Below are 482651 nucleotides of genomic sequence, written 5' to 3'. Positions count from 1 at the left end.
GTCAGGGATTAGCAAATTCACAGAAGACCTGGTTTACAAAGCATCCCCAGGTCCCCTTGACCTTGAGTGAAACTGTGGGGGCTCAGCGTTCCTGCAAAACAGGCCCAAAATTTCTCTCTTGGGGATTATTTATATAGCTGTGTATGGAATGTTAATGTGGAGTAGGTGGAGGCTTAACTGTCTAATCTCTCGTGCCCATTACCCTACTTAATGCACGAGTGCATTCACTCCCAGTAAAGAGACACTATTAACATTACTAATTTAAAAAAAAAATTGAATTCTGTCCCTGTGTTCCTTATAATAATTTACACTATTAAAATAGAGAATTTCCCCAAATCATTGCTAATCACCATTAAAACCATTTGCTTTTCGCAATTCACTCAGCTTGGATACAGCACACCATTTATGGGGGTTTTACATCTTCAGTAATATGGGCTGCTGTCTGAGTCAGGCTACTGGATTAGATGGTCTGAGCTATGTATAGATAATATGGAGTACGGCAATTCCTGTGTTCCTATGACCATAAAAATAGCCTCTCTCTATAGCCCTAATATGTTTGATGTGTAAAATGAAATTTTAGCTGTTTTTTGTGGCTCTCCTAAACTAGCACAACATTTGGGTTGAAGTCACTGCTGGGGAATATTATTCCTTTAAAATAAACTACTTCTATTGAACCTGACAGTGTCTGTCTAATGCTAATGAAATAGGTTTCTTCTGTAAGGCCTGGTCTACACTGGGGGGAGGGGTCGATGTAAGATACGCAACTTCAGCTACGGGAATAGCGTAGCTGAAGTCAACACATCTTATTTCGACTTACCTCCCATCCTCGCGGCACGGGATCGATGGCCACGGCTCCCCTGTTGACTCTGCTGCTGCCTCTCACCCTGGTGGAGGTCCGGAGTCGACGGGAGTGCGTTCGGGGATCGATTTATCGCGTCTAGATGAGACGCTATATATCGATCGATCGCTACCCGCGATCCGGCGGGTAGTGTGGACATACCCTTTGTCCTTTTTCTAGCAATCGGTCACTTGTTTACTCGGGGGTGAAATTCACTCCTGGATATAGGGTCAGCACAAGTCATGCACCACTTAAGTCCCAAGAAATCATCTAAGTCCCACTTTAGCAGTCCCGGGCCTAGGGACTTACACAGTATATAGCTTTTGTGCTGGTCCTCTGCACAGACACCCTGAAAGCTGCCTACATGGAACCCCATTGCCAAACCAATGTTTTACCACACCAGTAAAACTTTGCTTGTCCCCTATAACCTTCAGACATTCCCCGAGCTGTCAGTCTTTTGAGTCTAGGAAGTTAAGCTATGACGGAAAGTAGGGCATTATTTTTTTTAATATAAATATATATTTATGGAAATCAGGCCCAGGCCATGTGACAGTTCTAATCATGTTAGCATGGAGGGGAGGAGGAAGAGAGGACTATAAATAGCATACCAACCTCTATGTTACAGTTTCAGGTATGTTCACTATTTGTTCTGTGCGGACTAATATTTGAATACACCAAGGTTCATAGGCCAGATCTCAGCTGGCAGAGTTTCCATTTACACAATTTACATGGAGTAGCTCTGACTTTTATACTGTCTGAGGCGCTGGCTCCTGTCACTGGGCCGGGCTTCTCCCCAGCTCCAAAGTATGCGCGGCCATGCTCAGTCTCTTTCAAGGAGGTTTATTTTCTTAATAAACCCAGGTAAACAAATGGAAAAAAGAGGCTTAACTCAGTCCTTGCTTTCAGGTTCCAGCTCCACCCCTCTCAGGGATTTCTTGCATGTTCCCAGTTCGGGCCAGTTTTGCTCCCTCTTGTGGACAGCAGCCTCAGGGCTGTCACCCTCAGCCAGGGGCCCCAGCACTGGAGTTTGCTCTACTCTGGTGTGACTTTACCTCCTCCAGGGCACAGCTTGTCTCAATCAATCCTCCCTCCAGCTGCCCAGTTAGCAGCCTTTTACAGGCCCAGGTGTAGCTCAGCCCTCTTTAATTGGCAGGATTGGACTCACTGGCTCTGATCCAGGGGAGCAGGGCTCAGTCTGTCCATAGGGACCAGCCACCCTGTGACACCCCATAGCTTTATCTGCATCAAAATATATTTTTAGACTAAAATTTAACTGTCTGCCTGTCCCCTCTACCCCCCCCTTTTTTTGGGGGGGGGGACTCCTATAAAAACTGACTTTCAGCAGTGGACATTGTCTAGACACAGTTACAGTGTAGGTCAAAAAAATGAGTAATATTAATTGCAACATCAAGAGGGATTGCCACAGAGTATTTGGGCTCTATATTCTAGCTAGTGCCAACAGGCCATTGTACAACTCCCTCCCCCCCAAGAACAGAAATATAGTTAGTATTTTTATGCTCTGTGACTAAAATATTTTATCCTCAAAGCACTAATTAGAAAGGGAATGTTTTGCATTTTGAAGGTGAAACAGTAGGTCATTGCTTTGGTGATTGGGAATAAAGCAGTATATTGTAGAGGTGCTTTGTTTAACTACTATATTGCTTCAATAACTCTGCAGCTTTGCACTGTAGCTGCCCTTACTGTTCATCAGTGGTAAGGCCAAATGACTGTTGGGAGTGTGGGGATAAACTGGCCACACAGAAGTGCATTAAATACATCAATAAATGTGTACAGGTTCAGCCACTGAGTCAATGTGCACACCCTATAATCTTAAAACCCAGCAGATGCATCATGGACATTGTCTTAAATTGTGGGTGAGATCCAGATTAACTGCCTTGCCTCAGTGATAAATTGTATTCAGAGAGACCCTAGACATGAGACAGGAATTTGTTTTTTCCATATGCATATCACACACATCTGCCTTTCTTTATTAAGGCACAGATGTGGTTTTGCCTCCTATTTTCTAAGCCCGTGTTGCTTTGGGTCTTGCAAGAAACTCCCATGAGACTGAAATGGGCCTGTATTTTGGTTTAGTTACTGCCACCAGTCTCTGCTCTGACCTACAGCCCACTTACAACCCACCCCTCAAAGAGAGTAAAATGTGAGGATATGGAGTAAGGGAAAGCTGCATTTCCAAAATTGCCTCAAAGGGGGTGGAGTAATTCTGAGATGGAGGGACTCCAGCAGCAAAGAGAAAATTTTTTCATGCCAAGAAGAAAAATCTTTGTTTGTATAGATCGACCCCCCCCCCAAAATCTTACCTTCTCTCCTTCCTTACCTGTTTTAATTTTGTAGCCCTGTGCATGGAGAATAATGGGGCTGACCTTTTCAGTGGATTCCACTTTCTCATGCAACATGGGTAAAATAAATCTGATCTTTTATTGTACATATAATGGGGTAAGGACAGAAAAGAGGAGCAGAAGTGGGTGAGTCACAATCAGACTTCTGTTTTAAAATATCTGTGTTTGTATCAGCCCATAGCCGATTTTGGTACAGTGATGCTGAAGTAATGGAATCCCATCTTCTCGATTGATATAGTTAACAATACCCTGTGTATTGAGTGATTTTAAAGACACTTGCAGGAGTTTTCTTAAAATACTAAGCCACTCTAAATAAAGGCTTTCATTCATCTATACATCATTTATGCGTTTATCTGAGCAGCTGGCACACATTCCACTTGGTTCAATAGAAAGTTCTATCTGAACCCCAGTGCAAATGGGATTAGCAGTGGTATTACCTATCCGAAAGCTGTCCTGTTACATTCTGTAAGTGTTACATCTTCATACACAGTAAGAGATATGTCAGTAGAGCCTGGACTGAACACCAAACCTGATGTAGACAGCTCTGGATAAGTACAGGGAAATGTACCTGGCTTTACCCTAATTAGCCTTTGGGTGTCACTTTTTTGTTTAATCAAATTACAGCTTCAGCCACTTTTTTTAGGGCAGTAAATTAGAAGGCCATAAGACGTGAAGTCTGGGAGTGACAGTTCAAGGAATACAATTAATCTTCTGGTACAAGAGCTAAAGGATCCTCCTTTCCCATGAACACGGCCTCTTAACTACGTTAGGCTCAATAAAAAAAATGACTGCAAAGAATTTTCTTGGGCATATAAATTCAAATTGCAGGTATATTCCAGTCCCCCTAAGTGTTCCAGAGAACAAATTATCTGGAGTCCTCTCCTCTAAAATGAAATACTTCCCTGTGGAGGGTCAGAAATGATGTTTCGGGCCGTCCAAACTAATGTCACCTTGCAGGTTACATCCATGTATCATTCCGATTACACTCTGTCTGTGTGCGCACAAATACAGATGGGACACGTTTGTGGTTTGCCCATATGCACATTAAGCACAACTATCCATTGTGAAAAAGATGGCAGTTATTTGGGACTGTGCAAGAACAAAATCCACCAAACCCCTCAGTAAACTGTAACAGAGCCTCCTTTCACTTTGCTGACGTCTATGTTCTTTTGCCAAATGTATGTTTAACCGTGCGTGTGCATGTTGGTTACTCTTTTTGTAATGACTTCTATACATGCACTGCTCATCTGGATACATTCCCACTTGGTTGTTCACACTGCAAACATGTCTCTTGGTGTAAAGAAATTGTTTTCTTGTAGAATTCAGCAAACAATTATTGGAATAAAACTAAATGCTTTTGTAGGATTATATATATGTAGTTAAGTAAAAACTAAAGTATGTTATGCCTTTTCATTCTTGCAAATAAATATTTTATGTAGAAAAAAAGCAAAAATAGCTCCTTTGTCTTCCCATTTATTTAAAATCTGGTTTCCTTGTATTTTGCAAGCATAAGACCATGTCTGACTTTTTTTATTTATGTATTTTTATTTTTTAATTAACCTGATTATCTAACATGTCACTGAACTGGAAGAAGATTAAAAGAAGTGATGTGTATATGTTTCACAGTAACTGTCTGCCCCTTTCTCTTACCAAGATTGCTGAAACTGGAGAATTGCTTTTGTTAATCATGGTGGAGGTGGGATGGTAACATTTTTGTAATATGAATAGCATTTTATGGAATTATGTAACTTAGCTATGTTAATACAAAATTTATAATGTATTTTTAAAAAGTCTACATTCTGGTAATATTGACTGACTGTCTTGACTTTGGGGATCAGATCTTCACCGTGTGTAAGTTGACAGAGCTCTATTGATGTGCCCTGATTTACAAGAGCTGATGATCTGCCCTTGAATATCCATTGCCTGTGGGATGAATGCTCCAAATCCAGGTTAATACTTTGGCTTTGACATATTCTGTGTTTGAGTGGGTGGATGGATCAAGAACTCCACTGCCTGATCTATGACGAAGACTAAAGCATCCTCGAAAAAAATCTAGATGACATTGCAGATAAAGGTCATGGGCACATGGGCAATATATCTCTGGCCTTTCTCCTATTTCCAAGGGTCCTCCCCAGCTTGAAGTCTATTCTGACACACATGATATGTACCAGGAAAATGCACTTTTGTTCCTGTGGTGGTTTTCCACCACAATTTTCAAATGGAGGCTGCCATTTTGTTTTTAAAATGTTCTTCTCACCTGATTAAGGAACATTCTTTCCCATCTAAAAGGCCTCAGGCGGGAGCCCTGTGGCAAGTAGCAGCATCCAGCCAGAAGCCTGGTACAAATCAATCAGTATTTCTCTCAGTGAGAGTAGAATGTTTCCATTTCTCCTCTCCCAGCTGAGAGCCTCGCTATGGTGACATGGCCAATACATGGAGCTTGGGAATAGACATGCATCATTCAAATATGAAATTAACATTTCCAGGGGCGGTCTTGCCATTGATGTTATTTATGACACTAGCTCTCAACTAAGATCAGGGCCCCACAGTGCCGAGTACTGTACATACACACGCTGTGTACCCAAAGAATTACTATTTAACTAGGGAAGACATATAAAAGGTGGAAGAATGGACGTTATAACCCTCATTGTACAGATGGGAAACAGGGTGACCAGATGTTCCTATTTTATAGAGACAGTCATGATATTTGAGGCTTTTTCTTATATAGAAGCCTATTACCCCCCCCCCCACACACACACACACACCCTGTCCCGATTTTTCACACTTGCTGTCTGGACATCCTAGAAGCAGAGACATAACTGGATTTTGTATGGCTCTGTTTTGGGACACCCTTCTTGACACCTTAAGAGTCTGATTTTCAGGGGGCGGGAGCTTGTAGCTGTCCTGTCTGGAAACTAATATATCTAAACACTTCTGAAAATCTTGGCTAGAGAGATGAAATGACCTGCCCAAGGTCATGCAGGCAGTCTGTGGCAAGAACTGGGAAAAGAAAGAGGCCATCCTTGTTTGGATTGGGTACTCCACTGGATGGAATGAAAAAGTAACGTTGCTTGATGTACGTTTCTTTCCCCTCCAGTCTTCGATACCGTTCGTATCTCATGGTACAGCAGAATAGCTCTTCTAGACTAAGCATCCATGGGGTGGCAGCAGCTGCTCCCTTGCCCCAGATTGTACCGCACACAGGTGTACACTCTAGTAGCATGGAAGCACTTCATTGAACAGCCTGGCTGCTACAGCCGGGGATTGAAGACCTCTGTCAGAAGTGCCTTTAACCAAAGGGAATGAGAGCAGCTAAGGTGAGTATAGGAACCCACCTGAAATTTGGGCTTATGCCTGCATGACCAGGCACTGCATCTGAATTAAATATCTTGTGCCTTCCCTGGGAAGGCGGATATGCCATGTCCTTGTGGGAGTCCTAAGCATCCCACTCATTCTCCTTTGCTTTCACCACTGAGACCATGTTGCAACAACCATCCTTCCCTGACTGCCACAGCAGTCCTGGTTCTCTGACTAGAGAATATCAGATGCCAGAGCTATCAATCCAGGATACGTTTTACAAGCATGAAATTGAGCAGAAAAATCTTAACGGAAAATCATCAGGGTGTGACCGATTATGGCCACGTCATAGAAGTAAATGCTGGGCCAAGACACTTTCATGTTCACACCTTGTCACCCTCCAGTACATACTGTCTTTTGGAAAATCAGTTACTATTTTTACTCAGGGCCAGATCCTGATGCCTCTATTCACATTGAGTAACACTTTCTGCCATGTTTAGGGCCATGGATGGCAGTAAGAGAGGTTATTGGAATCTGCCCCTGACAGTTTGATGACATTATTTGACTGAGTATCTGCCCCTCTTATGGATACTGTACTCGCAGTAGAAAGATGGAACCTTCACCAGCTACTGATTTTTCACAGTGTATCTGAGTGCAAATGAATAAACAATAAAGAGACAATGGGTGTTTAAAATTCATGTATTGTGAACACATCTGCATCCCTGTCATGACTCAGTGTATTCAGAGAGGCAGTGTTGCCTACTGGATAGAGCACTGGACTGTGACTCTAGACTGGGGTTTGCTGCCAGTTCTGCCACTGGCCTTCTGGGTGACCTTGAGATAAAGCCATGACATCTCTGTGCATCAGTTTCCCCATCTATAAAATGGTGACGATGATGATGATGACCTCCTTTGCAAAGTTCTGAGCTCTACTGATGAAAAGCGCTATATACAAAGTAGGTATTATTAGAAATTATTGCACTTTAAAAGTCCACTTTATTTGTTGTTAAGTATGCTCTTTGTTTATGTTTTGCATTCCTCTTAACAAGGACTTTGAAAACTAATGAAGTCAGTTTCACTCTGGTTATAGTCAGTTTTGTTCTGAGGTTCTTAGTGCTTTGTTTGGGCTTCAAATACTGCAGGGAGACATCAACTTTTTTAAAAAAGAGGTGTGTTAATTCAATTTTTTTAAGTTGCAAATTTTTTATTGATCTCAAGTTATATACACATTTTATTTTTTACAAAATTGGAATTGTGTGTTCCTTTACAAGGAAAAAAGTCTCAATTCTGGCTTTTATGTGTCATGTGGCTTTTTTTAAAGAGAAAAAAAAAAAAAACCCTTGTAGGATAACTTCAAATTTATTGAGATGCACCTCTTCCATTTTCTAAAGGCAATGTTTAAAAATGGTCAGCAGCTGCTTCCTTTTTTTTTCTCAGTGCGTTTGTACCAACAAAATCAACAGTTTAGCAGACACATCATGACTGTCCACTTGTCTGACTAATGCAGCCATAACCACAGCAGCTAAACTACTCTGTCTAATGGAAGTACTGAACTGATGTTAGAACAGGTCAATATATATCAAGCATTATTACCCTGAAGAAGTTGCTTGACCATAGAATGAGTTGTGTGCCTGAACCAAGCATGCAGAATGGAAACCTAAGCTAGCCTAGGTAAGTGTGTCCTGGGTTTAGGTTGGAGGAAGAAGTTGAGTGCAATTAGAACTCTTCAAAAATTACTCTTACCTGAAGAATGGAAAGGATTTTCTGTCTCTCTCTTCCCCCCCTTATCCCCCCTCATTAAAATTTACCCCCATGCACAGAATCTGTGCACCATTGAAGCCTTCAGAATAAGACTTCAATGACACTAAATAGTGCAAAGGCTTTTTCCTGGCCCTGTGTACAGGGATGAATGTAATCCTGTCTGAGCATTTCCTGTTTCATTCATGCCAGCCAGCCAGCTCTTCAAGCCAGGCATTGCAGCCATGAGCCTACTGCCTAAAGGAGAACTTAACACCTGCTGAAGCCCATCAAGGCTCCCAAACCAGCCAGAGGAGTCACTGCAAAATGATGCAAGGTACTTCCTTTATCCCAAAGCCTGAGCCTCTGTATCACTGCCAACCTGTGAACTGTGATATCCGCTGTTGGAAGCCAGCACCTTTTGCCAGCACAAAACTCCCAGATGTTGTCAAAGCCTGGTAAGGTTCTATTCTTATGTACTGATCTCTTCCAGTTTAGTCTAGCCACAGGGAATGAAGTCTACGTAGAAATCTATGAATAAATCTGATATTTTCAGGAAGTTTCTCCTGTTTCTTTAAACATTGACATGTTTTGGGTGTAATTGTGTGAGCAAGGCCTTACCCTACTAGCTTTCAGATTCACTCCTCATTGCTACTATAAAGCAGAACGTATTGGAAGCTTATTTAGCACCATATGTTGCAAATTAGTCATGCAAATTTCAGCAGCAATAGCAAAAATAGGTGATCCCATAATATAGTATAGACATGTAGTGATGGCGGGGGCAATTCTTTCCCCTGGCAGTCTCAGCATATGGAAAGTGCAAGTCGCCTCCCCTTTGTCCCTAAACTGCCCCAAGCTCTGGTACAGAGGTTAATTCCCTGCAATGTCCTGCCCTGACCCCCTCCAATTATACCCATAGGATAGTTAGCTGTACTGTTCTGATTCCAAGTAACGGTGGAGCATTGCAAGAGGAGTCTTTGGGGTAACTAGGCTCTATAGCATTATGGGTTTGTAGAGAGTAACAAGCACACTGAATTTTATGAAGTGTAAGGCAGAAATGAAGTGCAAGGCAGTGGAGTGTGTGTGTGTGTGTGTGTGTGTGTGTGCGCGCGCGCGCACACTCTCTAGCGGTAATAAGCTCTCACCAGTTTGTCCTACTTACAAGGTGGGCAGCCACAGTCAGCACTAACTGAAGCTTCTAAATGGCCTTTAAGGATCCCCTCAGCTCAAGTGCCTTGCAAAAGTCTACACCACACAGTGTGATTTTTATACAGCAAGTGATCCTAAAGTATTCCCTTTGATTTTTTTTTTTTTAGAATAACAGTATTGCTCATCCTGTCCCTCCTTTCTTATGGATGTGTTTTTGTGGTGTGTGGGGTAGGGATTTTGTTTGTTTGGGGCGTTGTTGTTTTTGTCACATTGCCTTGGTGTGGCTCTGGATTCTGGACACTGAAAACTAGGTGCTTGTTGGGTATATTCCTCTGGGATTTCGTCAAAGCCCCACCTTCAATCTTTACAGTATTAAATTAATATTATTGTCACTATTATACCAGGTGTTTAAACAGTCCCATGTTGTGACTTTTTCTTACACTGTGGCTGGCCAACAAAAGGGTGAGGCAGGGAACAAAGAGGGTGAGGTATTTTGTTTGTTAATAGGTTCTGTGATGGAGCCAGGTGTTTGATTTAGTAGTGTACTAACAGACTGCATGGGGGGGAAATTGGAAGAGATTAATGCATAAACAAACACTCTCTGAGAGGATTAGGGCAGCATCTGATTCTCTTGGCCACTTGACCTACCTCTCATGAAGGCATTTTTAATGACTCTAGGAATAGATGAGACAAGGTTAAGGCAGGCAAGTGTCATAAGCTGCATGGCCAATTAATTGTGTAGATGTAGCTAAAGAGGACTTGCTAGGAGTGTGTTTGATCCCTTTTTCCAAGGGTGCAATATATTATTTTAAGCGCTGGTTTTATTTCTGCAAGTGCAGGGACAATACAATACTCTGCCACATGGGGATCTGAGTTCAGGGCCCAACCTCAGTCCCTTATTTTCTGGACTAGCACTGGGAATACTATACTGTACAGGGAGATGGGCATGTCAGAAGAACCTCTTGGATCTCTCTTTGGCCAGTCCTGTGAGCAGCATTGGTTTATGTTGGAAGAACATGAAACAATTTTTGGTCAGAAGGAAGGGCAAAAATGGGGTTTCCGCAGGGCAGGGCATCTGAGCACGTACTCACTGCCAAGTCTGGTCTCCTTTTAAGAAGGTTTACTGTGCAAAGAGAAACAAATAAAATTTGCTTACCTTTTGTCCTAGTATTTCATAGGGCTACCTTCCCCTCTTGCTCTAGCCTCTAGGGACCCACCACAGGCATTAGCTTTACTCTGCTGTGGCTCTGTTCCCCCAGGCAAAGACTATCCCAATACTCCCTCCCTCTGACAACTCTTCATAACCATAGGTGTAGCCTTGCCTGCTTTAATTGGTTCAAGTGGGCCCACTTGTTCTGACACGGGGCACTGGCCCTGGTCTTCTGTCAGGGACCAGCTGGTCGGAGGTGCCTTTGTCTCCCAGAAGGAAAAAAAATACACAAAACCACATGCCCACACCCAAAATAATTGGGGACAGGGATTTAGTGTACCTGAATCATGAGATCCACCCTGATTTCCTGTCCACTTGCCTCTAAGATTAGTCGTGAGTATCCTATTGTCATTGTCCAAGTGCTTTTGCAAGGTACAGTGTTTTGGACCATTCCTCTTGAATAATATCATATTTGTTTATATGAAAAGGAGACGGAATGAAGAGCAGATTATGAGGGGGGCATCCTGGAGGTACTCAAAGGTATCTGTCAGGTACAGTTGTTGAAGGATCAACATCGTGAAGAAACCAGACAGATTTATTACTATTTGTACAGTGTCCAAGAGTGTGCTAGACACTTCACAATACAAATAGAAAGACACGGTCCCTGTCTGAAGAATATGCAAGCTAAAGTTCCAATCCTGCGCACACTTATTCATGATGTGTACATTTATGCACATGAGCATTCTCATATGTCAGTGTTTACAAGACTGGGCCCAAATTTTAGATGGAAAAATACTGGGTGAGAGGTGAGGAAGGGTGAGGAGAACAGTAGTAAGCTTTTGCAGTTGTCCAGGAGGCACGTGCGGCTCTATATTTTATTTTAACATTGAAGAATATATTAATATTTTAAATCTATTTGTTGGGGGCTGGGAAGTTGAGGCTGCTCTTATGGCTTGAGGTTTCTTCAGTGGCTTAGCTCAGTAACATTTTTTCCATATGTGGAGTGATGGCTGATGTCGCTGGAATTGTCTGTTCTTTTTCACATATTTAATATGCAACCATGTAAGCCATATTTACTTACTGTGTCCATTCACTAATATTTTCTGTTTAAGTTTCCCCAACCAGGGTGGTGCAAGGATGTTTCGTGCCCTAGGTGAAATTTCCACCTTGCCCCTGCCCCCCAAGCCCTGTGGCAGCTCCTCACCCCACTGCCCTAAGGCCCCCCCCGGCAGCTCCCCACCCCAGCTCACCTCTGCTCTCCCTCCTCCCCAAGCATGCCATCGCCACTCCACTTCTCCCGCCTCCCAGCCTTGCGGTGCCAGGGAGGGAGAGAAGCAGAGTGGGGCGGCTCAGGGGAGGAGGCAGAGCAGAGCTGATCTGGGGTGGGGAGTGGTTTCCCTGCGTGCTGCGCCCCCCTTACTTGCTGCAGGTGGCCCTCCCAGCGCCCCCCTGCCCCAGGTCCCTCCGCCTAAATGCCGACGATGACCGGGGTGGCCGAAGATCCTGCCGCTGTGGTCGCCGCCGAAGGACCTGAAATGCCATACCTCAAATGCTAGCGCCCTAGGCGACTGCCTAGGTTGCCTAATGGGTTACACTGGCCCTGTCCCTAACTATGTTCCCCTTAGTTGTGAAAATGCCTATTAACTGCTTCGTCCTACATATCTGTTCATATTTCCTTTCCTTTCCCCTACCTTGGTAAAATTTCACTGGATCCCTCATTAGTGCTGGTGCATTAAGAGCTCCTGTCTACCTCCCTCTCCAGCTCTCCCACCCCTGCATCCTAGGGTCACCACCAGGACAATTTCTCACTGGTTTTAAATTTTTACAGATTAAACTCAGTTTAATCAAAGCAGAAATCAGATTTAATTGTAATGTCTTTTTGTGTGTGTGTGTGTGTGTGTGTGTGTGTGTGTGTGTGTGTGTGTATAAAATCAAGATCCTGTGAAGAAATAAAAGTGAAAGCCTGGACATGTCTCTAGGAAGCTTAATGTAGCCCAAAAGGTAAAGAAAAATCAGCTGTTCTCTGGAGAACATATTTAATTCATTGCTGATCCATACCTCCCTTGCCCTCACAACTCTAACACCTTGTAAGGGAGGAAGGCTGTTTTTACGTATTGGTTTTTCATTTAAAATATGACGCGGGTGCCAGTTCTCCCGCAGCCTTGTCTCTCCCCCTGTAACGAGTGTGATTGATACGTGAGAGGCCATTCCAGCAGGAAATGTGCCCAAAGCAGCTGTCAGAAATCTCCTGGAGGAGTTGGGGCTGTGTGCGCGCATGCAGAGCTAGTTAACCAGCTGCTGTAGCCGTGACCCTCCCCTCTTCCTCCCCCCATCTAAACACTCCAGCAGGAACCTCCCCCCCTGCTTTCTCCCCCCCCCCATCGTCCTATAATCTTCAGAGGGGACCCTAACTCCCAAATATCTCCCGCTCCCTTTCCAAACGCTCCAGAGATTCCCCCTCCCATTTCCCCCTCTTCCCTCACTGGCTCCTGAAAAAATATTGTCCTGCCGCCTCCCGGGCCCATTCGCCTCAGCCCTAGTGCAAGGAAGCGCCCTGCGGCTCCCGAGCCGCTTCCCCCACCCGCTCCCGGGCCCCTGGCCCGGCTGGAGGCGATGCTGCTGCTCCCGTCCTAGGAGGGCGTGGCAGGAGCCCCAGCAGGAGGAGGCGGGCGCTGATTGGCCCGGGAGGAGGGGGAGGCAGAGAGTTTCCCACAATGCCCCGCTGCAGTGCAGCCGCCGATGGATGCTGCGGGAAGGTGCTGCCATTTGCAGCCTCCTCCGCGAGCGGCTCCAGCTGCAGCAGCCGTCCCGTCCCTGGCCCTGTCCCCCCACCCCAGCGGCTGCAGCCGCGGCCGGCCCCGCGCCTGCTCCCTGCTGCTCAGGGCCCGGGGGGCTGCGGTCCTTCCCGCCCCGCAATGAACCCCCCGTCGGCAGCCGGCGAGGACAAGGGGGCTGCAGGCAGCGGCAGCTGCTGCCGAGGAGCCGAGGGCGGTGGGGACACGAGGAGCGCGGCGGCCGCTGCCGAGGAGGAGATGGGAGTCGCCGGCCAGAAGGAAGAGTCCCTGGAAGAAAAGCTGAGGAACTTAACCTTCAGGAAGCAGGTGTCCTACAGGTGGGTGAGGGCGGGGGAGGGGGCTACCGAGCCCAGACACGCGCCCCTTGCACCAGCCTCGGGAGTCCGGGGGTTGGGATGGGGGGACTCCTGGAGCCGCAGGAAAAGGTCTCCAGCCTTGGAAGTTTCCGTGGTGGCTGCTGCAAGCTCCGGCTTCAGGGCTGCAGTCTTGCTGCTCTGGAAATAGCTGAGAGGAGGCACCAAGTTGGTAGCTTGAACCACTCCAGAAGGTAGGAATGGGCCAGCGGGGGAGCTCAGGCTGAGATGCGGGGACCCCCAGTAGTTCACTGAGCTGGCTCTGGTGGTCTCCAGGAGCGGACAGACAGCTTTGAGGAAGTGGTGGTGGGTTTGGGAGGGAGAGAGATTCCACAAGAAAGACTCTTACTCAGTGGGCTAAAATATAGAGACGGTGCTATAGGAAATAGTGTGTGTGTATGCATATATGTGTTTTATATATATATGCATTTATATGTATGTGTAGGTATATTAGTATGCTTGTCCATGAAATGTGCTATATTGTGGCAGTTGGTTCTGATGTAGTCTTTGCATGGAGTGCCCTGACAGCAGGCTGTGGGAGTTACGCTGTCAGAATGATGTTGCAGAGTCAGGGATTAGGGTGAGGGCAGCACCATAATTGTCTGTGTTGCTTTTATTTTCCCCAGTCAATCTGGATTACGCTAAAAAAGAAACCATGATCTTGTTTACGATAACCCTCCAAATAGGTAGAGAGCATTAGGAGGGGTGTGTGTGCAGACTTCAGGATTATCCAAAGAGGGTCAGAAATGCTGCTTGACTGTCAGGGGAGTGGAGTGATTCTTGAGTTTTGCTGTTTAGAATAAAATTAAGGCTGCCTATCATTGCTTGGGCCTCCAAACATTTATTAGCTAGGGGTCACAAAAACATTTTCCTGTAGCATTGCTATTTCTGATCAGAATTTCTCTATGGAAAGTGTCATGAAGAGCAAGTGTTCTTTCTCTCCCCCTCAACCCCCCAGTGAGTCATTATGTAAGCATTAGCAGATGACAAGGTGTGTGGGTGGTTATACCGACTACCCACACAACTTGGCTGATTTGTGAGGCAGAAGACCAAAGGCTAAGCATGTCCAAACACCTGGAAAGTGTGGGCATTTGATATAACTGAAGTGTGGTGTTGCTTTTATGACTTTTTTCATTTTGTCACAATGCATTTACACCATATACTCAAACAACTAGATTCCTCTTTCAAAAATACATTTCTGTGACTTGATAACTAGGGCATGCTAATGGAGTCCTTCCTTTTTTAGGTTACCAGTTACCATCTGCTCCCAAGTCAGTAACTATTGAAAATTGTTCCTATTTAAGAGGTGTTTGGCTCATGTCAGGGAAGTTGGTGGACTCAGTCTAGTTCTAGATGATTTACAACCACATGTCCCCCCAAAACCCATCACAGTATGACCCCACACCTGTGTCAGGGGTGAGCCACGTTAACTTGAGGGTGGAAGAAGATCATATAGCTGCTACTATTCTGCCTTTAGAATAAAATAGGACTTCTGTGTCCAGGGCTGTCAAATCAGCAACTTTCACTAGCACTGAGGTGCTTCTTAAAAATACTTTTGGGCTGTCCCCTTGTATTCTAGTCAGGTTAATAATGCTGCACTCTCTCTCTCTCTCTCTCTCTCTCTCTCTCGCAGTGATGGTTTAAAATGATGTAATTACATACTTGTGGGGAGATGTTGCCCCTCCATAGTTAAAGCTGAATTTGAATAATACCTCATGTGTAGGTAGAATATATTTCTTCTGACTTTGAGTAAGGGGTGATGAGAATAAAGCTGTGAGTGATTCATACTGGGCTGTCCTTAGTGAGTGACACTGGTCTCCTCTTGAACTTTTTGTGTATATAGCATCTTTCAATATTTTAATAACTTTATTACAGTATGTTTTTTAAAACTGTTAATTTTGTGGCAGCAGCTTGTGCCAGTTTCAGCTGAAGACGGGGAACTCCACAGGTGGGTTAATAAGCTAGGCAGGGCGGTGCAAGGAAGTTTCACACCCTAGGCGAAACTTCCACCTTGCGCCCCCCAGCCCTGCAGCGGCTCCCCGCGCCTCCCCCCCAGCGGCAGCTCCCCCCCTGCCCTGAGGTGCCCCCCCATGGCAGCTCCCCACCCCCGGCCCAGGGAGCCGTGCGGTACCTCCCCTCCCCACCCCAGCTCACCTCTGCTCCGCGTCCTCCCCGAGCACGCTGCCTCCGCTCTAATTCTCCTCCCAGGCTTGCGGCACCAAACAGCTGATTGGCGTCGCAAGCCTGGGAGGCGGGAAAAGCGAAGCAGCGCTGCACGGTGGAACTCCCGGGCTGCCGGCGGTGCCGGCAGCGGCTCAGCACAGCGGCCGCTGAAACGGCTTTAAACATTTTGGGGGGGCTCTGCTTTTTGGTGCCCCCAAATCTTGGCGCCCTAGGCAACCGCCTAGTTTGCCTAAATGGTAGCACCAGCCCTGAAGCTAGGGAGGGTCAGTTCTAAATGTTGACATCTGCCAGCTAACATGCTTTTGGTGCAAGAGAGATGTGTTTTGCAGTAGATTTGGGAAGTGTTTCTATTCAAGCTGTATACGTTCACTTCATTTGATTAGTTTGGGTATCTTATACTTACAAATCTATTTGTAACATGTTCTCTTTCCCTGGTACTGTGATGTATGAGGAGTCTTTTCACTGGATCCCCCACGTATCTGTACTGTGCATATGTAAGGGTTTCATAATAAATGTAGATTGGGAGGAATAGTGGGATTTCTTCCCCCTCCCTTTCCCCACATTTGTGTGGGCATGCAGCAAGTCCTGAACCTTTAGAAATGGGAGGTTTTCTCAGTAGCTTTTAAATAACCATTTCTGGAGGCATATTATTCATTCTGCTTGATTTAGACTGAGAAAAGGAAAATAAATTCTCGATGCATCCCGGGATTTCCACACACTTTTTTTTTTTTGGAACTGATTTCCTGCAAGGAATGTTCCTTTCTTTCATTTACCCATAGAGCAAACACCAGAGTCATAGACTTCTACAAAGCACTGCTGGTGAGTTTGTTTTTTCCCCCTCTTAAAATTACTACCCCTTTTTCTCTGCAAATTATGGTGCTGCAATGGATTTATAAATGCAAATGACTGTATAATACACAGGAAACTATTTATATTGGCACTTGGACTCCTTCACACAATAGTACAATAGAAATTATTCAAAGCACCACACTGGCTTTCAAATGGTTCATTTAGGGTTGTCTTTGTGTGTGTATTATATTGACACACAAGCATACATCTGTATTTATATGTACATAAAAGAATATAGCAGGAACATGCTATAGCCCAGACCCATGCAAATAAATGTAAAAACTGCATTAGTGACAAGTGGCCAAGTGGAACATGAGGCAAGGAAGGGGGCGAGATGTTTTTCCGGCAAAGGCGGGGAGAAGGGAGGGGGAAAGGAAGAAAGGAAATTTTTGTAATGTGGTGTGTTTGTATGCCTCTTTCCTGTCAAAGACAACCTGTGTTGTACATGAATTTTGGTTACTTTTTCTTAGTTCCATTCCTTTCATCCTCCCATTTAGTTGCTAAGCAACAACTGTTTCATTGTAAGAAGATCTAGTTAGGGTAATTATGTAGTTACTGTGAAAATATAACTTGTTAGTTTTACAGGGGCTATGCCATAACTATAATAATCAAGCTAGTTTAGATGTAAATGTTTGCATTCATGTGACCAGTGTATGTGAGCGCAGGGATTGATTTATTAAATTGGTAATGAAGTTGTGTAATATATGCACACATGGGCATATTTGTCCCTTTATATAGTGAAATCTAATCAGTATTTGGGATTTAGAGAAAACCACATAACAAATTGCTTTGCGTCTTTAGGCATGTTGCACATAGTGCTCCAAAATCAATTAAGTGTATTGTGTTGCCAACTCTCATCTACCATATTCAGTCTATACCAAGAGAATGTTTGCAGAGCTACTAGAGGAAGAAACATTTTGTTTACTCCAAAAGCTGCTCATACTATTAGGATAGATGGTTGCTTGCTATTTTCCTCCCAGCAGTGTATTTATATACACAGTGGGAATGTGGAACTTATCTGTGCTTGTGCATAAGATAGTGTGTATGTTGAATATGTATATGTACAGTTAGTTTAAGTAGATCTTCATTTGCAGATGGGGTACTTGCCCTTCTAACTTTGATTAGTCATTTTCAGGCTTGGAGTAGTCTCAATACATAGTTATGTGAAGCAAGCTCTGGGCTTTGCTGCTAGACCTTAGCTATCAAGTAGCATGTATCTTACAGTCTCTCTAGCAACATTGTAAAAAAGCATTGTGGGTGTGTGGCATTTTCTCTAAATCAAGGATATGTGGCCAGCCCAGTGGCTGTTTGGTCTATATGAAAGTTGAGGAAATGGTCTGCCTGGCATCTAAATTGGGAAATCCTCTTCCATATCCGGGACTTTACATTGGAATACAAGCACCCCAGCAGCCATTTTAGTGCTGATTTTTACTGCCCAAATACTGTGGTAAGCATCTTAAGCAACTAAATATGAATATTGGGCTTACAAATTGAAGTTTGTCATTGTTTAAATATATTGATTTAATGAAAAATTCACCTCCATCCTCCACAGAAATTGGCAGAAACAGATGCCCCTTCCACAAAACAAAAGCTTTGCTAACTCTGGTCCTTCTAGGAGCACTACCCCTAAAATCACAAGACCTACCTGGACATTTAATTAGCTGGGTTGATTTTTTTTGGATGTTATCACATAAAGGTGCTGGGAAAGCTTCCTCCCATCCACCCATAATTTTTACCAGAATTTTGCCTCTGCAAACTCCATATATTTCACTTAAAAGGGACACTGTCAACTTAACTTTAGTCCAAACTTTATTATTTTGTTAAAAGCAGCTTTTGTCAAACTGACGATCAGTAGAAATGTTTCCACTAAAGAAAACAGCCCATGAAAGGTTTAAGGTAGACATCATCCTGACACATTTGAAACCCCAAACCATAGCAGGTTTACAAACATTAAAATTAAATTGAGTATAAACTAAAGTGAAACTGCACTCTCTTGGCTATCATTATTTAAGTGGGTTTTCATTATTTAAGTGGAGAGAAATATTAAAAAGTAAACAAAGAGCATAAATCTTGACAAGGACATTGGCTCTTTAAACTTCTTTCACTTCTAATTCTCAGTGCTGTTAACATGTGAAGTATTTGACACATGGAATAGGAAGGTGAGGTTTCTGTTTTTTTAAAAGTTGTCAGTTGCAGTCTTTTAAGAGTTAAAGTGAAATTCACCAAAGAACTTTCCTATGAATAAGTTATATAGTCCATAAATTTAATTCTGTCTTCACCTTGACCTGTGGCAGACAACCTTTATTTGATGGAGTGTTAAACAGGCTTTGGAAACCTTAGCAGTGTATGGCTTTTGCTCAGGGGTTTGTCAAGGATGTTTGGAACAGGAGCTACAATGAATGAGCCCTGCACTGCTAATATGTAGCAGCCTGGCTACTCACTCATCATACATTGTATTTGGCTAATGCAGCCTGCCCTGATAGGAAACAATGTTGTTTCAGTTTTACTAATGCAAGTGGTTGGGGGTGGTGTTTCTGTGTTACTGAGTCTGTTTAAAGTCTAGTTCCACTCAGAAAAGTGACTCTTTAAAATTGGCAGTTGGAATTTCCATGATTATTATTTGTGAGCAATGGCCACAAAACCCAAGGAGGCTCTGGTCAGATGGAACTAGTCACTGTCTGATACATGGCAAAGACCATGAGGTGCTTTGATACCACAATGATTAATGTGGTATAAATACTTAGCTGGATAAGCCTGGAGCTAAGGAGGAGTCTCTGGACCACAACAAAATTGCAAAGAATAGACCAGAACCTCTGTAATTCTCACGTCACTCACTTGGAAATACGATAATTCTCACAAAACTCCTGTAGGTCTCACTTCACTTCTCAGTGAAAATTGAGTAGTAGAGACAGTGCTATGGTGACATCTCATACTACTAAGACTTCATTACTTTTACAGAATATGACAGCACATTTACTAGTGTACCATGAAGCATTATAAATAATTAAAACTGAATTAAATTTGTCAAAATAAAATAAAAAACCTTCTGTGATGGAGTATCTTTGATCTTTTAATTATGTTGTTTGCTTACTCTCAACATTATCTAATCCTTAATGGGTCTCCCAGTCAGCAACGTGAATTACAGAGGTAATCCTATATCAAAATGGCAGGAGATGAATTTTTGTCCTTTAACACATGTCAAAAAATAAGTTTCAGGTACTGGCTCAATCCCATGACAGCTGCTTACAACCTTCTTCTATTGCGTTTCATGTAACACTGTTATGGGACACGCTGACATATGACGTTTCAAACTACTTTGCTTTCCCCCTTGAAGCATTACCACTTTTTTATAATTTACTGCAAAATGCATCAACTTCATACTTTTGGGTACATGGTGAGGCCTTCAAAGAGCTCTCCTTTAAACTATTTATAATGCTTTGAAAACGGAAGTGGAGGTTCTGAGTTCTGCTTAATAAATGAAGAGAGGCTATGACCGTTAAGAGGCACAAATAATACCATGGCTAAATAGCCTTACTCTGGGGCAGTTGCTTCTCGCCACCCAACCCACCAAGTTTTCTGTTGCTTTTAAAACTTTCCACTCACTTGGGAACTTTAATGTATCTGTTATGTGTGAATCCTAAAAATAAAATGGGGGGGGGGGAACCACTAAATTTTCTAGTCTAGTGCTGTACTAATGCAGGATTAATTAATTAATTAATTTAAACCCCCATTTGGTAAAATGTTTTTGTTGCATTTTTCTTTAAGGAACCAAGTCCCCCAAGTTTACAAAATTTGACCCTTCTCTATTCCTATACCCACTCTCTTTTTCTGTTTTGCTTTGTGACACATACCTTCAAGATGATTGATCTAGTGGCATAGCAGTGTAGTGCTCCGTGATGATGTATAAGAGAATCAAGTCTGTTAGAGAATTACATTGGGTATGTTGCACCAAATCAGGGGGATGCCAGGGAAATAACTTGTTCTAGTGGCCAGCGTTTAGGTCTGGGGCTGAGGAAACCAGAGTTCTATTCCCAGTTCTGTCATTAACTAGCTGTGTAATGTTTTGAACAAAGTACTTGATCCAAAACTTTCAATAGGGTACGTTAGCTTTCAGGCACCCAACTTAATGTATATGGGGTCCAATTTTCAAAGATGCTGAGCACCCACAGCTTCTTTTGACTTTATTTTAGAGTTTTGGATCCTCAGCACCCCTGAAAATCAGGCCCTGGATGTCTCAATATGGGCACCTAAAATTAATGGCCACTTCTGAAAATTTAGACCATGTATCCCACTTGCCCCATTTGATACATAGGGATAATACTTGTTCATGTTTGTAAATCTCTGTAATATTCACCCAGATTCAGCAAGGTACAGTATTTAGTTGTGCTTACCCTTAAGCACATAAGTAGTCACACTGACTGCAATGGAACTACTCTAAATTAAGCACATGCTTATCTGGTTTGATGAATCAGGGCCTGTATAAGTGCATAATAAAGTGTTATTTAACATAGGTACAAAACTATAGTCTAGGATTGCCTGGCAACTGCCCCAGGTGAAAAGCATAAACTAATGAAAGCTGAATCAGTGCCACACAGGGTGAGAACACCTTCATTATTGTTATTCCCATGGAGTACATAATCCAATAATCCACATGTCTCACCTGAGACAGTATCAGTGTTGACAAAATGATTTTCATGCAACCTCATGTGGCTCCTTCCAGCTTTTTATTTGGTTGAACTTGGCTCTCTGGTAGGGCTGCTGGGAAGCTGACACGTAGATGCAAAATTACCTTCTGTGCGCTTTCCAACTCACTAATTCTCTGGCTTATTTTGCTGTAAATCCCGCACAGTCCTAGCATGTGACACTGATAATCAGTCAAAGGCTTTCCCAGATATTAAAAAACAAAAGCAGGCAGGAGAGACTTGCAGCTCTCTTGGCAGCTTCTTCTAGCTGCAGTGTTGTCAAGAGGAGTCTTGTCTTGAAATGAAATGGGGTGTGGGGTAGAGGAACCCCTTTCAGTGGTGTTGGTCTACAAGGGTTTGCACACCATGTTTTGGCTGGAGTGATATATTAGCTCAATCATATTGCTCATTTGAGTACCCTAATGGGTTTTCTTTCTGGTGCTCTGGGAGGTCTGAGCAGTTTGACCAATCATCACCTGCATCAGAGAGAACCTGCCTAGGGGTGGGAAAGGTGAAGAATGGCAAATAAAAAAAAAAAAGAGGGAAAATGAATTGTCTTTCTTTGAGCGTGTGTGTACACAGAGGTTGTAGGAGTCTGTGACCATGGGTCTGCAATGAGTAATTCATGGGCTTCTGTTTGTGTGGGCAGGCAAGATGATATGTGGATACCTTCATCTGTATGCAGAAGGGTGTATATTTGAGTGTGTGTGCGTGTGTATTTTTGACCAGTGTAGGTATGTATGTTGTGTATGTTTGACCCGTGCTATGTATTTTGTAGGCTGTGTTGTAAAAATCATCTGTTGGTGATGGAAAGAGAACTTAGCTATGTACTAAATCTTTCTGTGGGCTTAATGTGTGTGGTACAGCCTATGAATGTGAGAACATAGGTCTGGACTGTGTATTCTTTGGGCTCTATACATGTGTGCTCTATGTGAATATATATGGAGGAATAAGAAGGGACATCATTAGCAACCATTGTTTTACTAACCCTTGTTTATGGATTACTGTGTCTTTTTTTTAATTCAACTTTCCTTTCAGCTGTGGTCATTCATATTTATGTATATAGAATGTGAATGTTTTTGCACAAAGTGAAGGCCCTTGGTTTTCTGAACTACCTCATTTCTGGCCTCATTTTTGATTGAAGGTGTTATGCCAAGAAGGGTCACAGCTCAGCGCTGACAACTAACAGCTTTAAACCAGACTGCAGGAATTCCTGTCAAAGGGGCAGTACTGAGGGATAGCTCAGTGGTTTGAGCATTGACCTGCTAAACCCAGGGTTGTGAGTTCAGTCCTTGAGGGGGTCATTTAGGGATCTGGGGTAAAAAGCTGTCTGGAGATTGGTCCTGGTTTGAGCAGAGGGTTGGACTAGATGACCTCCTGAGGTCCCTTCCAACCCTGATATTCTATGATTAGGCTTCTCCTGGTTTAGATAGCTTCTTTTTCTTACTCTTCTCACAGTTTTCCCTCTTATTCCTCACACCAGCTAACCATCCTTAGCACAGGGGACTGAATGCATCTGGCTGGTTCTTTGCCCTGCCTCCCACCACTGGTTCTTCCATGGTACAAGAATTTCAAAATCACTTCTCTACTGGGGTGTCTCAATGACTAGCATCTTGAACTTCCAGGGAAGCTGTCAGGGTGGTCTAGCTATGTCTGTATGTTATCAAACAAGAAAGATAAGAAATTTCAGTGAGTTAATGTGCTGGTCTGTTGTCCTCTTGAAACCTGGTTTTGCCTTCTGGTTTTATATGAAATGTAGCATTTTTTTGGGGACAGAGTTGGGGAGATTGTTAGGGATTCTTATCCTTGCTGCCAGTGAGGATTTGTTCATGTTACAAAACAATCATGCAATTTTGCACTCTTGGAAGTCTCTGCTGAGGAGAGGCCCATAAGTGGATTAGCAGGCAGTGTGGTGCATCAGGACTTGGGTGCAATGAAAGAGTTTCATTGGGGAAAAAACCAACCCTGTGCTATATTTGTTGTCATGTCACCTTACTCCAGGTCCCTCACTTTGACAAGCCTCAAAAGTTAACACTTCTCTGTCATGCTCCACCCAAAGTCCTCAAAATGCTTTAAAAATAATTCATTAAGCTGTACAAAAATCTCTCTGTGGTAGGGAAGTATTATCCCCATTTTATAAATGGGAAAAACTGAGACACAGAAGGATAAAGTGACTTGCTCAAGGTCACACACAAAGTCTGTGACAAAACTGGGAATAGAACCTAGAGCCCTGATTCTTAATCATATGCCTTTAACTACAAAACCGTTCCTTCACTTCAAAAGGAAATAAGAGAATCAAGACAACAACTTTCAAAAAAAATGTGGGTGTGGGAGAGTCAGAGGGCAGGCAGGTGCAAGAACATTATCACTTCATCTCATTAGTGGCGTGCACGTTGTCAAATTTTGGGCTCCAAATTATTTGCATGTTGAATGATTGTGGCAGTTCATTTTTCAAGAACTACGTTTAGCCTTAGGCCACCACAGGGTAGCATGTAGTGTCCCAGATTTCTGAGACCCTGCAAGTAGTGCACTAAGATGACTCAGTGTGAAAGTTAAGAACTAGCAGCTTTATTAAATACTTCCTAACTGGCTGTAAGGAATTCATGATCATTGGCTATAGTGCTGTTATTTTCTTGATAAAGGGAGAGTGCCTTTGGACACTGCGATGGACTCTGACACTACTCTGGTGTGCTCTGTGACATTTCTGGGAAGGCCACAGAGTCTCAAAATTGTAAATTGGGGATGAGCTGTTGGGATTGGTAATGAGATCCAAAACTTCTTGTCTCCTGGCTACCAGCTCAAAGCCAGCTCAGGTTGGTAGTGGCAGAAGCCATTTCCAGCCAAAGGTTGTTTTGGTGGGTTGTGAGATGACTCATAAATAACAGAAGATAGAGATGGAAAAGAGCTATTAGATCATCTAGACCATCTCCATGAAGAGGCTCCCCTTGCTAATAGCTTCATCTGCAAGGCCCAGGATCGAATGGGAATAGAGTTGGTGGGGTTGAAGCATGATAACTTCCCCCACCATTTCCCATCCTATACCTGTGTGAAGGAATACAGGGCACAATTACTTACAGGATTTCAGTCTTTTGGGCTGCCAGTTGCACACATTTCACCAGCACTGAATTCACTTAAAAACAGTGTGTAATTGCAGAGGAGATAGTGGTCAATGACCCTAGAACAGAGCTGGGTTTCACAGTGTGGTTCCATTTTAAAGACAGTATTGCTGGGATGAGCCATTTGTCCAGTGCTGGGAACCTTGCACTCTCATTTGGGAGCCATGGGCTCTATTTCTGGTTTTCTTGGGAAACACTTGACTGGCAGGAGTTGGGAGTGGAGACTTTGGGCTCATCTCACGGAAGGGCAGGGGAATGAGAACTTTCTCAACATCAGTTGTCTCCTGGATGCCAGCTCAGGTTGGTAGTGGCAGAAGCCATTTCCAAATCCTCAGTCAATTTAAGAAGTGGATATGCCCTTAAAAATCGTGCCACTTTTCACTGCCGGAAGGATTGAGTGTGCCATGTGGGTGTGAAACAGGCTATGCCTAGTCACGGTGCGTAAGAGGAGTGAGTGGGGAAGTTCTGGCTGGGACATGTTTAGTCCTCACAAGGAGAAACAGAAGAACTTGTGGTATGAAAAACAACTTTGTGTGTAAATCTTTTGCTTGTGAAAGGCACCATGCTTTTTATGTGACGTTCCTTCACTCCCCAAACAAGTGCTCCAGCACTTGGTTTTCTGAAAGGTGGCATGAAATCATATGCTCTGATGGCCTGATAGTCCTTTCCAAAATGTATGCCAGATGGGAATTTGACCCTTTGGGGTACACTTTCAGAGTGGTGCGTGGTAGGGAAAGGTTAAACTGCACATATCCCATCAAAGCTGATGAGAGTTGTGCCACTTAGAATCCCACTATGTTTAGAAACTGGTCCCTTGTGCTATTTTATCATGCTCTCCAGGGTGCTGGGATGACTCTGGGGGCTGGGGGAGAGAGAGAAAATGAAATGGCTTTCAAGCTTTTTAGCATAAAAAGATGTCAGAGAAGCATTCTCGTCATGATACTGTATCATTACTTTATTTCATTAGCCTGCTAATGAGTTTCCTCTGGGGGTGGTAATGGGGGTAGTTCTTATGCTCTTATCTAATTACCAAATGATCCCATGAGTATGTCTGTGCAAAACTTTTTGTTGAGAAAACCCAATGGATTTCATTACAAACTAAAGACTGCATCCTATGGGATCTCTGTGTGTGGATCTCACCTACTGATGTCAGTGGAGTTCCTTGTGTGGGGAGCTTGCAGATTCAGGCCAGGGCGGGTGCAAGGATGTTTCGCGCCCTAGGCGAAACTTCCACCTTGCCCCACCCCCTGAGTCCTGTGGCAGCTCTCCACCCACCCCTGCCCTAAGGTGCCACCCCATGGCAGCTCCCCACCCCCGCCCTGATGCGCCCCCCCTGCAAGCAGCTCCCCCCCTCTGCCCTGAGGCGACCCCCCCCCCACAGCAGCTCCCCCCCGGCCCGGGGAGCCGTGCGGCAGCTCACCTGTGCTCCGCCTCCTTCCCGAGCATGCCGTCGCCAATCAGCTGTTTGGCACCGCAAGCCTGGGAGGGAGAGAAGCAGAGTGGGGTGGTGTGCTCAGGGGAGGAGGTGGAGCAGAGGTGAGCTGGGGCTGGGAGTTTCCCTGCGTGCCGCCCCCCCACCCTTACTTGCTGCAGGCGGCCCTCCCTGCGCCCCCCCTGCCCCAGGTCCCTCTGCCTAAATGCTGACAATGACTGGGGCGGCCGAAGATCCGGCCGCTGCGGTTGCCACTGAAGGACCCGAAATGCCACCCCCCAAATGCTAGCGCCCTAGGCGACTGCCTAAGTCGCCTAATGGGTTGCACCAGCCCTGGGTCAGGCCCTCAGCTTTTGCAGATTTTAGGCTGAGTTATAGTTCTGAGTCGACACTCTAGGAGACTGAGTCATAGACTTTGACTTTAAGGCCAGAAGGGACCATCATGATCATTTAATCTGACCTCCTGCACATCGCAGGCCACAGAACCTCACCCACCCACTGCTGCAATATGCTTATAACCTCTGGCTAAGTTACAGAAGTCCTCAAATCTTGATGTAAAGACTTCAGTTACAGAGATTCCACCATTTACTCTAGTTAAGACCCATGGCTTCCCCACAAACTCAAGTTAAACTCCACAGATGTGGACAAGTTTCACTGTGAGTTTTGAGGGTCGTTGGACTCTGAAACACAAAGTGAAACACAGGGGCTATGTACAAACCCATGCAGACTGGAAGCAAAGGAAAAGTGCCTTTACCTGGAGGGATGTTTCTCATACAGTACCTGTGTAATTTCTGCTGCTCAGACTCACAGGACTTTGCACCCCACTGTGGTTTTGAAGTCACCTTCAGGGCTTTATATGATTTAAAGTGACATTGACGAAGGAATCAGCAGTGCCCAAGCAGCCTGAATCTTCAGGAGCATTGGGCTTTGTGTCAGATCAGAGGAAAGCCATGTTTTATTTTTCATTTTGCCTCTGCAGGTAGCCAGCAGATTCAGCTGTCACTCTTTCTTCCAGGCCAATATATTTTGCTTTGGGTTAAATAGTTTCTTATTTAATTTTTGTTTCTGGCAATTATGATAGAAAATTTGATTTCTCAGTGTCCTCCCTCCTGCCTGACTACCACCCCTCTTTCTCTCTCTCTCTGTGTCGCTGTCCTTCTCACTGTCTCCTTCCCTGGCTTGTTGCTCTGCTTACCTGGAAACTGCTGTTGTCCTTCCTGCTGCTTTCCGATGGTTACCAGAACAGCTATGCTCTGCACACGGTGTGGTGTTCTTCGAATTGCATAGCAGCAGGGTACGGAGACGTGGATGAAGAACACACATGTGTACACCTACTGCACTTCACATTCCATAGTGAATGGCTATATTTGTTATTCAGCCTGCTTGAGATCAGCTTCTTCCTGTCTCCTGTGGCTGGCATAGGCTTGATAGTTCAGTGCTGCTCTGTGGCTTTACTATCAGGAAGCTCAGTATAAGCTGTTCTCCCCCCCCCCCCACCAAGTTGTGTTTGCCATTATGGAATTCCTTAAGTCCTAAAAAGACAGGATATGTTGCCGTGATCACAACTTGGCATAGGCACCTTATTTGTAAAAGGTGGACGAGAGAGCCTGATTTTGGAGTTCCCCAATCAACATGAGAGAAATCTGTCCCTCTCCCTTCCTCAGAAAAAGCACCCTTTCATAAAGCTGTTGGTGGGGAGTGCTGGAAACCGTCAGTGCAGAGAATCCTGTGTCATATTGCAATCAGGATCCATGTTACAAGCAAATAATAGACCAGACTGGATAGCAATTTGAACATTATGCTTATTCTCATTTGGTGCTATAGGGAGTCTTGATGGGCTATTTTTGTCCCTGAAGATCTGGAACAGCCACCTGCCTTTCATTTCATGTTTCCATGATGTAGGTCATCATATTGCTAAAATGACTAGTCATTTCAACATATGGAAAGTCAGGGGTGCCCCCAGAAATTTTTCACATGGGATGCTGCAGGCCTCCCAGTTGCCCCTTTCCCAGAGGGCTCCCCCATGGAGGCACTCACCATAACTCTCCATACTTGTAGTAGCAGAGGTCTTGAAGCTGTCACTGAGTGAGTCCTGCTAGAAGTGGAGTGAGGCTAGGCATTCCCCTTGGGGGGTGAGGGAGTCCTGGTACAGGAACTGTCCCCATAGCTGTGGCAAGGAGGAGAAGTGCTGGATACCCCACTGCCCACTCAGATTTGGCCCCAAAGGGGCTCCCCCACATCATGCTGGAGGGACCGCAGGGGCCAAATGTGGGTGGGCAGTGACACTGCTTCTCACCACTTCTTTGGGGCCAGCTCTTGCACCAGGAGGGTCCAACACTGATGTCTTGGCACCATTGCCAATGGTATGCACTGTGCACAATATGTGTGTGGCTGTCTGCACCACTGTCGGCAATGGGGAGAGGGCTACTCAGTTTCCACGTCTAAGCAAGAGAGGCCAAGAACTGACTAGACTGACACGGGGGTTGAGGGATAGTTGGTGTCAGCTGTAATACTGGGTCCATTAGAAGCTGGATTGAGACCAATAATTCATTTCACATAGGCCCTCAAGCAGCTAACTGATCATGTTCAGACACAGTTGATGTGGTCTGTGATCAAAACAATGACCTAGAGGTGAAAGTCATCTTCCCTCACTATCAGTTCCCTGAGCTATTCAGTCTCTCAAGTGGTTGTCTTTGAAAGTGGGGGAAACAATTGTACACTGAGGAGTATGCTGTGGTTTTAAGCCCCCGTTAGAGGGGAACGTGGGGAAGCTGTGGAGCTGGAGGAATTGTGGCTGTCTCAGAATTTCTCCTTGGGCTCTGGAGGGGAGTGTATACTGGGGGAGAAGTTCCATCACCTTTTGGACAGGATGCAGCCATGCACTACCACCGAGTGGGCTCAGCTCTGCTGGCTCATGACGAAGTCCATGGCTTTGCCCTTGCTTCACCCCTTTGGGCAGACTGGTGCCACCAATGACACTAACCAAGAGCTGCACCTCCGCTTCCCAGTTACATTCCATCAGGCTGAAATGCATGGTTTGAAGCTGAAGACAGCTTCTTGTGTCTTCTTTTCTTTCTGTTGTGCACCTGTATTGTCCAGTGCAGGGCACAATCTAGCCTGGAATGTGTGCTCTCCAGCTAAGATGTCTGTTTCACACAAGACTCGTGCATGGCTTTTCTTTTTTTTTTTAAAGTCAATTTCTATTCCTTTGTAATTACACTGTGCCCTATACATTTTTAGGCAGAGACCTTTGATGAGTTTGCTGATTGTTCTTCGTAGACAAGAGAGATTTCTAGTACAGCGTTCAGCTGTTTTTATTTCGACAGTATGGTCATCCAGATAAACAAGATTCAGTCAATTCAGTTCCAAGTGGTGCATTAGGCTCCAAGCTGTTCATTGCAATTTCTCATTTCAAATCTAGGGAAGGTGCCAGAGATCAGGTAGCAATGAAGTTTAGGGAAAAGCCTCCACTAATCCCTCTCACTGATCATGCTGTCCCTTCTCCTTTCCCCAAAGTGGAAGAGGAAGACAGCAAAATATGGTTCTGTCATCTGCTTTGATAGGATTGTGAAAACACCATCAACCTGTCAGTCAATGGCTGCTTAGCTTTGCAATTCCCTCCTTTCTGAGGGAGGTTTTGTGCTCAATATTTTTGTTAAAATCTGACGTTGTATTGAATTAAAGTAATGCAGCCATAAAAACTGGGTGCAGAAAAAGAGAAACCCATAGCCATTGAAGCCCTCAGTGCTGGCTCCTTTCTTCCCTCTCCTGCTTACCCTCTCCTCTGCCATTTTGCATTCTGGACCTAGAGGTTTTGAAGGAGATGAAGGAACACGTGCTGTTATCTAAATGCTCTTGTCATTTATTCTATTGGGGCTCTGTACTACTTCCTCCTCTGATGTAATGGTAACTAATAACATAATGTTAGAGGGGAAAAAAAGGGTCAGTCTTGTGCTTATGAAGGGTGCTGTGTTGATATACCCTAGAAGCTGAGGGCCTCTGTTTGCTCACAAGAAAGGAGCACCACAGATAGCAGCCATGTAACCTTCCATCATGACTAAATATGCCTCAGCCCCAAGTTAGTGGAGTGAAAGGATCATTTAATTTCTGTTCAGCTGTTGGCCTCTCTCTCTCTCTCTCTCCGAAGCCTACCAAGAGGGTGCCATCTTTTTAATAGGCTGCTAGGGATGGGACAAGAGCCCAGCTCCTTTCATGTAGATTGTTAAGCAGCCACCTGATGGTGTTGCCCTTCTGTCACCAATGCTCATTTTGCCACTCTTCAACTGTACATCTCTCTGAATGAAAACCCTGTGCCCATGCCTCCTACAGGACACAGGGTGCATGAGATGATGTGCTGGGAAAGCTCAGCTATGTGCCTAATGTCAGGCTGCAGAAAGAAGCACCAACGGGGGGAGTCATTGTGGCCCTGATCAGACTTTCAGGCATTTTCAGCCAGTTAATGTTGGAATCCCTCACACAAGCAACAGTGGGACAGGGGAAAATTTGAGAGGAGATTGGGGTTCAGAAAGATTGTACCAGCTGTGAACAAATACTACAGATAAGGCTATCTATCAGCATGGCTTTTGAGCTTAGAAAAGTCCATTTGTGTGTGTGTGTGTGTGTGTGTGTGAGGGTTTTATTTCCTTTGAGCCCATGGCCCCAGTTTTCTGCTAATCCACCCCTGACATGAGGTGCGGGAGAAGAAGAAGTTAACTCTTCTCCAACAGCAGAAGCACACTGCTGTCTCAGAAAGGTCATGCAAAAAGTATGTCAGGATTCCAGTCCTCCTTTCACACTGACACTACTGCAGAAAGTGCAGCTCTGAACTAGAAAGTCTTCTGGCTCTTGTACAGGGAAGTCCATGAGTTAGCAGTCTCTCCTCCCCCACACCCCAAAGCCTTATTTATGCTTCTTTCTGACTGGGTATCATCTTCCACCCCTCCTCCATCTGATTGTTGCAGCTGGAGCATTGTTCTGATTCAATCATCCTGAAGATGGTGTCACAATTTGTCAGGTGTTGAGAATCCTGTTTGCTTGATGGAAATGTTGGGCCCATTGTGAATCTGTTCTAACAGCTCTTCACAGCAAGGCTGTAAAACAATGAGGAAAATTTACTACACATTCACACAAGCCATCTTCTATTATGTATCAAACATAAATAATACCGGGATAAATGCAAAATAATGAGATCATCTCAGACTATCTATTCAAGGTAGCATTAAACATGCACAGACAAAATAAAGGATGTCAACTGTCAGCTCGTTTAATGACAGAGGTATTCAAACAAGTAGATAATACAAACAAGCATGTTGGCTTAAAGAATGCATCACAGTGGAGTCTTCTGAGCAGTGGGTGTATGTATGTAAAAGCGTAAGAGGTATCTCAGAGACTTTTGTAAAGGATCTATTCAAACAAAGCATCAATGAGAAAACCCACGGGTATCTCCCAAAATAATAACAAAAACAAAAAATTCTCCATCAAAACTAAAACATAGAGAAGAGGGGATGTGAGCAGCAGATGCTATCTGTGGAGGTACTATGATATATAATGCCATTGTAGTTCAATCTCACCCAGGTTGATAGTGACTAGAGCTGATTAAATTTTCTAAGGGGAACTTTTCTGTGGGAATGTGTCAATTTTGATGAAATTTTGTTTTGACATTTCTTTTTTAAAAAGCATTTTGATATTTATTTTATATTATTAAATCATAATATAAAATAAAGTCAGACTTGGAATGATTGACCCAAAATGATTTCTCTCCCCCCACCCCAATTTCACTAAAGTGGGATATTTTCAAGTTTTTGTTTTTGTTCTGATTCAGAATGAGTTTCAGCTAACTCTAGTAATGGCCAAAAGTAATTATCTGAAGCCTGGTGGCCTATATGAAATGAGTTGGGTTATCATTAATTTTACATTGGAAAAGGATCTGTTACAGGAACTAGTACTACATTTAACACTAATTGATACCTTCACTGTTAGCTTCTGCAGAAAGGAGACTGAACCACACCGTCTGACCATTGGAGGTGGACCCTCCAGGTCAGGGTTGAGGCACATTGACAGGGTAACATGGGGAAGCCTGCACTATTGCTGTTCACACACTCTATACCTGTTCTGTGGATATATAGAGAGCTCATTCCCCAGGGCTGTCAAACCGGCACTTTTTCTAGAGACTAAATGAATAATAGAAAGTTTTTAAGTTAAATTCCAAAAGTTATTTTGTTTTTCCTTTCTCAGAGAATATTAACTGTCTGGAATTCTTTGCTCCTGTCAGAATCCACCTTAATGGGATTTAAGAAAGAAACGGGCCGTTATTGGACATTATTATTCTAATTATTGGACATCAGTTATCTTGTGGGGATAACTGGGATTAGATGCTCAGGGCTGGGAAGGCATTTCTCTGAAGGATCAGGAGTAGGTGCTGGGCTTAAATAGTCCATCTCCAACCAGCCTGGGCAGGGAATAATGAGCCAGCTTGTTAGGAATGACTGTATATACTTGGTGAAAGGTGTGTATGTTGGAATGGAACACTCACCCATCTTTACAGCTCCCATGTGTCCACTTTTATGGGCCAGTCTCAATTTTTGATCACTCCTTAAAATTAGGATCGTTCTTACGAACGACCCACCTTTATTAATCTCATTGGAACGATAAAAACTAAATTGAAGAAAAAACTAAAGGGGAAACCAAATATTTATACCTCATCAATGACATTTGAGAATTGTTGATATGGTGATTGATGCTGTCTGGATGGTTTTTGATATTTGGGTCTTTTGATTCCTTTTTCTTCTCTCTTTGTAACTCTTGTTTGCTGGAAAGTTTAAAAAAAAAAAAAAAACCAATGCAGCTGAAATGGAAAAGGACCAAAGAAGGCTACTGTAGATTACTTAAGTCACTGGAGTGTTTGTGATTATTCTGCAGAAGGAAAGATGATAGACTGAGGTTATTTAGTTTGAGTGGAATAAAAGGATATAAAATAAGTGTGCTCAGGGGCTTCTCCTTTCTGTGCCCTATATAATTGTTTGTTTCATGTGCATTTATTAGGGAATTTACTGCTGCAGGAAATCATTGAAGCAAAATGTTTAGCAGTATTCGAAGAAGTATGAGACTTTAATATGAACATGAGTCACATTTGCTGCCAGGCTCACTACTATCTACATTCAAAAAGGTATAATAGTTACCAACCTTCATGCTTCACAGTGCAAAGGGGTCACCTGCAGAGGCTGGACAGGAATAGTCTTCTTTTTGTGATATAGCTTTCCACACTTGACTAGGTACATTACTCTTTGTTTTTCTGGTTGCCCACCTCTGAGATATCAGGTATTGGCCACCTCTGGGGGGGAGGGATAGCTCAGTGGTTTGAGCATTGGCCTGCTAAACCCAGGGTTGTGACTTCAATCCTTGAGGGGGCCATTTGGGGATTGGTCCCACTTTGAGCAGTGGGTTGGACTAGATGATCTCCTGAGGTCTCTTCCAACCCTAATTATCTATCTATGAAAAATGCTGGACTTGATGGGTCAGTGGTTTGATCAGGCATAACAACTGTTATGGATTTAAACAAATACTGTAAATAGAATTAGCTTCTTATTTATGTATGCTTCTACCTAAAATTATAATCCTGTTTGACATCACAACTGGTTGCTGTGGAAACAATTATGGTGTCATAAAAAGAGGATTAATTACGAGTTTTAAGTGAGGAGTAAGCAGCTGGAACAGATGCATTTAAAAAAAAACAAACAAAGCTCCTGTTTTTATACAAAACATTGTTCCAAATAAAGAACAAGGCTCAGAGAAAAGAGGTAGATATACAATAGAAGAACAGAATTGTTTCTAAAAAAAAATTGCTTTCAGTTTTCCAAGATGTATTAGCTAGCAGCTTTGTAAACCAGCTTGAGAGAAAAAGAGAGAGCCACAGATTTCCCTGGCATGGATTATCCAGGTGTGAATCCACACTCACTTCTCCCATGTATTTTTTTTTTATTTCCCTTTTTAGGTGTGGAAAAATATATGCCATTGGGGTTAATGTTCTACTACAATTTACTTGAGGAATAAACACAAGGGCATAAAAGTAATACCATTTTAAAAATAATTGAAATCAAAGTAGCTTAACCACTTATTGCTGACATGATTGTGAAAGGCCACTTTAACCTCTAATGAGTTTTGTCTTTGTAGCTGGTTGTATCAGGAACATCGTGACTTCTGGAGTTAGAATATTGCAGAATTGGTGTCTGATAGCGTAGTTTTTGCCTCATTTGCTCCTAAAGGCTAGTTAGCAGAGAGAGCAAATTGAATTAGGTAAGCGTGGATGTTCTGTCCCAAGATCCTAGGAACTGACCTGAAGCACTATATGAAATGTTCAGCGAATCAGATCATTTGCTTTCAACAGCCCCCACCAAGCCTATTTTGTCAGTGCAGTGGCCAGTAGACCATTCCCATTGATGTGGTGAGGAGGGTATTACTATGTTTCGGTATGTTTTACACAGGAAAGCTGGAAGAATTTGAATTGCCTTTCTAGTATTCTGCTGGTTTCTTCTCTCCAGTCAGTGAGTCTTGCATTCTGTCAGCAAGACAACAACTGCTTCGTTTTGACTTGCTGCTGCTACTGTTGTTGTGACCCAGACTGCTTAGCAGAGATGTTTTAGTAGAAGATCTGTTGAGCAGTTATTACTATATAACGGGGGAACGGGGAGGAGGGTGGATGTCGTGTAGCTGAGGGTGACACTGGGATGGAACTGCTGGCAAGAAAGTGCCTGCAGGTTTATGCATGGGCGCGAGTGTGTTGCTTCTGTTTTGTTTCTCTCTTGTGTTATTTAGTTAACTCATGTTTGGGGGGCAGAGCGGGTGTGTATGGGAAATGGAATGTAGAACAGCAGATTTTTCTAGGGACCTGGTAAATGTTCCCTCTAATTTTTCCCATCCATGTGCAGAATGAATTTTCTTATATGCACCAATGTGGAGGTGATGTGGGGCCAAGGGGTTCAGAGTGTGGGAGGGGGCTCAGGGCTCGGGCAGAGAGTTGTGGTGAGGGCTCCGGGTGTGGGTGTGGGCTCTGGGATGGAGCTGTAGGTGAGGGGTTCAGGATGTGGGAGAGGGCTCAGAGCTGGAGCAGAGGGTTGAGGTGTGGGGGGTGAGGGCTTTGGCTGGGGATGCGGGCTCTGGGGTGGGGTCAGGGATGAGGGGTTTGGGGTGCAGGCTGCCCGGGGCTGCATCGGGGAGAGAGAATTCTCCCCAGCCCTCTCTCCCCACAGCAGCACCTGGGCTGGGGTAGAGTGTCAGTCCCCGGCTGCGGCAGCCCTGGGGCTGACGGAGTCCTCTCTCCTCACCGGAGCTGAGGGGGAAAGGCCTCTCTCCCACGGCAGCCCTGGAGTGGGGGAGTCACTGCAGCCCCCCATTTTCCAAGCTCCCTCATCACCACCGCTCACCTCACCCCATGCCCCTGAGTGCAGTGTGCACGCTTGCGCAGCCACCATACAGGTGTGCACCTTAGAGGGAGCGTAGGACCGGTTGCCTCAGTCATAATCTCTCCCCATTTTCAGCTCACCAGTTGTTAAGTCTTTAAGAGCAAAGCTCATTTTACAACTACCCTGAGAATTTACAAAAAGTATTACCCAGGTTGCTTCGGTTTGCCAGCATAACAATCTATACACAAAATACCCATATGACAGCATGTGGGGGATTGCACTGTGTCACTGCTTGTGTTGCCATTGTCTAAGACTGGCTCTCTCTTAGCATTCAAAACCCTGAGCTCATCCCCTGGCACCTTTAATGTTAATTTCTACAATTGCCTGTATAAGCATTTTCTGTTTTCAAGAAATTAAAAATGCTTTACAGTTTCCAAACACTGTACAGAAACAAGTGAATCCGTGCTGCAGCCATGTGAGGGAAGGAGGCAAGCTATTATCACCCTCATTTTACAGAAGAGAGAACTCAGGAATAGAGGGCAATGTTCTCAAAAGCCTGGGGGAGATGCAAATAGCCTTTTGGGTACCTAGTTAAGGACTCAGATGGGTGTTGGGCACCCAGGGGATTTTCAAAGCTGCTGTTTATCCAGGCCCAAGTTTTCTGAGTTCCCAATGGCTCAAGTACTCCTAGGTGGCAGGTGGGGGTGTAATTTGGAGGATGAGTAACCAAAGACCATTTCCAGCGGGTACAGCTGAGCCATTCAATAGCTGCTCAAAAGTGAGTTTTGCCAGAGGCAGAGTGAAGAAATTCAGGTTTGGATGCTCAAGCAGCCACCCCTCCTTGGCTGCTCTGCAGTCAGTTATTCCTGGGGGAATTCTGCACCACTGCACATGCACAGAATTTATGTACCCCACAGATTTTTGCTTTCCTGCAGAAAAATGACTTTCTGATGGGGAAGCAAAGGGATGCCACAAGAGCAGTCATGAGATCTTCCTCAGCAGTATGTTTCGGGTGCCCAGGGCAGCCGGCAGAGATGTAAATCACTGTGGGGCATGTAGCGGGACTGGGGAAGACCTGGCTGGTGGCTCCTACCCTGTGCCAGGCTCAGCAGCTAGTCCCGGCTGGGCTGGGCAGGATGGGACTTCCTCTTCTCCTGCACGGCATCTGGGGCTGTGTCATACCCACCCCCAGATTTCTCCCGTGGCTGTAGGAAGCTCTGCAAACTCCCCCTCCACCCTGCTTCCTGCACCCATCACCTCTCAGCTGCAGGGGATGGGATCACTGTACAGGGAGCTGCTCCCCCATCCACTCAACCCCTGTGCATCCAGACCCTCCCGCTGAGTCTCACCTCCCCCACACCCAGAATCACCCCTGACAAGTCCCACTCCCCCCCCCCAACCTGGACCACCCTGATGAGCCACCTGGACCCCCACACTACTGAGCCCCAACCAGCTGCATCTGGATCCACCCCACAGAGTCCCACTCCCCCAGCATTTGAATGCCCTCACTGAACTCCCCACACCAAGACCCTCCCTTCCAAGATCTGTCCCCGCAGAGTCCCCCTGCACTGAGCACCAACCACCTTCACCTGGACCCCCCTCCAGAGTCCCATTCCTGTTGCATGAGAACCCCCCAACAAGCTCCTGTGCATCCAGATCCCCTGGCACCCGGATCTCCCACTGAGCTGCCTGCACCTAGATTACCCCACACAGAACCCCCTCAACCCACACCTGGATTCCCCCACACTAAGTCCCTCCACACTTGGATCCTGCCTTGCTGAGACTACCTGCCTGCACCTGGTACGGCGGTGCAGGGCCCTGGGGTGTTTCTGGGGCAGGCCCAGTCCTTGCTTTGTTTCAGGGTTGGGTGCAGCCTCATCGCTGAGTCTGTGTCCCGGGGGATATCTGCATGGTGATCTCCCACCTCTGTGCAGCCAATGGCCTGTGCTCTCCAGTTCCATGCTGGAGCCTCCATATTTATTTGACAAGATTTGCAGAATTTTGCAGAATTTGAAAATATTGTGTGCAGAATTTTATTTTATTTTTTTTTGGCACAGAATGACCTCATGAGTAAGAGTCTGTGCATAGAAACAGTAGGGACACCTCCCCCTACCAACCCACCCACGCCTGAGTGATGGACAGAAAGAGAGGGGGTGGGGTTGCTGTGGAATTCATGATTCTGTGGTTAGCCTGGGGCTTAACTGGCCTACAGCGTAAATTAAAGCAGCCTCAGTGTGACTTAAACCAGGCTGCCTATGGCTTTAAAGGGCCATTCTGATAGACAGGAATAACCAGAAAGTAGTGTTGGCAACATCCTCTTTTTACCAGCCTCCCTGGGAGATGTGGTAGGGGAGTGTTTCCCAAACTTGGGATGCCGCTTGTTCAGGGAAAGTCCGTGGTGGGCCGGGCTGGTTTGTTTACCTGCCCCGTCCGCAGGTCCGGCCGATTGCAGCTCCCACCGGCCGCGGTTCGCTGCTCCAGGCCAATGGGAGCTGATGGAAGCGGCGGCCAGTATGTCCCTTGGCCTGCGCTGCTTTCAGCAGCTCCCATTGGCCTGGAGCAGCAAACCACAGCCAGTGGGAGCTGGGATCTGCCGGACCTGCGGACGGGGCAGATAAAGAAACCGTCCTGGCCCGCCAGGAGCTTTCTCTACACAAGCGGCATCCCAAGTTTGGAAAACACTGTGGTAGGGGCTTGGGGCATATAGAGTTGCTATCTTGATCTAAACCACTCATGTATGTACCCTACACAGGGGAGTTTCCAGCTGGCCAGATCCATCAGTTTTATGGCCCATTTGCACTAGTGAAGCAACAAAAAGGGTCCATATCAGAAGAGAACTGGGCCCTGTGTCTCTATAGCTGGTCAAAATCCACCCAACCAACAAACAAAAGCAATCCTTCAGCCCTCTCCCCTCCCCCCAAACCGACACTGGAAAAATAATTTCTACACAAACATAGAGAAATATATATATTTTTGGTATATTTTCCCCCATTTTTGACCAGTCCTGTCCCTTAGTTGATTGAAGGAGAAGCACCGATGCGCTCTGGAGGAAGTCCTTGCTGGAAGAACCCTGACATGAGGCTTTTAAAGCAAAGTCAAAAGGGGTATAATTAGTGATGGGCAAACCTGAAATGTTTCATGAACAGAATCTGAGAGTTTGTACACTTTCTCCTTCCCCCTACCCTCAAGCATGCACAACCTTTTTGCCTTACCACAAAACATCTACCTCCTACACCAAAGTTATAGCCAAGAATTTCATGACTCCTTTTCTCTCCCCAGCAGCTGATGGTGCTTTCTATGGGTATGGATTAGAATCATAGGGTTGGAAGGGACCTCAGGAGGTCATCTAGTCCAACCCCCTGCTCAAAGTGGGGCCTAATCCCCAGCTAAATCATCTCAGCCAGAGCTTTGTCAACCATAGGGGCTTGCCAAGGTTGCCATCTTTATTCCATCCCAGGAGCACGTCATCACAGATACTGTATCAACTTCACAAGACCTTGTTTAGTTAATGCAAAAATAAATATTTTAAAAATTATTGGCAGTGGATTAAATCCAAAACTCTGGCCAGTGCCTGTAAAGCTTTGTGTTTTCTCCTGTACTTCTGTGGCCTTGAAAGTGATAATGCTGTATATCTGTCTGGCAAATGACTTTTTTTGTCTTGGTCTAACTGTACTAATTGAACATACTTGTTTTGCCTGGCATCTGAGTACATGAATTGCCATGGTATCTTGTATGACCTCATCCTTATATTTGCACCAGGTTTTGGGGCAGATTAAGACTAAATGGTTCCTAAATCCAACCCAACTAAAACCCCATGGAAAATAATCTTTGCCTTTCTGACAAACTCTTTCACTTAGTCCAGCCATCTCAATATAGATTCTTTGTCTTCCATGGAGTCCTTGATCTTCCTTGCAGCTGAGGCAGCCAAGCTCTGCCCGGTTGGCATCTGACAAGCAGCAATAGGAGGCACATTGTGATGCTTGCTGCCTGCTGCTCTTCCTTCATGTTTCATCTGTGCCTTCTGATTGTAGGGCCCAGGTTCCAAGGATTCTGCCCCAGCAATGCCTACCTAGCTTTCCAGAGTGCTTAGAGAGAAGAGTATGTGAATGCTGTGAGTAGTAGTATTACTGATCCTCCCCAGTGTGGGAGAAACCCTCTTTTCTTCTCCCCTGTGCCCCAGATTAGCATATACCTCTTTCCCTGTGTGTTTGGTGTCACTTATCTGAAACCTTTTACTGGACAGGATACAGTGCTCTGGAAAATCCTCTCTCTCTCATAGATGTAGAGGCAGCTGCTCAGGGAAAAGTGGCCACTTTAGCTGTTCTAGTTCTGCTACGGGTTAGAAATTTGCTGGTTGATTTCTGTGCCAGATATGGATGCCAGCCAGTTGACTCTTCCAAGAAGAGCAACCTCTGATTCTCCAGTGCTAATTGCTAGCTGACGTTTGCATGTTTTGAAAAATATATATTAACTCTTATTTTTCCAAGCAGTATTTAATAATAATCAGCCCAGAAGCATTTGAATGGGAAGGTCCAGTAATAAGGCACTCTCCAAGTGTGTGTTTAATTTCTTTTGCAGAATTTGATTTTCCACTAGAGGAATAATGGAGAGCTGTTACTATAGGAACACTCTGGGCCCTACAGGTTTCTAGTTGAACTGCTAAACAGCTTTGTAGTGGGAGAGGGTGGTGGTTATTTCTAAAAAAACAAACACACTTTTTTTCCCTTCTCATTTTAAGCCTAACAATTTTGCAAAGCGCAGACGTTTTGGGGAGCTCTGTGCTTTGAGGTTGAGAAAGCATGCAAAGTCCAGACCAGGCTGGAATGCTGGTGATACAACAGTGAATGCTGCCAGCCAGAGTCTGATAGTGAGACAAACTAGAAACCCAGGCTCTGCTGAATTATCTCTGTGTGGTTCTTTACAGAACTATGTGATCTGGCTGAGGCTCATTTTGGATCAGAATAGTAATACTGTTTGGAATAACCAGAGGAAATGCCAGAGAATATATCAGCTCCCCTGGTTAAACAGGCTTGCCTACCTTTTGTTACATAATTTTGCACATTAGAAGTTTGGTTGAATCCTCAGTGACTTCTCAATGCCTGGAGAGTAGAGGAAGCACATTTTTCAGATGGACCAGGAAGCTGCAAACTTTTCTGTCGATGCAGCTCTGGGGGTAGTGCTCCAAGGTTTTGTCATTTTGAGATTAGTGTACCATGATGCGGTCTATTTGGGTCTGCGTGAAGGCCACTCACAAAGTTTAGCTGCTATGGCGGCATGCTTAGAACTCAGTGGTGCATCTTGCAGGGACGATACTTCATGTGTTCTGTGCTGGCTTCCAATTTGTTTCCAGGTGCAATTTGAGGTGCTGTTTCGCACCTATAAATCCTTAAATACTTTGGAGCTTAGCTACCTCAGAGACCATGGGTGAAATCCTGGCCCCATTGAAGTCAATGGGAGTTTTGCCGCTGATTTCAATGGGGCCAGGATTTTACCTCACATCCCTCTCCTCATGAGCAACTGCAGCAGCTGAGATCATCTGAGGCATTTGAGCTAGGTTTGAGTACAAGGGGGCTGGGAGCTGGTTGTTCTGAATGCAGAGTTCTTAGCTTTTCTCCCCACTTTCTCTGACAGAGCTTGTTTAATCCTGAAGACATATTACTTATTTCCCCAGGCTTTTTCTAAGGTTGTGGGTTAAAAGAATGGAGTGTTGCAGTCTTGTTGGGATGGAAAGGATGTGTATTGGTTTAATAGGGATCTTTTGGTTCTGTATTATTTGTATATATCGTTGTAGGGCATGGGATAAGCACATTTCAATACTAATCTTGAGCTGTATGTACCTCAGTGTATAACATATCATTAACAAGAGAAAGTATGTATACACGTCTCTGAGGTTGGGATGATGACGTTACTCAGGAGTGGTCACGGCCACATGGTAAATTTTAGAGCTATGTGATAAACTGCGCCTTGACTGCCTCATCTGCAAGAGGGAAATTGAACCATATTGTCCATTCAGACTCTGGTCTCATACTGAGACCACCACAAAGATGCCAGTTGTGACAGCAGAATTTGTAGGTGGCTCCCTTGTCCACAAGGAACTGACTAGAGCGCAGCACTCCTTTCAAACAGGCCACCAAATACATTTTTCAGGTTGTAGCAACTTTTTGCTCACTTTCATCTTAGGCCAAACAGAATGTAAACATCTCAGGAGTTTGCATCTGAGGGTCAGAATCTCTTCCATGTGCCAGCATGTAGTTCTATGGAACAGCTTGTCTGCTGTGGCTGACAAAAATGTCTATTGAATAAAAGGCCTGGGAATTCAGGGTTACCTAGAAACTAAAAAGTAATTAAAAAAACAAAAAACAAAAAAACAAAAACAAAAACAAAAAAAACCCCAACCCTAAAAACATGAGGGCAGCAGGAATGGGCTTTAAGTTCTTTTGCCAAAGCAGAAAGAGTAACGCAAAGGGTATTTTTTTCCTGTCCTTTAATAAATAGGTGAAAATTGCTACAAGCAAAAAACCACTCTTTTGGATGACTGATTTCTTATACCTCCCTGCCCCCCCCAACCAAAATAAAAACAAACAAACAAAGCAAAGCTTAATGCTGTTTCCATCCATTATTTTAAATAAACACTTGTCTGTTCTGTTAAACTGTTCCCTCTTCTTTTACTGTCATTTTTATTTTGTTTAATAAGAGCAGGACTGAAAAAATACAATCCTGCTTAAGAAATCTGCTTTTCGCTTGGGGGATGAATTGAGGCACTTATTCTGGCCTGTGGAGCTTTTTATCTTCTAGGTCACAAACATGAATCTGTCCCCGGTTAATAATGACTGAGAGCTATTACAACCTGAAAGCAGTGCAGTGGCAGGAACCGTCGTTGTGCGATGTTTGTACAGTGCCTAGCATAATGGGGTCCTGGTCCATGACTAGGGCTCATAGGTAAATCAAATACAAATAATTAACAATAATAATGATGATAATAAATATGTAAGATGTATCAGTGCTTCAGTCTAGTTCCTAGTGGGCAAATATCCAGAAAAGAAAACATTGCTACATTTCTATGGCCTTCTTACTGACTATCTCAACAGCTAGGCCAAAGACTGAATAGGCCAGGGAGACTAGAGCTGGGATTTTTCAAAATAGATTAAAGAGTGGCCAACTCCCACTGGATTTCAATAGGACCCAGGCCTCAACTCCCTTAAACTCCTTTGAAAATACCTTGAAATCTGAATTACTGATTCCTTCTGACTCTTCCAGGAGTCCTTCAAGGGTCAGGATTTGTCAGGCTATTTGTCTGGTTTTAATCCAAACAGTCATGTTTTTGTAAGGTTTGTCCTGTCTGACTGATAGAAAACTGGGTGTGGTTTTGTCCAGTGTCATGGTGAACGCACTGAGGGCACCATGTTGCAGAGCGCACTGCTCCACCTGGCGGTGTGACCTCGCACTACCTTGCATCTGAGCTAATGCAGGTGGGGTCATGTCGGTGGGGACAGACCCACACTGTTTCAGAAGTACTGGTATGTTCTGTATTCTGGGGATATGTCAGGAGCAACCCTAGTCAGGGTTGTGGGACATTGGTAGGAAAACTTACATTACCACTGCATGTGCTGTCCCTGTTCAATGGACAAACAGAAGATTTTACCAAGTTCAGATCGAGAGTAAGTGGTTGCAGTTTATTCCAGGCCTGAATTTGGCCCTTAGTTTTTTTGGGCTGTCAGTCTGGCATATTTTACCAGCACTAAGGACTAAGTTATGCTCTGTGACATGTGAAAAATTGTTTCTTTCTTTGTCATATTAATTCTGAATTATGTTTAGTTTTATTTTGAGCATTCTGATGAAGCTAACCAAGAAAAAGAACCCCCTCAAGCAAAATAGCTCCCATGTGGAGTCTTCCTTTTCATCTGAATTTTAGGGTATGAAAAAGAAAAATTCTGTCGCTGACAAATTTTCACTTCTGTTCTAATATTGAATAGGTAGCTGGCTGCTATAACAATTTTCCTTTCTGTGCAGTTTTATCCTGAGTGTATTTCTCAATGGGCTGGAACTGAGTGAGTGTTTAAAGTATGTTTTCCCTTCCCTTCCCTGGCCTCCTCATGTGCAATATAACTGTGGGTGAGCCAGCCACTGACCAAAATAACCCACTGAGACCAAAGAGTTAAAAAAAAAATGAGTCAGAGAATATCCTGCACTAGAGAGTGAGTCAGCTTTGGTTTTTATAACAAGACATTTTAAGAAGCTGTTTGGAAAAAATGCTGAATGGAAATATTTCAGAATAGTTAACAGTCTCTGAGAGAAGATGAGGATTTATTTATCCATATATAAGAATGGTAGAATGCGTTAGACAGAGACTAGGTCATGCAGTGATGAGGCTGCTCTATATTGCAAGGTGCTTCTCTGGGATGATTGCCGTGCCCAGTGTATTGGAGTGGTCATTTATAGCAGACACAGTGTTTATTCAAGGTGGAAGAATAGATTAAGGTCAGCACTGAAAGCACAGGTCTGTGGTTTCCTTGATTTACTTGGTATAGATACATCAGTAATGGTGGTTGATGGCACGGATCATGGAGAAAAAGGCATTAACTGCTGATCAGCTGAGCTGTCTCAGTGGCTTTCAGAGCAGTGCTAAACAGTAGCAAGAAACAGTGGAGGTTTTTTGCACCTCGAGCTTGCAAGGTCTGGGAGAATGGCAAAGATGGTGATGCCCCTAGGTCTGGTGAGAAAAGAATTCTGTCATATGTGCACTGGGAAGAGCTTAGTTCGATCCTTTTGACTGGTGCTCAGTAATGATTACATGAAGCTTGCATACAGGGAGTGAAAAGATTAAAGGGACATCCATGAAGGCTTCCTTTCTCTCGAGTCTCCCATTATCCACTCCCTAGATTTTATATCATGATCAGGTTTCCCTGGAAAAGACTGGGTTGGACCATAAGGATTGATACCAGGCAGTGTAGAGCTGGAGAACCCCAGTGGTGAAGAACTGGCGCTGTGTGGTGCAAAAATAACCATAATTCCCAGCTGGAAGACATGGAGAGCAAGGAATTTCCCTTATTGTATCATATTGACAAAAAGCAAGAGAGTTGCCATTATCACGGGATGGAATATTGCTGTGTGTTGTGAATGAGGCAAATCTGTTCCAAAATCTGCTTCTGACTTATTGTGTGACTGCAGGCAAATCTCTTAATTTCTCTGTAAAAAGAAGATAATGATGCTTGCCTTCCTACGTAAAGATCTACCGATAAGAGTTGCTATATAAGTGCAAAGTTGTATTTTGATGCACTTTGGCTTGGCCTTGTACTCACTGTAGAGAGAGAGATTATTTGGACCTTGCTAAGAGCTGTCTAGTCAAACTGTCCAGTCAAAGTCACTCTGGTTGTGAGCTGGATGGGGCAGGGGGTTCAAATTCCAGAAGTCCCACCCATTTAACCTTTTGATGTTCCATGCGCCTGGAGTTTTTGGTGCCTTTTCTATTACTTCCACTGGGACTCAGTAAGACTTCCAGTCCAAGGAGCTCACTAGAAATTGTGTGTATTTGAACCTTCAGTTCCTGTCCATTGTCCTGATATCCACGTACTGTCAGGTTCTCCATGGAAAAAACATGTCTAAGGAGGTTTCTTCCTTTTTAAAGGTTATTACTACTCATGTTTGGACCTAAAATTAAAAAACTAGGAAGGGAAGTAGTCTGTTGTTATGACAGCAGTTCTAATGATGTCACAGGAGTCATCTCCCCCATCCTTTCCCCTCCATTCATGCACAACAGGGCAGTCACAGGGAAGTTCCTGTCATATTTCAGAGTGGATTGCTTTCCTGCCATTGTCAGTGACAGCATATGGAGTGAGCAGTGGAGAAGGACACCGCACATAGAGGGTTGCAGTAGTGAGTACCGAGGCTGGGGTACTGCTGAGCTCCCTGGGAATGTGGGAACGGTGGAAAGACAAGCATCCTTGGAATGCAAGGAGGTTGGACAGTTTTTTTGTTTGTGTGTGTGTGTGTAATATACTGTCTGTGTGTAATATACAAACATATGTTGTTTTATGTTTATAAACAATTCGTGTTGTTAGTCTCTGTCATGATGTTAAAAGGAGGAGATTAGAAGTTCTTTCTCACTGTCACCAAGGTCTAAAACTACTTTAGATGGATGTTGTTGAACACTGGAGGTGCTGGAGTGTGGCAAGGGACTTAGCAGTCTCTGAATAATATCACACTTTTAATAGTCCCCTGTGAGTTTATGCCTGCAAGTGAAAAAAAATTGTTAAAGGGGCATTGCCAAGGGTGAGAGGCCCCAAATTTGACCTGCCCTGCAAATGAAATTTGTTTTATCCTTCTGATCCCAAGTCTCTCATTTGCCTTAGAACAAGGGCTGCCACATTGTTAAAATGCCAACAGCGCTGCTGGGTGACCCACTGGGAACAAGAACAGGGCATTGGGTTTGTTAGATTGTCAGCATATTCCTTCCTCCATGCCAGTCTCCTCTGATATTGTTAGTGGATGGGTCCTGTAAATATACAAGACTCCATTTAACCTGTCCCAATGGAGTGTGTTATTCTCCTGTATTTCAATGAGAGCTGGGTGAAACAGGTTTCTCTTTTTGGTTCAAATGTATCATGGTTCTGAGTTTATAAAACTTGCTCAGTTTAGAGATGCTTACATTTTTTTCCAAGAAATGTCATGCAAAATATTTGTTGTGATCAAGGTATTTGTGGGGAGGGAAAAAAGCCATTTTTAATTGAGAAATTCAGTCAGTGATTTGGAAGTCAATGTGAGGAGGAGATGGAGGGGATGCTCCTCAAACCCACATAATCTAAAGGAGTAAGCATGGATTGGTTTGGGAACAAGGAAATCATGAGTTTTTATTTCGACTTTTATTACTTACTGGTCTTAATAATTTATGTAGCACTTTATAAATATTATTAACCAGGTGAGATCATTTCCCCACTCGCCCCCGCATGCCACCTACATGTGCCTTCCCTCCCCCAAAACTCCCTCTTCTCTGTATGGCATTGATCCCATTGACCACGTTGCCTCAAGACCTTTTTGGTTCTCCAGTTCAGCCACTTCTAGCCAGGAGTTGAACATAACGTTCCCTGTCTTGGGGTCTTATTTCATTTAAGACCTCACAACATACATAGGTTCTTTGGTACTTCTATGCTCAAACCATTCTCAGTGCTTCCAATTTCCCTTGTTCTGGGACTCCAAATTCTGGCTCTCTTTCAGCTACCTAGTTCCCTCTGAGGCAGGGGAGCTCTGCTGTTGCCACGCCGGCAGCTGGGGCTCTCTGGAGAGACATTCCTTCAAGTCCTAGACTCTGCCCGGGGCTCAAACTCCTTCCGTTGGGGTAGGGTCACCACAGCCCTCCTTCTTGGGGCTATGCTCATATCCCAACAGTGTTTCCTAGCCTCCCTGCAGGTCTCTCCTAATTCTAGGTTCCCCCTTGACTGAGCTAAGAGCTCTCCTTTATAATTCTCCGCAAGTAGGTACATGGCTCAAGTGCCTGGCCCTTAGTCCCAGTTAGTCTCCTAATTCTTCCTGGAACTACCTGTTCCTAAAGGGGCCATACTTTGATAGACAGTTGACTGTTCCTGGGTGCCCACTGTCCTTAGAGGGGCTACCTTGTTACATCCCAGGCTACCTTGTTACATCCCAGTTTTATTGATGGGGAACCAAAGACTCAGAGAATTGGAGAGATTCCCCCATGTCATACAGCAAATCAATATCTGATCCAAGGTTAAAAACTGGAGGCTCAATTCACCATTGCCCTGAACCTGGTGTAGTCACTTAAGACTTCTGGTGCCTTAAATTTTCAGTGGGTTAGGCCCTGACACCAGTGCTGAGTGGCTGCAAATGCTACTGTTCTGACTTGGTAGCATTTTTTGCTCTATTGGAATTGATGTAAATGATTACACAAGATACAGGGCAATAGCGAATTGGATCCAAGTTTCTAAACTTCCTGTTCATATGTAATTGAACTAGTAAAACAGGAGCGAGACTCTTGCAATGTGTTTTAAACTTCTACTTTCATTTTTCTTTGACAGTGTAGATAAAGATGGATATTATGATGTGAAAACTAAATGGCCACTACAGTTGACTTTAGATTTATTGCATGCTGCAGTACTACCAATTAAAACTGGTTTTCTTAGCTACCCACATAAGCAGTCTTAGCATTTGTTTGGTTTTAAAAACTGAGACTCTTAGATGCCAGACATCTAGCAGGAAAGTGTATAAATGAATATTATGCCGCAAGAGTTGTTTGGAGTCTGTCATACTGCAAAAATATTCTATTTCATGGGTATGACCTAACAGCCATGAAATATATAATCCTCTAATGACATTAGCTGTGTGTGGGTGGTTTTTTTGCTAGCTGGCAGCCAGATTTTTGCTAGCTTGGTTCTATTCTGTGCATGCATGTGTGTTTTTTCCAGTTGTTGAAAGGGGTATAAAGCAAGCACATTTACTGTTCTGATTTGTGGTAGAATGACAAGAGAAAATTGCATTGGGTAAGAATACAAGCTTTTCTTAAAAAGTGGGTCTGGGACAAGGATGCTGTTTTCCACAAAACCAGAAAAATGTATAAATAGAAGATAGAAATGAGGAGCTATTCCTGAAAATCAGATTATAAATTACTCCTGCATGGCCACTACAGGAGTACTGAAACAAAGGCAGCTTCAGAATCTTAAATGCTACGCAGAGCAAGTACACAAATGTGCATCTGTTTTCTCATTTGGCCATATCTAGATTTTGGAGTGTTGCTGTTTGAGAGTGTTTGTGTGTGTGTGTGCATGAGCTGTCATTTGCACTTGTGTTTATTTGGGAGCCTCTTTCAGTTTTGTGATGTACATTTTTCTTGGAATAAAAACAGCAAATTAGCCCCAAGAACTCTTAAACCGTTGCTTTCATGAATAGTACTTTGTATCTTGCAACTTCAAAACATGGATTTTATAGAATCCAGTGAGGAGGAAATGGTGAGACAGAATCTAGAGTAAAACAAGCAGAAATAGAACTCCGGAAATGGTACCCAGGAAAGCAGTAAAATGAGGCTGTGTTGGTTTTTGTTTTGTTCCTCTCCTTTCATAAAAGTGAGCACCAGGTTGATTAAGAGTTAAATTTGAAAAATAAATAAATAAAAAATTATTATTATTAAGAATAGAATGTACACACATATAAACTAATAAACTAATACTTCTGAATGTTTAGTGTCTCTGGCTTTCCCCTTTCTTGTCCTGTTGGTACTTAGAAGCCCCACACTGGTAGAACGGAAGAGGAGTCATCTGGGGCTACTTGAAGTGTCTGCTGCTGCTTCTCTTGGTATCAGCCCTTGTGACGTTATGAGTGTGATATAATATCTCATTGAAAGGTGACAGGGCCAGAAAGAGTTAATTAACTCATAGACTGACCTGACACATGGGTGAACCTTGAGGACTGGTTAGGAAGATATGTAAATGACTAGAGCTTTGAAATGCAAGTCTGCATTGTTAGAGGTAGAAGGGGAGATGTTTGCTCAGGGCTTGCGATGTCAGCAAACAAGTCTTGTCTATTGCTATAGTTATAATTCAAAAGATCAAAAAAGGAATATTAACATTTATGATGATACTTGAGTGAAATAGTATTATTGTCTATGTGTCTCTTTGAAGGTTGTGCTAACCTGTATCTGAACTGTTTAATGGATAAATTACTCTGTGCTAATTGCCAGGATGTTTGGGAGAAGGAGTTAAGCCTATTGTTTTCTCAGGCCGAAAGGCTGCTGGAAATGTATAAGAAGCCTGGGACACGATCCTGCTTCATCTCAAATCTGCTTTGGGTTTCAAGAGGGGGAAACTTTAAGCCATAAGGATTGAGATCCCCAGTCAATAACTGCAGCCACCCTGAATATGGAATTTGGACTATAACCTATGGACTATTTCTAAAAGGACTTTTGGCAACTACAAGCTCATCTCTACTGTGTATCTGAACCTCAAGAATTAAATTCAAGTCTGTCTGTATATTAATCTTTTAACCAACACTCTCTCTTTTCTTTTTTAATCAATTTTAGCTTAGTTAATAAGAATTGGCTATAGCATGTATTTTGGGTAAGATCTAAGTTATAATTGGACCTGGGTATGTGGCTGATCCTTTGGGATTGGAAGAACCTTTTCTTTTATATGATGAAGTAAGATTTTAAGGAATCATCATCATATCTGACAGGTATGTCTGGATAGAGGCCTGAGGCTGGGTACTTTAAGGGAACTGCGTGGTTTGGACTTCTAAGTGACCAGTGAGGTACTAGAGAAGCTGTTTTGTGCTGGTTGGTAAATCTAATTATTGAAATAACCACCAGCGTTTGGGGTTTGTCTGCCCCGTTTGGTTTGCAGTTCACCCTGATTGAGTGACCTCAGCTGGCTCCCACGGGCAGCACCGTCACAGCCCTAACATGACTAGAAGAGGGGAGAAAAGCCTCTCTTTAGTCCTCTCCTCTCCTCTCCTATTTCTAGTGCAAATACTATGTACTGTGTCACATTTGCTCTTCAGAATGGTAACACTTACTTTTTAGGCAGAAGAGAGTGTCTCCACCTCCAGTTTTCCTCTTTAGTCCTCTTTGGTGCTGGGAAACATGCTAAGGGATTGAGTGTACTGTAGTACCAACAAAGGGTGCTTTGTCTATGCCCTGATCAGAGTGGGGTGGGGGAGTTTGCATGTATTTTGGCAGATGTGTGATCAGTTAATTTCTTTTCTTTTTTTACATGTCTTGATCAGCAGTGAAATAGTTAATAATTCTGACATTCCATAACAACTGGACATCAGATATTATTGGACATCTGCCTTAACACATCGTTGAGATGAGCAGGACTGTTCATACCTTTCAGAGCTATTTTCAGGTTCTCTGCAAATTTAGGCATAAGTTAAACTTGGTTCATGTTTGAAAGGTTTATTATTATTTTTGTTGGTTTACTTTAAATTCTGAAACAGATGGCGGCTTGGGAGAAGAAGGTATATGGCATATACTCATGCACCATCCCTCAGTGCAAGCCCTGTAGTTGAATGAAGCTGATTGACAGGGAGATAGCACTGCCAAGTGGATGGTTGGCAGTGTATATTACCCATAAAAGCAAACCAGAAATGTTTTGAATTTAAAACTAAATTGACAAGACAAGATTCTTCCAGTGGGTGATGCATTCAGACACTTCCAGGATGAGCATGCTCTCACTCTCCTCGGGTGTCTGCAAATTGAGATCCCACCTTGCAATTGTAACTGATGAAAGGACAGAGGCAAGGGATCAAATGTGGCTTGCAGCTGACTTTGAGTAGGTGTCACTCTGTGATGATGATGGAGGTTTTCTCCAGGAGAGCATAATAGGGTGGGAGGAAAGGTTGAAATTGTTGTGCCATAGCAGACAGGTGCACTAGACAATTTAACACTGATGTGTGCAAAAAAAAAGATTTCCAGTTCTACTTGGAATTTGATTGTTCACACATCTCCTGAGATAAAGGAGAAAAGTATGAAGGAGGATGTTAATGTGGGTATGCCAAACTATAAATCAGAGTAAACCCAATTCTCTTGATAAGGTGATCAGTTCTCCCTAGAGAAGTATTACCCTCAGGCAAACCCACCACCACCACCACAATTAACAGTACCTGGCACCTTTATTGGCTGTAGGGTGACCTGACAGCAAGAGTGAAAAATCGGGACAGAGGGTGGGGGGTAATAGGAGCTTATATAAGAAAAAGCCCCAATTATCGGGACTGTCCCTACAAAATTGGGACATCTGGTCACCCTAATTGGCTATCTCAGCAGAGAGGCCAAGGTGTGAATGGGTTCAGAGGCTGGCACCCATTTATCTCTAGGGAATGGTGCCTTTGTCTCAGAAATCAGTCATACTGGCAGGTGGTATGGAGACTGCCATTGCTCATGCCTTATCTGTTCTATGAATGATAGGACTTCACTTCTGTCTTATTGATCAGTCTAATTACATGGCCCCATCACTGTAATAGCTGAACATCTTTCCAGGCCTAACAACCTAGCACCCTGACGGTGTGAAATTTGCAGCCTGCCAAAAAGTCTGAGGAGGTAAATGGATAATCTTCCTTTTTCTTCCATGTCCTTCCCCCTCGGCACTGTTTCTCTCAGATGATGTGTTTTATGTGGGCAAGGCTTATGCTGCACATGTTGGCACATGAAAAGAGAATATATATGCTGGGCGTGTGTTCCACCTGAGTGAGGGGCAGTGTGGTTCCAGCTCACTTTTTTTTCATGAAGCTGAATAATACAATGCAAAATTAAAGAGAGCCATTCAACTGGAGTGGAGATTTTTAAAGGGTCTGCAAAGCAGTTAATGAACAGATTCAAATTCTATCCCAGGTGTGTGTCTGTCTGTCTCTCTCTCTCACACACCCACCCTCATAACTCAGCTAGGCTTGATTTCCACTGCCCAAGCCAGGCTCCAGGATTAGAATATCAGGGTGTGGAACAGGTCGTAATGGAGGTGTGTTTACAGAGGAAACTGCAAAACTGTTTGAAAAGAAACTGAGGAAGTTTGCTTATAGCATGCCATGCTCTAGACAGTGCTTCCTGTCCCTCATCTTCAGGAGTACTCCATTTAAACATGAATTAACCAAAAAAAGTAGGTTATGAAACTATGGCACATGGTAGCGTGCTCCAGCTATTAACATTCTTCATCTCTTAATCCACAGTAATGGATTGTAAGCAATTAATTTAGTAGGGAGCAAAATTAGTCCTAGGGATGGGGTTGGAAACCCCTCCTTAAGTCTTTGTTCACACTTTCTGTTTCAAATCTCTCCCACTTTCTCCCTGACCCCACCAGATGCAGAAATCTCTCCCTATTTTTATCCAACAGCACCACAGTTCAGAGCATCCTCTCTCCCCTCGGCACCGAAACCCTTCCCCTTTCTGTCCTCAAAACACCCTGTCGATCCAACCTGATTGTGCCAGCCTCGCAGCTTTCCCCCATGTGTATCCCTGAAGCTCAAGCTCAGAAAACCCTCTCTCCCGCTACTGATCTCTGCTGGGCTAAGAATCTTTTAAACTCAAAATCCTCCGCCAAACTCCCCTTCATCTCTGAGGCACCTCTCCCAACCCTATCTCCATCTGTTGTTGCTCCAGGAAGGCAAGGTGCAGGAGCAGCAGAGACTATGTGCAGGAAGTCCCATACCCTGCCAGTGGGACACTAATCCTCCTTCCTACCACCTTCTATAGAGGCTTGTATTTCCCTCTCTGCACCTGTTCTCTCTGCTGCTTGCAGCCCACATACTGCCAAGACTCCTGCTGAGGCTGGAGCTGCTCTGTCCGCACTATGAACCCCCCGGTGCACCCTGCAATCACCCGAGACACACAGGTTACACCGAATCCAGAGTGTGGATGAAAACTTGTGTATTATTGATGGGGCTTAGCACACAGTGAGCAGCGACTTCTGCCTAAAACATTTTAAACAGGAGCGTAGCGAATGGTAATGAACAAATGTTCTTGCTCATGCACACGTCTCTTTGCTTGCCGGTGGATATGGGTGTCCTGATAAAGAACAGCTATTCCCCCAAACGTTCATGAGAACAAAACCCCATTTGCCCTAATGTTTTCAGACAGCAAATCACAAGGCGGCACAAAAATGGTTGAACTGAGCAGTGGTTCAGAATCTGAGTGAACGTTCAAGAGCTCTGTTTAGCAGCACTTGACTAGTTCTGTCAGGGGCAGGGTAGGGGAAGGGTTAGGAGGGGCTAGAAGGAAAGGAACTAGATGGGGAGGAGGGGAATGATTTACATAGGTGTGGGCTATGTATTGAGACGTAAGGTAATCGTGTCGGAAATGATGAACCAGAATAGGGAAGATATCCTGATGAGGCTGAGTCACTGAGGGAGTGGGAGAAGGATGTGGGGGTGGGATGGCCGAGCAGCTATAGCACAGAAGGAAAGCAAGCCATTCTGGGATCCATCAGTGGAGGGGTACTATATAAACTGTGAGGTCCTTGTGTAAGCAGAGCTCTGCAAAAAACCCTCAAGCTTCATGTGAAACTCACCTAGTTCTGGATTTTGTAGCAAACTCTGAATTCAGATCATTTTGCTGAAAGGTTTGTTAAGGGTGCAAACCTCTCAAGTGAACAGGGGACCAGTTTCAAACAAACATGGGATGATGTATGGCTTCATGCCTAAGTCTGGCAAAATGTGTGATTTTTCCACCCCCCCTTCCCCCTCTCCCCTGCTTTGCATGGCTGATATGAAATAAGTGGAAACTTCATCATTTCAACTGAGTTTCATTTTGGGTTTGTTCAGCCACAAAGCTCAGAACATAATTCTGGGGGTGGGAACTCAGGGGGATTGAAGCCAAAAAAAACCCCAATCCCCACAAAATATGACTGATGATTTGTGCATTACTTTAGTCTGGAATATGCATTATGTTTAAAGGGGCTAGCATGGGGAATATTGTGTTCACCTCTTTATAAAAACAACCCTACAGGATTTAGTACAGACAGAAAAAAGGCTGATAGAAAAGCTCGAGGATCTCTTTTCTCTAAAGAAAGAGCTTACTGGGAAAGGGAGGCTTACGGATGTGGACAGGTTCAATTAAAATAGGAGCTGGCCTGAACCCTCACCACAGAATACAAATGAACCTCAACAGAACTTTTCACATTTAAAAAAAAAAAGTTTCCATTTGTTTGTGGGCATCACCAGACGTGCACAAATACTATCAGAAGGTGACTGCTTTTTTGATGTTTCCTCCATCTGGGAGCAAGAAGAATCAAATCTGAAGAGACTCTGTTCTTAGGACATTACCGACCCAGTTTGGCAGACTCAAGAGTTTGGGTATTGTCAATTATCAGAGGGATGAAGTGGGTAGTCACCCACGAAAGCTCATGCTCCAAAATGTCTGTTAGTCTATAAGGTGCCACAGGACTCTTTGCTGGTATTGTCAATATAATTTGTATTAACACACCTGGCCATTTGGGTGCTTATCTGAATTGAACCTGAACTCTGATCATATTGAGGTTCCTTCAATCCCAAATTAGGAGGTGACCTCACTGAAGGATACACATTTCCACTAAAAAACAAAGGCCTATTGGAACTACTGCTAAATATGGAAATAGGATGGGTGAACTAATCCATGATTGCAAACAACACTAAGGGCTAAGCTGAAGCAGAATTTCTTTGGAATAAACTACAACAGGCAGCAATGGATGCAGCTAGCACAAATAGTCTTAAAAGAGCATAGGAGAAGCAATGTCATGTTTGGAGGGGATTACCTTGGGCCCCTTGAAACTCTCATCCACACAACAGGCCAGCTCAAGTCTTGCATTAGAAATCAGCAAACCCTTGGCCATAGGAGTCATGTCATATAATATCAGGGTTGGAAGGGACCTCAGGAGGTCATCTAGTCCAACCCCCTGCTCAAAGCAGGTCTGATCCCCAGATAGATTTTTGCCCCGATTCCTAAATGGCCCTCTTGAGGATTGAACTCACAACCCTGGGTCTAGCAGGCCAATGCTCAAACCACTGAGCTATCCCTCCCCCTTACCCTCTGGTGCAGGATGAGTTTTCTGTGAGGAATTCAGTGAGGATCATGACTCATAAGTGTTTTTGCACAGCTGCTGGAGTCATGTAATCATTGGGGGTGCCCAAATCATCCAGAAATTAATACCCCGAGAGAGAGTCAGAGCCTGGTAATGCTTGCCAATATATAAATACATGTGTATTGGGCAAATCTGGATTACATCTTCCTGGTTTACCAGAATACACCACCACTGCGCTAGGTACAGTATGAACTCCGACTTATTATTCCCTTGTGAAGGGAATCACTCACCACAGTCGCCACCCAGTGTTCATGCAGGGTGGGGCAGGTCCTCTTCTTCCTGGTGCCCCTGTTGGCAGCTGCCCTGGTCTTGTGATGATCTGGCCCTTCCATGACTCAGTCCTCTGGCCAGGTCATGCCTTCCTGTCCACCCCTTTTGAGGTACATAAAAGAAAGTCTAATAATGGGGAAGTCTTCAGCTGCCTGCAAGTGCTTCAGGGCTTTCTCCTTGGGTCAGGGACTTGCTGTCTGGACCCTTGTGCATTCAAGGCCTTCCCCAAGTAAGTCCCCTGCAGAAGGATAGGCTCCTATCATTGTTCCTTCTTTAGGTGTTGATAGGGGAGCCCAGGGCTGCCCTCTTGGGCTCTGATCCAGGGCCCAATGGTGGGCAGCTAAGTCCTATATTTTGGAGTGCGATGCAGCTGCCTTCCTGGGTCACTTCCTACCAGAATCCCCTTTGTCCTACAGGGTAAATTAAAGAACTGAACACCAAAGTTTTTGACCTTCAAAAACAATCCCCAGTCCCTCCTTGACAAGCTTATCAGAATTGCCAGGCTGCAGGCAACAAGAGCTCCTGTAGTGCTCCTTCTCAAGAGCACAGGTCAGCTCCCTTCCACTGCTTGTCCCCAACAGAGCTGCCTGCTCTCTTTTTGAGCTCCTCCTCCAAGCCATGCATGCTTGGCAGGTGTGTCAGAGTGGGGCTATCTGAGTCCAGAGAGCAGCAGTTTAACCCCTTCTTTAGTGGTGTGGGGTTTGTGTCCCCTATAATTTCCCCCTATTACTTCATGTTCCATCCCAGGATCATTCTTTTCAGGTTTTTGTTCCATAGGGCGAATGGGTTACTCATTCCTCTTTGTTCTCATAAAATTACATCCCCCCACCGGAGAGTGTTAAAAACCCTCAAATCCTAGTGTGTGTGTGTGTGGTGGGGAGGAGATAGGTGGCATTGCTATATGATGCACATGCTCCCAGACAACTATACTGATTCACTTCATTTCTGACCTGCAGCTTCCCTTGCAATTTCAGTTCTGGGTTTCTCTTTCAAGTAGAGTATGCTGGTGTAAACTGTCTTTGAGAGGGAGCTATTCTCATGTAAGGATTATCTTAAGACCAACCCAAACAAATTTCACTTGTGAGCTAAATAATTCTGGACTTTATCTCTTGCCCCCAGAGGGGAAAGGCCGGCTTCACATTAACAAACCTCTGGGTCATTGCAAAGCCCCTTGCTGTTGCACCTCTCTCTGGCGTTTCACACATATCTGGGTTTTATTTTGTGCTTGCCCTTTTAGACTTCTTATTCTGAAACACGCCTTGTCATTTCCCCCTCTCTGATACCATTAAAAGTGCTTTCTTTATGTGTAATGAGTGGAGACAGTGCAGCTGTTGAAAACTGTGTGTGAGGAGGAAGCTGTGATGTAAAATGACTGAGCACTTCCACCTAGATAATCGGCACCATGTACTCCAAAGCCAGAAAGCCCTCTGTCGCTGTGGTGTCTGGTTTTCAAACAGGCACCCTTTTTGGTTCTTGTCTGACATGGTGTCCTTCTCCCTCCCATCTCCTCCTTCCATATCTGCAAAGCCTTGCAGCACCCTCACCTAACACATTTCATTGCACAACGGTCGCGTTAAGATTTAAAAGATCAGATTCTTTCAAGGAGGGAGAGAGAGGGAGTCAAATATATTCCCCTCCCTTCAATCCCTCAAGGAGAGTGGAGGAGGAATGGGAGCCACAGGAAGGATATGTATTGATGCCAGCCCATCTAACAAGCAAAGCAGATGAAGATAAAGGTTCTTATGGCAACAGGCTGCCAGAAGACTCATTAACAATTTGGGGCGGAGAGAGGGAAGAATGAGTTGACTTAGCACAGGCCCCAATGTTTTGAAAAAAAAAACCTGACCACTTGAGGGCTGTAGTCTTGGGGTGTGATTGCAGCTTGTGTAGACACACCTGGGCTAGCTTTAATCTCGCTAGCTGACGCTCAAGTAAGTTTCCCAGGGTCCTGGGCAGGCTTGTACAGCCCATGCTGCCATGGCTTCACTGTGAGTCCAGTACCTGAGTTAGCTAGATTAAAAGCTCAGGTATGTCTACATGAGCTGCAGTCACACCCGGGGATTACGGTGTAGACAGACCCACTGTTGCATGGTTTGCATCAAATGCAGAAAAGAAGTGATTGTGTCAATTTGGCCGAGGGGAGAGAGAATGGCTGTTTGCTACCCCTGCTCTTCCACAGCCAACATGGGAAGGATGGATGGAGCATACTTTGAGATCAGCCCAAACACTGGAAGCAAAGCATCCACCTGCATCTCCCAATTTATGTTCCCGTGCTCTACAATTTAGAAGAATAGACTGGAAAACGAGAGAAAAGGAGCGAGCATGAGACAGATAAAAGGTCCAGTTCACCACTGCCCAATGGCAGCTGTGCAAAGAGGCCATAAAGTTTATGGATCCAGTTTCCTGGGGAATTTCCCTGGTAATAGAGGGCTTTCCTGACTGACACAGAGTTTAGCTCTACGTGACTCTCAAAGCAAAGATCCCCAGGATGCATGGGTGGAGTGCTGCTGGGTATTGTCAGCTACAAGACGTGAGGCTGTGGGTAGCCAGATGCAAGTTAGAGCAGCATTCAGGCTGCTACAATGTGCACCAGTGGGTTAAACAGCCCCCAGCCACTCTAGGGAAGGGTAAGTGCACATGTGGCATAAAACCATTAGGATTGTTTCCATGGATTATGTTCACAGCCAGAATAATCTGTATTTCTGCTATGCCTTAAGGGGGATTCTAGCTGTGATGGTATCTACAAAGGTTAGTGTACCCCAGTCTCTGTGTCATAAAGACAAACATTTCTTCACCCCCTCTGCTTTGCTGTGCTAAATTCAATTTCACCTCCTCATTCCCCTTCTCTCATGTGGCCTGTGTGCACAGAGAATTTCAGCTGATTCTTTCATTACTCTCTTCTGAGCTATCTCTTCCTTTGACCTATCTGGCTTTTTTGTTTATAGAAGGATTCAACAACTAAGAGCTAAATTCTCCTCATTTACACAGGTGCAGTCCATAGATTTCAGTGGGTTTGCTGCCAGCATGAGAGGGGGAATTTGGCCCTGATGCTGCATTTTTGAAGAGTATTTGTAGAAAGACTCAATGCTGATTTGTTCAGTCTGACCCTGCTTATGTTACGTGAAATTATGGGAGCAGGAGGAAGGAATGAGGCCTAAGACTAAATTGGTGTGTGCAGCTGTGGAAGATTGGAGGGGCAGTATTATTCTGTTTCAGAAGAAGAGAGAGAGAGGGGAACAGAGATCAGAGGAGAACAATGAAAGCAGGGCGTCTAGGGTCTTTAAATAGCAGGTCAGTAATGGTTTGTGAAACTCCACAGCTTGCAAGTCAGTCAGAGCTGTGGAGTGCTCAGCACTGTTGACAATCAGGGCAGTTATTTAGGTTCCTATACATGGATATGAAAATCCTGGCCTGAGTGACTTGGCCAAGGTCACGTAGCAAATCAGTGCCAGAGCTGGGAGTAGAGCTCATGAATCCTGACTCCCTGTCTCCTGCACTGAGCACTGGATAATGCTCACTGCATCACCCACCTCTTTGCAGTCCTCCACTGACTCCCCCTCTTCCACTGCACCACACACGGGCTCCTTTGTCTTTAAGGCCCTTCACCATTTAGCCCCACCCATTCTAGCCAATCTACTAACTTAGTGAACCACTGGCACTCGCCTTTGCTGTGACAATGATGGCAGCCTTCATGGCCCGCTTATCTGCTTTGCCTCTAGCGCTGCCACCCTTCTTCCCATGCTACCCTCCTATGCCTGGGGACAGCTCCTTCACCATTTGTAAAGTGTACCCTCTCTTAGCTCTCTCCTCAGAACCGACTTCTGCTGCAATGCCTACAAATCACTCCCAGATGGGGTTAGTTAGGCAAGTGACATTTCTGCCGATTTGCTAAATTCTGTTTGTTTTATGGTTACCTCCTCCTCCTCCTTCCAACCCATCTCCACTCAGTGTGTCGGTTTTGTCCTATCTGCCATGCAGACTGTGAGCTTTCCAGGGTCTGAGACTTTCTTCTTAATTTCTTATCTATAAGGTGCCTAGTACAATGGGGCCCTGAAACTTGAGTGGAGTTCTCAGGTGCTACCATAATACAAACAGAACTAATAATAACAACTCTCCCCTAGACATGCCAGTGAGAATCTCCTCAAACACCCTTGTGTCAGGAAAGCAGCCACTATTACTGCTCTCTGCCACTCTGGCCATCCTACTGCAATACGACATCTGGTCAAAGCTTGTTTTCTGTATGGAAAAACTTCAGTTTTCTAGGGGAAATTAAAATACTAAAACATTTTGGCTGAAAACTGCACAATTTTGATTTGGAAATACTGATGCAGTACCTTACAGGAGTTGTAGTTTGCATGCCTCATGCCCCCATTCTCTTCTGTGCTTGTTCAGAGTACTATCTCTCGTGATACAGCATGGTCTCCCATCTTGGAGAGGAGAGGCGGTACATCATGAGAGTTCTTAGCCAGGGTGCATCATGGGAGAAGAAGTCTGGTAGAAAAATTTTGCCCCACTCAAAATCTCTCAGCTCCACAATCTGAATTCTTGCTTTGTGAGCTCTGTGTCCCTTCAGCTCTGAACTAATATTTAAAAAACAAATTGTAAAAGCCTAAGTACTTAGTCATTAGATTCTGAAGGTGAGCAAAGGATGAAGGAGGTTAAGTATAGCTCTTGTTGAGATCAGTGCAACATGGAAAATAACTAGGTTCATACAGCCTAGATAGAGATACTATAATGGAGGGCCTGTTGAATGGCTCTTTTGCCAACCCCGACCTCAGGGAGGTTGATTGAGTGATTTCCTTAATTGGGTTTTGTTTGTTGAACTCACTTTCTTACACTGTACATTTTAAATAAATCATGATAATCCTCCCTGTCTGTCTAGCAAACATAATTTCTCTGCCTGTGAAAGAATATTATTTCCCCCTTCAACACCAGGATATTGGTGTGGCTTTCAATTAAGTGAGAATAGAGCAGTGTATCAGGGGGAGCATTTCCCGGCAGGCATTGTGTACATGTACCTGGGTGTGTCAACAAGGGGGACCTTGAGAGGTCTTGTCAAACTGATTTGCGATGCAGCCATCTGTGATGTTAATAGTAAGATATCAACCACCTGTATGTGTGACTGCCCTCTAGAGGGAACGAATGAGTCTGTTTATACACACAATAGAGAGTATGCCTCAAGAACCTCATCTACACCAGCTAAACAGAGTTAAAACTTACCTGTGCCTAATGATGGTTTAAAAGCTGAAGATGGAGGATGGCAGGAGAAAACTGTACAGGACTAACCTTAAGTGTGTGTGGAGGGTGGGGCTGTGTGTTTTAGGGGACCCTCTATGATCTGGAGTTTATCCCTGATCTGAAAGGCCCTGATGGTCAGAACTCTGACAAGAGGTGGTTGTTAACACTAATAGATTAACTGGGGGTGCAGAGAAAGAGAGAGAGAGATAGAAACCAGGTGAGAATGAGAAGTGAAGGGAGCGGGATGAAGAGAATATGGGAACAGGAAATTGTAGAAGATAGAGAAAAGCACTGAAGTGCAGGTGGGAGTCTGAGGCTGGAGAGACCAGATGAAATGTTGAGGGATGCAGCATAATAACTTAAATAGAATAGATTAGATATTCTCAGCTGGGGAGGGGATATCTAGGGGTGTGTGGTGAGTTGGGGATTGGTCCTGCTTTGAGCAGGGGGTTGGATTAGATGACCTCCTGAGGTCCCTTCCAACCCTGATATTCTATGATTCTATGAGCCTTCTGATAATTTTGTAGTTATAGTAAAAGTGTGGGGAGGAGGCAAAGCACCAGGTCACCACCACCACTCATGCATTTTTTTTTTTTGTGAGGGAGTACTCAAAGTTAAAAAAAACAACAAAAACCCATAGGTTCAGATGGGGCCTGATTCAAAGAAGGTTGAGAAACCCTGGAATAGAAGGAAAAAAATGCAGTGGGCTGTAAAACTGGGGAAGGGAAACACCTGAGAGAAAATGCTAGGATTGTGGTAGGAGGAAAGCGGGAGAGAGGAGCTGGGGCTGGGAGATGGAGAAGGGAGAGAGAATGAGGGAGGGATCAAAAGATTAGTGCTGAAAATATGTAGGGATGAGAGGGAGAATGTAGGCAAGTGAGAGGAAGGGGTTTAGCAGAGAAGAGAGAAAATCAAAGTAGGAGCGGGGGAAAAAATCAAAAACTGTAAAAACAAGCAAACAAACCAAAAAATCCAAACAAACCCAGTTAGAAGTGGGGGGTGAGGAGGTGGGGGGAGAGAGAGGAGACTACCCAAAGGGAAGAAACAAATAGGTGGGAGAGAGAATCAGAGAAGAAAATACGACTTGAAGAAATAAGGGAATAAAGCTTATTGAGGGAAAGATGCATTTAAAAAGTCGGAAAAATGATAAAAGATTAACCTGAGGGAGCTCTGGATGCCAACAGCCTCAGAAAAAGGTGAACTCAGATGCAGAAGAGGAAAACAGAGTGTGGGGAAACAGCAGGAAAAAGCAAAAAGGAACAAAAGCCAAGGGAGATGGAGCACGTCATTTATTTTACAGCCATCGAAAGCCACACAGTTACGTTCATGTGAGCTCATACCTCAAGCGCATTTTCTTTTCACTGAATCTGTAATGAGTGCTGTTTCCAACTAAATGGGCAGCCTGGGGGACAAATTCCCTTCTCCAAAGAAACAAAAACTCTGCAGCTATGGCATATTCCCACTCCGAATAGTTGGGAAAACGTCCCCCAACATCCCCCTGCCCCCACATGTTTGTAATAGAAAGCTGGGACCTGCACAATTTAATTCTTGTTTTATTATCATTATTCGCACAGAACCATCCGTGTACATGAGGCTGCACAAAATGCAAATTATGGAACTGGTTACACAGACCCTTGTATTGCAGGTTTTAGTCTAAAGGCACAAGCCAGTACAACTTCTGGTGCAACAGCCACTTCCTCTGCAGCTCTCATCATCCTGCACCGCCTTTCATGTATTGCTCTTCCTCCTTGATTTTCCATTTCTGCCGCACCTTTACATTTCTCTCTCCTGTTCCTATTATATATAGTGCTCGTTGCTGAAATTCTGTACGAACAGTAAAGCAGTCTGGGATACAGTTTGTATAAATGAAATGGTCTTGCGTTACACCTATATCTGGTCCTCAAGGCAGAATTTCGATGCTGCGCTGGCTACATCAACCCAGCTGAAGTCATGTTGTTACCACCTTGGTCTGTGTGATGTGTACAGGCTTGTGAGCCTGTCAGACTGCTGCTCTCTGCTGGATGGAAGAGGTCAGGCTTTCTCAAGCGTATCAGTTCCTTCTGGTAGTTGGCCTTTGGGGCACTGTTCCATTAGCTCGTCAGGCCTTTTGGTAGTTTGTGTTTTGGATCTGCGGGTTTTGAGCTGTTTTCTCCATGCTCCATGTATATGCTTTAGCTGACAACTGAGGAGGATGCAGCCATGGGTCATTGCTCATGTGTGGTGGAAAATCCAACATGAAGTGGACTTGCCTTTCACACAGTAAAAAGATAAGAGTTGAACACTTCTACAGCTCTCCTGGCTGCAAGAACACACCCGTATGCTTCATGCAGAAGGTTCCCTGTGCCATCATTCTAGAATATACAGGCCAACATTTTGAAATCTAGGGCCAATAGGGATAAAATAAACTAGCTCAGCTGGAATACACTGGACTAGAAAGCTTTTTGGCAGGATGGTAGGAAAACAATAAATGGTTTGTTTAAAAAAAAAAAAGTAGGGGAAGGGTCTCTTTCACCTAAATAAGGACAGTTGGCATGCAGGCTAGAGGGAAATAAGACAGGTTTTCTCATCTATGACATCTATTAAACTAAATCAAGAGTATAAAGAGAGCTCATTTGTTCTCTTATAAAAATTCAAAATAACACAATATATTGAGACTCATCACTGATCCTTATTAACTGCCTCCCACCTTGTCTGGGTTTTTTAACCACGTTGTGCAAAGCCAACAAAGACAAAGAAGGTCAATAACTCTCGGCCTGATCCTTGGCTCCCTGTTCCTGTAAGATGAACCTGCCTCTTTTCATCTCTAAGGGGCTTTACTTACCGGAATTGGTATTAGTGTGGCTGCATGTAAACCCTTTATCTCCTTAATCACTGGTGTTGCCATTCTAGCACTTGTTTTGGGAATTTTTCCTGTTTGTTTTAGGCATTAAATATTTCAAGCTTCAATTTTTGTGTGTATTTGTTTCAGTTGGTGAGAGAGAAAGCTATTTGAACAATCTCACTCTCTTTCCCTTCCCTGTGTTCCCTGCCTGCCCTCCAGCACTGGCTGTTTAAATGATAGTAAGAAGAAAAGGATTCTCTTTTATACTATGTGGCTTTTTTGGTGGTCTTGGGCTAAGACTTTCTCATTATGAGATTTCCAACTTAAGCAGATGTCTACAGTTATGTTTTTGTAAAGTCGTGTGGCTTTTGTACTATCCATCCTGCCAAGTGCCCATTGTCTGTCACATGACAACAATGGGGTTTGTTTTAGAGTCTTTCCTCTTCCCACCATGCAATCTGAGTAGCTGCTCTGAGACCATGACTGTGCATCACTAGATAATGACTGCTCCCAAGTAAACGGAATGGCATAAATGCCATAAAATGCCAGACCTTCTCTATTTGCATATTCTGTTGGGAATTGGGACAAATTGTTGTTTATTTCCATACAACCATATACTTGCAGTCTAAAATGGAATTTATTTCAGATTAAGGAGAATAACACCAAGAAAGAACAAAAGCAAAAGTGTCATGAGAGAGACTGCGTGTGTATGTGTGTCTCCTTTGTAACAGGATACAGCAACTGTGAGAACAAAACTACTGTTGTCTCAGCACAAGCAGGAACAGATTCTCAGCTGTACTCAAGGAGTCCATATGCTCTCTTTATGGAGGCTCAACTCATAATGCCATAGCGAAGTTGAATTCAGTTTTGCACTTATAACAGAGAGTTGACCTCATTGTTATATATGAGGAATACAGCATATACTCCCCCAAATTACAGTGTATACTCTTTAAGAACAAAATTGAATTTACAAGTAAATTCACTAATTCATTTGAGTTTAAATTAATTTAAAAAATGGGTCTCTTAAGTATGTCAGTCTTTTCTTTGTCCCAAATGATCTTAATAATGGAATAACACAGACTCTTCCAACTTTCCAAATAGCTAAAATTAATTGAAATCTTGTGCATAGGCTATATTTGAGAAATTAGGTTGTAATTAAGCTAAATTGTTATTAGCTATTATTGAATCCAATTGCTATGAGTATGTAGGGTACATACAAGGTCAGGTCAACAGCCCAGATAAAGTTGTAAGTGGGGTTGATTTGACATCAGAGGTAACTTAACCAGTCACCACTTGTAGTAACACCATGAGAGGAAAAATAGGGAAAAACCTTGATCAATATAAGATTTCAGGATTGTCACTCCCTGCCATTCTGAAGCCTAGAATGTTTAAGTCAGCATGAAGCGATGGGAACAGCATGCTTGAGAATTCTTTTTATTCACAATATCACCAGGCTCAGTCATCACTGGATTGTGCAGTCTGTTGCCATCCAGTTTTTAAGTTTCCAGTCATTTTGACTTTACAAATTATTACCATGTAGTGTACAGTGCATGTATTCATCTGTGCCATGCCAAACTCCTAGACCATTGGAATATCAGAGGTAACTGAACCAATCAATATCCTTACTCCACAGTTAATTTGCAAGCAACAGTTTCATTGGTTGTATGAGGGAGAGTGAACAGATGGTGGATTACTAGGCACAGTTGCCATGCCTGTGTGGAGTTGGCAACACTGGTGACAGCCTAAAGGGTTTCTGTTATTAGTATGTCTATAAAAATCAGTTCAATCTAATCTGAGACCTAAAATACTGCAATCATATTTGTATGGTTATTGCATGATGTCTTTTTAGGGCAGAGTTAAGGTTGTTTAGGTATTTTAACTATGTATTTCCATACCTTAATAGGTTTGGATTTCTTTTAAGTGTAGCCTTAAGTCTGACTTTCCTGGGTTTGTGATAACTGATTTTTGGGATAATTAAAACATTCCTGTAATGTGGGGGGGGGGGGGTTAACCTGTGTTTTACCTTTACCGGTATGTACTCTCAACCTACATTCCATTTTACTGTATTTTTTTTTGTCTGGGTATAAATAAGTCTGCATATGCTGAAATAACCTATAAATCTGGGGGAGCAGCCATGCTTTCCAAAGAGAGACTTAATGAACAGAGAAGAAGGAAACTCAGGAGAGGACACATCTGTAAGACATAAGCATTTGAGCAAAGCAAAAATCTAAGGTTTTTGTTCCGGCACTGCATTTTGGAGTAAATAGACTGGCCATTTTCTTGACTTTGTGACCCACTAGGTGTACAGACCCCTAGATCAGGAGCAATCACTTTTAGTTCAAGAATCTCCAAACAGTTAATTTCCAGAGGTTCTCTGCTCCTTTTCATCATCATGGATTTTATGGCAGGAAGGTGATGCTGTGAGGCAAGTCTATGTCCTTTTCTACCATAGGGATTTGCCCCAATTATAGTCATTGGCCGCCACCAATGTAGCTGCAAGAGGATAACCCCTAGACTAGACAAGGCAGGTCACAATTTGCCTTGATGGAGCTCACACCTGCTTGGAAACGGGTTAAGCTTCCCTGATGTAAATTGCAGTTTGCCTTGTCCACACTAAGATTTTACACTGGTGCAACTCTGTTGGTAGTTGCCTACAGATGGCTGAAATTGGGGCAAATCTCCATTAGAAAAGGCCTAATCTAGTGTTTTGGAGAAAGGACACTGAAGGAAGAGAGTAGGCAACTTTCCAGAAATAGAAGATCTTTTACATTTTCAAAATCTCTATGATGCACAAAATAAGGGTGGATAAACTAGATCATATGAAATAAGAATTGACTCTAACCATCACCCAAATCCAGAAGCAAGAAATTCTGGAGATCAAAAGGATAGGGTTAATTACATATAAAAATACTCCTCCCCCCAACTCATAAAAATGAAAGTGTGTGCTTGTGGGTTCCAGCCAGAAGCAGAGGTGGAAGTGGGTAACTGCCATAAAGAGAACTTTTCTCGTGGTGTTTCTAACCTGACCAAAAGCAGGAAATACCAGCAAGCTCATAGGGGAGATTTTTATGTGATTTCCAGCCTGACTCTGCAGGCACAAATGGTTTGGCTAAACAGCTAGGGCCAAATAAAGAGGTGTTACGTCTGGCATTGTAAGCTGATGTGATTTAGATGCAGAGGGTGTGGAAGAGGAGGAGGAAAAGCAACTAGTCAAGAAGGCATATGTTAAAGCAGGCCACACACTGGTTTACAATGCATCTTCATGCCTTTGTCTAGCTCCTTAGTGTGTGAGTTAAGCAAAACCGGAGCTAGATATTTCCCCCATGCTAGGCATCGCTCCAAGGGGTGTGCTGGGGTAGCTGGATATTACTGCTATTGTGGATTGGGGCACCTTAACTGGACATGAGCTAGACCAGTGCTAATATGGCTCCCAGGTGGTGGCAGGGATGGAGGTGCCCTTGCGGAATCAGAGCCCTAGGCAGCCTGTGCCTAATGGCAGCCATGGAGTTAAACCATCTGAGATTCCCTTGCACCCACTTACTAATGTACAACCCACATCACCTTAAATATTGCCTCCGAGTTTTTGGGCCCATGTGCCAATTGAGCCAATTTGAGGTTTGTAATGAGATTAGCAAACTAAGCTCAACGTTTGGTAGTGTGGATATTTTTTTAGGATCACATAAAATATGAAAGCACTCCTCTCCCTCAACCTTGCAGATTTAACTGAAAGCGTTTTTACCTTACTCTCACTTGAGTCTCTGATTCTCAGAAACTGGCTCACGTTAGGACCCTGGGGAGAAGCCTTCATCAGATACTGGCAAATGTTGGTCACGTTGTGTGTTTTATTTATAGTAGGCTCATGTTTAAGTACCTTGTAGTTCTTTTCTTAGCATGCGATGGACGAGTTCAGCTATCAATTATCCAAGCAGCTAATGATAATACAGGGGAAGCTATGTAAGGCAGGTGCTCACAGGGACAGAGGAAGGTGGGGTTCAGGGGATTGAAAAGAGAGGATGCTGGCTTAGTATGAAATCCTCTCAATTATTTATTACCGATAATAATTATTAATAACAAAGATGTCTGCACAATGTCATTGTGACTCTCCAATTTTACCTCCCTTCCAACTGCCTGTTATCTGCCTCATTTGTCTTTATTATTTAGACAATCCTAGTCGGTGTTTTTTCTCTTGCATTTTGACAATGCTTCAACCAGGTGTTCTCACTCTTCCTTTCTCTCTCTCTTCTTCTGCCTTTGTCAGGCCCAGATTTTACTATTTTTGTTGGTAAAATTAAGATCTGATTTCTTTGTATAAAACTCCGGCACCTGTAGTCCTGAAGGGAGGATGTATTTTTCTTGTGAATGGAAATTGCACCATGGCTTTTGCTTCTCTCCTTTCCTGTCTCCTCCAAAAGACAGGAGTTTGCATTTAAGGGATTTAGAGGTGGGGAAGGGAGAAAATAAAAAGGGCACCAGAGCCTCTCATCCTCGTCCAGGATAAAGCTGATTATGCCATAAACACACCAGCCATTTTTGTTCATTTGTTTGTTTGTTGCTTTCTTTTATTCAAGCAGTGTCAAGCGGAGGACTGTGTGAACTCTGCTCTTGACAGCAGCTCAGGTTCTGACACCATCTGCCAGTTAATCCACTTGCCAGGGAAGAGTCTGACGTAGGTGTGTGTATATGTATACACACTTGCCTTTTAGCCATACATCATTTAAACAGACTCCTGTTTCATACTGATCAGTTTGTGAGAACCATTTGTGTTAAAAGATTGGCCTTGGATTCTTTTTCTTTTTTTCTTTTTTTCTTAGCCTCCTTTTTCAGTTTGATTTGTTTATCTGGATGGGAGGCGGGGGAAGGAGTTGACTGGTGAATTTGCAGGGGATTTCTCTGAAGACTGAACTCATATCTGCTTTTCATATAGCCTGGCCATTTTAGGCACTGGATTTCTGGTCTTGGCTTTTCCTGGAAGCTATGAGTGCGGGGTGCATGGATTTCTTTCGTAAAAGTGGCAGGAAGCAGAGCAGGTGTAAATTGTCCGTGTCAGGCTCCTTGGATAGCTGGTAAGTGTGTGTTTGCAGGAACGGCTGCTTCTTAGCTTTGTTAGTGACATGGTGGCCAGTTTTGCTTGGCTGCTGTCCCCAAGTGTTTCATGTATACCAAGCTCTCCCTCTCCTCCTCCTCCTCCTAGTAATACATTGCTTCCACGAAGAACTCCACCTATAGCGCAACATGACACTCTGTATTGTATTGTATCAGCTCACTTACCTTTAGACATGTGTGTGTGTGTGTGTTTGGCACAATAATTGATTAGACAAGGCCATATTAGCTTACAGCATTACTGTGTATATACCTACTACTGTAGAAAATGACTCAAGATCTCAAACTGGGTGGAAGATTGGGTGGGGGACAGAGTACACACTTGGAAATGCTAATTGTTTTTGTAGTCTTTACACAGCTCAAATCATGCAATGTTTCTGCTGCATGCTAAGAAACTGCTTGTAATCACTTCTGAGAAATTGTAACTGTTTCTCCCCTAAGGGTCCCTCATGTCTGTCTCCAAATTCTGGAGATTTCTCCCACCCACCTGTCCATCCTCTTCCTGTCCCTTGATGCCTAATTCTGGACGCTGTCTTGGCTGAGGAGCAATGAATGAGTTTCCCTTCAAAGTACAGTATTCTAGTTTAAAGGTTTTGACTTTCCTGCATCCTTGTCCCTGTCAGGCAAGGGGCCAAGCACCTGGTTCATCTGCTTGACATTGCTGGGCATCAGGGCCAACTTTAATCTGGCTTCTATCATCCCATTTAGGGCCTGACCAAAGCTCACTGAAGTCAGTGCAAAGACTTTCTTGGATTTCAATGGGCTTTTCATCCAACCCAGAGTATAGCTTTTATCTGTGCCTGTGAGGTGCTGCTTTGCCTTGTGGTTGGATCTTTTGCTACATCTCCGTTTGCAGAACCTCTCTCTTTCTGATCTTCTCAGATTATGCCATTGCCATTAGGTTATTTGTTTTGGGACCTTCACCACTATTTTTGTGTCTTGCTGAGAGAGGACCAGAAGAAACCAAACATTCAGATGCACTTGAGTTCATCCAACTGGACCTTAAACAAAACTCTTTAAGGATGTATACCAAATAATGTTTATTAATTAGAAAAGCAAAGAAACTTCATTACACCCATTGCAAATGGATTTTTACAGACATAGCTATTTAATCAGCAATTGTAGTGAAATTCATTTTATTCTACTTTTAAGAAAAAGTCATTATTTGGCCCTCCCGAGGCTTGCTCTCAGAGGTATACAAAGTCTCCCCTTTCCACCATCAAAATTGCTTTCATTTTTCATTTCTAAAGGAGACAGGGGAGTAATGCTCCAGCCTCAGCCTGTGAGGAGAGATTGAGTCAATATAGAAATAATATTTCAGACAATAATCAATGAAAGAATTTCTCTCCCAGGCCTAATTTCCAATATCAATTACTAACTCAAATAGTTCTTTACAAGAGGCTTCGATACATCCAGTTATTTATTTAAACTAGTTCTCTAGAATAAAATAATTGATGAATTAGCTGAATGGAGTGAAACTGGTGTTTCTATGGAATCTTACACAAAAATATTTGCTGTTTCATCTGGAAAATTTTGTACCCTTCAAATTTTTCTGCACCTTTCTTTCCCCTTCCCCAAGGGGGGAAATTTGACTTTTGAAGCCAACTGTTGCTCAGAAATGGATTCATTTGTTGAGTGGATGTGATTGATGTAGAGTGAAAAGTTTGTAAAATGGGTCCCTTATTTGAGTTCATAACATACAGAAAATCCTCCAATTTCAAGTAAGTTTGCCTTTCTGTTGTGCCTATCTTTCACACTTCTGATATCTGAACAGGGTAGGGTAAAACAACCCTCCACTTTTAAACCTTCTCTCAAGGTTCAGGGTGCAACAAAAGTTCTCTCTCTCTCTCTCTCTCTTGGGTTGCCAACTCTCTGATTGCATAAAACTGAACAACCTTGCCCTGCCCCCTTCCCTGAGGCCCTGCCCCCCCGCTCACTCCATCCCTACTGCCTCTGTCACTTGATCCCGCCCACCCTCGCTCACTTGCTTATTTTCACTGGGCAGGGGCTTGGGGTGCAGGAGAGGTTGAGGGTTCTGGCTAGGGGTGTGGGCTCTTGGGTGGGGCTGTGGATGAGGGGTTTGTGGTGTAGGAGGGGGCTGGGTGATAGGGGTATGGGAGAGTGTTTGGAGTGCGGGCTCTGGGCAGCACTTACCTCAGGCGGCTCCCGGAAGTTGCCGGCATCTCCCTCTGGCTCCTAGGCATAGGAGTGGTCAGGGAGCTTTGCATGCTGACCCCGTCTGCAAGTGCTGCCCTCACAGCTCCCATTTGCCGTGGTTCAATGGGCAGGGGCAACACATGGAGCCCCCCTGCGCCTACAAGCTGGAGAGACATGCTGTCCGCTTTCTGGAGCCAAGTGAAGCTGGCTGCTGTGGCCAGCCAGACTTTTAGTGGCTGGAGTCACCAGGGTCCCATTTTGACCGGGCGTTCCTGTCAAAAACCAGACGCCTGGCAACCCTACTCAGCATTAGTACAGCGCTCATCTCTGGAGCCCCTCACACCCTCCCTTGGGGTTTTGGCTGAGACATGCAGGAAGTGCTGACGTACCATAACACTGGCTATTCCCATTGTACTCCTGGCCAAACAGAAGCAGAAATGACTGGAAATCTTGTTTTCATGAGAGTTCCAGACCAATCTTGTTGTCTCAAGAGGTCTGGGTAATTCAGCTAAACACTTGTGCTTTTAGGGTGCTTGTCTGAGCCAAATCTAAACATTTCTATGCTTCGTAATTAGAAACACACTTTTATCTGAGTAAGCATGCAAAAGTGCGCAGATGCATAGTTTAAAAAGATGCTACAATTAACTTACTTTAATCAGCCTCTCCATCCCCCTAAAAAAAAAAAAAAAAAAATCATGTTCTGAATTAATTGTGCAGCAGTGCTGGAAGAAACTTAAAGAAAGAAATTGGAGTTGGGAGTTTCGGCTATGCCCAAATTTACAAATTTGGGTGCGTATAGTTAGACATTTAAATCCACCTTAGGCATTTAAATAAGAGATTTGATTTTCAGAAGAGGTGAGAAATCTCTATCAGTCCATTTATTTAAGTGTATACATTTGGATTTTAGGGCTGATATTTTGAAAGATAGGTAATAAATTTTGGTTGCCTTGGTTTTTGGGTGCCCAGCTCAAAGCATCTAAAAGAGGTCTAATTTTCAGAGGGATTTTATTCCTTGAATGTGTGAAATGTTTCATACAATCTCACTTCCATGGTTCAGCATTTCTGATAGCAATAATTTACAATTAGAATAAGAAAACTAGCCTCAGAATTGGTGTGTGTAGAGGGTGAGGGGCTGGAGGCAAATTCTGGTCCCACAGTGGAAGTTATTTATGATTAGGTATAATTTATAAAACATAAAGTGTATGGCTGAAGTTGAAATACTTGCTTCAAGCAAACGATAGACTTTATTTTAGAGTAATCCATATTGTTTACTTGCTTTGGTTATTTTTGACAAGATACTTTTTTAGACCTGCATGTGTTTTGTAAAGCAACTTGAGAACCTGCAGGGTGGTAAATCACATAAACCGGATGACACTCATCTGAGATTACTATAGAGAATAAAGTGTGAAATAGCCGAGGTACTGGTGAGGACATGTGATATATCCTGAAAAACTAGCAGCTGTTCCTGACAGTTGGAAAGCCAATAACGCAGTGTCAGTCTCCAAAAGAGAGCCACAGGAGATCCCAAAAATCATAGCCACGCCAGCCCCCGCTGTAATTCTGAGGGATTGGACTGAGAGTCTAAGGACAGAATAGTTTAACACTTGGCTAAGTATAAACTCTTAGGGTCAAATCAGCACAGCTTCTGAAAGAAGGTATCTGTTACCTGCTATACTTTGTAAGAAGGAGAATAACACGTGTGCGCGCTCTCTCTCGCTCTCGCTCTCTCTAAATAAAGATTACTTAATAGTCCTGATTTACCTGACTTTTCAAAAAGCTTTTCCTATGTGAATAAAAGAAAATGAGTAGCTATGGAGTTTGGGTCCAAAGTCTCGGTATGTCCTAAAAATTGGTTAAGCTAAAGGAAATACGATAGTTATCAATGTATGCTGCTTCTGAGTAAAGTTGTTTGCTGGATGAGCAGTAGCTGGGCCAAGTACTATGAAGCACTGGGAGGTGAAAGTGAAAAGTGGAGAGGTGAAGTCTGACATGAAATGGTTTTGGTCAGGGGGCTTGGATGGTTCAGTTGGCTGGTATTGGGAAGCCGAGCCTATCACTGATAGCTCACTGGTTCAAATCTAGCCCAGATAAGTGGTGACCAACAGCTGTTGTTAGAGCTGGGTGAATAGTTTATTCAGCTACAATTATTCCTATTCCTGTTCATTAACTGTCCAAAAGCAGACTGTGATTTTTGTGAATTTGTTGTTTGAAATTACTCACCAGATAATTTCTGTGAATAATTCTTGATCGTTAGTAGAGCTGGAGGGAAATTGGTGTGGGGAGACAGCCACATTTCTTTTTCAATTTCCCTGCAGTTTTTTTCCATAGAAATTTGAAATTATGGCAAAAATGTTCATAAACCCATAAAATTTCCAACAGCCATAGTCTTGTGCTTGTTTGTGAGTAGTTTATTTTGAGTGTTAGCTACTTGCATTCCAATCTGTTTTGATTTGGGCCTATACATGACATTTTGTATCTTTCTGTTCCCTGAATTGGATGAGCATAACTCTTTGAATCAGGTTCCAGAAAAGTCTACATAAAATGTTCTGTTTCAGTAAACATTCCTGTCATTAGAATATTTTCAGAAAGCAAACACAGGAACACATTCTTTCAAAAATTCAAACGAATATTAGTGGAAAGTTGTTGTGTCCCCTCCCACCCCCCAATATTTGCAGGACTCTAGTTTTCATCATTCATCAGCTGTTCAGTGGCCTATGTGAAATAAGTTTGATAGTCTTTGTCCAGTTACTAGCAGATGAATCACATCACAAAATCCACCTACAAAATGGCACCTTCATTGGCATTTTAATTAGAGAGGCCAAGAACTAAATCAGCTAGAGACGTTCTTGCCTTTAGAGGCGATTCCTCAATGTTAGGGCCCAGACACATTGATAGGGCAGTGTGGAGAAATTTGCACTGCTTCTGCTCATGCTGCCATTGTTTTCTGGAGAAACAGAGGAATTCACTAGGCCAATCAGTATAAAAGAGAATTGAAAAATAAAGTGTTTAGTAGAAATTGTAGAGGGCTGTGAAATGCTTGAGATAGATGTCAGTGCTTTGGGGATTATGTAACATGATGGTGGCACTTGAAACGTAACTTGTCTAAATGCAAAGTAATGCACTCTGGCAAAAATAGCCTAAACTTTTCATGTACATTGATGGGTTCTGAACCTGTGGGATTCTCTAAGGAATAAGAGTCATTGTGAGTAGCTTAGTGATGATATCTGCATAGCATGGATGCAGCATTAAAAAAATTGGATACTTCAGTACAATACAGATGGGAGAGAGGAAATAATAAAACAGAAATCTGAGGAGCAGAATGATTGTGGGATTTGATATCTACCTTCATCCACATCTTCAGTAATTAGTCAGTCTAATCAATTTATTTTACTTTAAAGTAATGAATGGAAGAGTATCTCTTTCCCTTTGCCTGTACCCTTCTTTTGCCCATCTTGTGCATATCTTGAATGAAGTTGTTCAATTCATATGAAGTATTTTGCACATTTATTGAAATTTCCAAGAAATGAGGCTTTCCCCAACTTCAGGGACAGAAAATGTTGGTAAAATCTTTCTGAATTGTGACTGAATCATTGGAGTTCTCTGGCCAGAGGAAGGATTGTATCGGGGTGCCAGTGAGGAGCTGTAAGGGACTTTGTTATTGATTTTCACCAAAAAGCACCTCCAATTGTGTTTTCTGGAGACTTCAGATGAGGCTGCGAGGAAGGGGAGCAGCTCACCTGATGTTGTACGTTGGTGAGAAACAAAATAAAAACCTGGACCTGACAAGATGTGTGCTTAGCATTAACCTAGTGAGAAACTGCTATTTTACATTGGGTTTGGAAGGGTTCTTTTACAACCCTAAATTGTGAAAAGTGTCACTCTGAGAAACAAATAATGTGAGGTGGAAAAGGCTAGGGTCAGGACTGGTGTGCTAATCCTTCACCCTCTTCCACATTAGGGTTTAATTCTGTTCTTAGATACAACACTTCCCTTTGTATCTTGGAAAGTGTGTGCTATTGCCTGGCACACAAACAAAGGCAGGAGTGAGCCAGCAGCTTCACATTTTGCTTGGAATGCAAGTGGAACACATTTCTGGTCTTAAGGTGGTCTCCAGTGGGCATTTGTTAACAGTTGAAAATTACTACAACTTGGCTCTAGAGGCACTTGGCAGGGTTACTCTGACCACACTGGAAACCCCTGCCTCAAGAATCTTTTTAGGAAAATAAATAATATAAGAAGACCCTAGTCATCCTCCAGCAATTGAGACTCCAGATTAAGCCTTGTAAGGGCTCTGTGAGCTGTGGTAAATGGGAGTGGGAGGTGAAAGTGTTTGGTTTGGTTTTCCGTTTGCATAAGCTTTTATTATTAGAATTTCTGTGTTTTCTCAGAAGGACTCCTGGAAGGCATCTGACTTGTACAATTGCCATTAGCAGGTACCTTGGTAAGTTGCTAGTCTGCAAAAATAAAGCTATCAGATTTGGGCACAAATTTGCAGTCTCTGGAGAGTTTCTTGCAATCTGACAAATAAGGAACCCTTCTTAGTGCAGTATTTATGCATCGGCTGACATATCTTGGTTCACTTTCCTATACACCCTCGTGTTCGTTTCCAGGTGCATTTCATCAGCCTCATAGTTATTTAGACATATGACCTTTCTGTATAGCTGCTTTACCTAATATGGACTATGCATCATGCGGGATGCTTTATTAAATAAATGTATTAAATTAGCTCTGCTGGATTGCTCATGTACTGTTTGCTATCTAAGATTATTTTTTGTGCCTTAACATAAGCCACTTTATGTCAGCACAGCCTGTAGATTATGATGTGGCTTATGTGTAGGACACACACAGGTAAGGTTGATGTGAGTGTCACAGTCAATAGATAATACTGAGTTATAGGAAGACAGACATCTGTTTTTGTGATGGGATATATATAGCAATCCTCCTATTCACCGTTTAAGGGCCCAGCTACACTATGGATCCCTCCACACTATAGTGGAACCTGTAACAACACAATTATTCCCTGGCCTTGTTACAACATATTAAAATGTGCGATGTGGACAGGTTCTAACCACGTTCCCCAGAATGTAACTAAGATCTGGAGTAGTAGGATTCAGTTCAAGACTTTGCTACAGTTGTGGTGTCGGTGAGCCCTGTAGTTTACCTATGCTAGTGATAACTGTGCGCAAGCACAGCTTGAATGGCATCAGGGAGGTTTTCTGAACACGGTGCTATGAAACTGCTATCGCCTCTCTAGGTGGACATGTCTACACAACAGATACAAATATGTCAGGGATCGAGTTACAACCTAGCTTCCCTCTGGCATGGTTAAAGTACGTCTCAGTTTTTTAGTATAGGGAGGACCTAGTTGTGTGTGAACCGCATTTCTGAATTGTGCTGAAGACCTGGGCCTGTTGGGAAGGTAGTTAAAGCACAGTTAACACAGTTCCTTCTATGCCACGACACATACCCATATTGTAACCATGTCCTCTTCCCCTGGCATGGGTGTATTGTATAGGGTAGCTATGGCTTACAGTATAGTTTCCTGTACAATTTCCACTACACCCTGCTCAGATTAAGGAAACTGTGCTAGCAACTATGATTAAACTAGAATTTCATCCAGAGAGAGGGACTTGCCTCTCTGTTTCTCTTCATGGCTTTTGCTTGATGTTTAATCGCCCTTGGAAAACAAATGTAAAATCCAGTGTTTGCTTTAAAATCAAAGTAACTTGTTAGCTCATGGAGAAACCCCCCCTGTACATTGCGTAGGGGATTTGCCACCATTCTCTCAGGACTGGGGACTATGATAGTCATAAGTAGGGAAAGGAGGAAAGGAAGCCATGAAAGCACATTTCTGAAGGATACAGGTGCCTTTGAATGATATAAAATGGTTCTCTTAAAACCAAAACAAAAACAACGTATAAATTGGAAGACTCCTGATACTACAAATGGAACTGCTGGGCCATTGAGAAAATGATTGCCTGTATGGCCCAGTGCACTGAGGAGAATTGCAGGAATAGAAAATGTATGCAACAGAGCTTCCAGATTTATTTCTTTGCCATGAATGCTGCTCATGAGGCACCCTTTATGTGTCTGCTTCTCCTAAAACCCATCCAAATTCTCATCATGAGAGAGCGGCCTCTGAATGCCTAGATTTTCTCTCTCATTTGTGCAGACGCCATTGTTTCCTGCAGGCAATTGGAATTTGTGTCTTTACTGGCCTTGCAGGATGGGCCATAGGGCATAGTTGTTGTTTCAGAATTCACTGGCGGCTCAGAATCAGCTGGGTTGCCTCAGTAGTCTGGGGGCAGTGTACTGAGCTGCTGCAGCACAACGGTAGCCTGAAGTTTGGTCTCAAACTTGTCCTTGACACCCCTGGCCATTGGGAGCTGAAAGTTCTGGGTAGGTAGGCCTGGGAGAGAAGGGGGAGTAGCAGCCCCCTCTAACCAAACAAGAATTGATGATGACAAATTTCAGAGGGATCTTTGTCCATCCCACCTCAGTTAGAGGAAATGTCAGCCTCAGTGACGCATGGTGAAGTGGAAATAAAGGGAAAATTTTGAGGACTGCCTGATGTCTCTATTTTCCAGTAAAAGTGTTTGGTTTCACACTGATGTCTGCTTTAACATCCGTGTGTTGTATTTTTATGTGGCTAAGGAATTTTCTTCCTTCTCCCCTCAGACTACAAAAGTACTACAGGAGTTTGAGTGACGCTTACCTACACTTCCTTTGTCTCCTCCCAAAACCTAGGTCTCTTGAGATGAATCCACAAGCAAGAGTCAGAGTGCAGTCTAATTTTATAAGTGGATGGATAATACCTGATGCACAGTACCTGGGGGCTTTGTGGGACTATGAATTTACTGTTCATATTCAGGAAAATCCCTAAGACTCTACTGTAAAACTGCTCACAACTAAAGATGAGCCTGAGGGCCTGTGTTTGGAACAGCTTTAAACTTTTCCTTAATGTAATAGTATTCAGATCCAGCATTTTAGTTTGAATTGATGTTTAATCAAAAGCCATAAAAGGGGGAGCCCATGTATGTACTTACAGCTTTCATGTCTTATCTGGGGAGCCCTGGTCGTATACTGACCTGCCGGTAACCCAAATCAGCTTTATAAATCTGAGCAGAAGATACCATGAACTTCTCAGAAAGCTGTAGAGACTATTTAAACTCAGCTCTATAAAAATGGCTCGACACTGGTTTGGCTGGTTAATACAGAGAGAGCCCAACTCCTTTTGCGATGGCGTAATAGTACCAAGGAGGCAGGAGTTTAATCTAGAGGCCAGTTTTTACCTACAGTTCACACTGTCCAAACTGTTTTGGAAACCATTTCAGCTGGATCCATGTTTTTAAAATGGGTTAAATGCAGTCAAAACCTCAGTACAGACAGGGCCTAACAAGCCTGATGTGATCAATATCAGACACACAGTTCTCATTTTGTTGTAGGAGGCACATAATCTGGCCAAACCTCCGCCCCCTCAACCTTAGTAAGGATTTGTTTTAATAATTAAATCTTCCTGAGTCTGCCAGGCAGCATGAGTGTAGCAGAAGCCAGGATTCCATTGTGCTTACAGAGCAAGGGAACTGAAATAAAAGTTGTTTTATTTTTAAGGCAGTTTCCATCCTTATTGTGGAGCTGGGTAGGAAGATGTGGTGACAGATCCTCTGCTGGTGCAAACTGACATTGCTCCATGCCAGTTTACACCAGCTGAGGATCTGACTCTGGGTGTTTAAATGGCTGGCTTTGTCAGGGATGCGGTGAGGAGTTTGGCAATATCCTCAGATTCCGTTGTGGCGTAGGACTCTGTCAGTTTAAAACCATTTTCCCCCTCAGCATGTGGCACCCGATAGATTTCAAAGTTGCCAAAATGGAGTCCACAAAAAGTGGGCCTACTGTTACCAGTTCCTATAGAAGTGTACACAATGCTCTCCACCAATACGCTGAAGTTTGATCATTACATTAGAGAAGAATAATGTGGTTTGAAGAAAGAAAGAATGAACTAGCTTGATCTAAACCTTTTCTGAGGTTTCTGAAAGTTCAGGAGCTGTTTTTCTCTATCAATTTTTTTTGAGCTTCTCCATTGGTTGGTTGTAGCTGAGGCTAGAGGAGGAAACACTGCATCAAAAATTATCCTCACAGTCTTCTGCATGTTTGTACAGCTCCTAGCACAATGGGGTGCCAATTTACTCAGGACCTTTAGGCATTACTGAAATACTACTAATATTCTTCTGACTAGTCTGATATAATGCCATGGGAATCTCACAGGAGTGCTTAGTCACACAAGGTTTCCAGCCTGTTACTTAGACAAAATTCAAATAAGGATCTGGACTTCTGGATAATTATTTTAAGAGAACCTTTTTAGAGGTTTTCCACCGCAAGGTAAAGTGACTTCCCAGCACATTTTGTATCATACAGCAGTGATTCAAACTGAGAGACAATGGACACTTTGCAGTGAGGCTCCTCATTTAAAAACTAATATTACCCTCCCCCAATCCCATTTATTTGCTGTTTGTTTAGAATATTTTACCACAAAAGCAATTAAATTTCTAACCCCATCGTAACAGAGTACACAGTGTTACCACAACTACAGAGATTGGTACATGTTGTACATTCTGGCAATTGGACAGAGGAAAAAAGAAACCCACAAGTCAAACTCTAAATTATTGTTTAGCTTGAGGGAGGATGGGGCAATATGGGTAAAGGGCAAATTATAGGACACCTCTGAAGGGAAAGGAAGAAGGAAAATTTATTTTAATGCTTTAGATGAATTGAACAATTTTGACCAGGTGAACCTAAACTCTGCAAGAAGTTGGATTGGATAAAACAGATCATTTTAGTATTAGAAGGCGAAAGGGAATAAATTAAAAAGAAAACATATCAGTGTATGTTCTAGTGGATTAAATATAGGTCTGGAAATTAGGCACTCATGATTTGTGCTGTCCCTTCTTATATGGATTTAAGTAAGTCATTTGACCAATCTGTGTCTGGTTTAGCATCTGTAACGTATGGGTAAGAATATTTACCTGCTTGCAGGGCTATTGTGAGGATTATTATTATTTATATCTATATTATGGTATCACCCAAAATGTGATAGGCACTCTCCAAAAGCAGAGGGAGACAGAATCCCTGTCTCAAAGCGTTTACAATCTGAAACCACAAAAAACAGATGAAGGGAATATAACATGCAGGCAAAGTGATGAGGGTGGTCATGTGCTCACGGCTTATTAGTTACAAGCTTTGTTTGATTGATTTCTGTTAAACATGCTCACTTATCTCTCTCATCCTTCCCTTTGCTATCCAATTCCCTTCTGTCCCCCTCGCAGCAAGCCCCAATGTCAGTCCTATGACCCTCCCTCCCAACATTTGACCCCTTCCCTCAGCATAAATGAGCAGATCACTCAAACAATAATTAAATTAAGTAAATAAGTAGTGAATTTAGCTAGTTTCTTGTAGAAATTGCAGAAGTGAGGTTTCAGGAGGGATATAAATGAGAAGCTATTGGCTTTACAGGCCAGCTCAGGAAATAGACAGGTGGGGAACAGATTCTGGTATTACTGGTGGAACAAAGGGAGCAGATAAAATGATGCAATTAAAAAAAAAAAGACAGGCAAGTAGGAAAGGCATAAGTAGGTAGGGCTTTGGAGGCAATCACATGAAGAGGATGTGGTGCAGAAGGAAAGGTCTATGAGAAGATTAAAAACGTTTTATAAAGCACTTTGACCATGAAAAAAATGCTACATGACAGCAAAATATTATTGTTAATTTATTTATTGTTAGTTTAAAAGGGTGAGAATTCCCTGTATGGCTTAGCTATGAAAGAAAAGCTTTCTTCTTGGGAAATATTTCCAGAGACACTTGGATCTTAAATCCATTACATAATTCCATTTTTGTGTAATGTGTGGGACACTAAACCCTTTCTTGTATAAGAAATGCTCTAGAATCTTTAACAGACTGGACCTTGGGTCTGGGTTTTTTGGGTCAAGGACGAAGGACCTGTTAGGATTCCAATCACATGTCAAAGTAGCTCTGTTACCAATCTCTCCTTCATGTTACCATTGCAAATACTACTTCTACCTTGAACTTCTAAACACAGTAGGAAACCATTTAGACTAGAAAGATTTTGTTGCTGGTTGGCTCAAAGAAAAGAAGTAGTCCGGTTACCTAGGGAGACACAGACCTTTTATCTTAAAAAGAAGCGGAGTAAGGTCTTGTCTACAGGGGAAGTTGCACGGATATAACCTAGGACAGGGGTTCTGGAACAATTTGTATAGTGGGGGTGCTGAAAGCCATTGAACCAAACTGTAAACCTAGTACATAATTCAAGCCAGGGGGTGCGGTAGCATCCCCAGCACCCTTAGTTCCAGCATCTATGACCTACGATATAAACTTAAACCAGTTTAGTTAAACTGATTCAAATGTTTTTCTGGGCATTCTTATTTCAGGTCGAGTGACTTGATTTAGCTTAAGTTGAGTGGGGGCAGGTTTAAACTCAACAGAAATAAGCCATTTTTAAACCAAGGTAAGAGTCACAGGTTTATAAATTAATTTATTAAATCAATGCAACTTTCCCATGTGGGCAAAGGGTAAAATTTTCAAACATGCCTAAGTGACTTAGGGACCTAAGTCCTAGAGACTTTCAATGAAATGTAGTCTCCTGAGTGCATTTCACTTTTAAAAAAATGGGATTTAGGCTTCTAAATCACTTAGGGAATGTTAGAAAATTTTACCCAGTGCTGAAGAAGAGTGTTATTTCAGAACAAACCAATCCACTCTTCTTCACCAATGCTTTGCTACGCTATGCTACGCTCAAGAGTCACTTGCTGAAACCAGCTGGTAGCAAATTTAATATTGTTAGGAAATTCTACTTTATGTAATGTATTACCTGCTGAATTAATTTACACATTAAATAATTAGGGGGATATTTTTTTTAAAAAAAGGACAGATCTGAGTGAATATCATATAAACAACTTCCCCTAAATTGGGACAGTGCAAGGCAGTGGTATAGGAAAGCAAACCCATATTCAGGGCATAAATGGTTTACTGGATGGATCTGGGAATTTTTCCACCATGATAAAGCTTGCCCCAAATAACCAGGTACATTATTGTGTTTGTTCTCCATTTTTCATCTGAAACATTCTGTACAAACCATCTTGAGAAGCAGGATGAGAGAGAATGAATCTAATAGTCTGTGTCAGTACAGACCCTCCTATGTGAACTGAGCACTCATGGGCCTAACATGTCAATTTACTCTGGGAGAAATTTGTCCCTCACTATATAGACACCTCTTTTCTAACTAACTATATTTTGCTGTTCTTTGCTTCATCCTCCTCTTCCGCCACTGAACTTAATGCACTGTGTTAGAACATCAGTGTTGGAAAGAGGGGTGTGGAAGCTTGGGGGAGAGGGGATTCAGATATACAATTGTGGTACTATCTGATATGGAATAAAGCTAGTTGGGTACATTCTGAAGGAGATACTTATAATGGATTTGAAGCTGCCTGTATTAATTTATGAACACTATATTTTGACTGGGTTATTGCGATGGTTACTTTATGAATATATTGAGTTACTGACTATCCTGCTATTGAAATTAACGGCACCCAGGAAGGGGGAGATGGATCCATATATACACATTACAGCAAACACTTGAGAGACAATACAAGAGTCATTTAATTTGATGACCTGGCTTGGATCCCTGAGTAGCTCATTAAACTGGTTTTGGGTAGCTAGTTCAAGCCTGAGGAACAGAGAACTTTGGCTGGATTTAAAAGACAGGGTCTCAAAGACAGGGAAATGGACTTAAGGGGAACAGAGAGGGGCCCAGACTCCTAGAGTTTAGGAGCCTGGAGTGAAATAGGCCTGCCTAGGACTCTCTGTAAGACAGACATGCATGTAGACCTTTTATTTATTTATTTATTTATTTATTTATTTATTTATTTAAATCCTTTTCTCTTGTAATGGTTTGCTTCTGCTCTTGAGATTAAACAATACTTTGTTTTAAGATGATTATTCTGAGGTGACTGTTATCACAGGTTACTGTTGTCCAAAGCCCAGTCTAGGAGTGGGGGAATTGTGGGATTCCACCCTGAAAGAGATGAAGATGTGAAGCCTGGGGTCTGAGGGATGCCCTCTGTGAGACCAGATGAGGGGTCAGAGGTGCAGCTAGCTCTGTAACTGTGACAAGTACTCGTTTTCTTAATTTCTCCCCCTCCCTTCCCTTTACAAGTAGAAGAGATTAAAAGTATTTCAAACACTTTTAAAAACTCACCTTATAATATAATGTTTGTTCAGTTAGTATCAAATTACACTGTTGGAGGAATCACAAGTATATAAATATTTAATACAAATGTAAAATCTGGCCTTCCTTCCTTCCCTTCCTCCCCCCGTCTTTCTTCTGGAAGTGAGTATGTGGAACAGTCAGCCCACTGGAGCACTTGAGTCACTGTGTTGGTTTTGAGGTGGAATAATTTAAACCAAAGTATATCTCTGTAAGCAAAGGAAACAATGTGTATCAACAGCCTTTGAACTGCCCACTTAGTGCTTCAAGTGGCAAAAAATAGACTATTGGAATCCAATTGTTCATTATCACATGTTTTATTGGCAGGCAGGAATTAAGAGAGGTTGAGGAGAAGGGGGAGAATTCTTCTGAACCAGAATGTCAGAATGTCCAATTTGAAAAAGTAAGGCACTTTACAGCGGCAATGCCGCTGTAAGATACACCATGTAGCCGCTCTTTGTTGGCAGGAAAGAGCTCTCCTGCCGACAAAAGAGAGCCACCTCCAGTGAGGGGTGGTAGCTTTCGTGGTGGGAGAGCATCTCCTCCTGACATAGCGCTATCCACACAGGCAATTTTTGTCAGTAAAACTTTTGTCGGTCAGGGGTGTGGTTTTTTTCACACCCCTAACTGATAAAAGTTTTACCAACGAAAGTGCAGTGTAGACATAGCCTTATAATCCCTTAAAGGAGACTCTGCAAAGGTATTTTTCATGTTTTCTCTTACTGATGTTTACAATAACCCATTGGAAGCTTGGAAATGTGTTTCCTTAGTGACTGACTTCTCTTCCTTTTGGTTCATTTATACTGATTTATTGTAGGGTTGTTCATGAGTGCTGGAGTGTGTATGTTGGCCAAAATCTCCTTTAAAAGGATGCTCTTACAATGGCCATTGTTGGCCCCATATTTATTGCCATACCATTCAATCTTCATTTCCTATCTTTTTTTTTTTCAGATTGGACCCTTTTGTTATTTGTTTTGATGTGTTTGTATTTTAAAGGAAGGGTTTTTTATAATGGTTTTTATTAACTATGTTTATTTTTATACCCTTGCATGAAACTTCTAGCACTTGGTGCCAGTGGTTCTTCTAGCACTTTGGTGAGAGCTATTGTGTAAACTAAATAAGGGTACTCTATATAGCCATTGTTAGAGGGCTTATTTTTTTACCCTTCTATTCCATGGTCCTTTTTGCATGAACAGAGCAGCAATACCCAAAGTCCAAAGGTGCAAACAATTTGATGTTTATTGGGGTGAGTTTTTAGCAAGCAATGATATCAATTTTTTTCTCAGTGTCCCCCTTCCTAGCTCTGATGCCACAGAGCCTTGCCTATGTCCCTGTTCCCATTCTGCCCCCCTTAGCAAAACATGATTCCAATTCTCCCTTACCCCGTTACTTGCTGATTGAGTGCAGACTATATAGTAAAACTTGAGTTCTGCTTAGCTATACCTTAACCAATTATTTTACAGAAATTTAATTAACCAATCCTAACATATTGTGACATGATTATCTAACCAATTATATTCCACCACCGTAATTGGTTTACACCCAACAAAATTAATTATACAGCAGACAGTAACAATTACAGGAACCAGGCAGAGATTATACAGACAAACAATAGGGAAGTGGGGACTACAGTGATAGAACAATACAGAAATGAGGATTTTACACCCCAGCTATTGATAAGTGAGTTCTTGCCAGAGGGGATGCTATCAAACTACGTTTTCTTTAAATCTTTTAGGCTCTTCCCTTTCTCTGGATGCGATAGATCAGATTACCTTTTTAACAGCCTTATTTCAGTGTGATTGGTGAGGTCGTGACTGTTCGCTTCCCAGCTTATGGCTGTCCCTGCTGTTTAGCCAAAGGCCTTAGCCTAAGAACAAGGCCTTAGACTATCATAGTGAGAGAAGGCCTATAAACAGGCAGACTGATTTTGATTCTTCTTGCAGACAGGCCTGAATATCTATATCCTAACAGCCATGATCCTGCATTGTGATTCCAATGGGCTGAATGCTGGATCTGCTACTCCTGAGGGCATTCTGTGCCAAAAAATAAAAAATTCGGCACCAAAAAATTATAAATTCTGCACAAAATATTTTATAATTCTGCAAAATGTTGCAAATCTTATTTGTCAAATGAATGTGGAGGCTCCAGGATGGCATTGGGAAGCACAGGCCACTGTCTGCACGGAAGTGGGAGAGCACTCTGCAGCTCCCCCCGTGACACAGACTCCATGGTGAGGCTCCACCTAATCTTGACACACACAGCAACAGTCTGGCAGGATCCAAGTGAACAAGGCCTTAGACTATCATAGTGAGAGAAGGCCTATAAACAGGCAGACTGATGCACAGGGGGTTTGTTGGGGGTCCAGGTGAACATGGTTGGAGCTCAGCGGGTGTGTGTGTGTGTGTCTGTGTGTTTGGGGGGATAGAGCTCATCATGGGGGTCTGGGTGTGGTGAGGGGTCTATATGCTGTGAGAGTTGGGATCAGTGGGGCGGTGATACAGGTGCAGCTTGTTGGGGCTTAGTGGGGTGGGGATCCAGGCAATTCATCCAGGTGGTTCAGGTGCAGGGAGAGTGGGGCTTGGCATGGGGGGTTCTGGGTGGGGGTGGTGAGACTCGGTGGGAGGGTCTGGGTATGAGGGGGTCTGGATGCATGGGGGTTGGGTGAATGGGGGAGCAGCTCCCTGTACAATGATCCCTCCCCCTGCAGCTGAGGAGAAATGGGTGCAGGAAGTGTGTGGGGAGGAAAGGAGTTTGCAGAGCTTCTTGCAGCCTGGGGGTGGGTCTGACCCAGCCCTGGATACCGTGCAGGGGAAGAGAAAATCCTGCCCTTCCCAGTCCTGCCAGGACTTTCAGCTGAGCCTGGCGCAGGGTAGGAGCCACTAGTTGTGTCTTCCCCAGTCCCACCTCCTACCCCGAAGTGATTTACCTCTCTGCTGGCTGCCCCAGGTACCCAAAACATACTGCCTGGGAGGGTTGCATGACTGGTCTTGTAGCTTCCCTTTGCTTCCCCATCATACAATTGCTATTGTGGTCTTTCTCCTGAGAGCTGGGTAATGGGAATTAAATATTTATTTTCTGTTTTTAAAAAGCGCTTGCATCGAAGTAAAATCTCTCATATTTTAAATAACGTCATGGGCTTTGACAAAAGAAATGAGGGAAACTGTAGGTCAGGTTGGGTCCCATCAACCTTGACAGTGTTCTGTTTTTAGTACATTCCTGATCACCAACATTTTTTTTTTATTAGTTCTAAGTGATCACAAATAATTACCTAATTCGAATAAACACATGTCTTGCTAATGCATGCCTTTGAGAGAGGCCAAAAACTGAGTGGTCTTGGGCATGAAGATTAAGCTGCATTTTCTCTCCCCTTAGTGGTCTCTTCAGACAAGGTCATAGCATCTTGGTATGTGGGAATCTTGCACTGATCCAGTCTGTGTTGAACCTCTTCTATGGCTGAATGGAAGATTAAATTCTCCAGGGATGTCAGTCCAACACCTTTCAGAAGCACCAAACTAGTTTTAAATACAAAGAACAGGAGTTGTTTTGAAAATGTTTATACAGTTCTTTGTAGATTTGTCTCATAGGCCTGTTTCAAAGTAACTGTTAAGAATATGTTCAACAACCCTCACTGTTCTGTATCATTTACCCCTTGCTACCGATTGGTTCCTCCAATAATTAGCTATAAGAGCCAGGAATTTCTAAATCCTGCCACAGAGGATGGATCCTGGCCTAGACTGAAAGTGCCTCCCATTTTATTTTTTAAATAAATTCAGGAAGTTAAAATAAAATCTTTCACATATGCACATGTATTTTAAAGCACCTCTGGATATTTTTTGACATATCAAAATAAAGTCCCAAGTCTCTGTCAGAGTGAGTGCAGGAAGAACTCACCTGAGAGGAAGCAGAGGGGAGAGAAAACTCAACTGAATGTAAGGCAAACCTTACTGCTACAGACTCTCTCTCTCTACATCCTTTCACGTGGCTGTTGGTCTCTCTTATCTCACTGAAACGGCCCCAGTCACTCAGAAATCGTATGTTTAAATACAACTTCCAGATTTTTTGAGACTCAAGAAGAATGATGTTCACACAATTCTCTAGCGTTCTTTCAGCTCTTCGTGAAGGCCAGCTTTAGTGTGGAAATGACCCGTAGTCAGCATTCTGATAGTATTAGAAATGAATGAAAAATGATGGTCTAGTGATGCAGACCAATGGCCTGATGTGATGCTTCCTGGAGGTACCCACAACTGTGAGGCACCTGGCAACCACCTCACCTTAGCATGAGGAAAGCTTGTCTGTGCTTGCTAGGGGTCAGTTCCCTGATTCCACTGGCTGTGGACAACACAAGCACTCCCCTCTCAGCCTACGCAGGCCCCGCTGTCGCTCTCCAGGGTAGCAATAAGCATGCCACAACCCCTGAGCCGTATGAGTATCCCCCTGGAGTGTTCAGCCCCTGTTCCACTGGTCACTCACTGTATTCACAGAGTCATTGCTCCCAAAGGAACAGTATACCCCAGTTTATCAGTTACACCTTAGATCACAGTTCTGCTTAACAGACACCACTTAGATAAGTTTATGGTGAAAACAAGTAAAAGTTTATTTAACGAAGTATAGAGAGGTTCAAGTGATAGCAAGTAGAAATGGTGGAAACAAATGGTTATACATAAAATAAAATAATCACATGCATTCTAGAGCCTAGACTTAATTAATGAGATTCTCTCATCTATAATAAAGTATTGCTCACCCCTGCATTTCAGCCAGGTGGGCTGTGATCCCTTTTTCATGAGACAAGCCTTGCTGTCAGCTTGTCCCCTAGGAGGATATCATGTGACTCCTTGCATTTTCCTGATATACCAGATAATCCTTTGATCTTAGTAAACAGGACACCCACCTGCAGACTGTTCCTTCCTATAGATTTCGTGATCTCATGTTGATTTCACAATCTTGATTAGCTGGTGGCTCAGTATGCAAATAGAATTACATTGTGAGGCACACAATGACCAGACGCAGAGCTAAGCGTCTACTACCCTCTGCCTGAACAGAACCTGTTGGAGACCTGGCACCTTCTGATGACCCGCCTTTAACTTCAAGGCTTTAAGAACATAATTTCCAGATATAGATATATAACTCCTCAAACAGTATCCATACATATATTTCACAGTGATTCTGATGACCTGGGGGCTACTGGCTCTTAGTAGAGACCTTACCTGCCACGTGGCATCAAGAAATTCCTGAGTCACACCTGAGACCCTGGTTTCATTTCCCAGCTTTGCTACAGACATGCTGTGAATGAATTGATCTGTGTTTCAGTTTCTCATATATAAAAATCAAGATAACATTGCTTCTCTATCTCACAGTGGTGGTGTCAGGATAATCCATAAATACTCGGGAGTGCTCAGATACTGTAGTGACAGGGGTTACATAAGTACCTAGAAAGATCATGTTCCCCTCTGTCTGTTATGGTTCAGTTGATTTACAGAGTTGTTAGACTCTGAAAGGTTCCCAACATACATTGAACGTAAACTTTTATGTCTATATACAGTGTAAATTTACTGTAGTGCATATGACAGATAATGACAATAAGTAAATATGAGTAGTAAACAGAATCTAATCATAATCAAGTAATGAAAGTACCTTTGGTTCTTTTTTGCAAAACTGAGCTTTGGAGTCTGAACAGACAAAGCCCAGCTGCTTTTGATTAGGATGATCAAAGATTAAATTATTATCTCTACATTAAGAACTCCACTCATCAGGTATTTTAGCACATGAATAACTCTGTTGATTTCAGTAGAACTACTCATATGCTTAAATGTATGTACTTGCTTAAGTACTTCCTTGAATTGGGGCCTATCATGCATGATTTGAGATGTCTTGAGTCATATACTCTTTCTTCGGGAATTCTTTGAAGGTGGATGTTACTGATTTGAGTAAGTTTGTTTTAACAAAAAAGAAGCAAGCGAAATATTTTGTACAATGGGTAAGCAAATTCACTTTGTTCCTGGGGCATGTCCTTTGTATGGATTTTGCTGCAGACAGGTGTGTGCGCATGTTGAATATGTATTTCTCCCTTTAAAAGGTGCAGTACTTGGAGTTCTTTGAACTCCTGGAACTTTACACAGAATACCACTAGGTATATATGTATTCTGGCAGATGCTCATTGGTTCTAGGTTAATACCTAGATCCTGTATGGAACTCAGTGGCTTCTGTCCATGGGTTTTTCATGTGGACATCTTTTCCAGTTTTGGTTCACATGAACCAACATACTGTGAGATTCGTTTAGAATTTCAGCTTCAAATGTACTCAAAGGGAACTCACATTTTGCAACCTTTGCAAACTATATGAACCAATGGGGGGTGGGATAGCTCAGTGGTTTGTGCATTGGCCTGCTAAACCCAGAGTTGTAAGTTCTGTCCTTGAGGGGGCCATTTAGGGATCTGGGGCAAAAATCTGTCTGGGGATTGGTCCTGCTTTGAGCAGGGGGTTGGACTAGATGACCTCCTGAGGTCCCTTCTAACCCTGACATTCTATGATTCATTGTTCCTACTGTCTGTTACCCCAGCTTAATCTGAAACTTGGCCCATGTTCAACTTTAGGTAGAGCAGGCTGGAAAAATTATGAGAACATTTTTTTAATTGAAATTTTCTGATTAATCAAAATCAAAACATTTTGCAGAGACAGTTTGATTTTTGATGAATTTCCTTTGGAGTCTAGGCAAGGGTCTGATGGAACCTTGCCTGCCTGGTTTCCTGGCAACTAGCCCACCCATCTCTTGGCTGCCTGCCTAAGAGTCAGGACCCTAGGGCTTCCATGGCCCACAGGACTGGGGCAGCTCACCCTGTGAACTGCCTTGGAGTAGAGGACGCCAGCAATTCCAGGGTCCATTGCTGCTTTCACTTTCATGGAAATTTTGGAAATTTTTGTTTTTTCATTTCAAATCTGAATGAAACCACATTTTGACATATTGAAATCCTCCATAAAATGCAATTACCTTTGTCCGCACAGCTCTACCTACAGGTTTGGGTGCTTTGATGAGCATATCAGTGAATCTGGCTTGATTTTCATTTATGGAACAAAATTTGAACTCTGTGAATTCTGCTTGACTGATAATTCTATTAACAACCCACATCCTGTTTTCTTATACAAGTTGCACTTTGAAAATGTTAATTCTGTGTTAAAGATCACAAAGTTCTGCTGTACTTCCCAAGAGGTTTTCTGTAGCTGTAACCAATGGTACTTCAGTGGATCTGTGTTTATGGCACTGATGGGACAAGGGATTCCAACCCTGATTCATCTAATGCTTGTAGAGGGTTACTGAGAAAATATCTTCTTTGTTTCTGTTCATATTCCTGAATGATGTACGGAGGCTCTGGAAGCTTGTATCCGTAAGATTTAAAAATTGTGTGTGTGTGTATTTCTGTGTCGACTTCCCCTTGGTTACACAATGAGCATAGTGCACTCATCCTTGCTATCTCTCTATATGTGGATTCCAGGACTTGTAGGAGGTCCTCTGTTGATCTGTATCAGCTGCCCTGGAAACAATTGCCTCCCCACTTCTATGCATAAGTGAGGAGATCAGCACATGGAACCTGGGTGACTTCCCTTCTCTCCTATCCCAAACCCTATAGTTTGGGCATGCACTGTGCAAGCTTTGCACACACACAGGCCTGGTCTACACTATGCGTTTAAACCGGTTTTAGGAGCATAAAACCGATTTAACGCTGCACCCGTCCACACCAAGAGGCCCTTTATATCGATATAAAGGGCTCTTTAAACCGGTTTCTGTACTCCTCCCTAACGAGAGGAGTAGCGCTAGTATCGGAATTGCCATATCGGATTAGGGTTAGTGTGGCCGCAAATCGACGGTATTGGCCTCCGGGAGCTATCCCACAGTGCACCACTGACCACTCTGGACCGCAATCTGAACTCGGATGCAGTGGTCAGGTAGACAGGAAAAGCCCCGCAAACTTTTGAATATTTCCTGTTCGCCCAGCGTGGAGCTCCAATCAGCACGGGTGGCGATGCAGTCCGAAATCAAAATTAAAAAAGAGCTCCAGCATGGACCATGCGGATGTGATCGCAGTAAGGGCAGGCAAATCTGTTCTATCAGCGCTCCATTATGGAAGACGAAATTCAGAATCATTTTTAAAAATTCTCCAGACAGATGCCATAGCAGGGACTCAGCGCACTGCAGCGTGACAAGCGTAACGGAAAGCCAAAGAATCAAATGGACGCTCATGGACTGGAGGACTCAAGCTATCCCACAGAGCCTGCAGTCTCCGAAAAGCATTTGCATTCTTGGCTGAGCTCCAAGTGCCTCTAGGGTCAAACAAACAGTGTCCATGGTGGTTCAGGGCATAGCTCGGCAATGTACACCCCCCCACCCACCCCAGAAGTAAAAGGGAAAAAATCCTCTCGTGACTATTTAACATGTCACCCTATCTTTACTGAATGCTGCAGATAGATGCAATGCTGCAGCAGTCAACACCAACATCCTTGCTCCCACCTCCCCCGCTATGGGTGGCTGATGGTGCAATATGACTGGTATCCATCCTCATCATCATGAGCTTTTTGGCATGTGGTGCAGTGCAAAAGGACTGGTAACCATGCCGACTAGCATCTGTCAGGTCCCCCAATGTCATGTGCACCTAATTTTTCATGGTAGATGGTGCAGTATGGTTGATAACCGTCTTCATCATAGCAACAGGGGGCTGAGCTTCATCAGCCCCCACCCTTCATGTGTAAAGAAAAGATTCAATTGCCCCTGGACTAGCAGCAGGATGCTGGGCTCCTCTCCTCCACACTCCTTAATGTCCTGTCTGGACTATCATAGCAGCTGGAGGCTGTGTTCCACTCATTTATCACTAACAAGTCACTGTGTCTTATTCCTGCATTCTTTATTACTTCATCACACAAGTGGGGGGACACTGCTATAGTAGCCCAGGAAGGCTGTGGGAAGAACGGAATCAACAGGTGGGGTTGTTGCAGGAGCACCCCCTGTGAATAGCATACAGCTCATCATTCCTGCAGGATCTGACACAGAGCAGCTGTGCTCTCTGGTTCTATGATACAGTGGTTCTCTAGTACACTTGCCCATATTCTAGGCAGGACTGATTCTGTTTTTTGATACCATAAAGGAGGGATTGACTCAGGGAGTCATTCCCAATTTTGGCTTTTGTGCCCCTGTCTAAGAGCAGTCAGGGGCACTTATGACAGCAACAGATGGCGCAGTGCAAAAGGACTGGTAACCATGATCATCTTTTTACCAATTTATGGATTGGTAGATGGTACAGTATGGTTGGTAACCATCTCTGCTGTCATGCAAAAGCAAAAGCATGCTGCTGTGTAGTGCTGCTGAATCGCCTCTGTCAGCGGCATCTAGCACACATACGGTGACAGTCACAAAAGGCAAAACAGGCTCCATGATTGCCATGCTATGGCATCTGCCAGGGCAATCCAGGGAAAAAAGCCGCGAAATGCTTGTCTGCCGTTGCTTTCCCGGAGGAAGGAGTGACTGACGACATTTACCCAGAACCACCCGCGACAATGATTTTTGCCCCATCAGGCACTGGGATCTCAACCCGGAAATAAGGCTGCGGGAACTGTGGGATAGCTAGGGAATAGCTACCCACAGTGCAACGCTCCAGAAATCGACGCTAGCCTCGGACCGCAGACGCACACCACCAAATTAATGTGCTTAGTGTGGCCGCGTGCACTCGATTTTATAAAATCTGTTTTACAAAACTGGTTTATGCAAATTCGGAATAGTCCCGTAGTGTAGACGTACCTACAGTGCTTCAATCCTGACCTGATCCATGCATGCTTTAAAGTCACTAGCCCAAACAGCAGAGATGACCATTCATGCGATAGTTTTTCAGTAAGGACAAATGAAGATACAGGATGAGGCCAACAACCCTTTTAAACAAACACTTATGATCCAAGCCAGGACTCCAATATAGATTTGCAGAGGTGAAAAAAATGTTAGCTGTGTATTACAGATGCAGTGTGGTTTAGAGACTAGGGCCCTGGCTGGGGCTTAGGAGACCTAGGTTCCAGTCCCATCTCTGTCCCTGATCTGCTGTATGAACTCGGGCAAGTCAGTTCACCTGTTTTCCCTCGCACCCTTTGTCTGTTTAGATTGTAAGATCCTTAGGGCAGGGCATATTGTTCACTACATGTTTGTATAGTACCTAGCACAATAGGACTCTTCTCTTGGTTTAAGTCTCTAAATGCTACCATAATAACAATAAATCATAAATATTTCCATACAGGGTTATTCCATTCTAGTACCCACTGTTGAACCATATATGGCAGAGTGAGTGTGGGATACCATATATGGTTGGCTGAATCTGGGAAACAGATACAATGCAAGGGGCTGGAACATGGCTTTACATTTATAGAGTAGCTTTCATTAAAAGTGCCCTTTCTCTCACTCCTCCTCCTCCTCCCACACATGATGACAGCATTATTGTTTTATTTATTATATTTCTAAAGTTAGCAAACTTAGTTCATCAGGATTAAAAATAACCATCCTCTTCCATTTGGACACAGCAGGAACTGCTTTTGCTGAAATTCATGGCCATATCATATCTCACCCCTAATTGCTGAGGGAGTGTTCCAGACTGTCGCACCATTGGACAGCTTGCAATTTCTGTCCCTTTTTCTCCTTTGTGCAGCTTCAGGCACCTGATCATTAATGTCATGTTGGTTAAGGAGCTAGGTCCCCATTTCCATGGAAACCCAGTGAAATGGCTTTGGAAGCTTAAAGGTCCTTTATTTGTCTGGTTTCATTTTGTGTCCTTTTAAAGTATTTTAAAACCGAAGGAACGAGAAGATCTGAAACGTAAAATGAGATACTGTTTTAAATTAGGTGGGCAGGTATAAAAATGGATAACATGTAGCTCTTTCTAATCCTGCAGCAAAATATCAGATGGTGAAAATCAGCATAGCTACACTGAAGACAATGGAACTATGCCAGCTAAGGATCTGCCCTATAGACATCTGTGGAGTAGTCTCCCATGGGAGCTGATGGGACTTTATTACTTGAGAGGGTCAGAACTCAATAGGATAAGTCATTGAAGAATATATTGTAGATATCAGTCCTACACTGGCAGGTGGAGGGACTAGATGATCTGAAATGTCTTTTCTATCCCTTATTACTCTCTCATGTATTTTTGCACTGTATTTATTTACTTGATCAATGTCAACAGAAACTAATAGGCATGTAAATATGACACACGAAGACATATTTCCCTATAAGCAGAGACTGGTAACCATTTAATGAAGAAGATGCAACAGATACAGAATAAATGTTTAAATACATAATAATAATCCTGCAGAAGCTCAAATTTGTTCTCTGTCTATGCACACATCACAGATATATTCAGTGGGGTGTCTGCATAATGCAATGACAATCCAGTTAACGTAGCTGCCTATCTTTCTTTTATGATGACATAGTTCCACTTATGCTAAGTAAAGTGATAAATTTGCTAATAAAAGCATTTTATCTATAACAATGCAGTTAGAGTACACGAAGTAATAGAAACACAATAGTTATCAGTTCTTCCTACTCTGGGGCCAGCCAGTGGTATAATGATTTGAAACATGGTATTTTTATTAGCAGATTTTTGAAGCAGTAATACGGCTACATTACCTGTCTCTGAAGTGGCATCAATTTCCTCGGTATCCTAGTTAAATCTTAATGCATTGATAACATAATGAATGGTGAGACTTGAATTCTTTTTGCTACCATTTGCATACCATGACTTAATATATGAAATACATTGATAGTCTCCTGCTATATTTTATTGTAATTATTCAAAACTCTATGTTAATGTGGTTGGTAAGCTCTACTGTTTTGGGCCATTGTTGTAGAATACTGTAGCATTTTGACTTTTTTAAAAATTATTTTGGGTAGTTGGAACATAGATTAAGAAGATAAGCAAAATACCTACAATGTTCAATACTGGTTCACAGATACTGAAGGGTGGGCTGGGGGATTTGGGAGGATAAAAATACCCAGATAGACAGAGTGCACGAAGGGCAGTCAAGTTAAAGAGGCTAAAATACTAGTACAGTAAATTGTAAGGGCTTAATCCATTTCTTGGAAAACAGGATTGAAATCCTAGCCCTATTAACACCACTAGCAAAGCTCCCATTGACTTCAGTACGGCCAAGATTTCACCCCAGTTGACATATCACAATAAAAAGCACTACCTTGACTGAGCCAAATTCACAACCTGGTTTAAGGAATGTGTCTATCATTGCCTTTAATGGACGTTGCTCTTGCTATCAAGTCTATACTTGGCTTATTTCTATGACAACCTTTATACAGCTCTCCAGTGACAGTAATTAAACTGTTTTAAATGTCAAAAATAACATGTATAAATGGCTCCCTCTCTCCCTGCCAGGGTGAGTGAGGAGCAGGACAGATAATTAAAGCTAAAATACAAGAAGACACAAACATGGAACAGACTCTATAGACTGGACAATTAAAACACAGGGGCAGCTGGAGTTCAGTGGATTCTTCATGGGACCGATAGTCAGGACAGCTGGGTATTGTTCCCATCTCAGTTACTGACATGCTGTGTGACCTTGGATGTGTCACCTCACCTTCCTGCGCCTCATCTGTAAGGCGAGAGTACAACATGTCACTCTGCGCTCTATGGATGAAAAGCATGATGTGGGGCTGAGCTAAAGGTCACTGGAGTCAGTCGGCATCTTTCCATTGTCATTAGTAGGCTTTGGATCAGGCCCCCAAGTGTAAAGTATTAATTTTTTTTATTGTCTTCATTAGTAAAACATCCTAAAACTGTGCAACCATCGTTTAAGAGGAATCATACTACGTGTGTGGTGTGGATGGTGAGTGGTGGGAGAAAGAATGTGACGGGGCTGCTGATGATAAAAAAAGGGGGGGGGGAATAGAAAGAAAGAGAAAAAGAAAAACATCCCAGAAAAAGAAATGTTCAGAAAGTCTTTGAAACCCTGGAAGGGATGGACTGGGTGGGGCGGGGGGGGGGGGGGAGGAGGAAATGTTCCATTTTAGGGACTGCACAACCAAAGCTCAGTCACCCATTGATCTCAAGGATGACAGAGGGGAATTCACAAAGCCTGGGTGATTCCAGAATGCATGGTAATAGAATCCTCATGGCTGGGGGCTGCCTCTCTTCTAAAAGTTTCTTATTCGTGTGTGTCCCTATACAAGTATTTCCCAAACTTGGGACGCCGCTTGTTTAGGGAAAGCCCCTGGTGGGCTGGACCACTGTGTCTACCTGCTGCATCCACAGGTCCGGCGGATCGTGCTCCCACTGGCCGTGGTTCGCTGCTCCAGGCCAGTGGGAGCCGCGATCCGCCGGACTTGCGGACGCGGCAGGTAAACAAACTGGCCCGGCCTGCCAGGGGCTTTCCCTAAACAAGTGGCACCCCAAGTTTGGGAAACACTGCCCTATACTATACAACCACTTCCATGTCCCCAGAAGTATTTCTCAGAGATGAGCCACCTTTAATGGGGTAGCACTCTTGCCTCAGGCTGAGCTCAAATGCACTTTTGATGTTGTGGACACAGCTGCACTACTGAAGTGAATTTGTCCCCAGAAATGGTTTGCCTTCATGCCAGCAATGAATTTGGTTTCAGTACGAAGACTTGTATACATTGGATGAGAAGACAAGGGCGGTGCTATGTAATTAGAAATACTTTCCTTCACATGAGATATATAGGCAAGTTCCTTTTCCTCCTGTCTGGTGACTGTTTAAAATTCCACTGCACTTGCTGAAAATATTAGCCGCCCTGTCTGATGCCATCCTCCATACTGAAACTGGTTTGAATGTCCATGTGGGAATGAACTGTTGCCGAGCATATAACATCTGTTCCATTTTGCCTGCACAGTCATTACACAGTGCCAGTGTTTGACTCATTGCTTTAAAAGCACTTCTGGAAACCTGGAGTATGAAAGGCACCATAGAAACTAAATTCTACCTTAAATTACCCAAATTACAGTACTGTCAAAAAAATGACAAGTTTATTACTAATTAAGTTAGACTGAATTTAAACAAGAAAATATTACTTGAACTAATAGCTATATTTATGAAGCGCATATTATAAATTAACTAATAAATCAGAATAAATAATTCCTCACTTGATGCAGGTGCTTATTTTCTCTACTAAGAAAACCCATAAAACGTATTACTGAGGAGGTAACACGCGAACATCTGCATGTAATGCATCTGTAATTCCATAAAGGGTTTCTGGTGACACCATAGACCACAACAGTAGATCTTAAATTACCAGAATCTCAGGATGGAATTACAGTCTTCATCAGCTACTGCAGTATTTCCCAAACTTTTGAAAGCTGAGCCCCACTCCTTCAAGAAAATGAAACCATTAACACTTTGTAAACCAGCCATTTGTTGTTAAAGGCCTAACCAAAGTGAGAAGTCACGCAGACCTGGTGTAAACTACCAAGTTTTGCCAGCATAGGTATGTCAGCTCAGGGGGTAGGGGTTGAGGGGAAATCACACACCTCAACTGACATAGGTATGTCAGAAAAAGTCCTAGTGCAGATACAGTTATATAGCAAAAGATTCCTTTTTCTTTATGCCCAAATACATTTGTTAGTTTCTAAAGTGCCACAAGGACGACTCATTGTTTTTGCCAGTATGATTTGTCATTTGGGGAGGAGGTTTAACTATATTGGGAAAACAACTCCTTTTATCTGTGTATACTCTCTCTCCACTGGGGGCTTTGTCAACGTAGCTACAGTGGTATAGGCATGAGCCAGAAAAGAATTTGTGTGTGTGTGTGTGTGTGTGTGTGTGTATATATATATATATATATATATATACACACACAAAGAACATGAAAAAATGGGTGTTGCCATACCAACTCTAACGAGACTAATCAATTAAGGTGGGCTGTTATCAGCAGGAGAAAAAAAACTTTTGTAGTGATAATCAGGATGGCCCATTACAAACAGTTGACAAGAAGGTGTGAGTAACAGTAGGGGGAAAATTAGCACAGGGAAATAGTTTTTAGTTTGTGTAATGACCCATCCACTCCCAGTCTTTATTCAAGCCTAATTTAATGGTGTCCAGTTTGCAAATTAATTCCAGTTCTGCAGTTTCTCACTGAAGTCTGGTTTTGAATAGATTTGTGGGCAGAGTTGGCAACGGGCTATGTTGCAAGGATAGGTTCCTGGGTTAGTGTTTTTGTTGTTTGGTGTGTCGTTGCTGGTGAGTATTTGCTTCAGGTTGGGGGTTGTCTGTAAGCAAGGACTGGCCTGTCTCCCAAGATCTGCAAGAGTGAGGGATCGTCCTTCAGGATAGGTTGTAGATCCTTGATGATGCGCTGGAGAGGTTTTAGTTGGGGGCTGAAGGTGATGGCTAGTGGCGTTTTGTTACCTTCTTTGTTGGACCTGTCCTGTAGTAGGTGACTTCTGGGTACTTTTCTGGCTCTGTCAATATGTTTCTTCACTTCAGCAGGTGGGTACTGTAGTTTTTAAGAATGCTTGATAGAGTTCTTGTAGGTGTTTGTCTCTGTCTGAGGGGTTGGAGCAAATGCAGTTGTATCTAATGTATCTAGGATGACTCCCAACCTGAAGAAAATACTCACCAGCAACCACACACCACACAACAAAAACACTAACCCAGGAACCTATCCTTGCAACAAAGCCCATTGCCAACTCTGTCCACATACCTATTCATAGGACACCATCATAGGACCTAATCACATCAGCCACACTATCAGGGGCTTGTTCACCTGCACATCTACCAATGTGCTATATGCCGTCATGTGCCAGCAATGCCCCTCTGCCATGTACGGTGGCCAAACTGGACAGTCTCTATGCAACAGAATAAATGGACACAGACATAAATCAGACATCAAGAATTATAACATTAAAAAACCAGTTGGAGAACACTTCAACCTCCCTGGACACTCAATTACAGACCTAAAAGTCACAATTCTTCAACAAAAAAACTTCAAAACCAGACTCCAACGACAAACTGCAGAACTGGAATTAATTTGCAAACTGGACACCATTAAATTAGGCTTGAATAAAGACTACTCCTTTGTGCTGCCTTCCCAAGTTTGACTAATTCTCAGTCGGTGTACATTTCAGAGTAGATTATTCAGTATGCTACTGTACATAATTCACATATTTTGTTTCTCTGAGTGCTTGTCCACATGAGACATTTGCACTGATTTAATCTAGTGTGAATTTAAACCAAATTAGTTTGAACAATAAGCCACCTTTAAACTGGAATAAGAGTGTCCACACAAGGATTCACACTGATATAACTAAATCAGTCTAACTGGTACAACTTTCTCATGTAAATAAGGTATAAGTCTGTCTTTCCTGATGTCCAGTCATTTCCACTATATTTTTGTAGTACTGTACTTCACTAGCTCCAACATCACATGTAGGTTGTCTGTTAACCCTTTTTCCAATGATTTTTGTAAGTTATTAATATTCCCTAAAATGCTGAATGTGATTTTAATGCAATATTCTACTGATGTAACTTTGAAAAACGATGATATAGTTGCTCATTAAGATGGAAAAGGCAGTTTTGGGGGGGACCAATACCAGGTGTTAAAAATTGGTGGTGTTCCATTGCAGTCAATGGAGCTGTGTTGATTTAAACCATCCGAGGAACTGAGCCTTTGTTTTTAACAACGCTATTGCAGGCTTCCAAGTGTTACAAAGAAAGGTAAGGCCATAACAACTCCTCTTGTGGAAAATTTCACAAGGAGGGGACAAGTTATTCAGGAAAACTCTGGTGAAGCTGGTATTTCATTCAGGTTAATTCTAAGGTGATTCTCATTCTCTCCCTCCACCAGGTAAGAAGATATTGCCTCTTTCTCATGCTCCAGGAGTGTGTACATTCAAGTGCTTTGCTGTGGTATTCCCTTTAAAGACATTACCTTCTGCTAGTTACAAAGATATTAACAAGCAGTTGTAATTATCTCCCTTGTGGCATTCTCTCTTTAGAAACTTTTCTTAACCTTTTAATATCACTTTAGGGCTTGTAAGCCTTAATGCTACGGTTGCGAAGTAGCAGTGGTTGCAGAGTTGTCATGACAATCTGCTCTGAGGGGGATCTAAGGAAAGAAGCTACCTAATAAGGATGGATCTTGTGTTCATGCAGTATTAGCTTTGATAGCTAGATAACTTCTGCTTGCAAAACTTGGAGGGATTTAATGGTCTCTCTTTCACTCAGTCACTCACACAGAGACTCATACATATGCTGTTTCTGTCTTTAAACTACCGTACACACGCCACCACACCCTTTGTCTTTTGCCTTTTAACATTTTATTATAAAAACCTTTCAATCTGCAGTTCATCAAACGATCATCTAACGTTCATCAAAATCAATCTTAATGCTAAAACCGCTTTCCCCACCCTCACTAGAGAGTAACTAATTGATAGACTGCTATCAAGGGAAGACTTGCTAACAGTACATTTTAATACAAGAAAACACAGAAATTAAGTACATTTCCCTAGAAGTCTTATGATTAATACTTTCTAACTTTTTGCTCACAGCTTTGCGTATTTTCCTCTCTCCCCTGCCCCCCCTTTCCACCTTGGAGTGAGCTATACACATCACTGGGTGTTGATAAGATCCTGGCAACCATAAGAGTGAAGCTTGAGTGGTTTGAGGAATCAGAACCCCAGACTGTGAGAATAGAGCCCTATTTACAGTTTCCTGCAGTATAATTCGTACATTATAGGCCAGATTCTCAGTTAGTACAATTGGTGCAGTTCCACTGGCTTCGGTAGAGCTACGCTGCTTCATACCAGCTGAGGATCTTGGCCCTATGGCTGAAGGATATCAGTGGAATTTAGTAAGAAATAACTTCTTAGTGGAATCCAATGCAAAATGTCCCTCTCTGCTGAGCCCTCCTCCATTATTGTTTTTTAAATGGCCTTGTTTGTTTGAGAAACATCGGGGGGAAAATTAGCATTTTATTTAAAAAGTAGTTTAATTTCAACACAGTTATGGATCAGTATATTTTTGAGAACTGAGAATATGACAGTAGTAACCATGGCTAATCTAAAATCATACTGTTGAATGCACATACCGCAATACTATTAGATCAAATGCTCTGAAGTTGTCTGGGTTTCTGGTGTGTGTGTGTGTCTGTATTTTTGTTTGTTTTTGGAAAAAAGGTCAGATTTCACACCTATCATGTTACATATGTGAAATAGAACACCCTGAGGACAGCCTGAGAGGGCATGTGAAGGGCAGCAACACTCACTGCTGGTGCCGCCTAGTGGTCAGGTGGCAGTATGGCCGGTTGTGTTCCATGCATTCCCTTTTTTCACTTCCAAAACAGACTTCAAAGAGAAACTGCAGAGCTACAATTCATTTGCAAACTTAATACCATTACTTTGGGCTTGAATAGGGACTGGGGGTGGCTGGCTCACTACAAAAGCAATTTTCCCTCTCTTGGTATTGACGCCTCCTCATCAATTATTGGGAGTGGACCACATCCACCCTGACTGACCTGGCCTTGTCAACACTGGTTCTCCACTTGTAAGGTAACTCCCTTCTCTTCATGTGCCAGTATATTTATGCCTGTATCTGTAATTTTCACTCCATGCATCTGAAGAAGTGAGGGTTTTTTTTACCCATGAAAGCTTATGTCCAAATAAATCTGTTAGTCTTTAAGGTGTCCCCTTGTTTTTTTGTGTTGTTTTTTCCTCACAGCTGCTCCACCCGGGGTGGTCTGATCTTTTAGTTACTCAGGTAACTCAGCCAGGTCCCATTTTCAAGTCCACTCCTTTCTGGGTACATATAAGGAGTCCAATAATGGGAAGGTCATCAGGATCAAGTGAGGGAGTTGGGTCTTCCCTCTTGAGTCAGACCTCATGGTCTGGACCCTCATAGTGTCAGTGTCTTCTGTCAAATAGGTTCCTGTCAAGGGCTAGGCTTTAGTACTTGTCCCATTTTAGGGAATGGTAGGGGAGCCTGGGCCCATCCTCTCCACTGGGCTCTGATCCAGGGCCCAATGGTAGGCAGCTAAGCCCTGCACCTGGCGGTACTATGCAGCTGCTTTCCTGGAAAACTTCCTACCAGTCCCCTCTTTCCCACAGGGTAAAGTAAAGAAATGAGCATAACTATTATGTTTTTGACCTTCTAAGAGTCTCACAGGTCCCCTCTTTGCAGGCTTGGTCAGGCCACTATCGCTATGCCTCAGGCAGCAAGAGCGCCTGTGTTGCTCCTTCCAGTAACTGGAGTGGAACCCGACTACCTTCTTCAAGACAACTGGGAGATACCCAGGTTGTCGGATGGTGGCAGTGCTGATCAAATACTTCTTGTTGATGGTAATTCTGTTATATCTAGGCACCTAGGGCATTGTAGTACACTGTTCTATAACCAGCTGCGGATCCCCAAGTGCTGGGGTGTTAACAGGCAGCACAGCTTGAAAGACTGACAGCTGAAGGCATTTGTGATGGACTGTGGAACCTACCTTCTCTCAGACACTTGTGTGAATCCAGCCAGAGACAGCAACAGCTGAAAACATTCCTATCTAGGGGCTGTTCAGGAGCCTATGTAAAATGAGGCAGTGGACATACCTATGCCAAGTCCTAGTGGACAATTATTTAAATTGGAGGGTGGAGGAAGAGGGGAAGAATGCATTTGGCAGCCTTATAGGAAGTCTTAGAGGAAGCTGAAGCCAAAGACGGAAGGGACTTCCCTCTGAACTACCCTCTGACTACTAGAAATATTGCTTCTAGGTCAAGATCAGCGGCAGCTCCAGGCACCAGCGCTCCAAGCGCATCCCTGGGTTGGCAAGCCATGGGGGGGCGCCCTGCCGCTCCCTCGAGGGCGGCAGTGAGGCAGCCTTCGGGGGCTTGCCTGCGGGAGGTCCGCTAGTCCCACAGATTTGGTGGCAATTCGACGGTGGGTATGCCGAAGGCGCAGAACCGGGGACCTCCTGCAGGCAAGCCGCTGAAGGCTGCCTGACTGCTGTGCTTGGGGCAGCAAAAAAGCTAGAGCTGCCCCTGGTCAAGGTTGAGGCCCATTGGTGAGGAAATGTGTACAAAGCTCATGCAGCTGCTACTTGAGTTGGGCCGGTTTTATGGATGGAAGACTTCTGTCTCCAGTGCTGTCAATCAACATCTGTTAATGATCGCCAAGTTTCAATGAAAAGAAACCAAACTGGCAATAATATTGAATTGTAATAATTAATAATATATATTATTTTGCTCCAATCTTGTGATTATCTTGTTAGGTGACTCCTTTAATCTCAAATTTATATTTCTGTCTAAATGATCAAAATTAATAGTAATACAATGAAATGGGATCTGGGTGCTTGCCACGAGAAGATCCTTGTGTACGGTCATGCTCTCTGTCCCTGATTTAAACATTTCCAAGTTGTGGGACACATCTGCTAATAGTGGCTCTAAGGTTTTCACACGATCATGCTCTGTAAAGATTAAGGACCAGATCCAGAACTGGTATAAACTGGTGCAGCATCACTGAAGTCAGTGGAGCTATGCCAGTTAATCTCAGCTGAGGGTTTTTCTGGCTCTGCAGGGACACAATCACACTGAAAATCACATTTTTGTCTGAAAATTTTCAATCTACTATATTTACAAGTAACACCTAGGAATACTGTAACCAAAAAGAGATTAGACAATTGCTTTCCCCTCTTCATTTGCTTTGTGCATTTGACAGTTCTCTGTTTATCATCTGTTTCACAGTTTGCCCTGCATAATCAGTCACCAGGGGAGCAGGAAAACACACGTGTGTATATTTAAAAGAATTTAATTTAAACAAAACAAACAAACCCAGACAGGGACCCTATCAGAAAATGGAAATTTCTGAAATTAGTCAATTTAGAAAAAAGTTGACAATATCTGTTTAATTGGTTCCGGCAGAGCCGCTAATGAGCACTGAAGACCCAGGCTTTCTCCTCTGCCATGCTGATTGCTGTTCTAGCCAGTGTAATGTTGGCACTTTTCTTGTTTTAGTCTTGTTGTCCTGAAAGCTCTCTTAATCAAAGTCTCAAAACAGACCTATCCCCATCTCCATGACAACTATCTCTCGGGGTTATAGGGGAGTAAAGTAGACTGTCTTCTGATTGATAGTACCTTAGACCTTCAGTGCTTCACCGTATTAATGGTAGCTTCTAGCTGAAGGCAACAGACTCTCAATATAATTCCAATGAGGCATGTAACATTACATGACATCATGTATTTTTTTTTAATTGGACATGAAAAGTACTTCTTAGGAGCAATATGGTAGGGTAGGGTAGCACTCTGATTTTTGGATGACTAATCAGAAATGTAATAAATGTAATGTTGATAATCAGAAGTGAATTTAGAACACAAGTTAAGTGCTCATTCAGGAGCAAAAAAGAATATGAATTTACATTTTGCAAACATGCAATTTTTGGTGCTAACTCACACTCACATGTGTTCTCCCCTATTTCTCCTGGAGTTAACAGACATTTTTTGAAGTTAGCAGTTGCATGGGCATAATTTTTCAAGTTCAACAAACCGAAAAAAAGAGAAAAGAAGGAACTCTAGAGATCCAGTCACTCATAACTGAGTGCAAATAATTTGATAAAAAGTTGAGATTAAATTTACGCAGTTTCTTAACTTTTCAACTTTCTGCATATTCAAGCAGGAAAGTCACTTTGGGCACAATTATTTTGCTTATTTCTGAACTCGGAGGGCAGTGAAGGTCCACTCTGAATTATTCTTTGATGCCAAAAACCCTTCAGTCCTCACTCATACAATACTTCAAATGGGTTTACTTGCGTAAGAGATTTAGGATTTGCCCGTAAGTCTTTGCTGCCTGATCTAAAGCCCTTTAAAGTAAATGAGAGTCTTTCCATTGAGCTTGATGGGCTTTGGATCAGGACCTAACAGAACAGAAGACTACTAAAAGTTCACTGGAGGAGCTTTCACTTGCTTTCAGATTTGTTTACTGGTTTTGCACTTGCTGTCGTTCATCCTCTTTCTCCCCTCCTCTACTCCACTTAAATTTACGTCAAGCACAGGTATATTGTTGTGATAGGTGAGGGAACGTGTCTGTCAATTTATGAATCCCTTGTTGTTTTATTAATAGCATTTATGATTGTCACTTTCTGTGTGGGTTAAAACCTCCATTTGGTAGCAGGAACAGACTATGTCTGGGAAGCTGAAACAGGGCCATCAACACTTGAATAGTTCTACCCCGCTAGAACAATGGGATTGTTACTGGCAGAGCCATTGGCTTTTAATAGCCCACTGCCCAACCGCCAACAGGGGGCTGATGCATGGGGCATCCCCAATGGAAGAAGAGAAATGTAAAAAGTGTCAGTAATTGGTTTTAAATATGATAGACTTTCTAAGCAAGGGAGACAGTCCACCCCCAGAAATAGAAGACATTGCTGGAGGAGCAGGGGGAAGAGAATCCCTGCCCTTCTCCAAGGACATGACCAAACCCAAGGGCTCTCAGGAGAGGTGAGGACTCTGACAAGTGTTTGTTGTTATTGCCTAGAACTGTAATGCTCTGTTGCTGTCTAAGAGAAAAGTGGGTGTGTGTTTAAGAAGTTCCTATGCTAAGGCCATGTACTTTGCTTTAACCACCACGGGGTCCCCAAGGGGTTAAACCATAAACCAGAAGGACCACAGCTAAGTAGGACTCTGTGGGAGGATTCATGAGTGATTGGAGAGGCTTGGGAAATCTCAGCATTGGTTTGGAGCTTAGGGCAGTGGAAGTGTGGAGTCCCATGTCCCAAAGAAGGGTTTCAGGCAGGGAGTCTGCACCTGGGAGTATGTCCAAGAGGCTCAGAGATTGAGACAGTATCTGGATTTTGCCCAGATCCTGCTGGCTTGGAAGCAGGTGGGTTGCAAAGGTTGGATCCAGTTAGTACAGTCTGGTGACCATCCACTAGGGGAGCTCAGCCAAGACTGTAACAAATTGGTGGCAAGAAGTGAGCACAGCATAGCATTGAGCAAAGCTGCTTAAAAGGGCTTTCGCAAGGAACTAAACCACTGCTTTTAGACAGAAAACAGAGAGTGGATCTTTTAGGTTGTTCAGGAAGGACGAGCTGAAAAAATGAGTTCAGGGCAGCTCAAGAGAGATGAGCTAATAAAAATGTGCAAGGGAGGAAGATGGATTTAAAGAGCTTAAAAAATCAAAGCTAGTGAATCAGTGGTGTAAGTAGATGGTACGACCCCCCCCCCTCACAAAAAATGTTCCATGACTAGAGCCCTGCGTGGATACAAATATATACTGGTGGATGCAGATATCCACGGATAGAAATTGGTATCCGCTGAACTGCAGGGCTCTCCCGGGAACCGCAGCAGTGAAAGGAGCACAATGTGGAGCTGCTGCTCCCAGGAACCAGTGCCCTGCGCCGGCAGCTCCTCCGGCATGGATGTACCACCCCCAGCCCTGTCCTTTGTAGGTGCAGTACAGACCCCAGACAGAAGATGCAGCTGCATGGAAGGGCTGGGTGTCGGGCTGTTGGAAGTACAGCTGCACCGGAGGAGCTGCTGGCACAGGGTGCTGGCTCCTGGGAGCGGCGGCCCCACGTTCTGCTCCTTTCCCTGCTGTGGTTCCCAGGAGAGCCCTGTGGTTCAGCGCATACTGATTTGTATCCACGGATATCCGCATCCGCAGGCATAAATTTGTATCCATGCAAAACTCTAAAATTCATTCTCAACAATGTGTCTTTCCGGTATGGCGTACCAGCAATGAATGTGTTAATGGTACGGTGTACCTGACCGTACCGGCTTACTTGCACCACTGTAGTGAATTGATGTTGCTGCATGAAGTCAGAGAAGTGAATGAGGTACCAGCCCCGGACTAGTACCCAATGGAGTGGTCAATTCCCTGGCACAGACCAGAGGCCAGAATGGTCTAGCTGCACCAGGAGGGAAAGAGGGACTGTAGGATGGCAGTCCCAGCAATAGGGGTGTCTAGATAAGCTGTTCTAAACTTTAGGTAAAATAGATATTCGATTAGACAGTTCATTGGGTTAAACCCATTTTTGCTCTTGTTTTGCTTCCTTCTATTGAGGTTAAACCATATTTTATTTTGGAAAGGTTGGTTTATGTCATTGTATTCACACCCTGGTGACAACTCCTGAAAGGAAGAGTAGCAAGGCTTTGGCCTGCTTGAGGAATCACAGTTGGTACACATGGTACTGTACTCCTGGGACCCAGTCTGAGGGAAGGAGACTCATGGGATTCCACCCTGAGAGAGATGAAGGTGCAGGGCCTGTCACCTGAGAGGATGCTCTTAGAGAGACTAGAGTGGGGTCAAACATGTAGATAGCCCTGAACATTGACTATTATTATTATTTATTATTGATGTGTAATAAAGGCCCCAGTCACGATTTAGTGCTCTATGTACTCCACTCAAGAAGCTTACAAGCTAAGTAAGAGTTTGCAGACTAATTACAGTAGCAGTTGATAGATGGACAGTGAGGGAAAAAGACACAGTCATGAGTACCTATGTGTTCTATATCTGTATTTCATATAGTTCTGAAATGAGGAATCTGAATCTCTGTACATCTGTTCTTATGAAAGAAACTGAGATTTTCCATTGTGGTCGTTGAACGATACCTTATTTTTGTCAGTTTTTTCCAAGTGTCATTGTAATGAAAAGTAAATGTATGTTTTGCTATCCACACCGCTTGGGAATGACACAATCTGAACATACTTTTCTCCTCTCAGGTTTGTTTACTTACATGAACACTCTTCTCTGTCTTAACAATTAAACTCAGAAATCCAATGACCTTAATAGCTTTGGGGAGAGAAGGAAAGAGAGTGTATTTCAGTATATTATTTTTCTTGTTTTGGGTTGTGTCTTGTTTAAGATCTTTTTGAAATCTTTGTTGTTCTGGAATGATATCAAGATTGCTGTAGCTCTGAGTCATCCCTTGAATTTGATATCCTGAAGCATATTGGGCAACTAGGAAATAGAGCTTGATTCTTGTACAGTTACATTGTAACAATTGGTTTTTAGACCTAAGCTTGTACCAGCATAGCAATCAAGACTTTCCTTTGACTTTTCATGCTTTTAAAAAAAAGTATCTTCAGGTATTTCTGATTTGCACAGAGAAGTTGAATATATGTTACCTTTTCCCATGTTTTAATTTACATGCTCAGAAAAGAGGAAGAGAATCTGTTTTACTTGTTCTTAATCGCTGTTGGCACTTGATCTTTGGTTAACTGAAAATGTATAAATGAATAAACTGGAAAAGAGGAATCTCTTCCCTGTTTTGTTTTGTTTTTTTTAAAGGAAGAAGGAAAACATAAAGAGAAGCACACAGTACCATGATGGAAACGTGGAAAGACTCCAAAGGAAATCTGTTGAGGGAAGTTCTCTGGCCTGTGTTATACAGGAGGGCAGACTAGATGATCACAATGGTCCCTTCTGGCCTTGAAATCTATGAATTCCACATTTATAGGTTATGTTGGATCCAATATAAAACTATGACACATGCTTTGTATTAGCAGGACAGCAGGAAACCAGAAGTTCTTCATTGTTAAAGTTTGCATGAGGAAAGGCTGGCTCCAGGGTTTTTGCCACCCCAAGCAGCAAAAAAAAAAAAAAAAAAAAAAAGAAGCTGCAATCGGTGGCTGCTCTACCGCGCCACTTTCTTCTTCGGTGGCAATTCAGCCGCCGGTCCTTCCCTCTGAGAGGGACCGAGGGACTTGCCGCCAAAGAGCCCGACGTGCCGCCCCTTCCCTTGGGCCGCCCCAGGCACCTGGTTGGTGGGCTGGTGCCTGGAGCTGGGCCTGGCATGAGGCCATATAGCTTTTAAGCCACAAACAAATTTCAGCTTGTGTAAATGATTTGTGCCAGCTGAGGATCTGGCCTCCTAGTAATATCAGAATGCTGATGTTTAAGACAGGCTGAAAAATACCTACAATGATAGTGTCAGAAAAAAAATCTTGTCATTTTTTTCTTTGTCCCAGGTTGCTGAGGATTTTGTCTCTCTCTCTTTTTTTTTGGGGGGGGGTGGTCCTAAAAATCAGAGGAAGACTATATTATACCACCAAGAAGTTCCTTCACAGATATCTCCAAATGAATGCCAGAAATTTCTCTTGAAAAACCAAACCTTCCCTGTTTTCCTGTAGTAGGCTGAGCAACATCAGGAGAACATGAATCTCTTCTGCAAGAAAAGAAAACCATTTTCCCTGCCAGATTTTAATAAATATCTGCTGTTCAGCATATGAGAGAAAAAATAAATAGTGTAATTATATGACACTCATCTTCATCCACAATTTGCTTCAATCTATTTTCCATCTGCACCTGATGTGGGATGAGTTCCAGACATAGAGCTGGGTAATTTTTTTTTCAAATAGTTTGCTGAAAAATGTATTTTTGGTTTAATTAAATTTTTCGCAAATCCGTGTTGAATTTGGCTAATAGTTATGTCCAAATTGAAAAAGTCTAAGTGGTTCATTTTGACATTTTGTAAATGAAATGTTTTGACTTTCTATTTCAAAATGACATTTTGTTTTGAAATTAGGTAGATTTGCTTAAAAAAAATTAAAGGTAAAAATACCCCCAAAATGTAACAAAATGAAACAAAAAACGGGAGGGGGGGAAGGGGGGGTGGTTTTGGTGAAATACTATTCAGTGATACTTACAATTCTCCTTTCTAGCCAACAGAGATCAGAATTCTAGTGAGATTCTGAATTCCTGAGATTTGGCTTCTCTCAACCATTCCTTATGGTTTAAGTTTTTGATTAAATGTCTGCCTCTTAGATATTCTCTTGCCAACATGGGCTTTTTTAAAAATGGCTTTTCAGGAAATTCTCCCTCCCAACAGTAACTGTTTTCAGTTTCCAGACTGAGAAGCATGATGGAGGTGCCAAGAGGAGTTTTCTGGAAAACCAGTTTCAGTGCTCCAGCACCAGGGCTGTTAGATAAAAGAAAGCAGGCACCTTCACTATCTAGGAAGATGATCTCTTGATAAATGAGAGAGCCTCAGGGACCAAGAAGTTCAGCACAGTTCTGGATCCAGTTGAATCCATAATTAGCACCCTGTGCAGATACAAAATTGTATCCTCATCCGATTCGTGATCTGCAGACCATGTTTGCGGATATCTGCGTTTGCAGATATAAAGCGGATATCAGCAGATTTGCAGGGTTTGATCCATAATTCACTCTCTAAGGGGTAAAGACTAGAAAATGTGAAACTTTAGAAATGCCTGTTCTGGGATTTTAATCAACTGCTTCAGAATGACTGGAAGAGACCCAGACTCCTGGATCTCTTGAATACAAAACAACATGAAGATGAAGTCAAGAACATGCTTGAGATATCTGTGACTAGATCTGAAACTGTAGAATTGATCCATGCTGTTATGGAGCCAGCTGAAGCTCTGAGTATTATTGTAGGGCTGTGAGGACATCATCAGCAAAGGACTTGTCTGACCCTTTCATTGTCCAACCAGAATCAGATGTCAAGCATGTTCATAATCCAATGAGGAGGAGGAAACAGGCATCCTGCTGACAACCCAGCAACAGGCAACAATTTGTTTGTTCTTTCTAAAACACTTACATACCAGGATAAGTGCTGGTAAAAGTGTTCTGAAGCTTATTTTCTTGATCCTGGAGAGCAATGAGTCCAAAAACCCTTCCTTGAGATAGTCACAGATCCTTTCAAAGGCATCAATTCATGTGCAGCAAGAAGGAAAGTGGCTTCTGCATTTTATACAGAGAGTTGTTGCATGTTGTAACAAAACATAGTGTGTTAGAAGCTTTGCATTTTCTATCCTTCCCAGTCCATGAGTGCAATATTGAATATTTTGTGATAAGGGCTGTGGAAACTCAATGTTTGGTCAAACTGTGCATATGTCTTTAGCATTCCTATCACATTGCCTCACATTTCCAGTCAAGGTATCCCTGGGTATTGCTTTTACAAAATTAATTCATTCACAGAGATAGTGGTATCTGGTTTTTCATAGGATTAGTAACTGCCAAACAATAGAAGGGGGCTGTTTGTAGAATGCTGTTACTCAAGTACTGTAGAGTATCAGAGGGTAGCCGTGTTAGTCTGGATCTGTAAAAAGCAATACTTCTGTTAGCCTATAAGGTGCCACACAGGACACAAAACTCAAGTACTGTAGTAACCTTTTCCCTTTGGATTTCCTACTTCAAATCCTAAATTAGATAAGTGGAAATTTGTCTGTCTCCTGGTTAATCTTTAGTGGACATGAACAGCTGGATTAGCAGTGTCTCCTCAGACACTTAGAAGAGAGACAGGGTTGTAATAGGGATACTGAGAATGAGATAAATACATGTGGGGAGTCCAAGGTTAGATCAGAAGAGAGTGGGGGTGCTGCACATCATGTTGGGAGAGCTGAGTGCTGAAAGCTTATACCATGCTAGAGATTAGCCAGAGCTAATTGTCCATGATTTTCATGAGCACCAACTTGTGTGGGTATACACCATACACATCCACAGAAACAGGATCCAGCCTGGACTTGCAGAGTGGTGATGACAATGTGTGGCCTTGTGTTTTGAGGATTATTGTGTTAGCTCTGCATTTTTTTTCCAGTTTCTGAGCATTCAACTCAGAAGGCCCCTACTTCCAAAATGATATATTTTACCTGTAATAAAAACTTCCCCTCCTCCCAGAGCATCGCTTATTATAAACTTTCAAAAATGAATACAGTGGAGTCACATCTTAGGCAGGGGTTAGGTTCTAAGGTCAGCGTGTAAGAGGAAAATCGCATATAGTGAAAATTGCCATAAAGTACAGTATACATAGTATACACTGTATACACTAGAACCAGGGGGCCTCAATCTACGGCACCTGTGCCAAATATGGCACGCGAGCCAATTTTTTTTAATGGCAGGCTGCAGGTCCCGGCTGCCGCTGAGCCTGCTGTCGGCCTGGGGTTCCATTCACTCTGTTGGCAGTGGGCTGAGTGGTGCCAGCAGTGGGCTGAGTGGGCCAGCGGCCAGGACCCTGGCTGGCAGGGGCCAGAGGATGGAACCCCAGACCGGCAGCCGGCTCAGCGGTGGCCGGGACCCGCAGCCTGCCATTAAAAAAAAAAAAAATCAGCTTGCACACGTGCCATAGGTTGAGGATCCCTGTTCTAGTGTATACTGTGTATACTGTACTTTATGGTAATTTTCACTATACGCGATTTTCCTCTTACGTGCTGACCTTAGAACCTAACCCCAATGTAAGATATGACTCCACTGTAGTGTAAAAAAAAATTTGGGGCACTGCTTTTTGGTGCCCCCAAATCTTGGTGCCCTAGGAGGCTGCCTAGTTCGCCTGGTGGTTACACCAGCCCTGATGCCATAGGTTTTGTTATAAGTGCATTGATGCACTCTAGTACTTTTTAGATCTAGTAATTTGTAATCAGCAAAATATTGCTCATTTTTCATTGAGTTAAGGTCCACCGATCAGAACTTTATGGAGGTGGAGCATGCCCCTGCTGCCAGTGACTGGCTGGTCTGGTTCTGCCATCAAGCTGTAAGCCGGCTGACATACCCATTGTATGGATCTATGGACCTTATTATTTTGAAGAAAGGAAATTTATAGCTAAACACAGATACATTTTCCTATTACTTTCTCATAATGTGATTACTTTTGCTTCGTGGGTGAAGGCTGCATGGTGAGCCTTTTGCTGCCACGCATGCTTAGGACTCTTAACTGGAAAAAGTAACAGAAAGTAATTCATGTTACCTTTTTGTCTGAAAAGTCATAGTTGCTCTAATGAACTACATAGAACAATCTGAGTCCATTCACCTGGTTATAGAATCCATTACTTTATCCACTTTGCATTTTTTTCAAGATTCTTTCTTTCCAGGATGGCTGCCATGTAACCTCTTTTTCATTTAAATCAGAACATGAAATTATTTTCTCTCTTATGTGGCCTTTGTTTTTCTCTCTTTGGTATGTGTCTTTGCAATATAGACCTTCTCCAACTCAGCTCAGTGTGTTCTGGCACTCCATATCTCTTACCTCCCAAAGCAGTGTTCTGACAAGAGTTTGTACTACACGTAGTATTTTTAGCTGGCATTGGGATTGATGGGCTGTTATGGTTTATATGGGTTTGCAACACATGGGATTATTTTAAGGTTTTGTGTTCCAACAAAGATGAAAAACATCATCATAGTGACTGTGTTTTGTATGTTTTCCAGACAAACTCAGAAATCCATCATTGGTAGGCGTGGGGAGGGAGGCATAAACTCAGCCAAGTTTCCCCCAAAAGTCTCACCAATCTCAGCTAACCTTTCAGGGAGCATGGGCCGAACCTCAGGTTCCGATACAAAAGGTTTGCGCAAATGTAATCCTGGCTTTAAATTGTATCCAAAGCCTGACATTAGGAAGTCTGTAGCCATTAATTAGGCATATTTACTTTTTATGTCTCTGTTGAATTCATGTTCCCACTGGAGGCCTTATGTCTAATTTGACCAGTAATATACGTTGCAAATTTAGACATGTTTAAATTCAGCAGATGCAAATAATTTGCATTTATTATTCAATAACTCTATAGTTCAGCAAATAATATTCTGTGAATAATATTGCTTGCAAAGTTTGCCATTTTCACGAACTAATTAATTGTAAGTACTTTTACTTGTGATTCAGATCCTCCTCTCCACACCTTTTTTGTATAATGTAGAAACTTACTCCAATCATTGTGACTTCAAGTTCAAGCAGCCACTAAATTGGGATTGTTATTGCCCTTATTGATACAATGCAGAAATTGTAATACCTCACTCATTTCTACCAAGAGATTGTGATGCCATAAATACAAGACTGGGTTTGTGGCAAGATCAAGCAGAAGATATTGGGCAATGGTTCTCTGCCAAGCACCAATAACCAAAATGGTACCAAAAGGACTGTCGAGAGAGACTGGCCACATACTGGAAACTACTTTATGTATAAATATTTATATATTGTATTTTACATTGTAAAGTTTGCTGTAGTGTGAAATTACCTCTTTAAAGGTCCTCAGTCTCCAGACTTCCTTTGGTCCTCATAAAGACCAGATTATGGTCTATTGACCACACCATGGTAATGTGCACTGCACAGGTGCCTAGCTAGCTACTAAATCATTCTCTCACAATGCTTTTGCCAGTTGTTGAAAGCTTCTTCCCTCAGGAGCCCACCCATATTTAAAGGGGATTTAGTCTAGGTAAAACATTTCAAAAATTTCCTTTTATGCCAACATATTGGTGACATTCAGTGGCATGAGGGATGGGGACTGGAAGCTATAAATGTACTGTGTGCTCATTAAATGAGAGAGTACCAACTGAATAGAGTACCAGTCAGAGGATGTGGGAGGAGGGGAAGATTTATAATTTTCCTCTCACCCTACCTGATTTCCAGGACATGCATTGAAAGCATTGTGGGCTCTGAGCTCCTCTTCTATCGACATACAGTGCACTCTATGTTTACAGGGCAGTAAAGAGATTCATTTAGCGTATGGCTGAGCTGGATTGTCATTGTTGGCTCTGTTGACCTTTATTGTAAGTTGCCTTGGGATATTTGTATGCTTAGGCCAGCCTATAAATAGCTATAGTATGATGGGAGTGTTATTGCAGAAAAGCGCTTTGCAAAAACAGATTGTCATTTCATTTCCAGGCAGGGAGGGAGAAAGGTATGTGTTAGGCTTGCGAAAAGAAAGGAATTCCCCTCAACACACTCCCACCCCCACAGCACTGACCGCTGAAGAAAGAACTTGTAAGATTTTTTCGGTTGTCACCAATCGGGCCATGCTGTCTTGATGTTTGCAGCCCTATAACTTTAAGAAGCCTAAGTCCTGGAGCAGCCTGGTATTATGAGAGCATGTGCTTCCACTTGAGGGATCAAAGTTAAGGGCTGACCTTGCTGCACTGTCAGGGGCTGGGGAGTGTATGGCGGAAGAGCACTCAGCCCTGGGGATCTGGGAGTGCCTTTGGCTGATGCTTTGAATAACATTTGTGGCCTTTGCAAGGAATGCTATCTCTCCTAAGAGAATTTCGGTCACATGGACCCCAAAGAGATGGGAATGAAGTGAACGGGGAAAGAAACTGGAGTATATCCCTGGCAGAGCTCACCAAAAGAGGGACAACATGTGAACCTTTCCTGCTCCCAAGGGTTACCTCAGTTTTCTGCGTTAGGTTTTCTGTTGTTTATGTGGGAGTTTCTTTTTCAGATGGCAAGCTATCCGAGTAAAGCAAACAGGGTGTTTTCTTCCTTTTTGAAGACCTTCCTCCCCACTTTCAATAAAAGCAACTCAAATCTTCATTTGAGCTGCATCTACAATGAGCCCAACAGCCCTGATGTAAAGAATAGGAACTCCATTTCAATGAGTGCAGGGCTAAATTTGGCCCAATGGATTTTGCCCTTTATGCTTGGGTATAGAAGGGTAACTGATCTGTATTAAACAGTACTTCTCAGTTATCAAACTTGCTTTATTTTTCTACTAAGCTGCTTTTGCATTTTTCTCACTCCCTTTCTGACTTTCCTTCACCCTCTTACCTGCTCCCCGGCTCATTACAGCATAATATAACCTACTAGCACTGTTTCCACCGAACTGAAATTTACAGCTGTGCTGCCTCTGCTGATTTTCTAGACCAAAAAAAGAGTGCTGTTTTGTTTTTGTTTTTTCTTCTCATCTTGCAGGAAAGCAATCTCCAGGTCAGGCCTCCAGCATCTGGCTCCTGTGCACTCCCTCAACATCGCAATCTCCAATGGGCCAGGGAAGGAGCCAAGAACAACACTAGAATGGAGTGTAGGTGTTTATTTTTAATCATGGCAATTTATCTAAATAACATCTCCTGCCCATGTTCCCTGTAACCTTCATTTTTTACATGGATAGGTAAAGGTGCATGTAACAGGGTTGGATGTTAGCTCTGATCACTATGAGCTTGATCCTGTAAGGTGCAGAGAACTTCGGCATCTATCCAGCAAAGCACTTAAGCACATGAAAAGTCCCAGCAGAGTCAGTGGGACTGGATATGTTTAAAGTTTAGCACCAGTACAGCAAAATTACATGCTTGAATGCTCAACATCTTGCAGGATCAAGCCCTAAAATGACAACTGTAGGTGTATTAGAGAGATTTTATTTCCTTTTGGAGTTGTTTTGTGATTTAGGTCAAGACAATCTTTAAATAAAGACTGGATGTCTTTCTAAGTGATATGCTCTGCTTCAGCTACTGTTGTTTGGCTCGAAGCAGGAATCACTAGCTGAATTTTTTTTTATAGCCTGTGTAATATGGGAGGTCAGACTAGATGATTGCAATGGTCCCATCTAACCTTAAAGTCTATGAATGTATAACAGAGTGCAGAGAAGAGTGTTAAACAAGTTCAATCTTCTCAGTTTCAGAGATCCTGTGTGGATCCCAAAGGGATTGGCCTTACAAAACCTAAATCCTGCTCCAGAGGAAACTCGGTCCCTGATTTAGCAAGATATTTAAACACGTCTGTCTTTAAACATGAGAGTTTCCCATTGAAGTCAGTGGCACTGCTCATGTGCTTCAAGTTAGGCAAAAACTCAGTTAAGTACCTTGCTAAATCATAGCCTAATACAACTACTTGCACTTTTAAAAAATGGCACTCGACAATGTATATCCTCCCAAGTGGTTTCTTATATAACCTATATAGAAGTGCACTGGCCATCTGTCATGGGGAACTCATACAGCCCAAGGAATATGATCTGTACAGTAAATTCTTTGACAGAGTATTTGGATTAATTTGTATTAGGGTTGGAAAGGACATGTTGATATTTAATCTAGTTTTCTATAACACTGCAAGATAATATTAATAGATTCCTACAGCATTCCTGTTGGTTCTCTCTTGATTTTCCTTTAGAACTTCTAGTGTAGGTGATTCATTAACCTCCTGTGGCAGGTTATTCCAGTGTCTGACTGACATCATGCCCAAAAAGTGAAGCCTAAATTTGTAGCATAAACGTTTCCTTCCTTAATGTCTCCACAATGATGGCTGAAAATAATTCCCTGCTCACACCCTTCATTTTTTGTTATCTCCTTGCTAGTTATTTGTCAGTTTCATATATGGAAGGCAGGGTGGCCTGGTGGATAGAGCACTTGACTGGGTCTCAAGAAACTCAAGTTCTATTCTTAGCTTTGCCAGTGGCCTATTGGGTGACTTTAGGCAATTTGCTTCAGTGTGCCTCAATTTCCCCATTCATACATAATAATGCTGACCTTTGAGATCTGCCGATGACCAGCGCTATATAAGAGCGAGGTATTGCTCCTGAGATTTTCTTTTCTTCCCCACGGACGTATAAATTCATAGCTGAATATCACTTTCGTTAGTCACATTTTCTAAACTTTTAATAACTTGCTACCCTTTGGCTTCTCTCTAACTTAGTGATGTATTTTTGCAGCACTGCTGTAACCTGTATACTCCCTGAGGAGTTGCTTTTATAGCCATAGGGCAATGTGGAGTAAGCCCTTCCCTAAAGATGTGTGGTGCGTATTCTTCCAGTAGGGCAGCGTTTCTCAAACGGGGGGTCCGTGGCCCCTTGGGGGTACTCGAGGGGGTCTGAGGGCCCCATGTATCAATTCCTCCCCCTCCCTCCCAGTGCCTCCTGCATGCTGGGGAACAGCTGTTCCGCAGCATGCAGAAGATGTTGGGAGGGAGGGGGAGGAGCGGGGATGGGGCGCACTCAGGGGAAGGAGTGGAATCATGTCGGGGCCACTGGTCCCACTGATCAACTCCTCATCCTCTCTCCCAGTGCCTCCTGCACACCATGGGACAGCTGTTTCCCAGCATGCAGAAGGTGCTGGGAGGGAGGAGGAGGAGCAGGAACGGGGCATGTTCATAGGAGGAGGCGGAAAGAGTTTGGGAAGAGGAGGGGCAGGGGTGGAGTGGGGGCAGGAAGAGGTGGGGTGTGGTGGGGCCTTGGGTGACGGGGTAGATGGGGGCAGGGCATGGGGCTGAGCGTGGGCTTGAGGGTCTGCAAAAAATTGAAATCAAAGTGGGGGTCCTTGGGTTACTAAAGTTTGAGAACCACTGCTCTAGGTTGTATGTGACCCCTGCTTCCGATCAGCCCATGATATCAGCCTCCATTGTCCACTTATTAGATTTTCAAATGAGCACCTCTGTGCATTCTCCCATGCTGCCCCACACGCTTGGGAGAAGTTCTCTGTAAACATCCATAAAATGAATTCAGTATGCTGCTTCAACACCTTCCTTAAAGCTTCCCTTTTCTATGATGCCTGCAAAAAAATTGACAACAGTTAGGCTGCTGATGTGCTGATATGACTGGCTATCATGTTGGCTAACATTGTTTCTTTGTACTCCCCTGTCTGTCTGTTTATCCATCTGTTGTCTCTTGTCTATACTTAGATTATAAGTTCTTTGGGGGCAGTGACTGTATTTTTGTTCTATTTTGGGTCATACTCCATGACTGGGGCTGCTAGGCACTGTGGTAATACAGTAAATAATGATAATATTCAGTGTATGGATCTATGATATATGTTCTTTGAAGGAACACTCGTTTGGCCTTTGATTGTATGATACATGTCCTTTAAAGGGGCAGTTGGAAGGACTTATGGATATATAGGGCCCACTTTTGTATCCTCTGAAGTAGCAAAATTCAGGATTGGACCCTGGTGTACATTATGTGAATGGACAATTTATATAGACCTATGGAGTATGTTGAGTGTTCTTTAGAGGGAAACTATTAGAACCCTATAGCCATGGTATAGTCTTGTGGAAAGGTCCTGTAGAAGTTAATAGGAGTGAAACATGTAGGATTCTGTATAAATAGATTTCTATTGAAATTATTCTAAAAACCAATGTAATATAATAGAGGATGGTATCATTTCATAGGCTTCTGTTTTTAACTGCCTATACGGGATTGTTTGATAAGACTATAAAATTTCAGTGAGAGTTTTAGATGTTTAAGAAAGTATGGAAAGGTTATTTTTCCTATTCAGTTATATAGGACTTTTTCATAAGGGTGTCCATAGTGCCCATTGGATGTATTTACACCCATACTTGTGAATCTGTATGCTTTCATCATACTCTGCCTCTTTTTGGTATGTGGTTCTAGCCAGAGCTATTGGCCCCTTACCTTAAAGAACAATGGATTGAAGTATGTGTGTGTATTTGTATATGTATATATTGATATTATACATTTATATATACATAAAATGTAGTGTATCAACTCTAATCCCACTGGTATTGACTTGTCACAACAACATTAATCCAGATGAATGCTTTTCTTTTCCATGTCTATGGTCTCCCTTGTAAATCATCATTTCATATACTCCGTTAATTTGTACACTGAATGATGTCTCTTCCTATTAACATTTCTGCAAAACTAAGTCTTGTAGTTGGGAGCTGAGTATGCAGATGGAAAGAGACATACATCATCAGAGGCTCATGAATAAGGGGAATCCTTGCAAGTGGCTATGCCCACTACTCCTTTTAAAAAGTGGAGCGTGGTTTAGCTAGCCACTTCTTTAGCTCTCACATCAGGAAATAGTAGTGAATCCAGTCTTCCCATATAGTTAAAAATCACTGAAATTGTGTATAGCCTGTATTTGAAGACATTTTTTAGGATGAGCAATTATTTTTTGCTGTTTCTTTTTCAGCATTTTAGACTTGATTCTCATCAACAAGGCAGAATTGGTTGCAAATCAGAAGGGGGTCACTATTTGGGTGAAAGTGATCATGAAATGATAGATCTGATAATTCTAAGGAAAAGGAGTGAGAGCTGCAGAATAAGGATCAAGGACTTAAAAAAAAAAAAAAAAGCAGATGTTGTTAAACTCCAGAGATCCGGTAGGTAGGGTCCTATGGGAAGAAAATCTATGGGATAAAGGAGTTCTGGAGAGCTAGCATTTCTCAAGCAGACAATATAAAAGCCTCAACTGAGGAGGCTACTCTTCCCAATAGGAAGAATAGTAAGAGGCCAATGTGGCTCCATTAGGAGCTGTTTAATGACCTGAAAATCAAAAAGGTATCCTACAAAAAACGGACACGTAGATGAATTGCTAAGAAGGAGAACTAAAGAATAACAAAAGCATGAAGGGACAAAACCAGAAAGGCTAAGGCACAAAATGAGTCAAATCTAGCAAGGGACATAAAAGGCAGTAAGAGGAGGTTATGTAAATACTTTAGGAGCAAGAGAAAGACAAAGGAAAGTGAAGGTCCTCTACTTAGCAGGGAAGGAGAGCCAATGACTGATGACAGTGTTTGATGCCTATTTTGCTTCAGTCAAAATAGGGAAAGTACAGGTTAAAAATATTTAGATGAGTTAGAGGTATTCAAGTCAGCAGGGCCTGGTGAAATTCATCCTAGGGTACTTAGGGAACTAGCTGAAGCAATCTTGGAACCATTAGCAATTATCTTCAAGAATTCATGAAGGATGGGTGAGGTCCCAGAACACCAGAGAAGGGTAAAAATAGTACCTATTTTTAAAAAGGGGAACAAAGAGGACCCAGGGAATTATATACCAGTTAGACTAACTTTGATACCTGGAAAGATATTGGAATAAATTATTAAATAATCAATTTGTAAGCACAAAGAAGATAATATAGTTATCAGGAATAGCCGGCATGGAGTTGTCAAGAACAAATCATGCCAAACCAACCTAATTTCCTTCTTGGACAGTGTTACTGGCCTAGTGGCTGGGGGTGGGGGAAAGCAGTTGATGTGTTGTACCTTGATTGTAGTAAGGCTTTTGACACCATCCCACATTACATTCTCATAAGCAAACTAGCAAAATGTGGTCTAGATGAAATTACTATAAGGTGGGTGCATAACTGGTTGAAAGACCATACTCATAGTTATCAATGGTTTGCTGTCAAACTGGGAGAGTGTGTCTAGTGGGATCCGCCAGGGGTCAGTTCTGGGTCCAGTACTAGTCAATATTTTCATTAAAGATTGGGATAATAGAGTGGAGAGTGGGCTTATAACATTTGCGGATGACACCAAATTGGGAGTGGCTGCAAGGACTTTGGAGGACAGGGTTAGAATTCAAAATGACCTTGACAAATTGGACAATTGGTCGAAATCAACAAGATGAAATTCAGTCAAGACAAGTGTAAAATACTACAATTAGAAAGGAAAAATCAAATACAAAATAGGGAATAACTGGCTAGATGGGAGTACTGCTGAAAGGGATCCCTGGTTATAGTGGATAACAAACTGAGTATAAGTCAACAATATGATACAGTTGTGAAAAAGGCTAATATCATTCTGGGATGTATTAACAGGAGTGTCACATGTAACACATAGGAGGTTATTGTCCTGCTGTACTTGGCACTGGTGAGGCCTCAGCTAGAGTACTGTGTCCAATTCTGGGCGCCACACTTTAGGAAAGATGTGAATAAATCAATGAGAGTCCGGAGAAGAACAACAAAAATGATAAAAGATTTAGAAAACTTGACCTATGTGGAAAGGTTGAAAAAATGAGGCGTGTTTAATCTTGAGAAAAGAAGACTGAGGGGGGAGCATGATAAGAGTCTTCAAATATGGTAAACACTGTTACACAGAGCACAGTGATCAATTGTTCTCCATTTCCTCTGAAGGAAGGGCAAGAAGTAATTGGCTTAATCTGCAACAAGGGAGATGTAGGTTAGATATTAGGAAAAGCTTTCTAAGTATAAGGGTATTTAAGTTCTGGAATAGGTTTCCAAGGGAGGTTGTGGAATCTCCATTATTGGAGGATTGAAGAACAGGTTGGAGAAATACCTGTCAGCGATGGTCAAGGTTTACTGGGTCCTGCCTCAGCATGAGGGCACTGGATTTGATGAGGTCCCTTCCAGCTTTGCATGTCTATGATTCTGTGACACGTAATGTTCTTCCCAGAGAATTCCATGAAGGACTGGACACTTTTTCAAAATGGGTTCTACCTTCCATTGTCTTCAGGGGCACTCCGACTACAGCTGCCCTTAACAAAAGTGCTCCCTTTCAAAATGGCTATTGCCTTCCATTGCTCACAACAGGAATGAAGCCAAGGTGCCCTCAGCTAACATAATGGCCTCTGACAGCACAGGGAATCACCAGCTTAGTTGAGGGCAGCTTGGGCTCATTCCTTTCTTTAGAAAAATGTGATTATGAAGCTTCTGCCAGCATAAACGTTGTTATTAAGAATAATGGCAAAATTGGCTATTTTGAATATGTATTTAAAGAACTACCCATTGCACTAGATATACTCAGCTGGGGGAGTAGGAAGGTAAACTGACATGTATGTGTACGGGGGATTGGAAAGGAGGGGTAGAGGGGCACTGGTGTGCATGCAGACAGATGTGGGAGACAGAAAAGAGGGGGAAATTGGCCAGTATGCAGTGGGAGCTTTGTTCCAGAGTGGGGTGAAGCAGCCTACCGGTGAATCTGACTCTAAGAGTTAAAATTTAAAAGAGAGACTGGTATAAAGTTGACACTGCATATCTTCAAATTATTAGAAATATCACATGGTTACGTCTCTATGGGCTTCTTGTTTAGTATTCATGTATTTTTAAATATTAAAAACAAACAAACAAGGACATTCCCAAATAAATGGCATTAAACTGAAATTCTTAGCCTGACATGTTTGAAAGTTTTTCCTCCTTTAAATGGTTTATTTCAAAATCCTTTCATATATAATTTTGAAAAGCTCTCTCCATGACAGGAATTATGGAAAGATCCTTTCTTTCTGCTACAAGTCATGCTACATTTTAAATTGGAATGTTCAGCCAACTGGGTGATCTGATTGGCTGAATATCCATGGCTGCTTGCCACTCTAAATTAAATTATCCAGGTTAGTTTGCATTGTGTTTCAAACTACTCTGACTGCAGCTTGCAGAGCTGACACATATGAGGGGGCCAAAGGGCTTCACTAAATCTGGTTGGCGTTGAACTAGGCTGGGGCACTTCTTAAAGGAGAAACCAAACTTAACAGGCTGAGAAATATGCACAGCTAGTTGTGGTGAAACACAAGTAATTACAATTGCCCCTAAATTCCATTCTGGGGATATTAATTTCTCCTCAAATTGGGGCAGTGTGTGTTTTGTTTTTCCATACCCAAAGAGCAATCGTATACCAAAAAGAACTTTATTTTATATTAAGTCAGTAACAAAACAAGAACAAACAAATGGAAAGTCTCCATCTGAGAGAGCACAGTGTTTGTGTCACCTCTATAGCAGCCTGGATCTGAACACATAATGGCAGCTGCTTCTGCTTCAGGGAGGAGATCTGTCTCAATTTACAAGTGGAATCATAGCAGCTACAAGTTACATTCATGATAGTGCTAAAAAGACTGTCTCCTAACTTTTTTTGTATTTTTGTTTTCTCTCATACTTCAAAATATTGAACAGGAGGCATTTCTGGCTTTTCCCAAATTATAGGTGGGATTTGTACTTGCCTTATTCCATTATTTTCCTGATACGAAGTAAATCTCTGCACATGAACAATTCCACCAGCAAGTGCAAAACAACATAACCAGGCAAAGTATTAATTAATAGTCCACCCAACTCAGTGTCCAGCAGAAAACAATCTATGCATCAGAAATATAAATACAATAATTTGGACTCTGCCACCCTTTATGTCCCATGTTATGCAGCATGTCAGATTAGATAATGTTAGTGGCACCATCTGGTCTTAAAATCTTTGGGTCTGATTTTTCTGTTGTCCCGCACCTTGTGGAGTAAGACTGGCTGAATATTTTCTGATGGAACATTTTAATGCTAATGTATAATGGTCTCCATCATAAATTGTAGTAAAATATAAAAGTAGAAACTATGAAGTCAAAGTGCTTCAACATTTTTGGGCCAAAGCCTTTTGATAAATTGATACAATATTTCCACCATGATGTTTTTTTTTTCATTTTGATTTGTGCCTGAAGGAAATATTCAAATGTCAGAATTTTCCTCAGAATGGAAATTCCAAGTTTTGACCAGCTCTATCCTGGAGTCATTTACACCAGAGAAAAGTGAGTGCAAAATGGGTGTAAATGCCACCAGATGGGAATGGTAAAATGTTATGCCCATTTTTTGTATTGGTGTAAATGACTAGGCTCAGGGTCACAGAGAATCTGGCCCATAGATATTAAGGCCAGAAGGTGTCACAGTGATCATCTAGTTTGACCTGTGTAATACAGGCCAGAAAGTGTAGAAGAGTACAGATTTGTTTTATTCAAACTTCTGATAGAAAACCAGGTCCTATGAATGTATAACCCATTCAGGAACAACAGCGAACAAAATCTAATTTGGTCTAAACTGGGTTATGAAAATAGGCCACTTTATCTTTAGAAACCTTGAATGGAAAGTCCTGGAGAAACATGAGGTGAATAGGGGGACTTTTAATCTATTCAGTTTCTTTTTAGGGAATTTTGGTTCCTGATTAAAAATCAGAACTTTGGATCAGTGTGCTTTCTTGCTTAGCTTCCCAAACTGATTGTTCCAAACAGACTTCCTTTATGATCTACATGATTTAGCACTAGCTAATATTATGAGCCATTATATGTTGTTAACCACTGGTTATTTTAACAGGGAAGGTGTCCTACTTGAACACTATCTTGTGTCCCACTCAAACAGCTTAGGACAGTGGAAGACTCATCTGCTTCTTTGTCCCACTATTCAATTTAGCACCCCATAAACTGAGCAGGAAATTAGAATTTCAGGCATTGCGTAATGGGGAGGTACAGTCATCTTCACTAGCATGAAATTACTGGGCTTTCAAATGACTGTTTTCCCCTGATGTACTATAAAAACCTATTTGACAGTTCTGGCTACCATTTTCCCTATAGACTACAGTTTTACTGTGAGGATGAATTTGGAGAAAAAATGGATGGATTCAGTAAAATTGCTTATATGAGTAAGGAAAGCATGATTTGTTCCTAAGTGAGCTCAAGTCTTGAAAAGTCATCATTATTATTATTATTATTATTATTATTATTTGCATTATAGCACTTAGATGCCTTAACTAAGGTTGGGGCCCTGTTGTGCTAGGCACTGTACAAACATATAATTCAAGCCCCAGAGAGCTTACAGTTTACATGGATGAGACAGACAAAAGGTGGGAGGGGAAACAGAGGCACAGGGAGGGGAAGTGACTTGCCCAAGGTCAAACAGCAGGTCAGTAGCAGAGTCAAGAATAGAACCCGAGTCCTAATTCAGTCCCCTATTAGGGATAATACCAAGTCTGATGTAATTTGGAGGAGCTTTTTGGTCACTCTTAGGCTGCTTATTTCTGGTTTATACAGCGAAATATGGACATGTAGATCTGTCACTGTAAAAATACCTTATTTTCCTTTCCCCCACTGTCCTTTCTGGATTGTGACCTGATGACTTCTTGTAAATTGTCACCATGGTTCTGACAGATACCAGTTATCTACTTGCAATTTTTAAATGCTAGTTAATATTGATCTAGTTATTGGGAATGAATTTCTATTGCAGAACTCAAAGAAACTATGCCTGCTACATTTCCCTATTAAAAAGCCTTACCTGAAATATCCTTATGTGAGAGAGAAGTAACTTTTGTCTCACCATGTTGAAAATTGTCAGTGCTATTTAAAATAAAGGATTTTGACCCAAATGGCTGGACGCATCCTGGACTCCATCTGGTTGGAAAGCAACATCATTTGTGATTTCAGAAGTGTGGGAACCAAATGCCAGAGACTGGCAACGCATTTTCCATTGTACTTTAATTCTAATAAAGCAAGATTCTTGCTTATTCACTTTGCTCAAATATTGCATGTACAACATTTTATTTTTGCTATTAAGCTAGTATCACACTAGGATGGAAACTGGAATCTTTCTGTAGCCAGATCTCCTCAGGCTGAGATTTTATCCGATTTCATGAAGTAAGGAGGGCTGGGCTTGATAAATAGATGTGGGCTTCTCAGGAAAGCTCAGTAAGTGTTCTGGGTGATTCATTCACAGAAAACAATTGATCATAGTCCACTTTATAACAGCCTTTAACAGATATGAAGACTGTTATCAGTCTTCTTTTCTCAAAACTGGGTATGTTGGTCTTGAGGAAAGAAAACTAAGGCGGGGGTGGGGACAGGGGAGGAACCAGATAAGTCTTCAAATATGTTCAGGACTGTTATAAAGAGGATGTTGATCACTTGCTCTCAATGTCCACTAAGGGTAGATAATGGTCTTCATCTGCAGCAAGGGAAATGTAGGTTAGATATTAGGAAAAGCTAACTATAAGGATAGTTAAATGCTGGAATAGGCTTCCAAAGGAGGTTGTGGAATCCCCATCACTGGAAGTTTTTAAGAACAGGTTAGACAAACAGAGATGTTTTAGGCTTATTCGGTCCTGCCTCAGCAGAGGGGGCTGGACTAGATGACCTCTCAAGGTCCCTTCCAGCCCTACATGTCTACAACTCTATGATTCACTACTCCCTGAATCACGTCTGGATCACCAATACACCAGCTTGATTTTGAGAGCATTAGCCAGCAGGAGGTAGCATTCTTCAGATGTAAACCCAAGGTCCTTACTTCTGGCCATTAACATTCCAATGGCATTTTTCATGAGGGTGGTGGTATGTACTCAGGTAGAAATGATTTGTTCAGAGCTCCTATCTAAATACCCCTGCAGTTACATTGGATATGGTAGTTTCCACTTCCTGGTCTGGTTCTCTAGTCTGCAATCAATACAATCAGTAACATTGTCTTTTGCTTCTTTTATGTTAATTTTTATTTTAAATATAGTGGTAAATTTCATACTGATGAAAGTGAGGAACTGATAGTACTGCTTAACCTAGGCATAGTGTGGGCAGCTGCTAGGCAAAGTTCCTCCAAACAGCTCTGTCAATAAACATCAGTCCTGACCAACGGCACCCCTATCATTCTACGACAGACTTCTTGTGAGAGGGATGGCCAATTATGACACACAGTGTGATGGTTTTGTGTTGTGAAAAAGTATCTGACTGGTTCTAGGATGAGACCACTAAACTTGTGGCTTAGATCACAAGCGATGATGAGTTAATCATTGTCGTTTTTAATTTAAGCTAGCGTTCAAATTCTTTAACATACTGTACTCACCTCAGCCAATTTAACAATCATCTCTTCTCAGGAGAATGCAGTGAATGGAGAGCACCTGTGGCTGGAGACCAATGTCTCTGGGGACCTGTGTTACCTGGGGGAGGACAGTTGCCAAGTCAAATTTGCAGTGAGTATAACAGTTTCAGACTTTCTTATCTGTTTGTAGGGCAATGAATCCAGTTTTGGTTGAAGAGATTACTTCAGAAGCTTGGGAACTTGCATTTTCTAGTGTGACAGGTGGTGCCTTGCTATAGCCGATAGATAGAAAGAAAGAAACAGAACTATTGGTCAAATTTTTTATTTAAACAAAATTTAAAAAACCTCTAAAAATTGTACTATTTCTACTAATAGTATGAAATCTGAGGTGTTTACTGAGCCCTAATTTGGGCAAGCTCCCAGTGTGTCAGTAGAACTTTGCCTGAATAAGAACTGAACTTAAGACCCCTGAGAATTTTGCCTGTAGCAAGTAATATAGACCCTTAAAAGTATGCTGTGCCTAATTCACTACTGTGTTATTACAGTTTGATGAGGGGCCATCTCCACTGAAATCAGTGCTGTAACCCTGGACTAAAACTGCGGTAACCGTGGTGAATCAGAACCATTTTGGAAATGCTGGTGGCAGTGGCAGATTAGCCAATGGGGCCCATGCCCAGGGGCCCTGGCCAATTGGGGGCCTCTGGAAAAATGGGTGACCCCATGCCCCAGCCTGCTCCGCCCACCCACCTGGTGCTCCTGCCAGGGAGCTGGGTCGCAGCCTGGGGGTTTGTCCCGCTCTGCCCGATGCTCCTGCTGGGAGCCCCCATGCCCCGACCCTTTTCCCCCCGGCAAGAGTGCAATGTGGGCGGAGTGCGGCAAGCCCCCCTACCCTGACCCTGCTCCCTGGCATGAGCGCTGGGTGGATGGAGCAGGGCAAGCCCCCGTACCCTGATCCCGCTCCCTGGCAGGAGCACTGGGGGGAGAAGGGGGAACTGCAGGTGGAAGGGGTGGGGAGGGACCCCCACTAGCTCTGGCATAGCCCCCCCCCCACACACACACACCCTAGTCCACCTCTGGCTGGTGGGAATCTTAGTTGATTGAAGACTTTTCCAGCCAACAGGCCCACAGATGTGGAGTCATATATGAGAACTGACAATTTTTAATTGCCTGGCCTTTTCTTGACTGAAATTCCTTTCCATTTTAAGGTTTTGTTAGTTGTGGGGAATCTAGTAGTGTAACACAAAGTAGCACTTGTGTTGCTTTCTGGTGTGGGTATGTGAACTGTAGATGGGGAGAATCTAGTTAACTCTAATTATGTTTTGCTTATCTTGATCAATTAAATGGTTAATGGTTTTCCAATTTGAATCTTTTTAGAGATCCTAAAAGCAACAAAGAATCCTGTGGCACCTTATAGACTAACAGACGTTTTGCAGCATGAGCTTTCGTGGGTGAATACCCACTTCTTCGGATGCAAGAAGAAGTGGGTATTCACCCACGAAAGCTCATGCTGCAAAACGTCTGTTAGTCTATAAGGTGCCACAGGATTCTTTGTTGCTTTTACAGATCCAGACTAACACGGCTACCCCTCTGATACTTAGAGATCCTACATCTTTCTATGGCTGCACTGGCCTTTCTGTTACTTGGATTTTTACATATAAAATATTTTTAGATCAGATATTTTTTTAATGGAAAAGTGGTATGAAATAATTAATCTATAATTGCATTTATGGAAAAATGCATAGAAATTTTAATAAACATAAAGCCTTAACAGGATATAAACTCCAACCCTTTGGATCTGACACTTTATGATAAATAGTACATGAGATGGAAAAGACTCAAAGTCTGATTTATCCACCAATCTTTCCTTACTAATGCTTGGAATCAGTACTGCAAGCCCCAACATTCAAAAATCATGAGTCCAATGCCCCCAAATCATGGGATTGGTTTACAAATCATGATGCTTTTAAAAAAGATGTTTGGTTCTTTTTATTTTCCTTCTGGTCTTTAAGCTGTTAGGGTACGTGTGTCCCATGTTTTCAAGCTTTTCTCTGCAATCATGAGGACTAAGAAACTTACTTTTTATGAAAAGCTGAGATTCTTATGCTATATCATAATTATATCAGCTGGCATTTTAAGAAAAACACCAAAAATTGAGAGACTTATGAAGAAAAATCATGATTTGACAATACTACAAATTTACTAGTGGTATGTTAGCTACAAGAGGGCTGTTGCTTCCAAAATCTAGCTAATAACATATTGAAAATTATAAAGAAAACATTAATTACAAGCTCTCAATGACTATGATAAAAATGACTGCAAAGTTTCAAGCATAATCAGTCTTAATTTATTGTGTTGATAATCTTTCTGTCTTTCAACCATAAATGTTTCTGTAAAAATGCCTTTTGCGAGACTCATTAGAATGATCAAGTATGTGCAAGAACAAGAAAGAATTAAGTTTATGGTAAAGGCTTTCTGTCCTTAATGGACACCTTGTATTCACTTTAATAGGAATTTGACCAGTAGGATTCTATGGAAATTGCTGTAAAAGCCTATTAACAGAACATGATTTCTTTTGTACAGAATTGTAAAACCACCCTAAAGAATTTAATAGGGAATTTATGTTCTTGCTATAGCATTTTATAGGTTGGTTAACAAAATTCTGCAGGACGATTATCATTCTCTAATAAATTACACAGGAATTGGTCCGAGAGATGCCCCATCAAATTCAGTGCTTTATATGAACAGTAGAGGAGGAACTTTTTCCCCAGTTTGGCTTGAGTCATTACTGAAACTCTCACTAAAGTGTGTATGTTTCCTTGTCTCTTCACTAGCTATGTCCTTTTCCATTTCAGACTGTTCCTGATAAGGAAGTCTTATTCAAAATGTCATCAGTAACTTTATTTACTATTTTAAAAATGCCTTTAGTTCTTTTTTCCCATCCACATGCCCATGCCATATGTCCCATGTTCCACCCTGTTACCCTGTTTATGCCTTTATTCTCAACTATTCAGCTTCAAGCCATTTTTCAACATATAGCTCAATCAAGTTTTGAAGACAATCCAGAAGACCTGTTGGATAAGAGGAGGGAAAGAGAAGCTGTCCGGCTTCTGATAAAATGTTATTGCTTCTGTAAATGATTTCCCCTCATTCCATCAGGGGCGGTTCTAGGGATTTTGTCGCCCCAAGCATGGCAGGCAGGCTGCCTCCGGCGGTTTGCCTGTGGAGGGTCCGCTGGTCCCGCAGGACCAGCGGACCCTCCGCAGGCATGCCTGCAGGAGGTTCACCAAAGCCGCGGGACCAGTGGACCTCCGCAGGCAAACCGCCGGAGGCAGCCTGCCTGCCGTTCTTGCGGTGCCAGCAGAGCACCCTCCGTGGCTTGTTGCCCCAAGCACGCACTTGACGTGCTGGGGCCTGGAGCCACGCCTGCATTCCATACACCCTCACCAATACTGTTCTTAAATGTTGTAGAAATCGGCTCTCCGACGGAAGTGTGCTGCCTGCAAGATTGTGGTCCACAATGCGTGCATGGAACAGTTAGAGAAGGTAAGAGGACACCACCTGCTGGAATACTGAATGTACAGTACACATTTTTAAATCCATAACTGAGTATTATCTTGAAAATTTCATGAGCTTAATTTCTTGTACTGTATGTCAAATACATTACAATGCTTTCATAATATCATAGATAGAGCTGGTTGGAATTTTTCAAATGGAATTTTTTTTATAGGGAAAAAAAGCCATTTTTAAGACAAAATTAAAAAATTATTGACTTTTACGATTATTTTTGTTTTCGTGAAATTTTTTGCAATGTTTTAATTAAAATATTACCAGTTTTAGCTGAAATTGTTACCTAAATAATTATCAAAATTGGCTTATAGTAAATGAAAATTTTCAATAATGTTTCAAAAATGCTTTTGATATTCATTTTTTAATCAAAATTTTGGAAAATTTTCCAAAACAAACAGGTCTGTTTTGAACCATGTGAAACAGAAACAACTTTGAAAGTATGATTTTTTTAAACTGATTTTTTAAACCATATTGGTAATCTGCTCTAGTTATAGGGGAAGATGACGTAGTCTAAAAATGAAAGATAGAAAATGCCCTGCTTCCTATCCCATACATACTTGCCAGTCACAGAATTCCACAACTACAACAGCATAACTCAGTTTATGGTCATTGCCATTGTTAAAAGAAATACGAGATCAACAACCACCATAAATATTTTAATAGTGTTCCCTTGATTCTCACTGCTCCTAAACTTTAGGAATTTAGCACTTTGAGTTACAACTGGAAACATTTTGTAAATCTTTCCTTGCCTTGGTAAGTAATTTATTTTGATATCTATCCTGCTTACAATTGCCTCTAAAGAAAACTCCCCAAACCTTCAAAATCCCATAATATATTGATCATATAATGCAGTTCTCTATCAATGCTCCTTCATCTGGTAATACATATATTCCTGATTATAAATTAACTGTTACAGGATGAATTTTTCCCAATAGGATTCATGGGGGAAAATCCTGGTGCCACTGAAGTCAATGGGAATCTTGCCATTAACTTGAATGGGGTCAGAATTTTACCTCGTGTTTGACACTGATTCTTGCACAGAAGTGGGTAATAGTCAAAGATTTTCAGTGGCAGCCCTTTAGAAAGGACTTTTAGTTTTCCCTGATTTGGATGAGTTTTGCAAAACGTCATTAAATACGTGAGTTTTTTCAGTGAGTTTTAGTACATTCCAGTTAACACAGCAGAAGGTAAAATAAGACAAAATCACATTGATCCATTATTCTTGACTTATTTTACCAAAAGTGATGATAATTTCTTACATCTCCACTAGTTTATGGTGTCCCAAGTAATAAGAGAAAGTGCACACTCAGATGAAGGCCATTGAGTTGAATGTTAGTTTGTTTCTTCTAGTCTAGAGAGTATGAAATTTGCCCCAATGCAGAGGCTATCCCAAGATCTGAACATCTCTTCAATACCATTTTATGGGATGTCAGTGGTGCTTGTTCCTCTGTCCTGGGGTGAATTTTAACTAAAATAATTAGAATTTAGGTGACCTTTTCCATCCTGTGAAAGTTCAATGGTGGAACAAAGACTCAAGACTCCAGATGAACAGCATTGGAAGAGCGTTAATAGCATTGCAAGATTAATCTGTTTTCACATAAGAAATATTTTCAATAACTTCAGTTTGACTCAGAGCTTCCTGATGTCCCTTAATGTGCAGGTGGGATTGACTTAGTTTGGCTAGGTTTAAAAGCCAGTTATTAGTGAACATTGGAGCAGTGAACAGCCAGCAGCTAACCGCAGAGTTTCTGTAGGAGTTTGTGTGGGGAGTTTCTTTTTTTCTAGTTATAGGGTCTTGGAAAAGAAGACAATGGTAGCTATTAAGACACACTAGAAATGACCAGAGGAGGAGAGGACAGAAAGAAGATGGTTGGATGCAGAAGCTTTGGGATGTACATCATCCTTGAGAGGGTATCTGATGGAAGCTACTTATGCATGAAATGTCACCTGATAGAGCACATGGCAGCGAAGATTCAAGGATTAGAGATGTAGCTGGAGATGATGGAATTCAGATGGGTATTTGAAGGAATAATGCAGGAAAGGAGAGAGGAGGTGGTACAGACAACTCAAGATTTATGGATGCCTCCTGAACAAAAGGAGCTAGAGGGGGGACTGCCAGGAGAGGAGTGTGATGGAAGAATATGATCATGAGGACAAGGCAGAAGAAAAGACCAACTATGGGTGCTGAAATTGAGTTGAGTAATAGGTTTGCAGCACTGGGAAATGAAGAGGAGAAACAGACAGAAGATGTGGTGCGAGAAAGAAACAAAGGGAAGCCAGTCTCTGCAGAAGAGAGGAAGAGATGATGGAGATGTACAAGGGACTGCTAGAGAGAACATAAAACAGATTCATACTAACAGTAGCAAGAGACAGGTCTATGTGACTGGGGACTCGGTACTCACCAGATCAGTTCCAGAGAACAGAAGAGTGTGCTGTCTGCCAGAATCAAAGATATGAGATATGGTTGTGAGGCTGACAAAGATCCTGATGGGTGCAAGAAAAAAATACACTGATTGTGCTGCATGTTGAGATGAATGACACTGCTAGATTCCCACTGAAATGGATCAAGGATGACTGCACTTGATTGGGTAAGATGCTTAAAGAAGTGGAAGCTCAGGTGATTTTCAGTGAAATACTTCAGGTCCCTAGGGAAGGAGAGCAAAGGCATGACAAGGTAATGAAGATGAACAGATGGCTCAAGGATTGGTGCTATGAGGAAGGTTTGGAGGATGATTGACCATTGGGAGGCATCCACAAAAAGAAGAATCTTCTCAACTGATGGATTCCACTTGAACACTTGAAGAGTGTTATTCTTCCGGGATCCATGCTGACATGACTGATAAAAGAAGAGCTTTAAATTAGGAGATGAGGGGAGAAGATTGGGAGAGACTCGTGAAATCTCCACGCCTGACTTCGATACACAGCAGAAGGAAAATAAACTAAATGAAGATACAATAGGAATAATGGAACACTACAAGCTAGAAAACTGAGTGAGGCCTGAGTGAAACTGAAATGCTTGTACACAAATGCAAGGAGTCTGGGCAATAAAATGGAGGAACTGGAACTACTGGTGCAATAGATCAAACCAGATATTATAGTAATTACAGATGGAATAGCACTCATTACTGGAGGAATACAGGTATTGAAGGGTATGTGCTGGTTAGGAGAGAAGTGAATAAAGGCAAAGGTGGTGGGGTAGTGTTGTACATCAATGAAAGCAATACAATGTAAAGAAATATGAAGCGATAGTATGGACCAAACAGAATCTGTTTGGGCCAAAATAACTTTGTGGAAGGATTGTAAAGGAGGTTCTTTTGGGATGGTTTTAGGGGCGTGCTATAGATCCCCAGGGTCAGTCTCCGTTATGGATAGTGATCTCTCTAATATTATTAGAGAGAGAAATATTTTTGGGAATTGCCATAGTAGAAGACTTTAACCTCCCAGATATAGATTGGAAAATAAATGCTGCTAATACCAGTAGGGCCCAGTTCTTCTTGGTTATGATAGATGACAGTTTTCTTCATCAAATTGTCACTGAACCAACAAGAGGTGATGCAATTTTAGACTTGATTTTAGTAAGTAGTGAGGACATCACAGAAGAGTTGCTGATAGGAAATAACCTTGGATCGAGTGATCACAAGTTGATTCAGTTTAAATTAAATGTAAGGATAATCAAAATCAGGTCAACTGTGGTTTTTTATTTCAAAAGGGAAGCCTTTGGGAACTTAAGGGAATTAGTTAAATAAGTCAACTGGACTGAAGAACTCAAGGACTTAAATGTACAGGAAGCTTAAAATTTCTTCAAATTTTTACAAAAACTATCTGAAATTTGCATCCGGAGAAAGGGGGGAAAAAACTTGTATGGATAGACTCCAAACCCAGCTGGATGAATAACCACCTCAAAAAGGTTGTTAGGCATAAGCAGAGAGCCTATATGGAATGGAAAAAGGGGCTGATCAGCAAAGAAAGCTACATTGTAGAGGTTAGAAAATGTAGGAATAAAGTGAGAATTACTTAAAGTTAGGCTGACTTAGCTCTTGCCAAAAAAATTAAATAATAGGTAAAAAGTAAGGAAGCATGAGGTTGGGGTGTTATTCAGAGGGATAGGAAGGAGATTAAAGATAATCTAGATATGGCCCAATAACTAAATGAATACTTTGCCTCAGATTTCAGTAACAATGGTAATATGGAACATGCGTATGAATACAGTGTGAGTGATAGAAATGAGTATACAGAAAGGGAAATTGCCACATCAGAAGTGGAAGAAAAACTTAAATCTCAAATTTTGGGGATCATATAATTCCATCCCAGAATACTGAAAGAAGCAGCACATGAGATTGCTAGTCCAGTAACAAGGATTAAATACCTCTATCTATTCAGGGATCGTATACCATATGACTGGAGAATAGCTAATGTCATTCCTATATTTAAGAAAGGGTAAAAAAGTGATCCGAACAATTACAGACCTGTTAATCTGACCTCAGTAGAATGCCAGGCTTTAGAGAAAATTGTGAAGAAAAGAATAATTTAAATTCATGGAGGTAAAGGGAAAGTAATGCAATGTGGGTTTACCAAAGGTAGATCATGCTGCAGTAACCTGATTTCCTTGTTTGAGAAAAGAACTTATTTTTTTGATAAGGGAAGTGCAGTAGATCTAATATTTTTGGACTTCAGTAAAGCATTTGACATGGTAACACATGGGAAATTATTAGTCAAATTAGGGAAGATGGAGATCAGTACAAACGTTGTAAAGTGACTAAGGAATTGGCTAAAGGGGAGAAGGCAAGGGATTGTGCTAAAAGGTGACTTATCAGACTGCAGAGAATTCTTCGAGGGTTGGTCTTGGGACTATTCTTAGTCAATATTTGTATTAATAACCTTGGCACAAAAAGCAGGAGCGCGCTAATTAAATTTGCTGATGTTATGAAGTTGGGAGGCATTTTCAATGCAGAGGAGGATTGGAATTTTACACAGGAAAATCTGGATGGCCTTGAAGACTGGAGTGACTTAAATGGGATGAAATTCAATAGTATACAGTGCAAGGTCATATAGTTAGGGTCTAATAATCAGAATTTCTGATACAAGCTGGTGGCTCATCAGTTTGGAAATGACCGAGGAGGAGAGAGACCTGGGTGTGTGGGTCAATCACAGGATGAGTATGAGCCACCAATGTGGTGCGGCTCTGAAAGGCAAATGTGATCCTAGGATGTATTAGGTGGGGCATTTCCAGTCGAGATAGAGAAGTATTAATGCCACTGTACAAAGCATTCATAAGACTTCATTTGGAATTATATGTACAATTCCAGTCACCCATATTCAAGAAAGATGGATTTAAACTGGAAGAGGTGGAGAGAAGAGCTACTGGGGGATGTAGGTTCTGTCTTAGGAGAACAGACTGGAAGATCTTGGTTTGTTTAGTCTTGTAAAAAGAAGGCTGAGAGGGAATATGATTGCTCTCTTTAAATATATGACAGGGGTAAAAACCAAGGAGGGTGAAGAGCTATTTAAGCTAAAGGACAATGTTGGCAGAAGAACAAATGAATATAAACTGGTCATGAACAAATTAAAGGTGGAAATTAGAAAAAAAGTTTCCAACCATCAGGTTCTGGAACAGCCCCCCAATAGGAATTGTGGTGGCAAACAACTTAATTAGTTTAGAGAGAGAGCTGAACAAATTTGAGTGCCATTATATAATGGGGTTGCTTGTGATATGTGGGGGAGGGCTTAATAGCCCTGGGGATCACTCTGGTTTTGTTCCTAAAGCTCATGCTTCAGGGTTTCAGTTGGCCACTGACAAAGGTCAGGAAGGGATCCCTTCCTCCCCCATTGTATTCTGTGAGTTTTAAAAATCTTCTTCCTCTGAAGCATCAGAGATGGCTACAGGTGAAGATGGGACATTGGACAGGGTGTTAAGTTGGTATCAAGCAATCCCTCTTTCATGAGCATGGCTGGCTGGTTCTTGCTTACATGTTCTGGGTCTAACTGATCACCATATATGGGGTCAGGAAAGAATTTTCCCCCAGATCAGGTTGGCAGTGACTTTGGGAGGCATGGGGGTTTGCCTTCCTCTGCAGCGTGTAGGTGTGGGATACTTGTTAGGATTATCTGGGTATATCTCACTTAATCATTTCCCTGTCATTGTAGGGACCTTAAGCACTGGTGCACCTCGATCCCTCCTAATAGTTGACTGGAACATAAGTCTAGTCTCCTGTGGGTCTCATTTACTTTGGTTCCATTTCCATTGCTGGTTTTAGTGGGCAGGTGCTGGGTGGTGGTAGCAGCCTGCGATATACAGGAGGTCAGACTAGATGATTTAATGGTCCCTTCCAGCTTTAAACTCTATGATGCTGTTTCCTGTTCCAACATAAGGACATAAGAATGGCCATACTGGGTCAGACCAATGATCCATCTAGCCCGGTATCCTGTCTTCCAACAGTGGCCAATGCCAGGGAATGAATAGAACAGGCCATCATTGAGTGATCCGTTCCTTGTTGTCCACTCCCAGCTTCTGGCAATCAGACTAGGGCAGTGGTCTCCAACCTTTTAAAGCACTAGATCACTTTTTGAATTTAAGTGCAACCCAAGATCTACCTCAAAGAAAAAGTAGAAATAACAGTAATCACACAAACCCAAACACCCTTGCCCCGCCCCTTCTCTGAGGCCCTGCCCCGTTCACTCCATCCCTCCCTCCCTCTGTTGCTCACTCTCTCCCACCCTCACTCACTTTCACCGGGCTGGGACAGGGGGTTGGGGTGTGGGAGAGGGTGCGGACTCTGGGCTGAGGCTGAGGAGTTTGGAGTGTGGGAGGGGCTCAGGGCTGACCCTGGGGCAGGGGGGTTGGGTGCAGAAGGAGGTTCAGGGTGCGGGTTCTGGGAGGAAGTTTGGGTGCAGGAGTGGGCTCAGGGATGGGGAAGGAGGTTGGGGTGCAGGAGGGGATGCGGGGTGCTGGCTCTGGGAGGGGGCTCAGGGTTTGGGCAATGGGTTGAGGTGCAGGGTGCAGGCTCTGGAAAGGGGCTGGGGCAGTAGCAGGTGGGCAGGGTGGGCTGCACAGCTGAGCTAGGTGCAGCCAAGGTAGGAGACCAGTGGCCATGGTGGAAGGGTGTGCCAGGGGCTAGGGCTGCGGGGAGGGGGATGCAGGGGATTGAGGTGTGGGGAGGGGGTGCAGCCAGTGCATGGGGGACAGACTCTAGATAGGGGACGTGGTGGCTGGGGCACAGTCCCTGGATGGGAGGGATTGAGTGCTGTGGCGGGGAGCAGTCCTTGGGAGGCCTGAATGCTGGGGACAGTTGCTGGGGGGCAGTCCCTAGGTGTGGGGCTGGGTACTTGGCGAGCAGTTCCTAGGTGGGGGGATGGGTGCCTGGGGGGCAGTCCCTGGGTGAGGTACTGGGTACTGGAAGGGCAGTCCCTGGGGGGCCGTTCTGCCCTGGACAGGGTACCCTGTCCCTACAGGGCAGGCTCGTGTGCCAGCCCAGTGTTGCAGGGGTCTGGATGCTGGGGAGAGTGTCCCTGGCTGGGGGGGTACCCTGCACTGGGCAGGGTACCCCCATCTTTGCAGGCAGGGTCCGCAGCCACACTTTCCGGGCACTCAGCATATATATTGTGTGGATGTTGCCCACATAACACATAGAGAGATGCGTATGCAGCCCACAACAGTAAATAGGTTGAGAACTACTGAACCTACTGATGGCAGAAAATTCCTCAACTAATAAAATCATGCCAGTATATTGTGACTGTGCATATATAATAAGCAACAATTCCATTCAATGTAGTTTTCTGTGTATACTTTCTCTTTTAAATGAATGGATTGAGGGGCCATACTCTTGGGTTCAGAAAGTGTGTTATTTATATTTTTGAAAATTTGTCTGTAGAGAAACCTAACATAAAGATGAAAGAACGGAATGCAGATGTTTGTGATTTCTTTATTACTTCTTTGGGTGTGCATGAGGGGGTCCTTTAACAGTTTTTCAGATCAAGAACCTCCCTTTTGTGTGTGAATCCAGCTGTGGTAAATCTGATTTATAGCTCTTATTCATGTTGGTGCAAAGCAAAATATTTATCCTATAAATAAAGAGCAAATATAGGTACTGGAACATGTCTGACGAAGGGGGACACAATGGATTCCATTCACTGAATAGTAACTTACATTTCTATGGCATCTTTCATGGATACCAAAGCATTTTACAAATTTAATAGAGAATCATTTCACCTGTCAAAGAAATGGAGTCACCTCTGGGATAAGCATATCAGCTATTTAGCAATGTACAGTATCCCTATGCAACAGTCTTGGACAGAAGATTAAGACTAAAACAGTGTAAAATTAAAACTAATTGAGGAATTTAAGGAAACTGCACAATTATCAGAGTGGAATTTGGTCAGGATACTGAAATTAACATCCCTCCTGTTGGGACACCATGGGCAGAAGTGGCTGGGAGGATCATATCTCATCTGAAAGAGGAAGTATTGACCCTATAAATACTGTTTCAGGAAAGGATACTGTAGCATCAGACTCACACAGATTGACTAATGCTGTAGCATCAGTTCTTATGTCTGTTTAATGCTGTAATATTAAAGGTGGGACTTTCTGGAAGTACACCATAGTGTGGCTGTTGAACATGCTTGTGTATTCTGCAAGTATTGTGGGATGGCCTGAGAGGATAGCACCAAGAGCAAACATTTTGATTGATTGGCCATTTTATGCATATAGATCAAAAGCTGTAATCATGAGCTGGCTGTATTTTAAAGAATCCTTATTGAGTTTGCAGGAACAAACCGTCCCGATGTGTAGAAAGAATAGTAAATATGGCAAGTATCAGAGGGGTAGTCGTGTTAGTCTGGATCTGTAAAAGCAGCAAAGAGTCCTGTGGCACCTTATAGACTAACAGACGTATTGGAGCATGAGCTTTTGTGGGTGAATACCCACTTTGTCGGATGCATGCATGTATGCATGCATCCGACAAGGTATTCACCACACCCACAAAGCTCATGCTCCAATACGTCTGTTAGTCTATAAGGTGCCACAGACTACTGCTACTAAGCCTGGCAGGAGACCTCTTGCCTTTTTTAAACAAAAAAAAACAAAACACAAAAAACACAGAGGAATGGATGGAAGATTGATAAAAAAAGAGGAGGAAAAAATTAAAAAATAAAATGCAGGAGTAAAATCGAAGGCAAAAAAACAAAAATTAAGGCAAGCAGCAAGGTTGCAAAAGAAGAGAAAAGTAGAAAAACAAGAAAAGCAACAAGAAAAGAAGAGAAAGCAAGAAAGAAGTCCCTGAACTGAATGGGAGGGGACAGGGGGAGGATGTGGAAAGACAGAAGAAGCAATGTTTTTTTTTTTTTTTTTTTTTTTCTTTGGCGCCCAGACTACTGCACTGGGCAGCACCTGCAGGGGGCAGAGGAGGTAGGTGGAGGAGGACCAGAAGAAAAGAGTAAAAGAGGAGAAAAGACTAGTTAGGAAGGAAGAGAGTGATCAGGAACAGTCAGCATGGATTCACCAAGGGCAAGTCATGCCTGACTAACCTAATTGCCTTCTATGATGAGATAACTGGCTCTGTGGATGAGGGGAAAGCAGTGGACGTGTTATTCCTTGACGTTAGCAAAGCTTTTCATACGGTCTCCCACAGTATTCTTGCCAGCAAGTTAAAAAAGTGTGGGCTAGATGAATGGACTATAAGGTGCTCAAAGGGTAGTGATCAATGGCTCCATGTCTAGTTGGCAGCCGGTAACAAGTGGAGTGCCCCAAGAGTCGGTCCTGGGGTGGCTTTGTTCAATATCTTCCTTAATGATTTGGAGGATGGCGTGGACTGCACCCTCAGCAAGTTTGCAGATGACACTATATTGGGAGGAGTGGTACATACACTGGAGGGTAGGGATAGGATACAGAGGGACCTAGACAAATTAGAGGATTGAGCCAAAAGAAATCTGATGCGGTTCAACAAGGACAAGTGCAGAGTCCTGCACATAGGATGGAAAAATCCCATGCACTGCTACAGACTAGGGATCAAGTGGCTAGGCAGCAGTTCTGCAGAAGATTGTTGCATAAAAAGAGTTTACAGTGGACAAGAAGCTGGATATGAGTCAACAGTGTGCCCTTGCTGCCAAGAAGGCTAATGGCATATTGGGTTGTATAAGTAGGAGCATTGCCAGCAGATTGAGGGACGTGATCATTCCCCTCTATTTGACATTGGTGAGGCCTCATCTGGAGTACTGTGTCCAGTTTTGGGCCCCACACTACAACAAGGATCTAGAAAAATTGGAAAGAGTCCAGTGGAGGGCAACAATAATGATTAGGGGGCTGGAGCACTTAACTTATGAGGAGAGGCTGAGAAAACTGGGATTGTTTAGTCTGCAGAAGAAAAGAATGAGGGGGGATTTGATAGCTGCTTTCAACTACCTGAAAGGGGGTTCCAAAGAGGTTGGATCTAGACTGTTCTCAGTGGTACCAGATGACAGAAAAAGGAGAAATGGTCTCAAGTTGCAGTGGGGGAGGTCTAGGTTGTATATTAGGAAAAACTTTTTCACTTGAAGGATGGTGAAGCACTGGAATGGGTTACCTAGGGAGGTGGTGGAATCTCCTTCCTTAGAGGTTTTTAACATCAGGCTTGACGAAGCCCTGGCTGGGATGATTTAGTTGACGATAGGTCCTGCTTTGAGCAGGGGGTTGGACTAGACGACCTCCTGAGGTCCCTTCCAACTCAGATATTCTATGTAGGTGATTTGCAGAATGTGTATGTAAATTTTTTACACTGTAGCATTTTGCCTGCTGTAAGACCAGGCATTAAGAATTACAATCTTGTGTTGCTACTACTTACAAACATTTTGAAATGAGCTGGGATTATAAGGAGCTCTCATTTTGCTTCAGGAAATTTGACTCTACTTTTTATGTGGAGATGCAAATCCTGAGGTCCATTGCTAACTTCAGTTTAAATGCATCATTTCTTTTTCCACCTCTCCCATCATCCTCTCCCTTTTATTCTCTCTCAGTATTTCCCCCATTACTTCTTTATTCTTGCTGCAGCCCCTTTTCTCCCACTTCTTCCCTTTTTCTTCCCCACAACCATTTGGTTCATCCTTTCTTTTTGTTTCCAATCTGTTTAATATTTTCAGTTTTCTGAAAGTGCTTGTTGGCCTGTACTCTATTCTGCCCTCAGAAACAGGGAATGTAGCTAATCCTTTTTGAGGCACTGCTAGTCTGGCCAGGATATGTGGGTGGGTAAGTGGGACTGGCCTGATAAAGAGGTAGAAAAATCTATTTACTCATTCAGGGTGAGTCCCAACATTTCTCACGTGAATGGTCTGCAGAATCTAAGCTTTCATTTAAGCACTCCTAGCTATCTTTGAGACACCACTGACTTCCTGAGGAAACTACAATCCATAGGTGATCTTCCAGAAAACACCATCCTGGCCACTATGGATGTAGAAGCCCTCTACACCAACATTCCACACAAGGATGGACTGCAAGCTGTCACAGCAAACCTGGTGACTGAACTTTGTGACTTTGTCCTCACCCACAACTATTTCACATTTGGGGACAATGTATACCTTCAAGTCAGTGGCACTGCTATGGGTACCCGCATGGCCCCACAGTATGCCAACATTTTTATGGCCGACTTAGAACAATGCTTCCTCCGCTCTCGTCCCCTAATGCCCCTACTCTACTTGCGCTACATTGATGACATCTTCATCATCTGGACCCATGGAAAAGAAGCCCTCGAGGAATTCCACCAAGATTTCAACAATTTCCATTCCACCATCAACTCAGCCTGGACCAGTCCACACAAGACATCCACTTCCTGGACACTACAGTGCTAATAAGGAATGGTCACATAAACACCACCCTATACCAGAAACCTACTGACCACTATACTTACATACATGCCTCCAGCTTTCATCCAGACCACACCACACGATCCATTGTCTACAGCCAAGCTCTAAGATACAACCGCATTTGCTCCAACCCCTCAGACAGAGACAAACACCTATAAGATCTCTATCAAGGATTCTTACAACTACAGTAGCCATCTGCTGAAGTGAAGAAACAGATTGACAGAGACAGAAGAGTACCCAGAAGTCACCTACTACAGGACAGGCCTAACAAAGAAAGTAACAGAACGCCACTAGCCGTCACCTTCAGCCCCCAATTAAAATCTTTCCAGCGCATCATCAAGGATCTACAACATATCCTGAAGGACGATCCCTCACTCTCACAGGTCTTGGGAGACAGGCCAGTCCTTGCTTACAGACAGCCCCCCAACCTGAAGCTAATACTCACCAGCAACAACACAACAAAAACACTAACCCAGGAACCTATCCTTGCAACAAAGCCCATTGCCAACTCTGTCCACATACCTATTCATAGGACACCATCATAGGACCTAATCACATCAGCCACACTATCAGAGGCTCGTTCACCTGCACATCTAACAATGTGATATATGCCATCATGTGCCAGCAATGTCCCTCTGCCGTGTACATTGGCCAAACTGGACAGTCTCTACCCAAAAGAATAAATGGACACAAATCAGACATCAAGAATTATCACACTCAAAAACCAGTTGGAGAACACTTCAACCTTCCTGATCACTCGACTACAGACTTCAAAGTCGCAATACTCCAACAAAAAAAACCTTCAAAAACAAACTCCAGTGAGAAACTGCAGAATTGGAATTAATTTGCAAACTTGACACCATCAAATTAGGCTTGAATAAAGACTGGGAATGGATGGGTCATTACACAAAGTAAAACCTATTTCCCCATGCTAATTTTTTTTCCCCCTACTGTTGCTCACACCTTCTTGTCAACTGTTGGAAATGGGCCATTCTGATTATCACTACAAAAGCTTTTTTTCTCCTGCTGAGACTAGCTCACCTTAACTGATTGCTCTCTTTATAGTTGGTATGGCAATACCCATTTTTTCATGTCCTCTGCGTATATAGATATCTTCCTACTGTATTTTCCACTACATGCATCCGATGAAGTGGGTTTTAGCCCACAAAAGCTCATGCTCAAATAAATTTGTTAGTCTCTAAGGTGCCACAAGTACTCCTCATTCTTTTTCTTTAAAAAGGAGTAAACCTGGAGTTTTCATAGAGCCCTGAAGGAGTTTGATGCCCAGCTTCCATTGACTTTAAAACCCCCAGCTTAAGCCCAGCCTCTGGTTGCAAAGGTAACTTTGGTCATGAAAAGCAAGGTTAAACTGATGCAGTGCTGCCTTTTAAGAGGGGGAGGGCAGGCAAGAGACGCTGAACAGCCAGCCACAACATGGTGAAGAGAAGACTGTTTAGAGACATGGGAGGCAAGATGTAGATTGTTTGGGCAGGTGCATACAGACACATGCTCTTTAACAGCAAGGTGAGTCTCTTTGTTGGGACACTGGATTTTTAGTTGAGCTAGTATGTTTTTGAAAAAGGGATTTTGCAGAGTTGGTCTAATGCAATATAGAGGAACAGTTCTCACTCATTATATTACCATACAGATTGTCAACATTTACAGCCACCTCTGATTTCTGTTTACATTCTTATACAATATTGATTTTTTTTCCTATTTGTTTGCTTTGCTTTTAATGGCAGATTAATTTCCGGTGCAAGCCAACTTTCCGAGAGGGGGGCTCCAGATCTCCAAGAGAAGTAAGTAATTTATGACTAACTGTTGCTCCCCTCTATGATTCGTGTACCTGTTCCTGGAGTAGGAACAGTGCTTTCAGACTCACTGGAGCCTTAGAAAGAGAACTGGCCCCCTTTGGGACACATTTTCTTCTTCACAATGAATATAAAAGGCACTCTAGACAAATAGCCACATTAGTTACATCAACAACATCAGTTTATTTTCTTTCCTTATTCCCTCATCCATTCTCTTTTTTTTTCCTCCCTGATCATTCTTTTTTCATATTCTCTTACTTATATTTCATATTCTTCCTTTCTTATTTCCTGTCTTTCAACCAGTCTTTCTGATTTTACTATCTCTGCAACTCTCCATTATTTCTTTCCTTTCTTTTACCCTCTTTCCCCTCACTTTGCCAATAGTATTTTCAGTGTTTCTAGTCTCTCGTTAGCTTACAGAATTAAAAATGACAACACCTCAAGAAATGCAAAAGTTAATTCCAACTGCAGTCTGAATTTGGCCACATTACAGATGTTGTATATTTTACAGTATTTATGCATGTATTTAATGACATAAACCCTAAGGAACATATTTAAGAAGAATAAACAGGCACAGAAAAAAGCACATGTGCAACAAAGTAGAGTCAATATAGCTGTTGAAACTTATTTCCTGTCTTCATGTCAGGCTTTCCCATTTTATTTCCCCGATGTTTAGATTTTTCTTTTTTTAAATAAAGAAAAGGAAGGAAAAAAGTTGAGCTGTTTTGCTTGTGTAATAACCCAGCGTCATTGATAAAACAGATAGTATTAGTTGTTAAAAAGAAGCCTGAGAGTTCAGGAAAAGATTTTAAAGTATAGGGTAGAGGGTACGGTATATAATACGGGCTAGACTGAGAGTTTACTCTGAACCCATAGCAGGGGACAGTGCATAGTTGTGCTGTCCCAGGAGCAGACCTGGTGACTCTTAGGAAGGGTTGGCAGGATTTAATTTTTATTTTTTAAATTATTTTGACCTTTAATATTGATGTTTATTTTAAGTGTCTTTTCATTTGTATCTACTTAAATGTTCACAGTTGCACAAAATCATGGATTTCAGCATTTTTTATTTTTATCCATTTAAATTTTCATAGTTGGGGAAATTATGGGGGTGTCAGACAATAATATTTAATAACAATAAATGTTGAGATTCAAAAGTTAAAGTTTTATGACGGTTAAAGCACAAATTGTCAACATCATGTGTCAAAATGTGCAAGACGGACAGCTTTAAATCAAACTGCAGTAAGATCTCAAGCAGTATATTTCTTTGCCTATGTTGATTACTATCGATGGAAATATTTTTCGTCGGTTTGCGTGTGTACAGTGAAATTGATGTTTATCAACACTGACCAATAAAAATTGAAACCTTCCAAGGCTGCTCTGAGGCTACATCTACACTTGGTGCTAGGGGTGTGATCCACAGCTTACACAGATGTACGCCAGCTCTCACTGAGCTAGTATGCTAAAAGTAGTAGTGTATTACTAGCTGCTCTGAGTACAAACCCTCCCGGACCCCATGGGTGTACACACACAAGATGGTTACTGTGCTGCCACTTGCTGCTGCCCATGCTACTGTGGCTACACTACAATTTTTAACATGCTAACTTGGGGAGAGCTAGCATAAATATGTCTCTGCTAGCTGGGAGTCACACCCTTCCAGGTGTAGATGTAGCCAAGTGCAAGGCTGCTGGGGAGCATGGGTACATACACTGGTTGCTAGCCCATCTACACCACTATTGTTACCCCTGTTAACTACATTAGAGCTAGCATGGGTATGCCTACTCAGGCTAAAGTCATCCCTTCACTTGCTGTGTAGATATACCCTTAGAGTTACAAACATATCTCCGGCTCTTCCCTTTCTCCAAGGGGAAGAAATCTGTTACTAGTCTGCACCGGATGCAGATTATATCCCCTTCCACATTAGCTCAGCTCTGCTGGCTGGTGTATTGAGGGGAAAAAAGTCGGGGCACCATGCATGGAAAGGGAGGTAGCAGCCCTGCAGATGCTGCTCTCCTTCCCTCCATGCTATGATCCATAGTGTGGGTAGCCCATGTTGGGAAATAAAGGAACGTCTGACACTCCCTTGTTCCCCTGTGTGGACCTGTAGGAAAACCCATGTTCTTGCCTTATAAGACCAAACCCAGCTTCCACTGAACTCATTGATGAACTTCTCCCATTGACTTAAATGGGGAGTAGAAGGGGGCCCTATGCCATAGGTAAACATAGTGTTTTAAGGACACTTCTTTTCCCTTGGCTGATATTATAATTGTCTTTGCTGGACTGTACTCTATTCTTTTTGTATGAGAGTAGCAGGGGGTTTGTTCTGTCCAGATTCCAATTTGGGTAATGAATGCTGTCTACCTAGATTCCTCCTGCACTTTCAGTTGTGTATGGTGTTTTCATTTTCCAATATAAACTGTTGGGTAGTACTGCTGCTTAATGGCTGCCACGTTTTGCTCCAAAAGTGACTGCAGTTCAGTCATGGCTGAAGTGATTCTTGTGTATATATATGGCTGGAAAGTGATCAGGAATGAAAGGTGCTCTGTAAAGGTAAGATGTTATCATTTATTAATGTTTTCATTTTGTCCCTTTCGTGCAGAACTTTGTCCGACATCACTGGGTGCATAGGCGGAGGCAGGAAGGAAAGTGTAAGCAGTGCGGAAAGGTAGGTGGTGTATGTACATCATAATGATTACGCCAGGATTCTCTAAACACTGATAGATTCAATTCAGCAGGTGGCTCTTCCCAACCACTTAATTATTCTATTCCAGCCCTCTCTTGAGCAGGGAATGGTGATCATGCCAAATGGGATGATGGGTTTTTGATGTGCACAAATGGGGACCAAAATGGTTACAGCAAATTCATTTTACTTGTGACCTGATCCCAGATCTCCAGAAGTGAAACGCTTAGGGCACTATAGTCCAGCACCATTCCTTCATCCCTGGTATGTAATTGTTCTCCGTGTGAGACTGAATTTGTCTCTGCTGTACAGACTCTGAAAACCCATTTCCAAAGGCCATAGAAAAGATTAGAGAAAACTTGTCTCCCTATAGGACCTTTTCTCCCATATCTTCCAGTCCTCCAAGCATCTAAGAGGTGCTGAAATTAATTTACACGTAATCATAACTTCCTTTCTCCAGAACTAGGTTATGCTACTGTCTCTCTTCTCTTCCTGAGAAGGGATAGCTCAGTGGTTTGCGCATTGGCTTGCTAAACCAAGGGTTGTGAGTTCAATCCTTGAGGGGGCCACTTAGGGATCTGGGGCAAAATCAGTACTTGGTCCTGCTAGTGAAGGCAGGGGGCTGGACTCGATGACCTTTGGTCCCTTCCAGTTCTATGAGATAGAAATCTCTCTTTTCTCAGGTTCAGCAGTTAATTATTGTGTGGACAAAGGGCGGTGCCCATGTCTTGTCAGGTTCCCCTTGGTATGTATTTTTTAGCCAGAACCAGAAAATCAGATGTAACAAACTGGCCCTGGATACTGAGCTAAGTTACTAGCTGCAGTAAAATGCAGTACCCTCTTCATGGCAGATGGCATGTGAGCACCAGCAGTGAGAGGCCTACATGCAGCATTCTTATGCTGACATGACACGTGATGACATTGGAGTCATGTTTCTGCCATTCTGGGAGTTGCTTTGTATCTCCAGTGCTGGTGTCAAAGGGATTCATTATGCTTGTAGAACAGTCAGTGTACCAGAACCAACACTTGATATATTCATGGTATCTACATGACCAGTCCAGACTGGAATTGACAAAAGACATGGCTCCCCTGAGATTGAGGTCAGTAGAATAGCACCTTAATACACACAGAGTTAAAGTTTGCATGCATGTGTTCTGGTAGAGCTCTCTGTCCAGAAACCAGGAAAGATAAAAGAAAACACGAGCAAGAAAAATGCCTTTATATTTTATTGGCAAAGTGACCTCCTCTATAACCAAATATTTGCTGATCTTGTGCTCTCCTACTTTTTGTGCTTCTATCTTTAAAACTCTCCTTTAACTTCCCCTGTCATGCAAGATAAAGGAGTCAGTCATTGAAATGAAATGGAAGTAAATTTAGAGCAGTAAAAGAATGTATTTTTCATGAAGTGCTTAATCATTCTGTGGATCTCATTATTGTAGGAGGTCATCAGTCAAATCCTATGCTGGAATTAGATAGCTAAAATATTTTAATGATAAAACATTAATAATACTAACTGTTATGCAAGATAAAGATTATGGGCCAATCACATCTCATACTTCTCGTCATAAGCCTGTGGTCAGGAATGAATTTCCCCATACATCATTTGCTTAGTGTGTTAGTTTATTTTTTTGCCTTACTTCTTTCTGAAGCATCATTGGCCACTGCTGGGAGGTGGGGTGGGGTGTGGGGGGGTAGGTTACTGGATTATATGGACCGATGGTTTGATACAGGATAGTGTATCATGAGATTTTTCCTGAGGTTTCTTATGAAAGCTCCCACCCTATCAGTGCTGGTGCTGGCCCACTGGGAGCCCTAAGCAGGAATACCCCACCCCCCGCAACACATACTAAGAATTAAAAGGGGACTCTCTTCAATTGCTTGGGGCCTGAAGTAATTGCTTAGTCTGCTTATGTCAAGTGCAAGCTCTGCACTTTATAAATCAATTGGAGAACAGAAATCGGAGGTGATTAACCGATGGTCTGTAGCTCCTTTATACTGTATATGGGAAGCTGCTAATATGACATTGACTCCAATTATTTGGACAGGTTGTGATCCCAATGCAATCTGGGGATCCAGGAGCTCTCTTCCTCCAAATATATTTCCTCCAGCCTGCACCGATGTGCTTTATTTTCACAAGAACTCACAACATGTAGTTTTACATGCTACACCTGAAAGGAGTGAATCAGGCATTAATGGAACAACCCCATCTCAAATACGGAGTTAGTGCTCCATCCCAGTGTTTCTCAAACTATGCAGTGTATTTCTTGTGGGATAATTCTACCTCTTTCAGGAGCGAGTGGAGGCAAACCAACCCAAGAACAGCAAAGAAAAAGTGAACTCTAGTTTTCTATGTTACTCAGAGGGGAGGCAGGAGGAAGCCTGGGGCAATGACCAGCAGGCTGATCAGAGGAACTTGAGTGGGAAACTCCAATATTTTAATCCCACTGTTCACCAACTCCCACTGTGGCCTTGGATAAATCACTTTACTGCATCAGTTTCCCTATATCTAGATTCAGGTTCTTAATCTTTACTAACTTACCTGACAGTAGGAGAGATTAACTTATATTTGTAAAGCAATTTGAGGAAGAATAGTGCTATTTTACTTCTAAGTAATCATTATTACATTTTTATTGCTGGATCATTTTCACTATTAACTCTATAAAAATCAAATAGTCTACAGAATAAATGAAAAAAATGATTCACCCAGAAACAAAGCAAGCTGCTCAGTTTAAAAAAATACCATTCATGGCCCTTGGAACAAATGCACCATATTTTGTTTTTTCTTAGTTGCAGCTTTGGGAGACAAGTATTTCCACCCACTTGGAAAAAAATGTTTCTATCCACCAGGGGCCAAAATACTTTTTTCAAAGGAAGGAGGAATTAAATTTATGAGAAACACTAAGAAATTCTGATCTCAGTGAATGAAGAAACTCAGGCCTGGTCTACACTAGAAAACTAAATCAACTTAATTACATCATTCTGGAGTGTGAAAAATCCACATCCCTGAGTGACGTAGTTAAGCCGACCTAACCCCCAGTGTAGACAGTGCTATGTCAATGGAAGAATTATCCTGTCCACCTAGTTACTGCCTCTCAGGGAGGTGGATTACATATGCCAATGTCAGAACCCCAGCATCTACACTGAAGTGCTACAGTGGCACAGCTGCAATGCTGTAACTGTACCACTGTAGAGTTTTAAGTGTAGACAAGCCCTTAGTTAGCAATCAATCTGCCCAGTGTCAGTCCTCAGTCTCTAACACTCCTGCCATACATACTATAGATCTGAGACTGGATTTTTGGGCCCACATAAAATGATGTACTAGGTTTGCCCAATCAGAAGGCAGTCCAGCTATTTGTGCTTGTGAAGTCAGTGGGCCTATTTCATAGACAGGACTGGTGGGTGAAGCCCACTAGCACAGTGAAAAGCCTGCCCCCCTCAGGTGAGAGAGGGGCCACTGAGCCCCAAAATCAACAGATTGTAGGGAACTAAAAATGAAGGAAAAAAAACAGGTATAGGTGTGGAGGTCCCAAGGTGTGATGCCTCAGGAGACTGAATTTGATCCATGGGCTCTGGTATGGGACATATTGTACAGTCTAGGCTAAGTATTGGGCAGACAACTGCAACATGCACCTTCTCACATTGCCCAGGCAGAGAGAGAATTCCATTCTTCTGAGTGCTGATTGTGGTCTCCTAAACCACATCTTGCAGGGACAAAATAGATAAGTTTGGGCCCTTCACTTGGATAAGTGAAGGGCCCAAATTTGGATAATCCAGTTAGATTATTTTTGTTTATTGTTTTAATTCTCTTTCTTCATGGCACTGACCAATAATATCTGCCTGCTCCTCTGCACCTGCCTGCCCTCCTCCTCCCTCCCACAGAAGCTACGATAAGAGGCATGCTGATTACTGAAGCAGTGGAGTAGATGTTCCCTGGCACTGTTACTAAATCAAATTTTAATAACTCTTCAAACAACTCCATTTTAGACCTGGACACTGGATGTCAGCTAGGGGATTCAAGTAAAGCTTAGGTTATCTGCTTAGTTTATCAAAAAGAAGATTGAGAGGTGACGTGATTATGGTGGACAAGTCATTGACCCGCATGGGGAGAAGATACCAGATAGTAAAAGGCTCTTTAACCTAGCAAAGAAAGGTATAACAAGCCAAGGGAGGCAAGAAGTTAAAGTCAGACAAATTCAAATTAGAAATAAAACACTTTTTTTTTTTAACAATGAATGTGGTTAACTATTGGAACAAACGACCAAGGGAAGTGATGGATTCTCCATCTCTTGATGTCTTCAAATTGAGACTTGATGCCTTTCTGGAAAATATATACTTTAGTCAATCACAAGTTATGGGGCTCAATACCGGGGTAGCTGGGTGAAGTTTCACAGCTTATATTATACATGCTATCATACTTGATGATGTAATGGTCCTTTGTGGCCTCAAAGCATAGAGCTGGTTGGGAATTTTCCATTGGAATGATTTTCAGATGAAAAAATGCAGTTTCTGCTAAATTGAAATTTTCCATGGCAAAATCTCAGTTTTGTGAAAAAAAAAATTGATTTCCTGATGGAAAAATTTGAACAAAATATTTTGTTTTGACTTGATTTGACTCAAATTGGACTATTTTGTTTTGTTGAGATGATCTGAAACATTTTTTGAATCAGTTCAGTATAGGGTGACCAGACACCAAGTGTGAAAAATCGGGACGGGGGTTGGGGGTAAAAGACGGCTATATAAGACAAAGCCCCAAATATCAGGACTGTCCCTATAAAATCAGGACATCTGGTCACCCTATAAACATTAAACTGCATTTCCCTATCAGCACATTGCTGATGGTAGTCATAGCTGAGGCCCTCGTTCCCATAGTATTGGAGGACTACATTTCCCATACTCCATGTGGATTTTCCTCTTCCCAGGCTCTGTGTGGTACATCATGGGAGTCACATGATTCTGGGTGCATCAAGGGAGATGGTAGTCTGGCCAGGGAGCCTGGCCCATATGGAAGAGTGGGGGCATCAGTCTCATGAACTACAACTCCCACAAGAAAATGTGCCACAACTGAAAAATTCAATATAAAGTTGAAATGACTCAAAGCAAAGTGTTTTGGGTCATTTCAACAAACTAAAATGAAACATTTTGATTTTGGGAATGTTGAAATTCTTTGCTTGAAAATATCTAAATTTAAAGGTTTTGACATTTACGTTCTATAAAAAAAAATTGAAATTGTAACTTTACATCCAGTTATGAGACAATACAAATGTTGAAATGTTGGTATTTCTTGCAGGATGGAAATTCTAAATTTCACACAGTTCTATTCAAATCTATGAAAATAGTTTTTCTCTCTTTACTGATTCTTCTTTTGCAACTTTGCTACAAAGTTGTGGGGGATTGGAGGAAGAAGACAAATTTGGGAAGTGTGTCCAACACCTCTGTTTTTAGGGTATTATAATTCAGTATTACATATATTAAATGATAGGAGTCACTTCAAATTTTCGATAAAATGCTATCTTGTCCCCAGGTAGAATCTTCTAACTTTGAGGTTGATAAGATGTTTGTTATAGATTTTTATTGTGGAGTCCAAAATTGGTTATATAATGGAAACTAAGTAACAACCTTAACTATGGCACTCCATAATAGTAGGGGAGCTAAATAACAATGGTGGATTTAACCTGTTGGGTGTTTATGAACTGTGTATGTCATGATATTCTGTTCATTACAGTAATGTGCAACAGTTCAGAGCCCCCAGGGACCTTAGTCCATTCATAGGACATCCAGGAGATGTGAAAGACTGTATATGACTGCCCTGAACTGATCTAGCTCAGTCATGTGCTAAACTTTCTCATGTGATGAGAAGTAGGTGGATGTGATGGAAAGCAGCTTAACCCTTCCTCTCCTATCTCTTCCTGCCATCCCAGGGATTTCAGCAAAAATTCTCCTTCCACAGTAAAGAGATTGTGGCCATCAGTTGTTCCTGGTGCAAGCAGGCGGTAAGTGGCTAGAACTGAGGTTGGGAGGTGGGGCTGTGTAAATGCTGGGGGTAGTTTTACCCACACAGGATCATCATGTTTGACTTCATTTATCCTGGTCATTTTATGTGCTCATTTATTAGGGAAAAGAGCCCCCTAGAATCTCCCTTATTTGTACCCTTTCTATTTCTTCTCCCCAAGGATGCTACACCTGGGTAGTCTGTTCTTCTGGTGGAGGAGAGCTGAATGTAGCTCCTTCCTTTTGGAGTATAACAAGACCACTCCTGGGGTAACAAGAGGGTTAGCTCTCAAGCACTCCATTGCTGTTACTGGTTCAGAGAATAAGGGATTCCCATTTTGTATAATATTGCCTGTTTAGAATTTGGTCTTACTACCGCTATGTGTATGTAAGCAGGGATGTCTTTTGAGGGTAGGGGACGTATTTGACAAAGGATGAGAAAATGGGGAGGTGAGGTTTTTTTGTTAATGTTCTTAAGACTCTCTTGGTCCAGAGGACTGGGAAAAGAAGTTGAGCTGGGTATATTCCTCAGTGCCTCACACATCTCCCAGTTTCTTCTGTCCCCACCATGCCTTTCTCTCTCCCTCTTTCTCCTTTTCTTGCACTCTGTCCCCCTCACTGATGCTCTGCTCTCCCTTCACTAGTTTCACAACAAAGTCACCTGCTTCATGTTACATCACATCGAGGAGCCGTGTTCCCTGGGGGCTCATGCTGCTGTCATTGTGCCTCCCACCTGGATCATTAAGGTGAAGAAAGCTCAGGTAACCGCATGCTGATGTCTGTTTCTGATGCTGTTTGGCAGCTCAGGGCGAGCCTGGCTTCTGCTCCTGGTTACTCCTCCACAAAAGCATGTTTGTTTGCCCTGTCCATGCCCCTCACACCTAGCTACACCCATGATGATTATGAACCTCTATCTCACTCTTTCATCTACCCCTCCGGAAGGATTCTTTCATTGTCTGGTTTGGGGCAATAAGTGATCGACCTGATTTTGGCACTAAGCAATCCAGTTCATTCTTCTTATTGCGAGCTCATCTAACGGACTGCAAGAATCCTCTATGTTTTAGGTACTCAAGCATGTTTCACTAAGTAGAGCTGGGCAAATACAGGAAAAAACGCTTTCCACAAATATTCGGTTGAATTGAAACATGAATTGGCCGTGGCTGTGCTCACTCCTCTTTTGCATTCACTTTCCATGGATGTTTGGATGATCATGTTTTACTCACATGAATGCTTGCTGAACATTAAGCTTACATGCTCAAATGCTTGCAGATGATGAGTTTTCAGCTTGTCAGCGTTTGCACCAGATTTGGTATATCTTAGATGGGACAAGACATTGCTCAACACAGTAGGGGAAAAAGGGTTTCCAGAGCCCCTTTCCAGAGAAGGTGCTGATTGCATTCTTCACAAATAGGGTCACCCGAGCAAATGGAGCTACTTTACATGTGGGTGGGTGGGGGGATGGTCAATAATTCAGAACAGTAAATGCAATGTACTTGGTGTAATTTATCCCCAGACTCCTATTCAGAGTGAATGCACAACACTGGTCTATGATGCAAAGGACACAGCCATTTTTATTGATAATACCCAGTTTAACTTAAATTATTGGGATAGACTAGAAAAGGGACATGGGAAATAACTGATGGGAGAGTTAGTTCTCTTGGCAGCCCCATGTGTTTTGTTCCCAGGACCTACCAGGTATCCTAATTAGGATGTTCCCTTTCCCAATAAGTGAGACTTGATTCATATGGCATACGACCCGTGCATGGGATAGACAATTACCCAGGCTCCCCGCAGGGGTGGTATGCGGTTTTGATGCCCGTGTTGCTTCTCCGTAGCCCCATGACTTATGTCACAAAATTTGCTGTGACAAAAATGCCAAGCCACCAGTCCTCAGATTACTGAATCCTATCTTAATCAAGTGATCTAGAGACCTCTGACAGGCTGCTTGAAGGAAGAACCACCAGAATAGATGCTCTCTTGTGGTGGAAACCTCTCAAAGGGCTGAATGCTAATGGCAGAGTGTGATCAGGAGCCCCCTGGAATGTAAAAAAACCCAAAACCTAAACCCACCAAGGAAACCGAAATCAGGGTGAGAAAAGCCAACCCTAGTAGGAATTTATAGATTCATAGATTCCAAGGCCAGAAGGGACCACTGGCATCATCTAGCCTGATCTTCTGTATAAAACAGACCAGAGAACTTCTCTGAAATAACTACTGTTTGAACTAGAGCATATTTTTTAGAAAATCATCCAATCTTGATTTTAAAATGGGCAATGATAGAGAATCACCACAACCCTTGGTAAATTATTCCAATGGTTAATTACACTCATTGTTAACTGTTTATGCCTTATTTCCAATCTGAATTTCTCTAGCTTCAGTTATAAGACATATTTTTCAGTCCTTTAATCATTCTCACGCCTCTGCTCTGAACCCTCTCAAATTTATCAATGTCCTTTTTGAATTGTGGACATTAGAACAAAGTTTTTAATTTTCAGTTTTTCAGTGAAAAGTCATAATTTTTCACTGAAACTGCCCCCACCACTAGTTTCTGACCAGCTCTAACTTGTGAATTAACCCATCTACACAGTCTGGATTTCTGATAGTATCAGACATTCACAGCAATCAATCTATGGAGAAAATAAATAAAAACTCATAAATAAATTAGAGGAAATTTAATGAATGAATAAATATGTGGAAACAGAAATCTGTTTGTAGATGTTCCATGACCTGAAATAAATATGTCTAGTAACATTTTTACTATAAATTATTTGCTCAGCTCCACTTATTAACAACTCAGACTGGTCACACAAGTCCTGGACTGGATTTTCTACTAATTTAAAATGGATTCTAGCAATGTCCCTTACTTCCTTTTGGTGGTTGTTTCTGAGCAAACGAGAGCTTCATGAAGAGACTCTTCACCTAGTTTTGCTTTCTGTTTTTATTATTTTTCCATGATCATTATATGGCCCATGGGTTACCACCTTTCTAATACTCTATTTGAATAAAGAACAGGCCCCCGTCTCACTCCCGGCAGTGTCTTGGTGATGCAACATCCTGATGTAGTTGCATGAGGTCAATTTGCCTAGGTGACCTGCTGCCTGTACTAAAATGGGAAGTTTTTGCTTCTTGCAAGCTTCTATTTGCAGGATGAAGGAAATTCAGAACAATTTGGATAATTTTGGAACAGGTGGTATCCCTGTATGTAATGACCCATTTATATAGATGGCAAATTCTCAATATCTCCTTCATGATGTTCATTGTCTGAGCCTCTTCTGTAGCCTCTCTAACGATTTTCAGTGCCTCTGGGTCTGGTTTCCTGGAGTTCAGATAAATTATGTGTTCCAGTTAGAAACTGCAGGTATCTACAGTGGCTAGTGTCCTTTTTTTATATTTGATATTTGGCAGCCTGAATGTTGTTAAACAGACTTGGACCGTGTGTGTGTGTGTGTGTGTGTGTGCGCGCGTGCGCATGTTGGAGAGAGGAGCAGTTGATGAGAAGGATCTGGGTGATGAAGTTACAGAGCCAGCCCTCCTTCTGAGGTTCTGGATACAAAGCAGAGGCAGTAATTGTAACTGGGTCCCAATGCTAAGAAAGGGTTTATGATCAAGGTGAGTGAATCTGCTTCTTTCCTTTCTCTTTGGAACCTTCATAAGGAGCTTGCAAAAGCTGTCTACTACTGGACTAATTTAGTACTTCTTACTTTATTGCTGGCTGAAGCCAGTGATGTGAGACTATTATCTGTGCCTCATTTCAGTTTGTGAACTGCCTGAAGATCATAGGGTCAGACTTTTATCGATGTTGTGTACCTGCTGCTCCCGTTCAAGTGATTTGGAGCTACTGAGGCTCAGAACCTCTGAAAATTAATGATCATCCTCAGTTCCAATTTATGGAAGGGTTTGGGGTGTGCATGGCTAGTAACCATCTCTGCTGTTAAATCTGCAGCATTCTAGATGCAAGGATCTACCTAAGACTGTCAGTTCACCACCTGACATTACTCAAGGAGGGCCCTGTCCTACTCCTTCCATACATCTATCTAAGTGGGCTTGGAACACTTCCAGTGACCATGATGTAATATGATCTGTGCTTCTTATCTTTGAAGAAGGACAAAATTATTGTCACCAAGGAGATTTTTCCTCTTTTAGAGACAATCCAGGATTTACATACAGGCCTCTCCACTTACAGGTGTTCTTTACTGTAAATAGAATGGCACCGAATAGCATTTAGTTTTTGTCAAAATGCCCATACTCTTCCTGTGGAGAAGGAAGACTTCGATATGGACAAGATGGCACATGCAACAACTTCTTCAGCTCACCATGTATACCCCAGTGGTTTCCCAGGGCTGCTATTCTTTTGCCAGTTTGAAATGAAGCCTTGCACATTTATAACCAGTGCCCCTGCCTCTTACCTGTTGTATAGCTACTGTTGCTAAGTTGTAGCAAACATTCAGGCTCTCTAAACATCACAAAAATAGGCATACTTAAACACTGTGGTGTAATATAGTTTTGACAAAACCACATTGTCTTTTCTTGGCAGTGTATGCAGATACAAAACACTATTATATTTTAATCCTGGTAGATACAGAGACCAAGGCATGTTCTTCTATCAAAGTTATAATATGTTTTTTTGTGTGTCCACAATGGCAAAAAAGCAGCTATGTTACAACATGATTTGGCAACAAATATATTTACACATGGTTATTTTTAATGAGGATAATGCTACTTTACCTAATTGTCCTGGCTTTATCCAGAAGAACTATACTGGGTTTAATTCCTTCCACAAAATAGCAGATTGTCAGCTTCTTCCAGTAAAATAATTAAGTATAATCAATGCCTCTAATATAGTGCTAGCTCTTTATATATAGTGCTTTTCACCGGTAGAACTCAAAGCCCTTTACAAAGGAGATAAGTAACATTATCTTGATTTACAGATGAGGAAACACTAATTTTCCCAAGGTCACCAAGCAGGCCAGTGGCAGTGCTGGGAATATAGGCCAGATCTCCTGAATCCCAGACCAGTGCTCTATCCACTAGGCCACACTGCTTCTTGCTCTGTGACAAGGTTTCAAGAAAAAATCCTCCCAGGGATAAGATCTGAAGAATGAATCTAAGAATCTCTACAGTGATTACTACAAATGAAGCAGTGTTTTTTGCTTCATTACACTGATTTTAAACTTCATATCCTCCTTCTGTCTGATTGCACTGTTTGAGAGTGAAAAAACTAGTAGGATATATATGATCCATCTGTGACAGGTTGGATCACAGAAACCCCCTTGGGAGCTGCCAACTGATGTGCCAAGACTACTTCTGCCCCTGCTTTCCTGCCTTGTCAGCTTAAGACTTCAGTGGCCTGCCTGGTTTGAGCCATACTTGCTAACCTGCGGCAAACCCAGACCCAGGTCTGAATCACATACCCTAACAGCTTTAGGCTTGACTGAAAGCAGCTTACAGAAGTGTTCTTGCCTTTAACACTCAGATGCCCAACTCCCAATGGGGTCTAAACCCAAATAAATCCATTTTACCCTGTATAAAGCTTATAAATTGTTTGCCCTCTATAACACTGATAGAGAAATATGCACAGCTGTTTGCCCCCCCCAGATATTAATCCATACTCTGAGTTAATCAATAAGTAAAAAGTGATTTTATTAAATACAGAAAGTAGGATTTAAGTGATTTCAAGTAGTAACAGACAGAACAAAGTGAATTACCAAGCAAAATAAAATAAAACACGCAAGTCTATGTCTAATATAGTAAGAAACTGAATACAGATAAGACCTCACCCTCAGAGATGTTTCAATACATTTCTTTCACAGACTGGATGAATTCCTAGTCTGGGCACAATCCTTTCCCCTGGTACAGCCCTTGTTCCAGCTCAGGTGGTAGCTAAGGGATTCCTCATGATGGCTGCTCCACTTTGTTCTGTTCCACCCATTTATATATTTTTTGCGTAAGACGGGAATCCTTTGTCCCTCTGGGTTCCCCCCACCTCCTTCTCAATGGAAAAGCACCAGGTTAAAGATGGATTCCAATTCAGGTGACATGATCACGTCACTGTAAGACTTCATTACCCACTTGCCAGCACACACGTATACAGGAAGACTTACAGGTAAAACAGTGCCATCTGCAGTCAATTGTGTGGTTAATGGGAGTTATCAAGATTCCAAGCTACAATTAAATGGCCCACACTTTGCATAATTACAATAGGCCCTCAGCATTATATTTCATATTTCTAGGTTCAGATACAAGAGTGGTACATTTATACAAATAGGATGATCACACTCAGTAGATTATAAGCTTTGTAATGATACCTTACAAGAGACCTTTTGCATGAAGCATATTCCAGTGACATCGACATATTTTCATAAAGTCATATAAACTGCAACATCACACCATCCACCTACCCCTGTCAGTGCAGCCTTATAGCAAATGATGCTTTCTAGTGCACTTTCATATGCACCAAAGCAGGGGAAGTTTAGAGCACTTTTATAGAGCCAGTCTCTTGCTTCTTAGCATAGGTGCAACATGCCTCAGATGGCATGTGACCAGGCTTCATAACTAAATTTGGTCCACTGGTTGGATTATTAGCTTCCCTGGCTTGGGCCAGGTATTGACGGGGAGTGCAACGTGAATGCTGATCCCTTTATGCATGGTGAAAAGCAACAGGAAAATTGGCTGGTTTGAAACACCAGAGCTGGTCACTGGGGAATCAAGCATTGAATCCTGTAAATACACTATTTATTGCAATGGGACTGTTGGCTGAAGATGAAGGTTGAGTAAAACCAGCAGATTCTGATGAATAGCTTTGCTGTGTCCACTCAGAGTTCTCTGGGCCAGGGAAACTTTTCTCAGTAGGGATGTCTAGATCAATTTGGATAAAATAAGAGTGACTTGAACTTTTTTGGGGACAAAAATGGAATGGAACTTGTTCACTTCTTGAGGTTAGAAGTTCTGCAAATTTTCTTCTAATTTTCTGCCCCACTGTGCTTCCTAGTTTTTAATAGACTAAGCTGAAATACTGTGGGGAAAGTCCATTTTCTCAGTGTTTCCAACTCAGCTGAAACTCAGCACTGTGTGAATAGGGAGAAAATTTATAGGGATATGGCTATAATTAAAAAAGTAATTAAAAAAGAAAAGCCTCAATTTGGTTGGCTCTGACCATTTCAGCACATTTCTGTCATCCATCATCAATGAAGTTTGCGCTATTCTGGGGAATTGTTTTTTTTTTCATAGAATCATAGGACTGGAAGAGACCTCAGAGGTCATCTAGTCCAGCCCCCTGCACTCATGGCAGGACAAGTATTTTTAGTTAACTGCAATTTTTGGGTAGGTCCTACAAAGTATCTATTTGTTTTAACTAATTTTTCTGCAATAAAGTGGCAGAGGTTTTTGTTTTAGAAAAATGAAACCCTTAAATATTAAGAATTCAGAGGTTTTCTATCAGATTATTACACTAGTTTCATGGTAGGTCAGGTTTGACTTTGTCTGCCAGCATCATATGCAGTGGTGGCATGCATTATGTTGAGTCATGGTGGTCACCACAGCTAAAACTGGGGTTTTGTTTTGTTTTGCTTTTGTTTTGGTTTTTAAACATGAAAAAATAGCTCATTTTATCATGTTTTATTACATTTTTGTGTAGGTGGTCTCCATACCAGGAGACGAGCCTGATTGGGAAGGAGACTGGAGCCCCGGAGGGAAAACGGGCGTCTCCTACCCCTATTGGGAGGGTTGGCAGGTACAACATGTGGTGTTATGTGAGTCTTTGGGAGTATCTGATTTTTTTCTCCCCACGGCGTGGGAAAGCTTCCAGTTCCAAAGCACCAGTCTGGTCTCCGTGTGTGGCTTTCTCCATCAATGGTGATGTGGAAGTGTAAAGCATGAGACGCATGTGATCTAAACTTCAAGCATGTGCCAGACACTGTATCATTCTCCAAACGGACCATGCATGAAGGAGCTTCTTAAATGAGGCTACTTCTGGGGCTGACTTGATTTTTTGTTTTCCTTTTCATGTATCCTTTTTTTTTTCCTTTTTCATAGAACTCATTAAAAACTTCAACCCGGCGGAAGAAGAGAACATCCTTTAAAAGAAAAGCCAGCAAGAGAAGCAATGAGGTAAGTCCTAATTAATAGTATTTGAAAGGTGGACTGAATGGATATTTTTATCTCTAGACTGCCAGTTAAAATCTAGCATGTCTATCAATCAGCCAGCCCAGGTTGACCTATCCTCCCATCTTTAGATGGGACGCATAGATTCATTCTCTAGGGTAGAATAGGCTAGAATGAATAGTTGAGGCATGATGAGGGGGTGCACAGGGAATCTTGTCTATGCTATAGCGATTTTCTAACTAAAAGTTACAGGGGTTGTTAATCTAGCGGCTTTCATGACCACAAAAGCCTCTAAAAACAGAATTGAGAATGCTTTGTGATTTTTTTTTTGCTAAAGATTTTAGGATTAGTTTTGTATAGCTCTAATTAAAGTACTCTGCCACTCTGATTTTGCAGGAAAACAAAGGACGACCATTTGTGATAAAGCCCATCTCTTCGCTGCTCATGAAACCACTGCTGGTGTTTGTCAATCCAAAAAGTGGAGGGAATCAGGTAAAGGCATCAACTTGATCCCAGTCGCAAAGTTTCTACGAAGACCTTTAAATTATGTGTCAAGAAGTGATTTCAGGTGAGGCACAGAAAGGGAGGATTGCATGTGACCTGGGATGCAGACTCCTAGAATGGAGGCCTGGACCCTTCTTGGTGAATCTTCTTCCCACCAGAATTGAGGTTTGGATTGTTCAGTGTGATCTTCCTCTCAGATTTTGATTCTTTGAGAGGAAACCAGAATAGCGGCTTGGAGTCTTTCAGGAAATCTCAGTCTTTCCACAGAAATGGAGCTCTCCGATTCTCCAAAGTAATCGCTGGTCATCCTCCTTCCCTACCATTGGTTTGGTTTAATCAGAGAAATCTCTCAACGTCCCTTGGCTACGTACCTTATGTTGTAAAGCCACATAGTCCTGAACTGTAAATATGTTGGAAACAGTGCTCTAGAAACTGAGTTTCAGAGCATAACACTGTTGCTTAGGCATATTGCTCCATTATCGAGCTGTAAGTAGCATCCTGAACACTTTGGTCATGCAAGTAGAGCTGAAGTAAACAGTGGGTTTATACATCATTACAAAAATTTCAAAATTCCATGCAAAGGAAAATTCTGACTTTTTTTTTGTTTAGTTTTGATTCTGACCTTTTAAAACATTTATGTTCTATTATAATATAAAATAAAATGTTGAAATGAAACGTCATTTTTAAATGAAAAGTAAAAATGTTTGTTTCAGGAAATGTTGAAATGGGATCTTTCAACATTTCCAGAACTTTTTTTGTATGCTTTTCTCCAAAACAAAATTTCAACAAACTTGGAACTATTTCACAAAACATTTTGATTTTGCTGTAACTGGGATTTCTGATGGAAAATGGTTCCACCACAGTTTTTCCAACTAGCTCTACTGTGAATTTGAAGCCACTACACATGTGCATATTATATTCAATGGACATATGTTGTTGTTGTTCATATTACCGTAACACCTAGGAGCTTGAGTCATGGACCGTGACCCCATTGTGCCAGGCACTATAAAAACACAGAATAAAAAGGCAGTTCCTGCCCCAAGAGGCTACAAATACAGAAAGAGTGGGATGGTAGGTGACGTGATTGTTCCCTAGGGCAATCATCTGTCACAATGGATAGTTTTTGCTTTGGCTTGCCAGTAAATACTCCTTTTTTGTTTGCTTTTATTCTGTAAAACACAAATGAATGAAAGGTACTATGAAGATTAAGTTAATAATGATAAATATTATTACGTATAAGAGTCATTATTTCATTTGCTCATTTATTTTCCTTCCATTTTCTATCCTAACAGGGCACTAAGGTTCTCCAGATGTTCATGTGGTATTTGAATCCACGCCAAGTCTTCGATCTCTCTCAGGAAGGGCCAAGAGATGCGTAAGTACTGAAGCGTTTAACATTGCCAACATCCTTCTTTGCTTGTTAAGTATTTGGGCAAAGGGTAGGTTGGATGGGGCTTCCTGATAGTAATAGGAAGATTGGCCAGGCTTATCAAAGTGTGACCCACTGTTTAAGGGCCTGATTCAGCAATGCAGTTAAGCACATGCTTGTGTCCATCCTTATTCAGCAAAGGACTTAAGTACCTGCTTAACTGCACATTTCATTTTCCAAAAACTTCTATGTGGGTTGTTTTTGTGCAGAGCTAGAGATTAAGCTATAAATGTGATATGGGTCAAAATGGTCTCAGTCAAGGTAGTGCATGGCACTCACTAAATCTTTGGGAGAACCTAAACTGAGAGTGGTGTTTAAGAAAATGTACATTTTGTACAGTTTGCTTGCACCAGTACAGAAAAAACAGCTAGAGCTTTCCCATTCCCACCATTTTATATGCTTTAAAGCTCAGTTCTTGTAAGTGCTCTAAAATCTGGATGGTTACTTGGATTGCTTTGAAATTTGGTGTGGCTCATGGAGGTATGGGGTAGCATTAGTGCTCCAAATTTGGGATTATTTGACCAATGGGTTCCCAAGGTACAGGCCCTGTGAAAACAATTTCCTTCTGCTGTCTTGTTCTGTTAAACTGAAAGGTACTAATGACTGGATGCACAGACCTCATTGAAATTGATGGCTGTGAACTGACCCTTCAATTATCATAAGGAAGGATAAATTAATCACAAGCCCCCACCTAAAACAAAAAGAATTTGAGATTGAGTGGCTAGAAGTTGCTTCAATTTGTGAGTCATGAGTGGCAATTTTATTTTGGAGGGAATGTAATCAAAATAAAAAAAATTAGACATGTGAATGCTTGGTGGGAGGGGAAAGGTATTAGGCGTCAGTGGGAGGGCTATGGGGAGGGGCATAAATAGGGATGGGTGGCAGAAGAGGGAGCTCAGGTGAGGGAAGAGTTCCGGGGTAGAGGGACACTGGGAAGAGGCATGTGGGGGTGAGTGGCAGGAGAACTGGGGTAGAATAGGAGCAGGGGCATCTGTCAACCCCACAATTTCCCCTCCCAGATGTGTGCCCAGATCTAGGGGGCTCTTATACCTCTAGTGAGGGTCTTGGCCCCTTGTTGCATCCCTCATATGAGCTGAGATATGGGGCACCTTGCCCCACTGGTGGTGTCCAAGATTCTCCTGCTGCCCCCATGTGTGAGCCAGGATCTGGGGGCTCAGGGCCCATCAACAGGGGTTGGCCCCTCTTTACTTGCCCCTCATGAGAGTTGTGTTCAGGGGGGAGTGTGCCCATTTGGGAGGGTCTGCGGCCCCCCTCCATGCCTCCTATGTGAGGCAGGATCTGGGGAAGTCCTGCCCCTTTGGATAGGAAGCTGAGAACAAACCTACTTTGTGCGTATCCCAGACTCTAAACCTCTCCTGAGGGAGATGAGAACACCTACTGAGATGAATGGAGCAGTTCACACACCTCAGAGCCACTGTTCCAGGCTGTATTCATCTCCAGAGTCTCCTGTGATGCAGCTGGATGTGCAGGGGAAACCTGTCACCTTCATCCCCCCTCTATCCTTCCTCGTTAAAAGACTTCTCTTCCAACTGCTCTAAAATCCGGGTGCTTGTGTGGATTTTTCTTGGAATTTGCTGTGCCTTGTGGGATTGCAGAGTAGGGTTAATTCCCAGATTAGGGGGGTCATTTGAGCAAGGGATTCCAGAGTTATAAGCCCAGAAAACTTAACTATTTTCCAAAAAGTTTCTAGGTGTTTTCTGTCTTTGTGCAGAGCTAGAGATAAAACTATTGCAGTGATATGGGTCAATATAGTCTCAATCAGTCAATTTTTATATTGGGTATTGCATGGTACCCACTAAGTTTTTGGGGGACCAAAATTGTCAATAGTGTTTAAGAGCATGTTCACTTCCATGGGCGGCGGGTGGACCCTCCTCTTCGGGGAGGCTAGCCTCACGGCCCTGCTCCTGCGAGATGAGGCCCTGCCTCCTGCGGCAGGAGCCCTGAGTCCCCACTGCCACCTCTTCCCACAACTGGAGAACCCCCGGGCTGACTGGAACCCTGAGCTGTCCCCCACCGCCAGAGGAACCCTGGGCCACCCCGAGTCCCAGGCCAGCACAAGTCCCAGTTGGCTGACCGACCAGAGCTCCAGTGATGCCGGCTGGATCAGCCCCAGCCTGGCGTCCCAAGGCAGTGGCTCCACCAGTGTTCTCTTCTTTGCTTACGTAAATGTGGGAATCATTAGAATCATAGAAATACAGAGCTGGAGGGGACCTTAACAGGTCATTTAGTCCAGCCTTCTGTGCTGTGGCAGGACCAAGTGTACCTAGACCATACTTGACAAATATTTGTCTAACCTGTTCTTAAAGACCTTCAATGATGGGTATTGCAGGTCAGAGCAATTACATCTGTATTCACCATTTATGGTCCAGCAAAGGCACCTATTCTCAAACTCTCAGTTCCCCAGCCATCAGCTCTCTTGGGTGGAGACCCATGTCTCCCTGCCAACTGGGGTTTTTCCAGGCTGCACAGTTCCCTGCTACACTGTGTTGTTACTTAGCAAGGCAGACTGCCTCAGCAGGTCTGCTTTGCCTTCCTTCCTCAGAGACTACAAACAGCATAACTGCCCATAGTTGTTGCCACACAACTCTTTCTAAGCAAGTGCATTTATTCTTAAGGGACGAGGATTATAGGGAAAACATATTAAAAACAATGAAAGAACCTACACACGTGGTAATAAGCTTACAAGGAATCGCCCCAGCTGCAACAAGGGCTCTGGCTGATGAACAATCCTTCAGACCCTTCTGTGGTCACAAGTTCATAACAGATGTGAATCTGGGAGTTACTCCTTTTATGCTGTTTGAGCCTTTTGATTCCGGGAATAGGTAATTCATAGACAAAGGTCCCTTCCTTGGGGGCAAGCTTCAAAATATTAGGTCTGGAGATGGACATTTGTATTGCTCTTCTCCCAAGTATTTTGTAGAAAACCTCCTCAACTAACAGTTCATTCTTGTCTCAGCCCATTGTTTAAAAAAGTCCTTGGAAGCGTATAACACTTCCCAAAGTTTTTATTAGTCATGTCTCCTGGACAAGTTACATAGAAGCCCCCAATAACACATAAACATTTGCATTTTTAATACAGTGAACTCCTAAAATACTTAAAGTTAATTCAATAAAGTTTAAATTAATTGAATAATGTTTGTCACGATATTGCAGGAAATAGCAGGAAATTTCACAATCTCCATTGGAAGCCTATTCCAGTGCTTAACTATCGTTTTAGTTAGAAAGTTTCCCCAAATAGCTAATGTAAATCTCCCTTGCTGCTGATTAAACTGATTACTTCCTGTCCTTCCTTTAATGGACATAGAATCATAGAAGTGTTGGACTGGAAGGGACCTCAATAAGTCGTCTAGTCCAGTCCCCTGCGCTCAAGGGGAGAAGAGTTGATCACCATCCTCTTTGTAGCAGCACTTAACATATTTGAAGACTTTTATCAAGTCCATCTCAGTCTTTTCGGAAGACTCGTCATGCTCAATTTTTTTTAACCTTTATTTATAGGTCAAGTTTTCTACACCTTTTATTTTTGTTGCTCTTCTCTGGACTCTCTCCAGTTTGTCCATATCTTTCCTAAGATGCCCAGAATTGCACACAGTACTCCAGCTGAGGCCTTATCAAGTAGAGCAGTACAAATAGCTCCTATGTCTTACATATGACACTCCTGTTAATACATCCCAGAATTATAGTCAGCCTTGTTTGCAACTGCATCAAATTGTGAACACATATTCAATTTGTGATCCACTATAACTCCATTCCTTTTTAGCAGTACTACTGTCTAACCAGTTATTCCCCATTTTGTAGTTGTGCATTTGATTTTTCCTTCCTAAATACAGTATTTTGCACTTATCTTCCTTGAATTTCATCTTCTTGATTTCAGATGATTTCTCCAGTTTGTGAAGGTTGTTTTGAATTCTAATCCTGTCCCCCAAAGTGCTTTAATAGAATCATAGAATATTAGGGTTGGAAGAGACCTCAGGAGGTCATCCAGTCCAATCCCCTGCTCAAAGCAGGACCAACACCCACTAAATCATCCCAGCCAGGGCTTTGTCAAGCACCGCCTTAAAAACTTCTAAAGATGCAGATTCTACCACCTCCCTAGGTAACCCATTCCAGTGCTTCACCACCCTCCTAGTGAAATAGTGTTTCCTGATATCCAACCTGAGACCATTGCTTATTGTTCTGTCATCTGCCACCACTGAGAAGAACCTAGCTCCATCCTCTTTACAACCCCCTGCAGGTAGTTGAAGGCGGCTATCAAATCTCCCCTCGCTCTTCTCTTCTGTAAACTAAATAACCCCAGTTCCCTCAGCCTGTCCTTGAAAGTCAGGTGCCCCAGTCACCTAATCATTTTCGTTGCCCTCCATTGGACTCTCTCCAATTTGTTCACATCCCTTCTGTAGTAGGGGGACCAAAACTGGAAGCAGTACTCCAGGTGTGGCCTCATCAGTGCTGAATAGAGGGGAATAATCACTTCCCTCAATCTGCTGGTAATGCTCCTACTAATACAGCTCAATATGCCGTTGGCCTTCTTGGAAACAAGGGCACACTGCCGACTCATATCCAGCTTCTCGTCCACTGTAATCCCCAGGTCCTTTTCTGCAGAACTGCTCCTTAACCAGTCGGTCCCCAGCCTGTAGCGGTGGGGGACCCCACCCAGCGTGGTGTCATCTGCAAATTTTATAACCATACTCTCCACTCCATTGTCCAAGTCATTAATGAAGATATTTAATAGTACCAAACCCAGGACAGACCCCTGTGGGACTGCAGTTTGACAGCAAACTATTATTTGAATATGGTCTTTCAGCCAATTGTGCACCCACTTTATAGACCTTACATCTAGATCACTTTTCTCTAGTTTGCTTATGAGACTGTCAGGTGTGACTGTCAAAAGCCTTACTAAAATTACGATATATCATGTCTACAGCTTCCCCCTCACCCGCCCCATTCACTAGACCAGTAACCCTGTCAGAATTTTGACATGCTCCAATAAAGCAGAAGATCATGAGAGAGTTTCTATGCAGCCACTTAATGCCTGCCCAGGTAGTCTGAGGGAATGTGATGATACCATTGCCTCTGATGAGCACCTGCCACTGACATTCTTGGTACACTTGTGCAATACAGATTTATATACAGATTTAATAACTCAAGTTGTTTGCTACAAGTTGTCTCTGTTCTAAGATAACATGTTTTTATTTTATGTGGAGGTTCACTATGAACAAAGCAGAATAGTCAGCAGCCAGTCTAACCAATTTTTTTGTTTTATCAGGTCGGGAGGAGCCGGAGACAGGGGACTTTGGGTGTGTGTGTGTGTGGAGGAGGATGAGGAGGGGGAATCACGGACAGGGCGAGGGGTTATGGCTGCAGAGAGGTTGGGAAATGATGAAGGGTGATAGGCAAGCCTTGGATTGGTTATTTCAGAAAATCTGTTTTTTACTGGCCTCTGGCTAGGGAAGGGAAGCAAATGGCTACTTCCTGATCGTGAGGCAGATTAATGTAATGTTTCTAAAGACACACAGGGTAGAGGTTTGGAACTGAACATAAGAATGGCCATCCTGGGTCAGACCAATGGTCCATCTGGCCCAGTATCTTGTCTTTCGACAGTGACCAATGCCAGGTGCTTCAGAGGGAATGAACAGAGCAGGTAATCATCAAGTGATCCATCCCCTATCCCCCATTCCCAGCTTCTGGCAAACTGGGGCTAGGGACACTCAGAGCATGGGGTTGCATCCCTGACCACCCTGGCTAATAGCCATTGATGGATCTATCCTCCATGAACGTATCTAGGTCTTTTTAGAAACCTCTTATAGTTTTTAACTTTACAACAACCCTTGGCAATGGGTTTCCACAGACTGACTGTGTGTTGTGTGAAGAAATATTTCCTTTTGTTTGTTTTAAACCTGCTGCCTATTAATTTCATTGGGTGATCCCTAGTTCTTGTGTTAAGTGAAGGAGCAAATAACATTTCCGTATTCATTTACTGCACACCAGTCAAGATTTTATAGACCTCTATAGATTTTCACACGCCTGACAATGCAGGTACCTTGACTGCTGAAGGGAAAGAAATATGTGCATTGCCGGGGTTGCTAATGTGGATTCTTGGGCAATTCTTGGATCAAGAGGTTCCCGAAGTTTGCAGGAGAGCAAGGAGTACACTATGAGTGACATAGGGATTGCTAACTGCAGGCTAATTTGTCAACTCACTATTCTGAAATGGGACAATATGCCACCAAGCATCCTTAACTCTGTGTTAATTTAAGTTTTTTTGCCATTGCCTCTTTTATATAGATGCGTGGAGACTCCATGGCCCAGCTTGCAATGCTTCATCTTGATGCTGAGTAACCTCCATGCAGTGGAGTGGAGTTCACTTTAATCAAGGGGGAGCATTGTATGCTGAAGCCTGTAACCTCCATGAATTGCACCACTCTAATAAAAGTGGGAGTGTGTAATCTGTTGCATTGTATGATATTTAGGTGTGAACTTTTGTGTCCTGGCAAGTGGTCACCTCAATTGGGCAAATTGTGGGTGTCCCTGTTGTAAGGTGATTTGTATTTTCTGAAAGAGCCCTGTCAAATAATGAAATAAAACACAAAGTCGGGAAACGATCTAGTAAGAGATGGCACTTCCTATGGTAAAGGGGTAGCTGAAGAATGAGGTGACCTGCTATTTTTCAGGCAGTACAGGACAAAGATATATGAAAAGTACAGGACAAAAGTTTCCATTAAAAGATACCACATTTTAGTTATGATACAAAATGATACATTGTATCACACTGTTTGATATGTTGTATGATTACTGCTCTAAAACATTTTTTATCTGATCAAAAGCTTTTAAAGAGTTTCTTATTATATGCATTCAGCACCCCACCCAATCAAGGACCTTCCTTATTACATAGGATGGGTGGTCAGACTCCCATAGTCACAGGGGCAGCCTAATTGAACAAAGCACCATGCCTAAATCTCTGTTGGGTACCCAAGTCATCAGCCACATGCTGGCTGACCTTTTTCTAATGGTTATCCATGACAGTGGGTCAGGTGTGACTCTCCAGATGTGGCAACTGTGTGTAACTATCTCTGCCCAAGTAGTAATTCATTTCCCTGGGCCACAGGCACAGTGCTGGCAAAGCTTATCTCATAGTGTTCCCCATGGCAGGTAAGCAGCCCTTCCCTTTTATAGGGGCTGGCTGACAAGGGAGTTCAGTTCTTCCCTTGCATTGGGGAGGGAGGCTAGAAATGATTGTCTGTCTCTCTGTTACCTGAAAACAGGGCCAATGAGAGGGGAGGGAAGCCGGTACAAATTACTGGGGCCCGGCGGTCTGGAAGGAGGCCCGGGGCCCAGCTTCCCTGGCTTCGTCGGCCCTGTTTAGCTGGTCCACCCTTGCTGAGGGGCCCGAAATTTTTTTTCCACCGGGCCCGAACCCACTATCAGCAGCCCTGCCTGAAAGAGTCATTTAATTTGCTTAATTATTTATTTGTAAACCATTCCTTAAGATCATGCAGAACATAAAACAGATACAAATCCCACAAAGTAAACTCAAATACCTACCCATGTGAGAGGGGTCAGAAAGTTTTTATTGTCCATACATCCAAAACTTCAGGGCCTGATTCTCATGTGCACCAGGACTCCTTCATACCACTCTGGCAATGTAATGAGGCCTTAAGTGGGTGTAAGTTCAGTTGGTCAGAGCACTGTAAAAGGGCTTGAGTATAAATGAGAACCAGCCCCTCAATTTATACTCCAGGGTCCCTCATACCTGGATCCACAATATTCAGTTGTGTGGTCTTTCATCAGGATTGCATTTCACCGTGGTCTTCTGCCATCCCAGTATCATTTCAGTACAGCAATTCTTTATCACCATTGCTGTTTGACTAAATTATTGGTATCTCAGATTGAACATCCGATGGTGAAGAAACACGCTGAACTGTTGTTGGCCTTATCTGTGCTACAGAAATGAAACACTGGCAATGGAACTAATGGAACTTGCATCACACAGGTTTAAGCACAAATGGTTTAATGCATCCTCACTAGCCCTGCTAAACTGTGCTTTGAAACCTTGCAGGGTAGCACCACTAGCAGGACTAGCACTGTCCTAAACCATATCAGTTGCAAAGCTCTCTGATTACCTATCCCAGAGTTGCTGGCACAGCTCCCAACAACACTGCATTCCGGGAGACTTTGAAAGGCCATCAGTGCACTGTGGGATGGTAATGAGAAGACTAGTTTCAGCTTGTCTATATCTACATTGTTCTTAAAACAATTAATACTAGAATAGTTCAGCTCAGCCGGTATTCCCTGATGAAGCATAAGCTATGTGGTATTTAGCCCCACTATAAACTCTTTGGAGCTAGGGTTGCCATCTTTCTAATTGCTGGTAACTGAACCCCTGAGGCCCCACCCTTGCTCTGCCTCTTCCCCCCCAAAGCCCCAGCCCCATCACTAGCTCCTCTCCCCTTTCCCCGTCGTTCACTGGATTGTCTCAAGGTAGGAGGTGGCCCTGGCTGAGCAGGGCTGCCACAGGTTAGTGACCCTGCACCTCCTCTAGCCCTGCAGTAACTGGACTTTTGGTTAACAACCAGGCACCTGGGAACCTTAAATGGCTCCCAGACAGAGAAAACCAAAAACTGGACTCTCTGGGTAAAATCCAGATGGGTGGCAACTCTGTTTGGAGCACTTTTGCATATGTATGTGAGGTGTGTTACAATTGTTTGGGGAGCAAATACTTATTAAGGTAAATTTCTGTAGTTTAGACAACACCATGGTGACGGCTGAAACCCTTCTAAATTCATAGTTGTCAAGTTTCACTCTCAAGTCGAGGAGGTTGTACAACACTGGGAGGAAATTCGGATTTTGTTTCTCCAGTTTTACTTTCTCTCTCTGTTCTATCTTGTTCCCACCAAACCTGTAATTGTTCTCCATTTCCTCAGCTCCCTCCAACCCTGCTGGGGATATGAAATTTGCTGCACACCTTCAGATTTCTAGCAGACTGCTTTCCCTGTCAGTTTAATAATTGGTGCTCCCTTCTGTGACTGGAACCCACCAGTATGCTGAGTAGGAGGGCACTTGTGTTAAACACAGCAGAAAATCACCCATCTGATCAGTGTGTGCCTCCACAATATAGTCATCTGTTTCAGAAGCAAAAGGGAGATTAACAGTCTAGAGGAAATACAGTGGGAGTCAGGGCAGCTGGCAGGAGAAATGCCCCAAATGCAAGGGCTATCCTACTTTAGCCATACTACTTTCGCCAGGACTCTCAGTAGGCCTGAAAGTGAATGTTTGCATTTTCAACCTACAGTCTGTTTTTTAATTTCAAGTTTGTTTGCTTTATACAAGGAGAAAATCAGGAGTTTCCCAGCTTCTGAGCTGAAGTGAGAAAGTCTCCTTTCAGCTTGAATGAAGATTTCAAAACCAAAATTAATCCTATTGAATAAGGCCTGCTGAGCCATGGAAGGAAGAGCCCAGGCTTGCTTCCTGGTCGGCTTTTCATTTTTCATAGTCATACCTGCAGCAATAGGATTTAATTTTCTTCCACAAAACCAAGTTCCATGACTCTGTATGGAGAATTACTGCTGAATTGAGCTATCAGTTCGGAAAAGAGGCCTAAATATATCGCTTAACCCTTGGTAGTATACTATTTACTATGGTCATACCAGTCAAAAGACATTATTGCTTTGAGAAAAATAAGCTGTTTCGTTTCAAAGCACATGAAACAAACGTGAAATCTATGAGAAATGAATTATGAAGCATGAAGTTCTGAAGGGGTGAAGTTCTACCTTATGGAAAAGCTTTCATAGAACTCCTTTGCTCTGTAGCCTTTTTAGTACCACTAGAGGGTGCTCCAGGAGAACTAATAATCTCCTGCAGTCCCTTCTACAGTGTACCGAGATCTGTGTTGTTAATATCAGATACTGGAGTGAATTTTTTGGTGAAAGTGAGTTACTATCAGCACAGGTTGAACCAAAACTATTTGAAGCAGACACGATTCAAGCTTCATCCACACCACGTTGCTGGGGCACTTCATTCTTCATCTACAGCAGCGGTTTTCAACCCATGGTTTTCAAGTCCGCAGACTGTGTCTAAGATTTCCAATGGGGTCCGCACCTGCATTTGAAATTTTTTAGGGGTTCACAAATGAAAATAGGTGGAAAGCCACCGAACTACAGCATCCCTACTGTTCCAGGTGTAAACTTTTCTTGAGCAGTCGCTGGTAGTTGTTCCAAACATGGAGCATTTTTGTTGTAGGGGCACTTTTTCTTTCCATGCCACCGCCTATGTCTGATACTGAACACGTCACAGTGAAGTAAATGTATTTACTGATAAAACTAAGTAATATTTTTTCATTGGTATGTACAACTGCCTCCATTGTTTTGTTTACTGTCTACGAGTGAAGCAGCCCTTATTGCAGTCACTGTATTTCTAATTGCTCACTTCCATCCTATGTTCTTCCTTACGACTCTCCCCTTCCCCCTTCATTTCCCCTGCCAGACTCGAACTGTACAGAAAAGTGCCAAATCTGCGAATCCTGGCCTGCGGTGGGGATGGAACGGTAGGTCTTCTGTGCATTTCATGTCAAACTCGATGATTGTCTCCATTAACTCAGAAAGGACAGAGATGGACAAAAAAGCCCCTGCAAGGGAGACCTCAGTCCAGTATCTGCTTGAAGGGAACATTAATAATTAAGAGACTTTTCAACATGATAAAATATATTGCAAAGTTTCCCTTGCCACCCTGGTTAAGAATATCTGGTGGGTAAGGTGCTATCTGTTATAATATTTGTGGATTACATTCTTGTTATGAATAAAATATGTACGTGATACTATGCCTAAAAAAGCTTCCTTCACCCTTAAGCAGCTTTTACAACTGAACAATATTCAATTTTACTGGTCTTTTCCTCTGCTGTATCACCATTCTGACTGTTGCTGATATCCAAAAACTGATGATCCAGTGGGAAGGGGGTATGTGGTGTAGGCATAGTTTGACTTCTGTATTTGGGAGGAGGGGCAGTTCCAGTCAGGCCAGCAGGGCCACGTGTGTGTGGGGGGGCAAACTCCATGCTTCTCCGAGACTTGCAGTTGAGGGGGCAGTATCCTCTGTCCTATCCAACTATGCCCATGGTATGTGACGAGGCGTCAGGAGATCCACTTTCTATTCCATGTCTGCCATTGTCTCCCTTTGTGACTATATGTAGGTTGTGTGTTCCTCTCCCAATTCCTTTGTAAAAGATTTTGATATCTGTGCATGAAAGGAAGGATGGTTCAGTGGTTAGGGTGCTACCCTGGGAGTTGGGAGACCTGGGTTCAATTTCCTGCTCTGCCACAGACTTCCTGTGTGACTTCGGGCAAGTCATTTAGTCCCTCTGTGCCTCAATTCCCCATCTGTAACATAGGGATAGTCCAGGGGTCTGATGAGGATCTCTAAATTAGAGATTGTGTGGTGCTCAGATTCTACACTGACAAGGACCATATAAATATCTAAGGGCAGGTCCATACTCACCACGCGGGTCGACGTGGTGAGTTCGACTTCACGGAGTTCGAACTATCGCATCTGATCTAGACGCGATAGTTCGAACTCCGGAAGCGCCGCGGTCGACTCCGGTACTCCACCACTGCAAACGGCGGTAGTGGAGTCGACGGGGGAGCCGCGGAGTTCGACCCCGCCGCGTCTGGACGGGTGAGTAGTTCGAATTAGGGTACTTCGAATTCAGCTACGCTATTCCCGTAGCTGAATTTGCGTACCCTAATTCGAACCCCCTTTTTAGTGTGGACCAGGCCTAAGATATATAGGTGCTGAGTATTAGATATGGTTGTGATTCTTCTGCTCATACACGCATACTCCTGCTAGCTGTCATTGAGTTAACATAAGTATAAGTAGCATTGTAGCTGCGTTAGCACAGGCAGCTGCAGTGGAGACATGGCCAAGCCATGCCAAGTACAAACCCCTCTGAAATCGGTGGCTATGTGTTTGTCATGGTTCAACCATGTTTCTGCTGCTGCTCCCCATGCTACCGTGGCTACAATGCTAGCTCACTGAGTGCTTGTGGGAGCATATGTACATGAGGAGGAGAATCACATCCCTACTTCCTAGTGTAGATGTAGCCTATTTCTGAGCCAATATAGAAGTCGTCTTCTTCATAATCAACTTTTCTCAATATTGCCTGTGATTTTGTCATACTCCAGTGTGTATGACATCGCACTGTCCCTTCTGAGATAGCTAAATGTGATCAGGCGCATTTCCACCAGGGTGGGTGTATAAGGTGTAGGGGCTACCCTGATGACAGAACTCTGCCACCCAAGCTGAGAAATCATATCATTGAGGGTTAAATCTGTTGGAACGGCTTATAATGGACATAAGCAGGGATATTCAAAGAAATGAGGCCCCCCAACTCCCATTCAGTTTCAGGGGAAGCTGGGTATCTAATCTCCTTAGGCTCATGTAAAAATCCCAGCCTTAGTGAATATTTAATATGAATGGAAGGGTGCCTTCACTGTCAGAGAGAAAGTAAGAGTGAACCAGCTAGGGTCCAGCAAAGGGACATCTTCTGTGATTCACTAGGGATTGTTTCCTCCAGAACCTACAGGACACTGTTTCAGCGGAGGACATAGTGAAAATAGATAACCTTCCAATGTATTTGTCAAATGTATGCAGTCTACCTTCCAAGGGAGCTGAAACTATAATATGAGATAGTCTAGGTCCACAGAATTTTAATATAAAAATTAGTGCAGCTCGATTGGTTCTTACCAACTCTTGTTTTCTCTTGACTTCACAGTATGAGCAATAGGGGGCAGCACCTTCTCATTAGTGTGAACAACTCTAGACTGTTCTCTTTGCTGCTGTTAAATTTGAAACAAATTAATATCTCATTGTCCCAAAAGCCAATGAAAAATCTTGCTCAGATGGGCTTAGTGACTATTCAGTGAGACCAGATATCACTTTGCCTTGCTGACATGAAACAGAAAGTGGAAGCTTTTCCAGTTTCATTGCTTGCTCTCCTTTTCCTGGGGATACATGGAAGGCTGTAGCCTCCAGGGCTATCAATCTCCGCTCCTTTCACCATCACACAGTTCACAAAAGATGGTAGGCCTTGTCACCCCTAACCCCAAGATTGCTGTTGGATATTTAGACACTGGGTCAAACTAAATAATAAGGCTTACCACTCAAATAGAATCAATTTATGTATCATTTCAAAGCAGTTTTACAAAGGTGATTTAATAGTAGTATCTCCACTCTCCAGATTGGGAGACTAAGGCACAGATGAAGTGACCCGCCCAATTTTAGATTGCAAGTCAATGACAGAGTGGTGGTCCAATGGCAGAGTGGTGGTCCAATTGGCTTCAAGGGGCCCAGGATTTCACCTTAGGGTTTCCTGACTCCATCGCTTATTCTAAGTACCAGGGGCCAGATTTTTAAAGGTATGGGAGTTAGGCTCCTAGCCCCTTTTGAAAATCCCACTAGATGCCTAAAAACCTTAAAAAATCTGTCCTTCAATGACTGTGCTTCCCACACTACCATTTTAAAGTATAAATTCTACATTATTCTAATATAGTTAAATAGCTCTTTTCAGCTCAAGGAAATGCAGAAAGTCCTTTAAAAATTCTATACCTATAAGAGTCACTTCCACCACCACATACCACTAATCCACAGCTATTGGTAGAACATGAAAGCCATTTAACAGCACAAAGCAACACTACTCAGTAGTAAACCAGAATTCTTTAGCTACTGGAGCTCACGTAGGAATTTGGCCTGGATAGCAAAGCTAACATTTCCACTCTTGGAAAAAGTACCTTGGGATCTTTGATAACCACAAATGATCAGGACCTTGGTTTTGTGCCTCATTTAAAGGATGGCATCTCCAGCGGTAAAGTGCCCTTTAACCTTTGCTTTCAATGCTGTTACTGTGAAAAAATAATTAGGATGAGTTTCAGATGTTTGGTCTTAGTAATTTTCAACTTAATTTTTGTATTCAGTTTTTTAAAATGCTGTCTAGTTTTGCTTTATGTTTCTTGGTATTCTGTAGAAGATAATCCAGGAGGTCTTTTGTTTTATGACAAGAATTTCAATAAAAAACCTTCAAAGCAATGTTCAGTCAGGTATGAATACAAGTCCATAATTGTAGGTGCTTTTGTTTCCTGCTCAGGGAGAGGGTGGAAGTGATTGTTGTTAAATCAATAGAACAATAAATAATGCCAATTCATTATTTTTAATAATCAGCATTTATATACAACTCGACATCCAGTTGCTCCTTGTAACACTCCTGTGAGGCAGGCTAATAAATACTGTTATCCCTATTTTGCAGAAGAGGAAGCTGAGGCAGGGAGGCTAAATGGTTGGTTTTCAGCAGTGCTCATTTCTGCATCTCCCACTAATATCACTTGACCATTTGTGTGATGAGGATAAACTCTGTTTGTCTGTTTCTCTCTCTTTCACTATTTAAATGCACCTAATTTGATTTCTTTCCCTTTCCTGTTCTCTGTTTGCAGGTGGGCTGGATCCTCTCCATCCTGGATGAGCTACAGCTCAGCCCCCAGCCTCCTGTTGCCGTCCTTCCCCTTGGCACTGGGAATGACCTTGCTCGCACCCTCAACTGGGGAGGGGTAAGCACTGACTCCAGTACCCTCTTCTTGGGGACTTACCTGCTATTCATTCTAATTGATAGTTGTTATAGAGTGGGGTTTCTGCTAGCTACAGCAGTGGAGTGAAGGCAGGGATGTATCCAAAATCCATTCCAGATTTAAATTGATTTTTGTGCCTGTTTCCATTCTTGTGATGCACTTAGAATTATTGCAGATGTAGACAAATACAATTGAAGTTCTTCCCTGTTCCATGGTGGGATCCAGAGTCTGTTCAAAGCTGACAGCAAAATTAAATTCTAATACATCTTTCTAGCCCACACAATGAAGTAAAATTCAGGGCACCTCAGCTGCTCTGATAACTAGTGCCTGCTTTGGTCCAGATCCTGCAAATGAACTGTGTGAATTTCAGCAGCTGCATGTGGTTTCTTGAATGCTACTTTTGCTTGTTTTTTGGTTCTTATGGATTTGCACCCTCTGAGTTTTGCTTTGATTTTTGGGTTTATGCAAGCCTGAAAAGTGAAATCTCAGCTCATCTGAAACAAACAAGTTTTGGCATGGTTTGTGGTTGCAACCATCCAACCCGCCCTGACATCTATGAAAAGGTTTATGCGAAACTCAGATTGTATCTGCCCAAAGGTTCACCAACCCATACTGTGTTTCAGGTTTGTGATGAAACAAGGCAAGATCTTATGAACAATTTGGGGCAGAGATTTTAATGCATGTGTGTACAGAATCTTGCCACCTGTGGTCAGTAGGACCTGTGGACTGCAGAAAAGGGCATGGCACTCTTAGTAAAATCGGTTAAGTCACCTCCATATACCATTGGCCTTACTGTGCTGGTCAGAGATTGTAAATCTCAACAGTTATTTGCCAAACTTCTTGTTCCTGGTTCATCCACAGTCTAAATTTATGAACCTGTTGGGCAGACTTAGTCTGGATTTCATGCAAACTTCCTTCATGCAGATCTGGCCTGGCATGGTCACTGGTGTCTCAGTGAGGTAATTAACGTGTGACGTGATGGTGTTCTAGAAGTCCATTAGTGAGTCTTTGGTGGTGCTCATTCTGCTTCCAGGGTTACACAGATGAGCCTGTCTCGAAGATTCTCTGTCACGTAGAAGATGGGACTATTGTCCAGCTGGACCGCTGGAACCTCCAGGTGGAACGAAACCCCGATTTGCCGCAGGAAGAAATTGAGGACGGGGCACGTAAGGTTAGAGCTGCCTGTTTTCCAGCAGAGAGAGCCTGCAGGATGCAAGCTGGGGTTTCTGGGACTCAGGAAAACATTTTCCACTCTCGTCTCCTCCTACAGCAAGGTTAAAGATATCACCATGTTCAAAAGTAGATCACAGTTACAGCATGCTGTCCATTTGTTGTCCCTCATAATGCTCGATATCTGAGCGCTTAAACAAACTCCTTGTTCCCTGGGTCAAAGGACGAAAATCTGCGGCATCTCATTTGTTTGATTATTACTTCTTCCCCTGGCCTTGTTAGCTGTGGTGATAAAGGCTAGTCCCATGATCCAGTCCTCAATTGATTGAAAAACCACAAAGCATATGTATATTCTTTGGGCTGCTGCTAGTGGATACCAGTCGTGTATCTGTTCTCTAAGCAAGGTGTTTTGTATGGGTTGCTAGCCTGTGTGTCTTGAGGGTGTCACCCTCTTCCCTCTGTGTGGTCCCGTTACATCACTGACCCTCCCCCATTTGTTCTGCGAGTTGGAAGGTTTTCAAATATTTTGGAATATTTGTCATGGGAGGAACTGTATTTTTGTTCTCTCCTGTTTAATCCGCAATTATTTTAAAGTGAGGCAATAGCGAGAAAAGGGATTCTGTGAAAATGACTCCTTGTCCTTGCACATAGAGCCCTCTAACCTTTCTGAGTTATAATTTACTGAACTCTAGCTTTTCTTTTTGTCAGCCTAATAGAGCCAATATAGCAGTGAAAGGGCCAGATGTGCTCTAGTCTGCCTCATGCATCATCAACAGAATTACCAGCCGAGTTCTGAATCCAGGATCTGTATCACTGCTGATGATGTATGAAGCAGAAAGAACACAGCTTGATTTTTCAGATGCCATGCTGAGCTTGTAGTGCCAGCAATTAGGAGAATCTTTGTTTTGACATGTTAAGTAGAAGATTGCTGAGAGAGGATAAATAGCGAACCCCATGATGTCATGTTTACAGAGTCACTTATGTGACCATAAAGCACTGCAGATGTGTTTGTGTTCTTTCATTTTTGCATTTGATTATCTTCAGCAAGTTGTTTCCAGCCTTCATAGCAACTCTGCATATAAAATTTCCCACAGCTTTCTCTTCTCTCCTTCTATAGCTTTTCAAGAAGCTGTTAATTTGAGGGATGGCATGAAATGTTTGGTAGTCTTTTCTTGCATACTGTACCCAAAACAGTTTCACATGTTTTCTTTCTGGTCTTTGATTGCAGCTTCCACTCAGTGTCTTCAATAATTACTTCAGCCTTGGATTTGATGCACATGTCACACTGGAATTCCATGAATCCCGAGGTGAGAGGAACTCTTATTTCCCTTAGCTGGGGAATCATAGGAATGGACAAATGGCTTCTGAATTTTAGCTAGGGTTGGCTATGACAACTTGTTTCCCAGATCTAAAGAGAATGTTGAAACATATAAACTCCTGTCCCAGACAAGAAAGTGGGAAGAATGATTCTAGCACTAGTTTCTGAAGGACTTATTATGCCACATTTGGACAAATGTGTCCAGTTTTGAGCATCACACTGAAGAAAGGATACTGAAAAAATAGAAAAGGTTTTGGTGATATAACAAGATTGATTAAATTGGTTGGAAAAGCTGAGATTCATGGGAGGAAAAGAGACTAAGAGGGGAGAGATTTGAAGTTTTGAAGCTTCTAAAGGAAATGTTAAAGAGAGCTGTTGATACTATAAAAGGCTTATGTTGATCCAGAATGAGGACATGTTGACAAAAATAAGGAAACAGCAGAGAGAAAAAGAGAATTTACATTGGGTGCAAATTTTTCCAACAGTGGGGGAGGATTTGGGAGGGGGAGTGATAGGGATGTGAAATTGTGGATTGTAGATGGCAGCAGTAGTAAAGTCATGTTTACGGAAGAACTAGAGAGAGACTTATTATGGAAGACTATGGTATAGTATACTGAACCCTAGATCTACTATGTTCGTAAGGAAATAAACAGGCCTTCATAATAATCCATAAAAATCCCCCAGAAGTCTTAGCGTGGGCTCTCTTCATACTGATGAAGATTGTGTCCTGACAGAAACGCTCTCAGAATTCCAAATATGCCTAAACAGCTGAGTTTTGGCTTGACAGGCAGTACATTGTGTGCATGTGTTAGGTAAGCATATTTATATTACCAGGGCTCCTGTTCAATTTTCCTTGGTCAGCTTGTTGTTGATTTAGCTGTGTGAGTTCTGAACTGAAGCCTCACTTGTTCTCATTTTTATACTATAACAATGCCATTAAAAAAGTAAAAAGATAACACCCTCATGCCAGGCTAAATAAAGAGCTGAATGCCTGATGGAATGAGCTAATGCATATTTTATAATGTTTAAGACTGCTGTAAGCTTCAGGAATAATAATGAAGGGCCACAGAAGGGCACGGGAATGAAATGATGACAGCACTATGCATTTCTTTATGAATGCACCCCAGTGTGCATTCCTAATGTGGTTGCAATACAGTATAGATGAGTTTCATGGCTACCCTCTCGCTTAGTGGAAGCATTGCTTAATTATTAAGTTGTAGAGTTATATAAAGAATGAATGTTATTCCAGACATGCCAGTGTTTTAAAAATTTAGATGAGAGAGAGAAAATACTCAGAGCAATCTGTGTGTGGGTATGTGTGGATGGGGAAGCTTGCAAAGCACCTACATCTGCTGTTCCCATTCTAGCTGGCACAGTTATTTTCTCTCTTTCTCGAACACAAAAACTTACAAATGAGTCCTGCGTGTATAGGGGGAGAGAAGCTTAAAGCTTACATTTTGGTGTCATTGTTGTCTTGTGTGTGTTTGTTTTCATTTAATTTCCTCTGTCGTGTTATTTATGGAAATAATCAGGATGGATCAGACTCTGATCTCATTTACAACTGGTATAAATCCAGAGTAACTCCATTGAAATCAGTGGAATTACTCTGGGTTTACACTAGTTTCGTTAAAGCAGAATTTGGTCCAATAAATGGAATGTGCATGCGCATTCCTGCATTCAGAGCTATTGTTAATGATATAAAATATCATGAAGCAAATACAATAAATAAAGATACTGACTTGAACTTTCCCAGTCCACTCAGGCATTTCACAGTGTGGAAATGTAACTGCCCTCTAAGGTGGTTGGGTATTTCCCTTTAGGTAGACTAGGTAGTAAGAATCTCAAATGTTACTTTTAATGAACGTTGCCTTTTCAGTAGTGACCTCAGTGGTTATGTGACCAGTTACTTGTTTGAGGGGAGATTGAACCAGTAGGCTTGGTCCTGAATATGGGGCAGCATGTAGCTATGCTGTTCCGGGAAGTGCTCTGGGAAGGAAACTCTGCTTCCGAGTCACAATTCCTCCCCTATTCCACTCTTGCTCTAGGAGGAAGTCAGTTACTTCACCCCTTTTAGACGCGCCACTTATTTCCTAATCCCTACCCCCGTTTCTGGCCACATCTGGTGGCTGACGCTTGGGGTGTAATTGAGACAGAGCGCTTCACTCCTCCCCACTCAGTTTCTTGAGAAGTGGGTGTGATGGGTTGGATCACAGAAACCCCCTTGGGGCTGCCAACTGATGTGCCAAGACTACTTCTGCCCCTGCTTTCCTGCCCTGGCAGCTTGGGATTTCAGTGCCCTGCCTGGTTTGAGCCAGACCCGCTAACCTGCTGCAAACCCAGACCCAGGTCTGAACCACGTCCCCTAACAGCTGTAGGCTTAATTGAAAGCAGTTTAAGAAGTGGTCCTGTCTTTAACACTCAGATGCCCAACTCCCAATGGAGTCCAAACCCCAAATAAACCCGTTTTACCCTGTGTAAAGCTTATACAGGGTAAACTCATAAATTGTTCGCCCTCTATAACGCTGATAGAGAGAGATGCACAGCTGTTTGCCCCCCCCCAGGTATTAATACATACTCTGGGTTAATTAATAAGTAAAAAGTGATTTTATTAAATACAGAAAGTAGGATTTAAGTGGTTCCAAGTAGTAATAGACAGAACAAAGTGAATTACCAAGTAAAATAAAATAAAACACGCAAGTGTAAACCTAATACAGTAAGAAAACTGAATACAGATAAAATCTCACCCTCAGAGATGTTTCAATAAGCTTCTATCACAGACTGGATGCCTTTCTAATCTGGGCACAATCCTTTCCCCTGGTACAGCCCTTGTTCCAGCTCAGCGGGTAGCTAGGGGATTTCTCATGATTATAGCCCACTTTGTTCTGTTCCACCCTCTTATGTGGCTTTGGCATAAGTTGGGAATCTTTTGTCTCTCTGGGTCCCCAACCCCACTTCTAAATGGAAAAGCACCGGGTTTAAGATGGATTTCAGTACCAGGTGACATGTCCTGTGAGACCCCAAGACTGACTCAAAGGAAGGCCTGCAAGCAAACAGAGCCATCCACAGTCAATTGTCCTGGTTGATGGGAGCCATCAAGATTCCAAACCACCATTAATGGCCCACATTTTGCATAATTATAATAAGCCCTCCAAGTTATATTTCATATTTCTAGTTTCAGTTACAAGAGTGGTACATTTATACAAATAGAATGACCACACTCAGTAGATTATAAGCTTTGTAATACCTTACAAGAGACCTTTTGCATGGAGCATATTTTAGTTACATTATATACACACTCATTAGCATATTTTCCTAAAATCATATAGAGTGCAACATCACTGTGGGAGTCCAGGGCATGCAGCCCCTGCCTTCCACCTATACCTAGAGCTGCAATCCAGGCAATTTTAATGTGGCCATTCAGAAGGGGAAGCCCTTGCTCTGCAGGTATCCCATTCAGCAGCTGCTGGGGACACTGTAACCCTTTGTAGGCAGAACCACCACTTGTGCATGTAAATAGAGATGCGATTTGCCGGTACAACAAAACAAGCGATTTCTGAACATGTGGCCCGGAATGTATTGATATGGTAGAGTCCTGCATTTGACATTTACCCACAGCAAAGCAAACAGGATCATTTGGCAGGCTGAGTGCGATCAAACGTGTTTTTAATACAGGCAAGTGCAGGTCATACATCAACGGATAGAAAATGTAGGTCACACTACAATATGGAAGGCTGTATTCTGGAAAGCAGTGATTCATAAAAGGACTTAGGGGGTCTTTATAGATGACCAAGTGAATATGAGGTCCCAGTGTGATGATGTGGTCAAAAGGGCTATCATGATACTTGCATGGATTAACAGGGAATCATCATGCATGAGTAGGGGAGATGATATTACCTATGTATATGGAATTAGTGAGACCACTGCTGGAATCCTATTACAAGTTCTGGTATGCACATTTTAGAAAGGATGCTGAAAAAATTAGAGAGGAATTGGAGAAGAACTTTGAGATTGGTTTGTGGGCTAGAAAATATGCCTTGCAATGGAAGTTTAAAATAATTCTATTTATCTTATCGCAGAGAAGGCTAGGAAGTGATTTAATCACACTCCTATAAGTAGCTATTCAGAGAGAAGATATCTGATAGTAGAGGGCTCTTTAGTCTATCAGACAAAAGCATAAAAGATCCAATGGCTGGAAAAAAAAGACAAGAAGTTTTTACCATGAGTAATTAATCATTGGAAACAGATTACCAAGGATGTGATAAATTCTCCATCACTTAGAATCTTTAAATCAAAATTGGATGTCTTTCTAATTAGGCTCTACTTTAACTACAAGTTGTTGGGCTAGGTACGGAAATCACTAGGTTGAATTCTATGGCCTGGGTTATGGAGGAGATCAGACTAGATGATCATAATGGTCCTTTCTGGCCTGAAAATCTATGAACCATTCAGTTTTGTTTCAAATGTTTCATGAGATTTCGAATGATCCAAACGGAGATCTACTCAGTGTACAGTGTGTACTTGTGTCACTGAAAAGTTGTTATTGTGCTGTTGGAAGTTTACAGTGGGATCATGAGACAGACAATGTGACTCTCTATGGTGGTGGTGTGGTAAATTTCCCTCAAGAGAATATGCTTTGGGGGCTGTCTGCTCTTCTCCTCATCCACTCTACCTTACACCAAGAAGGGGCTGCACTACATAGAAATCCACTAGCAAAGAATAGCATAGAGGATAGATTCTTGCAAAGTAAAAATTCATTTGACATTTTTCACCTTTTAATTACCAATGGGTGGTGCATGTACAGTACACATGGAATTGCTCTTTTAGGGTTGCTGATGTAGATAGTGTTGAAAATAAAGACTTCCCTTGCCCTTTCCCCCTCATGGGTTGAAAGCTAGCAGCGTGCCAAGGCTGGAAATCTGTCTTCCTGCTTCCAGGAAAGCTTGGAATGAAACTTCTTGGAACAGCAAGGGTGCTTTGCAAACTTTCTCCCTTATGACGACTTTGTTTTCTTCCTTGTTCTTCTTTTACAGAAGCAAATCCAGAGAAATTCAACAGTCGCTTTCGAAATAAAATGTTTTATGCTGGGGTGAGTTACGAATAGATTTTACAGAATAGCCTGGGTTTATTTATTTAAATTATTTATTATTTATTCCCCTTCCTCTCCCTTTCCTCTCCCTTTCACATAGTTTGCTTCCAGCTACTTCTGGCAATGCCTCCCCATGTCTGTTTGGAAGGGGTTGAAGTATTATTTCCCCCTAATAGTTAGTAGTTCAGAAGAGTGCTACAGCATTTGGAGGAAGGACTGATAATATCCTGTACCCACTGCTGCAGATTGGCAAGCGCTTCACTGTTGTGTTCACATTTATTCCCATCTGTGGGCAGCACTTGGATACTGAATTTACTGGGGAAATTGCTAGCGCATAGGAAAAATCGTTGACCACATCTTTCAGCCCCTGATGAGCATTCCTGGACTTGGAGCTAAAGAGAGGAGGAGGACAGAGAGCTGCTATTTGGAGCATCTCATTTTCATACATGAATATGCAAATCAGATGACAATTTCTTATCCAGGAGGGATGTGGACGGGGCTTCAGCTTTATTCTAAGGTGTAATTAGGAAAGGAGGTCATTGACTGGATAATACTTGCTATCATACATGTCTTTCCGCTGTCAGATTCTATCACTGTCGTCACACCCAGAAGCCTTATGCTTTAAAAACAAACAAACCAGAGCAAGAATTTGCATGATGATTTGAGTGCACAATGGTATTCCATGGTAAATGTTCTCAAGTGGAGTGCCTTTTCTTAGTGTAGCACCTTAATGCAGCAAAACAAGTGGACCAATCTTCCCTTCTGTGTCCTCGCCCCCTGGCTCTGATTCAAGGGATTTTTGAGAATTTGAAACATGCACTGTTGACTGGATGCTAACAGAAGAAACTTGGCCTAAAACTCTGTCAACGGGAGCAGGAAAGAAAAGAGTTTAGCTCAGGATGGTATGTGGTGGCAGAATCTGGGGAGGGATGCAAAGGAAGGAAAGTGACAGGAAGGAGCTGTATATCATTCAAATAAAAAAAATTCTGATTTGAATTCCCTCCCTTTTCCTATGTCTGGTAGGCAGCCTTTTCAGACTTCCTGCAGAGAAGTTCCAGAGATTTATCCAAACATGTTAAAGTTGTGGTAAGTATAGGAAAGCATGGCACCATTTTCTGCAATGAGACAGCTGGAGAGGGAGAGGGAGAGTGTGAGTGAGGGAGGGAGGGAGAGGGAGAGCTGAGAAAACACAGACCTAATCACACCAGACCATTGATTGTTACTTTCAGTTTTGACCGTGACATTTGAAACACATTTTGTAGAAAGCCTTTGGGAATTTACATACATGACAATTTCCCACTGAGTAACACACCCTTCCCTATCTCACAGAGAGTGAATGGTGCCCAGCAACTATGTTGTAGAGAGATGGGTATTTCTAAAATGCGATCCATGTTCTTGGGCAGGTTGTTACAAAATGGGGTAACAGCAATTATTACCCTGTCCGAGACCCCATTTACAAACCCCTCTTTGTTCTGTTGCTTTGGTTTTTGCAGTGTGATGGAACAGACCTGACCCCAAAGATTCAGGAGCTGAAGTTCCAATGTATAGTGTTTTTAAATATACCCAGGTAAGCTCCAGTCACAACAAACTGCTGGCTTCATAGGAACAATTAATTAACAAACACAGTTTCCAGAGTTGTGCACCTAATACATGAACAAAGAAGTCAGCAGATAGAACAGAGTTGTCTTCTGCTTCATTAGAAACACAAAGCAGGAAGAAAAAAATCAGATCAGTACCTCCAAAGAGAAGAGCTCCAAATGGCTTTGGAAGAAACACTGTTTCCTAACATCTCAGAAGTTGTCACAAACAGTGGGATGTGTTTTTAAAAGCCCAATATTCCCCCATCTTTCCTGTCCCCTCTTCAAAGATTCCCTTTCCAAGGTACTCACTTCCTCTCCCTCCTGTGTTGCCCCCTCTGCAAGGTTCTTTGTGGTGTCTCCTCTCCAAAGTTCTCCCCACCCCCTGCGCCGCAAGGTCTCCCATATATCCCTAAAGGTAGGCAGGAGAGAGAAGCAGCAGCAACCATTAGGTAGGAGGCCACTGCCTGGAGCTCCTCCTCCAATCTATCCCAGCTTTTGCATCCCCCTCTGCTCCTAGACCTTCTGAGCCAGGAGGGAGGGAAGAAACTAAGGTCTGCAGAAAGCAAGCTTGGTTTCAGCCTCTTGCCTTCTTAATAGGGGCACAAAGCAGCCTTTGTTGGCAGGAGGCTGCAGGTGAAAATCCAGCTGAATAGCTGATCTTAAGGAGGACTGGGGGGAGAGGGAAGAGAAGAATCCTGAGCACTACTGCCAAAAGGCACTGTCCCCTCTCTGCTGCCTCCCATCTCCACTCAGGAACCTACCAGAAATTGGGATATTGCCTGCCCCACCAGCTTGAAAGTTGGAGAGCGGGTTCCCCTTCTGATCTCTCCTGTAATTGTATGTATGGTCACTGGGAGGCCCCAGAATGAATTTGAAGACCTTTTGGAATAGATGTATGGCTATTCACCCAGAAGATAAAGAACTGGCCAGTACTTATGCTTTCTTTTCTTTTAATTGTTGTAAGACCCAGTGGGGCAAATTCTTAGTATGCTCCCTAAAGCTGTCATTTTCTAAACCTCTTTCTGCAGGTATTGTGCTGGCACAATGCCCTGGGGTACCCCCAGCGACCACAGAGACTTTGAACCTCAGCGCCATGATGATGGTTACATTGAGGTCATTGGGTTCACTATGGCCTCTCTGGTGAGAATTTTTGCAGAGCTGAGTTTTTTTTTGCATGCAGTAGATTTCACACTGCTTAGGGCACTGGGGCTATTCTGTGTGCAATTTTGTATGAGACACCTCATTTCCATGGCTCAACACTAGGATGCACAACGTTTCAAAAGAAAAAGATTCTCTCCTATGCTTTCCTGGGTTCAATAAGATGGAAAAAAATGGTTTTTGCCTCAATTTTTTTTAATTATGAAGAAATAATGGTTTTCAAAGGAAGAGAAGTATTATTTCATTATAAAAATGTACTCCCTGAAAAACTGGTTGCTTTGAACATATCTAATGGTGCTTCAAAATGCTCCCAAATCAAAAATCAAAGAAGATTAAAGTATTATAGAAGGGATGTGTGTGCATGTGTGTTTGTACTATGGGGAACGTCTGTGGTCGCACAATAAGTGCTGTTTGTTACTAACCCCACTACAACTATGGTTTTTATATATTTTCCATATACATTAGAGCTAGTCAGAAATTCATTGTTGGAAAATAGGGTTCCAGAAACACATTTTTTTGTGTGTAGAAAAATTACACTTTTAAAAAAAATTGATGAAATTTGTAAACCAACAAAATATTTTGACAATTTTTTTTTGAAAATTTCAAAATATTCCATGTCAAAATTATGGGGAAAATCCTACTTTCACTTTTTCACTGGGAGAAAAGAGAGAAAAAAAAAAAAGGTAAGAAATCATGTGTATTGAGGGGTGGGGGTAATTTTGTTGTTTAAAAAAAAGAAAAAAAGAAAAGAAAAATAAACATCTTTAGGTTTTTTCTCACTAAAACTTTTTATGAAACATACTTACTTACTCTCTTAAAACCATCTGCACTAATCACATAATTAAAGGTTGTCCCAACTTTGCAATGTTGAGAAGTACCACGTTGTCAAATCACCAGGTGCTCAATGGACATATTTAATTTGCATAAAATAGACACATATTGTAGCCCTCCTCGTCTTCAGTGTGTAGGTGTGTCCTGCAGCTTAGTTGCAATATGGAGCACTACATGCTGGGACTCCTGGCCTTTAAAGGCTGTATCTCCATCTTGAAATTGAGCATTCCTTTCTGCTGTACTCTACAACTGACCATCTAGAATTGACCATCACTGGTCTTGCAAAAGTTCTCCACCTAAAGTCACACCTACAAATCTGAATAGTTTAAAAGAATTTCAATTGCTGCATTAAATATTCTCAGAAAATTCCCGTTTTCCCTGTTTTATCAGAGTGAGGGGGAGAGAGAAATTTTAAGATCATAGACCATGAGAGAAACACTCTTGATTGAGTAGTGCAAGTGTTTATTTTAAGTATTTGTGTTTTCTAGCGGGTGCTCACATATTATAAGTGATTAAAAAAATTGTACAGTCTGCATATGTTAGCTCAAATTCTGATGACTTGTTCTTTGGTCTCAAGGTCTATAGTGCCTTCAGAAGTCTTGCCTAAAGCCAACGAGGCTGATTTATTTTGTGCTGTGTTATAATGAATATTTACATAAGAAGATCTATATATGTGGAGTACATTAATACACAAAATCATGCTGATGCATAAATAAGCATTGCATTTTTATTTGCACCAGCCATGGAATTCAGAGTGAGCATTTCCATAGCAACCTTAACCCTGTGTCATCACCTTTCAATTATGCATTACAATTATGCCATTTAAAACCATGAGCAAGATAATATGGTACTTGAGAAATAATAGAACATTGTGTGATTTAGTGGAAAAGGAAGAAAACTTTTTGAAAGGGATGTTGTCTACTGGTCAGAACACAGAGCAGCAATCTAGAAATATGAGTTCGGCTTCCTTTCTGACACTGATTTGCTGTGTAGTCTTGGGCAAGTCACTTAACCTAAAATGGAAGTGATAATTCTGACCTGCCCAACAAAGGTGTTGTGAGGGTTGAATAATATTTGTAAGGCATCAGGTAAGTGCCACTATAATTGTTTTTCTTTGGTTCCCCCACAAAAAAGTTAACTCTAAGTGCATTTCCCGAGTACAAACCTTAAAAACACAAGATCACCAGTTACAGTGGTGTTACCCTCCAGACCAACCTCAGTCTTTGTACCTTTTCGCCCTAGCACCCAAATGCATTCACAGGCTTGTCAGTTCCATGCTGGAGTGCTTTTCAGTTTCAGCATACAGCCATCCACAATGCAGACATCTCATTCCTCACACTGAAATAAACTTGATCTCCATCATAAGCAAAACTAAGATGCCTTACTGCTAGACCTACTTTAAATGTCTGTGCCCCTGATTGGGGTTTCTGCTATAGTCTTTGTATACTGGTGGAGCTATCATACGGGTGCCACAAAGCCAGTGGCAACTGACTGGGAGTACCCCTAGCATCAGAGGAATTCCCTAGTAGTGTAGGTCTAGTGGAATAACTCTTCATTACCCCCACTATTACAGTGCTTGGTGTAAATGTATGTCAGGTTATAACTGAGGGAAGGGGCAGGATGTATTGGAATTCACTGAACTGTATTTACAGTGTAACATCCCGTAGGGCAGTGTTTCCCCAACTTGGGACACCGCTTGTTTAGGGAAAGCCCCTGGCGGGCCGGGCCGGTTTGTTTACCTGCTGCATCCGCAGGTTCGGCCAATTGTGGCTCCCAATGGCTGCAGTTCGCTGCTCCGTCGGCCCACGCTGCTTCCAGCAACTCCCATTGGCCTGGAGCAGTGAACCACGGCCAGTGGGAGCTGTGATCGGCTGGACCTGTGGATGTGGCAGGTAAATAAACTGGCCCGGCCCGCCAGGGGCTTTCCCTAAACGAGCGGAGTCCCAAGTTTGGGAAACACTGCCATAGGGAATCAGTGCAGGTAATAGTGAGTTAGAGTAGTCTTTAGGGTGAGCAGATGTCCCAATTTTATAGGGACAGTCTCGCTTTTGGGGTCTTTTTCTTATATAGGCTACTATTACCCTCCACCCCCGTCCCGATTTTTCACATTTGCTGTCTGGTCACCTTAGTAGTCTTCGGGGTTGCCTCCAGAGGGCCACAGAGGTTGAGGCACAGCCACCTTTGCCATCCCTCTCCTGAGCTGCATGTACTCATTTAGGCCACAATTCAGAATCAGGTCCCTTAGGGTACGTCCATACTACCCGCCTGGATTGGCGGGTAGCAATCGACTTCTCGGAGTTCGATATATCGCGTCTCATCTAGACGCGATATATTGAACTCCGAACGCGCTCCCGTTGACTCCGGAACTCCACCACCGCGAACGGCAGTGACGGAGTCGACGGGGGAGCCACGGACGTTGATCCCACGCAGTGAGGACGGGTAAGTAGTTTGAACTAAGGAAGTTGCGTACCTTAGTTCGATCCCCCCCCCCCCCAGTGTAGACCAGGCCTTAGTGAGCTACAGGGGTGGCTTTAGGTATTTTGCCGCCCCAAGCACGGCAGGCAGGCTGCCTTCGGCGGCTTGCCTGCAGGAGGTCCCCAGTCCTGCGGATTCGGCGGCACGCCTGCAGGAGGTCTGCCGAAGCTGCGGGACCAGCAGACCCTCTGCAGGCATGCTGCCGAAAGCAACCTGCCTGCTGCCCTCGTGGCGACCGGCAGAGCGCCCCCCCATGGCTTGCTGCCCCAGGCACGCGCTTGGCGTGCTGGTGCCGGGAGCCGCCCCTGGTGAGCTATTTCTACCTAAAAGAAACTGAGGTCAGAGTTAGGGTTTTATATTTGTTTGTGATTTGAAGAGTCACTATAATGATAGACCTTTTCTGTATCTTAGCAGACATTTTTGTGCATCACACTATGCTTTATCATATGCTTGCCCACATTTGTGACACACTTTGAGATCTTTGGATGAAAAGCCCTGTAAAATATGACAATGATGATCATCATCATGTAACCAATAGCCTAAGTGTTATATTCATAATAGCACAGTTAAGGTTCCTGTGGGAAACAAAACAGTGAATGTCCTGACTTCAGTTCCTGTAATTCTTGATGCTAATGTTGTATTAATATAGATTTTTTTAATCTGATAGACAATATTCACATTTTAAATTAAAATATAGTGTTTCTGCCCCAAGATGCCTGCCTAAATCTTGATGGCCCTGCAAGAGTCATTAACAACCTCTGTCTACCTTTTTGTCTCTGATATGTTTTTATTCCCTTTGCCTATTCCACTGCTTCTTTACTCCTGGTCTGGGTTTTAAAGAGGTTGCATGTACTGAGGTAGGAGAGAGGAGATGGGATTGGAAAGCTGGCTATTTTTTTTCTTGAAGTTAACAGAATGCTGTCGGTCAAGAAGGTGTTCTTTGATGAAAACTATGCAGCCCTGTTTCTGTTGACTTGTTTCAGTCAACTTATGGACAGAATGTTGGGGCAGTGGGCGGGTGTCTCAGAGGGTACATGGTACAGCTCTCTCATTTCGTTTCTTCAAGACAATTATTGAACATATAGCATTTAGTTGTTTTCCAGCTGCAGTTATTGAACAAGGTTTTTCTCCTTGCTCTTTTCAGCTTGTCTACTCCTGATGCTGAATTGCTTTATAAACTGTCATAATAATTATTTCAGATTAATCTAATTCACATCAAGGACAGTATTGCCTTGGTAAGAAAGAAAACCCCTATTAATATTGTTGCTTGAAAAAGCATTTAGATCGCACAGACGGGACCCTGATCCTTGAGTCGTAGACTGTAGGCACTACTGCAACACAAGCAATCATAATTTAAAACAAGATGTAGAAATATACAGAAATGCACCTTGGATGTGTGCAAGCATATAAGTGTTTATCTATATCTCTAAATATAGATCTACACTACATATGATGAGGCGACCTCCGCTTGGTAAATTTCATACCCATGTGATACATGAATTTGTCATGTATGTTTGACTGCTTCACCTGACCTCTCCCCACTGATCCTTCTCTCCAGGACTTTATTCTAGCATTCTAAGTCCCATTTTATGTCTTTTCTGTGAATGGAATTACATTGGTCATGCCTCATTGCAATGACTTATTGAAAAGCTTTGATTGGAACATTGCCTTAATGCATCATGTACACCCATGTCTCTTACTGGAAAGCCATTCTGCAAATTTAGATGGGGGGAAATGTGGGGTTGGCCTGAAATGCAACTTCCTAGTGGTGATGAATTCAGAATAGTGGGTTCTTTGCATTGCATCCTCCAAATTAGTGACCAGCTGCTGCTTTTGGACTGTATTATGTAAGCATGTAAATCTCCCTGTGACAGAACAAACCACTTACTGCAACAGGGTGGGTCTAGTGCAAACAAAATAGTTTGTAGCAGAGGGTATAGAGTGCTGGGTAAAACAGGATTAGGGAGTTGTTAGCTAACTCAAGTGGCTGGTACAGGATGGTAACATTATGGCTTTCCTCCTCTTTGTTCTTGTTCTGCAGGCTGCTCTACAGGTGGGAGGTCATGGAGAAAGGTTGCATCAGTGCCGGGAAGTGACTCTGTTAACATACAAGTCTATCCCCATGCAAGTGGATGGGGAGCCATGTCGACTGGCTCCATCTCTCATTCGGATCTCCCTAAGGAACCAGGCCAATATGGTGCAGAAGAGCAAGAGGAGAACATCCATGCCTTTACTCAATGAGTGAGTTGGACTTGTTCATGTCCTAATACAAGGATGCTCTTACTGGGCAGAGAATTCAAACAGGAAGTTTTCATGGACTGTACCATCAGAGTATTTGGAGAAAGAGGTCCAGAAACCCCAGAATGTTCCTCTCCTCCACATTGTATATATTTACCAGATTTCATGGGTGCTTTAACTAACAGGGTTCCCTTTTGTCTTGCTTTCAGAAAGATGTTATGTCTTTCAGTTATCCAAAGGGGCAACTATTCGGGGAGGTCTCAGTGGACTCTACTGTGTGACTTACTAACACTCATGGAAGCTGTGCAGATATGCCCCTCACACCCTTTAAAGTGCCATATAATCTGCTTTCTGAAATTAGTGAGTCTCTTTGATCCCACATTGAGACCATTCAACCAATATCCACAGTCCACTGCAGGATACAGATGTGCTTAGACTATATTGAGTCTTTGTGTTGGGAGCATGCTGCTCCCGGTTGAAAATGGGACCAGCCTGAGGATTCACTGAATAGAGCTATTTTATGGGGAATCCTGATCGCAGTGTGCTAGTATAAATCACTAAGGGCTTGTCTACACATACAGCGCTGCAGCGGCACAGCTGCAGAGCTTAGTGAAGACTCTACCTATGCCGACAGGAGAGCTTCTCCCTCAGTGTAGTTACTCCATTGCCCTGAGAAGTGGTAGCTATGTCATGGGAAAAGCCCTCTCGTCGCTATACTGTGTACACTATACTGTCTACAGTATAACTGTCTCGCTCAGGGAGGTGGATTTTCCACGCCACTGAGCAACGTATTTATACCGACAAAAGTCTGTAGTGTAGACCAAGCCTTAGGGTCTGGCTACTCTGCAGCTGGGAGCATGCTTCCCAGCACAGGTAGACAGACCTGTACTAGCTCTACTCAAGTTGGTGTGCTAAAAATAGCTACATGGCCATGGTGACATGTGTGATGGCTCTGGCTTGCTGCCTGAATACAACCGCACTTGACCCCCGGGTATGTACTTGGGTGGCTAGCCTAAGCTGCTGCCGTGGCTAACTACCATTTTTCGCATGCTAGCTCAAGCAGAGCTAGCTGAGTTTGTCTACCCGCGCTGGGAGGCATGCTCCCAGCTGCAGCGTATATGCACCCCTAACTGAGAGAGTTCAGTAGCTCTCAAATAAATAGTAATTCTTCCTGTGCTGCAGTGTCTGGGCAGTGGTAAAACATTGCAGTGTTCTTGGAAATGTTAGTGTTCCACTGCAATATCAGCAAATCAAAGGGGACTTTCCTGGTCTATTAGGAAGTACCGAGGGATGCATTTTGCGTGAGACACTATATATAGTATATTTGACAGCTCCCAGTCTGCTAAAAGAAAAGTTATAGTTCTCAGATTACAATGAAAGTGTTAGCTTTAGGGAGTTGCACCTGAATGAGGGTGGATTAGGATGGAGAGTTTCTGGATCAGGGAACCAGGAAAGAAAGGAAGAAAAGTGAGAATGGACAAGTAAGGAGATAAGCTATAAAATGAGAGGGAAGCAGCATTAGAGTAGCCTAAAAAGGAACAGGGAAAGGTTGAAATAAATGGAAGCCAGAAAACATCCGAAGAAGAGAAGATAAAATTTTAAAATATCTTTTGATACTAAAACATTAGTTTTAAAAAAAATCCCTAAGAGATCATTTTAATAGCATAAGAATATTTTTAAAAAGACTTTAAATATTAAAAATGCCATTATTCTTGATTTACCAATGTGTCTTTCTGTGCTGCTGAGATGGGAGCTAATAAGCATTCCTGCCATCTTCTTCATGATGTGTTATTTAAATTGCAAAAGACAAGGCAGGCCTTCAGTATATACGTCGCCTAGGTTTAAAGCCAGATACCTCCAGCACCCTACAAATGTGTTTCATTCAAACAGCCACATACTCAGGAGTGTGTTATTCCTTTTAGCAAATCCTATAATCCAGCTGCCAGCCTTTAGAAGCAGAAGTGTATCAATTCATAAAATCAAGTACTTTGGTATAGCAACCAATGCCTCCTTATTCAGTTTTGCATGTTCAGTTCTGTTAATGAGACAAACATTTTGGAGCAGCAGTCTAAGCTTGTGTTTGCCGTATTAGATCCTTATTTGTCTGGAAAATATGTTAGGCATACATTTCACCTTGAACAGTTGATGAATAGAAGACTATCACCCCCTGAGCAATTACCTCTAATTTCTTTTCACCACCCCATTCCGTGCTACAAAGTCCAAACTGGAAAAATTCAATCCTGAGCCATTGTTTCCAACCATGAGGGAGGCCACAGCAGTGGGAAGAAAGCATTTGGTGTATTTCAGTCTAGTTATTAGCATGGTCAGGCATGAGCTATAGCATCTGAGTTTAAACTGTGGATGGGGTATACTGATCCACCCAATCATGGTAACGCTATACAGTAATTAAGGCCCACTGAGCCCTGGAGAATATTGTTCACGGTGGAATTGGTTTGAATATGCTATGCCAAACTCCATCAGGTTCAGAGCTTCTGTTGTTTGGGTACCTTTTGGTTTGAATGAAATATCCACTTGTGAGTCTGTGTTTTTGGGGGGTTACTGCCAATACGTCAAGGATTTTAATCCCAATCTCAAACCTCTGCAAGGCATGTGTGTCGGTGTGTCTGGGCAGTTGGGAAGAAAGGTGGAATGGGTGGGCAGGTGGCATGTCTGTTGAGTTTCTTGGCATAATAAAGATGAATTATAGGAGGAAGAGGTCAGAGTTGACTAAACTGGAGTTTGCCCAGTATGACGCTGTTCTGCAAAATCCCACCACAGACACCAAGTTTTCCCTTTTACATTGTCATATAAATTTCTTAATCTGATGTCTGCAGTGTTTAAAGGCATCCCATCAAAATCTTTACAGTTGATAAAATAGGTGGATTTTTCTCCTCAGGCTGGTGAAAATGCACCCTGTGAATTATAGATGTGTGAGATTACTGAATGGGTCTGGTACTGCATCTGCAATTGCAGGAAGCTTTTCTTGAACTTTGCACATACAGTAATTAAAAAATAATCTCACATCACACTAATTCTGAAAGCTATTATTAATTACTTTGATGATATTGGAGGAGGAGGTTAATAGCAGAAACTCCCTTTGGAATTTTGTCTGATATAGTGGCACAAGTGAGAAAGTTTTCTTTTCTTTTTCAAGTTTCTTAATATGTTTCTGACTTCCCATTGTATGTTGTTTTGGAGTTCTGTTTTTTATAGCATTGAGGGCTGGCCAGGAATGGTAAATTTACCATCTGCCCTGCCAATGACTTTTTCAAAAGCAGTCTGACAAAGTGGGTATTCACCCACGAAAGCTTATGCTCCAACACGTCTGTTAGTCTATAGTGCCACAGGACTCTTTGTTGCTTTTTACAGATCCAGGCTAACACGGCTACCCTTCTGATACTCAAAAGCAGTGGAATCTGCTTATACAAATAACTGTTAAGGACGTAAACCTGTTATGAAATAAAACAGTTTCTGTGGACCAAGGCAAAACACATGCCTTAAAATACTGTGGTGAGAGTGGGTTGTTTTTTTTCCCCATGGAAAATTTTGATTTTTCTTTGAAAAAACTGAAAAGTTTTTGAATTTTGAATTTTTTTTCTGACACTTTTTGGGTAAATTTTCATGTAGTTGAAAACCCAATTTTCCATCAAAAACAGTTTTGATGAAAATTTTTTGACAGGATCTAACTGTGAGACTCTTTGAGGTCAATCCTTGATAGAGGGATAAACCTGCTGGAGGAATGAATTTCTAAGCCCTCAAATGGTAAACTGGCTATAACAAATTAGTTACCCAAAGACTTCTCTTTTGTATTTAACTCTGTGTATTTAACTGAAATATACAGTGTCTTATAAAAGAGCAGAACCATTTTTTGTGGCTGTGTATGCTGGAAGGAGGGAGGGCTACAGAGATTTCCCCCTCCATCCTGCACCTATCCCAACTCTCTTGTTCTCCTCAGATTCAAAGAGCTGCCTATCTTCCTGCAGTGTCTTCCTTCAGAACCTGTAAACACTGCTCACCTGCAGAGAGTCCGGTTCATAGGACACAATGGGTCCCCAAACTCCCATAAAGCAGCATGCCAGGAAAGTGCAGTTTAAGGTTGATCTGACTCAAAAGGAAGCCTTTGGGGTCAACTCAACAGAATGAAAGGAAACATTTTGATTGTCAGGAATGTCGCAATGTTTTGTTTCAATCAGAAATATTGAAACAAATGTAAACATTTTCGAATACACATTTTTCAGCATATCATGAAAAATTTCTAAATTGCAACTTTTGGTCTCATTTCAGGATTAAAACAAATGTTGAATTGTCAGAATTTTCCACGGGATAGAAATTTCAAATTTTGCTCAGCTCTAGTAAACAGAAATGTGTTAATAAGTGTCTAGAAAGAGGCATGTTTGGAGGAGCAATATATATTTCTCCCTTTGCTCTTATTCTAATGCTATTCTGACCAGTAATCTTTCTTCACAAGCAAATGTAGTCAAACAGTATAGTGATAGATTCAAGAGGCAAAGTCTATTTAGCTTAACAAAGAGATGGTTAAGGGTTGACTTGATTACAACCTATAAGTACCTACATGAGGAACAAATATTTGATAATAGGTTCTCCAGTCTAGCAGAGAAAGGTATAACGTGATCCTGTGGCTGGCAGTTGGAAGCTAGACAAATTCAGACTGGAAATAAGGCATTATTTTCTAACAGTGAGAGGAATTAACTAACTGAACAATTAACTAAGGTTCATTGTGGATTCTCCATCACTGGCGGTTTCTAAATCTAGATTGGATGTTTTTCTAAAAGATCAGCTCTAGGAAATTTTGGAGGGAAGTTCTCTGGCCTGTGTTATACAGAAGGTCAGACTAGAGGGTCACAATGGTCTCTTCTGGTCTTGGAATCTGAGTATTGAAAGGTCTGGTGGTTTTGGCATCTGTTTTCTGGAGTTTTTAGTTGATATTAAGAAATATTACAGTGGTGAATCTAAGCAGGATTTGAAGTCAAGTTGCTCAGGTGGGAAAATCCAACAGAAATAGGATATTCTGGTGTTATCATTTTTTTTTGAACTTAGAAACGCAGTGGGGGCCTTTCTTACTGAAAAGGAAGCTCATTGATATTCCCTTGACTACTGCTATTAAATGGGCTCCCTTGGTTTCTCTTCTGCTGTTCTGATTTCTGGATGTTTGGGTTGTCTTTCCTTTGTTGTGCTGATTAGTAAATTCTTTTACCTCCTGGCATAGAATGTGAGTTGTCAGTGGATATTAGGAAGGTGGTGAACCTAACTTTTTCTTCCTTCATATTTTCATTCTGAGGCAGTGATAAATACTAGACCTTCAGAGAGCAGCGTCCCTATAGATTTTTTTTTTTAGACGGCGTAGTCTCCACAATGAGAACTCACCTACCTTATCTATCTCATAGCTCATCTCGGGTAACATGTCAAAAGCATCTAAGGGTAGGTCCATACTTACCCACCAGGTCAACGTGGAGAGTTCGACTTCTCGGAGTTCGAACTATCGCGTCTAATCTAGACGCGATAGTTCAAACTCCGAACGCGCTCCCGTCGACTCTGGAACTCCACCACCACGAACGGCGGTGGCGGAGTCAACGGGGGAGCCGCGGAGTTCGATCCCCCGGCGTCTGGACAGGTAGGAAATTCGAACTAAGGTAGTTCGACACTATTTGTGTCGCTGAAGTTGCGTACCTTAGTTCGACCTCCCACCCCCGTAGTGTAGACCAGGCCTAAGAGACTTAGGACCCTAAGTCTCATTGACTTGCCATGTAACTCAGGCTCCTAAGTCACTTGGGTACTTTGGAATATTTTGCTTCTCATCCATTTACCTAATCTAGGTTTTTATACCATGCTTATTACCCTAGTATCTAAAGGCCATCTCCTTTCTCTGTCATTTCACAATTCATCTCATACCAAGATGTGGGGAAGTGAGCATTGTTTAATGTTTGTTTTTGAGAGTAAAATGTCTTAAGGGTTATAAAAGAGAATGAACAAGAAATCTGCTCCTGAATAGAATCAGAGCCAGGGATCTAAATCTAGCAGTACTGTTGAGCCACTTAAGCTGAAGGAGAATTTCCTTTCCTTATTGACAGCAGCAGCACTAATAGCCTTATTCAAGCCTTCAGCTATTAGAGGACCAGACAGTTTCACATGTGTTGCATTCCACCTGAGCTGGGCAAATAATTGGCAATGAATAATTTATCCAATGAATTTCACCTCTTCGGTTACTGAGTTATCCAGGAACAGATTGTGATCTTCTCAAATGTATTCATTATCTGAAATTATTCATAGAATAATTTCTGCAAATATTCCTTGGTCTCTTCGTTGTTCATCATTGAATATTCAGTTCATTATTGAATATTTCCTATTTGAAACTTGTGCTGTTTTGATTGAACACACAGTTTGTTTCTGTTCTCTGATTGGATGAGCATACCACTGCTAACCGGAATCAGGTTTCTGGTTTGAACGTCTTCTGATTATGAATTTGAAATTCTCTTTCAATAAATACTGTACAATATTTCCTTAAAATTTTCTGCTTCTGCAAACATCCTGCCAATTAAACTAATTTGCAAGAAGAAAATGTAAAAAAAGTTTGGAATACAGCCAATATGGTTGATATTAGCTGAAAACCAGACCTTTGAGGCCCCACCCCTGCCCTGCCTCTTCCCCCAGGGCCTCACCCCCTGCTCGCTCCTCTCCCCATCGCTGGATCATCTCCACCTCCCTCCCCCTAAGCTGGACTCCCTCTGCTCCAGGCCTGGGACGGGAGCTGCTGCAGCCTGACGTGGAGCCTGCCTGCAGGTAGGAGGTAGCCCCGGCTGAGCAGGGGCTGGCACAGGTTGATGAGCTGGCACTTCCCCTGACCCCAGCCCACGGTAACCAGACTTTCGGTGTCCGGTCAGTACATCTGACTGGGCACTGCCAGGTCTACTTTTCGACTGGACTTTCTGGTCAAAATCCAGGCACCTGGCAACCCTAAGAGTCAAAGACAATTGGTTTAAAAGTTTAAAAAAAATTTTTTTTGCATTGCAATTGGAGGACAATGTTCAGGGTCAATATACTGTGGTCACTCATATAATGTTTCTTTCACTTCATTGTTTGTTTCTGATAGGTGCTTTCCAAACATAAAAGAAGGCATAGTCTCTGCCTCATTCTATATACCATTACACATAATGGGGATATAATAAAGTAAAGAGGTTCAATCCAGAAGTGACTTTTTAGGTGCGACAATTGTACAGTGTTGATTGATATTGTTTATACTCAGGAACAGTGCAAGTTGTGGACAGAAAAAAGGCAGCTCACAGGGTAATGGTAAATTTGTTTACTTCTCATATCTGATTTCCATTCGTCTTCTGAGTCAGTTTGTTAAGTTTAGTGGCAAAAGTAAGACTTTACTGGAGCCAGACTAGCAGAGTCAATTTTGCTGCAGAACAAAGAGCTGCATTCTGCTCTGCTGCATGCATCATTAAAAGATTTGCCAGTTAAGTTCTGATTCCATAATCTCTCTTGTTGATGCTGGAGATTTATGAAACAGAACAAAGCTTGGTTTTCAGAGATCAGGCTAAGCATGCAATGCTGGCAGGTAGGTTCTGCTTACAAATCAGACAATATTTTTCTATGTGGAAGCCATTGAAGAGGAATTAGAAGGGACACCAAGAATCAGTTTTCCCAGAGTCACTCTCTGACCCGGAACCCCAGTTTAAAATACTGCTTTGCAAGTTGTAGCTAATCAGAGGCATACACAACCCTACAGAGAGAGTATTTGGCTTTCAGTTTGGGTTAAAGAAGGATGATCTGCTATTATGAAACAAAAATTGCTCCAGAGGTTAAATATAGAAGCATTCCATTGGGGCAGCTGAGAGAGGTACATAGACCTCTTCAACTATAGAAACTAAAGAAACCAACTTTGGGAGTTACTGTATATTACATGCATGGTTCTCTAAGATATGTTAAGGAAGAATAAGGACAGCATTTTGCCATTGGGATAGAGGAATTCCAATTAAGAGTATTTTTGTAAACATTAACAAAAATTGGCAGATTTGGGGAGGCGAATCCATCATATCAAGCTTTGGCTCTGATAGCTGTTTGCTCTTCTGGACTTGCAAGGTGCATCACAGGCTTTTCAAACTCTACAGGCTTAAGATCTTTCAGTGCCTGTGGGACTCTGGCCCAGAAACCTCTCCTAGTGTAACTGTGCACATTGTTTGCCATTAGCCTGTCCACAGCCTTCAAAAAAAGACCATTGTGTCACTTTGCAGTGAACACTCTCATTTGTTCTGTTTGCCTGTGTTTTGTTGCTGCTGCCTCTCTTGTGCAGTCTTGGAGCTTTGCATGTGTTTTCATTCAAATGGTATGTGATGCATTCCTTTTGTTTCTGTTTAAATGTTGTATGTCTCTCTCTCTCTCTCTTCCTTCCTCTCGCCTGGCTTCTTCATTGTCTGTCCATGCTGTTGTGCTGACTCTGTCTTGGCTGCTCATTTCCTGCTGCCTATAGTATCCATAAAGGGCGCTCTGCAGACCTGAGAAGAGTCTCGGCTCCCCCCGACTCCTTCACTATGTAAGTACTCCGCTTTTTCTTTTCATTTCCTTCCTCCCTTTCCAGTGTGTTCTGTCTGCTTCATTGCACTCTTCTACTGTACCCACCGTCCAGGCAGCAATGCGATCAAGACAGGCTATCTCCCAAAGGGGCAGATTCAGCAACGCAGTGATAAATGCCTAGAATAGGAGTTGTTTCTTTCTATTTGATCTTTCTTTTTTTGTTGCATGAGCTGGATGTCAAGTCCTAAGCACAGCTGCATTCTTTGGCTGCTGGGTTTGATTCTGGCCTGCAGGTTGTCAGAAGCCAGGGGTGCTTTGAAGGCACCACGTTTTTTTCAGCTCCCGCCCTGGAAGAAGCAGGAAGCATCTCTCAAGTGCCTCCTCCCTCCACTAATGCTTAGGAAGTATTGACAGGTGCTGGAAGGAGACATGGCTATTTTCCCTCCAGTCAAGGAGAAATGAACAAGACCTTCTGGGATTCCTCCAGAAGCACCTGTCCAGGGCCGGCTCCAGGCACCAGCTCAGCAAGCAGGTGCTTGGGGCAGCCAAGGGGAAGGGGCGGCCCGTCCGGCTCTTCGGCGGCGAGTCCCTCGGTCCCTCTCGGAGGGAAGGACCTGCTGCCGAAGTGCCACCAAAGAAGCAATCGCGGCTTTTTTTTTTTTCTCCCCCCGCCGCTTGGGGCGGCAAAAACCCTGGAGCCGGCCCTGCACATGTCCCAAACATAGCCATTGTTAAATATTCAAATGCATATCCAGAGCATTTGCTTGGCTTAAGCAGATGCTGATGCTTCTGTTTATTCTATGACATTGTTCACTAATTAGTTCCTAGCACAGCTTCCAGCCAATTATTGAGGAGCTAGAACTATACTGCTGCATCTGTGTTTGCACTTTTGGAAAATGCATTTGTCTTGAAAAGGTACAAGATCCTTTTCTGATGGTCACACAACATCCCTGGGAAAACTGGAGATGAAGTGAATAGTGTCTCTTTCATGTACTTACAAGATTCATAACTGGGATTTTTGGTTTTCAGTTTTAACCAAAAATAAGCCAACCTCACTCCACCCTCCAAGCATAATAATTTCTTCTAACTGGTAAAAAACAGAGACTTATTCCTGCAGTGGTGCTGGAACAATTTGTATAGTGGGGGTGCTGAGAACCTTTGAACCAAACTGTAAACCCTGGATATGATGGAAACCACTTCAAGCAATGGCCTGTGGTAGCACCCCACGTTCCAGCACCTATGTCTGAAAAGGAAAGTTACTGTTCTGTTTGCAGCTGCATTAGAAAATAAAACAGTCCCTTCCTGGCAGTATTTTGACTGTCAGTAACTCCAGTGTGGTACACTGGCTATCCTATAGTTCAGTCGTTTAAGAATCTAACATTTCTATTAAAATGTGGAGAACTAGTGATTTAAAAAAAAAAGCAGGCACAGACAATTGGTTATTGCTTTATTTACTCATTCCCTTAATAAGGACATGCCTTATTGTCAACCTGGGCACATTTACAATAAAAAACACCACCATGTACTATGTCAACCCTATCTGTACAGCTTGGCTTCAAAGATGGTTTGTTAATATTCAGTGAAATAAGAAATGCAATTGGTTTTGTGTTTGCACCACTTTTGTCGTCATGTTTTGTGAATGTTCTGCTGGACAACTTTGAATGACAAGCAGGTCTGTGGAAAAAATGAATTTGAAGAATATATTAGAGAATAGTGAATTTCAGACTGTAACTGTGAATATTCACAGTGGAAACTTGATTCTGAAAGTTATGCTCAGACAATCATGGAACAGCAACAATGCTGTGTGTGGCCTGTTTGCCCAGTGAAAACTAACCAACCCAGTTCTGTTCGTGAATACTGAGTACTTGCAATAAATTGTACACAAACTGTCATCAAACCAAGACTTATTTGCTCAACGCATTCAGTGAATAATTAAAAAAAAGAACAAATACATTTCAAAAAATTATAGGCAGTGAATTGATATTTGACAGACAAGAAAATATCCTCATTCGTCATGCATCATTGCTATACCATATTCACTCAGCTCTATGAAGAAATATTAATACAAAGAAAATAACTCCCCCATTTAATAAAACCAGGTACACCCCTCAAAGCAAGCACCTGGAAAAGGCCTGGGTAAAGCCTTCCTGCATGCCCTGAAGATTAACAAACTTGGGGACCAAAGAGCAGGGGAGTGTGTTTCAGAACTAAGGGCCATCCAATGAGAATGACCTCTATATCTGGGTACTGTTAGCCTGAGTATCCCATGTGGTCTCAACTGTCAGGATAAGGCAGAAAGAGAACAGCAGTTTCTAGACATATGGGACCCAAGCTAATTTGTAAGTCAAAGATATACTGTATCTTGAAATCTGTAAAAATAGATTAAACATGCAGCTGCACTATGACTGCCAATTAATGTGTCTGATTAATATAAGTAAGAACCCAAGAGGTGTTAGGGAAATTTGATTTGAGCTGTGATTGCTTTGAGATTCAAATGTTCCTCGTCTGTTGGGTAATGCGGAAAGTATGTGTGTTCCAGTTAGCAGAGTACAGCAAGAGGGATTCTGTGGAGTTTTGGGGAAAGAGCCTGCACCCTAGATAACTTTCAGGTTTTCTGGAGCAGTGTCTGTGGACAGGATAAGTCTTGAATTTTGAGCAGCAAAGAATGTGAAAAAGAAACACACACACACACACACACACACACACACACACCACGATTAATTATATATTTTAAATTAATTTTTCCAAATACAACAAATATACAAAAATATGAGATTCATCATAATGCCCAAAGTAAATGAAGAGGGTTTGGATAAGAGGGGAAGGGGAGTGACATATCTATCTTCTGAGTCTAGGTTAATCATAGACCTCTTAAAAAGTCAGCCCAAATGGCTTTGAATGTTTCAGGCATTCCCTTTCTGCGGCATGGCAGTCATTCGTTAGCTGCAAGGTCAGACGGATCACTGAATTAGGCATCAATATTTGGTCGGGTTTGACTTTTCCATTTTTGCAGGATTAATTTTTTAATCACCAAAACTACACACTGGAGCCATGCTGCCTTGTTACCAGGTAATCTCCAGATTTCCAGAATATATCCAAGAATGAAATTTGAGGAGGAGGGCTCCAATTTAGCATCCAAATTGTTCCTTTGACCCACCTCATACCAGAAATTCTTGATACCAGGGCACTCCCAAAACATACAAGCTAATGAATACCAAGGGAATTACATTTCCAACAGTGGTCAGCATTTATGAGGCTCATTACCATTAGTCTCTGTGGGGACCATTATATCTGAAAACATATATTTTGGTGAATGAGCCATAGCTTCAGGTCTGTAATTGCCTTTTTAACATTAGATACAATTGTATTCCATTAGGTCAGAGATGTGTATCCAAATCTCTATTCAAGCAACTCTCAAATTATCAATCTTTGGCAGAGTTTTTTGGGCCAGAAAAACATAAAAGGATACTGTTGGGGGATATTGTCTTTGAATTATTAACAGTAGAGAGTTTTGAAACTTGGATTGGGTATAATATGCCTTGATTTTTTTACTGTGGACTTATGGATAGAGTAGAGTACTCACACTTTTAGTGGAGTGTTTTTTAAAGTGGGATGGATATTTAGATTTTTGAGTATATGCTCAGTTGGGATGATGCATATGAATATCATATCTGAGCTGTGCAGTTGATGCAAACAGTATAACTATTTGGATTTATCTTAAAAATTAGCATTGGCTACTTGAAAAACAAGAAGTAATTGACTTACTTGGGCCTGTGTTTAGAGATGTAAGCATTACTAAAGGATCCAACTTCCCCAAACTTTTCATACATAAAAGGAGCACTGTGGATATGCTGTGATTATTTACTACTAAGATCTGCATACAGAAAAATGTTATTGTCTAGTTATTGTTTAATATAATGAGTATGCTTGACTAGTGGTGTGTGTGTGATATTTGCAGCAATGTTCCCATCTTTTGTCTGTGTGGGCAAAAAATACTGAAAAGAATCAATTTCTGATTTTAGAAATAGGAATGTCTAAAGAAATCTGTTTGTATGGTGTGCACATGCACTACAAACTCTTTGAAATGACCAAGTAAACACCCTAACCATAAAGCATAAGGAGGACCAAGGTAAAACAAGACAGCGGAGGGTGAGTTAGAGAAAATGGGTCAATGTCTAACAGTGGAATTAAGGATCAAAGAGGTTCTTCCCCCCCCACGAATGAATTATAAGCATTTGAGATGCTCATTTTTTGTTGTCCTTTTTTCTGTTTCCAATCAGTTGATCGTTAGCTGGTGTTAGGCAAGAGTTAAAAACGTAGTTAGCAGCTGAGTCAGAAACACCAGAGGCAGGGGCGGCTTTAGGCACCAACAAAACAAGCAGGTGCTTGGGGCGGCAAATTACCGGGGCGGCATAATGCTGGGGCCCCAGCTCTGACCTGAGGCAGTGTCCTGGGCTGGATCCTGACCGCCCTTTGTTCTCTGACCGAGTGCCTCCAGGGCTGTGCGGCAGGGCAGGGGGAGCTGGCTCAGTGGGGAGTGTGTCCCTGCCGCTCTCCCACAGGCAGCAGCCAGCCACCCATCAGGCAGGAGCTGGTAGCACGGCCCTGCCCCGGTCATGGAGCGCAGGGGGTGATGGTGGAACATAGTGGCCAGGAGGGCTGCTCCTCCAGCGCCAGCTGAGGGATCCTCCTTGGCTTGTCCCTGCCTCCTCCTCCTCCCCCCATGCCACCTTCTGCCTGGGAAGGGGAGCGGCAGCCCGGGCTGAGCCAAACTCGTGCCACTGCGCAGGCTGAGCCCGCAGCCAGCTCGTGGGGGTCCTGGGGAGCGGGAGGCCCGGGTACGCTGCCCTGTGATCACCAGCCACCGGCTGCTCTGACCCGGGCCCCAGCAGCTGAACCCTGCAGCCGCCCCAGCTCGCTCTGCGTGAGATCTACAGGCAGTGCCCCCCGCCCAGCTGGCTCTGTCCCTGGCCACACTGCCGGGTGACCGTCCGGGACTCTGAGGTGTTGCTGAGGCTGCCCCACGCCAGGCTCCCTGGGGTCCACTGCCCCTCCAGCCACGGGGGCCCTAGGCCAGTGTGGGAGCCAGGCCACAGCTCTGCTCTCAGAGCCTCCTCCCCTCCCCACACTGCATAGCAAGATGTAGGACCGTGGGCAGGGCTGCTACAACCATTTCAGACTGGGATTGGCACCAGGGGAGCGGAGGTGATTGTGCCCTGGCTGGAGGGACTGGGCAGCCCCCTCCAACGCCCGCTGCTTACTCCTGCCGGCATGGGGCTGCGACACCCAGCTCTGGAGGGCAGCGCCAAGCCCCCAGCGTGCTTCGCAGGGAAGGAGAGACAGGAGGCAGAGCTGTTTGGTGTCTCCCACGCAGCTCCAGGCCCCTCTGGCTACTCAGCAGTGACAGCCAGGCTGGGTAGCCCACCAGCAGCGTGACTTGGTCCGACTCGCACGGACCACATGAGCCCTGGGGTTGGCGCTGACGTCCTGCCTATGCCAAGGCCTCTGGCGCAGGGGCAACCCAACTCTGCCCAGGCAGACACAGCCCAGCTCACTCTTTGGCCGGCCCAGTGAGTAAATGAGTGCACTAGTAGGAAATTGTTTTATTTCACTAACTACAAAGTCTCTGTTTTCATTTTTTTTAAACAGTCTAAAAAAACAAAAAAACCCAAAAAACTTTGCAAAGTGCAAACGTGTAAAAGCCAAAAAAAAAAAAAAGAGGGGGGGGGGCGGCCAATTTTTTGTTGTTGCTTGGGGTGGCAAAAAACCTAAAGCCGGCCCTGACCAGAGGCCCAAGGACACTGGTAGCTGTAAACACTTGATAAACTTATCTGGGGAAATGTCCACCCAGTACCTCGGATCTTAGAGCAGAACAAACCCTCCCTTCACGGCCCTCCAGATATTTGTAAACACTCACCCCCAACCCCACCCCTTTGCCTAAAGGCCAGTTATAGATAATCGATGTAATCAAAATAGCTTTGATGCGTATGATCTGTTCCTGTCACTGTCATGTTAAGTGCATTCTCTGTCTCTGAAAAATGTTTGTCTCTGTAAGAACAAGATAAATGCAAATGAAGTGATCAGAGAAAAGTGTATAATTGGTCACTGTAACCCCACGCTTTTGAAGCTGTTTATCAGTCTTCCCGTGAAATAAACCCCTTCAGTATTGTCTGTGCCTGCCTGACTCTTGGGGAAAAGAATCTCCATGCTTCACGCTAGGCTAGTGTTAAAAGTGAGTTTTCTGAATCCTTCCCAGACCATCCAATGTCACTTAAGTCAGTGGTTCTCAAACTTTTTTTTTTGCAGACCACTTGAAAATGACTGAGGGTCTCGGCAGACCACTTAATGATCTTTCCAAATGTTTGTACCGTTAGCTAACTATTGTAAAGCGTTTTGGATAAAAATGCTATATAAAAAAACCCTTAATAATAATTAACCTTTTTGTTCTATAAATAAAAGCACACATTTTAATATCAGTAGTCTTACCTTTCTAATGTGATGGATGTGCCCACTCTCCCCCACCTCAGCAGTCCCCGAGCTGAGGCTGGGAAGGAGGGCCGTCTCTCCCTGGCAGCTGCAGCCCTGGAGCTGGGGAAAGTCACCTCTTTCTCTGGCCGCTGCAGCCCTGCACATTCCAAATTCCCCCCATCCCCACTTCTCGCCCCACTGCCCCCTCTCATCTACCCCCTATTTCCCCCAAGGCCACCACTTCACCTTACATGTGCGTCTTCTTCAGAGTCCAGGTACCTAATTAGTGGAGACACACCTGCGTGGCTCCACCAATTAGGTGGGTGGCCCTTCATTCTGTCATGTGCGGCTGCCCAGGCGCACACCTTAGAGGAAACTATCTGTGGACCACCTCAATAGAGCTCACAGACCATTGGTGGTCCACGGAGACCGCAGTTTGAGAACCTCTGATGTAAGGCATGCAGTGAGGTTTGCACCTGGGTAATACTACTTTTGTAAGTTGGGTTGCATGGGCGCACTGTAGATAGTGTAAGGAAGAAGCTTTAATCTGACTGACACAATGGGACGTAAGCAAGAACAAAAGTGCTTTGCTGAATAGGTATGGGATTTGCATATGTGCTTACAGTTAAGTACATTCTTATTTGCTTTGCTGAATTGGAGCCTAAGGAAAGAAATTAATATATTGTGCAAATGACACTTTTTGATAGATAATAAACCATTTAGTCCAAGTAACTCCTGACTTGAATGGGTCAGACCCCTTAGCAAGATTGGCCTGTAACAGCTGACACTATGAATTGGCTATTTGAATCGATCCTTTTTGATAAGAATCATGTCCAGTACATAGCAGCATCATGAACTAGCCGGAGGATTGGAAGAAGATAATTTAGTCTACAGAGGACATGGCCCAGTATACTTATTGAAATCAATTAGATGCAAGTACAGTTGAATGAATGTTGATCATTGCTAACTTTTTTATTATTATTTTTGAAAGAGAATGGTGGTTTCTAGTATTACCTTTTTGTAGTAGATTCCTGGGTGAGCAGTGAGATGGTCATGATCAGGCTTGAATCTTTATAACACTCAAATGACAAAGACAAAGCGGGAGATTTTCAGCCATGCTGTGGCTTCTTTGTGACACTGTGACAGTCCTTTGCACTGCAAATCTAGTGCTGGGACAGAGTTTAGAAGGCATGGTTGGGGACTGACCAGATAACTGTTCTGCTCTGTTGATCCCTAGCTTCCAGAATAACCGCTTGGGGCCACAGTTCGCCTGGTGCAACTTACAGCAGCCCTGAGGTTACTTTATATTGTGTTGGGGTATTGGGTCAGCTCCAGAATGGGGTAACTGTTAGGTGGCATAAAGCCCAGAATCCTGAATGAAGCAAGCTTGGCTGGATCCCGGCTAATATATATTTGTTTGTTCAGTGGAACTCACTTCTGCAGGATATTGTTTAGGCAAATAGCTTAGTAAGGATATTGGATTTTTTTTTTTTAAACTTCATCTGAAGCAGCTGGCATTGCCTTTTGTCAGAGACGGGACACCATCTAGATGGTGCTTTTCCATTATGGCAGTTCCTATGTTTTAAATAGATAAGAGCTGTCAGAATCAACCTAATTTTTAATACATCATTTCCAAGCTCTGCCAATGAGATCTTAGCAGCGAGGTTAATTTATTTTTCTCCTTTGATTGCTGTTATCCTGCTTCTGATTGTTCTAAACACAAGGACATTTAATTAGTTGTGCATGTTTATTTCTTCTTCAGGTGATAGGTAATTCATTAATCTGTCACTGCAAACATGCTCCAGAGGAGTTTTGTGTTTTCTAAAGTTTAGGGTTTTTTATTTTTGGGGGTGGGAAGGGGAAGGGAGGGAAGAGCTGAGGATGCTTTTTGGTGAATCCCATTAACAGTGTTATTAACAGCATTTTGCATAGTTTGAGGTGGGCAATATTCAGAAAGATCTGTGAAAAATACCTCACTGGATTCTTCAGAGGTTGTTTTTTGACCCCTTCCTCTATCTTTATGCAGACACGGACAATGAGAAACAGTTCATCGGTTTTATAAATAATTGGAATGGGAATTAGGGTGTGTATATCACAAGTTGTTTTCCCCCAGTTGAATCAACCTGGTGTCCTAGCACAAGTGTGTTTTGATTACCACGCTGGAGCTGCAAGATCAGGAGCCAGCCTGACCTCTCCTATTCTTTCTTTCCTGGATGACTAGAGGCTGAAACACACAGCTGAGGTAAAACAGCCATGCTCCAAGGAAGGCATTTGGAATCATCCCACCAACATCTGGATGATTAACAGGGCAGTATTGGGGTCAGAGCTCCATCAAAAGATGAGTGTTCCTTACTGCTGGATAGAAATACACCGTGTTTTGATGGTGACTGCCAGAATATGTATGTGCGTGTTGTCTACATGAGTTCAGGCACAGACAAGGGAGAGAAAGCATTACTGATGTATTACTTTCTTCCCCAGGTCCATGTCTGAACACACATATACAAAACATACATTCATACATATTCTGGGGACCATCATCAGAATCTAGTGAATCCCACTGTAAGACACTCATCTTTTGATGAAGCTGTGACCCCAGTAATGCCAGCAGTTAATCATCCAGACATTGGTGGGATGACACCAATTGCCCGGCTTGGAGCATGGCTGTTTTCCTGCTGTCTGTTTGTCTGTCTGCAATCTCTCAAGTTTATAAATCTAGGCTCTTTAGCAGGCTTTTTAGTTCACAGGTACAGAATTCCGGGAATGCTGTAGTTTAGGTTAAAGGACTGGTTATCATTAGATAAAAGTATGCCACTTCTCCAGTAAGCAATTTCCCTTAGGGAGGTGGTGGGAATTAAAATAACTGCATCTAATAAAAGGAGTCTTTCTATAGCATGACAAAGACCTGATTCCTGCTGTACACCTAGCGGATGTTGATTCCTTGGTTCCTGGAGGGGGCGGTGCTGGTGCATGATGTGGGAGTAGGTGGATTCCATAGCAGGGGAAAGGAATGGAGAACGATTGTTTTGCTGGTTTTTTAAATGAAAATCAGGAATTTCTAATTAGGAATTCCAAAAAAGTGTGTGGGAGACCCAATATTTTTACTTTCATAAATGAAGATTTCAGTCCGGTTGCTGTCAGTCCACATCTGTGTTTCTTATTATGTATTTCCTTTTATGGGAAAGTCCTACAGAGTTTATGTAATAGAAAATGATAACATTTCAATACAGGTTTAATAGAAAATTATACCCCTGCTACAGAAATGAGATTCTCAGTTGAAGTTTTTAGAGTAATTTCTAAAGACCTTGATTATATTTCTGTAGAGCCCTTCATGTTTCATCCCAACTACATTCTGCAGATCTTTTCCGTAAGGATTGCTTTGACTGAAGGAAGAAAATGCCCAACCCTTGCTCTGGGTGCCTCTGGCACACACTGTAAAATATTTCCATATGATATAATAACCTACCTATACAATCTTCAGTGATAAATACCCGCTAATTAGTACCAATAACAATCTAAACTCCCTCATCTACCTGTCAAGGCACTGCTCACCTAATGGCTCCAGAACTATGTTTGTCTTGTCTATGCCCATTTTGTCATTTTTATTCTAGTTACAATATTTGTCATGAGTAGAGCTGGCTGAAATTATTTTGACAAAACTATTTTCTATTGGAAAATGCTATTTCATGGAAATCAAAATGTTTCTCAGCAATGTGTTGATTTCAACAAAAATTTTGACAGAAATATTTCCAAATGATCTGAAATCGAAATGGAGTGTCCTGTCTGACTTTCTCATTTGGCTTCTACTTTCCCATGTAGTTTCATTTAGACTTTTATATTATAAAATATTTATTTTAATATTCTATATTTTAACATTTTATATTATAACATTTTGAAATGATTTAAATGAAATGTTTTTTTCATAAAGACATTTCAGAATTAGAATTTCCGTTCCCCCCAAATTTTGACATTTTAACCCAATTCATGATGAAAACAAAGTTTGAAATGTCTGAAATTCCTGCAGGATGGAAATTCCATTTTCCAAACTGAACTCAACAGCAACAAGATGAAAAGGATTTTTTTCAGGTTTTTTTCAACTATTTCTAGTAGAATGGTGACCCAAGTCATCTTTATTGAATGACCAGCATTCTCCTTATCTGAAATAAGATTGTGCTTTGGGTTTGTCTAGGGCTTGAAAACTTTTCTTCCTCATTTTACACCTGGAATAACACTTTTTTTGTTTTGTTTTTTGCAGTGTTTGCAAACCTTAATTTGAATAAATACTATGGTTAATATTCAGTGGTATTCACAACCTCTTTTACTAGCTTTTCCACAAACATGTTGCGAGCTCAACTCTATTGTTCCCAGGCATGTTTGTCTAAAGGTAGAGTATTTGTGCATACGTGTACTCACATGGTTTCTCACATGACTACTTATGCAAATTGCACAAATATTTGTACTGGAACTGTTTGCTCTTTTATCTTAAAAGCTTTTTTGGTCTGGGAATCATCCAGTTAGGTGTCAGGAACAATACCACCCGATATAGGTGACCAGTCTCACTGCATGTGTGTGAATTACAAATAGTGAATACTGAAAGCAGTTGCTGTCATGAATAGAAAGCAATTCATCACATACATTTTAAATGAACAAATTGTTAGAAACTGAAGTGTGTTTTCAGGTAATTCATGAACTGACAGTAGGGGTAAATTCATTGAAGATATAGTTCACTGTGAATAACTTGTCGAACTCTGGATGTACTACATATGACTAGATTTTATTAAATGCATAAAAATCTTGCTCCTGACAAAGTATCTTTTAGCACTGCAACTTCCAATATTAGCCTAGTGCTACCAGAGAGCTCTTTTTTCCAAGAAGGTAACATCTTGTGGCTTAGTATTATCATTCATCTTGAACATGGTTAAAATGGCATGTCCTCTTTCTTGCACGCTGCATATTTTAGCAGCTGTAACTTATTTTTGAAATATGCATCTTAGTGCTGCACTTCTTTTTTTGGGGGAAAAAAGCAGCTGCATTGATTTATATAAGCTAACTGCACTCTAGTGACTGAACTGGAAAGGAATTATGTTTACTGGAGTCAAATACTATATTTCAAGGTTATGTGCTTGTTTTATTTAATAGAAACAAATTCAAAGATGCACCATACAATTAAAGCAATGCTTTTTATAGTATTTGGAAAGCACCCTCTTAAGCGTTTTCTTGTGAAAAGGTGTTTCTTTCTGAAGAGCATGTTGTATGGCTTGTTTTTTTTCATACCTTTCCTGAGCTCCAAATATTATTTTAGACTTGCCACTGACTATAAATCTCACTTCACTCTTCCAGTTCTGGCTCTGAATGTGGAAACATAGATTGGACTTCTTGCACTTTGGGGTTCTTGCTTCCCCTCTTCCCCTTTCTAATTTACAGAACAAGTATGGTACGAGCAGGACCAGTGCGGCCTGTCCCAAAGCTGCACTACTAAGGTGCACCAACCTTGACATGGTAGGACCAGGTGTAGATGTGAGAGAGTAGTTTTGTCTCTGTCTTTTTTCCTTCCCTGGACTTCATGCAAAGAAAGGTTGTTAGTTGTAATGGTGGTACCCCATAAGAAAATGCCTTCTGGGTAAATGATCCACCACCCAACCGTTCCCTGTAGGATCTCTGAAAAAAGTACTGAGAGGAGCCACTTGAGTTGTCTTGTCTACCCTTCCTAGAATGGACGGGCATGTTACCGAAATTTTGTGGTCAAAGAGTCAAAGGCAGCTGATGCATCAAAAGAATCGCCAAGGACACAAGATTTTCATCCATTACCCCAAGGAAATCATTAACCAGCATGACCAATGCAGTTTCTGGACTGCACCAGGCTGGCTGGTCTGCGGACTGCCAAAGATGCTTTTACCATAAGTGGCTTCACCATCTCAATATTCTTACCCCCAAAATGGAGTATCATGAGCAAAGCCCTGTGTCTGGGGGATAGTTCCACAGAGTTTTCTCTGTCTGTCCTGAGGAACTAAAGAGTAGAGCTGGCTGATTTCCATCCCCCACTCTGGAATATTTAGATGAGAACAAAAAAATAATTTTCTTTTAAATTTTCCATGGAAATTTTTGATTTTTCAGTGGAAATTCAAAAAGAAAACTATTTTGTTTTTCAATCATTCAGCTTTCGATGAAAAAAATTAAAAATTTCCACAGAAGGTAGGCAGTTCTTGTGAAAGTTTTATTTAATCAAAACTCCAGTTTTCCGCTGAATACCAGTTTCAACAAAAAAAATCCAACTAGCCCTACTAAATAATTTAGGGGACTGGTAGATGGTCTTGTTGTTAAGATATTGGACTGGGACTCTGGAGAGTGGAGTTCAGTTCCTCACTCTACCAGAGATTTTCTGTGTCTCTGTGCCTCAGTTCCCCCTCTGTAGAATTAGGATAATGATACTTAGTTACCTCTCAGCTGTGTTTTGAGGTTAAATTAATGTTTGTGTGGAGCTCAGAAACGATGGTCATGGAGGCCGTATAAATACCTCTGTAGACTGAAGGTCACCAGTTTGGTTTTGGATTTTGCTACCAAACAGCTCTGTGAGATGGGATGAGTCAGTCATTTCAGTTGATTGCCTGGTGAACAGGTGTCCATATCACACAAACCACCTTCATAATTGGAATCCTTATGGGCAGTTTCATAAAGAAGAATGAATGAGAGAGGACAGTGGCTCTCCACCTTTGTGACCCTGTGTTGCAACAGATACAAGCTTTTATTAAACCCCATGCCCCTCCCTGCAGTCTAACCCTAAAGAAAGTGAAGGAGATTATGTCCCCCCACCACCCTCCCGAGCCTGTTCACAGTCCCCAGGCTGAGCACCCATGTGCTGGGAGAGTGAATTATCTTTATAATCACAGAGATGGGTCTTAGGTTAATGTTAAAGCACAGTACATAATGGGGAAGCCAGCACTTCCCCTTCACATGTTGTACCTGTGGACAAAAGATTTCAGTTTCCAGGGCTGTCAATCTGTCACTTTTCACAAACTCGAATAAATTCACTGAAATATGTTTTCCTTCCCTCAGACAAAGACCATGCAATTAAATTCTTATATTCCCAGACTTAAACATTTTCTTATCTTTTTTTTCTTGCTAAAAATAGAATCCCTGGCAATTTTTCATTTTAGGAACCTGTATTTTATATGACTTGCAAGGAAACATAATTCCTCAGACTGTCCTATTCATTTCTCAGCCAGCCGGCTGTCTGACACTAAATTTCTTTGACAAAAAGGGACTAAATCTAATTATATAGACAGTGTTTCATCTATGTGCTCACTGCCCTCCCCCTCTCCCCCCTTTGTCTATAGATCTGTCTCCATGTTGGTCTGCCTAACTGTAAAAACTGCAGATGGAGAGAGCTGGTTATATGGAATATTGTAATGCCAGTTAAGTTAGAAGGATGTCCCCTGAAGCTGTGCTGGAAGTTAGTAGCCCAGCTGTCCGTCAAATAAACCGTGACAAGCTTAGCTTGCACATGGACAGCTTCCTGACATCTTTGGGCACCTGGACACCACAGCTCCTGTCAATCAGCGCAGGAGAAATGTTGATAGCTTGTATATTGCAAAAAGCATCACTCCTGCTGCTGCTGCTGCTAACATTTATGATTCCTTATATTTTGTACTTTATGTACAGGTCATTTGTATCATTGCTTCAGAAACTCCTGTATGAAACAGGAGGTTCTTTGATAAAGCTCTTTCCAGTGTGTTGTCTTATTCCCCAGTTACAGAAGAACCCTGAATTCATTATTCTTTGTCACTTTTCAGGCAAAGACAACGGTGCCTAAGGTGCTTCTTTAACTGGGACTTCATTTTCAATTTCTTTCTTTTCATCTACCCAGAGGTGACACAACTATTTATACCAACAGACCAAAAGTATACAATAAGCTCACTCTGAAATACTTGCTAATTGCTCTCTCGGTGGATTTACCAAGACAGGTCAGAGACAACATGTCTTGTTAAGTCAGCTGTATTTTCAGACAAAGGAATAATGGCATACTTGTAAAAAGTTTCCCTTTCTGAAACACAGCTAGTGTTGAGATTGGTTTTCCAACAGGCAAAATGCCTGCAGATCAGATGCAGTGGAAAGGAGAAGGACCAAATAGAAAACTTAATAAAGTGGATAGAACCATGTCTCTTCATACAAATATATCTGTGTATAATATTTTAATTTTTGGAAGACCATGAGTTTATTAGGTGCTAGCAACATTGGCAGACTGATATTACTGGCATATTATTGAGTGAAATATAAGTAGGATGGATGGTCTGTTGGTAATGCACAGGACAAGGAATGGATTCATAACTTTGTCAGCCATTATGTGACCTTAGGGAAGTCATTTACATTCTGTGCAACTCAGTTTCCCCGTCAATAAAATGGATATCACGCTTATCACATGGGGTGCTGCGAAATGTAATGCATTATTGTGTGTAAAGCATGATTGCAATACACATATTTATTTCATGGCTATGTATGGCATACATGTACTGCGAGGAGGGCTTCCTTGACACATTTTTGTCGATTATGTCAATTAGGATTATGTCAATCCTACTATTCCAAACCTGCTAACCTCCAAAACACTTCTGTTGTAGCATCTTACATCTGACTTACTGCACCCCCTGCTAATCTAATCTAATCTTAGGTCTTTCCTGACCATATTGTAGGCTAGATGTGCACTGGGTACTGGGTTAAGATCATCAGCCAGATTTCCTGGAGATAGACAGTTGTGCTCTAACATTCTGTTCCAGGTAGCTCTAAGAACTGCTTCTTTTGTCCTGCTGAACTCTTTCTAATGGAAGGACAAATAGCCCAAATTTACAGCTGGAAAATGCAAATGTGGCCAGGTTACTTTAGATCTCAATTAGTACTACTCAGTTAGTAGCTTTGAATGGTAGAATAAAACACCAGGTCAGGGTCAGATGGAGGTAAGCATGAATCCACAATAAGGATCTTAGGGCCATATTTTCCAGAGGTATTTAGGTGCCTAAATATGCAGCTATGTGCCTAGTGGGATTTTCAAATATGCCTAAACAGGTTAGACACCTAAATCCCATTGAAATCAAATAGAAATTAGGCACCTAACCTGCATAGTCATGTTTGAAAATCCCACTAGGCACCTACCTGCATCTATAGGCACCTAAGTACCTTCGAAAATCTGGCTCTTAGCCGTATTTGTGAACCTACTTCTCTGAGCTGCCTAGGTGCTTAACGACCAGTCCTGAGCATTGGGCCTATATTCTCTGAGCCATCACAAGGATTTGGAGGATGGCATTCTGCCCTCAATTACACCTTTGCAGTCACAATGACCTCAGTGGGATTGCGGCCAGATACACAATCACAAATTGTCTCCTGGAAATTTAGTGGGGGCATCAAACTGAAAACTACCGAGATGAGAAAAAAATGTGATTCCAGACTGCATAGCAAGTAGGAATCTTCTTGACCCATTTGGTTCTTAAAGAGACACCAGTTACTTCAGTCTGTAGTGAGCAATCATCATAATCAGTTTTCCATCAACGGAGTTGAGTTTTTAACAATGTGCCCATGGGGTGTTGGCTTTGGTGAGGGTTCTGCTTTCTCCCCCTTGTCATTCATCTAAAATCTCCCCATACTCTACCACCTTTTCACTCTGAGATTTTAGTCTTTTCTAACTGACCGTTTTTTTTTTCCATTGCAGTCCCCACTCCATCCCAGACCGCCTGCGGATCCGAGTGAACAGGATTAGTTTACAAGATTACGAGGGGCTGCATTATGACAAGGAAAAACTGCGAGAAGCCTGTAAGTCAGTAATGGCTGATTGAGCTATTTCTTTCTTTTGCCAGATAATGTCTGTAATAGACCTGATACTAGAAAAAGTGCAAGGATCAAGTATTCATTATGCGTAGCTTGTACATGGAATATACAAGTGTGTCCATAATTAGGCATGAACTTTGTATGTTGTTTACATTAATCCTAGAATAACTGATCCTTGTTTATCATTCATGTATGGACTTAGACAGTAGTCATAAGTCAGGATAGTATGCTTGTACTGTGCATAGTAATTGAAAACAGCTGTCTTTTTAAATCACTGTCTCCTTGGTGGCCATATTGGATTTTACTCATTTTTAAAGATTCTGTAAATGACTTAAAATTTCCAGGCAGGTGTTCAATTATTGGATTAATCATATCATATCTGGGAGTTGCACTGGCATCTAAGATAGTCACAAAGCAAAAACATTTGCCTTTGCAGGTGAATCATGCAACCTGAATCCCTTATTCTTTAACAGCCCTCAGCACTCCATACAGCAAAAATAATTAGTATTTTGTGTTCTCTTGTAGTGATTTAATCATAGAATATCAGGGTTGGAAGGGACCTCGGGAGGTCATCTAGTCCAACCCCCTGCTCAAAGGAGGACCAATCCCCAACTAAATCATCCCAGCAGGGCTTTGTCAAGCCTGACCTTAAAAACCTCTAAGGAAGGAGATTCCACCACCTCCCTAGGTAACCCATTCAAGAGCTTCACCACCCTCCCAGTGAAAAAGCTTTTTCCTAATATCCAACCTAAACCTCCCCCACTGCAACTTGAGACCTTTACTCCTTGTTTTGTCATCTGGTACCACTGAGAACAGTCTAGATCCATCCTCTTTGGAACCCCCTTTCAGGTAGTTGAAAGCAGCTATCAAATCCCCCCTCATTCTTCTCCTCTGCAGACTAAACAATCCCAGTTCCCTCAACCTCTCCTCATAAGTCATGTGCTCCAGCCCCCTAATCATTTTTGTTGCCCTCCGCTGGACTCTTTCCAATTTTTCCACATCCTTCTTGTAGTGTGAGGCCCAAAACTGGACACAGTACCGAATAGAAGGGAATGATCACGTCTCTTGATCTGCTGGCAATGCCCCCTACTTATACAGCCCAAAATGCAGTTAGCCTTCTTGGCAACAAGGGCACACTGTTGACTCATATCCAGCTTCTCATCCACTGTAACCCCTAGGTCCTTTTCTGCAGAACTGCTGCCTAGCCATTCTGTCCCTAGTCTTTAGCAGTGCATGGGATTATTTTGTCCTAAGTGCGGGACTCTGCACTTGTCCTTGTTAAACCTCATCAGATTTCTTCTGGCCCAGTCCTCTAATTTGACTAGGTCCCTCTGTATCCTATCCCTACCCTCCAGCGTATCTACCGCTCCTCCCAGTTTAGTGTCATCAGCAAACTTGCTGAGGGTGCAGCCCACGCCATCCTCCAGATCATTAATGAAGATAATGAACAAAACTAGCCCCAGGACCGACCCTTGGGGCACTCAGTTTGGTACCGGCTGCCAACTAGACATGGAGCTGTTGATCACTATCTGTTGAGCCTGACAATCTAGCCAGCTTTCTATCCACCTTATAGTCCATTCATCCAGCCCGTACTTCTTTAACTTGCCGTCAAGAATACTGTGGGAGACCATATCAAAAGCTTTGCTAAAGTCAAGGAATAACACGTCCACTGCTTTCCCCTCATCCACAGAGCCAGTTATCTCATCATAGAAGGCAACTAGGTCAGTCAGGCATGACTTGCCCTTGGTGAATCCATGCTGACTGTTCCTGATCACTTTCCTCTCCTCTAAGTGCATCAGAATTGATTCCTTGAGGACCTGCTCCATGATTTTTCCAGGGACTGAGGTGAGGCTGACTGGCCTATAGTTTCCTGGATCCTCCTTCTTCCCTTTTTTAAAGATGGGCACTATATTAGCCTTTTTCCAGTCATCCGGGACCTCCCCCGATCACCATGAGTTTTCAAAGATAATGGCCAATGGCTCTGCAATTATATCCGCTAACTCCTTTAACACCCTCGGATGCAGTGCATCCGGCCCCATGGACTTGTGCTCATCCAGCTTTTCTAAATAGTCCTGAACCACTTCTTTCTACACAGAGGGTGGTCACCTCCTCCCCATGCTATGCTGCCCAGTGCAGTAGTCTGGAGCTGACCTTGTTCTTGAAGACAGAGGCAAAAAAAGCATTGAGTACATTAGCTTTTTCCACATCCTCTGTCACTAGGTTGCCTCCCTCGTTCAGTAAGGGGCCCACACTTTCCTTGACTTTCTTCTTGTTGCTAACATACCTGAAGAAGCCCTTCTTGTTACTCTTAACATCTCTTACTAATTGCCACATTCAGGGTGTAAGTTGAAAACAGGCAGCCGGTTGCATTGGCATCACTGACGATGATCCTCATGCTTAAAAATGAAGTCCCTTTCCTTGATGACACATGGAATCATTAATCAATGCGGGACATGGCTGCTTGTGATAACAGTTTAATAGAGTCTTGCTCATGCATCTGCCTCATTATTCATGTTAAATTACAAGCAGTCTGTTTGTTGTGTAACAAAGCTGTAGCTTCCTCTATAATACAGGACTCCCTGGTAATTACAGGATGGCAAGCCTTTTAATTGGTTTGCTTATCTTACCATAGAAAGATAGTAATACTGTTTCAGTCTCTCTCTCTCCCACCCCTCCCTAGTTCCCTGGCTCACCATCACTTCTTCCAGCAATGGAATTGAGATGGTCTGAATTTTAATACAGGTTCTGACAGCCTCTTGTAAGCTCCTGCTGGTAGATTTCAGCCATAATTAAAACAATTACAGACTCCATCAGAGGGCTGATGAGAATTATAACAAGATGATGGTGGAGTGGAGTGGATGATGGTAGAGTGGAGTTTCTATTAATAAACTTGAGATGTGAGTCCGATGGACCCTAAACAAAAGGGACCAGATTATAAATATTCATTTATACTGTGAAAATGTTATTTTGGATGAATTGATGCCTCTTTTAGATCTCTTTTCCTGTTGCATAGTCTCAGCATTTGAGGACAGGAAAACATACCCATTCTCAATCACTTTTTTAAAATCCCTTAACAGGCCTAAAACAAACCTGTTCTAACAAACAAACAATTTAGAAGATGGGATACTGTTATTACAACAGTAAATACATATTATGTTATTTGTTACTGGTGAAAAACACAATGATGATGTTATCCTAAATGTCTAGTAAATAATGTAAGAGTATTATGAGAGATGTGGCAGATCTCTGATCTGGATTTTGTTTGTATGGGAATCTGGTCATTTGCTGGATTTTTGTTCAGATTCATCCTAAAAATAAAAATGTGGGTGTCAAATACTTAAAATGGCTGCTGGCAGGTAGTGGGGACCATTTTAAATATTAGCCTGCTCCTTCATCTCTTCATCCTGCTGTTTGACTTCCTGCTAATTCCATCTCTGACTCCAGACTCGTTCCTCACTTTCTTTTTAGTACAGCATTTCTTACTCACCTGCCTTTTCCTGGTCCAAGACCCAACTGCTAGCTGCCTGCCTGCCTTCCTTCTTTCCTCTGAATGCTTTTTGTAGTAGTAAAAATGTTGGAAAACAAACAAAAAAGCCCAGTCCCCCTCCAGCTGCCCCCTTCCAATCAACTTAAAATAGACGACAAAAGACATGCATCCTCCCCACTCCCCTTACAATACTTAGAAAAGTCCTAAGTGAATATATAATCTTTGAAATTTATCCTAAAAGTCAACAGACTTGTACTTTGTTGGGCCAAGAGCTAAATACTTCTTACCAAAATTATGCTTACTTCAGTTTACTGGAGTTTGAATCAACTTTCAGGATGGTGCAAGGGAAGAGAAGAGTTCTTTACAGATGCTAGAAACCAAACTACTTCATAAATTATAGTCATCATCTTGAATTTGACACCTAGGAAAAAAATTATCCATGCAGTCCAGTGAGCATAATGACATAACCTCCCTTCCCAGTTACCTTGTGACATAGACAGCATAGATCTCCTGTCAAGATGTCTAAACAGCAAAACATGGTTATGGGTGTGGCAAGGAATGAGATTGAAGACACCAGGCGCCTTCAACTAACTGAAAAATGCAGGTAACTATTATTACTGCATTTCTGAAGTGGGTTATTGAATATATATTAAATGATTTTTGGTAGCAGCTCAGTGGGTCTGAACAGGTATACCAAATACCCCCACTCTCTGTCCAGGGGCGGCTCTAGGAATTTGGCCGCCCCAAGCACGCTGGTCCCGCGGCTCTGGGGGACCTCTTGCAGACGTGCCTGCGGAGGGTCCGCTGGTCCCGCGGCTCCGGTGGAGCAGAGGTCCACTGGAGCCGTGGGACCAGCGGACCCTCCGCAGTCATGCCTGCGGGAGGTCCACCGGAGCTGCGGCAGCAGCAGACCCTCCGCAGGCACATCTGCGGGAGGTCCATCGGAGCCGCGGGACGAGCGGACCCTCTGCAGTCATGCCTGCGGCAGGTCCACCTGTCCCGCGGCTCCGGTGGACCTCCCGCAGGCATGACTGTGGAAGGTCCGCCGGAGCCGCCTGCTGCCCTGCCGGCAAAATGCCGCCCTTGGCGCGCTGGGGTCTGGAGCCGGCCCTGTCTCTGTCTTCATCAGTGAGATTCCTCCTTTTGCCTGGGGTGCTGGAACAATTTGTATAGTGCGGGTGCTGAGAGCCATTGAACCAAACTGTAAACCCTGAATATAATGGAAACCACTGGAAGCCAGGGGGTGCAGCAGCACCCCTAGTTCCAGCATCTGTGCCTTTTGCAATAAATTATCATTAAAAATTACCAGCCCAAGCGAAAAAACTAAAACTGCTCACCTGCTCTTTACCAAGATAATTATAATGAAAATTATATGATATTCTACTCACCTGTCAAAAGAAAAAAAATAACTTACCCTGAGCAAATAGATAGGTAGAATATTGCAAGGCTGATTTTAAAACATAACTATAGATAATCCCTACATTCCAAAGAAATATAGCTGTTTGTTTGCTGCCAAGCAGAGACCCCTGTTATATGAATTCTAAGTTGGAGAGGCTCACTTTTGAAGTGCGTGCCAATTTCTCTGCATCAGGTCATGCCCCCACAGTAACACCATGGCTTTCAGCAGCCTGTATTTCTCTCTCTGTACCTTTTGTGATTCTCAGTCCGCACATCTTTCTGTACTGTAACAGAATAAACATGGATATGAAAAGTCCAGAATGTCTCAATTACTGCCCACTTCCCTGCTCTCACTATCTTAATAAAAAAAACCCACCAACAACAAGAAGACAGAAATCAGAACATGAAAAGGAAACCAGTTAATAACAGCCCACTTTATTATCCCTGCAGGAACACTTCAGGAAAGCTATTAAGATTTTGCCTATGACAGGTCTCCATAATAGAGTTTTGGAAGCTCTGACATCAGCATAACAATCTGAATCACCCTAACTCAGAGTAAACACATTTCACGCTCCTTGTGTGCTTGAAATACTCATTTGATTCTATCAGCTGCGTCATCTAAAATTGAATTTTTTCCCCCGTCTAACAACTTGTCATACCAACAGTTCAGTGAAGATTAATCTATGCTCTGCTGGAGGTAGACACCTCATTTCGAAAACCTTCTGAGAAATTAAATGGTGTCACTCCGTCCTCTGAAGGGCACGACCATTCGCACCTGATTCTCATTTTCTGTCATACTCTACTTTTCTTGTTGCTTTAGCAGGCATTTCACCAACATTCACTACTGATTTATCTGCCCCTTCCCTCCCTCCCCACTCCCTATCTCTTGTTCTTTCTTCTACCTACCCCTGGATATTATCACTGGGATGGTGAAAATGTAGGGGGTACCTTGCACCCTTCAGCAAGGAGAAATGGGTAGCTTCCTGACTATTAAAGCATCATTCTTTTGAGAATGGGGTGTGTGTGCGCGCACACACATGGTGTAAGTAAAGCTGGGCAATTATTTTTTTTGATTAATAATTTATTCATTTAAAAATGTAGTTTTAGGTTGACTGAAAATATTTGCAAATTTGACATGAATAGTTTTGATCAATTCCCTCTCCCTCCCCAAACTTAGATGCCATTCACAGCACAACTAGAGAAGGACATGTACAACATTTACCCCACGGGTTACAGCACTTACCCAGGATGTGAGAAAACCTGGGTTTAATGTCTCGCCAGGAAGTGGGGATTTGAACTTGGGTCTCCTGCATTGTAGGAGACTGCCGTAACCACATCTCGTTCATCCTGTTGAAGCTGTGCCTCTTTTTATAGATAATTAAATGATCATTGGAACAGGAACTTAGGGTCTCCCTTAGGGAGAGCCTTAATTACCAGCTACGGTGTCAAAGAAAATAATAGATAACAAATGGAAGAAAGGGGATGCTGATAATGACGAATATAAATCAGAAGCGAGGAATTGTGGAACATTGATTACTAGATGGAAATGGTAGGTTTATCAATAATAATGAAGAAAAGGCAGAAGTATTCATTAAATATTTCTGTTCTGTATTTGGGGAAAAACAGATGATATAGTCACATCATATGATGAGATGAAAATATTTTCCATTCCAATAGTAACTCAGGAGGATATTAAAGAGCAGTTTCTCAGGTTAGGCATTTTTAAATCTACACGTCCAGATAACTTGCATCCATGAGTTTTAAAAGAGCTGACTGAGGAGCTCACTGGACCATTAATGTTGATTTTCTATAACTCTTGAAACACTGGGGAAGTTCCAAAGACTCTAAGAAAGATAATATTGTGCTAGTATTTAAAAAGGGTAAATGGGATGATCCAGGTAATTATAGGTCTGTCAGTCTGACGTCAATCCTGGGCAAGATAATGGAACAGTTGATATGGGACTTGATTAATAAAGAAATTAAGGAGAGTAATATAATTAATGTCAATCAACATGGATGTATGGAAAATAGATCCTGTCAAATTAACTTGATTTTTTTTTTTTGGATGAGATTACAAATTTGGCTGATGAAGGTAATAATTTGAAGGTAATATACATAGACTTCTGTAAGACGTTTGACTTGGTACCACATACAATTTTGATTAAGAAACTATAAAGATACAAAATTAAGATGGTGCACACATTAAATGAATTAAAAATTGGTTAACTGTAATGTCTTAGTAAATAATGAAGAGGACAGATCAATGCTACCGATTAATCTGGATCACTTGGTAAGCAGGGCACAAGCAAACAATATGTGTTTTAATATGGCTAAATGTAAATATCTAGGAACAAAGAATGCAGGCCATACTTACAGGATGGAGGACTCTATACTGGGAAGCAGAGACTCTGAAAAAGATTTGGGTGTGTGTGTGTGTGGGGTGGGGGTTGGATACTTAGCTGAACATGAGCTCCCAGTGTGGTGGTGTAGCCAAAAGGGTTAATGCAGAAATAGGAGAATCTCAAGTAGCAGGAGAGAGGTTGTTTTACCTCTGTATTTGGCACTGGTGTGAGAACTGCTGGAATAGTGTGTCCAGTTCTGGTGTTCACAATTCAAGAAGGATGTTGATAAATTGGAGACAGTTCAGCTAGAAAACATGCCTTCTGGGGTATGTCTGCATAGCAGCTGGGAGGTGTAATTCCCAGGGTGTGTAGCTGTACAGTGTGGCTGTGGTAGCACAGCTGGCAGCTTGGGCTAGCCACCTAAGTATGTACCCAGGGATTGGGTGGATTGTAGTCATGTGGCTGGCCTGAGCTGCTGCCCGTGTTGCCACGGTCACATAGTGATAGACTGAAGGAGCTGAATCTGGTTAACTTAACAAAGAGAAGATTAAGGGGTGTCTTGATCACAGACTGTAAGTAGCTATGTGGGGAACAAAGCATTGATAATGGGCTCTCCTGTCTAGCAGAGAAAGGTATAACAAGATCCAATGGCTGGAAGGTGAAGCTAGACAAATTCACTGGAAATAAGGCGTACGTTTTTAACAGTGAAGGTAGTTAACCATTAGAAAAATGTATCAAGGGTTGTGGTGGATTCTTTATTGCTGGCAGTTTTTGAAACAAGATTTTTTTGTGTTCAAACTAGAATTATTTTGGAGGAAATTCTATGGTCTGTTATGCAGCAGGTCAGACTAAATGATCACAGTGTTTTTTTTCCTGACCTTCGAATCTGTGAGTTCTCTTTCTCTCTGGCCCAATGACTATTCCATGGGTGTCAGGTGAAGCCCCTCCCCCTTTGGGGAGGCTAGCCACGAGGCCCCGCCACCCACTGGAGCCCTGAGACCGCCGCTTTGTGGCCAGAGGAGCTCCAAACCACCCTCCCACACTGCCCCAGCCAGCCTGCCCAAGCCACTCTGGGCTGCTGGCCCAAGCACCGGGCAGCCCCAGCACCTGGCTGCCAGCCCCCCGCAGCTTCAGGGGAGAGGGGGAGCGAGGGCAGGGCCTCAGGGCAGAGTGCGGACAGGGCCACGGTCTGGGTTAGGGGAGGCTTAGCCTCCCATGGGCTACGATACCCACCACCTATACACTGTGCACTCTGATTATGAATAACTGTGAATTGCCAGTATAAGGTATAACATATCCTATTTTGACTTACCTCCCGTCCTCATGGCGCGAGATCGACAGCCACCGCTCCCCCGTCGACTCCGCTTCCGACACTCGCCCTGGTGGAGTTCCGGAGTCAATGGGAGCACGTTTGGGAATCAATATATCGATCCCCAATAGATCCATCTCTACCTGCCGATCCGGCGGGTAGTCTGGACGTACCCCAAGTCCTATCTTTTCCCCACCCCTGGCTCTTAACCCAAGTCCCATTCTCTTTACTTAGCCATGGCCAGTCTCCACTCCTCAGATCTCCTGTCCTAGTCCCAGTTTCCTTGCCTAGCCAGTTCTAGTCTCCCATTTCAGTCTCCACATCCCAGTCTCCCTACCAGTCCCAGTCTCCTTGCCCAGCCATTCCCAGTTTCCTGTCCATGCCCTTCTCCTTGTTCCCAGACTTATCCATTCAATCAGTTTCCCTCTCCCTCTAATGCTCCTGGCCTCCAATCACCCCAGTGGCGGATTTGGAGTTAGTGGTGCCCTGCACACAGCTTAATTTTTGCCTCCCCCCCCGGACCCAGCCAATGAGAGCTGCAGAGTTGGCGCTTGGAGCAGGGGTAGCATGCGTAGAGACACACGTTCCCCCCCACCCAGGGGCCATAGGAACATGCCATCCACTTCCGGGAGAGACGTGCTGGACGCTTCTGGGAGTGGCATGGGGCCATCGGCCATAGCATGCAGGCAGCCTGCCTGCCTGAGCCCTGCTGTGCTGCCAGCTGGGACTCAGGGGCAGCTTGTCAGATATTTGTCCTGCATTTTGGGGGCACCCCCTGTTGTTGGGGCCCCGTTCCACCACACGGTTTGTTTCATGGTAAATCCGCTCCGGAATCACCCCCATACCCACATTCCCCATCCTCTCTGGCTCACAGTCCCAGTCTTCATCCTGGGTATCCTCATCCAATCTCAGTTTCCTCTGCACCTCCTCCCTGGCTCCTCGTCCCAGGGGGTTTCAGTTCTCTTCCTGCACTTGGACTTCTCATCAGATCTGTCTCCTTGTCTTCCCTCCTCACTGGTTCCCAGTCCCAGATTCCTTGCCCAGCCAGTTCCAGCCTCTCCTCACACAATCCTAGTCTCTTCACCACCTACTGGCTCCCAGTGCCCCTTCCATTTCCCTCCCAGTCTCCTCTTCAACTCCTAGTCCCAGTCTTCGTCCACCAAGCTTCTTGCCCCAAACACCAGAATTCTGGCAGATGGCTCCCTGGCATGTATACTGAAGGGCAGCCGAATGATCCGGTAAGCACAGCGTGTACTCTCTGCAGTAACCAGCCAACTCTGCCTGCTGGTGCAGGGTTGTCGGGGGAGGTGGAGGTGAGCTATGACCATTCCTTGTCCCTGACCCTTTTGAGAAGGCTAGAGCTGTTGGCAATGTTAACTTTCAACGTTATGGCAGGCACTTGCTTAATGGGACAATGGGGGAAGGTTTGTAGTGTCCTCTGTGCACCTCCATCTATGCACCAGCACAGAACCATCCATAATCTAGTTTATATGTGTAGTTTCACATTTATTCTGTAGATGTACTCAGATATGTCCTATCAAATATGCCCAGTTTTAACAATCTGCACTGAAAACTCAACCTGGAATGCCCCCCCCAATAAAAAAAAGAGAGAGAAAGAAAAATCAGACAGTTTTTCCCAGGTCTTACCTTGTAACTAGTAATTAAGATCTTATTGTTAGAAATGAACCAGCAAAGCTACCATTGATGTGGGCGCAAGCAGAATGCAGCTCTCTCTACCACAGCTGTATTGGCGCACTAGTTCTGACAGTAGTAAAAAAAAAAAACAAAAAAAAACAAACAAACCCCTCTTGTTCTTTTCAGTAAAATCAGCAGAAATGACCTGAGCAGAGACAGGGAGTATTTGTGTGGTAAGAAGGTCCCATTAATACACACTCAATTCTTGGTCTACAATCCCACTTTACAAGCTGAACCCCTTAATATGTGTCTGGTTATTTTACAGTTCAAACTACAGGTTCTAGAGAATTTATTGTGATGATTTGTCCCTTTACATTTCTAATGTCAGTGGAAATCTCATAGGAAAATGATATCCTTCTAACATCCTGAACATACGGGGTCTTTTATTTGCTGCATTAAACATTTACAGCCAAACTCACAATCTACACAATCCCTGAAGGTAATGAACTTTCTAGATCACACCTGTTTTGATCAGGATTTTTGCAGGTAAATTGTGGTGTTTAGATCACCAATTGAATCCGTTAGCAACAGCAAAAGAGGAAGTTAATTAAATTTTATCTCTTCTTGGTGGTAACAGGCAACATTTTTAGTCTTTTTTCCATTTGTCTATATGAAATTTTCACTAGCTTCAGGGATTCAACACAATGAAGAGATGAAGGAGAAAACTCCCACCTACCATTTGTACATGCCATAACTAACATCATGAGGAGTTTAGAAATCATTGATAGTTCTTCCAGCCAGCATTTGGGGTGATTTGCATAGCAAAGTGTAGTGTGTGGCACCAGCCACGTTGCTGTGTCTCCAACCCAGCCTTTTGTTGATACACTGCTACCCCAATATAACGTGACCCGATATAAAGCAGGTTCACATACAAGGTGATAAAGCTCTTACGCTGCTCTGAGCAGTGTGTTAAGGGTGCTGGGCCAGGCCGGGGCCAAGGGGTCCGATAAGGGGCAGAGGGTTTTGGGGGCAGTCAGGGGCTCCCCCTCCCCCAGGGTCTGGGAGGCAGGAGCTGTGGGAGGGCACTTTTCTGAGCCCCGCAGTCCCAGAGTGGCCCGGGCGATTAGCGGGGAGCCGGCAGCAGCCTGCTGTGCTTCCCTTGCCCTGGCCCCAGCCGTGTCACTCAGGGGAGGGGGCTTGGGGGAAGGAATCCCCCCCCCTGCGCTCACCAGCAGCGGCAGAAGCGGAGCTGCCTGGCCCCAGCCCGCTCCACTCCACCAGCTCCCAGCCGCAGCACTCCGCTTCCCGCCGCAGGTGAGTACGGGGGGTGTCCTTTCCCCAACCTCCCCGCACTCACCAGTGGCGCGAAGCGGAGCAGCCCAGCCCCAGCCAGCTCCACTCCATCAGCTCCCAGCCGTGGCGCTCCACTTCCCGCTGCCGGTGAGTGCAGGACCTTCCCCCAGCCGCCCCCCAGCGACACGGATGAGGCCGGGGCAAGGAAAGCGGAGCGGGCTGGGGCCGCGTCGCTCCACTTCCCGCCGCAGGTGAGTACGGGGGGGCATCCTTTCCCCAACCTCCCCACACTCACCGGCAGCGGGAAGCAGAGCGCCATGGCTGGGAGCTGGCAGAGTGGAGCGGACTGGGACTGGGCTGCTCTGCTTCCTGCCGCTGCCAGTGAGTGCCTGTAGGGGTGGATAGGAGTCGGAGCAGTCAGGGGACAGGGAGCGGGGAGTTGAGTGGGGTGCTGGGGGTGATTAGGGATGGGGGTCTCTGGAGGGGGCGGTCAGGGAACAAGAAAGGGGGGGCAAAGCAAGTTTGATATAACGCGGTCTCACCTATAACGCGGTGAGATTTTTTGTCTCCCGAGGACCACGTTATATCGGTGTAGAGGTGTACTTGATTTAAGTTAGTGCCATTATAGGCAACAAACTTTCATCAGCAACTGTCCAGGAAGTAAACTAATTGAAATATTCTGCTTGTCTTATTCATCTACCTATATTCTTATAAAGGCGTTCATTGCCATAATAAGAGTGCCATGTTCGATACCCAATACAGCAAATTCTGTAATCCGATCCAAACCCTTTTGACTACTCAGGAGGTACAAAAGGGACTGGAAACTGGCTGCAATTGGCCAGCAGAGAATTCTGCTGTTGGAAGGGAACTCTCTAGTGCAACTGGGTTCTTCACTGGCTGTCACTCCTCATTCCTGGTGTAGACACATGTTGGGAGTGGGCAGAGGGCAGAGAGTGGGTGTAGTGGAACTCTGCTTTGCTATGCCTATGCTTCACTAATACCCTGCAATGGCGGTGCAAGTCAGAGGTGCTGGGAAGCAGCTCTAACTCTCATCAGCACAGGAAGTGGCCAGGAGAATTAGGGAGCTGTACCCATCTCTCTGACTGCTCCCACACCCACACCTTTCACCTGCACTGAGTGATGCTCTGGCACTGAAAATAATTAAGTCATCTGTGTGTATTTTGGTGAGAGCCAAAGAACAGACCTTCTGTGAACTGATGTCATTTTGAGTAATCATATTGGGATACCCAAGACCATACTCTGGGACAGTTCTTTATGGTGCCTGTGACTAGCCAGTAATACTCATTGTCTAGGTCAGTGGTTCTCAAAGCTGGTCCCCTGCTTGTTCAGGGAAAGCCCCTAGCAGGCCAGGCCAGTTTGTTTACCTGCCGCATCTTCAGATTTGGCCGATCGCGTCTCCCACTGGCTGCGGTTCGCTGCTCCAGGCCAATGGGGGCTGCGGGAGGCAGCGCGGGCCAAGGAATGTGGTGGCCACCCTTCCCGCAGCCCCCATTGGCCTGGAGCCACTGCAGCCAGTGGCAGCTGCAATTGGCCGAACCTGCGGACGCGGCAGGTAAACAAACTGTCCCAGCCCGCCAGGGGCTTTCCCTGAACAAGTGGTGGATCGGCTTTGAGAACCACTGGTCTAGGTGATAGCCCTCCTCTAATGTACATAGGTCATAATTGCACACTAGCTATCTATCAGCCAAAACGGACGAGGGCCAAGGGAAAAGGGGTAGAAAATCTGGAAGATCACCAGATCAAAACCAAACCAAATGCTGTTGGTGAAGGATCAAAATGCTGGAAGAACCAGCTCCAGATCAAACTATCTTACTGCAAGGGACATCGCAAACCCATCACAATGATCAAATAAAGGGCATGAGGCTGTCCAGGAAATGGGTTCTGCTTTGGTTCTTCTACAATATGCATAAATAAATACCAAACCTCCCTTCTCCCTGCTCAAAGGCTCTCCCACTGCGGTCACTAAGGGTATGTCTACATAGGAAACAACAAAAAAAAAAGATCCACCAAAGTGAGTCTTAGAGCCCAGGTCAGCTGGCTTGGACTCACAGGGCTAACACTGCAGGGCTAAAAAAGAGAGCAGCGTAAAGGCTGGGCTTGGGCTGGAGCCCAGGCTCTGAACCTGTGGAGAGGGAAAGGTCTCAGAACCCAGGCTCTCTCCTGACCCCAGCCTCCACACTGCTAATTTTAGCTCTGCAGCACGAGCCCCATGACCCTGAGTTAGTTTACCTGTGCTCTGATGCTCACTGCCATGTTTTGTTGTCTTGATGTACCCTCACTGTGGGGTGATGTTGGGTCCATTGTGACATCCCCTAGGATACAATCTGGACTGTGAAACTGCTGTGTCCCCTTAACTGTCTAGCCTGGGGTGCCTTTTACACTGTTTTTCTGTCAGAGCAGCCACTCCTAGCCTACTCATGGTGCCTTCAGCATGCAAATTCACTCCCAGCTGAATACATCAATGCTCTCCCAGCCACTCATGAACTATATATAGGGTGACACCTGCAAATCTTCTGGTCCCAGTCTTGCACCCCAGGAATGTGTGTCTTGAACTGCTCAGCACCCCTCTGAACAGTGTAAGCTCATTAAAAGTCCATCATTCCATCAGAGGGAATGATTATGCACTAGCCTTTGTTAACCTGAGCAGAGCTTTCCCAAACACTTCAAACAAAACATGTTGGTTTAGATAAAAGAATAAAACAAGTTTATTAACTAGAGAAAGATAAATTTTACGTGATTATAAGTGTTTAAGGCATAAAAGTGAGAATTGGTTACAAAAGAAATAAAAGATAAAACCACAATCCAATTCCTAAACTTTACCAAGCTAAATAAGATTAGAGAGCAAGAAGATTTCTCTCACCCCAAAACTTTCAGCAGTCCATGCTAAGTGGAAAGCCTTCTAGTTAGAACCACTTCCCCCAGTTCAGTGATGGTTCTTTCAAATGATCTTGCTGCTGTGAGTAGAGATGGGGGGAGAAGAGAGGTCTAGAGGCATTTTTGCCCTCCTTTTTATACTCTAACTCCTTGTGCTGGAAAAGCCTTTGCTGGGTTATGAGGTCAGGCAGTTCCATGGCATACGTGAGCTTGCAAACCTCTTTCAGGTGAATTGTAAATTTCCTGTTTACAACTCCCCTGATAGTGAATCCTGATTATGCAGTTAACATTTTCTCAATACCTGTTCTCAGTTCTTTGGTATGTTTCTGAGGAATTAGTCTGTGGGCGTTCCCCAGAACTATAGCACATTACACAGTAAAATCCCATAGTTTCACATGTAATATTGTTACACACATCATAACAGTACAATGATGTTCAGCAGATTGAGTTTTCAAATAACATCTCACAAGGCATACTTTATACAAAATATAGTGAACATGGGGGTACAGGGCAGGCAAGGAAGAAGGGTCTTGGAGCCTAGGCTGCAGGCTGACCACTGCTTGTACACTACTATTTTAGCTCTGCAGCATGAGCCCTATGACCCAAAGTTAGTTTACCTGTTCTCTGAGACTCACTGATATGGCTTGTTTTTTCTTTTGTGTTTTGCTGTCTTGACGTACCCTCAGTGTGGGGTGACATTGGGTCCATATACTTGCTCTGAGTGGAACTGGTTGAGAAATGAGGAGTGTGTGTGGAGATTGTTGTTGATAAAATTTTCCATCCAGCTCCAGTTTTGAAGGGAATTCTCTCCAATATTTAGCTGTTTTTAATTTCTTTTTCATCTATAAAATTCAGGTTGTCCCTTCTTGTTTTAAGAAACTGATTTCCCTTCAAAGGATCTCTTTGGTGAGCTTCCCAAGCAATTTATTCATATCCGCCTCCTCATTGCTCTACCATGCACATAGTTATCTTTACTGGGAAGCAGCGTAGTCTGGTGATTAGATCAAGGGACTGGGAATCTGGAAATCTTCTGTACTTTCTCTAATCTATCACTCGCTGTGTGATCATGAACAAATCTCTAATCTACAGTTGTGTCTTTTCCCTCTCCCACACTCCACCTGAAAAATGGGGCTAACAACACACACAGTGGTCACCATATATCAAATGGTACCATCCCATGTTATCGGAGATATCACAATATTTCCTTATATTTAGAATTGACAATAACTACAATACCCTAGATACCACTTATCGGTATTGTTCAGCAAACAATGATTTTCTTTAAATAACAACCACTCTGTCAACCAGTGTAAAGTACTTTGAGATTTTTGGATGAACACTGACATGTACATTGAAAGTACTTACTATTACCTGATAAAATAAGCAATTAACATTTCAGTTTTTGGTCACACTAGCCCAGGATTCATACATAAGAGCTAGGGCTCTTATACAAACCCATTGTAAATGTCACTCTCATCATTTCATGGGTGGAATCACCTAACTATGATTTTTATAAAATTATTTTATCAGTACCCTGTTAAAATTAATATATGGGACATAATTTAATGAATGTTCTTTCTCCCACCTGGGAAGATTGAAAGGCACACTGTGCTTTTCTTCCATCCATGCAAATAACGCAACTTCAGGAAATTTCATAGCTGAACTGTCTCTTGCATATTAGTACTTACATCCCAGATTTATGGATTTCCTTAAAATTCCAGACATTCTAAAGTCCCTTCTCTCTGAATCATGAGGAAGTATTACTGTTATTAATTAACAACTTCAATCCTTGGTTAGTTGCATTGTCTCAGTAGGACAAGCCTTTGGTCCCAGTTAGGCACATAAATTCCTTAGTGAATAGAGGGGGTTAATAGAAAAGAAATTTTTAAAAAAAAGAGGAAAATGTAGGACCCAATTACACAGTCCCCTTGTGCATTGTTGCTATTGGAGGCATAGTGATATCTGTTGTGATTCACTGATTACTTCTGTAAAACATTACAAAATACCATTTCAGCAGGGACTGTAGAGGGGCCTAAAGAATTGAAACTAAACAGCCATTAAATACATTCATCAAAGTAGGCAGGTTAAGCAATAATAAATACGGAGCCAAGAGAATTAGTCTGTACCCCAGAGCATCTAAACAAATAAAAAGCACATAACAATTGGCACTGTTCTATAGGCTCTCCTCACCAACTCTTCTTGGTAATGAAAGGTCTTAGGGATCATTGTTGGAATCCTTCCTTTCTGGCATTTGTAAGAATTAAGATGTGAGTGAGTGGGAGATTGCTAGAAGGAAATGTGTTTTTTCATTACTGCAGAAGGAATGGGAGATATTCTCTTCCTTCCTTATTGGTCTCAGCTACCTTCCTCCCACATACCCATTCTTCTTTTCTCAACCCCTGCCTCCAAGCAGAACATCCTACTTTTTTCTTAGGCTAATAATCATAACTGGTTAATCATAATCATAGTGTTAATGCCACGGCTCTGATCTGTGTTGGCCAGCAGGCCCTGTGCAGAGCTTGAATGCTGCAGAACTCTTCCTTCCATGTCTGAGATTGCTAAACTTCTCTAGCCTGCCTCAGTGGGCGAAGGGAATATGAACTATGAAGACTCTCCTCATTATCTCTTGTCATTGTCTGTTTCCTTCACTTATCAGAACGAAGAGCTCCTCAGGAGGCAAACATCCCAAGGTCCCTCTTAATCAAATCCTTTTGAATTACAAGAGCAGCTGCTGTTGCAGCACAGTTAGTTTTTCAATTTACCCTACTGTTGTCAGTAACTTTACATGACTCCTTGTTATCCAATCAACTAAACTGTTTATGACGATAAGGATCTCATCCTCTCCTGGAATATTTCCTATGAATATTCTAATCTCTTTGCTATTTCTTTGCTGCTTCCCCAGTTGCTACTGCTCTGTTTGGTTAAAGCCTGTCTAGGGAGACGGAAGACATTATTAAATGAGTCCATTTTAGAAATACGAGTACTTCCGAGTCTCCCTTCTCCTGCATGTTTGGTGAGATGCTACTAAAGCAAGTGAGCACCCTCATTTGCAGGCTCATTGAAGGGTCCAAGAACAGAGTAGCTACAGGGACTAAACTTCCCTTCTGCCATTAAAAGTGATGCCTCCAGGACCAGGGAAAACATTTTGTGGTTTACATGTTTTGGGGTTTTTAACAAAAATGTGAATATTTTTTCTGCAAAAGTGGATTTTTGGGGGGCAAGGGAAGGTGCGAACACATTTCTTTTTTGTCAAAAAGCCATTTTTCATTGAAATTTTTTTTGACAGAACATTTTCTACCCTCTCTAGTTATAATCTGTTGGGCCATAACTTCTGAATGCTTAATGTCTATTTTAGAGGATCAGTGGTCAAGACTGGCCATCTCAAAATTTGAACTATTTTTTTCCCCTTGTATCTCATCACAAAGTCCAAGCAACTGTTGCCAGATTTTCTTTCTCCTACAAATGCTTCAGTTGTTTTTCTGCTAAAATAAATAAAATGCAGAAATATAAAATCTACATCAGTCTTAGACCTACATTAATAAATCAGCATGCCCAGGCTGGAGATCATAAACAGCCCTAAAATTTCATATCAATGTGTACAGCTCAAAAACAGATTTTTTAAAAAAAAAGAGAGTCAGAGGTAAGTGGAAGAAAAATGGTTAGAAAATAGATGTAACTTTTAGGCTTCCAAGGTTATTTGTTTTTCATTGACTTCAAATTGTTTTAAAAGTGCTCAGGAGTCTCATTTCAAAAATAATCACGGCTTTTTGCAATGCATAACAAAACACTCAACACCAATAACTCCTTTGTTGGGATAGTATTCCTTTTGCTGTGTCAACATAATTGATAATGGTGGCAGACAAAGAAGGATGTAAACACGCTGTAGCCATATTAGCACCTGCGGTTTTAGCAACACAGAAAAACAGATGATTTGATAAATACAAAATGGTAAAATGGATAAGGGAAAATAGGGTCAGGTTTCTAGGTGGGCGTTAAAAATTAGATAGTAAAATCTTTTTGGGGAATAAAAGGAAAATGCATTGAGAATGTTTGTTTGTTTAACATTTGAAAAAGAGATTTTAATTAAAGGGTTCTTTTTGCTGCCCCCAGCCATACCTCTGGGAATTATAGTTATACGAGGAGATTGTGACTTGGAGGCCTGTCGTATGTACATTGACCGGCTACAAGAGGTGAGTCAGTGAGAATTTCAGTTATTGCTTATTGATTTATGACATACTTTTCTCAAATCTGAGTGTGTTACAGAATGATAGCTATAGACACAATGTATAAAAAATGCTTCACTTTGCTCGTTCCTGAAACTGAAACTTCTCGAGGGTGGGACATGGGAGCCATTATAAATTCATAAGCAGCACTGCACAATATTTGGAGGACAGGAAGCGAGAGAAAGAATACTCTATCAATTTAAAGCAAAGAAAGGAATGAAAGGTAGTAGGTGGATTGTATTTACTGATGCCAGAATTTGATCAGAACAGCAGGACACCCCATGAATCTTGCAAAAATAATGTGGGTCCTTCAGTGAAAAGTAGTAGTTAGGATTAGGAAGCTCTTGATTATTCGTGTACGGATGGATAGATATGGTAGTAAAATGGAGCTGACTATGCAAATGATGTAATATCTGTATGGAAGTGACTCTGCTCCTATCTGTGGTAAAGCGATGAGCATGCCAAGTATGAACTAGGTATGTCCAGAAGCCTGTGTTGACTCTGAGGGGCCATGTAGTTAATAAAAGTGCTGCTTTTCCTCTATTGACAAATTGTCTCCTAAGAGCTGATTAAACATTACAGTCTGTCTAGAAGACAGAATGTCCAAATGCTCCAGTAAGCAACAATCAAAATAATTAAAAACATACATGTATTTAGGAACCAAGATAATGGATTCTCATGAATGTGATGTAACAGCTGTTACTTTATTTTTGCTTTCTGGTAGGTGTTTTTTAATCAGTCTCTCTATTGTTTTTGTCCAAGATCTTCAAAAACAAAGGTCAGATTTAGGCTCCCAGGACCATACTGAGGGCACCGGAGGTGATGGCCCAATTTTCAAAAGTGCTGTGCATCCCACCACTCCCCTTGAAGCCAGTTGGAGCTGCTATAGTGCTCAGCCCTTTTGAAAATGAAGCTACTTATTTAGATAGCTAAATGCAGATTTAGGAGAATAAGATTAGGATTTATTTTTAAAATTTTGGCTAGGGTGTACATCAGCAAATGGAGCTCTTAAAATGCAAATAACATGTCAGGACTGCAAAACAGAAGTGTGCTGTATCTTAATATGGAGACAGGTTTGGCAGTGATGATGCAGTGAGAGGATTTGGAGGACATTTCCCATCAGATTATAGATTACGGCCTACATTAATCGTGTTCTCAAAGCCCTGGGTAAAGGATGGAAAGTAGCTTCACTCGGCATGGAAGAGCCCCGGAAAGGAATTCTGACTCTGAGTTATCTCTGGCTCCAGTTTGTGAGGGAACTATCAGAGGGGTAGCCGTGTTAATCTGGATCTGTAAAAAGCAACCAAGAGTCTTGTGGGCACCTTATAGACTAACAGATGTATTGGAGCATAAGCTTTCGTGGGTGAATACTCACTTTGCTGCAGCCCTTTACTGAGTTTCTCTAACTTCCCTTGCTTATGCTAGCTGAGTTCCACTGGCTAGCACATTGTGGGAGGAGATGGACTGGGGCCAAGGCTCACCCACTCCCCACCTACTTACTCACAGGCTGGGAAGTGGAAGCCCCACTAAGTGTACAATGACTCCCCCTCATACCCACACTTGCTATCTTGGCAGACCTCACAGATAGATGGAGGGAGCCTTATGCCTATTGACTCCCCTGTATTAGGACCAGTGATGAATCTGCCTTTATGGTAGGTCACATCTTGGGCCTAGACTATCGGACAGAGTGCCTATTACAATAAAAGAGCTCCCTGGAACTTGCTATTGGTACCATTATGCTGTGCCTTCACTGAGGTTAGGTTGTAGTAGACCTGGGAAAATAATCTGTGAATAGTTTGTGATTTCCTTAAATTAAAAAAATTATTCCAAAGTATTTGTTGAAAAGCATCTGTTAATAATTCTTGTTTGCATGAAGTTTGTTGTGAATATTCTAAATCAGAGCTGTTGTAATAGGGGGACACAGGTCACTTGATATGTCATTGTTCCCTCTTAGGATGAACATATGGTAGTTCTTAGAAGTTCTTATATCCGCGGATGCAAATATCTTTGTTTGCGGATCACAGATCAGATGTAGATACAAATTTTGTATCCTCACATGGCTCTAAGAATTGGGTTTCTGGGCCAAACAGTTCAAAATGCAAAATTTGCTTTCCACAAATATCCTCAGTATTAACTTCAGATCCTCTGAGTGAGCGAGAGCAGCAGCCAGTAGAGTTATTTGCTAGAATGCTTATTGGAAGTGAGCACAAAAGAGTTGCAAACATGATGAAAGCTAATAGTCTAGAAAATGTGAATAAATAGTTGCAAAATTCTTGTGTTTTTTTTACCCTGTTCTTAGGTGGAATTGCACCTGCTAAATAAATAAATCGGGTGGCGTTAGTGTGGGCATCTCTTGTCTGGAGTCTGTAAATTGGTTTTGGATTCATTGTCATTGCCATTTCTTTTATTCTCACATTAGGACCTGCAGTCAGTAACTTCTACTACGCAGAGAGTTCACTACCAGGTAAAATATGAAGAACACTTCTTGTTTTAATTCTTTAAGATATAGAGAAAAATTAGTCTCAGCAAGGAGTTCATATGATGGTTGAATTCAGATTACATTCCCTGTATATGAAGCCAGACTTTGAATAGAGTGTGTTATCTTAGATTAGCCTTAAATTGCCATGTATCCCAAAGTTTGAGATGAGTTTCTGTATCCTCACAACACAGCCCCTTATGTAGCAAATCCTGGATTGTGGAACTGTTCTCAAAATTGTTTTGGGTTGGCACAACATCATAATGTAGGTTGTACTGCAACACTATTGCATTTTGTCTCAAATTAGTGTTTTGAAGAGTTTGTCCTATAGGACAAATGCCTAAACCTGAATAGATACTCTCACTTTTTCTGATAAATGGAACAATAATATAATATCTCACACAGCCAGTAGCCTGAAGTAACACAGTATGTCAGTGAGATTTAAAACAGCAACCCTGGAACATTTATAACCACTGCGCGCCACATAGATCAGAGTGTGCATCTATCCCAGCTTTAAATTAATTCACACAGATACATTTTAGAAGCTGGTTGTCTAAATTGTGCATGCAAATCTTTCTTTTGCACATAAAACAGAATGCTGTGTGGCATGGTTTCCATTTGGATTTGCAATTTAGAAGGCCAGTTTTGAAAATTAGGCCTCCAGTATGTATTTCTTAACTACGTTGTCATATGCGATAACTGGGATACTGGGGTATTTTATATGGTTCTATATTAGGAAATGCTCTCTTAAAATTAATCATTCTGTCCGCTGTACCACATTAAAATTGAAAACAGGGATTTGAATAGAATATATCAATGGGACTACCCACCTGAGATTAACTTTATTGTCTCCTGCACTAATTTGTCATTGGCAATGGATTAGTAATGTGATAGAATCCAAACCGTAGGGCGCAAACCTGCAAGATGTTGAGCATCCTTTTAAGGGTTTAATGTCTCCAACTCCCATTGAAATCAGTAGGAACGGAGGGTATTAAGTACGTCACAGAACGCACTCCAGTACATTGTAGTACAAGAGCATTATGGTTTAGGAACAGATTATTTTTTGAGGATCAGTGATTAGCTGGGTGACATAGACGCCAGTTAGACATAATCCCCAACATATGCCCTGAGCCCCAGTAGATACTAATAGAAAATGTACATTTGGAAAAAAATGATTTTGAAAGTTCTTTTTTGAATGGGTGTCTGTTGGTTCTGTTGTCCCCCTTCCAATTTCAACATCATACTGTTGATATTTGTGTTAGCCACTTCCAAGTACTGAGCATAAGAGCATTATACATTAGACAATAAAATGGTGAGAATTATTCCACTCAGCTCATTATAGAAGAGTCCACATCCAGAATTACCCTAACTGGCTGCTGGCTGCTTCACACAAAGGGACCAGCTGGACGTAAAATGCTGGACTACGTGTGTATGTATATGCAGGTACAAACTAGAGTAGCCAAAGTGTGAAATGTCAGAAATCATCCTCCCTACAGCACTGAGGTAGCTCTAACCCCTATAGTTATCTGCTCTGTATAAATGAATCACCTAACCGGCTCTGGAAGTGCAAGTCAGCTTGAAACTTCTATCAATACTTTGATGTTTCATTTTGAATGGCACTGCCTTTATGTTTTGTCTTCTGTGCTTGTTTATCCTTGATTGTTCAGGCATCTGTGTATTCTCAGTGGGTTCTTGCTACAAACTGTCTTGTTAGGTTAATTTGGGGGCTGTTCCACATTTTGTTGGCAACCAACTATAAATTATGGAAAGGAAGAGAAATCAGGGCAAGAGCTTCAGCTGATAGAATTGTCTTCATATCTCACTAATAAGGTTTCACAGGCACTTTTAAATCTTATAAACATTCACATTTCTCTCTTGGGCTTCCTCTGCAGTTGGAAATGAGGAGAGTCAGCATAAACTCTATCAGTGAGCTCGCTGCAAATTCAAAAATTGCTGCTGGATTTTTTTTTTCATTCTGTTTGTTCCTCGGATATGTTTAATGCATATTCATATGAGTGATACCTGCTCATCCGGGTTTAGCTACTGAGGCAGGCCTGCCCTCGATTTCTGATTTCAGTTTCCACCTGGCAATGTTATCCTTTCCACTGCATCTTCTGATAGGTTCCAGGAATCTATCCCCATGTCTGCTTCAGTTCCTCCTCAGACCATCTACCCCTCTGATATACATCAGTAACCTCAGATTCTTCCTCATTTTCACCCCCTGCTTCTTTTACTCTAGTCCTCACCCTATTGGCAAATAGAAGGATAAGTAGTAGTGCGCGCGCGCGCACACACACACACACACACACACACACACACACACACACACACACACACACACACACACACACACGTAAATCCAAAAAAATCCTCTAGGCCATAGTTTCCCTCAATAAGTTCTAGACACACAGCACACCCACTCACTCACACAAACAAATAAACTCTATAAACTAAGCATACTATTTCTCCTACAAGCTGAGATGGAAGAAAGATGGCTACTGTTATCCCTATTTCCAATTACTTGCGAGGCACTCAGGATAAGAGCTGAGTCAGTCCTGCTAGCCACAGATGTCAGGTTCCAGGGAGCTTTACATGTTTCCACATGTTTCAAACCTGATGTTTAGACCACTAAGCCAAGCCATCGCATAAGTATGCGCATAAGCAGAGTGGGGATTTTCTGCTTTCCTTCTCATCATGTCTCTTCAAGGACTTAAGTGTACAATTGTATTCAAACATAGGGCAGTGGATGCAAGAAAGGAAATATATGGTGACAAAAGGAGGGAAGGACAGATAAGCACTAGCAATAAATGAACGCAGGATTTAGAGACACCAGTAAAATGCAAGTTTGGGAGTGAATTGAGACAACTTTACTTTTTGGGGAGTAGAGGTGGGTATAGGTAATATGTGTAAGAAGTTTTTCATCAAGTGAAACCTGTAGCAATTCAGGCAAAAGTTTGCTGCTGGGACCCTAGCAAAGTGCCAAATCTTTGAATGTACTGAAACATTGTATAAGTTGTCTGGAGCAGCCTTTGCTTTTTTCTCATGGATAGTCAGGAAAGGAAGCCAATAATAGATGGAACAAATCAAACCCAGAGGCAGAAGCTAATAAGATGAATCTTACAAATGCTGGTAGGCTGCCAAGGAAAGTTGTTAACAACTTGCAGTTGCCTCATGCCAAACTAATATGCATCCACCTGGCTGAGAAACAAAAGACACAGTCCATCAAAACATTAAACACTAATCATGGGAACAGCTTATTGTAAACAATGCCTAGAGAGTGCAAGCACTCAGCTGACCAAGAATAACGCGGAAGCCAAGAATGTGTGTATGTTTACAGTACTGGAATAACCCTGTTACATCTCCAAGTGTTGAGGAAGCATCTAATACCTTTAGAAAATGAAGAAGCAGTGCATGATACACACTAACATATGGAGATGTGACTTGTGATTTGATCAGCCATTTATCTAGAGTTTAGCTGAAAGTACAACCTCATTCAGGTCACTCTAAGATTTTCCCTAGGAATTTACAAATAAACCAACAAATTCTTAAGCATCCTGATTTGCACAGCTCTTCAACCTAAGGGAATAGAGAGATGGAAACACCACTTCCCTTCCCACTAGATTCTTTGGTTTCTTCCAAGTTTTGTTCAATGCTTGGATATCCAGGTGACAGACACCTTAGAAATATCTCAGATAGATGGAAAACAAATAATCATTTGCAAAGCAGAAAAAATAAAACTATCCACAGGAGAATAAAGGTTATTTCCACATTTCTAAATGAAACAAACATTGGTGAGTAAATCCACAAAAATTAAAAACTATTAAATAAGCAAAGTACTTGACAGTTTCTGTATTAAAACTCCAGATGTGTTATTTGTGCACAATAAAGGGAAACCGTCCATTATGTTGCCTTCTATACCTAATACAGCTTCCCTCTTGTGTATTAAGCAGCCTCATTCTCCTCCTCCAAATCAGCTACACATTTTCAACAGTGAAGGTAATTAATCACTGGTAATTACCTTTACCTAGGGGTATGATGTATTCTCCATCATCTGAAGTCTTCAAATCAAGGTTGTCTTTCTAAAAAATATACTCTAGCTCAGTGTTTCCCCTTCTGGGGAATAGTGGGTTGTGGGAAGGTTGGAGATGGGTTGGACCCAATGTGGAGATGAGGTCTTGGGTGGAAGTGGAGAGTGAGCCAGCCCCACACTCACCCTGCAGCAGCAGCACCTGTCTAGTGGGGCTGGGCCTAGCTCCCTGCTCTGGGCATTGCAACCTGGCATGCAGGGTTACAGTGCCACTCACTCAAATTTAGCCCAGCTGCCCTCCATCATGACAGAGTGGTGGCGGGGCCACACCTGAGTGGTGCTATGGTCTCATGTACCAGGTGGCAATGCCCAGAGCCAGAAGCTGGGCCCAGCCATGTGGGACACGAGCTGCCACTATGGGGTGAGCCTGGGGTGTGTTCACTCTCCTATCCCCACTCCGGCGCCTTTCCTCTGCACTGGGCCCAGAATAGGGTGGAAGGTGCTTCTGTGAGAGTTCAGTACCCCTTTGGCAGGGCAAGGAGAAGGAGGTAGCAGTGGCAGAGGAGGAGAAGGACGCTGGCCTGATTTGGGGCCTACAAATTTGGACTCTGAGTGGGTCTTAAAAAAAGACAAGATGCAGCTGGTGGGTGGTCTTCCTGAAAAGTTTGGAAACCGCTGCTCTAGCTCCAATAGAAGTTAGATGTTTGATGCAAGAATTGCTAGGTGGAATTCCATGGGCTATTTTTCAGGTCAGACTAGAACATCATAAAGGTCCCTCCAGGCTTTATCGTCTGTGACTCTCTAACTCGCTTTGTGGTGCTGGATCTTTAAACAAAAAATAATTGAAACAAAATGATTATCATGCTGTGGTGTCCATGTAAAACATTGTTTTCTCAAATGGAGCCTTTCCTCCCCTTTGTGCTGTTATCAATCCCCATTCCCTGCACCCTGGCGCATACCCACCATAGTTCGTTGTCCTTATTTGTTGTGCATTCTAATTTAGGGCCAGATTCTGCCCTGATTTACACTCCATGCAACCCTACTGGACATCTCTGCTGTAGATGTAAATCAGAGCAGAATTTGGCCCTAAATGTACAGAAGTTTGGGTGTTCACTTATGACCAATTGGACCGAGTCATCTCCTATGCTGGTAAATCATTCAGCACAGTGTTGCAATCAGCTGGCCGGTTGGTCTAGTGGCAGCACAACATAGCACCATACAGTGGATCAGAGTTTGGGTTCTTTGCTCCCCGGTTCAGATGAGATTGAGAATTCTGCAGGGCCGGTATGTTCAGCTCTTTGGTACTGTTGTGTGCAGGGGAAGCCTCATATTTCTCCTTAGTAAATCTCCTCTGGGCAGTTCTAGTAGTGGCATTGGCAGGCTTCGAGAGGCATCTCTCTTTAGCCAGAAGGATGGTTGTGTTAGTGGATTATTATTTGTTCAAATGACTGTGGCACCCAAAAGTGCTAATGTTTCCAAACACAGAGGAAGACAGTCCCTAACCTAATGAGCATACAGACTAGAAATATGAAGATAGATGGAGGGAAGGGGACAAGGACACAATGTACAAGCATTGTGAACTGGGTAAAGACAGGCGTATAATGGCATGTCTACACTGCAAAAAATAAAGTATGATATTAACCTGTGTTACCTAACTGGGGTTAAAATAGCAGTGAAAACAAGATAATTTGGGATTTAATTCAGATTAGCACTTGAGTTCAACCCCAGGCTGCCGTGCAGGATTTCACTTAAACACCAAACCTGAGTTAAAAGTCAAGTTGCTGTGTCTTCACTGCTATTTTAACCTGTTAGCTAACCTGATTAAGAACACACCTATTTTTGCAGTGTAGACATAGCCTTACTGACATGTTTGTTTGTCTCCAGTGTCTGTTTTTAGACCCCACCCATTTCAATATTCATGATCGTCTCCACCACCGTAAATGAGTATTTTCAATCTGACATAGTAGGCGATTTAGCTAGTTTTGTTACTGGACTTTTGAGAATTCTGAGCTGAAGGGAATGGATACCAAAGGATATGACTGGTGTTGGCAAAGAAGATGGGTTTGCACATAGGAACTGACAGCTAGAAAAGAGGGACTAGGCTAATTATCTTTTACCTTTAGGATAACGTCAGCAAAGAAAAATAAATGGGTAAATAATACAGTTTTAGACAAAAGAGGTTTTTTTAAAATGTTCTTTCTCTCCCCCACACCCAGGATCAGGAAGGTTCCTTCCCACGAGTACTTTCTGTTCAGAGGCTCTCTCCTAGATGGTGCTTCCTAGATGGTAAGTGTATCTTCTTCTGGCGCTATGATCAGGCCTTGTCACTGATACACATTGAGAGACTAGTATTTCCAAAACTCTGAGTGTAAAGGCCAGGTGCTTCCCTTTGCTGTGCGGGGCAGGTAAGAAGGAGAAGGGTGCCTCTTTCCTTCTCAAGAGCAGAGCAAGACCTTTCTCTTGTGTGTGGCTAGAGGCCTGGCTGACTAGTGTGCCTGCTGTGGCCAGCAGCACTTAGATCAACACAGCCTGTGGCAACCCACAACAGTGAATTTCCCATCCCGGGTTGACAGACCTACTGCACTAAAAATATCTGTGTAGACAGTGCTTTTAAATTGCAGATCAGGCTCCAAAGCCCACTGCCATCCCTAGGCTTCAGAGCTGAACTCCAGCCCAAGCTGCAACACCTACGCAGCTGTTTTTTAGTATGGTAGAGCAAGCCCAAGTCTGACAACCCATGGGCTGTGTAGATGCACACCCCTCACCGGCTCCTCTTTTTGAAAGCTGCACCGTAGGGTGACCAGATAGCAAGGGTGAAAAATCAGGATGGGGGTGGGGAGTAATTGGTACCTAGATAAGAAAAAGCCACAAAAATCAGGACATCTGGTCACCCTAAAACAGCATGTTGTTCCTGGCCGTACTTTGCCCTCAGTATGGCTGCATCTGTTCATAGCAGGCCTTTGAAATTGCCTTTGAAGACAAGTTTTGTTTGTTGGTTTTGGTTCATTTTTGGTCTTTTTGGATTTCAACTTTCCTCTGCAATGTTGAAAATTAAAACACAGCAGCAAAATGCTACTGCATAAAAACCCCAAAGTGAAACTATCAAGTCTGTAGTTTTGTTGCCCAAAGTAAGTGCCATGCATAAGGTAAACAGATAGCACAGATGGTGAAAAACAATGTAGACAGTTCAAATGCTTTCAGTTTTAATAATCTAAGCTGCTTTCATAAATAGAACTTTTTTCCTCTTCACCTTTGCCATGAACAGACTGCAATTTTCTTGAATTTATTTTCAATTCAAAATTATTAGCCAATTATTTGATCTGCAGCTTGTTCACAAGCATTTTGATTTATTTAATATAAAAATTGAGCTGATAGGGTTGGACACATAAATCATATGATATTTTTTTTGTTCCCTGAATGAAAGGCAACTCTTTGTATTAGGTTTCTGGTATGATTGTCTTTTATTACAAATCTGAAATTTGCTTTTCATACTTTTGCATTATTTTCCTAATATTTGCTGTTTCGATGAAAATTCTTGCCAATAAAATCATTTGCTGGAAATGTTAGCAGAAAGTGGGGAGAAACAAGAGCAGATATGAATATGGTCAGAACACATAAATTGTTCAGCAGAATCTGCTGAGCACTATTAACAACACAGGCAAAGACTTTTACTTGCCTCCTTTGTAGGGTGCTTTGAGATCTACTGATGAAAAGCACTATATAAGAGCTGTGATATTATTATTATAAAATATATTAAACTTCACAGTGAGCCTTAAAGTTCACTCCGTGTGTGTGATATTGTTTGTGATTGGATTTTTTAATAAAGTACCGTGACCTTTGTTTTGTTAAACTCTGCCTTTAAAATCTCCACATGAGTCCTCATGAAAAGCTGGCATGACTCCTCTAGTTGCCTTTACTCAAGGGCTGAATTTAGTCAATCTACATTGTGGACTCAGTTTTGCTCAGATCTCTTTCTTTAACACAGCTCTGCTGTTTCCCTTTCTTGCAGCAACTTCTGCGGATCGTTTTTACCGCATTGACAGATCTCAGGTAAATTTCCACCCATTTACTGTTTCTATAGATCTTTTTAAAGCATTGTCAGATACAGCTTAAAATGAATTATCTGTATTTCTTCCTGTGTGTCTTAAAGTTCTGCTGATGCCTCATGAAAAACTGAAATATATTTTGGGCCAGATCCTCAGCTGATGTAAATTGACATAGCTCTACTGAAGTCAGTGAAGATGTATACCCACTGAAGATCTGCCCTTCTATCTACAAACAATTTGATGTTCAAATAGTTTTCTCCATTCTTCTTCCTTATCCTCTATTTCTAAGGACATATGTGTGAAAACAGAATATTTATCAGTTTATCTTCTGCTGTTTATAGCAAACCTGAAAACCTAATCTTCTGTGTATGACATTGGATAGCAGTGGAACTATGGAACTTATGATGTTACAAATTGCGAATTATGATTAGAGCTATATAAAATGCGCACAAAGAAACAGAAAACAATTATCAAACTCCACTGGTCTCAGGTATTATTTCCAAATTGAGTGTGAGAATAATTTATGACATCATGCAACTGTAACACACTGGGCAGGTGTGTCTTTGTCCCTCTTCTGGACAATGTGAAAAAGTCTCCTGAGTCTGCTACTGTCTCCAAGTTGATGGAGATGGTCCTGTAGCTTTTGCAGTAGAGGATCATGCTTGTAGACCAGAGGTCCCAGCTTCAAGTGCTGTGAATCATCTGAGAAGGGATGTCTTTACACAAGTTGCTGTTTTGACAAAAAGCCAGGTGACTGCTTGGATGAGGTTTTACTTTAAAGTTTGGAGAACCTGAAACTCACAAGCAGGGTGAAGTAAAATGTAGGCTTGGACCTCTAGGGATGTGATCCTATCGAGTTTTGCACAGCTTTTGTCATGATGCTATAGATGCCCTTGGGTTTACTCTCTCCCTCCTCCCCCATGTCTCTTTGGGGTTGAAAGTGAGGATCCATGATGTTTCCACTGAGCACAGGATTGCAGATTTACTCTCCCTCAGACTTGCATTGAACTTCCCAGAACCTTCTTCTATGTCTCCGAGGAATTGGAAGGAGAGGAACAGTGATAATGGAGATGCAACAACAAACAAACAAACAAAATAAAATGGCTTGGGAGAGTCCCACCAAGCTCTGAAATGTTTTTCTGTCCTAAGGTCAGTTCTGGCTTTCCGGGCAGCCCTCAATCCTGAACGCTGGCAGGAGTGTCTAGCCACAAATGTCAGTGTCAGCAGTCTCTGTGGATTTTTTAGTTGTCTATTGGGAGGTGTTGCTCAGTTGTTGGTGGAACGTAGAATAGAGACCAATGGAGACAAGGTGGAACCAGCCTTGTAAGCATTGTTACGGAATGGATACTTGCTGCAGATGGAGGGGGAAATCCTGCAGGATGGGCCAGTTTTCACCTACCTTTCTGATAGCCAGTTTGGCCTCCTGACAGATTGCTGGTGACTCATTATTGACTCTCTATTTCATTCTAAAAGGAACATTTGCACTTTGTGACGGAAATTTCTCAGGACGAGATTTTTATCCTGGACCCAGAGCTGGTGATATCACAGCAGGTGGGGACGCCGCCGGGAATGCCTGATCTGGTAGTGGAGCAGGCCTCTGGGTAAGCATTTCCTTTCCCAGGCTGGGCTCTGGCCTTTGCAGCTTTTCCAGGAGTGGGCACTTCCCTTCCTGCACTCCGATGGTAGGAAGAGGAAAAGGCAGATATTAAAGTAAGGAGTTGGGTAAACAGATCCATTGATCAAATTACAAACTCTTTCTCTATGGGGCTTAGGTTCAGATACTGGTACATGGGGTCTTAAATTGATCTGTGAACCTGGGAGTTACAATTAAGTGTCTCCATTTCCTCTTGTCCCATTGATGGCTCAATATATGCTCTCACTGAAGTAAACCCCACACTCACTTCTCCCAATGAGCTATGTAGGGTTAATCCAGCTTGAAAAGTACTGCAAATGAATGAGTATAAGAAAGCTTCAAACTGGAGAATGAAAAGCAGCCTCTGAGGAATTCATCTCTTTCTTTCTTCCTTGTGTTTTTAGAATATCGGATCGGTGGAACCCTGCAGTCCGAAAGCGGATGCTGAGTGACAGTGGCCTTGGCAAGATTTCCCCGCACTACGAGGTACCTGACAAACAAAAGGACGCCAGCCAGACACACATGCTGCAGTAAGAGCCCTCTGCATTTCTCTGCTTGATGCTGCACCGTCACCACCACGACTGACAACTTTTAGTTGGTCTTTTAAATTGTAGTGGGTTACAGTGACAGGATGAAATGGAATCTTTCTTTCTTTTTTTTCCCCCACTTCTTCCTTGTGCTTCATCCTCTTTCTCTGTCTGTTGCTTTTCCTTTCCTTTCTTTCTCCAGCTTTCAGTCTCCCATAGTCTTAAAAACATTGGTCCAGATTTCCAAAAGTGAGTAGTGATTTTGTATATGTCAAAATTTGGCTGCAAAACTGGAGGCACCTTAAAGGGTCCTGGTTTTCAGAACAAGCTGAATGCTCAACCTCTGAAAAAAGCCCCCTTTAAGGTGTGTCAGGTTGATCACCCCAAAATGGAGGCATGCCAAATCACTAGTCATTTTGAAAATATAGGCCACAGCTTCCAAGGGATCAGAGCCAAGGTTAGCATTTTGGGGCAGACCTGTTAGACAACTTCTTGCTGTCCCACTTCCACAATGTAATGGCTTCCTGTCCACCATGATCATACCATGACATTCAGGGCCAGTTTAAGGATTTGGGGAGGGTCAGTGAGATAATTCTTTAGGCTACACCCCAGACTTAATTGACTCTCATTACATAAAAAGTGTGTATTTGCATGTGCATGTATCTTTCATTTTCCCCACCCTCTCCACTTTTTTCAGAAGTGGAGCTGCTTGTTCCTGTTGGTTGAGATTTTTCAAACACTAATGAAGGGATTTAGACACACAACTCCTATTGAAACTTAAATGGGAGGAGGCTTGCTGAATTCCTTTGTTAGTTCTGAAATTCTCATCTTTTTACTATAGCAACTGATTTAGATTGATTTACATCAATTCTCCTTTACATTTCATGTTACCTCCAATCGGGGGGGCCGGGCGCGGGGAGGAGAGGGGGAGAAAAGCCAAGTCTGCCTGAGGAAAGAGCAATTATATATACAGATCACACAGACCTTGTTATAGCCTGACTTTTAGTTAATTCCTGTCCCTCAGATCAATTATATGTGTACATGTGAAAAGGGACTGCCACAGTGTCCATTGGTTCGTACTCTGCCCTGTCGTGGGGAAAATTTTGGTTCAGTTCTTGGCCTTGATCTTGTGCTCCCCAGAATGATAGGGATTGTGAATATTGCAGAGGGAAACCTAAACAGCTTGGGAGAGTCTGTGGCTTTCCCCAGGCCAGAATGTAGGGCCTTAAACTTGGGGCATGTGAAGCAGAAAGAAATTAGAATGATGTCATGTAATTCCTGGCCAAGTGGAATAAAGGTAATTAGGTGTGAAAAATGTTCTGACTGCTGTGAGGACAGATTTTGTTTAAAGTGATGTGTAAAGAAACATTTGCATAGATACAACAATGGTATTTATCACAGTGATTCATTTATTGCAGGTACAGCTGGTTGTGCTGCCTATTGTTAAGGTTACCCGATACTTCCAATTATAGAACCCTGTGTTCAGTGGCTTAGAACTTTGTTAAAGTTTAACTGTTTGGGCTGGAATTTTCCATAACAGGAGTCTGCCTCAGATTAATATTTTTTGAAAATTTCAACTAAAACAGTTCAGCTTTTTCCGAGACCGGAGATGATTAGTGGAAAGTACTTTGTTTTGCCTGCTTTTACAAAAAAAATCTTACGACTGTTTCATTGAGATGCTCTAGCTTTGGATCAGGGACTTGAAATTTAGTCAGCCTGATTCCAGAGATGTGCCTTTTGCCATTTCCATGAAAATTCACTCAAATATGGCCACCTTATAAACCTCTGGAAAATTTTCATACATGCTCAGTAGAGACTTGTTAGAGTCTGGCAGCTACATTATCTGAAGATTCTGGCCATACTGAGCATGCTTCAATGCAGGATGCAGAGCAGGACTTTTCCTGTGATTGCTACTTCTGGTGGGAGTAGGGGCATTGCAGTACCAGGCATAAAGAACTTAGAGCTGGGAGACTGTCCTGTGCTCTGAATGCTTCTGCTGCTTACATCCAGGCAGTGAGGAGGAGAAGGAAACATCCACACTAGAAAGCAGATGAGTGAGAAATGGTGGAAGCAGGGGGATCACGTTTCAGGAACTGGAAGGGGGTGGAGCAGAGGAGTCAGGGGTTAGGAGCTGGTAGTGGGTGGGAGAGTATATTGGCACAGAGAGGGAGGGAGCAGGAGCAAAAGGATGGAGATGATGGATAGGAGTGGAATGGGTCGGGAAGGAGCCAGTGTGTGGGGCTAGATAGGAACAGAAGGGGAAAGGAAGAAGGAGCCTGGGTGGGTGGATAGGAGCAGAGTGGGACAGAGATAGGGTAGGGTTACAGGGTCAGAAGGTTCCGTAACTATTAGAGAACCCTCTCTCCAGAACCTGGAATTACATTACATGGTCACATACAAATGTCCCCTGCTTTATTCAGTGTACAGGATGGAGCTGTCATAGTGAGAAATCAGGATTGTGTAGTGAAGGGCGACTGTTGTCTGCAGGACCCCCAAATTAGTGGGCACTTTTGACAATTTTGGTCTTAAACTCTCTGGGCCTGTGTTCACCAGCTGTAAAATGAGCCTGACTCCCCTCCCGGTTACTGTGCTAAGGTTTTAGTGATCAGTCCTTTCTACTCCTAAGCACTGGCTACAGACAGCTCTTCCATATCAAGGGGTAGGGAGAAAGGGAGCAGAGGAAAAACTTGAAATATCATTAATCAGATGCCATCTGAAAATAAACTCACGTGAAGCTCACTTAATTAAAAACAAAAGGGTAATTCATTTTCTCTAACAAAGACCCCTGCCTAGGAACCATTAAAATCAAATCTCTTTCCCTCCAAGGGCTTAAGAGTAGGATCAGTGCCAAGCACGGTAATTATTTTCAGATTCTCTCTCTCTCTGTAGATCTTTTCATTCAGATTGGAGAGACTTAAGGCATCTCTTTGTTTACATATCTTGTCTTTTCAACTATCCCTGCATTTTCAAAAAGACTGACAGCATTTTAAAGGGTGGTATATGGACACTCCAAACAGCCGTCAGCCATACTCTTTCTGTTTGTGGTCTGCTCTCATGATCTAAGACAAGTCTGCCCAGGTCAGTGCTTGAAAAAGAGACCTCCAAGGAGACCCAGAGCACTGCAGAAAATGGCACTGGTGAATCAGCTGAAGGCACTCTTTCCTCCTCCAGAGCGAGTGCTGGACCAATGCCCTAGTATGGTGCTAAGGGATATTGTGCTGTGTAGCTGGAGGTGTTGTACAGTATTGCTGATGAGATGTAAAACATGGCCTCTGATCACTTGTAGCTATTAAAAGATCTGCTGGAACTTCATGCAAGACACAAGGTATCCCCTGTATTCTGTAAATTTTCCTCTTTGGGTAGTTGTGTTCTGGCTTGCTAAAATTCTTCCTGAAGTTACATTTGAAAAAGGGTTTTCTGAATGAATAAACTCTATGTTCTGTTGAGAGAGTTGGGCTGGAGAAATGCTCTGCCTATGGAGTGGAGGGAGAGGGGGCGGGCTTGATCCTGCAATGTGCTGAACACTGGCCTCAGTCTGGCAAAGCACATATTTAGGTGCTTAACTTTAAGCACATAAGCTGTCTCATTGAAGTAATTGCTTTTCATCTGATCAAATGCTTCTTAGCAGTCCTTGGCTGGACATATGATAGAATGTGGGAGGCTATGCACTAAACAAGGGATGTCACTTCATCCCCACCTCCTAACTCCAAAACCACCTCTGAGCTGCCAGTTGTCATTAGTAAGAGCTGGATTTAGGCATGCTCTCCTGAAACCTGTGCCTCGGTGGGTCCATGAAGACCATCTGTGGAATGCAGAGGTGATGTGCTTGTTCTCTGTCAGCAGAGCAATGTGAGGAATTCAGAGTATTTACTGCATCATTAGAGCATTGACTGTTGGTCTGTCATCAGGGAACATTCATGGCTATTCGCTTAAACCGTCAGGCCACAGGATGGTTACCCTATTCCAGGGGTGGCCAAACCCACTGACTCTCCGAGCCACATACAGTAATTTTCAGAAGTTCTAGAGTCTAGTGCACCTGCCAGGGCTCTGAGCTTCTGCTCCACTCCTGCTGAAGCCTCAAGCCCCGGCAGGTGCCTCCCATGGGGCTGAAGCTCTGAGACATCCCTGTCCCCACTGCAGGGCAGAAGCCCTGAGCTCCCCATGCCCCTCCCCCGAGTCTGGTAGGTGGAGAATGGGGGATGGGTGTGAGGAGCTCCATGAGCTGCACTTTAACTGTAAAAGAGCCGAGCATAGTTTGGCCACCCCTGCCATATTAGCTGCTGCAGGTGAGGAAAAAAAGACAGTGTTGAAAAGGGAAGATGTGAACTGTAACCAGTACTTGATGGAGGTTGGCAATACACTGAATGAAAGAACCTGTAAACCAAACTCTTTCATCTTCAGTCACCTGGAAAGAGTAATAGCAACTTGTCTAACATCTACCCAGCTGTAGTGGCATTGTGTGTGCAGAGCTGTTAGATGTGTTATCTGAATAAAGAGCATGGCTCATGAAGGGTGGGAGAAGGTTGGCCAGCACACCGTCTGGTTAAGATGTACAGAAGAAGAAAAATGCCTACAGGGGCTTGAAGATGGCAGCAACACTTCACAAAAGTGGACATTAATTAGCCAGTAATATCACGCAGCCACTGCTTTATGAGGCAATAATGATCGAGTTCCCGAGGGGGGAGAAAAAGGAGGCTGGAGGTCAAGTGCTTTGTCACAACCAAAGGAATTGGATCATTGCTGAGGAAATCAGAGTGGCAGTACAGATGTTACAAAGGTTTTTTTTAAAGGAAAACTGTGTGTAGCACAAGGTGAGAAAAGCATCAGGGAAGTGAGTTTGGATGTGAAAACGGAGAGAAATGTTCATGCAGTGACAGGATTATGAAAATGTAGAGAGGGCATGTGCAGTTTAAAAATGTGTGGTGCAAGCTGCTAGTGATGAGTGCACCTGAGGAGGTCCAGAGGTTTGCTTTGGATAAGCATTTAAAACTTCAAATGCTTCACTATGCTTCTTACTTTTGGAAAAATGAGCATGAAATGCCATAAAACTTGTTCCCAAATACCTCCAAATAGTCAGTCTGTCTGGTAGTATTTCAGCACCACACACTAAAAGGTTTGTTTGGTTCAGATTCTGTTTAAGCTCTGGGTGCAAATTTGAGGATTGAGTGGGATATTCTTATTTTATCCAAGCAGTTTACTCACCCCTAGAAACCAATTTTCCAGGGCTGTTTAAGATCATAGATGTATTTGTGAGTGTAGTCACGGCTTTCAACCCAATCACGTTTGTAGGGTGACACACACAAATTCAACCTGTCACCCACTCACCCACATATACTTTCTCTTGTAAAATGTAATTCAAGAGCAACAGAATGATTAAATGGAATTTCTCCCTCCCTCCCTCCCTCCCCCTCTCTTTCTGCTTCTCCCTTCTACTTCATCCTCTTTTTCCATCTGTTGGTCTTCTCTTTCTTTCTCTTGCATTGCCCTCCACTCTTAACAAGATAGCTTGTAAGGGACCACTCTCATTACCCTAATGTGGCATATGAAGAAGGCTTACATTTTAGCATCTTTCCCAAGATGACCAAGGAGGGGAAAGGAGAGAGATTAAAAGGTGTATTGGTGTATTCTTCACTGCATTCAAACACAGTTGGTTTTCTTGGGTCTCCATTCTGAAGGTAGTTCTACTTGGAAGCAGGAATTCTGCCTGGCCTTATTTTTCTTGGATAGTTTTATGTACCGTGAAACAACGGAAATCAGAGACAATCCCAGCACTACATGAACGGAATTTCAGAAGTTTCACTGTATGCCTTCAAAGAAGGCTTATAGACTGAGAAATAATAGCAAGGCTTTACAAGAATTGTTGACTATTTGGCTAAATACAATGGTATAAAATAATCTATTCTTCCATTGTGATCCCTGTTTGCAAAATCAAAGCTTTGGTAGAAGTTGCCAGAATCAATCTGATGTTTTCTTGTGTTCTCATTTCAGTAAAGAAATATATATTATATATATAAAGTTTTTTCCCCCTGTACAGTAAACTATGTATAAGAACAATGCTCATACTGCAGGTAGATGTCTCTGGATAAAAGGGACCACTCCTCAGGGAAACTCGGTCTCTTTGCACTTTGACTGCACAAAGAAGTATGGTTTCTGGACTCCCTCTCAGCTTGTTGTGCTGCTTTTCAGGAGGCTGCAGCCCATAGGATTTCAGGAGTTTCTTAATGGCAGCTGCTGCAGCTATCTGTGTCTGATACTCTGGGATGCTGATTTCAGTGTCCAATTCGTCTTCTAAAAATTTCCTGGAAAAATGCCTGTTGCTTCTGCTACTATTTACAAAGCTTACCCCAATATCAGTGCGGGAAGGCACATGATAAATGTGTTGATCCAGAATTCTACCTCAAAAGAGGCATGATAACAAATGTGTCTGGACTGCTTTGGTCACTCACTTGCAAGCCAGTTTCAAACCAGTCCTCTCCAGCTGTGGCATTTCTGCACACCTAGTCCCTCTTCAGCTTCTCCAAAGTGGTGTCCCTGTTTTGGCTTATTCTTGTGTCCCTCAGAGCCACACCAAATTCCTTCACACCATATGATGCAACATCTCCTTTAATCACCACCATGGTGAATAAAAGGCATTCCAGGGCATGGCTGAGAACTAAAGGCACCTCATGTGGACAACTGAGCAGAAAAAGGAACACCATTTTGAAGGGAAAAGCTGCACAGATTGGGAACTGAGTGGGAAGGAAGGGCACCAAACCACATCTTTGCCTAGGACTGGCTCTGACCATACCCCTTTTATTTTAAAATTGTTTTTGATTTTCATGAAATCAGTTCAGATCTCAAACTTGGTATTTTGGCTCTGTCAGCAAGGAAACCCCCCACTAGCACCAACTGGAAACAAACAGATCTTTGGCTGTTTGGGCATCCGGGAGTTGTAATTCCTTGTCTGTTCCCATTCAGGCCCCATTTCTGGGAGGAAGACATGACAGAAATAACCAGTCAGAACTCACGATTCTGAAAGGCTCAGAGTTAGCTCAGCCATCTTCCTGCTGTCTTGTAGTGAGCACTGGGTGCATGAAGATCATGGTGTTGCCTTCTGGCAACGTGGAACTGAGAAAACAGAAAATGCCACAGCACAAATTAATTCTCGCAACACAGACTGTGGCAACAACCACCAGTGATGTACATCATGGTATACCTTATTGGATGCAAGAGAGCTCTTTCCAGCAGGGGTTCTGAGGAAGCAGCCAGGATAAACTTTTAGGAGCTTTTACTGACCCTTTGTCCCTAGTGAGTGACTGAGTCTGTGAAATGAGCAGAAAGATATCACAGATGCTGCAGAAAGCACTCAAGTTAATCACTTGTTCCCTAGAAATGGGTGAGCCTTTGGCACCACCTGTCAGTACAGTGCCAAGGTCTTGACTTATCTAATCAGGACTGGCATTTAGAGAAATCATTTTTTGACTTAACAGAGTAAAATTTCCATGAAAGTAATTGAGACCCAATATATATGGAGCCCCACATCATCATTTTGACAGTCCTTTTCCAGCAATAACTGAACTTTAAATCAGTCTTGTGCCACCTCTTCTGCTGTTAATAAATGTGGTTAAAAAGGAAATTAAAGCGTCTTTTTCATTTGCATAGAGACAAACCTATTTGCATAAAAGATTGCTAGACAAATTATGTTTGTTTTTTTCCTCTAGAATTAGGTCTTCTGCCTTCTGCTATTTAGGCACTGAGGTGCTAAGGGGTTGTAATGAAAGCTGCTGGATCTGACAAGACTATCTGTGTTTCTGGCCCTTCAGTATATGCTGGAAATACAGTGTATTCTGTATACTGTGAAATATGATATTTCCCACCATCCCTGTTTCTAAGCAGGGGTGAAAGTAATATTACATTCTTACTGGTACGGGGCTGGCTCCAGCCCCCGGAAGGGGCAGGGCTGGGGGTCAGCCTCCCCCAGCCAGCCCATTCGTGCTGCCTGGCCCCTGCCGCCCGGGGCTTCGGCGGTGATTTAAAAGGGCTCGGGGCTCCGGTGGCTGCCATGGTAGCAGTGGCAGCAGCTGGAAGCCCCAGGCCCTTTTAAATCGCTGGCCCTGGTGGCATCTGCCCCTTTTCCCCCCTGCCCCATTGGCAGCCTGTACCGGCCCACTTTCACCCCTCTTCTAAGTGAATACTTTAGACGGAGTGGATCCCCAGAACAGATTTGGCATGGATTTTAGTTTCCCCTTCTCCCTCTTCCTGATCCTGGAAATGAAGGCTCTTAATGATTTTGTAAAATCTCAGCACCTGATGTGCAGTTGAGGAAACTTGCCCTGCTAACAAATTGTTTTGGTAGATAGTGAAACACAAAGCACGCCCACACATCATGAGACTACAAATTGACTTCTTTAGAGAGATCTCATGGCTGACTGGCATCTTGCTCTCTGAAAGGGAAATACAAACAACCCAGCCTCCAACCTCTTCCTGGAGCTGATTTCCAAGGAACAGAACAAATGCATGATTGGCTAAGGACTCTACGGTCCTGGTGCAGAGACAGCTTGTTGCAATTTGGTTTTAAAATCCCCTCCAAATATTGTCAGCAGATAAGGGAGAGAAAATGAGTTTTCTGAGTGGAATGTAAGTTTTTGTTGGAATGAGTTTAAAAGATGAAATCTGTGTTTGACAGCGATGAGATAGCAGGGTGCATCTGTTTTCTCCACATGGCTTGCCAGAGCAGCCACAAATCTTCCTCCCTATCTCTGGCTAATTGTCCAGGCCAGAGTAGAATAGATGACTTACCTTGCTCTCTCTCCTCATCCTTTTTTCCTTTCAAGCTCTTTCCTGTGGAGTGAAGGAGATGCATCTGTGACAGAGAATAATATAACTCTACAGCAGGGAAGGCAGGGGAACAAATGGGAATATCAGCTTTAGTGCAGCATCTTTCTATTTGGTTGAATAAGAGAAAATGACCTTTGGGAATTTGACCTTCAGGGATTACTGCTGCCCTAAGGCAAGTAGTAAACTGCATTGTTAAGGGAAAGGGCAGGGAGGGGAGGCCGAGATGATGGTAACATTACTACTGCTTGAATATCCCTTTCTCCTAATGCTGGGTGCTCTGGGGAGTGGAAATAGCATCCTTAGCCCTCCAGAGGATACTGGCAGCCAGCAATAGGGAAATCTAGCTGGGTTTAACAGGGTGGGCTAGGATTATGTGATGAAAAGAAATCCATTGTTCACCTAGATCTGTGTATACAGTTAGTTCTCTTTGCTTCAAGCTTCATTAGAAAGACAGAGTGAAGGAAATTCTTACCCTTTGATGCCTACTTGAACATAACAGGGCACATCTTTCAAAGCTGCACAGGAAATGAACCTTGCCATCTTATCTTAAAAAGAAGAAAAAAAAAGAGTTAAGCCAAGATGGAAAAGGTCTGATGTCCTAGTTTACCCAGCAATACACAGGCAAGCCTGCTCATGGTCCTCTGTCCATGCAACATGTCCTGCCATAAGGACCCACCATCTGCTGGGAGACGGGACCACTTCCTAATCTGCTTTCATTCAGTACCAAGCGGGCTGTAAAGTTTCAGCATGTGCTCACACGTGTACACGGCGACATACATACACAAACTCTTGCGCGCACACACACTCGCATTGAACACTCAGGCATGTACCATCGTGTGCCCAGAGATTCTATTTTATGATAGCTAGTTAACGGTTTCACCTAGTGGCTATTTTGGCTGATATGATGCTTGAAAGCGGGTAGACAAAGCTAGGCAGTGTCATTGCTACGTCATTATAGAGGCTGGGAGAACCGATAGCTGCTGGGAACCACCTCGCAAATGCCGGGTAAAGAGGCTGTAAAAGCAAAGGCTCTGGCTCGGGAAAAGAGGATGACAGCCATAGGACCCACTCATAAACTCTGGCATTGGGGGTAGGGGGAAAGGGCTGTTGAGGGTATGGCTGTGCTGGGCATGTCAGGGTGGGGGTGGCGGGCAGAAGCATACGGCATTGCTCAGATTCTGGGTGGTCTTGTTGCCTATAGGCAGGCAGGGATAGGTTGGGTCAAAATTATGCTGGGAGCTGCTTCAACTCCCGGAGCAGCCCAGAATTGGGAGGGTGAGAAGGTGGTTTAAACAGAGGCGCTAACTTTCTAATTTCCCGGAGGTGCTCTATCCCCATTCCACCCCAGGCCCTGCCCCCTACCCACCCCTCCCCCCAAGGCCCCACCTGCTTCGCCTCTTCCCACCTCCACCCTGCCCCACCACTCCTCTTCCTCCCCCACACACCCCACCCTGCCTCTTCCCGCCCTGTTCCACCTCCTCCCCTGAGCACGCTCCACCCTCACTCTGCCTCATCCTGCCCCCTGCTCTTCCTCACCCAGAGCCTCCTGCATGCTGCTGAACAGCTGATCCCTGGTGGGAGGGATGTGATGGGGTAGGCAAGGGAGAAGCTGATTGGTGCTGAAGTATCCACTGAGTCAGCACCTATAGGTTGAAAGCCTTCTTAACCCCAGCCTCCTGGACTGTGAATTCAATGCTGTGCCCCTTAAAAAACTCACCCAGACCTCTAAACATTATGTGGGTCATTCTCCATTAGTTAGTCCACAGCTATATTGTGCATAATTCAGCAGTTTTACTTTGCTTTGGGTTTAGATGACCCTTCATTTCTTTTTCAATGTGGATGTGACATGTGCCGTGGCCAACATTTATTAAAAATGTGCCGAAAGCTATTTGGGGGTTCCTGGATCTTGCAACTTATTTAGATACCAAAATGTGGATTTAAGACCCCAATGTTAGGCACCTGTTTTTGAAAATCTTGGAATGGTGGGAGTAATTTGTTTTTATGTAAGTTTGCAGCACATTAGTCCATTGGTCTGTTCCAAAGCAGCTTTCCAACCTTCTTGATGGCTTTGCAGTTACCAAACAATTCTTTTCTGGGCCAAATCAAAAGCTTACGGTGATGACAGAAGGTTATCTGGGCAGACGCAGTGCTAGCCCATTGGGGGTCCTAAGCAGGAATATTCCCACCCCCCCAACACATAATAATTAATAGGAGGCCCCTTTTTGCTGCTCAGGGCCCTAAGCAATTGCTTAGTTTGCTTCTGCCTAGCGCCATCTCTGGAAGAGGTCATTCACATAACATCCTTAGTCATGCAAGAGAATCCAATGAATTGACCACCAGATTGACCGCTGCCTTTTCTCAGCTTCCCAGAGCAAGCTGAGTAACCCATATACCCTTCACCTCTTCCTGGCCCCCTCCTCATGGTTTTGAATGGGAAGCAGAACTCTTTGGCCTTATATTCCTGCTAGTGCAGGGGTCGGCAACCTCTGGCACACGGCTCGCCAGGGTAAGCACCCTGGCAGGCTGGGCCGGTTTGTTTACCTGCCGCATTGGCAGGTTCAGCCGATCGCGGCTCCCACTGGCTATGGTTCGCTGTCCCAGGCCAATGCGGGAGGCAGGAAGCCTGGGCCAGCACATCCTTCAGTCTGTGCCGCTTCCCACAGCCCCCATTGGCCTAGGACGGCGAACCGTGGCCAGTGGGAGCTGCAATCGACCGAACCTGCCAACGCGGCAGGTAAACAAACTGGCCTGGCCTGCCAGGGTGCTTACCCTGGTGAGCCGTGTGCCAGAGGTTGCCTACCCCTGCGCTAGTGTGTCATTCTGCCTGCATATAGGACTGAACCATATTCTCCCACTAGAGTTACCTCCCCATCAGCCGCCTCTTTTCTTCCTGCCCAGGGCCGGTGCAAGGATGTTTCACGCCCTAGGCGAAACTTCCACCTTGTGCCCTCCCCCGCCCCCGAATCCCCGCCCTGAGGCGCCCCCCTTGCGGCAGCTCCCCACCCCTCGCCCCAGCTCACCCCTGCTCCGCACATGAGCATGAGCACCCTGAGCACGCCGTCGCTGCTTCACTTTTCCCGCCTCCCAGGCTTGCGGCGCCTAAGCTGATTGGTGCCGCAAGCCTGGGAGGCAGGAGAAGTGAAGCAGCTCACCCCTGCCCCGCCTCCTTCCCGAACACGCCATGGCTGCTTCACTTCTCCCGCCTCCCAGGCGGCGCCAATCAGCTTAGGTGACACAAGCCTGGGAGGTGGGAGAAGTGAAGCAGCCATGGCGTGCTCGGGGAGGAGGCAGGGCAGGGGTGAGCTGAGGCGGGGAGTTCCCCTGTGTGCCGCTCCCCCCCCCCTTACTTGCTGCAGGCGGCCCTCCCCGCGCTCCCCTGCCCCAGCTCCCTCTGCCTAAATGCCGGCGGCGACCGGGGCAGCCGAAGAGCCAGCCGCCGCGGTCACTGCCGAAGAAAATGGCGCCCTCCAAATCCTAGCGCCCTAGGCGACCGTCTAGGTCGCCTAAATGGTTGCACCGACCCTGTCCCTGCCCCTTGTCTCCCATCACTGTCGATGACTCATTGGTCAGATCAATGAGAATTTTAACACCCATTGAAGTCAATGGGTATCTTTCCACTGCTTTAAATGGGGTTTTGGATCAGGCCCAGACTGAACAGATGTTTCACCTTCCCTCTTTTAGAACACGTCTTGATTAGGACTGGATCAGCAAGGTGAATAGTGTGAAGGGAAGAACCTCACATAGCTCTGTATTGATCCTGCTAGCCATTTGGGTAGATCCTTCCTTTCAAAAGGAGCTGCATCAGGGTCTTCCTCAGCCAACAGCATAAAACTGAAGGAAGTGTAGGTATACAAGGCACTCCGAGGAATCTTTCTTGAAAATATCTGCTTTGGATAGTATTCCCCTCTTTTTCAGAGGGTAGTTTATGAAGCTGTTTCAGCCTGTTTCTTTTAAAACAATGTTAAGTGTTGCTTTCTATCCTTGCATCTTTCTCCTGGCCTTTCCCTGTTTGATTACTGTTGAATGGAAATGCCCCTACTCCCCTAGGTGGCAGTAAAACTTCAAGTATAGCCAGTTTGTTCCGCACCCTTCCCTCCATCCTGTTCAGCTTGCAAAATCATTATAGTGGGGAGAGAAATAAAAAAAATTGCAAGAGTTAAAAAGTGAGATAGCAGTGGAAAAGATATGAAACAATATGAAGGGCACATGCTCTGGAGAAACAGAGAGAAATACTCTGGAGCTGCACTTATTTTCATGAGACATTTCCACTAAGCAGCACTGGGCTGGGTTCTTGCATGTTACGTTGCCTGCAAACAGTTCAATTCAATGTCTGCATGTGCAGAAGGAGACAGAAGTGAAAGGAGGGAAGGGAAATGCCCCCCAAAATTAGATCACTAAATTTAATAAGAAGCATTGAGCTATCTGTATTGTTTGTCCAGACGATCTGGAAATCCCTGAATGAATGTCTGCAAATTGGCAAATAATTGTACCATTCTTTATTTGAATGGGATTTTGATTGATGCATGGAGCTTTGTTGATCAAGAATTTTCTTTATTTGCTGCTTTAATCAGTATTGCCATTATCTTAGAGAAATAGATTAAAGGAAGGAAGGAAGGAAAGACAGAAGGACTGATTGGCTTCTGAGAAAGTGCAGTGGAAGTGCTCCAGCAGATTCCTAGCCTCTCACAGCAGAAGGCACCGTAGAGAGTAGATGTAAGTCAAAAGTGCTGCATGTGGGGAAACTCACAATTACTCTGGTTCCACTATTTCCCACCAGTTGCTATTGCAGGAATAATTCTGGTGACAGTCTGACCAATACCTCTAGTTCAGTTCCACCTTTCCCAGTAGGAGGTGCTGCATGGAATGGAAGATTGTGCAGCTTCTCCAGCCTGACTGTCTCCCATCAGGAGGTGCGGTATTGCATGCTGGAAGTGCTGGCTGTGGGAGCTCACTGCTACTCCAGTCCCAGACTGTATCCGTGACAGGTGCAGGTGCCAGGGAGTGGGGGAGCTCGCACATTGAATAATGTTTAATATATTAAACCTTCTCTTTAATTAAAACTGAGGTCTAAGTGAATTAGTTTAAATCAGGAAGGTGATTTACAGTTCTGAAGATATATACAAAAACACAAAATGAAAGGGAACAGATTTAGTCTAAAGCCTCCCCTCTCCCCCCCTCCAGCCCACTACCTTTAGTTACTGGCAAAAATAGAGTGAGTTAGCAAGTTTACAGCAATACGTCATTTAAGTAGAGAAAAGTGTGTGTGCGGGGGAGCTCATAGGAAAACAGTGTAAGTGCTGCACACAGGTTGCTATTTGGCCTTTAAATTGTAAGCGGTTTGTTTTAAGTAGCCCTGGTGCAAATGGTTTCGGTTGCAGGTTTTTTGATAAAAATAGCTGTTTTTCATCAGCTCGATGTTTGTTTCTCTAGGGGCTTTAGTCTTCAAGAAAAAGGTGCCCATTGACTGGAATTTTGTTAGAATTTACCTGTAGGAGGTTGGCTGGGTTCCTCTAGGTTCTCAAGTCCCTGTAGACAGAGCTCTACATAACAACACTCCCCATTTTCCCTTCTTACAAATAAATGTTCGCTTCCCTAGCCCTCCAGTGCAGAATAAACCTCAAGCCCGCAGATTGAAAAGAGCATTTGGAAATAGCTCCTGTAAGTGCTTTGCTGATTGTGGAATGTTTGCATGATGCTGAAAGTGCCCTGGCCATACTGGAGATTAATCCTGTGAGAGGGCCTGATCCAAAACCCACTGGAGAGATGCCAATGAGCTTTGGATCATACCCTTAATCCCTGGGCCCTGATGCTATGTTGCAGGCAGGTGAACACCATGCTTGTCATGGCACAGGCTGTTTAATTTCCTGGAGGTGTCTATTATGATGACTAACAGTTTTATTTTAAATGATTATTATTCAGGTCTTTATAATGCACTGCTAAATCTCTGTCTAGCTTGCTGTGATAGTGATCGTACGGGGTACATTTAAATATATATACATGCAAAATGTGCACTTGTGCATCTAAAAGGGATAATTGTGTAGTCAACTCACAGTTTTCCCTTGTATATTGGTAATTGCAAGTGCAATTACCCATTCGGGGGCATGCTGTCCACTGTGCAGTACAGAGGGGAACTCAACTGTCGGAGACTCATTAAAAGGAGAATGCAGTGTGTGGAAAGAAAAGGAGGCTACATGATAGCACCACCACTCTTCTTCCCACACCCCTAGTGTAGCCATCTTTGTCCCCTCCAGAACTAACATGTCAGAGCATTGCTCTGCACAAACACGGATGTGGCAAGCGAGGGAGGGGGAGAGGTGTCAGGGAAATAGGCTCTCCAAGTGGCATCTCTCTCAAGGCGGTGGCACTTACATTACAGTTGGCATCACTAATTATTGCTATCTTGGAAATAAGCAACTATAGGCATTGTCTTCCTATTAGTTTTTGGTGTTTGTAAATTCCATTAAAATGGTGGTGTTACTACACAGTATTCCTTTGGGGCTGCACGTTGACATTTTATCCCGATCTGTATCCTTCAGAAAAGCTGCAGTTACATCCATATCCAGCTGGAAATCAAGGGCCAAATTCTCTGTTGAATTTCCCAGAATTCACCAGCTTTTTCAGCTTTTGGGCAGCCAGCTAGTGACAGAAATGTAGGACCAAGGCCTACTTTGTTGGTACTACAGAGGGGAAGTAGGGAGGAGTGGAAATATCAAGATCTGTGGGTCATGGTTCTGCTAGTCCTGAAGTTTTTACTTGTCCACAAGAACTGGCTGTCCTGCCTTCTAGCTAGTTGTTTTGCTGCTGGTTCCAATCTCCAGCAACATAATAATACAGTAGAGCTCAACAAAGACCAAACAAGGTCTGATGTTTCTCTTCCACACTTGTGGATGGAAAGGGAGCTCTGCCTTTGGCACAACTAATTTAGGCAAGTAGTTTTGAAGATGTAACCAGTTTTGGAGATTATGGCTCAGATTATTCTCCCATAAAAATATGCCCCCATTGGCTCTGAGGCAACCGGGCACAACATAAAGCAGCCATTAGGCTTAAGGCCACCTTTGATTCCTTCCTTTCTCCGGTCCTGTAATGAGCATGGTTTGGTTGGACCAGAAGATCTGGCAGAGAATGACTAAGCATTTGACAATTTAGGATGTATTTTCCAAAGTACTTGGTATTGGCCTAACTCAGCTCCCAGTAAAGTCACTGGTAAAACGCCATTGGTTTTAGTGGAAGCAAAGTTAGGCCAATGCTGAAAATCCCAGCCTTAAACTATATAGACTGCAAGGAACGAAACAATGCTAAAAGAAACCAAACTCCCCACACTCTTTACAAAAAACAAACAACCTCACCTACAAAAAACAACCCTTCTGCAGCCCATCAAGTGAAAACAATAACAATAATAATAAATATCTCATATATTGCTTTTTCATCCATAGATCTCCAAGCGCTTTTCAGAGCTGCACACATATCACCATTAGTTTTAAAAATGATAAATACAAGTCTTGTGTGCTTGCTAAAGTGGTCTCCTGCTGTATATGTGCATTCTCTCTTGCTTTCTGTATTTCCTTGTGGATGCTTTAGAGATAATAGCATATGTCTTCCCAGGTGTAATCTAACTGAATTATAGGATAGTGTGTCCTATTCTGTACTGTTGCTCTGCACAAGGAAAGTGATAAAATTGTGTGACTAAGAAACAAACAAAAAAAATAAACGCCTCAGATCGGGTGAAACCACTTTGGCAGGTGAGGCATCAAGATAAAACAGCTGAGAATTCTGGTGAGGGTCCTATCTGTAACTATTTGCTTGGTTGTATCTTTCTAAAGGGAGAGCGGAATTGCACCTCTTGGTATCTGCCATCCTACATCACTTAGCCTTCTATGTTTGTAGAATTGTATATCTTACTGGGGGCATGTGGGAAGAAGGGAATATACTGTGAAATGGACAATTACTGCTTAATACTGTGGGGCAGTTAAAACGTTTAATATTTTGGATGCTATCCTCCGAGTTACCTACAATCTTGCTATGTTGCATGGAAATTATTGGAATGGCAGGATATACCTGGCCTGTTTGGCTGCAAAGGACATGGTTAGGAGGTTTCAGCAGCAGTCAGAGATTTTAACAGTAGCAGCAGGTTGATTAATTCTGATCTATACAGATACACTGGATATTGGCATGGTCGTAATCTTCATTAGGCAATCTGATTTTTTCCTTTATTTTCTCTAACTGAGTGTAACTCTTTCCTCTCTTTCCCTGCAAAGCTCTTCTTTTTAAAAAGTAAAAAAAAATTATAAACCTCATTAGGGAAGTTTCCTTCTTTCCTCTCCATCTTTCATGTTTGCACCTACATATATGCCTATCTGACTCTGATGCCCTACAGTCCTTCATCCTCAGACCCCTGTTATGGAAGGAGATCGTGACTCCTCCCTCAATTTCTTTATTCCTCTGAATTCAAAGCTTTTAACCCCTCTATCCCCACTTGTTACTCTCACACACATACCCTTTTTGCTCCTGTTATGTTTTCTGTTCCCCCACCCCCTACCATGAGATGCTTTTTTGACTCCAGCTTTGATCACCTTGCCTGCAATGCTGACATTTGTTTAATCTTACTAATCTGTCATGTTTGTGCATCAGTGTAAAATTAAACTATGTCAGAAAAAAAAACAGAAGCCTTACCATGCTAGCAGCTAGCTCTTGTGTTATCTTGGCAGCAAGAATGTGCATTTACTTTAAAGTCATCTTGTAGGAATGGCTCAGGTGATGGCCTGACCCACAGTACACTGCCAAACTGAGTTTAAATAGCCAAAGCATGTCCAAAAATTTTTGCACATGGCTAACCCCAGCTCTACTGCCCCATGCTAATATGTTGGGAGAAAAATTAAGTACAGTACTTTGCATTCATTTGTGTGAGCTATTTTTTATTTTTGATCACAGGTGATGGAGGGTAAGATCTTCAGCTGGTGAACACTGGGATAATTCTGCTAATGTAAGGCAAGCTATCCTAATGTACGCCAGCTGAGGACCTGACTAGCTGACCACACTTCATACCTCATCACTCTTGGAATGTTTTCAAACCTTTCAGTCAGTGATTGTATATCCCCTCAATCCCCAGAACCCTGCCATTGAGTTGTATTATACGATAGTTAAATGTATCCAAAGTTTCAGCAGATATATCTTCAGGGCTCTTTATTATCTAAACTTATATGCATTGCTCCTGTTAAAATGCTCCCATCTTCTGTGACTTACTGCTAGTGCTTTTACACTATCCCCTGCTAGGAGAATCTGGGGCTGTACATTCTGTGAGTTCTTCTGCAGCCATTACTCTTCCATTAGTCCCTCTAGCAACCTGACTTAGGGAGCTCTCCAAACAGCCAGCACTCCTTCACAATTCCCTGCAGTGACTCCTGGTGCGATTGGGAAACTAATTCCTCACCATCACCATTATTCCTCCGATATTTCCATCCCTGAAACCTGCTTGGCGATCCTAAGACTTCCCCCACAGTTAGACCCTACAGAAACTCTTGCTAAGGGCTGAAGTAGCTATGAGCTGCCTCACAACCAGCCCAGCACTGTGGTACTACTCCATAAAAGTGTTCTGGCTGGGAGGCCTTGCTCCTGAAATAGCTTTGAGATCTCCCTTCCTGTCACCCCTCTTACAGACATTCTTACTGAGAGGAGCTGGGATTGGAATATCTCAGCTCCCTCATATCCAACATGCCTGCACCATTTTCTAGGGTGACACCCAACCCTGTCTGCAGCCGTTTCATCATACAAAAGATTGACTGATCTTTATTGTTTTCTTCCAGGCCACCTGTCTCTTCAGAAGATCAAGGTAAGATCCTCTTTTATTGATATTGATGAAGGATTAAAAATGGAACAGACGACGAGTTAGGAAGCTGTGTTTGATGATCCCTGTGATGGAGAAAAGCAACCTTGCAAAGATAGCACTTTGATGTTCATATTTAGTTCATCTGTGACTTCAAATTCATATGGGTTAAAGTTCAATGTAGTAAAAGCCAAGTCTGTGTTTAGGTCTTTACCCCAAATTCTGCAAAATGAATTTTGCTCAACTAAACTTGAGGCATTAAAAGCATTTGCAGCATGATTCATGTACCTCATCACCACTGGGGCTCGGCCTAGGGGAAGAAGTGTACACGCTCAGAAGAGTTTGCATGGGTTAGGTGATACTAAATTATTATGACTGTTAGGGGAGAGGCAGTGTACACGGGAAGGTGAAGAGAATGACTACATTTGGTTTTTGCTTTCAAGCTAGTTTGGACTACTACTAAAACTAGTTTGATGGTCTTATATGTTTGTTCGGTCAGAACACCTATGGATTTGCACATGTAAGAATCCAAGGTTAGTTGCAGGTGAAGATATATTCATTAATAGAGTTGCATGGGAACCCAGGACTGGAATAAGGGGATGTTGCAGGTCAGAAATGAAGTGCATTGGCAGAGCTGCATGGAAGATCAGGAATGGAACAGAAAGAAGTGTTACAAGCTAGGAATTAAGCAACAAAGAGTCCTGTGGCGCCTTATAGACTAACAGATGTATTGGAGCATAAGCTTTCGTGGGTGAATACCCACTTCGTCAGACACATGTGGGTACATGCGTCTGACGAAGTGGGTATTCACCCATGAAAGCTCATGCTCCAATACATCTGTTAGTCTATAAGGTGCCACAGGACTCTTAGTCTGGATCTGTAAAAAGCAACAAACGCAGCTACCCCTCTGAAGCTAGGAATTAAGTTCATTGGTAACTTATGGGGTTACAGAAATAATGTCAGTTAGCACCAACTACTGGATTCTAGCCAGTGCTGCCTGAAAAAGAACTGTAATGTTTAATAGTTAAATTAATTGTTTGGAGACTGATTCTCAGATGCATAAGGGCTTCTTTACACAGTTCTGACAGTGTAAAGGGCCCTTGAAGTGGGAGTAAATTACCAGTGCCAGATTCATGAAAAGGGGCCTTAATCTAAATAAGAATCAGGCCATCTGTGTGTTTGTAGTTCTATTTTAAGCCAGTACTAAACAATATGGAGATGGAACTTCCGTATCCCTATTTAGAAAGTGTAAAAGAGCCACTGAATGTGAGTCTTTATCCATATTTTTGACATTCTAACAGAGTTCGTTTATTGTGTCGCATTGCATTACATTATGATTTCAGATGCATGCTACTGCACTTACAAAACCACTATGTAATTCCATGCATTTAGTGTCATGCTCAAACAGAACTTAATCTCTCCTGTTCTATCCTGAAAATATTTGGCAAATAAAGTAGTTACCAGGGTGACATTATTTGCTGAATTACCTCGGAAGATTTGTACACAATCTTGGGCACAAACGAAGTTTTCTCTGCCTGCCAGTGCATATGCTTCATAAGATAACCATGCCATTTCCCACAGTGCAGGACAAGTGTTAGTCACTGCTCAACAAAGGCCCAGGACTGGAGTAGTAAGGAGTGTTGCAGGTCAAGGCTGAGTGCGCTGAGAGAGTTGTGGGAAGGTTAGATTTGAGAGGCATTGACTCAGTGTTGTGGGGGCCCACAACTGTAATTAACAAGGGATTTTGCAGAGCACCATTGAAATGCATTGGCAAAACAGTATGAGGAAACCTTGTATAGCACCCAACTGCACTGTACTTGGTTCTAGGCAGAACTCTTAAATCCAGCAAATGCCAATAAATTGACACACGGCCACAAATAAGTGTTAAAAATCTCCTTCATCTTCTTGAAATGACATTTTCCAATAAAGGAAGTGCCCCCTCTTCCCTTCCCCACCACTCAAGCTGGGAGTATTGGAGCCTTGCAGAATTTGAACACCATCCCTCTACTCCCCAGTGCTTAGGAGAAACATCACATTTTAATACGGTGTTCTGGGATCTGGTCTTGAACTACATGTCAATGGATAAACTCATCAATGATTAATTGCACTTGCTTATAGGTTTTCCTTGCATTTACTCTATTAATGGAGCAACAGACCTTGTATGGTCTGTTTCTTTATGATCTTCTAAACTTTAATCTCAAATACTTCCCCCTTTCCTAACTCATTCCTTTCTCCTTTCACTGTTTCTATTGTTTCCTTCTTCCCACAAATACCTCTCACTTGTGCCTATGTGATCAGAGTACAAGTCTTCATTTTGATCAGTATCCTTAAACACTCCAAAAATTTAAAATGCCTGCTTTGAAATGGAGCATTAAAGCCCCCCATACTCTTAACTAGTTAGCCTCTGCCTATCATACCATGGTCTTTACAAGGTTCTATGTGGTGGAAGTGGAATATCTATTTGAATTTGTCAACACGAAGCAATGGAGTAAGTTTAGCTTATATGCATCTTGCTTGAAGCACAACAGAATTTTTATGCTCTGTTGCCTCTTTGAAGGAGAGGCTGGATGCCCTGGACACACTCTTAACTCACTGTACAGTCCAAAATGTATCAAATATTGGACAGCTCCCAAGTGGAATAACAGAGATGATGTAACTTCATAAAAGCCATAAATTCAGAGCCAAGGTTGCCATTCAAAACCCATTGTGGCTAAGTATTGCAGCACCATAGTTGGTAAGATTACTCACTACTCTAGAAACCCTTTTCTAAACAGTGACTTGGGAGGGTCAAGGACAGAATTTAATCCCTTCACTCTGTATTCTCTGGCCTTTATGATTTTATTTCAGACATTGAGAGGTATATTTTCTCTAAAGTGGGATTCCAGGATTTAGCTGTGTGACTCTCTTTCTTAATAGTCAGCACTCAGCCATATGCCCATTCATCATGTTGAAAATATACCTCTCAACAGTGCTTTAATGCTGTTTCTTTTAATAACCCGATAATGTTTTGAGTTACACAGTGGGGCTTGATCAGTTTCAGAAATGTGTTAGCGGGAATGGTGACATAAAGTATGGGCCCAATTTTAAAAGTAGGGGGTGATACTTCAATTTCTCCTCTTTGCATAATCCTGCCTCTCCCTAGCACCTTGGTCTCTTTCTTGGTCCCTGGCTTTCTGATGGCATTGCTTCTTGGCTGTTACTGAGATGAGGTGCTGTCTCTGATGTGATCCATCTCCTGTTTTTACTTCACATTTTGCCTCTGATCTCTTCTTTCCCTCTTTAATTTCCATTCTTATTTTCTTTCCCACTGTTTTCCATGGTACCTCATGTCTTTGCCATCCTTCCACCTCCTCACTGCCATTTCTGTCCTTTACTTGTCCTTTCCCTTGGTGATCTATTCCATTCTAGTCTGTATAGATTCTTGTACCATCCTCCTCACTTTGGCATCTGTGTCATCCTCCTCCGTCCTCAATCCCCACATTAAATGATTCTAGCATGAGTTGCAAGCAGAAGTCCTAGTGTCTGTACTATTACAGAAGTGCTACCAGGATCTAGTACTGAATGCAAGTAGCACTTCTATTAATCCCTACTAGGACAATGCATCATGCTGTTTTCAAAGGTAGTGGGGATAAAGCACCATCAGTCTGGAACTGTGCATCCAATGAACACACAATGCTCCTTGTTGTGGACGCGTGTTAAAGGCACTTTTATCAGCTACAACATAAGGCCATTTACTTCTTGACCCAAAAGAGAAACAGTGGCATGTAATAAAAGTGCCTCCTTAAGATCTTGCAAGGGACTGCACAACTGCTGTAGGAGTCTGACACATATATTTGAACCATACACTTTGTTTTCCTATTTTAAAAAAAAAAGCCAGGTGACTATTCTTACTCCCAGGCTATAGAGTCATTCTCATGTTTGTGCTCTCTCTTTGCCCCAGATGACTCTGACTCCAAGAGCGAGACTGACTCACTTTATAGTCTGGTGGTCACAGCACTCACCTGGGAGGTGGAGACCCAGGATCCATTCCCCCTGCTCTGGCGACTCTATCCATTCCTCCTGCTCTGGTGACTCTATCAACAGGAGGGACTGAGGGACCTCCAATCAGAATATCCCATAGCTCAGTGGTTAGAGCATGCATCTGAGAGGTGACCAATCCCTCTTCAAATCCCTTCTCCCTCTTAAGTGAATGGGGGACTTACTGGGGTCTCCCACATCCCAGGTGGGTTCTCTAGCCACTGAGCTAAAAGTTATGAGGGAGGTCCTGTTGCTGATGCTTCGTGTGAACTCACCTGAGGGGCCCCATCTGGTATGCAGCCTCTGAGCACGTTTATTGTATTGGGCCCATCCCACAATGTAGGTGAGGATCGCTCTGGGCTTAGGTGGGAGGTAGGTGTCTGGGTGCCTAGAATGAGGTGCTGTGCGCATGCCCAGAGCCAGAAACATAGGCACTTAGGGAACTTTTACTGCAAAAATGTAGGCACCGAGTTTAGGTGCCTACAGGGTTCTGCAGGAGTTTTGTATCTCACGGTAGTTCCAAAACTGGGACTTAGGCACCTATCTTCTTTGGTGCACTCCGGCCCAACATTGTTTAGTCACTATCCACCTGAGTCAAATTTTGACATGGAGATGACAAGTTTTGTATCCCAGTAATTGTCCCTTCATTTAGTTACCCCCTATTGTTGCTCAATCCTTGAAAATTGTGCTTTGTTTTTTTTCTTTTAGTAGGCACGACAACACATTCTTTGCTGCACCAGCAGCATTTCCAGTGAGCTATTATTTTGAAGTTCACCCTCTTTTCTTGGGAGTAGGTTCTGAGTTCACAAGGGAATAGGACATAAATAGGAAATTAATTAAGATGAGAACAATAGATTGAAAAGAGTTTGGAGCCAGTTTTCTTAATGCACTCTAATAATTATTTGTGAAGGGAGAAGATAGAGGATGATTTTCTGTTTAGAAAGGCGTATGGAGACACTAAAAAAAAACAAAAACCTTTAATACCCTGGCAGGAGTTAGTTTTTAGTATCTCCTAATCAGGACATGCTCTCCGCAGTGTTTTCAGGCTGGCTGATGCTGAGTCATTTAATGCTGCTTGTAACAGGGTAGCACCCCCCTTAAGGGCTGGGGCTAGTCAACCCTGATTATGGAATGAGGCATACCTAGAAGAGATGGTTGTGCTTGCCCTATAAAGAGCAGCAGGAGGCTGCAATGAAGGGGAGAGGAGGAATAATAATAAATAAAAAAAACAATAATGATGCTCAAGATTAGAGATCTTTCAGAGTGAGCAGGCTTTAGAAGAGAGTCAGGACTGAGACTCCAGCCAGACAGGGCCTAGGAAGGGCCTGCCAAAGCAGGAAAGGGCCTAGGCAGAAATGCCGAGGAGGAGGAGGAGGAGAAACCTTTGGTTTGTGTGGACTTTTGGATGGACTTGAAAACTTTATTTTGAACATTTGTGAATTTAATAAAGCAGAACATAAGAAGGGATGGGAGTGGACAAAAGAGTTTTTTTAGATTACTGAACAGTCCAAGTGGGGAAACTGAGGTAGGCTACCTGTAGTGAGACCTTAGGTCATTAGGGGGTGCATGGGAGGTGGCTGGCCCTTCTGCATGTTAGGAGCTTAGTGGATTTTTTACAATAGGTCTTTGAATTAGTGTCTAGTTGAATAACCTGGATGCTTTTAGAAAGAGTTGCGAGATGTACCTATTTCCCCAGGCCTTCCTGACTGCCCCTATGCCTGAAAGTCAGCAGATGCTGCCTCCCAGAGATGGTGTCCGTGCCACTGAGAAGTGATGCAGAATGCAGTGTGGGCACCAGCACCCTCAAATGAAAGAAGTTTCCTGAACTATAGAGAAAGTAGATCTTCTCAGTGGCACCGCACTGAGGTTTTAGGAGGTAATGAAGAACCTCCTGGAAAAGCAGGGGTTTATTGGGGGGGAGGGGAAGGTATTGAAGAACACCCCGACACACCCCACCCTCATCCCAGACGTCTTCACTGCATCTGGGAGCAAGCCTCCAGGCCCGGGTCCACAGACTTGTGCTTCCTGGGCCTGTGCTAGCATGTTAAAAATAGCTGCGCTCCAACTCAAGGCAAAACATCAAAGCGATGTCTGCTCAACTATTTTTAGCAGGCTAGAGTGAGCCCCACAAGCCGCAAGGTGGACCGAGGCTGGGAGGCTCCCAGATGCAGTGTAGACATATCCACGGAGGCCTGGGTGGGGGCTGGGCTGAAGAGGTTCCCAATAGTGCTTGCACAGTGGGAAGGGGGTGAAAAGCCCATGGTTGACTTATATCCAAGAAAAGCAGGCAGTTATGCAGAGGATCCTGCATATAGCTACTGTGGGAGGGAGGAAGGGAAGATGTGATTGATTTTTCTCTTGAGGGTTAGCAGGTTGAATTGATTTCTGCAGGAGCAGGAATGGGGATGGGGCATCATTAAGTTGATTTACTGATTGAGTCTGTTTGAGTCGATATGTTGTTTGGCTGGGGTATTTTTTTGCTTTTGGGGGTTGCATCTGTGACTTTGAATTGACATATCAAAACAATCCCTCTTCAGAGCAACAAATCAGTTCAGGCTAGGGTCTCCATTCAGGCAAATCTTTACCTCTTTCCTCAGGCCTTGGGAAAGAGACTCCTGCCACCTCACCGTATCTCAGGGGCAGGGGCGGCTCTAGGCACCAGCGGCCGCGCGCCCGCTGGGCGCGCTGGGGGGGAGGGCGGCATTTTTGCCTCTCGCCCCGCTCGCATGCCTGGGCGGTGTCCACACGGAGCCCGGGACGACGGAACGCCGCAGGCCGCAGGCATGCCGTCCCGGGTCCCGCTCTTTCCGCTGCGCTCCCGCATGCAGGCGCAGGTCCCGCGCGGCGGTCGCGGCGCCGGCACCCCGGCCTGCCAGGGCAGGGCTAAACGGCGCCTCCCCAGGAGCGCCCCCCCGCCGGAGGGGGCGGGAAGAGGGGACCGCGAGGGGGACTGGGCGGCGCTGGCGGCGCCTCAGGGGAACCTGCAAGGAGATTCTTCACCCTCCCCCCAGCACAGGCCTCCAGGGAAGAGGGCCCATTGCCAACAAGTTCTTCAGTGCCCTCCTCAGGCCTTGGTCAGGGTGGAGGGGGTCTGCTGGGAGATTCTCCAATGGATTCCACAGGCTGCTGTGGGGTTATGGATTTCTGAGAGAATCTTGTTGCCTCAGGCAGGGGTAGCTTCTTCCTTTCCCTGGGGTCAGCACCCACAGTCCGCTCTTGGCTATTCTTCAATGCATCCCAGAACATAAAGCAAGTGGTTACAAGCCTGTCTCTGTTCCTGATATCCTCGTATCCCTGTGGGCCCATTCAAACCTGAGCTTCACTCATTGAGCACCCCAAGTTTGGTGTTAGTGTGCAAAGGGATGTTCTCTTCAGGAATTCTGCTCCACTTTTAACTCCCCCGGTTACATTGAGCAGAGAGTTGTGTAAAGAAATAAAATCAAATCCCAAACCTCTTAGTGCTGGTAAAACTAGGCTGGGGACAGGGAGGGAAAAGAAAGGAAAAGCTGTGCTTTGAATGCCAAATACTCTCAAAAGAGCGATCAATGGTTTCACACAGCTCCTACTGAGAGGCTGTAGACTTCAGGGTGAAGTCGCAGCCATTCACATAGCAACAAATTAAGATGTCTTGGAATGCTTTCTCTGAACAAATCAAAGAGAGCACGGCAGGGGAGGCTCCTGACTGCAGGTATTTATTTTGATTAATTAACCACTTAGGAAAGAAAGCAGTCATATATATTGTTCTGAAAGAGTGTCCCTGGCCAGCCCCAATCGTCTGTTGCTTGGATAATCAGAGTTCAGAATCTGAGCTTATTCCTTAATTCTCCATCTCAACAGAGGCTGGGATTGTACCTGTAGCAGGAGGAAGGGCCTCCCATCACTCTGTCGGGGCCCCTTGCAGTTGGCTCACGAGTAGTATTGATCTTTCTTAAGTATTTCCAAGGTGCCTCTCATCATAGAATCCTATATAGATTCAGATAGAGGGATGGAGGGCCAAGAGGGACACATGGGTAGCCTTTCTGAGAAGGCAGGACAGGCCTGGTGAGTATAAGGCCTCAGAGTGAGGAGTAAAAGAGAAAAATGGAGATAATTTCCCAAATATGGCTTATTTCTTCATCCCAGAAGCAAGCATATGACCAAGGCACACATTGTTAGAGTGAGAGAATATCCAGATCTAAACAGAACTCAGTGATGGAACTTAACATGTAGATTTTTCTTCTCGTCGCTCTTTCTGACAGTGAGCAGTGCCTCTGCTTAGGATCCGATCACAATACCAATGTAAAAAAAAAAAAAAAGAAAATCAACAGGCCTGCAAAAAATTTAATGCTTGAACTGGTTTGCAAATTGTTTAGGATCATATTGTGAATCCCTTCTCTATTGATGAACAGTTATTCCCTGAGTATTGTCAGGCAGACCCAATGCACAGCAGGGCCAGATGTTGGATTGCAAAGGCCTCTGGGGAAAAGAGAGAAGAGAGGCCTCTAACTTGAGTAGGACTGCTTGTGTGAGCAACAGGGCGAATGGTCTGGCCCTTAACTTTCTTTGCTTTCTGTCTTTTTTTTTTTTTAAATAAAAAATGTCATTGTTTAATTATTCTGCTTAAAGTTCTCCCCTTGCCAAAGTAATGCCATTCTGATAAAGTGCCTGGATTTAGCCAGCTAAATCCTGGTCTGCATTCTGACTTGGTCAGCAACATTTTCCTCCATTTCATCATGCCTGAAAGTAACATTAATTGTTCCTGTCTTGGCTTAAAAAACAAATAGCTTTCTAGGATACAGTGAAGATGCCAGCCAGATGGTACTGTCTCTATCTGCAACTGTTCTTTGTTTCTTGGACCATTTACACAGAAGGTCCTTCTCCTCCATGGTCATCCCTTCCTTTGCAAAGCTGTTTGGAATTTCCCCATGCAAGAAGGGAAAGCATCACCTCACCATCAACCAGTCAAGTACTTCCATTCCTCAGCCATCCCTACACTCACCAGTGCTCTCTACGGGAGCATTCCAGGACAGATTCTCATTTACACAAGAGCCCTTTACACTGCTCTGGCAGTGTAAATGGGTCTTAAAATGGGTGTAAATATAATTCATAACCATTTTAAGACCCTTTTCTACTGCCAGAGAGTTGAAAAGGGGCCTTGGTATAAATGAGAATCTGGCCCTTCAGTTGTACAGCAAATGTGTGTGGCAGGATAGTGGTTGTTTTTTATTACCTCCCTATTCTAAGCAAAGGGCTTGATACGGTCTCTTGTTTGAAGCAAAAATGTTAAAAGGAAAAAGATTTCTGATACGTATTTGTAACTTCATTGAGCAATTGCTGCTTTTCACATATTAAAAGTCTTGTCTTATTTCCAAATTAGTTGGCAGATGCACTGAAGCCTATGTTAGCTCTTGCCTTTAAATTGCTTATGAAGATGATGGTTTCTTAGCTAAGAGGCAGCCACAAACATTGATGAGAAATTTATACCATTGTGTGCTATCCAAGTTGCAGGTCTTATTAAAACAGGACTTAGACACAGGACTGACATCTTCCAAAAACAGTCTCCCAAACTGCAGAAGTAGAATGTGCATATGTACTCATTTGCATGTTTAAATGGGTTAGTCAGACATGCTATTTTACAGGATTTACATATAAATATGGCTGCTTTGTACATGGATGTTTTTTGTTTGGACAATTATAAAGGAAAATTTAGCCCTGAGAGTGCTGAGAGGAGCAAATTAGCATGTCCTTCACTCGGCAAATGCTATGTACCATTATAGCAACAGCCCACAAGAGGAAATTCTCTAGCTGGCTGTTGTTGCATGTCTTTGGTATTCTTACCTCTTTTTGGTCTGAGGAGTTAGCCAATATTTGGGGCCTTGCTGTGTTGTTTCTGTTAGCAGGTGAAATTGATTATATAAGTTAGGTATTTTTTGTTCAGTCCTGTTTATTTGCAAAGAATGTACATTGAACCCTGGGGCAAAAACCAAACAGAAGGCAGTTTCCTTGCTCAGAAATCCAAGTCTGTGTTTCTAACAAGTTCTGTGTCCAGTAGAATCTCTGGCTTCCTCTCAGGGCCACTCTCACCATTGCTTCCTTTTCCTTCTGCTGGCTTTCTGCCTCTCAGGGTATGTCTACACAGCTACTCCTAGAGTTAGTGGGACTTGAGTCAGCTGACCTGTGTCAGGGAACCCTGGGCTTCATTGTCTACATTGCATTTTAACCCTAGTGTGGCAGGGTGGACTACATCCAGAGGTCCCTTGCTGAAGGCCTCGTGTCCCTGCATCATCTTGCCCCAGAATAGAGCAGTGAGACATCCTCCAGGCAGCCTAGAGTGGCTGCAGAGGAGCAGCCAATAAGAGGGCTGCAGGAGTGACCAATAAGGGGCCAGAAGGGAGAAGGGCCAGATAAAAAGCAAGCAGCAGAACAGAGCCTTCAGTTGTTGTGTGGAACTTAATGAGGGAGGACTGGGTGCAGGGCTGGTTAGATGAACAGTGGGACTATGGAGTGCTTACCAGACAGAACCGAGCCCAGGGAAGGCTGCTGAAGACCAGGTGCCTGGCTGGTGGAAAGAGCAGCGGGGCCATGAAAAGGTCAGTGTGGGCAGGCTGATTCTGGGGAACTGAGCACAGAACCTGGCCAGACCAAGGTTGGCCCTGGTCTGGTTGCAGACTGAGCCCAGGAAGGGCTGCAGAAAGGCCACCAGCCAAGGGGACAGAGATATAGGCCCCAGTGGGGTTGTTGAAGAAGGCAGTGCCTCTGGGAAGAAGCCTTACTGCTATGGCCCCATACTATTACTGGGAAAAGAACTAGAGTGTATACCCTGGAAGGGGGAACAGTGTACGCGGCTCAGCCAGAGGGCTGAGTTGCTGAAGACCTGCTGAGAAAACCTTTGGCCAAGAGTGTGTGTGTTGTGTGCTCGTGAGAGACAGGTGACACCCCATAGTAAGAACTAAAAAAGAAAAACAGGCTCACATCCAACCAATCAAAGCAGTGCCGCTGGTGAGAGGTGGGTGCTGTCCTGCTGAAAAGAACTGTGATTGCAGGCATATTGGCCAGAGAAGGGCGGTGCTCATGGGGGGGCGGGGTGCTCACCCTGTTACAGCTAGGTTAAGGATTTTCTGACCCGTGCTTCAACTTAGGGCTCTGGCATCCACAGTGCAGTACACAGACCTGAGCCAAAGTAACCCTATCCTGGAAGGCCTAGTGATCCTCCCCATGTTAACACTTTAGCCCTATGAATATGCTGCACTGTGGGAAAACTCTACTGCCCACCCTATTTCTTAACTGTGACAGTACTATTGATGGGACTCAGGTGCCCATAAGGAGCACATGAGTACATAAACTGCAAAATTAGCTCCTTTGATGGTTGTCCCAATAGAACAGTGGTCCCCAAACTGGGTGGGTGGGGAGGGAGTGCTGGCCCCCCAGCCACAGCTCCCCCCGGCTGCAGCTCCAGCCTCCCAGGGGTCCCTGGAAAGTTGTGGGGAAGTTTAGTGGTTGACTGCTACTCACCACTGAGTTTTGGGGTGGCCAGGCTGTTGGGGGTCATCCCTCCCCTGGCTGTGCTGAGCCAGGAGCTCTACCACCACTCCTCCTCCCTACAGGGCAGCCGCTTAGTCCCCAGTCCACTCTCTGCTCCCCAACCTTGCCCTCCTTTAGGGCTGCATGTACAGGGACATCCGGCCAGCATGCACCAAAATCTGGCTATGCTCTTGTGACCAGGAAGCAGCTCTCTTTGCAAAAAGCTTCTTCTGATGGGTTTCCATTGAAAACCCTCCAGGCTCTCTGATAGTGTGCTCGCAGACCAGTTTTTTTCTGATTTGAAATCTCTTAGTGAATTCGGAATGAGTCTCCTAGAGGTGAGCCACTTGCTGTGGGTTTAACTAAGCTCACCGATTTACAGTTTCAGAATTCTGAAAAAAATCAACCGTCTTACCTTTCTGGTGTTCTCTGCATTGTAATATATGATTTCCTTCATTATCCAAGTAATTATGCCAAAGAATAAAAGCAGTTGCTTTTAAAGTTGTTACAATTTGAAATGTACATTTCATATGTAATGTACATATGTACATTACATATCTACCTTTCATTATCTATTTTATTTATTTATTGGCAGGGTTTTTTTGTATTTTTTTATAAAAAATTTCTAAAATAAATTAAAATATTAGAGAGAGCGAAAGTTCTTAGTAATTTGGTTTGTAACACATAGCCCAATATAATAGTCAATTCTACATATTATTGAATAATATTATGCAATTTCACTATTTCATATTCAGCTTTCATCTTATCTGAATCACTACAACCACTGAATGTACAAAGCTGCTACAATTAAGTTGCATCCGAAGAAGTGAGCTGTAGCTCACGAAAGCTCATGCTGAAATAAATTTATTAGTCTCTAAGGTGCCACAAGTACTCCTGTTCTTTTTGCGGATACAGACTAACACGGCTGCTACTCTGAAACAATTAAGTGGCTGTGTTTACAGAGAAAAATGATATGTTTCTAAATTACAACCTAAGTAGATCTCTCGCACACTTGAAAATTTAGCTTTCTGACAGAAAGAGAACTGCTATAAATTGATTGCTATAAATCTCAAGAAAAGTCTTCAGTCTCAATTTTGCATATTATTATTTAGTATCATACAGGTCCTTAGTTGGTAGGTAAAGTCCAGCCAGGTAAAAGGAATACACCACATTTCTGACACTATTCAGTTCAGCTTTTAAATTTTGAATGTATAAAACAGTAATTGCTTTCAATTTTTAAGCTGATGAATTTCATGCAGTCTACAACAGCAGTCATGAGTTCTAGGTTAGAAATTTTCTGGCAGTTAATGGTCAAAGTTAAATTTAATAACTGTCAAGAACCTGAACTGTATCACCTTCTGCAGTACTGTCATACCTTGCAAGGCTGGGGCAAGTCAGTATTTCATGGTGAAACTTTCAAGGAGTGCCTGAAGTATGGGGTTGGGGAGTAAGTGCTGAACACCAGCATGGTATTAGAAGGCACTGTGCTGCTGGAATTAGGTCTTTCATCTCAGAGGATGAAACAAGGTCCTGATCATATGTGGTCATTAAATATTTCATTTCACTTCTCAAAAGAGTTACGGATTTTATCTACCTTGATTTTCTAGCCAAAGTTTAGGTAATTAAATTTTGCCTACACTGCCCCTGTAGTTAGACATGGTAGTCTTCCTTTGCTGCTCTATAATGCTGTTTTGCCCCAGAAGTGGTTGCATTTCAACCATGGATAAAATGACCCATTTATAGAATGGGTACACTTCTAACTTTTCATTGGTTTGAAACCTTTCCAGTGATATTTCCTAATTCTATCATGAGGAATTCCACTAGGAATGGTAGAATCTTTCAAAATGATACAAATTTTGAATGGCACCCGGTGCATATTAGTTTGTACAGTGGTGGCGGTGAGGGTCCAATGGAGAGAGGTGCCTTTTAGGTCCGGAGCTGGAAAACACTTATGCTATGAGTAGTAACTTTACTTGTACATGCAGTCCCATTGAAGTCAGCGAGACTGTTCATGTGAGTAAAGTTACTCATGTGTACATTGGCAGGGTCTGACCTTAGAACTGTAAAGTACTTAGAGTTGGTTGATTTTCTATTCTTACTGCATTATCAACTGACAATTTGTAGATGTCTTTATTTATACTGCTGGTATTTTTTATTTATTTATTTCCTTTATGAATTAAAGAGATGCTGCCAAAGTCTCTAGGGCACAGGTTTTGCCTAACTCAGTGACCAAAAGTCATTACCATACGACAGCTAACGTATATTAAATAAATTATTGGCTATCCATTTTATAGTAGATGGGTGTCCCTGTCTAGACACAGCACCATTGGCAGTCTCTGCAAAGAGGTCAAAGGTTTGAAGAGACATGGAATATGAACTGTCCTTGGCGCCCAATCAAGAAAGTTGAGGCCTATTGAGAAGGCAGTCTAAGGAATCTAGCACTGCTGCAGACTGTGTGGTTGCCAATTATATGGATAAAGGACTTCAGTCTCCAGTTCTGTCATTCTGGTAGCTTTCATATGCAGTAAATTCACTTACACCCCCACCCCCAAATAAGTAATAAAACATTTCTGTTACTCATTGCAAATGTTCATCTTGGGAAGAATCAAGAAAATAATGACTTGATTTAAATGTTTATAAGATCAAGTAATTACTTTAGACTCTCTAAGACCTGAAGGTATTTTTGGTATGATAAAACAATTGCATAATTCATGTTTTGTGCTACACCAGTGACAAACATACTTTGCTCAGAACAAATAAAATTGTTCTCACATTTGTTTTTTTACTTTTTGTCATTACATGTTAATAGCTTTTTCATTTGATTTTGCCCTTTTTTCGCTATCACCAATACTATATCTTTGCTTGCTTGGACCACCTGTTTTAAAAGTGGATGAATTTATTATTGTCGTCGTCATCATCATCATCAATATCCTAGCACACAGAAGTTCCAGCTGGGTTTGGGACCTCATTGTGCTAAGCTGTGTACAAAACATGTATGGTCCCTCCCCAAAAAGCAGACTATCTCTACCTGTTCCAGTATTCTAACAAAGCACTGAATTCTTATAGCTCAATCCATTCACTAGAGCAGCAGTTTTGTTTTTTGGTATGTATGTGTGTATTTTATTTTATCTATGCAGAAAGATTTCATTCTAGCAAAGCACTTAAGCAAGTGCTTAACTTGAAGTATGAATGTCGTCCCATTGACTTCAATGGGGCTAGTCGTGCATCAAGTTAACACCCTGCCTAAATGCTTTGCTGGATCAAGGTCTGAAAAAGATCATATAAATTATTCTTTGTGACTGATAGCAGTCCACATTCAATAGTCAATCACATCACAATAAAGGAGGAGCCATTAGCCAATCACTAGTTATTGATATTTGCTGGGAGATAGGTTTGTTGCGTGACTTCTAGGAAACTTTGATTTACATCTAACTCTACCCCTTATCTTTTCAGAGTTGTAGCCACAGGTAGTCACCTTGGTTTGAATGAGGTGAAATATATCTTCCTTTTGAAAAGGAACTTTAAGGCAGCACTTGTTGAAATAATGGGAAGTATAAGACAGCTTGGAAATGGTATCACCAGTCATTCTTCGAGTGCTGGGCCATATGTGTATTCGACACATGGGAACGCATGCGCTCCAAGTGCCCAAGTCCAGATATTTTAACAAGCAATGTCCATTGGCTCACAGATGTGCAGTAGATCTCCTTATGCTTCCAAGTAAGGGAATAAGAGGCAGTGCAAGTCAATGCCCACTCAGGACCATCTTACCATCTTATGGTCTGCATTGGAATCCAGTGTCCTCTCCTGCTTCAGCCTTTCAGAAAATCCTGTAAATAAGATTGTAAATAGTTATTCTTTTAGCCTAGTACAGTTGGTTTTTAGTAAAGTTAATGTAGTTTGTTTCCCTGGACTGAGGTTTCCCTTCCTGCGGTTGGGGACTATGCCCAGGGTCCTGGGCTTCAAAAACTGCATCCCCTGTCCTAGATCCTTCTCCGTCAGCAACAAATACCAATGCGGCCTCTACTGTCTCGCTGAGAAACATTTTGCGCAGATTCTAAGGAACTGTTTCCACATAATAAAAAAACCATACTGCAGGGTAAAGCATGATGGAGGGTAAAGCATGATGGGCAGTTGGGTCCTGGAGATTATCCATGAGGGATACTCCATATAGAGTTCCTCTCCCTCCCTCCCTCCTTCCTCACAAACCCCCTTCACAGTATCCCTTCAGGGACCACTCTCACAAGTTGATTCTTCATCAGGAAGTGGAATCTCTATTGCACTGAGGGGGAATAGAGTGTGTCCCACCTCAGTATCAAGGAAGGAGGGTTCTATTCTCCATATTTCCTAGTCACCAGAAAAGATGGAAAGAGGAGACACATTCTGGAGTTTCAACAACCGAATATCTTCATTTGAAAGTTGAAATTCAGGATGGTTTTATTGGCATCTCCTCTCTTCAAGAAGGGATATGGTTTGTGGCTCTCAACATGAAGGACGCATATTGTCATATAGACATTCAGGCCCCCCCCCTCCACACACACACAGGTGGTTCCTAAAGCTTATGGTGGGCTCGGAGCACTTTCAATTCCAAGTCCTTCCCTTCAGACTTGCAGCAGCACCCAGAGTGTTAACGGAAGTTTTCTCCCTGATCATGGCCCAGATAAGACATCAGCGCCACACAGTCTTTCTGTATTTCAATGACTGGCTCCTGGTAGGCCACTCTTGAAAGGAGGTCAGGTTGACTATTCAGTTCCTGATTCAAAGTCTCGCAGCCCTAGGAATTTTTGCGAACAGAGAAAAGTCAATTTTATCCCCCATGAGGAAAATGAACTTTATAGGGGCAACATTGGCCTCTGTTTCTGCCAGAGCCTTCCTTCCTGTAGAAAGATTTCAAATGATGCATAGCCTCATTTCTTTGATTTCCCAGAGACCAAGGACTAGAGCAGGGATAGGTAACCTATGGCACGCATGCCGACAGCGGCACACAAGCTGATTTTCAGTGGCACTTACACTGCCTGGATCCTGGCCACCAGTCCGGAGGACTTGGCATTTTAATGTAATTTGAAGTGAAACTTCTTAAACCTTTTAAAAACCCTATTTACTTTATATACAACAATAGTTTACTTATATATTAGACTTATAGAAAGAGACCTTCTAAAACATTAAAATGTGTTACTGGCATGCGAAGGCTTAAATTAGAGTGAATAAATGAAGACTCAGCACACCACTTCTGAAAGGTTGCTGACCCCTGTTATAGACTTATAGAGAGACCTTCTAAAAAACGTTAAAATGTATTACCGGCACGCGAAGCCTTAAATTAGAATGTATACATGAAGACTCAGCACACCACTGCTGAAAGGTTGTGAAATCTGGTCTTCTGTATGCTTTTCCCTTGTACTATACAGATTTCATGGGGGAGACCAATGTTTCTCAAACTGAGAGTCCTGACCCAAAAGGAGTTGCAGGGAGATCGCAAGGTTATTTTAGGGGGATCATGGTATTGCCACCCTTACTTCTGCACTGCCTTCACAGCTGGGTGGTCGGAGAGTGGCAGCTGCTGACTGAGGGCCCAGCTCTGCAGGCAGCAGTGCAGAAGTAAGGGTGGCAATACCATACCATGCCATACTTACTTCTGCACTGCTGCTGGTGGCAGCTCTGCCTTGAGAGCCAGGCTCCCGGCCAGCAGCTGCTGCTCACCAGCTGCCGAGCCCTGAAAGCAGCGCTGCTGCCAGCAGCAGCGCAGAAGTAAGGGTAGCAGTACTGCAACCCCACCCCCTACAATAACCTTGCAACCCCTCACAACTCCTTTTTGGGTCAGGGTCCCTACAATTACAATACTGTGAAATTTCAGATTTAAATAGCTGAAATAATGAAATTTACTATTTTAAAAATCCTATGACCACGGAATTGGTAGGGCCTTACCTATGCGTCCAGACAGTTTTGGTTCCCAGATCTTCTGTCAATGTCATCCTGTCCTCCTCTAGTCAAAATCCACCCCTTCCCAGAACTCCTGATGCAGGACAGGGGCAGAGTCAAACACCTCAACCCAGGCTCTCTCCCTGTCACAGACTGATGTTTCGATGGGAGTCAGAAGTAGAGAGCTCTTGTTTGTCACCTCTTCAGGCTATACTGAGAGTAGAAAACAATCCACTAGAACCTGTTGTTTGGATGAGCCTGATAGTGCTGCACCCAGTCTCTTCTATCATTTTAGATTACCTCCTGTCTCTAAAGAACTCTTGTCTTTCAATCCACTCATTACAAATCCACCTAGCAGCCATTAGTGCCTTCCTCCCTCCAGTAGACAGGTGCTCTGTTTTTATGCACCCAACTATGACACTGTTCGTGAAGGGCCTTGTTCAGGCCTTCCTGACAGTCATTAAACTGACATCACTATGGGATCCTAACTACATGCTGTCAAAACTTAGTGGTCCTCCATTTGAACTCTTAGCGACACGTTCCATGTCCCACCTATCCATGAAGGTGGTGTTTGTAGTGCCCCTCACTTCGACCAGGAGTGAAGTGGGAGCTCCCATGATGGACTCTCCCTTTATAGTATTTCAAAAGGACAAAGTATCCCTTCACTCTCAATTTCTACCCAAGGTCTTTTCTGAATTCCATCTTAACCAGTGGATTCACTTACCAGTCTTTTTCTAAAACCCTATGCTTTGTCTGAAGAGAAGAGACTTCACTCCCTCAATGTCAGGGATGCATTGGCCTTTTACCTGTAAAGAACCAAGCTCATCAGGAAGAATCTGAGACTCTTCTTTGTGACAGCAGAGTGATCCCATGGTCAAGCTATATCCTCTCAGAGGATTTCTAAGTAGGTTTCTGGCTGAATTATCAAATGCTACAAACTGGCTTGCATCCCACCTCCCACTGCATGAGAGCACAGGCCACCACGGTAGCATCCCAGCAGGAGGTCCCAGTGCAGGACATATGCAGAGCAGCCATCTGGAGCTCCATACACATGTTAGCTAGGCATTATGCTCAAGTCTAGGCCTTTGCTGCGGATGCAGCAGTGAGCTCTGCAATACTGCACGTGTCTTTGTTGCTGGCTTCCTTGCACCAGTCTACAGTCTGAGTACTGCCTGTCTATCACCCACAAGTGGAATACACATAGGGACCATCACTTGAAGAAGAAATGGAGGTTACTTGCTGTAACTGGAAGTTCTTCGAGATGTGTAGTTCCTATCTGTATTCCACTTCCTGCCTCCATCCCCTCTGCATTTGGATCTGGATTGGATTAGCTGTGAGAAGAGGAATTGAGGGGGTATTCACCCACACTGCCTCTTATACCCTGGGAAGCACAAGGACTTCTGCTGTACAAGTGCTGGCCAACGGACGCTGCTTGTTAAACTCTTCAGACTCGGGCGCATGCATACCCACGTGTGGACCACACATCTCAAAGAACTTCCAGTTAAAGTAAGTAACCTCCATTTCCTGACTCCTCATTTTGTGGGGAGGACACAGTATTTATATGAATGTCTTATAGAAAATACAAGTAACTCACAAGACAGCCATTCCGAAGGGGTCAGATTTTCCAAGGAGACAAAAGACAAGACTTGTATACAAAATGAGCAACAAATAAACACAAGGGGCCAAATTCTGCTGTGTTGCACTGGTATAAATCCATTGAAGACAGAGAAGAAACACTGGATTTAAATCCAGTGATGTGAAAACCAAGTCGGAGGCACAACATTGTATTTTCCCAACTTTGGCTCTTATCCTTTGCTTTCTGTCTCCTTGTTTACTTAAGAACTTTGTGCAGCTGCCAGGTGATTTACAATACCTAGTTTGTTAACCAGTGCCCACTCAGAAACTGCCTTAAGTGCTGCAGGATAAATATGAACTGTGATTGTAGCACTGCTTTCCAAATTCAGAGCTCTGCTGGGTGAAGTTTTGCTTTTCCCCACTGCTACACAGCTAGGGGATGAAGTGAGAAAAGGTCCCCAAATCTCCTGCACAAAAATGACATTGCTTAGGCAATAGAAATCCACCTCTTGCATACCGTGCAGCTTTCCTTGTGCTTTAAAAGAAAGAAACATTTGTTGGTTTCTCCCTTGTCTCCCCTGCAGTGTTTAAGTCTTTTGTGACGTTATTCCTGGAGTAGTAATGAGCTCCTTGTGGAATAGTCACCATGGAGTTTCCAGTGCTGTGTTTGCAAGATAAAATACTATGATATTGTTTTTCTTATTCTTCCTTTAGGCCCTGATTCAGGAAAGCATCCTTATCCAGACAGCACTTAAGCACATCCTTAACTTTAGGCAGAAGTGTAAAGTTAAGCACGTACTTAAGTGCTGTTCTAAAACAAAGATGGGCTTAGGCACTAACATGCTTTTCTGTCTCATGGGCCTTAATACAATTTTTTCCAGAAAGATTAGTTCACTATTGATTTTTGCTGTATATGTAATGCTAAGAGGAGGGAAAGAGAAGAGAAAATAGCTCTGTGGTAGAAAACTTGTATCACCCTCACTTATTTGTGGTTACTTACTGCCCAGAAAGTGTAGAAACTCTCCTGTGAGTTATATAGTTCAGTTATAACCAAAATACCTGGAACTTTGGTCTCTTCCCACCCTCTTTTCTTCTAATCTGATTAGGAATGGGGGAGGTAGTATATGAGGATTCATAGATTCCAAGCCCAAAAGGGACCATTGTGATTATCTAGTCTGATCTCCTGTATACCAGAGGCCATAGAACTTCCCCCAAATAATTCCTTTTGAACCAGAGCATGTCTTTAAAGAACATCCACTCTTGATTTAAAAATTGCCAGTGGTGGAAAATCCACCACAGCCCTTGGTAAATTGTTCCACTGTTAAAAACAGTGGGAAGAGAAAGTGACTTGCACTTTCCATCAGGAGCAGAACCAGGAATGGAACCTTGATCCCCAGTCTAGCATCCTATCCACTGGCTCCCAACTAATTGTTTGTATTACAGAAGTGCCTAGACACCCCAAATGAGACACTAGTTTCACTGTGATCATCTAGTCTGACTCCCTGCATACTCTCCTGACCTATAAATCAATGTGGCCTACTGGGTAGGGTGAGGCGTTGGACTGGGAGATCTGGGTTCTAGTCTCAGTGCTTCCACTGACATGCTGCATGACCCTGAGTATCTTACCTCTCTGTGCCTCCCTTTTCCCTCCCACCCATTGTCTGTTTATTGCAAGTGCTGCAGGGGCTGTCTCTTATGATTTGTTTGTGCTATGCCTACTAGAATGGAAGCCTGAATCTCAGTTGGGGTGTGTAGGGACTTCTAAATAATTAATAATGCTCTGCTTTCCCGTTTGTTTATTTCTGAGTCTTCTGCTATCCACTACTGGGACTGATTGTTCATCAGTATAAATCTTGAGAGGATCCCAGGAAGGACCTTCTTTGCATTCAGTGTTGGCCTATCTGTGCTCCCATTTAAGTGAATGGGAGTTTCACTGTTGACCTCAGTTGGAACAGAGTTAAACCAATTCTGTAAGCACATTGCAAATTACCTAACATGTTGTAAGTTGGCCATTCAAAAATTGAGGCACACAAATTGAATGGCCACTTTTGAAAACATTGGCCTAAACTTTTGGTAGTGTTTGACACAATATAGTTTATACTCCCTCCCCGATTTTGTAATGTTTGCCAGAGGGTTTGAGTACACTGGAACTGGAAGGGGTGATTCCCAGCCCAAGGAGACACCCATACTAGCTCTGATAAAGCTAATGCAGTAAAAATAGAAGTGTAGCCACTGTGTGACATGCATTGCAGGAGGGACTAGCTTCCCTGAATATGCACTTAGGGTCTCGGACAGGATTGTCCTTGGGGTGGCTAGCCTATCCCACTGCTCATGCTGCTGCAGCTACGTTTCTATTTTTAGCACACTAGCTTGATCAGAGCTAGCACAGGTGCATCTGCTTGACCTGGAACTTGCACTTTCAGCTCCAGTGTAGCCATACCCAGAGCATGGTTCTGGTGATTTAAGATTGTGTCACTAGAATGCAAGCTTGTTGGGGCCAGGGGACCTTGCCTTCTATGTATTTTTAATACTGTCAAGCACTGTACTCATCTGTGGAACTATGTAAATATTAATTGTACTGGTGTCCTTATGCCTGATGTTAGTCTTGTCTTTTGTCTTTTGCAGCACTTTTGCAAGCAGTAATAGATGGTGATCTTCTAAAGGTAAGTACAGCAAGCTGAGTTTCTCCCTCTTCTCAGCTATTTGCAGCTGTGATGGACTATGAGTTATAGCAGGGGTAGGCAACCTATGGCACGCGTGCCAAAGGCAGCACGCAGGCTGATTTTCAGTGGCATTCACACTGTCCGGGTCCTGGCCACCAGTCCGGGGGGCTCTGCATTTTAATTTAATTTTAAATGAAGCTTCTTAAATATTTTAAAAACCTTATTTATTTTACATACAACAACAATAGTTTAGTTATATATTATAGACTTATAGAAAGAGACCTTCTAAAAATGTTCAAATGTATTACTGGCACGCGAAAGCTTAAATTCGAGTGAATAAAAGAATACTTGGCACACCACTTCTGAAAGGTTGCCGACCCCTGAGTTATAGTCTACTCCACTCTCAAAACATAAACATACTACTGTAAAGATTGATAGCCAAATGCCACTTGCAGGGTACATTGAATATTAGAGGAACAATAGCCAAGTGAGATATGATTAAAATTCAAGTGAATATAATCTGGTGTTATACTGCACCTTTCATACTCCAGGAATCCCAAAGCACTTCATGGAGCAATGGGTTGATTACACAATGAAATGATTATGTAGGCAAATGCCGTGCTGAGCAATACAGTATCACCAACCCAACCTTGCACATAGGGCCGCTCTAGGTTTTTTGCCACCCCAAGCAAAAAAAATGTTGGCTGCCTCCCATCCCAGCCCTGGGCTCCTCCCCATACCTACCTGGGCTCTCCCCCTCCCCACACCCTGCCGCAGCTTCCCTTCTCCTCCCCACCAGTGCCCTCCCCACCCCGCTGCTGCCCCAGCCCTGGGGTCCCTCCTTCCCCACCAGTGGCCCCCCACACCTCCTGCCACCCCAGCCCTGGGCTCTCCCCCACACATACACCTGCACCCTCCTTCCGTCCCAGCCCTGGGTCACTGGTAACTCGCTCCCAGGGCGGGTCATTCAGCAGGAATTTTGGATGTGCACAGAACACAGGCAGGATTGGGTCCCATATGGTTACAGAGCTGCAGTAAAGTGGAACAATTTTCAGCTTGTGTGATTGGAGGATATCTGGATGCATATTATAGGACTGTCCTCCATAAATGAGGAAAAGTTGAGGTGCCTTTATTATTCTTTTGTTCCACTCTTTCTTTCTATGGGGAATTTGCCAATGCAATATCACTGTCTTCCTTTTAAACAAACAAACAAAAAAAGGCAATGGCTGTTGAAAATAGCATTCCAGTCCTAATAACCACTGGGAAGCATTTCTTGCTCAATTTTATCCTACTTTTTCTACAGCAAGTTACAGTGGATCAGTATATTTGATTTGGGAGAAATGAAGTAACAGCTGCCCAAACTGAGCTTGAGCAGTCCTGAATTTTGAGGTGTTCAAATCTGGAAGGCAGATGCTGGGTGTGTGGGGGGGGGCAGGGGGGGGCTGTGGGCTCCGCGGGGGAGCACAGTAGCATTTATGCAGCAGCGTGTCTGGAGCTGCACGGAGCTGGACACGCTGGTCTGAGTGGCACGGTAAGGGGGCTGGGGGGTTGAAGAAGGGGTAGGAGGTTCGGGGGCAGTCAAGGGACAGGGAGCAGGAGGGGTTGGATGGGGCGGAGGTTGGGGGCAGTCAGGGAACAGGCAGCAGTTGGATAGGCATGGGAGTCTCAGGGGTTTGTCAGGAGACAGGTAGGGGTGGGGTCCTGGGGGAGTTGGGGGTCTCAGGAGGGAGCAGTTGGGGACAAGGAGAAGGGAGGCTTAGATAGGGGGTGGGGTTCCAAGGGGCAGGGGTCCCGAGAGGGGGCAATCGGGACAAGGACCAGCGGTGCTTAGATAGGGGGTGAGATTCTGGGGGGCAGTTAGGGGCAGGGTCCCGGGAGGGGGTAATCAGGGGACAAGGAGCAGCGGCGCTTAGATAGGGGCATGGGTCCCGGGAGAGGGTGATCAGGGGACAGGGAGCGGGGGAGGTTGGATGGGTTGGGGTTTCTGTGGGGGGCAGTCAGAGGGAGTGGATGGTGGCAGGGTGGGGCTTCCCTCCCCCTGGAGTGTCCTGTTTTTTGAATGTTAAAAAATGGTCTCCCTACCATTCACAGCACTCACAGCACGCTGCCACATGAGGTCCCCGTCCTTCCTTTCCAGTTGGTAGTGGCCAAGGGAATGCTGGGAAATGTAGTTCTTTCCCTGCTCCAGGGCTGGCTCTATAGCCAGGGAGCTAACCAAGGAACTACAGCTCCCAGAGCCCCCTGTTGGTTCTCAGCTCCCATGCTGCTCCTGCAAATGGGCTGCCCCAAGCAGGTGCTTGTTTTGCTGGTGCCTAGAGCCGCCCCTGCTTGCACAATAAAGCCTGTTTTACTGAAAGGGGACTGTTGGTCAGAACACCAGATTTACCCCCAATTCTTTTTAAAGAGTGTAAGGATATTTGCAACTTCCACCTAGACAACTACAAAGGTAGGAAGAAGGGACTTCAGTTTAGCATTTCATGATCTGATAGAGGACACTTTTGATATTTTATCAGTCTCTGCTCCCTTTGCACTGCACTATAATGTCAGTATTAACTATGAACCAAGTTCTTTGGACATTCAGAAGGGCTTGAAACCCAAGAAACCTTGGCCCAGCCCTAAGTGTCAGCTATTGGGAACTCTCTCAGGAAGCAGGAAAGGGGGCAGAGAGAAAGTGTTTAATTCCTATAAGTGTGACGCTTTCTTCTGACAATTGCAATCCCTATTTTTCAGCCGCTAAGGGTACATTTACGCAGTGAATAAAAACCCCATGCTAATGAGTCTCAAAGCCAGAGTCAACTCACTCAGGCTTTGGGGGCTAAAAATAGCATTGTAGATGTTCCTGCTCAGTCTGGAGCCCGGGCTCTGAAATCTAACAATGGGGGTAGGTCTCACAGCCTGGGTTCTATTTTTTAGCCCTGTAGCACAAGCTTAAGTCTGAAACTCGCTACCACTGTTTTTGTTTGGTTTTTGGTTTTGTTTTGTTTTGCTTGTTTTGTTTTGCTGTGTAGATGTACCCTAAGTGGTTGGGATTTGCAAGCATGTCCCTGAATTTGAGTGAGTATTGTGACTAACAATTGCAACATTAACTGGAAAAAGCCTTGAAGCTATCTGAAAAAGTGGCAATTCAGTTACTCCTGATCTTTGCCTATAGAAACACACCTCTGCCCCCACTTTCCCACTGGCAACAGCAGTAGCAATGATTCACTGTAACCACCATTTATTTGTACAATATTGTTTTTTCCCTCATATCACATTCTATTCTGGATTTCACAGCATGGTTTCCCATCCCTTAAGGCTACTGTAATTTATAAGATGTAACTCTCCCTTGAATCTTCTGCAGGTGCATCAAGACTTTGTCATGACATAATAATATCCCATTGTCATAATGCAATCTGAACACTGTTTTTTGTAGTGTGTTTTACAAATTCCCAGAGCCTGCAGCAATTTTAAGAAACAATCACCTGCTCTTTCCTGCCTTCCCAATGCAGGTCTTCCCCTACAATGAGATCCAAGTAGAAAAGTGTGTGTGGGTGGGGGAATATATGGATAAGGAAGTAGGAGGTACAGCATGTATATTCAATATATGGATAAGGAAGTAGGAGGTACAACAGATCTCTGGCATGTTGGTTTCCTTACAGAGGTTCAGATCTTCTCGGGGCAGCAGTAGGAAAGGCAAGGCAGGAAGATTTTGGGAAAAGACCCCAAACCTAATTCCTAGAAGATACTTCCCATGATAACAGCTGCAAATACATACAAGTGTATTTAGGAATGATCCTTTGGTACTTAGAGCTCTTACTGGCTAAAAATATACATGGGAATATACATGAAAATATAAAGAGCAATTTACTATTTCCAAGCAATATACAGTGTGTACCCAATCCTGAACAAATGGGCCATTCACAAATTCATATACAGACTTACAGACTGTAGCACTACCACTGTAATAACATGTATTCATACAAACACACAGCGATCCATCCCACCACACATCTGCACAGGGCATGAGCAAGACACCCACATGCACGTAAACTCTGTATCTGAATCTCTGCAGATGGACTTGGGGCATAAAACACCCAAACTACAGCTCCCATAAGACACTGTGTATTTCCAAATACATTTTTGGGGGTTTGGCTCCGTTTTGTTTTTTGTTCAGAAAGTTGAAATGTTCCACAGAAAGCAAACACTTTTTGTGAACTGTTTAGTTGAAAACCCAATTTTTCATTAAAATGTACAAACAAAAACCTCAAATAATTTCAACAATTTTTTTACCAGCCCTACTTGCAAGCAATAATTCATCTACAGTATATCACCAATGATCCACTGCTAAGGAAATGTGATTTGACATTGTTAACTCACTGTGTTGTAAGTCTTGCTAGTTTTAGGTCAAAAGCCTTTGCTGTGCATTGTAAGGGCCTAAAAGTTTGGCTAGTGGTTACCACTGCTCCTTTTTAGCCATCTGCTAGCAACTCTGACAGTTAATCAGGGGCGGCTCCAGGCACCAGCACGCCAAGCGCATGCCTGGGGCGGCAAGCCATGGGGGATGCTCTGCCAGTTGCCGCGAGGGTGGCAGGCAGGTTGCCTTCGGTGGCACGCCTGCGGAGGGTCCGCTGGTCCCGCGGCTTCGGCAGACTCCCGCAGGCGTGCCGCCAAATCTGCGGGACCGGGGACCTCCCACAGGCGTGCCGCCGAATCTGCGGGACCGGGGACCTCCCGCAGGCGTGCCGCCGAAGGCAACCTGCCTGCCGTGCTTGGGGCGACAAAATACCTAGAGCCGCCCCTGCAGTTAATTTACCTGCATGTTTATTTACCTGTGCACCTTGTTCTACAGTTTTCTTGTCCTCTTCCTGTGCATTTACATTCCAGTTCATAGAATGCTGTAAGAGAGGAGCTAATCTGTTAATCCAGGGACCTGACCACTGTTCCTTGCTTCACCATGCTGCCAAGACTGGGCACCTTGAAATTGTGAAATACATCTTAGAACATGGTGAGTAATTGTGTGCAAACCCACACGGAATCACATTCCATGAAGTGTCATTGTAGTAGAATAAAAGTTTACTCAGAACCCCTTACCAATCTATCCTCCTGCAGCATGTTGCTATGGATTTGGAAGAAGTGTTGAAGCTGGCCCTAGATAAGGGGGAGGGGAAAGAGTGGAGAGTATAACAGGACAACTTTGTAGGAGATGCAACATTTTCCTAGATTATAAAACCAGAAGGGACTGTTGTGATCATCTAGTTTGATCTCCTGCATAACACAGGCCATAGGACTTCCCTGAATTCTGTAGTTTCCTTCATTGAGCCCTCTCTCCAGACCGCCTCTCAGAACACACCTGGTCTGTGTACTCATCCCCCACCCCCATCCCTCCCCAATATTTCCCTCAGGCACATCTTGCATGTGTGCATCCCGATTGAATTCCAGCACAGTTAGACTTATGTGAAGACTCTAGATGAAGTAGTAGTTGAAGCTAGCAGGGACGTGAACAGGAAATCCATGAGAAGGAATCTCCTCAGCTAACAGAGAAAGTGTGAGGAGGCTATGGCAAGATTAAATGAAGACAAATCATAGCATTGAGCAAACACCAGCCGTTTTCACCAGTGTGGCAGGAACCCTCTGAAACCTTTCTAGATCCTCTTCCTCTGGGTGTCTCAGCTGCCTTGTTTGTGTAAGTCTCTGGGGAATCTGACTGGGGATTGGCAATGCACTAATGGAGGTCCACTCACTTTCTCCACTCTGCATCCAAGAAATTAATAAAAGTCATTTATACACAGGACACTTCTCATTCTTTGATAATCTCTCTGAGCCAACTTGCTGAAGGTTCATCCGTGTAATGTTTCTGCTTCTCTATAGTACTTTAAAATGTAGATTGTGACCCCTAGCACCTTATCAGTATTCAGAGCATGAAGTATATTAATCAGTGATTCAGATGTTTTCTGACACTTCCTAATATCTTATGCTTCCCCTGTAAATCATTTTAGCTAATGTCCATCCTTTCTCATGTGAGAAGATACAGGAATGGTTTTTATCCCTGCTACTGCCTCAATCCCTGCCCAGTCATGTGCCCCTGTAGTGTGTCTGCTGCCTATGCACTCGTGGATATGGCTAATGTTAATGGGAGTCACACTGCAAAATTCCTTCCAGGGCACGCTGCTGAAAATCCAGCACTAAATCTTATAGGGAAAATGTTCGGAATGCTAAAAAGGATTAGACAGAACTTTTAGATTCCTCACATTGAACTAGGGAGGTGACTATAATATGATAAAGAAAAGGCAAATCCAATCCCATGTGCTCAGAGATAGGGGAGGAGGAAAAAGGAAACATTAATGTGAGGAGGCCCTTTGTGATGATGGGCATATGCCATCTTCAAACACACCAGTGTCGTCATGAGGAGAGGCTGCTCCATGTTCTGGATCTGAAACATTTCAGATGTTAAGAAAAAAAAGTCTCAAATTAGAAAAATCATAGGCTAGTCATATAAAGATACCATTATGCAATGCTGCAGTATACTTATTAGTGCGCTAGAACAATCCGGCATAGTCTCTGGAATGACAATGCAGGTACAAACTCAGTAGGCATCAGAATCACATCTGTTTATTGCTGGAAGACGAGTGTGATGCAGACACCATACTGAGCAAGAGGGGATTAATGAGAGCCTGTGGGCCCAATCAGCCCCATCCTGTTACACCTATGCAAGGTGTCAAGCCTGGAGGAAGGAGATAAAAGAGGAAAAGCCCAGTTCATTGGTGGCTGGCTGAGAGAGGGAGTAGATAACTTGAACTAACTGTGTGAAGAAAGCCCTAGCTGGGGCCAGAGACTGCCTTGAAGCTGCCTGGAAGGAAGAGCCAACTGGGGCTAGAGCCTAACCAGAGACTCCTATGGGTCATAGCCCCCTGGGGGAAGGTGGGACTGGTGCAGGACCTCTGTTTCTTTTGTTTCTCATAAGTGGTTTGGCTCTCATTTGTTTTGGGACCAGCAGAGAAGTCAGCAGGGTAAGAGACTGTGAGGAAGGCCTAGGTACAGGCAACGGTAGAAGCAATCCAGAGACAGCAGTCGATCTCAACAAACAGACCTCATCTGCCTCATACAGGGTCCCTGGCCTGGAACCCAGAGTAGAGGGTAGGCCTGTGTTCCTCTATCAGCCTACCTAGGACAGGGGCATGAACACCCCAGAGCCTATGGCTAACAAGCCCAAAAAGCCTGAAGTTGGGCAGAACCTCTGGTGTGATGCTGCCAGGCCATTGGGCTGTTGGACTCGTGTTTCCCCAGAAGGCCTGGGACTAAAAGTGACCTGGCTGGATGGCCAACTCACAGGAAGAGGTAGACCACCACAGGGCCAGGTCACTGTCGGTGGGGGGCACCAAAGGAGGAGGAGGAGAGCTGCTACACCCTGCCTAGCCAGGAGAGGATGCACGTGCAGTGAATAGACTCTTCTACAAGAGTACAGAAGCAACACTTTGCTGGCTCCTGGCATGGCTGTAACAAAGAAGTTTTCCTCTTTCCCAGAGGCAGGAAAAACAGATACAAAACCCTCAACTTCCTCCCAGAATTCCCAGAGTCAGGGGTCCTTCCCATATGGGTGGAGACACACCCTTTAGAAACTGAGTGTGCCAAGAAATGCCCAATCAGCACAGTTGCTCTGTTACACTACAGAAATAAATCTATGTTAGAAAAGCTAATCTCTTAAATAATCTAGTTGAATTTAACTGGGAAAGGCTTAACCAGTTCTGGTGGGGAAAAATAACCTCCTAAATCTTCTTCTATATTTGGAATCAAACCTGACCTTGATTCTTTATGTGGCGGTTCTGAAATATTTACCCTTAACTAATGGGAGGAGAATATGTGCTGGTGATTCTCGTCCCCTTTCCATGGAGCGGAGTAGGATATTTTCTATCTTCTCCCCCATGTGTTCAGGAGGAGGGAGCGGGTCTAGCCACTCATGCAGTGTCTTTTGGTAGATTAGTGAGATGGCACTGATAGGTATTGTGTTAACTTTTGTTGAGATGAGGCAGAGCTAGTGGAATGTCAGTCAGTATGCTCAGCAGTAGCTGAACATTCCTCAAACTTCAACAGCCTTGCTACCCTCCAGTGGAGTTGTACTCTGAATACACAGAGGGAGCAGATCTATTGGGTAGGAAAGTGCCATTTTTAGTCCTTTTTCAGAGTCGTATCAGTTCACTTTGGTGAGAAGGATACAGTTTTACCACTGTTAGCATTGAAGAGCCAACACAATTCTGGGTGTGTGAGCTGGATTCTATTTTGGCTCACATCATGAACAGAATTATTAGGTAAATTCCAAATATAGGGCCAAATTCTCCTCTAAATGACATGTATGTAATCCCGTTGAAGGCACAGGGATTGCATAACTGTGCTAAGCACATAACTGGAAGAAAGTGAGGTTGCAGTGGTATAACCGAGTGCAGCATTTGACCTGCAAAATCTTTGTTGCAAAATCAGGTACCTAAGCCAGCTAGACCACTATGTGGCTTTGCTATCACAGTTTGAGGCTGACAGATAGAAAATCCATCTTTTTACTTGTAAGCAAATTTTATATGGAAATTATTGAGACACAATAAATATGGAAACCCACAATGTCACTTTTCAAAGTAGAGCCCCACCCTTAAGTCATGGGGGTGACCCTGAGTCAAGTTAAAAAGACATCAACTGTAAACGATAGTTACTGTTAACCTCTCCCTAGGATTGAATTTGAAGAGGGAAGGAGTAGCTTTAACAGCCTCAGTTTGAAGGGGTAGGGTTTGCTGCACGTATTGAGGACTTTTAGCCTGCACGGTGCCATAGATTTTGGAAATGGCCTTGGAAATGTGGTCATTTAGTTTCTTTTCTATTGTAGTGAGCTCAGCTAAAGGGCAACTGTTTGCTTTTGAACATCTCACTCCTTGTCCCTCCCCAAAACCCAGACTGCTATGCCTCCTGAGAAATCAGAGAGCGGCTTTGGTGGAGCAAACAGGGGAGGAGAGGAGAGAGGGAGGGAGGAAAAAAGTTAGTCTTTCTGTGTGAAATTACTATCAGACATTAAGGACGGAGAGTGATCTCAGCTGGTCTTCTCCTCAGTGGTTCTTGCTTTTCAGCTCCTTTCAAGTGAACTCCCCCCCCCCCCCCGTCCCCTATTTTATTTTCCTGGGCCTTTTTTTATTCCTCCACCTCCCAACACATTTCTATCTTTTGTTTTTATTCCCTCCCCCACTGTTTTCCTTGATAGAACTCTCACTCATGCATTTCCCTTCCGGACTTCTACTGGGTTATTTTGTCCTCTCCCTCTCTGTGCCTCAGTCCCCTTTTCTTTCTTTGTCTCTTGTCCCCAGTAAAACAGGCAGCTCCCCACTGGGCCAGGATGACAGTGCTGTTAGCTTTCCCAGTGCCAGCCTTTCCCACATCTGTGCAGCTTTTGTCCTGCACCAGAGGGGGATTTGGAATGGTCGGCTGGCAGCGCCAGGGAGACTGATGTAAAAACGAGGTCCAAAAAGAGGGGCTGGGGAATTAGAAGGAGGGCGTGAGATGGTTTAAGAGAAGCACTGCTGAACATAAATAAGGGCCCAGTTTAATATTATGCATGACTCAGTGCCTCCAGTTTCAGCTGTAAACATAAGAGAACAAAACAACAATCTGGGTACCATATTGTTCTGTGAATTGTATACTACCAGTCTCTGCCCCTCAAGCTGGCTGTGATAGTTGGGATGCGGATAAATAGCTTAGTTCAGTGTAATAATCATATAAACCCCCTTCCCTAAGGTGGCAGAACATGTGCTGGCTTTCTTATTCGTATATTTTTAGAATGCTTTTTGAGCCCCTCGCCATCAGTCCCATCCCCCTTCACCCTAATTTCATCCCCTTTCCATCCCAGTCCAATTTTCTCTCCTCCTTGGTCTCCCTGCTTAGCAGGCCTAATCCCCCATCCCTTTAACCCAGCTCCTTTGCCACCTCAGACCAATTACCTCATACCCCTTCCCTTTCTCCCCTGATGCCCTAGCCCAGTTTCCCTTTTTACCCTTACTCTATCTACCAAGGCACTTTCCACCCCAGTCAAACTGTCTTCCTCTCTCCCCACGCCACTCCTCACTCACTCAAAGTTGTCTCCATGCCCAAAAGAAGTGTGTATTTATCTGGGAGTGCCAAAGCTCCAGTTGTGTTTCCCAGCGGGCTACAGTGTATTGTCTAAGCCCAGTGGCTGGCAAATGGCAATGTTGGTAAGCTGGAAGAGCATCATTGCCTGAAAAGAATAATCTTTTGACCGACCCTAGATTTTTTTTTCTTAGTTGTCTGATTCTAATGGAATGAGACATTCAAATTTCATGTTCCCGCTTATCGGCATGCAGGGGCTTCAGAACCTCAAGGAGTTGCCTATTTGCCTCCTTCCTCCATGCTCCTAGGCCCTTCATCATATCTGACTACCTTTCTAGTCAAGGAGGGTTGAATGTGGAACCCATCATTATTGCTCCTTATTAAAATTAATGCTGTATAGCACTTTGAAAATGTAAAAGTGTTGTGTATGTCTGAAGTATTATTGTTGGACTACAGTGCAGCCTTTCCAAGTAGGAACTGAATGTGCTATGTCTATAGCACCCACTGTCCCTGCTGTGTGGGGAGTGGGCCCCCAAAGCAGCTAATTATGGGAGCGGGTTCCCTAGTAGCTGGTGAAATCTCAGTTGCCATAAATCACCATATGAGGTTCGAGGCCATTGCAGCAGCCAGTGGAACCATTTGAGCACATTGCTGGTAACTTGAGGCAAACAGTGAGGCTGCAGGGTTCCTTACAGATTTATACAGTGTAAGGGTATGGGGAATGGGATTGCTTTTCCAACCTCCCACAGTGTGAAGCTGGAGGAGGAAGATAGTGGGCCACCTACAATTCCAGGAGACAGCCAGTTGGCTTCCCTCAATGATATTGAAAATGTTTGTTTTTGGGGAGGGGGTGCAGGCCATTGAGTCCTGTTCTTCTCCCTCCCAACACACCCACAGGAAAACAGCAAAAGAGGAAAAGAAGAGGGGTTCTATTTTGTGCTTTTGTAACGAATAGTGTAAAATTTGGTGGTTTCAGATGAGATTTGATGTAAACTTTGCAGGATCATTCAACCTGAAAGTCAAAGTTGAATTTGGGGGATATGAACCCACAGGCAGCAAAACTTCAAAGAAAGGTTCACCATACCCACCTCTAACCAAGCCCACAATATTAGGCACAGTTTTACTGGTTAGAACAATAATCAGCCAATCATAGAGCATAAAGCATACCATGTGACATATGTGAGAGAGACAAGCTTTTGAGCTTATCCTCACAGGTCAGTGTAAGCTTGAAATCTTGTCTCTCTCACCAACAGAAGTTGCTCCAATAAAAGATATTACCTCACCCACCTTGTTTCTCTAATATCCTGGGACCCACATGGCTACAACAACACTGCATATGACATACGTGACTTTCTTTCACAGGTCCATCGGAGTTACTGGATATGACAGACAGTGAAACGTAAGTGCAGCCCACTTGACACCCACTTCCTTCAATGATTGATTTGTTTCACTTTCCTTCCATTTGTGCTCATTGGAAATCTCTTGGTGCGGTACAAACGTTAAAATAAAAATGTGTGAAAATGGCAGACTTCTAAAAAAGGATTCCCAACCCCAATGAGCACCACACCCCTCCTCCCAAGCTCCAAAACAAACTCCATTCTCTCCCCTCATTTCCTAATTGCCCTAATTCTCTTAGAGCAGGGGTTCTCAAACTGGGGGTCATGACCCCTCAAGAGGTTATTATGTGGTGGGGGTCACGAGCAGTCAGCATCTACCCCCAAGCCATGCTTTGCCTTCAGCATTTATAATAGTGATAAATATAAAAAAGTGTTTTTAATGTAAAGGGGGGGGGGTTGCACTCAGAGATTTGCTGTCTGAAAGGGGTCACCAATGCAAAAGTTTGAGAACCACTGTCCTAGAGGAAAACAGGTGAGATTTGCAATGTCCTGACACTCACTGAATCTAGGCACTGAGGGCCCAAGAGGGATAGTAAATTCCAAAGGCAAGAGAGAACTTCTTGCTGACAATGCCCTTCCACAAGCAGAGAAGATTTTTATCTCAAGTAGTCAGAACCCAAACCATTTTGAACTTTATAGGGTTAAGCCACAGCTGCTCTATGATTAGGGTGATCAGACGTCCTGATTTTATAGGGACAGTCCCAATATTTTGGACTTTGTCTTATATAGGTGCCTATTACCCCCACCCCCACCCCCCTCCTGATTTTTCACACTTGCTATCTAGTCACCCTATCTATGACCCCTTTGCACCATCTGTACTGAGCTGCCACAAAAGGGCCATAATAGGGTAAGCATAGCCTTGTCACAGGGGTGCCAGTGCCCTGCAAAGAACCAGCTCTACCCCATCTCCACAGAAGCCTCCACTGCAGGGAGCGTTCCAGAGTACGCTGGAAGAGGGCACGAAGAGGCGTGCGTGGAACATTCCCATGCACCAGTGATTTTGCACCATGCAATGGTGCAAAGGGGCCATTGCAACAGAGGTGCAAGTTAGGGCAGCATCCAGGGCTTCCCTAGCCTTTGCCATAGGTTGAACCATTCACTGTCTAATCCTGAAAACGGGAGTTGCAAACCACTTCCCTTCTGTCCCTGCAGTAGCTCTAGCACCAGCACAGGCATGAATTTGTCCCTTAGTTCTCAGCTGGAAATCAGTTGGTATCTAGGGCTGCATCTTTGGTTCAAATCCCAGCTAGGAGAGATTTATCACACTGGTGCCTAGGTAATGTTTCAACTTGCCCTGCTCCATGTGTTGAGTCTGAAATTCCTTTGAACACACACACACCTGCTGGCTCGGTATGTGTGAAATCTGCCCTGCTAGAGCATAGTTCTTGGCATTCATTTTTTATAGATGTATAGTGGCACCCTCTGGTTGATATTGCCACTAACAGAACCTCCTTCCACTCCCACCCAGAGCACACATTCTCCTCCTCTTCCTTATCATATGAGGAAGATTACTTCAACTTCAGTGGTATTGTGAGACTGTCTCTGCATCCTGTGAAAATCAGAATGGTTTAGAGCTTTAAAGTGAATGCCGATCTCCAGCTGTGGAGGACTAGAACACTAACTCACTAATGGAGGTCAGGAAGAGGTGGGGATCTGGGCTCAGGCAACAATATGGTGCAAGCGCTGACTTTGGCAGGCAAGAGTTTTGACTTCCATGTATCTGTCCCTGCTTGCAGGAGCCAAAGTGTCATAATATTTAGTTTGGGTAGGAAATAATAGAAAAAAATCACCACTGTTTACCCTACAGTGAATTAACAGAAAGGCAACTGACTTGCTCTTCCCGCAGCCAGAAGAATGTGGTGATCTGTTTCTGTAAGAGTACTAATAGGAAGGAAATATATGAAGGCAATAGTTCCTGTTCCCTTCCCCACCCACCCGGATGCCATATGTGCATTATAAGCTGCTCTACTGATCCAGAGGGTATGCAAGCTGAGGGAGAAAGTGTACGTCTATGCCAAGGATAACAGAAGTTATCCTTCACAAAAATGCTGCATTTTTCATTTTAACTTACGGCTAGTTTCCTCTGCTTCGGTTTAGGGGTGAGACAGCGTTGCACAAGGCGGCCTGCCAGCGTCATCGTGGCATCTGCCAGCTCTTGGTGGACGCAGGAGCGTCTCTAAGAAATACAGATTCCAAGGTAACCAAACCAAATGAACCAATTATAAAACACTTTAGACGAGTGAGACCAATCAGCATCTGTCTGCATTATTGAGGCCCTCTGTATGTTCCAAAAGCATTTCTTTTCAAACAAGTCATTTTATTTAGAAAAATGTCTTGATTTAAACAAACACAAGAGACCCCAGTTAAGTCCCCAACCTGGGTCATCTTTGCCATAGTGATAACCTGTCCTGAAACTGTTTTCTCAAATGGAGTGTCAGTGAGGCATCTCCAGGGCAGAGTAGTATCATCACTGGGCATTGTAAAAAGAGATGTAGGGGTCACTGATTAGGAATCCTAGTTTGATTCGATGGTGACTATGCAGTGTTGTGGTTGTGATCTAGTTATTTTGTGGGGATGGCTAACCCCCTTCTGTGTCCCTACTTTCCATTTTGTCCACTCATGCAAGGCCAACCACAATCTCCCCCACCCTCTTAGCGTAAACTCAAAATTGAACAGACCTAATGAGACTATCTGAGCATGAGGAAAACATATGGGCAAAATTAGAGGCTAGGAACATTCAGCCATTGTGTCAGTCTGATTGACTGAACATCCACAAGAAGTTCACAAACATAAATAAACTTGAGCATGGACAGGGAGGGGCCACTGCCACATTACACTAAGTACCAGGGTTTCTAATCACCCCAGCTGACCTGTCTGCAGGTGACCACAATCACCTTGGAAGGTGCTACATAAGCTGCCCTTCTGGCAAGAAGTTGGTAAAAGCAGACAACCTATGGGTAATGGTTGAAAGGTGTGATAAAAAGGCAGTTAAACTTCAGGAGTCCAGAATCCAAGGTTTGTTGCTTCTCTACAGATAAATGAAGTTTTAAAAACATGATTACCATATTTTGTGGTGCAGAGTAGTCTCTTGTGAAGAGAAGGTTCATCTGTTCCCTTTGGACAACAGTACTGAATACTACTGTCAGCAAAGGCTGAAATGCAGACAAGTGGACACTGACTGATTGTCTTGATCAACCCAGGGATATTGATGTTCCTGGGGGGCTGCGATGTTCCTATGTATATTAATGTATTTTCAATATTTTTCAAAGTTTGATGTTCCAGATTCCTGGTTTTAGGTTATAGCAACCTTAAAATAACTTGGTAGCAGTCAGATGCCCTAAAAAGTGATTATCAACTGAGGCCAGCTCAACATGGCTTCTACAGACTCAGATATTGGGAGCCTTTCTCTCTACACACTTGATAGAGTTATTGCCTATGGTTTGTATGGGTTTCTTTTCATGCCTCAGCTACAGTACTGTGCAGTATGCACACACAGTATGTCCAGCCATTGGATGGGAACTCTGCTAAATCTATTTTGGTGTCTATATACTATTTGTCAGTGACTGCAAACCACACAGTCTCTTGTAAAGTTGAAGGGTTTATTCAAAATCTGGTAAAGACTTTAAGTAGGAGGAAGCCTGGCAGCAAGACACTAAGAGCTCACTAGTCCCAGGAGCCATGCATATAGTAAAATTAAATAATTCTCATGGAGAACCTTAACTTGACACCAGTCAAGCTGCCTCTTCACATTTCTGCTTCTGAATTTTCTTTCTGTACTTCTAGAGTTACCTTCTGTGGGACATAAATTAATCTTGTCTTCTAAAAATGTATGTGTAAGGCTTTCTATCTGTGTCCCTTCATTGTAGGGTCAGACACCTAGAGACAAGGCTCAGCAAGCTGGGGACTCAGATCTGGCCTCCTACCTGGAGAGTCATCAGAACTACCAGATGGTTTCCCACGAGGACCTGGAGACTGCAGTTTGATGTCCGTGAAGGGGAAGAGAACCCTAGGAAATAACAAGGCTGCACCTGAGACACTCAGGCATTGTATGAGGAAGAAGCTGATGGAATCAACGTGTCTCTCGCTCTCATGCAAAATATCTGAGGACATGCCACCAGTTTCTAAGGGCTAATGAGTCTTGCCACGGAACTGTTGTGTTCCCATGTGATGGCCCATTGGGGATGAGGTGAAACACTCAAAGGTCTGTGGAATCCATGGACCACGGAAATTTACCCTTACTGCTTCCAGCAAGTAGCATGAACTTCTCCCATGTTCATCTGTACAATTTATTTAAAAAAAAGAAAAAGGGAGGAAAAAAACCAAACTAACTTGGGCTAGCTGACTAACACGGCTACCCCTCTGATACAAACTAACTTGGACATTAACAAACCCAACCAACCCCTTCCTCCATTCCTACAGTGCCCTACATTCCTTCCTCTCCTATCCTACTAATTTGTCACCAATTAAATAATATCTGTTATCGCTGTATTAATTCTTCACAAATGGACAGGTGATAGGCAAGACTTTGAGGAGCTCTGGATGCCCTTAGAAAAAAATGACTTTTGAACCTGTTCAGTCCTCACCTACTGTTCCCTCAGAAGTTGAATTCTCAGTGTTGAATTGCCAGGGAGCTTTTTTTCTCTTTTGGAACAAATTCTTTCTACTGCCCTCTTCTATGGGGTGCTGGATCCAGCTAGCTTTACAGCACTGACAAGAGCTAGCCTTCTATCTGTCTCTGAATAGATCTTAAAGGTGTCCTCATGAAATGATATTTGAGTGGAAGGGAGTTGCTGTGTGACATTTTGTGTTGTCTTCTGACAGACCACACAGTAACCTATAAGATGTCTCATGTTGCCACTCTGCTGATAATGACAGACTGATTCTGCTCAGGTCTGAATCCTGCCTATAATTAGCCATTTGGGGCTTCTGTCAAGTTGTGTTTTTAAGATAGGGCGAGATCAGAGTATGATGGATGCAGTTGTGGTTGACTGACTTACTAGTGCTACTACTTTGACTTACTGACTCTTACAGTCATAGAAACCAAATGTAAAGCATCAGCTGTCTGTTGAGGCTTGCTGATATTAACAAGAGGATGAGCACCACATTAGACATTTTTAAAATAATAAAATACAATGAAAACAGATGGGCAGATTCCAAGAGGGATTTGGAACAAAGCTTTAAACGAGAGAGATTATCCTATTCAAAAGAAGACAAATGTCAACCATTAGCCTCTCATTGCTCGCCATAGGGTTAAAAACATATATTGCTTAGCTGTTGTCAGGCAAATAGTCATAGTTTCTTTATTCTGCTCCTTACTTTCCTGACCCAAAGAATACCACCATCAAACAGAGGAATCAGCCGCACCCCAAACATACATATACACAGTGTTCATGTTAAGGTTTTCTATCACTTAAGGAATTCAATTTCTATCACTGTCAGAATTAAGGCTGCTTGCCCTTTTCCTTAGTCTGACCACCCCCTTGAGAATTGTCAAGGCTCAATCCTGGCATAATAATTCCAACACTGTTTGTAATTGAAGATCCAATTCTCTCTCTCTTTTCACATGCATTTGCAAGGTGTAGGTTTTTGATGGTTGGTGCTAAACAGGATTGGTGTACAGTTTTGAACCCAGGAAAACCCATCAGGTCATTCTTCAGAAAAGTTTTTCTTCCTTTAATAGCCATTATGGGGATGAAATTGATGTGATTCTGGTGAATTTTTCTCTCCACTTTTTTTTTTTTTAACAAGTGAGTCTTTTGGCAGAGGAGGGGGAGCTGAATAATAAGCCTTTTCATTTATCTTGTTTTCAAAGCTCTATTCAATGTGAACAAAATATTGTTCAGTATTTCTTCCGCTGAAAGAAGATTATATTATATTTGTAATCTACAGATCAATGGCGACATGAAATGTATTTTGTCTTATTTTCTCTATTCACTTTATTTTTCTAATTTAAAACCAAAAGATTAAGGCTAAATTCTTCCCTTGGATACTCATTCAGAGGTTTCCGTGGAGGGCCAGTGTATACATACAAGGACAGAAAACAGAGTAAAATTTCTCTGTGTGTGAAACTTCCATACAAACAACCTTTCCCTTGTGCTGTCACTGCAGTCCTGGCATTATTTCCCAGCTGTGAGGAAAGGCATGCAGCTTTTTCGCTTTTGGTTGTGCATTCTGTATGTGAGAAATGGAGGAAGTGGGACTGGTACCTTGGGATAAATTCTGACCTGTGCCAAGATACACCTGGGGCATGGGGTCAGGATGGTCAGTGAGGTGGTTATAGCTCCCTGATTCTCAAGCTTCCCTGACCCAGGACCAGACATCAGAGCAGTTTAATGGCTGCTCTAACTTATGACCGCTTGTTGTGGTCCATAGGGAACCATAGAGTGGCTATGAATTACTATAGCAGGGTTGAGTTCCACCCCTCCCCATCACCGATTTTCCTCTTCTCCCATGATATGCCCTGAGAACTGGGAAAATGGTCGGCATAGCAGCTGGCTTTTTACATCAGTTAGGAATTCCCCTCTGCAGGGAGAATTTTCAACTTGGCATCTGCGGCCAGCTTCTGGCTCCTTTGTGCCATTCATACAGTTTAAAGGAGCTGGATCCCAAATGAGAATCTGGCCTTCTATTTTTCTCCTGCAGCTGGAAAATGATGCTATGACTAGAATGACACCATTGTGCCTCTGGAAAGTTTTTCACTCTGAGAACTCTGTAGGAAGCAGTTACTATATGATGGGGGGGGGGAGGGGGAAACAGCGCTGAAGATGGAACAGAACTTGGTTGTCCACATAGTCAGTGGTCAAGGTGTGCCAATGCACTTCACAAACAACATGTTACATCCTGGGGGAATATTGATTATGTAGCTAAACAGAGCATATATTTATTCTCTGCAGTGGCTCTCTCTCAGCCTGGGATATCAGAATCTGTCTCATTGAGAGAGGGAATGTTGGGCTAGGACCCTAGTAGGGATTATACCTTATTCCTTTCAAAGTGCCACAGGATCCTTGATTCTGGACAGTTATCAGAAGCAAGCAGACTGGGCATCAGTTTAATATTATACATGTGTATAGAACCCTATGAGGGTTTGGGGTCCATCCTAGCACTGCATTGCAGTCTATGCATTGGGCAGTGCCCAAGTTCTAGTGTGGGGCTGGAAACTCACTTAAATTAAATTTAATTTATTAAAATATCTTTATTGCAGGTATTTTTCCATGGAGCTATTATTTTAGAAGTGTAAAGAATTTAAGGATGATCAACCATTGAGGTAGAATATTTTAGTTAATCTGCTTTATAGGGGTTCTTGATGTAGAATGTAGCAACTCCTGGATTGTTCCATTCTGAGTGCTGCACTGTCCCATTTTTAAAGTGAAACTGAGGGACAGAAAATATTTTTAATGTTAATGAAATAAACAATTTTGTTATTTAACATTAGTTATTTTTGTTATTGCATATTTTAATGTTCTATAAATATATATCTCTGTATACATTATGTGATAAAACATGACAAGGTTCTGGGTAACTATAGCATCCCTCAGGCATTGTTGACCTTGTAGGAAGAAGAAGGCCATGACAAGCAGTAGATTTCAAGGAAATTACAGCTCTTGGTTATAAAATGGAAGTTCAATATAAAATAACCCCTCAGCCCTCTGTATTTAGTGGGTGTTGTACCTATGGGTATAGCATCAGCAATAGTCAGTGAAAATGTCTTTGTAATTGTAGAGCTCACTCTGAACAAATTTGTGATAGCCAGGCTGAGCCATCTCACAGTTTGAGATCTGTCTGTCTAGAATCTTATGCTGATACCCCTCACCTTTGTATCTCCCAAATGTGACAACAACAACAATGGACTCATTCAATATCAATTCACAGTTCCATAGCCTGGGTTTTGAACTGTTCATGGGCAGTTCTGTAATGCACAAGGAAGGGCCATTAGAGCACCAGATACATAAAGAAAATAGAACAAAATAAATATTTTGTTGCCATTGATCTTCACAATTGTATATGTGTAGCTGGTGCTAATTTGGATGAACAAGTGAGCACACAGTTTTGTGGTGGTATGTTGCATTTAGTTCTGGTATGTTTGGGCTTTTTACTCACCTCTTTTACTCACTTCTCTCTTCAACTTTGCTGTTTCATTGTTACAGTGACATGAATTATAATGAATAGCATGAACACACCAGGGCTCACATAAATGGTGGCTTGCCAGCTGCTATTTTCTTTTCAGCTATCCCAGATGCTGCACTTGGGTGCACCTAGGTGTTGATAGTTCCAGTGCATCAAATTCATAGTGAGAAGAACTGGCAAAAAGTATTAAACGGGCAGGTAAATTCGTAGCCTTAAGCTCCCTGGGGCTTTCACATATGTAATGACACTCAATGAGTATATATGCATGCTGGATATTTGGATGCCTTGAGGACACTTTGAGAAATTCTGTCCAGCAGTCCTGTCCATGCCTCTTGGGCACTGCACTGATAAAATGGTTCCTTTTGCTGATTCCTTTGAAATTCATAATTTTCTCTTTCCCCATTTTTGCCTCTGGTTTTGGTCAGAATAAAGGGACATGGCCAAACACTTTGTAAATTTGATGTTTATGGTTTTACTTTCCATTGTTTGTAACAGCTCCCTTAGCACTTTGGGAATAGCATTTCTTCCTGCATTGTGTTTGACCTTTCCTATTTGTCAAATGGTACATTTCCCTCCTTTTTCTCTGGGAACGCAAGCCAACCTGGCAATAGGTTGTTAACTTCCTTGTTTGTCAAAAGCATCAGCCAGGAGTGTCTTTTGTACTGCAGCATTTCGGGGAACAGTTTGTTAGTAAATTCATGCCTTGCTGGCTGCCTCTGAAGCAACAGAACAAACAATATTACAGGATTGAAACTAGTGGGTGTCTTCTCCTTTTGATTTCTTAGTAATAGACTAGACAATTGCTTTTTAAACACACATTTTAAATCTGGAGGCGCTCCCCACCACACTACAGTGGATTTTAAAGTAGGTCAAATAATGTGTCAAAAATTATTTCACAGTCGCACATCTAAGTCTAGACTTTTAAATGTTAGGAAAAGATTCCTGAGATTCTGTGCTGCAACTCCACCAGGAAGTGCAAATGGAAGGCTCTGCTGAGAATGGGGAAGGGTCTTAAAGGTAGCTTTAAGCTGCTCTTCCATGGCTTCCAGAGTAATTTAGACCAATGACTGGCTATTATGAGTTACAGCACCCTTTCCCTGGTCTGTCTCTGGGCTGCTTTGTAGCCTGCAATTGCTGAGAATTTCTGTAGCTGCATGAACTAGAGGGACTCCCATCCTGCCTCTGGCATGCCTCCTACACTAGGGCTTGTGATGGGGCCTGCAGAGAGAAGCCTATGGCTGTCCTATGCAGTGCATGTGTTAGAGGAATTTTCACCCTGCTGGCTAAGGGTTGCCATAGTGGCAGGAAAAAATCCCTCCCTCAGGCCTGATCCTGCCCCAGGAAAGTAACTGCATTTGACTTCAATGTGCACAGGATCAAGCCTCTGATGATTAGGCAGACTAAGCGCTGAATAATCTCACTTTATAAAGCAATCAGGTTGCATCTTATATCCAACCTTTTCTATAAACTGAAATATTACAGCCCTCGATGAAGTCTTTCATTTCTTGCACGGTAAAAAGAGAAGAGTCTTTCCCACAGAGGGCACATATATCCAGCTAGCAAGAGGGAGGGAGGCAAGGAGCCAGCATACTCCTCTTCTATATGTGCTTTAATAATGCCCATCCAGATGCAGCATCTGGAGTCTTTTGAGATGTAAAGGAAGGAAGCCTTTTTAACAAGCGTTCTTTGTTTTAACATGAACACAACAGTAGTTCAGTGAAAGATTTGAGTTTTAGCCCACTTAAATGTATCCAATTATGGTTGGACATCCCCCAATCCAAGAGAAGTGTGAACACGTGAAGGCTAGATATTTTTCAAAGAAAAACAGACGCGGGAGAGATGAAATAATGGGAGAACAGAAAATTCACTCTGAAATATTTTCTATAGCAATTGGTTTCCATTTTCTTGCCATCATCTTACAAAGACAGAAGCTGAATGGGGAGCATTGTATTACAATTGTGTAATTATAGTTTATCAATGATTTAGCAGCTCAAACTTTCATATGTACAGTAAGGAGATGTACGTTCTAAAATACAAGAAATAGACACCATTCCTTTAAGTAATATATCACTAATTATATAATTATTATATTAGAGCCAGATTCTATTATCCTTACTCACATTGAGTAATACCTGATTCCACAATTAGTCCCATCTATGAGAGTACTCAAGGAGTAAAGGTCTACTCAATATGAGTAAGGTATCAATATCTGGCCCTTACACAGCACTGATAATTAAAAAGTACTTAAGAACTAAGAAGTGTCTAATAACAAATTAGTTTAATAGATAAAAATGGGCATCTATTAATTTGCATTAAACACAGAATTTGCAACATTCCAGTGTTCTATAACAAGTGCTGTGACATGCAGCAATAATTTAGTTAATATATGAACCTTATTAATACTTAATCCTTAGTATATGCTTAAGGTCATCCTGGTTCTAACTGCCTTAATGTCTGTTAATTATCGTATTTCTCTAGAGCCTTCAGTCTAGAGGGAAGGGGGTTAATGCATTTCTGATTCCCATCTAATCTGTAGGAAATAATGTTCTAGTTACTGAGAAAAACAAGACGTTGTACAGAAAATACCAGACATAGGAGTTACTTATCTGGTTACTATGACTCTAATTGACAGTTTCATTTTTTAGGGTGTTTTTTTCCATGGAGTGCTATGATATTTGGGGTAGGGGTGGGAAAACTAGAGCTGAAGTTAAACTCAATACATATTAGGACCCCCTGAAGGATGGATATCTGTTGATGGCCATAGACAATTTTTTTTTGGGGGGGAAGAGGAGTGAGAGTTAAAAAATACAATATGAGCCATAGAATATCACTGGAATTAGCAGTTTTGTAGGATGACTAAATTTGTCCACTTTTAATAAAGTGAGAACAGTGAGCTGCTGTTCTGAGCTCAGTGTTTTCTTTCTTTATTAATACAGTCCCTAATTTTTGTGTGGGGGGGAACTAAAGTTCTTGCTTGTCTATTCCTTTCCCGTCCAAAAATGCATGAAATTCTCTGTTTTCAACTCCTGAGATCTTTGCAAATACTGAATAAAAGCTGTAAATTGGGCAATGGTCGACTTTGGACATTTCCCCCCCCCCCCCACACACACACACACATTGCCAAGGAGCTTTCCCCCCATAAAGATTGATGACAATGCCACCCTGAAACAAACTGCTACCTTTCTCATTTGCTGCAGACAAAAAAAGTCAAATACCCCTCCCCCACTCTTCTCCAGTCACTTTTCATCATATTTTTTCATGATCACAGTGAGAAGGTTTTTTTGTGTCTATTTTAATAGGAAGCAGACCTATATGTGCACCTAGCAATTGGTCCATCGTGGTTCAGTGCTGCTTTGTGGGCTTGCCATTACCATGGCAACATTCCTTCTGTGCAAGGCATTCTGGGGGTATGCATCAGTCCCCAGGCCTGTAGAGAAGGTGGGATAGGTAACAGTAAGAGCAGGCAGGGACTGGAAAGTAATTTAAGGTGGGCTTATTTTAAACTCCTTCAGGCTACTCTTTGCACTTCCTCCCTTTGCCTTCCGGCCCATGCCCATTTCTTCTTCCTTCTCTTTCCTTTCTTACCTCCATCAGATTTCTTTCCATTTAATCATTCCCCACATACTGCTGTTTCTCTCCTCCCTACCTCCTGCTCACTTTATTTGTGCTGAAAAGGCTCCTTCTGATTCTATATACTATGCTCTTCTACCTTCTCTGTGTCCCTCCTCATGACCAGCATCACAGAGAGGTTCTTGCAAGATAATCCTTCCTGGGGCACTTCTGAATAGTCAGGACCTGCCATGAGTAGAGCTGTGGATCTCTGAGGTACCATTCATAAACTGTGGGGATAGTTTGCACTTGTGGTTTTGGTTGTGATATGTCCATCTTTTAACCTTAAATGCAGAGTAAATGAAAAGCAGTCTCAATTAGTATGTTTTTCCCCTGACTGCGACACCTCCACCTGCTCAACTTTATCCCACTGAAGAATTTTGCCTAGGACAAATAATTGTTTTGCTCTTTGAAGGTTTTACAGGATGTGCCAACTTCTTCCAAAAGATTAATGGCCATGGAGTTTTTGGGTGAGTGGGGGTTGGTTGGGCTATCAAACTGCCCCAACTTTCTTCTTCCCCAATCATTTCCTTTCTCAAAAGTGTCTCAGTATGATGAAAGGCCTATCTCTGCTCATCCTGCAGCTCACAGAATCATAGAGAGATGGAAAAGCCCAATAAGGGCCTCTAGTATCCATTGACATGTACTGCAGAATGGTTCCCTGCCATACTGCTGACTCCTTAAACCACTTAACAGGGTTGGGGAAAAGGAAGTGAGAGGCTGAGCCTGCAAAATGTTGAGCAGCTCCTGCAGGGTGCTGAGTACTCTGAACTCCCACTGAAGTCTGTCTAATCATTGTTTTTCTATCTGAGCTATATCAAGACTTCATAGAACTGAGTCCTAAATGTGCAGAGAAACACACATGCCATGCACCAACGCTGCAGGGGGAAGTGACCTTTCTTCAGAGACTCCCCATCCCAGAGATGCTATAGGGAAATGTCTTTGAGCCTCACTTTAAATACCTCCATTAAATACCTAAAGCTCCAAGTAAGTCTTTGTCTCACCCTCCTTTCTGGGGACGTCTTCCAAGATCCTTGTATTTTCTTTTCTACTTTCCCAGGTAATAGGGAAACCTCTTCTGGCCAAGGAAGTTTTGCACCTAGATCTCTCCCAATCCCACAGCTCTGAATTCTCCCTTGTAAATGTTGGCACTCAAGTGACATCTTCCACCACCAGGAGTTGAGCATTCTGCATTACCCCCTCTTCTGATGGAAAATTGAATAGTCCGAGGTTAAATTACCTTCCTAAAGGAGGCTATAACTTGCAAATGTTTGTCATTGTAATACAACTCGTAGCATATCGCTCCCTGAAGCTCAGCAAGGTGGAGAGCTATCTTTGGCTGCTTGGGCCGAGATGGAGGGTGAACTAATGTTCTCCAGCTTATATTAGTGACTATAAACAGACCACCAGAAAACTTGTTCATGTGAGGCACCTGATTGTAACACTTTCCTGACTTAACAATGGGAAATCTTCAGCCTGGTAGGAGGTGAATTTTGAGGGCTGGGCTTCCATACCCACTGGGCAAACTTTCCAACTATATATGGAATTTCAGTATTGCCTTTTAGTCAGTGAATAAACCTTATTGCTGCAAATGACAGGTTTTTTGTTTAGTATTTTTTTAAATCTAATACTTTGCTTCTGCACAGCTTTAGAGATGCAATGAATTTTCTGCCTTGCACCACATTAAAGATATCACATTATGGGCACAAATTGTTTGATATGGACAAAAACAATCATCTGAATAGTCATGAAACTCTTACTATATGTTTATGAGAATGCCATGTCTATAGGAATTGCTGACATTTTATAAGACTGTCCACAAGTAGCTCAGTGGGAGTTTTGTCTGAGCAAGGCCTTGTGGATTTGACCCATGGTTTAGCTACAGTACCCCCAAAGAGTTTGATCCTCGTGTTAATTATATGTTTGTGCCTCGTGTATTTAAGTCTAGATAACCATGTGTTTACAGGGTTATTCCACATTACTGAGAATGCATTTATAGTAAATAATAAGTAATCAGCATGTCTTTATAGAGAGGCATTGTGGTCCAATAGATACGGCAATTGACTGGGAATCAGGAGAGCTAGGTTTTATTCCCATCTTTGCCATTGATTCACAATGTGATGTTGGGCAAGTCACTTAACCTCTCTGTGCCTCAGTTTCCCCATCTGTAAAATGGGGATAATAATTCTTATCCACTTTGATAAAGCACTTTGAGGTTTATTGATGAAAAGTGCTATGTAAGTGCTACATATTATTAATCATTATTACAGTTCTTCATTGTGCCTTGCAAAGTTTGTCCCATTTAGTATCCTGCTTCTTTTGGTGCCACATTTTAAAGGAAGAGGATTAGCATTGTTCTGTGTTTTTATTTTATCTTAGTGTAATTGATGTAGAGAATAGTGTTGGAAGATGACAAGTTCCTGAAGAGGAGATTTGCACTTTTCATGCTTGGTTTCAATGTTTAAAATATTGCATATTAAAATGTTTACTCAGGTGATGTTTCCTTTGAATTAGGGCATTCAGGTGGTCCTCTCCCTCCACACACCCAGTTGACACACTAGATATGTTTTGCCAAACTCTAGAACATCTATGTTTCTTAGCATTAAGAGTTCACTGATCACAGGCTGTTTCTTTTTTGGGGGGTTGGAGGGGAAAACGTCTGAGAACCCCCCACCCCAGTTGTTTCTACCCTATCATCAAAGGGGTCACAGATCGCTTCCTCTAGCCAAGGAGTACTGGATGCTGCACCAGCTGGAGCCTGGTACTGCAACTTTCTGTTAGCCTGAGAGGGTTGCTGGAGAAGGATGTATGGCATTCATTCTCAACTGCCTACCCATCCTAGCGGGCTGATTTTTATGTTCCTACCACCCAGGGAATGAGGGATGATACACGAACCAGAATGAGGATAGTAATTAATGGAACACAGAGAACTGAGTATCTCTTTTCCAAAAAGGGACAAAACTGATCTAATGCGAAAGTACACTTGGGTTTTATCAGACAACCAGGAGATATTGGGAGGTGTGATGGTCATGGTGAAAGGGCTGAGATTCCCAGTAGGCAATATAGTGGGTGTTCATTTACCACTGTCAGGGGATTGTGATAAATCGAAGACTGAGGGCCAAATTCTGATCTCAATTACACCTATATAAATCTGGAGTTACTCTATGGAAGTCAGTGAAGTCACTCCAGATTAATGCCAGTGTAACAAAAAATCAAAATCTGGACCATTGTCTTCTAATAGTTTTATTCCTCTTTATAAAACAATAAAGCCGAGGCATAAACATCCAACTTCAGCCAGCATTTCATGGGCATCCAGACTTCCAGTATTTGTAGATATCCTATATTCAAATCCACATCTGTTCCAGGAGTTGTAAAAACATCACAAAGGGCTCTTTTATGCTGTCTGACCCCACTGCATAATGCCCCAGAGCTGTGCACCACCAGGAACGTGCCAGCTGGCAGACGGAATCCAAGCAAAGCAGCAGTGAGGTGATGCGTTTAACAAAGGATCAGGGTGCAGTGGAGGGTGGTGGCAGGGGGAAAGAGGAAGGGGGTTTTTTTGTAATAAAGTGACAAAGTATTTTCTTCCCTAATTTTCTTGCAGTTCCTATTTATACAAAGTATCTTGATCACTGTGTTGCTAAAAAGAGGTTTTAAATGTGAGCTAACCTGAAAGCAAGAGAAACCTGTAAACAATGAAATTACCAGTTGCTATTACTTTTGGACACCTTTTCTGTATTGTGACTTGTGTGGAAATGTACAGAATAAAAGTGAAGAAGCTCACTCATTGGTTGGGCCAAGTTTCCTTGTGTTATTCCAGTGAAGCCAGGTTGCTGCAGCTGTCAGTGCTACAGAACGATTTTGAGATTCAAAAGCAGTAGAAAGCTCACAACGCTGGGCAAGCGGTTCTGAGTGTTGTTTCATTAGCGAAGAGTGAAGCTGAAGGCAGGTTAAGTTGAACAAGTGGAACTCTGCTAAATCCTGTGCACTGCTCTGTCCATGTGATTGCATTGCTTCCAGCCCCATTCCTCCCATTCCCTGTTTTCCAGGTGTTCCTCAGTAACCGTCTCGCCAGGGACCTGGGGGCCTCTCACTGATTGGGACACAGTGAGGGATCAGAAACTCACATTTTGGCGTATTAGGCTTGGGATCAGCCCCTGTTCCAAACTGAGTCAGAAAAAGCTGCTTATATAATTTGCCCTGGGGACCATGGTGGCATAAGAGGTTAGTGCACTGGCCTTTCACAAATGTTTCTGGTGTGATCATCCTCATCCCTTGATAGTGCACACCACAAACCCTCCAGTGTTCAGCTTGCCTGGCAGGCTGCTCAAGAGAGACTGAGCAGGACTGAGGTGCATGGGCTGATGTGTCACCTGGAGGTCTTGCCCAGTCTTCCAAAGAGCCCAGTTTTCAAAAGCTTTGTGCTTGTGACCTGCCCCCAGTTTCCAAGATTAACTCAGGGAAAGCAGGTTCTCAGTTTAATAATGTTTTGGTTGCTAACCCAGAGACACATGTTGGGTCTGTTTTTTTCCACCCCCCCAGGAGTCTCTGTGGTGGCCAGCGTTTGCTCTCCTGTCCTGCACTGCTCCCCTCCATGCTCCAGTCAGCAATCTCCATTTGCTTTAAGCCAGAGGGCTTCAGTCTCTGTATCTCTCCTATTTGATCCTGTAAGGCAGGGGTAGGCAACCTATGGCACGCATGCCAAAGACGGCACGTAGGCTGATTTTCAGTGGCACTCACAGTACCTGGGTCCTGGCCACCAGTCCAGGGGGCTCTGCATTTTAATTTAATTTTAAATGAAGCTTCTTAAACATTTTTAAAACCTTATTTACTTTACATACAACAATAGTTTAGTTATATAGTATAGACTTATAGAAAGAGACCTTCTAAAAATGTTAAAATGTATTACTGGCACACGAAACCTTAAATTAGAGTGAATAAATGAAGACTTGGCACACCACTTCTGAAAGGTTGCCAACCCCTGCTGTAAGGCATCATTTTGTAAGGCATCCTCCCTTCGTGAAATTGTATTTGTGGGGGCGTCTGCCTCCTCCGTTGCCACTTCTGCCAAGGGCAGGGCCTGCAGCACCGACATCTCGCCAGCACGCTCTTCTGTTATTCTCTCCTCCATCTCACCAACTGTCACTTCTCAACTGCCATGGAATCAGCAGCAGCCAGCATTCTGTTTGCCTGTTTTAAAACCTAAACCCCCTTTTCCTGCTGTTTGGGCCAGTCTAGCAACAACAAAAAATGGCTAACTCTACTGTGTGTGCGGGGGAGGGGGGTAATTGTCACGATTGTGTGCAAAGTTGTGTTCCTTTACATATCAACAGAGCTGAGAAACTTGCGCTCAGCACTGCCCCTACTGTGGCTAGCTCTAGACAGTGCTATCAGTCCCTCTCATATGCACTAAGGGCCACATTCATACTGGTCCTGGGACTCCTTTGCACCAACAGGCTGGTACAAAGTGGCCGCAGGAGCTATTCTCTGGGAATACCCCAGTGCTCTCTGAAAGGTGCAATCCTGCCTACACAGCCACATCCAGTGTAGGAGGCATTCCAGGCTGTGCTGAAAGCACAGCTAGACATTCTTACATCCCACTGATTCAGCCTCCCAGACGTCTGATCATTTAAAGTCAAGCACCAGTGTAGTGGCATGAGAGATTTCAACCACCACTTCACATGCCACAGGAATTTTCCTTGTTACTTGTCAGTTTAGCTGCTGCCAGGCTGGTTTCTAACATAGTTCTCCTGGAAATTCACAATATGGAGATCTCCCAAAAGGCTGGCAAATGCCATGTTGTTTTTGCTTCCCATGCCCAAGTATATAAATGTCTCTCAAAATGGGTGTGTCACTTCTTGGGCTCTATTCCACCCAGTCTTCCCACATCTCTGAAATGCATCAGGCCCCAACTGTTTCTTCAGTCATAGAAATGTAGGGCTGGATGGGGCCTCAAGAAGACATCCAGTCCATTCCCCTACACTGAGGCAGGATTAAGTACACCTAGACAATCGCTGACAGGTATGTGTTTGTGCAATATACAGTGAAATGTGGGCCACTGATCACCCTTCTTAACATCCCATCTTAAAAAACCACCCCCAAAGAATAGTCAAACATACTGGGTTTACCCTACACCATGTATAGTAAATTACATCAGTGCAAATTAGGTGTAAAACACTAACATCGGAATGGTAGCACATTGCACTCTTTGTACTAATGCAAGTGAGTACACAATGGAGAACTGGATGAGTTAGACCAGGGCCTGGTCTACATTATGGAGTTAGGTCACATTTAGCCACATTAGGTCAATTTAAAAATGACTGCGTCCACACAACCAACCCATTCCGTCAACCTAAAGGGCTCTTAAACTTAACTTCTGTACTCCTCCCCGATGAGGGGAGTAGTGCTAAAAATCAACCTTGCTGGGTCAAATTTCGGGTAGTGCACATGCAAATCGATGGTATTGGCCTCCAGGAGCTATCCCAGAGTGCTCCATTGTGACCACTCTGGACAGCACTTTCAACTCTGATGCACGGGCCATGTACACAGGAAAAGCCCCGGGAACTTTTGAATTTCATTTCCTGTTTGGTCAGTGTCACAAACTCAGCAGCACTAGTGACCATGCAGTCTCCCCAGAATCACAAACGAGCTCCAGCATGGACCGAAAGGGAGACACAGGATCTTATTTCTGTATGGGGAGGAGCATCTGTGCAGGCTGAACTCTGATCAAAAAGAAGAAATGCAAATATATTTGCCAAAAATTGCACTGGGCATGGTGGACAGAGGCTAAAACAGGGACACACAGTAGTGCCACGTGAAAGTTAAGGAACTCAGGCAAGCCTACCAAAAGACAAAGGAGGCAAACGGTTGCTCCAGGTCAGAGCCCCATACATACCGCTTCTGTGATCAGCTGCATGGCATTCTAGGGAGGGACCCTACCAGTACCCCACCACTGTCCATGGACACCTGCAAGGGGGGAAATCTCACGCAACAGGGAGGAGGATTTTGTGGATGAGGAAGAGGAGGAGGAGGAGAATGCGCAGCTGGCAAGCAGTGAATCCATTGTCCCCGGCGGGGGCGGCTCTAGCTTTTTTGCCACCCCAAGCACAGCAGGTAGGCTGCCTTTGGCGGCGTGCCTGCGGGAGGGCCCTGGTCCCATGGATTTGGTGGCACACCTGCGGAAGGTCCGCTGGTCCCATGGCTTCAGCATACCCACAGCTGAATTGCCGCTGAATTCGCGGCGCCAGTGGACTTCCTGCAGGAACACCGCCGAAGGCAGCCTGACTGCTGCCCTTGCAGACCCTGGCAGGGTGCCCCCTGTGGCTTGCTGCCCTAGGCACGTGCTGGTTCCTGGCGCCACCGCTGCTCCCCAACGGCCCGGACCTTTTCATCATCCTGGAGCCAATACCCTCCCAAGGCGGGATCCCCGACCCTGGTGAGTGCACATTTGTAACTACAGTACAGGGTTTAAAAGCAATAGTGTTTAATGTTTGATTTGCCTTGAAGAATTGGGATGCATTTGTGGCACATTCTACCACCATTCTGCACTTGCTCAGCCTGTAGTTGAACTGCTCCTTACTACTGTTCAGGCTGCCTGTGTAAGGCTTCATGAGCCATGGGAGCAAGGGGTAGGCTGGGTCCCCAAGGATAACTATTGGCATTTCAACATCGCCAGTGGTAATTTTCTGGTCTGGGAAGTAAGTCCCTTCTTGCAGCTGCTCGAACAGCCTGGAGTTCCTAAATATGCGAGCATCATGCACCTTTCCTGGCCATCCCACGTTGATGTTGGTGAACCGTTCCTTGTGATCCACCAGTGCTTGCAGCACCATTGAGAAGTACCCCTTGCAGTTCATGTACTGGTTGACAAGGTGGTCTGGTTCCAAGATGGGGATATGAGTTCCATTTATCAGCCCACCACAGTTAGGGAACCCTACTGTGGCAAAGCCATCCAGTATGACCTGCACATTTCCCAGAGTCATTTCCCTTGATAACAGGGCATAGAATATCAAGGTTGGAAGGTACCTCAAGAGGTCATCTAGTCCAACCCCCTGCTCAAAGCAGGATGAATCCCCAGACAGATTTTTGCCCCAGATCCCTAAATGGCCCCTTCAAGGATTGAACTCACAACCCTGGGTTTAGCAGGCCAATGCTCAAACCATTGAGCTATCCCTCCCCATCAATGATTGTGTTGGCTACTTGGATCACAGCAGCCCCCACAGTAGACTTGCCCACTCCAAACTGATTCCCGACTGACTGGTAGCAGTCAGGCGTTGCAAGGTTCCACAGGGCTATTGCCACTCGCTTCTTAACTGTCAGGGCAGCTCTCATCTTGGTATTCCTGCACTTCAGCATGGGGGAAAGCAACTCACAGAGTTCCAGGAAAGTGGCCTTACGCATGCAAAAGTTTTGCAGCCACTATGAATCATCCCATACCTGCAACACTATGCTGTCCCACCAGTCTGTGCTTGTTTGCTGGGCCCAGAATCAGCGTTCCACTGTATCAACCAGCCCCACTGCTGCCATGATGTCCCAAGTGCCACAGCCCGTGCTTTCAGGAGTGTGTGTGTCCATGTCCTCATCAAAATCCTCCTCGTGCTGGCGTCTTAGCCCAGTTCTCCATGTACTCCAGGATAATGCGCTAGGTGTTTACAATGCTCACAACAGCAGCAGTGATGGTGAGCTGAGCAGGCTCCATGCTTGCTGTGGTATGGCGTCTGCACAGATAACCCAGGAAACAAGGTGTGAAACGATTGTCTGTCATTGCTGTCATGGAGGGAGGAGCACCTGACACCATGTACCCAAAACCACCCACGACAGAATTCCAATGGGCAGGGGAGACTCCGGGAACTGTAGGATAGCTACCCACAGTTCACCGCTCCGTAAGTTGATGCTAGCGAGGACGCATTCCGCCGACTTAATGCACTTAGTGGGGAACATACGCAATCGACTGTATAAAAATCGATTTCTAAAAATCGAAATCTATAAAATTGACCTAATTGCATAGTGTAGACATACCCCGTTTCCCTTGAATAGGAAAGCACCAGTGTTAAGCAAATTATTTTTGCCAGAACCACAGATGGTCCCACTCGAGATGATACAGTACACTGAAAATGTTAACTACATACACACATGACATTGGCTTTAGTGATTTATGACTACAGCTGGGTGATTTTTTTTTTTTGTGCAAAAAGTAAGTCGGCTGAAAATGCATTGTGGGCACCAAAACAATTTGATCAAATTTAACAAATATGAAAGGATTCAACTAGGTAATTCATAGAGTCTAAGGCCAGAAGGGACCATTATGATCCAGTCTGACCTCCTGTATAACACAGACTAAACAATTCCCCCAACAAATTCCTAGAACAGATCTTTTAGGAAAAAATTCCAATCTTGATTTTAAAATGGCCATGAAATGATGAATCCACCATGACCCTTGGGAAGGGGTTCCAATAGTTAATTACCCTCACTGTCAAAAATGTACACTTAATTTCCAATCTGAATTTCTCTAGCTTCAAATTCCAGCTATTAGATCATGTTACACTTTTCTCTAGTAGATTGAAAAGCCCACTATAAATGTAGACACTTGGACCCTAATCAAGTCAGCATGCCACGGAGGCCCATTTGACACTACGCTGTGTTAGCAACTCTTGTCCCACACTGGTATGATATTTATATAAAAAGGCGACATGTAATATATTACACTGGTCTACTATTTTTGAGAAGTCATCTGCTTCAGAGATAAAAATGTGATATTTATTATGTATTTTGATGTGCTGAATTCAAATATGACAATTAACAACTGTGGCTACTGTTTCTAAGATATTTAAGTTTTACATTTTATGTCTATGTCTATGTCTATTGTGTAGATAGAGTTTTAATCATAAATTGTAAACCTAGGTCTTTTCATGTGTTTATGGTTGCTTTACATGATAATATTTCACCTGTCCTGTTTATGTAACACTTTAAAAATCAGCAAAAGGGTTATATAAATAAAATTTATTATGAAACCAAAGGCAAAAAACTATTATGTACATAGTTTAGTCCTATTCAGTGTCTACTCGGCGCTTCTTGGCTTGTCTCTTGTATTCATTAAATGGAGCATCTCTTGTCACTGTCCAGCAATAGTCTGCAAGCATTGATGGGCTCCATTTGCCCTGATAGCGTTTCTCCATTGTTGCAATGTCCTGGTGAAAATCGCCAGCTGCTTGCTCACTGCCCGCAGTTCGTGGAAAAAAAATCTAGATGAGAGTGCACAAAATGTATCTTTAGTGACATGTTGCAACCAAGGCTTTTGTATGCCTTGAGGAGGTTTTCCACCAACAACCTGTAGTTGTCTGCCTTGTTGTTTCGAGAAAATGTATTGCCACTAACTGGAAGGCTTTCCATGCCGTCTTTCCTTGCCACGCAGTGCATGGTCAAATGCATCATCTCGAAGAAGTTCACGAATCTGAGGACCAACAAAGACACCTTCCTTTATCTTAGCTTCACTTAACCTTGGAAATTTTCCACGGAGGTACTTGAAAGCTGCTTGTGTTTTGTCAATCGCCTTGACAAAGTTCTTCATCAGACCCAGCTTGATGTGTAAGGGTGGTAACAAAATCTTCCTTGATTCAACAAGTGGTGGATGCTGAACACTTTTCCTCCCAGGCTCCAATGACTGTCGGAGTGGCCAATCTTTCTTGATGTAGTGGGAATCTCTTGCACGACTATCCCATTTGCAGAGAAAACAGCAGTACTTTGTGTATCCAGTCTGCAGACCAAGCAAGAGAGCAACAACCTTCAAATCGCCACAAAGCTGCCACTGATGTTGGTCATAGTTTATGCACCTCAAAAGTTGTTTCATGTTGTCATAGGTTTCCTTCATATGGACTGCATGACCAACTGGAATTGATGGCAAAACATTGCCATTATGCAGTAAAACAGCTTTAAGACTCGTCTTTGATGAATCAATGAACAGTCTCCACTCATCTGGATCGTGAACGATGTTGAGGGCTGCCATCACACCATCGATGTTGTTGCAGGCTACAAGATCACCTTCCATGAAGAAGAATGGGACAAGATCCTTTTGACGGTCACAGAACATGGAAACCCTAACATCACCTGCCAGGAGATTCCACTGCTGTAGTCTGGAGCCCAACAGCTCTGCCTTACTCTTGGGTAGTTCCAAATCCCTGACAAGGTCATTCAGTTCACCTTGTGTTATGGAGGTGTAGTTCAGAGGAGGATGATGGGAGAAAATGTGGGTCCTATGACATTGATGGTTCAGGACCAAAAGTTTCATCCTCTTCCTCATCTGACTCAAGTGAGAATGATTCTGGTGCATCAGGAACCGGCAGTCCTTCTCCGTGGGGTACTGGGCGTATAGCTGATGGAATGTTTGGATAATGCACAGTCCACTTTTTCTTCTTTGACATGCCTTTCCCAACTGGAGGCACCATGCAGAAGTAACAATTGCTGGTATGATCTGTTGGCTCTCTCCAAATCATTGGCACTGCAAAAGGCATAGATTTCCTTTTCCTGTTCAACCACTGGCGAAGATTTGTTGCACAAGTGTTGCAGCATATGTGTGGGGCCCACCTCTTGTCCTGATCTCCAATTTTGCAGCCAAAATAAAGGTGATAGGCTTTCTTAACCATAGTGGTTATACTGCGCTTTTGTGATGCAAAAGTCACTTCACCACAAACATAGCAGAAGTTATTGGCACTGTTCACACAAGTACGAGGCATCTCTGCTCACTTTGGCTAAACAGAAATGTGTCCCTTTGCAAAAATCAAACACTGACAAATAAGAGAGCACGACACTGTAGGATTTCTAGAGCTGATATAGGGCAATTTGTTCAGCAGAGTGATGTAAGCTTTGTTACGATTGCATCATCCATGACTTCTAGGAATAACATGATGCAATTCATATCATGTATGACGCAATACCAGCTTCAGATTGCATCATTCATTGTTTTGCCTAAAAAGCAAGTACTGTCCAAACCCAGTCAGATTTATTCATAGATCCAGTCAAAGATGTATTTTAGTCATTTCTGGTTTAAATTGAGATCCCTTCCCTTTATAACTCACTTATCCTCCGCTATTCCCAAGTCAAGGGTTGTATATACTGACCCAATAGCATATCTTGAAAACTAGAGCCAAACAACAATTTTAAGCATCATTTTCGTTCTCAGTGACCCAGAATTAGTAAAGTTGGACTACATTTATTTCAGAAGCATTTTGCTTGTAGAGCAGTGTTATTTGACAGCTGATAACACACTGGTCATTAATGTTACTGTGAAATGTTTAACAACACTGTAGGTGAAATTAGGGATGCTCTCTGGCATCATGTCAGTTTATAGTTTCCAGGACAAAGGTGACAAAACAGGTTTCTTCTATATAAACAGAAAAGAAAATATGGTGGCAGATGCCCTGTCCAGGAAAGGAGGTCTGACCTGCTAGTCAACCAATGGCTAACCCTCCTGCAGCTTTGTAAGTGGGGGAGATGTGACCCAATCTATCAACATCCTTCTTGAATGAGGATGCCAGAACAGGGCAGAGTATTCCAGCAGTGGTCACCCCAATGCCAAAAACAGAGGTAAAAATCACCTCTCTACATCTCTTCGAGTTTCCCCTGTTTATCAATCTCATGATTTCACTAGATCTTTTGGATACAACAGGGAGCTCATGTTCAGCTGATTGTCCACCACAGCTGCCACATTTTTGTCAGAATCACTGCCTCCCAGGATAGAGTCCCCCATTCTGTAAGTATGGCCTACCTTCTTTGTTCCTAGATGTATACATTTAGCCATATTACAACTCTATTGTTTGCTTGGGCCCAGTTTACTAAGTGATCCAGAGCGCTCTGAATCCTCACAAGAAACACGGCCAAGGATGCTACTATGCTCATATTCAAGGATGAGGAGTTCCACAAGCAGTAATGTGACATGCATCAGCCCACGCATCAAAAGAATAAAGATTACTCCCAAGAGACAAGAAACACTGATGCTGAAACTCAGCATACAAAATCCATACACCAAGACATGGAATCAGCAGGACTCTCTGGCAACTACATAGAGAACCAGATAAAAGACTGCAAATGATCAATATTCACAATCAGGCTGTTGTCTAATCAAAGAGCCAGTAGAGATCAGTAATAGTGAGTGTAATAGAACCTTGTGATTGCAGCTCCATCTATTACACATTCATCCTCAAGGCATCTAAGTATCATTCAGAAAAATAAAACAGGTGGTGGCTTGCTGAGTAGTTCTCGCTGATCCCAGGGTAAAGAAGGAGATGTGGCTTTTTAACCCTGATTGCACAGTTCTGCAGAAGCTGGAAACTATTTTGAGAGTGGTAGCAGAGGGTCTCTTACCAAAGAGCTGAAACAGTCCAATGCAGGTGGAACTTTCTGGGAAAGTTCTGAGAAAACCAAAACTATTTCTGAACTGTGCTTTGGCTCTTCCATCCTGTATCCATTTCCCTATCCCAACCCACCTTGAGTCAAACCATCTGCTGCGGGGCCCATGCTGGGACAGCAATTGGCACACAAGGATTTGATTATATATTTGTCGATATAACAAGCCAGCAGGAGCTAGAATTGTGTGTGTTGGGTGGAGTGTGATTCCACGGTTGTGCCATCCATATATATTTGTCTGTATATACACATACTTGGTCAATTTCTCTGCTAGTAAAAATGTGCAGAGCGCCAATTGATTTCAGTGTTGTTCTGCCAATTTAGACCAGTAGAAAAAACATTTAGGGGGCAACTGAAATTCACTGGTGGGTGAAATGGTCTAAATATTGTCTGCAAAGCATTTTGGAATATTGTGGGATGAACAGCATTATATAAATGTGAAAGCAGCAAAGAGTCCTGTGGCACCTTATAGACTAACAGATGTATTGGAGCATGAGCTTTCGTGGGTGAATACCCACTTCATCACATGCATCCAATACGTCTGTTAGAGTACTGTGGCACCTTATAGACTTTGCTGCTTTTACAGATCCAGACTAACACGGCCACCCCTCTGATATAAATGTGAGGAATCATTGTTATTCTGGACATTCACTTTCTCATTTTCTCCCTCTTCTGCCATATCATACGAAGTATAAAGCAGAAGGGCAGACATAACTGTGGTGTCCAATTGAAAAAGATGGCAGAACAAAGACAATGAGTAACTAACAGCTGCTCAATGCATTTGCAGCTATTTAAAGTTCTCAAAGTCCTGCCCACAGTTCCTCCCATTGTTCTCAGCCACATGCCATATAGTGATGAAGCAAGGAATTGCAAGTTAAGGTTTATTCCCAGACAAAACCACAATTATGGAGAAGAGTTACCAAGATTATAGTTAATGTTGTAGAGTGAAACATATCTATTAATTTAAAACATCAGTAGTATGTTTATATCCATACATTATAACTGTGTTTGTTTGAAAGTCTGCTGCATTTCAAAAACCTAAATATCAGAATTTCTAGGCAGACTAAGTTAGGGTTCCAACACTAGCACTGAGATGTGGGCTTTGACCTGTACCATGAAAGCACAGGAAGATCTGGTTGCTGGTCTCTAGTTAGCAAGTGGATTGCATTTTACAGTATTGCAGGACAGTGTGTAAAGTATTTTGGTGTGATAATGGCACTCTGTGGCTTGTAGCTGACAGCTAAATGGGGGATGGTAGTTAGGATCGGTAGGTATAATTTAAGCTGGTAATGGAAATTTAAATGAATATTTTCACACTTTCTGCTATTAAGGATTTTTTGAAGCATGCCATAATTTTCTGGATTTCAATTTTTTTTTAAACAACTTCAATATCCTAATAGTATTGATTTAAATTGACAGTGACTTTAACCATTACCAAAAGTAAGTGCTCAGAACTTTCTGAAAATCAGATGTCAATTTGGGCACACTGAACATGAGATACCTAAAAATCACTAGTCACGTCTGAAAATCTTGGCCTAACTGACTATTGAATGTTGCAGAATTCAGAGACACAATAGCAATTGTGGCCAGAAATGCGGCCAGCCAATCTTTCCAGTTTCAGCTTCTTTCTTGCTATCCACCTATTGGCAGGGCCAGCCCACAACATTTTGGCACCTGAGGCGGGGAGCTCAAATGACGCTCCCATGCCCCCTTGCTTGGGCCAAAACTTTGAAAGGTCTCAATTCTGCCTTCTTCCTGTTCTACTCCTCTCATGGTACTGCTCTGCTACCTACCCCAATAAAGGAGAACTAACAACTTAAAATGCCTTGTTCAAAATTCTTAAGTAACACTTAACTTTCAAATGCCTGAACAGAAAATGTAACTTTTGTCTGCATAGTAAACACTGGCATTTTTATCTGTTTGAATAATCAAAGTGGTGCTTTCCGTGCCTTCTTGGTTGCAAAGATTTGAATGGCTTCCTGAAGGACCACAGTCTGGGCCAGCTCATGCTCTATTCAGGTGGTTGCAAGGCCAACCAGCCTCTCCTGTGTCATTGTGGAGCATAGACATGTTTTTATTAACTTCAGCTTGGAGAAGCTGCATTCTCCACTGGCAACTGTTCGAAGTATGTGTAGAGCAACAAAAGCGTTTGGAAAACGGTGGTCATCTTATTTGTGCACATATATTCCAGAACAGCCTTTGGAGTTGAACCTGTTGAAATGTATCTTGAAAGGGCTTTCAGTTCATCACCTAAATCACTTGCATCAATATTGCGCATGTCATCATGTGTCAACACTGTCTCTAGTGCCCTGCATTGCTGGTGTAGGTCTTCTTCTGGTATAGTGAGTTTTGGAATATCAAACAACATCCCAAATATACTGCTTGTGTTCCTTGAGCTGCATGAAACATTCTTCAAAATGACTGTATTGCACAATCTAGCACCTGGTTAACGAATTCAACTTTGAATTGTTGTTTGAGGTATTTTATGGGATTATCCCGTGCCTTATAATCAAAATGACTACTTCTTCAGTGACTCTTGTCTTCTTGAATGGGTAGGAAAATAGCTTCAGTGTGCCAACTTCTGTGCACTCTTCAGAACATTTTGAAATCCCTCATCTGACTGGTAAGACTGTAGGTATGACTTTGCTTTGTCCAGTTGTTCCATTGCTCCAGATATCAAGGCCAACACCTTGGAGTCTCTTGCTTACAACATTTATTTCAAACAGTATGTCATGCCACAACACTAAGCCACACATAAATTTGAAGTTGTGTGTTTCTGGTGATTCCATTTCCCTCTGTCACTATTCTCCCACAAACAGTTCCTGTCATAGCATTATCCTCCATAATGGCAACTATGGCATCATCAATCTTCCCCATTTGGCATTTGATAGGCTTTATTGCCTCCACTCGATTTTCCCATCGTATGGCACTCAGTGGTTTCAGTGTCAGAGAAGATGTTGCTTCAAGATTTGCCATCAATGAGTTGATGCCGAGAAAAATACATAGATGCTTTGAATTACATTTAAAAAATTTAGCAGCCTCACTAGATGCTGATGCTGCATCACTTACCACCAATTTCAATGAATGAGAACTGCATGGGACAAAAAAAGCTCGAAGGTTTAACTCTCAGATCCAGGTCTGCACTCCTCTGTTCTTTCCTCTCATGTTGGCACCATTATCTTAGCCCTGACCTCTCATGTCAGCTATCGCAATTCCTTATCTTCCAGCTTTTTAAGAAGCACATTTGTCATACCAGCTCCTGTAGTATCAATGTCAATAAATTTTAGAAAATGCTCTGACAGTCACCATTGCAGGGATATTTTCACTAGGTTCTGTTGTTGTTACAAAATACACCATTAAAGTCATGTGTTCCATATGGCTGATGTCAGGTGTGCAGTCCAGAATAATATCTTGCTGACTTCAGATCTGCCACAATCTTCTGTTTGACTTTTGTTGCCAGTAATTGTATGATCTCATTTTGAATTGTTTTTCCAAGGTAGTGGTGTGTCTACATTTCTTGGGTGGTGACTCTTCTTAGATGCTGCTGGAGTACAACATCAAACTCAGCCATCAGCTCCACAATTTTAAGGAAGTTTCCATTGTTTGGTACATACAGCTGATCTGAAGTGCCACACAGTGCTAGGTTTTGGGTAGCAAGCATTCTCACAATGGCAATGAGCCTTTTCAGAACATTTTGCCAGTAAAGAGACTCTGATGCAATCGTCTCTTGATGCTGACCATCTATGGTGGCCTTTAACCTTAGTCTCATCTCAAGCTCTTTCCACCTATGGAATGTTATCTGGTGATTTGCTGCCTTCTCATGGCATGCCAGATTTCTAGCCAGATTTTTCTAGTACTTTGTTCCTGTAGAAGCCAATGTGGTTGGAACATTAGACTGGAAGAGTTTGCAACAAAAACAGTATGCAGCGTTCTGGGTTTTTGAGTACATAAGCCATGGCCTTGCCACTTTGTCACCATTGGGGATTTCCTGCCATAACGTGTTGGATGGAAAATTCTATTTTCATTGTCTTTGGGGAACATGAAGTTTTTCGCTTGCTGCGGCCCATGCAGTACAAGGAAGTCCCTCGGGCTATTGCTCAAGTGGGTCCACAGTCCTGGGTTATCTATATCAGTGGTTCTCAAAGCCGGTCCACCAATTGTTCAGGGAAAGCCCCTGGTGGGCTGGGCCAGTTTGTTTACCTGCTCTGTCCGCAGGTTCGGCTGATTGCGGCTCGCCGCTGTAGGCCAATGGGGGCTGCAGGAAGTGGCACGGGCCGAGGGATGTGCTGGCTGCCCTTCCCACAATCCCTATTGGCCTGGAGTGGCGAACCATGGCCACTGGGAGCCGCGATCGGCTGAACCTGCAGACGTGGTAGGTAAAAAAAAACAAAAACAAAAAAACAAAAAAAACCCAGCTTGGCCTGCCAGGGACTTTCCCTGAACAAGCGGCAGACTGGCTTTGAGAACCACTGATCTAGACTTAAGGAACTAAACTCAGCAGCAGCTGGTTCTTGCGCCTCCACCACACTCTTCTCTGATCTACACTTTTCTTCAGGAATGTGCATGGGTTACATCCATTTGAGATGGAGATATGGATGCTGCTGTAGCTGCCAGGTAGCCTGTACTCTGACTAACTGGAAGATCAGGCATCTCCTCACCACTCACATCCTCACTGGGGCCGGAAGGCTCACCGTGAACATTTGTGTCTATGTATCTCAGGAGAGCTCCTTCCTGCTTAGATAGAAAAGCTTCCTTTGCTCTCTCTTTTTCTGAATGCTGCCCCAGAGGGGCGTTTTCTTCTTTCACTCATGACTGCTGTTCTGTGCCAGCTATAGTGGCTCTCAACACTCAGTTGAAGGGGACAAATAAGCAGGCTGGTAGCAGGGCCTGAGTGAGGGAAGATATCAGCATCTTAAGGGCCTAACTGGCTCTAAGTGGGTTCAGGGAAGCTGCAGGAAATAGGAAGCTCCCTGAGAAGCTGATGTTAATCAGTCCAGGCTCCTGAGGGTGCTAGAGAGGCACATAAGAGGCTCCTCCTCCTCTCTCTCCCTGCAGCTCCTGCTGCTTTCTGTTATTCCCTCTCACCTTTTCTCCTGCTTGCCTGTTATGTCTCTTGTGCCCAGGGCCAGATCCAGGCACCAGCTAAGGAAGCAGGTGCTTGGGGCGGCCAATACAAAGGGGCGGCATGTCCGGGTCTTTGGCGGGAATTCAGCAGTGGATCCCTCAGTCCCTCTCTTCCTCTTTGAACTGCCGCCGAAGTGCCACTGAAGAGGAAGAGAGGGAGTGAAGGACCCGCCGCTGAATGGTTGCCAAAGAATGAAGCGGCATGATTGACCTGCCACCGAAGTGCCGCCGATCGGCTTCCCCTCCTCCCCCCCCCTTCGCCGCTTGGGGCAGCAGAAAACCTGGAGCCGGCCCTGCTTGTGCCCTCCTTCCTCCAGCACAGCACTCTACCATCGCTGTGCATCTAGAGCAGAGAGAATACATATGCACCAGCAGCAGACACAATTTTCTACATTCTGGATTCTAGTGGTGCCCCCCCACAGTCTGACACCTGGGGCTGCTCCCTCAGTTCGCCTCATGGTAAGGCCAGCCCTGTCTATTGGAGTGATCAAACTTTTAAATATGGTATATCCCCTTGCGGTTTACAGACTGAGATGCTCAGCTACAGTTGTCCCAGAGCTGTACTTCTGCCTTGTACAGACATCTTGTGCAGCCTCAGGCTTTTGACTCATTGTGCAGCTCCCTTACTGCTTCTCAATCTCCTTAATTGGCATGAAACATTCCATCATTCCAGCTTTTTGTCATTTGTCCTTATTAACTCACAGCAACACCACAAGCAAACAAAAGCAGGTGAATGCTGACAGCTACTATATGGAGGAACAGCTGTTGTTTCTCCTGTAGAAGAGAGTATTGCTGAGCTTTTGACTCAACCTCTTAGTCAATATTTGGGGCCTCGCTGAGCTGTTTCTGATAGGAAGAGAAATTGATTATATGAAGCAGGTATATTCTTTGGTGCAATCCTGTTTATTTACAAAGAAAGTACACAAAGTCCTGTTTCCCTGAACACACAGAACTAACCAGTTGGCAGTTTCTTTTCTTACTATTTCCAAGTCTGCCATTCCAGTGAGCCCAAGAAGCTCAGTTCCTCTGGTCCCACTCAAGGCCATGCTCATGGCTATGTCTCTTGCTTTCAGCCTCGATCCCCATTATATATAAATACAAAAACTTACTTCCTGCCTTTGCAATTAGTTAAACTCCTGTTAATTTACTCAGGTTAGTTTTTGCACAGGCCTCACCATGCTACAGATTGCTTTGGGCAGTAGCTTCTATTGTTTTCGGTTATCTCAGTACATGAATGGGTGTAATTGCGCCTTCTAATTAGAAGGCAAGGAGAGTGCTCAGCACAATCATCAGGTTTTACCAAGTCTGTGATTGCCTTTGGATCAAACACTCACTTAATGGCAGCTATTAATGACTTCCCGCACAACATTACTATGGCAAGGCTGCATTAGGAGCTATAGAGGCTGCATTTTGGCTAGCCGTACTGTGGGTATTTCATCACAAAGATATTTTCCTACTAAATTAGACACTGAATTGGCATTATTATTTGTATTACAGTAGCACTTAGAGCGCCAAATGAGATCACGGTCCTACAACTAGGTGCTGTATGAAGACATAGTAAGAGAGAATCCATGCTCCAAAGAGCTGAGAGTCTAAATAGACTTTCCCCATTTTATTGATGGGCAACTGTGAGGACCAGTGAAACTAAGGTTATAGCAATACTGGAGCTAGAAGGTGCAATTTTCATCTCGAGTAGCCAGACTCTGATTTTCACACTAAAAACAGAAGCATAGCTGCGGCAGCACTTAGGCTAGCTGCCCTGAGTACAATCCCATCTGAGACTCTAGGGCATGTATTCAGGAGAGCTAGCCTGTCCCAGGCACATGTGCCATGACGATGCTGCTATTTTTAGTAAACTCACTCTACCAGAGCTAGTGTGAGTATGTCTGCCTAAGCTGGAAATTGTAATTTCCATCTCTATTGTAGACATGCCCTAAGTGACCTGCCCAAAGTTACACAGGAAATCTGTGGCAGAACCAAAAAATTAACCCAGGTTTTCTAGACGTCAGTTCTTGGCTTTAATCACAAGGCCATTTTTCTCTCTCTGAGGAAAAGCTTCTCTCAGAGATGAAAAATATAATATATTTACAATTATATAGCCCTTTTCATCTGAGAATATCAAATTATTATATAAACATTAACTAATTAAGCCGCTGAAGTTGGCGAGTAGCACCCTCATGTTACAACTGGCTAAACAGAGGTGTATGTGCCTCAATTGCTAACAGATCCAAGGACCCTAAATTCCAGTTCTCATCTCTGTCTACTTGATAACATGCCTGATAACTGTTACTGCTTGTAGACGAGTGGACTCACCCCTGCGGTGCCTCCTGCTGGTGACTTCTAGGAATTAGCTCGATTTAGCTCTGCAGTGCCCTCTGCAGGCTGGTGATCCGCCTGTCCTCTGCCCCCCGTGTCCCTCCCTGGACCCGGTGCCCTTTTACATGAGGTGCTGCCCCCTGGCAGTAACCCCTTTCTCTCAGGGTCTCCTCTCCCCAGGGAACCCCCACCCTCTATCCCCACCTTGCCTCAGTATATGGCTACTGCCAGTCATTGTCTAGTCCCTATGCCCTGGGGCAGACTGCAGTATCAGCCTACTCATCACTGGCAAGGAGGGTTTGGACCTGCTGCCTTGGCCTACCCCTGGGCTGCCCTCTGCAACCCCCAGTACCTATTAGCCCAATGCTAGGCCACAGCCTGGGGCTTTCCAGGCTGGGGCTCCCCAGCTCCTCTGCCTTTCCCCAGCTCCGCTTCACTCAGGTACCTTGTGTCCAGCTCCCTGCAGCCAGGCCCATCTCCCTCTATAGCTAGAAAGAGACTTCTTGGCTTCTGGCTCACAGCCTCTTATAGGGGCCAGCTGGGCCTGATTGGAGCATGGCCACAGCTGAGCCTACTTTCCCCAATCAGCCCAGACTTCTTGCCCCAGCCTAAAGGCTGCTTTCTCCAGCCACAGCCCCTTCCCAGGGCTGTTTTTAACCCCTTCAGGGAAGGAGTCCACCCTGCTACACTGCTATTGTGGATGTTACCTTGCTGCTTATTGTTTCCCTAGGGTCTGGCTACACAGCAAAAAAGCAACCCACAGCAGTGAGTCTCCGAGCTTAGATCAACTGTCTTGGGCATGCAGGGTTTGTGCTACAGGGCTAAAAATAGCTGTGTAGACATTCCTGCCCTGAGCTGGAGCCCAGGCTCTGAGACCCACCAGATTTCAGAGCCCAAGCTCCAGCCCAAGAAGGAACATCTACACTGCTATTTTTAGCCTCCTAGCCTGAGCCCAAGTTAGTTGACTTGCGCTCTGAGGCTCGCTGCTGTGGGTTTAGTTTTTGCAGTATAGACATATCCTGTCTCCTTTGCATTGAGGAGTGTTTCATGAGCGTGTGTACTGTATTTTTTTCAAGCTTCAAGTTGCAGCTCTTCCAGCACAAAGAAAACAGGAAATCGATTCTCCCCACACACAGTTTCTTGGGGCTTTAAATGAAAACTGGGAGGAGACTGAGGAGGGTATAGCCTGCAGAACTGCAACATGCTTTCCACCCATCCATGTCTACATCAGGTGAAAGACTGATTCCAACCCCTGCAACCAGCAATCTAGGAGTTCTAGATGCTTAGCACTTCTGAAAATCAGGTCCACAGTGTCTCATGTTTGGCACCCAAAAACTGACACCTACAATACATAGTCATTTAAAAAAAATAAGTTTGACTTTAGCCTCTTTACCTCAGTTTCTCCATCTGTAAAGTGGGGATGAGAAAATGTATTAACCTTGTAGCTCTAGGTAGTATAGCCTAGGGGATAGCACAGTGGACAGTAGCACTCTGGAGACCTGGCTTTCCCCATCTGTAAAATAGGGATAATGATTCGGCTATCCTTTATAAAGTGTTTTGGCCTCTACTGATGAAAAGTACCATATAAGAGCTGTATATTATTATTAGTGAAGTGCAATGTATTATAGCAACAATAGTTATAGTAACAATAGTTAAAGTTGCATTTCAGCTCCCATGTTAAGCCCCTTTTTTTCAGTTGGCCACAATGTGTGTACATATCTATGCTACAGTTGAGACAGAAAGTTTGTGGGAATGAACTGTTAGAAAGAGCCAAGCCTGTGAAGAAGGCTTAGACTGAGGGTATCATGATTTAGAATTACCCTTCTGTTATTAAACCAGAATCCAGGAAGAATGACATTTTCCCACCCTGAGTGTGTAGGGGTTTTTTTTGGACTGTGGTGGGGCGATGTTTTGACCAACTAATTTCATGCCAAAACAAAAGCCACTGCACAAACATGTCTATACATTGCCAACACTTCTCTGATGGTTGGAGAAGAACTATTAATAAGATCCTATGAATAACAGTAAATCACACTTGGAGATTGAATCCATTAATATGTTTGCAAATTTCCTATTTGATCAACTCTTTGTAGGAATAGCTCTTACTCACTGTCAGTATCACTTTAAGACAGTCCAAAACAGCATATCAGAAGAGGACACCAACGGCACCTGCTGACATTAAACAACCTTTCAGTCCATTTATCAACATTCTCATCCTACCCCATTCAAAGCAGCTAAAACAATAACTATCAATAAAAGAAAATTAATTGATATGCAGAGCATATTAAAAGCCAATAATGCAATGTGACTGATTCTCCCAAACTCCTCTTTAAAGGCATCAGCAGACCTCAGATTTTCTACATCCGTGAACAAAAAGTAACTAGCTAGGTTATATTAATGTGAACATTTTATTAAATATCATCCTGCCTCAAGGCAGCTAACAGTATTCCCCAATACAATTATTTTGTTGTTGTTTCTGTAGACTCTTGTTTGACAATGGTGCAATTTATATATATATGTATTATTTATGCTGTACTAACAGGACCAATATTAACATTGTAAGCAGTCTGGCATGGGGAGAAAACAAAAAGCTCAGTCTGCATGTTTGGAAAGATCTGCAATGGAATATTTTAGTGTTTATCCAGAATAAATGGAAAGGGACTGGCCAGGAGGGATGAAAACAATAATTTATAGCTTGATATAGAAATATGGTTGAATTCTTATAGTGTTAAAGGATGTTTAAAAGTAAATTACAGCAATGGGAATGTTGCTACTGAACTACAGTTTCATCTCTCTCTCTCACAATCTGCAAACCCTTCAGTACTACCTTATGAATAAGGGAATGTATTATTATTATTAATAATAAGAACATTACATTCGAGTCTATAGGCCTCAGCCAAGATTGGGCCCCTTTTGTGCTAGGCATTGTATATACAATGCTGCCCCAAAGAACATACAAATAAATTGCTGATAGAGCAAAAGACTCAGCATGAAAACCTGCTCTTTATTGATCATTAGATGGACAATATCAACGAGCAAGATCAGTAAAACCCCATAGCGCACACAGATCTAATCCCAGAACAAAGCAGGTCAAGGAAACTTGATCAGATAATCTCCTTGCTAAAATCTCACCAATCATACTTTAAAAAAGAATGGTAAACAAAATGATAATTGCCAAGTTCATCAATGTCAAGAGAGGGTTTCTTGAGCATAGGCCTAAATGTTGCTCGCTTGACAGATACTGGGATCTGATCTGCATGGGAAGATCTTTGCGCTCACATATTACCCCACTTAAGTTAATGAGGATCCATGCAGGAATATAAGAACATAAGAATGGCCATACTGGGTCAGATCAAAGGTCCATCTAGCCCAATATCCTGTCTTCTGACAGTGGCCAATGCCAGGTGCCCCAAAGGGAATGAACAGACCAGGTAATCATCAAGTGATCCATCACCTGTCACCCATTCCCAGACACAAAACTCCAACTGTGCTGGCCTAATTTGCAAGATCAGAACCTATATTTCTACTGGTTGTGAAGACACTGGGCCTGACTCTTCTTTCATTTACATTGGTTTTACACTTGTGTAGCTGCATTGATTTCCCTGGATTTACACTTGATTTACACTAGCCTGACAAAGAAGAAAATTATCCCAGCTGAGTGAATGTGAAGAAGGAAGAACCAAAGAGAACATCAAAGTGAAGGGGAGGAGGAAACTGATGAATAAAAAATGGGGAGACATAATGAAGTAAAGGATTATTGCTATATTTTAAAAAATTAAATTTACAGTACTGCCAACCCAAAGTGTTCAAAAAGCATGAGATAAAAAATCATGAGACTAGCTTAACAATCTTTAAATTTTAAAAGGTAATACATTTTGGGTCTTTTTACTTACCTTCAGGTTTTTGAGCCTCTTAGGGTTCAAATTTCAAACTTTTCCCTGAAATCAGGAGGGCTTGAAGCTTACTTTCTTTAAAATGAAAGATGAGCATCTTATGTAATCACCTGATTCTGGAAGCTGGAGCTTAAAGAAAAAAAATCCTCATATCATGAGGCTCTATGCTAACAATTGTGAGGATTGGCAATACTTCATTAGCATGGAATGATATCTTACTTGACTTGCTTTCAGTGGTATTTACAATATTTATATGGCAGTAAATATATATTTACTAGTCCTACTGAACTACTCACAGTAGTAAAGCTAAGCATGTGCATTAGTGTTTGCAGGATTGGCGCCTTAGTGTGTATATTGAAATGCTGTGTTTATATGTTAATTTATCCAGTGTACCCCATCTGGGTCATTGATAGTCCTCCATGTTACAGTTGAGATACAAGAGCAGGACAGCAGATGTTACTGCTCCTTGCATTTCACCTGTTAAGTGGGTAACAGGGCAGATCAGAAAACTGACATTTTCCTGTGAGAAATTTTGAATATCACTATTCAAAAACAATTATTTTCAATGTTTTCCTCCTAGAAGTTTCAAAACAGTTCAGAATGACAATGTTTGTTTTGATTTGGCTTAAGATGTCATTTTCGTTGCTTTAAACAAAAAAATAAAACTAAACATTTTAAGTTGAAACAAAACAAAACTTCTTGTTTTGAATCAGTATTTGACCATAACATAGCATTTTGTTTTAGTTTTTGCAAACTTCAAAGCTGAAATGAAATACGATTTTTAAAGTGAAAATGAAATGAAAAATTTTGTTTAATTTCAAAATGGTGAGTTGAAACAAACATTTTTTTTGTTTTGACATTTCATATTCGAAAAATAGCAAAACTTTTTGCCAGAATTGACAATTTCCCATGACATTTTTCAATTTTTATGAAACTGTGTTATTCAGCAGGAGCATTTACTTGATGAGAAATTTCAGACAATGCATAACTAGACCTTTTTCTCCAGGAGTGTCATTCCAGCATATCTCCCTAGCACAAACTAAGAAAATATTAAAATAAATAACATGTATGCACAAGAGCAACTTTATGCAGGTGAGCAGTAGCCCAATTGAAGAAAATGGAATTAGTCAAATGTGTTGTTACACATAAGTGTTTGCAGAATTGAGGCCCAATATTGATACTTGGGGGTATTAAATGTGTGGGGTTTTGTTGTGAAGCACTTAGCACACTGTTGGGTGCTTTAAAATAATAATAATATTGAATTTGCAGTTTCTTGGTTTACATTCTTCACCAATATGCCTGGAAACTGAGTTTTAATGAGTGGATCACTTTTAAACTACAGTTTGGGATTCGAATGATTATTGTTTTTTAAACCACAACATTTCCCCCCTATTCTAATTATAGGGCTGATAGTTTCTGTGACAATATGCATTCCATTGTACAGCCTTAATATAAAGCTGGTCTGAGAAGAAACACAACTCAGAAGCAGTTGATTCTAGTGTTCAATACATCTACTAAATAATTCAGTATCACTAATGGAAGTCTGATCTTAGTGGAGAAGCAGGCTTCTGTGGGCACTCACTGCTGGTTTTGGCAGCCAGACTCTGGAGAACAACAATGGAGCAAAAGGTGAAAAAATCTTTAACTGTTCTTGTATTCTCTTTTCTGCTTTCCCAGAATTATATTATTTCTTTCTGGTGGCAGCTGCAGCTGAGAGCTGAACGGGTGATAGAAAGAAATTGATATTTACAGTATGTCTGAAACAAACAAAGTTCAAACCAAGCTGACCTATTAACTGGCATGTGTTTTTGTTTGGTTTTAGAAATGCACTGCATCTTTCTGCTAAGTGATGGGAGCAAAGGCAATGAAACATTTATTGGGGGCAAATTGCACAAGGTATTGCCTCCAAATTTCATACTCAGGTTTTAGGCTTAGAATTTTCTAAGAAGGTGAGGTGCCCAATTCTCATTGAAAGTCTGAGAGTTGGGTGCCTAACTCCTATTAGCACCTTTGGAATTCCTCACCTAGAGGTACTGAGCATCCCCAACTCCAATGTAATCAAAGGGAGCTGAGGGTGCGCTCAACACCTTACAAAGGAAAATAATCAGCAAGATGAATTCTAATATGAAAGGGCTTCTATTTTTAGGCACACTCAAGATTCCCAATCCCGATCATCTTTAGGAAAACCCATCCCTTCTGAAAATACTGTGAACATCAGCTGGTGGAAATATTTGGGGTCATTTACTGGTGCATTACCATTGTGCATCAACAGTCAAAAAAATCTGTATAACTTGTTCCCTTAATCTTTGCTCTTTTCCTTTCTAAAAGGAGCAGTCTTCATCACTCTTCTTTACCTCTTGGAGACAGTTTCAGGCAGTGAAGAGGCTACTCGAAAGTAAAGGTTTGACCCCTGTATCTGCTAACCCATTCTTTATCTTTTTTTTTAACTAATCTAAAACTGATAGCTACAAACAAACCATAAGGGAAAAGATTTAAAACCTAGCCAGAGATAGCAGGGTTCTCTAGCAGCCTATAAGCAAGATCTCCTTTTTAGTTAAATTTAGATTCCTTGTGTGTCTAGACCAGATTATTAACAACCAAGGGCTGCCTTTTAGTATAGAGATTTTTATCCTTCACATGTTACCCAGACTTAACTCTTTGTCTTTATGTCCCCCTTTCCATCATCCAAGAAGACCATCTAAATGTAGGAAATAAACCATTGTTTGGGATGGGCAAAATAATAAGAGACAAGATGGTGAAGCAGAACTTGGCAGAATCCACTGGCTGCATCTAATGAGAATATTTTTGCACCAGTTAATTGGTCAGACTATATCTTCCATGGTTCCTTATTACCATTCTTCTCCATGCTGTCCAGTTGATTCTGTCCCATCTTGCTTTAAGTACATTGGGAGGCCCACCTCACTAGTTGTGAGACCATCTAGAAAGTCACTTGTCATAGTCCTATTAATGTCAAAGGGGTCAAACATTGTAGGCTTTTTGGAGCAGGAATGTATCTTATTATGTTTATACAATGTATAGCACAATGAAATCCTGTACTCAGCTGGCACCTCTAGGTGCTATTGTGATACAAATAATATTAACAATAAAAACACACATATTACTTAACTTTCCAGAACTGAGGTGCTTTCATTTTTATTAGAGTTCCTTCAGACCCTAATTCATTTACCGTTGAACAGATGCATAATTGTGTATACAATTGAGTCTTTAGTCTCTCCAAATCCTAATGCAAGTCACATCAGAAGATTAGAATTTGGTTCAATGTGTGTGCTCAGTTTCAGCAAATTCAGATCTGAGATGTGGAGGGGGAGGTACCAGGGATTGCTGAAACTGGGGGAAAGTGTCAGCTGAAACTGCTTTACAGTGGAAAATTGGGTTTTCAACAAAATGAAAATTTTAATGGAAAGTGACTGCTTTCTGCAGAAAGTTTCTCTCTCTTTAAAAAAAACTTTAAAAACCTCAGTTTTCCTTCTTTCAACAAAAAAAATGAAATTTTTGGCAGGGGAAACATAATTTTGACCTGCTCTATGTCTCAATTTTCTCTTTAGCCCACAGAAAAATGTACAAGTCAATCTGCAATATTCTCCCTTTGTCTCACCAATCTGCTCCAACCTCACTCTTCATCCAGAGCACACAGTTTTGGTGGCAATCAGATGAACAAACCTTTAAGGCCAAAGATGTCAAACATTCCAGGCTATGTGGTGCAGGGAATGTCACTTGCTATGTTTCTACAGTGCTTAACACAATAGGGTCCAACTCTCAGGTGGAGCACTACAGGGACTGCGCAAGTCAGCTACTAAGTATCCCTCTTTATTGTTGTGTGGCTTGCATAATTTTCATCCCATAAGAAGGAAGTAGATTTCTCACTGCAGTCCTGGGCATTTGACTCCAGAGAAGCCTGGCTTATGTTGCTAGCCCAGCTGCTAGAGAGAACTGTTCTATCTGAACCAGTCTACTATTTTGAGTTGATGATCAAAGTTGTTTGTCTTCAGTGACATTGCTATCATTAAATCCCGCTGTGGCTGTGTGATGAAAGCAAAGGAAGAAATGGAAGGGATTAGTTTACTTCACCCAGAAAGAATCCAGGTGGGTGCAATTATCCAGTCTGGGATTTACTGTACAGTGCCTTTTATTGTTACAGGTGGAAGGTGTTAGATGATGCAATATACACTTTTGCCAGGCACAGGATTTTCTTAGCTAATTTCTCTGGAAACAGGAGAACCTGAACTGGATTTCTGCACTAACTTGGAATAGGAGCCAAAATTTATGACCCCATAAAGAAGACCAACCCCCCAAATACTGTGTGCCTTTATAGCCATGAAATAGTTTCACTCTAGGGTTTAGAAACAAGAAAGAATCTGCCTGACTTTAGAATGTCAGCTACATTTTTAATTAAATTGGCAACTGGGGAGCATTCTCATTTAACAAATGCAATGAGGCTAAAAGTGGGGAAAGCCTGCCTCTAAAGTGAAAGCTTTTATGTAATTCCAGCAGTCAACAGAACTAGAAGTTATAAAATTCCATGAAAAAAAAAAGTTGTTTTGTGATATTTTCAGCCTAACTGGAAATTAAAGGTACCAGCCATCTTTTTCTTTCAATGTTTCCAGCCCAGTTCTGGACAGTCAAGAGTTTCAAATAAACTTGGATTCAAAGCCCAGTTAACTTAAAGGCTCTTCTTGACTTTTATGGGCTTTGGATCAGGCCCATAGTGCCAACAAGTGAAATAATTCTTTGTGTCTGAAATTTCTGAGATTTGTTCATGGCTACCTGGGACGTCAATGCGAATCTCCCACGCGCTGTGGCTGACACTGAATCCACGCTAGCCGTCTCAGCTCCTTATGTGTGCGCATTGCAAACAGGAACATAGATTCAATCAGGTTTTTTTTTTTAAATAAGTTACCTGGCACAGGGGCTCGCAGACATTAGCCCTCCTGCCCCAGTACATTATGGTGCTGACACTGCTTCGGCAAGTAACAGAACGTGGGGAACTGTCACCATCGGACGAGGGTTTTGTAGAGCTTCTCTTTCCCAACAAAGCTTTACTCTTTGCTCACCAGAGCCCCAGCGCATCCAACATATGAAATTGCAGAGGAGAGATGCTACCCTGCAGCTACCTTTTCTTAGCTGGAACCGAGGAACTGAAATCCTGCACCTCTCCGGGTCCTACCCCCTCTCCCGTCGCCCTGCCCTTCCTCCAGTCCCGGGGCGCGAGACTGCCCCTGGAGTGACCCGCTTTTAATCAGCTTCCCAAGCAGATCACATGAGTGCAAAGTGCCCTCTCGCGCTCTGCCTCCCTCCTCTCCCGCTCGCAGTCTGCGCGCAAGTGAGTCCAAGCGAGGAGCGGCGAGTTCCCCGCCTCCAGCAGCCCGAGCTTGGCGAGACAATCCCAGCCGGAGCGGGGAAGCGAGAGCGCACGGGGCGGCGAGGAGCCCCCACATCCAGCCCGAAAGAGACGGCTCGGCCCGGCGCTCCCAGGCAGCCAAGCCCACAGCCGAAGGCAGCGGGGCCGACAACTCCACGTACGTCCGAGTGGGTTTGCTGGGGCTGGGGCGCGCGGGTCAGAGGGGCGCGCCCGGGGCGCTTTCTTCCGCTGGGGGCACGGAGAGCGCGGGGGAGCGGGACCGCAGGGCTTCCCTCGGGGCCCGCGGCTGCGGGGGGAGCCGGGCGGGGCGCGGCGCGGCGCTCTCACCTGGCCGGCTGCGGGGCGGCGCGAACACGAGTGCAGCGGCCGCCTGGCCAGGGGCTGGGCTCCCTGCGCGGGTAGGGAACTGAGCGGGGCTGCGGAGAGCATCGCCCTGGGCATTGCTGGGGGTCTCCCCTCCCCCCCCCCGGCCAGCTGGTGTCGGACATAGCTGCCCCCCCCCCGGGATGTGGTGGCCGAGGAGCTCTGGACTGGCCCAAGGGACCCAAAGAGAAACAGTCTGGTTTTTCATGGGGAAAAAAGAGCCCCCCCCCACCTCCCTTCCGTGACGCGGGGCTGTACTCGAAGGTGTTCCCCGGACACCTGTATCCGCACCCCAGCCTGCTCCCCGCCACCACGCAGAACTCGGCGGCTGGAGACCCCAAGAAGTGCCGCCCCCGTGAGTAGCACTGACTGGCTCCAGGGGGATGAGCTATCTAACCCCCTCCCCGCAAGCTGCTCCAGCTCCCCTGCCTGGCTGCCTCTGCGGGCTGCTGCCTTCCAGGCTGGGAGGGCGCCCAGGATTACTCGGAAGGCTAATAGGATAATGGAGCAGTTCCCTGCTCTCAGCTCAGCGCGGATTTGAGGCAACTGCACAGCTCGGTTTAGCCACTTGATCATAACTTGGCAAGAAGGGCTGGCGGTGGTGGATCAATATGTGGCAGTATTGAAAAGCTAAGAGGCAGGAGGGGGAACTTTACACAGTGTAAAGAAAAAAATATGTCAGTGTCTGCGAGCAGAAAGTGTGCTCAAGAGGAAGGCCAGAAGTATGCACCTAGGATAGGCAACCCGCTATGGATGCCCCTCTTACCTGGGGTCCCGCAGGGATCAGTTCTCTGTCCCATGCTGTTCAATATCTTCATCAATGATTTAGATCATGGCATACAGACTAGAGTACACTTATAAAGTTTGTGGACAATACCAAGCTGGGAGGGGGTGCAAGTGCTTTGGAGGATAGGATTATAATTCAAAATGATATGGACAAACTGGAGAAATGGTCTGACATAAATAGGATAAAATTCAATAAGGACAAATGCAAAGTGCTCCACTTAGGAAGGAACAATCAGTTGCACACATACAAAATGGGAAATCACTGCCTAGGAAGGAGAACTGTGGAAAGGGATCTGGGGGTCATAGTGGACCACAAGCTAAATCTGAGTCAAAAGTGTTACACTGTTGCAAAAAAAGCAAACATAATTTTGGGATGTATTAGTAGGAGTGTTGTAAGCAAGACACGAGAAGTAATTCTTCCTCTCTACTCTGTACTGATTAGATCTCAATTGGAGTATTGTGTCCAGTTCTGGGCACCACATTTCAAGAAATATGTGGACAAATTGGAGGAAGTCCAGAGAAGAGCAACAAAAATGATTAAAGGTCTAGAAAACATGACCTATGAGGGAAGATTGAAACATCAGAATTGGGTAGCCGTGTTAGTCTGGATCGTAGCAACAAAGAGATAGACTAACAGAGAGAGGACATAACAACAGTTTTCAGATGCAAGATGTCATATTCACCCACAGCTCATGCTGCAAGAGTCTGTTAGTCTATAAGGTGCCACAGGATTCTTTGTTGCTTTATAGAACACAGACGTTTTTGCATGAGCTGATGTAGAATGAATGCCCCCGCCGTGAATGATGTGGAAGGAAATTTCCACTCTCATCGATTGGTGAAGTTTCAAAGAAACTGAGAGAGAAGCACATAAAGTTTATCTATAAAAGGTTTTTACTCTTTGGAGCTTTTTAAGAAGACTAGAGAAACTCTCTCTGAAAAAAAAAAAAAAAAAAAAAAAAACATGACCTATGAGGAAAAAGGGAAAATTGAAAATTGTTTTTGTTTAGAAAAGAGAGAGAAGAGAGAGAGAGGACAGAGTACAAAACAGTTAGGTTTTAAAAAAGAGATTGTTCTTCTTAACCTCTGAGAATCGGACTAGAAGCAATGGGCTTAAATTGCAACAAGGGAGGTTTAGGTTGGACATTAGGAAAAACTTCCTAACTGTCAAGGTGGTTAAACACTGGAATAAATTGCCTATGGCAGTTGTGGAATCTCCACTGGGGATTTTTAAGAGCAGGTTAGACAAACACCTGTCAGAGATGGTCTAGTAATACTTAGTCCTGCCATGAGTGCAGGGGACTGGCCTAGATGACCTCTCAAGATCCCTTCCAGCCCTATGGTTCTACGGTGCCAGCAATGTTTTCACTTTGATCCCAGAGACTTAGGGCCAAACTCTATGCTCTGATAAGCACATAACGCTGTTTGACTGTAATGGGGGTTAACCTGCTTATCCTAGAGTAATAGTTGACCCTTACTTTACTGCCGCTAAAATAAGTAACTCCAGCAGGTGCTGCTGGATCAGTTATAGAATTGTTATTGCTAGTTTGTTTTAAATCTTGTTTTAAAGGCCTGCGGGGGAGGGGTTGGGAAAACTGGGCCAAACTCTGCTGTCAGTGAGACTGGTATAAATACAAAGTAACACCATTGACTTCTAAGTGAGAGAATAGCTTCTCCCATTGAGTTTAGAGATAATTCTGCTGATATGTCATATTGGTTTCTGTCATTTATTTGTCTTCCTCCTTATATATATTAGGGCTATTTACATGCAAAGGGAATCTTTTCACTTCATTAAAAGTTCATCTGCTCCTGTTGCTTGCGCTCTACCTGAGGTTTACTCTACTTCTCAGTTTTTGATATCACAAGGAGATGAATGAATAATACATTTGTGGAATGTTCTAAAGCTTAAATTCCACCAGGAATTAAGCCTCCTGTGACCATGTCTGCTTGATCTTGTTTATAAGCAGTGTGGAATTGTGTATATTATGCTTTTTCCCTATGCAATACCCTTACAACTGTGGCCAGAGGAGTGGGTTCTAACTAGATCCAGCTTACTTTAAGTCAGAGGAGCAAGTGGAAGGACATTTTAGCCAAAGGTTCTTCAGCTCTGAAACTTGCTACCTTTCCATTGTTCAATCACAGCTTCAGTTTGGTATTGTTCTGAGCCTGTTGCAAAGTTCAGCTTTTGGGGTAGCTAATGGATTGAGGGAACAGGTATGCTTGTAGGTGCAGGCTATTCTAAGGAGACCGTTGTTTTTATGTACCTTTTGAATGTTGCATGATAGCTGCTGTACAATGGGAGTTTTACTTTTATCATCTATTATAAACACCGGATTCCCCCCCCCAACGCGCAACAACACTGAAATATCAATCAACAGAAATGATCCAAAGGGAAACTTTCCCCCAGAAAAGGTAATATGTAATTTGTGACATGATAAAGCTGTTTATTTGTTGTTGTAAGTTTGATGAAGGGGAAAGGAAAAGTTATCCAGCTAGAAGGAAAAAGCTGTGCATAACTTAATGACCATCTATATGGGCAAGTATGTGTGGAGGGACAAGTAGAAAGTTGGTGTCTCTCTGGACTAAGTTCCTTAGTAATTGGGACCTTATCCAGCACTCACTGAAGAAAAAGGAAAGACTCCCTTTGTCTTTAGTGGGCTTTGGAGCAGGCACTTGGACAGAAGGGTGGGAGGCAAATTTGTCACTGGCTTCAGTTTGTGTCTTTTACAAAGGGATACATTTTTTTTTTTTTTATTTTAGTCAGTAGCATCTCCCTTCCCTCTATGGTAAATGGTACAGACAAGGGAGGCCTTCATCACTAATGTAGGCACTTTCTTGATTGACTTGTGGGAGGTGCTGTCTGACTTCCAGCAGCATCACCTCCACCAAATTATGTCACAACTAGATCTGATCTCCCTTCTCTTAGTCTTGCTGGAGTCTGTTAGATCGAAGTACTCTCATAGAAGAACTGTCCTTTCTGCGTGAGAGTGACACACACTCTGTTATATTTTAAAACATTTGTGCAGTGCCTTAGTGGGGTTATCACTTATATAGAGCATTACAATGCAACACTGAGTTACTGTGGATGGAACTTGCTTTCCTCATAAACCTTGTCTTCCTCCACAGGCCACCTCCCTTGCATATATTCTCCATAAACTTGTGGTGTTTTCTATGGGAGCAGGTCTGTGACTAATCTCCACTTCAATATTTGCGGCCTTTTGCTGACTGGTGCATCGAAAGCATTTTTCTCTTAGAGGTTTCATCAGGGCTTTAACTGAGGAAATCTATATATGTGTCAAGCCTCTTCATAATAAACCATTTAAAATGCTGTCCTGGGTTCAAACCAGGTCACTGTAACATATACACACTGCTCTTCATATGCTTAGAGTGACCTGCACTTGGTCAATCCATATACCTAGTATAGTTGTCTCTGATTTATCCTCTTTGGACTGCCTTGTTCACAGGGAGTTAATGTTGCAAATTATTCACAATTCTTAGCATGCTGAGTAGCCTCAAACTTAAACTGCAGCCTCATTTTCCATCCAATCAATACCACACTTTCATGTGTCCGAGTTTCCATGGTGCCATCAAGCTTCTAGCTAGATATTGACATCTGACAGCAGGAATATCATTCCGTGTTGCTGTGTATATTTAGTGAAACTGTCAGAGCCATTTAGGGTGTGCATTTCTAATTTATATCCATATCCTCATATTATTAGTTAGTGCTTGTTAAGCCTTGCCTAATAGCCCTGGTTGCATAGTCAAAAGCAACAATGAATTTCAGATATGGCTTAGGCAACAGATGTTTTGAGATAAGCAGAAGAATCCATATTTTAGATTAGTTTGGGCAATTTAGCATCATGTGGGCACAAAGGATAACATTTTTAAAAAATGCCAAATCCCTGATGGCTGCTATCATGTAGATATTTTTGAAAATCTTCTCAATTGTGGCTTTCTGAATGTTAGTACGTAGAGTGTTCCTTCTCTGTAGAGCTGTTTAGGTTGAAGTAGGGAAGTATGTATTATAAGATATTTAAAGTGGATTTCAGAGGACTTGGGAGGAGCCAGAATGCAAGAGCCTTATTTCAACTGAAGTCTTATATAAAAAGCTTTATTCAGAGTAAGCCCAAAATGGGGTAAAAAAGTACAGGAGTGAGCTATGCAGGGCCGGTGCAAGGATGTTTCGTGCCCTAGGCAAAACTTCCACCTTGCGCCATCCCCGAGCCCCTGCCCTGAGGCGCTCCCCCCTGCGGCAGCTCCCCACCCTCTGCCCTGAGGCACCCTCCCGCGCCCCAGCTCACCCCTGCTCCACCTCCACCCCGAACACGCTGTCGCTGCTTCACTTCTCCTGCCTACCAGGCTTGCGGTGCCTAAGCTGATTGGCGCCGCAAGCCTGGGAGGCGGGAGAAGTGAAGCAGCGACGGCGTGCTCGGGGAGGAGGCGGAGCAGGGGTGAGCTGGGGCGGGGAGTTCCCCTGCGTGCCGTCCCCCCCTTACTTGCTGCAGGCAGCCATCCCCGCGCTCCCCTGCCCCAGCTCCCTCCGCCTAAATGCCGGCGGCGACTGGTGCGGCTGAAGATCTGGCCGCCGCAGTCACTGCCGAAGAAAATGCCGCCCCCCAAATCCTAGTGCCCTAGGCGACCACCTAGGTCGCCTAAATGGTTGCACTGGCCCTGGAGCTATGGTATGTAAAATGTGCCTTTTAGTAAAATAACCGCCCATATCAATTTGCACATTATTACTAGAGAAATATTGCTACTCTGGCTTACAAGGTGGCAGTGGTCAAACAATTTGTTAGAAGCAATAGCTCTCATGGTGACATAAACTTCGTGGGGAGAGAGAGATCTATTCTAGTTACTTGTGCCAGTAGCAGTCCCAGCAGTGCATTGTCCACCACCAAGTGCCTAGTAACTGAGTGGAAAGTGGAGGATGTCTCAGGAAATACAGTGCAACCAAAGTCACCAGGCACTGGGGGTGGATTTGTTAGCCACAAAATGATGGAATTAGTATTTTAGCGCCATAGAATAAATTGCTAGCATTCATTCATCATAGTCTTTAGATTAACTATAGAACAGTTTCCCGCAATGAATTTTTTATTTCTTTCCAAATGTAATAAATAATATAGGACATTAGACCATCAAGACCAAGAGAGTCTTCTCCACCATAACCAGTGTCCTGTTCCCCTGTCTGCCTTGAGCATTGCACTGACGGCTGATAGTGGAATTGTCGCTGTTTCATTCTTAACAATTTTAAATGATTTAGAAATAATTGTTGTTTTTCACTACTAGAAAGTAATAATGACTTCAGACGAAGACTAAGTACTGTTAGCAGAAGTAGACCAACTCTTAGAAAATGAGATCCTGATTTTATATAAAGGCACCCACCATTATTAGTACATGCACTAATAACAAAGAATGAAGGAGGAGAGATTCAGATAACCAGCAGAATTGTATCTAAACATTTACCACTAGACAGTGGCTGCTTGTGAACATAGAATATCATTGCGGGGTCTCAAACAATCATTATAATTGGGGTCAGTAGCATGGCTAGGGCAGTGGGTTTCAAGCTGAAGGCAACTACATTTGGATTTTTTAGATGAGCACTGTAAACATTTGATCTTGTATGAAGCTGAGGTGGTACCCAATGTGACGTCATCATCATCTTTGATCCCAGCATCTTTACTATGAGAATTACCTAGCTAATGAAGTAATAGTTGGCAATCTGTATGGAATCTGCTGTTTATATTTTTATTAGCTCTGAGTTGGCAGAGAAGCTGCTTCTGTAGTGTCCGATTCATTAGTGTATTTCAGTCGTTCTCAAGTTTCAAGAGCCTTTTCAGTATGGAAAAGGTAAAGTTCCTCTTGGTGCCAACACTTTATTATAGCCAGTACTGAGGATGTATAACCTTGATGTCATAAGACTTGTTCAGTGCACTGAAGTGTTCAGCAGTGTCTTACCCTTGAGTGATAGAAAGGACCCAAGCTGGAAGTACAAAGAGCAATGAAACAGCTCTGCAGCCTGAGCCTCATAAACACAAGTCGGTTGGTACAGGCCAGCTGTGGGTGTCCAGTTGGTGTGTAGACATAGCCTCAGTGTACATTTTGGAACAGAGGATAGGCTCCCCTCCAAGGTCTGACTGCTTTCTAAGGGACAGAATCTACCTCTGATCCCCACATAAATTCCAGAGCTCAGTGAGGTCCTGGGGTAATGGGGTGAGGAGGTTGCAAAACATGTAATCCTGTTCTTCATCATGTTATCCAGGTGCTGGGTGGGATGGGAAGGAGGAAGAGGGGGAATTACCAAATATAGACAAAAGACACACAGTGCAATGGTTGTGGAAATCAGTGTACCACATCTCATTACTTGGTTTAAAATAACACTCCTAAATCTGTCTAAGCCACCCGAAAGCTTGGTCAGTTCAATTTCAAGCAATGATAGGCATAATGCTTTTTATAGTGAGCCCTGTCTTGTGTTTTGGTTTTGTTCATCGTAGTGTTACGAGCACTTTGAGATTGCTTTGCCTACCTGTTGTTTTAAGATGATCTCCAGACACATCAGTCAGGTAGCATTTAAACTGTACAATAATCACACAGACTGGGTTTTATATCTTTCATACTTCAGGTATTCTGAAGTGCTATAGAATGCAATTAATTAGATGCTGGTTGCACAGTGAAAATCTAGGAGCCACCGTGCACTCAGCAATAATGATCTCACAGCGTGGGACATTATTATTACGTCTATTGCAGAAGTACCCTAAAGATGCTAGTTACTGTGCAAAGATATATGGAGGTACAAACCCTGGCTTCAAACTCTTAAAATCTAAAATGACAAAAAAAAACAGTTGAAAGGAGTAAAAAAAAGCTACAATATACAAAGTTATCGGAGTCATGAATGACACATATCTTAGTTCCACAACACACAAAATACATATAGATAAGGATGTGTGTGTGAAGAGTCCCAAGCTGCCCCTCTGCCCAGACATTCTTTCTTAGAATTCCCTGACCCTGGTTTGTTAAACGGGGCATGTTGTTCATTATACACACACTGGGTTTATCATAGAATTTTTTCAGACAGTGCCATGGGATCTTTATCTCCCATTAGAAATGAAACATGAAGGGATTTGGGAATGTCTTCCCAGAAGGATGGCATCTCTAATAATTCAATGCCTTCCTAGCAGTATCACAGCACTGCAGAGTCAGCACTGGGTACAAGTATATATCCTGCTTTGGGACACTTGAACTAAGAACCTCTGGTTCAGTGTCAATATGGCTACCAACACTCATTCAGAATTATTCCCCACTCCCCTCCCTGGTGGAAATAAATATTAATCTAGGACCAAATCCTGTAGTTCTTACTCAGGCAAAGCTCTCATTGAAGTAAGGGTAAGCTTTGCCTGAGCAAGGACAGCCGGAGTCAGACCATAACTCTGAAAGGACACCATTCCCCTTTGTTTTATTCAAAATAAGTTACGATTGTAATAGTGCTTCATAGCTTGATAGCAAACAGGGAAAATGCCATTCTGGCACCCTTACTTTGTACTGCAAATTGTTCCATTAATTGCAATGGGACTACTTGCAAAGTGAGGTACAACTCAGAGTGAACACAACTATCAGAATCTTCTCCTAACTAAAGAAATGCTTCCATTCCTGTTGTTCTCCATTATGCTGATAGGACAGAAATTGTCTCTCTCTTCAGTTAGAATCATAAGAAATACTAATCCAGAAACTGTCTTCCCTCAAATAAAAAGAAATATTATAAGCTTCTTACTCTGCCTGCCCAGCATGGTTTTTCCTTTGCTTTTCCAGGAAAAAGCTGCATTTGCCATCCTAGTGAATCAGCTTCCCTTCTGGTGTTGGGGAAAGGCCTCTGAGATGCTCTGATTGCCTCCCAGTGGCTTGTGCTATCTGACTGGCTTGTTTGTTTGGATTGCTGCATTCCCAGAGGTCACAATGATGTTTTTGTTTGTGTGTGAGTCTCTTGCTTCTATTAGCAGCCTACCCGGGTGCAGCTGAGCATACAATGGGATGGAAGAAGAAAAAAACTACTACTACAGTTTCCCTCCAAGCCAATGGCTATAATTTTCAGTGCCTTTAGAGGCATTCAGAGGCAGAGAAAGATTTGATTCAGGGAGCCTCATTGCATCATGCTTGCCTAATCTTTATTTTGCAACATGGTCTCTTTGGTCCATATTTTTTGTCTAACTCGTGTGTTGTCAGATGTTTTTGCTAATCTTCATAAGAGATGTTTGCTTAAGTAAAGTGATTACTTGGCAGACATTGTTTTTCCATTGCTTATAGAGTGTTCCTTTGCTGTTGGTAAATAATACACTCTTCATTGTGGGCTCCATTCTAGTCTCACTTATTCAGTAGGGAGGGGAAACCACTAGGGAGCCATTACAGTTCCCTGGTTCTCTGGCCAAGTTTATATAGGCCACACCCTGGCAGAGCTTACAGGAGACTGGGGGTTGCTGTAAAATCTGCCAGCTGGTAACAAGTCCAGCGAGATCATCCCCCAGCTGTGGATTGCAACAAGGAGAATGAACTGCATTGAGTATGGGGTGGTGTAGCAGGTGAATCTGTGCCTAATGGGGACTTCCCCAAGCCCCAGGAATATTCAGCTGTGGGGGAAGGAGAGGGGTTGCTCCCTTTGTGCCACTGGACCTGTATGTTTATTTTGAGTTTGTTCTGAGTTTTGCACTAAAGCAGTGATTCTCAAACTTATGCAATGGTGACCCCTTTCACACAGCAAGCCTCTGAGTATGACCTCCCTTATAAATCAAAAACACTTTTTTTATTTAAAACTATTATAAACTGGGGTGCTGGAACAATTTTTATAGTCTGGATGCTGAGAGCCATTGAACCAAACTGTAAACACTGTATATAATGGAAACCTCTTCAAGCCAGGAGGTGTGGCAGCACCCACTGCACTCCTAGTACCAGCACCTACGATTATAAATGGTGAAGGCAAAGCAGGGTTTGGGGTGGATGCTGACAGCTTGTGATTCCTCACATAATAATCTTACGACCCCCTGAGGGAGCACAACCCCCAGTTTGAGAACCCTTGTACTAAACTGTCCTGGATGTATAACAGATGGTTGTAGGTGTTTGTGGCTACATGTACACTTGGAGCTGTGGGTGTGGTCTGGTTTGTACTCAAGGCAGCTAGCCTGTGACACTGCTCATCACTGACTGTACTACTGTAGTTATACTACTATTTTTAATGCACTAGCTCAATGAAAATTAGCACAAGTATGTCTACTTGAGTTGGGCACCACATTCCTAGCTCCAAGTGGAGATGTAGTGTGTGTGTGCAGTGGGTGTTAAGGAACTCTCTCTTCTTCACCTCTGTCCAAACTTAGGCCAGAGTTGTGCAAAGGTTTATGCATGTGGTTAACTTAGAATCATAGAATATCAGGGTTGGAAGGGACCTCAGGAGGTCATCTAGTCCAACCCCCTGCTCAAAGCAGGACCAACTCCAACTAACTCATCCCAGCCAGGGCTTTGTCAAGCCTGACCTTAAAAACCTCTAAGGAAGGAGATTCCGCCACCTCCCTAGGTAACCCATTCCAGTGCTTCACCACCCTCCTAGTGAAAAAGTTTTTCCTAATATCCAACCTAAACCTCCCCCACTGCAACTTGAGACCATTACTCCTTGTTCTGTCATCAGGTACCACTGAGAACAGTCTAGATCAGGGGTTGGCAACCTATGGCACGCGTGCCAAAGACGGCACGCAAGCCAATTTTTAATGGCACGCTGGAGCCTGCCGGGACTCCAGAATGCCATTAAAAATCCTGCCCAGCCCGGCCCACTCTCCTCTGCTCTCCGCTCCCCCCGCGGGGGCAGGGAGCAGAAGCATAGCCGTGCACACGGGGTGGGCAAATGGCCCCACTCTCCGGGCACGGCAAGCCGCCGGCCCCTCCCCCGCCTTCTCCTCTCCCCTGGAGCCTTGCTGCCGCGTGCAGCGCTCTGGGGGTTGGGGCTGCACGCTCCCACGGGGCAGCGTTTGGCTCCATGGGGAGGCAGAAACGCTCCCTCCTCCCCTGGAGCCATGCCCCCCTGCGCGCTCCCGTGGGGCAGCATTTGGCTCTGCGGGGAGGCAGACACGCTCCCTGCTCAACTGGAGCTCTGCCGCCGCTGCGCGCAGCACTTTGAGGACCAGGGCTGTGATCTCCCATGGGGTAGTGTGTCTGGCTCTGCTTGGAGCCTCAAGGTAAAGGGCCCAGGGCTGGGGGTGTTGGATAAGGGGTGGGGGCAGTCAGGGGACAGGGAGCAGGATGGGTTGGATGGGGAGGTGGGATCCGGGGTGCGGGTGGTGGCTAGGGGCGGAGGTCTCTGGAGGGGGCAGTCAGGGAGCGGGGTGGGGGGTTGGATAGGGCATGGGAGTCCCGGGGTTTGTGAGGGGGCAGATAGGGGTCAGGGCAGTCAGGGGACCGGGAGCAAGGAGGGTCCTGGGAGGGGCAGTTAGGGTGGGGGTCTCTGGAGGGTGGTCCGGGGACAAGGAGCTGGGGGGGTTGTATGAGTTGGAAATTCTGGGGGTCCTGTCAGGAGGCAGGGGTGTGGAGAGGGGTTGGGGCAAGCAGGAAGTGGGGGGGTTGGATGGGTTGGGAATTCTGGGGGTCCTGTCAGGGGGCGGGGAGCGGTTGGATGGGGCATGGGAGTCCTGGGGGTCTGTTTGGGAATGGGGGTGTGGATAAGGGTCGGGGCAGTCAGGGGACAGGTAGGGGGTAGGGTCCAGTCCGGGGACAGGGAACAGGGAGGCTTAGATAGGGGGTGGGGTCCAGGTGGACAGTTGGGGGCAGGGGTCCCCGGCGGGGGCAGTCAGGGGCCAAGGAGCAGCGGGGTTGGGAGTTCTTCGGGGGGCAGTCACCCAACCCTCTCCCCTGAGCCCTGACCCCCCCCAACACACACACACACACACACACACACACACACACACACACACACACACACACACCACGCCCTCTGCCCTGAGCCCCGCACACCCCCCAGGCTCCTGCCCTGAGCCCTGTACCTCCCTCATACACACCCAGCCCTCTGCTTGACTCCTTCATCCCCACCAACCCTAGCCCTGACTCTGGCACCCCCACCCATACCTAGCCCCCCGCTCTGCCCTGACACCCCCAGCCCTGACTCCAGCCCGCCCCCAGCCCTCTGGGTCCTGGCTGCCGGTCCCGCACAGTCCATTGCTGGTCTGGGGTTCTGGCTGATGGACCCTTGCCAGCCGGTGTCCTGGCCGCAGGCCTCGCTCAGCCCGCTGCCGGCCTAGGTGAACAGAACCCCAGACCAGCAGCGGGCTGAGTGGGCCGGCGGCGTAAGATCAAAATTTTAATTTCATTTTAAATGACGCTTCTTAAACATTTTGAAAACCTTGTTTATTTTACAATACAACACTAGTTTAGTTATATAATATATAGACTTATAGAGACCTTCTAAAAAACATTAAAATGTATTACCGGCATGCAAAACCTTAAATTAGATTGAATAAATGAAGACTCAGCACACCGCTTCTGAAAGGTTGCCGACCCCTGGTCTAGATCCATCCTCTTTGGAACCCCCTTTCAGGTAGTTGAAAGCAGCTATCAAATCCCCCCTCATCCTTCTCTTCTGCAGACTAAACAATCCCAGTTCCCTCAGCCTCTCCTCATAAGTCATGTGCTCCAGACCCCTAATCATAACTTTGTGCACTGTGAGTTATTCCACAGAAGCCAATGGCACTACTCAAAGGATACATGTACACAGCAAACAAGAGATGTGATTTCAGCAAATGTAGACATACCTGAGCTACCTTTGATCTAGCTAGATTTAAGCTAGCTTGAGTAACAATAGCAGTGAAACTGCGGCAACCCAGGCAGCTGCACGGTCTAGCTCTGCCCGCTGATGACCCTGTGTACATGCTCAGAGGGCTGCGACTTGTCCTGCTGCAGCTTCACTGCTAGTGTGACTCAAGCTAGCTTTGATATACAGTAGAACCTCAGAGATACGAACACCAGAGTTACGAACTGACCAGTCAACCCTTCATTTGGAACCAGAAGTACACAATCAGGCAGCAGCAGAGACCAAAAAAAAAAAAAAAGGCAAATACGCTACAGTAATGTGTTAAACACAAACGACTAAAAAAGAAGGGAAAATTAAAAAAAAAAAGATTTGACAAGGTAAGGAGACTGTTTCCGTGCTTTTTTCATTAAAAAAAGATGGTTAAAAGCAGCATTTTTCTTCTGCATAGTAAAGTTTCAAAGCTTTATTAATCCAAGGTTCAGTTGTAAACTTTTGAATGAACAAAATATTATGGTGGCTCTGAGTTATGAACAACCTCCATTCCTGAGGTGTTCATAACTCTGAGGTTCTACTGTAGCTAGATCAAAGCTGGTTCAGGTCTGTCTACACCTGCTGCAATTGCATCTCCTGATTGCAGTGTACACATACCTTTAGTTTATATATTTGTGTGTGTGATGTTACCTAGGGTACAATCTGGACTGTCGAACAGTGGTGTCCCCTTAACTCTCTAGCCTGGGGTGCCTTTTGCACTGCTTTTCTGTCAGAGTAGCCATTCCTGATCTGTTCCAACAGCCTTCAGCATGCAAATTCACTTCCAGATAAATACACGAGCACTCTGACCAGTCACTCATGAATTACATACAGGGAGACACCCGTAAATTACTAGTCCCAGTCTTGTCTCCCCAGAAATGTGCATCTTGTACTGCTCAGTACTCTTCAGAACAGTGCAAGCTCATAGAAAGTCTGTCATTTTATTAAAGGAAGATGATAATGCACCAGACTTCTTATCCCAAATGGAGTTTCCTACACACTTTAATCCAAACACACTGGTTAAGATAAAACAATAAGATAAGTTTATTAACTACAGAAAGATATGGTTTAAGTGATTAAAGTCATGATGCATAAAAGTCAGGATTGGTTACAAAAGAAAATAAAAGAGTAAAACACAAGCTAATACCTAACTTAACAAGCTAACAGAATTCAAAGTGAAGGTTTTCCTCACCATACACCGCAGTAAGTTTCACAGGCTGGGTCTCCTTTCAGCTTGGGACCCCTCCCCCTTAGTTCAGTGTCCTTCAGTTTTATTCATTGATGTCATGAGCAGAAAAATGGGAAGAGGAGTGGAGTCAAGCCTTTTCTTCCCTCTTTATAATTCAACTTCTTGTGCCAGCAACATCCTTGCTGAATCATGGTGACAAAAAAGTCTCATGTGGACATGTGGTTTGAACCATCCCTGTGATGGAAAGTAAATTTCTTGTTTACACCTTCCCTCTGCTGGTGAATGGTTGCTTAAGCATGTGATAGTCCTTTAGCACCTGATTGGAGTGTGACTTTGTCTCTGAAAAATGGGTTTGGACCTGCTTTTCTTAACCTTAGAGCATGTTATAACAATGTTATACAATAGACTCTTGTAGCTTTACATACAGTGTTGTCACACACATTTTACCAGGACAATAATATTCAGCAGTTTGACTTTTCAAATGATGCTTCACAAGGCATGCTTTGTGGAAAATTTATCATAGTCTTGCAAAAGTGGTGAACATAATGGTATAGACTGTCACAATAATATATAGATAGATATAGCTAGATAGATACATACACACACACCCCCCACCACAGAAATTCCTGTGATAAATTTCAGAGCAATGAGATAAATGAATTTATCATGGACTTTTGATTGCCTGACTTACTATCTCCCCCTGGACTTATTCTAGCATTCCAAACCTCACAGTAGCTTCCAGTGGTCCATTTATTTAAAAAATTCCATCTGTCAGAGAAATATTTTCCTCTTCTCCCTGTAAATGTGGATTTTCCTCCCTCCCCCACTCTAGAATTTTGTCTGTCCATAGGTGACTTACAACTTTTTTGCATCTAAAAATGTCATGATTAAGTCTGATATATCACACTCCTACAGGGAATGGGATAAAAGCAGGATCTTTATACCGATACCAAGTAGAGATTCCCAGCTTTCCAGTGTGATCAATATTTGCTTTTAGCCCTGAAAGGGGCTGAAATGCTACACTTAAAGGTGGCATGTGTTTAGTACAGCTGGTTGAAATTAGAAAAATAAATGGGAACATTTCAAAGTCTGTGATTTTATTTTTCTCCCTGGTTTTTTTTTTCATATGATGGAGCTGGTCAAAAGAAGAAAAATTTCAAACTTTTGCAAAAAATGAGGAAAACCAGAAAAATACAAAATACCTTCCTCCTTTTTTGATCATATATAAATATAATATACTGTTTGTATAGAAAAGCTCTTTTATTTACTTTAGAAGTTTTATGCTCCTTCTGAGTCTTGTGCAGTTGGACTGATGGCCACTAATTTTCCTGGCTTTATAGGCAGAGTGATGTGAAAAATTATCCTGAATTTTTAAAATATATATATATAAATATATATATATATATTAATGTACAGACAACACAGTAGAACTCCACTAACCTCACTAATTTGCACTGACAGGGAGAGTTATTGAGAATTACTGAAATTTGAAAATTACCATACAACCAAATGAGGGGAAAAAAAGTATAATGCATTACAAAATGTTCTTTGTTCATTTAATTGACATGTACTGTAATTTAGTTTAAATTATTTATGATTATATAGACTAGGAAGTATTCCTATAATTAGAAACCACTGATTTTGTATGTAAATTGTAGGGTGTGTGGATTAGAAGTATTTTTTAGAAATGCTATGGAGAGTGTTCATTTGTGCGTGGAAAAGAATGAGGTGTACACAAATGTATGTCCCACTCTCCTACTTTGTTCCCAGATCCCAGACATCAGCAATGATGTGAAATATCAATGAACTGGAAAAGCATTCTGGGTAAAGAGGTATAACATAAAGATTCCACTTTACTTTAGAATTCCCAGTTGCATAAAACATCTTGTAAATGACAAGCCAATCTCTTCTTTAGATTGACACTTCTCACATATGCAGTAAAGTTCTAATCTTATTTTGGATTTTTACTAGATCAGTGGTTTTGAACAAAGAGGTGGCTGATGCCAGCTGGCAAAGGGAACAGGAGTGCATAAAGGGATCCCCTGTCTGAGATACCTGATCTGCTATTTACATTCTTGTTCACCAAACAGTGTCATGTGAGTTCTCTAGTGAAAACCTGTGTCATGTTGATCTTTATAATCATATATGTGTGGATAATATGTAAGCAGTTATATATATGAAAATATGTTCTTAAAGCCTGAAGTTAAAGGGAAGCCACCCGGAGGTGGGATGCCTAAAGACAGATTATATTAGACACGGGGGAAGAGACACTTATGTCCTTGGTTGACTACTGTGTATTGTGTGTCTTATAGTGGAATTCTATTTGCATACTGAGTCAAATTCTAATAAAGAGACTGCAGGAACTTCAGGAGAAGAAATTAACAGGAAGAGATGAACTCTGTGTGTGTGTGTGTGTGTGTGTGTGTGTGTGTGTGTGTGTTGCATACAAGTGAAGAGCAAAGGACCAGTCTAGGGGTGCAGAGAGACACTCTGTCATCCTTCGCACATGTTGGCTTTCCCCCAGACCTTAGTTTTTAATCTAAGGGCTGGGAGAAAGCCGACAGGTATGGAGGATCATGTGGTTCAGACAGAGACATCCCTTATGGGAGGACCTATTAATGGAGATTCTCCATATCCAAATAAGGAGGGGAGGATGGAAGATAAAATACAGGTAGGATCTGATGAGGAACAGTCAAATGAAAAAGAGTCCCATTCAGTTGCATCACATAATGGCAGACAGCTAAAAAGTGACATTTCTTTAAGTACTTATGTACAAATGCTAGAAGTCTAAATACTAAGATGGGTTAACTTGAATGCTTTGTATTAAATGAGGATAGTGATATAATAGGTATAATAGAAACTTGGAGGAATGAGGATAATCAATGGGACACAGTAATACTAGGGTACAAAATATATAGAAAGGACAGAACAGGTTGTGCTGATGGTGGGGGGAGTGGTATTATTTGTGAAAAAAGGTATAGAGTGAAATGAAGTAAAAATCTTAATTGAAACAAACTGTACCATAGGAGCTCTATGGATAGTAAATCCACACATGAATTAGAATATAGCAGTAGGGATATACTTCTGACCTGCTGACCAGGATGGTGATAGTGACTGTGAAATGCTCAGGGAAATTAGAGAGGCTACACAAATAAAATAATAATGGGGGATTTCAACTATCCCCATATTCACTGGGCACATATTACCTCAGGATGGGATGCAGAGATAAAGTTTCTTGGCACCTTAAATGACTCCTTCTTGGAGCAGCTAGTCCTGGAACCCACAAGCGGAGAGGCAATTCTTGATTTAGTCCTAAGTGGAGCAAAGGATCTGGTCAAGAGGTAATATAGCTGAACTGCTTGGTAATATTGACCATAACATAATAACATTTAACAACCCTCTGTGTGTATGTGTGGGAGAAGAAACACCAAAGCAGCCCACCATGGTCATTAATTTCAGAAAAGGGAACTACGCAAAAATGAATAAGTTAGTTAAACAGAATTTAAAAGATACGGTGCCAAAAGTGGAATCCCTGCAAGCTGCATGGAAACTTTTTAACACCTCCATCATAGAGGCTCAATTTAAATGTATACCCCGAATTAAAAAAAATAGTAGGAGGACCAAAAAAGTGCCAAAGTGGCTAAACAACAAAGTAAAAGCAGCAGTTAGAGGCAAAAAGCGGGTATCTTGTTAGTTACGTTTAGGTTCTAGAATGCTTGTTATGATTTTATTTTATATGTAACCATTTGTTTCCATTAATTCTACTTGCTTCTTATCAAATCTCTGTTCTTTGTTAGATAAACTTAAACTTGCTTTCTCTATAAACAAATCTAAGTGCTCAATGTGTTAAGTGTAATGGTGATCTTGAAACTGATACGCTGGTGTGTACTGTTCTTTGAGAGTAGCAGATCTATGAATTCTGTGAATGTTCAGTGGGCTGGACACTTGAGGGGGCTGGTTGGAGGCCTGGGAGGTTGGAATCTATCTATCACCAACATAGTGGTAGAGCCTACATAGGCTGAAAGGGAAGTGCTTGTATTGACTGTGGCTGGTGGAGTCAGGGAGCTGACCACTGGAAGCAGGGCTGGCTTTAGACTAATTCCCCTGATTCCTGTGTATCAGGCCCCACGCCTAAGAGGGTCCCACAGCGTCTGGAAGAGGGACCCTGCAAGGTAAAGCCCCGGAAGACAACTGCTGCCGAGGAAGGATCCTCCGCTGAAGTGCTGCCGGAAACAGCAGCAACCAATTGAGCTGCCGCCAAATTGCTGCCTCTATCTTCGGCGGCAGTTCAATCGCTGCTGCTGTCTTCGGTGGCATTTCGGTGGCAGCTCTTTCGAATCGGGCCCCACACGTCCTAAAGCCGGCCCTGACTGGGAGGCACAGACAAGGCCTCGTCATGCTAAGGGCAGGTGGCAGTGAGGTGTCTCACAAGCCTGGGAAGCATCACAATTAGGAAATTTTCTATCAAAATGTTCTTTTGTTTTTGATAGACATTATTTTTATTTTTTCATTGGGAAATACTGAAATATTTGTGTCAGTTCAATGTTATTCTGAGTCTGCCTAAGGTGCTATAGTGTGTCATGAGAGTTGTAGTTTGGGGGCTACATGTGCCAATTTTCTCCTTTCTGGGACAGGCTTCCTGTCTGAACTACATCTCTCATGATTCACTGCAGTCTTCCCTCTGATTGACCTGCTGCTGTACACCATGGGAGTTCCATGACCATGGTGCATCATGAGAGATGTAGTCCAGACAGGAAGCCCCGCCTACAGAGAAGAATGAGGGCTGAGGCACCTGAACTAGAGCTGGTTGAACATTTTTCAATGGAATATTTTTACATCAAAACAGCGTTTCATCCAAATCAAAACTTTTGTAAAAATTTGCATGTTTCTGATGAAATTTCATTTTAAAAAAATTGAAAGCAAGCATTTCAATTATGTTGAAACTTTGCATTTTGACCTTTATTAGATAGGAACACTGATTTTTTTTTGTTTCAAAGCAACTTTTTCATTTTGAATTCTATTTTACATTATAAATAAAATAAAATACCTCCTTAAAATTGGAATGAAACATTTTTATTTTATCAAAATGGAAAATTTTTCCCCCAAAAAACTTAGTTTCATAGTAAGTTTCAATTTTTGTTTGTTTGTTTGTTCCAATTTGGAATGAAAGCAAATTTCAAAATCATGGAGTTAACAGAAATTCTGTTTCCTGCACAGCCCTAATTCTAACTCCCATGAGGCACCATGGCAGCTCAGGGAGACTGTCAGCTATTTGAATGTCTCACCAGCCCGGGAAAGAACCATGTCCATGGCCATTTCAGGGCCTTGCCTTAGGGCTCAATTTATAGTTCAAACACACACAAAGAGACAAAGTAATTCTCCTGACCAAGACAGAGCCCCAAAGGCTTTTCCTTTGCCTCTCTCAGATCGTGAAATGAGGATACTTCCTTAGCCCTTTCCTGGCTGGGCTATTCTGTAATAGAGACAGAGATTGAGGTTGAACTGATTCAAAACAAAACAAAACAGTTCAATTTGGGAAAGTCAAAACATTTAGACATTTCTGAATCAAAATATTTCCAGAACTTTGCATTCAGCAACATTTTTTGATGGTTTGAGTTTTCATCCCAATCTGATGCAAAAATTTATGTAGAAATAAACAAATTTCCTGCAGGATGGACTTTCTGATTTTTGACAGCTGCATTCTCAACCATTTCTCTATAGGGAAATACCTGGAGCCTGATCTAGCTAGGGCCATGTCCCATTTGGCAATATTGGAAGGGCAGTATGATTGCAACCCCTAGGTCAAAAATCCTTGTATTATACTATTTACTTCAGTAATATCCTGATGCACTGAGTTCCATAGTTTACTTATTTTACACAATGTATAATTATTTCCTTGGACTTTTTTCCACATTCTGCCTGTTAATTTAATTGAATATGTTTTTTCTTGTATTCTAGGAAAAGCTAAAGCGGAGCATCTAGTTCAGCCTTTATAATTTATTATAATACTTCTATCACCTCTTTTTTCTTCAGCTAAATTATGAAGATGCAGTATTCTCTTCATAGACAGTGGGAAGTAAGTCTCAGCTTCATCCATCTGCTTTTTGCATCACCCCTTCTAAAATTCTCAGAATAGGTCCTTTTCATCTCAGATTTTTGCATCTTGTATTTGTGACCTGTAGAAATGGAGCCACATTCTGGTCTACAGTTTGGCCCCTGTTTGTCTGACAGTCCACAGGCCCCATAAACTTACTCTATCCAAACACCTCAGGATTGTCCTTACTTGCGGGAGTCTCTAGGTGGAAAAGTATTTGTGTAGCTGGCTTTATGCCATCTACTACCACTCTCCACTCCATTTGCTGTGGGTATGGCTAGGTGAAGGGGTGTGGCTGGAGTATGACAGCACTCTGGTGAGTCCTAGCTGGCATAACTGTCCCTTGGGCTGTTACTAGTTGATAGAAGTTAGAGCAGCCCTGAGCTTGCTTAAATTTGCATTGATGGCCAAATTGGCTCCTGGCAACCCAGGGATCAGGGAAGCTATGGCCACCTTTGTCCTCCCACCCCTCTTGAGTTCTGCACTGAACACATTTCAGCCAGACCTGCAGATTGCGCCCAATGTTTTTGTCCATACTAGACAGGGGCGGCTCTAGGAATTCCGCCACCCCAAGCAGGGTGGACCTCCTGCAGATGTGCCTGCGGGAGGTCCGCGGGGCCCGCGGCTCTGGTGGACCTCCCGCAGGCATGCCTGCGGATGCTCCACCGGAGCTGCGGGACCAGCGGACCCTCCGCAGGCATTTCTGCGGGAGGTCCACCGGAGCTGCGGGACCAGCGGACCCTCCGCAGTCATGCCTGCGGGAGGTCCGCCGGAACCGCCTGCCGCCCTCCCGGCAAAATGCCGCCCCTAGCGCGTGCTTGGCGCGCTGTGGTCTGGAGCCGGCCCTGATACTAGATGTAGTGCAGAAAAAAGGGACTCAGAAAACAAGTGTTAATCATATTTTGAAAATTCTTCTAGCATTTTCCCCATGTCTTATTTTAAAAATGTCTTGTCCTAGAAATCTCAAATGAGATTAACTCAAAACAATTCTGGTTCAAAAAGGACACTGAAAAATTGGCAAAGTTTCAGAAAAGAGCTACAAGAATGATCTGAGTTCTGGAAGAACCTGCATTACAGTGAGAGATTTAAGCAGCTCAATTTATTTAGTTTATCGAAGAGGAGGTTAAGCGCCAGCTTGATCATGATCTGTAGGTACCTACACGGGAAGAAGATTTCTGATAATAGACAGCTCTTCAATCTAGCAGACATAGCATAACAAAATCTGATGGGTGGAAGATGAAGCTAGATAAACTCAAACTGAAAATAAGGTGTACGTTTTTAACATTGCAGGTAATCCACCATTGGAACAACTTACCAAGGGATGTTGTGGATTTTCATCCCTTGAAGTCTTTATATCAAGACTGGAAATCTTTCTAAAGGATTTTTATTTTAATATGAAGATATACCTATCTCACAGAGCTAGAAGGGACCCTGAAAGGGTCATTAAGTCCAGCCTCCTGCTTTCACTAGCAGGACCAAGTACTGATTTTGCCCTAGATCCTTAGGTGGTCCCCTTAGAGATTGAACTCACAACCCTGGGTTTAGCAGGCCAATGTGCAAACCACTGAGCTATCCCTCCCCCAATTTGCTCTAGAACACAGAGGAATGGCTGGATGAAATTCTGCAGTCAGTATTATGCAGGAGGTCAGACTAGAAGACAAAAATGGACACTTCTGGCCTTAAAATCTATGAATCTATTAATCTAGAGCTAGTGCACATAAGTAAGGGTATGTCTACACTACAAAATTAGGTCGAATTTATAGAAGTCATTTTTTTAGAAATCATTTTTATACAGTCAATTGTGTGTGTCCCCACACAAAATGCTCTAAGTGCATTAAGTCGGCGGACTGCATCCACAGTACTGAGGCTAGCATCGGCTTCCGGAGAGTTGCGCTGTGGGTAGCTATTCCACAGTTCCCGCAGTCTCCGCCACCCATTGGAATTTTAGGTTGAGATCCCAATGCCTGATGGGGCAAAAACAGGGTCGCGGGTGGTTCCGGGTACATGTCGTTGGGCCCCCCCCCCTCCCTCCATGAAAGCAACGGAAGACAATTGTTTTGGGCCTTTTTTACTGGGTTACCTATGCAGACACCATACCATGGCAAGCATGGAGCCCACTCAGCTCACCATCACTGTATGTCTCCTGGGTGCTGGCAGACGTGGGACTGCATTGCTACACAGCAGCAGCTCATTGCCTTTTGGCAGCAGATAGTGCATTATGACTGGTAGGCATCATCATTGTACTCCTGGGTGTTCTTTTAGCCGACCTCGGTGAGGTCGATCGGGGCACCTGGGCAGACATGGGAGTGACTCAGCCAGGTCATTCCCCAGTCATACTTCACCGTCTTCTGGCGAGCAGCCAGGAGATGATGATGGCTAGCAATTGTAATGCAGCATCTTCTGCCGAGCACCCAGGAGATGACGATGGCTTGCAGTTGTACTGCACCGTCTGCTGCCATGTATAAGATAGATGGAGTGGATTAAAACAAGAAATAGGCCAGATTTGTGTAGTATTCATTTGCTTCCCCCATCCTGCCGTGAAATCAACGGCCTGTTAAATCCAGGGTTTTGAGTTCAATCCTTGAGGGGGCCATTCTGTGTGACAGTTGTTTGTGTTTCTCCTTGATGCAAAGCCACCCCTCTGTTGATTTTAATTCCCTGTAAGCCATGTCGTCAGTCGCCCCTCCCTCCATCAGATCAATGGCAGACAATCGTTTTGCACCTTTTTTCAGTGCAGACGCCATAGCACTGGGAACATGGAGCCTGCTCAGATCACCATGGCAATTATGAGTGCTGTAAACACCACGTGCATTATCCTGCAGTATATGCAGAACCAGAACCTGCAAAAGCGAAACCAGGCGAGGAGGCGATGGCAGCGCGATGACGAGAGTGATGAGGACATAGACAGGGACATAGACTTCTCACAAAGTACGGGCCCCAGCAATGTGCACATCATGGTGTTAATGGGGCAGGTTCATGCCATGGAACTCCGATTCTGGGCCTGGGAAACATGCACAGACTGGTGGGACCACATAGTGTTGCAGGTATGGGACAATTCCCAGTGGCTGCGAAACTTTCACATGCGTAAGGGCACTTTCATGGAACTTCGTGACTTGCTTTCCCCTGCCCTGAAGCACCAGAATACCAAAATGAGAGCAGCCCTCACAGTTGAGAAGCGAGTGGCGATAGCTCTGTGGAAGCTTGCAATGCCAGCCAGCTACCAGTCAGTCGGGCATCAATTTGGAGTGGGCAAATCTAATGTGGGGGCTGCTGTGATCCAAGTAGCCAATGCAATCAAAGAGCTGCTGATATTAAGGGTAATGACTCTGGGAAATGTGCAGGCCATAGTGGATGGCTTTTCTGCAATGGGATTCCCTAACTGTGGTGGGGCGATAGGTGGAACCATATCCCTATCTTGGCACTGAAGCACCAAGCCAGTGAGTACATAAACCGAAAGGGGTACTTTTCAATGGTGCTGCAAGCACTGGTGGATCACAAGGGATGTTTCACCAACATCAATGTGGGATGGCCAGGAAAGGTACATGACACTCTCATCTTCAGGAACTCTAATCGGTTTCAAAAGCTGCAGGAAGGGACTTTCTTCCCAGACCAGAAAATATAATGATAATAATAATAATTAATAATATATTATTATAACCGTTGGGGATGTTGAAATGCCTAGAGTTATCCTTGGGGACCCAGCCTACCCCTTAATGTCATGGCTCATGAAGCCATACACAGGCAGCCTGGACAGTAGTCAGGAGCTGTTCAACTATAGGCTGAGCAAGTGCAGAATGGTGGTAGAATGTGCATTTGGACGTTTAAAAGCACGCTGGTGCAGTTTGCTGACTCGGATAGACCTCAGCGAAACCAATATTCCCATTGTTATTACTGCTTGCTGTGCACTCCACAATATCTGTGAGAGTAAGGGGAAGTTGTTTATGGCGGGGTGGGAGGTTGAGGCAAATCGCCTGGCCAGTGATTACGTGCAGCCAGACACCAGGGCGGTTAGAAGAATACAGGAGGGCGCGGTGCGCATCAGAGAAGCTTTGAAAACTAGTTTCATGACTGGCCAGGCTATGGTGTAAAAGTTCTGTTTGTTTCTCCTTGATGAAACCCTACTTCCCTGTAAGCTAACCACCATCCCCTCCCCGCTTCAATCACCTCTTGCAGAAGCAATAAAGTAATTGTTGCTTCACATTGATGCATTCTTTATTAATTTATCACACAAACAGAGGAATAACTTCCAAGGTAGCCCAGGAGGGGTTGAGGAGGAGGGAAGCACCAGGTGGGGTGCGGGAGGAGGGAAGGACAAGGCCACACTGCACTTTAAAACTTATTGAATGCCAGCCTTCTGTTGCTTGGGCAATCCTCTGCGGTGGAGTTGCTGGGTGACCGGAGGCCCCCCCCAGCGTGTTCTTGGGCATCTGGGTGAGGAGGCTATGGAACTCGGGGAGGAGGGCGGTTGGTTACACAGGGGCTATAGCGGTGGTCTGTGCTCCTGCTGCCTTTCCTGCAGCTCAACCATACACTGGAGCATATGAGTTTGATGCTCCAGCAGCCTGAGCATTGACTCCTGCCTTCTGTCAGCAAGCTGATGCCACCCGCCACTTATTCTCTTCAGCCCACCACCTCTCCTCATGTTCATATTGTGCTTTCCTGCACTCTGACATTGTCTGCCTCCACGCATTCTGCTGTGCTCTGTCAGTGTGGGAGGACAACATGAGCTCAGAGAACATTTCATCCTGAGTGCATTTTTTTCGCCTTCTAATCTTCGCTAGACTCTGGGAAGGAGAAACATATGCAGCTGGTGCAGGAAAAAAAAGGGAGAGTGGTGGTTAAAAAGACTCATTTTATAGAACAATGGGTACACTCTTTTTCACAGTAAACCTTGCTGTTAACATTACATAGCACATGTGCTTTCATTACGAGGTCACATTTTGATGGCTTCACCCCACCCCCCACCGCGTGGCTAACAGTGGGATCATTTCTGTTCAGCCACAGGCAAACAGCCCAACAGGAACGGGCACCTCTGAATGTCTGCTTAATAAAACCACCCTATTTCAACCAGGTGACCATGAATGATATCACTCTCCTGAGGATAACACAGAGAGATAAAGAACAGATGTTTGAATGCCAGCAAACATCGGGACCATACGCTGCAATGTTTTGTTCTGCAATGATTCCCGACTACATGCTACTGGCCTAGCGTGGTAAAGTGTCCTACCATGGAGGACGGAATAAAACTGCCCTCCCCAGAAACGTTTTGCAAAGGCTTTGAGAGTACATCCAGGAGCACTTTATAGAGATGTCCCTGGAGGATTTCTGCTCCATCCCCAGACACATTAACAGACTTTTCCAGTAACTGTACTGGCCGCGAATGCCAGGGCAAATTAATCATTAAACACGCTTGCTTTCTGGCATGATTTAGTTGGGAATTGGTCCTGCTTTGAGCAGGGGGTTAGACTAGATGACCGCCTGAGGTCCCTTCCAACCCTGATATTCTATGATTCTATGATGTCTAATATTTACAAATGTACATTCACCAGAGGTCCCTTCTCTGCCTTCAGGGTCTGGGAGCCTGCCTTGGGTGGATTCGGGGGTTACTGGCCCCAGGTCCAGGGTGAGAAACAGATCCTGGCTGTTGGGGAAACCAGTTTCTCCGCTTCCTTGCTGTGAGGTATCTTCAACCTCCTCCTCCTCCTCATCTTCCTCGTTCACAAAACCCGCTTCCATGTTGCGTCCTACTCCACTGACGGAGTCGAAACACAGGATTGGGGTACTGGTGGCTACACCTCCTAGAATGGCATGCAGCTCATCATAGACGTGGCATGTTTGGGGCTGTGACCCGGAGCGACCATTTGCCTCTCTGGTTTTTTGGTAGACTTGCCAGAGCTCCTTAATTTTCACGCAGCACTGCCGCGAGTCCCTGTTATAGCCTCTGTCCTTCATGCCCTTGGAGATTTTTTCAAATGTTTTGGCATTTCATTTTCTGGAACGGAGTTCAGCTAGCACGGATTCATCTCCCCATACAGCGATCAGATACCGTACCTCCTGTTCGGTTCATGCTGGAGCTCTTTTGCGATTCTGGGACTCCATGGTCACCTCTGCTGATCAGCTCGCAAAGCTGGCAAAACAGGAAATAAAATTCAAAAGTTGGTGGGACTTTTCCTGTCTACCTGGCCAGTGCATCTGAGTTGAGAGCGCTGTCCAGAGTGGTCACAATGGAGCACTCTGGGATAGCTCCTGGAGGCCAATACCATCGAATTGCATCCACACTACCCCAAATTCGACCTGGCAAGGTGGATTTCAGCGCTAATCCCCTCATCGGAGGTGGAGTAAAGAAATCGATTTTAAGAGCCCTTTAAGTTGAAAAAAATGGCTTCGTCATGTGGATGGGTGCAGGGTTAAATCGAGGTAACGCTGCTAAGTTTGACCTAAAATCGTTGTGTAGACCAGGCCTGAGTCTGAGACAGGAAAAGGCTTAGGAAGTTATTAACCTCTGACCTAGGAATGTTGGAATGATGTGTCTTATTGAAAGAAAAAACCCAGTAAGTCCCTTTTCCTTGTAAAGATAGGCTTCTAAATGTAAACCAATTGCAAGAGGCATTCACATTTGTCTCAATGATATCTATACCCTCTACCTCTCAAAATTAGGTTCCTAAACTCTATGGGGGGCCTCTCACTCATAAGAATATAAGAACGGCCATACTGAGTCAGACCAAAGGTACATCTAGCCCAGTATCCTGTCTTCTGACTGCAGCCAATGCCAGATGCCTCAGAGGGAATGAACAGAACATGTAATCATCAAGTGATCCATTCCTTGTCACCCATTCTCAGCTTCTGGCAAACAGAGGCTTGGGACACCATCCATGCCCATCCTGGCTAATAGCCAATGATGGACCTATCCTCCATTAATTTATCTGGTTCTTTTTTGAACCCTATTATAGTCTTGGCCTTCACAACATCCTCTGGCAAGGAGTTCCACAGGTTGACTGTGTGAAAAAATACTTCCTTTTGTTTGTTTTAAACCTGCTGCCTATTAATTTCATTTGGTGATCTCTTGTTCTTGTGTTATGAGAAGGAGTAAATAACACTTCCTTATTTACTTTCTTCACATCCATCATGATTTTATAGACCTCTATCATATCCCCCCTTAGTCGTCTCTTTTCCAAGCTGAAAAGTCCCAGTCCCCTGGCATTGGCCACTGTCAGAAGATAGGATACTGGGCTAGATGGATCTTTGGTCTGACCCAGTATGGCCATTCTTATGTTCTTATTAGTCTCTAAACTTCTCTTATTACAGAAGTTATATTTTTGATTTGGGAGGGAAGTCACTTCCCTTTTAGGCAGGCTATTCCAAGACTCTTAGATCTTGAGTCTGAGAGGCTATAGTTAATGCAGAACTCATGAACATATACTGATGGTTTAGATTTTTCCTTCTGATGTGTTGTAACCCCTTTCACCAGCCTAATGAATTTCATCTGCTATGGTGTTGCCTAATTATCTAATTACTTTAGGTCTTTGGGGAATTCCTAATAATCCTTTCCATTCTTAACTAACCTAATAATTTTGTGTTATCATCACATCTCATTATTTATTCTCTCTTCCAGATTCTTAATAATTGTATTGAACAACACTAGACCTAGTGCTGATCCCTGAGGCACCCCCATTAGTAATTCCTTTCTGTACTGAGAGCTGGTCATTATTCTCACCCCTTGTGTCTTATTTGCTACCCACATTTAAATCGTGTCAGGACTCTGCCTTTTATTTCATGGTGACCAAGTTTCTTAAAAATCTCTCACTAGAGGCTATTATCTCAAGCCTTTTGAATAACTGAATGTACCCCACCAATCCTTTATTCACCAGGATAACGCTTTTAACAGATTCTTACAAGTTGGAGAGGCAAGATTTAGCTCTACACCATGCTGTTTTATGCTGTGATGGTTTGTGTGGGTTCTGTATCCGTATAGATGTTTTATAACTCTGTCTTTAATGATTTTCTCAGACATTTTTCCCCCCAGTATTAGAGTGCGGTTCACTGGTATGCATTCCCCCTCATGCTTTGAGGTGAAAACTGAAACAAAGAAATAGTTTAGCTTCTGTGAAATCTCTTTATCTCTCTGATTACCCCCTTTGCACAACCGGAGCCTGCCAGGCCCACCAACTCTTCTGCAAGCTTCCTACTTCTGATGTACTTAAAGAATTACTTATTACTTGTCGCTCTCTATTTGCCTCTCAGTTCTTCAAATTTACTCTTAGCCCTCGTAATCTCCATTTTCCATCTCACCTGCCAAAGTTGTTCCTTTCTATTTGTATCACAAGGGCTGGATTTCCTTTTTTTTTTTTAAGGATACTTTTTTGCCTGGAATAAATTCTAGTACTTTGCCATGCAATTATACTACTTTTTTCCCAATCTTTCTTTTTTGCTTGGTCTGAGGTAGGCAGACCTTCAGTAATTGCATCAAGACATTCTTTAAGAATCTGCATGTTGATAGTTTGGGGTTTTTATTTCCCCAATGTTCTCTTCAGACTCTTTCCAACTAACTCTGCCTTTAAAAAAATCACCTAAACCCCCAAATGGTGCACTTTTTGAAGTTTAATGCTACAAGAGTTTATATGATCTAGTTGTAATGCCAAGCTTAACTATATTATAACTGTTATCTAGGAGTGGGAATTTCCAAAGGACCTACAGGAGTTAGATACCCAAATCCTATTGAAATTAATTGAGAGTCAGGCTTCTAATTCCCTAAAGATGCTTTGAAAATCCCAGTCTAGAAGTTCAGTATTACTTAATTCCTGAATGAACTGTTATTGGGGACTAGGTTCACAGTAGCCTTTTTCTTGTAAGCTTCACAGCCAGGTGCTCCAATAAGTAATGGATTATTGTATCAAGGAATTGTTTATCAAACTGTGTCCTGATGTAATGTTCTGACAATACGTAGATGTCATTGTCATCTTGATCTCTCAGCTTTGTGTATACATCATCAGTTTTGTGTATCTATACTACACTCTTACAAATATAGGTGTAGTCTTAAGGATCAGGATTTGTAGTCAGAGAGACTTTCATAACGGTCCTTTCCACCTAGAAAAGATCTTTGGAGAGACCCTATGGAATCCTATGTCCTTCAGTTCCTCACTTCTATGACTCAATCTATTTTTCCTTTGTAGCTTTGGTTATACTTATTTCCGTAGATTTAAGAAAGATCTGTCAAGTTCTGAGGTGGTATGACTTTAAGGCTGATCCAAAGGCCAACTGAAGTCAGTGGAAATCTTTGCACTGACTTCAGGGTGTTTTGGATTGGGCCATAACTGTGGCTGCCTCTCTGTCTCTTTTTATAACATTTTAGCAAACTCTGTCCTAGTAAGCTTCTCATGGTATCTAAGAGCCTTATTTTGCTTGCAATTAAATGTGTGTGTGTGTGTGTGTGTATATATATATATATATATATAGAGAGAGAGAGAGAGAGAGAGAGAGAGAGAGATGCATAGTAAATAGATGATCATTCTAGAACAGGTACACTAACTGGGTACTTCTACCCTTACTAAACTGGCCAAGCTCCATTTGCCTCCTGTAACTCTAAATGCATTCAGATAACCCTGGTGCCTTCCCTGTACCTTGCTGAAAATTTAGTTAACTGTTTTTTGAAATGCTCACTTTAGTTAGTTAGATTCATACCTCTAAAATGTCCCTAATTTTAGTCTCAGAGGTACCCATGTTCTATACCACATTGACATTCCCTTACTTCTGTTGTTGAAAATTATTTACATGCAGAGTTAAGAAGCTGATGTTACAGAGACACTGTTTACAATCCCAAGGCATTTTCAGTTTTTTGCATGGAATTTTTTTTTTGCAGCCTCTATTTTTGGACTTGGTAGGTGGAGAAGCAGCATGGTGACACCTCCTTTTTTCCACTCAGCAGAACAAAGATGGCAGCCTCTCCCTTACCTCTCACCTCCATGTAAAGTAAAAAATGTCAATACATTACTCTCAAAAGCTTGTCTCTCTCACCAACAGAAGTTGGCCCAATAAAAAATATTGCCTCACCCACCTTGTCTCTCTAATATCCTGGGACTGACATGGTTACAATTATGCTGCATACAGTGCATTATCCTTAGCATGCAACTCACAAGTGGGTCCCAGATCTGTGTGCATCTTCTTTTTCATGTTACCTACACAGACACAGCCATTGCAGAGGCAAATCAGCTTGCATAAGTGTGTGCAATAGCAGGAGAGCCAAAGCTATCTGATCAGGAAGAGAGGTCAATATCAGAAATGTGGTGCAGTATTGAACAGGATGATTTTGCACTCATGGGACAAAGGTCACTTGAACCCATTCTTAAATCCAGTGATTTTAATGAACAGAAAGTTTAGAACAAATATATATCTAAAAGAGGGGAAAAACCACATGGGCCTATGCTGAATGCAGGCAACTACCTTTCCCTAATTCTCCTCAAAGATGCAAACATAGGTTAGTAGCGTGTGTTGCCCTCTTAAATTCTGTCTTTCAGCACTTTCATATAAACCATTTAATTGGATTACGCTGGATTTAAGAAGGAGCTTGTTCCTATTCTTGACCTGCTAAAGTAGCTCTTAGGTAGGATGCAGTGCATGGACACATGGGCTTAGTGCTGCTTGTCATCATGTAACTCTCTAAAAACATTACACCTTTGGGTGTATTATGAGAGGCAAAGCAGCAGCAGGGATGGAAGTGAGCTGAGGTTGCTGTTTACCTGCATCTCCTAATGATGGTGCTTCTAGATCACCTGCCAATGCACACCTGTGAGTGGCAACTGCAGAAGACAATTTGTGGCATTTATTTTAAAGTAGCTGACCACTTCACTCACCCCTTTTCAAAGTTTAAACCAGAATGAAAACTCTTTACAATATAACTTTCACTGCACTCTGCAAAAGCTTTGGTAGTTTTAAATCCTCCAATCTTTTAAGTGACACCATAACATTTTTACAGCCTCTTTAATTCTCTTGCTTCAGTGGCTGGATTAAACTTCCAGTGCAGCCAGGATTTGGGGAAACAGGAAGAGAATAGCTTAGTATATGGAGAAGATGGTAATGGAAACTGGCAGTGATGCTATCATTTTTGTCATATTACTGATAGACATTGAAAGTCTGTTCTAACACCCATAGGGTGACCAGACGTCCTGATATTTAGGTGTTAGTCTCGCGTCCCGACCAATCTTTGGTTTCATTCCGCCGGCAGCACTCACCTTTTTTAATTATTTATTTATTTATTTATTTATTGCTGCTCCACCGGCAGCATTCGCCTTCTCCCACCCCACACCTCGCTGCTCCGCCGGCAGTACTCGGCTTTTTTTTTTTGGCTCTGCCGGCGGACCCCCCTCCTCCCATGTGTCCCAATATTTTCTCCCTCTCATCTGGTCACCCTAAACACCCACTGAAGCCAATGGAGGTCTTTCCATTGAATTCAGTGGACACTGGACTAGACCTCAAGCCTGTGCATTGGACAGTGGAGCTATGAGATGCTGATAATCTGCTGCGAAAGCTGTGCCAGTAGAAAACCAATCAGTAGTGAGTCAGTCATATTCTAGAACATTGGAAAGATTGACCTACTCCAATGCATTGCTATTTACCCCTCTTGCAACTCATGTGGATTTTCAAGGTCTTACCCCCCCCCAAATTAAAACCTATTGCTGGCATCAAAATAGAATAAAGAAGTGGGATAGAAAAATGTATCCTACACATTCTTTCAGATGCTCTGGTTGGATGCAAGAATAGGTAGTTGGAGTGTTATTGTGACCGCAAGGAAAGCTACTCAGAAAAGAATTCTGTGAGATGTCAAGGGGCTGGTATATCTGACAGTACAAAAAGCAGCCTTGTGATGTTATGTGATTAAAATATGACCATATAGATCATTGTTGCATCCACTGTTCTATATTTGCAACAAATCTTGTACAAAGGTTGTCAAGTGAGGTGTCTATGGAAAGGTTATGATTTGCTATCTGTATGCATGTATCATTTTTTGTATTTGAAGATGTGAGTATTGGCTCTATACCTGTATTTCAAATGCTTGCTCCTGGGGTAACACCCACATGGTAGTTAGCCAGCACATCTTGGAGGGACTGTTCAGATTGAGTGGCCCACCAAAAGGACACTTAATTCACAATGGACCATGGGAGACGCCCATCTACATTGAGTGGGCTGTCCTGTAAACGTGCTGGTTGGAGTATAGGTAATGACTTCCTGCAATCACTGAGCAAAATTGGGCATGGACATGTAACTTGCCCATATGACTCCAAACTCCCACCTTTTACTTTTAATTTTCCACTAGCTGTGCTGAGGTTTTTGTTTAAAACAATGGATTTCCCTCCACATGGCAGAAGATATAAAAGGCCCTGGAAACACCTCCATTTTGCGCTGCCCCTTTTGCCTCCCCCCATTGATGGCCCTGCTGGTATGGCAGGGCCACCAACTGGGGATTGGGAGGAAGGGGCAGTGACGTTAAAGTGCTGCCGCAGCATAACGTCACTGTCCCTTCCTTGTCGGCGGCCCTGCCGGTTGGGATGGCAAAAGGGGCAACGACGTTAAAGCACTGCAGGGGCCGGCACCTTAAAGAGGGTCCCAGCTGCCGCCACCGCTTCCATGGCAGTGGCCGGAGCCCTGGGCACTTTTAAATCGCTGCCAGAGCCCTGGGCAGTGGGGACCAGGCAGCGTGGATGGGCTGGCTGGGAGAGGCTGAACCCCCACCCCACCCCTTCTACCAGAAGCCCTGCCCCTTCCAGGGGCCAGAGATGGCCCTGTACCAGTAAGAATATTACTTTCACCCCTGATTCCATCACTGCTATAAGCCTGAACCAAGAACTTTACAATTGTTGTACGTATTTGATTCCTTAAACCAATTTTAACTTCTTTCTTTCTTTCTTTCTTTCTTTCTATCTATCTATCTATCTATCTATCTATCTATCTATCTATCTATCTACCTATCTACCTACTTACCTACAGATTTTAGATACTAAAGGATTGGCATCAGAGTGAGGTTTGGGTAAGATCCAAGTTATATAGTGACCTGGGTGTGTGGCTGGTCCTTGGGGAGCAGAAGAACCTTTTATTTGATGAGACTGGTTGTAAAGAACCACTCACCTTTAAATCCAGTGTTTTTGGTGGTGACATAAGAACTGGAATGCCTTAGGAAACTGCTTTTATGACTTCTTGTTAGCCAATATGGTGAAACAGAAGTTTACTTTTGTTGCTGATTTGGTATAGCTTATGGAAGAATAACCACCAGTTTTGGGTTGTGTTTGCCCTGTTTCTCAGCAGTTTTTCTTGAGTTTGGCATTCTCAGTTGTGACTCACAGAGGCATGTTTACAAGCTTATTTGAAGAGTTTAGTATTAAAGTGTTCCTCAGATGACTGTGTTGTTAAATAACCCATCTCTTTTCCTAATGCTTCCAGTCATACAGCTGCATAAGATGAGGGATGTAACCATCTCTCAGGCTTTGGATTGATGTGGCAGGATCAAACCAGTAGTTACAATGGGATTTAATTTACATCACTGCAACAGAAAACAAAATGAAACAAATGAGGGGAAAAATCCATCAGTCATGTGAATGCTGCATAACAGCAATTTACAGCTGCAACCTGTTCTTTAAAAGGGCTGGCTGAGCCAGATCAACCCCTTGGCTCTAGAGTAGATAGTAGCAGGCAGCAGTTTGGTCTTTATGGGTGTGTGTATACGTCGCACTGTCTGGAGTAGCTGAAGACTGTGAGTGCCTACCTTAGGGCTGAAACCCCAAACCGGTTGTATGTTCTATAATTAGATTTCCCCTACCCAGTAACATGTGTGAATGCCTAAAGCATTATCACAGTCTACCGTGGAGTCACAAACAGTTAGGATGACCAGATGTCCCAATTTTATAGGGACAATCCTGATTTTTGTGTCTTTTTCTCATATAGGCTCCTATTACCCCACATTCCTGTTCCAATTTTTCACATTTGCTGTCTGGTCACCCTAGAGACAGTCCCCTTGGGCATTCCCATCTATCTTGCCACCCAGGCAAGCTGGACTTAGTGATAGATGGTTGCTGTATACCAAAGATCACAAAATATTCATGTGGCTTCCAGTCCCAAAGGACCAGTCACTTACCCCAGGTCAGTTGTACTCAGATCTCAAACCAAAGACAATGTCTCTAGTCAATCTTGTAATAAACTAACTAAAGGTTTGTTAACTAGGAAAAAGAAATGAGTTACTTACAAGGTTAAAACAGGAAACATAAACACAGAAATGAATTAGTCTTAGATTTAAAAAGGTAATTTAAGCTTCTATAATAAGCAGTTCTGTATGTCCTAGGGCTGACCCATGCCAAGCAGCATGGGGATCTCTTGATCGTGTAGGAAACTTTGCCTCTCGGAGTCCAGGCAGCATCAAAAGACCCAGTTTATTTTTGTCAGGGATTTTTATCCCCCCTCAATGCAGAATCCAAACTGATGGGATGAATTCATATGCAGGCCTCTCCTTCCTGGAGGGAGTTAGGAATGCAATCATAGAATCATAGAAGAATCATAGAAGATTAGGGTTGGAAGAGACCCTAGTCCAACTCCCTGCTCAAAGTAGGACCAGTCCCCAACTAAATCATCCCAGCCAGGGCTTTGTCAAGCCGGACCTTAAAATCCTCTAAGGATGGAGATTCCACCACCTCCCTAGGTAACACATTCCAGTGCTTCACCACCCTCCTAGTGAAATAGTATTTCCTAATATCCAACCTAAACCTCCCCCACTGCAACTTGAGACCATTGCTCCTTGTTCGGTCATCTGCCACCACTGAGAGCAGCCGAGCTCCATCCTCTTTGGACCCTCCCTTTAAGTAGTTGAAGGCTGCTATCAAATCCCCCCCTCACTCGTCTCTTCTGCAGACTAAACAAGCCCCGTTCCCTCAGCCTTTCCTCGTAAATCATGTGCCCCAGACCCCTGATCATTTTTGTTGCCCTCCGCTGGACTCTCAACAAGGTCTCTGTCCTTTGATGCTACACAATGCCTTATTTGCCTTGAGTGGACCATCTTGTGTGCAGAATAAGCACTTTATATTAATTAATGCTGCTTTTTCTTTTGATGAGTTACACAGTTACAGAGGTTTACAATGCAAACTTTCAATATAACTCTGTAGCATGGAATACAGATATTATAAGTAGGATTAATACATGCAGCATCCTACAAACATTCCATAAAGTCTAAACACTAATACATTCTTATAAAACTAATATTGATTTTAACTATACTAATGAGGAAAAATCCTTTAGCACTATTTCAGTACAGCTATGCCATTTAATACAATAATGGCCAACTCCAAGCATTCAAAAATCATGAGTCAGCCCCCCCTCACCAAATTATATTGTCTTAAAAATCAGAAAAAAATTGGGGATTCTTTTTATTTTTAATTCTTTTTAATGTGACTTGAGTGTACACTAGGGCTTTTCTTTGCAACCATGAAACTTCTAAAAGCTTTTTAAAATATGTGGCGATACTCATGAAATAACATGAATCTAGGAAATGAGATTTTAAGATTTTATCATGACTCTTACAATATTTGATGTTTTTCTTGCGCCTCAGAAACACTGTTAAAATATCAGTTGATTTTAAGGATCAGATTCTGACCAATCACAGCTGGGAATTGAACCCAGGTTACCTGAATCCAGCTAGTGTAGGCGTACGCAAACTTTTTGGCCCGAGGGCCACATCTGGGTAGGGAAATTGCATGCAGGGCCATGAATGTAGGGCTGGGGCAGGGGATTGGGTTGTGGGAGGGAGTGCGGGGTGTGGGAGGGGATGCGGTGTGCAGGAAGGGGCTCAGGGCAAGAGGTTGGGACAGAGGAGAGGTGCAGAGTGTATGAGGGGGCTCAGGGTAGGGGGTTGGGGTGCAGGAGGGGTACAAGGTGCAGCAAAGGGCTCAGGGCAGGGGGTTGGGATGCAGAAGGAGGCTCAGGGCAGGGGGTTGGGGTGCAGGAAGAGTGCAAGATGCAGCAGGGGGTTGGGGTGCGGCAGGGGGTTCAGGGTTGGGGTGCAGGCAGGGGGCTCTGGGCAGGGAGTTGGGGTGCGGGTTGCAGGAGGGGTTCTGGCTCCAGCCTGGCAGCGCTTACCTGGAGCAGCTCCAGGGTGGCAGTGGCACACACCGAGGCCAGGGAACGCTCCCTGACCCTGGCCCTGGCCCCGGCCCTGGCCCTGCACCGCTCCAGGAAGCAGCCAGCACCACATCCCTGTGGCCCCTGGGGGAGGGAGGGCAGAGGGCTCTGTGCATTACTCTTGCCTGTGGGTACCTCCCAAGAAGCTCCCATTGGCCGTGGTTCCCCGTTCCCCGCCGCTTCTGGGAGCGGTGCGGGGCCCACGGCACCACAGAGGTGGCAATCCTGCGGGCTGGATCCAAAGCCCTGAGGGGCCAGATCTGGCCCGTGGGCCATAGTTTTCCTACCCCTGAGCTAGTATCTTAAGCAGAAGGCTATCCTTTCCCCAGTTTACTTTGTATCCTGCATGTGAGTCACTCTCTGAATATATAGAGCCAACTGCAAAGTTATACATCTAATAACAAGAAATGTAGGCCATGCCTACAGAATGGGACGCTGTGTCCTGGAAAGCAGTGACCTTGAAAATGATCTAGAGAACATGGTGGACAAGCAGGCTTGTTTCTGTGGCAAAACAGGCTAATGTGATCATTGGAGGAATAGACAGGGGTATAGGAATGTATGCTGTATATAGTGTAGTTGAGACTGATAATGGAATATTGCATATTGTTCTGAAGTCCACAATTTTAAATAGGTGTTCAAGAATTGTAGTGGGTGCAGAAAAGAGAAACAAAAGGTATTTGAGGGCTGGAGAAAAATGCCGTTCGGTGAGAGACTTGAACAACTTAATCTGTTTAGCTTATCACAAAGAAGACAGAGAGGTGAGTTGATTTCATTGTATGAGAATCTTCACGCGGACAAAATACTGAGAACTAAAGGGCTCTTTAATCTAGTGGAGAAAGACATAACAAGGACCAGTGGCTGGAAGGTGAAGCTAGACAAATTCAAATAGGAAATAAGACACATTTTTTTTAATAGTGAAGGTGATTAACCTTTGGAACAAACGACTATTAGAAGTAGCGAATTCTCCATCTCTTGATGTCTTCCAATCAAGCTTGTGGATCCCTTTCTGGAAGTTATGCTTCAGTCAGACACAAGTTGTTAACTCAGTACAGGGTTAAGTGGGTAAAATGTCATGCCTGTGATATACAGTATGTCAGACTCGATGATTTAATCATCCCTTCAACTCTGTGAATCTATGAACCTGTGACACGAAGCTGGGGACCATGTCAGCAAATAAGCTCAGGGAAGCAGAGTAGAAGAAAGCATGTGCTAGGTGTGTGTAGGCAGGTTTGATTTATTATTTGTTTGCTTATTTATTACACACCTTTGTAAGGTGTTCATTGCCATAGCCCACAAGGACCATTTATAAACTTCCTGTGATGACCTACAAGCCCTCATTTCTATGATATGATTCTGTGCTCATCAGTCACACTTGGGACAATGCTGACAAGGAAGGTAGCTGAAAGGCAATCCATGTTAGCTTTCAGCCTGAAAAGTAATTGGATTACTCCTCAGAATTACACATATATGAACTAAGTTATGAGTGTAATCCATTGCTGTCATAGCCAGAGCAATACTGTTATGTCCCATATGTCCCCACCTTGCAGTCTGTATTACTCTATGAACAGTGCTGGCCTCATTCTTGAAGATCTTGTTTTATGTCCATCAACTCACAGTATGATGGATCTTCTCTGTGAATCATTTTATTACTTCCCCTGAGATATGTGGTATGAAGCTGCCATCTAACAGACCCAAGTGGGAAGGTGGGAAAGAATGGGGATACTAGAGGGGTCACAAAAGAATCACTCTGTGTGGGGAGGACCATAATTTCACAAAAGCCCCTTTGAATGTTTATACATAATACAGTGCCTGTATTGGTATTTTTGATCTAATTCTCACAGAAAATAGGGTAACCTTGTCTTCAGAGCCAACTAGAGTAACTGTTCTACATACATATTCATAGATCACATGTAGTTTTGGTACTGCATTTTATCACAGCTACAACCTCACATATACTCAAGTGTAAATAATCCAGGAAATATCTAATTTTCCTAAATAACACCAATGAGAGAGAACCACCAACTATTAAGCACCTTGTTTCCTAAATTAGCAGATAAGAGAACCATTTGCTTCTCACAAAGTACTGGATATGTCAATTAACTATGCCAATCAAATTGCCAGCTGATATTGATAATGTAACTTGAAACTAAGAGACCTCAAGTTAGGGAATATTTTAGGAACTTAACTTATTAAGAGCTGTATATTTTAACAGGCATCACATACTTACTCTACTACAGACATGTCATGAAATAATGTGAAAATATAAAAATAAAATAGATTTAAAAAGCAAAAATTAATTTTGAAATGAAATTTCAATTTTTTTCTGAAGTGAAATCTTCAAAAGTAAAGTTTTTCAGAATTTCCATCTTTTGGGAAATTTTTGAAAATATTTATTTTCATTCCAATTTGGAATGAAAACAAATTTTGAAATGATGGCATTTCCCATAAAAGAGGAATTCTGAGCTTTGACCAACTCTACTTGTCTCTGCTTTGGGCATCTATGGATGTGAGCTACTCTCCAAGTTCAAACGATCAGCTTTGACAGTGAATGGTCAAAGAACTGGACTGCATGAGGAATCCTTTTATTAATATAACCTGATTTCAAAGAGAGGAGGACACTGACCTCCATAACAGCTTAGTCACCTCATTATTATGTTAGAAAGGTGTTGGACTGGAACTCTGGATTCAGTTCCTGGCTCTGTCCCAGACTTGCTATATAATCTTGGGCAAGTCACTTAATCTTTCTGTGTCTCTCTTTGCTATCTGTAAAATGGGGAAAATATAACTTCCTTTCTCCTGCCCTTTTATCTATCTTGTTTTTAGACTGTCATCTCTTTGGGTTTGGGACACTATCATACTATGTGTCTGTAATTGTACCTAGCACCATGATCTTGGTTGCCACTGTAATACTACCACTAATAGTAATGAGTGGTTTTTCCATCTTCTAGCCACAGATGGTTTGTGGAACTGGTTCTAATGAAAACTAGAAGCAGGGTAACAGATCACCTCACAATCCCAGTTGTACTCCTTTCACAGGCAGTGCATTTGGGTATCTTATATGTCTATTCACTAGACAGCTAGGGACATAAAATATTAATACTGACTTGTCAGAGATAATTCCAAACAGAGCAGAAAACTCAGTGAAGAATCACATCCTCATCTAACAGAATTGGGATAGTATTGGTACTTGCCATTGTTCACCACTCAGAAGCAGCTTCCTTGAGTAAAATCTAAGAGGTCCTTGGGCTTGTGAGGATGCAGAATCGTAGCTGCTTATTACTGTAAATATTATTTAAATGCAAATTAAGTGCCTTCTATAATAAACAAAAAATGTAATGGAAATTCAATTTCTTCAGAAGGCCTGGAAGTTGCAGATACCATGTGGGTCATTTAGCATGAAGCATTGTACAGTATATGACTCTGGAAATGTGATTGGGGGAAGGCTCCCCTTTTGAAGGGAGGTCAGAAGAGAAAAACAGAGAACTCAGCACAGGTATAAGCAGGGAGGGTAAGATGAGAAAGTGAGGGAATATTGCAGCCAGGTTGGCATAAGAAGAGGAAATCAGGAATGGAGAACTGTGGTTGGGGGATTGAGGGGGTGCATGTGGAAATAGTAGTGAGGATCCATGAGGCAGCTGGTCTCCCTCTACACACACACTTTATTCTGTTTGCCCTTTATTTGCCCATTTTAAATCTTTGCCTGGTTTTTTCTTGTTCAAGTGGAATGGTGAGAAAGTTCTGTTTCCAAATTCAGGAGAAATGCTGGTTGTACTGCCAAAGCTCAGCATATTTGAAATCTAGCTCAGTTTAAGCACTGACTTGAGGTATAATAAAATGGAAACATCATGCCAGTAGATTTTGAAAGATCAGATCCCAGAAGAATCTCAGAATAAAAAGATGGGAAAGATCTATTAGTTCATTTCCCTGAAAATGCATATGTGTACCATTAAGTACATTTCCTAGGGCAGATTGTCAGCTACTCCTAATAATATTTGGGCATGGAGGCATAGAGGTGAAAAGGTGCAGTTCTAGATTTCCTAATCTTTGGGATGGTTCTACAGTGGGCCAGTTCTCTGGTGTAGCTTAGAGCAGTCTCTAAACTCTAATTTCACCAACTATATTTCAAGCAAATATCATACTGTCCCGTTGTCTCTCAGGACCCACTGTTTCTTGCTTTATCTTTGTGATAATTGTATTGATATAATTATTAAACCAGGGTATATTTAGCTGTGCCTGGGATGCTGCCTTCTACAATAGTCCAGAAAATTGAGAAGGGTCAAAAGCTTACCTGTAGGATGGCTAAATTAGGGCCAGTGGAAGTCAGTAGAAAGAGTTCAATTGGAGTCAGATCAGAGCCAGAATCTTTAATCTGTCATTACTTATTAAGACTAAGCTTGATAAATTTATGGAGGGGATGGTATGATGGGATAGCCTAATTTTGGCAATTAATTTGGCAATTGATCTTTGATTATCAGCAGGTAAGTATGCCCAGTGGTCTGTGATGGGATGTTAGATGGGGTGGGATCTGAGTTACTACAGACAATTCTTTCCTGGGTGCTGGCTGGTGAGTCTTGCCCACATGCTCGGGGTTTAACTGATCGCCATATTTGGGGTCGGGAAGGAATTTTCCTCCAGGGCAGATTGGCAGAGGCCCTGGAGGTTTTTCGCCTTCCTCTGCAGCATGGGGCACGGGTCACTTGCTGGAGGATTCTCTGCAGCTTGAGGTCTTCAAACCGCGATTTGGGGACTTCAATAACTCAGACATAGGCTAGGGGTTTGTTATAGAAGTGGATGGGTGAGATTCTGTGGTCTGCATTATGCAGGAGGTCAGACTAGATGATCATAATGGTCCCTTCTGACCTTAAAGTCTATGAGTCTGAGTCTATGAGTCTATTACCCCAGGGAACTCCCATTGATGGTCTAAAGAAATAGGGGATTATTTGGAACAGGTTCTGTTCTGTAAGTAAGAGTAGGAACTAGTGTTAGTTTGATTGTGTTATCTCTCCCATGGAGAGATGTCTATATGGCTTGGCCTCTGAAAAGCTAATATGAGGTGAGTTTATTGTTTAAATAACACAGTGAACAGTAATCCCCAGAGACCTGAATGACTACAGTTTGCAAGCAAAGGTCCTGGGGTATTGGAGAGCAGCTTTAAAAGGCATGGCCAGAGGGAGAATAAGTCCTGCATTATTCCAGTTAACTCCCTGTCTTGAAACATCACTGAATTCAGACAGACCATCCTGCCAATGGGACTGTGAAGTTCGCTGTCTGTGTCACCAACACAGAACCACACCAGGCTTTTAATGTTTTTGGTGGTAATTCCAAACTGCTGTGCTGGGAGCTTGATCTCCAGAGCAGTGTTTCCCAAACTTGGGACGCTGCTTGTTTAGGAAAAGCCCCTAGCAGGCCAGGCCGGTTTGTTTACCTGCTGTGTCCGCAGGTTCAGCCGATCGTGGCTCCCACTGGCCGCGGCTCAGTGCTTCAGGCCAATGGGGGCTGCGGGAAGCGGCGGCCAGTATGTCCGTCGGCCTGCGCTGCTTTCAGCGGCTCCCATTGGCCTGGAGCAGCGAACCGCAGCCAGTGGGAGCCGCGATCGGCTGGACCCGCGGACGGTGCAGGTAAGCAAACCAGCCTGGCCCGCCAGGGGCTTTCCCTAAACAAGCAGCATCCCAAGTTTGGGAAACACTGCTCTGGAGCATGCTGAATTGAGGAGTGGTAGTCAGGGTCTGGTATTGTTGTCAAGCAGATGATGGGGAAGGAAACCATAGAGCCAGTGTGCAGATGTTTGATGTGCAGTAACAAAGGTATAAGTCTGGATTATACCTGGATAGAGGCACAGGCATTTTTTGTTATTTGTAGATGTTTATGCCAAGTGTGGAGATTGCACCCTCCCCCTTATAGGCATCACAGAAGAAACCACAGTGGCAGCCTCACAGTCAGATAATGTTTCAGACAGATTGGCCACATTGTGATGTCTGATCATGTGACCTAGTTCACTGCTTGAGGATTTGGGCTTTTCAAGGCTTTGGGGTCAGAAATGGAAGGAAGCACAGGCACTGACTTTTACTTTTCCCAGTGGGTGCTCCACCCCGACGCCCTACCCTTGCTTCGACGCTTCCCATCCCATTCTGCCCCCTTCCCAAGGCCCCCTGCCCACCCACCACTCACTGTTCTCCACCCTCCCCCAAGCGCCTCCTGCCAGCCACCCAACAGCTGATCAGCTGGCCCACCCAAGAGCTGTGGCTGGTAGGTGCTGAGCACCCCCTATTTTTTTTTATGTGGGTGCTTGAGCCCTGGAGTGTTTTCCTAGCACTATGTTAGCTAGTTTCATGCAGAGAGGCTGAGCAATAACTACAGAGTTGGAAGCAGCCATGTAGGAGGGGATTTTTATTGTGTGGGCACTACAGATTTTGTTTTTTGGTTTACCATGAGACAGTACTTCCCTGGAATGTGAGATGAGACTTCCCGTCCCTAGGTTCTGTTCTTGGAGAAAGCAGTCCTATCACCATCAGCTTGTGTAGGATAAGCAGAGTTGGTGCGTGAAGCAGGACTGATGTTTTCAGGATAAGGACACAGTCTGGATCAAGCTGAGGATGAAAATGGGAAAATCTTCAAGGACATGGAGTTAGGTAAGGATGGTTTTAGGCTTCTAGAGAGGAGAAACACTTATAGGGTAAACTGTCACCAAGTCTTTACTTTTGTTTGTTTCTAATATATAATAAGTCATTTAGACTAAAGTACGTATGTGCTCTTTACATGTGGAATAATAGAACTGAAGTAACCTTAGCAAAGCTATACATAAATAGACCTGTTCTTGGTAATTAGTAAACATTGTACTAGAAACTACTGATGTATTTTAAAGCTATTTGGAAAACCCTCCCCTCAAAACAAGAGTCCCTTTTAATGCTTTGCACTTGGGCTTTATTTAGAGAATGACACCTGCCATCTCTGCTACCCCCACAGGGGCCGTTCAATGTTCAGAAGAGGTCCCTTTGCTCGTTTCCCAACTAGGGAAAAGGTGCTACAAGGGCAGCTCAGCAACATCAGGTGTCTGGCAAGGAAGGAGAATTAAGATAATATAGGTGTAAAATGATAGTAGGCTCAAATTAGATTCTGTGTGCACACAAAAGACATATTAAGGGCTGAAATGTTGATAAGAGTGGTGGTGTCTTTTCCTGTCAGCTTTATTTTAATTTTATTTCATTGATATAACTTTGGGTTCACACATATTTTTCCCCAAAAGACTTTAAAGTGCTTACAGGATCTCATTTATTGTGTCATTTATTGTGACTGCTCCTTATAGCTCCCAGAAAGTAGAAGCTTTGCCCGTGGCATCTTGTTCACATAATGAGCATTTACTGAGGAGCAATGAACTCACTGTCCTGGAAGAGGTGTGGGTGTTGCTTCTTCGCTCTCCTGTTTTGTTTTTTTTACAACCACATAGAAGGGATTGGGGGGAACTCAAGAGAATTTTGCCTTGACTCACTTTTGGAAAGAGGAAAAGCTCACAATTCTGAGTGAAATTCACCCTGTGCCAAGGGCTATTACCAGATCTAGTTACCACTTAACTCCCCCCCAAGCTCTGTTCTGAGTGGGACTTAAGTGGTGCATAGACCTTATTTGGCCCTCTGCATAGGGGAGAATATCTCCATTGCTTCCCAGCCAGGAGTGAGCATGAAGAGTAACCTTAGAAGCATTCTTGGGCTCAGTTCCCACACAGGCCTCCTTGAGTGCCCTGCCACTATTGTTGCCTTCTCCCACTCCTCGGTGAGCCAGTTGGCTGGATTCTGGCTTTTTAAGTTTAGTTTTGGGGAGTGTGTTCACCTGGAAAGGTGCCCCTCTATAATATATGCATCCTTTGTCTAGTATCTTCCCAAGCTATGGCTTTGGGGAAATATGTCATCTTTAGGGAGTCATTGGCCTCTGCTTCTTGCCCTCTACTAAGTTTTTTGCTGTCCTGCAGATCAAACGGTGCAGAAAAGTAAACTCCTTGCTGCTGCTGAATCTCCAGTCTGGTTTTGTCCCATCCCCTCTGCAGTACCACTGAGGTTCCCTGCTCTTTTGTGCTGTTAGAATCTACAGCAGAGCTGTGTGTAATGGCATATTTTTCTGTCTGCAATACAAATGGTCATTTTCTCCTTGGAAGAAGAAGAAAAAATCCAAAAAGCTTTAGTGTGAGAAAAATGTTCTTGCTTTTTCACTAGTCCAGGCTGCTGATGTGATATTTCTTTCTCTTGGTGGCAGTGAGAATTTTTTCATGTTGATTTGTTCCCGGAGGAGCATCTCAAGCAGGGAGACTATCCCAAGTGCTGCTGGGAGGGGTGGGGGAACTGGAAATGTGCACTGCTGCTTCTAAATGAAAAAGACATTACCTCTTAATTGCACTTGATGTTGGTAGGTGTAAACATCTCCATTTTCTGAAGGTGGGCACAAATAGAGCTGGGGTGGCACAAATAGAAGGGTTGGGGATGAAGGAAAAAACAACTCCAAAGGCTTGGGTTACATTCTGAAGTGTTTCAGAACCATGGTTTGCACTCTGGTTTGTTTGGTCTTTTAGGTTGCTTTTCTTCTTCCTTGAAATTATTTGCCCATCCTTAATGCTTGAAAAGAGAGGGGTATTTTTGTCTGTGAGAGAGAGACACACACACATACACTCATTGCAAATGGCCATCCCTTTCTGCTCTTCAAAATAAAGTTCTTTGCTGGAGAAGGAGCTGAGGAAATAACTTGCACCCTGAATAACATCTTCTTTCTTTGTAGAAATGCTAGTTTTTGAAAGTGGACTTACCTCCTGTGCTTTTCTTTTTCAAATCACATAACTTCCTGCATGAGGTAACCTTTTCTATCTCTGTCTTTCTCTCTTGCTCTCTCTTCTGGATTGCTTTTCAGTCACCATTGCTCTCCGGGTCTCTCACTCTGTGATGAATGAGTTCATTCATCTTTCTCTCAGGGGCTCTGTGAAAAGCTTTAGACTTCGCTTGCTCCCATTTTTTTTGCTCTGCTATTCATTTCCATGGAGATGGAGAAAGGAGAGGGGGGGCAGAGTGGGTGGCAGTGGGGTCAGAGGTCAAGAGTGGCCACTTTCTGAATTACAGCTTTGAATTCCATTAAAGGTGACACATTGTAACCTAGAGTAACTCTCTAAGAACTTGGCTGTCAAAGGAATCAAAGCAAAGAGAGAGGGAGGAGAAGGGAAGGAGAAATTGCATAGAAAGAGGAATCCAAGTGCTTGGAATCTCTGTCAGGATTATGTCTGGGGACTTAATATAGAGGTAATTCATTTGTGTAACCATATATCATCCTTCAGTGAGGCTGCATGCTGAAGTCTGCATGTGGATGGAGTGTGTAGTGCAGAGAGAATGTCCCCTCACCTTCAATGAAAAAAAATCATCTCCTTGATTAACAACAAAGACTAAGGAAATGGGGCACAGAGAAATGTTTTGACTCCTCTGTGATTTCATATTATTATTATCTGTATTACGTAGAGCCTAGAGACACCAGCCAAGACTGGGGCCCTGTTGTGCTTGGCACTGTACAAACACATGCTAAGTGATAGTGTTTGCCCCAAAGAGCTCTAGACAAGACAGACAAGGGATAGGAGAAAGGAAATACTATGATCCCCATCTTACAGATGGGAAACTGAGGCATGGAATGATGAAGAGACTCTTAAACCAAACAGCCAGTTATCTTGCTCAAGATCACACGCAAGTCTGTGGCAGACTTGGGAGTTAAACTGAGATCTCTAAAGTCTTGGTCCAGTGTCTTAAACAGAAGACCATTCCTTCTCTCTGGAGAAAAGGGGATTTTAAGAGGAAGGGATCTTTTTGGAGCATGATGCATTAGTATAAAAGTTTGACAAACCAGCGTAGATAAAAATGGTGTGAACCTGCATCCATCTTTTAAATTAAATCATTTATTTTATTTTATTTTTATGTTTTGTTTGTTTATTTTTGGTTGAGGCTCTATAACATTGAGAGTAGTCCATTCTTTCTTCATTTTTGGGTCTGCCTCTATGCTTCCTCATTTGGGCTGGGAGTGGAAATACCAAAATATTTGAGGAGAGTCTTTTTTCATGATCATTCTAGCCTGACAAGAAAGAAGAAGAATTGGAAATGAAAGACGAGAACCAGCTAAGTTTTGCAAAGCACAAACAATTAAGATGTTTTCAAATGTCCAAACTTTTAGGTGCTTCTTAAAAACTATCATTTTGAGAGTCACCTGTCACTAATTGGTATTGCAGAGTCCATCCGGTACAGATGTGCCTCCCCCCCCCCCCCCGACAAGAGAATAAATATTTAGTAATCATCCCTCATATTTCACTGTTACCATCACTGGTAGGAATGCCATTCTATATCTTCCACCTTGACCAATGGAATAACAGTCCTATTGTTAAATGTAAACTCAGCTCACAAGCCTGAAAAGTACAACAATCTAGAATCACCAAAATTGGTGAGTGTGTTGAGGCTTAATGATAATATACAAACTGTATGACCATATCTAAGGTCCCTCAAGAAATATGTATAGGCCCAGAGATTCAGAAGTGCTGAGCACTCACAGCTCAAATTGACTTCAGCTGGAGTTGTGGGAGTTCAACACCTCTAAAGATCAGCTCTGTGAGGTTTACTCCAATGTGTGTGGGCTGTAAACTGGACCACTAGCAGCACTTAAAATATATTCTGGGTTTAAATTAGGCCCATTCCATCTCCCGATGGGAGATTTGTTTCCTGCTCTGTGTTTTCATTTTTAGATGCTTCCTCTGTGGTGTCTGGAATCCACTTAGGGCAGATTGTCAGAGTTTAACTACCATTCTGTACTCTCCTTTCACTTGAAACAGAACAGATATGATGCAGAGTCTGAAATAAAGGTTAAAGGAAGGAAAATAACGTGTGAGGATTTATGCACCCTCTTCTGCAGTGTTTGCCCCTACATTCCCATCCCTCTTCTGTGTTTTGCTCCCTGACTCAGATCTACCCTTGCTTCCCTAGATGAGTCCTGCTTTCCCATCTCTCTCCTGTGCTCTGTTCTTACTTCTGTTCTATTCATACCTGCCTTTCATGAATTGTAAAAGAGGGGAGTGAAGTTTGGTAAGTAGTCAGTGTGGTATGGGACACACAGGGCCTTGTAAAGGCTTTAATTTATTTCAGTGATTATATAGGAATTGTATGTAGGTTCTTTCACACTCCCATTGGATCCCTGAGGCTAATCCTGTTCCCCACAGCCACTTGCCCCATCATCCTTGTACTTCACACCAAGGAGTTTAGATGGCACCTGCTTCTTAACTGGTGTGAATAGGCTCCCCTTCCTCTCAGGAAGACCCTAGCTGGTAAGCCCTCTTGGTGAGGTAAACAGCAGAGGTCCACCAAAATACTTTCACCACATGTTTATTATTTGTCTTTTTTTCTTATGCTTCAATACAATCATATAGCAGCAGTTATGAAGTGCCCCCTTCCTGCTCCCTAGGTTAGCCTTTTATACTGCCTACTTTCCTTCCTGGATTCTCCAGCTGGTGAGCTAATTACCTCATTAACTCATCAGGCTACCTGCAGGTGTAAGTGCTGCCTTCACCGCACTAAGTGCCCTGGGTGTTCGGAGTGGACAGGGTGCTGGCTTCCATAGAGCCTAATTTGAAGTTGTCAACAGCACCCTGTCACACTTGGCTATAAAGTTCGTGACTGGTCAATGTGAGTTCCATATACACTGTCTGGTACAGAGCAAGTGATGCCTGCAGCAGAGTTTCTGATATGTTGCCATTAGAGCTGTCTGGAAATCAGAATTTCTGTTCCATGAAATATTGTTAACTTTTGGGACATATCTTCATCCCCAAGGGGTGAAAAACCATCATCTCCAACTTTTTTGCAGAATGGAAATTGTGCAATATTGCATTTCACCAAAACATCCCCCCTGCAGGAATATTTCTGTGATTCAGAGGGGGCTGGGGGATGCTCCCCAGGCTGCCTGACTGGTGAGCTGGAGCCGGGCACCTGGGCAACAGGCCACAGAGGAGCTTGAGGTCCCAGAGAGTCAGGCAGCCCAGCAGCTAACTGGGTGAGGATCCAGGCAGCCTGGGTTCCTCAGCAGCCCTTTGGGCGGGTTACTGGGGAGCTGGAGAGCCCGGGGAGCTGGGTAGGTGAGGTGGCAGGAAAGAAGGCAACTTGGCTTGTCTTCCTGCCTCCTTTCCATCAAAAGTTTAGACAGAATTGACATGTTCCCATGGTATGTTTCAGGTTAATTGAATCTGCATTTTCCAACAGAAAACCGTTCCAATGGAAAATTTTTGACCAGCTCTAGCTGGCATGCTTAAGGTCAAAGAAAGGCATGCCCTCTTTCAACATATTAGATAAAAAGACTCTGCTGAATGGGAAGGCTGTTTGGTAACAGGCCAAATGGAAACTAAGGTGGAAGGGATGGGTTCCTGTTGATATAGGGAAGAGGGGATCCCTATAGAACAGTCTGTTAAAGCCTTGTGTGACGCACAGATTCCCTGAGCATTTCATAAGGCAAGCATCCAGTTTCACAAAGTGAATATGATCCACAAGTCTTGTACAAATCACTTATGTTCACCTCTCCAGTGACTGACTTCTCCTCCCTGGCATTTAAACCCTTCTCCTTCACCCAAGCACTTTGCTGTTCTGCCATCTGATCTTTCATTCTCTCTATTATCTTTCGTCCAGTTTCTCATGCAGAGAACTGAGGTGAGGTCCTGGGGATAAGTAAACGGGATTTTCCACATGGCCATATGGTTACATGGAAAATCTGACAGCTCAAGCTCTCTGCCTGTCCAGCGCGAACACGACTAGGTGGGTTATGCAATCTTGTCTGCTTGTGCTTTTGCTTCCCTTTCAGGGATGTTGACTGTAACTTGCATATGTCTCAACCTCCTGAGGTCCAAATGTGGGACAAAGTGAGCCTGCAAGCATCAAAATGAGGCACATTAAAAATAAGTGCTAGAAGCTTGAAACAAAGTGAGATGAATTATTTTAGCATCAATAACTGTATCTATAATGACAGTCTCATGATGCCACAGCTATGAAGCAAATCATTTTACAGTAATAAAAGTGATAGCACTCCAGAATTGCCTGGAACAAAGGTAAATGTGTGCATGAGGAGACAGATGAGAGGTATGGCTGCCCCTGGATGGTTGTTATGATGAACATAGATGTACGAGTGATGATTCAAATGCCAGTCTAAAGGTTTAGTTCCAGGGTGCAGATGCCAGTCTGAGGTAACTGTGGCCACAATCCCTTGAATCCTTAGTCACACACCCTCTTTACTCATGAGACTACTTTTGTGAATAAGCAACAAGAGTACGCAGGACCAGGCTCTCTGTACGTTACCAGGAGAATGGAATAATTTGTTAAAAGAAACACCAAATGAATGCCGTCTGAGGGAACCTTCCATTTGACTTACAGTAGTGCTGACTCACGTTTCTTAACATGTTTCATTGTGACAAGGACTGTAAATTATGATCTTCAAATTCCTCCCCAGCTCCTTTCTTCCCAAAGGAATCTTCCAGCCCTCTGGGTTAATGTAGTAAAATCCCAAATTCCTTTCAGCTAAGGCCTCAAATCAGTGGCCAAATTTGAGACCATGGGGAACATTTTAAAGGCAGTTGAACAACCAGTTTAGCAATAACTTGACTAGCTTTTACAGCTACTCGCTACTTTTGGAGTGGTTGTTTCCAGAAGCCAAAAATGATGGAAAGCTATCCTATCAGACCCGCCCCTTGGAGCAAGTGAGATAAGATTATAGCTCCAATGTATGGAGTAGGAGGTAAAGAAAGGCTCAAAGCTTTACAAGCTGAAGGAATGCTCAATTGTTTTCCCATCTTAATGTTTTCCAGAGTTACTGATCACCTGGCTTGTCTGTCTAACACCCACCTAAGCCCTAGTAGAGTGGATTGTTGCCAGCATAATTGGTGAGAGTGTTCTGACTGAGAAGGGCCACCTGAATCTGCTGAGCCTCCCAGAAATGTTTTCCCAGAGAACCTCTGCGTATGTAACTTTTGAGTCTGCTTTTACTTCCCTGTGTTATTTCTGGCTCAGGAAATAGGGAGATGTAAGGTTTGAGCCTTGTGAGGTAGTTAGCTTAATCATTAGAGCTTGTTTTGGCAGAAAGCGGCTTAAAAGTCTGACTTGTGGCGGGGGCGAAGAATCCATAAATAGATGAGGGAGAGAATGGGATACAACAGCCTTCATCACAAATCTGGAAACAGGTGCTGGAAATCCCACTCCTTTGATGTAGGACTTCCATTGTTAGATCTTTTAGCAGCCTCAGACCTACATATGTTTATCTGAGACAGAACCAAACCAAGCTGATCTGTTACCCTTAGGAAGTCTTTCATCTCCCATTAAATAAATGTTTTCTTGGGGCTGCGTGCCTTAAACATAAATGACTAATGAGGGGGCTGCTCCCTAAAGCAGAGACAAGGGGTGTGGGAGGGGAGATTTCCACACATCACATCAGTGTACTGAGAACCATGGCAGTAGGTTGGCCTGCTGCCTACAGTGCCATTTCAAGGAGGCATGATTGGTCTGAATATCATTGGTCTAAATGCACTGATCTAGTAACACTGAATTAGTGAAGAAGATCACTGTATGGAGGGGGGAGGAACATAAGACATATTCCCAGGAGCATGGGGGGGTTGGCTGGAGTGCTGCTGTGTTCTGGCTATTCCTAGCTGCTGGGACAAAAGTGCCTTTAGACCATAGGCAGCTAGATATAAATTAAGGCAGACGCCCTGAGCTCTGAGCCGCCGTGGGTGCAGGCAGTACCCTGCAGCTCCCAGCTGCCGCAGAGGGATCCCCAGAGCTCCTGGTTGCCATGGGTGGCAGGGGGTACCCTGGAGCTCCTGGCTGCCATGGGCACGGGAGGGCTCTTAGCTACCACAGGCGTGGGGGGGTCTGCAGCTCCTGGCCAGGCCCCCGCAGCTCCTGGGACAGGTCACAGGTTTCCATAAATTTTTCTTTATTGCCCATGACCTGCCCCTGATTTTTACTAAAAATGTCCATGACAAAATGGGGAGCCACTGGGCAGCTGCAGGGCCGTCTGGGAGCTCCAGTGGCCCCCACCACCCATGGGGGCTCAGAACTCCAGGGTCCCCCTCCTCCTGTGGCTGGGAGCTGCAGAGTCCCCCACTGCCTGTGGCAGCCAGGATCTGCGGGGGCCCAGCCAGGAGCTGCGGGGTTCCCCCCACCTGCGGCAGCTCAGAGCCCTCCAGTGCCCATGGCTGAGTGACTTTTACTAACAATATCTGTGACAAAATCTTAGCCTTTAATCATTATACATACAGCTATGAATAAAGTTCTTAGGTCAGTTTCATAGCAAAGATGATGAGCTGCTGAGTTGTAAAAAGTTCTTTCAGAATCAGTTCCAGGTTATAATCCAATCGGCAGTCCATGTGCAGAGTCTGCTTAAATTCTTTCATGAGAAATAGCAAGGTAGTCCAGAATGAAGCTGGAGACCTCAGTCTTGTGACTTAAACTTCCCTGACGAAGTTCAAACAGATCTGAGATGTCAGGATCAGGCCCCAGAGTTGTTTTATAGATCTCTGGCAGGCTACAATAGCCTCTTGACAGCAGATAACACAGCAGACATTCCTTGGATGAAGAATAGGTAATATACATTGTTACTTTGAATTAAACCACCTATTTCCTATGTATACATAGGTAATTAGCTGTATTCATTAGCATATGGTAATTACCCATTCAAGCAGTTTATAGACAGTTTACTGCAAAGTTCAAAGAGAAATATAGACAATGATATTATTACGCCCAAGTTTCTTCTAAATGTTAATATTCCTTTTTGATCTTTGAATCAATAGAATATAGTAACAGACAGGAACAGAAGTTTAGCATCTACAAGCTGATTAGATCACATTGTTAACATCTAACAAGATAAAGGTAAACACAGGCAAATACAATTAGTATTTACTTCTAATTCTCTAAAAATACAGAACCTTTTTCCATTTAACATGGCTTTGATAACTATCTACAAAAAGTATCAGGGGTAGCCGTGTTAGTCTGTATCCACAAAACGACCATGTTTACCATTTCAGTACTTCCCTAATATGTTCTTAAAGGTTGATCTTGGGTCACTTAGCTTGCTGGTTGACACTGAATATTTTGTTTGCATGCAAATCTGAAAAATTGAGGGCTGGCACAGGGGAGTTTTGGGTTGACTCAAAGTGAAAATGCTTTGATTTATGATGAAGTGAAATGTTGACAAAAGTTTCCTTACATGTCTATATAAATGTTCTAGTTGACCTGAAATGCTGAAACAAACTGTTTTGATACTTCTGATTTATGTTTTTCTTTTTCTTAACTGAAAAAAACACTGAAAATGACCAAAATGGTTTTTGTCAATCCTAATCGGTATTTTTCAGGGGAAAAAAGGGTTTGTACAAAAACTTTCACATAGCTCTTCTCCTCAGTCTGTACTTTGAGTCCTTGGGCTCAGCTTTTCAGAAGGAGATGCTCATAGATGGTTTTCTCATGGAAAACATGTATACAATGTAATGAAAACCAATCACTTTTCTTCACTTTTTTTAACCACTTTTAATAGAAAATTTAATTCCTATGATATAATTTTACAGGAAGGTTTTTTTTTAAAAAAAACCTATAGAATTGTGATTTTTTAAAAAATTAAATTCAATAGATTTTGAAAGTAATTTCTATTGAGTCCTATATGTTTCATTACTATGATATTCTATAGAACTTTTTCTTTATAGGCTTCCTCTTAAGAAGTTTCAACTTAGGCTACAGTCTACTAGAGTTGGAAGAAAACTCTTTGGAAAAAAAGTCAGTTTATTTTTCCTCATTTCCCTCATCAAGATCCTAAATTTTAACTCATCAGGGCACAAAACCTACTAATCAAGTCCTGAGGTGCTTGAACAACCACCCCAATCTCTGTGTCTCTTTAAAGCAGCTGGAATTAGCTGGGCTGCTGTCTGTACTGAGGTTCCTTCTCAATCAGCGTTCTTGTTGCAGCCCACTTTTCATCATTTTGACTCCCCTTTCTGTACCAACTCTTCTCTTGATAGAAACTTTTTCTTTGCCTACTATTTTTGCATGATGGTCCTTCTGGACATAGAACCCAGTTCTTGACTTACTATGTACAGTATCCTAGATACTGCTGTGAGATAGATTCTTTATAAACAAAGCCAGATTTTGGGGGGGAAAAAGTGAAAAATTAAACTACAGACTAGGAGAAGTAGATCTGAAAATCAGTTGGCTCATATGTGACCCCCATCTCCAGTCTTTTAACATATGATGAGTGCTGCTTTGTCCCACCAGACCTAAAGCCATTATTTTGTGACCTAATCATCTCCTAGTTTTCCAGGTTTCCTTGTATCCAGAGTCAATTTCTTGGATAAGTCTGTTCCTCAGTTCCTTTATCTGTAAAATGTGGATAATACTTCCTTCATCAGCCTTGTCTATTTAGATTGTAAGCTATTTAGGGTCAGGGACTCTCTCTCTCTGTGTGTATGAACAGCACCTAGCATAATGATATTGGTTGGGTCTTCTTGGCGCTACTGTAATACACCTCTACCCTGATATAACGCAACCCAATATAACACAAATTCGGATATAACCCAGTAAAGCAGCGGCTCCGGAGGGGGCAGGGCTGTGCGCTCCGGCGGATCAAATCAAATGCGATATAACGCGGTTTCACCTATAATGCGGTAAGATTTTTTGGCTCCCGAGGACAGCATTATATTGGGGTAGAGACGTATAAACAGTCATAATTGTGGAATCTTCGCATACTTTGGGGTGTCTCACAGCCCTAGTAAGAGTCAGGTGGGAGTGGTCCCTACTCATGGCAGAGCACAGGGACTGTGATTGTGTCTCCCACTGGGTACAGAGTATCTCAGAACATTTCTGTGTTTGTATTTTCCTATCTGTAACATGCAGGCTTAATTAATGTCTAGAATTATTTGAGATCTCAGATGAAAGGTGCTGTTGAAGTCCAAGGTAGTAGTATTTTTGTTTATATATAAGTATTTCTAAAAGGATTAGCTGAAGGGGGACTAAAACATCTTTGAATCTAAATCCTCCATCGTTTTGCCATTTGACTCCTTTGTGAGCTGAAGCTAAACTTGTCTGGATGTGCATTCTTGTGAAGAAGTGCTGACTTTAAAGGGACTGAATGAATCATTTTGCTCCTCTTTGATTGTATTGGTTTTGGCATCAGGACAGATGGGTGGGGGTGGGCGGATTCAGAGTTCAAAACTCTGCTATGATACTTCACAACTGATGGAATTGAGTAGTAAACAGATGGAGTGCACGCCCCCTCCTCTTTAACTCCTGCCCATCCCAAAAGATAAACTGTTGTCACTCTGGAACAATGTCCAGGCTCTAGATTCTAACAGGAACATAGCAGTGATCTCTCTCCATCAGGCTGATATCTGTCTAACTAGCTCTGGGGCTCAGGGGAAAGCATCAGGTTAACTGCTCTGCTGAAGTTTTTAATTTGCTCATCATCTTCGGTTGATGTGATTAGCAGCCAGGATTAATTACCTGCAGGAATGCTCCCTCACTCTTCCTCTAACATGAGCATGAGAGATCCAGCTTTATGGTCCTGGATGATGGAACTCGCTCTTTCTTTCTTTTCTCACCATGGAAGAGGAAATTAACATTTGTCAGGGTTCCCTCCCCACTCTGAACTCTAGGGTACAGATGTGGGGACCCTCATGAAAGACCCCCTAAACTTATTTCTATCAGCTTAGGTTAAAAACTTCCCCAAGGCACAAATCCTTCCTTGTCCTTGGATGAGTACTGCCACCACCGCCACCACCACCAAGTGAGTTAGACAAAGATTCAAGGAAAAGAACCATTTGGAGTTCCTGTTCCCCCAAAATCCCCCCCAAGTCCCTTCACCCCCTTTTCTGGGGAGGCTTGAGAATAATATACCAACCAAATAGGTTAACAAAATGGGTGCAGACCAGCCCTTGGGTTTTTAGGACACTAAAAAACAGTCAGGTTCTTAAAAACAGAACTTTATTATAAAGAAAAAGTAAAAGAAGCACCTCCGTAAAATCAGGATGGAAGGTAATTTTACAGGGTAATCAGATTTAAAACACAGAGGAGTCCCCTCTAGGCAAAACTTTAAAGTTACAAAAAACAAAAACAAACAAACAAATAAACAAATCCAGGAATAAACCTCTCTCTTAGCCTAGGGAAAATTCACAAGGTAAAACAAAAGATAATCTAACACATTTCCTTCCTATTATTTACAATTTATAATCTTAGATGCTTAGTTCAGGTATGGCTTTAGGAGATGTATTTTCCCTGCCCTGGTTCCTCACTGACCTGGAGAGAACAACAAAGAGAGACAAAACAAAAACCTTCCCCCACAGATTTGAAAGCATCTTCTCCCCTAATTGGTCCTTTTGGTCAGGTGCCAACCAGGTTATTTGAGCTTCTTAATCATTTAAAGATAAAGGAGGGATTTTATGCTACCCTTAGCTATATGTTTATGACAACATTAGTTACAGAGAAAGATGAATGAGTCAGATAAAAAACCTCCCCCTTTTTTCCCTCCTGCACCACTTTGTGTATTTTGTCATTTGCTTTTCTGGAATTGAGAATTGCAGAAACATACAAACATAAAACACAGTAGGCTTGGGGGAAAAATATGTGAAATGGTTCAGAACTTCCAACAAGATTGGATTCAAGTTCTGGGTGAAATTTCAAGTTGGTTATCTTCTCAAGGAAGCTGCAGTGTCTAGACTCTAGAGCAAGAAACTGGAAGCCAGGAACTCCTGAGTCCAAGTTCTGGCTCTGCCTTTGGGCTTCTTTGTCCTTTGCAGGACTGTAACCAAGGTGAAGCGAGCAGGGCAGCCGCCCAGGATGCCAAAAAGCGGGGGCAAAATATGGGACTGAAAAATTACGAAAATAAACCGGTAGGGGGAGCAAATATGCTTGCTCATCCCCTGTGCTAAAATGCTTAGTTATGGCTCTGGTCTTTTGGCAATTAATTAACTTCTCTGTGCTTCCGTTTGCTCACCTCCGAAATGGGTGTGTGTGATAATAAATACCTGCCTAGCAAGGATGTTGCACAGATTAATTATGTTGGTAAATTGTTTTGCAAATGTAATGCTGAGTTGTCTTGCTGTTGCTTTTATCTGAACAGGTTCATCAATCTCTATTTTTGTCTTTGCATCTCTTTTATATAATACTTGTTCTTTATAGGCGAGATTCCCACCCCCACACAAAAGCTGTAATGTTCCTTTCTCAGCAAAAAATAATAAACAAACAAGTGCCAGCAGCCCACTTGTTGTGAACAACTAGATAATAACAAACTAATGTATCTGGATCTTTTCAATGCCCTATGTAGTCACTGGAAAGACTCCATTGATTTCAATTGGCTTTGAATCAGGCCTCCTGTCTTGTATGCTGGCACACATTACCACAGTATCTGAGTGCCTACCTGGTTAACTACACAGTGGGATACCTAGCAGACTTCATGAAATCTTCAGCTCCTCTCCCTTCTCTGATTATAAGAAGCTGTATTTGAGGTAATCTATTTTGTAAACTCAGTCCCCATATGGAAACCTACAACAATAAATTAGTGTCTGTGCAATAGAATAGGTGGGGGGAAGGTTTGGGTCCAGTTCTGCAAGGTGCTGAATACATTTGACAACTTCTGAAGTTGGTTGGGCTGATGGTGTTCAGTGGTTTTGGGACTATGGCCTTTGGCAAAGAAGCATAATTCAGTCCCTTGCTTCCCAGGGATTAATGTATGTATGACTAACGTCAGTCAGGAGAGGGTAATTTTTAAAATTACAAGACATCCCTGGCTCTTTCAACAGAGTTGATTGCAAATAACAACAAGTGGGCAAATTTGCTCACTTTGCAAATAAAGGTGCTATAGCTATCCACCTATGACCAGATACTGGCGTGGGTGTGCTTCATCAGTGGACTCTCTTGTTAGGGGCCCAGATGTGTGATGGGGGTATGTGGGTGTTTCTTGCACAATACTGCAGCTGAGACTGAAACTGGGACCCTCCCAGGCTGTAGGCAGCATCTCTGCCGGAGCTAAAAGGGAGCCTTAGGTACAAAGCGGGCTTGAAGGAAAGGCTTAAATATCTGTGTTACCGCTCGGATGTGCTATCTTTTGAAATCCAGATTAGACTTTTCCAACCCACTTGCTGGCATTAATTTCCAAATCCAGTTATATAGTATTACTATAAAGAGAACAAACCTACTTTTGTTCCTATTCTATCTGTGACATAGGGAGAGGTAGTAGGCAGGATGCTGCCAGAATTCGCCCACCTCCAGTCTGGCCTCTGAGAGCTTTTGCTCTCTGATCCCTGTTGTAAATTGATCCTGTACACATCAGTGTGCAACACAGGTATTGTGCAAAGCCCTTTGGGAGGCTTATTCCCTGGGAGAGGAAAGAGGAATTTAAAAAGTCTGCATCTGCTTTTGAAACTGCCATCTAGAAATTTCCTGTGATTTTTGTCACCATTTTATTCATGACCACTTGGACTGCTAAGTACTCAGCAGGGCCGGCTCTAGGTTTTTTGCCGCCCCAAGCAAAACATTTTTTGGCTGCCCCCCCTGCCCCCAGACATGACCCCCCCTCCCACTAGTGCCCCCCACTCACAGCCCCTGTTGCCCCAGCACTGGGCTCCCCGCCAAATGTGGGATCCGCTACCAGCACACTGCAGCCAAGCCCTGGCTCAGCTGCGACTCTGTCCCCATGCGGGTGGAGCTGCTGGGCGGTGCGGAGCGGGAGTACTTCCAGGTGGCGGCGCGGCTATGGGGTGGCGCAAAGAACACAGCCCCCTCCCTGGGCTTTGCAGCACTGCTGGTGGCCAAGGAGGATCAGTTCGTGCTCACCGCCCTCACCCCCGACATGCTGGCGGCCGAGGACCTGGAGAGCCCCCTGGACCTGCTGCTCTTCAGCCTCACGGTGCCCTGGCCCAGCCCTGGCAGGAGGGAAGGCGAGGATCTCCGGCTGTGGGGCTACCTGCTCAGCACCGACGAACCCAGCCGGCCGCTCACCTCCTCACACACTCCAGGAGCCCCTCGCCGCCATCGCAGCCCGGGCTCGGCTCCAGGAGACCCCGTTTCCCTCCCTCCCCGGCTCCTCACACACACTGGGTAGGGCCGCCCAGAGGATTCAGGGGGCCTGGGGCAAAGCAATTTTGGGGGCCCCTTCCATAAAAAAAAGTTGCAATACTATAGTAGCATGTATTTGGAAATGTAAAAAATAAATAGTGAAAATTAATTTGTAATAATTTGAAAATACACCAAATACATTATTTAAAAACATTAAATGCTTTACTGGTCTGTATACATTTGCAATTACATAATGGGCTGTTGCTGGGTGATGGTTGGTGCCAATGGGCTGTCACTGCCTGGAGGTGGTGCTGCTGTTGCCCAGGGCTGGGTGGGGCGCTGGGCTCTGGGGGGTGTCCGGCTCACAGGGGCTGGGCTCAGGACTGTGGGGAGATGGGGTCGGAGGTTGTCTGGCTCAGAGGGGCTCGCCTCAGAGCTGGGGGTCTCGGGTGGAGGGGCTGGGGTCGGAGGGTGCCCAGCTCAAAGGGGCTGGGCTTGGAGATGAGGGTCAGGGCTGTGGGGATGGGGTGGGGGGGTGCCCGGCTCAAGGGGGGCTGGGCTCGGAGCTGGGGGTCTGGGCTGTGGGGATGGAGTCAGGGGGGCGCCCAGCTCAGAGGGGCTGGGCTCAGAGCTGGGGGTCAGGGCTGTGGGGGGAATGGGGTCAGGGGGGTGTCCAGCTCAGAGGGGCTAGGCTCAGAGCTGGGGGTCAGGGCTGTGGGGGAATGGGGTCAGGAGGGTGTCTGGCTCAGAGGGGCTGATCTCAGAGCGGGGGTCAGGGCTGTGGGGAATGGGGTCAGGGGGTGTCCAGCTCAGAGGGGCTGGTCTCAGAGCTGAGGGTCGGGGCTGTGGGGATGGGGTCAGGGCTGTCCAGCTCAGAGGGGCTGGGCTCAGAGCTGGGGGTCAGGGCTGTGGGGGGAATGGGTACAGGGGTGCCCGGATCAGAGGGGCTGGGCTCAGAGCTGGGGGTCAGGGCTGTGGGGAATGGGGTCAGGGGTGCCCGGCTCAGAGGGGCTGGGCTCGGAGCTGGGGTCAGGGCTGTGAGGGGAATGGGGTCAGGGGTGTCCGGCTCAGAGGGGCTGGGCTCGGAGCTGGGGTCAGGGCTGTGAGGGGATGGGGCCGGGGTGCCCAGGTCCGAGGGGCTGGGCTTGGAGCTGGGGTCAGGGCTGGGCCTGGGGGTAATGGGGTCGGGGTGCCTGACAACCCCTCCTGGGACCCCCATTCCAACCCCCCCTTTCCTGGCCCCTGACCGCCCCCCGACCGCCCCCCCCCCCAGAACCTGTGCCCCCTGAGTGTCCCCGGGACTCCCTGCCCCTTAGCCAATCCCCCGGCTCAGCGCGCGCCTCAAGAAGCGGCCCTGCCCAGCGAGGCAGCCGCATGGCTCCGGAGGGGGCTGAGCTCTTCCCTGCTCAGAGCCGCGTGGGGAGGGGCGGGGCTGCGAGCTCAGGCTGAGCTCAGCTGCCTCTTGGCCCGGAGCTCGCAGCCCGCCCCGCCCGAGCCAAGCTGCTGCCGCGCTGTTTAGGACCCAGGCGCGAACAAGCGGAGGAGGAGCGGCCCGTCTTCTGCAGCCAGGCGGTGCCGCGCTACCCGTCAGGGGCCATCCCTCTCCCCCAAGAGGAGCCGGTAGCGCGGCCCTGCCCCGGCTGCAGGGGACGGGCCGCTCCTCGGCTCGCAGGGACAGGATGAGCTGGGGCCCCAGCCTTTTGCTGCCCCCTATATTTTGCCGCCCTAGGCACCAGCTTGTTTTGCTGGTGCCTAGAGCCGCCCCTGGTACTCAGTCTCCTTTCTAGTTTTCACATCACTGCCTGATGGGAAATTGCCAAAGTATAATTTGAAATGAAAAACTCAAAACTGTTCTCAGTGGTAGCAGATGACAGAACAAGGAATAATGGTCTCAAGTTGCAGTGGGGGAGGTTTAAGTTGGATATTAGGAAAAACTTTTTAACTCAGAGAGTGGTGAAGCACTGGAATGGGTTACCTAGGGAGGTGGTGGAATCTCCTTCCTTAGAGGTTTTTAAGGCCTGGCTTGACAAAGCCCTGGCTGGGATGATTTAGTTTGGAATTGGTCCTGCTTTGAGCAGGGGGTTGGACTAGATACCTTCTGAGGTCCCTTCCAACCCTGATATTCTGTGATTCTATGAGTGCCCACAATGAAATATTACCATTAAAATACAAATGAGTCATAAATAAACCCTTGCATTGCTATTTATCTTGAAAGCATCAGTGTTTCATTGACATGTTGATGATTCAAAGCAATGTATCTGGGGAAATACGCAAGGCGCATTTTTGCCATATATCCAGGTATGTTTGGCAGCATTCAAGTGGTTAAGCAGTGAGGTGGTGGGGTAGGATTAGGGGAGTATATGAAAATCTCAATGGTTTCATAAGTCCCAAATTTAAGAGTGTCTGAAGTGCTGACCATGGTGACTGCTGTAGGCACCAACCAATACCAAATTCTTTAGAAATCCTAGAGCATTCCCACTGTTCTGCTATCATCACAACAGGAGGATACAGCTTCAGGTACCTGATTTCCCACTGTGTATAGTCATTTATACCTGTGACAAGTGAGTGTAAAATACTACTGGATCAGAAGCATTTTGCACAGGTGTAAATGACTACACAAGGTGCAGGGCACTGCAGAATCAGACCCAAGGGGTAGATTGTGTCTTTCAAATGCTGGTCTGCTTCAGAGGTAGTGCATAGTTGAACCATTGCAGTGGGAGTCAAGGGGGTGTAGCATTCAAACACAGTTTAAGAGCCCTGAGTTTCTGCATAAATTCCTTGGGGAGCTACTAAAATGTACCTTCAGTTTAAATAAGATCTTTTGGGAAGGGACACTGTCTTTATCCATTTTGTAAATTCCCATGCACAATTATGATGCTATATTAGTCTTTAAAAATAATAATACATTTATTCCCATAGCTCAATATTTTCAAACCTTAGTGCCTAAAGTTAGGCTCCTAAATATATATTTAGGCATATAGATAAACTTTTATTTGAATGCCTAAATATGAATTTAGGAACGTTATTTTAATTTTGGACATTTTTAATCTATCTCAGAATTCACCACTAATTATATCACTCTTGTCCTCTATCCAGTATGTGGCCTTTGACAGTGTAATAGTTAATGGTTCCATCCTTGAGCTCTTTCGCTACTGGAGAGATGAGCCGGTTGCTGCATTTAAAGGCAGCACCTTCTATGGTTTGTGAACAAATGCTGTTGAGCTGTTTCATCTTCTTCTTGACTGCTGGTGTTGTCTAAGTTCTTCTGAGAGATCAACCAATTCAGGAATTCAGACAGCTTGGACTTTTTTATTTTTTTATTGCACTTGGATGGTACTAATTATTTTCATATTAAAACCCAACCATTGCATTTGGTTTGACTATATGAGGGAAAGAAAGGAACAGGAAAAGAACAAAGCCCTGTTTAATACAGTGGAAACGTCACTGTTGCACCATGTTGTGTTATGGTGGCAAAACTTAATTAGATCAAGCATAAGTGAAAACTGATCATCATGCAATTTATTTTTAGGAAGCAGCCTCCTACAGAGAATCACAGAATACCTTGCAGTGAGAGGCAGATAAAAGAGAGAATTCTTTACAGAGTACAGTGTGGAGACTCTCATCCAGGGAGAAAGGCGGGAAGCATCTTTGGAAATGGAGTTAATAATACCTACAGAGAAGAGTAAGTGCTCTCACAGTGATGAGCATGGAATGGATGGATAGAAAAGAGACAAGTCTAAAAACTGTAAAGGTATTTTTGCAGATAAGTTTATGTGAGGGAGAATGCTGGGTGTACTAATGGAGAAGAACAAGATGGGTAGGCTGAGTGTTTGAGTGAGGCTGGAATGAAAGGAGTGTGCAGTGGTGGGATTAGTGTTAGAGAAGAGGGGATAAGAGACTATATAATTGGTTAAAATAAACTGAGGCCTGGGCTTTAGTGTGACTCATAGGTTAATGCAAAAATAAAGAATTTTCTTTCTCAAATAGGACTCTCTCAGTCACAGTATAGCAGTCTGACCAGATGTCTTGATTTTCTGGCTGTTGTCCCACTTTGTGAAGCATCAAGTCACAGGATACAAAATGCCCCCTTCTTTTATTTTGCATGATCAGCAAGGCTAATAGCTGAAGCAATAAAAAACTGAGTTTGTATCCTTTGATTGGCTGATTATATGCTTACAATCAATCAATCCCAGGTGAGTGGGGAGGAGGGGGGGGGGGGGGCGCAAAGCTTTTGATTTCCTACACCTCACTGTCAGCAAGCCAGTGCAGAGGCAGTAAATATTAGATCAGAAGTAGTAAAAGAAACCAAAAAACCTTGCTCTGTATCAGCCTGGAGGTGCATTTACTTACCCCTCTCCTTGATCACACATCTTTCTTGAAATAGCTCATCAGGTTGTTTCCATGTTCATTTCCGAAGAGAGGTCAGAAGTATTATCTGAGCCATCAGCAGGAGGTCTTCACTGCCAGAGCCAGTACGAGCGGAGACTTCCTTCTGCCAGGAAGTAAAAGACTGGGTAATAGTGTCCACCTAATTAGGTGCCAGTTGGCAGTGATTTATGATGGCACATCTACAAGCAGTGAGGCCACCATGCTGCATCAGGAGAAGTGGGATTCAAATGTAGGATTTAGGCTTCAGAAACATAGGTCTCTACACACTTGTGGTATTATGAATCTGATCCTCTTCTGGTGGGAGCAATGTTTAGGCCAGAGATGGGCAACCTTTCAGAAGTGGTGTGCCGAGTCTTCATTTATTCACTCTAATTTAAGGTTTTGCATGCCAGTAATACATTTTAACATTTTTAGAAGGTCTCTTTCTATAAGTCTATAATATATAACTAAACTATTGCTGTAAAGTAAATAAGGTTTTTTAAATGTTTAAGAAGCTTCATTTAAAATTAAATTAAAATGCAGAGCCCCCCGGAGCGGTGGCCAGGATCCGGGTAGTGTGAGTGCCACTGAAAATCAGCTCGGCACGCGTGCCATAGGTTGCCTACCCCTGGTTTAGACTATGCTCAATGCAGAATGCATTTTGGACTGAGTAGCCTTTAAGTTCAGTTGTTGCCTGTCTAGGCAAGGGTTGAGTACTCTGAGTTCTGTGTTTATGCCAGCATTTGTATGTATACCATTTGGTTCTTTCTTAATTTGTGTTTGCAAAGGCTCATATTAACACTCCATCTCTACACTTACTTAAAATGCATCCCCCTTAGCTGAACCAGAGGGACCTCTTGCATGTGAGTCCATCTGTCACATTCCAGGAGGGGGCAGTGCTGTATTGCACCTACACAGATGCCACTAATTATTGCAAGAAATCGATTAAGGAACAACTGTATGTTCTAATTTGTGATGGGTTACATTAGCTCTTTGGGATTGGAACCCAGGGGATGGGATTTCCCTATAGACTCATGCTTTGTGTAAGAGAAATCCCTACAATCTGTGGTAGATAAGCTGCTGACACTGTAATGAATTGACTTGTGCACCACCCGCTAGATCTGTGCAGGAAATCTCCATCTGTAAAGCAAAGCAGACCATTTGTGACTTTTCAATGAACTTTTCAAAAAACAAAATCTCTCCTCTCCTCTCCCCATCATCTCCATTTCATTTGTGGAAAACCTAGTGCAGTTTTGCAAAGATTTCCTTTATAAAGTTTTTGTTCGTAACATTCCCCAAGCTGAAATAAAATCACCAAAATAAGTAGGAGTAATACACAAATTGTTGGTAAATAAATTTACGTTAAGTTCACACTCCACACAGATTGCACACTTCAAATTGTTTCATGACATCTATCTAAGATTTTGCCTATGAAATCCCCATGATAGAATTTGAAACAATAGGTTGCAGGGTGCATTAAGGGGACGGAGCCATTCCCAACTTCAAATATGTTCAACCATCTACACTCATGAGGGGCATAGGACTTAGTATGTTGACCTCAGAGGGTCTGGAGATCCAGTTTGATGTAAGCAACTAAAACCTCAAAGGCTTCTCTGACTGAGTCTTTTAAGTCTCCTATCTTCCTGCTATCACAGCTGCAGTTCCACAGGTAATTCTAGTACAATTGAGTAAATTACAGCATGATTCTCCAGTACTTTTCAAAACAGACCTGAGTTCCTCAGGGGAATGAAAGGAGACAATGGTGTGGGCCTTTCAGACATGCTCCCGTTCCCTTGTGTTCACTCCCTTTGTCATTGCAGCAGCAGTTCATGGTGGTAGTTAGTATATTCTCTAGACTGATGCTGCTGTCACTACTGTTCAGGGAATTTAGAGAATTGCACACAAGTAAAAAGGGTCTTGGTTGGCTTTATGTGGAAAGAGATACAAACAGTTCCTGAGACAAATACCAAATAACTCTTACAGAGGGAAAGAGCCTCTCTGAAAAAGCTCTGACTCCCAGGCCACTGCCTCGGCAAGGTTTTCCCAAACATACATCAGTGCAGTATTAACTCGCAAAGTGACAACTACCCACTTCCAACAAGCAATGAGAAAGGGCCTCATTTTATCTGCCAATAAATCTCAGCTCTTTTGCCCATTTTTTTTCTCTCTCCCACAAATCCTATCTACACAAATCCTTGGTGATTTCCATACATTACACCTATGCCATAGTGTTCTGTAAATCCAACTCCCTATCCTATGCAATGCAAACATCACATTTGTCATGGTCTACATGCCAGTCAATAATCCTGAACCAAAAAGGCAGTAGGGAAGGGGAGCATGGAAAGGGACAGGTCCCATCAGCAGTCATCACCAGAGAGGTAGAGATGGAGGATACCCTTGCTGGATGTTCTTATGGCATGGGTTCCCTCTGTGGCCTCCTGGGTGCTTTAGTTTACACCAGCCATTTTTTACACCAAGGCACCCAACTGGCGAATAAATGCAATGTAAATTTTTGCTAACTGTGCCCCTTTTTGGATTAGACTTGCCCTGTTTGACATTTGCACCTTGGCTTACAGAGCCAGCTGGTATAACTACAATAGCATAAGGACCAAATCACTGCAGAATAGTAGTGTGGATGCTGTTCACTGGTTCTATGGTTTAACAACCGTTTTATGATGCCGTTGCACAGGCACAGCTGTCTATATATAGTTTAACAGAGGAGAATAAAGACTATGGCCAAGAGGGAGGCAGCCAGAATTGTTGGGCCCTGCAGCTTTATCTGCATGTATAGGGGAACTGAGTGGAATGGGGATATATCCTCTTTTTTTCCTTTTAAAGTTAGGGTTGATTTGAGATCAGGAATTGAGTGTAGATTGGGCAAGCTCTTATTCCTGACAGACCAGGTAAGCCGTCCCTAATAGTAACATAGGCTTATTTAGAGCACCAAAAATTCTAAGGCCAGGGCTGCTCACAATGATATGTCAGTGTGTCCCTGAATAGTATGCTACTCCATATGACCTGTAAAGTCTCTGAAGGATTGGGATGAAGGAATAAAGCACATGTACATCATAGATCCATTGGATTGAGATAGTATGTCATGGTCATGAAGTCAGTAGATTTGCATAGTTACAGCAGCTGAGGCATTGTGTCTCTGCATTGTACATGTCAGAAGGGGAATTGCTGCATGCAGAGTGCTCTTGAAAATCTGTCCCCAAAAGCATGTGATTAAAAATGCATGAGAAAATGAAATGGATCTGCATAGTCAGCTACTCACTCACTCACTTGATTCTTTTCCACAATAACCAGTCTCCAAACATTTTTTATAAAAAACAAACTTAAAAATTCACGTTTTTAGCTATTTCAAAGTGCAAATATAAGTTGGAGGCAACAAACTTCCATTGTCTTGGCTCTGCTGCATTGTGTTTTAATTCCCCCCCTTCAAAAGAACATTTGGGCTGAAACCGTGAGTGCCAAGTCTCGGCTGAGCAGGAATTCTAACCGCTGAGGTCTAAGCCCCTGATAATAGGGGTTTATTAAGGAAGGACTGACAGAGTCTGAACTTGAGTGGCCTGAATGGCCCAGCAGAAATAATGGAATGCTTGTGGCAGCTAGAAAACGATTGTTTATTGGCATAACCCCAGGGTAAGGCTTTGCCAAGAGCACACATTCTCTCCTTGCCAATTTCTTCATATGGGAATACAGTGCTGAATTTCTGCACCTAATAGTGGAGCAGCAGAACAGGAGGAGGAGAGATGGTGGTTCTAACTATACCACCTGTTTAGTGATGTGACAGCTCCCTCAACTGGTGGAAGTTATATCTCCACTGGGGTCACTAGAACTTCACCTATTTTACACCAGCTCAGGACCTACATTTCTGATTTGGAAACACAGCCTGAAACATGGCTGATCTAAAACCAGCATGTTCATACACAGTTCTTTCACTAGAATGTCCAGGTCTCTGTAAATCTGCATGTTATTAAAGGAGTATCTCTAAATTAGGCATATCCATAGATGGGGTGTGTCCTGATTCTAAACAGCAAATGCAGATGGTGCAGCTCACAGGAAACGTTGTGATTCTCAAACACTGGGGAAGGTCAGCCCAGCCCAGCAGTCTCAGAGCACTATACAAGGAGAAAGCACAGAGACTCAATTCCAACCTCCTACTCCCAAGATGGTAGGAACTGGAAGTGCTGTGGAAGTAGGGTGTTCCTCTCTTGCCCCCGCTTCAAGACTGAGGCCAGTCTGTACTGTGATACAAGAGAGACGTGTTTCAAGGTTCCAAAAGGAGCTTAGATCAGCATTCTTTCAACAGAACCTGGTCACTGTGATGTGAGGCCCTGAGGCTAGGAAAAGGAGAGGCTCAGAGAGAGGTTTGAAGGATCCTCTTGGGAAAAACAAACAACTAGTAGGTCACCAATGAATTGCAGTGAGCTGTACTATACTGTTTTTATGCTGGAGTTCTATATTTCAATATGTAGTATTGGAAATGCTTTTAAAACAGAACTTCTACATTAACAGGAACCTCCTTTGAATAGGAATCACCTCGGAATCAAAATTACTTTCCCACTGAGAGTTTAATTACTTTTAGAGCTGTTCCCACTCCCTGTCTGTGGGCAGAGAATGCAAGCTTCTTTTACCCTGAACAGAAACCTCTATTTCTAGGGCCTTGTATATTTATTTTGCAATTCCATGGCCATGTAATATGTCCCAGAATTCACCCCTTGCCACATAATTTTGCTCCAGAGTCTGAGCTTTCATTAAAATGATTGCTTTTAGCCCCTAGGACTGTAAAGATTACATTGAAAAAAATTAATCAGGTGTAAACTTATATTTTCACTTCCTGAGTCTTTAGACAACCTGGGGGGAAAAAATCTGTGAATTGCCCTATTCATCTTTATAAGTAATTAACTCTGAAACCTAAGGATGTCCGTGTAAATGCCAACGTTGTTAACTATTTCTCTGCCATCCTTTTTGAAGAAATATCCAGCTATGATGTTTACTAAACAATCCCAGGGTGCCACAAGTTTAATTCTCCTTTAACCAGGTGCCAAAACCTCCAGCTTCCTCCCAACAATATCTGCCATGCTATTAGGTTGAAAGGCCCAGATCCTGAAAGGTATTTAGGCGCCTAACTTCCTTTGCTTTCACATGAGTTCATATTTAATTCAGTATAAACCCCTCCATTTAGCCTTCTATCTCATGCTGCCACAGAATTTCCAGTATATTCACCAGAATGCCACAGAAAGCCAGGTACCTTGCCAAAGAATTTAGGTCCAGAGTGTGTGAGGACCTTACCATTTGGATTTGAAACAGGATCTACTGCATTTTTAATGGATTGAGGATGAGGAGATGGGAAAGCTTTGTTTTTGTAATTTTCCTATACTTGATAAGAATGCAAGGTACCCCATGAAGCATTGAGAAGATTTCCAGCTGTTTGTTTTTTTCCTGGATAGGATGAAGGGAACATCCTGAGGGGATTGTGGCTCACTAGGGAAGTGGCTTAAGTAAAACATTGCTCACTTTCAAAAATATTGGCCCGCAGGTGGAGAAGGGATTCATTACACCCACTTTTGATCCTAGCTTGGTTGCACTTAGCTTTATTTTTCCCTCCCCCCACCACACACCTGGATTGGACCAATCCCAGAGCAAGCACCCTCAAACCTAGGCGATGGAACAATACGTTGTGTTCAGTTCCCTTCTTGCTTCACTCCCGCTTCTTAGTAGAGTGGGTCAAATAAACTGACAAATGTTATAACGTCATACTATTTTTTCAGAGTGATCTGATATTTTTTTAATTGTTTGCCCAATGCCTGCTTCTCAAGATGAGTCCTCACTGCGTTACCAAATTGAGCTTTGACAGTACTCAAGTTCCAACACACCCACCTCATGAGCCAGTGTAAAGCCCCATTTAGATATTTGTTGGGAGCAGGGTGGGAGTCAGGTTATGAGTAACACTGGATTTACATCTTTAGCTAACAATGCTGTCAAGATACACCCTTAGTTCCTTTTACACCTACTGCCATTCCAGCAGAGGTTGATATAGCGACAATGTTCAGGGGTGTGAAAAATCCACACCCCTGGGCTCTGTAGCTGTGCTGACGTAACCCCAGTGTAAAGGCATCTTGGTCAACAGAAGAATGCTTCCATCATCAACCTAGCTACCATTGCTTGGGAAGGTGCTGTTCCTATAGCAGCAGCAGCAAACCTTCTTCCATCACTGTAGACTGCACTACACTACAGGGTCACGTTGGCATAGTTATGGCACCCCATTTGTGCCACTATTTCCCCTGTCGCACAGATAGATATCCTGAGTGTTTCCAGCCACCATACTTGGCTGGCAAAACTGATGCAGGAATCATGGCCAAGATTTTTTTTTAAGTGACTAGAGAATACTGGGTGCGGGGCCTGATTGTCAGAAAGTGCTGTGCATTCACCCTCTGAAAATCAGGCCCCTTTAAGCTGGGCACCAGGAAGGAAACAGTTCTGTGGTTTTTGCCTCACATCTTTTTTCTTCCATTTTCTATGAAAATGTTTTCTGCAGATAAAAAGCTGCCCTTTTGTCTTCCTCGGTATTCCCAGTTTGATTTTTGCCCAGCTCAGGAAGCTGCTTTCATTGGTGAAAGATAAAATGACACTGAGAGTGAAATCTTGGTTCCATTGAAGTCAGTGGGAGTCTTGCGATTGACTTCAATGGAACCTTCACGCACAAAATCTTACTAAAAATTTATCATTAAACTAATGAAAAGTTCACAAAAATATTGGCATTGAGAATATATTTTGCTAAACAACCTCCACAGAACTCTCGAAATTACCATGAATTTTAGCTCTGCCCTCACATTCACAAATATTGCAGCTTTCGCATGGCAAATTTCGCACTGCTTTGTTTATTAATCAGTGCATTTTCACTCTCTTGGCTAACACTGCATTGACTTACCACCTAGTGAGATGGCTGAATTTTACTAGTACTAAGATCAAACCCCCTTTTTAAGAAGCACAATACGTTTATTCTTTCCCCCTAAAGAAGATAGAGCATAAAAGGAAGATGCAAGCACTCTAGGGCGGGCAGGTGTCTTCAGAAAGGATACAGGTCTCACGCTAAGTCTCCACTGCTTTGGAGTTTGTTTTTTCAATGATTAAGTTGTTTAGGCATTGTGAGAGAACTCTGTGACTTCAAGCAGCCATAAGATGCTGACAGACTCATTACGAGATTCCATCCAGAAATGATGTCTATTTATATAAGGATCCAGGAACCCCAGAGGGAGGAGAAGAATCATGTGGGATTAGACAAGATGAGGCTTTTATTAAACTTCGAAGGATAATTAGAAGAGCAAGGGGAGACAGTGAACATCAAACTACACAGGATATTTGAGCTAACAAGGTTTTAAAAATATTTTTCAAGCATATTTCAACAGAGGATAAAGTAACAGAAAATTGATGAGTGATTAAAATACACACACACACACACTTGTGGGGGAAAAGAAAACTGGCAGAAGGGAATGGCAGGTATGTTTTATGTGGCGGGAGTATTGCCATCATGCATATAATCGGATAGCCTGGCCCTTTAAGGGAGATGGTTCTGGAGCAAATGGACCTTAGGAAGTGACAGAGGCAGCTGCTGGGAAAGGGGAAATGGTCTCAGGGAGGGGTGGTGTCTTCAGGAAAACAAGGTTACCATTTCTTTGCGGGCCCAGGAACAGGAGCCTTGTGGGACAATTAGGGTTGCCAGCTTTCCGACTGTAGAAAAACCGAACACCCTCATCCCACCCCTTCTCGAGGCCCCGCCCCCACTCACTCCATCCCCCTTCCTCTGTTGCACCCTCACCCTCGCGCACTCACTCATTTTCACCAGGCTGGGGCAGTGGGTTGGGGTGTGGGAGGGGGTGAGGGCTCTGGCTGGGGGTGCGGGCTCCAGGGTAGGGCCAGAAATTAGGGGTTCAGGGTGTGGGAGGGGGCTCCAGGCTGGAACAGGGGGTTGGGGTGTGGAGGGGGTGAGGGCTCTGGTGTGGGGCCAGGGATGAGGGGCTTGGGGTGCAGGAGAGGCTCAGGGCTGGGGCAGAGGGTTGGAGTGTGGAGGGGTGAGGGCTCTGGTGGGGGTGTGGGCTCTGGGGTGGGGCCAGGGATAAGGGTTTTGGGGTGCAGGAAGGGGCTCTAGGCTGGGGGGTGCTGGGTTCAGGGTGCAGGAGGGGCTCTGGGATGGGGCAGGGGTAGGGCGCAGGGGGCATGAGGGCTCCAGCTGGGGTGTGGGCTCTGGTGTGGGGCCAGGGATGAGGGGTTTGAGGTGCATGGGGGCACTGGCCTGGGGCCAAAGGGTTTGGAGTATGTGGGGGGTGTGGGGTGCCAGCTCTGGGAGGGAAATTGGGTGCAGAAGGGGGCTCAGGGCTAGGACAAGGGGTTGGGATGTGGAGGGGGTGTGGGATGCGGGCTCTGGGAGGGGGATTAGGGCTGGTGTAGGGGGTTGGGGCGTGGGGGGCTCTGGGCAGCGCTTCCCTCAGGTGGCTCCTGGAAGTGGCTGGTATGTCCCTGTGGACCCTAGGTTCAGGGGTAGTCAGGGGGCGCTGTGTGCTACCCTTGCCTGCAGGTGCTGCACCTGCAGCTCCAGTTGGCCATGGTTCCCAGCCAATGGAAGCTGCGGAGCCGACACACAGAGCCTCACTGCGGGGCCGCAGGGACATACCTGCTGCTTCTGGGAGCTGCGTGGATCCAGGGCAGGCAGGTAGCCCGCCTGAGCTCTGCTGCACCACCGAATGGACTTTTAACATTTTTGACTAGGCGTTCAGGTTGAATACCGGATGCCTTGCAACCCTAGGTGCAATAATTACCAAACCAATCAAGGCACACCTTGGGGAGGGAAGAACAGCTCCAAAGGCTTCCTGTTCTCATTGTTGGGTGGGGAAGGGGGGAAGGGTGTCATCTTTGCAGGTTGTGCAAGAGGGATGGAAGCCCTCATCCCCCCACAGGAAACCCTAGGAGGAAGGACTTTGGCTATTAAGTTTTTCATGTTTGAGAACTTTATTTTGAAATAATTTTGTGGTCAAGGAAATAAAGGGAGAGAGTGGCTCAGAGTAGTGAGCCCATCCCAATGTCTGTCGTTAACATGCCTTTCTTTGGCTCTTGTTGATGCGGCACACACCACTCAACTGCCTTCTTAGCATTATAGCAGACAGAACATGTCCCACAGTGTTGCCATTGCTTCCTGATTTGCAAGTGGGAGATGTCCTCTTGTCTAAGTCCTGTTCCTTTTTCACTAATTCCTCTTACAGAAAATGATTTAAAACCTAAACCTATTCACACATGAAAATCACATGGTGGTTGAAAAACAAAACTCATTTGCACAGTACATTCTGTTTTGGTTGAATTAATTTTCTCTTTCATTTCTACACAGCTACCCTGCGCTTTTTATTTATAATTGAAGCAAGGAAGCAATTTCCTGGAAAAAATAGGCAGAGTTCACATGCCTTCACAAAAATTAATAGAGGGCATAGGTGAAAGGTCACAGGCTTTCAGTTTAAATAATTTTCCGACGGCATTGCATATTCTTTGGAGCTAGTGAGAGGGCAGGGTAGAGAGGAGCTGGGGAGGTCTAATGAGCAAAAGAGATTAAAATTAGAACCAAATTTCCTTAGGAGTATAAAGTATTTTGAAAAGCTTAAGAAAAAAATAAATATCCAGAACTGAGAGTCATGAGAATATAAGAATTGCCATACTAGGTCCATCTCACCCAGTATTCTATTTTCCAACAGTGGCCAGTACCAGAAGCTTCGGGGGAGTATTCAGAAGAGGGCAGTTGGAGTGATCCACCTCTGTCTTCTCTTCCCAGCTTGTGGTAGTCTAGAGGTTCGGAGTTAGCCTGAGCATGAAGTTGCATTTCTGACCATCTTGGCAGATAGCCATTGATGGACCTATCCTCCATGAATTTACTTGGTTCTTTTTTTGATCGTCTCAACATCCCATGGCAATGAGTTCCACAAGGTTAATTGTGCAGTCCAAAGTACTTCCACTTGTTTGTATTAAACCTGCTTCCTATTAATTTCATTGGGTGATCCCTGTTTTTTTTTTTTTGTATTGTGGGAAAGGCTAAATAACACTTTTTTGTACACCATTCAGGTTGGGTTGCCAACTGTCTAATCACACAAACCCAAACACCCTTGCTCCGCCCCTTCTCCAAGACTACATCCATGCCATGCCCCTTTTCTGAGGCCCCGCCTCTGCTCTGTTGCTCACTCTCCCCCACCCTCACTCACTTTCACCAGACTGGGGCAGGGGGTTGGGGTGCAGGATGGGGTGTGGACTCTGGGTTGGGGCATGGGGCCGAGGGGTTTGAAGTGTGGGAGGGAGCTCCAGGCTGAGCCTGGTGCAAGGGGTTGGGGTGAGAGAGGGGGTTCAGTATGCGGACTCCAGGAGGGGGCTCGGGTGCAGAAGGGGTTTGGGGTCCAGGCTCTGGGAGGGAGTTTGGGTACAGGAGGGGGCTCAGGGCTGGGGCAGGGCATTGGGGTGTGGGAGGGGGTTCGGGGTGCAGGCTCCAGCCAGGTGGTGTTTACCTCAGGCAGCTCCTGGAAGTGGCGGCATGTCCAACAGCAGCTCCTAGACTTATGGACGGCCAGGTGGCTCTGCGCGTTGCCCCTACCTGCAAGCACCACCCCTGCAGCTCCCATTGGCCGCGGTTCCCCATTCCCGGCCAATGGGAGCTGCAGAGTCAGTGCTCGGGGTGGGGCAGCGTGCAGAAACCCCCCTAGCCATGCCTCCTCCTAGGAGCCGTTGCCGGACATGCCGGCCGCCTCCGGGAGCAGTGCGGAGCAAGGGCGAGTAGGGAGCCTGCCTTAGCCCTGCTGTGCTGCCAGACTTTTAGTAGCCTAAAACCTCCTGGTTTGGCTTCAGTAGCCTCTGGGAGATCAAACCTGATTCCGGGAGACTCACGGCCAAACCAGGAGGATTGGCAACCCTAATTCAAGTACCTCAGTCAGTTCAAGCACAGTAAATTCAAAGATATAACAAGAATTGAAGAGCAGAAATGTGTGGAGGCTGACACAGATTGGAGGAAGCTATTGTTTAATATAGCTTTGCCCAGATGACTTGATAACTTGAACGACTGGTAATTGGGTGCAGAGTATTGCAACTGTCTGCATCTGGGAAGATCCCTGTGTCCAGTGGGGCCCTGCCCGAGTCAGTAGGGTCCTTCATGGGCACAGGGGCCTACATAAGTAGTGCAAGATGCTGGATTGGGATCTAATTCATTACAAGGTTAAATAAAACTCAAGAATATCATGCAAAAATTATTACAATCAAATAGCTTTTCAGTGGCTAATGTGGGATAATAACACATAGCCTTACGGCACTCTTCATTACTAGTCTCACAGCACTTTGCAAAGGAGGCAAGTATCATTAGCCACATTTCACAAATGGAGAAACTGAGGCGCTGAAGGGTGAAATCACTTGTCTGAGGTCACCCAGTTAAAAAATTCCCATTGGTACAGAAGGAGAGACTTACACAGAAACTGAATGAGGCAGAGAATCTCAGTCTCAGCTCTTCATGTCACAACAAAAGTACCATCAGAGAGGGTTGCTCAGACCATTGTCAGTGCATCGTAACAGGGTGGTTATTGTTGCTAGGACTGTAATGATTTATGATATGGGAAAGAAACTCTCTGACAATGCCTGCAGTACAATGAGTTAATATGGACTGTGCTTAAAGTAAATAGGAAGACAAAAGGGAGCTTTCCCTCCACCAGTCAAGGAGGAGGGGGATTTATGGACTTGCTGCTTTTAGCTGATGAAGGGAGCTGTGCTTCTCTACCTGTTCTTCCCTCCCTTCCTGGAAAAAGGAGGTATAAAGTCAGTGGCCGCTGCACCCCCTACACTAGAACTGACTTTGGCTCCATGTTATTGTGGTTATTAATTATTTATGTTACAGTCATGCCAAGTTGCCCCAGTCGGGGATGTGGGCACCATTGTGCTAGGTGTTGTACAAGCATGAAGTCAAGAGACAGTCTCTGCCCTAAAGAGTTTACAAAGGCAGTTAGTGACCAGACAGAACAGGAGGATGAAACAAACCAGTGGATAGGGGTGGGAGAGCAGGAATAGGCGGTAACCAGGAGCATCTTATCATGCAGGCTAGCTGTGTCCACAGGGTAGCTTGCCCTGCCTAGCCATTACCACCTGGCTGTGGTCTGAAGACATCACAACCAAAGTGAGTATTAAGGAAGATAAGGTAAATGGGCTTACCAATTTTGGGGAAAGTTCGTGCCATTCATAAGAGCTGGCATGAAGTGATTGTGGGAGAAGTGGACTATCAGGGAGAGTGACACAATGTAAAGGTGGTGTGCAGTAAAGGTGAATCAGGCCCAAGGGCTCTGACTTGGTCTCACTGAAATAGGAAAATGCAGAAAATTAAGGCAGCTACCTTCGTATTCTCTCCAGGGAATTTTCTGGACTCTCTGGGCTCGAGTCAGATCCATCACTCTTAGTTTTGTATTTAATACCTTTTAAAATGGCTGCACAAAGAAACCTAACATGGATTATTATTAAATGTTTATATTTACAACAACTGTGCTTATTGTGGTGGTGTGGGGGAGGAGGACAGGAGCAAAATAACTGTAGCAGAAATGGCTCACACCGGACATTAAATGAAGAAGCCACAGGCACAGAAAAATGAACTAAAATAGCAGCCTTCGTTTTGTAGGGCCCCAAACAGATGCAGAGGTAGGGGAGAAAGTAAGTTAAAGGACTTACTGGTACACTGGAGTCCTGAGCAAGGGCGTGGCCTCAACCAGAAGAGGTGGGACCTTTAAATCAAGATTTAAAGGCCCCGGAGCTCTGGCTGTGGCTGGGAGCCCCAGGGTCTTTAAATCACCCCTGGAGCTACCAGCTGCAGAGGTGGCTAAGAGCCCTGGGGCTCAGGGGCGATTTAAAGGGCCCAGGGCTCTGGCCGCCACTACCTCAGTGGAGCTCCGGGCTCTTTAAATCGCCAACAGAGCCCTGTCGCTGCTACGCCAGGGCTCTGGCAGCCGGGCTCAGGCAGTGATTTAAAGGGCCCGGGGCTCCGGCGGTAGTGGCAGCAGGGATCTGTTGGTGATTAAATGTTTAAAGCACCACCCAAGCCCTGCTGCCAGGGCCTCGGGTAGCAGCGGCAGGGCTCGGGTGGTGCTTTAAAGGGCTGGGGCTCCCCGCAGCGGCAGGAGCCCCAGGCCCTTTAAATCACTGCTGGAGCCCTGCCACCGCTACCCCAGGGCTCCGGCAGTGGCTCAGGAGGTGTTTTCAAGGGCCCTGGGCTCCTTCCGCTGCAGGGAGCCCCAGGCCCTTTAAATCACCAGTCTGGGGAAGCTGGTCGGTCCGGCACGGCGCACCAGCTCTTGCCAGTACGCTGTACCAGACCGTACCAGCTTACTTTCACCTCTGTGCAGAGGTCAGCATTAGTCACTGCTTGATAGCCACCAGCCAGGGCCACTCTGACCACCACCTCAAGGTAGATAGAGATGGGAGGATATGTGTGTGTGTGTATGTGATGGGACTCTGCCAAAGGAAATCCCTCGAACAATATAATTGACCTCACTCTGCCCCCAGGAAATTGATTTTGAAGACAAATTATAGATATTTAGGCCTCTATGCACTGGTCTTGGCTCTGCAGATGAATATCAGCCTCTGTACCCATGCTATGTTTAATATAGGCCAGCAGGAAGGGGGACTACTCTTATAGGGTCAGCATGGTTATCATAAAAGCCAGGGACTGATGACACCGGCTTGAGCTGAGCCAACCATTGTGTGGCCAGGTACTGTGGACACTTTTCCCCCTGTACAACTATGACAGTTGAATACTTCAGTACTTCTGTTGTTGCAGATCCTGTGCCTGCCCCTCCCCCTCCCCTGACTCTGACCCCAAAAAGGCCTGATTGTCCAATGTGGGTCTTCAAAGCTCCCTGAAAATGAGCCCTCTTTGAGATGTCTTAAATTAAAGACAGAAATGGAGACACCTAAAATATCTAGTCATTTTTGGAAATTTGGACCTGCATCTATTTAGACTAGTGGTGAGCAACCTGCGGCCCACGGGCCGAATGCGGCCTGTCAGGGTAATCCGCTGGTGGGCCACAAGACAGTGTTTACATTGACCGTTCGCAGGCATGGCTGCCAGGAGCTCCTAGTGGCCGCAGTTCACCGTTCCCGGCCATTGGGAGCTGCGGGAAGTGGTGCAGGCTGCAGGAATGTGCTGGCTCCTGCTTCCTGCAGCTCCCATTGGCCGTGAACGGCGAAGCGTGGCCACTGGGAGCTGGGGGCGGCCGTGCCTCACAGTGTCTCACAGCCCGCCAGTGGATTACCCTGACGGGCCGCAGGTTGCCCACCACTGATTTAGACTCTCATTTTAATGGTTCTTCAGCCATTGTTCCTTCGTCTTGTATTTGCACAGTATTTTGTACCCCGTGTTAGTAAGAGAGAGAGTGTGTGTGTGTGTGTGTGTGTGTGTGTGTGTGAGAGAGAGAGAGAGTTGATATGTGTATAAGGGAAAAACATACAGTAGTAAGCAAATGTTTCAAATAAAAATGCCCCACTGAGAATAGCAAAGGGCAATTGCTTATTACAACTTTCATTTTATTTACAGTAAAGCTGGTTGAATTTTCTGGATGAAAAGTTGTCCTTTAAAAAATGAACATTTTCATTAAAAAAAGTTGACTTTTTCAGAATTTTTGTTTCTCAGGAAAGTCTTTGTTAGATTTGTTTCTAACAATTTTTTTCATTAATTGAAAACCGAATTTTTCATTAAATGAGTATTTTGTTAAATAAAATTTTCAGTACTTGGTTTCAATAGCTATTTTTTATTTAAAAAATCAAATGAACAATTTCATGAACATTTTTGAAAAATAAACAAAAATGCATCTATTTTGAGCTCACAAAATGGAACAACTTTGAAAGTGAAAAACTTTTCATGATTTTTTCCCTGGTGTGACCAACTCTAGTTCAGGGTCACTTTGAGAATCATCCGCCCCACTAGAAAGTTAATATTTATTTCCAGCAACATAGACAGACAACATAATATGGTTAGAGCTGATGATGCCTTCCAGGGAATAGGAAAGAGGAAAAACGGTGACATTGATATGAATGAATGGAAAATCGGACTAGGCAGGAGAATGCCACAAATTGATGGAGCCCCATCTCCTCAGGCTTGTGAACTGCTGGGCAGGAGAAAGCAGGTCCACTTGATATAGAACATGAACTGCAATTTCTTAGCTATTTCCTGCTGGCCTATATGTTGGTTGATATATGTGCATCAGGAGAGTCAGGACTTCGCATGTATCATGGGGGATGTAGTCCAGCCGTTGAATCCACATGCAGTTTTGTCCACTGAGTCTGGCAATGCATGTGGGAGATGCAGTCCTCCAGGGAGCCCACAGAAACAATAGAGGCCCAAACCAGAACTCTCATAAGGCAATGCACCCAATGATAAGGAAATGCAGTTTCAAGTTTTTGTTGAACTAGTTCAAAACAAAATATTCCAACCTTATTGAAATGAAGTGTTTTGAAAATTTTCCATTGAAAACATTGAACTCAATCCATTCCCTCAAAACATTTCAATTTTGATGAAACAGCGTTTTCTGCTGGAAAATTGTTCTGTTGAAAATTGTTCAACTAGCTATAGTTTTGAGTTTTATGTCAGCCCAAAGTATGATGTACATTGAATGGTAGAATGCATGCAATCATGGACCCCTATTATCAACCCAAACTATGAATTATGCCCAAGGAACTGGAAGTGTTAATGTCTGCTGCATATCTACATGCTTTAGCTTGATTCTGAAGGCAAACATGCAATCAACTATGCAAATATCATAGGCAAGGAGAATTGTGATCCACAACTAAACTAATTACTCTGGTTTATTTACTTGAACAAAGCCAGATTGGGCATGTTAATTGGGCATTATTTCAGAAAATTTGATCTTTTCTTTTCTTTCTTTTCATATTAATCACATTTTTCCTAGGTTCTCCTTGTCATGTAGTTCTCAGTTCCCTTGTTCAGTTTATATCAGCATTGTTCAGCCAGTTGGCCTCAGGTCTCTAAATTGTGGCCCTCCAAGGTGATTGCAGTAAGAAGCAAATGTGTATTTGATTGCAAATTGCAAGTGTGTTCCCTAAGCTGCAACCTTGGATTTTAAAATAGAAGTGTTTGAATCAGCAGTGTCACTAGGGGGCACTGGCTCCCACCATTCCCCTGCAGACCCAGAAGCTGTTCTAGTGTGAGCTCTGGGCAGCAGCTGTCAGCTGCTCAGCAGCTCCCCTGGTGATTGCCTGCTGCATCATAGGTGAGTAGTTCTAGCTGCTCCATTGCCTCTTATCTGCAAGGCTGTGGGAGCCCAGGAAAGAGTAGGACAGGAGCTCAACTGGCTCTGTCAGAGCCTAGGGGACTAGTGCCTAGCAAAGGATGGTTCCCCTTCCCCGCACACGTCCACCCACAACAGCCCAGGAGAGGTGTGTGTGGTTGGGGGGGGAATAAGAGCAATTGAAAATCAACCACTGTTTAAAGCTCCCTGAATCTCTACCTTAGTGCAGGTTAGAGCAACCTGAGGCTGCTTTGACTTGCACCAGCTGGCAGTGGTCCTTGAAGGACTATAGACTGGGTGTGGAAAGCTGTAACATAGCACTGTCTAGCCATTCCCCTTCCCTGCTCTTGACATGTCCCTGCATCAAGGGTAGTGGGATGGAGGTGTAGGAGCTGATTATAATGACTCTATATGCATGCTAGGGACCAGGGCCAGCCCTAGACCAAAGGTGCCCCAGGTCAGGAACGTCTTTGGTGCCCCTACTCCATTTGTTAAACTTTTGAATACCTTACAGCACCCCAAGCCCAGCACCCCCCAAGCCTGGCACCCCAAGCAGTGGCTTGCCCCTAAATCCAGCCCTGGTAAGGTCTCCCTCACACCAGGGGCAACCTCCCTCAGGGGACTTATGTATGGTTTCCCCTCCCTGTATGACACCTGAGCAAAACAAGACAGAGAATCTGCACCAAAATATTGATTATGACCCCTTGACCTCTGTTCAACTCTTGGACTGAAGAAGTTGGAGACCACTGTGTCATAAATCAATGTTTCAGAATTGCAGGATTGTCTCACAAGATAGAACCGATACCACAGGAAGGGTGAGTACCGGGGGATGCATAAACAGATTTGTCCAATATCCTTCCTTTGCACATGCTATTCTTGCTGGGGTCACACTTGCGATGCTTGTTAAAGGGGTGCAGTATGGCACTTGTTCTCCTCTGTGGTGACACCATGTCACACTTTACATCCTGAATTGTCTCCAAGCAATAAAGACCCGTGGACACGGAGTGAGAAAGTAAAGGGAGGACGGGTGGGGGGATGTGAGTGAGATGGTAAATGGGAGTTATTTTGGGGGCTAAAGGAGGTAAGGCTTCCATCTTGATATGGTGGCATTGAAGAGCAGCTCTTGCCCACCATCTCCAGGGAGTTCTGACCCTGAAAATTAAGTGAGTGTCTGGTCCAAGCACTGAACCCCTTCAGTTCTTTTTGCCTTGACCACTTCCTCCTATTCTTCTCAAGGTTCTTTCCTCAGTCCTTTGGCTTCCCATTTGTCCCTTGGGTGCTTATACAGCCTTTCTGCTTTTCTCTCTCTTTCCAGTCAGATAAAGCCACTCCTCTCAGGATACTGTTCCTGTGACCAACCCCACGCTAACTCTTCCTGCTTAACTATATGCTCTGATGAGCCTGGGTGCAAACACTCCCTCTAACTGGCAGACCAAGCACATTTGGGGTGAGCAGGCCACTGCAGGGAATCAGCCCTTCCCCTGCTTGACCTAGTGTGGGCTGTGCCCATCACAGGCGGCAATGTGCCAAGATGGTGAAGAAAGCCAGGGGAGACGAGTGTGATGGTAAAAATGGGCTGGGGACTAACAGGAGTTGGTAAAGGAGGTGGCTGGAGGGGCTGAGGTGCACCCAGAACCAGAAGGCTTTTAAGAAACTGCAGAATCTCTGGCCGGCTTTCTTATTTTCTGACACCTGATATGGAGCTGAAGTCATGAAATGGGATCCATCTTCTGATTGCCACTCACTTTTCTGTTTTGCTTTTACTTTTCTCTCCCCACCAGAGTTGATTGTGAAATGAACCATTATTTCACAGTAATTTATGTACCTCATCTTCCTCAGGAGAAGCCACTTGCTACAATGAACTTCAGCAAAGCTGCATCTCTCTTCTCATTATCCACTTCATGTTTTCACTGCACTCTCTTGCTCTTACTAACTCTAATTAGTTATTTGTTTCTCCTCTCAGTTTATTTTACTCCTTTCTTCGTCTTTTAGCTGTGTCTGTGATTTTTCTGTCTTATGCTTTCTATTCCTTTTATCAATCTCAGTCCAACTCACCATTTAAACTGTCCTAACTGCTTTCTCCTTTTATCTGTTTCTCTCATGCATTCACTGTTTCATCTCGTCCCCTCTTAAAACCACCTTTTCCCAAAGTCTTTTTCTTTCTCCCATTTTGTCTGCATCTTTCTACTGGTTGTGAATGTGGCTGTCAATCATTCAGAGGGTGCTGTTCCTGCTTTCACACAGGGTTCTAGAAAAAGCTTTTCCTTCAGCACATTTAGCCCTATTTATGAGAGTTGGTTGAAATAAAAAAAAAACAATAAAAAATGTGTGAAAAATTTCATAACTATCAAAGTTCTTTCTATTTTGCAAGGTCAAAATGGTTAATTGCTAAATTTTTTGGCAATGTTTTTAAATCAAAATTTTCTTTGGAAACATCAAAGTATCGAAATAAAAAGTCACTTTTTTTTTTTGCAAAAAACCAAAAAGCTTAATTTTTTCAAGACATTTTATTTTCAAAATAAGTCATTTTTACTACAAAAAACCCCAAACCTTTTTGTTTAAGAAACAACTCCCTGCCCCCAAGACAGCTTTAATAGTTGCAAGGAAAATTGAAGGAGTTAGTATGAAAATACCCATGTGTGCTTTTGACAACAGATGGTTGCAGCCTGGTTTGGGATTTCCCTCCTGAGAAACTTTTACATCTGTTACCAGCTCCTCCAGACAGGGGATACTGTGATGCCAATAGCCTGTTTGTAGCACTATCCCTGCCAGTCTATAGAGTACAACAGAGCTTCTGTAACTTTGTAGTTGCAACCAATGACATCAGATTACAGATATTTGTGTGATGCAATGAAAAGCATTGTGCATTATGGCACATGATTCCCGTCTGTTGCATTCCATTGAGGAGGCACTGTCGGTATCAGGTTGCCAGCCTTTACTACAAGCAAATGTATGCCCTCAGGTTCAGATTTTGCTTCAGCAGCTTGGAAAAACATCCAAGTTGGTCCTGTGCTGTCATGGGCAGACTTGAGATACTAGGCACGTCCTCTGCATCAAGCCTCTGTGGGGTTTCAGTTTGTAGAGAGAGAATTTCAGACTCCAAACATATGCAAAAATAAATCACCTGATGTGACTTTGGTTATTGAATAGATTTCAAATGCATTCTGGTTTGCCCAGATTTTGTTTTACTGTATTTACTGCCAGAAATAATATAGCTTCTAAACTGAAGCTTACAGCTACTACTTGGAGACCCCTGTCTCAAGTGTAAACTTCTTCTATGGTTTGTTATTTATTGTTGTCTTTTGGAATGGGGAACTTAAGAATTTACAGTAATATAAATGAAACCATTAGGGTTCTTTAGGGTTGAGTCTATGGAGATTACTCTAACAACCTATATAACGGAATAGAGAATGATTGCCTTGCTATAGGGTTTTGACCTATCCTATAGAATTCTACAGTAGGAATATAGGACGGCTTCAGAAAATCAGGTCACTATTTGTATTCTTCAATTTAAAAACACTTTAAGGGCTGGATTCAGTGCTCGCTGAAGTCAGTGCGAGTCTTTACGGGTGGAAGGCCCCAAATGAAAGTAGTACCCGTGAATGCTGCCAGATTGTTAGCCCAGAGAGGAAAATTATCTATATATCTGGACAACAGACTGCGCACAGGCAGCCACAGTGTGAGCGTTCCCCACATATTACATGCCTCGCTACTAATGTGCCTCAGTCTTGAACTGTAAGGACTACGAAGCAGTAATTCAGCCTCCATGCCCATTTATTCCTTGGCTACTCTGCTGAAAATGCCATAAGGTATCAAGAGCACCCATTAGTGCCACCTGTCTTGTTGGTGTTTGTGTTAGGGACATCACTCCATCAAGAACTGGAAAGACACTAATAGATCACTGTTTCATTGCTAGATCAAAATTTGTCTCCCTTGGAATATGCTGATGTTTCATTTAAAAGAAAATAACCCCTCCAAACCCAAAAACCTAAAAAATGTTGTCTGATAACTTCTGAAACTAAAAAGAGTCAGTTTTCAGATGGAAAAATCAAAAATGTTCATGGAGGCAGATACTTTCCATGAAATTGTTCATGTATAGAATTATAGCATATGAGGGTTAGAAGGGACCTCAGGAGGTCATCCTAGTCTAACCCCCTACTCAAAGCAGGACCAATCCCCAGACAGATTTTTGCCCCAGATCCCTAAATGGCCCCCTCAAGGACTGAGTTCACAACCCTGGGTTTAGCAGACCAATACTTAAACCACTGAGCTATCCCTCCCTGTAGTCAAAACCCCAGTTATCTACCAAAATTTTTTTTATCCTTATCACAAAAATGATTTACCTGATTCAGTTTTTTGGGAAAAAACAAATTTCATTTCATGTTGACTTAAAAGAATATTTTTTGTTTCTTCTTGCTGAAACAAAATGGAAAAAAAAACATTTTGGGTTGAAAGAAATATTTTGTTTGACCTGAAATGAAACAGTATTTTTTACTCCCTTAAAAAAAATCCGACTACATTTTGAAATGCAGTATCATTTTGAAACAAAAAGCTAAAACATTTCATTGTGAAAATGTCAAAATGAAACATTTTGACTTTTTGGAATCCTTCCCCCAATTTTTTCCAGTTGAAGCATTTTGCTGAATTCAACCCAAATTCACGAATAGTTTCAGTCAACCTGAAACTGCATTTTTCAGTGAATAAATGATTTGTCCCCAAAATTTCATGCAACTCTATTTGTAATATAAATCCGTTGGATTTTAAGGCTGTCTTGGTAGCTGGACCTTCTAGTCACTTCCTCCTAGGCAGCAAATGCCTAAACTGCAGCACAAAATGCAGCAAGGCAGGGTGAAAGAGGAAATGGCTCTTGCCTGAAAAGCTTTGCAGAAGCTTTGTTTGGAACATCAGACCTGCACAGTCAGCCAGTCCTGGTTGTTGTGCAGTGATTCAGCTGGGTGGCTAGGAAGTGACATTTTACCACTGAGCAAATACATTTTTATTCATATTTGCGTTTGAATGTTGCCCCTCAAGTCCAGAGCTGAGCATCACTTAGCATGGCTAGTTGTGTGGTCTAGTCCAGGGGAAAACACTTCCTGTTTGTGGTTTGCCCATTCTGGGCATGTTAGTTCAACCCATTTTATACATAGATATTCATTTGAGGAGAAGGAAAAGTATAAGTATGACCTGGGAGTTCTAACAATGTATAGTCAATGATGATTCATATATCACGTTTCATCTATATAATCTTCATCAAAGAAACCTAAAGCACTTTGACATAATTTATATGTTCAAACACCCTCTTGAACCTTGGCAAAGCAGTTAAGTTGCATTGTCCTCCTTTTACAGATGGGTAAATTGAGGCACGTGTTAAGTGGCTCAGTGTTGCATTATGAATCTGTTACAGATCTGAGAAGAGAATCCAGGAATCCTTACTCTGTGTCCTACTTTAATCATTAGTCTATAATTTCTCCCAAATTTCTGCCACTTGTGCAATTATAAAATAATTACTGTATTATCTCTGAGAGACAAGGTGGGTGAGCTAATCTCTTTTATTGGACCAACTTCTGTTGGTGAGAGAGACAAGCTTTTGAGCCACACAGAGCTCTTCTTCAGGTCTCTTTCACCAACAGAAGTCAATCCAATAAAATACGTTACCTCACCCACCTTGTCTCTCTCATATCCTGGGAGTGACACTGCTACAACTACACTGCATATGCATCTACACTACATGGTAAAACAGAAGTTCTGCATTGGGAATGCAGTGGATTTGGCATGAAAATGGTAAATAGGGTATTTCAGCTATAAAGAAGATTTCACAGACTTTGTCTTCTGTGCAGGAAGTGGAAAACTCGGTACACGTTTGGCCAACGGTTAATCCTATGCTTTATCTGTTTGAGCTCCTCTTGTCCCTAAGTATAGCTGCACTGAAATGTATAGTCTCACCATTTGGTAGTACCCCCTCTATTAGAATGTTTGATTGGAGTTTTTCTCTCAAGCAGTCTGACATACCTTTCCCTATGTACCCTTCCCGAATTTGACCATACTTCTTTTTTTTTTCAGAATGCAGCAGCAACAACAACAGCACCGAATGTTCACAGCCGCCGTCTTGGCGTTCATTTTCATTCTGGCCGCCATGGGCACTACTGAGGCTGGCAAAAAAGAAAAACCAGGTAAGGTACAATGTAATCAATTGTGCAGTAGATATGGGGGTGGAGGGTAGCAGAGGGGGCCTAGGACCAGATCTTGCACTACTGAAGTCAATGAAAGTTTTGCTATTGATTGCGGTGGGGTTAGTATCAAGCTCCTAGTGTCTAAGCCCCAGATCCTCAAAGGTATTTAGGCGTCTAATGACCACTAAAATCTATTTTGGAATTCAATGGGAATTAGATGCCTAAATATATTTGAGGATTTAGGCCAAAATGTCTTTATTGTATTTATCAGTATGTTTCACATACTTTTTTTCCTCTGTATTTTACATGTGGGATGCATGGACTTGTTTCTCCCCTTCAACTAATTAAAAGAAAATAATCTGTTACATGTGAGGGGGTTTCTTGACTACCATTTGCTTCTTCTTCATTGGATAGGTGTGACATTCCAGCCCACCTCCGAGTCCAAACCCGGCTGGCACAAACCCGAGTTACAGATCCATCCATGACTGAAAAAAACATTTGCCAACAGAACAAGACCTTAGTGATAGTTAGGGAGAAGATTCCCAGAATTATTCATTTCCTTTTGATACAAAGATGGAAAAAAGAAAAAAAGAATCTAACCTGGATTTGGTGCCAAGCTGGAATGGATTTTTGGATTTGCCTCTTATTTTATGTCAGCCTTTTCCTTGCTTCAGAATTTCTGTCACCTAGCCTGAGGACATATGTCCGTATTGTAAACCTGTGCACTGTTTGACAAAAGTGACCCTGTGCTCATGAAAGAGCCAGTGTTAGGAGGGGATAATGCACATTGCTGTTAAGATGCATTGGCAGAACTGTATAGATGGGTAGGTCTAGAATAGCAAGGAATTCCACAGCTCAAGACTGAGGTGTATTGCCAGGAATGTCCATGAAGACACAAGATTTAGAAAGCAGGGATTATTGCAGATTAAGTCTGAAATCCATTGGCGATTTGTGAGTGTGAGATTGAGTCTGGAATAACAGGGTGCTGCATATGAGGACTGAGGTACATTTCTGTAATGTGGGGGACCCAGAACTAAAATGAATAGCAGGAGTCACTGCAAAGCTGGACTGAAGTACAGTGGGAGAACTGTGTGTGTGGTTGGACTGGGGCAGGGACCAGAACTGGAAAAGCAGGGATGCTGCAGGTCAGGAATATAGTACGTTGAGAGAGCTGTGTGTGGTGCCCAAAAATGGAATAGCTGAACAGAGTGGCATTAGGTTAAGGTACATTAGGAAGTCTGTGTATTACATATTATTTCCTAGTACAGAATGGCTGGGGTGTTGCATGCCAAGACTGAACTTAATTCAATCTCTCTTTTCCCTGAGGTAGATTCCACCGATAGAAGAATGTCAAATGCTTTCAGTTTTGTTATGAAATTCAGGATAATCATTAACTTTTTGACACACAGAGTGGGGATTTGCTGCAGTGGCATGTTTTCATTTAAATGGGAGTACAGAAATTCGTTTCTGTGAAAGCTGCCAGTTTGACAGCTGTGGAGACTGAAGTTCTCTTTTTAATCAAGGGACAGGTATAGCATGGCAGCACCAGTACAGCCTTCCTCAGCACTGCCCTGGACTCAAGCTCACTTGGGCTACTGGAGAGGTTCCCAGTAGGGTTGAATGTGTGGTTCAGTCACCTTGCTCTTTTGTTGGCCTCTCTGAATTAGAGTGGCCACTCACACATTCCCAGAACACCAGACATTCTGGCACTTCTGGGAATGGCGTGGGCCCACCCCTGCCGATGTGACCCTGCCCACGCTGGCATGACCTTGCACACATGGTGGGTGGGTGTGGTCATTCTGGCAGGGGCAGAGTGGCACACGATTCAAAATGGCATCCTCTGTCTGATCCTGGATAAAATCCCGTCTGGTTTTGTCTCAGTACTGGATGAGGGACAACTTGGACAAGCCACACATAAAGAGGACTGTTTGGTTTAAAACCGCATGAATGCCTTACCTACTCTGAATATACTAACAACAATGATCCCACCTATGTGACATGGAAACCCATCCATGAGGAATTGGACTAAGACTTTGTTTCACCTAGAACCTGACAAACACACATCTGGTGTGACTGCTTTCGATCAGCAGTGACCCAGTCCTTATTTTAAATAGAGACAATCCTGAGCTGGAAAACCCAGACCTAGATTTCAAACCTGGATGTTTCCAACTCTTATGCTTTTTATCACGAGAGTCATGATTTTTGGCATTTTTCTTTAAGCCCTGTGAATATTTCAGTATCTGAGTTTTCATTTCAAAACAGATAGTGCATTTCTAGCCATTGTGGGTATGGCGAAGTACTGGAAAATATGAACCATAAAAGTGCAAAAACTGGAAGGCAAATAAAAGAGCTCAAATGTATTATTTAAAACATCTTACGATATTTTGAGGCCTGACTCATGATTTTTTTAATACTTGGAGTTGGCAGTTGGGCTAATCTCTCTAGGCGGACTAAGATCATGCGACGTGAAATGAAGTCCAGTTTCTTACCAGCACTCTTGTGCACTGGACCTTTAGAACACCTGTGTTTGGAGATGTTTGGATATGTTTTTGGCCATTATAAAAGTAGGAGGGTAGCCATCAGTAATGAAATTTGTATCCATGTTCAGATATACTGACACATCCTTCCCCTGCTAGCTTACGTCTCTGCCTCCAAAATTCAGAGTGTGTTCCGACATGAAGTATATTATACAACAAAGATAAATACAACAAAGATAAATACAACAGGTAATGTACCCCATTACCTGTCCTTTGATTGTGGATGAACACCACAAATCGCTCAGTCCTCATCCACAAAGGAAGCCTGCACAACACCTTCAAAAGTTGAGCCTGGGAGCTTACATTCATAGCTTGTTAGATACTAAAAATTATGGATTAAATAGAGACGCTGGATTTATGACCTTTTATAACAATCTATAATCTACTAAACCCCACTCTCCCCAGCTTTTTATTTTTTTATTTTTATTTATTGCCTCTCATTTCCCACCTTTGACTGGGGAGGTTTTAACTGGCCACTTCATCCTGAATGGTTCTTTTAAATACACCGCTACCCCGATATAACACGAATTCGGATTTAACGCGGTAAAGCAGCGCTCTGGGAGGGGGGGGGGGCAGGGCTGCTGCGCTCCGGTGGATCAAAGCAAGTTCAATATAATGCGGTTTCACCTATAACGCGGTAAGATTTTTTGGTTCCCAATCTGCTCCACCTTGTATTTAGCTGAGCCACTGAGTACATTTCCCAGACCTGAAGAAGAGCTCTGTGTAAACTGGAAAGCTTGTATCTCTCACTAACAGAAGTTGGTCCAATAAAAGATATTATCTCACCCACGTTATCACTCTAATATCTTGGAACCAGCATGGCTACAACAACACTGAATACACCAAATCCCCCTTGAAACACCATATTAATGCATACACTCCTGGCCCATGTGGTACTTGGTATTTAATCTGAATATGTTGATATGCCACCAGCAGGGAGCTGAACGTCCTCTTTTGTGAGTGTGTGTATGTACCTAGATCAGTGATCCCTGATAGCTTCTAGAACAGGGGTTCTCAAACTGGGGGTTGGGTCCCCTCAGGGGGTCATGAGGTTACTACATGGGGGGGTCATGAGTCATCAGCTTCCACCCCAAACCCTGCTTTGCAACCAGTATTTTTAATGGTGTTAAATATATTTTAAAGTGTTTTTAATTTATAAGGGGGGAGGTCGCACTAAAAGGCTTGCTATGTGAAAGGGGTCACCAATACAAAAGTTTGAGAACCACTGTTCTAGAAGACTCCCTTTTCTGGAGAGGCGAATCCTGCCTGCAATGACTCAGAGGCATCACACTCACTGGGAAATTTCTGGCCTCAGTAATCCACCCTGGTCTGGAGTCACTTCGAAGTCAGCCTCTAGAAAGGCAGTCAACCTACAACCTGCAGCACCTTGTAAGGAGAACTTTAGTTTTGATCGATTTAAGGCAGTTATGTTATGAGAGTCTCTTGTTTACTGGTTTACCTGGTGTGATTGTTTAGAATGCCTTTTTTTTTTTTTTTGGCTGGGTACTGACCACTTTTCTTGGTTTGGTTCGGTTTCCTTGGCTCCATCCAGAGAAGAAAGTGAAGAAGTCTGACTGTGGGGAGTGGCAGTGGAGCGTGTGTGTACCCACCAGTGGAGACTGTGGCCTAGGGACCCGCGAGGGCACTCGCACTGGAGCCGAGTGCAAGCAAACTATGAAGACCCAAAGGTGTAAGATCCCCTGCAACTGGAAGAAGCAGTTTGGAGGTAAGGGTTGCCCTGTCTTGAGTACTGGGGAAGTGACCCTTTGTGTGTGCTCAGCCTGGGCCGAGTGCTGGTGTGCATGCTCTGCCTTTCTCTGCAGTGCTTCATGTTCAGTACGACTAGAGCTGGTTGGAAATTTTTCACTAACTTTTTTTTTAAATGAAAAAATGGCTTTTTAAATGGAAATGTGTGTGATTTTTTTTATTCTGTTTTATTTTTGTTGAGTTTTGGGAATTGGACAAAGGAGGGGGGATCATTTCGTCACTAGCTCTGATTACAGCCCGTTCAGGAAGTGCTGCACTAGGGTGACCAGATGTCCCGATAAAATCAGGACCATCCTGATATTTAGGGCTTTGTCCCACGTCCCGACTGATCTTTGGTCAGGATGCAATTTGTCCTGATATTTCATTCCGCTGGCAGCACTCGCCTTTTTTATTTTTTTTCCCTCGCTGATCCGCTGGCAGCACTCGGCTTTTTTTTTTTCCTCTTTCTCTCGCTGCTCCGCCAGCAGCACTCACTTTTTAATTTTTTTTTTAAAATTTTTTCCCTTGCTGCTCCGCCAGCAGCACTTGGCTTCCCCCCTACCAACTGCTCCGCCAGCAGCACTCACCCCCACCATGTGTCCCGATATTTTCTCCCTCTCATCTGGTCACCCTATGCTGCACTGAGATGTACTCTGTAGGAGAAGGCAGATTTTACAGGCTTTCAAGGACAGGGCTTGAGTCACCCTGGGTTTAGGCCAGCAGAAGGTAGGATATTCACGGTAGAAGGTAGAACTGAGCAAATAATTGATTTTTCGATGTGGTGGCCAAGCTGAAAAATCTGGAAAAAAAAATTGGTTAGTTTTCAACTGAAACTGATTTTTTTATATTTGCCAAAATGAAAAACTTTTTTGTTTTTAAAAAAAAGGTTGTTCGGGTCAATTCAAATCGACATTTCAAAACAAAATGATTTGTTTAAAAAATGTCAAAACTAACCATTTTAAACTTTTTTTTATCATTTTTTTCCTCATTCTTTGAGTTTGACTGAAACTATTTGCCAAATTTGTCCCTAATTCATAAATGGTTTTGGTCACTCTGAAAATGCATTTTTCTGAGAATTTGCTATTTGAATAATAATAATTAATAATAATAATTAATACATTAATATTCACCCAGCTCTACTAGAGGGATCCTTTTGGCAGGACATCCACCCAGCCAACAAAGCCCCCAGAGGCCCAGCAGCATGTTATAATTGCTCTCTATTGCCTTTCCATAGTTGTGAATACCGCCCCTCCCCCCGCATGGCTACTGCAGCCTCCACACTGGAACATGGTATAAAATTTGCAGCCTCTCGCACTAGTGACTGAGACTTCTTGGGGAGTGGATAAAGGCCATAGGATTTAATCCATGAAAGACTAAGATTTTCCTTCCATCTTGGACAAGTTATGTAACCAGGATTCAGGTATACGGTTGCCCTTGTAGACTCAGCTTTTCTCTACTAAACAACTTGGATGACTTGAACTGATAATGGCACTACAATGAATGCTGCAGGCAGTCAGTGCAGAGGTTCTGGATTTTTGCAGTTTTTCTGGCCCTATTTTGCAAACTCAAGAGGTTTGGATAGTTCATTTTCAGAAAAAAATCATACAAATGTTTGGATACACATCTGAACTGGATAGTATCCTCTGAACTTTTTGCTCCAACTCTTCACTAGTGAGAACTATTCTGTGGAAAAAATCTTGTTAGTTAACTTGTAATCAGCTGGCTGGCCACCTCTGCAGTGATAGAGCCATAAAACTTTATACAGTGAGTCATAGATAAACAGTGGCGTAATCTTTTGGTTTAATATATTTTAATTTCTTGATGAGAAAAAATAGATATTAAAGGGTCTGATTCTCCCTGGCCTCACATCTTGTGTAGTCATTTATACCTGTGCAAGAGTGCAAAATATTACTATTCTGGTTTGCTACTTTTCATACCTCATTTGTAAATGATGCCACAAGACGGTGGAGAATCAGGCCTTTTGAATCTGGAGGATGTTTTCCACTAAATTGTATCTCTTTTGTAGTTTCAGTATTAAAATGTAGTTTCCTTTTTATAACAATCCTGTACCCATGCAAGAGCAAGATAATTATTCTTTTAAATTGGGTCATATTTGGGGGCAAAATTACCTCCCAAAATGTCCCTTGAATTTTTTCTGCCCTCCACACCCCGTTTCTTTGGATGTGTGATCCACCTGCCTGAAATCATTGGCAGTATATGCCCACCTGGTTAGACTTGGGTAACATTTTATTCATGCTCCATGATTCTTTTTAAAAAATTCATTGTGTTCCCATACTCTTTGCAGCCGAGTGTAAATACCAGTTCCAGGCCTGGGGAGAATGCGACCTGAATACCGCCTTGAAGACTCGAACTGGGAACCTGAAGAGAGCCCTTCACAATGCTGACTGCCAGAAAATTGTCACCATCTCAAAGCCCTGTGGGAAGCTTACCAAACCCAAACCTCAAGGTACAACCCATTTGCTGCCAGTAATGTGCTACCCCATTTAAATCCAGTCACTGCTGGAATCCAAATGCCTTAATGCAGGGATGAAAGTAACTCACAGGACTTACCGGTACAGCCAGAGTCCTGGGGTGTGTGGCCTCAAGCAGAAGAGGCGGGGCCTCAAGATTTAAAGGCCCTGGGGCACCAGCTGTGGCTGGGAGTCCCAGGGCCTTTAAATCACCCAGGGGGCTCCCAGCTGCAGAGGTGCCTGGTAGCCCCCGGGGCGAACTAAAAGGCCTGAGGCTCCAGCCCCTGTGGAGCTCCGGGCCCTTTAAATGCTGGCCCCAGCCAGGAGTGTGTGACAATGCGGTTCTGGCGGGACCCAACTGAGAGTGCCAATTCAGGACCAATTGCTTAAACAGGGCAGTTACAGCCCTAGGCTGGGGTTTTTCCAACTCTAAGGCAAACCAAACCAGCCAGACAAAAAGGACTTCGGTTTCACCCCACTGGCTAACCACAAGTCACACAAGCAATTTCCTTAGATACTCCAATCTCCCAGTATCACCACCAGTGCCACTCGTCCTGGGGATGAATGGTTATGAAAACCAACACCCCAATAAAAGAAAAAGGTTCTCTCGATCCCAAAGGACCAAGCTCCAGACCCAGGTCAATACACACATCAGATCTTACTCACAAATCATGCTGTTGCCAATCCTTTAGAATCTAAAATCTAAAAGTTTATTCATAAAAGGAAAAAGGTAGAGATGAGAGCTAGAATTGGTTAAATGGAATCAATTACATACAGTAATGGCAAAGTTCTTAGTTCAGGCTTGTAGCAGTAATGGAGTAAACTGCAGGTTCAAATCAAGTCTCTGGAGAACATCCCCAGCTGGGATGGGTCATTCGGTCCTTTGTTCAGAGCTTCAGTTTGTAGCAAAGTTACTCCAGAAGTAAGAAGCAGGATTGAAGACAAGATGGAGATGAGGCATCAGCCTTTTATAGGCTTTTCCCAGGTGTAAGAACACTTCTTTGTTCTTACTGTGGAAAATTACAGCAAAATCAAGTCTGGAGTCCCATGGGCAAGTTCCTGCATACTTTGCTGAGTTACAAGGCATATTTGCCTTCTCTCCATGGGTCAATTGTGTAGCTGATGGTCCTTAATGAGCCATCAAGCAGGCTAGGCAGAGCTAACACCAACTTGGCTGGGATGTTTCCCAGAAACACAGCACAAATTTGAAATACAGACAGCACAGAGCCAACACTCACAACTTCAACCACAAAATGATACATACATATAGACAGCATAATCATAACCAACAACTCATAACCTGGTCTTAGACACCTTATATGACCCCCTTTACATAAGATTTGGTGCCACTATAGGACCTTGGTTGCAACCATGTTCTATATGGTCCCAGATTATATCAATAATGTCACAGAGCGGTGCCAGAGTTTCTGGCGCCCTAGGAAGAATTCAGGGGGCGGCATTTTGTGCGTTCCCCACGGGGCGCACGGGAGCTTCCACTTCCGCTCCCGTCGTGCCACCGAAGAAGGACCCTCCGCCGAAATGCCGCAGGCAACAGCGGCAGTCATTGAGCTGCTCAATTGCCTACCGTTGTTTTCCGCGACACGTCGGCAGAAGGTCCTTCTTCAGCGGCGCGACGGGAGCGGAAGTGGAAGCTCCTGTGTGTCCTGTGGGGAGTGCACAAAATGCCACCCCTTGAATCCTGGCGCCCTAGGCGACCGCCTAGGGTTGCCTAATGGAAGCGCTGGCCCTGGCCCCAGCCAGGCTGCCAAAGCTGCGGGCGGGATTTAAAGGGCTCCTCTGAGTTCCCCGGGGCTGGGATTTAAAGGGCTCCTCTGGGCTTCCCGTCGTGGCGGGGAGCCCAGAGGAGCCCTTTAAATGCCAGCCCAGCCCAGCCCGGCCGCTGGAGCTACGGGCCGGGATTTAAAGGGCTCTTCCAAGTTCCCCGCCGCCCAGCCTGGCTGCCGCGGCGGGCCAGGGCCGGAATTTAAAGGCGTCCTCCGAGTTCCCCGGGGCTGGGATTTAAAGAGCTCCTCCGGGCTTCCGCTGCAGTGGGGATCTTGGAGGAGCCCTTTAAATGCCAGCCCCAGTCCGGCTGCCAAAGCTGCGGGCAGGATTTAAAGGGCTCCTCCGGGCTCCCCGCTGTGGCGGGAAGCTCGGAGGAGTGCTTTAAATGCCAGCCTCAGCCCGGCCGCCGGAGCTGCGGGCTGAGATTTAAAGGGCTCGGGGCTCCCCGCAGAGCCCTTTAATTCTCTGCCGCAGAAACTGATGCGGTCCGGCATGGCATACTGGCTCTTGCTGGTGCGCTGTACCAGACCGTACCAGCTTACTTTCACCTCTGCCTTAATGGGAAGTCAAGAGTAGAAGAAGGATTGTAATTTCTTGTCCTTTTCCAGCCACAACACTGCTTCTGCATCTGATCTCCCAGCCAGGAGTATGTATCCAAGCCATGCAGCCATGGGGCCTTGACAGATAGAATCCCTAACTGAACCCCACTGAAAATGTACTGCTACCAGTTTGTTTTAACTATGGGTGTTTATGCTCTCATGGTTTCAGGGTACAGGAGCTCTTGCCACAACCCCTACTGATGGGCATACACCAATAGCAGGAAGAGAAAATGTTTCTAACAATCCTTTTTGTTAGACTTTTAACTGCCTGCTGACAAGCCAAGGCTTTCCCTTGGGATGGGAATAGCTTAAGGAATATTGTTCGCACAAGTCATGGGGAGAAGAGGTTAATCTCCCTGCTGCTCAGTGTGTCTAGAATAACATTGCAAAATCAATGAATGTTCTGTGCACTTTGGATCATGTGGTCTCAAGTCTAAGAGAAGTGTTTGGTAATGCAGGGGTGGCAGGAAGAAGGGGCTGTGTGGTGTCTCTTGCTGCAATTAACAATGCAATTCCCAGTTCGTGGACAGCCATATGTCCTACTAATTCATCCTGTTTCCATGTGTCACAGACTCCCTTGGTCAATATCAGGCAAACTTGTTTTCTTTCTAATCACTTGGGCTTTTTAATGAACTCTTCTGCAGCAGCAGCAGGTACAAGATAATTTATAGTGGGCGCTTAGACTGCATGAAGTACCACTTGGTCTCAGACAATATGCCTCATGTAGACCACATAGAGCACATCACATGGCCATTTTTTTGCTGGAACAGATGCTATTTTTACTTAAAAAACAGCTGAGATTAAGCAGATTCCAGAGTTTCTTATTGCTTTCTTTCTCTGAATAAATATAAAAAAAATACTGTGTATGATTAAAAGTGACAGGTGTCCCTTATATTAACAACTCCCTAAGTGTCATCATTGGATCACAAGTGGTCCATAGAGTATTTGCTAATGGTCTGCTCCTTATGTATCAGATTATACATACTTCCTTAACTAAATATTTTGTGTGTGTGTGTGTGTGTGTGTGAGAGAGAGAGAGAGAGATCGAGCGAGAGAGCTTTACAATCAGTAGAGCTGTAGCCTTGTGCATCATTCACAGAATTATCAGATAAGTTATGATCAGGGCCGGCTCTAGACCCCAGTGCGCCAAGCGCGCGCTTGGGGCGGCATGCTGCCGGGAGGGCGGCAGGCGGCTCCGGTGGACCTCCTGCAGGCATGCCTGCGGATACTCCACCGGAGCCGCGGGACCAGCGGACCCTCCACAGGCACGTCTGCAGGAGGTCCACCGGAGCCACGGACTGGCGACCGCCAGAGTGCCCCCCGCAGCGTGCCACCCTGCTTGGGGCGGCGCAATTGCTAGAGCCGCCCCTGGTTATGATTCTAGAATCTGTGTTGATGATGATGTCTGAAGGACCAAACTGGATTTTCAGAGAGTAGCTGAGTTTGCTGCATTTGGGAGGTTATTGGAATAAGCTTCATCCTACACTACCAGAAGGCCTCTGCCATCCCTGCCCCCACTAGTCTGTTGCTCTGTTCTGCTTTGCTAAGTCAGCATTTTCTGTCAATGACTTGACAGAAGGGGGCAGAGCGAGACAATCAGAACCGTGCTGGAGGAACACTTTGGGGGAGAGATGCAATCAAATGATGGAAAAACAGCCTTTAAGCTTTTAAAAAAAAAAAAAAAAAGAAAGCTTTGTTGGGATTATTGTAGCAGCCCTTGTTAAGCTGGAACTGGTGTTCCTGAATCAGGATATTGAGTCACTCTAACAATGAATGGAGCTACATGAACAGAGAGAGGTCATGTAAGTTTGGACTACTCCACACACAAAGGTTTTTGGGAGCTGAAATGCTGGTTACAGCAAGCCTGGCTGTGCTGCATAACTTAATCTGAAGACACAACTCCATGTGTTTTGAAACAATGCAAACGAAAAATGGGTGTAAATTTAGGTCTTTGCAGTTAAAAAGTATAGTAACTGAGGGGATCATTTATACTCTCAGATCTCCACTGGAGATCATTATGGCACATTCTTGCACTCCACCACCATGCCCAACTTCCATAGGCATAGGCAGGAGTTCTGTGTGGGAGTCAAGTGTAGAATACAGTGGAGAAACTCAAGGTGGACAAGAAATCAACAAAGTTGATCTAAGAGCAGAATTCTCGTGTGTGTGTGTCAATTACAGGAACTCCATGTTACTTGAATTGTAAATGGGGGATGGGTAGGGTGAGAAATTAGAATGTATTTCAGGAGGACATAAAAATCTAGATGGAATTTTTTTAACTGACCCAAAAAATCTTGGCTGCTGAAATACTGAATGGGGCGAGACTATATTTTTGTTTTAGAAAGTGACTACATTCTTCATGAGAAAGGGAATTGTAAGATGGATTTCAGTGCCTACCTAGAATGGACTCTGGGACTAGATGGAGGCAAAACTAAACTGCACTTTGACTCCAGTTAGACTAGGACCCTGTTTAATTCGTTAGGAGGAGAGAAACATGTTGTTTTAGGGCAGAGTAGTGGATGGAATGCTCTGTACCTATGTGCTGCAACTCCTGTTAAGTGCTAGTGAACTGCAGTGTCATAGATTGGCTATTACTCCCACAGTGATCACAAACAGCAGCAAGTATAGTCACTGTTCGGTATCTGAGATGTTCTCCATCAGATTAATCTTTTTCACCTCTAACCATTATGCTTCAAAAGCAGCATCTCTGTTCTTTACCAGCAGGAAGGTAAGCTCTGATTATCTCTCCAGCAGTGCTAGGCTGAAAGGAAGGAAACAATGCAAGCAAACAACTGAATGTTGGAAATACAAAGTAGATTATCCTGTTTAAAGACAGAGAGAGAGAGAATTATTTGGGCTCAGTTTCAAACCAAGCCAATATGACTAAAAGTCATTCCATAGGAACAGAGATATTGCCATTCTGGATCAAATGGTCCATCTAGTCCAGTATCCTGGACATTGGTCAGTACCAAATGCTTCAGAGGAAGGTGCAAGTGCCCTGCAGTAAGCAGTTATGGGACAATGGCCTCCTAAGTCCCACTAGATAGAGAGAGGCTTACACAAGTTTGAGGATTTGTATCCTTTCCAAAATTTCATTTAAAATATTTATTCCTAGAACTCTAATGCTCTCATTATCCATGTAAGTGTTCAATCATTTTCTGAATCCTGCCAAGCTCTTGGCTTCATTGATATCTTGTTGCAATGAGTTCTGCAGGCTAATTGTGTGTTCTGTGAAAAAGTATTTCCTTTTTTGATCCTTGAATTTGTCACCTTTCAATTGCATTGAATTTCCCTCTGTTCTGGTGTTATGAGAGAGGGTGAATAGAAACTTTAACCATCCATTATTTTATATACTCTTATCATGTTCCCTCGTTTGCCTTCTCTCTATGCTAAATAGTCACAGTCTTTTCAACCTCTCTTCATAAAAGTTTTCCCATGCTTCTAATATTTCTTGTTACTCTTCCTTGAAATCTCCAATATTATTGCTAAATCCTTTTTGAGATTAGTTGACTGAACTGAACGCAGCATTTCAGGTGAGGGCCTGAAATAAATTGATTTTATATAAATAATGGCATTTAATATTCTCTTTATTATTCACCATCCCATTCACTATGCATCTTTTTTATGATCACTTCTACGCATTGAGCAGGGATCTTCATTGAGCCATCTAGAATGATACCCAGGTCTTTTCTCTGGATTGATGTAGTTAATTTGGACTCTAGTAAGGTCTAGTGTGCAGTACTTTGAACTTTTTAGCACAGACTTATCCAAGCTAAGGGAATGGAACAGATGAAATTCACTCTCAAATTTTTCATAGTTGTCTCCAGTCTTGACTGATGATTTTGTATTATCTGCAAATGTTGCTACCTCACTGCTTATCCCCTTTTCCAGCTCATTAATAGTTACATTGAACAACACTGGTCCTAGGATGGAACCATGTGTCTTCCTATTGTTGACATGAATATTCTCTTGGCCACGTTGCAAGATTTTCATTTTGATTTTCAGCAAGGTTGCTCTTTGTATTGCAAGAAGAAAAAGTGCATATAAAGAGGGAGAAAAATAAATATTGAAGACTTCCCTTTAGGTGTCCCACTGGGAGGTATATATTTTGTTTTTTCTGGGAACCTGTGTGAGCTCTAACAAAACTTCTGCTAAGCTAAATCAGAGCAGCTACTTATTAACCTCAGGCTTGGGAAACTGGTGACCTGGGCTTTCGTTCCCATTTTATACATTTTCTTCATTATTAATCAGTAGCCGTGGAAAGGCCTTAAAATGGTCTGCAAGCTGTGTCCAATCTGTCATTGTCTGCTGGTGGAATTTCATTAATTCAGACACAAATTTTAGAGCTTGGAAAGCTTGTTTCAAATGCACCTATATTTCTTCCTCACCAGAAACTGATCCACCTCAGCACTCTTTTTTTGCTTGGTACTGCATAGCTGCCAACTTTAAGTATTGATTGTAGTCTGAGACACCCTCCACTTCATTGCTTGAAGATGGAGGAATCTCAAAGAAACTCTGCTGACCTTTAGCAGGAGAACCAACTGAATCAAAACCCACTACAGTTTCTAATGGACACTTTCCTCTGGGGGTTTGTTGGGGAGCTACGATATCTGATGATGATGCCTTGATACTGGGTTGGTGTGTCAAAATATGATGACCCTACTATATCCTAGAATGAAAAAAATTGGACACATTCTTGAATGTGGTGCATTTTGATTGGAAGTTGTTAGAACTCAAATTGTGATGATGATATCCCAGATGCCATAGTTTGTGTGTCTGTTACACGAATGAGGCCATGAGAAAACATATCATAGTCTGGGAGAGTTAAAGGAATAATGTTTATCATGGATTCCCAGCAGAGGCAACTGAATCTCCTGAAGCATGTACAATCATACATTCTAACCAGTGTCTGCCTTGTCAGTGGTGTTCAAGGTCTTTCTAAACTATGCTGATAGATATGAAGGAATCAGGCACTTCTGGTGAGCAGCTTCTCTAATGGCCAACTTGTGTTGATGAGCGGAAAGCACTGCCAATAAACTCCATCTGCTGTACTTCCTGGCCACCCAAACTTGATTGATGAGTGTTCAGGTTCCAGTTGACCAGAAAGTAAAAGAATGAGTTATTGTCAGGTTTCAGAAAGTATTTTCCTTTGCTTCTCAGAGGGGAAGAATTTATTTTCACTGAGCTTGGTTGTCTCAGTGGTGGTCTCTCTCTTTCCTTGCCTCTCACTTTCCCTGTCTTCCTATCTTTCTCTCTCATATTTTTGACTGTTTGTTCTTCAGATTAAAATAATATGAGATTAAATCATCAGTATATACCTATTATCTGGTCATTCTTCAATGTAGCCCTCTTTCTTTCTAACTCTATTATGTTTTCTCCCTGATTTTTTTTACACATATTTTCATTTTCTTCCCCATCCCCTCCTCCTTCCCATCTTTCTTTTTTATACATTTTTATGTATCTGCTCTGAATTACCATGCTGTTACTCCACTCAGTCTCATTAGTCGGGATGACCAGTTATCGCTCATGCTCCAAATACACTTCACCATCTTGTATTTGCAACCTCCAGCCAATGTCATCTTTAATGCCAGAGTATGGTCTGAGGAAGATTTCAGGTCCTAGCATCCAATATTCCAGAAGGTTGCTTGGATCAACCTGCTATAAACATTGGATTCTGTTACCTTAAATCCCTGTGGGCTTCCATATTATAGGTAAAGGTGGCTGCAGTCTGCTCCAGTAAAACAGATAAGGTGCAGCCCTTGGGCTCCTGGCAAGTTGTCAGTGCAATTCTCTCTTTTTCTCATATAATCCTCTTTGTATTCTTGCTTATATCATGTCATCTGGGCACCTTGGGTAGGGTTTACAATACTAGTGCTAATACTTTGCAGTATATAGTGTGTTTTATCTAATAATCTTTACAGACAACAATTAGCTAATCCTCACAACACCCCTGTCAGCGAGGAAAATACTTTGATCCCCACTGTGGAGAGGCATGGTGACTGAGATACAGAAATGACTTGTCCCCAAGGTCACTGGCAGATCCGGAACAGAATCAAGAACACGCGACAAGTTCTATACTCTGAGCAGTGGCTACGGCTTCCTTTTGTTTCCAGTCCCCATGGTTATTAAAACAGCATGATTTTTCAGGGTAAATATGGTGTAATCTTTGTTTTGGAGTTAGCAATCTGAGCAGATTCAAGATACTAATGTGTTGTTTATACTCAGGCTGCTTGACAGGAAGTTATTTTACATCTTCCTTTAGAAGGTGCCAAAATATATAGCTGGACCTTGTTGAGCAGATATACCAGCAATCAAATGAGCTGCCTGCTGGTGGAAGAGATACGTTCAAGCTACACAGAGCTCTTCTGCGGGTCCTTCTTCAGATCCTTGCTATGCAGTCAGGCTGGATTGCGCTCTGGAAGTAAAATCTACCAGGTGCCTGTTGCTATAATGCACCAGACACCATAGTAGGAGACTGGATATCCAGCTGCAGACAGGATGTAATGCTAACCATTGTGTCACCAAAACAGAGTGCTATCTTGGCAGAATGACTTGGCTGCCAGTTAGTGGCAGGAGCTGCCTGTGGTGTTCTCTGAATGGATCACTGGCCTGATATACAACTACTTATTGCTCAAACAGACTGGCTGCCATATCGGGCTGCCACCTGACTGACCCCGTTGAGGGAGTGGATGATCTGCCATGTTGGTAATTTGGACTGTGCACTCTGTACTGTGCCCTCTCCCGTTATAAAGGATGAAATATATATCCTCACTTCTGAGTGGGAAAAGATTCATGAGCACTAAGAACTTTAAAAATATATATATAAAGATGCTGAAATCACAAGCATCACAGTCCTGGCTCCTTCTCCCTCTGTAAATTCCAGGACTCCCAGCCTTTAATGTAACTCATTAGTCATGCATACATGCGGCTAGCATACTAATTAGTACTATAGAAGGCAGAATAATAGGTTGCTGCTCAAACTAATGAGATATAAAAATGAGGGATTTTCTCACGTTAGGCGAACAGCTGTGACAGTGAAACAATAAAGGAAAAAGCATAATTGTGGGGCTCTTCCAAACCTTGGAGTTGGTTTCCTAAAAACCGGCTCCCATCCTCTGAGGGAGAAACTTCTCTTTTCACTCCAGCTACATAGATGCTATACCTGGGTTGGCAAGCATAGCCCTCGGAGCTCTACAATGCTGCTCAAACCAGCCTTCCTCTTTATCTGCAATGTATGCCGTATGGGGCCTGCAGGGACTGGTATTTATTATTTGTGTTTGCAGCAGTGTCAACAGACCCAAATGGTGGGGTTCATTGTGCTAGGCACTGTGTAAACACAAAGAGTACATCTACCCTGTAATTGGGAGGTGTGATTATAGCACATGTGGGCATCCCCAAGCCAGATTTGATCTAGCTAGATCAAAGCTAGCTTGAGTAACAATAGCAAGTGAAGCCACAGTGGCTTAGGCTATTCCAGTCCACCTGGGACCCTGGGTACATTCTCAAGCAGCTAGCCTGTGCCACAGCCCTTCCTGCCATGGCATCACTGCTATTGTTAGTAGAGCTAGCTTTGCTCTAGCTAGATTCAGGTTAGCTCAGGTATGTCTGCACATGCTTCAGTCACACTTCCCAACTGCAGTGTATACATCCCAAAGTGAGAGACAGCTACTGCCCTGAAGAGTTTATGGTCTAAAGAGCTCAGACAGACAAAAGGCAGGAGGAGAAACAGCAGCCCAAGGCCGTGGCAGAGCCAGGATTAGAATCCAGGTCTCCTACCCCAAGAGATCCGTCTTGGCATAGGTGGAAGACTGTTCAGCTCAAGATGGAACACTGCTTGCTGGGAACTACAGTCTCTATGAGACGTATTTTTGCATATAGGCCCCTGCTTCTGCAGCTGGAATCAAAGGGATTTTTGCCATTGATTTTGATGGAAGCAGGAGTAGATTGTAAAAGAGAAGATTGGCTATGGTCTGGGCTCATCTTGGTACCCTCAGTTGGTAACGTTGGGGTGCACTTGATTTGGTTGCCTTTGATGGTGACTTGTCAGCACTCCCTGCTCAGGTCTCTTTGGGACCTCCAGCTTTGCCTTCCTTATACGGGTACCTTTGAGAAATCTGAATGTTAGACTAATTACTAACATCTCCATAGAATCAAAAGGTAACATTTATCGGATTGACGCACGCAAAAGCTGCCTCTAATTCAGAAGAAAGAAAATGCATTTAGGGGAGGAAGAAAAAGAGGAAGTTTTTTTTTTAGTTTTGAAAGAACATTATTTTTCAAAACCTCATATTCTCAGATGTTTCACAATCCTGCAGAAGTTTTTTTTTAAAAAAACCAAATTCTAAGAGCTTCCTGGATACCAAGTTTCAGCATTTTTTCATCCTTTGGTTTGTATGTCTGATGCCTTTTTGTGTGCTGCCCCAAATGGTGAAAAAGACTAAATGTTGTATGACTGTCGTTTACCCTTGGGGACCACAAAGGTCTCTGTTAGCATTAATGCAAAACTTTGTGCATGAAAAGTTTAAAAAGTCTGAGTATCCTGATGCTTTTACATGCTCGTTGCCTCACTCTCCTGGCTTTCAGCCGCACATCCAGCCTGCTTTGGCATTCATCAGTGCCTTTCAGCAGTGAAAGGGCCTGAAGCTGTGGGACTTATTGGGATAAAAGATATGCCATCAGCAAATGTTTACACTCATTACCATTCCAAGCAGTGAGAGAGCTCCATTTCCTTCTTTCTCTCCTTTCTCTTTCTTTCTTCTTCACTTCCTTCCTTTCTATCCTTCCTTCTTCCCCTTTCTTTCTCTCTCCATCTCCTCCTCTCTGTCTTTTCTTCTTGTCACAGAAGCCTTAAACCCAGTTTCTTGTAGTGTGGATCACTGATAAAAGCAGTGCCTGTGTCCTTTGTTCATAACACAGAGATAATCTGTGGGGAGGTGCAGCAAGCATGTCAGAGAAATGCACACAGCTCTTCAACAAATATTCGTTCCCTGGTTTCTGTAAATCACAAGCAAATTATTTTCTGTTAAATTGCCATTTACTAATCTTGGGTAATATATAGTGGCAGCCTACCTGTCAAGCTATCTGGTCATTTTTCTACATGCACATTTGTGTATAATACTCTAGAGCGATGCTTTTGGTAGTTGAGCAGTATCCCATTGGTGTGTGAACACAGAGAGTAAAACCTGAAACAACACGTTGCCCTGGGTCCACAGGTACACCCTCCCATTGGCATTAATGAGAGTTCCTGTGAGTCTCAAAGTCAGGGATTTTGTGGCTTAAACCCTGCTGGATGCTTGGAGGGGACTCAGCACTGCTCTGGTCATTAATTTATTTTCTTCTTACATCAATCATAGAATGTTTCTTGCATGTACAGCTGGAAGGGCTCCAGCAGTGTAGCCAACACTAACAATTTTATCACAAGTCTTACTCTATTTGGTATTTTCTAAAAGCCCCAGCTTCTGGAGTCAGGTGATAATATGAAAATCTCAGCTTTCATTTTAAAAGAAAAGGAAGTTCTTAGCTTTTGGTTGCAGAAAAAAGCCTGAAATGTGACCAAGTGTAACCCTAAAGGCTTAAATACTAGAATGTGAAGAAAAGGAATCCCAAATTATTATCTTTATTATTAAAACTCATAATTTCAAAACCAATTTTGTGGTTTTTCATGGCCTTACTCCTGATTTTTGAATGCTTGGGGCTGGTGATACTGCTCCTGTGACTGGCTTTCTGGTGTGATGAATATGCCTGAACTGGCAGAGCATTTTGGTTGAAATACTTGTTTGATTCCATGTGGCTTATGTTCCTGAGACAGGAAATCTCATGAAAACGTTGCCTTTCTTACTATATCATAGCACTGAACATTCAATCCAGGCCGAATGCAGGGAGTGCGGAGGTGCACAAAAAATGGAGTAAATGGACTTTTTAGTTCCTCCAAGTTTCAGTTCAGGTTTGAGTCCCACTTTAGATAGATGTTCAAAGTGCTCTTTTTTTTTTAATTTGAAACTTGTACCATGATGCTCTCATACAGTTTCAATATGACCGAAAGGGCAATTTTCTGGGAAAAAAATGCCTGTGACTGAAATTATTATTATGTATTTATTTAATCATGTTTATTATGGTAGTGCCTAAGGACCAACTGAGAATGCGGCCCCACTGTGTAAGTGCTATACATACAAGAGTAGGAGAAAGTCCCTGCAGTATAAAATGTATGTAGATAAGACAGACACAGATTAGAGGGAAAGAGAGATATTGATTGATTTTTGTCAGTTAGCCATGTCTGTCAAACTGTATTTAGGACTGAAGAGGGTTATTTTCACCAGTTCAAAAAGATTTCCATGTTTTATTGCATCCTGCTGAGTAAAAAGTGGCTTATTCTTAAAGATTCTGACATGCATAGAGAGTGTGCTGCTATCAAATGATGGTGGTTTCTAAATAAGGGACTGAGCCTGCTGCTGGTGAAATCAATGGAATGTTTGTCACTGGCCATTGTGGGAACAGGATCAGACCCATGATGGCTCTGTTCTAATCAATGTCAGTTCCTGATTCTGCAACCCTTACTCAAGTGAATATTCCTTATGCATGGCACTACTGTGATGAGTAAGGAGTGCTGGTATGATTAATGGTTGCAGGATTAAATCCATATACAGCCACACAAGTCGCTCCTTCTGAGGTGTATTCGTATGCAGTGCAATGATAGGCTATTTCTTTATTTGAAGGCGATGTTTTGGGTTCCAGCAAGAGGCTATTTTTTTGTGAAGTGTACTTGATTGCCATTCAGTGTCTGTATTACCAGTTATCCTGAACTCTGTCCAGGGGCGGCTCTACAAAGTAGGCTGCCCCAAGCAGCGCCGCGCCCGCGCGCCCCCCTTCCCCGTCCCGGCGGGTCCTCTTCTTCCGCGGCCGGCCTGGGGGGAGGAGGGCATTTGGGTCTCCGGAGCCCGCCGCCCCCGCGGCTGGCAGGTCCACCCGAAGCCCGGCCGGAGCGGACCTCGCCGCCGCGCCCGGCCGGGCTCCGGGCCGGGCGGGACGACTGCGCGGGCCGCACTCGGTCCGCAGCTCCGCCCCGCGTCCCGCTCCGGTGACGCCTGCATGCCGGGCCGGAGAGCCACGGGCCAAAAATGCCCTCCTCCCATGCGCCCCCCCCCGGCCGCTGGTGCTGCGAGCCCTGGGACTCTGTCTCTGCATGTGTACTGCCTAGTATTCTGGTTTCTACTTGGGTTGGGGCATTGAAACTCTATTGTGATTTCCAGCTCGACAGGGAAGTATTTCAGAAGTGATTGAGGGGAAGAGGGAAAAAATAGTGTCAAGTTTTAGATACACACTTTTTGCTAAACATCCAGACAAAATGTGAATAACTAGAGGTGTGTGAATAACTGATTTGCGGCCTGTACGGAAAAAAATTGGTTTGAACCAAAATATTTTTTTCTTTAATGTTTCAGTGAAGTGAACAATTGAAAAAATAAATAATTTTGAATGGAACTAAATGTTTCATTGTCCCCAAAATGTTTCATTTTCAAGCTTTTAAAAACTAATAATTTTTTAAAAATAAAATTGAAGTAAATTTCCAAATGGAAGTTATTTCGATTTAAAAAAAAAAAAAAAAAAAAAAGGAAAGGTTTCATTTTGAAAATGTCAACACAAAATATGTCCGGGGTTGGGGGAGGGGGATTTTTAATAAGTTTTTTTGAACTGAAGCTGTTTTGGTTGACCTGAATTTACATTTTACATTGAAAAAAAATTAGTTTGAAAATTTTTGCTGGGGTCTGTTAATGACACTTTAGTTGGATTTAGTTAAAATAGTTGGGGCTGTACCTGCCCCATCCTTTGGTTCTTTTCTGCTGCTCCAGTGATGCAAGGAGAGGGTAAAGTGGCCCTCTGATAAGAGAAAATCCCCACCTGGCATAGAGATGGTGTAAAAGTCTTCATACTCCCTCCCCTGGCTCCCCAGCATAGTGTATGTGTTGGGGCAAAGACCGAGGAAGAGAGCAGGTCTGGGCTACTGCTACCTTCCAGCAAACCCCCGTCAGATTAATGGCCCCTAGGGGAGAGCATAAATGTGGCAAACAGCCCCCTCTGCCATTCTGTGTGCTGAGTACAGTTTGACTGAACTCAAGGATCAAGCCCTTTAATTGTTAACTTTTACCTTACTGATGCCATTGACTTCTTTACTGGGGCCCTTCCTGCATTGCAGTGATCGGTGCCTGAGGTGCCTTTAAGTGAATGCTGCAGTGGGTAAGTTCAAGTTAGAATTACAGGCGAGTGGGTAGGCACCTGCCTCTCGTCTGTTCATAGCTCCTCATAACAGCTCCGGTGATTATAAGTAACACATGTCAGATGCAAACACATTCCCCATGGCCAGCGCACAGCTGATGTGCAGAGTCTGTGACTTCCTCTTTGCAAATATGGCATTCATTAAATGGAAAAGCTGCCGGAGCCTGCTGCTGACACAAAGCACTTGCAGAGCTGGCAGTGTTCTATGAGAGCAGGCAGCACTGACAGTACTGCCTTCCCTGGCATCTCCCGATTCAGTGCTGTGCAGTAGAGAGTGAGTTCAGGCTGCTGTGCAGGGACAGTTAGCATTGGCAACAGCAGTGCAGTGACTCTTCCATCCCAAAGGCTCATTATCACTGGAGACAGCTTGACAGATTACTGCAGAAGGCAGGCTGAGACCACATTAAAAAGCCTGATAGGAAATGTGGTCCCCACCTAATGTTCTGAAGTGAAGGTCTTGCATCCAATCTGTGCCAAGGTGAATTAGACCCAGATGGCTTCTCATGTCTGGGATAGGAACATGAAAAAGTGGCTTATCAGATACTGTGTATCCAATGGATCTTTCCCTCACTTCCCTTTGTTCAGCAGATAGGGGGAATGAGACTGTAGATGTTTCAGATAATTTGCCATTGCCCTGTGAGCTAGTCAGGGCTTCCAGACAAGGGGTCAGCTCTGACACTGCTAGCATTGTGATCCTGCAGTCAAATCAGACTGCCACAGCAGGAAACTAGCTAGGGCTGAGTGAGCTATATGGCATGGGTTCCTGTGTGGCCCCAGAAGCTGACTTGCTATTGTACAATACAAGTTACTTTTCTAGTGTGGAATTAGGAGGAGGATGGAAATGAGAGCCACACAGCTGCAGAGCTGTGGGCTGAACAGTGGGCAAAAATGAACAAAATACAGTTCAAAGCAGCTTCCAAACTTGTTAACTGTGGAGATGCTACAATCTATAATCTCTGCAATAAAGAGAGGAGCGTAGCAGTTGTTAACTGACACGAATAGTGGTAACCAGCGGGGTCTGAATACACGAACCAATGTTTTCAAACCTGACTGCCTAAAATTAGGCTCCTAAATCCATGTTTAGGCAACTGGGGTGGGATTTTCAAATGAGTCTATAGTTTATGTACCAGTATAACATTGTTAGGTGTGATTTTTTTTAACTGATGCATTATACCAGTACAACTCCCAATGTGGACAGTTGTATTGACATAAAGGTGCAATATATTGGTATAGTCTTTCCCAATCTCAGGTGAGAATAAGGGCTTGTCTACATTTAAAATGCTGCAGCGGCACTGCTGTAGTGCTTCAGAGAAGACACTACCTATGCCGACGAGAGGGATTCTTCTGTCAGGGTAGGTAATCCACTTCCCCAAGAGGTAGTGTTAGGTCAACGGGAGGATCTGTGGACAGCTAACTCACCCTCTTCTATCTCCAATGCTTTTAGCAAATTTTAGTTGCAGCCTGCAACATTTTCTTCTGCTTCCTCTGAGTCTGAGTGGATTTTACAAATTCCAAGGCTTGTCTGATTGAGGGGGGCAGGGAGTCGCTCTAGTGGAAGGGGAGAGAGAGAGACTGGTCTCTTCAGAGTGCCCTTTGCATCATTCAGGAGGATCAGTAACGCTATGCCCCATCTGTACCAATTATTGCTCAGGGCTGGTGTACACTGAACACATGCATCGACATAGCTGTGTTTCTCAGGGGTGTGAAAAACCCACACCCCTATGAGATGTAGCCGTGCTGACCCAACCTGCGGTGTAGACAGCGCTAGGTCAATGGAAGAATTCTTTAGCTACCACCTCTCAGGGAGATGGATTAACTAGGCTGACAGGAGAATTCCTCCCATCACTGTAGGTAATATCTACACTGAAGCACTACTGCAGCGCAGTTGCAGGCTGCAGCTATGCTGCTGTAGTGGTTTAAGTGTAGACAGACCTTTAGAGTTAGGCCTGGTCTACACTAGAAAATTAGGTTGGTTTAACTACATCAGTCAGGGTGTGAGAAATCCACACCCCTGAGCAGCGTAGCTACATCAACCTAATCCCTCCTGTCAGTGTAGGTAGTGTCTACACCAGTGGTCTCAAACTCAATTTACCTTAGGACCAGTGCCAGTCCTCAAATCCTCCCAGTGGGCCAAGAATGTGACTGAAGATGGTGTTCAGAAGAGAAAATATTTATATTATATTTTTTATTTAGAATTTCTTACAAATAATAAAACTGTCATACAACTTTATACAATTCTTTACCTGCCAGAGAGTTTTTAGTGTTTGCCAGACACCTGGCAACGCTTCAGTTCTGTCAGTTTGTTGATGTTTGGCCTCAGTGACTGAGCAGTTGAAACCTTCAGGGTTGCAGCAAGGTGTGCATCAGATAATTGTGTTCGGTGTTTTGACTTGTTTATTTTCATTATAGAAAAAAGTGATGCTGCCTCCCTGGCTGACTCTGCCCGGCGACCAGTGATGGTATCTCTGTCCCTCTCCCCCAGCCAATGGGAGCTGTGGGGGGTGGTGCCTGCTGCAGACATTGCTGGCAGTGAGGCTGCCTGCGTCTCTCCTCTGCGGGCCGGGACTTTGAGACCCCTGGTCTACACTGAAGCACTGCGGCTGCACTGCACTGTAGTGTTTTTAGTGTAGACAAGCCCTTATGTAGCACGTTCTGTAGGGTGGCAAGGGAAATGAAATGCTGGAGCTCTGGGGATTTCATGGTCTTCTATTTTTTCCTTTGGCTTCGGTAACCAAGAAATAGGAGAGAGGTTCCCCCTGTGATCTTTCTGCTCAAGATACTCAAAGCCAGATCCTAAGATGGTGTAAAACGGTGTAGCTTTATTTACTTCAGTGGAACTATACAGATTTACCTCAGCGGATGAGTCCCAGATCATCAAGTTTAATTATCCAATCAGAGTAAAAAGTCATACCCAGCCATCCGGCTCAGGACTCTCAAGTGCTAGTGAAGAACACTAACCAAATGGCCACCTGGCAAACTCCTGGTTTGGAGGCTGACATTTGGCCTGTGATTTCAACATGGATTTTTTTCCTATAAAGGGAAGAAGTGACGGTGCGATTCGAGAGAGTGATGCCTAGTGGTTAAAGCAGAGTTGGACAGCTAGGACTCTTGAGTTGTGTTCCCAGTTCTGCCACTACTTGCTGTGTAGTCCTGGGAAAGAAGCTTAACTGTGCCATGCCTCAGTTTCTTCATATGTATATTGGGTATAATATATATGGTTCTGTATTTCACAGTGGCATTGTGAGGATTAAGTAATGTTTGCAGAGAGGTTTGTGATCCACCAATGGAAAATGACATACAAGAGTAGTCCAAGTGTCATGCTGTCTGGAGTGACTCATGACCGAGAGTGCCAGCCTCAGGGCAGACTGTCAAAAAGCAGGGCAGACACCCCACACTGGTTGTATGTTCTATAATTAGATTTCACCAACCCAGAAGGAAATGTGAACTCTCAAAGTAATACAGTAGTTTTATAACAGAGTCACAGACAGTCCCCTAAGACACTCCAGGCTATCTTGCCAGACAGACAAGCTGGACTCTGTGATAAATGGTCACTTACAGCAAAAATAACAAAATATTCAGGTTGTTCCCAGTCACTTACCCTAGATGAGTTTGTACCTTAGATCTCATACCATAGCCAATCCTGTAATAAACTAACTAAAGATTTATTAACTAAGGAAAAGAAGCAAGAGAGTTCTTTACCGGACAGAGCAAGCAAGCATCTATACACAAATGAGTTCCAATGTGTGATTCAAAAGGTGACAGGGCTGTAGTAATCTGCCAATTCAAAATGTCTTTCAGGACTAACCCATGCCAAGCAGCATGGGAATCTCTTTGCTTATGTTTAGGAATCTTTGCCCCTCAGAATCCAGAGAGCATAAGAGAGATTCAGTTTCTTCTTCTCAGGGATTTTTATCCCCTCCACTCCAGAATCCAAAACTGATGGAATGAGTTCATGCACAAGTCTCTCCTACCTGGAGGAAGTTAGGAAAGCAGTTAACTCTGTTCTTTGATGCTACATAATACCTCATTTGCCATCAATGGGCCATCTTGTGTTCAGGGTGAGCACTTTGCCTTAATTAATGCTTCTTTTCCTGTTTAGTGAGTTACACACTTGCTCACAGCTTGAAACCTTCTCTTAACAAAGACCCTTGTTAAAAAAACTTAACACCTCTGCTTTCAGGCAGAGATAAGATATGCATCTACCTTCCCAGCTCTGCTATCTAAGCAGCTACACAGCAGAAAAAATCTTACTGGCTTTTGGTTCCTTTAAAATTCCTCACCGCTGCTCACCATGTCAAGGTTCCTTCCCCACTCTGAACTTTAGAGTACAGATGTGGGGACCTGCATGAGAACCTCTAAGCTTAATAACCAACTTAAATGATTTGGGTGGTGGCAGCAAAACCAGATCTAAGAGTTATTTGGGAAACTCTGTCTACCTCCCCCCAGAATATTTCCCTCCACCAATTCCCTGGTGAACACTGATCCAAACCCTTGGATTTTAAAACAAGGAGAAATTAACTATTCCCCCTCCTTTTCCCCCACCAATTCCTGGTGAGTCCAGATCCAACCCCCTTGAATCTTAAAACAAGGAAAAATCAATCAGGTTCTTAAAAAAGAAGGCTTTTAATTAAAGAAAGAAAGGTAAAAAAATCATCTCTGTAAAATCAGTATGGAAAATAACTTTACAGGGTAATCAGATTTAAAGATCCCAGAGGAACCCCCTCTAGCCTTAGCTTCACAGTTATATCAAACAGAGGTAAATCCTCTCAGCAAAAAGGAACATTTACAAGTTGAGAAAACAAAGATAAACCTAACACACCTTGCCTGGCTGTTACTTACAGGTTTGAAATATGAGAGACTGGTTCAGAAAGATTTGGAGAGCCTGGATTGATGTCTGGTCCCTCTTAGTCCCAAGAGCGAACAACCCCCAAAACAAAGAGCACACAAACACATGCCTTCCCCCCACCAAGATTTGAAAGTATCTTGTCCCCTTATTGGTTCTTTGGATCAGGTGTCAGCCAGGTTACCTGAGCTTCTTAACCCTTTACAGGTAAAAGGATTTTGGTGTCTCTGGCCAGGAGGGATTTTATAGTATTGTACACAGGAGGGCTGTTACCCTTCCCTTCATAGTTATGACACACAATTACAAGGCAAACACTCATAACTTTATAACATGAGCTGCAGCCATTGATCTAACTCAGGGGTCGGCAACCCTTCAGAAGCGGTGTGCCGAGTCTTCATTTATTCACTCTAATTCAAGGTTTTGTGTGCGGGTAATACATTTTAATGTTTTTTAGACGGTCTCTCTCTACAAGTCTATATATTATATAACTAAACTAGTGTTGTATTGTAAAATAAACAAGGTTTTCAAAATGTTTAAGAAGCTTCATTTAAAATTAAATTAAAATGTTGATCTTATGCCGCCGGCCCGCTCAGCCCGCTGCTGGTCTGGGGTTCTGTTCACCTAGGCCGGCAGTGGGCTGAGTGGGGCCTGTGGCCGGGACCCCAGCTGGCAAGGGTCCGGCAGCCAGAACCCCAGACTGGCAGCGGGCTGTGCAGGGCCAGCAGCCGGGACCCCAGACTGGCAGTGGGCTGAGCTCAGGGGTTCCATCCGCCGGCTCCTGCTGGCCGGGATCCCGGCTGCCGGATCCGCTCAGCCTGCTGCCAGTCTGGGATCCCGGCCCTGCCCACATACAGTGGGTACCTACCTTCCCCCTGGTTCTGGCCCATTCTCTTCCTTTCTCTGCACTGAGCTGAGGGTGGGAGTGCACTGAGCACAGGGCTAGGGGCTGGGGGTGAAGGGTCTGGCCAGGAGCTAGAATGAGGGAGGGGGCAGGAGGTTTGGGTGTGGGGGCACTTACCTGGGCAGCTCCCATTTGATGTGAGGGGTGCAGGTGGGAATGTGAGTGGGGGTGCAGGAGCTCCCGTTTGGTGTTCATGGTGGGGGTTGGGAAGTGCGGGGTGCATGGGATGTGGGGTGGCTTGGATGTGGGGGGTGCAAGAGTCAGGGCTGGGATCATGGGTGGGGGGTGAAGGAGTCAACAGAGGGCTGGGTGGTACAGGGCTCAGGGCAGGGGCTTGGGGGTGTGTGGGAGTGCAGGGCTCAGGGCAGAGGAGTGTGTGTGGGGGGGTGTCAGGGCTCAGGGCAGAGGGCTGGGTGACTGCTCTGCCCCAAACCCCTCCCCCGCTCCTTGTCCCGACTATCCCCTCCTGGGACCCCACCCCCTATCTAAGCCTCCCTGCCCCGTGTCCCCTGACTGCCCATCTAGGACCCTACCCCCTACCTGTCCCCTGACTGCCCCAACCCTTATCCTCACCCCCGCACCCAGACAGAACCCCTGGACTCCCATGCCTATCTAACTGCTTCCCATCCCTAGACCCATACAACCCCCTGCTCCCTGCCTGCCCCAACCCCTCTCCATACCCCTACCTCCTGGCAGCCCCCCCCTCAGAACTCCTGACTCATCTAACCCCCCCAGCTCCTTGTCCCCTGACCACCCCCTCCAGAGACCCCCCCACCCTAACTGCCCCCCCAGGACCCTCCTTGCTCCCTGTCCCCTGAGTGCCCTGACACCATCCACCCCGCCCCTAACAGACCCCGGGACTCCCATGCCCCATCCACTCCCCTGCTCCCTGACTGGCCCCTACAGAGACCCCTGCCCCAACCACTCCCGGGATCCCACCCCCATCCAACCCACCCTGCTCCCTGTCCCCTGACTGCCCCACTCCTTACCCACACCCCGGCCCGGACCCCTTACCATGAGGCTCCCTGCTCATCCAGAGCCTTGCCACCACCACGCATGCTGCCCCGCTCTGCCCTGCCCCTCAGAGCGCTGCACACGCGGCGGCAGGGCTCCGGATGAGCGGGGAGCGTCTTTCCCTCCCCACGGAGCCAAACGCTGCCCTGCGGGAGCGCGCACCCCGGCCCCCAGAGCGCTGCGCGTGCGGTGGCAGGGCTCCAGGGGGAGGGGCTGGCGGCTTGCTGTGCTCGGCCCGGCGCTCCGGCCCGGGAGCGCGGAACCTGCGGCAGGCCCCAGCGTGCCATTAAAAATTGGCTCGCGTGCCATAGGTTGCCGACCCCTGATCTAACTTATAACTACCAAGGTTATAAATGAGATCAATAAATGCTGCATCCTACAAGCATTTTCTAAAGTCTAAACACATTCTTAGTAACTTAACATCTAACATCTATTTTGATAATGCTAACACACAGGTACGCAAGATTGGTTTCCAGCTATCCATTTGTATGTGTTCAGTAAGGCCTGGGGCCTTGTCATGAGCTGGCACCTGGTCTGCCAGCATCACACCATATACTTCCCCTAACCCCCAAACTCCTCTTGTTCATAACCTTTTGCTAGGCTACACTATGAACTTGATTTATCTATAAAAGACCATGTGACGGAGCGATTCTGGCGGAACCCAACTGAGAGTGCCAAATCAGGACCAATTGCTTAAACAGGGCAGTTACAGCCCTAGGCTGGGGCTTTTCCACCTCTAAGGCAAACCAAACCAGCCAGACAAAAAGGACTTTGGTCTCACCCCACTGGCTAACCACAAGTCACACAAGCAATTTCCTTAGACACTCCAGTCTCCCAGTATCACCACCAGTGCACTCGCCCTGGGGATAAATGGTTATGAAAACCAACACCCCAATAAAAGAAAAAGGTTCCCTCGATCCCAAAGGACCAAGCCCCAGACCCAGGTCAATATACACATCAGATCTTACCCACAAATCACGCTGTTGCCAATCCTTTAGAATCTAAAATCTAAAGGTTTATTTGCAAAGGGAAAAAGGTAGAGATGAGAGGTAGAATTGGTTAAATGCAATCAATTACATACAGTAATGGCAAAGTTCTTAGTTCAGGCTTGCAGCAGTGCTGGAGTAAAACTGCAGGTTTAGATTAAGTCTCTGGAGAGCATCCCCCACTGGGATGGGTCCTTCAGTCCCTTGTGTAAAGCTTCAGTTTGTAGCAAAGTCCCTCCAGAGGTCAGAAGCAGGATTGAAGACCAGATGGAGATGAGGCATTAGGCTTATATAGACTTTTCCAGGTGTAAGAATCCCTTTCTCTTCACTGTGGAATTTTACAGCAAAATGGAGCCTTGAGTCACATGAGCCAGTCCCTTCATACTTTGCTGAGTCACAAGGCGTGTCTGCCTTCTCTCCATGGGTCCATTGTGTCCTTAATGGTCCTTAATGGGCCATCAAACAGGCTAGGCAGAGCTAACACCAGCTTGTCTGGGAGGCTTCCCCCAGAAGCACAGCACAAACTTGAAATACTGACAGCATCGAGCCAACATTCATAACTTCAACTAAAAATGATACAGACATACAGACAGCATAATTATAACCAGCAACCCGGAACCTGGTCTTAGACACCTTATATGACCCCCTTTACTTAGGATTTGGTGCCACTACAGGACCTTGGTTGCAACCCATGTTCTATATGGTCCCCATTTATACCAATAACGTCACAGACCATGACATAGGAACCTTAAATTAAACCTATACTGTTGTTTCCTCACTCACTCCCTGTTAGCCATGTACTACTCCATACCCCTTAGTGACAAAATCCTGGGTGACTACGGCCCGAGCCAACAGTGGGTGCATTTTGTGTCTGAGCTTGGATGGGATTTTAAATGTGCACAGGTGCTATTCTGAACAAAAAGGGGAGACACTGGCAAAACAGGGCCCAGAGAAGCGCGAGAGCTTTCTCACCACCCTCTGGAGTTGCTCTCTCGTTCGGAGAAAGCCGAATGAAACAGAAAGGAAATGAGGGAGGTGTGTGTGTGTAAAGCTTTTCTCCAGCTCTCCACTGAGCCGTGACCTGCTTTCTCCAGGAGCTGCCTGCTGTTTTCTTATTTTCTAAGCAAGTGCCTAAGACAATGCCTTGCATGCCAAACAGTCAGCCAATCAGATAGGAAAGGTTCTGAGTTGGAGACCACTCCCTGATCCTTCCCTCTTTTTTATTTTTCTTCCCTGGCTCTGAAATAACAGCTCCTGTGTCCATAGAGAAGATGGGAGGGGGGGAGCTTCTCTTACCTGCCTGAGCACTGGGTTAAGTGTTTGTTTGTTTTTGTACTGTATTTAGCTATTAATATTTTTCATTGTTGTCATCTTGGCAGAACCCAAGAAGAAGAAAAAGGAAGGCAAGAAACAGGAGAAGATGCTGGATTAATAGAAGCTTTGCTGGGCAGCAGGAGAAAGGGACATCAGCAAACGTGTTCAGTTAACAGTTTCATTTACATCTAGGCGATTTACCCTAAAATTATTTATAGCTTAATTGTACAATAGGAGGAAACACACACACACACACACAGACACCTTTTTTAAAATTTTACTCTAGTATTTTTTAATGTATAACCCTAACAACATTTTAGAGGCCTGCAATAAAGAACTGTAATTTCATTTGGAAAATTATTTCTACAGTATATTGAAAAATGTAGAGTATTTTAAGGTATTTTTTCCCTCAAGTCTTATTTTAGGTGTCGATCCGGACAAGTTACTCCATGCAGGCAGAGCCTTGAGCCTGTGGAAGTCAGTGGGGCAGTGTGGGGGAGCAGGAGTCTGCCCACATGCAGTAACGTGTAGGATTCAGGCCTTAGGTTTGAAACAAACAGGACTTTTTTGGGGGGGCGGGGGGAGAGTCTTTTAAGATTCTTTTCACAACTAGAGAACTGTGTGGAAACTGTCTGGGGTGGGTGGGAAGGTTTAGTATTTTCTGGCAAAAGTAAGAGGGGGTGGGACAGTAAGTATTCAGTTCAAAATACTACTGTTTAAAATCTCATTGTTTCTACCGCTGGCACTTTATTGACAGCAAGAATGGTGAAATCCTCTCTCTAGAAAGCTGGGGTTGGCAAAGTCCTCAATTTTCATAGTGTGACACTCGGCTAAAAAAGTGCTTGTCATATTGAAACAACACCAAAACTCACCGTGAATTTTTCATGAAAACAAAAGGAAACAGAGAAAAATGTTTCCCTCTCTTTACCTGAAAGCCTGCAAAAATACCTTCATCCCTCCCTTCCCCAGCAGGGGAATATCCTTTTCATGCAGTTTTGTTGGGAGCATTGGGTTTTTGCCTTAGCCATCTCCCAGTGATGTCAGTGCGAGCCTTCCTATTGATTTTAATTGGAACTGGTTGAGAAATAATATTTTCATCAGAAAAAATTGAAATCATGATTTTTTTTTTAAATGGTCATGGAATTTTTCAGATTTTTCCAGGAAACAAAAATGGAAAAAAATTGGTTTTTGAAACCAAAAAAAAAAAAAAAAAAATTTCATTCACCCCCTTCCTCTCCCCTTTTCTTTTATCCCAATAGAAAAAAAGGGAAAGTGAAAATCAAGAAAGGTTTTGTTTTTCGTTAAAACTTGGAAAATTTCAGTCAAAATAATTTTTTTCTGTGAAAAATTTCATTTAAAAAGTATTTTTTGGGGGGAAATGTTGATTGGAAATTTTTTTTTACCAGTCCTAATTTTAATAGATATTGGGTCTGTCCTTTTTTTGAGGATACAGGAGGGCTGATCATTTCTTATTTTAGCCCACTACTTCAATTGACACTGAGGTCCAGGGAAAAGGCATCTGTTATATGAGTTAAAGTGCTACCCAACTGGCTCCTGGAAAGTCCTGGGGAGAAGACTGGTTTTTCACTCAAGACAACATTTAGATTAGGAGTTTAAGGAATTTCAGTGCCCAAATTCCACTGAATTTGCATTTGAAAATCCCAACCTTATAGTACAAGGGATAGGATTTGGCTGCATAGGAAAGCAGGAATTTTTGCAGGGAAGTCCTATGGCCTGTGTTATGCAGGTCAGACTAGATTATCACAATGGTCCCCACTGGACTTAAAATATATGAATCAATGAGAACCTGCCGACATCAGTGGTTATGCACTGGGTGTAGGGGGAGTCCATCTGAACAGATCACGCTACAGGATTAGGACATGGCTTGTAGAAATAGTGGAGCTTCCTTTCCTCACACTAACATACTAAAATCCCACCACCACCATATCAAATAAACTCCAGGCACATCGTCTTTGTGCTCCCCCTGGTTCTGGAATGGAAAGGATGCTTTAGGCTACCTCTTGCAAGGCAGAAGTTCTCAAACTGCTCTCCAGAGCCCTCCTTCATCCCCTGCAGCCTGTAACAGTGTGAGACATGAGCAGCTGCTGGAAAGGAAGGTGGTTCCAGGAGGGAAGAGTTTCTTTCACTCAAAGGCTTGCCAACACACTGATGTGCACAGCTTACTAAGGCTTGGTTTACACTTAACACTTATGCAAGCGTAAGTATGTTGGCCAGGGGTGTGAAAAACACACACCCCTGGTTGGACATAGCTGTGCCCACCACACCCCCAGTATAGATGCAGCTATGCCAACACAAGAGCATAGCTTCTGTGAGCATAGCTACTGTTATATGGGGAGGTGGGGTTCTTATGTCGATGGGGTTCTCTTGGTCTACACTGGGGGGCTATGCCCATGTAGCTATGCTGGCATAGGCTTTGTAGAGGAGACATAGCCGAAAGATATGATGTTGCCCCAATGTAGTGAAACTGGTGCAGCTCTTAAATCATTTTAAACCTGGCTTACCTTGGTGTGGCTTGCCTCTATTAAATGAGGAGCTGTCTGGAGTTGAGAATGCTGCAGATAGACAGCCTCATTCTCCTCTGATATACACTGGGCTAAAAGTTTTATAAAGAGATCTGCTCTCCCATCCCACCTGTAAGGGGTTAGAAGTGGATGTAAGTGGCCCGCTTCAGGAATGGTTTCCGTCTTCATTTGCTACAGCTATAATATGGCCCTGAGGGAATGATAAGTATCCCTAAAATAACATGACCTCCTAGGGACACTCAAAGCTAGTAGAGAGAGATGAAATGCAATGCTTTGGCTTGAGATGCATCTGAATGCAAACCCTGGATTCAAACACCTGCAAATTTGGGGACATTGGGATCTAGATTCAGATCCAGATTCTGTGGCTTGCGATGCTGTACAGTTTTAACATTGCTCCTGACAGAAACACCCCATGCTGAAAGGGAGGCCCCTGTTTGTAACACTAAGACTGTGTCACCCACCAGTCAGGATCATCTAATGATGTAGTGCCATTCCTTCCAGATCTACTCTTCAGCAGACAGGGATGTTGCAATTTTGACGACCATAAAAATCAGCAATCGGAAGCAGCAGCTTGCTTGGGCTCCTGGTTCAGAATAGCTAGGTGCCAACTCAGAAATCATTCTATTAACACCACTTGTGTCCACTTCTCATGTCTCTTTCTCTCTGTGGAGCAGGATTGATGTGGGAATTGGGTGGAAGAGCCGTTCACAGTGGAGAAAAAGGTGGGGAAGGGGAATCTCCCTTTCCATTTTTTAAGCCCTGTGAGGGGGCATCTCCTGTGAACCTGCAATAGTTTTCCAGGGGTTATTCTCTCTAAAGGAGGGTTCCCCCACTACATTTTGACAAAGTTGGAGGGTTTCCCTTTGAGCTCCTCCCAGACTTCTGAAGGCATTGCTGGGACTCCTCTCCAAACCTGAGCAAATGATGGTTGGAGGTTTGAAACTGCAATAGCATTTTTGGCCGGAGGGAGTGGGGGTGGGGAAGAGGTCTTGTTGAGCGTGATCCAAAAGTCACCTCTGAATGCAGCCACAAGCCTACCACTTCCTGCCCCAGAAATCTCTAGTTCTCCTTGCTCAGCCCCTTCACCCCACAGCAGCACCAGCAGGTCACTGCTCTTAAAAATCTCTCTTTGTTTATTCCTGGCACACAGAACTGTGGGCTATGGTGGATCATTGGATGCTATTTTGTAAGTTGAGAATTAATGGGACCCCTGAAATTAGGAAGAGGCTGTCCAAATTACATGGGAAGATGGGCTTCTTGGTGAATTCCTTTCCTCACAAGTCTTCTCTAGCTGGGGGCTTTCTGGTAGAGTGGAACACATCATATGCAATGGAAAACTAGGGACTCCGATGTAAAGGAGAACCGTTTCAAACCTACAAGGCCCCTTTTTCAGGTTAAACTGGGAACACAATGGAGATTACCTGACAGCTTCGGTGGGGTTAAGAATGAGGGGGTAGAACTTAAAGGGTGGTCAGAAACTGTTTGCGGAAGTTATGGCTTGCAGAAATAAACCCTTGCTCCTTCATTGCTCTTTAGCACTAAGCCTTCCTGGTGTTTTCCTTTGTCTATAGAACTCCTTAAAGTCAAAAGAGGCCCTGAGTCCATTTGGTTTCTTCCAGCCTTTGACTTCTTGAATGCTGAATGAGCTGCCTATGATGCAACTGTACCCACAGTTCTCTTATTAAATGTCTGACAAAGAGCTTCCTATTTTCAAAAGCAATTGCCCATATTCAGTCTTTGGTGAAGACCAAAGAGGTGTTCCCCAATCCAGGCCACTTCAAAAGGCCATTTACGGTTCTAAACAGGGTAAGGGAAGTTTGCAGAGAGAAGGCTGCAGCTTTGAATTCCATGAGGTAAAGGTAAGAAAATTTACAGCCTATGCTTCCTATCCATCCTTATCCATCCTATACAGCCTGAATCCCCTCATCCTAATCTGTCTGGCAACAAGGAACTATCTAGTTTCCCCAGTGAATCGTTATACTTTCAGTGTGGTAATTATGTGATTCATTCAGACTTTCCCAGTTGGAGGGGAACAGCTTTGACTCTTCAGAGATTTTTTTTTGCATCATCGATAGGTATTAACAGGAAAGCAGGATACTACTAATGCTCAGAGCTAGGAATTGGCTAATGAGGATGTCAGTAAGCAGGGACAATACCTTTCTAGAACAACAATGTTTATAGAAACTACAAAGAGTGACTCCATGATTCAAAATGTATCTTGAAAAAATTGTGGCACCAATCTAAAATAATAAAAATAGAAAGGGCCCTTTCCCTTGTGTAATGAATTATACCTGGGCAAAGTGAGCACAATGACTTCATCAGATACAAGCCAGCAGAGAATCATGGCCAGCAACTCTATTATTTTCGAGCCAAGAGTAGTCAAGCAGAGTGCAAAACATTCTTCAAAACAAAGGCTAAGATCTCTCTCTTAGAGTGATGTTCTCTTCTACCACCACCAAGTAAAGGGAAAACCATAGTGCCCTCCCCTGTCCTTGCTGCAACTTCCTTTGAGAGGGATCCATTCAGAAGTGTTTGAACATAGGAACTGGGGATGGAGAAGTGGGGAGGATGGTTTATGTTGCTGCAAATAAAATAAAACAAAATAATCCCCCGCCCCCAATCCCTGTAGTTGTGGTGTTAAAAATGTCAACAGGAATGAACATTAAAATAACGACTTACAGGCTGAATATTGCACTCAATGAATTTCTAAATATGTACATAAAACCTTACCTTATCTGATGTCTTCTCATGGGTTCTTTCCTTTTCCTTCTCTCTCTCTCTCTCTCTCTTTTTTTTAATTTGTATATTGATTTTGTAAGCTAGCTGTGTGTTATCTTTTTGATATTTTTTAAACTTGTATGAAAGCCATATATACACATTATAGGATGAAAGCATTAATCCTGTAACATTCCTTAACGGTTCCCTTGGCTTGGCAGGATCGTGGGAGGTCCTAGAGAATGTATATGTTTACTGATTGTATCAACATAATTTACTTGCTCTTAGTGGAGATGAAGATGTTAAATAAACTAATACACAGAGGTTCGGCGGTGTCATCATCTGCTTGTTGAAACAATAAGGGACGCTGAAAGAATTCCAAAGTCTTTTGGAGGGGGTGTATGTCTTCCGATGTGGTGTCAGTTTGATGTAAGCCTTGGGGTGTTGCATTTTTAATAAGCCCTTTCTGTATAAACTCTTAGAAAGAGTCTTTATTTGCAGGAAGAAGCCTGGCCAAATATCAGAGATGGGCAGCTCCTCTGTAGTCATGGGCATCTAGACTGAAGTCTGTCTTCTCAAAATTCCCTCCATTTCCCAGTCCTGTAAAAGGGGAACACTTTATTAATAAACTCCAGAACATAGACACAACACTGAGAGGTGGGAGAGGAGTTTGGAACCATCTTTCTCGTGGTCTCAAGAATATCATGCACTTCCTCAAGAATGGAATCTTCTCAGTCCTTTTCTGCCATGTCTAATCCTTTTGGGGGAGAGTGGTGGCAGTAGTGGGAGGCATCAGAAAGGAGATCAGATATTTTCATTTCCATTAAGGAACAAAGAAGAGGGGTAATAAAGTGATAATGGCCTATCTGTTCTTTCTATCTCTCTTCCCCTTTTCCCTTCTTAAGTCTTTCTCCTTTGTCTGCCTCCTCTTGCCTTCCCTATTCCCTTTTTCTTTTCTTTTTGTTTCCCTTCACTACTGTTTTCTTAAATAATCAAATACATTGAATACTCCCCCATCAGCTCTTCTCCTGCTGCAGTGGCAGTTCCATTCCCCACTGATAAGACAAGAGGCATTGTATCTGGAAGTGCCAGCCCAAGCTCATTGTTGGCTGGATTGGTGATAGAGCTAGGAAAAGTAGATGGGCGTCTAGAATTGTTAGGAAGCCAATGAACTACTATTGTAAGCTGTGAAAACTGCCATTGTATTCTTCAAGTCCCTAAAGGGGTTGGCAAGCCAAAGCCCACAAGGAAACCAGCTACCTGCTCTTCGTTATTTATGCAATAATAACCTGCCTGGCTAGCATTTACACTATGCGACTGGGATCACAAAGGAAGTTATGGCAGCTTTAAGCTTCTTTTATGCTGCCTGTATTCTGGGGCTGTTCAGGGGTCTACCCAGGTGTAAGTTACCAGTATGCTTTAACTTATACTTTGCTTCCTATGTCCTCCTATGCAGGGCACTCTCGTCCCTCACCTTCCCTGCACCAAACATATCCACTATGCCACGTACATGGCTGCCAGACAGCCCTTATGGCACTATGCACTTATGCACCAGTGAGGTGTCCCCCTGGACAGAAGAAATTCTCAGAGGGCTCTGAGAAGATTCTAACACCTCTTATGACACTTTTCTACATACCTCTAGAGGTTGCTATACACACTGTGTTAATTACATAGACCAATGTACACAATAATACCTGGTAGTGAGTGGGAATAGAAGTCAAGTGGTACTTCTAGTCACAGGCTGTGGATGGTTTATGTGGTGCCTAATAACATCAGTTCTTATGTAGGGTAAAGTAAAGGTAATCAGAGCTCCTGCTTCATGGCAACAGCTGATTGCCACAGAGATGAGGAATAAATTCTCTCCCTTCCCTTCCAATGTACAACATTTCTCAACTGACTAGTTACCAGTGGGCAGAAAGGATGGTTGCCTTCTGAAGCCACAGTCAGAACCTAACCTGCCCTAGGTGGCAAATGCCCAGAATCCTTGCTCTGAGAGATATTGCAGTCAGTAAATTAAGATGAGAACTCAGGAGGAAATGGGAAACGCAGGGAGGGGAGTTGATGGGGAAGAATTAAGGTATATACAGTGGAAGTTGATAGTAATGAATATAAACCAAAGCTATGATTTGTAGAAAATTGATAAGGGAAGCAAAGAGACACAAGGTGAAATCTAAAGCCAGAAGAGTTAAGAACAATAAGAAGGCATTTTTATAGTATATTAGGAACAAAATAAAAATCCAGATGGAAATGGCAGAATTATCAAAATAATTCAGAAAAGGCAAAAGTGTTTAATAAATACTTTTATTCTGTATTTGAGAAGTAAAACAGCTGTGTAGTCATATCATATGATAACACTCTTTCCATTCCACTAGCATCTCAGGAGACAATTAAACAGTAGTACTAAAAAGCAACAAAGAGTCCTGTGGCACCTTAAAGACTAACAGATGTATTGGAGCATAAGCTTTCCATGCGTCTGACGAAGTGGGTATTCACCCACGAAAGCTTATGCTCCAATACATCTGTTAGTCTTTAAGGTGCCACAGGACTCTTTGTTGCTTTTTACAGATCCAGACTAACATGGCTACCCCTTTGATAGTAGTACTAAAATTAGATATTTTTAAATCAGAAGGTCAGGTTAACCTGCATCCAAGAGTTTTAAAGGAGATGACTGAGAAGCTCACTGGACCATTAATATTGATTTCCAATCAGTCTTGGAATACTGGGAATGTTCCAGAAGACTCAAAGAAAGCAAATGTGCCAATATTTAAAAAGGGTAAATGGGATGACCCCAGTGATTATAAGCCTCTCAGTCTGACACTGATCGTGGACAAGATAACTATTTGGCTGATATAGAACTTGATTAATAATTAATTAAAGGAGGGTCGAGTACAATTAATGCCAATCAACATGGGTTTGTGGCAAATAGATCCTGTCAAACTAGTGATAACTGTTTTTGATGAGATTACACATTTCGTTGATAAAGGTAATGTTATTGATATAATATACTTAGACTTTTGTAAGGCATTTGACTTGGAATCACATGACATTTTGACTAAAAAAACTAGAATGATACAAAATTAACACAGCAGACATGAAATGAATTAAAGGCTTGCTAACTGTTAGGCCTGCTAATGTAATTGTAAGTGGGGAATCATTACTGAGTGGGTGTGTTTCTAGTGGAGTCCCTCAGGGATGTAGTCTTTGATCTAAACTCTTTATTTTTATTAATGACCTGGAAGAAAACATAAAATCATAAAATCATCACTGATAAAGTTTGCAGATGACACAAAAATTGGGGAAGTGGTAAATAATGAAGAGGACAGTTCACTGATACAGAGAGATCTGGATTGCTTGGTAAGCTAGGCGCAAACAAACAATATGCATTTTAACACAACTAAAAGTAAGTTTATACACCTAGGAACAAAGAATGCAGGCCATACTTACAGGATGGGGGACTCAATCCTGGGAAGCAGTGACTCTGAAAAAGATTTGGGTCTGGATAATCAGCTGAACATGAGCTCCCAGTACATCATTGTGACCAAAAGAGATAATGAATGCATAAGCAGGAATCTTGAGTAGGAGTAGCTATTTCACTTCTGCATTTGGCTCTGGTGTGACTGCTTCTGGACTATTGTATCCAGTTCTGGTGTCCACAATTCACGAAGGATGTTGGAAAGGGTGCAAAGAGCCACAAGAATGATTAAAGGATTAAAAAACATGTCTTAGAGTGATAGACTCAAGGAGGTCAATCTATTTAGCTTAATAAAGAGAAGGTTAAGGGGTGACTTGATTACAGTCTATAAGTATCTACCTTGGGAACAACTATTTGATAATAGGCTTTTCAGTGTACCAGAGAAAGGTATAACATGATCCAATGGCTAGAAGTTGAAGATAGAACAATTCAGATTGGAAATAAAATTCAGATTGGAAATTTTTAACAGCAAAGGTAATTAACCACTGCAACAATTGACCAAAGATTGTGGCAGATTCTCCATCAGTGACAATTTTTAAAACAAATTGTTTTTCTAATAGATCTGCTCTAAGGAATTATTTTGGGAATGTTCCAGGCCTATGTTATATAGGAGGTCAGACTAGATGATCATAATGGTCCTTTCTGGTCTGGGAAGCTATGAAGCTATAACACAGAGTGGCTCTTTGTCTCGCTATAGTGGTTGTATCACAAGAGAGGTTTGAGACTGCTACTGCCTTTGGGCTAATGAACCTGGAGCTTAAATGCAAGCCCATGTGTTTAGACTGAAAGGGCCGCGATTCAATCACCACAGGTGCACCCATCAGGGGTATCATTACACAAACAAGAAATAGATGTGAGTAAGGAGGCCTGAGATTCTTTCTCATGTTCTTTGAGGCCAGATATTCTTTAATGGATTTGTTTTCCACTACAGAGTGGATTTTGACAATGTTTTGTATGTTGCATCCCTGATAGACTGCAAAGGACGTATCCCCTGATCCTGCAAATATTTACCCATGCTTAACTTTACACACTGCATGTAGTCTCATTGACTTCAACAGGCCAACTCACAGTGTGTATAGTTAAGGATATGTGCAACTGTTGGCAGCCTTGGGGCCTCATTTACCATTACATTGACATTAAATACAAAGGTTCTGTTTTGTTCCTACCAACACCTCCTGTTGATAGGTCTGGCATTGCAGCCTGCAGAGCTGGAGTGTGGCAAAGAGAAAACATACAGACGCTATGATAAAGACTGTTTTGTAAGTGGTTGGAGTTAGAGCTAGGTCTGTGTCTCATCACTGCTACTCACTCTCTTATCAGCAAAGTGTTCCGATTTATCACTATGAGAATAAAAAGAATAGGATATTTTATTTTAGTGCAGTGCATGACAGCACCTCAGGGTCAGTATAAAGGTTGCTATAGGACAGAGTGAACAATGGGCAGTAACATAAAAACCCCAGAAGGTTCCACCCATTCTACACTGTAAATATTAAATGGTACATCTCATTGAACAAGTGGTTTCCATTACATGAGGATGTGGAAAACCCTCATTTTAAAAAGAGGAAAAATATTTATTATTATTAGGCTCATTATAAATTTGCTTACCACCTTTGATCAGAGTTGCTCAGAGCACTTTACATATATTAATTAGGCTTCCAACATCCCTGTGAGGTAAGTATTTTTTATCCTCATTTTCCAGAAAGCCAGAGAACTGATTGGTTAACGTGAATGAGCCAAGAGCACAGAGTGTATTTATTGCAGTGCAGAAAATTGAACTCTGACACCGCAGTTCTAACCAGTAGTCAACCCTTTCTCTAATGTAATGGCAAAAGAGTGGAGAATCCATTCATAACTTCCTCCAAAAGGGGCCAGAAAGAGTGTGGAGAATTAAACAGAGGGCCTAACCTCCCCCCCCATTAGAGTAGTGAACTGGTATGGAAAGAGCCCCCTGCCAGAATAGAGCACAGGAGGCTAAAAATTAAAACAGGAGCGTGCCCCATCACAGACGCTCAGGAGGGAGAGAAAGGAGGCAGGGAAAGATTCTGCTGTTTGACGCCTTGGGGCTCAGAAAGTACCATTCTTTCTGGTGTTCTGCTTCCTTTGTGTGACATGGCAGGTGTGACAGGACACTCCTCCCAGGAGTGACTCCAGATAATTGACTCTGATGCCCTTTCCAGGTTCACCGCTGCTCTGTGAGATCCACAAAGCTGCTGGGAAGAAGAGTGAAGCGGCATGTCTCAGCAGCAGGTAAAGGACTCCTGGAAACAAGCAAGCCAAACAGGATGCCATTGAGAGGGAATGAAGCTGATTTGGAAACAGCTCTGTGGGACCCATTCCATAGCTAGAAATTCATCCACTCCCTTCCATTGACACACTTGATCCCACAAGGTTTCTGTGTATCCCCTGTGAGATCTGAAACTGGAGGCTTCACCGCTTTTGTTCATGAGAGGTCCCGAGGAGAAATTGGCCAAGAGGTTGTATAGAGCTTTTAAATCCTTTGGGCCGAAGGGGGCTTTATAAATATATTATCATCACGGTCCCTACCAGGCCCTCAAATTCCCATCCCTGTCTCTTGCTTGCTTACAGATTGGCACAGGCTAGTTCTTGTCAGACTGATGCTCTTTCCTCCCACATCCATATCTTCTACTGAAACGACAGGTACTCTAAGCCAAATTCCTGGCATGTGAGAGCCTTTGTCAGAACAACATTTTATATTTAGATTCATCCTCTGTGATTTCAGGGCCACACAGGAGGTGTGAATGCTAAAGGAAGGAAGCCTGGGGTGGCTGGTGACAGATTTCATGACTGTTCCAGGAAGGACTGGGAAAAGCTAGGTAGCCATGTAAATGGGGAGCTCCCTGCCTTTCAGTGCTTTGCATTAACTTCTTCTTGTCTCTCCTCACTCTGGCGCTATTTATGCCTTTAGAACACCTCAAACCCAAATGATGTCACTGCTGAAAGCAAAGACTGAACTTTCATTTAACTTTTCTTTTAAGTGAGTTTTGCGCGAAGATGAGAAGAGCTGGCTTGACAATCTTGGTAGCTAAAATCCTATATTCGTGTACGTAGCGGGTGCAGGTTGAGTATCTGCTGCAGAATCCTCACCACTGGCCACTGGGGGTTGAATCCTGGACCTCCAGAGCTAAATCATGAGCCCTGCCAGACTGATCTAAAGTATAAAAGGCCCAGAGCCTTGAGGAAGATATTGAGGCCCCTAACTCACATTGATTTCAATGGGAGTTAGGCACCTAAATACCTTTGAGGATCAGAACTTAAGTTCCTGAGCTGGCAGCTGGAGTAGCTTCAAACCCTCTGTGAATCAGGCACAGCAGAAAATATATAACAAACACTGAACAGCGGGTTAAACAAGTTTACTTCTCCAGTAAGTGTACCTCTGCCTCAGCCTGGAGAAACCACCTCCTCCAAGAAGTTGCCAATTAGTGCCAGTTGTGCTAGCAGTGTCTGAGATGTGTCCGTAAGGGAACAGGACCGAGATCACCGTTTCAATGTTTTATATTCAAAGGCTGCACAATATATTGAGCCAGGGTAATGGGCGATGTGATTAGGGGACTCTGGTGCTGTGTAGGCCTGCGGGAGACAGGAGTTGAAGGAACAGCTAGATGACACAGCTGCGACTTGTAAAAGGATGAACAATTGCAAAAACTGGGGAATTCATGAGTTTTGCTTGTTCAGGAAACCATCCAATAGCAGCTACTTTTTTCCTGCCTTTGTTCATAGAAAGGAAACTATTTTGAATTGACAGCTATAAAGGGGTGGGAATTGCCACGTCTGCTATCGCTAAGTCTTATATACTCCACCAACCTCTGAGGGCGTAGATCTCAATTGCCTGATAATATACTTCCAGCACTTTGCAGGTGCTGTGAATGGAGCTTCTGCAAGAGAAAGTCTCACAGGAAGGTCAAGCAGGAAAGGGTGAAGGGCAAAGATTAAATGGGAATTAACAATGCAGCTTCCTCTCATTACAACAAGGTAACCCTGTGCTTGGGATAAGGAGCCAGATCCTCAGCTGGTGCAAAATTGGCATCGTTCCACTGGCTTTGGTAGAGCTGTGCTGGTTTATTGAAGCTGATGATCTGGCCCAAGATTGTGGCAGGACAGAGAGTGAACTAAGGAAAGCAAAGGGAGAACAGTGTAAAGTATAAAGGCGATGGCAGGAGTATTCATGTTACAGGTTAGTTTTCACTCCTAAAAGATGATGCCTTCTACCTGAAAAGTTAAGTTCTAGTTACTTTCAGTAACTTAGACAATGTTGTCATTTCTGTGCTGAACATGAGCGGTATACCTACTTGTAGTCTGGCCACCCTCTCACTGTGCAGCTTCCATGCACCGTGTTGTTGAATCAGTCATGTATTATGGATCTGGTAACTACCAAAGTGCTAAGGGTACATTTACAAAGTAACTGTATCTTGGGTAAGGAGCTCCCATGTGGGAAAAAAACCAACGCAGAGGTGGTGGGAAATTACAGATTGCTAATAGGCTGCTTATACAAGAGCTATCACGCAGCATGGCTGGGCTAGGCTGTCCTCTGTGCTGGTTTTCCTGGATACGAGATAGGAAATGTCATATGTTTTGACTTAGACTTTATATCTCATGTTTCTTGGAGGCAGGGAGGGAAGGAAAGTGGGCCTTATGTCCTAACTACCTTGCAAAGCTGGCCCAGGAGACCACAAATCTCAGGAGCTCTGCCAGGACCCTCCATTTGAAGGCTTCATGCCTCCATTAAGTTTCCTGGCCTCTGTGGTCCCTCCAGGCTCTGTTGCCATCACTGCTAGAAGGATGAGTCACCCAGACATGATAGAAGAATCAAATGGAAGATGGACATTGCAGGGGATGGGTTCCTAGGGGCTCTCACTTCAACACTCACCCACAGTTGTACATCATTAACAGGTACTGCAAGAAATGAAGCTACTTTTCTGATTCAAGTATCTTTCTAAGGGCCGTAATTCTCTCTCTCCCCCCGCATAACCTTAAAAGCATTCACTGTGTATGTCATGGGCCAAAGAATCAGTCACAGGTTTATATATTAAAAGAGTCTCTCCTTTTATAAAGCTTTAAAAACTGGATGTGGTGCTGGTGATAGAGGATGCCAGGTGCACATCCCTAGGGACAACACTTTTCTTTTTATTCCCAGCAGAGGCACCGCCTGGAGAATGATGGAATAAGCTTCCCCTACGCTGCCCTATCAATCTGCTTTAACCCTGCCCCTGTGAGGGTGAGAGGGTTATTCGCTTTCAGTGCCCATTCAATCCTGGTCATTCATTCCATTCCATTCAGAGTCAAAAGAGGAACGAGATGGGGAAAGGACAACACCTAGAAGTGCTGACATTTTGAACATGAAATAAAGGGAAAAGAAAAATTCAATTTGAAATGAAATTAAATGAACATTTTCATTTTGTTTCAAAATTCCTCATTGGAAAAAAAAAATTGAAAACAACATTTTTCCACATAAAATGTCCATTTTGATGAAACCATATTTTCTGGAGAGAAAATTTTTCAGTCAAAACCATATAACCAGCTCTGCACAGAAACATTAAATGGTAGTTACTGAACAGGCATTATTAGACTGTATTGACCAAAAGTCCTTTCCTGCACACGACTGGATTCAGATCAGTGGCCTGGAAATGAAAAATTCAGATCTCATGGCCATTACCAACACCTTGAACTGTCCCAACCCAAATGAATGATTATTTTCTTATGCTTGATACAGCATTATAGAGTCTTATCCTTATTATACTGAAATTATTCTAGTTATATTTTTCCTGAAGGAGATGGGAGGGATACGGTCTATAAGAGGGAGGGAATAAGCAGCATCAGGGCTGGATTATCACAGGCAAACTAGGCATGTGCCTGCAAACTGGTGGTGGGAGGGGAAGGGCCCAACAACCAGTCATACAGTACACTCACCACAGCTGGGCTGGCCGTGCTGTGTGTCTACCAGGACAAGCTGCTCATCCTACTGCTGTTTGAAGCACTGCTCACTATGATAGACGAGTGGCTGGGGCTAACCGGAGTGGCGTGGCAACCCCATGCACCAGGTCACAATGCCACTGATTCAGATTTGGCCCAGCCACCCTCTGTCACACTAAGCAGCAGCCTGAACGGCAGCAGGATGAGGAGCTTCCCCAGCATAGCTGCAGCACAGCTAGCTCAGCCGCAGTGAGTGTACTGTCTGGCTGTTGTTATTCATGAGCAGGTAGGGGGCCCAGAAGTGTGTGTTTGCCTCGGGCCCAGTAATGGGTTAATGTGGCTGTGGCCAGGAGAAATTCCCATCATGCTCTGAACAATCTGTACACAACATTTATAGTCCAAACTTAATCCCTTCCTGGGGTTTGGGTTTCCTGGTGATTCAAATATTAACAAAACATAAACCTCAGCCGAACTTTCATTCCCAGGCTTGGCTTTTCCTTGGGCTTCTCTGCAGGATCTTCCATCTCCACCTCTAACTCTCTTGCCCTGCCGAAACATTCCACCCCCGCTTATCTCCTGGTTGGAACTCTCAAGATTCATCAACCATAATAAGTCAGCATGTCATGGCTCTGCATCTTGGTTCAAACACATGAATTTAGGGTGGTTCAACAGCCAGGGGCAGCTCTAGCCATTTCGCCGCCCCAAGCATGGCGGCATGCCACGGGGGGCGCTCTGCCGGTCTCCGGTCCCACGGCTCCGGTGGACCTCCCACAGGCATGCCTGCGGATGCTCCACCGAAGCCGCAGGACCAGCGGACCCTCCGCAGGCACGGCTGCAGGAGGTCCACCGGAGCTGCCTGCCGCCCTCCCGGCGACCGGCAGAGTGCCCCCCGCAGCATGCCGCCCCAAGCACACGCTTGGCGTGCTGGGGCCTGGAGCCGCCCCTGCCAACAGCAAAGCTCTGCCTTCCTGTGCAAGGTACTAGTGTGACAACTGTTCAGGGGCGGCTCTAGCTTTTTTGCTGCCCCAAGCACGGCAGGCGGGCAGTCTTCGGCGGCTTGCCTGCGGGAGGTCCGCTGGTCCCGTGGCTTCAGCGTACCCACCACCAAATCTGCAGAACCAGTGGACCTCCCGCAGGGCCGGCTTTAGGAAGTGCAGGACCCAATTCGAATAGTTTCAACAGGGCCCCGGCAGGGATGACTATTAAAAAAAAAATGTAAAAAAAACACGTGGGGCTTGTACTCACCGTGCGTTGCTCCGAGTCTTCGGCGGCACTTCGGTGGCGGGTCCTTCACTTGCTCCAGGTCTTCGGCGGCACTAAAGGACCCGCCACCGAAGTGCTGCCAAACAGGGGCGGCTCTACGAATTCTGCCGCCCCAAGCAGGGCGGTGCGCTGCGCCGCTCGCACTGCCGGGCACCGGTCCCGCGCCTCCACGGGACCTCCCGCAGACGTGCCGCTGGTCTCGCGCCTACGGTGGAGCTTCCGCAGGCATGCCTGTGGGAGGTCCACACGAGCCGTGGTACCAGCGCACCTGCCGCAGTCGTGCCTGCGGGAGGTCCGGTCGTCCCGCGGCTCCGTTGGACCTCCCGCAGGCATGACTGCAGAAGGTCCGCCGGACCCGCCTGCCGCCCTCCAGGGAAAATGCCGCCCCACGCGTGCGTTTGGCGCGCTGGGGTCTGGAGTCGGCCCTGCCGCCAAAGACCCGGAGCACTGCCAGGTGAGTAAAAATTAAAAAGGTGCCTCTAGCCAGGGAAGAGATTCTCACTGGGCGCGGGGCCCTCTAAGGTGCAGGGCCCGATTCGGAGGAATTGGTGGAATTGGCCTAAAGCTGGCCCTGGGGGAAAGCTGCCGAAGGCTGCCTGACTGCCACCCTCACAGGGACCAGCAGGGCGCCCCCGCGGCTTGCTGTCCCAGGCATGCACTTGGAGTGCTGGTGCCTGGAGCCTCCGCTGATTCTGTTACAGCAGGATAACGTGGGCAGGAGATGCAGTGCCAGCCTTAAGTCATTAGCACAATGGGGTAAAGTAAGGTAGCTAGAATGACCATCTTAAGGACATTGTCCTCTAGGGTTTCCGAGATGGCAGGATGCCTTTTCTTCATACCCACTTTACATCATCTGGTCACAGTGCCACATCCTGGACTCCTGACAGACAGGAAGAGGCGTCTCTGTGCCAGAAGTCGATGATGGTTTCTTTTAAAACATTCTGCCAGGTGGCCTTGCTAAACAGATCCCATAAAATTAGACCTGTCCCTGCTCAAAATAAGTAACAGCTCTGAATACCAAAGAGTTTAATAGAGAGGAGAATGGATTACAGCTGCCTTTAGTATGGAACAGAGAGCTGACATAAACCATACATCCGCAGAATCATTCTGCTGTATAAACATACTGTAAGAGGCAAGCAAGTCAGGCTGTCATATCAAAGGGAATGTGGAATTCAACTCTACATTCCTTGGTGAGAGTCCATCTCCAGAAAACCCTAGTCTGTCTCTGCTTACCACGGAAATATATGTTTTTAAATGGTGCTTCCCTTCTAGCCTTCAGCTCCTCTGAGCAGGTTGCTGCATAAAGCAGCTTTGGCAGTCATTTTATGCTACTAAGAGTGTTTTCAATTTACCCACATTTTGTGTGTGACACCATTAAATTCAGTCTTTTCACTGCTCTGCCTCCAAAACACTTTACTTATCTACATTTTAAAGATTTTCAGAGGCTGAGTTGGATTTCTTTTAGTCGGGCTTAAGGTAATTCTGATCCAGAGCCTACACTGGGCACAGGGATGAGTAGATGAGGCTGGCTACTTTTCCAATAAACTCCCGATTCCTACGCGATCCCTCTGCCATCCTAACTGCTCTCGTCACATTTGGAATATCTGGATTTGTTCTAGTCCTGTTCGCTTCTTCACTTGACATTTGCACTGTTGAATCCGGCTGCTACAATTCTTCCTCCTGCCCCGCAGGAGACACCGTGGTCAGGGCCGGCTATAGATATTCGGCCGCCCCAAGCAGTCATGCGCGGGAGACGCCCCGGAGCCCCGGGAGCAGCGGACTTCCCGCTGGCTTGACTGGTGAGGGTCCGCTAGTCGCGCGGCTCGGCTGGACCTCCCGCAGCTGCGGATGGTTGGCTGGTCCGGCGGCTCCGGTTGAGCTGCCGCAGTCATGCCTGCGGGAGGTCCAGCTGAGCCGCGTGACCACCGAACCGTCCGCAGTCATGCCTGCAGCAGGTCCGGTCGTCCCGGGGCTCCGGTGGACCTCCCGCAGGCATGACTGCGGCAGGTCCGCCGGCCCAATCTGCCGCCCCTGACGACAACTGCCGCCCCACGCGCGTGCTTGTCGCGCTGGGGTCTGGAGCCGGCCCTGACCGTGGTTAGGCCATTCAGCACTGCTTTGATTTCCTTGCACCTCCATCTTAAAGAGCATTCTGGTAGACAGAAGCATAGAAATGGGAGGAGAGAAGGGCAGAGAGGCGAAATGGAGGAGACACCCCATTTCCAAGCCCACAGTTTTGGATGCTATATATCACTCATATTTTTTCTGAATAGTTGTCAGGTTTCCGTCTCGTTTTTCAATGTTATTTATAAAAAAAATAGGCAAATCATTCTCAGTGGATTTTTTTGGACAAATTTTGCATTTTCCTGTTTAGATACTGTCCTTAAACAACTCACAACTGTTTCAACTGTATCTGCCATTCAGAATTATATATCTAAACTTTTGATGGTGATTAATATACTCTGTTGTTAGTTAATTGGTCTGTAGATTTAGCATGAGCATCACACTGCAAGAATTTGATAGTTGAAATCTGAACTATGTTGGTTAGTTTTCATTGGATAGACACAGTAGATCATGTAATACATTTCTGCCCCTTGCCTGGTTCAAATTAGTTTGCTGGTGAGAATATTAACCGCAGATTAAAATATTGTTTAAAATTTGCTGTGTCCACTAACATTTTTGCAAGCAAACTCATTTGCTACAGTGTATGGAAAACAAACCCAAAAAGGGACATGAACAGCGTCGAAGTGAACTCCGTAAAAATCAGAATATTAGTGAGCAATATTTTGCACTAGATTAATCAAGATTTATAATTTATTCAGGACTCAGTTCTGTACTCCTGATTCAATCTGAATTTCCACTGACCTCAATAGGAGCTCTTCTTGAGTCAGAAGGACTGAAGGATTGGGCCCACAAGTATTTGGCTCTGTTCTGAAGGAGTTTGTTTTATGTTTAGTGGTCTGGAAAGCCTCAGTGGAGCATGAACAGATATTCACAGTTAATAATTCTGGATATAAACAGCAAGGTTGCCTTTCTTCCTTTGGAATGTACTTTTATTTTTTGGTAGTGTGTTTAGACTTTAAGTATGTGCCACTTTCCTAAGTGGCAGAGTACAGTGTGGAAACTAACTAGCCATTGCTGGCAAGATGTACAATGTACTGAGATTCTGGGAGCTGACAGGAAAATTTTACTGCTCCTGCTGTATCTTGTTGAGGAGAACATGAACTGCCAGAGAAAGCAAGTGGAGATAGCTGGTTGGCTCAACAGGGCCAGTGCTGGGATGCAGTCTTTCTTTTCTGTTAGTACTGAAACATAAAATCCAGTGTAGACTGGCAGCGAGTTTGACCAAAAGCACATTGACAGCAGATGGTGAAATGAGCTATGGATTAGACCTGGTGTAAATAAGTCAACAAACTTGTTACTGAATGAATGATTAGCAATCATTTTTTTGTTATTTAGGAAGCTCTATAGATGGTCAAATAATATTAAAGAAACAATGTATTCCTTTACCCCATCCAAATGTCAGGCACATTATCTGTGAATGCACATTGTCATTAGTCAGACAATTCGGCTATGATGTGTCCGCAGCACAAAGCCCACTTTCACCACTGATGTGAAACAGGTGCCACAATTTGCCAACCTTTTAGCAGTCACGCCAAGGACTGAATGGGCATGGTAACCAAATGCTCCTCTCCTACCCACAGGTCATTCTGACACAAGAGCCAGACACATCATCTGTGCGGTGACGTAGGACAGCTTGCATCGGTGCGTCCTGTGCTGTACCTGCTGTGTGGATAATAAAGGGGCGGCAATTTCCAGGCATCTTAGCACCATCCACTAGCACAAAACTTATTTTTAAAAGGGATCCTACTCATTTTGGAGACTGAACTGCTTTACATGAGCATCTTTTGAGCCATTTCTAGCTGTACCATCCTTACTATCAGCACCTTCCTCTATTCTGTCACTACACAAGACTATTGCCACCTGCATCTGTGTATTCCCTGCCTCGTCAAGTATAGGCCTTCTATATCATACAAACCTTGGTGAAAGGGTAGATGTCCCGTTTTTAAAGGGATAGGCCTGTTTTTTGAGAGTTTTTCTTATATAGGTGCCTATTAACCCCTCACCCTCTGGCCGTTTTTTCACAGTTGCTATCTGGTAACCCTATGAAAGGGTATCTTCCAGAACCAGTTTTTGCCTCTGGCATGGTCTCCTCATTTGCATTCTTTTCTGAAAATCAAACAAGATCCTAAGCTGTGTTGAGTTAAAAATGACCCAAACTATCTGATTATAATTATGAAACATAAACAGTGAGGACAACTTTTCCTTACTATCAGCTGCAGGAAGCACATTTCTTTCACAAACATTGTATCAAATCGCGAAGCCAACCCCTTGATTTTGCCCTCATCCCAATGAACTCTGCTGTTTACGTTGCATCTAAAATTAATGGGGGAGGGGTGGGAAATACCCCAAACAGGCCAATGTCATGTATGGGCAGCCAGGCAGGAGAGAGATCTTATAGGATACTATTTAATTTAGAACTTTTAGTGAAATTACATCACCAAATATATATATATATTTCCATTACCCTAGCTCCCTTCTCTCCGTCCCACTATGTGCCTGTTGACTCTAGTCCATATTTCATTTGGAAATGGGTTAGTTAATGAGGATGTAGAATCAATTACGGGGCTGGCTTTGAGGCAGTGAGAGGTTTCCAGCAAACATTTTCTGATCTGAGAGGCTTTCAATGGAGGGAAGGGCTGGAGCTGGCCCCTCAACCAGCTTTTATTAGAACACACTGCCCACAGTAGCTTCTTGCTCCACTCTTCCTCCTCTTCTCTTGTGAAAGGGCTGTGATGGGGTGTATACCCCCAGACTGACTCTGGAGGAGTTACCTGGAGCTGGACAGCTCAGTTGTGACACCTGTTGGCAACTATAGGGCATGTCAGGGTCAATGAAGGAGGATACCCAGCTGGGTGGCAAATACGAAGGATGTCGGGGCAGAAAGGAGAAGGAAGTTCAGGGGGAGAGTAGGTGTTGGGATCCTCCCCTGCTAAAGGAATTCTGACAGCATGTCAGGAGAGATACTGAGAAACCATGGGGGGTGGGGGGGCGAGGCAAACCTTGCTGTGAGTCTTGATAAAAGGGCAGGAACTGGATCTTCAGGTGGAAAACTCTGGGACATGTTGCTTGCTACCAGAGCTGGAAAGGACTCTATGGAGCTTGGGAAGAGGCTGGGAAAAAAGGCCAACCACAGGCCAGGTAGGAAGTAGCTCAGGGAAGCAGCAAGAGGTGGGATGGAGCAGACCTTGGCTACTCACTACAGGGTTCCTGAACTGGAACCCGGAGAGGAAGGAGGTCCTGGGTTCCCTACTGGCCACCAGGGAAGGTGATGTGAAACTTCCTGGCACAAGTGCTAAGAGCTAGTGGAAGCCCTGAGACAAGAGGGTGTAAGGACCACAGGGCTCAAAGTCAGGCACTGAACACTGGTCACAAGGTCATTGAAGTATTTGTTGGCGGGACTTTCTGTTACATTGATGGCCAGGGGAGGGAGGGAGACTATAAGTGACCTGCCTGGCGAGCTGAGTCACAAGAAGGATCTGACCATCCTGGAGCAGCTCTCAGAAGTGGGCACCAAAGGGGGAGAGCCTGCTATATCATGCCCAGCCATGAGGGGACATGATGGCTAGTGGGACATTTTTCTACTGGGCTTGTCTACATGAGGAAATGGACTGGAATAGTGATAATGGATTCCACAGCAGCTGTTCCAGAATAGCTTCCCATATGGACACTCAATTCCAGAATAAAAGTCACTTTATTCTGGAAAAAAATTGCTTTGGAAGTGTACTAATTATTCTGGAATAAAAGTGACTTTTATTCTGAAATGGTGTCTACCTGGGGAGCTGTTTTGGAATGATTATTTCCCTAATTCTGCTTGTGTGTGGTTTTTGGTTTCTTCCCCCTTTCTGCTTCTATGAGCTTGGGCTTTGGACAGGGTTTCCAATATAAGCAATTTGACAAGTCTGGAAGAGAAGTGAGGGTGGGAGGTTTTTAACTATGGAGAAAGAAATCTAGGAATAGCAAGGTCATTTCTCTGTGATAGGGAAAATATCCCCACCCCCACCCCGCTTATAGGCCCAGAATTTTAAGCGTACCTTAACCCCCCGTTGCTGCTTGGCGTAATTTGTAGGCCTTAACCCCTTGCCCTACTAGCATATATAAGCAATGAGTTTAATACTTCTGCAAAATGTGTTTGTCTGTATAAAGGGCACCAGGAAGTAAAGCAAAAAGAGGAACCAAGCGGCCCTAAGGTGCCCAGCTGTAATACGCAGAGTCTAGCTAGAGCTTTTGCAGAAGTAACCGCAAGCAGGGGTCCAAAGGCAGGCAGACTACCAACGAAAACCACATTTGGGACAATAGCAGGAAAAGCCCTAGATGGTGACAGGCTCGCTAAAAGTAAGAAAGTATGCCAAATAAGGAGTTGGTAACGTGTAATGTGTGTGATGTGTAATTATGCTTTGTGGTTTTGGCCTTTATAAGCTTGGTGAAAGTCTGTTAAAGGCAAGGCAGCTACCCCCACCTTCTTTGTGTGGGGCCATGTTGACCTTCCCTTTATGCATATCGGAATTTTAATAAAGGTGCCTCAGTGTGTCTGACCCAAAATCAATGGTGTGGTCAATTTTTCCACGACATCTGTTATGTTACTCTGGGCTGTTCTTCCCCCCGCACCCAAAAGATGCCTCCTCATGTTCCCATCCATTGTCTATCCATCCCCCTACAAAGATCAAGGGCTTCTGCAACACTCCTAGCCTTTGCTCCACAAGAGATGAGATAACCCCAAGTAACTCTTAAACAGGACTTGCTTTTGACAAGCTCTTTATGCCAGCCAAGGCACCAAGCCACCTATGATTCTATGTGTCTATGACAATCTTATGTAGTTATAGATACCAAGTGCCTGTCAATAGGCAGATTTCACACATTGTTGCAGGGCTGAAGCACAGCTCTTGTTTGATGCTCCTTGAAAAGTGCATGTGGACCAGGCCGATAAGCATTAGAAAATGGTTTACACACTTTGCAACATGGTTATGTTCCAGCCAAATAAAGTTTTCAAAATGTGTCAGCAGCATCTTCCCAGTGAGAACTGTGTGTTACACGGATCTCTAAGGTGCTATCGTAGTCTGAAAACTGTGCATAGACAGAAGCTAAAAATGCCTTGGGGAAGGGCTGTCAAGGCTCCTGAGGCTCTCTGACTCTTTTGCTTTATCTGTGTTCAGTGCCAGTGTCAGAAAACCCTCTGATACAAACCAGCTACCAGGTGTTCCATTTATGATCACTGTCTTCCCAATAATAACAAAAAGAGAATCCCATCCTGTTGGTCAGCAATAAGTTGAAGATGGTGATGTTAGAAAAAGGGGATTCGGAAAAGACTAAATCTGTTTTTTCATTTTTTTCATTTTTCAGTTCTGTTTTTTCAGAAATCTCTTTTGGTTAGTGCACATTATATATGTGTAGTGGATGGGTTTCTTTTGCATTTTCCTTATTGGGGCCCTGGAAGTTTATTTTTTTAACAGCTTGGGTAAGAGCCTTGTTGTGTTTCTGATGGACTGTTACTTATCTTCCAGAGGGTACAGAGGGTTGCTTGGAGTTTAGGTGTGATGGGCTGTATAAACAGCACACTGGTTAACAATTGGTTAGGAGGAGTGTGCAGCCATTTAGGCCACTGGATGACATCTGGCTGGGTTTTAGGCATAGCTGGTGATCAAACTTAGCTGGAGAGGAGCTAGATCTTCATAAAGGAAAGAGGATAGGATAGTAGGGGAAAAAAGACCAGAGAAGAGACCAAAGAAAGAGGTAGACAGGAGTTTCCTCTCTTAGGTTAAAGGCTGAGAGAAACTTGGGAAACCTAAAGCCAGAACCACAGGTCCTGAGCCAGGAGGAAGCTTGGGTGACTGGGAGCCAGAGGCAGGTTGTTGTGAGCCAGGAGGAAGATGGAAGCAGTGATGGTACAGCCTAATGGACACTTGGATTGAAGTTTGAGGAGCTACAAAGCAAGAATGAAGAGCTCTGCAGTCACACTCCTGGGGGTAGAGAATGGAGAGCTGTGGTGAATAGGAAGGCTCCTACAGGGTGAGAAGGAAGCCCTGTGGGGGTAGGGGAAGATACCTGGAAAACACAGGATTGGAGCAATATCTTGTGGCTGATCCTGACACAAGGGCAGGAATCAGACCTCTGGGAAGAAGCCCTGGGCAGTGTTGCTA

At 43.5% G+C, this 482651-nt stretch overlaps 2 protein-coding genes and 1 long non-coding RNA gene across 10 annotated transcripts; 2 read left to right on the top strand and 1 right to left on the bottom strand.

The window, feature by feature from the left end:
- The first annotated feature begins 13288 nt into the window (after positions 1-13288).
- On the top strand, positions 13289-306610 carry DGKI (diacylglycerol kinase iota). 5 transcript variants are annotated; one of them, XM_039520214.1, is made up of 34 exons: positions 13289-13643; positions 115329-115437; positions 126690-126785; positions 130103-130177; positions 143770-143826; positions 146435-146500; positions 152434-152505; positions 153148-153264; positions 160137-160232; positions 160535-160609; positions 161000-161095; positions 162400-162482; positions 173031-173091; positions 177023-177136; positions 178188-178325; positions 179553-179631; positions 184673-184728; positions 185752-185814; positions 186222-186295; positions 187337-187448; positions 192814-193013; positions 217705-217805; positions 236290-236369; positions 238822-238866; positions 245122-245191; positions 246915-246955; positions 248425-248552; positions 248989-249114; positions 267729-267754; positions 289379-289416; positions 294280-294400; positions 300853-300889; positions 302985-303084; positions 304754-306610. In XM_039520214.1, the coding sequence occupies exons 1-34, from the start codon at positions 13447-13449 to the stop codon at positions 304868-304870; spliced, it is 3066 nt and encodes a 1021-aa protein (XP_039376148.1). In that variant the 5' UTR covers positions 13289-13446; the 3' UTR covers positions 304871-306610. The 5 variants fall into 5 exon arrangements, with proteins under 5 accessions (XP_039376148.1, XP_039376150.1, XP_039376149.1 ...); XM_039520218.1 differs by lacking the exon at positions 13289-13643 and adding an exon at positions 13755-13873; XM_039520216.1 differs by lacking the exon at positions 160137-160232 and having other exon boundaries at positions 153148-153249.
- On the bottom strand, positions 257890-283092 carry LOC120395636. The gene is made up of 3 exons (XR_005592725.1): positions 283034-283092; positions 258401-258473; positions 257890-257931 (listed from the first exon to the last, which is right to left on the bottom strand). It is a non-coding gene; the product is annotated as an uncharacterized LOC120395636 (long non-coding RNA).
- A 35877-nt stretch (positions 306611-342487) lies between the features above and the next one.
- On the top strand, positions 342488-459077 carry PTN (pleiotrophin). 4 transcript variants are annotated; one of them, XM_039521002.1, is made up of 6 exons: positions 342488-342885; positions 392950-393100; positions 427900-428009; positions 432099-432272; positions 434598-434759; positions 458538-459077. In XM_039521002.1, exons 2-6 carry the CDS (start codon positions 393078-393080, stop codon positions 458588-458590), a joined length of 522 nt encoding a protein of 173 aa, XP_039376936.1. In that variant the 5' UTR covers positions 342488-342885; positions 392950-393077; the 3' UTR covers positions 458591-459077. The 4 variants fall into 4 exon arrangements, with proteins under 4 accessions (XP_039376936.1, XP_039376937.1, XP_039376938.1 ...); XM_039521003.1 differs by lacking the exon at positions 392950-393100 and having other exon boundaries at positions 342498-342885; positions 458538-459076; XM_039521004.1 differs by lacking the exons at positions 342488-342885; positions 392950-393100 and adding an exon at positions 358944-358962 and having other exon boundaries at positions 458538-459076.
- The last annotated feature ends 23574 nt before the right edge of the window (positions 459078-482651 follow it).

This window comes from Mauremys reevesii, linkage group 1 (genome assembly GCF_016161935.1).
Source record: "Mauremys reevesii isolate NIE-2019 linkage group 1, ASM1616193v1, whole genome shotgun sequence".
NCBI lineage: Eukaryota > Metazoa > Chordata > Testudines > Geoemydidae > Mauremys > Mauremys reevesii.
Note: the sequence above shows the minus strand (reverse complement) of the source record. Positions and strands in the feature narration are given on the sequence as shown.

Bases quoted from the DNA above. Each gene is read 5' to 3' on its own strand.
- PTN (XM_039521002.1), top strand. From the start codon at position 393,078: ATGTTTTCCCAGAGAACCTCTGC. The intron at 428,010-432,098 runs GTAAGGTACAAT...GGCTCCATCCAG, and splicing joins TGGCAAAAAAGAAAAACCAG to AGAAGAAAGTGAAGAAGTCT. The intron at 434,760-458,537 runs GTACAACCCATT...TCATCTTGGCAG, and splicing joins TACCAAACCCAAACCTCAAG to AACCCAAGAAGAAGAAAAAG.
- DGKI (XM_039520214.1), top strand. From the start codon at position 13,447: ATGAACCCCCCGTCGGCAGCCGGCGAGGACAAGGGGGCTGCAGGCAGC. The intron at 246,956-248,424 runs GTAAATTTCCAC...TCATTCTAAAAG, and splicing joins ACCGCATTGACAGATCTCAG to GAACATTTGCACTTTGTGAC. The intron at 289,417-294,279 runs GTAAGTACAGCA...TTTACATTCCAG, and splicing joins TAGATGGTGATCTTCTAAAG to TTCATAGAATGCTGTAAGAG.